The 443,848-nt window shown below is 43.6% G+C and overlaps 10 protein-coding genes and 1 long non-coding RNA gene across 20 annotated transcripts in view; 6 read left to right on the plus strand and 5 right to left on the minus strand.

The window, feature by feature from the left end:
• Positions 1-26,510: 26,510 nt before the first annotated feature.
• Positions 26,511-36,531, minus strand: VPS18 (VPS18, CORVET/HOPS core subunit). The gene is made up of 5 exons (XM_027642349.1): positions 36,357-36,531; positions 32,429-32,570; positions 32,144-32,235; positions 29,559-31,429; positions 26,511-28,837 (listed from the first exon to the last, which is right to left on the minus strand). The coding sequence occupies exons 1-5, from the start codon at positions 36,445-36,447 to the stop codon at positions 28,109-28,111; spliced, it is 2,925 nt and encodes a 974-aa protein (XP_027498150.1). The 5' UTR covers positions 36,448-36,531; the 3' UTR covers positions 26,511-28,108.
• A 9,355-nt stretch (positions 36,532-45,886) lies between these two features.
• Positions 45,887-50,329, plus strand: RHOV (ras homolog family member V). Its single transcript, XM_027642236.1, has 3 exons — positions 45,887-46,190; positions 49,489-49,547; positions 49,865-50,329. Exons 1-3 carry the CDS (start codon positions 45,995-45,997, stop codon positions 50,303-50,305), a joined length of 696 nt encoding a protein of 231 aa, XP_027498037.1. The 5' UTR covers positions 45,887-45,994; the 3' UTR covers positions 50,306-50,329.
• Positions 50,330-70,296: 19,967 nt separating this feature from the next.
• Positions 70,297-89,566, minus strand: SPINT1 (serine peptidase inhibitor, Kunitz type 1). 2 transcript variants are annotated; one of them, XM_027642428.1, is made up of 11 exons: positions 89,438-89,566; positions 88,785-89,254; positions 80,437-80,588; positions 78,860-78,998; positions 77,586-77,756; positions 76,885-76,911; positions 75,827-75,952; positions 74,868-74,918; positions 73,952-74,122; positions 73,207-73,263; positions 70,297-72,278 (listed from the first exon to the last, which is right to left on the minus strand). In XM_027642428.1, the coding sequence occupies exons 2-11, from the start codon at positions 89,209-89,211 to the stop codon at positions 72,082-72,084; spliced, it is 1,518 nt and encodes a 505-aa protein (XP_027498229.1). In that variant the 5' UTR covers positions 89,212-89,254; positions 89,438-89,566; the 3' UTR covers positions 70,297-72,081. The 2 variants fall into 2 exon arrangements, with proteins under 2 accessions (XP_027498229.1, XP_027498228.1); XM_027642427.1 differs by having other exon boundaries at positions 78,860-78,995; positions 89,438-89,546.
• Positions 89,567-97,239: 7,673 nt separating this feature from the next.
• On the plus strand, positions 97,240-104,115 carry PPP1R14D (protein phosphatase 1 regulatory inhibitor subunit 14D). The gene is made up of 4 exons (XM_027642292.1): positions 97,240-97,866; positions 101,573-101,668; positions 101,874-101,906; positions 103,937-104,115. The coding sequence occupies exons 1-4, from the start codon at positions 97,684-97,686 to the stop codon at positions 104,003-104,005; spliced, it is 381 nt and encodes a 126-aa protein (XP_027498093.1). The 5' UTR covers positions 97,240-97,683; the 3' UTR covers positions 104,006-104,115.
• A 4,730-nt stretch (positions 104,116-108,845) lies between these two features.
• On the minus strand, positions 108,846-121,039 carry ZFYVE19 (zinc finger FYVE-type containing 19). Of its 2 annotated transcripts, none has more exons than XM_027642290.1 (11): positions 120,815-121,039; positions 120,150-120,271; positions 117,502-117,555; positions 116,849-117,009; positions 115,481-115,626; positions 114,485-114,599; positions 113,712-113,921; positions 113,082-113,205; positions 112,289-112,405; positions 110,759-110,898; positions 108,846-109,367 (listed from the first exon to the last, which is right to left on the minus strand). In XM_027642290.1, the coding sequence occupies exons 1-11, from the start codon at positions 120,866-120,868 to the stop codon at positions 109,342-109,344; spliced, it is 1,269 nt and encodes a 422-aa protein (XP_027498091.1). In that variant the 5' UTR covers positions 120,869-121,039; the 3' UTR covers positions 108,846-109,341. The 2 variants fall into 2 exon arrangements, with proteins under 2 accessions (XP_027498091.1, XP_027498092.1); XM_027642291.1 differs by having other exon boundaries at positions 112,289-112,399; positions 113,126-113,205; positions 120,815-121,036.
• A 162-nt stretch (positions 121,040-121,201) lies between these two features.
• Positions 121,202-131,913, plus strand: LOC113946593. The gene is made up of 3 exons (XR_003527477.1): positions 121,202-121,536; positions 124,381-124,450; positions 131,702-131,913. It is a non-coding gene; the product is annotated as an uncharacterized LOC113946593 (long non-coding RNA).
• Positions 125,749-152,308, minus strand: LOC113946589 (astacin-like metalloendopeptidase). Of its 3 annotated transcripts, none has more exons than XM_027642115.1 (11): positions 152,257-152,308; positions 140,087-140,111; positions 139,067-139,204; positions 137,620-137,737; positions 137,045-137,223; positions 132,526-132,607; positions 131,481-131,608; positions 129,756-129,871; positions 129,094-129,319; positions 127,873-127,991; positions 125,749-127,299 (listed from the first exon to the last, which is right to left on the minus strand). In XM_027642115.1, the coding sequence occupies exons 1-11, from the start codon at positions 152,272-152,274 to the stop codon at positions 127,069-127,071; spliced, it is 1,380 nt and encodes a 459-aa protein (XP_027497916.1). In that variant the 5' UTR covers positions 152,275-152,308; the 3' UTR covers positions 125,749-127,068. The 3 variants fall into 3 exon arrangements, with proteins under 3 accessions (XP_027497916.1, XP_027497915.1, XP_027497917.1); XM_027642114.1 differs by lacking the exon at positions 152,257-152,308 and adding an exon at positions 140,269-140,424; XM_027642116.1 differs by lacking the exons at positions 125,749-127,299; positions 127,873-127,991; positions 152,257-152,308 and adding an exon at positions 140,269-140,424 and having other exon boundaries at positions 128,988-129,319.
• A 3,998-nt stretch (positions 152,309-156,306) lies between these two features.
• Positions 156,307-365,622, plus strand: LOC113946592 (transmembrane protein 263-like). 3 transcript variants are annotated; one of them, XM_027642120.1, is made up of 3 exons: positions 156,307-156,846; positions 171,540-171,630; positions 360,699-365,622. In XM_027642120.1, the coding sequence occupies exons 1-3, from the start codon at positions 156,643-156,645 to the stop codon at positions 360,983-360,985; spliced, it is 582 nt and encodes a 193-aa protein (XP_027497921.1). In that variant the 5' UTR covers positions 156,307-156,642; the 3' UTR covers positions 360,986-365,622. The 3 variants fall into 3 exon arrangements, with proteins under 3 accessions (XP_027497921.1, XP_027497922.1, XP_027497923.1); XM_027642121.1 differs by lacking the exon at positions 156,307-156,846 and adding an exon at positions 156,939-157,193; XM_027642122.1 differs by lacking the exon at positions 156,307-156,846 and adding an exon at positions 157,230-157,433.
• Positions 365,623-367,988: 2,366 nt separating this feature from the next.
• On the minus strand, positions 367,989-380,921 carry CHST1 (carbohydrate sulfotransferase 1). 3 transcript variants are annotated; one of them, XM_027642118.1, is made up of 2 exons: positions 380,663-380,921; positions 367,989-370,005 (listed from the first exon to the last, which is right to left on the minus strand). In XM_027642118.1, the coding sequence occupies exon 2, from the start codon at positions 369,959-369,961 to the stop codon at positions 368,702-368,704; it is 1,260 nt and encodes a 419-aa protein (XP_027497919.1). In that variant the 5' UTR covers positions 369,962-370,005; positions 380,663-380,921; the 3' UTR covers positions 367,989-368,701. The 3 variants fall into 3 exon arrangements, with proteins under 3 accessions (XP_027497919.1, XP_027497918.1, XP_027497920.1); XM_027642117.1 differs by lacking the exon at positions 380,663-380,921 and adding an exon at positions 377,065-377,231; XM_027642119.1 differs by lacking the exon at positions 380,663-380,921 and adding an exon at positions 376,741-377,002.
• A 56,349-nt stretch (positions 380,922-437,270) lies between these two features.
• On the plus strand, positions 437,271-441,129 carry SLC35C1 (solute carrier family 35 member C1). The gene is made up of 2 exons (XM_027641915.1): positions 437,271-437,880; positions 439,611-441,129. The coding sequence occupies exons 1-2, from the start codon at positions 437,337-437,339 to the stop codon at positions 440,168-440,170; spliced, it is 1,104 nt and encodes a 367-aa protein (XP_027497716.1). The 5' UTR covers positions 437,271-437,336; the 3' UTR covers positions 440,171-441,129.
• CRY2 (cryptochrome circadian regulator 2) overlaps positions 439,611-443,848 on the plus strand; it is a 24,913-nt gene continuing 20,675 nt past the window's right edge. The window contains exon 1 of one of the 2 annotated variants that reach the window (XM_027641914.1): positions 439,611-439,667. In XM_027641914.1, the coding sequence (XP_027497715.1) occupies positions 439,660-439,667 (8 nt within the window). In that variant the 5' untranslated portion in view covers positions 439,611-439,659. Of the gene's footprint in view, positions 439,668-441,884; positions 442,084-443,848 lie in introns of those variants that run through there. The other variant, XM_027641913.1, reaches the window with a different exon arrangement.

Raw genomic sequence — 443,848 nt, forward strand, 5'->3', positions numbered from 1 at the left:
GGAGGGAAGGGGTGAGTCTGGGACAAGAAAAAGTAACAGCTGGGGCAGTATAAGATTGAAGAACCTCTGCTGCATTTGGAGAAACTGAAGTGAGACAAAAGCCTGCATGCTCCCTGGAAAGCTAGACATACATAGCCCTAGGCAGATCACAATTCTCAGGACATATTTGGCAAAGGGACGTATTTGTCAGTGTGGCAGGGCACGCTGGTGAAATGTCATTAGAAGAGTGTGGCACTGGTAACAGACAAGCTGGCAGGTGAATGCTGCTGCAGTGCTATGGAAGAGTTGAAGGATTTTTGTCACTCAAGGTGGCAGGCAGCAGTGGGAGGAAGCCATGAACTCTCCTCAAATGGCCAGCGTGTCCTCCTCCACAATTTAGGGCATCATTTCAGGGACAGGGCACTGTAAGAGCAGCTCTTTGCCTCTACGTACTACATAGGGCAGAGAAATTCCCTGGAACAAGTGTCAAGAGACAAACAGGTCAGGGCAGACATCTGTGCTGCCATGGCATCACTCTGCCTAGCACCGAAGTCATCAGAGGTTGTAATGACCCTGCCCTGATATGGAAGATCACTGATACCCAATTTGCTTAGAGTTCCCCTGTAATGCACTGAAATACTCTAGGGGAAAAAAATGAGGGGGAAAAAAAAAAGAGATTACTGGGAAAGGCAAGACCAAGCTTCAAGAAGCACCCGAGGCTCAGATTTCTTACCACCAAACCCAGTGGTCACTGTCATAGAGCTTTAGGAGGCTAGAGACTGCTACTAAATTTGTCACTTCTGTGAATTGAAGAAGGTGGTTCCTGGAGTCCTTGCTATGGTCAGCTGTCAACTGCTGACATTCAAAAACATTCTCTCCCATTTTTCTGAGTCTCTAAGTCCCTTCAGGGAAGCAGAGCCTCAGAGCAGCAATATATTCATGTTACAATGCCATGAGCACACTACCACCTAACCAGAAGTGCAAATTCCCTGTTCTCTGACACATAAATTCCCATGGAGCACAGGCATGCAGCCACAAAACTGACCAGTTCTCCAAGACTTCTTGTTACAGGACTCAGAAGTGTGGAGTAGTTGATATTTCTAGAAAAACTACCAGAAACAGAGATAGACAGGTGTCCCCAAGAGAGGAAACAGCCTTTGAAGGCTCGAGGTGGATATTGTACAGTTAGCTACTGATCTCTGAGAAAGTGGGGATTGGGATTTTTGACAAGATGATCAGGCCTGACGATCTGGGAGTTTGCATCCCCAGAACAGTTCCTGTGGGCAGTCCAAAAGGAAAAATTAGTCAGATATGCGCATTGGGACACATTTTACAATACTACATGGCCTAGGGTAAACACTCTTAAGCAAGCAGTTATACAGCACTGCAAAGGAAAAAAAAAAGTGATCTCTTGATGCTGTTGAACTTGCCAGTCCTCCATCCTGTCTGTATCCTTCCAAACTCAGAAAGGAAGTCTATCGTAATTGTACTTGCAAATAGGACATCTCAGGCAAAGGGGGAAAAGCAGGAATAAAGGCAGGAAAAATCACATCTATCAAAACATTTAATTTCATTTTATGTTTTCGTCACCTTTTTTGTATCAAGTTTGAAAAGAAGAACTAGTTTGAATTAATGGCATGTTTGACATTTAAATAGGAGCCATATTGATAAATACAAACACAATAGTACCTGCTTGAATAATCTAATTCTCGTGTAATTGTAATTTACCCAATTTTCTGGCAACACTCTCTTCACAGTGTAAAAGCCTAGCCACCCCACAGTCCATTTGCCTGGCACACATCCCATTTGGTAGTGGACACAGAATATAGGTGCTTCCCATGGATTTATGGCTATCTTTGTCCTTAGATTGATATTAAATGACAAACAGTTTGTGCGAAAGAGCTTTATCCACAGCAAATCCACCTCCTCCTGCTGCTGCTTTTTCACACTAAGAGGTCAAGGGTTTAGAAACTGATTTCAGACTCCCAAGCTGTTACTGACAAAGTGCTGATATAGCAGAAGGAAGGGCCATGGTCACAAAAGGTATCTTTGTTTGCAAGAATTTAAAATCACTTGTATTTTGCCAGTACTCTATTTCCTTCCTCCATGTTTCACCTTGGATTGAGCTACATCCTTCTGGCTCTAGTATCATTGCATATATTTTTCTCTCGCTTTTTTTTTCTATATTTGAACATATTGGTTCTCATGAAATCCAGTAGCACCAACACGTTCAGCCTTGCTCTGGGAGTCTGAATGACTTCAGCCAAAGTGTTCTTGATGATCTCTAGTTGCTTTGAAATGCTGTTCTGTTCTGTTCTCTCAAAAACAGTGGCAGTCCCAAACCCACCAGGTGTGCACGCAGCAATGCTGCTGTGCCACACAGCAGATTATAGAGCAGATGAGCATAAAACAAGGAGCTGTGCCTGGGCTCCCCTTGCAGCACAGTGCTCTGAGACAGACTCAGTCTGCTCCAGATGTGCCAATGTCTGAGCTCAGCTCCATGACAGGCAATGCCAGCAACTGACATTTATCAAGTACAAATTCATCTGATGGAGTTGTATGCATGATTTAAGGCTACTTTGGGATAGAACAGGGGCCTAGTGGCTCCACCAAGATACATTCCAAAATGAGAAAGCCCCTACAAACACTGCCAGTACTCTTGCAAGACTCCAAGGAAAGAGTTTGGGAGAGCTGAGTAACTCTCATCACAAAGCACTACAAAGGGAAGAAAGATTTTTACCAGGGAGAGAGAGCAGGAGAAGCTGACAATGCCAAGAGAGGGGTGAGGAGTCCTATGTATGGATGGTCAAGGGAATATTTAGAACTTTATTATTATCTGTATACTAGTGAAAACACAGCCGAGATGCCATCAGGGTATACTCAGCACAGGTGTAATGAGATTATATCTAGATTCAGAGGGGATTCCCCATCTGAAGGAAGCTAAGGGACTTAGTACAGCACAGCCACATCTAGTTCCCTGATTCCAGAAAGGAGTCCTGATCTACAGGCTGGGAAGACACTCTGAGTCTCTTCACAAGACTGCTCTACTTTGCAGGTGTAAATGAGATTCCCCAGGCTGGCTAAAGGGGAATTATGCACTTCCCACAAGGGAAGGCAGCTCAGCAGAGAAGAGGGTCTGGACTCCCAAGGGGTTTGCAGAGTCAGGATGACTCTTGCACTCTTCTGGCTCAATTGGTATTGACTTCTTTCCCACTCAATGAAAGTTTTTTAATAGGAGCCATCAAAACTACTCCCCAGCATCCTGTGTCTCTTCTCTGGTAAATACACACCTGGGAATGGGTTAGGTGAGCTCCAAGGCAGGTACTATGTTGTTCAGCACAGTCAAAACAAAGTTTTTTCTGGACATGGTGATTATTTCTAAGGGGGAAAAAAAGGTGGATTTCAGCTAAGTGGGAGAGTAGAGCAGGAATTTCTGGGTTCACAACCTGAACTCAGCTTCCTGAATTCTGCCAAATAACCTGTTCAGACACCTAACTCGTTACCTAGGCCAAAAAAATAATGAGTACAGTTAATCAGCTATATTTGCAATCTGGAAATAGTTCGTGCATGTGTTGTGGTGGGAAGGAGGGTGTCATGCAGAGACTTGCAGAATTAAGTGTGCTTGGCATACCTATTAAAATTTCCATTCATTCCTCTGGCTTGACATAAGATTAATTACGCAGAATGGAAGTGTCTTATTTTTTGGTGATGTGGAAGTTCTCAGCTCTGCATCCCACTCTCTGCTGGGGGCCAGTTCAAGCAAGGACTGGCAGGTGGAGGATATATGCTCGAACCCATCAGCTGCTCTTGGCATAGTTGCCAGTCCCAGATGAGGTTTGTCGAGTGGGACTAGAAGTAAGTGGACACAGGTGGAAGGAGCCTAGCAAAAGAGGAGGAAGAACTGATGGGAGAATGAATATGTGACACATACCTTGAGTGGTAAAATATCTTGTTGCAGGCCTGACCTGAGGGCAACCAGTGAGAAGGGGACTGATTCAGAGGGCTTTCTTCAGATATGTTCAAAGGCAGGAACAAACAGTACCAGCAACACTCCATTCTGTCCCCTCTCCTGAAATTCAGCCCATGGTGCCCTTTATAAGGAAGGATGCACTGCTCTCTAAAGCCTGTTCCCCAGGGAGGCTGGCAACACTCCCTCAGCCCAGTGTTGTCTCCAACCCACAGGCCATTTAAGTTTGCTAAGCCTCCCACTACTTCCTGCGTGTCTGATATCTTCCTCTGCCAGGCTAGTGTCTGGCCTCTTCTCCCTGTTTAAATACAAGCAAGATGTTTTTCTGATAGTTGTTTTGTAACAGTTTCTTAAGATATTTCCTGTTTGATTGATTTTTTTTCTTTTTATCACAAATTGGGTTTTAATGCTGATGTATTTAGGGCAAGAACCTGCCCAAACCACAGTGGCACTGTTCGGTGTACCTCCTAAGCTCTGATCACCTAATCCATTCTTCACTGGGAAGCAGACCTGCATGCAAGCATGCCAAAACCGCACAGTCTGTAGAGTTGTATGCTGGAGCCTGCAGGCAGCCTGAGAGAAGTTTGGAGAGAAGGACCTGACTTATCCAAAGGGCATCTGTCTTGTTTTGCCAAGATGGCCAGAAACAGCAACTTGACTCTACCCACTGTATGGTGGGTGGCAATATTCCTTACAGTTTCTAAAGCATTTCCAATTCTCCATTCTGTAGAATTTCCTCCAAGTCTGGTGTATCATCACACAGATGCTGCTGCAAATCACTCTGACACTGCTTAACATTTTTAGTCTCTTGCACTAGAGTGATCCAGAGAGCAGAGGGTCTTACTGGCAAATTTAACCAATGTTTGGCACAGAAAACACAAATACCCTAATTCTAGATTTTTAAATGACCCTAAGGACTTCACATAGTTAAAGGAGATGTATATACTAACATCTGAAATTCTTTCTATTGCATCCCCTCATTTGCAGACCTCCAGAAAATCTGTGAACAACAAATACGGCCAAATACACACTATGGTTGAACCTATACAAACCAAAAACAGTGTTATTAATTTCTAATAAGGACTCATACAAAGAATCCAGTTCTCCTCAAAACAAGGACAGACAGAATTCCTTGAGCCTTTCTAATGTCACGGGAACAGCCTGGTGCTCTGTGGATTTTGCTCTTGACAGAAGATGGGGCCATTGCCTTCTCATATGCTGGGAAGGACAGGCTTTACAATGTGCATAAATAAGAGAAAAAGCTGGAGGATGCACCTTCTGCACTCCATGTGGCAGGCAGTATTGAATCCTACATTCATGAGTGGACAAGTCTTTCACAATCATCAGTTGGCTGTTGGACTGCTCTTTAGGAATGGAATATCATGAGCCAACAGCCATCCAACACATATGCTAAGACAGCTCAGGGCTGCCCATCGCACCCAGCATCCCTTCAGACTCAAGAAACTGCTGCTGCATTCTCCATGTGGACAAGCAAGCAGAGTTTGTGGTCTCAAGTTTTGCTCGCAATCCAGAAAGCAGCTTGAAACTCTGGTGGTGGTGGTTCAATACAGCTGTCTGCAGCACACAAGAATTCTTTAGATTCTTGACAAATGACAAAGCTTCTGTTTAGGCACAAGAAAAGGATGAGGGTGCATCCTAGGGCTGGAAAGATACTCTTATGCCATTCCTGCCTATTGCTATCTGCCTTACTGCTGATGTAGTTCTTTTAAGCTGTGTTACACAGGTCAGTGTTTTTTAACTTGTCCTATGTGTTTGGCTCCAAGGTTTCTCCTTTCTCATGGCAAATCCATCAATAATAAAACCTGGAGACATCTGCAGGACAAGGACTTGAACCTGAACTCAGTCCCAGTTCTTCAAAGTACTTAAAGTGCTTGCATTGAAGTGGGGCCATAAATCATGGTATAGTAAACTGCTTCTAGACTGACCCCTGTCCAGTGTAATGCCATGCCATGCTATGCCATTTTGATATGAACATTGATAGCCACAATAGGTTTTACTTGCTTCTATGGCACTTAGACCTTCAAAGATTTTAAAAAAACAAAGTGGGGAATCTAAACAAGGGATCATTTCTGAGCCTAAACAATTAAAACAAAAAATCTAAGTCTCTGTTTTGTTAATCTCTTAAAAGTATAATTGTGGCCAGATGTATGATGCCTATTTTTTCAAAGTAAACTGAATTTTAGAGAAAAAAAGCCTAATTTCGCAATCTGCCGATGCAGTACATCAAGTTAATGCCAGAGAAGAGTTGGCTGACATGCAAATTTTCCAGTTCATGCATCTTACGGGTAAATTATCATATTTATCCTTCTATGCTTAGTTCAATACTAGAAACCTTTCTGTGGGGTCACTAGAAAAGTTTATACCATGTCTGAACAGTGATTGCCTGATGCACAGTACAACTTGCCATTCAAGTACTGCATCACACGGGTGGGTAGATACAGCTTGGTACAATGATACTGGACACAAAACTGTGTGGTTCTCCACCTGGGAACCTTGAAGGTCCCAGCAGTGGTGGTCAGATAGTAGGAACCTGTCTCAGGAGGGGCAAATGAACTACAAAAGGGGTAAAGGCATTCCCTGACATGACACAGCTGCAAAAAATGTGCACCTGAGCAGACCGAGCCAGACAGGAGATTGAAGACAGACTAGCCTTAAGCTGCAGTGGAGTTAATCTCAGCTGCCCCTGTGGCAGGTGACAACTGAGGCAGAGACTGGGATATTTTGTGTGCCTGTCAGTCATGTGCCATCGCCACAAGAGCAGATGGGGCAGGCATGGCACACAGGGACCTGCCTGTGTGGCAAGTAAATACACAGAGCTCATTCAAGGCTCTTTCCCTGAATACACTCACTGGTTCACCCTCAGCCCAATCCTGTGTGTGGACAGTCGGCAAATTTGGCCTCAGGCCCAGCCTTGAGGCTGCTCTTAAAATTCAGCGTGGATGCAGCGACAGTGTCAGCTTTAGCATTGCATGTCTCAGGAACTGAGCCTCCCTGCATGCTCTCTGAGCAGGACTGCGGGCTCCACGCTCTGCTCCCACATGCAGATACACCAGACCAAACATTTTTCCAAGGTAACTGCTGTTTGCTCCTCAGAGGGTTGCAATTGCAGAGCAGAAGGAACTCAAGTCTTCCTGACAAAGCAAGCTGCATGGAAGCAACGTGTTAGCTTACCCCAAACTGTGAATCACTTCTGAAAAGGCAGACCTCTTCCTAGTGTGTTCATACATATAGAGAATCTGCATAAACATGCCACATGTCTAAGCACATGGACTCAGCCATATGCACCCATGAATACACACACTTCCTTCCGTGTGCGTGCGTGTGCGTATGTATCCCTCTGCCAGCACCAGATTTCTGGCAGGAGCTCCTTCTGCCCTTGCCCCACAAACAGCAGGCACTAATTCTCCCATCTGCAGGCTTCACCCTTTTCCTTGCCTTGCTTTCTTGCCTGCCAGCAAACATGCCCTCTCTTTACCTAGGCAGTCTTGCAGTCTCCCCACTGTTTCCTAAACTGGTGCTTTTTAATCAAGCAAATTTTCTGTTGAAGCCTGGTGTCATCAGGGGAAGTGCTGGAAGGACCAAACGCTGCAGTGATTAGATAGCATGACATCTGAAGCCTGTCCACATTCTGCCTCTGACTGGCACCCCAGTGGCACAGCTGGGCACACCTAAAAGCCCCAGAACCACACACCCTGAGCAATGACTTGTCTCTGCCTTGGCTTATAGAGGACTGTATTGCATACTGATGATACAAACACAACAGCAAGAGATCACAAACAGAGGTGTCAAATATGATGATTTCTATTTTTCTTTTGCTTTCTTAAATTTGTCTATAGGCTATTGTAATTTTGTGTAGCTTAGTGATGCTTTGGCTCAAAGCCAAAGGCAATAGTATTTTGAGGCAGCTGACTGTAAGGTTAGAAATTGGGTTAATACATTTTCAAAAACAGCCTTAATATTAGGTGGTCATCTGCTTTCCCTATTAGATCATTCTTTTTAACCTTTAGCTATACTGTTTAGCTGTATGCTATTCATACAGTTTCACAGTTATTTGAAAACCAGACTTTGGCCCAGTACTTCTATCTTATGTGTTTCAAGAAACAGCATCAAATCTAGCCTCATCCACTGCAAAGATTAAACCTTCACAGAGGACTGAGTGAGGTCTGATTAAAGTAGAAATGCAATTACACTTTCTTTTCCTGAGTCTTCAGTTTTTTTAACCCATACAAGTGTTAAATACAGTCTGGGGTGGAGGTGGTGTGGATATTTGTTCTGAATGGTTGTTCACTTTTTAGCACTTGCAAACAAGAATGATGGATTTGAGACCAAATCCTGTAATATTTATTTTGATAGCACTGCTGAATTCAAAAAGCTTGAATGACCATTGTGATATTGGTTCAAACCCCCTTTGTATAATTATATCAGGCATGATTTCCATGCCTCTTTGTAGCACCATCTCCTGAAGAAAAACAAGCAAATACTAAGGAGGGTATAAAGAAAACAGAAAGTGTAGATGAGGATAACTGCAATTTTTTTTTCTTACAACAAAAACAGACCCAACTCTGGCCAGAATGTCTCTCACATGTTTTATCCTCCCCCCAGATCCTTCCTAGGTTGTGTCATTTTAAAAACCTGCAAGCTGGGACATCAAAGAGAGGCTAGGCATAAGAGGAAAGCAAGCACAGAGGCACTGTAAAGAATTAATACACAAAGACCTGTGGGATTAGTGGCTGGAGATTTAGGTCTGTGCACAGTCACAGAGGAGACTGTGCAGACAGACAATGTGAAAAGATTTGCCTTGAATATCAGAGTATCCTGGACAAGGGTTTTCTCAGCTCTGCCTTGCAGGATGGAAGGCAAAGGTAGCACACAGGAGATCTACACTGAAACAACAGCTGAGTTACTGCCCCAAAGCCAGATCCCTTCCTCCCAGTCAGGGCTGTCACATAGGGAGGTTTGGTTTTGTTGGGGCAGTTTGCTTTGGTTTTGGAAGGATATGCTTTGTCCTTGAGATTTTTTCTTTTTGGACAACCAACATTTGGGGCGAGGTCATAGATTCCATCAATGCAGGAGACTGCTGCGTCTTTTCTTTCTAGACTGAGCCCCCAGCCTGCGAGATCAGCATGGTGTCTCTTGATCCTTCCAAATGAAATTAGGAAAATGGGCTGGCTGACTTGCATCTGTCCTACGCTGCACGAAACGGCATTGCAGAGGGGGTGCATTTGCTAGGAGAAGTAATAAATGTAATTTCCTCCATGAATTAGCTGTGCCACACTGGCTCCAAAGGGGTCGAAGGGAGAAAAAGAAAAGAGCCACTGTCTGTTAAAATACCAGCCCCTGACTTATCAAAGGAAACTGGATATCAGGTCACGCTTCAAAACCTAATGACAGTCGTTCAGGGGATTTGATCAGACCCATTTTCTTACCTCAATTTTTACAGGGCATTAGGTACCTTAGAGTGAGCAAGGAGCCCTCTGTGCCTTTGAGGAGAAGGTGCCTGGAGGATAGACCAAGGGGATGGAGGGAAGGGCAAAGCAGGGCACCGGGTTGTAGCCCTGGCTCTGTTGGTGCCTAAAGTGACCTTGTGTAGAAGCAGGAAGAATTTCAGGTCGGCAGAATGTAATTACTCTGGTTGGAAAGTTGCCAAGATTCTGGCATTAACATCCCCATGTGTCTAAAAAATGCCACAGGGCCAGAACTATAGATTTCTCCATAGCTGAAAAAAAACAGCACTGGAGAGGTAGAGGACCCTGTAAGCTTTGTGAGCAGCTTGAATTGTTATATAGTGGGGGTTGCAAAAGCAGTTACACTTTCCAAATCTCTCTTTTAACTTAGAAAACATGGCTAAATTAAAGATATTTGCCCCTCTCCCCTTTTTCTCTCTTCTAGGAAAGGAAGAAGAAATTCCCTTAGAATTGTGGCATATACTCCTGGTGTAATAGCACACACAGATTGTGTTTGCACCAGATTATTTCTTTTCCTCTTCCCCCACCCTTATTGCTTTTGCAAATCAATCTCATTCAGGACAAAGTCTACAGCAGACAGAACAACACTCAATTTTAGTACTGTTCTGGCACCAGATGAAGACTGAGGAGCTACAGTGCCCTCAAAAACCACAGGTGAAGTCCTTTTTTCTAAGCACCTCCTTCTACTTTGCAGCAGCTCAGGGGAAGCCAAACTGTGTCCGACACCTGGCCAAAGTTTTAACAGGCCTTCTGTAGCACCAGAGCACCCTAATAACACTATTATAGGGTATTGGGTCCTGCTGAGTTTCATTGCAAGCAGAAACACTTTATACAACCAGGTGTGGAGGCTTCCTAGATAGGTCTTCAAAACCCAGAGGCCTGGATCTGGTGCCAGAGGAGAGGAAGGGACACGCTAGCACAACAGCTGTATTGGATTATATTCATAATTCTCAGAAATGTACAGAAACACTTTCCAGCATGCAAACACTTGCATGTCAGGATTAGTCTTGAAAAGGCAGAATTGAATTCTTCCCTTTCCTGGCACAGTACCCTTGACCCACAGGGGATCAATCAGCTTGTAAGCTACAGAAGAAAATATCTTTTTATATACAGCATTTGCCAGGGGTTCATTAGGGGGGAAAACTGCACTGCTTTAGACAAGGAGTGGCATTAACTTTTCTTCTTGCAAAAGGCAAAGGATATGAGTTACACAGAAACAGGCATGAAGTTCTGAGGATGGGGACCCCAATAGGCAAGCCTGACGGACTTCGAGACCCACATGGCATCACCTTACATTGCATATGCAGCTATGACAAAGTTGTGGCTGTGCAGCATGACTTCACTTTTAGATAAGGGTTGGGTCTCCTTACATGACAGTTGTACAGAAGAGCTTGATAAAGCAACATGGAACAGTCACTGACGCCATCTCTTGCATTTTTCTTTTCACATTTTGTTTTCAAGCCCAGACTCTGAAAGCAGATAATGATGAAATACTTGTATTTTCAAAGATAGCTTCTGTCCTCTGCTGTAAAAGGAAGTGTAAAAAATGTTGGCAGCCCAAAACAGAAGCAATAGAACCTCATTTTCTGTGTCAAGATTTCTTGATCTCAGCTCTTCACCTGGCAAGATTGCTTGAAAGCCTTGGGGGCTCCTGCCTCAGGAGCTTGCCTTTCATACCTGACCTGCAACATCTAAACAAACATGCAGGAACACATTCATTGCTTTCCTACAATTTTTGTTCTTATAGTTATTCCTATTTTATGAAAGCTAACAAGAGAGATGCATAGTCTAACTCTCCATGAGAGCTGGTTTTATTCTAGGGGGAAAATCTATAGTGTTGTTGCTCTTGTTTGTACCTGAAGGGTCAATGAAAGTCAACCATTCCTGCATAGATTTTTGGTGGAAGTGCATTTGCTACTATTTATAACAAGGGAAAACAGGAACAGACTGCTAGAGAAACTCACATGACTGCAAGTGAATCACTCAGTGCTATTTCTTGTATATGCACAAAGTTTTTCAGTCCCAGCATGCTCAATCCTCGGAGAAGACTATCCCACTTACCTGTAGGATCAGACTGAAGCCCAGACTGTGCTGTGTGCCAGAGAGAATAGTTCTACTGGGTAGATTAAAAAGGACAAAAAAAGGCAGTCATGAGATGTCTCAGAATATGCAAGATGATGCTCTGCTGTAATACAGAAAACCCCCTAAGAAGATGATAAGCATAAGATCAAGTGCAAAAAAAAAAAAAAAAAAGGCAGGAAAAACTGACCACAGGCTTGGATTTTAGGCAGGGAAAGGAAGCTCAGCTGGTGTCATTCCAGCACAGACCACTTTATTTCAATAACATTTTAAACTAGGAAAGAAAGCTGTCCGTGGAAGCCCTGAGTGCCTCAGAGGCATTCTGTAGGTTCAAGCCCCACTGAGATTGTGTGATAGTAATTCTTTCACAACACCACAGAATCTGCTGAGCTGGAAGCGAACCTCAAGGATCACTGAGTCCAACCCATAGCCCTGCACAGGACCATCCCCAAGAGTCACACCATGTGCCTGAGTGCACTGTCCAAATGCTTCTTGAACTCAGACAGGTTTGGTGCTGTGACCACTTCCCTGGGGAGCCTGTTCCAGTGCCCAACCACTCTCTGAGTGAAGAACCTCTTTCTAATATTGAACCTAAACCTCCCCTGACACAACTTCAGGCCAGTTTTCCCTCCTGGCTGCCAGGGCACTGCTGACTCATATTCAACTTGCCTTCAACCATGACCCCCAGGTCCCTTTCCCCAGCACTGCTTTCCAGCACCTCATTCCCCAGACTGTATGCCCTGAGGCATCCAGGGTTACCCCATCCCAGGTGCAGAATCCAGTACTTTCCCTTGTTGAACTTCATATGGTCGGGGGATTGCCCAGTCCTCTTAACTCATCAAGGTCTCTCTGTAGGGCCTCCCTGCCTTCAAGGTATTCAACACCTTCTCTGAGTTTTGTATCATCTGCAGACTTGCTTAGTATCCCTTCCAGTCCTGTGTCAAAGTCATTTATGAAGATGTTGAAGAGCAAAGGGCCCAAGATGGAGCCCTGCAGAACCCTACTAGTGACAGGTCACCAGTCTGATGTCACCCCATTCACTGTTACCCTCTGTGCTCAACCTGTGAGCCAATTGCTCACCCACTACATGATGTATTTATCCAGCTGTAGGCTGGACACTTTGTGCAGAACTGTGAGAGACAGTATCAAAAACTTTACTGAAATCCAAAAAGATTACAGCAACTGGCTTCCCTTGATCAACTAGGTAGATTACCTTCTCATAAAAGAAAATCAGGTTTGATGAGCAGGACTTTCCTCTCATGAAGCTGTGCTGGCTGTGACCAATGACAGTGTTGTCTTTCAGATGTTTTTCAATACTTCCCAGAACAATCTTCTCCATAACTTTACCAAGCACTGAAGTGGGACTTACAGGCTTGTAGTTTCCAGGGTTCTTATTCTTGCCCTTCTTGAAAATCGTGTTTGATTATGCTCAAGCAATATATCTGCACCCTGAATCCCTGAGCCTGTAGCTTAGGGCAGTTAGATAACCATTGCAGGTGCTGCTTTTATAAATAAAAACTTTCAAAAACTTATGCATATCTTAATCAAGGTGCAATACTGAAGGGATATTTATAGATGGCAGCCTTTAGAGTGTTCCTCATTCCTGAGGAATGAGGACATGAAGCAAGAGCAGCAAGAAACCACCAAAACTTACTAGGTGCTCACCATAAGGTCATTGGATTGCAATATGATAGTCCCAGTGGAACATTAGGAAAGAGTATTTTCTTTTTTAGAATGGCAACAGTCTAATTTTCTGGCCTCCTCGTGAATGATTGGAGGTCTCGCATTTCTGGATGATCTGGATTAGTGTAACTTTAATCTGCCGCAGCACTCATTCCGTCACCAGCTCTGGCAGCAATCCAGACAGAGGACAGAAAACCTCCAACAGACTTTCTTTGGGAGCTTTCTTTTCCCAGTACCCTTCATGGGCATGGTGACAGAGCTTTTTCTGACTCAGAAATAATTGTGTCTTATACTCCCCTTGGCTTTGAGAGCCTGAGATAGCCACACAGCCATCTGCCACAGATCCATTCCTCACATTTTATCATATAATTATGTGACTCAAAGGCCACAGAGTAAGCAGGTATCACAACCAGGAAGACATACTAAGATTTTTACACCTTCAAGGGACAAGAGCATTAAGCAAATGGCAACTTATCATGAACTATTTTATTTGGTTCTGGTTAGTATCAGTTTTGAGAAAAAGGTGTTGATGGCATGAAGTCCTTCATGATATATTATACTATAAAAAGAGGGAAAGGGGGAAAATAATCAATATTCAGTTAAAAATAGACTCTTAATCTTTCCTTTGGTCAGCCCAGTAACTGAGACCAGGAAGCAGAGCCCTGCTGAACAAAAACTAGAATTGTGGCACTTCTCATATGTGGTGGCAGATTAAACTATGACAGTTACAAAATAATACCCCTTCTTTATGAGGTATCCTGTCTTACCACGGCCTGACCAAGACTCAGGATGCATAGCAGAGTGGAATGCTTTGTGGGAGACCCAAAAACTTACACCACTTGCAGCTGCAAAGCTTCCTAGCTCTTATTAAAGAGAAAGATTAGCCTCTACAAGTACCCAGTCCTGAGTCAGAATCACACATCATACACAAAACACATTCAGATTCACTCTAGAGTTGGGACTGCTATGAATGAGTTCCTTTAAAGACGAATTAAAAGTGTGGCATCTGTAAATAAAGCAACCTGCACTTATGAAGCCAGACATCTTCACTAGGAAGAAAGGGTCTCAAGCCAAAGGCAATAAAATATCTCAGTAGGACTATTGCAGAGTTTAAATTCCGTCTTTGAAGTACCACATAGTACTGTTGTTCTGTGTACTAATGAATAGCTCAGCATTCTCAACTAACTCTCAGTTAAGCACTACAAGGAATTAGAAATGCCTTGTGCCAGCCACTGTTTCTGTGAAGTCACTGGCAATGTTTTTGTGGTAGTTTGACTCTCTGAAGCCTTAAAAGTGGCATTCCTGAGGGTTTCCATAGAAGAAGGGAAGAAGAACGTGGAAGCAGGTGTACTGGATAAATAACAATAACCCTAACATTTATTTCTGAACAGTTCTGAGCACCAATTTCAGCAGCAGCAAACACAGGTGTTCAGCAGCACTCTGGATATGCATGTGCAAATAAGGATGAGACAGAGACATGTAGAAATGTGAGTTATCTGTTCTCTAATTCCTCTTACTCCTTTTGGTTATGTTCCTTTGCAAGAGACTAAGGCTAGAGAAAGCAGTTAGGTATACTGTAATCAATAACAAATCAATTGCTTTTGAAGATGAAACTCTGCACCTCTCTGCTATCTAAAAATACACTGCACAGGACATCTTTCACAGGAGATGCACAGTATCACTAAGTGGACCAAAGCCAGGAAGCAAAGCCAGGATAATAGCAGAGAGAAAATAACTGTCATAAGCTATTAACAGTAGCTCAGTGGCTTCTAAGCTTAGCCTCACTTCTGCTAGCAGGAAAGGTTCTGGATACTGCTTCATTGGATACACTGCCTTAAGAAATACTGCCTCATTCATTTGAGCCTCTCTTTCACCTGCTAAAGAGCAGCATTTTTGATCTTGTATAGGCTTGAAGTGACATTACACTGCACAGCAGCCTTGAAAACACTTTCAAAGAAACGTACAGAGAGAGATGCTTTTAAAAACATTAAAGTTTCTCTGGTTTTATTTCTGAACTCTAGAGGCACTTCTGTTTGTTCCCTAAATAAACCCTCACTCCCCATTCCTTCACTTAAAAGGTTGATGTAGAAGTTCCAATACATCTGTGAAGCATTGTAAGTAGTGTGACAGCCTCAATCTACACACAGTCTTTGGGAATTCAGTGGCTGGAGCAGTCCTGCTCGAGCTCCCTCAGAAGGAAGCAAGCTCAGCAGCATTACCTTCTGCCAGCAGTGAAGTAACTCAGCTCTACCAGCTAACAAATATAGCTGTCTTTTGCAAAGATTAAGAGGGAAGGGGGGGGGGGGGGGCAATGGACACAGTCCAGACTCCATCTCTTCTCCTGGAAAACCTCCCTTCCCCCCACACACATACCCCTAACCCAGCTAATGAAGTCCCCTTTAAGAATGAGAGACATCTCTCCCCAGTCTCTGCTGCCTGACAGAGCTTTGTGCATTACCAGCAGAGCATTAACAGCATTACCTGTGCTGTTACCATCTCCCAAGTGGCCCGTGCAGAGTCAAAGAAGCAGTCCTGCTGCAGAGTGCCCCAGTCTCCCTCAGCAGAGAATCATTAACCCTGCATCAATACTGAACTTTAAAGTCTGCCAATTGCCCTAGAATCAGTTAACACCAGGCAGGTCTCTGGGTACCAGCAAAGAAAGAAGTATTAACAGACAGTGCTCTTTGGGAGAAACATAAAACCCAAAAACAACTCCCCCCTGCATACTTGTTTTTACTTACACTCTGATCAGTTCCAAGAAGTCTGTTTTTCACCCAGCATGCTGCTGTCAGGATACACACAGTCTCGCAGTTGACTCCCATTTGTCATGATTATTGTTTCCATCAAGAGAGATCCTGCCTTAGGAATACACATTATCTTTACATATCCAAACTCTCAGCAGCCTGAGAAACAGTAAACTAAATAGCTCACTATCACCAAGAGATGAAAGATGAAAGTTCTTCTCCCTTTTCTCACCTCTTCACTCCCTATACATACCTTTTCAGGTCCTATTGCCCATTGCTGCCATCCACAAGCCAGAAGAAACGAATGTCAGCTCAGATGCACATGAAATCTCTGCCTCAGGCTTTTCTCCCTCCCTGCAGGGTTTCTGGGCAAGACCCAACTTAATTAAGGGTCACCTGTTCAACAGAACAGCTAAAGGCTCCATTTTTCTTCAGAAACATTGGTCTCTCTATCACAGGACATGGTTCAGCCATTCTCTTTCCAGAAAATAAATAGAACATATTAGTAAGTGTCCCACAGCCATCTACAAGGATAGTCTGTCATGTTGCAGTGGTGCTAAATTAGGACAGTCATAGATAGTCTCTGAAAAGCACAAGAAATTTAGGTTTTTTCCCTTCACAGTGACTACTGTGACTAGTTTTCACAAGCAGTTGCAGAAGTCGAATTAGAGAAAAAGGCTGTTATATGAATTACCATTTGGACTTGCATGTGTCTAACAAGCCACAGCATCAGAAGTTGTTTTTCCTCTGGCTGCAGCCTCCCCTATTTTTCTTTCATACAGATTGTCTAGTAACTCAAACTTTGAGCATACACCATGGGCATTGTTTATAGAGCCACAAGTAAAAGACACTCCCTATCACCTATTTTCAGGAAACTTACAGCAAGTCAGCAACTTCACAATGTATGTGTCAAATAAAATTGCACTTGGCAAATAAATTCAGAAATTGGAGAGGAAAAAATGTGGACACAGAAAAAAAGGATATAACAAATGTGCACAAGCTCAGATGGCCAGGCGCCGTTTCCTTAGAAACCGGGCTAAGGACAGGAAAATCCTGTAACCAACAGCAATTTCTGTAGCTGGGCATCCAGATTTAATAGTAAAGCCTTGTGTTTTAGAGTACAAGCTCAAAAACAAAAATTCTCCTTCTCCTCCAGATTATACAGGCATAACACACTGACAGGAGTAGATAGTGATGGCCTTGTAAGGTTCAGATGCTAGAACTACTAGTGACAACTGCACGGCTGTACGTGATACAGCTGAGATTCTGATAAACACCATCCTTCCAGAGAATTGGCAGGAAGGTGCTGCATTATCAGCACCCAGTGTAATTCTCAGGGAAATAAGCTGCACTTACTATTCTGTGGAATCAAGTCCGAATTTCAAAAACCTCCATCTAGATAATCTTAAATGAAGAAAGGGATTTCACAAAGTAAAGGGGTTCAATGGAAACTTATGCCCTTTATCTACCAGTCTTCCTGGGGGATAAATGTAGAACAGCTCAGCATTAGCAATCACCTCCTGTACATGTCTAAGGCGACTTTTTGGGAAAAGTTCTTCAATCCAAATCCTTTGCCAAAATTCACTGTAGATGGCACCAAGACAATTTTTGGGTGTTACATGGCTTGTTTCATATAGGGATAGTTACTAATATAAAGAGTCTAAGTGTATATAGATTTCAAATAGTAAAAATCTGTACTACAGGTCTTGTGCAGCATAGGAAACTGGTGCTATAAAATATATAACTCCAGTAACACTGCTCTAGAGTATGCCAGGAAAGACTTGTTCCTGCAAGGACTCCAGAATAATTTAGATATAGACATGTGGCAGTGGTGTGGTTGTCTCAATGCGCAAAGCAGCAGAATTTGGTTAAAGAACTCCAAAACACAGTAGGAAGTTATTTTTTCAGACTAGGTATTGGAGAGTGCAAAGGTGATGCTGGTCCAAGGAAAACAAGGGTCTTCCTGCCTCATGATAAGGTGGGAAAAATTGTCTCAGTAAACAGAAAAGGGAAGTCTTTCTGACTACATTGGTTGGTTAGAGGTCTTGATTGCAAGAGGACTGAATGTTCATTCCTAGCACTCTGGGCACAACCTGTGACTGACTAAATCTTAATCTGTATGGTGGAGAGTATGTGTATCTTCAGAAATCTTAACAGTAGCTGTTAAGATTTCTGAAGATTACACATACTCTTCCCTTACTATTTCTTTAACTCAAGAGGTGTCTAGTTGTCCGACAGTGCAATCTTTGAGCCAGTGGAAACAGGAAAAAAACACAAAACCTGTTCACAAGCTGATTATTATGCAGATCAGCAATCGTTATCCTTTCTCTCATTACCTCAAATGCTTTCTGCCATCTGTTGGTAACAAACCTGCATCTGGCAGATTACCAGAGGAGCCCTAATCAATGGGTAATTGGGGTAGAGGATTGTGTGGACAATCATGGACGAAAGCACAGGAAAACTTACAGCAGGAGAAGAAACTTTGTCCATCACAAGTGTGAGATCCTATACCCAGCATTTGTCTACCATTCTGATAGAATTCCTTCTTGTTGGGAAGAGTGGGGGGGGGGTACAGAGATTTGTCACAGGCAGTGGGATGAATTATACCAGCCTCTGTAATGATACCTCGTGCAAAAGGTTAATTTCCAACAGATTATGCCAGCGAGTGCTGCCAGGAGAGGCACAAGCAGAGCAAGCACAAACATGCATGAGTTTGCATTTCCACAGTTGCCTCTTAGAACCATCTGTTAATGAGACATAGAGGATACTACGCACTCTTTCAAGTACTGTCTCCTACTCAAGTCTCTTAGTGCCTTCTTGTAAGAAATGCTCAAAATATGTCCACTGCAGGTTTTCCTTTTTCAGCCATGCACTCAGGGTCCTGCCCCATTCCGTGTAGTCCTTCCAAATCTTGATTACAGCAGCTCAGATCTAATATTCACATTATTCCCCTGGCTTCCAAAAGAAACAAAGCTTTTTAAATCCTACTTCTGGTGCCAAACTCCCAACAGAGACATACTGACAGATTTCAGCTCAGTTTCAGAATGAGGCAGAGTTACCAGAGTCCTACAAGTTTTGGGAGAAATGGCATGTGAGTCAAACAGAGAAACCCAGCCAGAACCTCCAGCAAGGGAAAGCAAAGGGGAAGTTGCTTCCCTGCATTCCCATCGTCAACTGGCCTGATCAGTCAGCAAATGCGTTGAGCTACTCTGCACACGTGGAGCTGTCAAGTAGCTACCACTGCTGCTCTCCTTCTCTACCTAGAAAGTAAGATGAAACTTTAACTGGCACTGCAAGAATCAGATTTTATTGATTCACCTTTCAAAGCACGGATCAAAACAAAACCATCACTGTACTGTTTGAAAGGTCCACCCTTCTGCCACTCTATAGACCCAGAGGACCATTTCAACCAGAAAAAACGGTCAGGGCATTTGACTCTCCCTCTCTAATCACATTATAATAGTGATAGAAATGTCAAGATATCTGAGTTTAATAATGACACAATAAATCAACAAGGCTGAGTAATCTCCCAAAACTAGATCTAAGGGTGTGAAAAACGTAGTGCCTTTTTTTTTCCCCTGTGCCTTGCAGACCAGTGCTGTGTTATACCTGTTTGCACTGGCCTTGGCAGCTGGGAAGGCACATACATAACATCTACTGCCCAGATACCACCCTAGGAGTGTTGCATTCATTGGGGCACAGAAGAAATAAGGAATTCTTGTAGTAAGAAAGTGGCCCAAAGAAAAGAAGGAAGTAGAAATCCCTATAAATATCCAAATCCTGCCAATGCCCACACATGCTGGGCTGGGATCCAAAGTAACTGTTTTGGGGCGATAAGAATCCTTATGAGGCACTCGAGCATGGGAGAGGAGCACCAACACCCAAGCTAAGATGTTAATGAGACTGTGACCAAAAGTCAACATCCTAGAGTGATCTAATATCCAGGCTGTGGTGACTAAAAAGTGAGAATGTGAATTTTTACCATTCAAAGGCACTAAAAGGAGACACAGGAATGCAAGGGAAAGTTGGGTTTAGAAGCATGTTCCCAAGAGATACAGATCTTATTTCCTTCCTGCTATTAAAGGAAAGGGGTGACTTTGATATGTACTGGACTACATTAGGGCAGAGAGAAACACCCCCATTTATTCAAATATTTGCCTTTTTTTTTTTTTTAAATTCAGTGTTCCAGGGACAGTACTGCAATCTCCATCTAACAGCTGCAGCCTGCGACATGTTGCATTTATGTCCCCACTCAGTAGGCATCTGGACACAATAACTTTTCATAGGCCACCAAACTGGACTGCTGCCAAAACCCAAGGGTTCTGTATAGCTTGTGACCCAAATCATCTAACTTGAAACTTTCAGAGATGGAACAGAAAGAGAGTTGGTAGAGAGGTTTGCCACACTGCTTTTTGGGAGGGTTGTTTTTGTTTTGAAATAGGGACATTGTGTGACCCACCTCAGTCACTTCTCTGCAAGATCGGATACCTGTTTGTCAACAGAAGGAATACCTTCTCCAGCCATCTTGAGCCTCCCATACTCATTAATGGTATAAGTCAGAAAGATGAGGGGCATAGTGAAAAGCCAAATCCCCTTCATATGTTAGTTGTGGCACCAAAAAAGCAGGGAAAAAAACTCGAAAACCTCAGACACAGTTCTTCAACAAGACCATGCTACTGTGGGCAATCTCTGTAGATTTAAATATCAAACTTTGTTAAAACAGCCATCCTATTGCTCTGCTGTTCAGACAGCCCAGCACAGCTTCTCCAAACAAGAGAGCACTGGTATTAATTCAGACATGACACTGAATTGTCCTGCTGACACCTCAGTAGTGACTCAGCTGCGTAAGCATCTAAGAACATTTTAAGGATCCTAGTATTTCCATACACAGACAGCATAGTTTAGGAAATAAAACCACCTAAAGCCAGGTATGACACTCAGCAGCATCTAGGAGAGCTGTTTATACATCAGTAAGTCTCCTGAATCCAAAGTATGCTCTGTCCTACTGTCCTATTCTCCAACTCCTCCTCATTCCACCAATATAGGAGGCTTGTAGATCATCCTCTTGTCTGCTGCAAATGATAAAATCTGACACACCCTTCCTGGCCACAACGTTGTCATGCTCCTGTCTATGACTCAGAGAAAAGTGGTACACACTTCAGGCAAAAGAGATTGGCCAGAAGCAAGAATTTTCAGAGCCTGTACTATTCTGCTGTATTGGAATAAAGACTGCGAGCTACATTCACTACCCTGGCACAGCTTTGGTCTGTCTCCTGTGTTTCATCCTTCTGAAATCTGAAAGTCAGTGGGCATCTTGTTACCTTCTCCACATAATTCTCTTCCTTCCTTCCTTAGTTTTCAAGCTTAGTGGAAGGGAGCTTCGCCGCTCACCCCATATTAACTCTTTCTATATTTAGTATTATGTCAGAATCAAACAGTTCTTTGCTAAAGCAATGAGCAGAGAAGGTGAAAGAAGTGAGTGAGAGACAAAGGTGGCTGCTAAGATGGTACCTGCCCCAGTGACAGAGAATGAATAAAAAAGGTACATGTCAATCATCGCTGTTGATTTGTGCCTACTCAAGTTCACAGAAGAGAACATTTCTGTTCCCCCTTCATTAGATGTTTCCTGTACTAAAATATTTTTTGCTTTGGAAACCCTGCCACTGCAAGTCTTTGAAGCATATACTGAGGATTACCGTAAACAACCTTTCAGAAGAACATAGAAAGATGACATGGTCCTAGTTATTCCAATCTCATTAACTGGGCAAGCAGGCAAGTTTGAAACAGACTGAAGAACATAAGGAATTGTTTTTCTCCCAAAAAGGCTGCTCAGCAGAAAGTATCACTGTAACACAAATGCAGATGTCGATGTGAGACAGTCATGCTGTGACACACAGGCAAGTATTAAACAAAGAATTGGGACATCTAGGAGAGTAAGCCTCAAGTCTCTGTTTCCTCCTCACCCAGCAACATTCTGCTCAACTCTCTCAAACAGCATGAGCAGATCAAAGTTTACAGCCCTGTTATCAATGATGGCAACATATGGTTCAGCTACATGTGGAATATTTTATTTAGATAAAAATTATGTTGATAGTTACTATGAGAAAAATTGGACAACAGCTATTTTGCTAAAATCATATTAATTAGCCAACAATTTTTTACTACTCATGACTTCACAGGCTCTTACCAGAGAGTATCTTGTTCACATGGTGAAAAACAATACAGCAGCCACCTAACCCAGTCAGGCCAGCTGCTAATAATTGTCATGTAGAGTCTGTACAGTCCTAAAGAAATAATCCATCAACCCTCATGCTCTTTGTCTGTGACATCCCTCAAAACCACACTGTGCACCTTGCTTTTAATAAATGTGAGAAAATAAAAGAAGAATCTGTAGATTGAAGAACAACTTTATTTTGAACCCAGTTCCACTGCAGTAATTTATTTATTAGAAAATCTATTCAGTATGTACACACAAAGAGATGAAAAAAGACTGTTGAATAACTGACTAATTGGGAAACACAGATGTCTGCTTAAGTAGAGTCCAGCAGCCTCCAAGTTCAGGCTGTGTTCTGAAGATCATGCCCCATGCCAAGTGACCGGCACTTGGAATTGAATTGCATGAAGTAGAGAATACCTGTTGTTAGATACCAAACCAGTTGTTCAACCCTTTTTCTATAAGCCGCCACCTACAATGAACAATTCAATATGAAATGAGGGCTAGGCTATGGTTCAGCTTCTCCTGAATACTTTCAATTGTAATAAACCTCTACCAACAAATAGTATTCTGAGCTCAGAAGACGCAAACAAACCATGTGTTAAACAAACAAAAGGCTAGATCTAATCCTCTTCTGAAGACAACACAGCCTACAGCCACCACAGCAGCACAGCAGGAATATATGAATTCCTGCAAAGGAGGGAAATGCCAAAATTACTATCTGTCACATATCAGGTATAGCCTGTATGCTCCTTTACAAAACAAGGATATTTATGTGGTGCTTGGAAGCATATGATGAAAACCTCTCTGTGCAGTGAGACAGCCTGATGTTCTACAGACACATCAAGCTGTGCTTATTCCAGCACCAGCCAAGCTCTGCAGCTCAAGTGTTAAATTCAAACAGCTCTACCACCATCATCATAGGGGTCGTGAAGCTCTGTGGCAAGTCTGAACCCAATACCGACTTGTTGCAACTTGGAAACTGTCCTCTGCTGAGCTGTCCCACCATGACAAAGAGAGTATGTAGGATCAGTTACAGCTCTACTTGTAACTTTAGAGTGCTCCTGTAGCTTCCCTGTTCCTAAGGATCCAGTCTTAGTTAAACAAGCTGCCTCCAATACCTTTGGCCATTACAGGGAGGAAATGCCTGAGCCCCTTTTTCTCTCCATCCCAGCCAGTTTCAACACGTAGATCTAACAAGTTTTTTCCCCTCCTTTCACCTGAAAGCAGTTGCAGGCCAGGTTGCCTTAAAGCTTATTCTCTAAATAAGTAGCCTGATGCCTTTCCATGAAATCTGGGGGTGAAAAAAAACCAAACACTGAGTCGAGGGGGAAGTATCACACACCTCCAAAATAACAGTACAGGCATGAAACTCAAATCCTGGAGGGTTCCCAGTCTGGACTAGGCACACTCAGAGACAGCAGACAGCTTAGGAGCTGAACCCATACATAATTCACTGCAAATTTAGGGCACCCCTGTAATGTTCCACTTTCAAGCCTAAGCTTTTCAATTTTATCAAAATTCTTACTCCAAAGAAAATGAATTTTTTCTTCCTCAGTACCTCAGTGTGAATAGTACAGATCCATCAATATTACAGTTTCATTGGGGAAGCTCCCTGAAGTCAGATACATAAAGTTTGGCCAAATTATTTTACAGAAACCACCATTCCCTTTCCTTTCTAGGGCGTCCCTTCCTTGATGTACAAAAACGACAGAAGATCCTTGCCAGCCTCTCTCTGCAGATGCCTTAAGATTCTCCCATAAACACTACAAATACCACAGTGAATCACATGGTACTCCATCTCTTCTGGGTAAAAATACTTAATGCATCTGAATAATAACAAATTAAAAATAAAAACCACTGTAAGTCCTGTACGTTTCAAACCTAAAATTTCAGCTCAGCATTCTTGCTGCAAGGAAGAGGCCTAGTTTTATTCTGCCTTCCCACAGCTCAGTACAGGTTTGTTGGATGAAGTGATGCAAGGAATGAAACCCCACTAGAAACTAAGAATTTGCACTTGTAAACAAAGACAGTCTATATGTTTACATTGACAGTACAGCGGTGACTGGGAACTACCCATTCCAAGAAATACATGCTAATGCATGACTACAGTCTGAGTCAAACTACAACATCTTATTTTGATGGAGTACAAGATGTACTTACTCCCACACTTACGGTTTTATTGGGATTATGACCCCCCAACTCAGAGGCAAAAGCAAACATACTAACTTACCTGTTTATGCAAGTCAGTGTCCAATATCATATTACAAATCCAGCTTTACTGGTGCTTTCAACAAGACACACTAAATGTGAACTCAGGCAACTAAGGAGCTGGCTCACAGTCTGTGCATCTGCTGTCAGGACAAAGTGAAGAGGAAGCAAGCAAAAATGGCCAGGCCCGAGGCCACCAGATACTGCAACTCCAAGCCCAAGGATGATCTCTCTACAGTTTATTAAATCAACTAGGTCTGTAGGGAACTTACACTACAATACAGTTAACAAAAGATGCTGCACCTCAAACACAGTGTTCAGTGTTGGGCCTCCCACCAAAAGACAGATATTGAGGTGCTGGAGCGTGTCCAAAGAGTAACAACAGTCTGGAGCAGAAGTCTTAGGAGGAGTGGCTGAGGGAACTGTGGTTGTTTAGCCTGGAGAAAAGGAGGCTTAGAAGGGATCTTATTGCTCTTTACAACTACCTGAAAGGAGGTTGTAGCAAGGGGGAGGTTGGTCTCTTCTCCCAGGTAACAAATAACAGGATAAGAGGAAATAGCCTCAAGTTGTGCCAGGAGAGACTTAGATTGGATATCAGGAAAAATTTCTTCACTGAAAGAGTGTCAGGCATTGGAACAGGATGTCCAGGGAAGTGACGGAATCACCATCCTGAGAGGTATTTAAAAGGCATGTGCATGTGGCATTTGGGGACAGGGTTTAGTGGTGGACTTGGCAGTGCTCGGTGAGCAGTTGGACTTGATGATCTTAGAGGTCTTTTCCAACATAAATGATTTTACAACTTTATGATACTTACTTAATTAACAGAGTAAATGCATCTTTTGATACTCAAAACCTGAAAAACAGTGATCTGGGAACAAAATTGCCTTTTAGTTAAAGACAATTTTTTAACATCTTTACCTCCAGTAACTACCTTACAGGTCTGTATCCACACACCTCCAAAGGCGCTGGGATCCTGGTTCAGTTCCTCGCTTTTGTACTATTCTTTCTTCTGCTACAGAACACCTCTAGCTCTCTGCAGCAAACCTCAGTATTTAAATGGACAGCAATGACATCTAGTGGCTTGTTAAGAATTTGCCTTTCTAAATTTCCAGCCTGGGCATTCATTTTTCGAAAGGAGACAGAACACACTGCTCTCCAAGTTTCAGTTAGCTACTTCCAACAACACAGATCAACAGCAAGTGCACCTGAAATTCTCTGCAAACTCTTTCAACACACACACTCGCCATTGTCTCCCCCAACTCTGAGTATTTCCCCCCCATCCCTTGCTCAAGGCCTAGAAAAGGTGATGTAGTAGGCACAAGTTTGCTTTAGATCTTGCCTGCACAATTAAATTTCTTCAGTGTCGATCTAGCTACAGGTATTTTTTCTGGGTACACAGGGCTGGGGGTCCCACCCACCTTTTTGGTTATGCTGTTCTTTAGTTGCATTAAACTAAATGGTAGGGGTTATTCACACAGACAAGGACAAAGCCCAAGGCCACACCATTTGTAACAGCTGGTATACAGTTCATTCATAGCTAAAAAAAACAAAGGACTGAGTCCTAAAATGTAACTATGTTGAAATTACAAGAAGAAAAGATAAAAACACTATTCTGAAAGCAAAGAGAAAGACCTTGCAGATTAGATTTATGGGAGAACAGTAAGCAGTTCACTTCCCTCCACCACCACATACCCACTTGCCTCCCGAAAAAACAAACCCTCTTACCTTTTTCACTGAGTGACACTGCAAAATTGCCAAGAAGCACGAGTGGTTACTGAAACTTTTGAAACATGTGACAATGCAAAGAAAGTTCAAAAGATACCTTTATGTAGCTTCCTGTACTACTGGCACCAGTCATTTAATCACTGCTGCAGTCTTTGTTGGCAGTGACACTCTCCACAACCTTGACAACAAATCACGTAAATGATTTTTCAGTTAACAATGGTGAGGAAGCATGAGATTTGTGGTATATGCATCTGGTGCGCACTCCTAGAGCCAAAGAAAACTACATGTGGGGGTTTCTGAGCCACCTCTTAATGGAACCACTGAAACAGTGGTTTCTGATAAACCAAGAAACACACACCACCAGGTGGTAACAAGACTCCCATGGCTCCAACAAAGGAAAGAGGATTTCAAAACCTCAGGTCTTCCTACCGTCAGATCTGTTCTTTATTACTCATGTCATTTTACACAGATAAAATTCATTCATTCCAGGCTAGTTCCCAATAAAAGCATAGAAGTTCTTCTGAAGTTCTGAATTGTTACCATAATTCTTAGGTCAGATCCTTGAGGACACCAATTTATACTAACATGAAGACCCATTTCTACAACCCTATAAACAGGGAGATTAGGAGATTGAGAGAGGTACTCAAGACAAGCACATTCATATGAAAGAACTGAAAAGGTTTTTCAGAAGACAGTATTTTCTATTGTCTTAATTACAAGAGTATGATTTTCTCCTTTTAGAACACTCAATTCTTCTGTCAATTACTACCTTTGTGATTCAGGCCCAAACAGTAAAACTTAATTAAAATTTTATTTTCTTTAAATAAATAAGGAACCCTTGTTAAATCTCTAAAGAAAATATTTTGTTCCCTCACTCACAAGTAGTGATTGCTGTCTTCTGGGAAGAATTTTCCAAATTGGAGCAATAGATAGAAGCAGTGACTTACAGCCATTTCCAGAAAGTATCAAATACTACCAGGAAAGCAAAAGACTTTTTAAGCAAAAGGTACTGGCTTTAAAGGGCAAAGAAATATTTCACAGCACAGAACTTTTCCGTAGACTACGACTGAGTGAAACTCTGACTAGATCTCTAGTCTAGTATCAAGTGCAGCTTGAAGAGAACCACTTCAGGATAATACAAACAGGTTGTGTTTCTGTTTGCAGAACATCAGTTGAAACCTTATTACTGCACATATCAATTTTGGTTTGGGGTGAAGACAAAACCAAGAGCCGCTATACAAAGGCAGTCACAGTAGGAACAGCATGGAGAGAAGGAGAAATGGGTGAACAAGCATTTCCAGAAACAGTACCTAGAGAAAATTCAAATGGATAGGCTTGTGCATAAAGCTTGTGAGAAAGAGAATTACACATCTTGAATTGCAGGCAAATTATTTTAGTGTATTGTGAGACACTCCTGCTTGAGAATTATACACATTCTTACATCACCATTGCATAGAAACATGTATTTGTGTAGCATGATGTTTACAAAATACATATGCAAGAGCATTTGTCCTTTCATGTTCCTCCCATGTATGTGGTTATAGATTCTCAGCAAAAAGGAAACAGATGACAATTCCAGCTTTGAAAGTGATAAATGAAGGCTACATTGCTTAGTGTCCTTCACTATCTTTCCCTTTAAGCTTGTCTTCACCAAAACAAATACCACACAACAGGGAACACAAATCATGGGCTATTCCCAATTCCTTCTGGACAAGACACTCCATTAGCTTCCCATTGAGAACCTCAGAAGAACTGCAAGCAGCAAACATCTACTAAATATATTCCAGGATGTAAGTTAGTTCTAACTATTGCTCAAGTTCTTAAACAGCCATAGCTGTATCTCCCCATTTTTCAGGACTACTTCTCTGTAATCCTGATAAAAAGACCCCCCCACCTCTCCTTAGAGTTCCACAGAAGCCACCGTGTTCCTGCTCCTGGAGGTTACACTGCCACCACAGAAAGTTTCACAAGTTGTGAACAAAACTACTCTCACACACTGACAGCTGCAGATTCGGAAAAACTACAGCCAGCTTTGCATCTCCTCTTCATACTTCTGAGGATCAATAAAAGGTTTGTCAATGGATCGAATCATCAGCTCACCACAGTACACACATTCTGCTGCCACAATATCATCAATGTCAGCTTTGATCTGTTCCCGACTCTGTTGCCCCTTCCCCAGGCTAATGGTATCTGCATCCTTGGGACGATGGTGGCTCTTGGATGGCTGACTGGTAGCTGCCAGCTTCTTCTGAAGATCTTCAAGTTTTGCCTGCTTATAGGCAGGAAGGTTTGGGAAAACTGCTTGGAGGAGACAGTCATAGTGAAACATGTGACCACACAGGAAAAGGTAGAAAGGGCGGTTTAGAAGTGGAAAGTCACAAGCAGCACATTTTTCCTGAGGTTCCACAGATCCATACTTATTTCTCATTTCTTGGATGTCCTCTCGGATCCTCTTGGCACTCTGTGTGGCTTCCTCCATCTCCCTTTTCAGCTCCTCAATGTGTTTGTTGTAGTCCTCCAGTGAGTTACAGATTGCCTCCTTGAAATGGTCAATAGTGACAAAGTCTGGAAAGAATGGCAGCACATCTTCAATCTTCAGCAGGGCACAACTGGACAGGCAGGCCATTGCCTTCTTGACATCCTTCTCTTCCTGAACAACATGCCGAGCGATCTTCAACCACAGCTTCTTTCGGAGTTCCTCATCATCTTCAGGAAGATCTGCACAGGACTTGGCAAGATCAACATCCACCTAGAAGTTGGACAGACAAGGAAACAGAGTTAAGTTTCCCTCTTTGTTTATCCACCATTCAACTTCAAAGCCTGCTGTCCATTATAGGAGGAATTAACAGAAAACTTCTCTTTGCCTAGGACTGCACTACAGACCTGCTCCTTGTTTACATGTCAAACATCTCTCCTCTCCACTAGTATCCCCCCATGATGATTCGCTTGCTACCCAACGGAGAACAAAGCCCAGCACAAAAAGGGCAAATCCATGTTAGAGTATCTTTGCTGGTCACACATTTCAGCTAAGACATAGCAAGGCCAATAGAAAAAAATCCAGCATCTCAGTGAAGGTCAGATTAAGCTGACGAAGGCATTCTTCTGTGACAATTTTCACAGCTAGGAACAGGAAGTAATTAGAATCCTTAACAGTAGCTATACAAGTCTTGCATAAAGGCAGATATGTTAAAGGTATTTTATGTCAGACACTGAGCTTAAGACAGACAGTACTCCCCCTTGTGCTTTCCACGCCCCTACCCTCAGTTACGGTTTGTAACAGTCAGCTGTCTACTTAAAACAATAGTGAAAGCATAGAAGTATGTTAATAGAGACAGGTCTTTCCTCCTAGCCTTAGCTGCACAGCTTCAATCCTGATGAGTCCGTCCAGTTCCTCTCAATGCTCCATTGTTCAAGGTAACTTGAATAAGCTACATTGCTGTATATCATAGCATGCACAGACACACACACACCTGTAAAGCGAGATCCACAGCCTCCTCATATAATTCCATCACTTTGTAAATATGGACACATGCATGGTGGTGCCCATGCTCTGCACACAGGCGCAATGCATACTTCAGGTCATAGTGGATCCTGTTTGGATTGGTTCCTGCTTGCTCCAGGTATGACAGCAGTGAGTCTGGCCGACATAAAGCGTAAAGAGACAACAGGTAGTTGTGAATGGCTTGCTGGGTTTCCTCCAACTGATAGACACAGAACTCCATATATCTAATGGCTTCATTGATCTGCTGGGTGCTGGCACTCTGGCTATAGTTAACAAGGGCTGGAATGAGGTTCCTGGCATCCAGTCTAGAGCCCATAGAAATCCAAGCATCAACTACCTTCTTGGGAATATGCTGGATGAGAACTGGAGAGAACTTGTAGAACAGCTTCTCGTCTCTGTGCCTGGACAACACATTTAGAGCCTCATCGTACTCATCATGCTGACAGTGGTGAGCTACTACACGCTCGTAATCCTGCATGATGACTGCAAAGTACACCATGTGCTCTGTGTCGCCATGGCTTGCCAACAGCTCATAAATAGATGCCCGATTATTAAAAAGACAGTCTTTGTTTTTAGGACTGCTCAGGAAAGTGCGAAACTTCTCCCGTGTATCTAAATAGAGATTTCGCTGTGAGGGATCTCCTTCCAATATACCCAGCCAGTTCAGGTACAGCTCCGTCAACCACGTGGTCAGCAGAGTGGTCTGTGTCTTCTCTGAAGGTTTTAGGTTACTTAGCTTCTTAATCAGAAACTCCATCAGGGCCTCTTCTTGCTTGGCTTCAATGAACTTCAGAGCAATTTCCTCAAAGTAGTTCTGGGTCAGTGCGTAACATTTGGCACTGTCTAGATACCTTTTGTTTTGGAAACAGTGCTCTGCCTCCTTTGCCAGTACAATATCTAGACACTCTGGACGGTCCTTACAATATTCTTTAGCTAAATCAAATTTATTCATATTCATATACATCTTCCACACATCTCTAGATTCCCGTTGGACATGGTAGCGGAACACTACTTTCTCAGTGTGGATCCATATCTGCTGGACTGTGGGATCTTTGATCATGCACGTCAGCAGGCCAAACTTCTCCAGGAAGAGATCTTGGAAAACAACCTGCCCATTCAGAGTGCATACAGCCTTCACCCGGTCAGGCAGCAGCAACAGGAAGTGGAACTGGGTAAGTACAATGGATATTGGTTTGTTCACAGTTATGTCAATATCAGAAGGATAAACCCAGACCCGTTCATCACTCAAAATGGAATCAGGACGACTATAATCCAATGTACCATATAAAACACCATTTCCCATCATCCAGGCAAAGGAGCGTGGGTTGGAGCGCAGTTTTGGAGTGTAAAAGGCTATCTCACTGAATCCCAAGTTGGCCGGAAACTCCCGAAAGCTGGGCAAATGGTCAGCATGCATAGCAAATATGGAGCTGAAGCCTTGCTGCTCTGTTCCTTCAGGCATTTTGCCAACAAACTGGAAGAGTCTCTTCCTAGTGGTTGCGATAATAAAAAATTTCCCTTCTATCCCTCGTTCAATCTCCAAGCAGCAGACTGGGGCAGGTCCTGATTCCTCCTCCAGAGTGTAGACCTGTCGGAAGTACTGGTCAGGGTTAGTGCTGAAGAGGCTTCCTTCGCTGACAGAGATTTCAGCCTCATAGATCTGCCCCTGGGATGTCCCCACCAGGATGGGCCCAGTGTTGGTCTCTGAACCAAGAAATTTGTTCCAGCCCACACTTTCAATCAAGTGTCCTTTCCAGCGAGAGAGTGCCCGCACTTTCTGAACGCTTCTGTTCAGGTAAAGGCATTCACTGGTGTTCAGAGCAATCAGGAGATGGGAGCCTGCCAACAGGAGACGGGTATGGGAAAGAGAAGGAGAGAACAAATTAAGACTGTGCCTAAGCAAGCCAAATTCCTGAGGCTTCTAATCCTAACATTTGATAAATTCTAATATCAACATACTTAATCCAACACTTTCCCAGGCATTCACAGGAATGTGGGGGATTTCCATGTTGGATCAGAATGGTAGTCCATATGTTGCAAACTTACATTACTAGTCCCAGATGTTTTAGCAAGAAGTTATTGTGTTTCAATAAATGTCCTAAGGGTAAACAGTTCCCAGAGTTCCATACTACACCTGGGAGCTGGTGAGAGATACAAGCATCTCCTTCCAAACTTTCATTTAGTTTTTTAAAATCAGTCAAGGCTACAAACTGCAGATGTTTTATGGTCCTTTTTAAAAATCCTTATATAAACCACACAGCACAGAGTGATGGCCAAAAATTTCCTTTCACTGGCTTTAGCAGCCTTGCTTACAACAGCCTAATTGCATGTGTTCATTTTAGAGAGTTCTGAAACACAACACAGACACGACAAGCCAGTGTTTTGCTACTAGCAAAAGGGCAAATCAGTAAGCAGGGTCCCTGGGCAACAGAGCCTGGCCCAGAAGATTGACCTGCTCTCCTTATATACAGAACAGAAAGCAAACTTCACCAGAGCTTTGTTATGCATGCTGAATTGCACCACTGACCACTGTCTGTAAATATACTGCCTCACCTGTGTGGTCCAAAAACATCTTGTAGACTCTGGCTTCATCTTTGCGTCCCAGCTCTACCTGATTAGGTTCATCTGGCTTCCCAAGATCAATCCTACAAAGAGAAACCATGAAAGCGTGCTTCCAACAGAAGTCCATGTACATGTAACTCCTTACCTGTTTTCCATATTTGGCTCATGGCTTCTTATCCAGTTTGCAAATATAAGTTCTCTAATAACTTAAGAAAAAAACCCAAACAAACAGGCAGGGGAAAACAAGTAGTAACTTCAGGACTCTGGCAGCATTACCTGAGAATGGTGTCTTTGCCAAGGCTCATACAGAGCTGGTTAGAGGAGACCACTAAGCTGTTAATTTTCTCTGGAGGAGCAAAATCAATCCTTTGCTTGTTAAATATTGGTGTTTCCTTCTCCAGTCGTGCATTCACATAGCCTGGAGAAAGAATGCGAACACTTAAAAACTAAATAAGACAAAACCCCGCAACAATAATCCCATACTGCATCAAAATCCAACCTAAAAGACTAGAAGGATCATTGCCTGCTCCAAGTTTTACTGAAAAATGCATGCTCCATGGAGCATGAACACAGAGAACAGCACTCATGTAGATATGTATAACAGGAAAGAAAAGTAATAATACACTTTACTGTCTTGTCACAGAACTGCAGACTTGTTGTAAGTATTAATTTGAAAGCACATTGAATTGCAGGGGATGCCAGAAAACTGTCACATAAACTGCAAAAAGAGCTGAAAATGAGAGTAGAATCGCATAATAATTTGTTTTCCTTGACTGACAGTTTATTTCTTCAAGACAGGAAAGAATGGTTGGTATCACACAGCACAAAGAGGGCTCTGAGTAGACACTACCATAGAAGCTACTCCAGAGACCATTGTGCTGTTAATTGAAATATGTTTCTCTCTCATTCCATGTTGGAATTGAATGAGCTACCATACTTTACATCCATCACACACAAGCTAAAGCTTTTTTTAAAGCCACGTGGGGTTCATCGCAGAGAGAAGTCTGTTGGATCATTTGCTATGGGAACACAGCTGGAGCCACAAAGACGTCTTTACCATAACCCTGTTTACCAACCATAGCACCATCCCAATTGCAACTTTCCAGCTTTTGCAGGACAGCATGGGACCTACTTATTAGGGCCAAAACAACAGCTAAGACTTGGTGATTGCTGAATCAGTGATCCAGCCGTGTCATAAATCACTTTCTGAGCCAAGACCCATTTAGACTGGTTTATCATTTCATGGCAAATCCCAACATGGAGCCAGACTAACCTATCCTCAGATCTTTTCAAAAACCATGCCTGAATTCTAAGAAATGCCCAATGAAGTTAAGGTTAGAGTTACGAGGTTTGACAAGACACAGTTACCTTATAGGACACATGCTGCGTTTTAAGCCCAAAGAAGCAAACCTGGCAAATCAATGAACTGAAAATGGGCATGTGTACAACCAGAGCAAGTTAACTAATGTGACTAATTAAGTATTCAGCTAGTCAGTTTAGTCCCAGCCAGCTTGGGAAATGTGGTATACTTGGTAAGGCACGTTGAGGGATTATTTATAAAAGAGATCTAGGTGGGAAAGGCAGAGAATGGAGAAAGTCTGACCTGAGAGACTTTTGGAGAAATGTGTTAATAAATAAATAAATCTTAGAGGTATAATGCTTTAAAAACCTCTTACGATCTTCAGTACAGATGGACAAAGCACAAGATGCAGTTCCTTTGGCTATGACAATTGCAAAAGCCCAGCCAAAGGCAAGCGGCCAACAAACAAACTTTAAGACAGGTGAATCTTTAATACACATGGCAGTGCAGAAAAGCAGCACACCAGATTTAGTTTTCACTGCACATGGGTAGACCTCAGCACCAAGAAACATGGGACTTGAAGAGGCCATGCCACTCTACTCCTAAATGAGAACAGCACTCTCTATGGTCTCCTTATGAGGAAGCAAAAAACTACAAAAGTGCTCAGATAACCCAGTGAACTGTAAAATAAGAACACATTCATATAAAACCAAACCCAGATGATGATACTCATTAACAAAATACTGGAACGTAAGATCCACCAACAGATCTTATCACAAAGTTTCATCCACATCTGTCCCACGAGTTTTTCCAGTGACTGAATTTTCCATATGCACAAAGTCTTACACAACTCTCTGTCAAAGAAAACCACAGAGGATCTCAATTTGACCAAACTACCTCAATCCTGGAAGCAACACAGACTGATACTTTGCTAGGTTAACACATGTGCTTTGCTCCATATGCAAGTGAAGGATCTCTAAAGCAAGCAGATCCATGCAGCAGTTAGCCTGGACAGGATGATTAAACCCCAGAAGAGCTAGAGCAAATTAAGGCTGTCCATGGCCAAACCAGTTAACTAGGAAGGTGTAAACTTAAAGAAAAAAGAAATCTGGAATTGTATCTGAGAGAAAACATACTACTTCAGCCCTACAGAGCATAGGCCTAACATTCTCTAAGCTGGGACTACCAGCACCACTTTGAAGCACACTCAATACACAATGCAGCAGGACTTTAGGTTGGATAGAGAGTCACTGCTTGGTTATCTACAACTTTGACAAACAATACCTGCAGTTTAACAAATGCAGGGGACAACTAACTGAAATTGAGAAATACGTTTCAATATCTTCCAAAATTTCCAATCTAACCTTATGGACCGCTTTCAGGAAATTAACTATTGTATCTTTTTCCAAAATAAATTTGCTTAAACTTCAGATTGCCCACAAGTTTTACCAGCCCAAGTTTTATTAAAAATTGCCAGTCTGGTCTGATTTAAGAATAATTAAAATGCTGATTAGGCTGTGCCTTTGCCATTTACCAGTTTCCCCAATTTCCTTTGCCAACATCAACTGTCAGTAAACAGGCAGATTTCTCAACTGTAAAGTAGCCATGACTGGAGACAGGTGTTGCAGCAGTCAAGAAGAAAAGCTAAGGCCTTGAAAATTTATTTTCAGTGACCTAGCCTCTCCCAACACTGTTCTGCACAACAGCTCTTCAGGCCACTTATTCTTTATCTAACATTACAATACAAAATAACAATTTATGTCAAAACAAACAAGAGGAACATACCTACTTCAGTACTTAGGCTCAGAGTAATTCTGCCAGTGTATTTACACTCAATAATATCCACAGCATGACAGAATTCATCAATTCTTACTGCATATATGAACCTCACAACCTGGTTTCCCTGAAGATTCACAGTGGGCAAGACTATATGAAGAAAAAATTTGAAAGAATGTGTCCATGTATTTCCAAACTTGTAACTCAAAAATGCCAGCTCTGCACAGCAGCTGGTACTACCATGACAATACCAGATAGAACAGAATCATCTCATAACCTACATTTCCCTGCCACACCCAACAAAATGTTGAATGGTGGCATCTAATAGGGAATGGTTATGGAACCTAATAAAGCTTGAATTTATCATGGAATATTCCTGCCATTTGTTTGCTTTCTCTCACAGGAAAGAAACAACTGACTGGTGATAACACCATCACTTTACATCAATTGGACACCTCCCTGAATAGGACCGTACACCAAAGCTTCACAGATCTTGACAGAAAAGTTTAATAGTGACAGACTGCTTTCTTGGTAACCTTGCCATCATGTAGTCAGCCTAAGGGAACCACTCGAAAGAAATGAAGTCTTCGGAAACTGCCCCTGAGTTAGGAAACTATCTTCATACAGGTACAGCTGTGCACATATCCATAACACCGTAACAGCTGGCTTCCTCAGAGAGGAGACAAAAAAAGAAGCAAAGTGAAGAAATGTTCTCAACCAGCTACCACAGCTCTGAGCTGGGCAGGGCTGAGGTGTGGTTGGTTATAACTTGTGACTACAAAGGCATACGCCACTTGGTGCACGCGTGTTCGCACCGCACGGCACAGGGGCCGTGCAGACCCTCCCACAGGCAGCACCACCTCAGTTCTGCTAAGGCGCTGCATCACCCCTGTGCTCCACCAGCAATCAGGTGCTCCCTGTGTCAAAGCATTTCACACAGCAAACAACGGAGAAACAAATCGCAGCTGAAAGCTGTGCGACACACACGCAGCGATACACCTTTTCCTGGAAGCACTCCCCACAGCCTGACACATCCTAGTCACCACCCGGAGCTGCCCACTCGCCTCCTCGCTCTCAGCAGGAAGACCCGCACACCGAAGGCCCCGCCGAGTGCAGGAGGACGCCTACCGGAGTGCGGGATGCCCACGCTGGCGCGGCTCTGCTGCACAGAGGCGGAGCGGTGTAGGGAATCCTCGTACTCGTCCAGGATGGAGGCCATGGCCGACACCGACACCGATTCCAGTCCCGGCCGCGGCCTCGGCGCCCCCCGAGCCGCGCCGGCCGCTCCTCCGCGCTCAGCTGACCCGTCACGTGGCCGCACCGCGCCTGCGGGCCGGGCCCGCCGGGCGGGAAGGGCCGCTCCCTCCTCAAAATGGCGCTGGAATTAGTCGCGCCTGTATTCGCATCCCAGACGTTCGTGTCCCTGACCTTCCCCCGAGAATGGCTAACTGTCCTGTACCCTTGCTTCCAGGCCTTGGGCTCCGTGCAGTGCCCGCGGCTTCTGCTCGCTGCCGTTGATGCCAAAAAGCCTCTGTTGAAATAAGAAAGGGCCTGCTCAAATAAACAAAGGAGTTTTATATGTCAGTAATAATCACATGATCTTTTATCGGCAGTTTGGTATGCCAGTAATAAACCAGAAGTTCCTCTATGGGAGTTGGACAGTCTGGTTTCATTGCTGAATATAACAAGATAGAACCATGCCAAACTTGTAAACCTGTATTTGTGACCAAATAACGATAAAAAGAGGTAGGGTACCATCCCAAATGAATACTAGAGACCCCTCAAATGACCCCTTCCCAAATATGTGTGCATGTGTAATAAGATCTATGTAATTAATTAACATATGAATAAAGATTCTTGGAAATAAGCATAAACTTCTGAGAATGTAAGTACATATGCATACAATAAATTGGATATAAGCAATAGAAATGTGAATCTCCATGTGCGTGATAGGCAGAGATACCCCCCCATGTACCTGGTGCTGTAACAAAGTAATGCTGGCTTTCTAAGCTGTAGCTCTGGTTTGAAAGTTTTCTTTCCCATTTTTTGGTGAGGCTGTCCTGTTGCGTGCAGCTGTGTGCACGAGAAATCCCTTCTGAGTGCAACAGTGTGCAGCACTAGAATCAGTCCTGATGGTCCTCCAAACAGAGTATTTCATAGTGATTCTACTTACTGCAACTAGGGATTGTCTGTTTTTAAACACTTCTATAAAAACTCTTGTGTCGTGGCTCTTGTGTAGTACTGAGTGGTAAAATCTTGCCTCTATTGCTAGAATGATGATTGAGGCACAGCAAATGGGGATCCAGCTGTTCTTGAACTATACTAGACTTGCTCTGCAAGTTTATCCCAGCTTTCTAGACTAAATGTGTTGGACCCAGCTTCTGCATCGCTAAATAGTGCTTATAACTTGAGGGTTTCTTTTGTTCTGGTGTGCTAACAATTGTTATTTACAGTTTTACCTACTAGATTAAACTAGCGGAATTTATAACAATGTATAAAATACTAATCTTTTATACAACCCTTTGAGTTTCACAGAATCACAGAATATGCCAAGTTGGAAGGGACCCACAAGGATCCATGAGTCCAACTCTTAGCCCTGCACAGGACCATCTCCAAGAGTCACACCATGTGCCTGAGAGTATTGTCCAAATGCTTCCTGAACTCAGTCAGGCTTGGTGCTGCGACCACTTCCCTGGGGAGCCTTTTCCAGTGCCCAACCACTTCTGGGTGAAGAACCTCTTTCTAATATTGAACCTAAACCTCCCCTGGCACAACTTCAGGCCATTCCCTCAGGCTCTGTCACTGGTCACCACAGAGAAGAGATCAGTGCCTGCCCCTCCTCTTCCTCTCATGAGGAAGTTGTAGACTGCAATGAGGTCTCCCCTCAGTCTCCTCCAGGCTATATAAAATGAATAGAGATGTCTATGTGTATACTATATGTATGCTGTATACTATATGTATGCTATATACTATACTGTGAGTTTATACTGTATATTAGATGTAATTTTCACTTTCTGGAAGGAACAGAGAAATGTTGTCCCACAGGATACAGGACAGTTTGCAACACGGAGGGATCCATTACAAGATCGAGGTCTTCCCAAACTTAGTTTGGACATCAGGTGGCAGTGAGGCACCACTAGCAGCAGTGGCATGTGGTTTGCACTAAGTTATATCTCCTTTTTCTCTAGTCTTTTACTGGACACCTCGCTCCCATAAACTAGGGCTGTGGTCTGCATCACTCAGCCTCAGGCCTTCTCCCGAGTGCTTAGCCAAATATGCAGGTCCCACGCTAGCAGGGTTCCTGGAGGCTCCAATGGTATGCCTCCACAGGGTCACCTCTGCCTGCTTTGCTAAAAACAGAACATTGCTTTTGCTGACTCTGCCTGCCCGCAAGCACTGGCAGGAGCTAAGACCCAGTTCCAGCTTCTGCTCTTCAGCTTCTTTATGTGGCAGCTCTGAGCCAAAATAACAAAACCACATTCTTTTACTGTCTAATCATCCTGATCATCATAAGCAGCAACTGTTCTTCAGCTTCTTAAAAGGTACATACAAATTACATTAGGTTTAGGGTAATGAGTTAGGAAGGGACTTCTTGGACTATCAGATCCATTCTCCCACTCTTGCAGATACCACATCATATAGTCCTTTCTCTAGTCCTGTCAAGCTCTGTCTGAGAGCGTGGGTATTTTTTCCCCCAACTGCTCCAGCTTGTACCTGTTCCAAATGCTCTCAGGATTTCAAACTCTGATTTCAAGCTCTGATTTCCAGCCTAACATAAGCTGTGGCTAGTCTGAATCCTTTTGTTCTTGTTCAAACACTGTCCTTTAGCATACAGGACATCTGAGAACATTCATTTCCTCTGCAAAAGTCATAACCAATGATAGCCTTCATTCAGATGTACCAAATCCAGGATTTATCAAGAAGTTCCTGCCTTTCTCATCTTAAAAAGATGAGGTGATTAGTTTCCTGGAGCATCCAAGTAGTTCTCTGCATCAGTTGCAGCTTCAGCTTATGTTTATGTAACAGGGCTTAGCATCGTTTAACCCCTTATTTCAGGTGAGGTCTCCCCCTGTTGCCTTCAACAATGATGCTCATACTTTTTCTCTTCTTCGTCATATTTTTAGCAGTAGAAGACTGAAGGGTTATTTGGTAAGGGGGAAGTAAACTGTCTTGAAATATATCTAGAAATTAGGCTAAATTGACATTTTGCACAAATTTCTCAGTGTCCAGCTCTATGGGCTGTTTCCACTCAAAGCCTAGATTAGGACATATCTTTATAATTTTTTTTCTTGGTCACATCCAGCAATGAAAGAGATTTTCTTTCTTATTCTGGCAGATGTTATAGCCTGTTAGGGCTGATAGCTAATGAGAAACCTGTGTCTGATTTTAGTGTGGTTAAATTGGAAGCCAGATTCTCACCTTATTTGGAAATGAAACACCAGCCTAAAGCTAATCCAGGCCCACAATCCTGCTCTGTCCATCTACACTATCATCTGCTGTGATTATTTAATTTACAAACATATACAATAATTTTATCCCAGTGCTACATTCACAGATTTGGTATTCTGAAAAGGAGAGCAAGGGTTGCAGGCAAAAGATTTATCAGCTCTTTGATTCACCAGGAATGTGTGGAGAATCAGATGATTACATTTTGTGTGTAGCAGTGGTATAAGTCTAGAAGAGGAATTTGTGGGAGAGAACCTAGGTGATTTCGGTGATATGTTTGGATTGGAAACCTAAATCCTGGTCTTGTTTTGGTGTGACTGTGGTCACAGCTGCAGTAATTTGCAGTAATTTTAACTTACACAGTTAACATTTTCTCCAAGCTATGGACACAGCTATCAACATCCAGATGCTGTATGACATGCTAATCTCTTCAGCTGTCTTGAGGAACAGATTCTAGATAATGGTCTTGACAAACATATAATGTGTCTAAGGTCCAGACTTCCAGAATATTTAGCCTGTCTGAATCTGGGCTTCCTCAGATGAGTATGTGATCCACAATCCAAACATGAATGCTGATGCAGAGGAGACAGCCGGAAGATGTGGCTGTGGGAAGAGGTAAGGGCAGAACCTAGTGACACAATTATAATTTGAATTAAACCCTGGACTTCCTCTTACATTTCCACTACAGATGCAGTACTGACCATCGTTCCACCTCACTGTATATAGAATATTCCTTTGCTGTGATCAACTTAAAAAATACACTGCATTCATAAAAGCCATAGGCAAATAGGTGTAATTCCCTGAATCCAACAGCCTCCATAAGATACCAACAAAGAGACAGTCAGGCTCTCAGACACCCCTGTACCTGCTTTGAGGATAGTGCTGCAGATACCTGTGTTCTCCATCCAATCAAGAGACTTTCTCCCAGGAGAAGGGGAGTGTTTTTGAGTGACCACTTGAATGCTATGTACAAATTAATGCAGTAAAAGAAATCGCAGTGGCTGTGTATCCATGGGTATCACAGTTACCCATGAGAACCTGAATTGAAACCTACATGGGGAGCCATACAACAGTTATAATTTATCCTGAAAGAGATCAAAGCTAACAATGAGTTTGCCAGAGCCCACCTCTTAATGATTAACCAACCTCCCAAGCTCCTCAAACTCATTGTCAGAAGCAGACTTCCTGCAGACTGGTAAACGCTGGGTGGAACCATATTATGCCAGAGCAGCAATTGCAGACTTGCATACCCTGACACCTTAAGAAGTTCTCCAGCAAGTGAACTACCAAGGTCTGTTGATGCTACATATGCATTCCAGATCGTTCTGCCGTTTGTAAGCCCACTGAGTGCCCCATGGAAACCTAGAACGTAACCTCTCAGTCCTACAATGAGGATAAAAAGGACAGGAACCTTTTTCTGGTCACCAAGACCCTGTAGCTATTCCCTCAGTTCTGATCTTCAAGGAAGATCCATAAAGGATAAACTTGAGAGCCGAAACTGGTAACTTGGTTGAGACAGTGGTCTTATAGCATTTTATGGTTTTCCTAGCAATCCCTCTTCAACCCAGCTCCTCACTGTTTGGCATTAACTGCCTGCCTTTCCCTGTTTCACAGTGGGGATATGAACTTTATCACTTTCCTCTTCTTAATTCCCTCGCCCATTCCAGTTAACTGTTAACTCCTCTTTTTTGATAAAGTGTCTAATTGATTGACATAATAATAAATTAAGCTCAGACCATTGTCTCCCAACCTGTCTGTAGTCTGAAATTTGCTGTTTCTCTTTCAGATTTAAAGAAAGGGCTTTGAGTGCCTTAAATCTTGCCTGTTCTTTCACATTTATCAGTTGATGTATTAAAAGATGTACCTTCTCCAGCAGATGGCAACACACTTCTAAATTATTTATAGACCAGATGAGAGGTAGGACTTGTTCCTGTGCAAGTCATATGGGAAATGAATTTCTCTTTGAAAAGGGGGCTTAGTACAATACAGGTGCTTGTCTCTTCTTGGAACATTTAAGAAAATATTTTCTGAGCTAGTGACATTGTCATGTCATTTAAACTTATTATTCTGCAGTCTTAAATTGTTGTGGCTCTTTGCCTCCCCATTTAATTAGAGTGGCAGTGAACAGATGAACCAGAACATCTCTGTGCATCTCCCATAGCATGATCTTATTTTGAAGAAGCACTGGGGTAATTCAAAGGCCAGGATAGTGAGAGCTGTATTAAATGTTGTTTGTCTCCCTTTTTTTTTTTTTTATTTTCCCAAAAGGTATTTCAAAATCACACATCTCTAGTTCACACCAGAAGTACCCATTAGCTGCTCTAGAATTGTAAAGTATTTTTATTGCTGTGAACTCAGAAACTACAGAGTTCCTATCCATCAAGAACTCTATATTGGAAAGCAAATACTAGAATATTTTTTCCTTTGATTTCAGTTGTAGTAATTTTTCTGTCAATAGCCACAGCCTGATTTTTCACTGACTTTTGTGTTGTGGCTGTGAAGTTGATAGAAAATGATATGAAGAAGCATTTGACATCACTTCCTGCAGGTTGCAGTGACCAGACAAGGCACACCGCAAGGGAAAACTGGGCTCAGGCTCTTGTCTTCACCCTTTTGTCTGTCACTTCTTTTAACTGGTAATTACGCTTGATTTTTCCCAGGGAGGATACTCACTCAGGTGCATGACAAAACACTGGGTGACTCAGCACTGGTTGTCTCATTGCTTATGACTATGAATGCGACCAGCTGGGCAGCGGCTGTATCTTGATTTCTTCAACGTATCCCTTGGCATCGCGGGACCCAGGTTGCTCTGGAACCTGTACTCCAGTTTAGCCCCATCCTCAGTCTTAGATCCCCGCTCACCAGCCCCAATGCACAATGACATTGTCACCTGTTCTCACCGTCCCCCCATTTCTCATCATTTAAGGTTTTTCTTGCACAGCACCATAAAAGGATTCAGAAATGTGATCCAAGGGCACCACTTGCAAAGGGAGCATACTGACATACGCAGCCCACCTGCACAAATGCAAGTAACGCTGAAGGCTGCATTTGCTCACTACTGTGTTAAGAGTGGCTGATAATTTTTTCCCTCTCTCTTGGTAAGAAGGGAGCCCTAATATTTTTAAAACTGAATTCTGCCAACTCCCATAACATGAGATACTTTTTCTGAGGCAATCGGTAGGCTTTGCAAAAATGATAGTGGCTTCCAGTCTGTGACTTTCAGACAAGACTTGGGAGCAGAATATCAGCCAGGTACGCAGAAGACAACGTTGTCAGAGGTGAAGACTAAGAGATTGTTGGAGGTGAAATATTTCTCAGGAGCCCATGAAGTCAGGACCAGTAGCTGCAAAAAAAGTCCAGTGTCACAGTTTCCCAAAATTATAACACTGCATTTCGGAAGGGAAACTATGTGGAATAGTTTGAGCTGATCCATAGTTTTGTCCCCACAAGGGACAAGCCCTAGTTTCCTCCTCATCCAAATTGGTTTATGTACTGGTCTTAATTTGGTCAATAGGTGAATTTCTCCTTCCACACGAGCAGTGAGAAAAATGGCTATAATTATTAGAAAAAGGAAGAAAAGGAAGTGTCTTCCTCTAAATGACTGTTTCTTTTAAAAACAAGACTTGTACAGATGTATAAAGTTTGTTTGATGGTAACAATCACACACTGCCTAAATATATAGATTTATTTCCACTGTAAATCACTTTGTACTCTAATGGAGCAGCTTTTCTATTTCATTTTAGAAGCTACACATGATAGTGCAGCTCATCTGAGTAACAGCTAAACGTTAACAGTACCTGAAATCTATATTTGATCTGCCTGAAAAGAGTTTGACCTTCTGCACTTAATTCCTGGTGGATGGGAATTCACATCATGAGAAAGACCATCATAATTTGTACTAATTATAATTCTTGGGAGAGAGGCAAAATACAGCCTTGCAGACTGTGTATTTCCCACTCAGACACAGCTGATTTTGGCAGAGGAGCATGTCAGGCAAGCAGCATGCAGTGGGGCTTTCCTGCTGTGCCTGCTACCTACGTGGCAGAGTTGGTCCCTGTGGCTGTCGGTTCAGCAGCTCAGGGAATGGGACAGAGTTTCACTGCAAAAAACCCTAAACTGTACAAAAAAATCTAGAAAACCCAAGATGTCTGACTCCTCCCTGTGTTGTGAAACTAAACTTGCATCTTCGGTTCACTGTCAGGAGCAAGGCAAGACCTGAGAAATGAACCCATGGGAGCTGCCCTGTTTGTTTGCTTAATCACTTAGTTTAAATATAGATTAAAAATCACTTAAGCTCATTGACAAGTTGTGTGTGTCAGCCAACGGCTGTCAGAAGCTGCAAGGAAAAAAGAGCATAGTCTCAGAGCATGGTCTCAGAAGGAAGAAATTTTAGGAGAGAAATGAGAGAAAAACAGTGGAGTGGGGCAACAGTATATCTTCTTAAGGGACATCCATTCCCAAGTAAGCAGTATACAGGAAACAAGAAATGTCAGCTTCATCTCTTCCCCCTGCTACTGCTAACAGCGAACAATTTGGTGAATAATCCCTCATTTACATTCATTTCTTCTGATTGAATGGAAATGTCATAGTTCACAGAATGTTAGCCTGTGTCTGAAGTGCACTGAAAAAGCTCTGCAAGGTCCTCACTTGGTGCGCTGCCTGCCCTGGGGTAGTGTGTCCTTGCCTGTCCCGTTGGAGGCAGAGCCACACCTCACACGTTGCAGCACTTTTTGCCTTTTCTGGAGCAGTTCAGCTGTCACCTGGCTCTGAACTAGCACTGAAGAGCGTGGCACCAGAAAAAGCTAATCTAATACAAGCCAGTCCCTTGAGACTGCAGCCACTTGCTGTAGCAAGACTATCTGTCACATGTTTTAGCAGCAGTCTAATTTCTGATACCATCCCCTTTTTTTGTGGCTGTGTAAAAACACAGAAGGGGTTGATTAAAGCAAACTGCTAGAGAAAACTGCAAAGAAAAAGCCTTCTTCCTTCTTGTTCCCAGGAAGCTTGTGGGCTGTCTCCAAAGAGTGGTTATGCTTTGTCCACTGAATCTGAAGGGTTGCAGCACTTGTGACTTTCTGTCAACCATAGGGAAAAGCATTCTAGACTGTGCCTGGCTTAAAGATGTCTTCTCAAGTTTAGTGTTAATACAGGTGAAACACCTGTGTATCTTCTCAGTGTGGATGCAAACCACAGCAAGACACAAGCTCAGGAACTGCTAATCAGAGGCTCCTTGCAGCACAAACCTGCCTAGTGCAGACAGGTCTTCCTTGCTGAGAGTATCATGAAGGACATCATGGTAACTAAATTAGTGGTTCATAGACAGCCAGAGTTTAGCTCCTCCATTAGAACACAGATCCGTGTTCAAAGCTGATGTTGCAATACTGGGTATTGCGGGCATTAATATTTTCCCTCTAGTGTTTTCAATCACTTGGAGGTGCTATGGCTGGTGTGCAATGATTGCTGCGATAGTGTGGCCACGTCTCTCCTTTTAAGTGGTGTGCTTCCAACCTTCTGTTTGTTTAGTCCTACTTCTTTAGACAGAAGGCTCCTGAGGGCAGGGATGGAGCCGTCTTCTCAGCTGCCAAGGGCACAGTGTGGTTTGTGAGCTACCAGAGGTGAATATGAAAAAAGGCAGCAGGCTGGGAACTCCTGCACATGTCCATGCAGCTGGAAAAATACACTCTGTGGCTTTTGTCAGCATATAGCAAGAGCTTGGCTGGATCAGATAAATGACCGTAATGACAATCACACAGTTAACAGATGTGATGTATTTCGGGCATTTGTTTTTCATTTTCCCTCGGAATATTGACCAGCACTATTGGCTTTATTCCTTTCCTGATTTTATGGCAGAAATCACAGATGCCCCAGGTGGGGCAATGGCCCTGCTTCTTTTGAAAAGGAAGCAGGAGAGGGACGGATGGAGTGCAGCTTTCCCATGTGTGCACGACACAAAGCACGGCGTGGCTCCCACCGAAATTCCGAGGGCAGGAGCTGCTCGGAGGGCATCGCGGCGGATGGGGGTGCAGGACCGGGGCTCTCGCCCGCGGGACGAGGCGGGAGGAGGCGTCTGGGTCGGGCAGGGCTGAGCCAGGCCACCTCCCAGCGGGGAGGACCGGGGCGGGACTAGGGAAATAGGGGCCGGTTTTGTGCGTAGGGTGGCAGGTGTAGCGATGAGGAGCGAGGCTCGGCGGGCTGGAGAGGGTGGCCCCGCACGGCAGCCCCGACAGCGACCCGCTCTCATGGGATGGCAGTGACCTCGCCGCGCTGTTCCCGTCGCTGAGTCCTGCGGAGCCCCCTCTGCCAGTGCCATTGCAATTGCCATGCCTCCCCAGGAGCTCCTGGATTACGCGCCCGCCCTGCGGAGACACAGCCCGCCCCGGGGCAGCGGCCCGGAGCTGGGCATCAAGTGCGTGCTGGTGGGCGATGGCGCCGTGGGCAAGACCAGCCTGGTGGTCAGCTACACCACCAACGGGTACCCCGACGAGTATCAGCCCACCGCCCTTGACACCTTCTCCGGTAGGTGCCCTCCCGGGCTGCGCGGCGTCTGGGGCGGCGGGGGATGATCCCCATCCGACGCGGCATCGGGACGAGCGGGGCGGAGGTGAGCGCTCCCAGTGCCGCAGCTGCCGGCGGTGCTGCGCGCCGGGTGCTCTGCGGTCAGCGCAGCCCGGGGCCCACAGCCCGAGGGCGTTTCTGTGACTCGGACCGAGTCCTTCGGGCATTTTCGAGGTTTAGCAGATGGAGGTCCTGCGTTCTGCAGCTCTGTGTCAACCCAGCGTGTATCGAGTTGGTTTGCAAGTGCCATGACCTTGGGCACCTTCCTGGTTTTGTGGTGTTGTTATGACTAAATAGATGGGGGCTTTTTCGTTATTGTTTTTTGTGGTGGTTTTAGCTTCAATCACAGCATTGCACTGTAGGCTTTGTAGCTTCAACTGACATTCAGGAAAACCATCCTGTTCCCCACGTGTGTGCTGAAGTTAGCATTGAAGAGAAGTTGGCAAAAAGTTGAAGAGCTTTGTAAGTCAAGCTAGAATTGCCTTCCCTGTCAGCTGATGAGCTCTCATTAGTTTCCACTTTTCTAAATGCTATCTTTGTTCTTGTTCTACATTCCTCTTCCTTTGGGCTCCGATTTCTAATTTAAACCCCAGAAGAATACAAAGCCCTTTGAAAGATTTCTTATCTTTATTTGATATGAAGAAACACAACAGTACTTGATAATACAGATTGGTAGATTAGAGATGTGCTCGAGTCAGACCAGGAAAGAGACATCTAATGTGTCATAGTCTCAGGGTGCTTAGAGGGAGTGTTTCGTTTGTCTGAATGTCCCCCCACTTGCTCAGTTTTATACTGGGAATTGTTGATTTACCAAGCTCTTCCACTGTCACTTGAAGGAAATAAACTGGGAACATGTTGCTGTTCAGGGTCCAGCAGCCCTTTGGGAACAAATGTAAGGAGTCCTGAGTCCTTCAAGGGAAAGGTTACTTCTCTCTCTGCTCGCTTTACATTGATGTGTATGGTTTGGGCTAAGAGAGGCTTAAAATTACTGTTGTTAGCCTGCACATTTTTTTTGAAAGGGCAAATCCATAATAAAATTATCCTGAAAGGTGAAGGCAGCATGAGTGCAGAGATGCCCACACTAGCAATAGGCAATTTGAAAATAGCTGCACATGGGTTTAGCCCCAGTCTGGATGTCCCAAGTACTAAGCCTGCCTTCAGAGGTGCATAGGATTTGCTACTGATAGAAATCAAAAACATTAAAAATAGGTATTCTGAAGTTCAATTTCTGCTTCTTGTGAGGAAATGGGAGAATAGATAAGTTTCCCTTCCCACCCCTGCTCTTAACCCGAATAAATCTGAGGAGAGTCCCTTCCTGGATTCAAAAATTATGGTTCAGAAATTTCAACCCAATTCCTCCCAGTCTTGGAGAATACCTGCAATTGCAACTGCCAGCAGAACTGAGCAGTTTACATCCTGACTTTAATCCTGGTCATGGGACTGTGATGCCAATAACAAGATAGAGCAAGGTATTGCATTATTAGGGAAACGGCTCTGGGATGGTGACCCAGCCACATAGATCTCTTTGGGTGCTACCTCCTGCTGGGTGTCACTGCCAGGTAGAGCAGCCTTGGGTGAAACGCGTACTCGGTGACCTTTCTCCACCAGGCTATCCTGTTCTGCCGGCCCCTTCGCTATTGTACCATGATCCATCCTCATCCTGAGGGCGCGGACCTTGTGAGGGCGGTATTTGGAGGGCTGTTGCAGAGTTGCTAGTGTAGCTCAGGCTAGCAGGAGATATGACAAACCTTCGTGCAAACACTGGAGCAGTAGGTAATATATGTGGTGCCTGTCTTCTGAAGATGGCAAAACATTTCAGAGATGCTAATTCCTTCTCTCAATGCATTTATGAGACAGAGGAAACCAGATACTAGAAAGGCAAATGCCTGCTGCCTTGAAGATCAAGTCAGGATCTAGCAGGTTCTTTGATCAGGAACAGGTTTCTCTTCCTCCTCTGGGGCAAAGATATGGTAACAACCCAACTTTTTCCCAGTCACAAGGAAGCAATGACTTTCAGCTATGCCGTGAGGAGTGGCGCTGTGGTGGACGCACCCACCCCTTCATTTTTCCTCCAGTCTCCCACCAAACTTCAGACCATCTTTTGTCTGTGTCTCCCTCTTCCTCCCCCCCCTCCATCGCTTTCAGGGAGGAGTGTTCTCCTTCAGAAGCTTGTGTTGAACTCTCTGAGTCAGTTGTTTCTATCAGTTTTCTTGCCTGACTGATTACTTCAAGAATTCCAAAAACTTGATCTGGCTTCTGGTTGGGAGTTTTTTTGTTTGCTTTTGCTTTTGTTTTTAATGAAGACAATAAAGCCTCCTCTTTGCACAGAGAAATGGAGTTTTGCTAGCTCGTGTCAAGTGCCAGCCATTGTCACCTTAGCCTCGATGTCTGCCTCTATTCACCCAACCACAACCTCATCCACTTTGTCTGGACTTTCAAGTGACTTCCAGCTCCCCAACCATTTTCTCCTTTTCCTCAATTCCTAACCAGTCTCTGTGGTATCTGTGTGCTTAAACATCTAACAGTTTCATTCCAGATTTCCATCAGAGGTCCTGCCAGCCCTCAGTCTGAGTCAGCTGATACCACATGAAGGCTTACTGTGATTAGGGAGTGAAATGGGAGCAAACTTTACATGTGTAACTAAGCAGTTTTCCAGTTTTCAGTGTGTGGATAGTCTCTAAAGGGAATGTCACTCATCACTGTTTCCTTAATAGCTTCTTCATTTCAAAGATGGGTTTAGGTCTTTGTTTTTCCTTAGCTAGGACACTCACAGAAATTTTTTTTAAAAGCCAAATTTCTGATCTGAATGGGAAAAATCTCCCAAGTTTCTTTGGCCAAGAAGCTAGGAGCAAGTTGCTGAATTTCTCAGTTTGTTTTTATCCTTATCTTCTTTCCTGTGTTGTGGAAGAAGGACGAGTGGTTAATGAGGACACCGTTTGGCTAAGGGTTCCTCTTCTCTAGAGGAACAGTTGTTCAGTAATGTGGAACTATTCTTTCAAAATACTGGACAAGTACACAAAACACCTGAGAGCCAGCAAAATCAGAAGGTCTGTTGCAGGTCTCCTTATGTTCCTAGTGCAAGCTCCAGCTGTTTTAGTGAGGTTTGGGAGGATGGTCAGCTAGGAGGACAGACTTAAGTGACTTCAGTGAGTCTGTTCAATGGGATATGACCCACAGTGCTCGGGAATGGCCCGTACAAGTGTGTGTGTGAATGCTGATCAACTGCTTTAGACTCATCTTCATTCTCTTTCTGCTACAGTGCAGGTCCTTGTGGATGGAGCCCCTGTCCGGATTCAGCTGTGGGACACTGCTGGACAGGTAAGCTCTATCAAAGCATATTCCAGTTCTGATCCTGTGGGACAGGGACTGTTGCAGGCTTTGAGGAAGGCAGTGTTGAACTGGGAAGAAAGGAAATGCACTACCCCAGCACCAGCCATTTGGTGAATGGCTCTGAAACTTGTGTCTGAAACGTGGCATGGCCACAAAATCAGCACAATGCTCTGCCTCTGAGGGTCTTTCTATCCTAGTTAACATGTGGAAAAGCTACTGAAGTATCATGCTGTTAGAAGATCAGTCCAGTGAAGACTTCTTTTTTCTTCCCCCCTCTTCTGTTTTCCCCCCTTCCTTTTCTACAGGAGGACTTTGACTGTTTGCGTTCTCTTTGTTATCCTGACACCGACGTCTTCCTTGTCTGCTTCAGTGTGGTAAACCCAAGCTCCTTCCAAAATATTACTGAGAAGTGGATCCCTGAGATACGAACTCACAACCCCCGGGCACCAGTGCTGCTAGTGGGGACACAGGCAGACTTGCGGGACGATGTCAATGTCCTCATCAGCCTGGATCGCTACCATGTGAAGCCTGTGCCCCGGCCTCAGGCAGAAGGTCTAGCTGACAAAATCCGGGCTGAAGCCTACCTGGAATGCTCAGCACTGACTCAAAAGAACCTCAAAGAAGTTTTTGACATGGCCATTGTCAGTGGTGTTGAGCACAAAGCACGGCAGGAAAAGAAGATGACCGCCAAAGGCATCAAGACTCTCTCCAAGTGCCGCTGGAAGAAGTTCTTTTGCTTTGTCTGAAGCTGCTTTAAAGGAAGGGGAAAGAAACACCTAAAGCCAGTATTGGCTCTGCACCTTCTTGGAGTGACTGCTCCTATGGCCCCAGCAAGGAGGGTATGATAAGCTGCTGGGCTTGGAAACCTGTGTCTTGCTGGGTACAGTATCAGATGCCTGGGAGACATGAACTAGATTGCCACTGTGCCAAGATATAGAATGGTCCAGGCAGCTATAATACCTGCTGGACATGTCTGTAGTGTCCCAGACTAAGGGGAGCCTTTAATACATGAAGACTCAGTACCCCAGAACAGGCAGGTTCCTTACATTGTTCAAAATGACCAGTTTCCTGGTCGAAGCTCACACTCTTTTGAAGCTCTGATGCAGCATAATAAATGTGGGGGACTTTCGAAATCGGCCTGTGTTTTGGCTGATTTACAGGCTTGGCAGAGATTAGGGCAGGGGCGACAGCAATGTGGTCAGACATGGGCTGCAGAGTTTGTAACATGAGACTTGGGTTCCCCCTCTGATTCTGTTTGCCAAAGGTAGAAGTTACATGGCTGTGAAAAAGCAGCACTCTTTCTTAAAGGCCCTCTATTGAGAGTACCCTTGAGAAGGTATTTCCTAAATAAATGCCATTAGCAGGCTGAAGAGAAAATGGACTGGGAGCTACAGTAATACTTTGAGCAAAACTTTTTTTGAGAGGACTGTCTACTGGGGGCCAGTGTTACAGTCCTATCCTAAGAGGTAGTTGTGAACTTGGGGACCTACTTTGAAAGGCTTTTTGTGTGTGTAGTGTTTTGAGAGAAAGTACAGGTGAGGAACAGTGATGAGTGGCTCTGTCTAGCAGCGACAAAACTCTGTCAGCAAAGGCTTTATAATACTACCAAGGGGTGAAATGTAGAGGGAGAGCCATGCATGTAATGAAAGAACAGAGAAGGAAGAAAAAGAAGAGAATAAAAAGGAAAAAGATGGAATGGAAAAAGGGAGATGGAGAAGGAAAGAAGAATGAATGTTATTAAATGGAAGTTGTGATTCTACTTAGCTGAGATGCTAATATTCGGGGAATATTTTAGGGACCTGAAAAATTTGCTAGTGATATCAAAGTAATATTATCCGTACATTCAGTTCGGAATCAAAAGGAGGATGTTGTAGTGAGAGAGAGTTCCTCTTCATCAGTAAAATCCTCCATTTCAGATCTACACAAGAGAACAGAATTTACCTTATACAGTTCTTCCTGAGGCTGCAGAACAGGAAGGGAGGGTACAGGGCTTATTTCTGTTGTGCTTCCATTTCTTAAAAGTCACTGTTTGATCTGCTGAAATCAAAAGCAAAGGCAATCCATGAAGTTTCTGCTGGAGAAAAACATTCACTGTGTTTGCTCCCTTCCCCTCTCACCTGTTTCTCAGGGGAGTGATATCGTTGTGGGTCTATTCACATTTTATTACAGAACTTTCATCAATTTCTAAATCTTCATTTGCAGAGACATTTCATTTTGGTTTATGTAGCAGAGGGCGTGACAGGTCTGTCAAGCAATACTTTCAATACTCGGGGTTCTCTGCATCTGGCCATGACCCATCACTTTGGGAATGCTATGGAGTGATGTGACAGAAAGAGATATAGCTATGGATGGTTTGCCCTGGACCAAAAGCAAGCTTACACGAGCTAGTGAGCCTGTAAAAAGACAAATGCAAGTAATGCAGTCTGGCTCTAAACAAATGCCTGCAAACATCTCTCACAAGTATCTCTTTTTGTGGTGCAGCTCACGTAGTCCCTAGGATATGAGACAAGACTACTGTCTCCCTGGGCAGTATTGCAGGATGAAAGAGGTGGACGAGTATTCCTGCAAAGGGAAGTTGCCCACAGCCTTGGAGCTACTTGCAGGGTAAAGCTTTGAGACCTGAAAAGGATGGTGTAGCAAAATGAGCTGAATGTTGAAAGGACTCCTACTGAAATGCCATTCAGGTCCAGGAGGAGTCCTAAGAGGTGGTGAGTATAGAGGCAGTAGCTAGGAGTGACGTCTGACAAAGGTTTAGGTAGGACACCACTTCCTGAACAAAGCCCTCAGCAATGCATCCCTGCATGTATTCCTACCTGTACAGGCACCTTTGCTGTATGACTAGTTCAGTTTGTTGGGTCTTTACACATTTCTTTAGCCTGTGAGACCGGGAGCTGTGGTGTGACCTGCCAAAGAGCACGCCATACCCCTATGGAGAAAATCCACAAGTGGAAAGAGCACCAGCCTCTCTCCTGCTGAGGAGAGCAAGGGTTGTCCTGCAGTAGCTTGGTATGAAACAGGGATTATTTCATTCTGGAAAAGAAACTGTACTAAGAGCTACTTTCTTCCTCTGTGATTGCATCTAATATTTGGTCAAATAAATTTTTTTAATGTCCACAATTTGTGTTTGTAATTTTGTCAGTGCAAATCAAGTTAGGCTTTAACATGGAGGAAGAGTTATTCCATTTTACTGACAATAGCATAAGAGGGAAAATAGCCTCAATTCTCACTCCATGTCCTAACCACCATTAGCAATGGTAAAAATCTCCTCATACCTGAAACCTTCCTAGTTCCTTCTGTCACCTCAGTTAATCTTTCTCTACCTCAGCAGCCACTCAGGGTGAAAGTTCCTGGGGGGGGTGGAGTAGCAAACATCCAAAGCTTTCAATGCCTCTTCCCAGAAGCCACCATCCAGGGGTCAGTCAGGAGGCCCTCCCAGCACTCTCTGAATCAAGCCCATGTAGGACTTGCATTTGGAGCCTTAATAACAGCATGCTGCTCTGTCATTAGGCTGGTGGGTAATTTAGCAACCAGTTTTATTTAATGTACCTTGGTAGTTAAACACTGTTCAAGTGCTGAAAAATTTTGCCTGTGTCACACAGGATGAAAAGGTTCTATCCAAGACAGCTCACAGGACTCCTCCTTTTAGCCCCATCTTCAGCATTACAGATAGGTCAAGACCCCTACCTGTCCACATCTGGGCTCCCATAGCTCCTCCAAAGTCAGAGGACTGGGAAATGAGGATGCTGAGGGTGCAGTGTGGTGGTTCAGCAGAGAGCTAGGAGAGAAAATAGACAAAAACCCCACAGAGGTAGTGAGCAAATAGGATTCAGAAATTAGAAGGGAATAGGAAACTAATGCCAACAAAACACGATTGGGGAACTTGTGTTTTGTGCGGGGAGGTTGTTGTGGGGTTTTGGGGGTAGTGGTGTTGTGTGATTGTTTTTTGGTTTGTTTGTCATTGGGGGGTTTTTTGGTTGTTTTTTTGCTTTTGTTTAACAAAGTCTGAGATCACACTGTCCTCCTGCAATCTACTGTTTGCTAAATGTAAAGTAACTTGTGGGAATATTTGGAACAGGCTCCCAGCTTTGCAGCTTCCTGGCACTAAAGCTTACAGAAGAACCTGTGAATGGAAATAGCAGCAAAGTGTGAATTAACTTTACTGGGGAGTGAGTCATTCCACTGAGCCATATCCTGTCATGTGCACAATAAGCACTCTAAAACTCCCTGAAACCCGTGAACAAAGCTGAACTCCTGGGTGGGGGTGTGAATCTATCTCATTAAATGGAGTTTCCTACTAAAGCCACCTGAAGTGTCTGTAAAGCCTTGCCCTAGTCCTCTCCTTGGTGCAGTACTGGATCTGTGCTTTGATAGTTTGGGCTTGTTTCTGCCTTGCAGTGTTGCTTGACCAACCTGTATTTTCAGATGCTGCTGGGAGCACAGGGGAGTTCCTGGGATATGGTTGCTAACACAAACCGCCCCACCAAGCTGGATGAAGCTAGCTCAGCCCATTACTAGGCCAGCACAATTCCTCACAAGTGATGCCTACTTTCATGCCAGAAAGGATCTGTATGATTAGTTGATCTGACTTGCTCCATCAGAGCAAGTTCAGCATCAGATGTTAAAAGTACCTTCTTTCTTTCTCAGGACTCTAACTTGGATCCTGGACAGCAGACTCGTTCACAGTCCTTGCATCCAGCAGAGTAACTGATCAGGGATTCCCAGCTGCATAGGCAACACTGCAAGTACTTCAGGTACATACCATGTTGTATAAATCCACATGAAAGCCAGTGTGCTTGCTGCCACTCTCAGCTGCCATCTCCAAAGAAGCTGAGCTCGGGTGTCAGCAATGATAGGAACACAGTATGGAAAGGAAGGACCCTTTAGTTTCCTTTTTCAGTAGGTAGCACACCCTAAATAGGCTTAATTATGCCAAGAAGGTTCCCAGCTGGCAACACTTTCCTGAGCTTCCACTGAATCCTGACTGGGAATTAATCCCCAAAATAATACCAAGTTTCGTCTGACTCAGCACAGCCTCCTTCCAGCACCAGAAGAGCAGGTCTAAAAGTCCTTTTGGAGATCTTTATGCCCTGTAAGTTACATCCTATTTACTTTACAGGCTGAATTATTATGAAGTGAGCTGACTCCGGCAGGAGGAACCCTGCTGAAATGCAATTACCTGTGAATGGCATCCTCTCCCATTTCCTGAGAGGGGTGTGATTGCATTAACAACCTTATCACTTTCTTAACACCCCTCAATATAATCCTCAGGTGCTAACCAGCTTTTTTCTTCAGATTGCTCCAAGTTTAATGCTATGTATGAATTAAGCAACCATTTCCAGCTTGGAAGCAGGGTCTGGCTTGACTTTTCTCAGCTGTAGTGGCAGCTAAGTAATCTGCTTCACCTTTGTTCTTAATACCTCTCTGCTAGGTTGGCCCCCTCCCGTGGTCCTCTCTGCAGCCTCTCAAAGAGCAGCATGGGAACACCAGAGGAGCAGGAGAGAGCAAAGACATTTCTTAAACAGACACTGTCATCACAAGGAATGTTTGTCCTGTCACAGACAGTGTGTTAATGGAACTGCTGCTCTTCCATCCTGCTGAGAGGTCCCCTCTACCCAATATGCTGTCCTTATGGTCTGCTTATACATCTTGGCTCTCCTTTACAGCATTTCCTCTCCTGGAGCCCTGCTAAATCACTCAGTAGTGAGGCTGGGAGATAAAGCGGATATACAAAGAAACCACTTGAACTTTACAATATGGTTCCAAGACTATTCTCACTGTACCAGAGGATGTTGGTTGAGACCCAGCACCTAGTCTGCATCTGCTCACAGAAAAGGAATCAAAGAGCTGGCCCAGCTGGTACCTGGCCCTCTTGGAAGCTGCTTACTCATGACTCTGCTGAGTCCAGCCCTGGGCTCTCCGTTCCCACAGTATAAATACAGCATTTTACTTGCAAAGACCTATTGCACAAGAGAGCAAGGTATGTTCCAACGTATCCCTGAGACAGGTTGCCTTTGCTGCAGACCCACGTGATCCCCGTTCCCAGGGTGACACCATGCCCTTTCCAGCTCCTGGACTGAGCTGCTTGGCATCCAAACTTGCTGGACTTGTTCTGGAGGAGCAGGAGGAGATGTGGGTCCCATCCTCCCCCTCCAACCCCTTATCCCCAGCGCTGCCCCTAGGGCAGTGTTGTGAACTGAAGTACTCTGGTTTCTGCTGCTATGGAGGAACATCAGGTGCAGACAAATTTGGCTTGCGGACAAGTTTCACCGCGAGTCACTGAGCCAGGCTTTTCTTTCCCATGAGATAATCTTGGGCGGGGCAGACAATCTCTTAAAATTAAAATACAATGAAAAGACAAGGGCTTCCCAGGGTCTAGGGTGAAGCTCCCTTTCCTTGTTTTCTCAGAAAGCAAGCCAGGTTCTGCTGAAACCTTCCCCAGGCTTTTGGTGCAGCAGGAAATGCTGCAGTGGCAGCCTCAGAGTCAGGCCTGGTTTCTTGGCCAGGGTACAGTACCTGCTGCTCCCCCAGCTCCCAGCTGGCAACCAGGGCCCACCCATGGGACCTGGCTCTGCTGGTGGTAAGGGTGGAAGAGCTTGACCTCCCATGGAGGAACCTCCGCAGACTTGCAGAGGAGGACAGTGGGAGAATGCAGTTTAGCGAATCAGGCACGGACAGCAAAACCCGTGGCACTGCACTGCCATCATTGTGCTGGTGACACAGTGGGGCTTTCTAGTGGGGGCAGCACTGCTGATTTACAGGCAATTACCTACATGTGAATGCTTGTGGGGGTCGTTTAACAACACAGATGTTAGACTTTGGGGAGGTCAGGGCACTCAAGTTGTGGACTTGCCCCTTCTTCCGCCATCCCCATAAGCATCTTGCCCTGCCACCGAGCTTAACCCTCTGCTTCACCAGGTAAACACCTAGTTACAAAGCTCAGTGGCAGCAGGGACACAGGGATCTAGCTGGGATCTGTCAGGGATCTAACTTGGAACTCACTTGCGATGCTTCAACACCTCAGCCCGGGAGACTGAGGTGCTTTCTCATACAAAAGAGAAAGTCAGCATCACGTGCTGCAGCAGGGCTCATTGTGGGAGGATTTGGTTTTCCCGTCACAGACTGCATCCCTGCAGGGCTGGATGGGAGAGAGGCTGGGAAAATGCTGCCCAAGCAGTGAAAATGGGTTTCTGATGGTATTGCAGAATCCTTGCTGCTCTCCTGCAGCAAAGCCCTTTGCTGGGCCCCCTGCCTGGGGAGCAGCGTGTGCCTGGGGATGGCTGGTGCCCTCTGTGGCCAGAACCGCTGGGATGGCTGTTCACAGCGCTGAGGCAGGAGGAGCAGCCAGCTACCAGCAGGGCTTCAGAAACAGCGCATTCATCTTCCCTGCCAGTAAGCCAGAGAGCGCCTGGGGCGGGCTGATGACGCACAGCACACCTGAGATCATTTTCATGGGAATAGACCCGTGAGAGACAGCGAGAGGAAGAGTCAGGGAAACTCTCCCAGCACTTCAGTCAGTGTCAGCATTCACAGGGCAGATTTCACAAGATAAACAAAAGCCTTTAATAACTGCACTGGAGGGAGACACTGAAACCCTGTGAAACCTCTGCCAGGAAAGAAGAGCAGCAGGCTTCTCACGGAGCACCAACGCCACCAGCCAGCCAGAGACTTGGCAGGCACAGAGAAAAAAAGGCTTGCAAAAACCAAACCGTAAAGATCCAAGTGTGGGTACCCAAGCTGTACTCCCAGCTGTGGATAGTAGTACACATGGTGCTATATATAGCACAGAGGAATATTCATTCCACTTGCTAAGGGGTTTTAATAACAGGGAGCAGATGAAAGACGTCAGCCACCCTGGAATATTATCTGGGCAGCAGTGTATAATTTGAAGGGAGGGTAGGAGAGGATATCTAATGTTGTGATATCTTCTATAGGATGATTTGGTTTATTTCTTGTAAGCCGAATAGATTTGTAGAATAACAAGTTATTAGCATCTAACAGTAAAGTCTTACATGTACAAGACTCCTTTTACAGGATGCTAAGCCTGAAATATGGGTGCTGTATGCTAACCAATAAAATACAACCATACCTTGGGAGGAAGAGGACATCCTGCAGTGCCTGCCTGGCTGCCCTATAAGTACCAGTAATAGCAGTATCCTACCTCTTTCTGTGCAGTGCATTTATTCACCATCTCCAGACATTTCTTTTTGGATAAAGACACTGCATTAGGTATTGGAGAGAAGGTAAGTCTAGATATAATTTTTGTTGTCAGAAACCTGGAAATGCAGACCCAGGCATTAACATCATTTCCTTGTGTGGTTTTGGGGGAATGGCTTTTCCATTTGCAAGAGACAGTTCCTTGCCCTCCATAGTATGGTATTCATGGAGTGCCACAGCAGGATAAGGGTTATTGCCAGGAATATCAGAGCACTTCTCCACACAGTCCTCAAAATGGGCCTAAGGTTCTGAAATGTGTCCAGACACCCATCTCCATTATTGTCTTCTGTGAGTTTCCAGAGAGAACTGGAAAACCAAACTCTCTTGATTATAGCTTGAGATCTGGGGTTTAGGTAATTAAGGGAGAAATTCAGTATTCATTTAGAGCAAATGTCTCCAACCTTTAGAGCTGCTGAAGGAAACACAAAAACTGTAGTCTGCAAAATTAGGAGGTGATTAAAAGAAAGCCCTATACCTATTGCTGTTTAAATGGTACATATGCCACCTTGGTGATATGGTAGGACAGGAGGAAGACTGAAACACTGTGTCTTTATATAGCTATCAAGTCCCCCAAGAATAATAAAGAGTTGGACCCAAAATGCAGAATGTGGGACGTTCATGTCTACTCTGCTGCTTCCACCTGATATCTGTAGTTTAGGCAGAATTATCTGAGCATAGCCACAGCCAGGGAGGATGAGAGGACACCACACAGGAGGTCTGGGGAACCAGCAGCAGCAAGAACTGTTTTTGAACAAAACTTCTTCGTCCAGATACATAGCCAGTAAAGAGGAAGTTTTGCTTCTGCTAAATATCAGTGCTGACTTCACTGATGCTGTCCTTCTGTATTTTATTGGCACCTACTGGAAATCTCTGGCCTCATCTGTGGTCTAAATAATTACATCCTCCAAGCAAGAAAGGATGAGGGGGCAGCATGACCATTTAAATTTTACAAATGGGACTCTACAGCAAGCCCTGTTTACTCTTCCCTAAACTCATTTCTGTACATCAAGAAGCATAAACTAGTAGGAAGAGACTGAATTCTGCTCTCAACCTTCCATCCTAGAGCATGGCTTCATTGGTAATTAAAAACTACATCTTAGCTTAATTTTCTTCCCCCACTTGGCTGTACTCTATCTTACCCCCATCTCAAAGAGGCATGTCAGTCCTTTCATATCCTCACTGGAGTTCACAGAGGTTTGCCAGCATTAATCAGAGGCAATTACCTCTGCCTCTTTAGGCAGGGATATCAGACTTGAGCCTAGAGTGACTCATTGCAAGATCGCTTTCCCCTCTAAGGTTCTTCCAGACATCTCCTTTGACTGAAGACCTCAGCTGGTGCCTTCAGTCATTCTACACCTGGGAAACTCTCTTGGCAAGGAACAAGCCCCAACTACTACACAGCCTCATGTGCTCCACATCCCTGTCTTTTCATCTCACTTGGTGGAACTGATAAGAGAGTTACAGGTAGATGATGGCCAGGAATTATCTAAACAATATTCTCACATTTTGATAGATTATCTTTTTTCAATGGATTTTTGGATGGAACTATCCTGTTTTGGTGACCACCTATATCAATGCAGCCGGGGCTGCTGGATCACAGGCCTGTTCTCACCAGTGAGTCTGTATGAACCTTGGAGGAACCCAATCACACTGACCACTCCTGATGCAGACATCTCCAGGATTCCCGCCTTCTGGCTGAGAAGTAATGAGTTGCACCTTCAACCTTTGCACCTCTGATGCTCTAAAAGTCCTGGCTAGAAGGACATCCCTTTCAAAATCCCTTGTCTCTGTGGGAAGAGAGATCCCTCAGAGGTGAACAGACCATGCTGCTTCTTTCATTTATGAGAGAAAGAACTCATGATTTCCTAGAGGGAAAGTTTTCCGTCCTACAGAAATCCCAGGGTTCAGTGTGGGTCATAAGAAAAATATACATTGGAATGTTTGCTAGGAATATTCCAAAGTAGTAGAAACATATGTCCCAGAGAAGAAATGGAGTTCCAGCAAGCTGTAGCACTTGAAAGTGAAAAATTATAACTATACACAATATGAAAGAGATACTTTGTTACCACTAATGTTACTACTACTACTTACTAAATAATGTTTTTGTTATTCAGCTCAGCCTGCCAACACCTACTCTTGAGTGTTGGCTGTAGAGACCCTTCCCACTGAAGCCTGTGTCAACCTCATTGAGATCCTGACTGCAAATAACACTCAGGTGGCCCTGGCCCACCAACCTGCATGTACCTCCAGAGCTCCAGCAAGTGTTTGCAGGAGAGCCAAAGAAATCTGATGATTTAAAAAGGAACAAACTTTCAACACAAACTCTCTGGGTCGTCAGGGAGCAGAGCATTTCACATCACACCTGCCATGCAATGAAATGAAGTTGGAAAAGTATGAGTGTTAGGGGCCTGCTGGGATAATGGCATGAGGATTGCTGCCCTTTTATTTCTTCCCTTCTCCTCCCAGCAGCCCACCAGCTAGGACAGATTTCTCTGTTGTTCTGAAATAATGTGAATGTTCTGTCTGTAGATCTGGCTTTGGGGTGCTTCTGTGCAAATACACTGCTTTGGTATTCTGGGGTCAAGAAGATAAAATGAGCAGGAAGGAAAGCAACTGACTGAAAATAAAGCACATCTCAGTAAAGAGATGAAAAATACTAAGAGGTAGTCCAGTTTTGTGTAGAAGGGCCGGAGTTCTCAGAAACGCAGAGAGCTAGAAAAGGGCCTACCTCTCACAAGGGCTGGAAAGCTCCTTGTGGGGGACTCAGCCCATGTGTAGGGTGCTGCACACAGAGTCCTGTCTCAGCAGTGCTGAGTGAGCAGTGTATGAATGCTTTATGCAAAGCATTCCCCTGCAAAATAAATATTGCTCTGGATGTAAGGAAGCTGCCCAGTCATAATATGCATCGCTGATTGCAGAGTTGCACAAGAAGAAGATGGTTCTGAAGTTGATGAAAGCAGCTCTGTAAGCACCCTGAACTGGCAGGGACTGGCTGGACAGCAGCTCACATCCCACAGTTTACCAGTTCATGCTGAACACTGACCTATTTTCAAAGGAAGAACCTCAACTCAGTGAGCAGAGAGGAAAAATGGACATGAGGCAAAAGTGCAAATGTCTTCTACCTTTTTTTTTGGACTGGCTCTTCCCTGTTTACTAAAACCTTTTTTCATCTTCTTAGCCAGAATATATATCCCTGTTCTTAAAAGGTGGACAATAGCCTCCTTACCAGTAGAAATTACCTCTGTGTTGTGAAGAGGACAGGGACACGGAAAGCAGGCTTCTCTGACAGGGCAAGCCTTTCATCACAGCAAAACACTGCGGTGTATAACAGGCTGCAACGCTGTTTTGGTGCCCATTGTTCCTTTGCATAAAAGCCTTTGAACGAGAGTTAGTAATTATGGGAGCCACACTGTGCACAGTTCCTCAGCTGCTGATATGTTTATCTGTGGAGCATCAATCTGACTTGCTTCCAGGAGGTTTAGATGGCATGGGGTCATGCTTGCATCAGCTCATAAAGTCCTCAGAGCTGGGTTGATCTCTTTCTTTTGTATCTGTGAAGCACACAGCATCAATGAATTCCCACCCCTGATTTAAATAGCTGCCTCAATTCAGCAATGACAACGGGCAAGGCTTTAAGGCGTGGGGACTGGAGAGGCACTGCAAAGGTGCAGGAGTGTTTCTTGGCAGTTTCAGGAGGTTGAAAACAGAGGGGCTTTTAAAGGAAATGAACAAACAGATCTTGCTATGCTAAAATACATTTTGTCATGAAAACATACTTTCTCACACCCTGTCTGGACTTTGGCCAAGCATGACTGACAAATGACTTAGAAACAGTGGCCATGGCAGGATCCTCTTTGACATGTACCTTTACCTGTGAGGAACAGGGATGCTTGGGCAGCAGGGCAGTCGCTCTGATTTGTCCTAGGGTGAATCAGCAATCTTAGCTTCATTAGACACACTAAGGATTTCTAAAATCTCTCTTATTTTGTGAGATTTTTGCTAATCCTATGGAGCCAGGAGATCCAGTGCTCTAATCATCAGATATGTGGGACAAACTGCAAAAAGAGGTTGAGGCATAGCCTCTTCGTGAGATACTCAGTTTGCTCATGCTAGGGGTAGAAAAAAAGGTTTTTTAAAAAAAGAAAAATTTTTGGCACAAATGAAATGGGTGTGAACAGGACAAAATTCAAGACAGGTTAGAAAGCAGGAGATTTCTTTTGGTCACAAAGCCTGGAAGTTCTGGAGAAGTTTTAAAATGGAACACTGTGAGAACAAACCCCTCCCCGTGGAGATGGAGCATGTCTTGTTTGTGATGACAAAGTTGTCTAAAATATAAGGTAAGTGGACGTGAGTCAGGAGGCCCTTTCCAGCCCGGTATTCAAAGGAGTTTCAGAGAACTGCTATACCTTACAATTACAATCACACTGGGGATGGCTCCTGTGCTTTGCCCAGATCCACAACACTCATCTCTTCAGAAATTTGGACCATACTATGTGCAACATGTATTACTCCACTCTAATTGCAGCACAGAAAAGCATAGACTCGGTTAGGAAGCAAACATCCCTTGTCTCATTGCTTTCAGTGGCCACTTTTAAGATGCACTGAGCATCATCTCTTCGCTTGTAACAGAGTCAGGAGCCTGACCTTCCAGTCATCACTTTTTTTTCGAGAGACAGCTGGGCAGAGAGCTGATTTCCTTACTACTTGGACTGGGACAAGAACTCTGTCCCCATCAGTCACCCACAGGTTTGGACTCACAAAAATCCACCTAAGACATCAGGAGCATAGCGTCTCGGAAGACAGCCCGAAACCCTTGTCATGGAGGCAGCAGTCTGGTCACAAGGAGGTGGCTAGTCAAGCTCTGAACGTTTCAAGGAGAAGTTGTTTTGTCCTCTGCTCCAAGAAGATGAAAGGCACCCTGGAGAGGACAGTTTGGTTCATCTTTGCTGAAAAACACCATTAAGCTGGGTGAGAAGACAGCCAAGTTGTTTTTACCTTCACACAGCTGCTGGACATCTCCCACAGATAGGAGTGTGGGTCCCATATGGATACACTGGGGTGAACATCTCCTTATCTTGAATTTTGCTGTAGGACACTCAGCTGAAGTTAGCTTTCTGGGAATGAGAGGCACTGTTTTTTTCAGCCAAGCATATTTTCAATCATTAGGGCTTCCATGATGCTCTCTGCAAGGTTTACAAGTATCCCACCCAAACTGCTATTGGAGCACTTTGAACAGTGTCAGAAATCTCCTTAGTCACTCAAACTGGAGAAATCTATTACCACTTCCTTTCTTGACACCAGTATATCTGGTGCAGAACATTTACAGTGTCCAGGAACATACAGAGAGATACAGTGCTTCCGTGATTGGAGAAAGATGCTATCTCCTGCCTGATGCTGTGATACTTGGATTGTGCCACATGGTCTGGCAGTTCCAGACATCTTGCAATGCATATCAGAAGTCTCTGGGGCAAAAACCAAAGAGACAGGAAAGAAGGGTGTGCTGAGAGTCAAACAAAGGTAGAGTTTATGGGAAAGTGAAGAGGAGGGGGGCAAACAAGCAATAGGAAGTTAAGACTGAACAAGCCCAGTCATGACTCCAGTACCAGTTTTACCTGTGCTGCCTGACCACAGCCCAGTCTGCCCAATGACTTCAGTGGGAACTGGGCTGCTGAGCAGCACTGAGCATGGGGTTTGTCTGCTGGTGGTGTTCCTGTGGAGGAGAGGTGGCTGAGACATGATTCAATGAGCGTGTCATTCAGCTGGCAGCCCTTGCCACAGGTCCATATGCAGGAACCAGAAGTGGCTCTGGAGAGGAAACACTGATCCACATATAAAATCTCTATTTCAGGACCTGGGAAACAGAGGAGGATTCAGTGATCTCTGCAGCCCACTTCAAGCTTCATATGGTTGCTGAAAGGGAGACCCTGGTTACAGAACTAGGTATATTCACAAGTCATTACAGCTTAACATGATCCCCCCTTTCTTCCATTAGGGAGAAATGACCCTCCCTATCCAAAACATCTTCCTTTCTCCTACCCAACAGAGTGTAATGATCTGGCCAAGCCTTGAGCTTGGTAAGAAGAGGCAGCACTCAATTAAAACAGCAAACCATCTGGGCACACAAGCCCTTCTGCATTTTGAAACAGAAACAACATACTCTCTTGGATTTCATTAGTTACTATCAGTTAGGCCTTTTTCTCTTTTCTCAGGAGGAAAAGTCATTAGGACCTATGAAGTAGAAAGGGCATTAGTTGGATAGAGTCAGGAAAAACAGTTATCTCCCAGGGAAGGACAGGCATCCTGTGCTCCCTTCTATCCTCGTTTCCCTGGTTACTTCTCAAGGTCTGGAGATGATAACTCCAATGCATTTCTGCTTTGCTTCTGCTAAAGAGAACAAGTGAAGGGGGGCTCAAGTACCCAATCTACAGGTTGTCTGAGGCCTGTGAGCACCTCAGCCACAAAAATCTTCTGGAGGAATTTCATTGGAGTGCAGGAAGGGGAGCAGGGATAAGGGGTTTCATTACCCCTGGACTAGAAACCTGCTGAGCTCTTCAGGGCTGCAGAAATAATAATTAAAACAAACAAACCAAAAAAAAAAAAAAAAACCACAAATCAAACTGCTACTATCACTTTTTTTTTCTCCACCCAGAGGGAAATGAGGATCCAGTCGCATTTTGTACCTGCTTTATGTATGATACTGTGTGGATGAAATGTCGGAGCATGCACTTCCAGGGATGCAGGCCCTGCTCGCCAGGGCTCAGAGCATCCCTTCCTAACTGGGAGAGGCTTTTCTCCTGACTTACTGATGGTCACCCACATAAGCCTGCCAGGAAGTACTTGGTCTGCTGTCTCAGGTGACTTATGCAAAATAATTGATCACTTTTGCCACAGTCACAGGTTCTACTTGACCATACACTCCTGGGCATTTGTAGCCCACTCATCCTGCTGCAGAATTCCAGGCTCAAGGGAGAAGCTTTTGCAGTTTTACATGCCTGTTTCACTACTCCTGTTTCCTGGCTCTTTCCTCATGACTTCCTTGGAACAGACTGTCAGAAGAGTTTCCAGCCCACAGCTGGCTAATCATGCACAATTAACATAAACCTGAACATAGCGGGGAATAAATGAAAGCTGGGAAAGCCCCCTTTTCTCAGCAGCTGGATGAGGCAATTTACAGAAAGCCTGGAGGCATGGGAAACAAATGAGCCTTTCATGAGGTTGTGGATCCATGTGAAAGAGCAGATGAGGGCTGTTTAGGGAAGTGCTTCTGTACCCCTCAGCCCCAGTGATGTGGGCCAAGGCAGGACAGCAGGTGAGCTCCCTGCCCCAGACACCAGCCCTGCTGAAAACGGTGCAGGGGTGCAGGGTAAAGCACTCCAAACCATGGCGAGGGCCAAGAGGTGAGATGGCAATGTTACTCACAGCCTGCCAATGAAGAGATACACTGAGCAAGGACTTGCAGGCCAACAGGCAGAAGCTGGATGCAGTTTTCTAGAGCTTCAGTCCAGTGCTGTGGAGCCAGGGCATATAGGGCTAGGAGAGATGTTGGGGCTGATGGGTATGGTTGATGTTTCTGGGTAGCTTCCCTCAGAGATGCTCTCCAAGCAATGTTCCTGTAGGTTCTCTTCTGCCAGTGCTGGTGGCAGAAGAGCTGGGATGCCCTGGGGAGTTGGTTCAAGGAGCTGTACTAGCAGAAAACAGGTCCCTGAAAAGTGAATAGCTTTTTGAGAGAATGTTTTGAGGGGAGCAGTGATAATGTGAAGAAAGCAGCCTGAGCATGGGACTACTCCTTCAGCTGGGGCTAGCTGCAGGACAGAATGAGTTGTAATGCTGAACTACTCCGTTGGACTCAATTTTCACCATGAGCTCTGCAGGCTTCTGTTTACCCAGGGGTCCTGCCCTGTCTTACACCCTTGGCCGGAGGCTCCCACCACAGAGAGGCCTGGGCCAGCCTAGCAGGAAACTCACCCAGCAGAGAAACAGAATGTCTCCCACCAAGTGGACTTGCCTGGCACTTGGCGATATGAAGACCAGCACCTATGTAATGGAGCCCAGATCACCTCCAGTGTGCAGAGACAAACGTGTGGTGTGCAGCCATCAGGAAGAGATCCTAGATCAGTTCCTTGCATCCAGGGCCTTGTGGAGGAAGAGGAGCCTAGTGGTGAAAAAATACTGATGAAAACAAATAGTTATTTTCTTGGTACTTGGGCTTCCCTTTGGACTACTTGCCCCAGGGTTGGCCAACAGTGGAATTTCCCCCAGTACACACTGCTTTTGGTATTCAAATGACTGTGTCTGGAACACTGACTATTTCCAAGCACAGTCCTTTAGATGCTTACTGATTTCCTGGTGGCCAGGTATTTGCATGGGTTTTACAGTCTTGTGTGTTTAAGGACAGTAACTCGATGAGAATGCAATAAAAAAGGAAGAAGATAAAGCCTCCCTACCTGAGAGTGCATATACGCGGTGATGGGAAGGATGATATTGGGCACACACATTGTGCCAGCTCTTCCCTTTATCTAAGGGGTTGTTCTCTGACTCTCACTCTGGCTCTGACTTAGTAGTTGAATGGGGAGATAAGTGGAAGTAGGATAAAAACAGCATGGCTGAGCTGCATAGGATTGGTGGATGAATCAGCTGGCAGAAGACATGGCAGGCAAGAGGTGATTCCTTGGCAAATCTGGTTTTCATTTAAAGCAGATTAGCCCAGGTTTTGGGGTAAAGGGGAAAAGACTTCCCCCTGTCCCAAAATACTAAGATGAGAGGGAAAGGAAGATTTGTTGACAGGGTGTAATTCTACAGCATAAGCAGGGATAGTTTCTAAATATGAGAACCAGTTCAAACTGGTTTAACAGAAACTTCATGCACCAAAAACCTCTAGCGAGGACATTAGAATAAGAGCATTGCATCCTCTCTGGCAGCTCCAGTCTGCTCAGCTGCGGAGCCACATGGTCAGCGCAACGACCCCATAGCTCCCCAAAGCATCTGCCTCTGTTGTTCATTGTGTCACAAATGCCACTCCATCTCTAATATAGATTTGCAGCTGCCTCCAAGGCAAAGAAAGGTTGTGTGATGAAGCTTAGGAGACACAGCTACCAGCTTCCAAATTTGATGACAGTCTACAAAAGAACTGTTTTGGCTTGCTTGGGTTTTAATGAAGACTCTACTGCTTGAAGTCCTCTGATTACAGGAAAAAAATCTCTTATTTCTTTCAAAACATAGTCTGTACGTTGGGAGTAGTAGAAGTCAGCAAAAAAATCTGGGAAACTTATTCAGAAGATAAAGAGTACTCACAAATAGATAAAAGCACCCACATGTTTGTTTTTTTCAAAGTCTCATTGAAAAGTTTTGGGGCTGGACTGGTGACCCCAGTATCTGGTGTAACCCATACAAAACCAAGGGAAAGCAGAGCCAGGGCACAGAGGACCCTTAAGAGGTTTGGGAGACCTTAGGTCCATTCTCTGTTCTTTTGAAGGTTGTACCAGCTCCCCCCTGTCTTGCAGGTGATCAAGAACCTGTGGAGCATGGGAATATGGACAATAACATTACCACAGACAGAGAAGAAGGGAACAGGACCTCACATCTAATGGAGCTCACAGAGGCTCACATCTCACACCTGCGCACCAACTCCAGCAGTGCACAATGTCCCTGCTGGTTTTACAGTACAGTGTACAAAGCAACCCCAGTGGGATATTAAGATATTGCTGCCCCCTCTTGTGGACATCTCAAAGGAGCCAGCAAACCACCCTGGGCAGCTGGGCTGGCTGCACAACACCCCACACTGAATAAAAAATGCAGCAGTGCAGCCTGCAGCTGCTGGTAGAGGCAGGAGGCAGGCAGAAGAGCTCTGAGCTCCAGGCCCCTGGGGGAGCAGCTGGGGGAGGGAAGGGCTCCCACGATGCCTATGTGAGAGGGACACTATCGTTTAATTTAAAGAAGAGTTTCTGACTGCTGGAGTCCCAGCAGCTCAAATTTCTGTGCCAGTGTTTTGCTTCAACTGGTCACAAGTATTTTTTAACAATCCTGAAGGAGCTGTCATGTGGGTCAGGTGTATCAGTGCAGAGAACAAAGACACAAACGCTTTTGCGTGCACTGAGACTTGTGAAAAAATTCCCTTCTTCTTACTGGAGCGCCTGGTTGGCTCCAGCAGGACTCCTGGCCTCTGCATCTCCTGTCATCATTTTGTATATCCTCTCATGTAGGCTGGCTCTGGGCAAATTAGCAAAGATGGTAATTAAACACTAGGTCTGGCCCCTGCAAAATCTTCTAGACCTGTTACAGGAACTGATAGTTAGTCTCAAAACTCCTGACACAGCTGGAGATGAGGACATCTTGGAGAGGAAACCACTGAATGAGGGCCACAGAAACTGTCACGCCTGAGGTGGCACCTTGCCCAGGAAATACTGGTCAAGCTTCCTTGCAGAAAGGTTCTTCCAAGCCCTGATACATACCACAGAAGAGATCAGAGTTGCTAGAATTTCTGGAGCTGACTGTATTTCTCTGTGACTATAAGCTATTACAGTAACATTACAGTTCTGTACTTGATGAACAAGGGAGAATATTTCCAATTTCTCCATTTCTTCAGGGAGAAAAAGGGGAAAAAAAGAGTTTCCGGAAAGTTTTCACAGGTTATTTCTCACACAGGCACTACTTTAGTGAGCAGTGTTTGCTACCACGCGCTGGACTAGCCATGGTACTTCAAATCTGCATCTGCTCCATTTAGGAGCTCCAAGCACACTGCAGTAGGAGCCTGCCACAGTGGGGCCATTGCTTGTCGGGACAACTACTGTGTTTATTTGCAGAGCCATTGTGCCACAGGAAAGCCAGAGATACCCAATACTTAGCTGTGAGCTGATGCTTCCTGCATCCCAGCCACACAAATGTGAGGTCCCCTCCAGCCTGCTGGGATTATCTCAGCCAAAAGCTCAGTAAAGTCCTCTCTCCTGACAGTCAGAGCAAGGTGGGTAAAAAGCTTTGCTGGTAAGGAAGGACAGAGAGGCTTCGTGGTCATCCTTTTGCAGAAATGGAGACCACCAACAGGCCAGACTGGACACTTGTGGAGGGGCAGTAGGTTCTGCTCGGTGGGGCAGCATGGAGGGCAGCAGCTCTCGGGGTCTGGCAGGAGTCTGCCTCTGCAAGGCATGCAAATGATCCCCTGGAAAACACTAACCTTCGTGGGGAAGGCATTGCCTGCACACACTGCAAGGACAAGGGGCAGCTCCAGACCTTGGAGCCTCTTGCACTGCAGAGCAGCTGTGGGGGGACACGCTGGCAAGCTCTGTACCAGGAGGAGCAGCTCTGCCCCAAACCATTCAATAGCTTCACACAACTGTGTTTTCCTGGCCACAACTGAGGATTAGAGGATCCTCACAGAGGATCCACATAGAGGATGTGCTCCCTGTCTGGTATAACCAACAGAATGGGGCAACTCAGCTTTCACTCAACAGTGTTCCTGCTTAGTGTGCAGTGAGGCAGCCACCCTTCACCGCTGGTCTTTCAGGAGTGGGATTCTCATTTTACAGAAAGTTTCAAACTCTGGGCTCCCATTCCTGTCCAGAAAGCAAACACATTTTCCGGAGCTGGGATTTCCTGGGAAGCAGGGAGTATGGGGGCTGAAGACAGGTGAGACTTAGGGGGTGCAGGCCCGCAAACTGCAAAGGGAAAGGCTCGGGCTGGACCTGCAGCCTCCAGCAGGACCTTGCCCAACACCAGAGGACACAAAGGTGTGCTGTAAGTGAAGGAGATGGCCAAGAACATACCCACCTCTCTCTGGAGAGTCAATAGAAGCAGCCATGGTTTCAGGCAGCACTCCCAAGCCAGGTTCCCTCTGGGAGCAGTGACCCCATTGGCTAAGCTGAGCTGGGCTCAGCAGAACTGCTCCTGGGGCAGCACTTCAGAGGACAAGGGGAATAATGTCTGTACTTATGTCTAGAAGTAGGTGGAGACGGCTGGACAGGAGACCTGTGTAGCGTGGGTGGTCATGACAGAGCAAAGTCCACAGCCCAGAGCAGGGTGCAGGGAGAAAGCACTCCTGCTGTGATTGGAGGCTCAGCCAGTGCTGCCAGGTCAGTCAGTGATATAGGGCAGGTCTGCCTGGTTCCCGTACATACCCACTGCCGATTAGCCAGTTAGATTTAGCTGACTTTACACTGCAGTGCCTGGAGACACAGCTAGAGCAACTCCTGTTTGAAAAATAGTGTCTGCTTTTGGTTTCAGACCCAAAGCCCAAACCAGTCTGACCAGCTGGAACCCAGTTTCAGGTTACACCCTGCCTTGCTCTCTGGGTGACTTAGTGGGTAATGATCTCGCTCCCAGCACACCTCATGCAGTAGTTGCCTCTCCAGATATCCACATATGTTGCATCCCGCACTCCCAGCCCTCCCCTAGCCATGGGACCGCCACTCCTGCAGCTCTCCCTGAGATACTGCAGTCAGGGCAGATGAAAGGGTGGGAGATAAGCAGGCATGGGAACAGTACCTTCCCCCTCTGCAGGTCATTGCTCCTCAGACACCACTCCCAAGCCAGATAAAACAAACAATTCCTTTTTATTATCAGAGTGAATACACACAAAAAAAATAAATCAAGACACTAGGTTTATTGCATAGGCCATGATAGGCTGTGGGAAAAACAAAAAGATGGAAGAAATGGTATGAGACAGATCATGAAAAGCCATGGAGGAATCTGACCAGCCCCAGGGACACTCAGGCAGATGCCCATCACAGGAAGAGGCATGCAGTCAGATTGCCAGCAGGCTCTGGACATTGGTTTCTTTACTTCCAGCCCAGGCATCAGCCCAAGGAGGCAGCTCTCCTGGCACTGCACCTGAGTCACGTCTTTAGCTGGGCATGGCTTCACCAGAGCCTTCCAGAGCCACTCTGCCCTCGGCCCTGAACCAGTCCAAGCACTGAAACTGAAGTCTGTCATAGATTTATGCTTCTTTCACACACACACACACACACGCGCGCGCACACACACGCACATATGCAAACATATGCACCAGTTTCCTCTCTCTTCACAGCAGTTTTTCAAGAGCAGCAGGCACTGGAAGTTTGGGGATTGGTGCTGACCCCATATCCAACAAAGCACATCAGGCACTTCACAAATAGCTACTTCTGCCCCAACAGAAGTCCTCAGCTTACTGAGGTGCAAGCCTTGGACCACAGAGATGGCGCAGTACAGAACTAGGAAGTATCTCGTTGCAAAGGGACTATGGGGGAACAAAATACCTTGCCAAAGTGGGGATTTGGTATGCTGCCCTGGGGCCAGGGATGAGCTCTGGACTTCCCAGGGTCAGGCTTACCTTGCACAGGGAGGGACAAGCCAGCAGGAAGCCTGTTGAGATTAGCTGGTGGTACCTAGTCCACTCCTGTGCTCTGGGAGGTGCCAGGGACTCAGGTCAGGCTTTGTGCTGGGAGAAACACACAGTAAAATCAGAGCTGAGGCAAAGTTTTAACTGCGAGGCAGCTGGGTCCTTCCACCCTCCCCTCATCATCAGCAGGAAAAGTAGGGACATTTACTTTCCTTTCATGTGAGAATAAACAGGTATTTTCTCAATGTGTCTGGGTTCAGACTGAACACTGGAAAAGCAACCAGGGCAACTCACAGAGAAAATAGTGGACATGTATACACAGGAGGCTGAAACACAACAGCCAGGTAGAAAAAAGTCTAGGTGTGCTTTTCTGTTAAAAAGCAAAGCCTAGTGATTAAAGCAGGTATTTCTGTTTCCATCCATCTTGAAAACAGGAACCGCTGCACAGTGTCACAGAACTATGCAGGTCTGGACGGTTATGTGACTCCCACAGACCTCAAGAGAATCGCCATGGCCAAGAAGACTGCTGTGAGGCAGGGCCATCTTGCAGAGGACTGGGAGAAAGGGAGGAAAGTACAAGGTTGGTTGGAAGAAAATGGCACTGCAAACAGATTGCTGGCTCTGGTGAGCTTGCACCATTCACCAACATAAATGCTACACAGATCCAGTCCCAGGGTCCTTCAGGAAGTTGAGCAGAATAGTGCTCCAGGTTTAAGCAGGAAGAAAGATGTAATTCAGAGTTTCACTGGATTGTTTGAGGTTAGGAAGGGATGGATATCAGAGAGCATCAGAATGCTCCCAGATCCTCACTTTCCAGAGCAGCCATTTAGCCAAGACAATCACAAATACTAGTACTGCCAAATCATGGCTAGATCTCGGCCTGATGCTACAAATATCTTCACAGAGAAAAAGTCCTTCAGGCACAGGCCCATGCATAAAAACAGAACTCCAGAAGTTCTGGGGAGTGCCCCAGTGTTGAGCTGGAGAGAGACAGGCTGTAGGTCAGACTGGTTTGGTGGCACTGCTGTAAAACAGACGCTCAGTGTCCTCTGTGGTGGAGAGGGTTGAGTTGGTAGCAGTTGTAGGCTGACGGCGATGGCTGTTCTTCTTCTTTTTCTTCAAGAAGAAGTAGCCAATGATCACCAGGACCACCATGATGCAGATCCCAAGGAGTACAGCAATCACTACCTCAAAGACACCTGCAGGGATACATGATCACGTTAGGAGGGATGTTCTGATGCGGCAGGAGTGGTCAGGAGGAAGCAAGCACAAAAACCGCTGCTGAAATTGTGCTGGCTAAGAGAAGAGTTAGGCAACAGCTGGCATGACAGCAGGGTGGTCACTGAACAACTAGGAAAGGAGAAAGATGGCAACTACATGGCATAAAGGTATGACCAAGGTTCAGCCAGCCTGTCTCTCCCAAATGATGGTTCCCAGTGTTTCCCAGATGCACCACGCCCTCTAAAGGCTGTTCCCAGACTTCAGCAGACTTGGCCATTTGACACCCATAGAAATAACAAGTCGTTCTGCAATGCTGGCCTTGTGTCATACCTCAACAGGCCACCAAAGGGTGGTCACAGAAGGCACCTCCCGGTTAGGACAATGGTGAGGAAGTGAGCTATGGTGGATAGGCTGAATGTTTGGGAAAGCGCTTGTAGCACCGGTGTGAGCACCTGTTCTTCTCCAGCCAAACAAACTCCTGCATTATCAGTGGAGACAGTCAAACATGAAGAAAAAGGCCTACAGCTCTGCAGTAAAAGGACACCAACCTTCATGTGCTATTCTTTAAAGAACTTGTATTTTAATAGCTGTGGACTTTTTTAGTGTTGTAGAGAGGGTGTACAGGGTTGCCACATTTCCCCACATTCTAGCACCCAACATTATTGCCATATCTGCTTGAGCCTTCTTTCTTGCAGAAGTTAGTAGCCCTTATGTGAACTTAGCCCTTAGGAAGAATTTTACTTGCCATTTTTTGATGTTGAACAGTGGAGCATTCATGCATGTTGATGGAAAGAAAATCAGGACCCTCTATATGAGCTACTGAGTCACAGGCACAGGTGACACTGTTGCACTTTTCAGGACAGGGAAAAGCAACAAGCAAAATCTGTAGGAAAAACTGTTACTCACTTAAGATAGCAGTTTGGGACTCAAATGATTCCCATCTTCGGCCAATGACATCTGCTTCTGAATTGGGAACACAGAGGGGGAAAAAAAGGTTGGCAACAAGGGATAAGACAGGTTTCTGATGACTATATTTCCAGCGCTCTGAAGTGACTGAATGCATACAGCATCCCTTCTTGACAACCATGGTACTGAGCTCTGAGGGCAGGCTATGAGGCACAGTGTAGCTGAGGGTGGCAGAAAATCAGAAAATCAGCAACAGTTTGCCTCTAACAGATACAGTTTGGCAGAATTCCTCCTGTTAGCCTCCACAGCAACATACACAAAGCTCTACAGTGTAAACCTTTCCCTTGTTTATTTAAAACTTCAGCCTAGTATATGTCACTGAGGATTTTCATAATTTCTCCCCTCTCACTTGAGATCTGGAGCCAAGCTAGAAGGTTAGATTCTCTGTAGACCACCTATACCATGTCTCTGGTTAGTTTTGTTATCCTCTTTTGTCTCTTTTTCAACATCAGTACCCAAAATGCAACCTGTAATTTCTCAGAGCTGGAAAGCATTGCAGAAAGATACTGTAGATACACCATTCCCTATAAGCCACTGGTCACTGTGGGTCATGGCCAGGGTTTGAGAGCAGAGCTGCTTTGACTGAAAGCTCCCAAGGCACCACTTCTTTGGGACCACAGAACTTAATCTGAAGGATTTTCACAGTTTGATCAGTAAAACTCTAGCCCTCGCTATATATGCTTACTTGTGATGCCTGAACACGATTTCATGCACTCTTCCTCTTCTTTGAAGTTGTTGTTGTTGCCACCACAGCCTCCGTAGGTGAAGGGGTCACATTTCTCCGAGAATGGGTTATAGTACCAGCGGGGGATGCTTTCGCTGCACTGTCCAGTATCAGGCAAATCCACACAGTGACCTGGTAAAGCAAGGGAGAGGTGTTTTAGCACGCTTTCAACAAAAGAGCACAAGCACTATGGCAAACTATAGCCAGAACAGCGGCTTTCAGGTCCCCACTGCCCAGTTGCCAGCTGCTCAAATTGGCGTTGTCAAGACGAGTGGCCATCTGCCCATAAACCCAACTAGCAAGGAGGAAAAAGGAACATTAGAGCATGTAGTTACACAATTCAATCCCCCACGGAAATGACCTGTCCTCCTTGGGAGGTAGAAGGGAACACGAAGAGCCTGGACACATAGAAACCACAGATTGGCTCAGGTCTCCTCTAGAAGCAAGCTCTATTTCAGTTGACTTGGAATATACTCTTTTAGCCCAGTGATAGGTCCACTGTCTACACTAGTACAAACAAGGCAAAGGTATGGGATTGAACACAGGCATTGTTGTATCCATCACACTGCTTTAGTTTGCACTACTTCCAAAAAGCTGCTGCAGGGTTTTGTAGAGTCCATGTACTGTGCCCAGCAGGTAACATGCATGAGACCTGCTTGGGTGGAAAAAGTTTAAGGAGGACAGTGAAAGCCTGCTCTCAACAGCTGTCCTCAAGGCCAGGGAACAGGACCTTGCTCATTTTTAATACAAAGACTACCCAGATGCTACATCTGGTTTTGGATTTATACAGGCAAGCCGTTTTTCCATGAAGCAACAGACCGAAGAAAAAACCAAAAGCTGCTAGAGGTTCAGCCTATGTGCTCTGGACTGTACATACCTTGCTTATGTGTGACATTGATTTTCTGCAGTCTATTGAACTCACGAGCATCTGTGAAGGAAACATTGCATGTTAAAACTTCTTTCAGCATTTGAAAAGAAATGCCTCCATCCATGTAGACATGGGCAGATGGGTCTTTCCTGCACATTCCTTTGCTATCACAAGCCAGGGAAAGGGAGATATCATTTGATATTCTTAAATATCTCAAAGCTATGAGAGCAACATGGGAAAAATAAAATGCAATAAAGAGAAACTATTCCGAATTTCCATTCCACAAATACAGAGACATAACTAAGGAAAATGAAGGCTGTTCTTGCTTTTGTTTTCCATTGAGAAGTATGGGAAAACTGCTACCACTCCAGGTTCTAAGAAGTACAAAAGATCACTAACGTAGAATATAAGAAGGGCATAAGAGATGAATTTTAGGCTTGCAGCCTAAAAAGGCAGCAAAACACTCATATATAGGGAAGAGATTATGGCAATTCTGTCACAAGAGGGGAGGAAGGATGGAGGGAGTGAGGAGAGAGTGTGGACTTAGGCACTTAGGCATCTCACCACTATGCATTTACATTAGCATAACATGAGGACGTTAAGGGGACTGTGTCACTGGACAGACCGGGAGAAATCATGGTTTCCTTTCCCACTTCTCAACTCTATGAGAGAAGGTAAGATCACTCAGTGAGAAAAATAGTGGAAGGGGAGGGAAGGACAGGCTCTGAAGTCTTACAGACAGGTGCAAAGAAGACAGTCAAAGAGTATTTAAGAGGCAGGAAACATCACAGAAGGAAGGTCATCTTTTGCAGTCAGCAGAGATACAGGAGATGGCAGAATCTGCAAATATAATCCTGCAGAGATAATGCAGTATCAGGAGATAAAAACAGAAGACACCAAAAAGCATTGATTTAGCACCTTTAACTTACATTGCAGTCATCCCTGGGCAGATATTACAAAGTACTTACATTGTTCACAGTACATCTCATCCGATCCATCAGCACAGTCAAGAGTTTCATCACACTCCAGATAGGCATCAATGCAGCAGCCATCCTTGCATCTGAAGAAGGGGGCTTGACAGTTCCCATTGCATACTGCGTCAGAAACAGTTCAGATAGCTCATTAAAACTGATTGTTTCTCCCTGCCACACAGCTGCTTTATGAAGAACTTAAAAGCTGCTGAGAGGGTTGGCAAACAAGAAACAAGGCAGATTGGTAAAGGTCTCTTCTCAGTGCCACCCTAGACTCAAAAAAAAAAAATAAAAATTCCTGATTATAAATGAAACATTGCTCTGGGAACAGCCATGCTTCATCTCAGGAAAGAAGTACACAGAGAGTGGAAGCAAGAAGGAGCTACTCAGGAAGAATATGGAGACATTGTCCAAGCATGGGGGATTAAATAAGGAAAGCCAAACCAAAACCTACACACTGGACTGCAAGAGCCTGAAACTCCTTTGCTCCAGAGGTATTCCCAAGTGCTGAGTACTGTACCCAGTTCTGAGCTCCCCAGTGCACAAAAGACATTGGCATAATAGAGTGAATGCAGTACAGACTCAGCAAGGGCCTGATGCACAAGACCTAGCATGAGGTTATGGAGAACACAGAGATTATGGAGAGGACAGACTCATTTTGGAGGTGCAGTAATAGGATGAGCAGCAACAGATAGGAGTTACAACAAGAAAAGAAATTCAGTGTAATGGTAAAACATTTTAATGAGGGTCAAACACTGGCACAGTTTGACCAGAGAAAGTGTAAAATCTCCTTCAACTGGATGACTACAGTCCTGAGCAACATAATGTGACTCAAAGCTGGTAGATTTTGAGTAGTGGGCTGGACCAGATGACCTCCATAGGTAATTCCAACCTGAATTATCCTATGACATGAAAGTAAAAGGCTTACTAAAGAAACTAGTCTCCCGTGCCTCACTTTCCACACTGACTGAGTCCTAATCAAAAGCCACAGGAATGGACATGAGACACTGAGCCCAAGCTCACAGCAGGATTACACCATGATACAGGAGACTCACCTGGCTGTTGTCGCCCACCAACAGAACCTGAAGAGACAAGGGGAAAAAATAAAATAAATTTACCACTACGTCATTTTGTCAGCTCAATATCAGCATTATATTGCCTTCATATGTCCTCTAAGGAGTGTATATTTTCTGGAAGGAAGCCCTGGATGGGTTAGGAAGGTGAAATACAGATGCTCCCCACCCAGGGACCCCAGATTGGCAGGCCTGGAAGAGCAGAGAACTTCCCACCACTAGCTAGACCATTTCCAAACAATCTTTCTTTTCCAAGGTTTTTGCCGCCTCCCTAAGCTATTCACTGCAAAGGGCCTGTTTATCTGAGGCAGCACTACATGGTTCCCAGAACTTGGTCAAGAGGGTACTAAGGAGGGAGATTAATTTCATTTGGGGAGTGAAGCACTTCTGGCCCCCCACAGCACAATGCTGCCCTCTGAATTTAGGTTTCAGATGACACAAAGGTTTGGTGAGGGCTTTTGCAGGCAGAGGCATACCAGGGACACTGTCCAGTGGAGCAGTGCTTCAGGAGCTGGGTCAGATATGTTGGCAGCATAAGAAAAGGACTGCCCATCCATAATTAGCCCAGTCTCCTCAGCTTACTGGGCTCTAACTAGCCATCAGCCAAGAAGCTGCAATACCTGTCCACAGGGTCATCCCAATCCTAAGAGAAAGAGGGGACTGGATTTTCAGAGAAGACTCACCTCTAACATTCTTGCAGGCGAGTGTACACTCCTCTTCCCGTAAGTAGTTATTCTTGTTGGGCTTGCAGCCACCAAAAATGAACTCCTCACACTGCTGAAGGCTTGGGTTGTAAAACCAGCGTGGAAAAGATCCCCGACACCAACCCACCTTCTTAGGGGTCAAACAATGCTCTGTCAAGAAAGTTAACATAAAAGGCTCTGGTTAGACAAGTCCTTTGGAAGACTTTCTCCTTTGTATACGTGAAGGCAAAGGAAGTCTTCCAAAGGACTTGTCTAAAAGATTTGTAAAATCTTGAGCAGCATGGAGAAGTCGAGTAGGGAATCACGGAATGCATTTTTTAATATGAAAGGCAGGGTCACAGAACCAAACCAGAAGGTGCCATATCCATAAAACAAAAGGAGCTGCTTCTCCACAAAGCACATGGTTAAGCTGTGAAACTCCTTGTTTCGGGATGTTGCTGCTCTGCAAATATCATATGAAGTCAAATAGGGATTAATCCATGGTTATTAAACAAAAAGACACCATCTTCTGCTTAAAAAAATATTCCAGTTGCAAAATCCTTGGGGATTAGTCAAGCATAGTAGGGATATACTGATCGCATCTCATGTTCTTGTACTCTTTCCAAAGTATCAACTGCTGGACACTGTTGAATGCAGTGTACTGGAGTTCGGTCAGACCATTAGTGTCACTTGACGTGGCTGTTCTTATACTTTTATGGTACCTCTGGTAAGAGGAGAAATCCCCTGCTTAGCTACTAGTCAACCATTTGTCCACAAACTCCTTGCTCCTAATGCACTTGTAGTGCCGAACATTTTTTTCATTAAACAAGGACATTAAAGGAAAAAACAGAAATAAAGCCAGGGACACTCTGAATGTCTTGCAAATGGCTCTACCTACCCTGTGACCCAAGGGATTTCACAGCAAAATCACAGAGTCAACAAGACCTTTCAGGTTCTCCTGTTTTACCCCCTCAGTTGCACCCAGGCTTCAGACCCTCTGGTGTCACCCAGCAGAGGACAATGACAGGCAGAGCGGGTGGGGTTATTGCAGACCACTTCTGCTGCAGGAGTATGTGAAAACCCTAAAACAGACCACTATGAATGTGGAGACCTTTCACTACTGGTCCAGGGTTTTACTGGAAAAAGCTGGCATTCAAGTCCAGCCTCTTAGTTGTGCTCTTCTTCCATCCACCCCTCTGAGAAGAGCACCAGTAATGCCAGAGCAGCACCCAGGCTTAAGGACTCCAGCTAGACCTCTGTGGGCTCAGGCTCACCTTCCGTCTGTTCAGAGTTCAGGACCATGATGGTGATGTTGGTGAAGTCTTGCTGTTGTGCAGTGTCCGTGACAGTAAGCTGGAAGACGTAAGTCCCCACCTGCAGGTTGGAGATTTCTACCTGGTCTTCTTCGTGCTTCTGAGAATGCAAAAGAAAGGCTTATGCACGAGAAAGTACTTCTAATGAAGGAGTGAGTGAAGCCATGCAAGGCCCATGTTCCTGCATTAAGGAGAAAGGAGCTTGGATGGAAACCTTCAAGCAGATGTCTGGCATGAAAAATGTCTCAGTGCTACACGATCCCCTCAAAATCATGGGCTGGTACTCAGCTGAAATAGCAGAGAGGACAAGTACTGCAGCGTAATATTTTATATTTTCGGTCATTGTGAAAGCACAAGGGGAAAAAAAAACTCTTTGGAGAGGACTGAAATACCTGTAGTTTTTATTTTCCTTTTTAAAACATAAAACCTATCAGTATATAGGGAATAAGGTAGGAGTATTTAATTATTTTGTCAGAATATAAAGCTACAATATTATTGACACAAACTTTTCCCCTATATTTACCTAGAAAATTGCACCTTCATTTCCACACTATCTCTGTTTTTGGTTACATTTCAAAGGAACACAGTCTCGTCATACACTATTTTAATGTAGTATTAGGGGACTCTTTCCCCTCTCCCCGACAATGCTTTGGTTGGGTTAGGGCAAAGGGAAAAGAAAAGGAGCTCTTACTGATTTCCACAGATCCCTTAGTACTCTAGAGCTTGTCATTGTTGATGTTCAAAATCAGCTGTGGGCCTGATGTACTCATTTGCTAATTCTTCCAAAAGGTGCCACAAGAACTCCATGTGAGCTTCAAGGCTTTCCAAAGCATTTTGCAGAAGTTTAACAGAAATAATTAGCTCTTCTAAAGCCACAATTAACTTCTCACATCTATCAAATAGGCAGTGTTCACACCCCAGAGATCTTGGATCTGGACAGGAGACATGACTTTTGCTCCAGCTCAGATAAAATAGGAGGAAGAACCTATGCTCTAAAGAGAGAGACCAAGTCCAGGAAAAGCCCCAGGAGAAGAGAAGCAGAGTCTGAGACTGGATTATTCAGAAACAGAGGAGGAGATGCATCACAGTGGACAGAGCAAAACTAACTGCAGGCCCCTCACTGAACAACAGGATCTTGGGACCAGAGGCAGCTCTTGCAACGAAGCTGCTGCCTCTCAGCTGCTCCCACCCAGGCAGACCAGGTGTTGCTCAGGGAGGTTTGAGACAGCATTCTGTGCAGGGAGCCTGAGACCTGATAGGCCAAGAAATGCCACTTCCAAGTAGTGTGCAAGAGTGTAGGGGCAACCACAAGGAGTGCTCCATAGCACTAGCATAGGGGTTGGACTTGATGATCTTGGAGGTCTTTTCCAACCCAATCTATTCTATGATTCTATGATAGCTTTTGGGAACAGGCTCATTGGTGGACTGGCTTGAAGAGGGAAGGACAAGGTAACTTCTAAGTCAGGGCTGTGACCACCCAACCTAGTGCAGACCACAGGTGACACTGAGCAAACTGCTTACTTCCAGCAGCTCCCTACCTTCATCTCCACTGAAGGGTTGCCAAGGATCTGTTTCCATTCATAGCTGACTATCCCTCGGTCATCCGTGCTCTCTGTGCCTCTCAGGATCACTGGTTCCCCTGGCTGTACCCTCATGTCCTTGACAGCGCGGGCTATTGGAGGACGGTCATCTGCAGAAGAAATGTAGAACAAGGAATGGGTAAGAGGTTGAAGGGTTCAGTCCTTGTCTCCATTACAGGAAGACAAGGGAGGGGGATTCTTCCAGGCTAAATCAATACAGACTTCTACTGCTGAAAGGAAAACACTTTTATAAATCTGTACTCCTTGCAGCCTGAGTAAGCAACAGGCAATCAGTACCGTTAATACTGCACTCACTAATTTAGTAACTCCAAAACCCACGCTGGCAGTGTCTTTGAGTCAGTTGGCTCCCTGGCCACTTCTGTTCACAGGAACCACCATAAGAGGGTCACCTTGTGGGTACAGCCATTGTGCTTCTGACTGTTGAACCACATCCTCGCAAAACAGCACAGAGCAATTCCCACCCTTCACTTAGGGAGATGGCCTGATGCGGGTGCTGAAGAATGTGGAACTGACTCTCATCATTCCTACTACCATCCCTAAGGACCACATTAGTGTATTTAGCCAGAGCTACACACTGTGGGACTTGGATGGGAAATATCAGCTCATCTTCCAACTCACTCTCTGATATGCATGCCTTTAAAACAGCATAAAAATGCCATTCATGGGGCTGTTATTTTTGTACCATCTTATGGACTAGCTTACCAGCAACCACCACAACCTATTAAACATTTTTCCAGACTGTAAGTGCAAGAGATGAAAATTGATCCCTGCCTGTGCCAGCAAGAACAGCCTATACAATAACACCATTGAGCTTGACTCATAACTCCTTTTGGCCTGAATGTCTCTGATCACAGGCTTAGTACATAGCTCAGCCCATAAAACTCCACCTGGTAGCGCCCGTACCAAGTCCAAGTCTCAATGTCCAAGACTCAACCTGAGTCTTTTGTAAAGGTACTCACCATCATTTATAAGCTAGATATAAATCACTCTGCCATTACACTGTTATATCAACTGTGATTGAGAAGGGAAATAGTGTTCAAACGCCTCAGAAAATTACTCCCTTAGCTGATTATTTTCACTGTTGCAGACTTGTTCCTAATTTCCTGTTTGAGTGTATTTAGATTCAGATCCCAGCTGCTGGCTTTTACTGGAGTTTACTGAAGGGACATTTAATATAAAGCACATAGATGAATAAACCTGACATTCAAAACAAGGTACTTAATTCTTTTGTCACTAAATGCAGTAGGATAGAGGGCTTTGCAAGAAGTATTCCAGAGCAGTTACCACAAACTCACCCAGAATCTTCTGCTATCTTTTTCCAAATGAAGACATACTCATTCTATTCTGGTCTTGCTGCCAACAAAAAATCTCAGGGGAAGCAAACCTGTTTACACATCCAAGCATTGCGCTCAGCCTGTCTGGCTGCAGAAAGAGGGCACTTGTGTGCCAGTCCCCTGAGTGCCAGTCCCCTGGGGCTCCCCATGCAGCCTGCTCCTAGCTGCAGCCCTGCAGTCTGGTTTTATCTTTTCCCTTTTCATGTAAATATTGGGTGGGAACAATATGGAATCAAGCTCATATTGTTGAGCTTGATCCATCCACCGAAACAAGCAGAGGAGACCAAGCTGGACTGAAAGAGGTCAGGAAGATGACACAAGCAGAGATGCCCACCCTGGTATCCTCTCACCTTTGGGTGAGCTGCAGCTCCCTACCACTCCTTCCTCAGGGCTGTGTGCCAGAGTGATGGGTCCTGTCTCAGTCAAGCACAAAGACTACTGAAAGACATAGAGCAGGGACAAGAGTGCCTGGCACCTCTTGGTTTTGAGCAGGGCCAGTAGGACAGATCACTGGAATTTTGCCTTCATGAGAACATTCATAAGCAAAAGCGATGACTGGAGCTGGCGACACCTTCCAAACCAAACAGCCCCACAAACACCTTGCAGTACACAGCACTGCAAGCTCCGGAAAGGGGAGACATTCCTGCCATTCCTGCCAGGCAAATGATGCCAGGAGCCTGCTAGGAGAAAGGCAGCCTACTCCCTCCCACTCTCCTGCCAGGGTGAGCCCAGTAGGTGGGTGCAATTGCACAAGGCCACTTTTCAACAACACAGAGGCTGATTATTAACTCATGACTCCAAATCATATTTTTAACTTACATTCTTAAGCACATACACTTTAAACAAAAAATTGCAGGCCAAGCGGTTACTTTGCGTTGTAAATAGCACAGTGAAGTAAAAGTTCAGTTCTGATCAATGGTCAGCAATTTCTCCAGATTCCATCACTGATTAGCCAAATTTCCTGACTCTCCTCACCTCCAGAAAAATAGTCAAGAGTATTTCCTTATCTGTGGTGACTGACAAGGAGGAACGCTCACTTGAAATTAAGGACTTCTTTTTCAATTCTATCCTTTTTCTCCTTAGGACATCTCAAAGCTCATTGACTGGAGTATTTCTGCCACACTGACTATATGAAGCGTTCCACAGCAAATGGCTGTTGTCCACCTCAGCTTCATAAACAAGTGCTTACTGAGCCAGAGCGAGTATCAACAAACTGCTTGTGGAAGGGAGATTCTCCATTCAGTTTGTTTTGCTCTGAAAGTCTGTTGGTAAAATGAAAGTTACCTTTGCTGTAATGCTTTTTTGACTATGGAAAGTTTCTGCTGTAAAACTCTGTAATTAATGGGGAGGTTAAAGCTTTATGATGCTGTTCCGCAGTGTGCTCCTTACTGTGAAGCATGTGCTGCTGGAGTCACATCATTAAGTGACAACTTCTGCTTCCATTTACAGAATGCATCAGAAGGGGAAATCTAAAATGCTTAAAAAGTTTTTTTATTACTCGCAGTGTATTCATGCCTCAGTCTCTGATTTTTGCTTTTTTAAAAATTTCATCTAGTTTAAAGGCTTATGGAGTCAGTGGTTTGTCTGGCTTCACCTCTAGTGAGTGAACTTGAACCAATGTTGAATGGGGAACAGGAATTTAAGAGATAATAAATTCCTACAAGGGCTGCAAAAGTAAGCATCTAGGTGGGGGGAGAGACCCCACTAGGGACCTTGCTATCCAAACCTGCAGGCACCAGTGAAATCCCATGGCAGAAAGCACTTGTGAAGCTTCCAGTTTGGGGTTTCTCTTTTGGAGGTGGGATATTAGCTCTTGCCCTCAATATACAAATCCACAGAAAACCAGATTTCCTCCATTCCAGGGCTCATGCAGATACACCCTTGAGTAGCTGAGACTACAAAGCAATGCTTAAAAATACCTGAGAATAATTTGAGGTTGTCACTAGAAAGAGCTAGAAAGCTTTCTCATGGTGACTGAGGGGCTCCTCCAGCCCCATGCTGATTGCCTTTGCAGAAGCAGTTTGCAAACGAGACAAGTGTGGCTTGCACTGGGAACACTGAGGCACTGAGAAGGGAAAGACCTCACTGGAGACAAAAGCCACTGATCAGGCCAAGAGCAGAGACAGGAGCAGAAATGAGGCCACCTAAATTCCAGCATTCAAAGACACACAGCCTTGGAGATTTCAAGTGACAGAAGCCAGCTGAACCTGCCTGCTGCAAAAGCAGGTGGGCAGCAGTGTGGCTCTTCCCACAAATGCTAAAGCTCTGCTCTTGCATTGCTTTCAGGGAAGTCATTCAAAAGCAAACAGCTTTCTTGCCCATCGACACTAGAAAACTCTCCACTTCAATAAGCAAAATGAGGGATGACACCCCTGCCACAGTGTTATTTGCCTGAGGATGGACATAGAGAGAAGGAACAAGGCAATGCAACATAGTGCCTGGAGAAAGAGAAATATAGGCTCTTTTTCTAGGGCTTCATCCTGGCTGGGCAGCAAAAACAGTTATGACAAAGCCATACAGTTTTCCAACAACTCATGCAGAGCCAAGCAGCTCTCAGCATTAGTTCCCAGATGTTTCTGTAATGGTTTGTAAAGGCAGGTCAACTTAACCTCTATAAAATAACACAGTACGACTGAACAGATTATATTTTCAGAATAATGTAAATTGCTGGTACCACCAGGTCCCCTCCATTCTTCCTCAGGCTGTGGGAAACCAGTCATATTTGCTTTAGCACAAGTCTTTGTGCCATTTTAGTAAAGATCAGTTTGTTCCTCTGTCTCTTTAGACTGGAGCTCCAGTGACAAGACATGATGTAGCCACTTCAGTAAATGCTGCAGGACAAACACTGTTTCAGAGCAAGTGGAGGGGAAGCTGCACATCACCCACTCTGAGCAGGCAGCTGGACCATACGGTCTTCCAGGGCCCTTCCAGTACACGTTATCCTCTGAATCTGTGGTGTGGGTACCAAATGTGCAACTCTCCCTCTCCTGGTCTGAGCTGAGAGCTGAAGGATGAGCAGCTGGCTCAGGGCTAGGGATCATCCAAGGGTAGACCTGTCTCAGCCAAGCTGGAATCCCATCACTGCTCATTTTAGTTGCACTGTGCCCACAGAATGGAAAGCAGTTTGGGACCAAACACTTGAGGAGGGATGAGCTTCAGACTTGGGGAGCTCTCTTTTTTTGAATGCATTACCAAAGTTTTAGCTTGAAAATCTCTCTCCACAGTGAGGCAGAAGTAGACACATCCTGAAGCCTGTGGTTCCCCAGCACTTCCCATCTCCCACTCACAAGCCCTGAATTCAAGAGGAGGAGAGTGTTACTGAGCATTTCACAACCACCGCAAAAGGTTCAGCTCAAAAAATGGACAAAGGTTCAAGGCGGTTATTTTCCAGTTTCACATCCAAAGCTGGTTTGCCTAGACTAGAATAAGCTGGGACTAGTCACTTAAACACTGGCCTCCATTATTACCAATAAAGTGCATGGCGAGCCTGCCCCTCCCAAATGAGCCAGGCAGAAAACTCGCACCAAAGTTCAGCCAGGGAATCATTTAAGATCGTGCCTTTTAACAATAACATCAGAGACTTCAGGCTGTACGTTAGCTAGAAGAGGCAAGAGAGTGCCAAGCTGTGGTCACCAGCTTATAGAGAACTCAGAAGCTCTTCTTCTCCAAAATACTGAAAATACACTCAGATGATGTGCAGAAACCAGATTTCAGCTGTATTTATTATTGCCTGTACCCACAGGTTTTTCTAAAGTCATAACAGCATAAGAACGGCCACGGTGGGTTAGAGCATGGGTACCCCATCCCTGTGTTCAGTTGCCAACAGTCTTGCTGTGGATGCTTGAGCAAGAACAGTGCAAGTATATACATTAATTTTCCCATAGCACTCTCCCAGCTTTCAGCTACTTCCATCAGGTTTCAGAAACACTCCAAGACTAAACTTGCCCATTCAGCAGCCCCCCAACTGTACGCTCTCTTTCAAGTGTTACCTAGTCTCCTCCAGAATGTATATAAATCTCTTAATTCAATGAGTCTGCTCTCTGTAGTAGTAGTGTGGGTCTTGCAAGATGTGACTTTTTTGTTTAATGCCACCCAGTGGGATCACTAAATGGATATTCACTATTCACAAGAAAAAACATGCTTTTAATCCTCATTATTGCAGACGATGTCTGAAGATTGCCACAGGCAAAGGCTCCTAGGACACCTGACAAGCAGCACATACAGGAAAGGAATGAATAATAAAGCAGCAAATAAACTGCAGACACTTAGAACCAGTCTCAGGAGGCTGACAGTAACCTGGGCTCCCAAGCAGCCATGAAACTTCACACTGATACAGCACAACAGCAAGAAAATCACACAATTTTGTCTCCAGTTCAAAGCCTAGACCAAGATTTTTCACCTGTAAACATCTGGGAGGAAAACCTCACATGCCAAAAACAGCTTCCTTAACTCTTGTTTCACCTTACCTCTTCAGGCATTCTCAAAAGGTCAGAAGCAAAAATGCTGTAGAGCTTCCTTATGCTGCCAGGTGGATACACTCAGTGCCTGAAGCCTCCTTCATCCTGCCTCCTGTACCTGCCCTGTTGTGCTCTTCCCCTTTCCCCCTCAGTGACAGCTAGGCATCCACCTTCCTGCCCAGACAGGCCCATTCCTTCTGCATGGACCCAATCCCAGCATCACAGCTGGAGGGGCTTGCAGCTTTGTTTGGGGTTTTTTTTGGTTTGTATCTGAACAAAAACAGAGATCTGCATTCTTAAGTGTCTCATCAACTGCTGTGGGGAGGAGGGCCCAGATGATTTAACCCTTGTTATTATTTTCTATTTCTCCAGTAAAATAACTCCCTTCATCTCTTTCCCTGCCACCCTCTGATATCATTCAACATGATTAAGCATCAGTCAAAGACAATGCCTAAAATTTTCAGGAGAGAAAGGAAATGTGTTTCCTATCAAAGCACAGCGTGAACACTGCAACTGATCCAAGTACACAGACATTGCCCAGTGTCTGTCGCTACAGCTGGAGACCTGCCTGGTACCCGCCAAGAGTCAAACAGGGGTGTAGAAGAGACTGAGCCCTTCCTACACCTGCAGCGGTATCATGGCGCAAGCCCCACGTGAGCAAGGAGGGGCATGCCCGCCTCGGCAGGCAGAGTAACCCGAACTGCATTTCTGGCATGTTTTTCACTTCTCACTGATAAGTCCTCCTGGGTCTACCTGCTCCACCACAGCCGTCCCAGCATCTGTGAAAGGAGCGTTAGGGTTTGCAAGGCAGCACTTGCCTATTGGTGGCTGGGATGCTGCAGCTTGGTGCTGTAGGTTGGCAAACACATCACTGCTGGTCGCACAGGGAGGTCAGTGACCCAGTGACACTCTAAAGACTCGCACCCATGCAATGCCAAGCCCTGGGACCAGCCAAAGGAGGGGGAGTTTGCAGTCTCCTGGTATGCGCACTGGTCCACAGAGATGAAGAGACTGAATTGCTCAACAGTACGTTGTATTTTAATCTAATCTTGTGAAATCAGGATGTTCTGGAGATGATGCATTCCCCTTTCCTCCTACAATGAAGTATATAGGAGTTCAGACAGTTGCTAGCATGCCACCTCCAGTCCTGGTGATGCGGCCTTCAGTTCCTCCCTAACTGCAGCTCCCAAAAAGGATTTTGAGCCTGAGATGGAGGTGCAGGAGAACTACTGCAACAGTGAGACACCTTTTTCCACAAGGTCCTAAAATCCAGTGGGAAGCCACTAGTAGGGACAGAGGACAGGAGGGCCACTTCCTCCACATTGCTGTTCAAACCAGAAACACCTAAGGGCTGCTCCGGAGAAGTCATGCCCTGCTCTGAAACCCCCACACTGCTACTCAGGATGGATGAAGTGGACAGTATGGGTTTGGTGCCATTTTCCACATCCAGCACCCAGAAGGCTCACAGGCTGTTACATCCCAGCAGAAGATCAAAGACCTATTCAGCTCAGATCATCGAGCCCAAGCCCTTGCGCCCACCTGGATGCTCCCCTTGTCATCTTCACAGATCCTTTCCTTCCCTCAGGTGGGCTGGGAGGGGGTGTGAGAAGGATTACCAGTACAGATATCCCGTAATAGCCCTGCCCAGGCTTCAACAAATAATAAACTGGTTATGGTTGCCAAAGACCCAGCCAGGCTTAGAAACATCTTGGCCTCATTAGGCTTCAGCCAAAACATGGAAGGAGGCAAAAGGAGGACTGATGTGTTTTCAGTGTTTCTGAACACACTGCAATTCTTTGGGGACAGTAGAGTGCGTGGCAAGTGGCCAGCTTCCAATTAGTTTGTTTTCCACCTGGTTCTCTGAGTCCTGGTGCAATCTTTCAGACCAGGGAAACAGGAACTGGGGAAGAGAAACCCACCTCCAAAGGGGAAATTTTAACCAACCTCCCCCAGCTGCTCCTATCTCTCCCCCAGCAGCAGACACCAGCCCCAACAAGCAGAGCATACTGAGACACCTCACCACCCAGAGTGCTGTTAAAGGTAAGTGGATTGCGTCCTGCCTCTAGCCCCTGAGCAATTAAGAGATTAATGCAGCCCTTTAAAACCCGGTGATGTGTAGATTTTCAGAGGATTTCACTTTCCAACCCCAAAGGCCAACTGGGAGGTAGAAGAAAAACAATACCTTTTTCTACATTGCCAAGTAGTAAAACCTCAGACTGCGTCTGGTAATCACACTCCACCCGTTTCAAATAGGTTAAAGAATGATTCCCTCTCCGTTTACTAATAGGTAAACTGAGGCACGGATTTTAAATGAGTATCAAGGTTGGGGAAAACATTTGTGGCAGAGAAACATACAGAAACACCATCTTTAGCATCACTTTATCCCGGCTGTTTGGCAGCACTGCTGCACAAATGATGGCTGGAGGAGCTGGCACCAGTGACCATTAATGCTCTTCCAGACCTGCTTTGCAGGAATCCCTTATGGGCACCTTACCACTGGATCCGTGATTCTGCATTGCCTGGTAGGAATCATACACGTCCTTCTTCAAGAAGTTGAGAAAGCCGATCTTCCTGGCAAATCTGCAGACGAAAGCCTGCTCATAGAGGCAGTTGAGGAGAAAGCAGCCCCGGATATGGTCTTCCTCCGTGCTCGAGCCTTGCTCCACGAGAGCCAGGTTACAAGCGGGGTCCTTACAGCAGGCTCTCATGCAGTCCCTGCTCCGATGGACCATGGGGGACGATAAGAAGGTGGCTCCATTCTGGACAGAGGCATCTGTATCCAACACCCAATCTGGCAGTCCTGCCGTAAAGTCCTCCAGGCACATTTCACCGAAGGGTCTTTCCTGCCCTTCGCCGAAATCCAGCGCCAGCACGAAGCACATCCACGATACAAACCATGGACCCGGTCTCCCTCTGGCCATCTTGGCGCACCGATTCCCACTGTCTTGAGACCTTAATCCTTTCCTAAAGGAAGGGAGAAGACAGATGAAGATAAGAGGGACGGCGTTCAAGTGTATGTCACCCCGGGGCGAGAGGGGAGCCGAGCATGGCTGAGGCCGCGCTCTGGATTCCGGCTCGTCCCTGGGGTAGCCAGCGTGTCCCCCGACCCTGCAACTCATCCCCAGGCATTTGCTGTCAGCCCCCCACCTGGGCGGTCTCCGGTGAAACTGATCCTGAGAGGGGGTGTCCCCCTCGTCCCGTTGCGCCTTCACCCCCCAGGTGTGCCTCCCGTTGCGTCCAGCGGAGACAAAGGCACGGCGAGCGCAGGAAGTGAAAACCAACTCCCTGAGAGGAAAAAAAAAAAAAAAAAAAATCAAGTCACTCCCCTGCGTGATGAATTGCGTAAGAGGAAGGGGAGGAGAGACAAGCTGATACCATCTTCTCGCCTGTTGGAGGAGAGCCCAGTGCGGTTCATTAGCTCCCGCAGGGGCAAGGGCACCCACTCCAGATGAGCATCTCATCAGCTGGGTGCGTCTGCATCCCCATGCTAAGGATGCTTCAAAGGAACTGAAAGCCGGGGAGCAGGCGGTCTGTGTCCTCTGGCAGTTGCCCTTGTGCTCTGATGTTTGAGCGAAAGCACTTGGGATCGTATTTGGAGGCTGCCTGCCACCGCAGCAGTGAAAACTTAGTAATTGCACCCCACTGACGTCCAGCATTTCACTGTTCTCCTCAATCTCATATAGATCACCCATAGTCCATTTATAGTGCCGTTGTCTTGCAGGACAGTGATGTTTGGGGTCACAGGAACACAAAGGCTGCCTGTCCATGTATATTTTCCTTTTCTGCTTCTGCTTGCAAGTCCAAGATCAAATTCCTCTGTTCAACAGATACACCTGTGTCATCTGCCCCCTCTGTCTGTAAACAGTCCTAAAGTCCCCAGGCAAACTGTTCTTATCCCTCTGTCATTGTCTTTAGGAAAGCAGGGAGTGCTGGTAATTTGCTTGGACATTATTTGTAATGAAATATTTCATCACTTAAAACAACAACAAATGTGAGATGGCATTTCATGGTATGTCTTTGAAAGAGATGGCGAGCAGCAGCTATGTATCAAACAACAGTTGGCTTTGGGGATCATTCTGGTGTCCACCATTTCAGTTCTTGCCGCTTCTTTCTGTACCTCTGATCCAGTTTCATGTATCTTCATAGAATTTGTTGAGAGTCCTTAGAGACATGTTTACCACCTCCTGGCTGTCATAAACACCATGGGAACATAATATTGTGGTAACATTATTTTTCAGTACCTCTCGTGACTTTCTATGAGAAAAGCTTTAAGAAAATACCTTCTGTGGCCTGACACTGACATTTGTGTATAGTACTGACTTCTGTTTGGAAAAGGAAATTGCTTTGATTTGGCTATGGTAGTATATTAAAAAAAAATATCAGCAAAGCCTAATCTGTGAAAGTGTATAGTAGGAAACATGCACATCTAGAAAGCAGAGATGTTTGTTTTCCTAGTTGGCTTTAAGAATCTTTGTCAGAAGAAGCATGGATGCCTCTCATTCCGTACTCAGACCCCATCTCTATACCAGGTCTTTTGGACCTGCCTACAGACTGTGCGAGGAGTAAAGAGGGAGTTGACCTTGCTGTCCTGAACATCTTCCAAATACGGGCAGGAGAAATAAAAACAACAACAAGGTTGTCTCCTTCTTATATTCTGAACTGCCTGAGGCTTTCTACTGGGGGCTCTCTCTTTTATTTAATCTGGAGGAGATTTTTCCTTGATAAATATTCAAAGCCTCCCATGTGGAGCCAGGTGAGTCTCAGTGCAGTTCCCCAGCACTAGACCAAGTGTTTAGTTGGCCCTATGGCAAACCAGCCATGGACATCCACACTGGTGGATATCCACACTGGCAGATATCCACATCCATGTTTGGATATCCACACTGGCAGACCTGGCCCTAAACAGTCTGGTTTGGTATTTTTGTCTTATTGGCAATTACCTAACCTACCTCAGTAGTAGTGTTGTGTTACAAAATCTGTCAAAGGTTTCCTGCAACTGTGAAGGACATGACATCTCTTCTGCTTGTGCCACATAATATAACTCCTACAAGCTCAGAGCTGGGAGAATTCCTTGACTGGCATCTCAAGAGTGTGTGTGTGTGTGTGTCCTTCCATCTCCCTGCCTTTTTTTTGAACATTTATGAAAGGATGAGGCACTTCATAAGAGGATCTAGCCTAGCCTTTAGAGTTTTAATAGCTTTTGCTCTCAGCAGAATTTTGTTCTGCTGCAAAATTTTCTGCTGCTCACTGTAAATGTCTTTATAATTACTTTATATTTGGTTTTATTCAATATATTTAGTAACAGTAGCATAGTTTCTAAATATGCCCAGTTGCTTCTGGAAGGATTCAGTAATTGAGATTTTCATTGAGATTAGTCCTGAGGTCAAGGATTTCTACTAGGACTTCTACTCTCTGTTGAAGCAGCTTTTCTCCCAACTCGTTAACTCAATTTTTGCTCTTCTCACATAGAAACCCCGTTACAGCCCTCATCTGCAAAATTAATAAATTCCCATGACTTCGGCTGAGATGTGTTATTTATATTAGCGTGAAGGGAAAGTAGGGTGTGTGATTTTATAACTTGGGAGTGTTTTTAAGGGGTCCTGAAACAGTGAGTCATTGTTAGCTTCTGTCTGTCTTTGAAGCGTCTGCTCTCAGTCTGGCAATAACTTTGCAGGAGATGACTCAGGGGGGTAAGCCACACCATAGTTTAATATTTGACTAAGATTAAAAGAGCTCTTAGACACAGATGGCTTATAAGAAGCTTGCTGTATCACCTACCTTCTTTCTATGTGATCACTCTTGAGATCCCAGCACCTGTTAGCAGCTGGATGCTCACCTTCCAGCAACAGGCAGAAAAATAAGGATGAATTGGTTCAGGTTCCCTTTTGCCGCATTGTACAACCCATCTCCCTGGCATCACCACCCACAATGACTTCCTCACAGAAGCTCGTCCCACCGGCTGCTACAGACTAATCCATTCTGCTGGGTTTTACCTGGGAGCCACTCCATGTATTATTAATGCTTGGGAGACAGGTCTGCTTGCTTGCTTGTTTTGTTGGATTTGCCTCAGGTTAAACATCCTGGTGTGGTTTAGGGGTGAGACCCGGATGCAAGTGACAGCACAAAGATGTGGCAAAGGAAGGAGACAGGAAGGGATCTCATTAGGCTATGACTAATCACTGGTCCTGTGGAACAAAGCAAGAGAAAGGATGACAGGCTGCTGAGTCCTCCTGAGAGCCATTCCCATTGCATCAAGGGTAGCTTTGGGGAAGGGAGGTACAATGAAGGTATGTGGTTTCTGTGGAGAAGTTCTTGTCTACAGTCCTGAGTGGCACTGGCTTTTATTTCAATGTTACTAACCAAGGTAAATCCTTAAGGGCGAGAGCACTGGGAAAGGAAGAAGGGGAAACAGTGTCTGGACTGGTTACATGGAGAAAGTATCTGTCCTGTCTATACTAGGCTTTTACAGGGAAATAGGTATGGAAATGTGAAGCAAAGAACCTTCAATTTTCAGGAACTAGAATAAACTTACATTTCCCACTGAACTTCACAGTTCACAGGCAACTTTAGCTGTTCTTCAAAGCACCTGTGAGTGGAATTGGATTTTCCATGAAGTTCCCCATGGTCACTTTCCACAATGTCAGCATCGCTGGAAACCTTCTTTCAACACCTTCAGCCCAGCTGCCAGTGGAAAAGTCTGCTCTCCCGTCTGTTTGTAGATGGAGATTTCCCTGCAGGTGTGAGCAGTACAATCCCTGCAAATGTAACTGCATCCTCTCAAGGGGATCAGGTCATCATAAACTTCTTGGTGCAAGAGCTGTACATTGTCTGCAAGCCTGAAATGCTGAAAGCAGGCTGGAAAACAAGGAAGATCCCCTTCAACTATTCAGCCAGTGTTTTTCTTGTCTTTACCCTTCAAAGACTTCCTGAAACCTCTGTGCCACATGAAAACACTGATCATTCTATCAATGCTGTGGTCTTCTTTCTGTAGAGAAACAGCAAAGCAATGAAAGAGGGAGAGCAATAAAACAATATGGGCAGGTTTTTACAGATTCCCCAAGTAATCCATTTGGCATCTAATTCACGTTGTCAGCTTCACCTAAGTATTCAAGGAGAAGGGAGGGCTTCTTCCTCAATGGAGACGCTTACTTATTTCACCACAGGATGTCTGAGGATGGACACAGATAAGGATAATTACTTTCCTGAATAAGGAGAGGGTCTAGGGTTTGCTCCTCCTGTGGTGTTCCAAAGCAGTAGGTAAAACTATTTCTCATTTACCCTTCTCAGCTGCTGCTGAGCCATTAGTCTTTACGGTTCACTTGACTTCCAGTAAAGGAGACCTGAGGCAGGGCAGGTGGGCAGGCTAGCTTGTCTGACCTCGTTATTGCTGAGACCTGTCTATTTCCTGAGGCAGTGCCAAATGGTGCAATTTTGGGTTGATCAGTCAAATACTAAATTGGGAAATATTTTCCTCCGTCACTTGTCATTCTTCCTTCTCAGTGCCCTTTCATTGCCTTCTGAAACATGAGACTGTCGGTGGAAAGGAGTAAGTCTGATTACTGACATCTGACTGAAGAATATATAGGCTCCTCTTCGGATATTGGTGGGAAGGTAGTAGTACTTCTCAGATGAGAGGTGAGGACTGTTTGAGCTGGAAATCCCTGTGTGTTCCTGAAGTCTCCACAAGCTGAGGGTGAGAGATGATACGCTCTCCCTTGTTAGAACTCAGGGGCAATGGTGCAGCCTTTTTGGTTTCCATGGTCCCATGGAGACACCAAAAAATAAGGGAAGTGGAGGATGGACATCAAGATGCTTGGTGTACTGGTATTGCTTACTTGGGACTCTGGATTTTTTAAATCTCCAGTCCTGGCTACACTTTCTGATCTGCACAACTTTTTTTTCTGTGCCTCTTCCTGCTCACAGGAAATTGCAGAACCTCTTTACCTTGTGGTGTCACTGTAGTATTGATACAGTCACCTCTACTGGCTTCACTGGTTTAATTTGTGTTAACTATCATGTTTGTAACCACAGTGAAAGTGATTATTTTCTAAAGCAGGTGGAGAGTGGCTTCTGCTGTCCTGAAGGGAAACATTCCTCCCTAGGCTGGGACTCAAGGGAAAGGGGCCAACCTGGTTCTCTGGAAAGATGAGCTGGGGCTCTGCTGAATTATTAAGTACACACCACAGCCATGAGCTCGGAGAGAAAGAGAAGCAGCAGCTTAGGTCACAGGTGCAGGATGGAGATTACTAAGAACAGAGGAGTGTAACTGGATCTGACTCATGCCCTTGGATGCTCTGCTGCCTCGATCAGTGTCACAGCTGCTTGGCACTATGATGCATATGTTTGACTTGGTTTGGTGGGCCTCTCTGGCATCACAGACAATTGGAAAAGTCCAACTCCACAGCACTGAATCCTCCTGCCCCTTTCAGGGGCATCTCACTCTTAGAGCAAGCCTGGAGGAACAGCAACCCTAGGTCACACACGTGGAAACTGAGGCACAATGTTTCAGTCTAACAACTCAAATGTGTTGACCATGTTTAAACCCCATTTGTTCACCAACATAAATGATATGCAGATTTGCAGAGGGCACAATCACAAGCAGCTGCAGCAGGAGGTCCACTGGAGCTTATGTATCTGCAGCTCTTGTGAAAAAACAGGTTGTCTGATTAGATGACTTTGTTGCCCAAGTATGCGTGTCCACTCCAGAAGTTTTGGGCAAGGTTGCATAGCCCTAGGCTATAGGGAAAGATAACTAGATTGAAAATAAGATCACATCTCCCAGTTATGCCTGAGATCTCTGAGATCCTTCCACTGTGCATGTCCAAACAAAATGGTGAATGTCTTTCTGTCCCTTTGGCCACGTGAATCTGCTGTGACGCGAGGAAAGGACAGGATGGGGTGTTGCACTGTGAAGAGAGTCATGCAGCTGCTTCTTGTTCGGTGGCAGCTGGCACTTACCAGCACTGGCAGGTGGCTGGTGCACCCATAGGAGATGCTGCCTCATTCAAGGGGACAATATCCCTTACTCTGAATGAGGCACCCAGTCCTGTTCCTGCAGGAACTTCTACCACACACTTAAGGATTGATCTTGCACTGTTTTTGCTTATTCCTCTTGCTTTAATCATAGATTGAAATCGTTTACTACTGGAGGAGGTCTACTTTATCAGTAAATATTTATTTCTATATTGCCACCTTGTAAGTCTCATCCTCTTTCTGTGCTGTTAATGCCAGCCTCTCTGGAGTTCCTTGGGACAAGGAAATATAGGTTGTTTTCCTACGTTTTCCCCTTTCAAGTATGTCAGTCCTTGAACACCAAAATAGAGCCCTTCTAACTGGAGACAGGAACTTGTCATCTGACAGTGTTTCTCCTTGTTTCACAAGTTACCTTGTGAAAATCTGCCTGTGTTGGGCCATATTAACCTTTGAAATGTCAATAGTTGTAAATGCATTATAAGATGTTCAGTGGGTTTTGCAAGGTTTCAAACAGTTAAGAATCTCTGAAGAATCTGCACTCACTGAGCAGGCTCTGAGCCTCTCACGACACAGATTTTTTGGTCTAAATAAGACAGTTTTAGGAGTGAGATTAGAGGGAGGATATAGTCAAGCAGTGAGGAAAAATGAGTAAAGCTGCTTAAAGTAAATAGCTAACAATTGTCTTCTGAACAGAAGTTTTAGGCTCTCTGAAAAGCGGAAGAGATATTATCAGTTTCAGGTATATTTTAATACTTTATTCTTCACTGATGTGAAAGCAAGTCTCAGAATCAGCATTTTGTGGAATTTCCCATCAGAAAAGGCTTTTATTTTTTGCTCACATTAAGGATGAAAAGAAGGACTGTAATGGCCCTGCTCATTCTTCTATCACCCTGTGCACAAGATGTTGCTGGCTGGCGGTACCACCATCCCTCTGTGGACAGAACTGTGGCAGAGGGACTGGGTAAGACTTCCAAAGGAGACCAGCCCCCTTGCAGACTGTCCTATGCTGCCTGGCAGCAGCTATCAGTGGGAGAAGGGTTAGTTGTTTTTCCTTTGGTTTATCTAGCTCTTGGTCTCCAAACTGGAAATACCTTGGCTGTCAGGAGCAGCAGAGGCTTATTTGCTTTTTCCACACGAATCATGAGACCGGAGATGTTCAATCTGCTTCATGATAGAGGGTCTCAGCCTGTTTCTCTGTTCAGTGGGGCAGCTCCCTGGGCAGATTGCTGGAAAGCTCTGGGAACAGATGAATAAAGAGGTGTGACAGCATCTGGAGGGACCACAGGTGTCCCAGTGCCCTGGCACCCTGTAAACACAGCCAGCCTGATTTCTGTTCCTCTGAACTGTGCTGCTCACATGTATCCTTCTAAATGGTATAGGGCAATAATGCTGCAGACCTTTAACCTGTATTCCAGTTAGGAAGAAACTGTAAACCAAGCAATGATAATATATAGTCTGATAGCAGTTTATGATGCTTCAGCAGGTGAACCTGTTTACCATGAATAATACTTTTCTATGGGAAAGAGATGGTGCTATATCCTGAATCAGGCTTTCCCCTGCAGTGTCATCACGTGTACAGTGTCAACATCGTACTATTTTTCTAATAGGAGCACAAATATTTTCTTTTATTCCAGAAGCCTCTTGCTCAGATGATTTCAAATTCAGGCTACTGGGATTTCTACAGAAATTTTTGAGAAAGCTGGAATAAACTTAGAGAATGTAGAACAATGTAAAACAAAACTGCTGAGCCCAAGTTTGGGTTGCAGTGTCATTTCCTGACCTACTGTAAAATAGTGGATGTAGCCACCTAACTCCAGACCACTTCTTATGTGTGTGATGGGTCCAGCGCTTTAGCTGGAAAATGCCAAATACACCATTTCAATGGGAGCTAAACCCTGTAGCTACAGGCAAAGTAGTTTACAGAGTCGAGTAAGAACTGCAGCAGGATTCAATGCATTATGTATGGATCAGCCCTCTGGAATTGCACATGCATGTAAGTTATGCCTGTAGGAAAACAGTAATTTAAAACCTCCTTCTTCTCCGCCTCTTGGAGCTGACTTACGTTAAATATTAACAAACTTGGTTCATCAATTCCCTGGTTCACTTGGCTTCTTTTAACAACAGACGTTACTACAACAAGAACTCTGTCTGCCTCCCTGCTTCTGTCAGCACAGCCAGTGATGAAACCCAAGAATCTGCAGCTGTAACTCTGCCTGCAGAGCCTGGCTGCTGCCCTAGTCCTATAGTCATCCCCAACTTTCTTACTGAGATCACAAATGCATCCCACCTTTGGCGTCTCTGAGTAGTTTGTACTGAGAGACACTTGCTGCAGAGAGGCTTTGGTTAAAGGAGACTGAGGAAAGGTGTGAGTGAGCCCACAGGAAGGTGAGTTCCTCTTGTCAGAGGAGGAAGCAGTGAGCATGGCCAGCAACCCCAGTGCACTGCCCCGGGTAACCTTCCAGACGCCAGAGAAACCTGAGGAGGAATCATCACACAGGAAACTGGGCAAGTTGACCATAAAGTATAACCGCAAAGACCTACAGCGCTGGCTAGACCTGGAGGAATGGATCAACGCCCAGCTGCAGGAGCTATACCAATGCCGGGTGAGTAGCTGGGGCAAATCAGCTTGTTAGGTAAATGGGTCTAGAGATTCTGTGTGCTGGGACAGAGGTTTGCTTGCTCTGCCTCACTGGAAATAGTTTCTCATCTTCATTCTTCAGTAGGTATCTTCTTGCCACCTGCTGCAGTCCTCTCTCTGACTGGTGTGTCGGCAGGCAGAGAAGCTTGCACTGATACAATCCAACCAGCTTTAAATTGCCTAGTGTTGCACCCACTGAGGGGATGTAGCTATTGCTCAGCACGAGCAGCAGAACCTGGAGAGATGTATAAACCCAGGATGCTTCTTCCTGCTGCACTCCATGTGGTGAGTGGCTTTGCTGCGAGCAGTATTTAAGCTAACTGGGTTAGAGTTATCAGTGTATCCCTGTTCCTTTTTGACACAACAGTGAGCCTCTACCTGCTGTTTGAAAGAGACACTTCGATAATGCTGTATCTGTAGGTGCAGAGTCTGGACACACTACTGACAGAAGGAGAAGGGAAAAAAAACCCCTATGCACAAATGTGTAGATCTTATGCCTTCTTCTTCACAAATCCCCAGAACCGTCTTCCTTGCCTGAACTTCCCTTTGCAACAGGAACAGTCCTTCTTAAATTCTTTCTGCCTACCTGAGAGTTGTCCCACTAAGAAAGATCCAGGAGTGCCTAGGTCCAGCACCTGAATGGTGCGGGTCTTTATTTCAGCTGTTGCAGACTAGATTTTTTTATTGGGTAGGGTGATATTTAAGTCAAGTTCCAGCACTGGCTGCGTACACTGAAATTTTAACCTTGTACTGTCACTTCTATGCATATACTGTGCTTAGATGGATGGCTCTTATGCTGGGTGCTTTCATAAGTGATAGTGCTTTTCCATTCCTTTGGAGTGTGGTATAGGAAAAGGTGAAAGGATTTCCTACACTGTACATCATGACCTTAAACCCATTTAAATAGTTTGACTAAGAGTTTCTCTTTACTCTGTAGGGCAATGGCCAATACAGTAAGAGAACAAAGCTTTCTTGACTCAGAGCCCAGTACATCTTCAGTGGAAGACATAGATGAGTCTAAGAGTCTAACAAATTGTGTAAAACAGCTTATTCATGTCCTGGATGGGGATGGACTAAATGAACTGCCAAGGCCTTTCTGTCCTATTTTCTGTATTTGCACCTCAGCACAGTGCTAAGCATATTTAAGGAAAAAAGAGTTGATGATTGCTTGGAGTCTTCTGCTCTGAGCATGAGCACTTTCAAATTGCAATCATCAATGGAAGTGGATGTGTTAGCACAGCCCAGGAAAGGCAGTCTTTGTGTTATATGCCACGATGGTATAGAGAAACTTTTGCCTGCCCAGGGTGATTTTCTTAGCCTGAGAGCCATAGCTGAAGAGCTATGTCAGCTCCATAGCTGAAGAGCCAAACTTCAGGAACTGTCTCAGGGCTGTCTTTATTATTGTTGTTGCTGTTGTTTTTTACTATTGTAATCATTATTATCTTAATTTTCTGTGTGAATTTTCCTATTTTATATTTGTGGGAAGGTAGCAGATTCTCATGCCACATTGGGAGATAAAAATAGTTCATTTCTGTTTTAATTTATGCCATAGGCAAATAACAGGCAGCAGAAAACAAATATGGAGAAAAGGTCCTTCCTTCAGCTGCAAATGAATGGCTCCTCTGAAAATTCCCCCTATGAGGAATTACTGCAGTTTTAAAGAGTTAAGTTTTTGGGACTTCTTTGGAGACAGAGGAGAAGCACTTAGTAGCACCAGTCACATGACCCAAGATGGGGCTCCCTATGTGCTACTCCTACTTGCTGAAGTCTAGCAAGATAGACCTTTACACTTGTAAAGGTGTAAGAAAAACAAGTCAGCTTACGTTATCACTTCTGCTTTTCTGAAAATTAAGATCTGTTTACTGTCATCAGAGCAGCTGCCCAAAGGGGACATTTTTTTCCCTACTACAAAGTGCCAGCAGGCACAAGTGAGAAACCCAGCCATGCCCTTACAGAAACAGATTGCCAGTGGATTGCCTTTGCTAGCACCTCTCCAGCACAACAGATTTCCCTACTTCCTGATGTATTCAGGCCAGCCTAAGAGATTTGCTACCAGGAACTACATAACATGATGCTGCGCCAGGTCAGAGACTATTAATAGGGTACAACAGGGGGGGTTACATAGGATCTTTTCAAATAATACATGTGTCACAGTAATTGCTTATAATCACCCAGGTGTCCAGCAGGTCCTGCTGCTCTCCTCTGTGCATTGTGGCAAGACTATTTAGCTAACCCTGCTACTCCGGGCTTCCTTGTGTCCATCAACTTCCATTACACTTACCATTTTCTGCTACCTCTTACTTTGCTCCACCTGCCCTTGGCAGTGCAGTGCTCCTCAGTGTCTTCGAGACATTCAAATGCCAGCAAGGTTAGTTCAAACATCACCTCCTGATACAAGTAATATGAATGCTATGATGTTTACTATCATGAAGCTTTTTTGCAACCAAACTAAGACTTGGTGATTTTCAAAATGATTCCTTGCACATGGAATCCAGAACAGCATCCACACTAGGACCAAAAAGCCACAGGGAATTACTAACCTGTCTCACCCTCCTGGCCTATTTAGCTTCTCAGCCAGAGACAAAGTTGAATTGGATCAACACCTGCTTTCTAAACAGTTACATGAAAACTATTACTTTTAAAAAAATGCTGTGTGGGTCACAATGCAATATATTTAACTCTGGTTTATTATTTATTTATTGTTAAGTTAGCTGCATATCAAAGTTAAACAAAGGCTTTCTACTTCCTCTCTGGCATACACAGAAATATCAGATACTGCTAAGAAAAAGTTTCTTTTTTTTCCTGTAAGTATTGCCTTTATGTTTAATGTTTTACACATACATCTGTAAATGCTAGTTTGCAATCAGGTACTGTGCTGTTTACCCAGTCTCCTTACTCTGCTGATTATTATGTCAAAATACCACTAGTGTTGTGCTGTGAAAGATTCATTTTGCAAATACACTGGAAAACCACAACCTGCTTTCCTTAAAGACTTGTAGAGACTTTTGAAGCTTTAATGTGTCCGTGATCAAGTTTTACAAATGTTTCCAACTAACACCCCAATGTAGTACAAGATTATTACTCCAGTCACCAAAACTTGGGGTCCCTCTTACATTAAAGAAGACTATTATGTCCCACTCATGTCTGTTAGAGAAAACTGGCAAAATACTGTTAGGTCTTTCAACAGCATAATTGTTTTTCTCTCCATTGCTGCAAAAAGCCTTAGTATAAATACAAAGTATGTGAATGTAATTAGCATAAAAGCCTAAAATCTTCCTGTATTATTTGTGCCTCTCAAACACTAAGCCTGCTGGATTTGTTTGGTGAACACTTCATAGATGAGGGGTGTCACAGGCTGTCTTAAATTGCACTGCAGTTGGATAGTCTTGAAAGGGTCTTTCCATGATGGATTATGACCCCTGAGCAGTGTAGTGGTGGGAAAAGACGAAGAATGTGTACATCAGGAGGTGTGGTTCTAGCAGACTATGCAAAAGGGCTGGAATCTGTGCCCTCTTTATAAGAACCTCCTTATTTTGAGATGATTTATATTGTGACTTCAATTTTGCAGCACAGTTTTATTGTAACTCAGCTGCTCAGTTCTTTAAAGATGGACTCTAGGGTTCTTAGATGTTGGAAGGTTTATTAACTGTGGTGGGTTTTTTTCTTTTTAGCTAAGGGAAGAAACAGAGACAGCAGCTCCTGAACCACAAATTGATCTTGAAGATCTCCTGGAGGTCCCTAATGAAGAACAGAAATTAAAACTACAGGTCAGATAGAGAGACTTGGTGACTTTAGATTAGGGACTTCTTAGAGTAGTGGTGTGGGGGGTAGAGAATATGTGTTTCCAGTGTTGTATGATGCTTCCCTGTGTTTTCACTTGTCAGAGGTAGTAAGATTCTATACATTTTTTGTAGAGAGGAGAGGATTAGATCAACTCATAAATACTAAAATGATGACTCCTTGTTTTTTTAGGAAATCCTCCATGAGTGCTCCAGCCCTACAGAGGTGAGTGAAGCACCATATACATGTATGTATGTTAGTTATATATTATACTGTGCTGCTACAGTGTGTCTTTGTTGCTGCTTGGCTGAATAGCCAAGATATTACTGTACTGTGGATTCATTTAATCCTAATGGGAGGTGTTTGCCACTTTATTCTGCTGTGTTACAAAATTACATGTAAATCTACATGGGTGAGCTGAAGGTAGAGCACTGGAGGAAATAAGGAATTATGCTTTACAACCAAAAAAAGTTCATTCATTCCATGTTTTGGAATTTTGGAATGACTAGGCTGAGTTGCTATTTGGTCCTCAGTGTAGAAAAGCCATAGATAGCGATACAGTTCATGTAACAATATTGCACACTGCCAACTAAATGCATTCTTAGCTTTAACCACTCTATGGTTATGAATGACAAGAATGTAAGATGGTCTTCATGTTGGATTGGGCAGATAACTGCTGAGCAATGGCCATGTAAGTTAGTTATATGTGTGGGTTTCTTTTCCCCATGTGAACTTTACAAGTATTGATCCTGAGTTAGAGAGTTAAAAAGTCTCACAAGCAGCCACAACATCCAGAGGAGTGGAGCCTAATACTTTGCAGTGTAGTGCATGCATCACAGAGGAACTGCCTTTGCTGCATTGAATACCTGTGCAAAATGGGGTCCCCCATCACTGCTTCAGCCACATGCATTGCATGTGAACATTATGCTCAGACATTGTTCCCCAGACTCCACATCTTGTTGAGCCTATGTAGCTGTACAGTGATGAATATACAGAAAATGAGATGAATGCATGACTATCACTGAAATTAAACTGGGCTGTAGCAATCATTACAGATAGTCTCCTAGCAGGGGTTCAACAAAGCTGGCAATACAGAAATAGTTTTCAGAGTGTGTGAATTTCAGATCTGAGGCAAGAATCCCACATTCCCTGAGTGATAACTGAAAAGAGTTTGCTCTACTGACTCATAAGCCACGAAGGTGTCTTGTGGGCAGCAGGGTACCTGCTGAATACAGATACTGCTACCCCATTGGCAAACTTTTACCCTGGTGATCTTGAATCCTCTTGAAAGATCTCAGCAACCTAATTCCAGAAGGCAGACAAGAAACAAAGTGGTTTCCTCTGAAAGGACTAACTGAAAAGGAATGAATGATCCTAGGCATTTACTTCCAGAGCAAGTTGTGGCAACGTCTGATACCAAAGTGAGGAACCTGGGCTTCCACACAGCACAAATGCTAATAAGCTGCAATACTTCCAGTGACCTTGCCTTATTACAAGGACATGTAGCTATGTCTTTGGGTGAAGAAAGGCTGCACACTTCTTTATGGTGATGTTACTTGTCATGCAGAGAGTAAAGTTTGCACATTGCCCTCTGCCTGGAATAACCAGTTGGTCCAGTTTAGTTCATAGTCCTTGGCTGTGTCAGCAAAGTATTCAGGGTTTATCTCCATTAACTGCTCATCTATCTGCTCTGCCTCCCCTCAACCCCTGCTCAACGTTATCATTAGTCCTACATGTGTTTTGCTCCACCTCTTCTCTGCCAGCCACTTCCTTGTAGAGCTGGCACAGCTCCAAGATGGTTTGCAATCCACAACATGGAGCTTTACAGGTTCAACAAGAGGGACAGCTTGCTTTGCCCTAGATTGGAAGGGCAGAAGAAGTGGGCAGGAGGTTATGGTGGCAACAGGAAGCAGTGGAACCTAACAGAGGACAACAGCATCCCGAGGTCATCTCAAGGTAGAAAAAGCAGGTATCTGGGATGAAAAGGGGCAGGCTAGCTCCTAGGGAGAAAATAAACATGGCTGTTCCAGAGGGAAACAGAGGAAGGGAAGTAGAGGAGCTTTTAAGATCCTTTTGATCCATCAAAAGGTCTCCTTTCCTAAGCTAAAAGATAGGTTTGCTCAATAGATGTAAAAATTCTGGTTTCTGCTCAACATAAAGGCAAATGTGGGAATGATGCAAGTGCCATAGTACTTTTGGGGCTAGTGAGCACTGGAATTAATATGACATCCTTCTTTAACCAATTCCTACTGTAGGACTTCATTACGGAATTGCTTAGTCGATTGAAAGGTCTCCGGAGAGTCACCAATCCTCAGAAGAAATGACCTTGCTCACATGGAACACCCAGCTTTGGTCACAAGGAAATGTGTGTCTTCTCTACAAAAACCAGGATCAGCAACAGCACTTCTGAATATGTTTAGGACTTATTACTGAGAAACATCACCAAGTTTGTGAACTTTGTACCAGTGGCTTGAAGTCTCCACTGCTTCCAGATCTACACACATAGCAGGCAGCTAGAGTGTACATTTTCTTGATTCTTAAAGAGCCAGTTAGCCTCGGGAACAGGACAAGGTGTCCTTCCTTTAGTTTCTTCTAGGAATTTCCATGCTGGCCAAGGAGCACTGAACACAATTCTCAGGAACTCGCTGAGACTTCTTTTGTTCTGTCCGCTGCAAGGAAAACAAGGCATTGGTTATCACTCATTCATCAACATGGAAAATCAGTCACTGTTAAGCTGCACCCCATTTCAGTCTGGCTGGGACCCAACTGTGATCTCCTGCCTGTTACCGCCGTACCTGACTCTACAGCATTGCACCTACTTTGTAAGTCTTATTAAGCCTTACAAAGGCTTATTTATGAAGGTTGGACAGAAAATATCCAGTATGATGGAAGGAAAATGGTCAAGTGCACCTGGTCTCCTTAAGGGGAAGTTTGTGAAACAGCTGCTAAGGCTAATGGAAGAGATTTTCTTTTTTCTAAAAGGCTAAGATTTAGTCTTTTTTCTAAACCTTTTTTCTATAAGACTTAATGATTTAGAAGTGTCTTCTAAAGGAGCAAGGTCTGGGAATGATTTATCTCATAATTTAAAAAGATGTTGTAAAAATACTTATTTTGTATATTAAACCAGAGAAAACCAGCCGTGCATTGCTTGCTTTTGTTCTCTCTTTAGGTACTAAAGAAAAACTGAAGTAAAAAAATATCTGCTCCCAATTTCCCTTCAGGGAGCACCTCAGAGTGAGTCTTTTACAGACAAGGTAGGTCTCACAAATGAGCAGTGAAATAGGACACATTGTCTTGCTGGACAAACTCTTTTGGCTACAACTAATGTTTGTCTGGAAAAGTACAGAGGAAACTACATCCAGCCTCTCAGCAGGTCAGTAATTTGACACATGTGACTAGGAAATAAGGTAGCAAATGGAGGCCGATTGCTTAGGCAGAGCACTCTGACATTATGCCTGCCCCTACGCTCATGCCTGCCACTCAAAACACAAGAGTTGCTGAGTCACATCCAGAGGGGCTTCTATGTACCAGTACATTCAAGGCCAGCTTTTGAGTACGTGTTTTGTTTGTTTGTCAGACAGAGGCAGAAGGGACCAACTCTGGAACAGGAGGGACATGCAGGTTAGCTAACAAACACAAACAAGAATTCTTGGGTTGGACCAGTAATATCTTAAATACATTAGTCTTTCCATCTTTATCAGTAGCAGAGTGATGACTATTATCTTTTGCTTCCCTCCTATTTTCCAGGTGTCAGTGAACAAGCTGTGGGCCCTGTCCTCTGAGAGGACAAAATCCAAGCTGCAATAACAACTGTGATGTAAGGGCTTGCTTCCCTTCAATGCTGTTCTTGTAGCTGACTGGCTCCTGGAAGTTAGCAAGCCATGCAGATCATGTCTTGTTCTAAGGCTGCTCCAAGATGCCCTAAGCCTCATCCCCTAGGTTGGAGAAATGGTCTTCCTTTATCAGGGCCAATATATATCTATGGTAGTCCTGACAACAGGCCATTTTTCACCTAGAAAGGGACTAATAGGACATGCCTGCCCTTCTGAAATCTCAGCTTTCTAAGTAAAATAACAACAAAATTAAATCCAGAGCTGCAACAGTTGTAGATCTGGCACTGATCGTGGATTGACACCTGCTAAGACTCAAGGGAGTCACTGAGACAGGAGAGCAGCACACGGACAAAAAAGCTCTGAGCATGGTTAAAAACAGACTGGGATCAAACAGAAGTTCAGGTAGAAGATCTAGGTAGACAGGCCATGAGCAGAGTGTCCTAAACTAGAGATGTAACTGGTTACACACAGTAGTACATAGGAGTCCAGATTACTTACACACTCTACCAAGAGGCTTTGTTTTACTCTGCTGAACAGCAACAGCACAAAGACCTGACACGCCTCTCCTCTAGCCCAAAAGAGATATTCTTCTCTCCCCTGGGCATTATTCTATATTTCCTCAATATGGAGTAATGCAAAGAAAATTTTTGTCTGTGCATTAAGGTAGACATTGTTAGAACCAAGGAAAAATTAAGTTCTCAAAACTCCGCTTGACAGAAGTTGTCTTTGTGCTTACTCTGCAAGTAGCAGGAAAGGAGTAAGCTGCGGCCCCTATGATGTGCAGTTGGGTCTGATCCATAAGGACACCAGTACCACATGAGAGAACTTCAAATGAGCACAGTGTTCACTGGGAACAAGGCAACACATGGCCAGGGGCAGATGATTTCTCAGCTCACTGGTGCAAAAGAAAAAGCAACACAAGGTAATTAGAGCAACTTGGTTTTTGTTTAGTTCTTAAACAGTAGTAACTCATACTTGCTTTTATTTACACATCGGCTGTTCTCACCCTAGACCACAAGTATAGACTAAAATCAGCGTTTTAAAATTTTTTTACAAATATCTTCCAGTTAACTTTGCTTTTTCTCAGCACCACCATTAGCATAAGGCTGCAATGTTTAGTATGTACATACTGTGCAAGAATGTTGCTTTAAAGGAACTTTGCCTTCTTGATTACACCAAGATAACTCAGAATGTATGAAAGTTCATGTGCTTTTCTAATTTCAATTCTTGTTGGGGTAAAGCCTACATAAAAAACATTTTGAGTGGGAAAGAAAATTTCATCCCTTATGACATGCTACAAAGACAGAAGCAAAGAAGGTGAATCTCTTTCTGGAAGATGCCAAGGTGTCTTCAGTCCTTGAATGGCTATGACTGAAGTTGACCTGGCCTATCAGGAACTGATTGTTTACCAGTATCTTTTCAAAGACAGGGATGAGGAGTAAGCAACACAGCCAAAAGTGCACTGCCCACTTAAAGGTCATGCAGCATTCATCTTACACAACAGATTCAGCTAAGTGTGCTTCCTGCAGACAGCTATCTGGATACCCTTTTACCCCTCCTCCGTGGAGGTCACTGAGGCAACAGCTACAGTGGGGAAGGCTTTTCAGAGGAAAGTGACTGAGCTGCTACTAAAACAGCCAATTACATGCAGAAAGTGCAGCAGCCACAAAAATGTCCATTAGTGCTGCAAGGAAAGCAGCAGCATGTGTATGACCAAAGAGACTCCTCCATGCATGACTAAGTTCTATTTCAGGCATTGGGTTGGGTGCATTTCTGAATTCCTTGGGATGGCCCCAGAGAAACCAATCTGGAATCTAATTAAACTGCTTCCGGCTGTAACCTGCTCCATTACGACTGATGTGAACAGGGCAGGGCTTACAAGACACAGGCTGCCTAACTGCACAGGAGCTCAAAGTTTGGTTGTGGCTGATGAAGCATCCAAAATGTTGCAAGTAGCACTCCAGCTCATACTAAGTTTTTAAAAAAAAATAGAAGCAGCTGTAAATCAAGAGGCTGAAGCCCAAAGGAATGGATTAGTCTTAAGAGAGATATAAGAACAGATATTTCCACCTTCTCTTGTATATACAAAACACAAAGGATTTAACCTAAGACAGAACTGGACTGTCTTACTACCAGACTAATTATCCATGTCAAATAGCAATGAAAAAGTGTCATTCCTGTGGTGACACAAATCCAGAAGAGCATTTTGTTTTTAAGACTGCAAGCTTCTCAGGGCTGTAACTTATCCAAATTTTGTGTAACGCAGGGCTCATTGTGAGCTCTCACATCAGAACAACTCAAATAGTTTTCCCATCTACCTGTCCCAAAGAGACAGGCGCTGGTGAAGCAAAGACTGCCAGGAGAAAGAAGATCCTCCACAGAAGCGAGGCTTTGCCACCCCTTCCTAACAAAAGGTTTTGATGGCACTCCTGCATACACTTGCAATTTTTAGTGTGTTACCCTGCAGTATCACTATTCTACATTGTCTGAATCAGGTTTCTGTTGAAGGGCCTGAGCCAGTGCAGCACTTTAGCACAAACCCAGCTTCAACAGCAGTTTAATTAATTTGCTGTGCTCTGACCAGGGGTGACAGAGGTGCAGGCAAACACTGTTTTGTAAGTTCACCTTGGAAGTGAACTTAAGTGACCTTAAGCAGAGAGGCAGGGCAGACAGCTGGGAGTGGCTGTGTCAAACCAGACAGGCAAGATTCATTGGAAATTCCCTGTCAAAGGCAAATCCTTTATTTTGTTGCCATTAGAATTTGTCAGCCTTAGAGAGCTCTCTCGGAAGTTCACATTGCTCTGGAAGGGGCTCATCCTGATGGAATAATAAAGCATGTTTACAGCAAGTTTAGTTGGGTATCTGAAGCAATTCTGGGTGCTCTGGACACTGGCAAGTGCCACTTGCATCTGGATTGTCTCCAGGGAGGGATATGAACATATGCAACTGAGCTTCTCTCATAGCCAGAGAAAGAGCATCACACAGGTAACATTATTATTCTACCAGGGGAACAAATAATTAACAAAGCTTTCAGACTAATGCACACCTCTTCCAGACTGATAGGTTGCTCTTACATGACCTTGGCACAGCCAATGCAGATCACAACACTGTGTATCAGTGTATCCTTTACAAAGGATGAGCAATGCTGCCCATCAAGGCAGAGTAGCCCCTGCACCTTTTCCAAACACACCACAGAAACATTTTTGATGACTTCATGATTCTTCATTTCTTTCCCTAAGCCACTTGGCAGGAGGACTAACATACCATTATAAGAAGGCAACAATTTGTAAAAGGCTATCAGGCGTTTCCAGGAGAGACTTTAACCACAGGCCTCTGTAAATAATTTTTATTACACTTTGAAAGTTCTCATCACACACATGATCACAAAGTAGACAGTTTTCTCAGTGTAAAGTGCTTTGCTGCCTGTTGAACCAGTGTGTAAGCTGTTAGCAAAAGCAGGAAGTTACTTATCAGCCAGTCAGTACTGCCTTAAACACTCATCTTTACTGCAACTCACATTGCCTTACCGTCTGTATTTATGGACTCGTATCCACCTCCTCATTTATTCCCAAGTATACACAGCAAACCATGCACTTCTCTGGAGTATTTGTGAGGACAAAGTCATATGCCCTCCAAACCTCTCTCAGATTACAGCACATCCTTTAACTGTCCAAAACATCACCCGTTTTGGCTGCAAATCCACTTGGACTCTTCCTCCCATCTGGCCGGCTCCTCTGTTTTCCCATTCTCCACCTTCTGTACTGCCTATGAAGAATGTGATCACTTCTGCTTGCAAGGAAGCTGATAGCGGGAGGTGTGGTGGTCCATCAGGTCAAACTCATCATGGCCTTCCCTGAGAAGCAAATACAAAGTGCAGTCAAAAGTAAATACCCAGGCTGGGAATTCGCCCTTAGCTACTGCACAAGGTATCTCCCAGCAGCCCTTACCTAGAAACTTATCTCAAGGGAGATAAGTTGTGAGGACCTGACTGGCAGCCACGTGGACTGACTACTTAAGGTATTTGCTTGTAACAGAAACCTCTGAGGTGCTTTGCAGGAAGGTCTGCTCAGCCTTGCCTGATGGATTCGAAAATGACAACAGATCTCTCTGTCTCTTTGCCTCTTGGAGAGATTCACTTAACTGATGGCTCATTTGCAGCACTATGTCTATGATTCCAGGGATACAAGCAACTCCTGTGACAACAGACAAAATGACAGTCTGCTCTGCACAGCTCTGTTGTGGCTAAAACGCAGTGTCCTGGCAGCTGTCTGAACCACGCTCAGCAGCGGGCAGTGTTGAGACACAAGCCTGCATCTGAAGGGAGCAACTTATACACTTGTTCACCTTCCAGACTGCTGATTCTGCTTTTACTGATGTTTGCTGTTGGCTATTTTTGTTTGTTTGCTTTGTTCTTAATGATCTAATACAGCCAATCACATACTTTCTTAACATTTTCATATTTTTCCCATTCCATTTCCATTTCTTTACAAAAACATTTGAAGGAAATCAGAGAATATACACAAAAGCATCTCTTGTTAACCCAACCATATTCTTAGCAACTTGCTGTCTAAATGTCTTCCAGCCAACTACCCAAAAGTTTTGAGGCATGAAAAAAGAGAAGTCACACAAACTGTTAGGAAAAGCTTTATATTCAAGGGAATTAACCCTCCAAATCTGAGACATGCAATATTTTTCAGAAATCAAGCTAAAAACATTTAAGAACCAAGACTACAGCTGCTGCAAGGCCTGACTGATGAAAAAGGGTTCACACATACATATTTCAATAAAGATCTTTTTAATATACTTTAATATTGCAAAGTCTCAACCTAAGAAAAGCTTCAGGAGTTTATACTATCTGATCTCCCCTCTTAAGGGAACACAGCCCAGATCATCCATCAATGGCATTAACAAGCTATAGGAGTCACTGAACAATAGTCTCATTTATCCCATCCCACGTAATGCAGCACACCAGCTGCTCCAGAGAACACTCAGACAATGTGCCCAAACATGCACTGAGGCAGTACACACACAACACTCCTGCCTAGGGTCAGTTTAGTCCCCGAAGCCCGGGATAACTACTTATCACACAAAGTATTTCCGTAACAACTAGCATTTAGCTCAGATCTGGGTTCCTTAAATATTCCCTCCTACTGCCTGTTTTATTGCCTAACAGGAAAAACAAACAAAAGGGGCCAAGCTTTCCTTTCACCTGCCTCTAAGACCAAGAGGAACTGCGAGACTTACCGAAAACAGCGCTGGCAGTAGAGGTCACCATCACAGCCATGGCAGCGCAAAGTGGCATCTTCGTTGCAGATACAGCACCAGGGTAACTCATCCTCATCACTATCTGCCCTGGCAAGAGCTGTGGTGGTTGGAGTCTGGCTCTAATTCACAAAGAAAACAGAGACACAGAGTTCAAACCCCAGCAGAGAAAATACAGGACTTTTCATTGTAATGCATGATGGCCACAGTGACCTGTCATATGGTCCATAGTTTACCCTCTGCTGATGCTAAGTCTGTGAGAAGAACTTGCCCAGAGCCCAAGGATAGGCTCCATATGCATCTAGATTGTTGAATAAAATCCCAAGGTACTTGCTAGAATTTAGTTGTGAAACTATGTTGCTTGGAATGTAAACAGGTATTCATTTGGTGTCTACAGCAACACACACCCACATTGTCTGTACTGTGTTAAGGGCATGAAGGCCAGATCTTCTGGCAGGCACCACAACAATACCATGTGACACACAATTCCTGCTGTAAAAGCAAGCAATCAAGCAGTTTTGCTGAAAGCAGTTATGGGGGAAGGGAAAGTACTGGGAGGTTGGGTGTGTTTTTCTCCCTGTTAGAGAAAGAAAACTGTGGGACAAAGGAAGCAATTTGCCAAAAGTCCTCTACTATTGATTTGTACCTGTGGCTGGGACAAAAAGATCTTCTGAAATCCTAATCTAAATATATCCATAAGGCAAACTGTTGTCTCCTTCTCCCTTACAGAGAACTCTTGTGAAACTGAACAGTCATAAACACACTGAGACACAGTGCCTGGACACTGTCAAAGGCAGCTTTCTAACATAATCTTTTCCTAACACTATCTTTTACATCAGAATCGCAAGGTGGCATACCTATGAGATGGATGTTTTCAATAATGTTTACAATTAAATAATTTCTTCCATGGGGGATAGGCCTGACAAGTGACTGTCAGTCACAGGTCCATTTAATTCTTGTAATATACATTAGAGAACATGTTTGTATTTCCATAGTAGGCCAGAATCCACTCTGAGCATAGGATATCTTGCTCCTAATTCCTTCTTCTGATATTATATGAGAACACAGACAGTGTATTACTGACTAGAGGTTCTATTCTGCACAAGCTGAAAGCACCAGCAAACCTCCCATTTACTCAGGTTCAGGATGTATGGTACTAGACTGTGGCCTTGTCAGTCTAATTTTATATATATATATATACATTCTCTAATATTCATACTGTGAGGTCTCTGCTAATTTCTCCAGATTTAGATGACACCATAACATTCAACAGAAAGCCAGCCTGAAAGGAATAGTATTCCAGGGAGCAATTCCTCTTAAATGGATGATTCACAGCTGAGCTCAGGGCTGGTCAGCCTTGCAGAAGCTGCTTGGCTTGTCTGCCCTGGAAAAACTGGTTGGTTAATCTTTTCCTACATTAAGCCTAGGATACAGCAAACTTCTGCTGCAGAACTGTACTCTCTTAAGACCCTGGAATACATCAATTCAAGAGATCCTGACCAGCTCACTGACCTTTTGCTTTGCTTTCTTACACAGGTTCTGTTGTGAGGGTCCTTGTTGGGTGGTCTGATCTGGAGGAATGTTGAATCCACTTGCTTCATCCAGGGCTGCTTCCTCTGTGAGCTGGTAACAAGAGAAAGCAAGAAGCCTCTTGTTTCAAACACAGCTGTGATCCTCATTCTAGGTCCTAAACCTCCCGCCCTTCTTGCTCTCATGCAATAACAGGAGATAAGAAGTCTGAATACATCTTGTGTTATCCAGACAGATGTGAGCTCTCTGCACTAGGAACACTGTGTGTACACTGTGGACAGTCAGTGCAGCAGCAGGGGCCTGTAGCAAACACACTCTACTTTGCAGCACAACTATCAGGAGACCCTCAACATCATGCTAATCACACGTGTGTGATGTATCAGACACAGCAATTGTCTGATATGCACAGCAAACACGGGTCTGCCTGCCAAGACAATTCCGAGACATTTTAGAGAAAAATAAGCTGTGCTACACAGCACACAGGTCATCATCCATGTTCTAACTGGCTAGGGCAGAAGAAGGAACAAGAAGCAAGGAAGTAGCAGCAGAGTGGGGTTGTAAAGAAGACACACACACACCACAAGAGACACTAAGCATGAGTGAGAAAGACAATGTGGCAGACTAGAAGCATTGTTGTCAATCGCCTGCCAAAATACCTGAATGGCCCATGGGAGCTAGCATTGGGAAAGCATTAGGAGGGGAAGGAGTGACACTCTTCCCAGAAACACAAACACATCCTTTGTGTATGCTCATCAGGTAACAGACACACTGGGCGTAACTGAGAGGAAGATAAACAAGGCCACAGCTGCCACTTCTGACCTGTTTTAGCACTCTGCGAATGGCTTCCTCCTCAGCCACTTCCTCATCACTGTCAGGAAGTTTATAGTTTTCCAGTGTAACTGTAGGAGTAAGAAATGGGAGACTGTAACCCACATCTGCTTCAAATCTTGTGCCCCTTATGTACCAGAGACAATTGCTTGTGCTGTGAGCTTGTTTTGGCATTCTGGCTCTGACACAGACAGATCCTTTTCAGGTGCAAACTTGTCAAAAAGGGTGTTATTGTTTGGTTTTAATACTGGAAGAGGGAAGAAAAAAATCCCCACCAAACCCAGAGCTTTGCTTTTAAAAGCTTTGTTAACCTCACCAGAGCATGCTAGCACTACCTAAGAGAAGGGTGCAAGACAAAGCAGTCTGACCTTACAGCTCCAGCCTTTACCCTCAACTTAGATCTTTCACGCTGATTTCATAATGAACCAACTTGTACAACTTTACAGATAAAATCAAATCTCAGTCTGTTTCTTGAAGAACATAGGAATTAAATGGATAAACACTTCTCAGAAAAGAAATTACTCTGTCACAGTAACTTGATTCCCCTCTTGGCACTGTATTCTCATCTGCTGCTCACCTTTCTCTGGGTCCTCGCCTTTGAGTGCTGCCAGTCTCTTGGCAACCTGTAAGATCTTCTCCTGCCTAGTATTCTCTTCCTGCAGCTCGGCAGCAGCTTCTGCCAGAAGTTTGTTCTTCTCTTCCTCTAGCTGTTTTGGGTCCAGATTTGCAGGGCAAACACAATCTTCACTTTCTCGATTGAGATCATTCAAACTTTGGCTACTAACAGCTGCAGACAGACACACAGAACATGCTGGTGACTCAGCAGCAATGTTCCTTGGGCACAGAAAACACAACAAAACCAATGATATGAGAGCAGCTTGCTGCTTTCCATGAATCCAGGTAATAACAGGAGAAGGCATGCCAGTAGGATCCTCACTGTACATGAAGAGAAGAAAGTGAGCTAATCTGTGGTCTACAGCGAGATTACAGAGAAAGCACTGCAGCTAGGAAGATAATGGTATGCCAAATTCCAATGTTTTGTACAAGTGCACAGGTGCATTAGGAGTAGCAACACCTCCTCCCCAGGGAAAGGTAACCTTAGAGAAATAGAGAGGAGTGATCTGTGTACAACAACCCTGACAACAAGGAATCATCTCCAAGCAAAGACACTGAGACCCAGTATGGAGCCAGATGGCTGCTCTTAGTCAATTTGGTAGTTATAAGGGGGAGAGATGGACAAACTGGACACCCAGCTCACCTGTAAGCTAGATAGGGAGGCATATATTGCCTTCTCAATATAGCACATACATTATTAGATATAAACAGGTCTTTGGAAGCCAAAATAAATACCTTGAGGCTGAACTCTTGGTCTGTAATGCTCATCAATGGCAACTTCCTCAGATAGTTGAGTTAACAGGTCATCTGTCCGCTGGACCAGACTTCTGGTATCAGGAGGCTGGTGTACCTAAGAAACAAGGGGGGCGTGGGAAAAGGCAAATGAGAGGAAAGTGGCATACTCAATCAAAGGAAAGTTTGGCAACCAAGATCACCCTGGATGGAAGCAGCATAAGAAGATGCCTCCATTGATATTGAGAATCTCAGTTTACAGCTTTATGTGGTGTAAGACTTTCAAGGGCTTCATTTTTAGAGGTGCTGAATGCACACAGCTCTTAGAGCAGTCACCCAAACAATGAGAAGTGGTGCTGAATGTATAGGAGTACATGCTGCTGGGTCCCAATCCCAGCTCTGTCACTACCTTCAATGCAAACAAAGTGCTGTTCTCAACAGTCCCAGCCAGCAGCCCCACTAAAACCTACAATAACATCTGGGCATGCAGCCGAAAAAAGAACCATAAGGAAATGATATTCTGGGGACAAGATAATTCCTATAGGCTTTCAATCCAACTGATTCCTCTGCAACTTCAGACAAACCATGCTGAACTTCCATTTCTGGAATAATTAACAGGATTTTGCCTAGCTGGTGTGCAGTAACGACTACAAGATACAATTAGAAGGTAGGGCTGATAAGCCCCAAACACAAACAGCTCTGAAATACTATGACCACTTAGGTATACAAATGAGTTGAGAGTAAAAAACTTAGCAACTATTGTTAAGAATATACACATGAACTACATGAAGGAGCACATTGGATTCAAATTGAGGCAGTGAACTGGTAAAGGCTGACCATTTGCTTCTGAAGCAATGACACAATCAGGAAACAGAGATTTTTGAGTTAAGCTACCTGGACACAAAAAAGCTGAAGAAGGAAGAACAGTTAACATGCTGGGACACCAGTTATTGTGTCAGCTCAGAATAAATTGCTGACTAAAGAGCTGAGGGATCTTACAGGTCTGCGAGCCTGGGAAGGAGGATCTCTCCCCTGCAGGGCAGCCAATCGATCCTCCATCTCCTCTGTGGATGGAATAGGTCCCCGGCCATCCTCCTTCAGGGCAGCCAGCCTAGCTTCAATCTCAGCCTGAGTAGGGATGGACTCTGCAATTCAGAATAACCCAAGAGAAGAGATTATCCTGTTAATGAAAACAAAACACTTCAAATTTTTTTTTCTTAAAATTGTATTTCTTTCTGGAATCAGACTCTGAACACCTGAGCAAAAACCTCCCTCAGCCCTGATGTGAATAAGGGGTCATACTGCAGTGACTCAGAGACTACCCTAATGCTACCCTTGCCTTCAGAGTCCTTGCCTCCATCACAGTTTATCTCCTAGCCATAAGGTGAGTATTAGGGTAACATCATTTGGCAATCAGCTGACTTTGAATACTAGGGACAGGCAGAGAAATAAGAGTCTTTCAGGCAGTATAGTCCATCTCCTAATGCCAACCTAAACATATATCAGACTGAAACCCTCCCCTGCCACGTAACAGACGAGAGGCAATGGCCTCAAATTGTGCCAGGGGGAATTTAGATTGGGTATTAGGAAAAATTTCTTCACAGAAAGGGTTGTCAAGCACCGAAACAGGCTGCCCAGGGAAGTGGTTGAGTCACCATCCTTGGAGATATTCAAAAGATGTGTAGATGTGGCACTTAGGGGCACGGTTTAGCAGTGGACTTGGCAGTGCTGGGTTAATGATTGGACTTCATGATCTTAAAGGCCTTTTCCAACACAAATGATTCTGTAATAACCAGGTAACCACTTTGCAGTGTGTTCTTTCTCTTCTAGGGATTCCATATAATTTTAAAAATAGTTTATTCTCCTGCAAGCACCTCAAAGCTGTCCCAGAAACTGACAGCTGTGGACTGGGATGAGAATCTTTTTCCTTCTCTGAGAGACAAGGCTGGCCAGAACATAGTCCCACAGAGAATGGAACCCAGGACAATGACCCACAGGAAACCTTCTAAAAAATACTTTGGCCAAAGACTTTCATTTCATTCTGCTCCAAGCGGCCCTGACACAGGCTTTTACCCCACAAAAAGGAAACGAGAAAGTGATTTTACACATTAGATACTGCCCCAAAATTGAGTTGTAGTTTCAAGGGAAACCCCAAGAAGCAAAATGAAACTGGAACATTGACCTAAAATCATTGTAGAATTGGGCCATTGTGGCAGCAGTACTTGGGTGCTCTGTCCTATTTTAAGCCTTCATTTCCCTAAAACAGCAGCCTCTTAACACCCAGGACTCCCCTCTCCCTCCAGATTCCATGTTTCCCAAGTAGCAGTGTTCCCACCCAAGGTATTTACAGTATTCTCTACAACTCACTCGGTTTCCTTTCCTCCCTGAGCCTCTCCAGTCTCTCTGCAATAGCTCTATCCTCTTTTGAGAGTCCCTGGTATCTGGAGCCTGCTCGACCTGGGGGTTTTGCAGCTGCTTTCTGTTGCTCTTTCAGCTGGTTTTGCTTAGCCTCAAAAGCTGCTACACGCCTGTGACAAGGATGGAAAAAAGACATGACAATTGAGAACAGGGATTTTAACCTGGAGATATGAAAACATCCTCTGTGAACCCAACAGAAATGAAACCACTCTCTCTCATACTAGGCTCTCCAACATCAGCACAATGAGGTATTGCTAAGGTTAAGGAAAACCTTAGCTCACAGGAGCAGCACGGCTGGCACTGCTTCCCATAAGATATGGAACATTTCACCACCGGGTTCCTGTTTCCAAGCCAGCTCTGATCAGTCACAGATAATTGCAGGCAGGTGGCTTTTCAGGAGTCTATTCAAAAGAGCTCATGCCCCACCCCTAAAACAAACTAACAACCCAAACAACAAAACAGAAGCTCTATCCTTAATCTAATTCTGAATCCAAGCAAATACCCACATCAAAAGACCCACTTTTGCAGGTCTCCACAGGGGAAAAGGAAGGCCTAAAAGGCTACTCTGTAGCAGAAACAACTGATTGTCAAGTGCAACTCACTTTTTGTAGTTTTCTGGTGGTGACCATTTTGCTGAACTGCTTTGAGATCCCTCTCTGAAAGACAAAACCAATGATTTTTCTGAACTCAAGATACTGACAATACTTCAATCACCTAGTCTCTCAACTTAAGAAGAATCAGCAGACTTTTCTTGACCTCTTGATACACCCCCTTTCATAACCTCATTAACACTGAGAGCAATCAGTTTATGAACTGGATTAAGATAAGATAACTGCCTGGGACAGCAGGGGACTTCATTTCTAGTCCTTTGGTCCAATTGTTTTGCATTGTGACTTAATACAGTCACCAGTGATCCAAAGGAGGTGGGGCTGAAATACCCTTGCCTCCCACAGCCTGCACCTCCCACTTCAGAAAGCAGGTAGACAGTAGTTAGGTAAGACTCCCAGCGTAACTAGCTTCCATGCAGCAGAACACTCTGGAAGTAGCTGGGGCATGCAACAAAAACAGAATCATATAATGCACAACCAAAACAAAATGTTACAGAAGTTATTATATAACCACCATCATAATGACATCTTCTAGCACACTTGAACACTGCACACCACAAGCACATATTGTATAACTGTCTTCTACTTCACTGTATTCAGGTTGAGGGGCTAAACTACACACTTAGGTGAGGTAGTTGGCATATTTCACTCATTCTTGGAAGCAACAGCTATAAAAAACACAGCTAAGGCCTGTATAGCAATGAATGAATGTAACATTGTTGAACTGTTTTTCGGTTCTAAGGTTTCAGTTCTGAAATTCATTTGCATAACAACATATGCAGTTTACAGAATGGGGTGCCATCCAGAGGGACCTCGACAAGCTCAGTAAGTGGGTCCATGTGACTCTGATTAAACAATAGGTCCCATGGTTTAACAAGGCCCAGTGTAAAGTGCTGCACCCGGGTTGGGGCAACCCCTAGTATCAGCACAGACTGGGGGATGAACAAATCAAGAGCAGCCATGCTGAGAAGGACTTGGGGGTGCTGGTGGGTGAGAGCCTGGACATGAGTCAGCAATGTGCACTCACAGACCAGAAAGCCAATTGTGTCCTGAGCTGCAACAAAAGCAGTGTGGCTAGCAGGTCGAGGGAGCGGATTTTGTCCCTCTACTCTGATCTTCTGAGACCCCACCTGGAATGCTGCATGGCTGGCATTCCCAGCACAGGAAGGACACAGACCTGTTGGAGTGAGTCCAGAGGAGGCTACCAAGTTGATCAGAGGGATGGAACACCTCTCCTATGAGGAAAGGCTGACAGAGTTGGGATTATTCAGCCCGGAAAAGAGAAGGCTTCAGGGTGACCTAATTGTGGCCTTCTAGTACCTGAATGGAACTTAATGGAAAGACAGAAAGGGACTTCCTACAAGAGTATGTAGTGACAGGACAAGGGGGAATGTTTTCAAATGGAGAGTAGCTTTAGACTAGATATTAGAAAAAAATTCTTAACTGTGAGGTTAGTGAGGCACTGGCGTAGGTTGCCCAGAGAAGTTGTGGATGCCCCATCCCTGGAAGTGTTTAAGGACAAGTTGGATGGAGGGAGCTCTGAGCAATCAGGTCTAGTGCAAGGTGCCCCTGCCCACAGCAGACAGGTTGGAAAGAGATTGTCTTTAAGGTCCCTCCCAACCCAGGCCATTCTATGATTCTGTGATCTACCTGCTATCTGCTCAGGGAGAGTTTTTTTTTCTTCTGTAACTCTATAGTACTGATATTAAAATGATGAGAAAAAAAGGCCCACAAGAAACACGGAGAAAGGCTGCCTTGTTTTTTTTAATGGCTTTGAAGTTGTAAAGGTAAATCAGAAAATTTCAAAACTGAAACGACTGAATACTGTATTTCACTGTTTCCATGAGCCAGTGAAGATGAAGACCTTCGCTAATGAGAGGCTCCTCTCCTTTAGACACCAGCAGAGCCAGAAAATTCCCCACTAACTGGTGAAAATTCCTTGCTATATGAGAGAAGTGGAGGAGTAAGAGAAGGAAGAGTACACCAAAGAATTGGCTAACTGAGGGATTCTGGTGTATACTTGTGTTCTTGTGTTACTTGTTCACATGTATAACCCCTGATGCTTCTGAATTACTTTTTTTTTGTTTTCAACAGTTATGTTTCCAAATTTTTTTTTCTTTGAAAAGCAAACTGATTTTATGCTACAAAATTTTAAATCTTCAGGCTATGTGTAGGGGAGACCCCTCAACACTGACGATTTGTGTCACCGCCCACAGAGGTAATAATACTTTGAACATCTTATTGTCAGCCCATTCGACTACTACACTTCTGAAAAGACTGCCAGTGCTTTTAGAGGGGTGTAGATTTCTGGGCAAAAACACAGTGGGGCTTAACCTGGGCTCATCTAGCTAAGATGACCACAGTAATTCAGTGTCCTTCTGTGAAGTTTTAAACCTGCTTCCTTCTGACTACTCTGTCATAATAGAAAACAGGCACAAATCCTGATTCGTATCTTTGGACTACACAACTCACAAAACAACAATTCAGAAACAGCCTGGCTTGAAACCCCAGGGTACAGGCAGCATCCGTGCACAAATGGAAGGCACAGCTCTCATGCATAAATCTGCAACACAACACTAGGATGTAAACTGAAGATACAAAGCAGGAAACTGTCTTTGGGTGAAGAAACACTCACACCTTACCCAGTTAGTTTTTCATGACACTGCTTGCACACCTTCTGCTGCGTGCTTCCACAGCGGGGAACAACAGCAGTGAAGCTCCGGCAGCCCGAGCAGAACGACCGTCCGCAGTTCTTGCAGCCGCACTGCAGAGACAGAGAGAGGGGCAGGGCAGGGCTTCACCAACCCGTCATCACACACCCCCACCGCTCTGCCCGGCCGCACGCAGGCACAGTGCCCGTGACAAGGCACACACAAAATAACGCTGGGGCTGTGCTGATTTTTTGTAAGAGAACTGTATCACCAGCTGCTGATGAAGATACGGAGACTTTCGAGAACCAGCACGTAACTCCTGCTGGGAGCTGAGTCACCACTACATCCCATAGTATAACAAAGTGTGTGCGTGGGAATTGTCTGAGACAATGACCGAATGCTGGATTAGAGGGATGACATGATGATTTTTTTTTCTCTTTTTTCTTGTTTTTTGTCAGTAATCTCCCATATTTGAAGACATATTGCAATTAGGCACCACAATAGCTCAGTAAGCAAGGACAACAACGCCGGGATGCTGGCCAGGAAGATGTCTCGGCGCAGGGCGAGGCGGTTCCCGGTTCCCCTCTCAGACCCTCGCATTGTGGGGGCGTCACCCGCGGGACCGGCCGGTCCTGACCCCCCGCAGCCGGACTTGCCTCTTTCTTGAAGACAGAGAACTTGGACGCGCATCCGTAGCACCGGCTATCCATGGCGCTACCGGAGGCGCGGCCCAGCCTCAGGCGTGGCGCTGCACGCCCGCTGAGGCAAGCTCCATAGTCCTCCCCCCAGGTCCCTTGGCTGCCTCAGGCCCGAGGGTCGGCGACGATCGGGGTTGGCACTTAGCGGGGAGGCGCGGAAAGCGCCCGCCCGTCCTCAACACACGGGGCTGAAGGCGCACGGCCCGACGGGAGTTGTAGTCCCTCGCCTCGCCCTTCCCGGCGCCAGTCGACGGGCAGCTCTCCGTGGATAAACTACACTGCCCAGGGCTCCGCACGGTCCCACTGCCGGGCTGCCCGGGCCACCACCCAGGGCACCATCGGCGTACGATGCATTGTGGTACCTGTAGTCTGGTGCCGCCGGCAGCGCCATGTCCCGGCGGACATTAGCCGTGGGCGTTGATTAGACCAAAAAGTGTCTTCTCTAATGCTGACAGGGTTGCCCCCGAGTTACTCTGGTTTTGGGGTCTTTTTTGTCTTAAATCTGTGGTGAGATCCTGGTTCAGAACAGCAAGAATCGACTGAATTGCAAAACTCCTGTTATCTCCAGCCCATCCTTGCCAGTGTTGGTCTATGTGCCCTCAGAAGGGAATGTCCTGCAGGGTTTCCAGAAAGTTACTGAGTGTACCATGAGTCATCCTGCTAACCGCGTGAGTTTGCAGGTACATTTTGCATTCTTTTCAGGTTAATATATAAGTCCACATTGTAAAAACCTACACAATTAAATTAGGAAACTGACTGATTTATTCAAGGAAGTAAGACTTGTTAATACCTGAACAAAGCTAAATTTAAAGAAAAAAACAATGGAGGTTTCCCCTCTCAATTTTTTATTTTTTTTATTTGTTTCATTTTTGTTTGTATTTTTGTTTTGGTTGGTTGGGTGGTTTTTTTGTTTGGTTTTGGTTGTTTTTTTTGTTTTCAAAAAACATTGGAAAGACGACTGTATCAAACTTGGAAGATAAACTTCGCACCTGTTTAGCAATTATGCTAGAGATCACCCGAAATTCCACATATCGTAGGCATAAAGCAGGGAATCGAGAAAAATATAAACTCAAACAAAAGACTTCATTGTCTTTGCTGTTGAGCTGATCAATAGGAAAAGAGGAAGAGGAAGTTTGAATCTTAATGTTATAGTGCAACCTACCGACTGACAGATGGAATTTTGAATGCTGCTCTTTAAGACAAAAATACAGTGAACGAAAGAACCTTCCTAACCAGACAGCACCACCAACAGAGAGGCACGGGAGGAAGCAACTTAGAGAAACTGAATATCCTTGTTGAGAAACGCCTCGGCTGAATTTGCCAGATGGACCTGAGCGCCGTGACCAGGGCAGGAGAAAAGCTCACTGTCCCGTGTCTGGAGAAGAGGTACGACAAGTTCCCATTACCGTTCCCTTTCCCTTGCAGGTGTCCGCCAGAGGGGGCCCGGCCCCCGCAGTTCTCCAGCTCCTACACCAAAAGCCATTTGGCAACGGAACAGCGGGAGCTTTCCTTTATTTCTTCTCTTACCCGCTGATGTTTCCCATGATAAAGCGAACTCGATTATAAAATCCTATGTGACAACTTAGCCTGTAAGGTTTTCAATTTCTGTTTGAAGTCCAGGAGAGATTAAATCGTCTTTGGTTCGTGTGTCTTCTCTTTGCCAAACTCAGTTGTTGCATTCTCTGTCCTACACAGTTATAGCTGCAAAAGCTGTGCTCTTCTCTAACTCGCTGTGAAACTGTGCCCCAGTGTATTAGACTTGGCCTTGATAATCTTGGGGCTTGATTACTATAATGGAACATCATAGTAAAGTTTTGGATCTGAAAAATTTTAAATTAAGTAAAAATGTGACCGTTTGCATACTAAGTCTCCCAGGCTGTAATGTTTTTCCTTGCAGTTCAGTGTGGGAAATAGGGCAGAGTGAAATTGAAAACTGAGTTTCAGTACTCTCTTGCTGTTGCAATAGGCTCATTTTCTTCTATTAGATGAGGAACCAACTGTATTACAGCCCATCAAAAGCTGCCCTTATTTTCTGTCAGACATTGTTTGCAGTCCTGAGCGATATGGATCAGGCAGAGTAAAGTCAGGAGCCTGAATTTCAGGAAAACAAACTTCCAGCTCTTAAAGGAGTTAGTTAATAGGACCCTTTGGGAAACTGCCCCCGGGGACAAGGGACCAGAACCAAGCTGGTAGATCTTTAAGATCTGGCAGATCATAAAGCACAAGAGCTCTTGATCCCCAGGTGTAAGAAATCAGAAAAAGAAGGCAAGAGGCTGGCATGGCTGAGTTGAGACTAAAGGGCAAAAAGGAAATGCACAGGCAGTGGAAGCAGGAAAGGGTATCCTGGGAAGAGCATAAGGATGCTGCCTGGTTGTATAGGAATGGGGTCAGGAAGGCTAAGGTGTGGATGGGGCTCAACTTGGCAAGGGATGCAAAGAGTAGTAACAAGGTCTTCTACAGGTATGTCAGCCAGAAAATAAAGGTCAAAGAAAGCATCGCCCCCAATGAACACAACTCTAATGAACACAACAATGGATAAGGAGAAGGCTGAGATACACAACAAAATTCTTCTTGCCTCAGTTTTCACTGTCAGCCTCTCTTCCTGCACTTCTTGAGTGGAGGGACTGCAAGACATGGACTGGGTGATGAACAGGAGAGCAGCCCTGCTGAGGACTTGAGGTATTTACTGGTTGAAAAGCTGGAGCCAGCAATGTGCACTCGCAGCCCAGAAAGCCAATTGTATCCTGGGCTTCATCAAAAGCAGTGTGGCCAGCAGGCCGAGGGAGGTGATTCTGACTCTCTGCTCTGTCTGGTGAGACCCTACCTGGAGTACTATGCCCAGGCCTGGAGTCCTCAGCACAGAAAAGACATGGACCTGGTGGAGAAGGTCCAGAGAAAGGACACAAAGATGATTGTGGAACTGAAGCACCTGTCCTGTGAGAGCAATCTGAGAGAGTTGGGGTTGTTCAATGGAGACATGAAGGCTCTGGGGAGACCTTCTTGTAGCCTTTCAGTACTTAAAGGGGGCTTATAAGAGAGATGGGAACAAGCATTTTAGCAGGGCCTGTTGTGATAGCACAGAGGGCAATGGTTTTAAACTAAAAGAGGGTTGATTTAGACTAGAGATAAGGAATTTTTTTTTACAATGAGGGTGGTGAGACACTGTAACAGGTTGCGCAGTGGATGCCCAGTCCCTGGAAGCATTCAACGTCAGGCTGGACAAGGCTCTGAGCAACCTGGTCTAGTTGAAGATGACTCTGCTCATTGCAGAGTTTTGGGCTAGATGACCTTTAAATGTCCCTTCCAACACAAACTATTCTATGACTCTATGATTCAGTGACTAGGGTTGTAGTCATGCAAGTGTCGTCTCAACCACAGTTATTTATGTAAGGCAAACATGTTTTAAATTAAACACAAAAAAGGATCTATGAGTAGTGCATTTTTGTGTGTTTCTGTAGTGCTTTATTCCAGGCTATTTTTCTCCTACAGCAGTAATTGACAGATCACTGTTCTGGTTCTTACAGACTACAAAAGCATAACACTTGAAGGCTCTGATTTGCCTCCCGGATAGGAACCAGGACAGTCTCAAAGCTGGTAAGAGCAGAACATATGGACACAAACACTCTTGTTTCTACCACACACACAGGCTTCTGGAAGCGTGTCTCTCTTTAAATAGGTCTGGGTTTGTACACAATTAAGGTAATACCTGTTTGTGCCATGAGGTATGTACCTCTATGGGAATACATATATAAATTCCTCACTGCTAGATACCTCTGGTTTTTAAATTAAATTCTTACATTTTAGATTTCAAAAGTGTGTTGAGTGCTGAACTTTCATTAGAACCTCTGAAAATCCTCTTATGGTGGTATTTGAATCTCAACTTTTGGCTATACTGTCCATTGTTTCTACTGGCTGGTTACTTTTAATTCATACATCTCAGACTATAAATCTTAAGAGCAAGCTTATATATAATATTTATATATATGGGCAACGCCTGTTGTGGAAGGATTATTGTCTGTTAGATGCAAGTCCCCTTACACTGTGCATTTGGGTTACACCTAAGCTCTTAGGAGGGTTTGTGAATCCTACAGCTTCTCCATTTTTGATTCACAACTAACTGTGGATCAAGGTGAGTGGCCATCATTTTAAGAAGGAAGGATGCCATTCATGAGGATGTTTTCTATCTTGCATTTTCCTGTTTGGTGGGCCACAGATTTATAGATGAGTAATGGAAACCTAAAGTAGAGACTACTGTCAGGAAACCAGAGATTTTAGAAATAATGAGAGGTTTTGATATCTGCAGAGGGTCAGGAGGTGGTTTGAAGCATGTGTGGAAGCTCCAGCTAATGTGCATATCCCCTAAGGAAAGCAGTTAGCAAGGACCCCTAACAGAAATCATTAAAAGAAGAACCTTAGATCTCATGCTGAAAAGTCTTTTCTGTGAAAGAGAGAACTTATTCATCATGTTATATTTCAGCCTGTCTGCACATTCAGGAATGCGTTTCTGTACTGTTACTGTTGAAGAGCTTGCTTACAAATAAAGCACCTTGATCGTCACATTGCCATATTTACTTAAAACCATATTTCTAGGAACAAATTGCAAGACCAATGTTCCTATATGTGGTATATTGCTGTTTAGACATGTTGTTCACGCTCTTTTACTAAATATGGGTGAACACCTAAAACACTGGACCTATGTAGGGCCCCACATCAGGCCATGGGAAGGGAATGTAAAGTAATATTCAAGTTACAAAGGTGTTCAGCACTATCTATTTAAAACAGGGATTCATTCAATGTTGTTATACAATGAGACTTGTCACGGGGTTATTACTTTTGCACCTCCATGAAAGTCCTCAGACTCAGAGAGAAGAATTAGCATTTTTACAGTCTGAAGTTGAAGTTAAAAATAGAAGACAGGAACTTGTAAGAACTACAAATATTTGTTGTCTGCTATGCATGCACTTTCCTACTATGATGCAAGAAAACTCTAGACCCTGATGTCCATAATTTATCAATTATCAGTCTGCCGTGGGTGAAAATTAACCAGTGCTTAAAAAGCAAGACATTACAGATCCTTAAAAAAAACCCCAAAACCACACACACACAAAAAAGTCATCATAATTCAAAATTTTCTTGGCTGCCTTCCTAGCACCAGGAAAGCAAATGGGCATTTTCCACATGCTCTTCTTCACAAAGGCATAATTTCAGCAAAAACTTTTATTATTTATTACATTTTGGTATCTCTCTGTTTGGCATTAGCATTTAATTCTGAATACATCAAATCAAGGCAAAGTGCTAGCTGTTTATGGTGGTGATTTCTTTCTCCTCTTCAGCTGTCTTCTCAGAGGAGGAAGATTTCTCTCTACAGACAAGGTACTTCACACCTAAAATGTTCTCCAAAGAGAACATTCAATAAATGCACTCTGCATTAAGTTTTCAGGCCTCATTTTTAAATAATGTTTTGGTAATGCCCCATGGACAGTTTCAATACCTGACTCAGGCCACAGCAAAGTGGCAACAATAGGTGCTTCACTCCATTTCCTCTCCCTCACTGCTTGTTCCTGCCACTCTTAACTGTTTCTTTAGTTAAATTTGTTCCCTGACCTCGTTCATCTCACAGAGGGTAGTGCAATTCTTCAAGTTGAGATGCTGTACAAACATCCTAGTTTGCACCTTCAGTGTAAAATGGAGATTTCCAGGCTAAGCACAGGTACTTATAGGAACTGTGTAAGTGATCTTGGCTTCAAAGCATAAATAAGTATGTGTCTGAAGGTTTTTCTGTATGTACACTGGAATGCAAATTAGGGTTGGGTAATAACATTTACCAGAATACAGGCTAAAGTTGCTACATAGCCATACTCTGGATTTTTTTATGGGCACAGTTTCTACTACTAGAAGTTTTTAAAAATCTGTTTACATAGTTTCAGCTCTGCTATTGTATTTGGCCATGCAACACCAGCAATGGGATTAGCAAAACAAAAAGCCTACAATCTCAGACAGAAGCATCCCATGGGCAGGAACATTTCTGTCCATGATTCACCATGCAAATTACACCACTGCAGATGTAAGACTAAGAGATCAAACTTCAAGCTTGTGAAAGGTATCAGGGAGCTATATTTTTTTTCTGAAATTGGTGGCATTTTGACTTTCACCTTTGGCTAGCTGGACTCTTATTTTCATCCTCTGTTTTTCAACCCCCATCTGTATAGGACTTACCTACCAAATGTATAACTCATCACAAATCCAGGCAACTCCCAAACTATATCACTGTGAAATTCAACCAGCACAAAGTTTCCAGTGGAAGTAAAGTCTGCAACCTTCTCTGTCCCACAGTAAGGGCCAACTGCAGGTGATGTAGGTTGGCTTCCATCATGTATGAGCAAGTAGTCATAGGTGCATCTGTCACTATATTCCAGCTCAAAGGATAACATTTTGAGAGATATCTGGAGAAAATACAAAGAAAGCACTTTGCTTTCAGGTTACAGCCTTTTCTCTTACTCTTTGTATGTAACAAGGACAAATAATTTAAAATACTTGTATGCAGGCATTGGTTTTTATTCTGTGGTTGCACCACATCCTGATCTCATATGGCAATGCAAATAAGTATCAAATTATTTGCTTAGTTCATCAGTATTTGGATTGGAAGAAGAAGCAAGGGACAAGATTGATCCTCTACGCTTTATGTTCTTTTCTCTAGAGAAATATAAAACCAACACCTGTGCAATGTTTGAGTTTTCTAGTGGGAACTCCTACTTAGGGATTATTTTGAACAAAGCTTGTACCTACTGGTACAAGCTAAATTCATGAGTTCACATGCACATGTAAAGGTTTTCCCTTGCTGAGCACTTCAGATTCCAAGATCCAACATAAGTTCTTAAAATGAATTTTTGCTTTCAGATTTTTACTCTGAGAATGCCTACTGAAAAAAGTGACATTTCAGCTCTTATCCTCCAAGGGAAACACATTTCATCAGAGAACAGTGATGAAACCCATAACTGAATTCATCTGTGTCTTACCTTGTATCCTACTGGAGAACTGATGATCCAGAAGCATGCTCTGTTTTTGGGGTATTTATTAGGGTAGTTTGGAGAAGTGATGACTCCATTTGAATCTCTGAAAGTGGCTCCACAATTCACTGAAGAGTGAAAAACAGAGAAAGACATATTAACAAGAGCATTTTGTCAGTAGAAATGAGCTTGCATATATTCGATTGTATTATTTCTTCAAGCCAAGAAAAAAATGTACTACCATGAAAATTGACTGCTGAAATATTTTATTTCTTTGCTTAATATTTGTATCAGCAGCTGTACTGGAGGAACTTAGAAACATATCTGATAAACAACCTTTGGAGAACAGAGAACAGCTACATCTAAAGTTGTATCTGTCTTTAAAATTGAGTGTTACCATATTAGCATAGCATTCTAATGGCAGTACCTGCACTTCAGAAAAGAATTAGCTCAAGTATTCAAGATTGCATTATCAAGCTAGATCTAGTAGTGCTTTCTAAAAATGACTCCATCAAATAATGCAAAAAGAGTAAAAATGACACATTTCTAAGACTTCTTCAATTTATGCTGTAAAAAGGTTTGGATTTTCAGTTGAAATAAAGCAGCAGCAAGTTATTTGGGCTACTGCCTAACTGAAAGCATGCTGCAGCACAACAGAATTTTGTCTGGCAGTCCATAATGCATTTGTGCATTTGCAAAACAGACACTCCTCAAGTGACTACAGTAAGCACTGTGTTTCATGCACATAACAAAAGCTTTTGATTCAGAAAGTGTAAGTTACCCAAGGTCAGTACCTCTCCCATTGCATAAAATCCTACAAAACCTTGCATAACATCTTGCCTGGTTACTGGCTTTACATCTCACTGGTTGAGATCTCTTGTTCAGTTCTGCAGTCTTTGTGCTCTTTGGCTGCACCACTGCTATTAATTAAAGTCATTGCATTGTTTTTATTTAAAGAAATGGTTCTGGAGATATGAAGAAGCCTAACACAGGCTCTCAGAAGAATGTGAGTGGGATCTCAGGATTACTAACATAAGATCCATGCAATCCCATTTTGTATTTCCTCTGAGACTTCAGACCCATCATTGCCTGGCCTCCTGCATTAGTAATTGCTGGGAAAGTCTAAAGTATGACAGAGACCTACTCTGGAGTATATAGTAAAAATTTTAAATTCTTACATATAAATACTATTAATGCTGTTCTGTAAACTTTGTAAAGGAGAGTTCATACCCCTGTTGTAGGAGGCTCTGAATCCTGTGGCTGTAATGTTCTCATCACTTGCAAACTCCACCAGCATTGTTGATCCAGATGCCACTAAGGAGGGCAATGAATCCTTCCCACAGTACTTGTCCAGCAAGACAGGGGAATTTCTGCTGTTTCCATTGTAAATTTTTATATAATCAGAAGAACAGTCTGGGGAGGGTTGAAGATCAAAAGCCTCAAACTGCAGGAAAACCTTGAGAAACAAGAAAGCAGATGTGGGGTTTAATGCTATCCGCAGGGAAAGCCTCAAACCATCTAATGGTTATCAAGTGAACCAGAACTTCATATTTATTTTACTATCCATGTATCATTGAAACTTTACTTTCTTTTTTAAAAGAGCATAGAATTTCACCTAGCTATCCTATTACTGAGCCCCCAGAGACTGATGTTTCACTGTTGCTTGTCTTTGAAAAGCCATCCAATCTGAACTGGATAAAAATCAAGTTAAATAAGGCATCTCATAGTCTTAAGTCTTATGAAAATTGTTGAGACTGTCTTTCATTCACTGCATAACAAAATAAATGTCTTGATCCATGAAACTGACTCCCAGGGGGTACTCACGATAATGAAATAATGCTGCATAGTCCAGACACTGAGGTTCAAACCTCTTTTCTCCTAATAAAAGTTACCTTACTTCGACGGATGCGGATCAACCACAGACAGTTGCTGTTGTTCGGATATGGAGATGGGTAATTGACAGAGGAGAATGAGCCTTTGGATTTAGGCAACACAGAACTACAGCAATCTGAAGGGAAGAACCAAACAGTGTTGAAGAGAATGAAAACTGCACAAAAATCTTCCCGGAATGCCTGACAAGTCTCTCCAACCATTTGCATCAATGAAGCTTGCAAAAGAGAAATTAATTATAATGCTTACAATTGTGTTGATGTTCCTAATGTAAAACTTATTGAAAAAGGCCTGGATCGGCTGTGAACTTCCTTAACCTCGATGACGGAACTAGTTTCAATGAAATCAGTATATCAATTCCCATCAGCAAATGTGTGCATTTATAAGTATATGCAAAAATCAAGTTTGAAAAGAGGGGTAGTCACTGGGGGAAAATAGTAACAGCACTGAAGTCTAGCAACAGACCTAGTGACTGATATACAAAGTCTGATCTCATCTGTCTTTCATCTTTCCACATCTTCATTTCTTGCACTATGTGTAACTCCCTCGATTACAAAACACGAATATATGACATCTGATCATATGAATTTATGACATATTTCTCTTGCTCCCTGCTTTTCCTGAAACAACTGGACTTTTTCGTGTTTGGTTTTTGCTTTGCACCTGAGTTTTTCTCTCTTTTTTTTTTTTTTTAAATTTAATTTAGTTCTTCCAGACATGCAGATCTAATTATGAAATTACATAATAATGGTATTGAAGTGTGATTCATTCCCAGTCCCACTCTCAAGAATAAATATAATTAAATATTTTTATCACTATCTTTGAGACCATGACAGTCATTGTAAAGTTGTCTTATCTGAAGTTAAGGATTTGGAGGAATCACTCTCTGCAATGATTTCTGTACCTAACTATCCAAAGGAAGGAATGCTGTTTCCTTCTAATTTCTAATTATTTAACTAAGTTCTAACAGAATTCAGAGCAGAATTTAGTACACTAATATTTAGGCCTTGATAATGTTTCTTCCTGTTTTGGTGGAAACTAATTGAATAACATGCCATAAAAGTAAAATATAAATCAATTAGCCTATGTACTGGGAGTTCAAGCAAAACCCATGCATTGCAGGAGCATGATGTTACACCTGTTTTGTGCGTCTCAGCTGAAGAGTTCCTGCTTACAGAGGAATGCTAGGTATTTCTAGACCTTAAGATACCACAGGGATGAGTTAAGAAATGGATGGAGCGAGGAATTAGATAGCTATACAAAAAGCCTGTGGTTTTCTCCTCAAAGAGGTTTCTGAATGGCACCCATACTTACAACCCTTCAGTCATTTTCTAGTTGAGAGAAATCACAAACCTGCTGGGACTACTGAGGCACATGACCCTAAGGTATAATCATGGCTGAGGAGAGGTTACATGCTTTACAAACTTCCAAGCTCTCCTGAAATAAGAATTTGAAGAAGTAGCACCCGTGATTTCACTAATAGATTTTGCTTATGTCAAAGAGCAGGGATTAGGTGAGGATACCTCAGAATGACAGTGAATTATTGAAAGTAAATTGTCCTTTCCAAGAAGGCAGGGGTTTGGCACAGGGATAGTTGTTTCCTCTTGTAGAGTGAGGGAGAGATGTATTGAAGGGACTGATGGCTGAATTCCTTTGGGGGATGTCTGTCGGTGCCCACAGACATAAGCTGTATAAGGATTCACATGCCTTCTATCTACAGCACTTACTGCACTTGTAGAGCTTGTTGATTTTGGCTACATCCAAATTACTCAGCCCTTCTCTCTGCCCAATGGGTATAGAGGGGTCAGGAACTGGTACAATTGTTGGTTTCCCTGGAGTGCTGGAGAAATCGTACCTGTAGGAATAAGGAAATCACATTTCTGGATTACTTCTCCTAGACAGTGAAGTTCTCTAACTGCATAATCATATTCATATACCACATGAACAGAATGAACAGAATGGAAAAGGACAAGAAGCTTCTCAGAGATCAGCTCGTCTTCCCTGAAGAGGATCAGCGTGGCAGCCATTTGGTGTGCAGCAGCTGAAGGCAAGGAAGCAGAAAAAGCTGCACTGTCCTGAGTCAAGAGAGTTCACCAATGTCCTGGCAAAACGAACTGAATCCCACATTCTTGGTTCCTGAGGCAGAGAAGCAGAAGTAGTTCTGTCTCAGTTACTAATTGCCTATTAGCCGTTTGCAGTTTCCTGCTTTTGGCTAGGCAAGTTTTATTTCACAGTTTTGCTCAGAAGTTGTTACTTGCTCATGGAAATAAAGGAGAAGGCACATAATATAAGCTTGTACATTATGGACTAAAATGCAGCCTTAGGCAGTGCTCCCAGATGAGTATAAGGCAGCATACAACATCTTAATGATATAAAAAAATAAATCCATCTTTCTTGCCTCTATACTTAAATGTTGTTGTCTATGATCAGCTGTTACTATATTAATGAAATAATTTAGTACAGAACTTCAGAACTAGTTTAGATCAGTGACTCAAAACGGTTAGACTTTGGACCACAGCCATGTCAAAGGCCTCTGCTTGCAAGAGGCAGGAGTACGGTGAAAGAAAATGTTGTCCTATGTTTTTCTTCTGTCCATATCAATTCTTGTTTTCCAGGACTCCTGCTGACAAAGGAAGTATGCTCGCTCTTAATTATGTCCATTCACTCAATTTTAAATGAACAGCAAATTAATTCCCTGCACAGAGCAACTGCTTCTTCCTAGATCTGAAAGCTGTTTGCTCCTTCGAAAAGACATTTCAGAAAACAACTTACGCGCCATAGTGCATCACTGAAGAGTAGTCATAGGGAAGACCCAGGTTTCTGGAATTCATTTTTCCAAAGTTCCCTTGTTCCCCTGTAAGGTAGGAAAGCAACATTTCAGTCAGAACAATTATTGCTGCTCTAATAGTACACTGCCTGCTGTCATAATCCTAAGAGCAACTTTGGATACTAATACTTGTTCTCATGAGATCTCGGATCTGGCAAAACCACCTGAGATTTTTGAAGCCCATGGGAATCCATTTTTACAGTCTAGTAGGTTTCAGAATATAAAGTGAATCAAGTAAGTCAAAGTTTTGATATAATCAATGAATCCATTACACTCTTCAAGCAAAACTACTCATCTGTCCATCTTCTTTAGGATGTCTCCAAATACAATTCAGAGCATTATCTTGAATATTATAAACATCCAACCTATATCTCCAAAGCTGCATCCATACCTTTAGAGGGAAATCTGGCTACCCACGTAGGTAAAAAATTCAGAGCTATGCATGGGTCTTGCTGAGTCTTTCTACCACAGGGTTATAAGACCACAAAAGAAAGGGATTCCTTGCCCCAGAGGCCATGTTATCAGTCATGTTCTGGCCTTGTCTCTTATCAAATCCATCAGCAATGAATACAGTGAGAGATATGATTCACATGAAGCAGAGAAACTCAGCTAAACAAATTCTGTCTGAACATAGCTGCTTTTCATCTGTTTAACCTTAAAAAGCCAATATGAGATAAAAAAGTGTTACACTGATACAGGACTGAGGACCAGGGACAGAGATGGGAATTCATGTCACCTAGCTTTATTTCTCTAAGTTAGGCACTGAAGCTATTCCTCAAGGCTTCCAGGTTAGTCAGAGGAGAGGGAAAGAAAGAGAGACACAGTTGGAGGGAGTTTTATCTGAAGAAGACACCTCGTTCTCTCCATGGACTGTAGAGCATGAATATGAATTGCATTCTGGGTCTCTTGGCCATGGTAAGACAGGCAGGCAAGCAAGCACTGTCAGAGCAGGGAGCTGAATGAAGTCAGTCTGGCATTGAAGCTAAAGCCCTAACCACTGGGCACTCCTTTCCAGTTCTGTACTTCGTTATTGTAACTGTAAATGTGGTTTGTAAACCACGGACCATCTGGACAAGAGTTCAGAATTGGATATCTTTGCAGCCTACACAACTCAGCAGGCTTGCAACAAGAGGAAATCTCAGCCAGTAATGCCCTTCAGCGCTGGTCCTGGGCTGAGGGCTAAGACATGCAAAAAGAAGATTCAAAATCCTCAGTCATATAAAATTTGAGGATAAACACAACTTTGGAGCTTTTCATAGATCAAAGCCTCATTAAGGCTTAAACTGTTTCTCAACGGCATTGGCCCTCCTGACTATGTTTTAATCTCAGTTCCTCTTATCTGCTATACTGACTTCAGAAAGAATTATCAGCAAGTGCACAGCTTCTTTTGAGGTGATGAACAGAGAACACAGTTCAAATGCAGTGAAACATCTGAGCATGTGGCTACTGTTTGGCACAGAAGTGCTTTGCTGAATTTTTTTGCTAAATAAAGAAAAAGTAATGGCATCCTGGCTGGAGTGAGGTGCTGCCAACAAACAACCATCTCCCTCATCACATGCCAGAGAGATCTGGCTGTCTAGACCTGCACATGTGTGGGGACTTACCCTATCTTTTCCACTATAAAAAAAAAATAAATAAAATCTACCTCTGCCAGAATCTAAGTGTAATGACTCTTCTGAATATTTTTTTTTCACAAAAGTTTGGGAAAAACAAGCTGAGTTTCAAGTAACTAAGTGGACAGCAACCAATCGGGCTGCATTTTATCAAAACAAAGAAGTAGGATGGCTTCCAAGGTAAATTACTGGATAAAAACAAAATCCAGAAAACATCCACAGTACGGAAGTCCTGGCAAGAGAACAGCTTGTGTGAGAGAGCTGGGAAGCTGCAAAAGGTCTTGAGGTCTACTTCTGCACCACCAAAGTCAGAAGGAGCTCTGCTATGAGCACAGCAGCATGTTTTTAGAGGAGATGTACACTAACAGTCCTCATGAACATAACTGTGTTTCTTTATTTCCTTTTCCCTTTATATCTTCGCATTTTTTCCCTACAGTGCTTGAGCTGCATACACTCTGCATTCTAACTCCCTTGTAACACAAATCGTCTCATTCTCCACCCCTGGTGAACACTGTTAAAACACTGAAGATATAGCCCATCTCCTTTTGCATAGTCTTGTCTTTATGTCTTTCCCCTCATTTATCCTTTCATGATACTGTGCCTGAATTAGAGATTGGTTACATCTGGCTCAGGGGTTGAGCACAGAGTGTAATAGTGAATGGGGTAACATCAGACTGGCAGCCTGTCACCAGTGGGGGTTCCACAGGGCTCCATTTTAGGCCCTGTGCTCTTCAACATCTTTATAAATGACTTGGACACAGGACTGGAAGGGATACTAAGCAAGTTTGCAGATGACAGAAAACAGGGAGGAGCTGTTGAGTCCCTTGAAGGCAGGGAGGCCCTGCAGAGAGACCTTGACAAATTAGAGGGCTGAGCAATCCCCAACCATATGAAGTTCAACAAGGGGAAATGCTTGATTCTGCACCCAGAATGGGGCAACCCTAGATGTTTGTACAGACAGGGGAATGAGATGCTGGAAAGCAATGTCACGGAATGGGATCTAGGGGTCCTGGTCGTAGGCAAGTTGAATCTGAGTCAGCAGTGCCCTGGCAGCCAGGAGGGCCAACCATGTCCAGGGGGGCATCAGGCAAAGCATCAGCAGGTGGTCGAGGATTGTCCTGCTCTGCTCTGCACTGGTGCAGCCTCATCTTGAATATTGTGTCCAGTTTTGGGCACCCAACATAGGAATGACATTAAGCCATTAGAGAGTGTTCAAGGAAGGGCAATGAAGAAGGTGAAGGGCCTTGAGAGGAAGCCATATGAGGAGCAGCTGAGGTCACTTGGTCTGTTCAGCCTGGAGGACACCAGTGACAGGACCCAAGGGAATGGCCTGAAGTTGTGTCAGGGGAGATTTAGGCTGGGTATTAGAAAAAGGGTCTTCACCCAGAAGGTGGTTGGGCACTGGAACAGGCTCCCCAGGGAAGCGGTCACAGCACCAAGTCTGACAGAGTTTAAGAAGGATTTGGATGATACTCTCAAGTACATGGTGTCACTCTTGGGGATGGTCCTGTGCAAGGCTTGATGATCCTTGTGGGTCCCTTCCAACTCAGCATAGTCTGTGATTCTCTGTCCTTCAGAAATTATGACATCTGTACATGTGGACTTCCCTCTGCAAAACTAGTGTAAGATTCTGTGTGTCTAATATATATAACTTAATGTTTTCAATTCCTCTTTTCTGGTATATTCTTTGCTGGCATTTCAAACATGGCACACCCTTGTACAGTGGCAAACAACTCACAGAAAAATTATACCTTAATACTAGAGCTGAAACCTCAATAAAGAACAGCACAAATGGAATTTACTTAGGATATCATGGGAATAGCTGAAAAAAGTTTGGAGAGCAGTGTGTTAGGAATTTTCAATAAAAACAATCAAGTTCCATCTGGAGAAAAAGATAGATATATTTTCAGCTGTGCCTGACAGTGAAGAGCTGAATAACTCATTTGTTGAAGAGGTGTATGAGAATTTGGTATTTGATTGTCCAGCCCCATTTACTATTATTTTCTATAATGAACTAAATACACTATTTTATTTTTATAATTGTTTTGAGTTGTCCAGCTCTCTCACAGCTGTCAGGTAAGTGATTTCCTCCATACTTTCTTCTGATATTTTCCTTCTGTGTACCACTTTCTCACTTTCCCTTTGATCTCCTGCTGTTCTCTCTACCCTTTATTGCCCAGACCCACACCTGGAGGTGTGTATATGAGCCCACATTTCCAGCACACAGATCATGTGCACATGCCCAAACTATTTATCCTGCATTCCTTTCCCTAAATAACATCCACTTGTTTTTCTTCTATAGATTTACCTATCCTGATTGCTCCCCATGGCTCCTTCTTTTCATGGGAGCGTATATTATTCTGTCCATGAGGAGGAAATAATTGGAGTCTTTCCTCTCACATCACACCAGGTCCCAGAATTTTGCACATGCTAGTGGTTGCATGTGCTTCCATTGTCTCAGTATGGAGTCCCTCTTCCATATACATTTTAGGATATGTGCATTTCACTCACTCCCAGTGCCAAGATGTCTACTTGCTGCCTTCCCCTATTTCCATGGTTTTCCCCAGGATAGAGTTGCTGTGTGATTCCCCACCATGATCTCGAATGTCACATTTCACCCAGTTAAGAGTCCTGTAGTCTCACTTCATGTCCAAGTCTTATCTATAACATTTTGCATTCCTGATGATCTTTTGAAGTCTGGGCTCAAGATGGCAATCAGAATAAGAATGTAGAGCTACTTTTAGACTGTATCTTCCACACTACCATAGGTGTAGCCACAGAAATTTCCCTAGTACAAACATTCTCCTTTATCTGAAAGTATATATTTTCTCTTAAGATTTAGTGGACATACCTGCCACTATGTGTTCCCACATAATCTTGACAAATCTGTCCCGATCACTCCGTGCCTGTTCATGGATGAAACCCAGTGCATGGTTCATTTCATGCTGAATTGCTCCTTTATCCATGCAACCATTTTTCACCAGGCCTACTGCTTGACGTCCTCCAATTTTTCCAAAGTAAGACCAGCAACTAAGAATAGGCAATCAATAACCAAAATTATTATATTCAGCAAATACAAATATATAGATGTACCGTTTATGTCACGAAGGTCCTTTAGATATGCAGCCCCAGAAGGGGACATTCAAATAGTCACTGGCATGTGATAAAATTTTTACAACAATAAAGAAAATGTCTCATTTTTGAATTACACCCTGTTACTTTTAAGTCCACACACATGTATTCCTGCAGCCTATTAACTGATTTAACTATCAGTATATCTGAAGAAAAATGAAAAATTGCACCTGCTCTCTGAATCTTTACTCCCAGGATAAAAAAAAAAAGGCAATTCCTTAAGTCCAGAACAAAACAGAAAGGAATCTGAAAGACCTTTTGAGTGCTTCCACTCTCAGGAGACAGGGAGCTTACCTCTGCCCGTGTTCGACATACACGTAGTCTGTTTCTGTAGTGCGATTTACAAACTGCACACAGGTCAGTGTGGAGATCTCTTGCAGAGCATCAGCAATCCAAGACCTCTCTGTTATGGCTAGAAAGAGAATGGGGCCAGGAGAGATCTTTCTTCGTTAATAAAAACCAAGGTGCATTGATGGGGTGCATTCCTTTAAAACTTCACAACGTTTTTTAGCTTTTTATCTTACAAGTATAGTAAAAAAAGGGCACAAAGCCTTCAGAGATCTTCAAGTGGATTGGACTTTTAAGGGGAGGTATAAGAATTACAGCTATCCATATGCATATTCTATAGGAAACCCCTGATGGAAAGCAAAAGATTTACATTGTTTCTTCCATTAGACAGGACAGAAGAAGTGAGACAGTTTCAGATATAAATAATTAGATTAAAATATCCCAAATGAGCCAGTTGACTGTAGCTAAGCACCAAAACCTTATTTTGTTATCAGAAAAAAAAATGCCTGCCACAGCCCCTCTGGAATCACTTGAGACAGCGAAGGCTCTGATGATCACATGTGGTGTTTCTATTCAGCTACCAAATAAAGATCAGAGTGTTTATCTACTTTGGAACATTTTGGCCTAATTTGGCTTCCTTAGTTATGAATCATCTATGACTGATTTGTATCTCAATTTCCTAATATTTAAAGTTTGGAGAGAAGGAAATAACCCTCACCTAACCACAAGAGTATATGCTGCAGTTCTGGAAGCACATAGGCAGAGAAGCAGACTAGATAACGCAGAGACTGGGCCTTCCTCAGTTCCTTTCCCTGAGGAACGGGAATCAGGCACAGGCCATATTTCACTTCTGTGACGTTTTCTCTCCGGGTAAGATCTTTTAAGAAGGGTCTGTATGGAAGCCCCAGTCCAGATTAAGGCATCACTCCTGCAGCCTTTTGCACAGGACAGAGCTATTGACTGACTAGAGGGAATTAACAAAGGAAAAATATCTTCAAGAATATCTTTTCCTCCATTTTTGCCTCTACAGGGTTTCTAGTGTGGGAATATTTCTATAAGAAATTTGAAAGAAAATTATAGAGTTCAAAAAAGTGCTCCTAGTGGTAATTTTGACAAAAATACATTCATAATGTGAATAAATTATGCTTTTTCTTCTCTACTTCCTAAACATCAAAGTGCATTGTAGCTAGCAGGAATGGGCTAATATTTGAAATTACAATTAATTAGCTGACTACAGCCCAATTAACCACATATTTTAGTGTCTGTAACTGAAATATCTGGAGTCTTAGCCAAACTACCACAGGGCTAACAGGACAGCAAAAGAGATATGTCAGTAAACTCTCACTTGTGCAGAGGTTGCTTTTGGTGCATGCCACAGAAAAATAAAATAACAGGGAGTATAGGGACTGGACAATCAATGCTAAATTTACAGCATCCATTTGCATACACTCACAGAAATCAGAAGAGATGTTAACTGGAACTTTGACTAGTCCATCTTGTGACTTAGGCCATAAACAACTCTCACAGTTAATTGCACTGCGTCGTCCTCTTCTCAAGAGGATGTCTCCTTCATACACAGCTATTTCACTACCTGGCAGATGAAGAAGATAAAGAACATACAAGGGACTGAGAAGGCAAATACACATAAATAAGGGAGACAAGAGGTACACACTAACCAAGCTTTTGGAAATTTCTTTCACTGAAGTTCATCTCCTAATAATGTGAGAAAGGATTAGTACGCCAAGACTGGTTAGGTTTGCCTTGCTTCCTGGGTAGAAAAGTTTAATATTAATATAGATGTCATAGTGCAGCTGTAATCAGTCCTGACTAAATATATTTTAGCTTAAAAAGCTTTGGGAGCTTTCAGAGCGGACTGCTAAGTATTATAAGTCATTGTTCTCTTTATTAGAGATTGTGGGATTAAAGAAAAATCATAAGTGACCTCTGTAAAAATGAGATGAATCATACAAAAGAAATTACTATTTTTATCATGCATATTGAATGCATGAAAGCTATTAATTTCCAGGTTAACTGTTAATTTGACATAAGACATTGTGACATCCACCTCAGTTCTGACTCCAAAATACCTGGAATACATTTCTCACAGACAAGAGCTATCAGTTATTGGGCCAAAAAAAGTACAACAGTCTTGGTATAGCAGGCAGGGAACTGCTATATATCACATAGAAAAGAAAACAAAGTGAAGAATAATCTGATTTGCTGAAACTACATATAGAAAAGAACATTTCATGTAGCAGTTGCTCTATAAGTCTTCTTAATTTCTTTATCCAAATAGCATAAATAATCACACTGAATATGACTTTAAAACACACTTGAATTCTGTGAATTGCCTTCCACTGATGCCAAAAAACATTTTCAAAGAGAAAAAGTACCAGATAATGATGCTCAGGTATATAGATCCAGCCCCACCAAAACCTGCAGTTATTTATATAATAATTACAATCAAACTCACCTAAGTAATTGTTTCTTGTAGCTATCTGAAAAAAAAAGCAAATATTTTAATACATGTTCATCTCCATAGTAGAAGACTTATATCATGTAGAATCACAGCAGTAGGAGTTTGTAACTAATTTTAAGAGAGAGCAACTCAGCAGCAGCAATGTAAATTCTCAACATCTCAGAGCAGTGACACACCTGGACAGGTTTACTTAGTGCAAAGCTATAGAGAAATGCTAAATGAGTTGGCAGAAGAAAGTACTTCATCTTCAAGTTTCCAAGATGATCTTCTCTGCTCTGCAGCTCAGTTGTCAAAGTTGTGGTTAGTTTACTTGGGGCAAGTTTTATGGGAAAGCTGCTGCTGTTGTTAACAAGTGCAACAAAATTAGATAACAAGAAGTATTTTTACAAAACAAACAAGCTGCAGGACCTCTCAAGAGAATTTCCAGGCTCTCATTTCTTATTTATCTTTAGAAAACAGAGGAAGTGGAGCAATAGGAAAGAAAATTCCGTAACTTTACAGTGACTCATCTTTAATTCTAAGAACCCATGAGCTGCTGTAGGTCCCCTCACTGCTGACCAAGGCAAGGATATCTGGTAGCAGTCTGTTTGCAGCAAAACTCAGCCTCAAACAACTCTTTGATCCATCCACACTACCTGTTCTATTAATTCCCTAGCTTGCTGCCAGGAGCCACCCTGCTCTGCAGAGCCCATCTATAAGCTTGTCCCCTCTGTGCACAGCTCTCAACCAGGCATTGCTAGCCAGGAGCACTAGAAATCTGTTGGAGTCAGAGATGAATCCGATTGTTGATTAAAATTGTTTTTCCAATACAGTATCTTGCAATATAATCACCACTGACAGCAATTGTATGTCTTTATGGAATCTATAAATAAATAAAACCACCAGCTCACAGAGTTTTGGCTTCCCACCTTCTGGGAAGCCCTCCTTCCTTTGATGTCTATGAATAGAAACAAGACTAGAAAGACAGGCTGAATCCTAGCAAATCCTACACTGTAAGAGTAAGCCACAGAATGGGAATATTCATCTTGCAGATACATGAACCCCACCATAGGCATGTTAAATGATAAAGTTAGAAAAAACGAACACCTGTAGGTGTTTAAATATAGGGTTTTCCCCTAGCCCTGTATCAGTAATAGGTATCATCAGAAATTATAGGAATGGTATGTTCCATGACTTTTCCATAATGAGAAAGTACAGAGGCACTTTCCCTGGATAAAGCATTAGAGCAAATGAACCTCAAGGGACACAAATTTCAGGAGAGTGAATGGCTATGTGACTGTCTAAGTATCCAGTGCAATATCACTCTAAAACTCAGTTCCTCAGCTACTCACATAAAGGTCATGCAGGCAATTTCTAGAGAACAAACAGTTGGCATAACTCAACTGTGTGCACCCTAGGAAGCTTGTTACTTTTCAGGAGGATTCACAGTTATCTCTGCATGCTTAAAGAGGCCAATTATTCTTACTACATAAAAAATCCTAATTTTTAAAGTAACAATAACAGAAAATATTGCATTTACTACATGACAATTCTTTTTAAGGCTCTGAGCAGCTCTGCATTTAGACAGAAGTCAGATTCTGCCAAAGAGCATTTTAAAATAACTTTGTAGTCATTAAATGAAGGTATTATACTACACTATAACAGGCTGAAAAGAATTAAACAATAAAAACATACACAAAACCTCCTTTGCGTTTAAAATTATGTTATTTAAGAGTTATCTGTTTACAGATATTATGTCTTTCAGGATGCTAGGATTAGTGAAAGCATGCAATTCATGCCTCATTAACGATTGGGAGAAGAAAATGAGCTTTCCTGCTTTTCAGTTGCCAGTAAGGTAATCAGTTTAGAATAATTAAATCATTGACCTTGATGAAGTGCAAAAAATGCTTTGGCTTTTGCAGAAAAGGTCAAAATCACAAAATTAAGATTTTGTAAATCTGGTCCCTGGTCCTTATTTTGTCCCAGTTACCAGGCAGCAAAAGCAAACCTATTATAGAAAAGGTTACTATTGAGCATAGTATACACTTGATACATAAACACTTGAATGCTAATTTTAATACAATTATTCAATTGAGGTGTACTTTACAGCATCTTAGGCCACTGCATATATTGACATATTTCCACATTTTAGGTATGTTTTTATTTAAAAGAAATATCTACTCTTTGAGAGAAAAAGTCTCCAGCATAAATACTGAACTGTGTTGAAATTAGTTTAAAACCAACATGTGTTTAGACTCTGTTTCTCCTAAACCACTCCTGCGCAGTGTGATCTTCGCTATTTTACCACCAGTTGCCTTTTACCTTTCCAATGTCAGAATGATACCATAATGTTAGAAAGGAGAGGCACAAGTCTACAGACCCTGATCTGAAGATAACTACATGTGTCAGTGAGCCTTAACTTGAGATGGCAGCTAGAGACAAGAGTCAGCAGAAGCTTTTACAGCTAACTTGGTTTCGGAAGTAGCTGTAGGCTGAAGAGAACTTCACTATAGCTTTTTAACTTAATGCATGGAGGAAGTTGGGTTCCTGGAGACGAGCTACAAAGGTTGATTTCAGTATTTGAGTATCTACACACCCAAAGACTGAGCCAGATGGGACTGGCTTGTCTATAGCTGCCCTAGTTCTGGTACAACCTGATCTGAAACCAGTGTCCAATTGCAAACATCACACAAATGCATTGTTTTATGTAAAAGTTCTTCAGACACAAAACAGAAGTCCTGATTTAATGCTGCTCTCTAGTGGTTTGCCATTTGTGCAAGTGGGACACATTTCCGGAAACAATCAGGAACTTCCCATCATCACTCACAGCCTGTTAACTCCTTTGATCCCTCTCTCAGCACCAACCACTAACTGCAGAAAATGCTTGCAGGCATGAAAAGTCTGTCCTGTAATCTGTGCTGAGAAGTGACGCATCAGTCTTAGCCTGAACCACCTCAAAACTGTAGTTTAGTTTCTGCAGTCTTGTTACTTCACTATTCACCTTCTCCAGATACTTACAGATTATGCATACAGATGACAAAGTAGATTTCTGAAGTGCTCTGATGGCCCATTAGGAAAATGAACCATTTACCTGCACCATTTTCTCTAAAGGATTCCTAAATCTTCAGATTTGTTTTGTTGATGAGTCCTCCTAAAAGGTTTTAGTAAGCTTATACTGCAGAACCCAAATACTCCTCTGGCTCTGTCCTGGCTCCACTCTAACTTCACAAAATAGGCCATTGTCCTTTTCCCTGGTTTGCCTTGAAAGAGAACCAAGACAAATGGGCCAGAGGGGAGCAGCCAGTAAAGGGCTACTCCATAAGGGGGGCTCCCTAGGATTTGTGGCCACAGCAGTCTCTCAGTAGCTCAGCATAACCAATTTGACATGGTGTTGAGGTGCATCCAGAGGCTGAAGGCACAGACAAGACTAAAAACAAGGACACAACACACATCCAAGGTCCAGGAAGGATACTAAGACTAGATCGAAGATACATGCTCCTATGGCATAGCCCAAACAGTGAGCAAAAGCCAAAGCCTAAGCCTAAATGGAACTCCCAGGCCAAGGGGGAGAGGACCCCACGTGAGGCCAGTCAGGAGCCATTAAGGTCTGTTGGCCCTCTCCATTCCTAAAAGCTACAATACGTTGCAATTCACTCCCTATACCACAGTGTGGGCTATCCAGGGAACACAACTGCAGCTTAGATAAGGATATGCACTGGATCAGCACAGGCTTCTTCAGAGACCCCTAGGAAATTGTATTGCAGGCTCTGGGAAAGCTACATTGACTCAGCATCAACATATATTTGTCCCTGAGTCTACTACTTCTATTAAGTGTTTCTTCCAACTGTGTGTATGGAAGCAATACAGTTGCTCATCCTGCATCCTTTTTAAAGTTTGATTGCACTTTCCCATAGCTCTGGCACCATGGTGATTTAAGTAGCACTTACCAAGCTCACTCAGCAGCTGAACAGTTTCATATGTGAGCTGCCTCTGAAGTCCTGAGTGAGCATCATCTGTTGTTACTGTTCGCTGCACTGATTCGTGCTAAAACCTTTCCTTGTCAGCAGTGATATTTTCTCTGAGACATTCTTCCTGAACCTGAGATTTCCTCAACCCCTGTAAGGAATGATCTCATCAGGAACATCCCTGTCCTGCTCCACAGCACATGTCAGCCCTAAGGGATGCACAGATTTGTTGCAGTAACCATATCTTTTCCTTTACTATCTTGCTTATCTACTGATTCCATCAACTTTGGTAGATTTTTGGTTAGTTGGTTGTTTTTTTTTTTTAAATCTCTTTTAACCCATGTTATATGTTGCCATTTGTCAGAATTTACAATGGACTTTATTTTCACCATCCAGATATGACTTCTATTCTTTATTTCTGCTGCTCTCTAAGTATGATTGTCGTCTTTTTAAAATGTCCATCTCAGATAAAGATATTTTCTTGCCATTTTCAAGATTTTATCCTTTTATTTGCTACTTTTATCTAACTTCTTTGCTTTGGGGGAGTTACACTTTTTAAAGGCTAAAAACATGAAAAATGTACAAGCAGATAATAACGTTCAAAACTTTCTTAGCATATCTCATTAAAATTATTTTGAAAATATATTGAAATATTACACTGAAAATGGGATGTGTAGCTGCATTTCATTGATAAAGAAATTCAGATGCTGACTTACGATAAAGCATATCAAGGATCTCTTAGTAGCAGAATGAGAACTAAGAGTCCCATATCATCACTCCCTATGTGGATTGCTACATGTTCCTGACGAGCAATATTTGGCAAAGGAACAGAGCCTCCAGTTTTCAGGCATTCTCTTGTAAGCACTTACAAAGCAGCTGGATGCTATTATCTCTGTTCTAGACAGAAATTGAGGTCAGGTTTTCAAAGCTGATTGCTAAAGAGAAGCAAATTCAGCCGCATTAAGAATTCGAAACAGGTGTGCTAGTTCTCAGGTGTGCTTAATACCTGTGGCTTTCACAGAGTTTAGGGATTTAGCTTTGGGAAAGCATTAAAGGAATTTCCTATCTTTGTACAGTGGAAACTTCATTAGAGTCAGTGTTTTTGTATTTAATCTTTTCATACTTACTGATGAACCCCAGGGACTGTGGGTAGTAGTTGCTGTGGTACTGGATAGCATCTAGTTAACAGGAGAAACTGGGTCTTTTGCACAGGATTTTCCCATGTGATGTGAGAGGGTTGTGGCACCTTTGTAAATGACTAAATAATTGATATTTTAGTACTGAAAATTCTGAGTCAGAATACAGTATGTGCAGGAAATGTTTGTCAGCACAGAAGAAGCACTGTGAATGCTTGATGGTATGAGCATGTATAAGACTGGAAGGACCCACTTAGTCCAGCTGCTGCTGGTGCAGGCATTAGTCTCATAGGTTAGCTTTCTTTTATTTTAAATTCAGCCCCTTTTCTTCACCACACTTGCATTCTTGTTAGAATACTATTCTTAAAGTAGGTTTTATGAATCTTACCGGTACTAATGATAGTTTATTGAGGGTTCATGGGAGAATCTGGAGTCCGAGAACACATTGGACCCAAAATATCCTTTGAAGTAAAGATTTGTGATGAAGATGGATTGTAACATGAAGCTCAACTTGGGGTTAGATAAGTAGCATATCATCAGCACTAAAATAGCTGTATTCTAATCACCATTGCTGCCTCTTACAGCACTGGTTTACCTGGCAGGATTCAACTCTACAATCCTATAGTTCTACGGTGTTCTTTTCTGAAGTGAAAAAAATGTTGAGGGCACTGAGCTATGAAGGACAGTGTTGAATAGAGCAATCTAGGTTGTGTTAGGCAAAATTTTTCAATTAGCAAAAAACCAGCTTGTGAGGCCTGTTTTGCAGGCCTCTAAATATGTCTATCTTCCACCTTCTACAGAAAAATTATGCTGCTGAAATGGAGCTGTAGTGCCCAAAAGAGAGAAGAAAAGGCATAAATGGTCCAACAGTAAAGTGATTTGTGCTCTGCAAGAGAGATGAGTGTTTCCAGGTGTGCTGGAGGAATGAGGCAACATGGAGATAGAAGACAGTTTGCTTATGCCCTAGGAAAATTATAATGTCCTTTGCAAAAGCAAAGAAGAAATCTAGGAGCTAGCAAAATCACATTATCCTTCCTCAGTTTTGGAATATATATATTTTCAACAGCTTAAGACCTGACATCACATATTAGAAGAGCTTTCCTGAAAATAAATATTTGAGGCCCTGATTTTATAATTCATCTGAAACGAGGAGTTTCCAGCTGAAAGTACTTTAAACACTAAGCTGTGAGTATCAGTTGGTTATACGTAACAGGAGAAAAAGCGATATATTCAATATATTTGCAGTCAGCACCATTTCTTTTATTTATCTTCACTATCTTAAAAATGCTTTTACACAGGTATTTTCCAGGTTTATGTCTGCTTTTGAGATCTGATGGGCATGTATAGAAGATAGACACTTTATAACATTAACTCTGGATGCTCTCAAGAGTTAGAAATGTAGCAGTTTGACTGAGTTTGGTTTATTGCATTGCTGGGATTTGAGAATAGCAGCAAGTCAAAGATTGTGTTATCTTGGAAATCTCCAAACTGTGGCTTTTTGACTGCATATTGTTGGTGAGATTCAAGAGCAGTTTCCATGCTGGAGCCATGTCATGCAGGCATCCCTATAGCCTGTACTGGTACAGAAAATAATCTTCATATGCATTCTGGAGTCATACTGGATTCAACCTGCACATCTACTGCCACCTGATCTCCTAAGAGATTGGTGGGATTCTTGGAAAGGCATTGTTCTCTCTAGTGTGCTATCCATGCCCAGACTTCCTCTGCCTTGTCTCTCTGATGTTTATGAACAGCAGCTGATTTCTAGGCTCTTTTTATCAGTGGAATAGATAAAGTAGGGGGAAAAAATAATTCAACAGGGAAATCTGAGAATCAGCCATGGCATCTTAGTGTCAGTTGATATTTAAGTCATACCTCTTAGACACCAATGTTCTACAGGGAAAAAAATTCAGTTGGTCACTGTCTTTCTCCTGGAGACTTAAAAGAACTGGATACCTCATGTACAGTAAAATTAAAGCAGGGAAAGGAGGAAGAGAAAAAGGTGACAGAATCAAAGTCCGTCATATCTGAACCAGTGCTTTCTGATAGCTGTGGGATTGCCACAGCACCTTTCGCAGTTCTGCCATGCAAACTTAGCACTTTTCCTGGCTGCAGCAGAGAACTGAGACCTTATGCCTTTAATATGTTGCTTTTAAAATAGCTCATATATTTTTCAGCAGTTACTAGAATCCATATAACTTGCCCATGCTTTTATCTCCAGGGCTAATATGCTAATATCCTATCTCCATAGTAGCTTTACAGTAGGTAAACCCAGGCCAATTTTTTTTCTTCTAGAGCTATCATTACCAAGGCACAACTTGCTAGTGGAGAATAGTATGAAGGAGATGAAAGAGATGAAAGTTCCCTTTCTTGGCAATAATGGTCTTACCACATTTCACTAGGCTTAGAAAAAGGACTAACTGTACATGCTAATCCCCATATGCAGGCATAAAAGCATAAGTGCATGCATAAATGCAGAAGCACAGGGGTTTGTGTATGGGCACTGTCTCTTGAAAGCACATAAGCATACAAACATTAACAAATATTTGCTCTGCAAGTTTTTTTTAAGAGTGTCTGAGATCTGTAACAGGCATTTAAACAGTCTGTGCAAAATTCTTCTGTGTAGTTTTGTGGTAAGAACAAGGCAAGAATCTCTTTCCTCCACCCCTTCTAATCCACTGCTGTGAGTTGAGTCCAAGATGGAACTGGATTCCTGTGAAAATGGTGGTTATGTATTTTCCCATCATCTTTGAAGCATTGTTGTGCACACTTTGTGTGCAACTTCAGTTAAATATTCAAAAATACAAGAAGATGTATCCCTTGACTAATGTCATGCCAGGCATCTTTTTTGTATGTGTTCCCCCATCATTCCTGTTCATGGAGCATCCTCTGTGCATGGTTTAATTCATGGTAGATTATTCCCTCATTCATGCAGCTTTTGCTCCAATTAATTATCTGTGAGCCTCTGTTCTTACTAAAGTGAAACCAGCACCTACAGAATGAAAGACGGTCCTCTAGAGTTCATTTATCATCTCTAAAAGTACTAATTTTTACACAACTAATTTATTGATCAAAGAGTAATGGGATCAGTGTACTGGAACCTATCTGTCATTAGGAGAAATACTTATGCAGTTCTTTCCTGTTGAGCAGTCTGAAACTGGATACAAGTCAAGATGATACAGAATACATTGAGAGCACTGCTGATACCAAGTGAATCTCCTCTTTCGATAGCCGGTACTTTAGGACATCAGTCTACTTTTGCAACACAATTTGGATAAAGCCATACGATGGCACTTAATCAGGATGCACATTTGCAAATGTTGACAAGCATCTTAAATGTAGTGGTAGACACCTCTGCAGGTAGGGCTGTCTGCTGGGATGCAATTCAACCTAGCAGAACTGGGCTATAAGACAAAATCCCTGGAATCTCAGGGCTCTTGATACAGAAGGAACTACAGAGCTGGTTATAGATGCAGCAAAGCTCTGCAACCAGTATGCAGAAGTAACAACTAACAACCTGAGTCTATCTGCTACAGTGCCTCTGATCTTAATTTCCCCCTGGTTCCCACTACTATCTGGAGAAAATCTCTCTCCAGCTAATTTATAAATGTTCAATACTGTTTAGCTGCTTAATTGTGCACAGGCATCCCTATATGGAAACAATGAGCAAAGCAGTGACCTGAGATTGAGCATCTGAGGGAAGGAACTCTTACCAGTGAAAGGGCAGCAGGGAGAGCCTGAGGAATGTCAGTGTATCCTCCTTGACTTCTTAACTGGTAGAAAGGTGGGCATGTGAAGAAGGCATGTTGCTTGGGCAGTAATGCCTGCTCAAGCTACACCATAGGGATGGTTTCAGAGTCCAAATACTCCATGTGAGAGAAGCCTTGAGGAATTCCTGGAGTGAATGTCAAGAACAGTATTTGTAAAATAGGCTAAAAAATTAAAAAGCAAATCACCTTTCTACTTATTTACCACTGCTATAAATAGTCAGAGAATAAGCTGGGAGAAGGTCTTCTTTAGAAAGTCTCTAAATATTCCTGATAGACATGTTCAGGGTGGTATGAGTGATCTAAAATACTGGATACTTCATGTCTTACCTACACTTAACCTACCAATGGCTTGATTAAAGAGCCTTGTTCTCCTTAACTGTGTCTGCCATCTCTGTTATAATAACTGGGAGAGGATTTTTGCTTTCTTCTCTTCTCCTCCTTGTCTTTGTCTCCTGGGACAGATTACTCACCTTTTCCCATCTGCAACTGTGGAACAATTTAATTTAAAGGGATGTGCATGTGTGGGCAATAGTGGCAAGATGGGATAAAGAAAATTGTTTCACAGGAAGAATAACGGAAAGGAAAATTCCACCTACTCAAAAAGCAGCACAGAAACTCAGCAGGAGGTATAACTATATATAAACCAAGTTAATATTTCATTAAGCCTTAACACTGTAAGGTACCATTTATGCTTGAATAAAAGTGTATCTCAGTTCAGTGTCACTAGTATTCTTTGAGGACCACAGATTCTGAGCTTGGAGGCTGCTAATTGATTTCTCATCCCTGTTGTTATCAATGTTGAGAAGAAACTTTACTCTGAAGAGGGGAGATCACAAAATGGATGGTAAATTCATTAGAGGATATTGGCCAGAAGCATTGGTTAAAAGAAACACCATAACTCTGCAAGCATTAACATGTCAATGATTCTTTCCTGTAAAAGAATTTATTCTCTGTGTAGGTGGAAAAGAAATACTTAAAACAAAGAGATCAAAAATACCCTGAAAAGAGAGACACCACCATATGAATTCTATTGTTCATGATAGGGGAGAAATATTATCTAGAGCCTTGTTCTGGCATCCTGAGAACAAATGACTGGTGCTTCCAAATGTCAGCCAAATCTGGTAGCAGAGCTTTGCTATCTGTACAGTTCAGAGTCTTTGGCATGAGTTCAAAGTAAAAATTAATCTGAAATCTGAGAAGCTCATATGTGAATTCAGTTACATATCCTGGCATTTTGCAAGACTTTGAAGCCTACATAAAAAATACATTGCCTTCGTGCTCTATCACTAAAGGCATTTGAAATACAGCAGCTTTGTTTAAGTGAATCCAAAAGTTCAATCTTGCTTATTTTCAGGGTTTTTCTCTCATTAAAGTTATCAAAACTTGCTTTTATTGCAAAACGCATGGCTTTTTATGAAATGGAGCTTCCAGTTGCTTTTAAGGCTGGATTTTGCTATTAATATCATCTGAGTTTTAATTTTGGAAACCTATAAGCATAGATGCTTTCACAGTTTATTTGCTATAAAGTGATTTCAAATTTTGTTAGTTTATTCTTCTCAGTGATGCAAAGGTAACCATATGTTATATGAACAAACTGACTATATTTTAAAATTTAACTAAAATTAGTATCTTCTTCATTCTCAAAGAACAAAAATTCTAACTAAAAAGAACAATAATGTGACTTTGGACAAAATAAAATTTTTGACCAGGTTGAGAATTAAATAGTTGGGGTATCTGATACATTGCTATTGAACTGCAAAAGACTAGCCCTATGGAAATTAGTGGGAATTTTGTATGACTTCAGTGATGAAGTCATAAATTTAATCTCTGAATGCTCAGGAGGTGCAACTGTTTTAGTTATGCTTTTATAGTGGCTCTTCTTACTTTATCATTTATGCCATCCAGAAAGGATATTGAGGTGCTGGAGCGGGTCCGGAGAAGAGCAACAAGGCTGGTGAAGGGACTGGAACATAAGTCCTATGGGGAGAGGCTGAGGGAGCTGGGGTTTAGCCTGGAGAAGAGGAGGCTCAGAGGTGACCTCATCACCATCTATAACTACCTGAAGGGAAGTTCTAGCCAGGTGGGGGTTGGTCTCTTCTCTCAGGCACTCAGCAATAGGACAAGGGGGCACGGGCTTAAGCTCTGCCAGGGGAAATTTAAGTTGGATATCAGGAGAAAATTCTTTACAGAGAGAGTAATCAGGCATTGGAATGGGTTGCCCAGAGAGGTGGTGGATTCACCATCCCTGGAGATTTTTAAACGCAGATTGGACGTGGCACTGAGTGCCATGATCTAGTAAATGGACTGGATTTGGACCAAGGGTTGGACTCGATGATCTCGGAGGTCTTTTCCAACCCAATCGATTCTATGATTCTATGATCCTTCCATGTGGTAGCATTTTCTACCTAGTATGTACTCTGTTCTGCAGGGATGTGCATGATATGAGATGCAAGGATGTAAGAATCCTTGGTTGCCAACAAGGTGCCCTTTCTTATACAACCCATTTTGTAAAAAATCTCACTAGAAGATGCCATCATCTGTTGGTGGAAGTGCTTTGGCCATTTAATATAAGAATCATGAAGTACCTCCTGTCACAATGTAATAGAAACTCATTCTTTCTTGGTGCTGTGAGAACAACCAGACCATGGCCATAGTTCAGTGAATCCTCATATCATCTTTGATGTATTTATTTTCTTGTCATGCTAAGAGTTTTTGAGAGACTCTGTCACAGGTGTTAAACAGCTGGCCTCATTTAACAATGCTCGTTTGAAGAAATATAAGGGAAACATAACAGAGAACCAAAAATAATGATACAATAAGCCAAGCTGATACTGGAGTTCAGGTTTTTACACAATCGAGCAAAAAGCATTTGCATTCAGAGAAGTGGGCAGACTGATTACAGTACACCTCTAGAAGGTAATGCGTAAGTGCTCTATCTCTGTGCAAAAGGACCTTTAATAAAGAGATTTGAAATAGATTTTACATAAGAACTTTTCCAATAAGAGGGATATATGGTCACTAAACCTGCTTTATGCATAAGGAATGTAATGCAGTATTTAGAAATATCAAAATCTCTTCCTTTCCATGGGTAAGATCCAGATGTCATGTGCATGAAGCTAAGCAATAATATATCACATTCAGCTACAAATAATTTCAGAAACTATTAACAAGTCTCCTATTGTTACCATCCCCTAAAAGGGCATTCAAAAATATGCTGACCACTTATCTACACTAGATTTCATTCCTTTTTGTGATACCTCTCCTATTTCCTGAAAAAAAAGACTTCCCACTGCCCAGGGGGAACTGTAGCTTACCTTTATTTCATGCAACATGCCAGTCTTTTGCTTTTAAACATCTTCAGAGGAAAGGGCAGGTAGAAACCTGTGGACTTTTGAATGCTCCTTTCCACAGCTATGAATCATGAACCTCCAGTGACACAGGCAAATCACAAGATTGTCTATGCTTTTCCTGTTATACCATTAGGATTTATGGGTGTTTTAAAATGAATAGGAACAAGTACTTAAAAGGAATCAGTTCCTAAATTAGGCTGTTACTGATCCAGGATGTAGAAGGTTAAGTGATGCTCCTTGCTCTGTCACAAATGTTTTTTATGGCATCGGATAGCTCGTTCAGATTCCAGTGTAGGGTGGTGTTTAGGCAACTGACTGCTATAAGTGTGTAGATTCCCTTGGTTTAGTCACCTTTGTGCCTTCAGAAACCTGAACTTCATTCCCAGAGAGAATTTTATGAATTCTCTGCTGGCGTTGGAATGTTCTCCAATATCCAGCTACCCAAAGCAGGAAGTATCTCCCTACCTTACAGGGATGTTGTAAAGGTGAAGTCAGGAAAGAAAGAATGAGATGCTGCTGTACTGACAGCTATAGAAGCCTATACAATATAGAAATTCACTGTAGTTATCACAACACGAGTCCTTCACCAAGATGAAGCGTGAGCAAAGGTTACTGCTTACATCTTTGCAAAGTTGTGGCTAATTTGTTTGCTGAGTGTTCTTGGGATTCTTGATAAGGCCAGTGGCAAATTTATTTTCTCAAGGTAAGGGAAATGTTTTTGATCCAGAACAGAGATGCCTGGAGGAGATGCAAAAGCTACAGTCATTACTAATCAGCAGTTTCATTGTCTGGAAATAATTTCCTTTCTACCAGGACCCTTTAGGCCATAAGCCAACTACTGCCACCATATCATGACCACCTGTTACAATAATTATTACTGTGTATTGGTTTTCTGTCTTATACCACCTGACATTTGCATTTCTTTTGTGCTGCATTATGCTTTTTAACAGCAGGGAATGTGAAGGCTGTTCAAATGTCACACAGGGCAAGTATGTGGCTTAAGAAACTAGAGATGAAAAAATCATGGAGGTAAACAGGGATAACAAGGTAGGGCCATTCTCTTTTATGATGCCAGTCACGTGTACTCAAGTGGCAATATTGAAAGGTGAAATAGAACTTTGCACAGTCTAAAACAGATGAATTATCTCTGTTTAAATGTTTGAGACAACCTGAGTGCTTTAAAAGAATTGTGAATTATCTCAATATGTTCAAATACATCTAAGGGAAAGCTCTATAACCCTAGGGATGTGATTTGGACTTTCAGTTGTTGATCAGGTTTATTATCTCTGAGACAGTGTCTGGTCATCAGTGCTGAAATCTCATCTCCCAAGGTTAGTAAATGTGACAGAAATAAACCATTATGTTATGCTGCACCTGAGGAGTGTGCTTTCTAGTCTACACAAAAAAAATATGCCTGAATATCACTCTTTCACACACACACACACTCACCCCTTCACAAAGAATGATAACTTTTATGAAATTATCTTTCCTTTTCTTGTAGAAAGTTGTTCGGGAATGTACTGTGACTAAATCCGAGGGTCAAAATATTTTTTTTAAGTGAATATTTTTTAAGTGAACAACACTTTGGTTATGATGTTTGAGATCCTCACCCTTCACTGAAAATTATAGGTAGGCAAATCTCTTAGAGTGATCTGCTCTTCGGGAATGCTGGGAAGGGAATTTCTGCATGAAAAGACATAATTTTTAATTTACAAACTGTGGAGTTCATGGAAGCATCTACATTAGCCTTTTTGCTCAATAGAGACACACTTTTGAGGTGAATCTCACCAGGTCAGGCCTGGAGTGCATTAAATGAATTAAATCCTTTTGGATGAAACTAAATTGGAAAAGCATATTCCAGGTGCACAGTTATCACAGGCCTTAATGGGCATTCAGTCTAAAGTCTAAAGCTTTTTAAAGCAATCACCCCCTGAAATATGTATAATAAGGACTGTTGTGGTTTAAACTCAGCTGACAACTATGTGTCCTCAGCACCAAGTATTTCACTGAACAAAATCATACCTCATGATACCACAAATACCTACTATCTGCTAGTAGGTATTTTGTTAGGGAATAATTTTGATAGCTGCTGAAATAGTTTCAGGACTAAAGTACTTTCTTTGCTTGGCATAAAGTAAACAAATTGCTATTTCCCATTCTTTGTCCCCTCCCCCCATTGTCTATCATCCAGAATATTCTGATTTTTTGGCTGGAACATTCTTTGAATGTTCTGCAGACATTGCAGACATTACTATCTAAAGTCAACTTGTTCAAATGATTGCACTCATTTTGAGGGGCTTAGGAACCTCATGAGAAATAATTTTATGTTCATCTGAAGTTCTGAATTTTAAATGGAGAAATGAATAACGTAGAGAAGGGAAAAGATATTTTTCATTTTTTTTATACTTTAGGCAATATTATTTTATTGTAAATCAGGTTATAATTTACATATTAAACTCAACACAAACTGGATATGAACTTCTTTCTACTCACCAAAATGTGGATTTGTATTCTGCAGTTAAAAATTTAATATAATCTAATTTTACTAATACTATTGGTAAGATTATTTGATATAAATTTTATTATTTGTGTTGAGGGAAGAAGTTATATTTTGATTATATTATTAAAGTTAGTTTTAGATATCTAATGCATAGGTAGTATCTCACACACATGTAGTAGGTGTGCTTACATATACACACATATATACATGCATCTCTGTAGAGATTATTGTGGTATGGAAACCTTCCCTGAATTCACTGGCTTCCACTACTGGTCTCCTGAAAAGATTCACATGCTTGAAGTGAAGTATGTGTATATGTGCATAAGAAATTATAAATTATGCTATGAGAATCTCTGGCAGGAAAGGGCTGCAGAATACTTCCTCTGAGAAGTGATGTAGATAATTATTTAAGGCACAGGTGTGTTGTGAGAAGCAAAGGAAAGGAATCTAATTATCAGCCCATCTGGGGTGAGGGAATTACTTTCTTTGGTGTCTTTCAAGAGCTTCCTATTTAACTGAAAAATGGAGATGAGACTTATGGTACCACTCTACCTCTACCCTCTGAGGAGGTTCTGCAATTAGAAATGACAGTATGAAACAAACAAAAAATTAACTGCTTTTCCTCCACTGTGCCCTGAGAGAAGGCATTTCTAGCCTTTAAGCAATGTAATTGTTCCTTTTAGAGTTTCTGATTTAATAGGATCCTCAAGAATGCTTTAGAAGACATACGTGGCTGCCAAGGGCATATTCTTTAGAGAAGAAATTGCAACATGTCTTAGTCAAGAAGTTAAAAAAAGGAACAACAGCAGGCTTTGCTCTTTTGGATTCAACCATTTGTTGAGTTGTAGTTATGTTCTCTACGTATTAACTCAATATCACGTGTAGAATAATACTAAATCAGAGAAAAATTAACTCTTATCACCAGCATTTGCTTATTTTTTTTCCTCTCTATTACTTCACTCTTCTTTTTATTTTGCTTTGTGTGGCTTCACTCTTTGCACCAACCCCTAGCAGAACACAATTCTATCCGTGTGTGTGATTGTGCTAGATGATAGTTTTAATGCAATACACAAGAAAGAAAACTCTACATACTGAAGAATATTTCCAGATTCTTTTATCTTTGCCACCAAACTGCACTCCCTCATGTGAAGCAGCAGCACTGGGTACAGCCCCATCCCACAGGCTGGAGCCATGCTCCAATGGCTGAGGATAATGTGCAGAGGGCTAGAAAGCCCCAAGCCCTCCTAGTTACCCAATGCTTGACTTAGGATCGATTGTCCAGAGAAGGGCAACGAAGCTGGTGAAGGGTCTGGAGCGCATGTCCTATGAGGAGTGCCTGAGAGAGCTGGGGTTGTTTAGCCTGGAGGAGGCTCAGGGGTGACTTTATTGCTCTCTACAACTACCTGAAAGGAGGTTGTAGCCAGGTGGGGGTGGGTCTCTTCTCCAAGGTAACTAGGAATATGAAGAGGAAACGGCATCAAGCTGTGCCAGGACGTTAGGAGGAATTTCTTCATTGAAAGGGTGATTAGATACTGGAATGGGCTGCCCAGGGAGCTGGTGGAGTCACCGTCCCTGGAGGTGTTTAAGAAAAGACTGGACGTGGCACTTGTGGCCATGGTCTAATTGACACGGTGGTGTTCGGTCACAGGTTGGACTCGATGATCTTAGGAGGTCTTTTCCAACCTAACTGATTCTGTGTGATTCAGTGAACGCCGGCAAGCGTGCAGTGAAGGCAGAGCCCGAATAACTGGCTCCCCACCCTCAAGGCTGCCTGAAACCCTGCCTTCGCTGGAAGTTCTCGCCTCCGCATCTCCCGGAACATCCCTGAGCGCTCCGCGCCCCCCACCAACATGGCGCCCCTGACCCCCGCGCTTCCTCTTCCGGCCGGGTTGCCATGGCGCTGCCCCCCGGCCCAGCCTCCCCCCGCCCGCCGGTGTGTGTTTACATCGGGCAGGAGGAGCCGGAGCCCCAGCGGCGGGGGAGAGGGGCACGCAGCCGACTGCCACCCGCCCTCCATCCGCACCGGGCGGTGCTCCGGGAGACGCGGCATGAAGGTGATGCTGGGGGCTGTCCCCGGGGCGGGGGGGTTCGCCTGGACCGTGGCGGCTCCCGGCGGCGACGGAGGGGCAGGGGCCGGGCCCGAGGCGGGTACCAGCGGCGGGAGGTGGTGGCCGTGCGCTTCGTAACGAAGTACACAACTTCCAGAAGCTTCCAACTTCGCGGGGGATGTGGTATCGCTTCTTAGAACTGTCTCCCGAACGACTCCCCCCTTCTCTCCATTAAAAGCCGTATGGTTTCCTGCGGCACTGTGGGAGCCGGGGGAGGCTGCCCGCGCCTGCTGCCCTCCTGGGCTGCTGTGTCCCTGCTTTCCCCGGGCGTCTTCCTTCATCCACAGCATCTCGTAGGCGTTTCACTCCTCTGGCAGCTGAGGAGTTCCTGCCTTTGATGCGCGGCCGGGAGTGGCTACAGAGCTCGCTGTGCTGCTTCTCTCTTAGGCCCATCCGAGAGTGTGGGGGAGATCGTCGCCTTTCTCCTTAGTTTGCTATGGAAAACTATTAGGATAGAGAGTATTTAACCTGAACCGGCTATTGGCTTCGGCGCCGTGGGAGAGGTGGACGCCGAGGCTGGCTGGGCTATGAAAGTAATACACAGGCTATCAGATGCGAGGTTGTGTCTCCAGTTGTGTTGGTTAGGAAGCAGCAGCTCTGTGGTGTTGATTTTTATTCGGTTTATGTTGTCATATCTCTGTAATTTTCATGTGTACGACTTTTGAAATGGTTTCCTTTCGTTATTCAGTCTGAAACAGACGGCACACCAGGCATTCCCTGTCTCCCGAGTTTGTCTAGCAGTAGAAAAAATGTTGATTAGCTGGCTGGTAAGCTCTTTGAAGCAGAAACTGTATGTAGCTATGGTCCGTACCTATACCCGTGGAGAAATTTGGTTCGGGCCTTTCTCCATTCATCTGAATCAAATAAGTATGTGTTAAAAGTTCACCAGCTTGTGCAGGGTTTGGATTCTGGGCAGTGCACAGTCAGTCACTTGGGTAAACAGTTGTCTCCGTGAACAAGAGGCTCTTAACCACGAATGTCTGCACAGCTGGAAGATGAAAGAAAAGGGACAGCTTCTGAGTACATGAAATAAATATACATGAAAAGAACATCTCCTTCTATGCAGTGTTATATTTTGTTGTGCATTCATCCAAAGCCTGATAATAAAAAGTATATTTTTTTCTTTCTCTTTGAATGCTTATTAGTTGAAATAGTGTGGGATAATAAAACTATGTATTGAGACAGTTAGTGGCAAACAGCACTATGGTTTTGGGTTGGTGTTGACTTATATTGTAAAATAAAAACTGCAGAGTGCAGTCTGAACAGTACATCCAGCTTGAGGCCAAAACTGAAAAGATTTCCTTTAGCTTCTGTTTTATTGCATGCAGAGTAAACATCTGCTTATTCTTGCTAAGCCCATTACTTCTGCCAAATTGCTCTTTTGCCCCACTAGAGTGGGGAAAGCTCATGCCTATTTCAGATGGGCTCACTCAAAATACAAGAAGATGTGAGTGAAGTTATGTTCTGATTGCAAGGAAAATGTGTGTGTTTAGGGGGAAAGTTTGGGGTTTTTTTTAACCAATCATTTTTCAGGTATAAGCACTGCATAAGAGCTTTTCAATATAAAAGCACTCGTAGCTTTTCCTTTGACACGGTAATTTCTTTCCATGTGTGCTGCTCTTGCTGTAGCAATTGCTTAAAGTTTTCTCTAGGTAAGATCATTGCAGATGATGCATGATTTAAAGTCTTAAGCTGGGACTGTGGATAATTACCTTTTTTCAATTAAGAAGTGGAATGCATCAAAGTGTGTAGGTTTTTTACCCCCTTGAAAGGGTAAGGAGAGGAGAAGTGAGGAGAAGGAATAGGTGTCTGTGTAGTGTGGGAGTTGGATCTGAATCCCTTTTATGGGCCTGCTCACAAATAACTCATTTGTTTTAAAGTCACACTGAACTAAGTTGTTGATCGTTACAAGCAATACAGCAGAACTAAGCTTTCTGAAAAGCTATAGTGCCGATTTCTCTGAATTGTTGTTACCTCTTGGGAACTACACTTGAATTTGTGTGTTTTGTGTGTTTTAAGCAGCATTAGTTTTGATGCTGAGCTCACTGATGATGGTTAGTAGGTTGCTGAGAAGGCAGAGCAGTCAAAAGAAAACAAGTTAATGCTATTGTGTATAAAGATGGTCTGCCTACTTTTGGGAGGGAAGAAGCAGACAAAGGGAAGTAAGTGGTAACATCAGGTGAGTTCTCTGGAAGGATCCGTTACTAATGTCTGATCCTTGCTGAAGAAACTGAAGCTTGATGTGTTTTATTTTTAGGGCAATCAAATAACATAAGTATCCTGTTAAAAAGGTAGAGTGAAATAAAGTAGTGTGGCAAAGCAGTGCTTTAAAACTTGAGGTGTTGAAGCTGGACTGGATTCAGAATAGTCCTGTGTACTTTTTTCCTGTTCCCGTCTCTTTCAAGCAGTGTCAGTGCTGAAAGATAGTATCTCTGGGCCCGTCCAGGCTATGCAAAATAGAAAACTGGTTAAAGCCCCTATTTTCTGCACTGTAGGACAGGAATGAGAGGCAGTCAGCTTGAAAGTGGACCATTCCATATGTAGGAACCCATATGTATGAATATGTCAAGAATGTTTTCTTTCTGTCAAGGGCAGATCGTCTTGATGGCGATGAATTACACCTTTTCAGGCTGCATTAAGAGCCTGGGTAACATGTCTGTCTGGGGGTGGGGGGGCAGTTTCATTTCTTAGGGCAGGGGGGAGATGACCAAATCCCCACCTGTCCATCACAATAAGCCACTAATTACTGTCCCACAATACAGTACATTTCCAATCTTATTGTGTTCTGGCTGGACACTGGATTTCTCAGGTCTTAGGCAACACTGGAAAATGTTCTTGCTTCCTTGCTAACTGAATCTCTTTGTGCTGTATCTTCAACTGGTGAATTGGTTGGGGCATTAGGATAGTCCCTGATGGTTACCTGGTGTGGTTGCTGCTGCACTGACTGCTTCTGACACTGCTCCTGTCACTGGTCTAGCTTTAAGCCAAAACCAGAGGAATGAAAAGCGTCTAGAGTGTCAGGTTCATATTGATATTCTTATTTGTGAAAGCAAGCTCAAGATGTGGTTTCGGTTAAGTAACTGCTCCCCTTTTTATTAAATAGAAGTGACTCTCCAAAGTAGAATGAGAGCTTGTGGTGCTTTGACGTGTTCTGCGTTTTAAGTTATATATTTTGGGATAAGACAGGTGTCATAAATTCCGCTGAGAAACTTACAGCTATATTTAAGAGAATGACTTTCTGACTGCCTGTGATACTTGGTCTTGGCAGATGTATTTCAGAGATCAGATAAAAGCAAGATATTTTGAAGATGCAGCATCAAACGTTAAGGAAAGCCCAAGCAAGTATTTTTCTTGCTTGTATTTACAGACAGCTCTGTTCCTTAAGAATGTCATGGATTGTCCTGTCAAGATGATGTATATGTTACTTTTTTTTTACATGTCTCCCATCCTGTTTAGCAGGGCTCTTGACAGTTGAAATGCAAAGTACTTGGGAAAGGAACAGCTTATAAAAGGAAGAGACAAGAGGTATTGCTTTCTATGGAGTATACAATAATATTTTGTTTCCCTAGCATTTTTCCTAAGTGTGTTCTAGGAAGCAGGAGGAGCATGAATGTAAGTGATAGAGTAAAAGGGAACATGGAGTGTAGATTCTGTAGATAATTTTGATATAAGTATTTGCCTAAGATTGATCACATCTGTTTATTGATAAACCTTAAAGACTTTGTGGTGTTTTTCTTCTCACAGTGTTTCAGCTGAATTTCAGAGAGATGAGAAGAGGTTACATACCTTCAAAGTTCTGGGCAAGGTACATTCTTACGTAGCTGAGGGCAGTAGTAGAGCTCTTAAGCAGTGTCTTGATAAGAAGTGTTCCTGGTTGAACTTTCTGGAAGTCATAGGAGTGGCTTGTGCTGGTGTTGGCAAATCTTACAATCTTAATACGTCTGCAGAGCTGCTTAAGGTCTAGTCCAATTCTTGAGCTTCCTTTCAATCTAAAAACATTTTGGAGGATGAACCTGTGTACCTCAGAGATCCTCAAAAGTAAAAGGCAGCAGTTACCAAAAGCTATTGCTGCCCGAATGAATTCTTACTTTTTAGTTGTGTTGCTTGTGTTCTTAATGATCAAGTGTTTTCTCTCTCAGATGGCTGTTTAGTTGCCAAGTGTAGTAACTGTTTGGAATCTTGTATGCAGCAAGCTGTGATCTTTCTTACTACTTCTTGGAGTGAATTTGGAAGAAAATGAGATCTCTATGAAGCCTGAAATAAAAGGGGTGTTATTGCTGACACTACTTCTGGCTGTCAAGTTTTGACATGTGGGTTAGGTGTGAAATTGGAGGGCTTGATAGTATCAGATGATGTAGTTTTTTTCTCTAGAGTTAGTAAATATTTTATCTGAAAGGTTTCTGGTTTAAAACACTACAGCAATAAATGCATAGAATGACATGCTACACTCAAAGAGCTCTGATCTGAGTTCAAAACTCATTTGTAAGGAATGAAATACTTAACTACCTAGCCATCAACAAAATAAATTTAAAAGTTATGTGGTAAATACATCATATTTCAATGTCCCAGCTAATTCCTAAATGTTTGATATTTTGCAGAAAATGCATTTTGAATTTCCTAATGAAATAAGGAAACAGAAATAAGTTCTGTCCTGAATAAAATATTTTCTATTTATCTTCAATTTCTAGCATTTAAAATGACTTTTAGGGTTTTTGAAGCAACTTTTTAACTTCAAATGGATTTGCAGCTTTTATTGTCTAATTTTTTAAAATGGAATTAAGATTTTGGCAAGATGACTTGTGTTTTAAAGTCTTCCAGTGATGTCTCTTGTGACTCTCTTTTAGGGGAGAGTGCTTATATTTTTCAAGCTGGCTATATGCTTATGTGCTTTGAATTCAAGTCTGACTGTAAAAATTCCTATGTTCTAGCTGTAAAAGCCCTTGAAAAAATTACTTAAATTTCAGCTCATTAAAGCTAAAACAGTAGTAGTGCACTTCTAAGGAAATGGAAGTCAGGTCATATGAAACCACAGTTACAGAATTCTGCTTAATGCATCTTTCTATGAGTTTTTTTTTTTCTTTTCTTTTTTTTTAATTGTGACTCCACTGAGGATAGCGAGAAGGGTATTACATTTTAAGTCTCTACCATGGTGAAGAAAATCTTGACAACCTCTGTTATGTATGCCTGTATTATTAGGCAAAGGACTTCTTGTTTTTATTTCAGACAAATTCCTCATGTTGTCTGCAGCTTTCTAGAGTGGTACTTCTGCATCTCGTTAGGAAATGGAGAATATTCTTTCTGCATAGTTTCTTTAGTCAAACTGGCGTTAATCATTAAATCCATCTGTCAAGGAGCAGGCTAGAAAAAACACATTTGTAGTACGTTTTCTAAGTGTAGTTCTGTAGGAAGTGCAATAAAACTTCAGGCCATTAAGTCTTATTATTGCTTTCCTTTGGTTCACCAGCTCAGCTGTCTGAGTGATTTCCCCCCCCTCCCAACAAGAGTCTGTTGACAGACAGTGAATGACTGGCAGGATTTAGGAAGGCTTCTTCCTACTGAAATTATCTAAATTAGTCAACAGTTATCAATAAGAGCTAATTGATATTTTGAGATTTCATTATTGGTATTTAATTGCTCTGAGATTGGTTTATTGAGATGCAAAGTCGTGCTTTGGTCCTACATCATTCTGTGTCAGGCTTGTCTCTGTTTCAGAAGAGTCTGTAGGTGTTTCTGTAATAACTCTTTTTCCTATGTATTAGCTTGCCCCCAACTTGAACAATTGCTAATTGTTTGAATTGTGCTGTGAAAGGGCACTTTGCCTTCATGTAACTTTTTTTTTTCCAAACAAATGCAATTTAGCACAGTCAGGTTTTGAATATAAACTTCCCTATGGGGGTAGTAGTTTAAAGTAGAATTGACAGCAAATTGTTCAGCATGTTTCAGGGTGGCTTTACAGCCTTCACACTGCTGCATGGCACCCTTCTGATAATTGTGCTAGTTAAACTGCTTGGAGTGAGTGAGGAGTGTTCTCTTTGGGCCACATTGGTACATGATCAAATGAAATGTGGTTTGTTTGGTTTGTTTTTTGAAAAAACATTCTTCCTGTGCTGACATTGATTTAGTATGTAAAATTCAGATGGAAAATAAACGGTCGATCAAGACAAAATTCAGTATAATAATTCAAAATCCAGAACTGTCTGATCTACCATCGAGCAGACTGTATTGGCTGTTTGCTGTATAAATGGTGTCATCTGCCCCATATAAAGCGTGAACATAAAAAGTGTAAACCAAGCTGTTTACTGGCATACTGAATGGAGAATAGATTGTGGTGTCATTAGTGCTGTTGAAAATTTACTTATGCCAAATAAACCCTAATTTGGATTATTGATGGTACAAAAGTGTTTTGTTGATGTAAAAATAGGGTTTGGCTGTTCTGCTGAGAATAACAGAACTCAATCTTGATTTGGCGTTTGTGACATTAAAACTCTCCTTGCCTCTTTTCTCCACTTCTGTTGTTAAGATAAAATTAAGTGTTGTTAAAATCATAGCCTCCCTAATGTGTTTGTCCAGATTTGGAGAAGAGCAAGTAATCTAGCCAGATTTTTTAGCTCTTTCTTACAATGTACTTTGAACAGAGTAGTATAATTTTACACTACTGTCATCCTCAGCATTTCTATTTCTGTACTTTCCTTTAGTGTTCTAGGAAATTTATAACTGCAACTCAAATTGCCCTTGGGCTAAAACCTGGCACAGAAACTCTCATAAATGAACTTTGTTCTGCCAAATTAAAAGCACAGCATCCATCAAGAGGCTTTCTTAAACATAGAGGAAAGTGAAATAAAATTGTTTATGGTTGCAGATCAATTTTATTCCCTCTGCAGGAAAAAATCCAGCTGACTTTGGAAACCCCTGAGGTGTGGGTGTGCAATCAGTAGTGATGGCAGATTCAGTGGAATGTTCCTATTGCATTTAAAAAAATTTCAGTGAAAGTCTTAATTCCCCAATATGCAGAAAACTCATTGCTAAAATAAAAGCTGCAGCTGCAACAGATACCTGCCTAACAAAGGCACAGTGATAGTTTTAAACTTCCACTGTCTGAGTGGGCTTATCTGAGCAGTAGAGAATAAGGAGATGGCTGGGTAGTTACGTGCTTCAGCTGAAGTTAAGTACCTGTAGATCCTCAGCTCCCTGGAAAATGATGTCGTCATGTTGAACTACCTACCCAGTGGGTGGTTGTTTAATTTTTTTTTTTTAAATACTCAACCCTATTGTTTTCTGTTGGTATTGAGACTTTATGTAATTGTGTAAAAGTAGACAGGGCGTTGTGAGACACAAGCCACTTTCAGATATGGAAGATGGAAACATTTAATTCATATAAACATGAAATTTAAAGATAAGGTCTGTGAAACTTCATAGGAATGGACAGAGGAGGGATCCCAATTTAACACTATCATTAATTATGTCATTTTAGGAAAGCCTGATGAAGGTCAGCTTCATGATTACTGGATCTGACAAACCCTTTAGAATCTGCAAGCAGTCAGCCTATTCATAATTTGAAGGAAGTGAAGCTAGGATGAAAAGAGCTGGTTTTTTTTGGTTTTATTTTATTTGTTTGTGGTTTTTGTGATTTTTAGAAAGGGGCAAAATATGCAAATATGCAGGAAATTGCGGGATTTAGTAGTGGGGACATGAAATAAGCATTCATTAAACCTGATGCAAAAATAGCCAGTGCTTTCACTATACTTTAAAAATATCACTGTAGCTTCCCAAAGCACTTAACAAACTGTCCTGTATTTGGGGATTGTTTCTTCCCAGAGACCCACCAAGTCCTATAATTCTTTAGCATCTAACCTTTATAGTTACCAGTTGAGATGTATTTGATGCTGTATAAAAAAGGTGTTGGACCTGTGCTGGGAAGCTTACAAGCGAGATCACAGATGTGGAGGGGTGAAGCCTAGGCTGCCATTAATTTTCCTCTGCTAAATTGCTTTATTGGAATTGTGCCTACATAGAATACCACGTCTGAAAGTCAGTATTGGGCAGAACATCATGCCTGGGCTTCGCGAATGAAGGTTTGGGAAGGGCTCTACCCACGTTTGTTACAAGTGTGCTGGTGGCTAAAAAGGCCAATACGAGGTAGACACATCCAGTTGCAGAAGGCACAGCAGAAAGACTCCTTAGGTGGTATATTCTGCAAGCCACGATTCTTTCTGCGTTGTCTTTTCTCCTCGAGAGTGATCCTGCATGTGTTCTCAAAGGAAGCAGCAGCGTTATAGATCGTGTGTCTCCAGACCTCCTGATTGGAGGCCAGAGTAGACCAGTTATGGTGATCAATATGGCCAAGGCTGAGATGTTGTTTCAGGGAATCCTTGTATCTGCTCTTTGAGGCTCCTCTCTTGTGGCCAAGGCTGAGATGTTGTTTCAGGGAGTCCTTGTATCTCCTCTTCAGGGCTCCTCTCTTCGGCAGCCAATGGCAAGTTCACCATAAAGCAAGATCTTAGGGAGGCACTGGTCCTTCATCCTTGAGACGTGCCCTGCCCAGTGCAGCTGTGTTCTCAGCAACATGGCCTCAATACCTGTGACTGCTGCTTGTTCTAGAACAGATGTATTGGTCACATAATCTGACCAGTGGATGTTTAGGATTGTACAGAGGCAGCGGTGATGGAAGTGTTCTAGGAGAGACGCAGGTGGTGGCGGTAGATGACTCATGATTTGGATCCATATAGAAGAGTAGACAGCACAATGGCTCTGTAAACACTGATCTTGGTACTTTTCTTCAAGTGTTTATTTCACCAGCCTCTTTTATGAAGCTTTCCAAAGGCACTGTATGCCTTTGCTGACCTGTTGTCTATCTCTCCGTCAATCTTACCATCCTAGGAGATGTGTTTTAGGCAGGCAATTGAGGATTTGCATAGAGAGAAATAAACCTGACCTTGTGGGCTCTTAAGGAGAGGCTTTATGAGGAATGAAGCAGTTTCTTAGAGTGAAAGAAGTGAGATTCTAGGCTCAAGTCCAGAATGTAAATGAATGTGAAGATTAATGTCATAAAGGAAAAACTGGAGTAAAGTGTTCAGGAGGAAGAATGGAAATATGAAGATTTAGGTCAGGAAATAAATATCATTTTCAGTGGCAAATGCACAGGGAAAGTAGTAGCTAAAGCTGCAGATCTTAGAATTACTTCCAAAGGGTAGTCTCAGAACTGAGACAGTAAACTGCTGCTGAAGCCATGACTTTACAGTCCTCCAGCTTCTGTTCTGAAAGCGGAAAAAGATTACTAATAAAATTGAGTATAATGGAGAATAGTATTTATGTTGTGTATTGCCTTTTGATTTTGCTTATGTAGGGGATTTTTTTAATGTCTTTTAGGAGTTCAGTAGGAATGGGAAGAAATAACAGAATTGTAAGATTTGTGGTTCTCTGAAGGTGAATAAAGGAAACTTGAAAGTTATTTGCCCCAAACTCATTTAATTTCTTTAATAATTTCTCACAGAATATATTCTTTTTCAACCTTTGATTGCCCTCCCTCATTGTTGCCCTTCTTGGCCTTAGTTTTGGCATTTTATATTTTGCTATTCCTTAGCAAAATGAATTCCTGACCCAGCGAACAGTAAATTGGCAGACTCTATTTCAATTTAAGATTATATACCATCATTAATGTAATGCTTTGTACAAAAGTAGAGTCTAAAAGGCCTAACACTGGAACTGGCTTTTTGCTTTTTTCAAGATGGCCTGTAGGGACTTTTTAGAAAGCTTGGCAGTTTCCATTGTTGACTTACCTATTTGGAGCAGTTGTTGTGACAGTCTCATGTATCTGTTGACTTACATGCAAACTGGGCTGATACTGATTTGACTGGTGTTGGGGTTGCTCCTGAACTATGTGGGTATTTTGAGTCCTTAATACTCTGCTGAGAATGAGATAGTATAGGCTCTTTTTATGATTGAACATGCTGAAATCATTTGTTAGTACGTATGTGGTAATAAATGGAGCTCTTGGTTTTGGTGTCATAAACATAATTTGATACCTTTTGGAACATTCTGACCCTGACTGGATAGGAACTTGCTTTCTGTCATGCATGGATTTATCACAGCACTTGATACAGTCTTTAAATATACTGAAAATACAAGCATATCACCAACATTCCGGTCAGAATTACTCTCAAAAGTATTGTATCCCATGGAAGAACGTGAGGTATACGGTGAAATGCTTGTAGCTGATTTGTCACTCTTGTTTAGTTCAGCCCTCTCTATCCATAAATACATAGCCTTCTATGAAACATAGTAAAAGACAGCAAATAAACACTAATTTACCAAGTCACATCAGTGCATAATATTGGAGTTAAACTGCACTGTAAGGTCAGTAGTCATACAGTGTGATCAGAACAGAGGATTGTAAGTTCCTCAGGCAGTTTCTGTGGGAATCTGCGTATGATTTGCCTCTTGATCTTTATCATTTGCTGAATTCATACGAAGTTTTTCAGCTTTCTTGGAGTTTGTTGAAACTGTTTGCATGGACAGAGTAAAATCCCTCGAAATCATCACATCTGTTAACTTCATTTTGGAAGGGTGGGTATTTCCTCTGCTTGAGTTCACTTGTTTCTGTTCAGCTTGAATCTTGGGTTAAAATATGACATAGAAAAATTACCACTAAATCTTAATAGTGCTCACAATCAGAAACTCATCAAGTTCTGAAAGGAATTGTACGAACTGCTTCCTAGTGAGAACAGAGGCTGTTTTTGGAGAGCCAGGGGATTTTTCTTTCATGTTCCTAGGCTCTGCGCCATAACTTATTTCTGTAATAATACCTATTTAAGTATGTGCTCCTTCAATGGCTCTAGTGAGGAATGTCACCACATTCTTAATTAAAAACCCTAAATAATTGAAAAAATATTATACAGTTAATATCTACTCATGTTCCTGAATTGTCTTCCTGCATCCTAGCAAAAAAATTCTGTGTACGTTCCTTCTGCCACAGTTGTAGCTCCAGAAGATTATTATGGAATCTGCAAGCCAATAACTTATACAGTTGTGTGCATCCCATTTCCCTACTCCTCTGTCATGGATCCTTAATGAAAAACCAAAACGTAATTGATGCCTCATTCTTGAAATAATAGTGTTTAAAAAAAAAGGTGAGACCAACAACTTTAACTTAGTTATAAACCTTCTTAGAAGACAATTTCCTGAAATTTTTGATTGCTGTAGATTATTACTGTGCTGCCAGAAGTGAAGATATCTTAAATATCGATTACCAAGCTTGCAGCAGGCTTGGTGAATTGAACTCAGAAGATATAACTAAAAAAGCAATGGACATGCTAATACAAGATACAAAGCTATTGTAAAGAGACTTTGTAATCTTCTTAATAACACCTGTCAGTGTTTGAGCCTTAAATATTACTTATACATATCAATATGGGAACCCAGGATTTCATTTACTGTTAATGTTTTTACATTGTAATTGGTGAAATTCAGTTCTAAACTGTTCACACTTACTTATTGGTCTCAATGGTTAGACTGATATGCTGAAGTCTAATAAGCTGATGTTCATGACACTACTTCTAGAAGCTCCCTGTATCATAGGTGCATATATGTAGTGATGACATATCAATGAGATAAGAACTGGAGTTATTCTGTAGAAGACATTTCTAACTTCATTTCAGGAACGAGGAAATATCAAGATTTCACGGTTTCTTGCAAAACACTTCTTGGAAGAGTTAAGTTTCTGATTACTTGACATGCCATGCTTCAGTCTACACTGTTCTAAATTTTTAACATTAAATTGAGGAAAAAAAGGTTTGTAAATAAATTTTTTTCCAGTGTAAATAATTTTTTGAAGGATTCTCAAAACCATACAGGAAATGTATACCAAATGCAGTTAAAAGTATGCTGTGTTATGATTGTTTTTGAGTAATGAAAAAATCTTCAAAAGTTCTGGCCGTTTCTGTTAATTGAAAGTGTTCTGTAGAAGTAGTAATCGTGTATTGAGTATTTTTTTTCCATAGGATTCCATTAGCAACTGTTAAAGTTTTGAATTGGAGGGAAGTAAATGATGGCAAACAGCATCTCAGCCAAGGACTTCATAGTGGTCTGTAGTGGGCTCTGTTTTCCTCACAGCTGGATTTGTTAATGCTAGTTTAAGTACAGGGCTGACCCTCAACTAATATAAATCTTTGTTTTGGGATAAGTGTTGTCAGAGATAACAATCATACTGAAAGAGTTGTATTGCTGGTGAACACTGAATAGTAAGTATTCATGCATCAGGTAAAAAACCCCACCATAGTGCCATCACTCACTTTTGATAGCATTTGGCATCCTCTTTGTATTTATGTAAATGACAACAACTGTAACCCAGATGAGCAGCACTTATCATGGGCTGTTGTTGGGAGAACCCACTGAGCAGGTTTGTCTCGTAGCAAATTGAGACTACTGACTATTTTGAAGAAGGAAAGATAACGTTTTTCTTGATGGCTTTTCTGTAGTCCCTTTAAGTTGGACTATCTCCTTGGGCAGCATATAGTTAGTGTGTGCACAGGGTTCTGTTACTACTTTTTTAAATTAAAATAATTTTTGTATTGCCAACTGGGAAGTACAAGCACAGGATTCACATTCAAGACCACTTCTAGTTTAGGAGTTCTTATAATTGTTGTTCAGAATGTTTGCAAGGCAAATACTTGTACCTTATGTTCTAAATGTCTGCATCCTTTATATGAAAAATAAGTGTTCTGGTCTGGTATACTAATGTCGCCTCATCTTCTCCTTTCTCTGTGTAGCATTAACGGGTAGGAAAGAAATGTATATGCATTGATTGCCTGTGGTTGATGTAGATAATTATTCAAATACATACTCTATATTCATTTGTTGCTCCTATCCAGAATTGTTACACATTCTTAACATCTAGATCACATTTAGGTGAAGTGAGGAGATGGGTAGAGCTTGGGGTTGATTACTGACTCTGGGGTGTGATTTTTTTAATTGAACTAAGTGAGGCAACTTACTACTTGCCTGTACTTCTACTCTGTGGTAAAACTTTTTTTCCTTGCCATGATAGCTGCTACAAGGCGTGACTTAAGGTTTGAACTGTTAACTGACCAAAGCTGGGCAGTTTTGATACCAGGTGTTTTTACATAAGGAGAAATAGGTAAATAGCTTAGGTAAAGCTTGCATAGTCATGGATGGCAGAAATCAAGGTTGTGAGGCTGGCACTGTCACAATAGACCTGTACACTTCACCTGGATGGTCTGTTTTTTCCCTGCTTTAAGACTCTGAAAAAATGTGGTGATGCTTTTTGTTTCCATGTCCGTTTTGTTGAAAAAACGGGGAATGAATGAAAACGTAAGCTACTTGTGCAAAGGATGGAATTGGAAAAGTGTGTTAGTCTTCATAATATGCAAACTGAGGAAAGAGAGAAAGTATGCAATGCTTTGGGGGTAACCTTGCAGTCACAGGGTTTGGAAAGAATGAAAATAAATACTGCAGCTTTAATGCTATGATCCCTTTTCTTTCTGAGTTCAAATAATAAAATTTTGCAGGCTCTTGATGTACCAACTGTATTTCTGTAACATTTCAGCTGTGTATATTAATACACATTTTCAGATAGTTCAGACTACAAACCCAGTCATGTTTTCAAAGTGCACAGACGCTTCATTTCCTAATGACTGCTAAGTTTCTGGTTTCACTCTTCACTGTACTGGCACTACAAAGAAGAAAATTTGTCAGTTTGTTTGGCTTTTTTTTTTTTTTTTGTCGTTTTAAGGATTCTCATAGCTATGCCTAGTGTTTACTCTGCTGTTACTTAAAAAAAAAAAAAGTCAGTTGGGGGAAGCAGGTGGTGGTTTTTTGCTTTTTTTTTTTCCTTGTGGTAGTTTGAAACTGAAAAAGCAACTACATTTTTATAGCTCCACAAGTCACGAAAATATTGTGTGTGCAAAGTGAGCTCAGCAGCCTTAAATACAGTTGTAAATCTGATGGCTCTACTCAAGTCCTTCCAGCAGTAACATTGCAGGGTCTTTACGAGATTGTGAAGGCTGGAAAGTGGAAATGCAAAACTTTGGAGAGTAGCTTTGTAATTTTTCAGGAATGGCTAGTTTGACATGTTACACATGGAGGTACAAATGGATGTATTGGGCATGTAGGGGAAAACTACATAGTCAGTGGTTAGAAAATTGTAAGTCAGTTTGCTCTGTTTTCCTTTGAAAAAAGAGGCATTTCAGAATCTGTCTTGATAAGACAAATCAAAGATTAGGATTTTTCCCTGAAAACTACAAGTGATGGTGAGTCTGCTGACACCCTTGGTAAATGGAGATTTGAATTTATTATTTGCATTGTATATGTTTTGGAAACAGTAATTTAGAAATTGTGCTTCACTGGTAATTTTCTGGTTTGCAATCTACTAAGACCCTTGTAACATTGCCTGCTATCTTAAAGGGTCCTTACCGCCCCCCCTTTTTTTTTTTTTTTTTTTTACTTTCTGCTTTCTGTAAGTACTTTGACTGCGAACAAATCTCCCAGCAGCTTTTTTTTCTCATCAGCTAAAGTGAGCTCCTTGTGTCTCTACTGTCTGGTGTATTATCTAGTCCTGTATTTGTTTTTGTGGTCCCTTTCTGAACTTTCTCCAATTTACCTCCTCTTGCTCTTTTGTTCTGCAGGGCCCTAGCTTAGAAACACGGATGGTGGATGATGAAACTGAGACTACAAGTGAAGAATTGCCTCCTCATCTGCAGGAAGAGCCTCCTGAAGGTACAGTGCTGGCAGTCAATATAAACTCTTTGCGATAAATTGCAGAAAATGTTCTGGCCAAGAAGTCTTATTTCTCTGTCTGACTTGAGAGCTTATATCTGCCTATTTTCTGAGAGGGCTAAAGCTTTGTCAGTGCTGACAGTTGAGGCAACCTCCCAGCAAGAGGTCTAGCCAGCCCTTAAGCTCACTTTTTGCATTCAAAAGAAGGCTTCACCCACTGAGGTGCAGACATTGTTCTGCATTCTCTTTAACAATATGGTTTCTGATTAAAATTGTCGTGCTCAATCATCCTGCCTGTAGGCTTAGGAATAAAATGCCTCCTCTGCTGTCTTGTTCATGATGTTTTGAGCCTTCATTAGGGAAGACTTTGTAAGTAGTCATTTTTTCTCTTGTTACCTCTCTCTGCAGCATCCTGCTCTTGAAATTGTCCCCAGCAGAGATTTGCAAAGTTAGATATTCTGGTGATTTTGTTTCTTTCTGCTGTCTCTCTTGGAAGCCAGTTTAGCCATCTGAGGAGGAGGCAGTGATACGCTGTAAGTCAGCAGGAGGCTCAAAAATACCACTTCTAATTAAAAACCTTGTTTGCAATGAGATACCCTGGATTTATACATGGAACAGATTTTTCCCACTGTGTAAAAGTTGTAGACTTTGTATATATGCAACAAAATAAGTGTTGGTACCTTTTGACTAGAAGCTGCTAACGTTGCCACAAGTGATGATACATTCTGAGCTTTATCTCCAGTGACTTTAAAAACACAATCACTCATAGTTGTTGTGGATGGCTTAAACAACCCAGAGAGTGATGATATTCTCATTAGCAACTTACTGTTAAAATACCATGACATGTCTCTGGGAAACGTAAAGCGTGTTTTATATTTTTCCTTTAAGAGAATAAGATGCTGATACAGCATTTATATTGACAGCCATTCTTAAAGGGAATATGAACCAAGTAGATGGTTTTAGGAATTTGCTGCTCCCATCCCTTCTTGTTGAGCTTTCTGTTATAGTTTTCTTATTAAGTTGTAATTTCTTGGTCTGCCATTTCATATACCATGTGCTGACGGTTAGATATAGAGGTAAGTGAAAGGCAGGTTTCTTTTTGCAACTCCTGTAAAGCTAGAAGGAAATAAATGTGGAAAATGTTGTGATTACTATATATATATACATGGAGGATATTATATTGCTATTCCCTCCCCTTCCTGTCTTTGTAAGTAATGCCAAGTCAGCATGTAATGACAGTGTATTGTTGAAGTAATAATTCTGGTCACTAGCCTGAGCTGATGATTACATGAGCCTAGAGGCTATATCCTGGAATGTAAAGCACATCTTGTCTCATCAGTTTATAAGGAATAGTACTAGATTTTGGACTATGACTTTGAATTGAGTAATCAGAAGGGGGTTTTTTTAATGTGCCTAAGTATTTTTGCAAACCAACTTTTTAAAGTTGAAAGTAAGTGCTTCTGCCTGCAACCCTGCTGATTTGAATGACAATGAAATGTGTCAGTGCTGATGTTCCACTTCTGTGACTTGTTGGGTGGTCTGGAAGAAGTATGTACTCTGGACATACCCACTTTCCTGGTGTGAAGAAAAAGAACTGTAACAGTTGAGCTGATTTAGTTAAGCAGTGATACAATAGATAAAGTCTGAGCTCAGTATGTGCTTTTTAAATTTACAATGATATGAAGAGTAGCAAATAGGAGGGATGCTGAGAGCACAACTGAAACTAGAGTTTCCTTGGGAGAAGAGGTGGAAAAATTGGTCCTGAAGGAGAGCCATTAGGATTTTGCTGAACTTACAGCTGGCTTTGCGTGGAGCTCAGTAAGTGTACCTTAAAAGCTTCTGTCTACCAAGCAGAATTACTACAAAGGCCATGTAGTTGCAGGAGCGATTGCAAATGCCTCATGAAATAAATAGATATCTGAAGTTCTTTTACTATTAAATGCCATTCAGAGTACTATCTTCTTATCTTTGCTTTTCTACAGATTTCTGGTGTCTTCTGATAGCACTTTCCTAGTTAAATCAAATGCTTTGCAATAAATAAAACCGTGTTGTTGTGACTACTGTGTTCTTGTTTCCTGGGATCTGTGAATTAAACGCTGTGTCTGCTTGCCTTCTGGTAATGAGTGCATAAGGGATGAAAAGCTCTCCAAAGTACGTGTCTTTCTAGCACAATCCGTTATTTCATCAGATTGCATCATAATGACTTCATTTCCTAGCTTGCACTGCGTATCTACTGCTCTCCTGAAAGGAGAATTGGAAGGTCTGTGCTGTAAAAATACTGCAGTAAAATAAAAGTTTAAACTTCAGGGATTGTCATATTTCTAAACAGTGCTGCATCATGGCCTTCTACAAATAATAGGACAATTTTTCATGTCCATCGTGTACTAACTAAATGGAGTAGATGCACGTGTGGGTAACAACTGGCACAGAATAGCAAACGTCAGTTCCAGGTGTAGTGTGGCAGCCTGGCAGTGTTTGAGGCAAGAGAAAGTTTTGTGGTTTAAAACGGGGACTAACCAGGGAATCAAGACGTAACCAAGACGTATCAAATGAGATGTAACCAAGGCACGGGCTGGTATCTGTGTGCAACCTGAATCTGTTTATTTTATCTGCTGTTAAAGTTGGCTTTTTTTCTATTTAACTAAGTCAACAGAGTAAATGAGTTAAAGGTACAGCTGATGCCGGATCCTGTACGAGGTATTAGATATCAGAAGGGGCTTTTTGCTCCATAGTGACGATGTCCTTCCCGGTGGCACTGCTGGCTGTGCCCCGCACGCTCCGGGCTCAGGGCGCGGAGCCCCGCGCTGTGGGGCCGCGGCCGCGCGGGGGCGCTGCAGGCCCGGCCATGCCGCATTCCACACAGCGCTCGCGCGCATCCCGGCGAGCAGGAGAAAGTATTTAAACCTATTAACTCCTCTCCCATAAGCTACTTTGTGATATTACAAGGGAAGCTTTCCACACTCTGCCTCAGGAAGGGTGTTTATCCCCTAATGATACTTTACCTCTTGACATCGTGATCCATCTGCCAAATTCACTTTTTTATTTTTTTTTTTATTCCCCCTTCTGCTTTCGTTTCTCTTCGATCCTGTTAGCATCCTTTTTTTTTCTCCCCTCATTTAAAAGGCAGGCATAGGGGAACAGTAGCAATTAGCATTTGGAGTGCTGCTCCAGCTAGTGTGCTTATCATTTCACAAAGCAGGCTGTGTAGGGCAGGCTTAACATCACCTAACAGTAAAGCTCTGCAGAGGAGAAAAACTGCTCTAAATGGTATGAAATGCTTCCCTCTTTGCAAGAGGTTCAGTATGGCTGATCTGTGTTGCCACATGTTTGAGCACTCAGCTACCTTCAGGTAGATTTTGTTGGATCTTGAATGTTAAATGGAAGTCCGATCACAGAGAGAGAACTAGATTTAGTTACCCAAGTGCAACCACACATTGCTGTATCTGTTACTTCTTTATCCTCTACTTCAGAGTTCTGTTGCTGATCACGTAATACAGTGCAATGCTAATTGATATAATCACCTTGCTTTTCTATCCTTTTCCATAAAATTACTCAAGGAAAGTGACAGCAATGAAATCCTGTGGTGATTAAATTTTCTGTGACGTTCTCCGTTATGAAATGTCAGCACCTCCTTGGTTGGATGACTCGGATCCTGATCTCTTCTGTTTGGTGAATCGATAACCCTGATCTTGCTTTACAATTAAAGGATTGGTGCATTTCTCCTATGAGGAAAGGCTGAGAGAACTAGGACTGTCCAACCTGGGGAAGAGAAAGATCGGAGGATGTTAATGTGTACAAATATCAAAGAGGAGGGTATAAAGAAGATGGGCCCAGACTCTCTCTGTGGTGCTCTGTGACAGGACAGGAGGGAATGATACAAATGGAAACACATAAGGGAACATTTTCCACTGTTAGGGTGACTGGGCATTTGAATCGATTGCTCAGAGAGTTGTGGAGTCTCCCACCTTGGAGATATTCAGAAGTCATCTGAACATAGAATCATAGAGTAGTTTGGGTTGGAAGGGACCTTCAAAGGCCATCTAATACAACCCCCTGCAATAAGCAGGGACATTTTTAACTAGACCAGTTTGCTGAGAGTCCTGTCTAACCTGACTTGAATTTTTCTAGGGATGAGGCATGCACCACTTCTCTGGGCAACCTGTTACAGTATCTCACCACCCACATTGTAAAAAAATTCTTCCTTATAAGTAGTCTGTACATGGTCCTCAGTAACCTGTTCTAAGTGACCCTGCTTGAGTAAGAAGGTTCGACCCTATGATCTCCAGAGGTCCCTCTCAACCTCAACCACCATGTGATTCTCTTATGTACTCATACTATCATATGATAGTATATATATAATATACATGATATGTATATCTCATATATTCTTGTACTCTCTCTGTGTATTTAAAGTCTCTTTCTGACATTCCTGCATATATCCCCCATTTATTACACTAATTTTTGTGGGAAGAGTAGCTTTCCTATGTCAAACTGCTAGAAGTTATGCATTTCAGGAGTGCATAGTTGGTTGATATGAGGTATGACTGTAGTTTGTTTTGGCCCTGCATTGCTAAGGAGTACTGAGCTCAGTGCAAAGCTGTGTCATTGGTTAACAACAGTACTCCCTCTTGAGAGTTTACAAACCAGTGCTTTCTTCCAGTGCTGGTCTTTTAAGTATTAAGCATTAAGATTTTATCAGCCAGCCTACTATGATCAATTTGGCAATAAGCCTGAGTCTCGTGCCTGAGCTGTCTGCTACCTCTTCTGCAGTTTTCAGACTTAGCAGAGATGGTCCTTCTTTGTTGCAGACAGATTGGGCCTTGTGGAGTAAAGCTTTATTAAAAGCAATGGGTCTTAGCAGCTCAGCAGTATATAACAAATCTTGGGAAATTTACTTTCCAAATAACTGTGGTGTTCTTAATTCAAATTGTTTTACACTTGCTGTGGGTAAAGAGTACACAGAGATAGTTACTGTAAATCTGATGATTTGCACCACTTTAGAACATAGTACCTTGTGTGAGCCTTATAATCTGCCTCCATGGAGGCATACAGCCTTTTCTGCTGTTTTATATCTTCTGCAGGATAAAAGTATATTGCATGCTTCTGTAGGAAGCTCTAGCATTCCTTATCTGCAGTTTGAGAATCTCCAATCCAAAGAGTCTGGGAGTTTTGTGGATTGCTCATTCAGGATTGACTTTCTATACCAATATTTTTCCTAGATATATTATCTGTACAGATCTAACTAAATAAAAAAAGTTTAGTTATGTTTCAGTTGAGGTAGAACCATGCATCTGAAACTTCTGAAATTATTAGACTGTTAACTTCATGTTGGTGTATTCTCTTTCAAGAACCTGACAACTTATTGAAACCAGCAGATGACAGAAGAACGTGCCTTTTCGGGCGTATTATCTGTGATGAGACCTTCAGCTCAAGTCTGATATAGGTGTTTAATGTTGAAAAGGTATATTCCTACAAGCAGATCCAGTTTTGATGAGTGGGCGGCACTTTTCCAGTTAGTTTGGTTGAAGTATTCTTTGCAGAGAACAGTTTGGGCCAAATGTCTGCTGCAGTAATTGCCACACCAAGTTTAAATGCTGCAAACTTGATCTACACTTTTTTGCATCTTCTTGTTGCAAGTAATGTCTAGTATGTCTGTCTCCAAACTACCTTTCTCCAAATAACCACAAAGAAATGACCCTGGAAAATGATGCTGTTAATTGCAATTCCATTTCCTTTCAGTATCAAGTGCTATACTAAATACTGTTGCTTTTTCTGGTATAAAGTAACTTTAACAAAGTTGCCTGTGGCACTTAATGTCATCTACTACATACTAAGTATGTGTTTACGTAGTCTACCAGATTAGTATCTTGAAGTTCTGTGAAGCTGGTGGTGCAAAACTATGGTATCTGCTAAGCCCTCCTCTACTTTCCTGAGTCAAATTGCTCTCTTCATTGTGCTACCTCGTGAGGTCCATCAGTGAAATCCTTCTCTCTAAATGATCTGCTTTTTTTGTCTAGTGGCTAGTTGGCAACATTCTCAGCCTGAATTTGCTTCTGCAGTTCTGTGGTTGTGTAACTGAAGCAAAAGACTGGCAACTGGGACGGCTACAACCTATCGAAGCAATGTGCCCTGGCAACCAGGAGAGCCAAGAACCATGTCCTGGGGGGACATCAGGCACAGCATGATCAGCTGGTCGAGGGAGGGGATTGTCCCACTCTGATCTGCACTGGGGTGGCCTCACCTGAAATATTGTGTGCAGTTTTGGGCACCACAATATAAGAAAGACATTAAGCTCTTAGAGAATGTCCAAAGGAGAGCAATGAAGATGGTGAAGGGGCTTGAGGGGAAGCTGTGTGAGGAGTGGCTGAGGTCACTGGAGGAAACTGAAGGGAGACCTCAATGCAGTCTACAACTTCCTCGTGAGAGGAAGTGAAGGGGCAGGAACTGATCTCTTCTCAGTGGTGACCAGTGATAGGACCTGAGGGAATGGCCTGAAGTTGTGTCAGGGGAGATTTAAGTTGGATATTAGGAAAAGGTTCTTCACCCAGAGAGTGGTTGGGCACTGGAACTCCCCAGGGAAGTGGTCACAGCACCAAGCCTGAGAGAGTTCAAGATGTGTTTGGACAATGCCCTCAGGCACATGGTGTGACTCTTGGGGTTGTCCTGTGCAGGGCCAGGAGTTAGAGTGATGATCCTTGTGGGTCCCCTCCAACTCAAGACATTATAGGATTCTTAGCTCTACTGTTGACTTATTCTCTAGCTGTAGTCAAGTAATTTGGCCTTCCTTGAACCACAGTATTCTTTGTGGTATGAAACTGAAATTGCTGTTCTTATTTATAAATGAGGATGGTGAAAAAGCAAACTGTAAGTTTTTAGACTTTTGGAGATGAAAGATACTTGGGAATTGAAACAAAAATTGTGATCGTAATATATAAATAATACAAAACTTTGCCTGATATGTGACTTGCCAGGCCTTTTCTTTTTTTTTGAGTCCTCAAAAAGGTGATTGGACTTGTCAGATAACTCTAAATAGAAAGGTAGGTTTCTTAAAAAGCAGAAAAAGAAATTAGTAGTGAGGCTTTCTGTTCTTTGGAACTGGGACTTTATGTACTGGTGTGTCCTCTCATCTGTAAAAACATTTCCTGAGCTACTTCTGTAAATGGCCTGAGGCTGAAGAGCAACATTTCAGTATCATCTGTCTCTAAGGCACGGATTCATTGCAGCTGTACTCTTTTGTTGGCCAGACTGTTCTTGTTTCTGCAAAAGAAATGACCTGTGGTGTCAGCTCAGTCTTGTGCACAAAGTCTACCTTAGTATTTCTGGTAGAGATATAAAACACTTCCACATCTATCGAAGTGCTAATGTTGTGTTTCTATTAAATTTATCATCATTGTTTTAGTAAAGCTGAGGCTCTTCTGTGTTTAAATTCTCCATTGGTTATATTGGCTTCCTCATCCTTTATTTAATTTAGTTCTCTAGGGGAAATTGACAATCTGAAATGTGATTAATAACCACTGTCTGTGTGTACCCCTTTTTTCCCTCTTTGAGCCCCCTGCCCTTCTGTTTTACTGTTGCTTGTTGCTGACAGCAGGCGTCTTCCATTCAGCAGCTATGTTACATAGTCTCCTAGAAACAGCATGAAAGCTATTTAAATTGTTTTTATTCCACTTCTCCCTATGTCCTATTCTTTTCTCTTCACTATTTTCATATGATTTAATGAGATGTTACTTTGACAGCTCAGCATCCCTTTTCTCTAGCCTACTCCATGCCCTGCAAATCATTCTGTCACCAAGCGTTGTATGTGTGCACAGCATATGCTGTTAATGGCAGCATAAATAGCCTCCAAGTGCCTGCTGAATTCCAGAAAAAAGGTTCTCATAACTTAAGTGTGGGAAACCACTTATCAGTGGATCTTGTTAATACAATAACGTTGTGAAGTGAGTCAGTAACCATCTGGTTTTCCCTGAGGGTCTTTGCACATAGGATGGGGCAACAATAGTTTTACCATTTGCCTGGGTATAGTAACTGTGAGTAAAGTATATCATCCAAATGTACAGATATTTCAGTGTGAAAGGCCAGTGGGAAACCTCTATCAGAAGATACATCTCGATCAGTTACTAGGGAATGTGTTTTATTCTAGCAATGGGGGTTAGCACTGTGTATCTTATTACCTGGCAGACGTTTGTCCCTGTTTTTATACTAATTAGAGATTTATGAAATAACGAGTGTAAAAGAATGTATGTTCTTTTATAACGTATTTTTCATTTTGAGGGGCAAATACATTAACATAAAGATGCAGACAGTTGTTTTTAAATAAATGTCATGGTTTAACCCCGGCCAGCTATCAAGTAACACGCAACTGCTCACTCACTCCCCCACTAGTGAGCTCGTGGACAGAATTGGAAGGATAAAAACTAAAAACTCCTGGGTTGAGATAAAGACAGTTTAATAGGAAAAGCAAAAGCCATGCACGCAAGGAAAGCAAAGCAAGGAAGTAATTCACTGCTTCCCATGGGCAGACAGATGTTCAGCCATCTCCAGGAGAGCAGGGCTCCATCATGCACTGTGGTTACTTCAGAAGACAAATGCCATCAACTCCAAACATTCCCCCCTTCCTCCTTCTTTCCCCCACTTTATATACTGAGCATGATGTCATATGGTATGGAATATCCCTTTGGTCAGTTTGGGTCAGCTGTCCCAGCTGTATCTCCTCCCAACTTCCCATGCAGCCCCCAGTCTCCTCCCCAGCATGGCAGTACAAAAAGCAGAAAAGGCCTTGTCCCTGTGTGGAAGGCCTTGACCCGCTGCTCAGCAATAACAAAAACATCTCTGTGTTATCAACCCTGTGTTCAGCACAAATCCAAAACAATAGCCTCATACTGGACACTATGAAGAAGATTAACTCTACCCTGGCCAAAAGCAGCACGGTAAATCTTTTGGACTTCTAGTTATCAATCCTGTTTGAAAGCTGAATAACGAAGTAGTTCTTACCTGTTCCTAATGGACTAAAAAAAGAGTCAAGCAAGTCTCACTTATAACTACAGTCTGAAGTGCTAAGTAAGAATGAGCAATGCAGTAAATCCAGGTCAGGAGTGAAATTAAATCGATATATCAGTGAGTTAACAATGATGGTATCTTGAACTGCTAAACTATCAGAGTATTATAGCAGGCAATTAAATCATAGGGTCGGTACATGAGGCTGTTAATTCTGCCTCAGAACTGAGTGAAATGCCCAGTTAACATTTCATAAACATCTGTAGTCTCATCCTGACTACCTGTCTTGATTTCAGCTGTTGGTGAACAAGTTGAGCCACAACCTTGATTACCACTATGATTGCATCAATCTGGCCTCTCCTGGACTGATCAGTTTGGATCACAAAGCCAATCTTATTATGAAGAATAGGGTTTTTTCAAAGCTGTTTATGAACTTAAGGATGAGCTGTAAAGTGAGTGGTTTAATGTCAGTTTCTTGCCCTCTGGGATAGTATTCTGGAAAATCTTCATCTACTTTGAAACTGGGTAGAATTCTAGAACAATTTCTATAGAGAATGGTCTTGTACTAGTATGTGCATGTGTAATTCTATCTCTTTTTTTATTTTCATAATACAGTGAAGACCAATGCATATTCTTTTTTAATATATAGGATTATTAAGCTATTGTAGTACATTTCTTTGGCATATTGTGGGGAATATGTCCTCTTTCTATCTGGCACTTACATGGTCAGAAAGAATTTAGCGAAGGCTGTTGTTTTCTTTGTTATGCCCTCTCTGTACCACTGGTTTCAGTTTTTGCCCAAAGTATGTAATCAGTAGGATATACCTGCTGCCAAAGATTTAGGTGGCTTTACATTTTTGGGTCTTGTATTATGAAAAATTCATGTATCTTTCTAGATAGTATCCAAAAGGAAATAAGTATTCTTCATATAAAACATTACATCTGTTTTGCAAATAATGCTAAAATGTGGCCATGACATTTATGTAAATTGTGGGAGGGTCTTAGCATATGGGGTTAAAAGAATGTATTGGAATATTGTTACAGTAGAAAGAACAGATTTATAGTCTTGAACTATAACTAATTCTATTTTCTAGGAACTGAGACCTTGTCTTTGGAATAAGTGACCCATTCACCAAAATACCTGTTCATCCATTTAAGATTCTAAGCTGTTGTTGATATCTACTGGTTTTACCTTTCTGGAAATTAAATTTTACTGTAAAGGTATAATAAAAATACTGAAGGTCTGTCCTATGCAGACATTCAAAACCAAGATTGTTTCCTTCCACTTTCTCCCACCCACTCCCAGCTTCTCTGGAGATTTGTGTGTGGTGGTGATGTGTTCTGGATTTTATTTTTTACTAGTTTGTTTTCCCCTAGAAAGTTCCTATATATACTGAGTACAAAATTGGAATAATTCTCATTAGTTATGTGAAGTCATCCTCTTTGATTAAGCCAGACATTTGTATGTGTTCAGTACTGGAAAGTGTGATTGTATAAATTGCCCAGTACTTCTGGGCATCCCACCAAAAGCCAAAGAACAAACCCCCAAGATTTAATACAACATTATTACAATGTGTTAAAGTTAGGGCTCACTTTGGGAAATGCAAATTGAGACTGCAAGTTTGGTTTAGTGTTTTTATAGCTTGAGAACATTATTGTTACTGTTACTGCGGTATTTTATTCCTAGCATCTTGGGGCTTGTTTTTTGCACAAAATATTAGACTTAATTGATCAGGGAAGTGTGTAAATTCTTCCAGTCTATGGATCTTGTACCTTTATGTTGAAAAAGGAAAAAACACATTTACTAAGTTTGACTTTTGCTTAAAAATCTCCTTAATATTATGTAAATAAATCTGTTTCCTCTGAGATCTGCAGATATTTAAAAGACTGTGATTAGCTGAACCCAGCTGTAATTGAAAGACAGTTTGGTCACTGGTTTAAGCTTAATATGTGCCCACACACCTGCTGAAAGAAGTGTTCTTGCATTCAGCGCTGGTTGAGCATTACCAGTTCTGTCCCACTGCGTGGCCGTGTGTGTTTGGGTCCCAGCACAAAAGCTACAGAGTACCCACAGAGGGATAATGCCTCTGTCTGGAGACAGTGTGGACATCACTGGAGCTAGTGAATCATGTCACGGGAACAATGTTCCTGTGAACCATAGACTGAAGGATGGGTTGTCCAGCCGAGTAGAGCCTGTACCATGCATGTGAGATTGTATGGAACATAAGGACAGGCTCTGGGTTCCACATGTGCTGTGGGGCTCTCCTGGCTTCCTCCTTGCTTTAGTGAGGAAGAGAGGTGAGGCCGCAGGCATCATTAAAAACCTCTTTTGTGATAGTGTATAGGAGGTCATCTCTTGATGTCTGTGTTTCTAGAAACGTCAGTGTATGGCACAATGATTAAGATAGAGACGAATGCAGAGGGATCTTGGCTTTCAAACTTACTCCACCTGGCTCTGATCCAAGTATCATTAATAAGACATGAGACGTTTTGTTGGTATTTGATTAACTGGGAGGCTTGTTCTTGTTTTGTGTGACACATTGCAAGTTAACCACCCAGCATGCCGACATGTGCGATTAAAAACAAACGCTTAAACTAAATTGAGGAGCCGGCTGCCAAGTGTGCTGCATGGAGGAGCTGGAGCAGCCTGCCCTGCAGGGCTCCACTGGGACAGGCCTCACCGACTGCTCTCCTGATCTTCTGTCGGCAAATTCCCAGCTCAGTTCTGTATTGCCGACTGTTAGTTTTTAAATGTTTCCTTCAGCTCTCTTGTGCAGTTAAAACACTCCCGACAAAATCTGGGAATGGCAAATGGCAACTCAGAACCGCATTGTTCAGGTGATGGCCGCTTCAAGATTTTCGGCACCTCTGGGCAGCGTGGTGTTCCTGCTGTCCGGAATGGGAATGCCGTCCAGTCACGGGATTTTTCCATTCTCCGCTTCCCGGGAGCTCCTGGCAGCCCAGCAGGGGGCTGCCGAGGGCTGGCCGAGACCTCCGCCCGCCTGCCCGGCTCGGCCTGAGGCGAGGGATGGGACCGCTGCTTTTATCCTATCACAAGGGTACTTTTGCGGTTTTCCTGAGTTTAAATTCCAGGACAGCATGAACGTGTCTGCACTTTCTTGGTTTATAATTAACTAATTAATTTTACAAATGAGACATGGAGACTTAGCAAAGCTGCTTTTCCTTCTAGCACCCTTTTCATTCTCCTCTTTATTTTAAGGTTTTTAACCTCCCCTCTCATTAGGGTCCTTGCTGTGGAAACAATTCTGCATTGCCAGTCAGCAGCAGGGTGTCTAAAAGAAGCCAGACAGAAAAGTGGGTTTATGGGCACTAAGCACCCAAAGGAGCGAAAGCCATGGCATGCACAATATCTCTTGAAGTCTTGGAAACCCCTAGGTTTATTTTCAGACCCAAAATGTGCTTCACTGTGTTAACAAAAAACCTGCTGATTCAGTGGTCACTTTCAGTCCCACTTAAAGCAAAATATGCCCTCTGACCTGTGCACAGATATGCAGTGCTTGTGAAAACTCACAAATCCTCTTGTTTAGAACTGCTGATCTACATCATGTGGTGTAGTCTGGTGTTGGGCAGCCTGGGAGGGCCCATGTTAGCTCCTCATGGAAGAGACAGACACTGGGAGAGGTGCAGAAACGTGAGCACTCTCACACCTGACAGGTTACTTCAGCACGTGGCTCCTGTGGGAGTGGCAGGGCTGTTCCCATTTTGTCAGCTCTGCAGCTGAATGCTTTACTTCTAGTTTGTGTGCAGATTTGTTCCTGAAGCAGGGTAGTTCCTTAATTGATTATTGACTGTTAGAAAGTATTTTTGGGAAGGGCTAAGCAGGCCTTGTATAAAGCTGTCTAGTTCTTAACACCACTGTCTGTTTTCTTTTCCATTGAGGCAAATGACAGGGGAGAAAAATACCTTTAAATGTACCTGCTAATTCCCAAGTTGAGATTTTAGGCCTTTTATTTGTAATGATTCTTTTCCCAGAGGAACAAATTTTATGCTTGCAGAACAAGAACCATGACTAGAGTAGAGGGAAAACAGCAGCAGCAAGTGAAGGGGAGGTGACAGCAAGTGTGCTGAGAGGGGGCACACACACGCTTTCCTGCTGCTGCCATGAATTACAGCCAGAACCAGAAATCTGTAAAGACACTTAAACTAGGGAACAAATAAGAGTGTTTCCAAATAGTTGGAGTCTCCATGACATACCAGCAGTTCTTTTAAATGACCTGTGAATTTACAGTAGCTTCTGGCTAAAAAGCATTTTTAGAGTACAAGAGCAGAGTGTTTTTTCAGCTGACTTCTTCCTGCAGCACAAAAAACCCCTGGACTTCAGATGGAGATAAGGAGGGTTCTGCAAGGACAGGTTGGAAAAATTATTCTGACAGTCTCTCAGAAGGACCTAGTTGGAGTCCATTAGTAGTCACAGGTTTGATTTGAGATCATGAGAAAGCTTTTAGTTCAGAGAAGTCAACCATCCCTTGCCCTCAGTTTGTCCTGAACAAGTTCCTGTTCTCAGAGGGTCACTTGAGCTGAATTGCTTTTCTCTGCCACACTGGAAAATGGATCTATGAATAGTGAGTTGACAGGAAAACAAATCTTCAACCTGTCTTGGAGTACCTAGGATATTTTTGGGCCACTACAATTGATAAATAGGGAAAGGGTAGTCTTTGAATTGCACAGCAGCTTTTAACTGCAGATTTTGCTCTTGTTCCTAAAAATTGTGGTCAGGATTTTCCTTTCAGATGTTCAACCCTTCAGAAGTAGGAATCCATTTCTTTTCAGACAACTAGGAGTTTCACAGTCTTTAAAGGGTGGGTTTGAAGGATGTGACCCTACCCTGTGTATTTTTCCATTTCCAGTGCTAAGTGTGGAATGGACGCTGTTTGAGATTAAAGATGTCTTTACTGTAGCTGGACAAGATATCCTACATTGCTAGAGAAGACAGTGTGATGTTAAAATGTAAAGCAGAAAATACGTGCATAGCTAAGTGACTTTAGGAAAAGGAGGGAGGAAACACAGGAAGGGGGGAAGGAGGTAGGTAAACTGACTCTGGTGAAGATTTTGACAGGAATGTAATAACTGTAAATGAGATTTGTCCCCAGCAGACACTGAAGACATCCTGACCTTTTTTAACTCTGATTTATTCATCATGGGAATGGATTTTGTACCTCATCCACTCTGTGACTGATGGGCAGGAGTAATTTTTCTCTCAATACAAATGAGTGTGCTATAGTAGACTCCATTTGCCACACTGACAGGAGCAGAGTGCCGTCAACCACAAAGTTAACTAAAGAAATATTTTCCTTTTCGGTCTTGCACTCTAATGTGTGCCTGATGTATGTGTAGGGTGGGGGGGAAGGTTACTGAATTTTAAGAAACTTGAGTCATGAATTTCTTCTATTGTGTGAAATCTTCTCAATTAACATGGAAAAGGAGTATCTATGGCTTTACTCAAAAGAAGGCAAAGACTAATTAAAAAAAACAAGTTGTGAAGAAAATTATCCCACCCAATCCCAATTATCCCAATATTATCCCAAAACTATCTCAATACTCTTTCTCCCATATCACAGTTTTATGGATCTTTTGCTTGTAAATATGCTCCTTCTATCTAGTTTCTTTAACTGTTTCAGCCACATCAGTTTTTACAACTGCTTTTTCCTTGTGAGTGGCTTTGGGGTGAGAGCACGAAATACAGGAAGAGAAGATTGAGATAGTTGAACCAATGCTTAAGAATATAATATTGACATTGTCAGCTTATTGTATTTCAAAATATACACAAATATACACAATATAAACAATAAAGTCTTGTGTCAGTGAATATCAGAATAAAAAAACCCAAAACAACCAAACCCCTAGAATTCTGATGGTGGGTAAGAAGAGAGAACATATTGTAACAGGAGGGTTTATAAATCATAGGGGTTCTTCAAACATAAATGAGCTACTCCTTGGCTCTGGTCACTAAACAGTCACCATGTTAGCAGGTTATTCTTGTTGATTTGAGCTATTTATTGGAGCATATAGGCAGGTTTCATGTTGGGACAGGTGGTGATAGTGCCTCTATTCTGAAGTACTTTACTACTGTCCAAAAATGTGTTCAGGAAATAACCAAGTTATGTGTCAGATATAGTGATGGCTGAGCATCTATAAATAAAGGAGGAGAGAGGGGTGGGAAAGTCGAATGTGAGGATACTGGCATCAGTAGAGCACTGTATTTTTCCACTGTGGTTCCAGTGCAGAAATGCTTCAAAAACTGTTTCACAAACCATTTTTGCCAATCCAGTCTTGCTGTTCAAGCGTTTCTTCCTCCGAGTAGGTGAAGCCACCATATAGGTGGGTAGCCCTTATTAGATGTTACAGTGTTTTTCAGAGAATACTTCTGAAAATCGGTATAATCAATTCCTAGTGAATGGAAAGCATCTCTAAACCATGGTTTCTTCTTCTGGATTAATAATCTTTAAGGCTTTCCAGAGAATTACTGGCTTTGCCAAGGTAGACTCTGCATCTTCATGTTGTTTTTCCTCAGCTTTATTTAGTAAAAGCTTGAAGTCCATTACTGTATTTCTTTCTAGACTTTGGTCTACTTGAGATTTTAATCAATACTAACTGTCAGTGTGCTGCAGACCAAAGCAAACATGCAGCAGTATTGTCTGTGATACCAATTCACTTTATGAGATTCAGGAGCTCAGCTAGAATGTCATTGACACAGAGGGGAAGGATAGTGTGGGGCAGAAGGTTTCAGGAGTTGAGGGATTTTTAAAAGGCTTTCATAGCTGGCCAGCAAGTCATTGTTTAAGTCATATGTTTGGAGTTCTGTTGCTGGCTCATTTGGGATTTGCTTGGTATCTCAGCTTCTTCATTCGGGAGTCTTTAAAATGGACAGATGTAAGCCTGTTGCACAAAACCTGGGGTATCTGCTAAAGGCTGCCTGCTTTTTCTGGAAGGTTCACAAAGTAGAGGCCTGTTGATGGTGGTTTAAGAAACTGAAAGGAATAATATGTTGATATTTTTCCCCTTTACTCTTTTTCCAGGGTTACAAATGATGAGTTTACAGGACTCTGGCCCAGTTGGTTGCAGAGGAGACTTCAATGATTATAACTCAATATGAATCATTATGGGCAAACTGGTCAAGTCATCAGCTTGAAACAAAATGTCTGTGTTTTGCCTTTCACATTTCTAGGGATTTTTCTCTAATGACACAGAGATTAAATGTAACTAGTAATCTCTTTGAAAAGACCCATCTTATTATTCTGTTTGTCCCACCAAGTCAAAACTGGTTATATGTTAATTTCACAGGACCCTCTGAATTTCAACTGCATCTTCTGAGGCTGGCTGCTCCCTGTCAATGTCTGCTGTGCTAGTATTAAAAATAGAAAACTTGCTGTACTAGGAAATGAATATAAGAATGACATAAAATATACTGGCCTTCATATTGAAATTAATGGAGGTCATGTGTGGTTTGGTTTTTTGTTGGGTTTTTTTTTCCAGTATTTCATATATAATTATAAGAGAGCTTCCTTTTATCTGTCTAGATATAACATTGCAGCACATGAAAATTTTACCACTGAATTTTGCACTTGCCTACTACATGATAAACAATGTCTTGGCATTTGACAGCTGCATGATAAAAGCTTTGATATTTTCAAGAGAAGAATGAGAATGCTTGCCAGAGTGGAATGGTTTAACTTCCTCACGCTGCTTCCTGCTACTGGCCATCTGACTTTTTTTCTCCCCTTTATCTTTAGTGATTCTTTCCTTCTTTCACTTTCAGAATATAATTTACCACTGCCTCTTTGCTTTCATGACTGCTTGCTGCTGACCTTTAACAAGCCCTGTGAGTGTTACACTGGGTTGTAGGATTTGTCCACTTTTTAACAAATAAGGAATTTATACAGCTGGTAAATGTTCCAGTATCGGTGAAGTGTGTTTAATTGTGTAAAACCCAAAAAGAATGGCTCTAAAGAGACAAAAGGGATAGCCATCCCAAAGGGCTGTTGCTTTTTTAATAGTTTTCCAATAATACCAGTTCTACTTTTCATTTCCCTTTTTCTCCATAAAATGTTGGCTGATATGGTTCATGCACTAGAACAACAACTATGGCACTCTGAATTATTTCCATCAGCTTTAATGTCCAGACCAGAACTGTTGATCCGGTTTGTGTTGATTGCTCTCCTCCATCCCTTCGCCTTCTCCTGAATTCTGTCTGTATGGAACTCATGACAAAGTTGAGATGTACTGTGAGACCCTAAAGTAGCACTCTTGGGTTTTTTTAATGTTTAATATGTTTGGGTATTTAATTTCAAGCTTGACATTAAATTTAATAAGTTCAATAATTCTAAAAAAAATTGTCCTTAATTAAACAATTTCATGCTGCTATTCAAATACAGCTTTCCAGTCTCTCTGTGAAGTGTAGCAATGCTGCTGCTTAGCTTGTGCATTAAAACCATAATGACCTGTGTGACAGTGTCCAGCATGCTGTGATGTTCCCAAAGCTTAGGATTCATTTCAGTTTGGAGGGTGAAAATCTGTGTGTAATCAAATGAGTGATTCTGGTATTAGCAAAATGCCAAGTGCTCTAGTGTTTCCAGCTGATAATAAGTGCATTGTTAATGGAATGCTGACACCTCTTCCATGCTTTTCCTTCTCAGAGGGCTTAAACAATCTTTTGAAGTAACCTTGGGAATTTTAATCCTTACTAAATACAGCATTTTTTTCTTCAATTTGCCACTTTCTGCTAACCCTACAGTATTTCCTTGCAGTTCCTGCATCTCGATGCCTGAAAGTGATAACCTGATGTTGTTTCTCATTAAAAGAGAAAAGAAAATCCTGTTTGTAAATTCCTACCAAAAAACCCCTAAGCACTGTCATGGCACTGCCTAAGTATACGTGTGGGATCCAGCTTAATCTGCCATCTTCTGTAGCCCGTATGTTTTGTGGGTCGCTTGTGTAACACTGGATAAAAATTTGGCCTTGTAAGGACTGCTTGTCCATGTGCTATTAGTTTCCAACCTACCTACCATATTTAAGGAAATTGAAAATACATTCTATTGTGTAACACCTGTAAAACATACAGGATTGCTGAAGAGCAGTCTCAGTGAAATGATTGCTTTCTTCTTGCAGCTGATCAGTCAGAAATTTTAACTGGGATGTAATGGGCTGGGTCACAGCTGCAGTTTTTGGGATCTGTGTGTTTGCATCCATGGACAGACAGCTTAATTTTCAGTTCTGCCATTTGTTCTTCAAGTACCAAACTACCTCTCTGGGTCTGAATGAGCACCTCCTTATGGTACTGGGCCTGAGTCTCATACTAACTTATGCTAAAAAACAATTGATCTAGCTTAATTTTTAACTTGTCAGAGAAATAAATTATTTCTTTGTTGTTTGAAATGTCTCATTGGTTCCCCTCAAGCTGTTACAGTTAAAACAGAAGCGTGTTCAGATGGATTACCATCTAAAAGATCATATTTTACGGTAGGAGGTCAGCCTCTTCTCCCAGGCAACTAGTGACAGGACAAGAGAAAATGGTCTCAAGCTGCACGAGGGTTCAGGTTGAACATCAGGAAAAATTTATTCACTGAAAGGGTGTTTAAGCATTGGAATCCCGGGAGGTGTTCAAGAAATGTGACACTTAATGCTATGGTTCAGTTGACATGGTGATGTTCAGTCAAAGGTTGGACTCAATGATCTTGGAGATCCTTTCCAGCATTAATGATTTCTAACATGGGCATCCTGCCCAGTCACAGAGATAGAAGTGTCATCATTTGTCATTTAAAACCCAACCAAACCCCTATAATTTGCTCTGTTATTTAGTGGCCAGTATGCAGTGTGCAAGTATGTAATACATTTTTTATCTTACCTTGTGTTATAAAATTTTCAGGTAGGCAAAACTAGTCTGAGAATGCATTAGTCAATAGTGAACTCAAAAGGGTAGGTCTAGGTAAGGAAATGTTGATCTTTCTTCTAATACCTCTGGGCACACTGTTTTCAGCAAGTCTTTAACTTCTATTTGTGAACTGTTGCGCTTGCAACCTGATGGGACCATTCTGATACAATCCTTTTATTTTACCATAAGTTGTGAGGAGGGGAAGGGGACTGGAGCAGTTTTCCTGAACATACTCTCTCTAATGCACATCCTACCTTTCTGATCCTCTTCCAGAACTCTTGGTATTTTTTTCTTGGTTTTGGAAGGCTATGTGGATTCTTACTCTTTGGTGGCAATAAGCAAGTATAATCTCAAACTGGTCTCGTTTCTTCTGTGAAAGATATGGTATTGTCCTGACAGATTTTACAATCAATGTTGAAAAGAGAAATTTCTACTAGAGCAATGTTATGTTTCTGGTGGAATGCAGGAGATGTGAATTCTGTTGTCACGCCTGTACATAGAAAGATAGCGAATTGGAGGCCTAAGGTTCATGACTGTGGTATGTGACCTGAATTTGGTCCCTTGGATTTGATCTATGTTGTACTGTTCTGTGCATACTCTTTCAATGTCTGCAACTTTTCATTTAACAAATGTAACCTAGTGCATATAAAAAACCCCCCAAACCACAAAACAAACAACTGTGTTGCTACTGATGTTATATTTTAATTGGACTATTGTATAGCTTAGAGGATGGGCCGCATGGGAGCAGCCAATTGCTCTGTGTATCTGTCTAAAAGCCTTTTCATTATAGAATACTGATTAAGATTGTATAGCTTCATATTGTTTCATGTTATTGATTTCCACCAGCCCCAAGTCAATGGTTCATTAATTGACAATTACCTTTTTTCACCATGTTTCAGAAAATTGACATGAACAACTTGAGGTGTTGAGTTCAATTTCAGCTAGGTATCAGTGTGCCTGTTTAATCTTTAACAAGACCCATTAGGCTCCCTGTTTTAATTTTACACAGGCCATAAAGGCATCTCCACAGGGAGGCTATGACCCTCTCACTATAAGGAGAACAAAGACAGTCTTCACAGAAATAATAGGGAATATCTTTGATAGAGTTTCTTGCCCATCTGTGCTGACACGAGGAAATCAATATTTTATGTATCACAGATACACACTGAAGTTTGGGGCCATTGACAATTCCAGCTTGATTTGTGACATTAATTTGTTTCACTGGATGTGTCTTGTTGGAGTTATCGGATACAAGGAATGAAATCTTCGTTTCATATGTCAGAGGTGAGAATGTTTGAAACCTAAAGGACAGAACTAATTATTTTTTTGTATAAACATGTATAAAACTTTGTTTTGTGAAATAAACATTACCTTTGTTCAGGATCCCTTACCTTTCCAAAAATACTTGCTTGCCTATGTTGTGTAAAGCAGTCCACCTTTGATCAATGGTATGTTATATCTACCCTTCTAGCACCTTCATCTGGCTCAGCTAGCTGGCACTAGTTCGTCTTCCAAGTTCCACATCCTACCAGACAAGACAGCTCTGTTCCTGAATATCAGTCATTGTGGAAGTGGCAGTACAGGGCTTGAGGACATCAACATGCTGATAGTGCCACAGCCCCGTCTCTTCATGAACTTTCCCAACAGTCCTCAACCACAATGAGAGCCTTCTGTATCTCCGGAAGAGATGCTTCAGGGCAAAGAAACAATTGGCACAACCACTCTTTGTGTTTCAACAGAGAAATAAAAATGCCTAGTCTGGCGTCTCTGTGCCAGCAGAACTTTATAACAATGGAGAGCATCAAAGGTTTTCTCATTGTGCATAATGTTTGTTCATGCAAAGAGCAAAATTTATCAATGCTGTGGTGCTTTAGTTGGTGTTTCTTGGTCTCATGCAGGAGCTCAGTGCTATGAAATTCATAGTTGTGTACGTTTGTCAATTCTCAAAATAATTGTTGTTTTTCCCAGTCCCATCATCTTGTGAACTTCTGTGTCCAACCGTACTCCACTTTGTTCTGCAGAACTCATCTTTCTCTCTTCTTGTTTTAGTTCTGATTCACTGGATAACCTCAGTGACTCAAAATTAAAAGATGATTTTGAGAGAGTTTCTTGGGAAGCTTGTGTTAATTTAGATTAAAGTAGTCTTCAGAATGTCTTGGGTACTGTCCAAGTGGAGAGTATAATCCCTCTTTCCCAAAGGTTATTAATTCATTGATTATTAATTGTATCAATGTTATTCTTGGGAACTTTTGGCTGGGACCCAAGGATTCCAAGTTTTAGAGCTGTTCCTCTTTGTTCTTCATACTTTCTTTCATTTTTTTTCCTGATGTGGATTTTAATGAGAGATCATTATAATTTTACTTTGAAATAATATTTTGTTTTGCTACTGCTAAGTCTATCACTGTAAATATCTACGGTTTTGTTTTATTTAGTTAGTCTTTCTAAGAACAAAGGAGATTTATGGTTCAATTACAGACGCTTCGATCTTTAATGAGTTGTGATAGAGGAGATTGTAGCAATCTTCAGTGAGCCAGAATTTGTTGCCGTAGTTTTCTAAAGAAACAGTTACAGTGGTTTTCATGCTGATGAGTTTAAATATTCATTTTAGCTTCTCTTCAGGTTAAATAGTCAATCCATTTGAAGTTGATTTCAAAACTTCTGCTGACTTGAAAACATCAGAATTTTACCCTCTGTTTCCTCTTTCCTGTCTCAGAAAAATACTACTTTCCCTTTAGCTATTGCATCAGGGAAAGCATGTTTTTGAAAGAGATTACTGTACATTGATTACATACATGCAACCATATATCCATTTTGGTTTCCCACAACCTCACTTTTATTTCTTATCTTGGCCTGTTTTAGGATTGAATCTCTCCCAGGTTTCATTTCAGGATGAGGTAATACTAAGGAAGAGGTGGTTGTTTTGGTTTTTTTGTTTGTTTGGGAGTTTTAGTGGCTTTTTCCCAGAGGAGAAGAAGCTGTTTTTAACATTCCTCTCTCCCTCTACTTCCCTCCATTCCTTTATTTGGTTCTACTTTCTTAGTGGGTTAGGAAGAGTAAAAGATACAATAAACTGCAAGCATTTTGAGGTTTGCACTGAAAGAATTTGAAGCTTGGTAGGTCTGCTTTTTTTTTCTATAAGCCATTGACACACACTGAATTGATGTGAAGCCTCAGGCCTTCCACTGCTGAATTTGTCTAGAGCATGAAGAATCTCATTATAACAGAGTGCACTTGAAGCTTGAAGTACAGAGAGGATGATGACTACATTGATGCTTAACTTCTGCACTGTATGAGTCAGTGTCATCAGTGCATTTAATGTCTAGGTTTGTGCCAGCATTCACATTCATGTGCTTGAGTGATGGCAGACAATAATGACTCATGCTTCATTTACTGGTGTCCTATCACTTTTTTTCTGGCTTCATGGACTTTTTGTTGAATCTCAAAGAGCAATTACTGGGAAAGAATGAAGTCTCTATGCATGAATAAGGGTCAGAGAACTCAGAGGTGCTCTGAACATTGTTTTACCAAAGAAAACAGGACGTTCTTCTTTCTTCAGTTTTCCTGGTTTGTGTCGTATTTTCTGATTTTATGAGAGTAGTTTAAGATTCCATGTTTTAGGTTTAGCTCCAGAAATTCAGACAGTAGGTGGCTGTGCTCATTTGTCCACTTCTTTATTGAAAAGTAAAGTAGGTAGTGTTGCTCTAGCTTAAACGTTAAAGCAAACAGAAACTGTGATATTTAAATATGTTGCACCAAAAGTGGTTCCACAGTTTCCATTTATGTCAGGAAAAAACAGTGTTGTACTGGTAGAGATCTGGAGAGATTTTAAGCTCATAATTACTTAAATAAGTACTGCGTTAATAAGTTAAATTAATTATTATCTAAATGGAGAATTTTTAAGTGCCAGATATCTGGTACTTACCATCTTACTTCTTCTCTATTTCTTATTGTCCTTCCTGGCAGAAACAATGCAGAGAAGTATGATTGATAGCATAAACATGTGACTGTAAGGCGACCAAACAGACCCAACCAGGTCTGTTCTAAAGCTGCTTCTTGATGCAACATCACATGGTCTGAAAGTTGCAAAAAATTGACCACCTTGATGTGTGTAAGGTAAGAGGCGTCTGCAGCAATTGAATACTTACTATTGCTGAAGGAAGTTTTAGGTCATATTCGGAAATGAGAAAATATTTTCTGGCATGACAAGTCAAACATCTGTGAAAGGATGGGGATTTTCATTGGACTCAAGACAGATGTGCAGTGTTTTGCAAATTCTGTTGTGTGTATGAACAACTAAAATAGTTTTCCCGCTTGTGGGACCTAGAACTGTAAACACAACTATCTACATGTGGAAGTAAAAAGACATGTTAGAAAATGTTGAGTGAGTAACAGGTTTTCAAGGAAGTGTAGAGATGTTCGTGTGGGCTGCAGGTTTCTTTCTTCCTCCAACTGAGAAAGAAACTGAGGCCAAAGTAATTTAGAAAGTCTAATGCATGCGTTGTAAGGCAGCCTTGCATGTAGTCTCAAAAGGCTTGCAGAGAAACTTTAAAATGAGGAAGCTGATATAAATACCAGTCTTCAAACAGTTCTTTTCCCTGTAGAGATACTGAAAGGGAAAGCTCGGGAAACAGCTCCCTGCCACAGCAGCTGAGAACCCACAGTGTTACTTGGAGAACAAGGGTGAAGCTGTATGAGACAGCAGGATCTCATTCTGACAGTGAAACTCTTGATATTCCTCATTTGGCGAGTTGAAAACTCTGTTCTAAATGTTTAGCCATATGCTATATACATTTTCAGTATTCCTAGGGGAATGGCAAGTGTTTATCACTGATTCAAAAATCCTGAATAAGCCCACAGTGCATTAGCCAGCCTTTCCTGCTCAAGGCAGTTTGATTGCAGACTGGTGCTTCTAAGATGGTGCAACATTCGAGACATCACTGATGTGACTGCTGAAAACTTGCTGTGATGGCTTCTGCACCTTGTTACATTTTAAGGGGCAGTGGCTTGAATCTGTCCTTTCTGAAACACAAATTTGGATCAGATCTTAGTTACAGCCTGGCAGGTAATGAACTGGTGCTAGGAGACGGTAGCAGACACTTGTACCGGCCTGGGAGATATACTCATGGCATTTCCTAGATCCCTAAGGTGTAAGCTGGATACGCAGTCTTAACTCTGAAACAAAACTGTTGTGCTTTGTTTTCAGTATCTAGGCTACTCCTCTGCACTGTGAAGTTAGGAGCTCTGCTCACCAGCATTAGGGCTGTGGCCTGGCTGAATGTACACAAATGTACTGGGCTCTTTTTGAGGCAGTATTCCTAATTGTGTATGTTGCCTTTGGAACAAGATAGAGTTTTTTCTCTGACTTTGTTACTTTACCCTTTTAGCCATCAATCTTTCTTTCAATTGATTTTAAAAATTAAAAGCAATTAGGAAGTTTTAATAAAAGACTGAACATCAGATAAACTGGCTACCCATTAAGAAAATCACTAGAAGACAGTGCTTACTATAGGGAGTTAGAGGGGATGTAGAGAAAGCAGGGTTGGAGTTTCTTCCCTGAATTATCATTATGCTGTGTAATGAAGCAGAGGCTTACACAGCCATGAACTAATTTGTTATGGCTCCTCATGAGGTCTGCAGTCCAGCTGGAGAGAGGTAAAGAGATGACAGTAGTTTGTTAGGAAAGGGAAGGAAGAAGCTTCCTTTAATAAGTTATTTGAAATTTTGGATTTTCTAATGCCATCTTTGTTCAAAAGCCATTTGGATTAAATCACTTGTGGCTGATCTATAAATTGCTAGCGCTTACCTTCCTCTCCCTCTTTTTTTGGACATCATGAGTGTAAAAAGAGAATGTAACTAAACACCGATGAGTGATGCTGTTCACACATTGCAGCAATCTGTTACCAGCTTCAAGGGTAGGGTGCTGTTTTGGATCCGTTTAAATGAGAAATATGTTTATCACAAGGGTGCTGAGCTGTGCTTCCTTTTTGATTCCTTAATTTTTAATGTGTAATGATTCTGCTGAAAGCACTTCTCTTTCCATTTTTCTTAAGGCACTGCAAATTTCATTAATAAGAGCAGCACTGTTGTAAGGTGCAGTGTGTTGCTGCTGTATTGAATAATACATATTTGAAAACAGCATTTAAAATGATGGTTTGAAGTTATGTTTCCCATGAGCAAAACAGAGGAAATGCTATTTTGTCCTTAATTCACCTTGTTATGTTACAGATTGCAAGAACAGTAACATTTGGAGAAAGTTGGGTTTTGTTTGTGTTTTTTATCACGTGACCTGTTGTTTTTAACATAGGTTGTAGAGAATTTCCTGTTGTTTTTTTATTAACAGATCTTAATTCATCTTGCAATGAGAAATCTGATGAAACATCCTTAAAGAATTTCATCTATAGCTCAGAAATCTCTTAAATTTTTTTTTTAAACATGAGTAAGGTTTTAGTCTTTGAAGCTTTGAAGCTAACAACCTGGACACAGAAAACAGGCCTTTTAAGGTCTTTACACAACTTCGATGCATCAGGTACTTGAATTTAGTTTTCCTGCTTGATGGCTCACCTTCTCTTAGATGAGGTCTGTGTATGTAGCCCTGTAATAAATGCAATATTTTGCCTTTTATAGATGAAAAGGATTTCTATATTTTATTGTTTATCTTAGTCCTTCTTTTAAAGTTCCTTTTTTTTATGATTGTGGAGTCCTTGACTGAGATTTCAACAGCAAAACAAGCATATGTGCTAGTGTGAATCACAGTTGCTACCAGCTTTGTTTGCAAGTGGTCCCAGAGTGCAACTCTGTCTCTTACAATCTGGCTTTTCTGGCATGGGGCTCATCTGCTTTCCCTTGATATGGAACAGGGATTTTTTCTGAAGCCCTTCATCACTCAGCACCTTTCCCTCCCCTGCATGAAGAGTAACAAATCCAAGAGCGCAGGGCCAGTGTCTGTCATTTCTCCTTAGCTTCCCAAGGACTTTCTGGAGGAAAAAATATCCAATCTCTTTATTGCAGCAAAGGGGATGATACCTACCTGTCACTGCCAACCATTCTAGCTCTTTTTGCTATTTCTTTTAAAATGCTGGTGGTACTTAGGAACAGCATTCTCAAATTTAGGTATTTTTTACATACCTGGAAAGTGCCACATAGTTCCTCTGGCAGTTTTAGACAACCAGTAGTCTCTTTCAGGAAATAAATAAGCAGAACGTCTGTACTTCCATTTTGATTTTGAGTTTATCCTAATAAGCTTAGACAAATTGACAGCTAGGGCATATTGAAACAGTGGTGCTTAAAACAGCACACACTTGTTGAACAACGATACATTTACATCTTTTGAATCTGCTGGTGTTCCTTGCCTCTTGCTTTTCTGTGGTGAGGAATGTGTGTTTGTCCATGTTAATCAGGTGTATCTGCCTGCCTGACTCCAGCAACCGTGTCTACTGAAATTCAGGGCAAATTATCAGTAGCTGGTCATCAGGTTCCTAATTTATCCTGTGCAGCAAACTCCCCTGTTTGCTGAAATTGTCTACAAAATTTGTTAGAAGGGAAAAAACAAAGCAGAAACTCACTGGTGAATAAAATGCCAAAGAGCAGTGAAACACCACCCACAGCAAAGGTAGTGAGTGTTGCCTTGCAGCTGAATTCTAGTACATCTGGCAGGTGTTTAATGCTTAGAGTAAACTAACGAGTGGTTCAAAAAAACTGTGGAATTTTCCATCATGACCAAAATAAATACCTTTCTGTCTCTTGAAGTAGGAAGACAGCCTCTAAACTGCTGAAGCTGGACATTGACAGGAAGACTCTGAATTGATAATTATGAGAAAAATACGACTAACTTTTGAGTCTCTCACAATGGTGGGTATGTCTTCTTGAGTTTTATGACTTTTTTTGTTCTGAAAGATGGTATTGAGAGCAGCAGTAAAGAAATGTCATTTGTGAATAAATCTCTTCTCTACAGAGAACTACCTTTTTGTTTTACTGGTAGTATATAGACCTTGCACAACACTCTATATGCACTTTCTAACTACAAATACATATATTTAAAAAAATGCACATACAGAATGGTGGAAATAAATGCCTTGTTAGACTAAAGAAAAAAATCACCTCAGAGAAAGAATTATATTGAATATACACAAAAATAAAGGGTAATGACTGCTGCACAGGCAAAAGGAAGCAGATTATTTCTGTACTATGTGTGATTGGCAAAAAGGAAAAGGGAAAACCTTTTCCTTCTCTCACACAAGAACAATGATTCTTTTGTATTATTGGCTCTGATGCCAGGTTCCAAAAGTGGATCCACATGGTTCCAAAGTGGTAGATTTCCCCTGCTTGTATTGTTGGCTGAATTAAATTTCCTCTCAGAGAGCTGGTTTGATAGCTCCTCTGATCAGTCCACATAACAAGAGGATTCATCTCACAATGTCTGTTTGATGTTAACATACCATTTTTATTTCAGAATAATAAACCAATATGCCATTGCAACAGGTCAAGCATTGCTAGACCATAATGTAACTTGGACATGTGAGAAGGCTTCTTTTCTTAATTTAAAAGTAAGACTTCATCATGGCTCAGATTTTTTGGAGGATAAATTAGGCAGGGAATGTTTTAATGGTGGTGTTCTGAAGATCATCTGAAGTTATTTTGTTTAGTGTGTATAAAGTACAGTTTAAATATATGACTTCCATTTCTGCTTTCCCATTAGTTTTTCCAGACTGCTTATAGAGCAACTCCCTTTAAAATCTAAGTAGACAATTGTTTAATTACCTGTCTTAAGCAGAGCGCTTAAATTGTAGGCAAAGGTTAGGATCTGATGCATTTAAAAACAACAGCTACAACCATTTTGTTTTGCTGTAAATGACTATCCCTATTCCCTGTGGTAGATAAGAGTGGGAAGTGCATCCTTTTTTTTTTTTTTTAGCTGCTTCAGACCAGTCCATGTTGCTGTCTTAAACTGCTGAAGAAAGTGGGTTTGAGCTGTATTGTGAATTAAGGTACAGGCACACACACACTGGCTGGGCTCTGTAATGGAGGTTGTGACCTCTGAAAGTGATAACGTTCCCACATCTATTTTCCTGGTGATTTCTTTGAAGATACAACATTACTTTCATAAGTCACCTGATTTGTAGTGTGGCTTTGGGTTGTGGAGTGCAATGGTCAGTTTTAGTAGCCTAAAGACAGAAGGATATTGGCACTCCAATATGTTCTCCAAGTAATACTCTTGAAGATGCATAGCTGAAGGAATGTGTCGTATCTACCCCCTTGCTTTTCATCACGGTTTGTTAACACATTTGAAACCTGATTTCAGGTTATGTTATTTCTTTAATAACATAATATTAAGGCTTCTATTTGTGTAGATAAGCAAGCTCATTGACTACTTGACCCCGGTAAGCTGATGTACGTGTGGTGGTTCTTCCACTAGACCAGGTTGCTCGAAGCTCCATCCAACCTGGCCTTGAACACTTCAGGGATGGGGCCTCCATAGCTTCTCTGAACAACATGTTCCAGTGCCTCACCACCCTCATAGTGAAAAATTTCTTCTTAATATCTAAAATAAACCTGCCCTCTTTCATTTTAAAGACAATCCCCCTTGTCCTTATAACTACCTACCCTTATAAAAGTCTCTCTCCAGCTGCCTGTTGGGCCCCCTTTAAGGTACTGGAAGGTGCTGTAAGGTTCCCATAGAGCCTTCTCTTCTCCAGGCTAAACAACCCCAACTCTCTCAACCTGTCTTCACAGGAGAGGTGCTCCAGCCCTCTGATCATCTTTTTTACCCTCCTCTGTACTCAGCTGGTCCACGTCCTTCTTATGTTGGAGACCCCAGAGGTGGATGCACTACTCTAGGTGGGATGTCACCAGAGTGGACTAGAGGAGAAGAGTCACCTTCCGCAGCCTGCTGGTCACACTTATTTTGATGCAGTGCAGGATGTAGTTGGCTTTCTGGGCTGCAAGCACACATTGCCAGGTCATGTCAAGCTTTTCATCCACCAACAGCCCCTCAGGTCATTCTCCTCAGGGCTGCTCTCAGTCCATTCTTTGTCCAACCTGTGTTTGTACTTGGGATTGCCCCAACCTGTGGGTAGCACCTTGTCCTTGCTGAATTTCATGAGGTTCACATAGGCCCACCCCTCAAGCCTGTCAGGGTCCCTCTGGGTGGCATCCCTTGCCTCCAGGGTGTAAATGACAACCACACAGCTTGGTGTCATCAGCAAACTTGCTGAGGGTCTGCTCAGTCCTACTGTCCATGTCACGGACATGGACGTTAAACAGCGCTGGTTTCAACCCTGAGGAGCACCACTTGTCACTGCTTTCCACATGGACCTTGAGCCATTGACTACAACTCTTTGGGTGCCAGTTCCTTGTCCATAGAGTCATCCATCTCTCAAATCCATGCCTCTGCAATGTGAGACTAGGATGTTTTGTGGGACATTGTCAAATGCTTTGCACAAGTCCAGAATGTTCATCTTTGCAGTTCTCAGAACGTTACCATGTAGTCATGGAGCTGTTCATTATGCTGTAGTTTGGCACCCTCCTCCTCTGTAAGGTTTCTCTCTTGAAGGCAAAGATAACAAACTTACAAATTATATTTGTTTATATAAATTATATAGTCAAATTCTTTTGTTTCAATTCTGTTCATAGCTTATCCTCAGTCAGCAGTTGTGCTAGGGCTCTGCTGCTTTGACACCTTTACTAACTTTTAAACTTCAAATAACATGAAAATAAATCTGGCCTGCCAATCCTGCATTTAAAACCAAACACTGCAGAGAAGAGGCACTCGTAACAAAGCAGTGTGACAGCTCTGATGCTCCTGTCATCCATTTTTTCCCTAATGTCTGTCACTTGGCAGTTTTTGTGATTCTAAAGTTTTCCTTAGTTAAATCTAGCACTGCAAGACCTTGTTATATTGTATTTTGTTTGAATTTATATAGACTGGAGTAGTGCTACTTTACACAGTACTCTCTGGCTTTTCCTCAGAAGCTTATGGATAATGAAATCTTGCCTCATGGTGAGTGCAGAGCCTTTGGCTGTTTTTCTGTATTACAAGACAACCAAGCTGAAGTCTTTGTTCTGATAAGAGTACTTTATCCTATCTCTTGCTGATTCAGCAGTGAAGGTACTAAGTCTGAGCTCCCTGCTTTGGGGGCTGACATTCTAATTTTTTTCTTCGGTCTCAATTCCCCCTCCAGTTTTGAGAAATAGTGAGTCAGAACAGCATTTTTCTTCACACTTCTGGGTTATCTTTAATGCTGATGAGAAAGGCACACTGTAGATCTACCGTGCACAAAGGCAGACCATACTGTACTGTACGCTATGGTCAGTGAACAGAACTAGACAAAAGGCCTCTAAAGGGTTGGTAGCTTTTGCTGTCATTTTCACTACAGCAAGAAGCATTGGTGTGTTTGGGTCTTTGTTCCAGGAATCATTTGTAATGCTAGTGAAACTGTGTGAGTATCTGCAGGATATACCATGTCTTGGAGTTCAACAACCATAAATAACCCGTCTCTACTCTTTTTCCTCTAGGCTGTGTTGTTAGGTACAATAGGCAGCATATAATTTTACAAAGTTTTCTATTTTGTTTTCATTATTGAACCAATTAATATCTCTTTCATTCTAAAATTGAAGATTTTGGTACTTCCTCAAATTGTTCATGTACAGAAGCAATACAGTCTGTGTTGTTAATCCCTTTACTTGTAAGCAGCTATGCAGCTGTGGGTGGAGAAACAGGAATTGAGTTATTTTTCTACTTTTACGAGTTCCCAATGTCTCTGGAGAAGCATACTGTTCAACACACAATAAGAATGAAGGTAAGAAAATGAGAACATATTCTGGTAGCATACATGAAATACTTAAGATGAGTTTGAACGAGAGCTCAAAGTAGCAAGTAAAGTATGATACTTAAAATAAGAACAACTGCAAATAATCTTGGGAGAGGAAAGCTTTGATCGGTAATAGAGGCTGGTTGTACTCTTGTTCATTCGAGTTATCATAAGGTCAAGTTCTGGGAAAATGCTAGTGCAGGAAGGTAGTGACTATAGCCTGTGGTGAGAGGAGAGAATTCTTTCTGTTTCCATTTCATTATTTATCCTGCTTTCCACAGATTTTGGTCTAACTGGGAACCAGAAACTTTCTCTGGGGGACTTTACCCTAGGCTAGAAGCTGCAGGGCAAAGTGGTGGTGGGACCCTTTCCCTCCCTCTTATTTTCTCAAAGGAGGGAAACCCATTACATTGATGTGATTCTTTTATGCAGTTTCAGTATCAACTGACACTGCCACTCCCCCAAACAAACAAACAAAAATTCAACCCGAAACCTCAAAAAGTGGCTGCTTTGATCTGAGATATGGTGAGGAAGAGCTTGGCACCAGCTGGTGCTAGAATAAATAAGGTGCATAGGGGCTAATGTACAGGTCCAGCAGGCTACAAAGAAGCACAGAAAACATGAATATTATGAGAGTGGGCTAGTATTGATTCGTAATGTTTTGGGTATTGTCTGGTTTGTTTGTATTTAGAGTAGCAATATGAATGTCGACAGTCTCTGGTCAAGAAAAAAAGTGAAATGGTGCAACTCCAGTCTTGCATGAAGTGAAATCCTGGCCCTAGTACAAGATGTCATGCTGCACGGTGGAAAATCACTGAACACTTTCCAGACAAACTATCCTAACTTCTGAGTCTTAAAATGTTCCAGTGTTTCTTAAATAAAGACTGTCTGGACCAGTTCTCACATTTGTACTTCCTGTATTGCTTTCTTAGAAATCCATTTCTAATCCCTTTTTTGGGAGGTGGACATGATACTACAAGAACTTTAAGATGGTGTCAGATTTGACTTTGTAAACAGAGTTGCAGCAGAGATGCAGTGGTATGGTTCAGATGAGTTCTTACTGTATTTTGATTTTAGGAAAGGAGTTTCTAAATCTGTTTATATACTAATGAAGCATAACTGATATATTTTCCTTGCCACCTCACCCCATGACATTGTTTCTTTCTTTGGCTCTTTCTGTGAATGAGTATATGCTTTGTAAGGCAAACAGTCCCCATGTAGCTCTGACAGATTTGATGCAAATGATAACCTCACAGAGTTAGTTTGCAAGTTCCAGGGCAGATGTTTAATTTTGTAATTTTAATGAAAGAGGGTTAAAGGTGGAAAAGACCTAGAATTCATCCCGTCCATCCTTCAGCTAATGTTTGGGTCATGAAGCATGAGATCCTTGTGGTGTTTGTTAATGCTGCAGCATGAGATTGTCCAGACTGATTTGTTCATCCACCCATCATGATCTTGGCTTGGAAAATGGTGTCAGATATGATTGTCGTTCTTGTGTTTTGTGCTGGCAGATTATTGTTGCTGGTTTCAGCTACCATTGCATCAGGCAAAGAAAATAGACCTTTTCCACCCCCCTCAAATTCAATTACAGCTTTGGTTGTGGATATCAAATACATTCATAGCATCAAAGAACAAAAATAGTCCAAAGATGTTTGTCATAGCCATAGGCTGCAATATCATACTGACTCATTTCTGCGTGCAGTAAAGTATTAGGGAAGGAGGAAAAGGGGGAGATGAAGCAGTGTGCAGATGCTGTGCCAGGCTGTCTAATGCATAGAAATAGATGAGTAGTTTCTGTGGGGCCAGGCTTTTTCTCATAGGAAACCTTGAATTTACAGATTTGTTCAAAGCAATTTGATCTGTACCATTTCCTGTCACGCAGTGTGCTGTGTTCTGATATTGCAATGCATGTGTTAGGACAGATATGGTAGATTTAGAGAGTCATGTGAACAGAGAAGTGGGGAAGCTTACCTATTCATTATTCTCTTTCAGGATGGCTACCAGAACACATCCACTTAAGTTTAGGGTTGGTGTTTATTCACTCAGTTTATCGCTTAAGAAAAAAAAAAGTGCTCTGGCACTGTATATTAACCTTTGCTGAAAACTCTCCAAGTATTGTTGCTGCTGTTCTCCATCATCTCTCCATCTGGGTCTTTATGGCTTTTTTGTTGTATCATGTCTGTAAATGTTTTCCATGTTCCTTGACATAGGAAGCATGACTATTTTGGTCGACTTTTAGAGGCCTTTTGAGTGCTTCTTCAGTAAGAAAAGGTGAAATAAAAATGTGCCTGCCAACTAGTAAAGAGGTTGCTTCCTCTCTTTTGAGAGCTTCCATGTTTGTTCATAACCTGCTCAAACAGGAATGAATTTGGGGAGAATTATGCAAAATTCCTCCTTCACCACACCTCCTTTGTCTTGTGTTTCTGTGGTATAGATCTTGTTAGAGTAAGCCATGATGAATTAGCATTTGAGAGATGGTGCAGTATCTCAGATGTTTTTGTTTTGTATTTTGTGTGTAGGCTTTCTTTTCCTCTTATCTTTCTCCTCTTAATTAGTTAGTGCTGTGTGGAAAATCTGATCTGCTTGCTGATTGTTGCCTTCATTATTGAGTTGTAGCACTAAAGCAGTACCATTATCCCGTGAACTACTTTATTGTCTTTAATAAATTCACTCTTACTACTTTGCACAGGGTCTTAGATTGATGGCAAAAGCTCAAGATGAGAGAAAAAATTTCTTCACTGTGCTGTGCTCAAGTTCTGTTGCCTTTGAGCTGCTGCTCCTTGAGCCATAAGCATAATGAGCACAATCATTTAAATCGTGGTTTTTCTTTGAAAAAAATTAAAGTGTATTACCATGGGTACCCTGTCTTTTCTTTCTGCTCTGTGGAATGTATGTGTTCATTAGAATTAGAAAGCTTGGTGAATACACATAGATGGATTTTTTTCTTCTTAAAATGAATGTGTGTTTATGATCATGTTGTATGTGTTCCCAGTATCAGAAATAAAATGGAACAGATCCTTACCCAAAGACAGGCTTCTCTCTTTTGCTTTGTTTCCAGTTGTCATACAATCTGATTATGCATGTGTGCACTGAATGACTTCTACCACTAGGAGAAAATAAACAGAGGCCTTGGAAGACTTTTTTAAAATAGTCTAGAAAGCAGAAGCTGAAGTTCAAAGAAGTCTCATGTATTAATTCTCTTTTTTTTTTAGCCTTACTTCTCAGTCTTAGCTAACAGTTTTAAACTAAATTACAGCTTGTCCAATATAGCAAGTTTAGCAAGTGAGTTGATGCTTGTTTCCAGTTCTTCAGACTACAGGTAGTAGAAATTCATCTCTTAAGTAGTTAAGCTCCAGGGCAAATCTTAAGTGCATGCTCACACTGGGAATGGCCACTCAATCCAGAATAACAGAAAAGCAAAACTAGTGTGAGTGTGTAGGGTTGTGCCATCAGAAGAAAGAGTCTTATGCCTGTTCAGACAAAACAGGGCTATAGGGAATGTATTAATTTTATTCATTTGCTGGACATTAAATCTGTATAACCCAGGATACATCATAGCTCACTGGTGCTGTATGGTAGAGTTCAGCTCCCATCCTTATGTTTTGTATCTTTCAACCTGGGCACAGGCAGAACAGTGGCAGCCAATCTGGCATAATTGTGGTGAATTCTCTTTAAGCATTGCATCGTTCATCAGGATTAGCAGACTGTTTTCTTCCATAGTAATACTGTTCTATTACCTCTCTCCTTCATAATACCCTTTCCTTCTCAGTGAAAGATGGCTATATTTTTCTCTTACAGGTAAGACTGATAACTTGCTATTACTCATGTGGAGGATGAACTTTGGTTAAGTGAGAGAAACCTGTAAAATCCTCAGATAAAATTATTGTGATTCTTCCTTATGTCAGGTAACTTAATCTCTTCAGGTATATGCTGCCTAAATAAGGGCATGTTCTTTGAAGCCCATCATTCATCTCCTTTTCTAACCAGAGTAAGCTTCTGGTATGTCAGTCACCTCCATTAATTGTGTCATTCTCACTAAAGGATTATATTGGATTTTTTTTAGTTAATCTTTATAAAGTAACATTTGGATAAATAGCCGGAATATATATGGATATGTATAGCCAGAATTTATATAGCCATAGAAATCTGTAGAAGATAGTGAGTTGCATGTAGGCAGAGAAGCTGCATTAGTTTGCCTAAAGCTGTCTAGAACATCAAGGTTTCTAAGCAAAGTGCATAAGCAAAGTGCAGACAGGAGCTAGTTGGTTGACTAATTCTTACATAATTATCTAATTTTCCTTCCCTTAGCATCTTCACTGAATTTACCAGACTGCATAGAGGTCTTAAGACTGATACAAAGGAAATGTTCACAGTATAAAAATGTGTTAATGCCAAGGTGCTATATCAGCCATAGCAGATTGGGAACAAAGTTGCCTTGGCTTGGATATTAATTGTTTGTTTTTAATAAACTCTCAGTTTACAAACTCTACCCTTAAGAGTTAAATTCCTTCTCTCTCTGGCAATAAACTTCCCAGGGAGAATTCTGTAAACACTCTGTGTGCAGTAAAGCTGACACTTCAGATGGAAAGAGGCTGAGGTGTTAGCTCCTTCCTGTGTGCAGCAGAGCTACACAGGTATGGCTGTCACAGCTCTTTGTGTCCCACCTCTTCTTTCTTCCTAGTCCAAAGCAGGCAGACTGAAAGAGCAGGAGTCTTTAGAAGAAGACAGATATGGCCATTTCTAGGTGTGCTTTGCTTAAAGGGTTGTTGAAAGTCTTCTCTGAGTGTTGATTCCCATGACTTTCAAGAAAGGAAAAGCCAGGTAATCCTACTTCATGGGTGAGAAGACTGTATAAAAAAGAAGCTTACTGAGTTGTCCGAAACTACATAGCAAGAGTGATGAAGGCAGGGAATCCTTAATACTCTACCCCCCTACTCTGACAACTTACTCTGACTGGCAACAGCAGTGTTTAGAACCTTAAAATTGTGATGAAGTCTGAAATGTTTCAGAAGCATGTGTTCTGTCCCTGCATGAAGCAGCAAGCTCCCTAGCTCCCTAGATCAGACCAAATAAGGGTTGTAATGCATTTTTTAATGGCCTTGGTTATTTCCCAGTGCGCCATCATGTTAGCTGTGCAGTTCCATTACACTCTCAGAGTCTTGTTGGGTGCTCAAGCTAAGTTGCACTGCTGTGCCTTCTCTGCCTTTATATCACAGTGAAAGTTTGAAGAAGGCTTGGGGTGGTGGAGAAAATCATTCCTTTGAAAGGAACACCCTGCAGTAATGGTGGAATTTGTATTCTCAGATTTATCATGGGTATTCTTAACTGCACTTTCCCACTGTTGTTCAGAATAAATAGGGTATCTGATTTACTGCTGAAAATCGGTTTTGTTTTGGAGATTGTTGTTGTGGAATAGGGTCTTTAATGTTTTTTTCTGTTCCTGCAAGGACACGGGAATAGCTGTTTTGTCTAATGAAAGAGAACTTTATTAAGTGGCAAATTAATGCAGGGTATCTAAAGCTCTCAAGTGACTGGCTGTGGTGAAAGTAGATTTTCTCTTAGGACTTTACTGTGGGCATTGTACTTTTCCTCTAAACTTTAGTGATGATCTTTGTGAGATAAACTGTTCCTCCCACGTGTTGCTTTTGAGAGAAAGCTGAGCCTTATATAGTTAGAGGTACATGTGCAATGTAATTTACTATGTCTTTTCTTCCCAGTCTTCTCAGAAGACCTTGTCTGAAGAGTGGGATCAACCAGCAGGACTGCTACACAGTACTTTCAGCTCAGCCTTTCCATTATAGATCTCCCCAGTGAGTGGCTTATCCTCAAGGTCTGATGTTTGAATAGTGCTTTCAGGCTGAAACTAAGTGTACAAGTTCTCTGCCTAGAAGCAATCCCCACCTTAATATTCCCCTAACAGCAGGTTAGCTACAGAGAATGTCTCTGGCTGTCTACCTTCTGCACTCTCCAGATGAAACTGTTTAAACACTTTTCCAAACATTAAATTAATATTTCTGTCAAATCAGTGGCTTGATACTAAGGATAAGTAGATCAATTTCATATCTATGAAAACAGAAGAGCAAAGTGGTGTACAGAAGGTTGTGATTGCAGAGCTAGGAATACAAGTGTCTAGTGTCAAAAACTGCAGCCTGTTTTAAGAAGAGTCTTTAAAACAGCTTATGAGTTGTTTAGTTTTTGTGTTTTTTCCATCTACAATCATCTTATTGTTGTCTGAGGTCTATGTGGTGGTAAGTCTCTGACTTTTTAAATGTACTTGTATGGCTCTTGACTAACTGAGCCAACCTCTTGATTTGGGTTAAAAGTAGCCTTAATAAAATAATAAATCATGTTAAGATTTTGTAAGAAATGTGTCACTGTAAGTAACAAATACAATGCTTTAGAGCTTCCCAGCATTTGCTTTCAAAAACTTCTTTAAATGGTTTGCGAACATGGGTGTGTATTTCAGTCAGGCAAAATAAAGTTTATACATTGCCTTGCATTTATGCTAAAAAACATTGAGGATGGACTCTTTTGTTTATACTTGACATGATTATGCCAGTTTCTCTCAGGGAAACAAAAGCCTTTGCTGTCAATGCCTCTGTACTTGTAGGGTGCAGCAAGATTGTTGGGATGTGTTCTGTAATAATTTAAAGAAGAAAATTAATTATCTTCATAAATTGCATGGGTAAGCTTTTTGTGTTAGCTTCTACCCCATTCCCCTTTCTCTGTATTCTTCTGTTTTAGTTCTGGCATATATGAAAATGGAAAAATATGACTTTGATTTGATCTTGGGATGTCATATGAATTGCCTCTATCTTCTGTGCATATGCTCTCATGACATGTCTTAGCCTCCATGATTTCTTCAGGCTGTTGTTCTTACTCACTTATCTCTAGACAGTACTTGTCCTATTCTTTGTTTGAATGCTCTTCCAAAAATGTCTTCCTTGGTCGCTGTATGTCTGTCTAGTTATTTACTAGTCTAATGACCTACTGAAAAACCAGTGACTGTGAAGTCAGCTGTTTGGCATGGATATTTGGAGAGCTGTGGGAGGCTTGGATATACAGAAGTCTTGGCAGATGCTTGAGGCAATCATCTTGCTTGTCTAACATGAAATCTCCCTTCTGGGAAGAAGAGATATATGACAGCATGAAACAAATCATTTTCCAAAGTGTTTAAATCAATAAAATAAGGAAATGGTGAATTTAGACTTCTGTGGAGTCTTTGACTCAGCCTCTTGTGTCTACCTGTTAAAACAATGTCTTTGCTATGCAGCAACACAAATAACTGAGTTTCTCTGCTGTTATCACTTTCAGACCAAATGGCAGCATTTCTATATTTGTGTTTAATAATACAGAATTGAGTGCAGGTCTTTAGTTTCCTGCAGAGATGGAGTTGAAACCTGTGAATTCTACACAAATGAATCAAGAATTTGAAGATTGACTTACTTTATGAATTCCAATAGACCCCTGTTTGCTATTGCATGTTAATAGGAAGATGAAGGAGGAAAGTGATAAAGACACAGCATGTGTGATAATAGAGATTCCATTAACCTGAGGTCCTGTGGCTTCTGATGCTTGAGCATCACTCAGGATGTATCTGCTCTCAAGACATAGTTGCTTCATGGCACAACTTTTTGTATATTGACTAAGGGATCCAAGGGTGATTTTCCAGATCTATGTAGGGCCAGATAATTGAAGTGACTTGAGCAGTTGTTTAATGGCCTGCACCTCATACTTGTTCCCATGACTTATATAGGGAGAGCAGCAAAAGCTGAAAGAGATCTGAAATGAAGAAGTTAAAGGAGACAACATAATCAGAGGTGGTACTGTTATGGGCTGGGAAGGGTGCAGGGAGGGAGAAGGAAAACAAATTGTCCAGCAACAAATGTTTCAAATTCAAAATGCCCTGGGAAAAGTAACCTGTAGGATTTTGACTTCATGATGGAATTTTAATTTTTCTTCCTCCACAAACAAGCAAATTAGGGACACATTTCAAAGGAAAGTTCGCAATCTTTCCTTCTCCCCTGGTCTGCAGCTCTGTTTCTCTTATAGAATTATCTGTATTCATGAGGCAACCATGTCATTGTTATTGTAAGGCAACTTGAACTGTAAGGCTCCCATTAAAAAAATCTATACACTGGACACAGCATTCTGCTTCACACCTGTTTGCAGAAGTGCTTACCCTCAAGAAAAGGCAGTACACAAGTGAATCGTATTCCATTGCTCTGGCTTTTGGAGAGCTTCAGGTGACACTTAGATCCCATGGAACACACACTGCAACCAAACCTCCTGCATTTTTTGTGTTGCAGTTTTTTAGTGTAGGCTAATCACAAAGCAGCTTTGGTTTTTTCCTAATTTTTTCTTTTTACTTCTGTAAAGGTAACTCCCATTCCTCAAAGTCAAGAATATGTGATTTTGATGCTTTTGCTGAACAGTGGTTTTGGATCTCTTGGAGTCTCTGGCACATATTGGCACAGAAGTATGATTCAATGATGAGCAGACATAGAGTTTAATTTGCATCTCTTTAAAAATTCCCTTGACACAAAACCTCCTGTGAGCTGAACTAGAGCAGATTAACTTCCTGTGCCCCAGCTCTCTGCAGAGGCAAGGCTGCAGCGACCTGACAGGAATCTGTTAAAAAGTGTTTGTATAGATCAGTTTTAGAGATCATGTGTTTGTAAGTACCTATAGCAACACTTTCTGCAGTAGTCCTGAAGAGCAGAGAGTTGTACCAATAGCTAGCACAGTAGGTGGCACTGGCTTTTGTACTGCAGGTAGGCCTACAGATCTGCTTTGATGCATTGTTAGAAATTATCAATAGAAGTTCATGATTGGTTTTGTATTGTTTTTTCTTTTTTAATAACTTGTAATTTGTTCCTTGCTTGCATATTATTATTCTTTCCCTTACTGATACTGGTGACAAGAGCTTTAGCAAACGTTCATCATTCTGCTTCTGTCTTTGCATTCTACTGTGAAGTGCATCTTTCTTTGCTTATCCACAGTCTGTGCTCATGTGAACACTGGATTATTTTTTTGGAGTAGGTGGACTTGAAGACATTGTGCTATCATTTTAAAGAGATACTGTACTGTTGGGAGAGCTGTTAGGAATGAGATGGAAAACCCATTATAATCAGTCACTTGATGATATTCCTTCTGATTTTTATGCAGAGAATTGCTGAATAATTTTTAAATTAGCCCCGAAAATAGGTAGCCACCAATTACAGTACTGAGCATTGGTTCACCAGCAAATTCAAGTTACTGCTCCTGGCAGCCAAACCTCAAAAAGACACAGTGTCTTGGCAGTCAAACATGAAAGTTCTTTCACCCAAACGGTCCTCCAAGTTTCTCCTATAGGAGAAATATCAGATGCAATAATAAACTTTAATTCTGAAAGTCACAACTTGTCTGTAAATAGCAAGTCACTGAACCCTGAGAAGGCAGACAGTACACACAGACTTTTCACAGCTGCTAGATGTTCCCGTGTGCTATACTGTTCTCTGGGGACTTGTCATGACAGCATTCTCTCTGGCAGTATTATCATCCCTGCCAAGGAAAGTCCATGTGTTCTGGGCACCTGTGATGCAGGTGAAAACTAAGAAATTAATCCAAGATGGAAAAACAAAGGTTTATTTTGTCTTAGTTTTGCCCAACTTATCAAGCTGTGGCCACCTTTAATTTAAGTGTATTGCTACCAGTGTATATATATCCTGATGTTTTGGTATTTGGCAAGGAAGAGATTTTTAGTCTTAAATAATGAATATTTTTTTTAATCTTTGTGCTGTCTTATATCCCTTGATTCTACAATCAGTGTAAGGAATCAGGAAAGTTTCCCCAAGGGAGACAGTAAAGCAAGAGCCTGATATAACTGTTCTGGACTATCTCCTAGAAGATCTCATATTGACTACATAGGGATGTTGTATGGCTGCAGATCTATAACATACAGTTATGCTTTATAAACAGTGCCAAATATTTTTAATCAAGGTTTATAGAAGTAGTTTTATGTAGTAAACTCCTAGAATGTTGGTTTCACAATGATGCCACTTTTAAACAAAATGGTCTCACTAGAGATTTACTTATGATGATCTTGATAACACTAGAAATAGTTTTGGTATTTTCTTCTGTTACTCCAAGGCCACAGTCTACACTTGTGATGTTTCAGTCTTTTGTTATATGCTGAAGTTCCTAAGAGCTTTATGGCCATCTTTTTTTCTAGGGTACATCTTTTCCCTGTTCTGTGAGTCTCTATTGATCTCTTGATTCAGTTATTGCATGCTTAGATTCTAAACTCCTTCAAGTTGTGTCTTAACTGAAAATCAACCTTACCAACAATGGTGATACATTTCTGTCAAAATTGGGCAGAATATGGGCTCTTGCAGAAGCAGGGATTAAATAACCCAGTTAAAAACTAAAGCAATGGTTTTGAGGGGAACGAATCTTTTTTTGCCTTTCCTAAGATTCCATCTGAATGCAGGTGCCCAGTGACAATCTGATCTTTGGTCATGTAATGCTGTCTCTGTAAAGAGCATCAATACAAAGCAAGAATGTGATTATATTGTCGCTCTGCAGGTAGGATATAAATAGAGTTTTAACAGATTCCGTATCACTTGCAAGGCTCCTGCTGCTCACTGGTGGTGGTGATGCCTTGAAATGTTTATTAAAATGACTTAAAGTGTTGTTTAAGCAGAGTGTCTCGCAGAGTCAGCTAAGTTAGCTGCTGTTTTCAATTCACTGTATCAATCAGGACTTTAAGTCTCTATATTTTAATTTCTTTTGCGTCAGAATCAACTTTGCCGGCTCATTTCTGGACCTCAATTGCATAAATTGCCTCCTCAGCTGTCAAAAGTAGGTAATAGACTGCTTTGTAAACAGTCTGTACTCTGAGGACTCAGGAAAGCTTTTTCCAGACCAGACATTTTTTAAGTCCAAACTTCACGAAAAACAGTCTCAGCTTTCTCCTCTGAAGTTTAAACATAACAGTTTAGGCACTGCCTCGTATTTTTAATAGCTGATAGTAAAGGTTCAGCCATGGGACCTCCTAGCTGCTAAATGCTGACAAACAATGTAGATGAATCTGGCAGTATTTGGGGATTCTAACCAAGAACACAGAAGTAAACTACTGCTCAGTGTCCAGGACTCAAGTGACTTTTTTTTTTAAACTTGAAAAGCTGAAAATCTAGGCTTTCACCTTCCGGATTAATTCCCGATCTGCCTTAGGGAAGTAACAGGAAAGAGGCTGTTGAAAGCAGTAGTGCTGGCCTACCATAACTATGAACTTTCACTTCAGTAGTTCTAGTGTTTGATACAGACACTTTGTTTTAACTCATCTATAGTAATCCCATTATAAAATCATAAAATTGATCAATGACTTGATATTTTTACAATCTGAAACCTGTGAACAGCCTTCAGAAGAAGCCTGGCTTCTTCTAGCTCTTTGTAAAAATGCATATGGATGAGTTTTCTTCCTGTGTCTTCATCCTGTGTCATAATGTGCAAGTCTGGTACCTTGCTTTTATCAGACAGGGCCATATAACCTTCTGTATAAAATGATGAGAAGTTCTCTTGAGGCTAGTTAAATTATTGGTCCTTGGAGTAAGTATCTTCTCTTGCAGTTAGAATCTTGACTTCTTGTGTAAAAGGGCAGTAGAGCATGTCAGCAGTTTGGATCCTTGAGACTGTAAAGAGATTAGTCACAGCTTCCTTCTCAAGCTTCAGGACGAGCCCTTTTTGATGAACATAATCCCTGGTTTAGATGCAAAAAATTAAAACAGTGTGTTTTGTTTGCATATGCTTCTTGTCTTTTTCTTCCATGACTAGCAGATTTATACAACAATCAAAATGTTATTGTTTTCCTCTTCCTAATGATTGCACCAAACATGGAGTATATTTTGTGATTTCAACCTTCTGGATTTTTTTATTAGAAAATATTCTGGCTCTGTCACTTTTATGTCACAACCTTTTAAAGGTGAGCTCTCTGGATAACTCTTTTGGGACAGTCGGTTCTGTCTCTGCTTTGCCTTAAGATGAGACTAGAGTGAGATTGGCAGTTGTTGGAATTTGAATTTCTAATAACCATCAGAAGAAAAGGATCTCTGCATTAATAGCCATTCATGATACTTTTAAAATACCGATAAACTTTCAGTGGCTATTTCCAAGCTTAAGGGGTAACAGTTGTGGTTAGTCAACCCACCACAGTGACACACTCATAGTAGTTGGTAACTGGAATTTGTTTGCAGAAAAACTCCTGTGTTTCAGTATTTAAAAAAAATAATAAAATTTCTTTAAATAGTTGAATTCTGTGTGAGTGTGAGACCAGGTAGGTTGCTGCTTTGTTGAAACCAGTAGTAATGCAGTCTTCATGTCCAATATTTGATCCTTCAGAAGAGCTGCTGGAATGGCTCATGGTATTTAACTGCCTCATTTCAGCTTGTTTTGCGGCAGAAAATGGTCTAGTGATATGAAAAGAACCCATTACTCAAACACTACGTGATCTGTTGCATCTGAGAAAAAAGGAGAACAGATTGCACACTGAGCTGCAAGATCAGTGCAGCTGGCCATGAGTTCAGTGGCGGTAAGAATAGTGTGAGTCTGAAAAGTTCACACCTATGGTATTTCTTTGCTGTTATCCTTAAAACTGTGTTCCTGTAGTAACAGCAGAAATGCAAAACCCAAACTCTGAATCTAGGTTCGCTTAATGCGTGGTTCCACCCTGCCCTCAAATGTTCGGTTTCTCATCACCATTTTCTTAGTAATGTTTTGGAAGTTCAGCATCCAATATGAAATGCCTTTTTTTTTTTGTTTTCCAGCTGAAATGAGATTGGTGGTTCTAGATGAGATCTTAATTGCTTTTGGTTCACAACATACTCTGTGTTGCTAGGTAGTACAAAGCACAGCACTACATCAGTCTGCTGAAATGAGTCTCAGGAGAGAAATAACAGAATTGGGGAGCTTGCAAATTAGGTGTGATGTACAATGTCAAAGAAGTGGTGGAGAAGTGGACTACAATTGGCCTTCAAAAGCTTCTTCTAGTCCAGGAATAAGAGAACCTGACACAGAGATAAATTTAACCCCGGGGGTCAGAACTGCAGTAGCTGTCTGGACTGCAGGTCAGAGCTGAGGGATGCCATCAGGGCTCTGTCTGAAGGTTTTAACAGCATCTGCCTTCTCTTTGCTGTGTAGTGTATGAGCTTGCCTTTGTGAGTGCTAAAATAGGCTTGTATAAAAACACCTATCATATACTATGCGTAAAGGCTTTCCATAGATTCCTCAAGAGAAGTAGTAAGAGGGATATAGACTCTTCTTGCTCTGTGTGTTTGTAGATGACAAGTCAGCTTTGTCAGCTCTGATGTTTTCCTTGAAAGGGCATGTTCTAAAGACACAGAGCAAAAACACTGAAAAGGGAATGTTTTAAAAAGGGCACATACTAAATGAATACATTGCTGACAGCCCCATTGTATTCTTAATAATCCATCTCACAAGAAGAAAACTTACAGTGCACAGCCTTGAGTTTATTTTACATCTGTCATGTTTTGCAGTCCTGGCCCTGTCTCTGATTCAGATTTTTTATGCTCTTCATCTCTCAGGTAAATTATTGAAACAGCCCTGTGTTGCCTCTCAGAGTATTTCTTCTATGTGAAAGAACAGCAGTGTTCCCATAGGACAGAAATTAGATAGGCTCCTCTGAGGAGAAATATTGTTACGTCTAAATGCCAGCCAGTTGAGTGAGGCACCCATATGTGGTTTTCAGTATTGATCTCTGCTATTATTGCTGAAAAGATGTGTCCTGTCATGAGGTAGGCAAGTGAGAATGTAATATCTGCTAAGGATAAGGGACAAAAAGATGTACTTCAGACCTTGCTAATTTAGAGTATTAGATGCATTTGACCTGCAGTTGTTGAAAACTGCATCTGTCGGATCACTTTCATTCATTTAGTGCAGTAATTTTACCAAAAGAAGGTAGGAAAGACTTTGTGACATGTACTGCTCGTGAACACAGTGCTGCTTTTTGCTCCCAGTTTTATCATCTGGTTATTTAAATATTAATTTTATAGATGTTTTTTACTGAAATCTCTGTACAAAGAATAGAGGGGTTTATTTGTATAGAGCCTATGCTGCCTTCTCATCTTTCTCCTCTCTCTTTTATCATTCTTTTTTTTCCTAGAGTACTTAAAGAAAAAAAATATCGTGCACTTTGCTATGCCAGCCAATATTTTTCTGTTCTAAAATAGCTATTATTTTTTCTACTGATACTTGTTAGAAATTCTGCATATACCTAGACTACATTAAAAAGAATGTAAAGTGTTGCACTTGTTCTAAACATGCTTTGGTTAAGACAACCCTCTGTTATGTATTAATGGTACTGCTTAATAATATGTTCACATACTGCTGTGATTTCCCACAGAACAGCTGCCTTGCTGCATTTGCTTTTTCTCATTCTTTCTGGGACTGCATCTTAAATACTGCATACAATGCAAATTTTGTGGTAGGGTCAGAAATTCTTCTCACAAGTGTTTCTGTAGAATTGCTGTGATACCTGTGTTTGACAAGGGTGGGTACAGTTGCACTGTAGCAGTGAAACAAAGTATTTTCATCCCAACCGAAGCTGCAGCATAACAGAATCTTTGATTCGATTGTGCTGTGCTTTGTGTTCAGTGTTTCAGCACGTAGCTGGGAAGTGTTCTCAAGTTGGCAGAAATATGGGGTAGGAGAAGAGCTCTTCCTGCCCCTGCCTTGACATAACATAGTGCTACAGCTGTGAAGGCTCCTCTCCAGGCAGCCAAGGCAGGTGGAGTGGGAGGCTGTGATCATCTTCCCTGCTGAGATGTGCAAAATGGATTTTTTCCAAAGCTTGTAAACAAATAAATCCCCGGTGTTTTGGATTTTTTAGAGTGGAAGAATCAGGGTTCACAAGCCTTATGTGGTTGTCACATGTTTTGCCTCCTACTTGCTGATAATCTTTAGAAGTTAATGAGTGGTGGTTGGCCTTTGATTGTATCTCAATGTAAAGTCACTCTTATGTTGACAGCCCTTGATAATTAATTGGTAACAGACCAAACGTTTCTGTGTGAATCATTCACACCTTCATTTTCTAATTCCATCTGCCACCCAAAACCTTTTAGTTCTATCAGGTCACAATACAAAACAACTGGATAACCAAATTGCAGAAGTTTTAATAGCTCCTCTGGTAACATATGGGAATTACTTTTTTCCTCACACAAGTGTGCTTCCATTACAGAATTTTACGGAGAGTCTGTCTCAATGACACTGCTGTGACTGTCTCTAAGCCTACAGAAAACAGAGGTCCAATTAAAGTTGTAAGAGAACATATACAAATATTTCTTAATAAAATGAATGTTCTGTGGGAGGTAATGATAAACCACTTTTGCAGGGTTTCCTTTCCTGTTTCTGTTGACCTGTTTAATGTGTAATGAGGTAGTTCCTTTGTAGTCCAGGTTGTTCTTGGTTTTGTTCCTTTTCTACAGGGGAAGGTATTGCATTTACACGTTTGGTGGCATGTAATAAGTAGTAGTTATAATGTGGAAGTGTGAAACTTTCAGTTTAGTTATCCTCAGATGAAATTAATTTTTCTTTGAAGTAATGGAAAATCTTTGTCTTTCCATCTTGGATAAAATTGTTGGGAGGAGTTAAAATTTATCTTTTGATGTGCTTTTGATTGATATTCCGTACTATGTCTGCAAACAAACAAACAAAATGTTTAACCGCTCTCATGTCACTAGTTCCCAATGGAGTTTATTCAGATGCTTGAGATTATAAAAAACTAATAAAAATAATCAAATAGGTCCTCAAGTGATGCAGGCAGTCAGATAATTCTAAGTTTAAAAATTTGTGCAATATAGGAAAAAATGGGAGCTGGACAATCCTTACTTCCTGTTCAATAGGAACAAGGAAAGAAAATGAAGCCAGCTGGGAGTTGTGTAGCTGTTTGCATGGTGTGATCTGTAAGGCTGAGTCCACAAAGCAAGGAGCCAATCTTGCATGCTTTTAACAAGAGAATTAGCTAATAAATCTGCAGCTGTTTGGTGCTGAGGCACAGGATGTGTGAATTTACTTGCCAGGCTTTAGATTTCTAGCTGGGTTTTTGTTTGAACTGGCTCTTATGGAAAACCAGGCAAATGTATTGAGCTGGAGCAGTCCCATATACACTGCTGAATGCTACTGATTAGAGAGCTTCAGGTCAACTGAGCATGATCAGTATGTAAGGTGGTGAAATGCATTAGGAGCCCTTTTGCCCTAAGTATCCACAGTGCTTTAAAGGTGCCTTCTCTCCTCCGGCATAAAGTCATATTACCTGGAGCCACTTGTATACAACACTGACTTCAGCAGTGCCTGCAGCCTCCAAGTATCCTTTGTCATATGTACCTTTGCCAGCTCAAGGGTAAGGTGGATCTCTGAAAAACTGTTAGTTCTTCTTCTCAGTTTTCTTATGCTTCATTAGAGCTCAAATGTCTTTGTACCTAGATGTATAATTGTCCTCTAGAAGAAGGTAGATACCACCAGAGAAAACAGATCAGCAACAGACAGTCGCTTCCTTAGTTTCCATTTTGATCCAGAAATATAACAATATTAATCCTAGACAAGAAATTCCAAAGCAAGGCCCAGAATCTTTGGAGGGATGTGGGGTGTGAATGAGTATAAAAGGTGGGATATGAAAGGCTCCTCAGGGTAGGATTAAAGAAAAGTTCAGTCATAACCTAAATATTAAACAACTGGACAAAGTTCATAATCACATGAATTGAGTATCTGGCACTGAATGCTGTTTAAATTGGTAGCATGTGGCTTGATTAGTTTCTCTTGGGTGATAGGTGGAGAGCGAGGTCTGAAATAAAAGTTTGTCATGTTCCAGAGAGCAACTTAACTGCTGAACCATCCTTACCAGATCTAGTCACATAGTACTAGTCATCCATCAACACTGCCACCTGAAACAGGGCTTTATGAGAAAGGAAGCTGAATTTTAGTCCTGAAGTGCTGTTCTTTGTTTGTTATCTTTGTTTGCTTACCTAAGGCTCCTGTCCATATTGCATCTCTTCTGTAGATAAGCTGAGGACATGTGTTTTAGAGCCATCCAGCCTACAATTCAGCTAAAATGACCTCTTACTGCTCCAGGGAGGCTTCTTTTGTATTGGTGCTGGAATTATTCCATAGATGTCCCTACTTCAGCTCTGATTAGATTTTACAGACTAATTTAATGCCAGATATAAGAGGTAGTGAAGGCATGGCTGGTCAGCTACTCTCTCCTGAGTCCTTGTGGTGTGTGAGATTGTCCCTGCTGAATATTTATGAAGGCTTATCTTTTTTATTTTTGAATATTTATCCAGGAGTGGGTGCTTGCACTCTTGACTTGAAGAGCATGCCATATTCTCACTCTTCTAATTCTGGAAGCTTTTCATAGTATGAAAACTCAGATCTCTCCAGAGTTATATTCTTGCTAACATCTTGAATAGTATGTTTTACTGCCTCTCCAAAGACATTTTGCAGGTATTGATTGACAGGCTAGTATCTTGGCATCTAATATCTTTACCTTCAAAACTGTAAATATTTTCTGTCTTCATGTGTCTGTGTGGTTTTTGTGTTATTCATGGTTGCCTTTTTTCATTTTGCTGATTTTCATCTGAAGTCTCATGATTTTGGAGAAAGGCTTCTTCAGCCCACTGCATAATGAGTCAGCAAATGAATTAATGCAACAGTTTAGGGGGCCTGTATGCCTGCAGCACTGATTCTTCCCTCACCCTCCTTCAGTGGACTAACTAAATTGATTTCCACCTAGTGAGATCTCAGGAGTATAGTTTATACCTTGAATAGATTGATGAAATTTAGACACAGTTTATTAGTCTGTGGTTTGGTGGGTTTGGTTTTGTTTGGTTGGTTTTGTTTTTCTTTCATGTTTCATGCCAACCAAGTGTTTCCACCTGAGCAGCTGGTACTGACACCTTGTTCCTTTTCCTTGTGCAGACAATGCCTATTGTAGAGACAGTGCATTTGGTGCTAGACTATGGGTAACGAAGTGTCATGTCTCCCATGGGGTGGTTGGGCTTTGAGCATCACAGGGAGGTTTGGGGACTTGTTCTCAAAACCCCTTTCAATGTCTTTAGGTTGTGAACAAGTTATGTCCAAGTATATTCCTCATCTTTGCTGTTCTATCTTTCAGTTTAAAAAAATAAGGCAAATAAAAAAACCCACCCCCAAAAGAAAGAAAAACCCTCCTAGCTGCCTAATCCCCACAAGACACTGTAGAGTTTTCCTGTAATGAATGTTAGTAAGTTGCAACGAACATTAAAAGTGCTGTACATTATTAATTGTAACTTCTCCTGACAAGGAAATGGTTTTGACCATTTACATGGATCAGGTTTCTCTGAGGCCTTTGAAAAGAAATACCAGCTAGTGCAGCTTCTGACCTAGAAAGGGTTTTTCACGCTTTCCTTATGTGAGTAGTGCATTTTGTAAAGGAGCCCTTTCTACTGAGTTACTGATCTCAGTCAAAGACTTTGCCTGCTGTTGCTGAGGAAGGACAGAGATGTCTTCTATCCTCCTGCAGAAAGTAGTAGTCCTGGAAGGTTCCCAGACAACTGTACAAACCACATAGTTCCGTTCCCAGGGAAAGAGTGTAAGACCCTTTCAGGCAAAACTCTGGTAAAGAAGTGCTGAAAGAAAAGGAGAGAGAAGGAATGATCCAGAACTCTTCTTCAAAAGTCTGTTGTGTAGCCTAATGACCTGTGGCCTTTTAAAAGCTAGATCATCCATATTGTGTAAATCATAATACGCTGGTTGGAAACACTGTGTTTAAGTGAAAGCTGGGAAGAGAAGTGAATATGAAAATAAATGTCATTTCTGTAGCTATTTTTTAACTTAATTCTCCAATGCTTCCTGTAAAATTGTTCTAATTTCAGTCGTTGTTGTGGATGTTCAGTTCCCATTTGGACAACACAGGGAAATGGTCAGCTGCCATCTGCTAACAGAAGTACCAGCCCTCCCTACTGTGTACACAGATGTGGTTGGAAGATCTCTCTTAACAGACAGATATTGCATGTGTGAACTTCAAATAAAATTGGTGAGAATGCCCTGGGAGTGTTGCATTCTGGGAGTCATGCCCATCACCAAGCTGATTGCCTCCATGTGTCTCAGAGCTCTACAGCCTTTAAAAGAAATCTGAAGGATTGCTTTTGAATATCTGTAATAGAGGAGAACGTGATTTGAAAGGCACTTATATAACTATCTAGGTAAAAATAAATGAAATATGCCAGATAATGAAAAGCCTCTGAACTCCAGTGATGCATCTAGAGTAGTAATGTTCACTGCTTGTTTTTATCTTATTAAATGTATAGTTTTAACACCTCCATGTAGTACATGCTGTAAAAAGGGAGAGTTGACATCACAGTAACTGTTAGCAAGGGACTCTCAAGTTGCACAGCATTATCACTGTTATGATATTAGTATATTATTATGAGTATATGGATAGGAGGGACTGTTGAGTCATTGAGTGTGCTCTTCCATAACAGCAACAACTGTGTTAAGCTTAGAAGTATTCACAGAAAATGAACTCCACATATTATGGGTGATAGTATGCTTCTTATCAATGTAGTATGAATTGATAACCTGTAATAAAAGATCAGATATTACAACTAAAATGTGCCATAAAGCAGAGCTAGAGAGTTTGAAGATATCACTAGAGTCTTAGGCCTATGCATTTGCATAGTGTTTATTAGCCAAAATTTGTAGATTAATCTAGGAATTAGACTGTATATCTCATTACTGAGGGTGGCAAAAACCAATGCAAAAAACCTAGCATTCTGACCGGGCTATGAGGTGGTGCCATGTTATAGAGTTTCCTTCCACTCAAAAGTTTTGTAAATGATTTAACATCAAACATGAGCAGGTCACAGCACTTAGGCTGCTGTCTATGTAATTGCAGTAAGAACAGGAACACACCGAGTGGTCCATTCCCTAACATCTCGAAGCTTTGTTTGCCTTCTGCACCATTATTCTACTCATGTGCTCAAACCCCTGCCCTCCCACACCGCAGGAGGAAAACGTGGAGGCCAGAACATGAAACAGAATTTTATCTCACAACAGGTTTGCATTAAAAAACAAGAGAGGAGGTTGGGCAAGTTTTTGGCAGTGGTCCTTCCTCGGCCCCAGGTTTGACAAGACCTGGGAGGCTAGACTGGAGTCCTCTGCTCCCACTGTTTCTGAACTCTTACAGTCACCTGGTCCCTATCTTTCTCTGCAGTTTTTTCAACAAGCTTTCCTAACTGATTTGCTCATATATTTTTACTGCTTTTGTACTGCATATTCATCCCGAAAACAGGCTGATGTCTTACCTTCCCATCTCCTTGCTTGAGCAATCAGTCTCTGGTGAAGAGAGAGTGAAAGTCTGGAGTGGGAGGCTTGTGTTGACAGCAAATCAAGTACTCTCACACACTGGAGTAAATACAGAGTAGTTTTTGCTTGGGCTCTGCATAGGTGCTACCAAGGTCAAAACACTGTTCATTTGTAAATCTGTCCTGAAGCACACACAGATGCCTGCTGAGCACCCAAATCATATGGAGATGAAACGGAAACAAATCTGCTTCATAGCTTCTCAAACTTAAAGTTAGCAGATGTGTGTCTGTTTCTTCCTCACACTGCAAAATCCCTTATGTCAGTACTCGGGACAGAATTACAGATATTTGCTGCCTTTTGAAATTGATATTTGTTTTCGCCTTTCTTTTGAACCTTTTCTGTATTGGTATTTTTCACTGGATGAAAAAGTGACAAAAAAAGATATTTTCTTCATCTTTGCCTTGGAAGTGTGACAGATAGGGGCTCTTGAGCCTATATACCAGGTGCACCATTGTTAAATTATGATACATTATTGCTTCCATTTCTTTGCTGTCTTATTCTGATGCCAGAAGGATAGGGAGTTTAGGAGAAAACAAAGGGGCAGGCTGCTTTTGGGGGTGGGAAACCTGAGGAAGGAAGACCATCACAACCAGCAGTAAGAGAAAGGATGTGTTGTAAAGGGAAAGGAAAAGGTGCCCAGCAGAGGTGAGGTGGGGGGCCTGCACCAGCAGTTGCAGCAGTGGGATGTAAACACTGAAGCAGTGCTGGAAGGAAGGTTAAGATGTATTTGGAGCCTATCACTGGAGGCACAGGCAAGCTTGCAAATCATGTTGAAGTGGTCACGCAATAGAGATGAGTTTAACCTTGGCACATACTGAAGCATTTTCTTAAAGCATCCACTTTTCAAATGAGTGTCCATTTAACCGATAGAAAAAATCGTGTATGTACTATAGGTCTTTTCCAAGACAGAGAGCTAACATGTAAATATTTTGTTCTTTTCCCTTGATGGGATGGAGGCATTTACCATGGCTTCCTTGAAGCTGTGACCTGCTTCCATGTGGTGCGTGTGACCAGCTTGCTGGTGCCCCTCTTTGCAGCAGGGTTCCTCAGCAAGGCAGGCGTGCTGGTTTTTTGTCAGCTCCCCCAGCTTGAGTTTTCAGGCACAACTGAAACAAATGGTTGGATGTCTTGCTAGTACATATACTCTTTTCAGGCTGTGAAATTTAAATGAAACTAGTTGTAAATCCTAGGCATGTCAGAAAACTAAATAACAAGTGAAGGACTATGTATAGAAGATATATATAGAGAGAGTATTTTTTTATATGTGTGGATATATATGTAAAAAGAAAAAAAAAGGAAAAGGAGTTATCTTCATGTGCAGCTGGAGAAAAGGAAGACCGAAAGAATGACTTGAAAGAACTAGGGAGATGGAGGAGGGGCAGGCATAATGTACTTTCTTCCTGATGGAAATCAGAGGTAAAAATTTTGCTCTGACTTTTCTGAGCAAGAGCAGCAGTTGATTGATTGCATTTCTAATTAGACGCAGTAACATGCACATGCTGTGGATGCATGTGTCTGAAAATTATGCCCTAAATGAACTCAGTAGTAGAAAGATTTCTTTTTTAGTGCAGTTAACAAAACCCCAAACAGAAAAATGCCCTTAATCTGTATTCACTTGTGGACAATTTAACTTTTAATTTAGTAATGTTACTTAAATTCTGATCCTATCTTCTGGTGTGGTATATGAGCACCTTTTAATTGTTGGGTCACTGATGATCTAGGAAAGCAGACTTGCTAATTGGATGATTCAGACAGAGTTTAAATCCAGTTAAAGTTTGAGTACCTTGGGCACGTGTTGCTTTAAGACATGAATTTGACTGCTTTGAGCCTGGGCTTTCCAAACTTTTACATCTTTAGAATACCCATTATTCTTCAGAGAAACAACAAATGCAACAAGACACTTGCTTTAAGGTGTTAAAACCAGACCATTTTAATTGAATAAGTTGTTAAATTGCCTACTGAGCTTCTGGGAAACCATTTTTACTCTTTTCAACACCAGAAAAAAAATGAAGATGACGTACTTTCATTTTGGAGGGATTTATAGTTTTAATAATGCAGCATTTCCCAATAATACCACCATGCTATTTCGTTCTCTCTAAAAATGATTTGAAAATTAAAACTTAAATCTATACTTTTAAAAATAAATCTGGTAAATTGAACATCAGTAGTTTTCACAGGAACTGTGGTCTAGTCTATTAAAGTAGACACGAAGAGCTTTTTTGAGTATTTTTAATTTCCATATCCAGAACTCTCCATTCAAGAGATGAAGAAGTTAAAGCTTGTCAAACTGTAGATTCCCATCTGAATTTTAAGAAATAGGCAAAAAATTTGCAAACACTCTGTGGAAGAAATTGTAAATGTAAATAATTATGTCAAGATTTTACACGAAAATTACACTTGAGCTCTTGGTGCAGCCATAGCTCTCAGGCTGTTGGCTCATGTGTTCCTTTCCTTGCTTGTGGCAATGAGTGGCAGATGAAATGGGGATGATCTCACAGGACACAGGGTGAGTTTGGGATTTGAACACATGTATCCAGGCAGCTTGGAAGCTTGCCTGTGGTTTGTCAGATGGTGTGTTAATCGACCTCAAATTTAGGCAATCCTAAAACATAGTCCTTCATACATGTATTTCATGTGTCCTGTGTGTAAACAGAGGACCAAGGGGTGTGTTGGTAAGGGAGAGAGAATAGCTTTCAGTGACTCTTCAAGTGTAAGAGCCTGGTGTCTGCTTATCCCTGGAATGTTTAACAGTGATATTAGGAGTCTTCCAGAATTTAAGTATTTTATTAGTTGGGAAGACACTAAAGCAGTTTGTTTTCTAGTCTCTGCTTTTATGACATGCAGTTAAAATGGAAAAGTAGAATCCCTCCCCCTCCTCTTGATCCTGCCCTCTGGCAGAAAGGTCAGTAGTTGTTTGTGATCTCTGTCATTTGTATCTAAATTCAGCTGGCATGCTCTGTTGACTTGTAAATTTGTAATGCATCACAAGTTCATAAACAACAACAGCAGTATAACATGGGATAGAGACCTAAATGCAAAGGGATTTGCAATGTCAGCTTTATTAACATGTAAACTTCTCTGTAATATTTGTGGTAGCTGATACTGCTTGTCGTTCAGATTTTTCGATTCTCATTGACAGGAAATGTAGCTTGTGACTTTTATCTGATTCGGAACTTTGATTAGAAATGATGAAACAATTAATATCTAGTGTGTGCTGCAGGGGGAAGTTGTATTTCCAATGTACTTACCCTTGGAAGCAAAGGTCCCTTCCTTAATGGTTCCAGTTTTATTAGTCAGTTAAAAACAGGCTTTTACAATATACAGTTCTCCTTTAGAAAAGTTATTATTCACCTAAATGTAGCTTGTGGAGGTGGACAGGCGGCTTTGAAATGGAGAATTAAAGATTATTTGGAGACCTTACTCAATGTATTCTGAGATGCAGAGCTCTTTCAAGGAGAGAAAATAAATGACTTTTCAGATGTTGGATGAGAACTAATTCCATATGTTGCTCTAGGTGGTAAACATTGATTTCCTCTTCAATTCAAGAAGCTTAGAATGTGTGAAATCCTCTTTAAGGCAAAGAGTTCCCAGTGCATCAGTAGGGCCAGCTTTTGCTACAGTTACTGCAGTTTACTCCAATGCTTAGACTTTGGTGAGTTGAGATTTTCTCAGTACATAATTTTGTAGAGATTAATCTGGGAAGCAAAACATCTTCATTGTGCTACACTTTTGGAAGGCATTCTGCATGTGGCTATTTTCCAGTTATATTCTTAACTTTAAAATCAATAGAAGCTTATGGCCATGAACCTCTTGTGTAAGAAGATTAATTGATGGTCATTTATTAAGAGCAAATTACAACAATACTGTATTGGGTTTCTAAGGGAGACAGACAGGTGTCCATCTAACGTTTTTATAGTCATTCTGTCTCAGCAGATGTCTTTTCTTTCCCTGACACGACACTGAAAAATATATGGGGTTAGTAATTCTAATAAGCTTAGTACTTCTAACAAGCTAGATGCATTCCTGAGTTTTAAAAAACTCGGAGTGATAAGTTTTAAAATTCCAGAACAAATAAAAGTACTTATTTCCTTCATAACTGTGTGATCTTAAGTCTTAACTTTAGCAGCGGTTGATATCCCAAGTTCTGTGTTTGGTTCTGCCATAGCTGGTTACCAAACATGTACTTTACCAGACTTTATTAAAATATTGTCTCAGTAAAGCACTATTATTAGTTAATATACTTCATCTTCTTCTTCTGAAGTGATGCCTTTTTCTCAATTTCTCTCAAGTCAGATAATATCAAAACAAGAGCTGTAGTAATGATGGATGCATATATAATATTTGTTTGACATCTCCTTGATGAAGGCTGTCAAAATACTTAATTTCTGTGGACATCATCAAATGCCTGGATTCACTTGAGGTATAGAGAAACCAAAGCCAAGCCTGTCCTCATATTTATCGAGAAATAGAAAAACTGATGTACAATGAACATAGTGCAATTGTATCCAGAATCCCTGGGTTTGCAGCTTATAGAAAGACTAAAGCACTAGATTTTTTTGGGGCCTATCAAAATTTTCAACTCTCAAATTTTTTAATAACATGTTCATTTTAACTGCCTTGTATGTGAAATTACTTCTTCTCTTAAGTAAACATACATTCTCAGATAAAGCTTGAGACAGAGGTCTTCTGGTGAGGAGTTGCAAGATTGCTGTACTTGTCTTTGCCAATATAAATTTCAATAACGTGTTTAATAGTATCTTGGTGTTATTTTGTGAGCAGTTTGAGTGTCTGCTATAGGTCTATTATGGGAAATAAAGTAGAAGATTCTTATCATAGTATTTGTATCTGGAAGAGCTGAGTCTCCAGTATGAAGAGTACAAAAGCAGGCTGCTTGCTGTACCTGTTGAGTCGCTCTCCCATCTGGATTATAATTACTGAATTTGCAAATGATAGGAGCTTGGAGAGACTGCAGATATGCTGAAGGACACAGTGAGAACTGAGCATAACCTTGGCAGGTTTGAGAACTGATGTGGGAGGAAGGTGGAACAACACCATGCAAAGAAAAGTGTAGATTCCTAGACTTAGAGTAGTGAGGGGCATAAAATGCATGAACCCAAAATAGAGAATAACTGTCTAGTGAGTAGTTCTGTAGAACAAATATCTTATGTTAGCATTAGTCTGTGATCCACCTACGTGGAAGGGTTAGACTTGCAAAACAGGATGTCAGGGGGCATGTACAAGAAGATGTATGAAATAATCTGTAAGACCTGAACTGAAGCGTGGTGTTTGGTTCTGGACATGCTCCAGAGAGGAGGTGAAGCAGTGGCAGTGCCGAGGAGAGCAGTGAGGATGATCAGCCTTGGATAACTTAGTGTCTGGAGAACTGAAATATCTGGGCTGATGAATCTAAGGAAGAGAAGATGGGAGAGGGGATCTTAAGAATAATCTTCAAACACTCTAAAAGTCAGCTGAAAAAAGAAAAGGAAACTGGACTCTGTGTACATAATGACTAGAAGAAGTGGTAAAGAGCTCTAAACTGCTTTAGTAAGGTAGATGCAAGTTGGGAAAATACTTCTAACAGGAAGAACTCTGTCAAATTGTGAAGGAGATTGGGATATCGTGGAGTCTTGCTTATTGGATTTCTTTCTCATTTGCTGTTGGGTTTTTCTCAGGTAAACCATAAACCTGGATTCTTCTGTGGACAGTGTATAGACTAGATGACTTTTTATGATTTCTTATATCCCTGGTTTTTGTGAGGTTTTATGAAGTTTTTTTGGGGGGGGTTGGGTTGATTTTTTGTTGGGTTTTTTTGTTTGTTGTTTTGTTTTGTTGTTGTTTGGTTTTTTTTTTCTTTTGGCACTTTATGCTGGACTGCAGATCTGCCTCAAGTGCTTTTATGGATGAGGCATTTTATAAACAGTGTATGTCTTTTCAAGAATATAAAATAGTATACTTTAGCCTGCTGTTTCCAAATTTCTCTCAACAATTCTCTACAAGATCAAGTAGTAAAAAGAAAACTGTGTTTATAAAGAAAACCAACTTTTGGAGACTATAAATAATGGGTAGTTTTCCTTTGTGATAATTTGAAAATTATGGCTTGGGGTCACATCAAAAACTGCAAGCAAAAAAAAAAAGAGTGAAATTGTTTCTTTTGTCCCTCTTCCTTTCCATTTTACCAAACTGGCAATAATGGAGAGATATTTTAATTTTTCATATTTCACTATTTAATTTGATCTATTAATTGAATTTTAAATATAAACTAGCTTCTTGTACGTACTTAAGACTGTTTTACAGTCTGAATATCTTGGCACGTTTAATATAAGTGGAAAATTGTATAGAAATTTCCTTATCATCTATTCTCTATTGCTTTGTACTGCTGACCTCATCATTCAAATACACATAGCACATGCCCAGCTGGTATAACTTAATTATGTTCAATTTATGTAACTTAATTATTAAACACCAGTTTTTAGAAATTTGATTTCTGTGCTTCCTCCAGTACTCTTGATGGCTTAAAGGAACAGCTCTATTGAAGAATACATTTCCAGGAAGGCGTTCTTTAAAAATTGCACATTTGGTTTTGCTTTCTTTTGCCCCCATTTCTTTCTGGGACCCTTTTCTTTCTGAATTTCAATTAGGTCAGTAAAATACTACTTTAAAACCAAAACAACTTAACTTAGGGAATAAAAAGCAGGAGATAAAGATGTAGTTTGTCTAAAATTTATTTAAAATACTCTCAGAAATAAGACCTTAAATTGTTCATGAAATGTGACAGTATAATAGCAGGATAATTTTTTTTCCCCTTCTTCTCTGCAGAGACACCATTGAATGGTTGTCTGAACATAGCGCTGTGAGTGACAGGCTGAAAAGTTTGCTGCTAGTGCTGGAAGACCACAGGTCACCTGCTGTATGTCTGAATGGACAAAAAGTTTTGTGAGATGGAATTAGATTGCTTGGGAACTGGAGAGCTGAGTGGTGTGCACATGTAGATATTGCCCTTGTATAAATGTTCATCATTCTCGTCCTTCTGTGGCTGGTGAGGCACTTCACGAGGGTGATTCAGAACTTGGTGTGAATCATCTTCTGGAGGTCCTTGTTTGTGTAGAAAGATGAAGAAAATTATGCATTTCATTCAGGGATTCTGTCAGCTGCTTAAAACTAGGCTGGATTTATCTAAGCCAAGGTCCTTATGTCTTTGAAAAGTAAGAATTAAAGACCAGATGAGAAATAGCATTAATGTTACCTGCTTCTGTCTCATATCTGTTTCAGGACATGAGATGACCTTTTGACACAAGATACCAGTGTTCTGAGACCCCTGTCCCATTCTGTGTGCTCTCTTGGGGTGTGTGTCAGTCCATGCTCCAGGTTTTAGATGAGCATAACAGTTTGCACATGAGAACTTCCCAGCGGGGAAACTGATTCACAGCAAGTGAATACTTAGTATAGTAAGTATAATTAACTATTTACTGTAGTAAAATAAATGAATGCATACACACATCCATCGTCCATTTTCCACCCCCTTCCCCCCTCAATTTCTGGAATCTTTACTTGGTAGATGAGTGTGGTCATACATGCACATCTATCTATCCATGTCCCCCCCCCCTCCATTTCTGGAATTTTTACTGGGAAGAGTAGAATGGTTCTCCTTCTCATGGAGTAAGAGAGCAGTTCTGTTGACCGCTGTGGTGGTGTTATGAGTGCATCTGAGCTGAAAACAAATAGAATTAGCCTAAACCATTTTTTTTACATGGAAGATGTTTCTGAGTCTCTATTTTGGATATTTATTTCTAGAATGTCTGCCATTTTAAACAAAAAGTCCATAGTGAAAATGCTGATAATTTTTCTTAAATTGTTTTGCTTAGGAGTTGGTTTTATCCCAGGAGGAAGGATAAATTCAGATGTTTTTCTTCTTCATGGATTTATTTTTTCTTATCCATTCATTAACAACAGCAAAAACATTTGCCCTGCTTTGTTAGGTGTGTCCTTTTGGACTGCATTTTATAGGCTGTGTTCAGACTAAATTTAGAGGGAGCTTCACCATTCGTTGCAGGCCTGTAATTATAACTGCAGCAACCTTAAAATTGATCCAACTAAATTAAAATCCAAATTGCTTATGCTGCTCCCACTGTTTGGATCACCTGAACATTTATTCAATTAATGGTACTTTTGAAACTGGAGAATTTTTGGTTTTGAAGAAGGGGGAGAAAAATAGCCCAGCTGAACTTTGACATTAGAAACCTCTCTTGGTACTATTTCTGATGGTTCCCCCTGCTCCCACAATTTGTTTTTTGGTTTTTTTTAATCCAGTCATGACCCCCCGTGGCAAAGTGCCTTATACCTGCTGGTGAGAAGATGTCAATAATTCAGATCACATTATGCTGGCAATTCAATCAAATAGAAAGTTACCTATGTTTCAGAAACATTTAAAATTCCTAGTTATGTAGGAAGTTAATTTGAAAGAGCAGCTGAATGCCTCCTAGAAAATTCAAAGAGTTTCTCTTTAGTACCCATTCTGCTTGCTTGCTCTTATCATATATTTTCTGAATTTCTCTAACCTTGTTCTTGATGACAAAAGACATTTGCATGAAAACAGGATCTTTGTTTCTTAAGTGTTCATCTGTTCCTGCTGTTTATTTCCAACCTAAAGTCATAATCCTCTGTTTGTGGCATCACAATTGGTTGCAGTGGAAATTATTATGTCATCACAATCGTAGGATTATGACTTCAGGTGGGGGCATAAGCAGCAGGAGCAGATGAACTCTTAAAAGCAAAAATGCTGTTTCATGTAAATGTCCTTGGTAATAAAGAAGAAAGGGAGGCAAAATACAGAAGACCAGGAAATTAGTGTGGGCAGACTTGTGTCTGAACAGTAGTGCAGCAGATTTTCCTTCAGGCAGGAGTAGCTATTTTAAATTAGAGACATGTCCATGTAGAATTTAGGCTTTTAAATATTTACCTCTCAATTAAAAAAAAATTACAAATACTGATGTTGCTACTCAAATACTGAGATGACTACTCCATTCAGGGAGGGATTTTTCATGTTCTTTAAGCATTCTTTTATTCTTTTATGTATTTGTTTGTCAAGGCACTTCTAATCTTAAGGGAGATTCCCTTTTTGTGCCTGCTGATAGGATTTTCAAGCCCAAACCCCACCATTTGGAATGGAGCATCTGCCCTGTGTAAAGCAGGATGACCATGCTGGAAGCTCATCTAAACCACGCTGCTGAGCCAATCAGCCAAATGCTTTTCACAGACTGCTTCCATTTAAAACCACAAGCAGCAAGCTGACATTTCTCTTCAGTGTCATAAGATGGAAAGCTCTGAAATACCCAGAAGCAATCTCAGCTTGTACTTTATTTGGGTTTATGCAAGCTTTTCTTTTCCCCCCCTGCAAGTTGCAGCTGCTCTATTCTTTAGTAACAGGAGGTTAAAAAATTATTGATGCAAATGAAAAGGTTTATAAGAACAGAAATTAAAATAACGAATAGAAATGGGGGTAGGGAAAAGATTAGTAACAAAGCCTATTGTGTGCTTTCTGTGGCAGTGGCCGATTTGACTTGCTTTCATTAAAATTCTGCTTGTTAGCTCGGGTGATGTTTTGGGGTGATGGACTATTTGATGTCTGAGAAGTGGCGAGAAGTTAGCTGTCTAATGATAGACTAATTAGAAAACCCATCCTAGCAGGATCCATGGAAATTGATTTGCACAGTGCCATTTTTGCTAATGACAGTCATGAATACGTTTGCAGTCCTTTACTTGCTCTTTCTACCTACAGCTAATGAAAGAAAAGCAATCATTAATAGCTCAGCTACAGTCTGTCCAGAGTTTCCTTTGCCTTGTAGGAATAGCCATACTTTAAGAGCTTCAGTTTTAACTAATACTTTTCATAGAGAAGCAAGCGCCTCGTGTCTGCCTCCTATAAAATGCGTGTGTTTTCTAATGGATCTCTTTGCGAGTTATCCTCACTAAATAGGGAGTCAGTGTCCTCTCTGTGCAATTCACAGAAAATGACCATCACTGCATGGGACTAGAAGAAACCATAAATATGTAATCTGAATAAAATTAAAATCATCTAATTAGATGATTTTTCCTACAAGGATCGAATCTGTCTATACACAACTAGGTCAAGCATTTTTAATGTTTATTGGTCTAAGGCAAACAAAAACTATTAGTATCTCATCTTATGATTTTATTTGAATTCACAGTTACCCAGTTGCTTTTGCATACCTTTGAACTGCCCAGATGGTATTTGCCTTTCTAGGCCCATATGGCCCACAGATTATCCACAAACTAGAAGTTTTTGCACAAAGATCTCCTAAATAAAATATAACAATCAATGCAGTGTGGCTACCCCTAAATATATCCTCTGTTGTCTATAGGGCTTTAGCTTACTCTTTCCTCTCAGGTTTCTTGAGGTCTTTTCCAGCCAATAATGATCTGGCATTGCATTGCTTTTCTCTTTGGCTTGTATAAGCTCCTGTAAACTCTGCAATAATTAAAGAAAAAGATAGACTTTTTCAATTATGCCATAACTTAGCTCTTTTAGGTGGTAACAGATATAACCAGTTGCTGGGGGCATTGCATTGGGCTCCAGGTGTTAGCTGTACCAAAGTTTTCATATATTTTCAGTGAACTGGTTGTCCCGTAAATGCTGTCAGGCAAAGGCAGAGTTAAGCTGACAAGCAACTGAGGGTTGAAAATAAGAGTGCAAGGGAGTGGTGAAATGACTTTGTAGGCAGCAACAAAGGAGTCAGTGCCCAAGGTTGTGCAGTGAAGACTTAGAAACAAGAGGAATGGATAACTTGAAGCTATTGTTATCTGGATGGATTAGAAGGCGGCACAGCAGAGGAATCAGAGTGAGTTATCAGAAGAGAAAATAATGGAAAAGGAAGGAGGAAGGTTCTAATGACTTTATCTGGGTTTCTTAGGTTTCGTCTTAGTTAGAAGAGACAGGAAGGAAAAAGGAATTCTTGGGGAGCCAGAGATAGCAAGCAGGTGGGGAAACTTGGAAATCTTCATGAGAGATTCTAGTAACAGGACAGTTAATATGCTCTGGGACAGGGAGATTATGTGTAGACAGTATCACAAAACAACATTGTATTGTTTTCAATGTCTGATTTAATGATGAACAAGAAAAGTTCAATTTATTTTAATGAAACTGAGTTACCTCAACGTAACTGGGAAAAAAAATATCGTCCATCTTGCCACAAAGGAATTTAGGTGAGGTCAGCACTTTAATTTATTTCTGAGATTGAGCCTGGCCAGTTTATCTTGTGCCTGCATTCACCGCTTTACTTTGAGGAAGTTCCTATACATTAGTCTCCTGAAGCAAAAGCATTATCTGATTTTAGCAGTGAAAACAACTGTAAGTGTATTCATCTAATGGCTTATTTTTTCCCCTGAAAGAAGAAATTTTCTAATTTAAAAATTTACTTTTAGCTCCTACATTGAAGTTTTCGGCTGTAGCATCTGTAAAATATATATGGATGTGCATATTATACATGTATACATATATATGAACAGCATCTAGATATGGTAGCTACAAAATTTTGAATTTCTGTGCTGTTCAGTGTTACCTCCCAGCATTAGCTACTCCTTAGGTTTGTGGGGTTTTGTAATACTTATTCCTTTTTATTGCTGTAGTACAGCCTATGTAAGATATTAAGAAGAAATGTCAAACCCTTATGTACTTCCTGCACTGTTAATGGAGTGGATTTTCAGTAGTCGTGTAATGCAAACCATTCAACATCTAAATGCACTAACATGTAAAGAAAAAATCCTAACACTTTCTTTAAATTAGCCTTTATGGACATTTTTGGTGTGCTCAACTTACTTAAAAATGAATTTGCAAAAGCAATTGGATGGATGCACAACTCAGATAAAGATATTCCAAAATGGCAATCAGGGATGACTATCAGGTATAGCAGACTAGAGAAGATTTATTTGGAGACCATATTAGGACTTTCAGAAATATTACTTAGAAAAATAAATTATGAAAGATATGGGTATACAGTAATGTGATCTACTAGCATCACATAACATACAGTATTGATGACTGATCTTTTTTGAGAAGTATTGCTATATACAGGCTCAAACATCTCAGTTTAATTTAAAGTTCAAGTCATATAGCTGTTTACTTAAAAATAAATAGTCTAGATTAATGATTTATTGGTGTGCTTAGGACAAAAAAGCGTTGATCTGGGCAAGTGGTTTGTAGTGTCATTTACTCTTGCACAATTCTGATAAATATGTTAGTTAACTGTACTATATTGTATAAAGCAAATATAAAACCATGTTGAATGTTAGGGTTTTGCAAAGACATCGTTAACGTAGATCATGTGGCTAAGTATCTATGCTCGGTGCTCAAGTCTGCCATGTTCTTTCTGTATGGAAAACATCCCTGCATCCAAAGAGCTGCTATATTTTAGAGGATTTGATAACTGTTAAAAATGGATGTAATGGGGAGTAGGCAACCACTGGACAGTGAATTCGCTGTAATAATTACAGAATGCTCTGCAAATAAATCCCTTACTCTTCCAGTTCAGGTCATAGTCTTCATAGGCAAAGAACTACTTGGCTGCAATGAAGCAAAACAATAAAGGAAAGGCCACATTAATGAAAAAGCAATGGGTGATGTTAAAAACCTAAGATACTCTGTTAGAAAAACAGTAGTGATCTACCTAGCTGGTATCTAGTGTCCTGCCATGTAAAAAGAAATCACCTACACAGTTCTGTTCTCACTTAAATGCAGCCTTTGTTCTGCTTTGCATTTTCTTCCCTTCACATGTGCTTCTCATCTTTCTTCCCTTAATATGCCCTTTCCACTTCATATTCCCAGTGGAATTGCACTACCTCCTATGCAGGCTCTTTTTCCCATTGCTGAGAACCTTGTATCCTCTCTTCCCTTTCTTCCTCATTATATTGTATTTACTTGCCACTAAAATTCATTTTTGTGAGTTATGATATTCTTGTTTTTCCTCAATTTTATCTTAAGAGAGGAAGAATTTGTTTTTGTTTTATGGTGATCAATCGTTTCAGGTGGGTGTGTACCATGGAACTTGTGTAGGTCTCCACTGGGAGCTTTCCTTAAGTAGAGCCAGTGGCCTTGCAAAGCACAAAGGTTAGATGATCGCTGTCACTTCTCCTTGCTCAACTTGGAGATTGTTTTAGTAGACCTGCTGAAATATCCAAGGATACCTAGCTTTCTGTGTTGTATTTTATTGGGAAACTGCTTTTACAAAATGTTTGGATTTACTTTTTAACATTTTAAAAAATATTTTTGTTGCTCTTGTCATCTTCCGTTTTCTTGTGTTTACTGCAGTCAGAGAATAGTGGCAAAAGCCTAGGCAACAAGTGAACTTTGGGTAAACTTTAATGCCAGGAGCTTCTCTGGGGCTGCCATTGCTTTTATTACAAATCTCTCCTGAGTTTTGCTCCAGGTTTTGCTTTCCTATAAGATATTGTTAAAATGTAGCCCTTCACAACCACAGAAATCAAAGCCATTGTGCAGTTGGTAAGGTGAGCATTTGTATTTTGGAAAGTCTGCCCTGGATTTCAAAGTTTATTTAAGACCAGTGAAGTACTGGAAGTATTTTCTTCATTCTGAAGTGTAGTTGAAGGAAGCTGTTATAGGAAGCCTTTTATTTTCAGTGGGATAGTTAGGAATCCTAGTCAGGAAACAGAGAAAGTCTTCGGAATTAAGATGAAGAATCACAATGTTCAAGTTCCGCAATAGTGATTATTAGAATAATTTTTGAGAAACTTATTGACTGAAATATGTTTTTAATAGTCATACTTCATGTTACCTAAAAAATGGAAACCTTCAGAATTTTTTTAACATAAGGGGTGCATACAAAGAATAGATAAGTTATCTTGGTTTATGGACTGTAGTTGCCTATTAAGATGACAACTGAGTAGAATATTCTTGTCTTACCTATTCATCAGTCATGGAAATTTTCTGCACACTCTGATTTCCTTGGAGAAAAGTTTGCGTATCCCTTGGGAACTGAAACAGTGAGCTTGTGAATCATCCTGCAGTTGGGTAACCCTCCTAATCTGGCCTCTCCCAAAAACCTGTCCTAGCAAAACCAAAAAATAGTCTGCTTTGCACTTCCGCGTCCTCTCCTGCCTCCATGATTATCCTGGTTTGTTAAACCAGATGAGGTGAGGAAGGGGGCACCACTGGATTTTCCTGCTCACCATGTTGAGGACCAGCTTGGCTTATGCACAGTGGCTACCCATAGATGTGATTTTTCTCTTTTATTTGGTTCACAGTTGGGTAGCATTGTTAAAAAAAAAAGCCAATCAAACAAAAAACCAACAAAAAAAACCCAAAGACCCCAACCAACCAAGCAAAACACTGAAAGAAATAAAAAAACCTCAAACAAAAAACTCCAACACCATAACAACAAAATCCTCATAACTTTGAAAATCTGTAGTAAAGAACAGGATCCATAGCTTTATTCAGAACTTGAGACGGAATAAAAAGGGTCACATATAGTTTTCTCTACTGACATTTTTCAGAAATGAAGATACTTGCCTAGAGAAATATCTTGAGGAAAATAGTTATTAAAAAAAATTGTTTAGTTAACTAAATTTTTGATACATTTCTTAGTTCCTTATCTGTCCTACAGCCCGAAGTCCCCCAGAGTATTATGTTTGTGTAGATGTCATCGTGTGTCATAGAACACCCATTTTTTTCAGTGTTAGGATTTAGTCTTTTTCTCAAGAACTCCCAGAATTTTGATACCCCAAAAGTTCAGTGTATGAAAGCCAAAGAACAGATACAATAATGTGACAGTCAGTGAAACCATCATTGAATATAACACTTTGCTCCTATAACCTTGCTCAATTTGTCCAGATGACTCAACAACACAAGAATAGGAATTTTGAAAATGGCAGTTCAGATGTGAAGCATCTTTTAACACCAAACAATTCATTAACTTAGCAATTGGCTAGTTTCCCATAGCAATCATACCCTATATAGATAGGTTTTGTATGCATTGTCTCTGCAGTGCAAGGATTTAACTCTTAGAGTTAGGCACAATTCCATTTAATTTCTACGTGTAGATTTTCATCCAAATGCAGTTGCTCCTTAATTATAAGGAACTTAGTTTTGAAAGTCCTAGCGCTGCCTGAGAGACTCTGGACCCAGACCCTCCCAAGGACCTCACCTGTGCAGAGTTCTGGTACACACATTCCAGGCCATGGCCCAGCAGACAGGGCAGCACTGCAGCCGTTGCTTACTCTCCAAAAAGGTGCGCTTGCCACCTTGCATAAGCTGGCTGTTATTGACACTGTGTGAGTGTTCTGAGCCTTCAGTGAAGGAACTGATGTTTGTACTCTTGTCCCAGCTGCTCTTGCACCTGCCAGTAATGACTGAATTCCAGTTTACCATGTGACTTAAAAATGTTCCCAAGCATACTTGCTTTCTTGAAGGACAGGTTTCATTCCCACATGTCTGAGAACTGGGATTTTCTCTGAAAGCTGTGAAACAGCTCTAGGATGCAATGAATAGTGACAAAACAAGAAATTGGTTTGTCATTGCTGGGAGAAGAGGAGCACATGGTAATTGTGGCTGAACAAGGCATCCACATTGCTGTGACAGGCAAAAATTTTAGATAGCACAGGGTTTTTTCCATTGTATTATGGATGCAAAGAAAGATACAGATGTAGACAGAACAGCTGAAATATATTATTGTGTATCATATCTGCTTGAAATACTCAGAAATTGTTAGTAATGGGTAGTGTGCTTGGGGAATTGTACAGTTTAGCCAATGTTCAAAGCAACAATGTTCAAGGCACATTCAAAATAAATGCAATGCAAAGAAATTTTAAATATGAGGGTGTTTTGCCATGTAATTATCTATCTCTAATGTGTATGGGGTATCTTCTGGGTTGAGTATTTCACACTCTTCTCTGCTGTTTGGGCTCTCCTAAAGTAGAACCATTTTTTGACACTGAAAAAAGAGATTTATATTGACTGACCAGTGGCCCATCCAGTGACTAAACTTGTTGATTCTTCTGAAATTTTCAGCTACTAGCAGGAGAAGCCAAAAATGAGAGGAAATGAAGGACTAAAGTAGGAGAAATACCTCTATTAACAATAAAAGTATAGACATAATATTCTCACTTTACTAATGGATTTTTTAAATCTTAATTTCTCTTTGTGAGAGGATAGGCAGTAGACATGCACGCCTGATGCTATTGCAAAAATATGTTTCGATTTATACTCATTTATTGATTATATTAATTTATATTCATATAGGCAAATAGAATGTGGCTATTCTGCTTTACTGAATTGGAACTGTATACTGCAATATAAATTTCATCAATCTGCTGTGATACAGACCAAGTGTGAGACAAGAATCTATCATGAAATACTTTTTTATTTAATACCTTTAGTCACAGGTGCATGTTGGGATGTAGCATGTTGTACAGCGTTGTTACTCTCAGAGTACTTGAGTTCATGAAATGCTACTTTAAATCTGCAGAGTATAGTAGGGTAAGGGAAGGAGGGATGAATTCTTGTCTTTCCTTACAATTTTTCTGTCAAGATTTTTATATTATATTAAGAGATTCTGGAATTTTGCTTAGGTATGTCCACAACGGTCTTGTGCACCTTAATTTAATAAGCTCTCTTTATTGCAGTAATGTTAATGCTAATCTTGTGACAGGAGTGCCTTCACAAGGTTTCAGGTCTGTCTCTGCAAGCCTAGAGATCTATGAAAAAGACTAGAAAAAAAAATGGAGACATATATAGGCTATACCTCCAAATATCCAAATTTTTCATAGGTAGAATTTGAAGGATCAGTAAGGTGAGAGTTCAGAGCATGATTCTTTACTCCTGTATTGTGAGTCAGAGCAACATGAGAAATTCTTATTCTTTTTAGCAATAAAAGTAGGTGAAGTAGTTAGGTGTAATAGCAAGGAATGCTTAATCCCAGGTGTTGTGTTGTCTTATAGTCTCAACCTGAAACTATTGGGGTGGAAAAAATAGATGAGATTGAACACTTCACAATATTGCTTCCATTGGAACTCTGCAGAGGTGAATGGGTAGCTGGAACACTATGAAGTGTCAGATGAACTAGAGCTGAAAACCGGTGTCTGCTGCTGACAGTGCTGAGAATATTGATTACTGAACACATGAGCTGAGCTCTCTAGTACCTCTACTGCTTAAGACTAGGGACTCGTTATGAAGACCTGCTGTAGAAAGTGCTCTGGTTTTAGCAGAGTGAGCCTGAGGTGTCCTGACTATGCAACATGAGCTGCATCAGAAGGAGGGCTTGGTACACAGGCTAAACAACTGTAGATGGCTTTGGAGTAGAGATGTTCCTTCATTTTTGGATGTGTCTCCAAAGGCCACTAGTAGCCTGTGTAATTTGTGGAAGTGCTTACTTAGGTCAATACTTGTGAGAGAATTACCATCATTTGACACTCAGGGTGTTGCACCTAGAATGTCTGTCAAGCTTTGGAGAAAATATAGGCAGGCAGATAAATCCAGGCTCCACCCCCCCCAGGAACTTTAGGATAAGATTTTTTGAGATATAAAAAGGATAAATACTAATAAATTGCTCTTAGGTACTACCTTTGAATATAAGCCAATAAGCTAGACTCACTGGTGAAATGAAGAGAATCCGGACTGAACTTAACAACCATCCAAACTGACCTTAGGAGGAACTGGGCAGAAAGACATTTGCTGAGACTCAGAGCATTGTAATAAGATTTGAGACAAGGCTTTCAGCTTTTTATGAATATAAATAGTATGCAAAATTACCAACAAATAGGCTTCAAAAGCCAAACTTTGTGTTAGGAATGTTAGTGACTGCTAGGAGAGGAACAGAAAACATCATTATAGCGCTGAATAAATTCATGGAACATCCCCATCTCCAATTTTTTTATGTGGTTTGTGTTCTTTTGTCCATCCCGTCATCAGTCCCTCCATCTCAGAAAAAAAAAAAAAAAAAGGACTAGGAAAGAGGTAAGATGCAGAGAAAAGTGGTAAATATAATTCAAAGTTTACAACAATTTATGTATTGAGGTAGACTGAGTCTCTGTACTGTGAAAAAGAAACAATGTGCAGGAAATCCGTGATACAGACTTCTTAAACTGTGGGTATCAAAACACGAAATAGTTGTTCACTATTTCTCCTCATACAAGGACTGAAGATCATTAATGAAGTTATTAGCTAATAGGTTCAAAACAAATGAAAGATAGTATTTCTTTTTCTTCACAACATCTACAAACTGGGATCTTAGTGCCATGGGTTGTTTTATGCAAAAGTTTACATAGGTCTGAAAAGTGAGACGAATATGCGAAAGAAAAATCCATCAGGACCTATTAAACACAAGGTTAACAGATGTAGCTTTGTTCAAATGCCTTAGCTGCAAAATAGCTAGAAACTAGGAGAGCATACAGAAGAAATATAATTCATTACAAACTTGCCTTGTTCTCTTCATTTGTGCCCAAGTGTTGTCACGGAGAGAGAAAGATACTGGGCAAGGTGAGGTTTCGGTCTGATCCAGTTTCCAGTCATTCCCACTTTTTAAGAAAATAAAATCCAAGGTTCTTGCTTTAGGACATGATTGATGTTTCCTTTAGGCTGGTTAATTCCTTTCTGTGATTTCCAGAGTCTGCCTGTAAACATCTGATGATGATTGCTGTGGGAAGCAATCATGTTGAATCATACCCATTGTCCTTTCAGCCAGTGCTTTGTGTCTGACTGTGCCTACGCATTCTAGTATGTGTGTCTTTTTTTTCTCATATAGAATACTTCCATAGCTGTGGTGTGTGGTGCAATTGTGGGAAATGCTGGAATTACTAAAAGGATACTGTGAACTCTGAAATCATACAAGTTCTTAGAGACATTGGTGATGTGTAATTAGAAATACTTTACTGACTGTTTAAATGCTCTTCTTTTTTTTTAATGACACCTTTGTTGTAAAATTGAAATCTAGAGCTACAAAGATTATGTAGTGTTAGCTAATGCCTTATTTTGACTACAGAAGTTCCAAACCTTACCCCATGTTTGCTCTGTTTATACTCCTCAGGAGAAAGAAATTAAGTACTGAATACACCCAGGCATGGGAACACCTCCAAATGCGTGTACCAGCACATTTGTATTGTGCTCATAAAAGCAGCAATGGCGTATTGTACATGTGGCAGATAATGACATATCCGAGCCTCATTTGAACTCCATCTGCTCTGGACATCCTACACTCAGACAAGCTCGCTCAAAGATGTACCCTCAGATGGCCTGAGCAGATCTGTGCTATATCCTGCAGACCTCTCTCTATCCAACATTTCCACCCCCCCGGCTGGGAGGCAGCCTGTTGGAGAGCACTGCCAGCCTGCTGATTTACATCATCCCAAGGTTGCTTCTACTTACTATGGGACACACTTAGAATAAGCTGTACAATGGAATAAGCAGCTTATTTGTCAAGTCATACAAACATTTTATGGTCTCTCTTTAATCAGTATAAAGCACTTTGCAGAATTGTAGGTAAGCAAATACTCCGCTAGAGGGGCTTTTTCTGCCTGCTGTGTCCAGTTATATGCATCTCCTAACCTTGAACACGGGGTAAGCAATCTCCTGCTGCTGTTCTCCTCTACTCTGGAGTGTCTGGTGGTGTGGAATAGAGTATCTAAATGCCTGTCACAGACTGTTCTGCATACATGGGTGCAAAAAGGCAGGTTAGTGGGAAGTACACAGAATTGGTGACATACTGAGTTACTGAGCAAATGTTGGTTGCTTCAAGGCTGTAGAAGGCAACACATACAAATGTTAATTCACAATGTTGATACAAATGCTCTTCTCTTTAAAGAAGCTTTGGGATGCCCTCAGCCATGTGGTTGTCATGGAACAGCACATGGCCCTTTTCATGTAACAATTTGTAACCCTTTTTATCTTCTTGATTAGTATTACAGTTAATTTGCAGAATTGGAGAATATTTTACTTGAGTTTCAGACATGACCTCTTTTCCTTGCTCTTTCATTTGAATAGTTTCATTAGTATCTGTCTCACTAAGGCCACTCCTGATAATGCAGTTCTTGCTTTTGTGACTTTTCATTCCTTTGTAGAAGTTACCACCATGAGACTTTTGTTCTGTCATTGGATAATTTCTTATTGTCAGAGTTGCTAAATAGGAATAATGCAGCTCTTAGTATTTTCAGATGCAGAAGGGTAACTGACAGTTGAAAGAAAACTGATGGTTTTCACCACAATTTGTGATACAGTGTATCTGGTAAGGTGGCATTCAACTTTTCATTTGTCTGAAAAGAGAAAGGAGAGTCTGTTTTTTTCCGAACTGAAATGAGTTTATTGAGTCTTAGCCTGATCTACACTCTGCTAGATGATGAAACCTAGAGATTTTGCAGATGGAGAAGGAAGTATGAGATCAGTGGCATCTAGGACAAGACTTGAGTACCCACTGCTACTGGAGAGCAGGTAGCGTGGCAAGCAAGGTCCGGTGTAAAACAGGGATGTCCCAGGCCAGCCCAAGGATGTTGAGGTGGTTGTTTGGCAAGGACAGAGGGGTATTCGCATGCTGGATTGTATTCACCTTGGGTCAGTCTTACTACTTTCTACCTTCTTAATTTGAGCTCAGATTTAGCTCTAAATTTGCCTAGATTTAAAAACAAAACCTGTAACTTTTCATTTTAATATGGCTGTCTTTGTTGTTGTTCTTTTCTTACAGTGAACAAAACAAATGTGGTTAAAATTGAGTTGCTAGCTCATTTATTTGGGGTTGTTCTTTTCATTGCAACCTCAGGAATAAAAAAGGTATGGTTGCAAACTGTTGTGAGCTGTCAGCTCAGATGGAGTGTGGTCTGTGCAGCTCAGTGCAGCACGCAGTGTTTACTGCACACAAAAGAGAAGGAAGTATAGTTAATTCTTGCTGCACTGTTTTCTGTGAAATCTGAAAAGAATGCTAGGAGGATTTTGATTTTGTTTCTGTTTTGGTAAAAACTACTTCATGTTTCTCAGGGTACTGTTCTCAACAAGCCAGGTGTCATCAGAACCCAGACCAAAACTCAGCCCTGCTTTTCCTAACACCTTGTGGTGCACTAGGAGCCTGGCAGGAAAATCTCAGTCACCCATCCTTAAGCCGTCCTATTCTGCCACCATTTCCCCTGAACAGTAACCCAGCAGAGTCCTGCCCCACGCTGGTCTCGGCTGCAGGCTTTTCAGTCAGCACCGATAATTAGACTTTGAGATAAGCCATCTGCTTACTGGCCCCCAGTGGTCTGTGGGCTTGGCACGGAGCTGCGGGGGCCAGTGACAGGTCTGCCTCAGGAGAGGCTTGGCAGTGACACAGCAGCTGCTCGCCGAGATACCGAGCGCTCTTGCAATTGAGCACCTACGTGCTGGGGGTTTTAAAATATCCCTGGCCAGGAGGAGCACATGGTGCTCCCATAAACAGCAATTGCAGTCCCTCTGAAGCATGCACTAATGGAGGAAAGTCAGGGTGGGAGGGCAGAGGGCTGAATTCGGTAATGAATTCATTATTTCATCATGCTTTTGAGCATCCATGCAGGAATGGGAAGGCGCATGTTTTGCCCAAGTTAATTCTGGCTGATTATGAATGGAGGAGGGTAGGGTAAAACCTGCCTATTAGATGTTGTTTTTTCTGTGGTTTTGGCAATTTTGTCCCCTTTATACAGATCAGCAGTACGCAAAGCTGTATTTGCAATGTGATAGAGAGCTCAAATTGACACCTTATTAGAGGATTAGAAGTACTGTGCATCTGCCTGTACTGTGATTGAGAGACCTGCTTACCTATAGAGTCACTTCCAATTCTGCCTTTTGTTTCTCCTCTTGCCTCATCATTTGGCTAGAAATCCCTCCCTTATTGCAGGCTCCTTTCTGCTGTAATTCTGACATTGGAGTACAAAAGCTTCATCATCGTCATTATTATTATTATTATTGTTGTTATTATTATTACTATTATTATTATTATTATTACTACCCCAGTCTAGTCCAGTTGGACAAATTGGTGAACAAAGAACCTGTCTTTTTCCTCTTTTTCCTGTTGTGCATTGAACATCTTGTGTGAACAGAGAGAGATAAATGTTTGGTTTCTTTTCAAAAGCGAGCAGCATCTTAGCTCAAATCAGTCTCTTTCTGCCTGGCTAGATTAACAGCAGGATAGCTGCAATTTTTGTTTTATTAGACAGGAAACTTCTTACTTATAAGGGTAATCCCATGAATTCCAGCTCTGTGGGTCACCTGGCTTCAAGAACATCCTGGAGGGTGTAATGGCCTCATTCTGGACCTAGGAAGAAATAGAAGTCCTCCTATTAACTTAATGGGCAGAAGCTTAAATCCTAATATTTAGAAACTGATTTAATTTACTTTTCTAGTGATGAGGTTAAATTGTCAACAATTGCAAAGAGAGGACTAGGTGCCCCCCTCTGCCTTCAAAAAAAAAGGAAACAGAAATGTTGGTGTTTTAGTTACTTGGGACATACTTCTGATTCTGCAGTGATGGAAACTGTGAAAACACACGTGTTCAAAAGCAGATGCAACACTGACTGCCATATGCAGTGTGGGGGCAATGTGGTGTGAGCAGATGCCAATCCATTGATTTAATTACAACTGGGCTCTGATATTCCAAGCAGCAATTTGCCTTTCTGCCTTCCTGGCTGGATGACACTGGTAGGAACAGAGGAGAGGGGCTCAGGAATAAGCAAAGGATAACAGGACAAAGAAAAAAAATTAAGGACTATCAGTGAAAACCACATCAGATTAACAAACTTTAATTATATTTAATTTTAATCCTTAACATTTATCTAAAAGGTGATTGAGGGAAGGTTTATTAGGATTCTGTGTCCCCACAGCCCTTCTTTGAAAGAACACTGAACAAGATGATTGCTTGCGTCTCTAATTAGAAGTTTTTCCCCTCTTGATCACCTAAAGTCAAATTCATTTACTCTGCTTGAAACAAGGATTTAATTTGATTTTTTTTTCATCAAAAGATGTCTCTCAAACATGATACAGAACCACAGCCTGCTAATCAAGACAGAACCCATTACCAGCCCAGTTTTATGAATATTCACATCAGAGGGCAGCACCAACCTCATTAGGAAGGGTGTTGCAATAATTATTAAACTGTTGGAGTCCATTATGATTCAGAGTACTGTAATGATGACTGATACCCACTGAGGGCAGCTGAGAAGAATACAGAGCATAATGACCTCACCTTTTTTCATAAGCTTATAGGGCTTTTAAAGGCTTTCAGTTTATATAGTTTGTATCTTTTTAATCAAGTGCGTGAAAAGTGGTCTTAATATGCCTGATTCTCTTGCACAAGTGATGTGAAGGGAAACACAAGAGCAATTAGGGAACCTGGAGGTTATGTTTGGGTGATAGCTAACTCGGTAATATGAATTCTTTCAGATCTGAGGTCTCCATTAATGAGTAGATTCTTGTCAGTTAGACTAAAAGCTCAAAACTGATAAGCTGGATCAAGCCCCTTCTGTTCCCTCCTTGTAAAGTGCGAAGATGTAGTGCTCCTAAACCTGAGTTGGATCATTTGGGCAGCAGAACTGCTGTAGTTAATGGACCGTCAGCACTGTCAGCATAAGCCCTTTCTTCACTCCTCTTTTGCTCTCCTGCTCTAGAATAACATTCACTTGAGGTTAAGTGTTGCTACAAACAATTTGCTACCCTTGTCTTGCTTTCTTCAGATCCCTGCTTTAATGAAGCACAGTGAAAGGAAGTTAACCTGAACTCTCCAACTCACAATCCCAATGCTGCCTTAGTTATAGTTACATAAATTAATTTTGTGCAAATTAGCATAGTATTGGTGGATTTTTTTGGGGCATTTACAATAACCTGGAGGACGTGTGTAGCTGTTAGTATACTATCTGAGCTCAGAAAGAGGTTTCTGATCCCAGCCTTCATGTAATAATGCAGTAACTCTACCTAACCAAAGAAATTTGATTGTTGCAGTGTCCAGTAGCTGAGAGAGATGTCTACTGCTTTTTTTTCTGTCCTCAAGACAATTTACTACCTTAATTATACTCCTCTGTTCTCCTTGCATCCTAGAGATTATCTTTCAACCCAGGAGGAAGCTCTGTCTGGAGTCCTGTGGGATCTCTCTTTGCTCAGCCCTGAAGGGTGCTGAAATTTGTGGAGGTTGCATGTGCCACCTGTTCCTCCTGCAGGCTGAGACTGGAACCTGGATGTCTCTTGTAGCACTGCAGGCTCAATGCATCTGTTTTAACATGTTTTTAATTGACATTTCTTGCTACAATCTTCTTTTGCAAGAGACTGTTAATGCAACTGGTGAGGCTGATTGTGAATTATTCTGTGATAATGATGCTATAAAAAGGAGGCATTATGGACAACTAATTGTAAATTTCAAGCGGGATAGCTGTGTGCCACAAAGAGCATCTCTTTCTTCGTTCTTCTTCCAACTTGGCTTTGGCACTAAACTGTGAAGGATCTCTCTAACTTGAGAGCTTTCACTTCTTCAACTTCCCATCTTGTGTGAAGCGAATGTGTCCTAGTTGGTTACATAGTTGTTACAGCTGTTCACAGCAAAAGTAACATCACTCTTTGTAGGATAGGAGAGGAAGGAGCTTCAACCAACTGCAGTGTTAATTAAATCTAGTGAGGGGAGTGGAAATGTAAGGGGTCTTGTAATAAGCAGGGTGGAATCTGATTTTGATTAATGATATTGCCAAGTGGATTAATTAGAAGATTAACTCAAATACTACCTAGAGGAGTCTGTAGAGAAGAATGTCTAGCATTTCAACAAGGGAAACTGCAGTAGGCATCATACAAAGACTGGGACACATCTCCTTTACAGTGATTTGGCAGAAATACCAAGTTGTGAAGCAGCCTGTGTCTGGCAGCTGAGAACATCTCATAATTAGACTGTTTGCACAACACTTGTTGGCAGGAGAACATATCTTGTTTAGGATCTTTGGGGATGTCCCTCAAGTAAACCTTTCCAAGATGAGAATTTAGACTAAGCCTTTATGTTTATGTCATGTCCTGATTCACCCCAGTTTACAGGTTTTATTGCTGGTAGCATCAACCATTTATCCGGTAACACTGGTGTTCAGCAAAGACAGTCTCTGTTCTGAGGTGAACAGAGACAGATTTTGGGCAAACCATCACTGGATGAAAAAATTATTGTCACCACTTCCTGTGTGAACTTTGTATTTTGCTGAATGATGCAAGGTCACCTTCTCAGGTTGATGTATGCCTTCATTATATGTGGCAATAAACAAGTGGAAAAACTGCAGTTCAGGCATTCCATGTCTTTTGGAATCGTAGTTACAATTTATTTCTAAAACACGCATAGAAAACTCATCAGTACTTGGTTTGAGAAACAACCATTTCTTTAAATAGGGAATTTCGCTTGCCCTGGATTACATTTCATGTGTCCTTTTAAACAGTTCTATTTCAAATAAGTCTATCTTAATTGATCCCTTGAGAGCCTCTGAGAAGTTCCTGCTGCACCAGCTCTTGCTCATTAATGCGTTTTACTATTAATGAAGATATGTAAACACCAAGTTGTTTAGAAAAGGGCTTCACCTCCATTATTTCACAATAAGCCTGCCATTCCTACAGATATTTGCTGATGTTAGTCAACAACAATGCCTATTTCTAATGATCATCTTGCCCTGCAAAACAACTTGTGATACATTTCATGGAAATGAATGAGAAGCAATATATCAGTTCTGGTAGTGATATCTGGGGCATTGTGGGAAAGCAGAGTTTGCTGTTCTCTCAAGGCTTCAATTCTCAGGAGACGTTAAGATGCTAGCTTCCCACCTGCACTGACTTTTGATAGTATTTCAGTACTTGACTCCTTTTATTTTCCTTTAAAAATCTTCACTTAGGTGATTTGTGCAATCCTGAAATTCTTAGAGAAATTATTTTTCTTATACGCCTCTTAAACTTGAATTACTGACTTTTTTTTTTGATCACTCTTGGGTACAGCTGCCATTTGTAGCAATTCATTTTGCTTGGCCATTGACAGACCCATATAAATCCCTAGCCAGGAGAGAGAGGGAAGGTAGAAGAAATGCACCCACCTTCTGAGAGTTAATTGTAAGCAAGACAAATGATCGAAGGGTTTTTGAAAGCAAATGGAATTAAAGCACTAACACAATAAGTATAAAACTTGAAATATTTTTGTTAGCATCTCTTCAGTATCCATCCCAATTGATCCTTCTTGAAGCTTGTCCGTTTTCTCTTTGTTAGGCATCAGAGGATGACTAACATGCTGCTGTTCAGAAAAATGAGGCTTTTATTGGCAGTAGTCGTCTTATGCAGTAGTACTGCTATTTTTAAATTATAAGATGCATTTTGCACATAAATCTGTACTGATTTCACTGTACCTTTTTGATTATTTTCCACAGAAAGCACAGTAACCTTATTCTTCTAAGGGTTGGTTTTAAGTAGTTTTTTCTCCACTGATATATAATGTAACATTTTCAGGAACACTGGACATCTGTTTCTTCTGTTGGTTTTAGTGGGATCTGTTCTGTGTTTGAGGAATGGGTCGCTTTTGGTGTCCCAATGTACACCTTGGAGTTCAGCTTTTGGCACCTATCTTTGGCAGTTGATAAGATCTCCTGCAACTTAAAGCAAGAGGTTTGACCCTGCTTAAACAGACAAATATTAAGCCAGGAATTTTCAAGGGGCTTGGTTATTTCTGAAAACTGCAGGAGTACAACTCTGCCTGTCCCCTTCAACCGATCGCAGTGATTATGTGACAGTTGGAATTTAGGACTGTGTTTCCCTGAAGCATCCAGAAAAACAATCCAATACATTGCCCATCTCCTGTTTTCCATACCACATAGAGATTCTTCTTTGGGATTTCACAAACTAAAGGTGTTCCAAAAGTAGACTCTAGAAATGGGCTGTGTTTTTTCTTTCTAAGTGACTGCCCTCTTTCAGCTCATTTAGGAGAGTAGGAGGAGAATGGTTTGTGGTATTCTCTCATGTTTATGGGCTCTTCAAATGATTTGTCAATGGACAATTGCCTTTGGACAGGTACTGACTTTTGGTAATGCTTTAGAATTGAAAGAGTGGTTTCCACATGTGCAATTTCAATGTAACTGTTGGAAAATCTGTTTCTGACACATTCTTTCTGATAAACCCCTTAATACTCATTGTCTTCAGAGATAGGACACATTCCCCACATATAATTAGCCTGTCTCATTTCACAAAAAAAACTAAATGAGTACTTTTCCATCATGTTGAAGCTGTCTCCTTGCTTTCAACCCATGATCCAATTTCTCATTTCAGGCTTCCTCTGTGAAGACAAAACTCTGTGCACAAAGAAGAGAAAGGAAGTTGTTTTAGTACTTGTGCATTTATGTTTAACATCTGTGTTATATGTAAGTCTCTGAGTTCTTTACTATTGTGAAGGTCTCTAAGGCGTGGCAGAGCAAACTTCAGCCAGCTGGAACTGAAGTAGATTCTTACCTGTGAGAAGGGGAAATAACACACATATTTGCCTACCCGTGATATGGATCTTTACGTGTCTGTATTTGACATGCATATGTGATGTTAGATCCTTTAGGATCTACAGTTACTTAAATGTTCTCAGTTTAATAACCTACTTTCAATCACTTAATTTTGCTTACCTTATTAACCTTGGCATTAAATTCTTGGGCTTTTTTTCTGCTAAAGGTAAATATTTTGAAAAATTTTTAAGGACACTTCTCTGACTACAAGAGGGGTGAATAGAATGACTGAAGACAGTGTGTAGGGTTTTTTTCAGAGCTGAGTAGTATCAGTAGGATTGCATGAGTGAGAAGCTGAAAGTTATCATGGAAGTACTTGCATGTGTCAAGAAGTGATTTTGCATTTTCCAGTGAAGACTGGCTTGGTGCTTACAATATGACTCCTTGAAGACCCTTTACCTGATTTATTGTATGACTTCAGCAAGAAAAGGTGTCCAGCTCTGAAAAAACGTGTTATGTATGGAGTTTTCTTTCTAGCACTTCTGTCTAAGCATGCAAGGTGAAAAAAAGCCTGAGAATATTGTCTTCCACATATTTTAATGTTCAAAATTCAGGCCATAACAGCACTAGTACTGCATGCCAGCCTTGTTGCTTTTTCTTTATGTGAATATATTTGTGCATACTGTAATCTAAATGCCTTGTTGCATGGCGCCTCCCAGACATGTGTGCATTTTTGTACAGTCCTTAAATCCCTTGGATAGTACCTTTTACACTCCCTTCATCTTCTCTATTTTCTGCTCCTCTCACTGTTGTTATGGTTTAGAATCGTAGGGTTTTTTTCCTGTGACCTGGATCTTGTCATCACATCCATTATATGCAGAAAGGGTGACCCACAGAAAGTAGCAATGGAGTGCATGTGATTCTTCAGAGGCACAAGTATTTGTCCAGGTGGTTACAGCTGCATAGGGCTGGGGCTGCAGACCATAAGCTTGAGTCGTACACATCATGTTCAAGTAATAACCTTGCTTGCATTAGATGATTTCCAGATTTACAAAGGGTACAAAAAGGCACTTTTATTGGAAAAATAATGTTGCCAGAATACATGTATTTACTCTTAATCCTGGAAAGTGCCTACATATCTGGAATTTTACTAAAAGACCATTTTTATATGCTTAAGAACTATTGTAGGGATGTTACAGGTTTTAAAACATAGCAGTTACAATTTTTCTTTGCTGCCAGGGCATGCACAGTTGACTTAAAGTATTAAGGTGACCTGGTTTTATAGGCCATATGGAAAATACTACCAATAAAATACCTCAGAAGTCTTTAAAATAGCCTAAAATAGAGCAGCATGGTGGATGGTATAAAAAATTATTTCTATTTTGTTCGAGATGACCAGTATAATTTGCTTCCCACCTCTTTAAGCCTTTTCATCACACCACACTACCTTGTATTTGTTTCATTCAAAACCTTTAGAAACTCTTGGCTTGAAGGTACTGGATAGTAATGAGAGATTATGGGTGATGAATGGATTGAAAGAAACCATGCTGAGAAAGGCTTGGGGATACTGGTAGATGAAAAATTAAATATGAGCTACCAACATGTGCTTGCAGCCCAGGAAACCAGTCATAGCCTGGTCTGTGTAAAAAGCATGGCCAGCAGTTCAAGGGTGGTGATTCTCCCTCTCAATTCTGCTCTCATGAGACCCTTCCTGGAGTGCTGTGTCCTGCTCTGGGGTCCCCAGAGGAGGGCCACGAAGGTGATAAGAGGGCTGGAGCACCTCTCGTATGAGGACAGGCTGAGAGAGTTGGGGCTGTTCAGCCTGGGGAGGCATCGAGGAGCTGTTACTACAGCCTTTCAAAATGATAAAAGGATCTTAAAAAAGGATATAGAAAGACTTTCTCCCAAGGCCTGTAATGACAGGACAAGAGATATTGAAAGAGGGTAGACTTAGATGAAATTCTTTGCTCAGAGGGTGGTGAGGCCCTGGAACAGGTTGCCCAGAGAAGTTGTGGATGCTCCATCCCTGGAAGTGTTCAAGGTCAACTTGCAAAGGGCTATGAGTAACCAGTGGGAATAGACTAGATGATCTTCAAAGGTCCCTTCCAACCCAGACTGTTCTCTGATTACACCCATGGCTCCATTGTGTCATTAGTCTCTTTTGCATTGAGCAAAGGCAGAGGAGAGGCAGCTGGGATGTTAGGACTCCTGTTTTTGGGAGCTGTGCCCTTTTATAGGAAAATCTTTCAGAGGCATTGCATCCTGATGAGATATCCACCTTTAGTGATTGTCTCATGGATTGTTCAGTTTAGTTACACAGCAGTTGTGCTTGAGTTGGGGTAATGCAAAGGTGACACAGTGCCCTGTTGGAGTGCTGTGACATGACAAGACAGCCAGCAGTTTGATAGGCACTTCTAACTGACATGTAATACCATAGCTAAAGCCTCTCAGTCCCTCCAGCAAAGTATAAGCCTTGATGATGAGCTCCTGTATTTTGTCTGTGAAGAAGGGAACATGTGAAAACAGTTCAACTTATATTTAATATTGATGGTGAAGAAAAACCATGCCAGTGCCAAACACAACCTAAAATTCAACCAGTTTAAAAAATAAAGCAGTCATTTTCTCTTGTGATTTTTCATTCCTGTCTCTAGCGAAAAATGTAGGGGAGGTGGCAGGTTTTAGCTGACATGTTGGCATCATCTAAGAGGTTTAGCTGCAGTGAGAGAAAAGCCAAGCTGACTGGGAACCTATAAAGTACCCCTTTGCATCAGTAAATGTATGCAGATGTGCAGGTGGGAGGTTACAGATCTTCTGTTAGCAAAGCTCTAACAGTCAGATTTGCATCTCACAGTTCAGGCACTAAAATAATTTCCCATAGTAGTGGGATTTCAAATTAGAATATGAGCATGTGGAAGGGACAAGTGAGTAGGCTTTTACATAACTGAATAGTTGAACTTAACTTGCAGAGCACATCTGCTGGGGTGGTCTGTCTCGTAGAGTTGCACCATCAGAAATGTTCTGCATAAGGTTAGAGAAGGACTGCTAAGGCCATATCTGGTTTCATGCTCTTTAGCTCAGGTGTTGTGTTGATGGTTTAGTCAGCTGGAAAAGGTGCATCTAAGGGGTCCATTTACCTCAGATCAGTCTTCTCCAGAACAGAAAAACTAGTTTATTTAGTGTGCATGTTATCCTCAAAAGAAAGAGATATAAAGACAACTTTTCCCACAGATATTGAAGTCCCAGCATTTTATCGTGAATCACCCCAATATCATGAATCAGCAAACATGGCTGCTCCTACATTAACAAAAATAAGCGGGTGGGAAAGGTGACATTAAAATTCAGAAATTTTAAGTGTAACTGATAACCTCGTTGGTGTACGTGCCCTTGCACTTCGTAACCGGAGAAACCTAATTGTCATTCAGAGTAGGAATTTGCACAGGGAAAGAGAGGCTGGTGGCTGGTTCGGGATTTTTTCAAGGAATACAGCAAAAGGAGACCTGTCTGTCAATTGTGTATCTGTTTCTAGCGTATTTCCAAGAAACCCAGTGTGCTGCATCAAAGACATGCAGAGGGGTGGCTGGGAGAGATTGTCTACCTGGTAATGCCATCTTTTTATGACATTTAGCTACAGCAGAAAACAGATCACAGATCTGAGAGAAAACAGCCTAATGAGAGTATTCAGAGGTGTTGAAATAAAGATAATATTGTCTAGGTGGTGACATAAAAGACAACTTTGTGTCTGGAATGGTAATGAGGATGTTTCCACCTTTTAAGCTCCTGACAGACTTTGAAGTAAAGAGGGGAAGAAGTATAGACAAAAGGGAAGAGTCAGTGGTGGCCAAAACACAGGGCTGGACAGATCATAAAATGCTGGCAGAGGGAGCTACCAGAAAATGCTGGAAACTGCACCCATCCTGCACCTTGCCCTATATTGTAAAAAATAAATAAACGGTAAAGCCATCTGCAAACTGGCTGATAGTTAGCTACAAATGAGTGTCTAAATAAAGGTCTTAAAGAAACAGGCTACAGAAAGCCTTTTGTTAACACCCCTGGCAGACCTTTCCCAGGACTGTTGCAGTGAATGTTTGAGCACCATCACATGCACTGTGATGTTTGTAGCTGTCTGTGGGCACTGCCACATGGGGTTCTGCTGCCTGCTGAGAATTCCACCAGCAGCAGGGCAGGTTTTTTCCTCCCATGAGATCCTTCCCATCTGATTTCTGCTGCCTTGGAGCTGCTGCATGACTTACCTTACTGTCTTGCGGTGCTTCCTCGCAGCCATCTTTTAAACATGCCTTTCTATATGGTAAGTTTTGTAAAAGCTGTGGTTGGTTCATAGCACACAATTGCTTGGAAGCTGTGTTAAATCCCCTCTTTTGGTTAGCAGAATGAAACCTGATAGCTTGACCTAGAAATTGAAAGAAAAGAGGCAGAAGGAAAAGGAGAGTTAGTGGATTAACCCAACAGAGTAGCTGAGATAAAGGTTCCATGTTTCATTCTGCTGCTGTTTCAACAAAGAGAGGTTTTTCTTTAAGTGTCTGCTTTAACCCATGTGGATGGATCTCTGCTAGTTGGTGACCCAGGAGAGCAAAGAAATTTCATCTGTACCAAAGAAGTGCACAGGTCCTTTTTTATCTCTTTCAAACTAATTTTAAAAATACATTTCCATTTTATTTAGTGAGCATAATGAAACGCCAAAGGTGAGAGGTTAAGAAGACAGAGGTAAACAAGAAAGGGAAAATGTTTTCTGGTTAGCCTAATGGAGAACGTGGTTAGAAAAAAATGTTGCACATGGCAGGGGCCATGAGGGGAGGTTCCTCTGCTGCCAGTGAGAGAAGGAGCAATTCAACGACCAAATCTTTCAGTTCTATTATAAAAATAAAATGTGGAGTTATCACTGGGATTCTGAAAGTGCTTGAAGCTTCTGTGTATTTTGTGGGAAGCTTGGGCTTGGCCAGTGGTGGTCTAATCTCCATATTATTCTGAAGAATTCTATAAATAAATAAATAAATAAATAAATATTGGTGTTTATTTCCTGTCTTGTAGGTGACAAAGGTCTGCACATTTCCTCTAGACAAGCCTGTTTCCTATTAAGAAGATGCTGATCATTGACATTTAACATCTGTGTCCAATAGAGAGCACATAGCTCTCTGTGGGAACTTAGATTTGGGAAGGAGGCAGGACCTAAAATTGTTTGTGCTCCACTGAGACATTCATATTTACTGATGTCTGAGAGATGCTTTAAGGGCTTGCCTGGTAAATTATTCTGTGGTCTTACTTGACTCTGGGGCTGCACATTGGAAAGATCATATTTTGCCGTGAAATGAAAAATAGAGAGGATGTCTGTCTCCCTGGTCTGCCTGTATGATGGTTTTGCTGGCACCATCTATCTTGCAAAGCTGTGACCTAAGAGGTAAACCCTGTGTGACTGAGTGTACCCTGCTTCTGGTCCAGCTGTAAAACGATCATTAAAAGAGCTCTGACCTTTCAGTTTCTTTCCTTATGTAGTTTCTGGTGTGATCTAACAACAGTAAAGTAACAGCCATGGAGATGGTATTTCCCCAAATAATTTTCTTCTGTTGATTGAAAAACACTGCTTCCTGGCCAAGAAACTCACAACAGTTTGTACTAGATTTTACATACAATTCTGTTTTTCTTAAAAATTCAGCAGTTTCTCTTTGCTCGTGTTTTGAAACATTCAGATACAGTAATTTTTAATTAATGTTAGTTTTTATTTTTTACTTCCAGAAGTTTAAAACTGTAATTTGATTTTTTTGCAACTTATAAGCTTGGAAATTTTTTTTTCTTTTGAGAACCCCTTTATTTTACTCATATAATTTTAATCTATTCAAGTCAAAGGGCAGTTCAGGTACCTGCTCTCTCTTTGCATTTAGACAGTGTTTGAGGTGGAGGTCTGCAGTTTATCAGAGAACTGAGATGTGACACCCGAGCTGCTTGGCACTGCCAGAAATACTGATTACCTGGACAGTTACATGGTTCAACTGCCTTGTCTCTCTTAATAAGCATTCCAGTGAGGGTGTCCAGGGTCATCCTGTGCCTACGGATTTTCTTCTGAATCAGGGAGCAAGTCCTGAAATGAGGGCCCTTACATTTGTCAATGACCAATTAATTGAAAGTTTCAAAATTGCAATAGTCTTTTATTTGGAGAAATGCACATAGGTTAGAGAGCTACATTATCATCCAGAACAACTGGTCTGCACAGCTGAACAGATTGTCTAGTGAGGGATGATCATAGGACAATTATGAAGAGGAGAAGAAGTGCCACCTGAAACAGGGAGTAAACAAGTCATACATTCCAGAATGGAGATTTTAGCCTGACACACGTACAGAGACGATGTTCAGTACAGTGGATGATTCTTTATCTGTACATTGGCATATTTTCCAAATCATAACATAGCTTAAGATGGAACTTCTAGTTTTTCTAGTGCCACAGTGTGTTGCCCTACACTTGTCAAGCAGAATATAAAAACTCAGAATATGAGAGTACAGACATGAAGAAATTAAATAATACATTTATACTCTTATCACATCATAACTCCACATGTCTGTATTGCATGGTTTGAGATGGACTTATGACAAGAATAAATTCTGCACTTTAGTTGGCTGATGATGCACACTTCTTGATCTTTAGGTAAGAGTGAAGGCTTGAGGCAAAAGATGTCAGCTCTGTAATAGTAGTTAAAATATACATACATCTAAAAGAATTGCAGTTAGGTTTTCAAGGCCTTCACTTGTAGTCTGTGGACAGGAAAAAGTCTTACCATGAAAAGAAAGGAGATTCAGGAATGTCAGACCCCGGACATGAGTGGGAATGAAATCTATTTGTAACCTTTGAACCCAAATTCTGAGGTTGCCATAATAATGAGATGATGCAGTTGCAGATCTTGTATAAAAAATAAGAATGCCCATAATTTATATTTTTGTTCTTAATGAGCACACACTCAAGCTATTTTTTTATTTATACTCCAGATGAGATTCTCCTTTCATCACATAACTCTGTGAACTTAAGCTTTATACATAAGACTAATATTACAAGCTTTGTGACAAAATAAAAAAAAAATATTGGCAAATCTGTGAGTAGAAGATTAAGTTGCTTCAGATTATAAACATAATGAATTTTCAAGACGTATGATGACTTCCAAGTAATCTTTTGTCATTCTGGTTTTTTGAAGGTTTATGAAAATCACCTGAGAGCAAATAGCATGTAGAATGGCACAGGAGGGAGTTTTTCATCACTATGGTATTTATCATTTAGCACAACCTTGAGTTCTGTCAGACTTAAATGGCAAGCTCATTGTTAATTTCAAAGTTCAAAGTGTTCTTTAATCTTTCCCTTGTTTTGCACACTCATAAATAGCATTATGGTTTTCAGTGCCCAGTTCCAGGGTTCCCACCAGTACTATCAGGTTGTCCTTGATAGGTGGGAAAATCCATCTTACTAAAGGTTTAAGAGGCCAGAACATTGTCTGTCTCTGGAAACAAGACCTATAAAATACAGCTTAACAGTAGGTCTGTTTGCAGTGTGGAGCCTGAACATATATCTGTTAAGTGCCTGAATGTCTGAGCTGAAGAAAGAAATTAAAATAAAGGAAATAAATACCCAGCACTACTAAACACTTGCCAGAGAAGAAAGAAAATGAGCCACTCAATAAAATTAGCCACTTTTTCCTTTTTTAAGGAGTTTTCTTAACAAAAATTATTTCTTACTTTTTGAAATATGCTCATGGTGTTTTCACTTCTAGCTTAATGGAAAGAGGAACATTTTGTGAGAGGCTCTTGCATTCATTCCTCCTTCCCCTACAGCTTTCATGCTAATAAGCTGCACAGATCCCAGAAGCAGTTTTCTGTGTGACTGTGGCAGGTTTGTTAGTAGATTAAGTGGTCAAGGTGGATTTATGAAAGGATTTAGTATGTTTGAAGCTTTTGAGAGATTTTGAGTTTAAAACTCACTACAGTTGATTATTCCCAGAAGAGATAAAAGTTGGGAAAAAATAAGGGAAGTTCCCCTTCCTAAACCACCCGACTTGATCCCTTAAAATCTAATATAGATGAAAAAGAAAGGCAATGTTGACCTTCTCAATCCTGGAAATACAGTCTGGTTGGCTAGCTTTGGTGATAATTCAGCAGTTCTGTCTAGGAAGTGGGTCTGGAGCCCAGAGTCCATGTAACCCTATGAACGTTTGGCTGGATTTCAGGCTAAATTATATTCAGATTGGTAAACTAGAAATTAAAATTTCCATTGCTAATATGCTTTATTTCCATTGCTTTATTATAGTGTTTAACAGCATGCTGCCCAACTGACCAAGTCCATGTCAAATTGGAACGAATGCTCACAAAAGATGTTATGTCACCCCCTTCTAAAAATCCACTGGAATTTCACGATGTCTATTTGTCTTTCAACTGAGATTCTCACTCTTCCACATAGACTTTCACAAGTGTATAATAACCTTTGTTGTTGTAATAAAAAAATCTTTAAGTATTTTAAATGATTTTTTGCTTCATGTTTTCTGTATTAGAAATGCATTTTCTAAATGGGGACCACAGGACAGAAACTGTTGTCTTTTTCACGGGATCAGTGTAGGTTACTGTTGTTGGGACTATTTTGCAAATGCAGACTTTTTGAACTTTGGTTTATTTTTTGTTAATACAGAATACCAAAAGACAACAGTAGTTTTTCAGCAATAGATAATTCTCCAAACTTTTAAGGGCACGGGGAAGATAATAATGAGTACAGTCACTGTGCTGGTCTGATTAATGCCATACCAGCAGTGGTGGTTCAGTTTCCTACCACCCATCAACATGCCTCCCAAAGGCAGGAAAACCAAATAAACACATGTATTCTGGACTTGCCACCATTGGGGCAAAATGTCAGCCTCAGAAAACCAATGATCAAATACCTCATTTAATTCAATTTTGGGAATGCTTATCAATTCTCATCAAAGATTGTCTATTCTGCCTTTATATGAGCAGCCACAATCAGCAGAATAAAAGCTTGTTTAAAAAAGATGATGATAGAAAAGTGAGATTCCCCTGCTGATACATCTGTAGCAGGGTCACATGTACTGGAAGGCACAGGGGAAGCAGAAGAGCTCAACCTTCTGAAAGATGCAGCAGTGTTAATTTAGTCTGTTGTTATGTAAGATGTACCACTCTATGCAAGCAGATGCAGGTAGAGTCACTGCTGAAAATAGTTGCTGGTAAAATACTCATAATTTTTTCATGTGTCAATTATATTTGCGAATGGCCTTAATTTCCCTTGTCTGTGTGACCTGGCCCATATTCCAAGGTCTCAGCTTGTAGGGCCATTTAAGGTCTTTCTGTTTTAGGAGTCCCAGGATATGGAAGAGCTGTTCCAGCCATTTATCTTTCTGCCATGTCAGCAACTGTTCAGCTCACTCATATCCCAGCTCCTTCAGCGCTTTGGACTGTCCACCTGTGTGGGGAGTGCAACGGGAACTGAGAGGAAAGAGGGCAAACAAATGGGTCCCAGCAGGAAACTCCAGAAGAAGGTGTGGTACTTTTGATGGAGCAAAACAATACCTTCCACAAAAAGAATCATTTAATTAGGTGGACATTTTATTAGGTAGTTGTCAGGTAAAGAGCCTGTGGGATCGTGCAGAGTTCTCAGGAATACTGCAGAAGGTATTCTCAGGCTCTACAGAAGGTTGGACATAGACTGGCTTGCTGGATTTAGGCTATCTTTTTGTTGATAAGGCCAATTTTTTTTTTTCTAATCCTAAGATTCTACAGAAGATCAGTCATCTCATTTATGTATGTAGCCGGCTTCTACTTTGAATTATTTTACTTTGAGGAGAGGGGTTGAACCACTACCCTCTGGAGGTCTCATCCAACCTGAATGATTCTCTGGCTCTGTGATTCCATACTGCAGGCTGCCAGTTCATCTCCAACCATGCCTCTCTTTGCAGTCAGCAACTTTGCCCACAACATTAACTTGCTTGTGCTATCTGGGGGTACCAACTGGAGTAATTTGGAAGCCCTGTCTGTGAAATAAGTCACAAGGTGTTTTGTTTCTTAGCATGGACTTAGTTTTCAGGGCAGTGACCATTTCCAAAATGATGTTCATTTGTCTTTCATGCAAAAGTTCTCCTTTTCCTGAGACTTCATAAGCTTTATGATGATTATTTCTGGGTTTGGAAGTTACAGTCATAACAGTTCTTCAGGCCAATGCTAGCTTTGGTCCTGCATAAATTCTGTGGTGCCTTTTTTTTACTTGTTTGCAAGAAAATTTCTGAAATTCTCAGCTTCCATATTGTGATGAAATATAAATGTTCTCAAAAGCACAGATTATAATGTGGAAAAGCAGCCAATTCCTGAGAATACTTTTGGTCGAAAATAATTTCATACTATTGCATGTAATCTTGACGAGATTTACATAAGGTCACTAACCTATCAGTAGATGCTGCAGTACCTTGTCACAAACTCAGGAGATTATATAATTTATATGAAATGGAACAGGTTTTATCTGTTGTTGCTGCTGGGTTTGGGACTTTTGCATTTGTGTCTGTGGCTTTGTTTGTTTTAAGTAAGCACATCCTACAGACGGCAAACAGGGTTTAGAGTGTTTTCTTATTAAAGACAGCTATAATGCCGTCTGTTCTTAGCTTTTATGTTAAATACACTGACAACTGTGAAGCAGATTCCCTGTTTCCAGGAGATGAAGCTCAGCTGTGGGCTCTACTAGAACCATCCTGGTTAGGTCTACCATGTAGCTATGTAATTATATGTATATAGTTGTGTATGCAGGTAGCTATTTGTAACCAGAATGGTTCTCATATGAGGAAAGATTTCCTGATGGAACTGCTTTCAAAAGGAGCTCAGAGAATTTCTGCTTCTTGCAATAAAGCAATTCCTAAACTTCACAGGGTGTTTTAGTTGTGATATAACTCTGGTAAGATAATGTCTCCAGTCAGCTTTGCCTCTGACAGGAGTAATTTCTGCCCCCAACCATTTGTTCCCTTGCTCATCTCTTTTGTCAGTGTAAATGTTTGTGCAGCTTTATGGTAAATCAGACTGGGGAGCAGACATGGGTTTTTGGTCAGGGCAGCCTAAGGGTGATAAGAGGAGGCTGGGGTAGGGAGGCAGGACTGCTTTCAGCAACAGTGTCAGTTTATGGCAGCTTTGCCCATTAGTGATACCACAGCCAGAGGCACTGGGACTTTTCAGAAAGGAAGCATCACTCATTTCCTGAAACCAACTTTTGCAAACCAGTGTAGACTTGATGAAGTGTGTTGGATAAAAATAACTTATCCCAATCCAAGGAACCAGTTTCCACTTAATAATACCCTGGATGGATGAAGTGTTATGTTTGACCTTTTAAATTGTCCTGTATGCATTTGCCTTCAATGTGTGTGTGCACCTGCTTCAACACCAAGAGATTATAAACTTAGCTAGTTTCTCCTTAGTTCTGCTCTGAATCACGTCATCCATGGGCACAACACAGCTGTAATTCAGCTCTGAGGATGAAGAATTTTGGGTCTTTTGCTCAGGGGGAGTCTCTCGATTCACTAGTCAGCTGCCAGGTAACCAGTCTGTGAGGAACTGAGGCCCTGGCATGTTCAAGAGGGTAGAACATACATAAGATGACAGAGAGAGACCTCTTTCCACTTTACTTGTAAAGATACTGGATTGCAGCTGGAAGTAAGTGATAAGGAACATAGTAAAACTGGAAATAAGCAGTGACCATCTTGCCTTCTTTCAAGTGTGTTGTGCCCTCTTGGGACATCAGGGAGCTTTCTGGTCTGTAAAGGCCAGTAAATTGCTGATTAGTGAGCAGAAAGGGGCTGTAAATCCTTCCAAAAACATACTTTGCATTTTTATTAAGTAAAAAGTCCCCTTGAATGATATACAATCAAATGTGTTTGTATTTCCTGTCAAGTAAGCTAATTGATGCAGCGACTCACTGTACAGAAAAGCTTCTCTCCTGCATTTCGTTTCTTCATCTTAGTCTAGAAAACAGATCCTTCTTGTAAACTGGCAGAGACCTTCAGGGGCAATAAATTACATAAGTTTTAAGTAGAAATAAGCATGTTGTTTCATTGTTCTCTGCCCTTTCTCTGCTGCAAATGTAAATGCCCTCTAATGCTGCCCACCAGTGTAGCATGGGACATTTGCTCATTCAGTGCTTTTGAACTGAGGAGAGCCTTAGAAAACCAAATTAACTTTATTCAGCGTGAGCTGTCAATAGAGTCACGAATGTGGTCACCAAAACCAGTGAATATAGCAGAAATAGGGAGCAGCCATAGACAACCTCCAGTGCCTTCACAACAGCTGTTCATGCTACTAACTTTGAGGTGAGGAGATAAAGTGGACTGGAATTCTAGTGCTACCAGGGCAACATGAGGCAAAATCCGTGGGTAAGTGGCCCTGACCAACGTGAGGACTATGCTGACCTGTCCTTACTCTTTTCTACTCTGAATGGTTTTTAAAATCTTCCCCATTTTCAAGGGAAATAATGAAACCAGCTCGAGAGCAATATGCTTCCAGGCCTTTCTTATATGGTTGCTTTAACAAAATGTATATTTTCATTAATCAAATACAAATGCAATTAATTTTATTGAATTACTTTAATTAAAGTGAAGACAATTCTGTGGAGAAAACACACTGAACTAATGAACCTGATTTTTTTTAAAGCATTTGAAATTGAGGTAATCTTTGTTTTCAGAGCATAGAACAAAAGTAATTTGAGTTCAATTAATTCTCTGTTTTCTAGACTGTACCTTTAAAATTCGTAGCAGCTGGTAAAAGAGAAAAAATAGTTCATTTCCTTATCTTTCCTTTTGCTTTCTCTGCTTTAGCTGAATTTGGGAGAGTGACGGTTGCTCCGGTGGCAAGTGATTAGCTTGTCCGTGTCCTTTTTTTTTTATCATTACTTACCTGTCATTTTCAATCCCCTTCCCTAATTCTTTTCTATATAACATCTCATATGCATGTCTTCTATCATCTGGGCATCCTCTTCCCCTCCTTTGCTTTACTTACCAATTTCTTTGCTTTTCTTTCAATTATGCTTATTACCAGCCTGTGCTGTCTAGAGTCATGAGTGTGCATGTTGCTTGGTTTTCCATGGCTTAGAGAGATTTGGCTAGCACTTTGTTAAATAGTCTGTGACTATGCCTTGCAGATGAACTACGTGCTATTAGGAAAGATCTCTATGCTCAGCTGGTACAGTCATCAAGGGTATGCATAGCTCCTTTACTTTGCTTTGCATTAACTGAGTAGTTTTATCTCCTTTCTGTGAATTTGCTGACTGACATGCTACAAAACGTCTCTCTGTTTCTCTGGTTTTTTTCATCTCCCATCTGGGTTGTGTTGGGATACAGAAGAGATTCAGTGTGAGATAGGGTTATGTTAGTGCTTGGATGCAGTAATTACCTGTGTTAAGCTGAGCTGCTCTTTAAACTGAATCACTGCACTCAAATGTTGTTTTCTGCTATGCCAAAAAAATGTGTATCTGGGCCTGCTTTTTTTTTCCTCCCTTTTTCAATCCATGGCACAGCAGATAGGATAGCCTGTTTGCTTTACGTTCTCAAGACAGACATAGGTGCAGCCAACTCCCTGAGACTATGCTAGGTCTTGCATCGCTTTGAAGCAATCCATTTTTCAGTTTCCATTTCGTATACATGACATTCACTTAAGTTTTAGTGTACTGAAAAATAGCAGGGTTGTAAGTGTAGTAACACAGTTCTGTTTTCTCACCAACTGTACTCTTCCCCAACAGAAAGGAGAAGAGAACGGAGGAAAGTGAGAGGAAGCCCTAGACCTTTCCAACAATTAAATTATATTGTTCATTTTGGGTTTGATACTCTGTTAAGGAAAGGATCTGATGGGTAGTGCTGGTTTTGGAGATTTTAATCCAGTAGTCCCTAACACAGATGAATCTTCACTTGCATTTTTTGGCAGCATGCTTCATATGTGACTGACTTATGTGCTGAGACAGCTAGGAGAAGAAGCATGGTTGCAAATCCATGCTGATTTGTTTGTGGGGTTTTTTTCTCTCTGCATGAAAACAGAAGTTACTTCCAATTGTTTTTCACCAATGTAAAACCAGAGGAACTATACTAAAACTTTTTTTCCTCCTTCTCTTCTTTTTTTTTTTGTACTTTTTTTCATATACTGCAGCCCTTTGTGTCTTGCTAGCTGTACCTCCAAAATGCCACGTCTAGTGCACAATGCCTACAACTAGGGTTGAAAGTAGGAGAACTGAGGACTTGCAGAATGAAGCCCAACTCTGGCAACATCAGCAGATTCATGACCTGCCCTGCTCCTCCCTTTCCTACTCCTTCCAACCCAACACTGTGTCTTCATTCAAAACCTGTCTTTGGTTAAGTCATCATCTATATTCTAATAAAATCAACTGTGGATTGTAGGGATAGGTGTCCTTTTTTCAAAAGATTTCACTTCAAGGAGATTAGAGCTTAATTAAATGTTCGCTTGAGGAGACTTTCTGCCTAAAAAGAAACCCCTTTTTCAAAGGGGGATGTTTCTTTCCCTCTTGCATTCCAGAGAAAAGCTGTCCCTGTGGGCAGCTCCCTGGAATGTGGAGAGATAAAACAGATGTTACAGGCAGGCACAGCAAAGAGGACAGAGAAGATAAGAGGCCTGGAAGAAAACAGGAGTTTGTGTCTTTCTCAGGCCCAGCACTGTTTTGCAGTATGGTGCAGCTTTTCCTTTGTAAGTTTTTAACATTCTCATCTTCAGAATAAACCTTTTTGTATTCTTTCCACTGCCTTGGCATTTTTTGGGGTACCTGCGTGTATCTCACTTTACATGGATGCTCAGTGATGCCTGGAAGGACTGGTAGGTCTGTTGAGAGAAGTGCTGACTGTTGGTCTCTTTCCTCTGTGCTTGGAAGTAGCCTATGCAGAATAACCCCTGGTGAAAACCAGCATGGTCTGTAGCTCATCCATGGATGTAAGGGTAAGTGCATCTGCTCATTATCTGGATACAATTGCAGTAGAAAATGTGACTCGAAGATGGAGGAGAAAACTTTGTGTGAGAGCACAGACTGTGCTGCCCGGTGTGGCAGTTGGTCCTACTTGCCAGCTCATCATGACACTGCTATGAGGTGCATCCAGTTTCAGTAACATATATTGTGTCGATGATGACATTTATCTGCTTCTTTGATGACCAGACTAGAATCATCACTGGAAAGAGAATAAGAAAATGGGAAATGTTATTTGGAAGGGAGAGATGGAAGGCATGAAGGAGAGGACTACAACTGTGTGGTCAGGCAGGATCTTCACAGGGTACTGGAGATTGTTTAATGCTTTTACTTTCCTATGTTGAGGCTGACTAGAACTTAAGGAAACTCCTTTACTGAAGAAAGTTGATCTAGCATTTAAATGTGGTTGGTACCATGTGATACTGTCTTTTCAGTCCCAGAAAATTCCCAAACATTATGAACACAGGAAGATACTTTATTCCACTGAACCTTCACTAGTCTGACTTTATAGGAATTCCTAAGTAGGTCTCTGAGGCAGTGGAAATTCTCATTTTCTGTAATACAGATAGGACATCTCCCCCTTCTCCTTCCTTCTGCTGACGTTTGGAAGAAAAAGATGTGGTACAGTGAGGGGTGTTTCATTCAGAAAGTTTGTTCTTAAAATATGCTGGGCTGTATCTGTTTAAGAATTTACAGAAAGCTTTTTTTAAAGCTTCTGTGTATGTTTAACATACCTTCCCTGCAGGGCAACAGCACTCTGGTGTTTCAACCATAGGCAATGGGCCTGGAGTATGGATATTAGCCCTGAAAATGGTCCTGTCAAAGTTGTGTGGTTGGAGTTGTTTGGTCTAGGGTAGCTTAATACATGTGAGACTGAGAGTGAGAATTAGCCTCACACTGGGCACAACCAGAAAGTCTGAGACTCAAACTGTAGGTTCTGGATAATGTGTGTGAACTGTGTTTGTCTAATAATAATTTTTGTAGACTATGTGTGTTGCTGAGGGGAAAATCAGAGCATGAGTGCCAGATGTGAGAGAAACAGGGTAGTTCAGGTGGCATCCCATCCCTTTCCTCTGCTGACTGATAAGGAAATAGTTTCAGAGATAGATCCGCTCAGTTGTTCTCTAAACATTTTAAAGTTTCTCTTAGGCTTTTGCCGTCAGGGAGAGCTACTTGTAACACAGAATCAAAATGACAGTGCCTCGCAAGGGTTTGTTTAGTAATAATAAATAAATGTAATATATCAGAATTCCTGAAATACTATAGTGTTTTCTTCATACTAGATGTGCATAGATGTCCATTTGTAAGAAGAAATAAACAAAGGAGATAATTTTTTGGCATCCTCCAGACTTCTCCATATTTTCTTTAGGTACTTTGAGCTTAACCTGGGAAGAGGGAGTGAAACAGTTTGATCCCATGTCTGTTCCAATTTTGGCCTTTTTGCTGACACAGCTAAGAGGAGGGTAGTAATGAATTGTTGTTGAAGCTGCGTAAATTGTAAGTCATAGACACACTATGAAGAGATTATGCTACAATGTCCTCATATGTAGGAGGAGATGGTTCTGCTGTACATTACTTTCTCTTACAGGGTACTTGCCTGCGCTGCATGCAGGAACCTGGAATCTTCTGCAATCAATTCTTTTTCTTAAAGATTATGGGGCACAGTGCAGCCAGAAAAAATGTCCAGTGAACAGAGCACAGGACTGCTAGTTAAGTGAACTAAACCCATTTTCAGCTCTGCTACTGATTCTTTGTAAACTTTGTCACATCACTTAATTTTTGTGCCTCAGTTTCAATATCTTTAAATGCCATGAAGCCCTGGAAACAACTTTGGAATAAAAATGTTCAGTGCTTTCCCACAAGGGAATCTTCGGGTCGCAACTGTATGAGACCCAGTTTTTAGATGACTGCAGAACAGCTGTATGAGAGCCCTTGCATTAGCAGAAACTAAATTTATCAACTGCTGAATGCTCCTTCGAAGGTCATCCTGTCCTGAATATTCACCGGGTTCTATTGCATTTTTTGTCTGTCAAGAAATCTCCTGACTCCTATTGCTCTGTAAACACCACTTTGAAAACTGGAGGGTTTTTTTCAGAAGTGCTCTGCTCCCTGAGCTTCCTGGTTTTCCTCTCCATCCACCTCAGGCTCCTCTTTCTCTTGCTCTGAGTCTTTGTGCTTCTGGTATTGCTGGCTGAATCTTGCACATCCTTCTCTCCATCCCTTCTAACTCTTATTAAATGCAGTTTATCTCTCAACTGTTAAGTAGTCTATTGATTCACTTTGGAGTTTATTAGATTATCTCTGTCTGGGTTTTGAATTTTTTAAGTGGTTTTTCAGACGTGTACGTGTGCACATATGAAAATAAATCAATGAACAGGGACAATGCACAATTATTTACGCAGCTACAGCCGCTACTCTAATGTAATATTATCATTTAAATGCTTGCTGAGTATTCAATCAGTGAAGGTCTGTACTGCATGCTCCAGAGTGCTGGAGCCCTAGGGTAATGTTTTTCATGGCTGTTTATTCTTGATGGAAATACAAATGCTACCAAAGCTCCATATGTGGTTTGAAGTACTGGAGAGGCCTGTATTGTCTCAAAAATGGCACTAAAACTTTAAAATATGTCTGAAAAAGAAACTGGGATGCAGTGGGTATGGTTGGGAGAAAAGAGTGATAAAACCAAGTAGAAAATTGATCTGCAAAGCCTGTAAGTTTATTTGTAAAATTCCCCTCCAGCAGAGGCTTAGACACTTGACTGAAAACATGCTGCCAGTGCTGAGGTTAACCCTTAGCAGCCCTGAGTAGTTTACATCCACCTATACCTTCCTTGTGAGACCTTTACTGTTATCTTTGCAGGATTTCTCTGGGCAGGAAAGGCAAACAATTCATCCCATCAGTGCCTTGTAGTTGTATCTCTGAAATGGTTCACATTTGTTTAAGTGCATACAAATGCACTACACTGTTTTAGATTGTGGTGGAACTGTGTCATGCTCAGTGGGGTTATGTTTTTCATTGTGCTGGCGAGGCTCAAACGTCCTCTGCTGGATCAGTTCAGTTTCACCAGCTGGTGTGAAGACAGGAATTTGGGGATTACAGATGTTCATGCAACCAAAAAGGAAACAAGCCAAGTTTAAAGGGACATTGTTAAACTCAGTCCCAGGGGACTGGCTTTTGTTTTCCTGAAGATATGAAGACTTCAAAGGACTTTTTAGTGTCACAGTTAATCACTCCCCTCATTTCTTAGTAATTTCTCTCTCTCTCTTTAGAGTTTTAGATGAACTCTTTAGTTCATCTAAAGATTTTCAACACACCAAAATGATGTAATTGCACCAGAAAAGACTCCATCTTTTCATGCAAAACCTCCAGTTTACTGTGGATGTTTTTGTTCAGTTGCAAGCCTCAATTTAACAGAACTTAAACACATACCAAAACTCTGCTATGGTGATCGAACATTACATTTAGAATCACAGAATATCCTGAGTTGAAAGGGACCCACAAGGTTCATTGATTCCAACTCCTAGCCTTGCACAGGACTATCCTCAAGAGAGTGCCGTGCCTGAGAGTATCATCCAAATGCTTCTTGAACTCTTGTCAGGTTTGGTTCTGTGACCACTTCCCTGGGGAGCCTGTTCTGGTGCCCAACCACCCTCTGGGTGAAGAACCTTTTTGTAATATCCAACCTAAACCTCCCCTGACACAACTTCAGGCCATTCCCTCGGGTCCTGTCACTGGTCACCACAAAGAAGAGATCAGTACCTGCCCTTCCTCTTCCCCTTGGGAGGAAGTCATAGACTGCATTGAGGTCTCTTCTCCAGGCTGAACACAGACCAAGTGACCTCAGCCGCTTCTCATACAGCTTCCCCTCAAGGCCCTTCACCATCTTCATTGCCCTGCTTTGGATGCTCTCTAAGAACTTAATATCTTTCTTGTATTGTGGTACCCAAAACTGCACACAATATTCAAGGTGAGGCTGCTCCAGTGCAGAGCAGAGCGGGACAATCCCCTCCCTGGACCACCTGGCGATGCTTTACCTGATGCCCCCCAGGACACAGTTGGCCCTTCTGGCTGCCAGGGCACTGCTGACTCAGATTCAAGTGGCCATCAACCATGACCCCCAGGTCGCTTTCCATGGCACTGCTTTCCAGCATCTCATTCCCCAGACTGTATGTATATCCAGGATTGCCCCATCCCAGGTGCAACATCTAGCACTTGCCCTTGTTAAACTTCATATGGTTAATGATTGCTCAGTCCTCTGATTTTGTCTAGATCTCTCTGCCTTTGAGGGAGTCAACAGCTCCTCCCAATTCACTGTCATTGGCAAACTTACTTAATATTCTTTCCAGTCCTGCACCAAGTAGTTTATGAAGATGTTGAAGACCACAGGCCCTACGATGGAGCCCTGTGGAACCCCACTAGCGACAGGTCACCAGTCTGATGTTACCCCATTCACTATTACCCTCTGTGCTCATCCCATGAGCCAATTGCTCACCCACTGCATGATGTGTTTATCCAGCTGTGTCCAGAATTATACTGTCTCTCACAGTATCACTGGGGACACATGGGGCCACACTCTTTGTATGGAGAAAAATATATAAGTATGGACACATGCATGTATGCTCAAAGGAAGAGATTTCATATCCAGTATTAAAACTGAGCCAAAGCCATTAATGTGGGTTCACAGTTTCTTTGTGGGGTATAGTCTCTTTCAAAGAGCTTCTTGTTTGTCACCTTATTTTTTAACTGTTTTTTCTTTCTTCTCTGAATGATTTCTTTTTTAGTCCCCATATCATCAGGGTATTTGCTTTCTGTGGCACAGCCATTGGTGTGGTACAGTCAGACTCCTCTGTTCCATTCTTCTGCTGAAGGCTTCCTCCAGCCTAGCTTTATTTTGCTATCAAAGGCTGATGAAAACAAACTCTGTTACCTTCCTGCTTATTTTAGTGAAGCTTCACTGTAAGGTTAGCATTAGTTCAGCTGGAGGAAGAAATGTGTAGTCCTCTTCTATACTAGATTTTCTCTACTGCCATGTATACTGGTGTGTATTGGTTTTAGTATGGTTCTGCAGCTAGTGCTTTCTTGTGCAGCCTCAGGTGTTCATTTCTTTGTCACTTACCTGTGGTTTTGTTGATAAAAACCAAGGGCAAATTGTTGATGTTATCCAAAATAGATTGCATTGCCAGAGGTGTGCGGGTTTATTTTCGGGTGTTTAGAATTTCTATTCCATGCACCATGCATCTCTTTGCCTCTCCCCTTTTCCGTACCTGCTTTGCTGGAGCAGTTTCCATAGCAATAACCTCTTCAAGTTTTCCAGAAGTGTTACAGGAATGATTTTCTATCTCCTCCTCCTCAACAATTCAGGAAAATGGAGCTTATTAGAGATACTTTTTTGTCCTCTGTGCCTTGATAGGAGCCTGGCAGGGGCACTCTGCAATTCCAGGTAAAGCTGTCTGCAGCACACAACTGCGTGTCCGTGATGAGGACCCCAGCCGGGCTGCCCACTGCTGCAATTTACTTGACCTAATATAGGTTGTCTTTCCTTCTCTCTTGACTTGGGCACAGTATTTTTATGAGAAGAATGATCAGGACAAGTGTAAAAGGAAAAAAAAAAAAGGAAGTCTTCTCAAAATGAGGAAAAACTATTATAGAACCTAAAGACTTGAGAGCCAATAATTCCAATTTCCATCACATTTGTTTTTTCTTCCAGACATGTGTGGTACTACACAAGAGTTCAACTTGCAGCTAAGTAGCATATGGGAAAATATGCCCTAGAGAAGGAAAGCATTAAGGAACTGCCTGGAATCCCTCAGGAGCCTAACAAAGGGGGAAGTTGGATGTTAACATGGGATACTCAGTTATTATCTTAAAGATATTAAAGTTACTATATTAAAGTTATTATCTTAAAGAGTAATGCATTTAAGAGCTGATATGAGGTTGTGGTTTGAAAGTGAGATGTAGATGATGGGCTCTGTAGCAGTGTGGCAAATCCTTACTTTGTGACCTACTAGTCCAGGGCAGACTGACCTGGTAAAAGCAGGTATCTGCAAATAATGCCTGAGGAGCCATCCTGAGATGCTACCTAGACCTACAGCACTAGGACCAGGCATTAGGATACTGCCATTTCTAAATCGATAAGCAAGCTATCATGCCAAGAAAAGTCAGAAATTATTGGTCAGAAATACATTGAAAGCCGTTTATATACAAAGCTGTGAAGCTCTAGGGTGACACATGCATAAACAGCTCCCAAGCACAATAGGGCTAAGTTTGCCTAACAGAGACCTTGGAAATAGCTGACTTTGAAGCACTGTCTGAGGCACCAGTCTGTATGGTTTATGCTTGATGTTCACATTTGGAACTGAAATAGTAGGACATAAGTTTGCTTTATTTTTGCATTCTCTCTCCAGATTTGTGGCCAGACAGCAGCAAAATTGTGATGTTCATGGGAAAAGCCTTTCTCTCTGGGCACAGGAGATGAGCCCCATCCCAATGCTAATGACCTCCATGTGCCCTTACCCATATCTGAATTTTGCCAGCACCCTCAATGTGTAGGCTTTCTCTTTCACATTTTGTTTCAATCTTGAAAAGACCTTTTTGAATGCTTTAAATTAACTATGTTGTCATTCCTTAGTTAAGAAAGAGCTTTTCTTCCTTCATTTTTTTCCCCTTTAACCTCAGTTGTTCAGACTTTTAATAATTCATATCCCTTTAGACTTCACATGCTTGTGCTACCTCACAGTGCTCAGTGAGAAATGTGTTCTTTGCAGAGCTCAAAAGATCAACTGAGAAATTAGTTAAAATTAAGTAGGTGGAGGGTTATGTTTTACCTCCTAATTGAAGTACTAAACCTACAAGTGTTAGGGCTCCTACAGCAACCTAGCCAAAATGCCAGTGCTAAGTTTGTTGATGGCTGATTTGTCCAGTAAGCATGGATGCAGACTTTGTAGAAGTGAGTTGTTGCTGAAGAAACTGTGAATTCGAAATTCCTATCTTTGTGTATTACATCTCAACTGCAACATTGTGCTGTTGTGTTTTGCACACAGTTACATGCACAGACTAGTAGAGGGAAGTTTGGAGAACAACACCAGTCTTTCATCCCTTTTGCAATTTCTGTAAGCTTCCTCTATATGGAAATTCCAGGTGTTGTGATATTTTACTGACTTAAAAAAACCATCATTTTGACAACCTAATCTTGCAAAAAGACAAAGTCAAGTGTATTTCTTCAGGAAAGTGTCTTAGCCGCATACATACAAGATTTGGTTTTTAATTATTGCTACATCCTCTAGCTATAATAAAAGACCTGTCAGCATATTCATGCTGTCCCTATTCATATTCAGAGGGTTGGAAAGGAGAGGTTTAGATTCATTCTGGATTGAGGTTAGGCTAGCAAGGTCTTTTCTTCAGCATAATGTCTTTCAACTCAGTTTGGTGACTGATCAGTTCAGTTATCTGAATTGCGTATGCACAAAGAGAAGCAGGGTTCTGCTTTTGCATACATTCAATTTTCATATTTATAAATCAGAATCTGTCTCCATTTAAAAAATGAAGTGTCGTTGCCTTGAGCTTATAAAGAGCAGCTGCCACTGCCATTAAAACTTTGAAATGTTCCCTCGAGAACTCTGAGAATGCATCTGTCTGAGCCTTGTAGTGGTCTGAGCTTACAAGTGGCAGCAAAGGGTCCCTTATTGCTCAAGAGTTTAGGTAATAGATCAAAGACTTCAGGTTTAAGCAGCTATCTTTCTTGGATGAGTCTGTCTGCATGCGTAGTTGCAAAGTTCCAACTGAAAAGGATAGCCCTGCTGCAGCCAAACTTAGGCAGCGTACTGCTCTTGACTTCTTTAGAAGCAGCACTAGGTCCTAAGCTAAGAAACCACTTCAGCAGCATAAGAAAGACCTCTGGTAGCTTTTGGCAGAAAGCCTTTTCTCACTGTTCCAGTGGCTTAACTACAAAACTAGAAGTGATGTCGTGGAGCTCTGTAGATCAGGGCTCTTCTTGCCTCTGAGGTGGAGTGAGGCTCCCCTGAGTATTTCAAAGGGCACATCCACGCCTTATGATATGAAAATTGTGAGATAGCTCTAGGTGGGTTTGCTCTAAAACTGGAAGTGACTGGGCCACAGTGGTGTAGTGTGGGTGAGACACAAGGCTAATGAGCTCGAGTGCACTCCCTCAGTGACATGGCCGTGCTGTTGTTGAGACTTATGCTGGTATTTCCATATGGCATTGCACTGCATGGGCTGAGAATTATGAGGGGAAGGAGGAAATGTAAGAGGTCATTGCCATGCTCATTGTCTTAGATTCCTTAGCTTGCTCCTGTGTGACTTTGGCACCATGAGTGGTGCTACCCTGCAGCTACTGTGGTGCTGGCAGTAGGAGGAGCACACCGGAGGTGGCAAGGGCTAAGGTCTTGTTCAGGGAGTGTGTTGGGACTGTACTGTCTCTAAAACTGTGTTCTTTCTGACCATCTTTTCCCACCAGGTCTTGGCTTCTAACAAGCAACTGTGGCCCTATTGTGTACATCACACAAGGAGGAAGCCTCACCTCTCTTCACATAGACATCATTTGCCATGGCTGCACTGTAAGGACACAACTGCACACTTGGAAGCATCTTTGACACGTTACACTTATCCTTAAATATTCAGCACATCAATAAGAGAGGTAGTTGCATACTATGATGCAGCTGTAGCCATGCTAAGTTTTGATGACTGTGAAATGGTGTCTACACATGAGGGATCTTAAAAAGTAATTTGTAACTACATCTTACTCAGCTTTACTATATCTTACTGTTGCCTCTACCTCTTGTCTTACAGGTCCCAGTCACAAACACTCTCCTGTGCTGTAGGTTTGAGTTAATGCTCAAATTAATTTTAAAGACTTTTTCCTCTGACTTTATACACAGAAAATAAGAAGGGATAGAAGAGCTAAAGTTGTCTACTTGTGTAATTTTCTAGTGTCTTTTGGCTTTCTGGGTTTCATATCTAATTAATTAACTGCCTTGGCATCTCTGCAGGTTGTGCAGCTCTGAGCTCATTATTGGCACCTTCCAGATGATGACTGTAAAATGCTCTGAAGAAAGTGGTAGTGATCGTGTGTTTTCTTTTTTTGTTTTTTTTTTTTTTGTTTTTTTTTTTTGTGTTTTTTTTTCTTTTCAAATAAGGTCATCTATATTGTCTTCCTTCTTATGTCTTTTTCTCATTTTGTTTCTTTCCTTCTTTATTTTTAAAGATCTTCTAAAAGAGTAGTGTGTGACTAAGAACCATGCTGAGTGTTGGTGCTTCCTCTGCACTGGGCACTGGGCAGGCAGAATTGTCTTCTTTGCTCACAGAGTGTTACAGCTCTTGTGTTGTGTTCTTTTAGCTTGGGACTAGGGTTACTGTTGTGCAATTCAGCTCTCAGTGCCAGAGAATTGAGCAGTGACACTTGATTGAGCCCACTCTCTCATCTCTGAATTGTACCAGCTAAAGTGGGATGGTGTCATAAGTGGATGGGTTTTGGCCTTTCATACCACAGTCTTGTGAGACTGGTGGCTTTGTATACAGTAAATGGCTCAAATGAATACTGTGTATTTGGACGGGTAAGTGGGATATAAAATAAGTGTAAGCTCAGACCAAGAGTTTTGGCTGTGACATCAGTTGGTTTCACCTTGTGGATTAAAGAGTGTTATCCAGAGCTTGGCAGCCGAGGTCAGGCGATGGCAGCACTGTCTGCATTTGAGCTCCAGGCTCCTTGTGTGGCAGTGTCCTGGGGCCAAGGGAGGACAGAGCAGCCCACAGGGCAGGCATGAAGGTATCTCCTCTCAGGGGGATCAGTGGAGTCACAGACTGGTAAGTGTCAAGCCTGCAGACCTTCCAAGTGCTAGTGTTTGACTGCACTTGAATTCTCTTCCCCTGGGGGAGGAAAAAAAGCTTTAATTTATGAAGTGAAGTGTCACAACACATTACAGCACATCACATCCCAACACACTGCTGCATGGAGCTGACATTTGTTTGCTTTAATTCCTCAAAATAGCTTTTATTTAGAGCAAATGTTCCCTGTTAATTCAAACAGTTCTCATTTTCCTGTGCTCTGTACTTGCCAGTTCCCATGGGGACAGTTGTTCCTGTGGTGCTTTGCCCTGTATTGGTGAGCTGTCAGGCCTTTTTAGGGCTTTCAGTTATTTTTCTTATTAGTAAAGGAGGACTTCCTTGTTCCCCCTCAATCCAAATAATACTAAACAAGATGCAGCGATGCTTATATTTTTAAATTAGAGTATTGTGACATACCAAGTGCTTTGCAATCCTGCAAGGAATGGGGGTGTTTCTTGACAGAGAAGCAGGCTTCAGGTGTCTGGTGATCACCTTACTGGCTGAGGTAGTGGGAGCCACAATGAACCCCAAGCACTGTTCTACATGAGCTTGCTGGAGGGGGCAGCTGTGGCAGAACCCACCTACAGAAGGTCTGTCTGCAGATTTATGGTGCTGTGGAAGCTGCTTTGCCAGGCAGCAGCTGCCTTCTCAAGGCTGGATACAGCCTCCCCAAGGTCAGCCAGCCTGTCAGGCCGTGTGTCACTCCGGCCATGCAGGGCAGCATTCTGCCGCGCTCCTTGGGGCAGTTTGTTCTGAACCTGTCCTCTGAGAGTGCTCTGATAAGCTGAAGTTTGTCAGCAAATAGCTGATGCTCAGGCCTACTGAGGATCAATATCCTATTGCAGTGGGGACTACATAAGCACAGAAGAGGCACCTGTAGTGAAAAACTAGAGAAGATCGTCACTTGTATATTCAGCAAGGATTTTCTTGTATGTGTCTTGTGGGAGGATGAGTAACTAGTTACTGGACCATTTTCACAGCTGTATGTGGACTCCTACTCTTTTTTTTTTCTTAACAACTTTATGGCACTTGGTAAAGTCCTTGGATCAGGAATGTTCTTCCATCTCTCTTTATTTGGAATAAGCAGAAGAGTGAGGTGATTGTCAGTGGCTATGCAGTTTCTTTCCTTGAAATCTTCCCTTTTCACAGTCTCCTTCACTGTCCTTTATTTTGCTGTGTCTCCTGTGAGGAGAGAGCCAGAACTGACTGTGCTCAGAAAGGATTTCTGCCTCTCAGTTCTCCAAATGGTTCAATGCATTAGCAAATTCCAGGTCTTTGTTGCATCAAGCCCTATGTCACACTACTTGTGTGGAAAACTGCTGCTGTCAAAAAGTGTAACTGCAAGCAAGGTGAGAAGGACAATGAACAAGAAGTGGAAAGCGCTAAAATTCATCATCCTTCCTGTTCTATGTGCATTCCTGGAAACATTTTTGCTATTTTCATCCTTGATCTCTACGTGGAGCCATATTCATCTCCAGACAGGTACTACAAAAGCAAAAGGGAAAAACACTGTCACCAGTGTTGCAATGGGTAAACATAATATAGAAGTAGCCTCCATGAACAGTTTGTGTCCACTGATTCCTGTCTCCTGGGCTTTGGAAATCACCAACAAATTATCCCTTCTTCAAACCACACATCATGCAAACAAATCTGCTTAGACTTCTGAACATATTTGAATACTCTCTTTTGGATGGAGCGGTAACTTGGGCTGTTGGGGAAAGTAAGAACTTAAGATCTCAGAAAAATGTCAGAACTTTTTTTATTTTCAAAAACATTTTCACTTATGGTTGAAAAAGCTAAATGATTAAGGGAGGCTGTTTTGGAAGAGAGAGTGAGTGAAGGAACGGTGTGAAGCAAAAGGAGATAAGTAAGCAAGCAAGTTTTCTGTTGATAGGGGAGTCTCAGCTCAATCAAAAGCAATGTTTATGTAATTTAATAGTGAAGTGTGCCTCTTGCTTTCCTTTTCCTTGCATCAAAACTATTTTATTCTGTTATGTTGTAAAGTAGCCTACATATATTTATTTGTAGGTGGTCATGATTTTTGTTTCCCATAGTGTCTCCAGATGTCTAAGTAGGACTTGGCTTCCCTCTTGAAGTGAAGAAACAAGGCTGCAAGGAGACTAAAATGTGATGGCCCGAGCTCTGAGCATTTGGAGCAGTTCTTTCTGTAGCAGAGGGATCAGCTAGAGCTCCTGCCACTCTAAAGTTATCAAAATGGCAGTGAGTACTCACAGTGGGTAGAAGGCCTTCTCAAGCCTTAACACCACAGTGGTAGGCTGCCTTTAAGCAGAGGTTAAGGGATCGTTCATATATAACAGCCTATAAAATTTATGTATGGTATTTTTCCCCCTTTATAACAACACATGCTTTCCCTACTATCCATCAGCATTTCTGTGGAGCTGATTCTTGTTCATCTAAATAGCATCCTCCTTCTCTGGGCAGAGACCCAACTCACTTTACTCCTTCTTTCCTTCATTTTTGTTCTTCACTATACTCCATACTCAATGGTAGATAAATAATAACTTCAATAGGAACCACAATCACCCAGTTTATTCATGCTGCTTTGTGCTTTCTTTTCTGCTCATCATGATGGGGTTTTTTTCCAGGATTATTTTTATGAACTAAAACTCAGTAAGCTTTTCCAAGTGCAAAGTGTGTCAGGTTTTTCCCTGCTTTGGGCATGGAAGCTTTAAAAAAGTGTTGACAATTTTAATTTAATACACACAACCCCCCCCCTTGGTTTATGAAAAACAGTTACTGTTTTGTATTTGGGAGACCATTGATTCTTCCAAACCCAAGAGTCACGGGACAAACCTCGAAGTGTTGATTTTCTGTCTGCAAGGATTATGTGTGAAAGTGCTTTTCTCTGTGTTGTTCCTTGTATGAGACACATTTCTCTCAAGGGAACATGTGACACTTCAGTCCTATGCCTGCCTTGCATTCCTCATGTAATTTAAAGCATTGGCTTCAACCTTTAACACTTGAAATAGGAAGAGTGGTGTGTGGTATAGCCCAGGTGCATCTGTGGATTTTCCCATCCTGCTAACAGCCAGTTGGCTTAGAAGAAGGAACAGTTTAACTGGAAGCCTTTGGTGCTGTGATACCTTTTGGGTGTTGTCTTGCCAGTGTCTGAATGTGTCATTCTTTAAGAGGAATGGTGGATTCTCCTGTGTGTTGGTGTTGGAAGACAAAGGGGCATTTTCTGAGATGGGGCATAGCAGGGCAAAGTCCCGTAACCTGTAGAGCTCTGTGGGAATGCGTGGAGCATGGGGATAGGCATTATGTATACGTCTCCCACTGTTATCCAAGCATGAGATAGGTAAAATTGTAAAAGCTGTGAAAAGTTACTAAAATTGAGGATGAAAGGAAACAAATATGGAGTATTTTCCTCCAACAGGTCAAATGAACAAGCCAGGGTTGCTTTGGGCAGCCACCTCCCCCTTTCCGATTTTCTCTGTCCTGGGAAAGAATTTGATCCAGACAGGAGGCTCTCTCAGCTGCTGCTCTTAAGCTCCATTAGGCAGAGCCCATGGATTCACTCCAGCTTGTGTCCTCTGACCTGTCCAGGATCTGTACTTAATTCGCACCTACTCCTTACTGCCTATTGTAAGGGATAATATGAACTTTCTGGAAAGCTTTCTCTTTAAATTACATTTATTTGTATAGCCTAGTGCCTTAATGTATTGCTTTGCCTTCAGCAAAAGGAAAAGGTACTTGAATGAAAAGAAAGGGGTAATAGCAGAGAAAAAAGAGGGTTGTTATGTATAGTAATGTTAACATTCTTAGGAGAGATGCTACTCTTGGAGGAAATAATCTTGGCTTGCATAAGTAGACAGAAATGCTGACAATTTACAGCAGCCGCTCATACCCAGATGTCAACTCACATTTCCAAAAAGAATCATCAACTCAGGAGATAAACAGCTGGTGCATGTGAGAGGAGAATAAGCTTGTAAGTGTTTAAAGAAAAAAAAAAGTGTTAATTTTTATGAAGTGTAGTGTGCTGGCATCTAAACAAATGAAAGTTAATGGCTAAGAGCAGGAAAGTGAAAGGGTTTCTTTTTGTTTATAACATCTGAGGAAGTCTTGGTACCTCTCATAGCAGCTTCCCAGCATCCCTGTATTTTTGTATCAAGTTTTTTCTAGTACAGCTTCATATATGGTAGCAGCAAAATGAGAGCTAGCGTTGTTGAGTTTTGGACATTCCCACAGCCCTGCCTTGAAGTGTGTTAAACTGACCCAAACATCACAGTATGACTGCCCCTCTAATTTTAGATTGTAACCTGACACACGTGTCTTACCATTGGAGAGAGTCTCAGTAGCTGCTTCAATGGCTTCAGGTACACTGCTGACCAAGAGACAAGGCAGACCTTGACATCTTCTGGATGCCAGATATAGGGTGCTCAGAATTAGACTCCTTTTCTTCTTGAGAATTCAGGCATTTGCCTAAACTTGTAAGTATTGGTCACTAGATAATTATTAAACAGTTACATGTAAAAGCAAAGTGTTTCCGTAGTCAAAAACCATAGAATTGTAGCTGCAGGGAAAGTCAGTTATGGAGATTATTGCTGAAAGAGCATCTCATAAAGAATGCTGAGTTGCAGCATCCTTTGCATGGAGTGAGAAACAGCAGGTCTGCTGCTTGCCTGCAGACATCTTTCTGTGCTGGCAGGAGGTAGGTTTCCATCCTAGTTGAGTTGATAACAAAGCAAAGTAAACAAATCTTGGAAAAAAATCTAAAAGAGAACTGTAAATTTTGTACTCCTTGAAGGAAAATAAAGTGTGGAGTATTTACTCTCTTCTTCCCTTCCTCCCTCCTGTTCATTCTCACTCCAGTCTTCTAATGCTTACAGGGCCTAACAGGGTTTTATGTGGAAATCATTGGGATTATCTCCCAATTTTTTCTCAGATAATTCAGTTGAAAGGTTATACAGAACTGAACAATTTGGAGGCTGGGAATCACAAAGCTAGGGGCTTTAGGATGCTCACGGGCTCCTATTTGGACAGAACAGTTCGATATTTATTGGATGTGCTACTAGTTGGATGAAAAATCTATATTTCCAACTTTTAAAATTTTTTTTCAAGGTCATTTTCTGAGGTCTGGCAAGGGCATGAGAGAAGCAAGTGTCCCAGCTTTCTGAGATCTCAACCTGTCAGAGTGTACTGAAAATTGCTGTGGTGACTTGCGATTTATACTACGTTACCATGTGGTACTTTCCAAATGGAACAGTGGCTTGCTGACTATCTCTCTACTGTCCTGGGATGGGAAACCCACAGTCTAGCCTGGCCCATGCAGCACCTCCAAGTTGTATGTGACAGTGCATGGAGAAAGCCAGGCAGCACAGCTTAAAAGGTAGACCTGGAACCATATTTATATGCCTGCCTTATTCGGAGAAGGGCTCCTGGTTAGCAGAGGTAAAAAATGCAAGTAGAGAGTCCATACTGTAGCTCTCCCTTAACAGCCATTCCTACAGAAGCAGACCCCTGTGAAAGTTCTATTCCCCATCTCTTCCAGTAACAGAACCTGCAGCTGCCAGCACTTCCCTCCACTAGCATTTGAAACAAATAAATTGTAATGAGATGAGCTGTCTTAGCTGTTACAGTATTTACAGGATAAACAGTTTCCACTTCACAACCATCAATACGTCCACCCTTTCAATCCATTAAATTCCTGACTGCTATATGCTGCCTTAGTAATGGACTGACACTGATTTAAGACTAGAAAAACCCCTGTTTAGAGCTCCACATTAGTGAGAATGAATGTAAATTGTGAGCACACCATTTGGCCTGGGACTAAAAATGTCTGCAAAAGTGACACATTTCAAACTGTGTTTTGGGTTGCAACAGTGATGGTGTAGTGTTCTTGTAGTCTTAGTTGGTGGATTAGCAGGAAACCTGGAAATTAGCAGCACCAGCTTTCTTGACAGTCCTTAATCTCTAGAGAAACATGGCTGCTCTGGACTGCTCTGTTGCCTCATCTAAAACCTGGCTCTGCCCTGGACCATCGTGCTTGCAGATTTTGCTGATGTTGATTCCCTGCATCAGTGAAAGTCTTCCAGAAAGATAAATACTTTATTTCAGCCGTGTTCAATTCCTGTCTTGGACCTGTCACAGTAGCATCAAATGGTAACTGTTTTTAATCTTTTCTAGCTGATTGTTTAGAGGAATTGAAGCAGACTTCACTTATTTATTGATGGCTGGAAACAAATACCCTGCAGCCTCCCTCTTGCATTCCTAGTGTGTCCGAGAGAGGAGAGGTGTAGAATTGGAATAGAAGATCTATCACATTCATCCTGCAGGGCTATTATTTGAGCTGCCTCAGAAATGTTTAATGTTTTTGCCTTTGTGTTAAAGCATTGGCAGTTGGATTTTGCTAAAGATGACACAAGTGGAGAGGTTTTATTTGTATCCCACCCTCATAATCTTCAGGGATTTATGTACAACAGAATATGAAGTTTCTTCCCATTTTTACATATCACAGATTGGCCTTTTTATCTTGTGATGCAGAGAGTGTATGCACTTCAGAGCCTGGGAGGGAGGAGAAGGGAAGAAAAACAAAGGAGGTGAGAGAAGTGCATTCTTTTTATCCTCTCCTGATATATTTAGTGTATGATTGGTTAAAGCCTCTACAGCCAGATGCAGTGGGACACTGAGAGATATAGGCCATGCAAGGACAATCAGTTGTGTATAGTCTAGCAATGAGATATCATTTCAAACTCTCTCTGGCCTATGCATGGAGAGAGATTCTGTGCCGTGCTCATGCCGTGCTCATGGGCAATCCATGAGCAGCGATTGTATAGGTGGAAGCATATGACCCCGAGCAGCTAATACAAGAGCAGCTATACTGGCTTCATCCTACACGAGCAATCAGCACTGAACCTGTCTTCTCCACAGATACAAACCTCCTGATGTTTTGCTCCTGATGTCTTTCTCGTGAACCTTTCCTCTCCTGTTCGGGTTTTTTCAGTCAGGGACCTAGGGCAGGCAGTGAGAATATGATTTTTGACACTGTATCCTTCAGTACACGGTGAGAACCAGTCCAAGTGTCTTTTTTGCTATTTGTTTACATCCTGTTATTATAGTACTGATAGATGATTGCCAGTCTCCATTAGAAATAAGCCTCCTCAATTTCATTTGAGGGAGGACCATGTAGAGAAAATATATGGCAAGAACTTGTGAGACACAGCCTGTCACCTCCAGGAGGTGAGAAATAAAAGGGCAGGTTGCTCTGCAATCTGCCTCCAGGTTCACTTGTGCATGCTTTTGGAGTGACCGAGGGTGGGAGGTTTCCTACGGGGCTATTTGTGGATAAAGCAGCCAAGCAATTTTGAGCATCTGTTTCATTATTAAACCATTATCGCTAGCTAATTTTTCAAAGCCCAGTCAGTTTAAGAAGGGAAGCATTCTGCTTTTTGCTGTGTGTATACCTGCAGCTTACTTAATTTTCTTTGTGGATGCGATTACTCTTATTTGATGGACGTTAGCTGAAAAACAGTAAAGTCATTAAAGGGCCTTAGGTGCCCTCCGGAGCCACTTGCTGAATGTTGATAAAGGGAAATGGCACTATAATATAAAATATAATCTGATCACTGCATCTAATTACATACAAGAGTAAGCTGCTAAAGAATGGTTCTGTAAGAATATTATAATTGTGTTCATACAGTATTTCCAACTTGAAAGCTGTCAGCAAATATCGACTAATCCACCCAGCAGCCCCTGAGGTTGGGAAGGTAAATCTATTACTGTTTATTAAGAATTTGTTTCAATTAACTTTAACCACTGCTAAAATAACTATGAATTGCTGAAAAAATTACCAGCATTTGCCTTCTAACAATTTTGAACAACTTCGATGTCTCAGTTCTGAGCAGCGTTTCTGGTATCTCAGATAGATGGGCATCATTTGACTGGAATTAATTTTTGGAAGCATCAGAAAAATGCCCATTACTTTTTATTTCCATTAATCTTTAGTGTCTTATTAAATACTAAATATTCGTGTTTGTTAAATATTTAACAAGCTATCTGGGGCTTTGTAGAATGTATTGTTTTCAATAAACTTACACAGCACCTTATTATTATTATTACTACTATTATTAGCATTCGAGGAAATATTTTTCTGTGCAGCATAAAAGTGCAGATGTTACTAGTAATGTCTCTTTTTACAGCATAGAACTACTGCAGTTTGCTCCTTTAATTGGAAACATTCTCTCCCAGCCCCAGGCTAGGGAACAGGGGTGGAAATTATACATAAAATCATTAAGCACAGCCTGGGCACCTGCAAGGCACAGAATGGACAAAATGTTGGTTTGGCTGCTCCTGGTTTTTGGGTTCTAGATGATAGTCCTTGATGTTGATCGTCTGGCTGACAGCCCCTACAAATTTCTACTGATGCCAAGTTGTGCTGTGGAGGGTCAAACCTTCTAGCAGAGGAGTGGCATTTCCTGTGAAAGGCCGCTCTAGGAAATACAGCATTTCTTTTTTGGCATCTTAGAGACTGAAGAGTTCTTGCTTCCTTTCGTAATGTGTATCTCAATGGCGAGTCAAAGATGGGGATTCATTTCAATCTTTGCTTTATTTTTATTTGGGTGGTTGGCTGGTGGGTTTTTTGAGGGCTTTTTTGTTGGTGGTTAAAGCTTTATTCCAAATTTATACCTAATGTGTAGGCCCAAAAAATTGATTATTCTGTTTGGAGGAGAAAATGGAACATTTTTATTAGTTGCATGAGAATTTGGCTTAGCTTTCGTAAGATTTATGCTCTGGGCAATCTCTCTCAAAAAAAAAAAAAAAGCCGTATTTTGGGGTTTTTTATTATTTATATATCTTATCATGAATATTTATCATCATTTTGGAACTATCCTCTTCATGCAGAAACATGCAGCAGAGTACGTACTGTATTCTTGTCACTTTCTCAGTGAATGTTTTCTATGTCATTTTGTTACATAAAACTCCTGGATTTGACTCAATGCTTAAATAGTTGTCAGGTGCTTGCGGTAGATGGCTGAGTGTCTTGTGCCCCTTTTTTGCTCATGTATGCTGAATGAAAAGCTGGTGTTTGTCTCTTGTTTGGCAGATGCTCAGTGCCTGTACGCAGCTTGCATTAATGCTAATGGGAGCTGCATACACACTGAAGAGACAAAAGAGCCAGGTTCCTCCTTAATCTAAGCTATCAGATAGTGAATACCTTGTCATAGTACTCAGGGTGGCCTTTTGCTGCCCAGAAATTCAGTCTACCATGCCCTTATTGCTTAAACTGCTTCTAGAAGCTAATCGGATTCCTCCCCAGTTCTGACAGATGAAATATGGGGTAGTGTATGAAAGACAAAGCTTGAATGAGCAGTAACAATTGAGTAGGCAAATGGTGTGTGCAGAAGATCAGTAGATCTTTCTTCCATTGTCACTGGAAATCAGTGGGAAACACCAGGCTGGTGCAACAGAAGGGTTTGGGCAGCCTTCCTTGTTGTTTGTTCTTTTTCAAATGTAGCTCTTTATCGTTCCTCTTTTGTCTGTAGGTGATCTGCTGGGTACCTGGTACCTGCAGTAAGGGTATGGGGAGGCTTAATGAGAGAAGATCAAGGGTGAAGGGTAAGCAAGCAGCTGATTCTTTGGCAGCTCTGGGCTCTCCTGAACTACACTTGCTTTCTCATTTCTTGACCTTTTCTTGTTTTAAAATAATCTCTTACTGTGTGTCTCATAGTTAAGAATTCCCTTTTTTTCTTCAATGGCTCACAATAAAATTGCCCAAGCAGTTGGGGCAGGGTAGAATTCTGCCAGAAGCTTCTTAAAAGCAGAGTCAGCACTTCCCGCCTGAGTGGTTCTCTTCCAATCGTGTTTCCTCTACCAGCTTCCCTCTGAAATGTCTCCCATCTCAATACAATACAGTGTTTTGAAGCTTGATCATTTCCATAATTTACCTGGATTTCCTTTTTATGACAATTGCAGCCCCTAAGAGCAAATTAAAGTGATTGGGCTTTTTGGTGGCTTTTATTTTGTATTACTTTGTCTTTGGAGGCATTGACTGAGGCTCCCAGCTGAGACTCTGGACAAACTTAGTGTGCTGCCTACTTCTACTTCTTCCTTGTACTGATGTGCTCCTGTTGTTCTTGAATGCCTGAGCAGCCTTAGAGTTGCTTTTTCCTTAGTCAGAGTTGATTACAGTGATTTTGAGACAGGAGAGTCTATTTAGTTACTCCTCAGCCAGCCTGAATGTAGTCTTTCCAGTAGAGCTGCTGACCTGCTTTGTATGGACTGACTGGCAGAAACAGCAGTTGTGGGTCTTCATTGGTTGTTGTGCCCCTTTTACAGATTAACCTCTGCTCTCTTCCTGTGGCATTATTTTGTAGGCATGTTGACAAGCTGCTTTGATAATGAGAAGTGGGTGTGTATTAACTGGGAAAATGTTTTGGCTCACCTTCCTGTATTGTATGAGTCAATTAGACAGCTACCTCCCTCTTGTAACTGGGATCTGGGTGAATAAAGCCAATGGTTAACTATAGGTGGCAGCAGCTTTCTAATGCTCTTATTACGTGTGCATGTTGTTGGGTTTCTCTAGAGTGGAGATGATGCTTCATTCAGCTGCTATTCTTCTTTGTTTAGCTGAAGCTTTTTTAGCTTAAGCTTTTGTAGGAAAAAACCTAGCTGGCTCGACAAGTCATTACTACTCAGAATTTTTTATCAGCAGAAGAGGATGTGCTCTGATTGTCAGGCTCCTTGAGACTTCTTAATTTGTAACTTGTATGTATTTCCATAACTACAATTCCAGATGTACAACGTTTAAGAAGATTTCTGACTTGGCCTGATTTCTGACTGCCTTGTCTGCTGTGCTCTCACAGGTTTTCTTGAACTTGGTAGAGATGTATAGCTTCCTACACCAGCATCAGGCTCTTGAACTGGCCTGCCGTGGCAGAGCAGCAGCCTTCAAGTTGCAATCTACAGGCCCTTGGGGACCCATGTGCTACTTCCAGGGAGAGTCTGTTAAAAGCAACTAAGAAAAGTCGATTGACTGTGGACTTAGGCTTGCTTATCATGTTCTGCACCCACCCTAGAAAATGCCTTCAGGGGTCTGTAAATTGCAAAGGCGGAAAAACACTGTAAAGAAAAACAAATATGTGCACTAGGAATCACCTTTAAATCTGTCAGTGTTAATGCAATAAACAAAAACATTTTGGACAGCAAAGCCCAAACACTTCTCTTAACCATGCTGTAATACATTGGTTTGCAACAAATGCGGTGGTAGACGTTCTGCTATAACAGAAGAACCCTGCATCTCCCTTAAATCCCTTGAATTTAAAACCAAATTACCTTGCTGTTTTATTTGCTAGATCAAAATGTTGCACTTGTCCTCACACCTGATCTTTTCTATGCTCACTGTAGGCTGCTTCTCCGTCTGGTGGGCAGGATTCCCCGAGCCGTGTGGCACAGACAGTGAAACAGGGGCTGCAACAGCGCCTTTCAGAGGTCTTGTGCCTGAAGCTATCTGAAGGCATTTTGAGAAAACTAAATACTTAGGAAATGATGGTTTTTGAAAAGAGAATGGTTTGCACTATGCAAGCTTTCATTGGAAGAGTATTCTGTTTCCAGGAAGGAATTTCAAGTAAAATTCAAGAGGCTCCTTTCTATGTTCAATACTGTCACTTGCAATATAAAAGATCACACTTCAGGTTCTCCCTCTCCTGGAATTAAGACCAGAGATTGGACTTCATTTTTCCAGACTAGGTGAGAGTCCTGGCCAGTCACTTCGCAGCTCTTAGATGGAGGCTTTCTTGCTTGGTCTGGAACAAAATCTGAAAAGCCTCTTGCTTTCATTCAGGAGAAATGTCTGAAAACTTCGAGTGGCATGGGATGAATAAACCATTGCCATTCACCTGTAGACATGACGTGTTGCCATCTGGACACCTGTTGACTTCTGTAGGCTTTCCTTCAGTATTCTGGCAGGTGAGTGTATATTTGTTCTGTACAGTGAGTAGGTGAATTTCCGCATAAGGACCTTGGTGTTAAATGCAGCTGCACAGCTTTTAATATGCAGGATAACTGCTTAAGCTAGTTTAGCTGTCATCTCTGCACAGTACCAATTAGGGTACTGAGAAATTACATCTAGCCCTTCTTGTACAGCTGAGAGGGGAATGCTTCCCATTCCAAGGGGCTGGAACTTTCCTTGAGTCCCCAGTGACACTTTACTATCCTTTTATATCTCACAATGCTCCTTCCACATCCTAACTTCATCCTGCAGTCAATTAAAAAAATACAGTACTTGGTTTCCCAGGAGTTTGGTGTATTCATGCAAAAGCCATTTAGCATTAGTCCATGAATCAAGCCATCGGGTGGCAGATGTGTCTCTCTTGCCCTTATGCATGGGCACTGCAGCTTTCTACCGATCAGGAAGAAGCAGCAGCATGACTGACTCATGATATTCCTGGTTGCTGCTGTTGCCTAATAAAATGCTTCAAAGCCAGAGGGTTGATGTTTTGATATGTAGTCCAGGCTCGGAAAGTGGTGGTTCTGAATGAGACCGAGTTCATAAGCTAATACGTTTTGTCTCCTGGTAGAAATTTCAGAGCCCAAACACTGCTCATATTTTTTTGCAGTCATCATTCCCTCTTCTTGTTTGTTTGCAATATACTTTTGAGTGGAGACTGTAGTGGGACATTGAGTGAATATAACTATTAAATTTTGCTGGAAATTATGAAAGTGCATATTATATTCATATCTGATGCCTCATTCTCCTGCCTCTACCTTCCGGCCCATCACATTCCAGTCTATTTCAGAGATTTAGATGCATTTATGTCAGATCTCCCATCCCAGAATACAATCTACATCCAATTATCAACCCCTAGGGATACATTAGATGTAACTATTATATCTTCTTCTGTCAATAAAATTATAATCACGGAATGCACAAATGTCCTACTTTGGTTTCTAAAAGCATCATGGATAAGAATGAGATGAAATGAAAGGGCTGTTATGCTGCATCTTACACACACTTATATGCAGAAGATTGCCAAAATCTCATGCTGAGGTATGTATCTCCTTTTTCTCTCCTCAACCCTGAACAAGCTACTGCCTGCTTAAGATCTGACAAAATTACACACAAAATGAATTAGGCTTTTCCTTGATTTGTTCTCATGCTATGTCCAGGAGAATCATGAGGGCCTGAGTGACTTCTGGAGGTTCAGTAAGGACTGTCACATACAGATTTTACAGGCCTGTCTACACAGAAGTACTTAAATGAATTTCAGATGTATTAGAACTCACTAAACCCCTTCAACATTCTCCTTGAGTAATAAATTGCTCTGAGTTCTCATTAGCTCACTCAGACTCTTTTTACTTCTAACTGAGAAGATCTGTACAGGGGTTCCTTAGTTAATGCACCTTAAACTTAAACCTGTACTTAATTTGGCTTACCTCACCTAAGTTTTCCTTAACTGCGACATACCCTAGGTGAAACAAGCTGTATTAGCTCAGGAGAGTCTGGAGAGCAGTAGTCACTCTTTATCAGATAAAAGTCTTGTTCTTTCTTTCAGGCAGGCATGGTTAGTTACCTCGGCTCATGAAACAATCATCACTGGTGGTAAAGTGATTCAAAGGAATTCTCACACAGTATGTAAAGCACACTTTCATTATGGCCAGGGCTATGCAAGGGCTTTTACCCTCTCAGTGTGTCTGACAAGTAAAAAAAATGCAACAGCTTTTATACATTTGGAAGGAGTAAGTTTCAAATATTATCTATAATATACATTCTTAGAGAATTGGTACAAAGTCTGCCTTATCTAAATATACATCATGGTAACATTTGGTAACATTTAGGGATAACATTTAGGATGGTAACATTTGGTTACCATCCCCTAAATTTATTACTATAGAATAGTTACATAAAGGCTTATAATTTCAAGCAACTACGCCCCCCACCCATGTCCTGTCTCCCTTACAATGTTGTTGATTACTCTTGCTATCTGCTAAAAGCCCTTCTTCTCTGGCTCTCCCTGTCAGTCTCTTATCTTACCCATTCATGCAAGCCATAGTTCCCCTTTATCTTAACTGCTCACAACTGGGCAGACCCCTACTTGCAGTGGGCTACACTTTTGCAAAGTCACATTTTATGCTAAACTTCAAAAGTTATGCTAACATGGTTAAACTTTTATTTTATTTTGTTTTGTCTTTGTTTCAAAAGAAAGAATTTTTTTCTCCTTAAAAAAACTGCATGGCACTTAAAGGAGTAAGGGGAAAGGGAGAAGTTACTCTGCGTGCAGAATGTCTTCTCCAGTGTGTTTTTGCACCTTTATTTAAATTTTCTGATATTGACTACTGTCAGAGAGAAAAGATAAGGCTAGACAGTCTCTCGCTGATTCAGGAATATGGGAATTTTAATACTCTAAGCTTCTGTGGCAGGGCTACAGGCAGGGCTAACAGCATCTCTCTCAGACTGCATAAAACAGAATTTCATTTTCTAGTACTTCTAACAGTACAAAAGCTAGAAATTCCCTTGTGAAATACTGGTATCTGGCAATTTCTATTGTAATTCTCAGTTTTTAAACTGGAGCTCTTACCTGAGTGCCAAGGAAATGGGAGGAGGAAGATGTCTTAAACTGCAGAAATACCTGAAAGTACAATAACTTGGTTAAGGATTTGGTGATCACTACCAGTAAAGAGAAAACACATGGGCTGAGTTGTGTTTTTTAGAAACAAAAAAAAAAAAAAAGGGGGGGGGGAGGAGGGGAAAGAAAAAAAAAGAAGGAAAAAGAAAAGGAGAAAAAGAGAAAAACCCCACAAAACACAGAGTTCTGTTTCCCTGGCCAGTAATTAAAGATTGAATATCTCCCACCCTCCTAAAGGAAAGCTTTCTTGTCCAGATATGTATTTGATGTCTCACAGGTTACCACAACTGAAAGCAGGTGATAACGGTTGGTCTACTGTGTAATATCCAGGAGAAATGTTTACCTAGATTTAGAAACATACTGGGATATCAGTGGGATTTGTGCAGTAGCTTGTACATAGGGCGAATGGAAGAGATGGGATTTTAGGAGGGATCAAGAGCATAAATCTGATGGTTAACATTTTAGGAGCACAGAGTTTAACAGGTAGTCAGATCTTCAATTCACTTCTACCATGGGATTATATTCACCAGAAATTTTGCTGAGAGATACCATGGTGAGCATCTGTAAAACTCAAACATCTATTTCATACAGTCAGCAAGCTTGCAAGGATTGAACTGGACTAAATTTCATCCGGGTTTGTTAGACCTAAAGGGTTTTTTGTAGGTAAACCAGGTACAGCTTAGAACTGGACAAAGGAAGTTTTAAAATGAGGAGACTTCAGTCTTTTTTTTTTCAAAATTGCCCTGATGCTGTACACAATTGCCATATTGGTGGACCTATCGCTATCAGAAATTCTATCTGTATGCTTTCATTTATCACTGTTACACTCTTTCAAGGTACTGCTATTTCTAAAATCACCAGCATTTCTGTAAGATGAAGATCAGTTGTGCTTTTACTTAAACTTCCTTGCAGAAATTGTTTTCCCTGGTCTGTGTATGCGTAATTGCACTCTTTACCCTTTTTCCTTTCTGTGACTCTAATTTACAGTGTCCTGTAAGCAGTTTGTGCTTGAGTAGATGACTGCAATGTAAGTTCAGGAAGAAAACAAATGAGACTTGGAAGCGGCAAAGCAGATCCAGTTGCCGGAGGATGGCTAACAAAAGAAATGTGCTGAAAAAACGCTCTCCTGCTCTGCACTTTTGGAGTACTATATAATTTATAACTGTTCTCAGCAAAGTGTCTGAGGCAGTGCCAGGTGGTAGGGAGTTAAATTAACCCCTGTGGCGTGTAGTTATAGGCAGAGGCCAGAGCCGTGGATCAATACCTCAGTGCTGTGAGTCACCATATCAACTGGGGAAAGTGAATCTGTAAGCTCCTTATTTCACCATTCTTTTAATCGCAGGGCTGTGTCTGGCTGTGATGAAGATGGAGCAGACACAAATGTCTGGTGCTGGAAGCTCTTTGATTTCTGAGTTGATGGGGTGAAGCCAATGAAAAGCTGTGAGAGACTCAGAGAGCTCATAGTGTATTGTCTTTTTCCAAGTCTCCTTAGTTCCTGTTCTCCTTTTTCTTCTCTCCTTCCCCACAGATCTGGTTACAGTCAGTAGCAGCATAATCTGTGCTTTGGTTGACCGACACACATAATTTCTAGCATTGCTAGTTAAGCCTATTTTTTATTATTATTAATAATAAAGGCTGGTTTAGTCTCACTTAAATGGATTAGCCTTGCTCCTGCCTGCTTTTTGATTGTTTTTGCTGCTGGGGGCTCACTCTTCTGATGAGAGTTCTTGCAGATAGTTATTGCCAAGCTGATCTGTCACTGAGGCATACCTAATATGGATCAAACTGGATGGTGTAATTGGGTTTTCAGAGAGTTACCATACCAGGAGAATGTGTCTTACTTCAGGAATGAAAATTTTCATTGTAGCTATGAAAGATACTTGCACAGCTGCTGAGTCAGCCGCCTCCTCTGATGTATCCTCAAACTTTATGGGTGTACCCATTTTCTGTATGCAGCCTCCTGAATTCATGCCTGTTGACAGCTGAGTCTTCTTGCTTCCCTGAAGACAGTATGTGTCTTCCAAATCTATTACCACCCCGTGCACCTCTCTCTTTAAATAAAATAAAATAAAATGCTACATTCTTCCTGTTAAATTTTTTCAAAAACTCAGAGTTACCCATAAATTGCCCCTTTGGAATGCACTGTAAATCAAGCAATGTGTTGTTCTTTCCAAGCTGCACCTACTCTCTAGAGGATTCAAAATTTGGCATCTGCAGCCACCACCCAACTGAAAAATAAACAGGATCAAACAGGTGCAATTAGTTTCTTATAAAGCCAAGTGTAATATGTCCATCAAAACCACTCAGCTTCCTTCCCCTCACAATAAGTGAATTATTTTTCTCTTTAAACAATGGCTGTGACCCTTGGCCTTAAAACCAGGTGCCCCTCAGCTGAGACTTGAAGCAGTTACAAGGTAAGCTGGCCTTTTAGTTGAGCAGTGGTAGCTGTGGATGGCATGTTGAGTGATTGGTTTCAGTGATTAATGAAAGTTGAATTTACAGTCACTCCTCAGCTTAACAGCTGAGTTTCTGGCTGTTGTTCTGTGTTGTATCTGCCCTGTCCCTGTTCTGACTTTAACCTCGCTTTCTAGCTCAGTTCCTGTCCTTGTTCTGCATCCAGCTGTAGACATTGATTCTAACCACTGGGCATGACCGTTTATGTCCTGGTCTCTTTCTTTTAAAAAAATCATCTGAGCCAGGACTGAGCTTTCCAGGTTTCTTATTTATTTATTCTCAACCCATTGTCATCCTCTCCCAGCTATGGAGAGTAAATACATATGTGCAGGTTTCTGCATCGCTGTTGCTAGCATAGCCTGGGACATTTCTGCATAATAATAGGAGGTATAATTTATCTCAGTGTGCTGGCCGTGTTGTCCAAATTGGTTGTCCCCATCCACCTTCTCCCCAGCTTTTTGTACGTGGTCAATTCTGTATCCCTGAGCTTTCTTCCTATTTATTCATATATGAAGGCACATGAATACTTAGGTGAAATAAAAAATACATTATGCTGAAATTAGAATGTCTGGAGAGGGATTTCCATCCCTTAGTTTTATTTGGAAAAGCATTAGGTAGGTCTTTAATAGACAAGTATATGTTGATTTTAGATACTTTGATTAAAAAATGTCTCTGTGAGCTTGAACAGAAGTGACCAGTTTTAATGCTTACAGCTTTTACTTCAGTGCGAGTTTGTTTATGGTCCCAAGAGGCTGGGTGAGACATGTGGAAGACTGTCAGGGTCTTTGAGCTGGGATGACAACAACATGCTTCATCTCAGACATAACAGAAAAGTAACTGTGGTCATAATAATTGTGTCAGCCACAGACGAAGGGCTGATGTTGCAGCAGAACTGCGTTAAAGACGTTTTCTTTGGCTCACCGGCACTTGAGGAGTGACTGTAAACAAGACACTGCAAGGAAGCCAGTGGACAAACAGGTAGACAGTAGCCGATATTGTCTGGATCCTGCAGATGGGAAGTTACTGGTTTTACTGCTGTACTTGTGACTTGGCATTGGGTATGATTTGTGCATCAGCACAGAGGTTCTTGCGGGGGAGTAACTGAAAAAGTATTGATATGAAATAATGGGGAGCAGAGTCATGTGCAGAAAAAGGGGAGGAAGGATCAGTGTTCCCTTTCTTCATCCCAGCATGATTGGTGTTTGGAGGACTGTTGGCAGAGTTGTGAATGAGTTTTCCACAGGCTGACTTCAACTGCCTAAGTGAGGTCACTGGGCTTTCGAAATATTTGAGGTAGTGGTTTTAAACAAGTGACTATCTCAACACAAACAGGAATAAAGCAATCTTGTATAGTCTTGGTCATACAGTAACCACTTTGTTCTGCCTTCATTGCTCACCTTGGAATGACTTGGCTTGGTAAATTGGAGGTTTTGCATCCCTCTGTGGTCATCTACCCCCATCTGAAGTCTACCTGAGTCTGCACTGCAGATTTTCTGTGCTTCTGCTTCTCCAGAACTGAATTTATATTTTCAGTTTTTAGACTGAAAGAATTGAAGCTGTGGTGAAAACAAATAGCTGAAATTAGAAAAATTTTTTGATATAACCCTGACCCTGACAGCATATGATCCAATACAAGTGACTGAGGGGAAACTCCCTTCATCACAGTTGATGCAGAACAAGCCAGCAGCTGGGAAGCTTGCTGAAACCAAATGCCTTGTGGTAGCAGTGCCATGGTTACAGTTGTATGCTGGGAGGAGTTTTAATTGGGTTGTATTTTTTCCGTTCTGAAAGAAGGTGACTAGCCAGGGACAGATTACACATAGATTTAGTTCTTATGTTCTCAAATGTTCGTCTGTAACTGTTTGGCTTATTTCTTTATAAAAGCTTAATATGAAGTCACTGAGTTTCGTTAAGCCTGAATTATGTATTTCTTGGCAGTCCTGGTTTTCATTATTGACCAGAGAATTTAAAAAAACCCATTGCCCATGTCTGTGAGGATCCCTCAGAAGTGAATCTTGAGTAAACTGGCCACGGTGTATATATTTGTTTTTTTAATGTTGGATTTGGGATTATCTTTTGTTTCTGCACTTTGTGTATAAGCCTAACTGCTGGAGGGTTGGAAACAGACAAGATTGAATGGGTCAATTGTTTGAATTGGCAAACACAAGATTTCCTCTTTCACACACTGTGCTTCTCTGTTAAATGTTCTGCAATAACAAAGAAACATGAAATGTTTGGTCTGAGTGGTGTATGAAGGCTTTCTTAGACGCGAAGCACTTCAAAAAAGTAAATAAGCAGAAGTTTCAAGTACAGACCTTACTTGTGAAGCAGAATGATGCTGCGCACACATCTAACACAAGCCTGCAAAAGGAAAGAAATAAGAAGCTGAATCCTTGCTAGGTGGTTAAAGAGCAGCTTTCCAGCAGTGGCTCAGAGCCCTTTGCCATCTCCATAATCCTGGTGGATTATACTGGAGGTGGGGTACAGTCAACTGCTTCAAAACAGGTCTGGGGTTTTTTGCTTTCTTTGTAACAGGAGCAAAAAGAGAAAAAGCCCATATTTTACCAACTCTTTCATGCCTGAAAGTTTGAAATGTTGCTCTCATTTCACCCTCTTTCCTGTCTCTCCCTTTTTGCCTCATATTTGATCTGCAGAGAGATGGGGTCAGTCAGACCCATTCCCCCCCCTCCCGCCAAGGAGTATTGTCATCTCTCTGTAGTGCTGAGGTGAGCTGCTTGAACAAGGGGGAAGCCTGTGGCCCCAGCTCTATGTGCCCATTTCTGTCTGTTGGCAAGCTCTAAGAGAAGGGCATTGGTCTTGCACTTCTGCCAGAAATACATGCTTTTTCTCTTGGGGACCTTGCCCTGAATAATGATATTGCCCTAGACCTGCCTCAGAAGGACACCACCACACTTTGGAGCAAGGCCACAGTTTTGCTGACAATGTGGGAGTCAAGTTTCCCACTGCTGAAGTATAGGTGCCTCTCAAGAGGAACATAACGGCTGTTTTATGACAACACTTTGAGAAAACTACTTTTGCTAATGGTGAAAGGTTGTGTTTCAGTGTAGTATTAGTATTTCTTTCCGAACATGAAATAGAAGTGCAGCTCATATATCTCCTGGGTACTGAATGAGAGAATAACTCACATGGACTAACTTTCTGCACAGAAGAACAGTGGCAATGGGCTGTGAAATAAAGATAGTTTTGGGGTTGTGCAGCTCTAAGTAATGTATTTCATAGTAGGACACATAGTGTCTGTGGGAGTTGCATAGCATTGCATGCACCAGAGGTATATTCATGGACACGTTGTGGGCAGCATCATACCTTCCATATCATACACTGTTCTGTCTTCCCACCTGCAAATAAGCTTTTTTAGCCTTCATGACTTTGCTAGCTGCTAGTTTGAGAAGACTTATCTGAGGCTGGTGTTGTTTTGTTGGCAGCCTACCTCAGTCATCTTGTCAGAAAGCAGCTGTTCAACTCTCTTCTCCCCATCATATCCCAACCCACTTGCATGTCAGCTTCAGTGTACTGTTGTCTTATTAGTCATCTTGGAGAAGGGGTGTTTTGAATTATATTCACCAGGAGCTACTACAGTCATGCCTACTACAATTTTCAGTAAGAAAAAAGTTTGTAATTCCCTTAAAAATGGAAAAAGTTACTCCCTTATCCCTTGCAATGTCCAGTACTAGCAAGGCACTTTGGGTTATATTTTCTTACCCTTCCACCTCAGAGGCTGACTGTCTGATTTGCTGAATTGTGTAAAAAGACAAGGTGGCCACCATTTATCTGCATCGTTCTTCTCTGACTCTGTTGCCGTTCTCGTGTTCTTCTAAGGTTTGAATTTGCACACAGCTCAGCATGGATGTTATTTCCTGCTTCCGACAGATGTCAGCCCAGCAGAACAATATGTATGGCCCAGATGTCTGGATACCGTGGTAACAGGACCGAGGTGGCTGAGTTGGATGTCCTAAAATCTCATATTTTCACATATCTGATCCAGTAACTTGTGAAATGCCCATGACTCCTGAGCCTATGAGATATGAGCTTTACAAGGTCCTACTGTTCACCAGAGAATAGCTTGCAAAAGGATCAGAGCTTCCTCTGAAAGAAAACACTGGGAAAGGATCATGTGCAATATATTACCACACTCAGTAGGAAAACAGATTTTCTGGAAATTTGAGCTAAGTAGAGCTAGAAGTCAGTTGTGTTTAGTCATCCAAACAGGGTTATGCCACCTGCTTGGGGATCTTATGACAATCTAAGTCACGTGAGGTTTTTTAACTCATCACGGGAATCAGGACTTACACTTCAAGAAATAACTCCCCAATGCCTTGATTTTACTATCTTTGAGGTCAGCAGGGGCTAGGAAGAAAAAGGTATAAAATTGAGGGACTTGGAGTAGTAGATTGAGTCAAAAAACATAGGTAGCCTGCCACATTTAGAAATCAGGGTATGCTTAAGTTACAGACTGCAGCAGTCCCGCTATTGCCAGTTCTAGGCTTCTCTTGAACCTACTGCCAGATAATCAGTTAATGCTGGCAGAGAGCTTAGAGCCTGACTTGAGGGCTGAACGTTGTCATGACGCTGGTACGCATCATGCTGTCTGCTGGTGTGAAGACATTATGGTGTAGAGTAGAGTGATTCCAATTACTCCTCCTCCCTTGCTGCCCTACTTCTGAAGTTAAAGGCTGCTGCTGTAACCCACAGTTCACTCTGATTCTTCTCCATGTGGATTTCAGGGCTTTCACATATAATTGTAACATAAGGTTTTATCAGCCACCTGCATTATCCTGTTCTTGTGAGTATCACTGGTGAAAACCAGCAGATATGGACCATAATCTATACGAAACCTCAGCAGGCAGTGGCACTCCTGCCACTCTGTTCAGGCAAGCCCAGGCACCACACAGGCAGGAGTGTCACCTGCCATCATCATCTTGACTCTTGTTCCTTGTGATGCTGATGATTATGGAGCTACATAGCAACAATGAAAATCTAGGAAAAGCAGAAGGTTTTAGCAAATTTTCAGTGGAATGACAGAGGTTCAGCTTAGCTTGTGTTCAAATGGCTTGTCCCACTTTCCTTGCATCTCAAGAGTTTCCTTGCTTTGTGATGTGAGACAGCTGGGTTTGAAGTCAATCCCCAGGGTTTTGGGGGCTTTTTGTTCCCCTGACAAACTTGAAAGATTCTTCAGAAATATTACCCATTGGTTGTTACTTGGTAGAAACTGTAACAGTTGGTGATGGTAATAGCATTGGCTTTAAACTAGGAGGGAAATGCAGGTGTAGCATATGGACATCTAAAATCTATGCAGTGATAGCGCTGAGGAACACGACACATTCAACTAGCTTTTGAGTTCAGGGCTCCGAGTTCAAGTTTTACAGCATCAAACCTGTCTTGGAATTTGGCTGCAGTAAGCTGTTAGTGCTTCAATAGAGAAATTTCCAGTTAATCTTTTTTCCTGAATTTGTCGGGCAGACTGCACTGAGTCAGCTCAGCCTGGTCCCCACTGTGCAGCAGCTGCAGCCAGTCTCACTCCATCACTTTTAATGAATCTGAGTCTCTGTGGTTTTCACTAATTTACTCATACGCAGGAGAAATGACCAAGTATTTTCCTGTCTCTCTCTGATAATGAATGAGATATGAAAGAGCTTCATGGCCAGTAAGCACCCTGGAGGGACTTGAGTTTGTCAAAACGTGCAAGGCGTCTTCATCAAAGTAACAAAATTATTTTCTTTCCCCTTACGCTATGAAGTGAAAATTCACATGACAACAGCCAGAAATGTTCCCACTTTTGCTTAGACAATAGAATTGACTTTGAAAAAACTGAACGTGTGGCAAAACTGATAACATCTTTTGCATCAGTATTTTTCACAGTGTATCTTGCAATAATAAATGGTCGCTTGAGGCAGGCTTTAGTGTTGGGCTTTTGCTGTAGTCTGGTTTAGTGTCTGCACTGTGAACCCTGCTTGCACAATGTAGTGTGTTGTACTCAGTGCCGACCATAGGCAATAAACATATTTCCTTCAAGGGATGTGTTGAATTCTGTTTACCAGAACATCAGAAGGGCAGAGATAAGAGTTTACAGAAGATTAAACAGGCGCAAACACATTAAGAGAGACAGTAAGGGATGCAAATTGTTAAACAGAAATATTAAAGTCCACTTTAGAAGTCTTCAGGGCTTTTCAGTACCCAAACTTAGTAAAATTAACCAACTACTGCATCTTAGCTCCAGTGCATACCATTGCTATCAGAAGCAATCAATAGGAAATCCAGCCTTATACGGTATGGCTTTGGGCTACAAATTGTAGGTTCCACTCTGAAGTGAAGAACAACTGCTCAGGAATATTGTGAGCCATTAAATTTTAGCAAGGTAACTTGTTGCAGTGCTCCTGAGTGGACTCCTGTACTTCAACCCTTTTTAAAACACAGTCCTCTTTGGAAGGTAGAATAAATAACTTGAACTCTTACTTCGGTTTCATGTGTAAAAGCAGACAATGCAGACCTTGAAAAGGGAGCTGAACACTTGTTAGTCCAAGGAGTAAATTAGCTGGCCAAGAGAGAATTACCACCCTACAAACATCCCGTTGAAATCTGAAGGGGGGTACAAGTATTTTTTGCTGTTCCATTCAAGTGGTGACAAATATTCATTGAACCTACTACTTAAATATTAATCCATATTAATTGAATATTGTGTCTGTAGCATGCAGTTTGAGTGTCACTTAGTAGTCCTCTCTCTTGTACTCCCTACTTCGCTTTGATTTCAGCATTTTATGGGCTGTTAAGCATTTGTCATGTATTGATTCCCATGGAGTTCCCAATTTTTTATCCCCCCCAGGGAGCCTTTGCCTGTTTGATGGTAGTGGAAAAGGGGAATATCGTGGTGCTGAGGTCCTTTTGTTTGGATGTATGCTAGATACTGTCTGGGTGTGATAATGTTTCATATTTGTGCAATTTTTATGATTTTATGGCTTGTATCAGGTAGAACAGGGAGGCACCAAGACGTTCAGGGCAGTGTTGTGGTGCATGCTTTGCGTGCTCCTGACAAGACCCAGTTTCTGGTTCAAAGAGCTTGTCTGTGTTCTAAAATGAAACCCATCAAGTGAATGCAACTGGGAAGCAGAGGAGAAAAATTAAGATAATTGTGACACAAACACCTCATTATATGGATTGTCTTCCTGCATCTTTTGCCAGTTCAAAATCCATTTTTTACGTGGTTAAACTATTAATATCATACAACCCTGTTAGCAAAGAGGAGACTGTCTCCAGTTCCTCCTTCTGTGTGTGTAACAATTAGCGTCACGGCAATTAGTGTCCGGCAGTCTGTGGCTTGTCCCTCTATAATGGAAAATACAGCTCAAGCTCTTGTGAGGTAAGATGAAGTAAGCTCCATTGCTCCTGCAATTTATTAGCTTTCATCTTAATCTAGCTTCATCTTAAAATGCACGTCCGAGGAAGCAGCTCCTCGGAGGTCATTTGGGCTCTTCTGTGTTGAGCTGTGGTTGTGTCAGCACATCTTCCTGGCCCCACAGCTTTTGTGGGGAGTGGCTGAACAGCAGGAGGATCTGTTGAAACACCCTCCCGCCAGTCCAGAACAATTTCTGCCCTTGCTGAAGGCAGCTCTAAGGAAAGACATGGGTTGGCACATCCATATGACCTTCTTCTGGAAGGAGTGAAGTGTGGGGCACATCCATATGACCTTCTTCTGGAAGGAGTGAAGTGTGGGGGAGCCATTTGGCCTGTGCTGGCAGCCAGACTCTCCCTGGGCACCTGTGCCTTATCAGTACACATCAGCAGACTGATCAGACTCACAGCTGGCGACCTTTAAGAAGTGATCTCTGAGGTTATATTTCCCTCACAGCCAGATCCTGAGCAATAGACCTGTCACCTGCAATCCCTGTTGCAAAGCTGTGACAGTATGAGTTTGAATTTCAGACGTTCCAGTGTCCTACACAACATCTCTAATTCTTCACTTCCTGTAAGGAAAAGTTTTCATAGTTCCTGTGCTGAATGACATTCTTTGTTAATCAAGAGCATGAAATCTATCTTGCCTATATATCGAGAGAAGTTCCTTCAGATAAATATTTGAGTCATTAAGGATGCGTTACATGGAGCAGAAGCTCCACACGCAGTTTCCACTGCTGTGGGTCCTTTACCAGTAGAAAGAATGATTCTAAAAATCTATTTAAAATTAACAAAAGGAATCATTAAGCAGAGTAAGATTTTTAAAAATGCACTTTCAAGCTGGGAAACCACCTCATTTAGTATAATGAGTGAGCAGATTCTTAGGCCCTGAAGAGAAGCAAATTGAAACAAAATGGCTCCAGCATTGACTTGCATAATGATGGACTGAGCACGTGTTGTGGCATGTAATGATCCCATCTTTCCCACGAGGCTTCAGAAAACAGTACTTACTGTGACAGAAGGATCTGGCCAGGACACTGTTTCCATCAGGAAGAGGAAGAGGGCTGGTAACAGTATGAATACAGAGTGGAAGAAGAGGATGAGTAGAGTTAGCAAAGTTTAAGGTCACAAGCTTTGGAGAGGAGAATAGTGATAATGCTCACGGAAGTAGAGTGGGAGGCAGGAAAAGGGGAAGGGCTCAAGGGACACCAGATTCGGAAGGAAGGGTGAGTTAGGGCGGTTGAGAGATGCTTCCAAAGAGTGGATAGTTAATTGGGTTAAGAATGAATGAGCAATTCCTGGTGGGATAACTAACCCTCACATCATCCCTTGCCAGTCCTAAAAGCTTCTTTTCATTTTCTCTTTCCAAAACAGCACAAGGATGTTTTGAGAGAGAAGGAACCACCCCACCAAAAACGTAATGGGGCAGGACTGATAGGAGCCGTGCAGCCAGCAGCTGCACATACTTGTACCTCTCCCACACTCTTCTGCCTTTCCAACAGAAAGGAGTGTACCTGCATGTACTTGTACCTGCCCTACGCTCTTCTGCCTTTCCTTAACTGGAAGAGAAAGTGTCCTTCCTTAAGTGGAAGGCCAGTTGCATCCTTGGCCTTTCTTCTGAGTGTTGAGATGTGGATGCCTTCTCCTGAGAACTAGAGTGGATCTTTCAACTGCTATTTCTTGTTTACTGTGCTATTTCATAGAAATTACTGGGCAGCTGTGAAACATAAATGGAGCAGTGGATCTCAGCTGCCAGATGCTAGGATTTTCCTCAGCTACCCACAAAGACCTTGGAGGTCTTGCTCTGTTTGTGAGTTCCAATTGATACTTAGTCTGTTCTGGCTAAGTAGGTTTAGCGGGTCACTGTGCTGAATATTACCCTGCAGCAAAATTACTTGTCCACTTTGCAGGTACAGTATGGAGAGTATAAGATCCTTAATTAATGACCCACTTTATGATGGAGGCAGGGGGATTGCTTTCTCCACAGTGTCAGTCAGCTAGCCCAAATGAAGTAGTGGTCACAGTGTAGGTAATTGAAAGCTAGATTGTTACCCTTTACAGTAACATCAGAAAAAGTCTGACTGTTCTTATGCGTGCTAGCTAAGAATTCAGGAAAGGCTCGGGACTGATGTAGCAACTACATGCATACTCATCAAAATTTGGTGGTCCCAGTGGAATGAGATAGTGCACTGTCTGTTCTGCATGCAGCCTGCCTGCCGCCTGATCTGTCATCCATTCCCTTTCATCTGTGATTGTGCATGGGAAGCAGGGAGGCTCTTTGCTCCTCTATCTGTGGCTTCTGTCATTTTTTTATTATTGCCTGCTGTCAAAATGTTGTCTCTCCCTACACCTCCCTTTTGCCCGTCTCCCTTTGGAGTTTGTGCTGAAAGATAAAAGCAAACCCATCTTTCTTGGCTGCTAAAAAGGCAGAAGGTTTATTCTGATATGCGTGGCCTGTGGAGACACAGAGATCACATTGGTGATGAAGAGGTGAATATTTGGGTGGAGAGAAGCTGTCTGTTTTTCTGGCTAGAGTATAGCTTACCTTCTTGTGGGCTCTGAGAGGTTTACTTGCTGAAGGAACACCTATCATCTTGCTTATCTAAGCCTTCATTCTGCCACTTGAATGAATCTGTGACCCAATCCAGCACATTATTACCAGGCAACACATCAACCTCATCCGTCAATAAGGATGCATAAATCTGCGTTTCATACTTCTGCAAATCTTCACTGACCTCAAGACTGTCCTGCCCATCAACTAAAGCCTTTTCTGGAAATGCCAGTACACATATAAATGTTTGTCCCTGCGTTTTTACCACATGCACCATTTAGAGCCAGCTCTTTCTTTCCAGGGTCTTATTTTCATGGCATAAACTCCTTCAAAATCACTCAGACAGGAGGAGGGGCTGTGGAACAGGCTGATGTTGGCACTGAGTGTGAGGGCCACTGGAAGAGGGGAATTCAGTGTGAGGGCATTCAGTGTGAGGGCCCCAGGCTCTTTAGCTGTCCGAGGGTAATGCTTGGGAACTGCAAGGAAAACTCATGGCCTCATGAAATTTTGGTCTTTCCAGCAACTTTGCAAATTAACAAGATTTTGAGTGGAGGGTTATCTTCACCTCTGATCTGAAATTAGATTTGTTTGTCCCCTCACGTGTGTCACCATCCCTGCAACCCTGAGCAATAACTGTGTTGATGAAGAACTTGTTCAGAAATAAAAACTCTAATGTGACCTTTGAAATCTAGCCATGCTCCCTGGCTCTTTTTCTTTGGGTTGTTGGTTTTTTTTTTGCTTTCTGACTTGTTTATGTATTCAGTAATTGTTAGAAAACTTGTGTCACTTCATGTTTAAATACATCACAGAATCATATAGGTTGGAAAAAAACTCTGAGATCATTAAGTCCAACCAATCAGGTTGACCAATCAGCACCTTGTCAACTAGAACATGGCACTAAAGTGCCATGTCCAGTCCTTTCTTGAACACCTTCTGGGATGGTGACTCCATCACCTCCATAGGCAGTATTTAACAACTCTTTCCATGAAGAAATTCCTCCTGATGTCCAGCCTGAATCTTCCCTGCACAGCTTGAGGGCTGTGTCCTCTCGTCCTGTCACTAGTTGCCTGTGAGAAGAGACTGATCCCCACCTGGCTACAACCTCCTTTCAGGTAGTTCTTGAGAGCAATAAGGTCACCCCCTGGCCTCCTTTTCTCCAGGCTGAACAACCCCAGCTCCCTCAGATGCTTCTCATAGGACTTACTCTCTAGACCAGCCTCCTTGCCCTTCTCTGCACACACTCCAGCACCTCAATGTCCTTCTGGTAGTAAGGGGCCCAAAACTGGACACAGTGCTCAAGGTGCAGCCTCAAAAGTGCTGAGTACAGGGGAAGAATCACTTCCCTGGCCCTGCTGGCCACACTATTCTTCATACGAGACAGGATGCCACTGGCCTTCTTGGCCACCTGGGCACACTGCTGGCTCATGTTCAGCCACTGTTGACCAGCACTTACAGGTCCTTTTCCACTGGGAAGCTTTGCAGCCACTCGTTCCCCAGCCTGTAGCGCTGCCTGGGGTTTTTGTGGCTGAATTGCAGGGCCCAGCACTTTGCCTTATTGAAGCTCATACCATTGGTCTCGGCCCATCAATCCAACCTCTCCATATCTCTCTGCAGAACCTTTCTACCCTCCAACAGATCAACACTCCTGACCAACTTGGTGTCATGCATAATTTTACTGAGGGTACACTCAATCCCCTCATCCAGATAATCAAGGCTGGGTTCCAATGGAAGGTACTGAAATACCATTAGTGCCACATTGATATTGCAAAGCACCTGAATGTGGTAGGGACAGTTTTATCTTTCCTGCACTCTTCTGCTACCAGGAGCTTTGATCCTGGAGAGGGGTATGTAACTCTGACTTCAGATTTAAGGATATTGCCAAAAGTCCAGTGTTATTCAGAATTTCTCATTCCTCATGCCTCTCCATCCAAAGCACCATCCTTAATCTGGTTGGAATCTGAGGTGCTCTCAGATATTCTGGTGTCTTTTTAAAAAAGCTGAGCTGTTGTAACCTGGTGCTCTGGTTGAATTTCAGTATGTATGGTTCTGACAGTGTGCATCTCTCTGCAGTTTCAGCTGGATTCTCTCATCTTTGCTTCCTTCTTAAATGTTTGTGTGGTGGTATTAATGTTTGTTCCCTCACATATCAGAGATCATTGGAACTTAGGGTTTATAAATTGTCTTTTTTTTTTTTTTTTTTTTCAAAATACTGACTGCTTAGACTTTGTTATTTGAATGTCTTAGAAGGCCATTACATTTGTGGTAGTTTTGGGGGGTTTTTTAGGGTTCCTAGTAACTGTAGTACTGTTAAAATAAGTCACAAAAAGTATAACTATCCTAAAGACTTGTGGCAGCATTAGGAAGAGTAAAACAACCCCATTAGGTACCATTCCACCATGTGTGTCCCAGCAGTTCAGTTGCAATACCAACTGTTGGCACGTCATGGTATGATCCCAGGTCAGCCCTGACACTGACCTCCTGCAAAAAGGATTGCTGGCAGCCAGCATAGCAGGGCAAGATTAGAAGGAGTGGATCACGTGAGTATAGACTAAAAGTAATTGATAGGTAGAGAGAAAATGGAGTCTGCCTGAGTTTGGAGGAAGGAGTAACCAGTTATAAAATAGGAGTTTTTCCTTTTTCCTTAGCAGGTGTGGAACTTCACTTATTCTGCAATCACAGTCCTGGCTCCCATTTTAAAGACAGTAAGATATTCAGTTTAATATCCTTGCTATTTGGGAAATCAAAGGTTTATCACTGTCCTTGAAAATAAGAATTAATGGAGTTGCTTCTATAGTGCCAATTAAATCCTCCATTTAATTCTGAGAGCCAGCTGGAGATGTTTGTGACTGAGACTTGAGATGTACTCATCTTAATGCATCTATCTTAGCTGCTCTTGGTGTTTTCCCTCTCTCTGGTGCCTTATATCCAGGACAGCTGCTTCTGAGGACATCAGCACTTTCTAATCCCCTATGTTTATGGCTTTCTTGTTCAACCCCTGTCTTTGATCTCAGATTGAAAACCCGGTTTAGTTGTCAAAATATCATGAAGGCCAGGATGGTCTCATCCTTACATATGAAAGTGAATAGTTGAGAACTGTTTTAAAACTGCCCAACTGAACAGAAATTTAATGCTTGTTGTTAAAAGATTACAGTTCCTTCTAGCAAGTCATATTTTTGGGAGGGGAGGGTAACAGGTGTGAGAGTTGTTTGTTAGTCTAAGAGTTCCAGATGTTGTCTGATGCCTCTTGTAAAGCTTGCTCATACCCACAAGGTTTCTGATGCGATTGCTATTCAGGGATCTGCCCTATACCTGCATTGGCAGTCTTGTTGAGCTTTTAGGAAAGCCTTTGGCCAGTGATTGGATGAGAAGAGCTATTAGTGTTTGGGTTCCTTAATTTAATGCAAATTCCAGGTTTTTTCTGCTGCTGGAGCATCTTTTCTCCTTCTTGCTACAGTGGTGGGCCAGGTACAGGCAAGTGAGGGCTTGTATCCAAGGAACAACATTAAATTCAAACCGAGGGCTCTGATTCATGATCAAGCTCATCTGTGTCCACCAAACTGGAATAGCTTCTTGTATGTGCATTCTTATCCAGCATGAGGTAATTTGATTGATTTCACTTTCCCGTGAAAGAGGATTACTGGATTTGTGTTACCTTACTTTCCTTTTCCCACTGATAACCACCACCCACAAGGCAGAACTTGATAGTGTCTGAATAGCTGCCCAAACCACAATACCTTGTCATGTTTACGAATCTTGAAACTTTGCAATGACCGAATGATAATTTAGCAAATGGAGCTGGTTTTTTTAAATTCCTTTCTTTTTAAGTTAATATCTGTTTAAAACTTAGTGAGCCTTTTCTGACTGTACCTTTGAAAAGCTTTGTAGACTTAGCCAACTGTTGCTGTATTCAGAAATATTATTATGAATACAGCTAATTCCTTGAGCAATGTGATTTTCTTCTGGCTGTTTGCTCTTCCTGCAGAGCTCCAAGGTGATCTGTAGCTGGGAGTGCAGAAGCCTGGTCAGTCATGCTTTCTGAAAAACCCGTCCTTAACTGTCTGCACAGAACCGAATGCCCTTTATTTAGCACTTTGAGTAGCAGTAGAAGAAATTAATAAAAGGAAGGCTAGTCTTGCCATGTTCTCTGGCAGTCAGTTAAGTCAGTGTAGTCTGCACTGTCAACACACATCATGGAGCAGGGAGAAGTTAGTTCTCTCTAATCACTTCACTAGTGTTCAGGCTTTAACTTTTTGCTTAGACTTGACTCATTGGAGTACTTGTCAGCTGGCCTAGCTAAATTGTCATGTTATCTGTTGTGTCTCTTCAACTAGCATGAATGAATGCATGAATGATAACTCTTTAATTGGGATATTATAGGAAGATGAGCCTGGCTGCAGGTCTCTGTTAGAAGCTTCATCACCCATTCCTGAGATGAACAGTTACACTGCCTTATTTCCCAAGAGTTAACTTTTCCAATTAGACTTTTTTTTTAATGCAGAAAAAACAAGTCTTTTCCATTTTTTAATTTTATTTTTTCCCCCCAGGGAGACCTAACATTAAGATATTCAGCTGTCTATCTCATTTCTTAACATGCAATTTGTCAGGAAGTGAGTTTCCATTAAATTCTTGATAATTAGTATACTCAAACTTTGATAGACATTTTTCCTTTTTGCAACAAATTTTTTTTTTAGCTTATTATCTGCAGGCAAGATCAGTCAGCTAAATTCCTGTCTGTCAGACATCTCTGTCTTTGCTCATTCTTAACCAGTTTGAGGTCCATAAGTATTGAATGAATTACTGCACTGGATTTCCGATTTTATGTGGGTCACAGGTGAAATGAGTAGGGAAAACTGCCTAGAATATGCTAAATGGTTCCTTCTTCCTTGCAACCTGTTTTGAAATTACATTTTTCCCTGGTTTTTTTGCTAAAAAGAGCAGCAGGACTTCAGGTTAGGTCAGCAGTGGAGTGTTATCTGGAGAACCCTAATCCTTTAAAACAGGGTATTTGGTATTCAGTCCCCCCTTTTGATGGGACTGGCAGGACTTAAGGCAGCCTCTCTGTATACATTATGCTTAGTTCTAGCTAGGCTTATTGAGCCTATCACAGGCAGGATTCAGCTAATTTTTTATTATTCATCACAATGTGTTCTTTAACTAAGTTGAGTTTTCCATTGCTATTGCACCTGCTTTCTCAAAAGAACTGGTTATAAATGCACAGCCTCTTTTTTTTTTCTAATTATACTGCTTAAGAAACACATGGACATGGCTGTATTAACTTAAAAATTTCTTCTTGCTCAGTTACTCATCCACTGGCCTTTTCTCCTGTGGGTGGCTGTTGTAAAAGAGCTCTTGGAAGCGCAAACAGTGCTGCAAGTTCTCAACTAGTTCTGTCCAACAGCTTGTCAAGATGTCAGAGGAGAAGACAGCTGCGGCAAAAATCCCGGCCCTTACCCTGGATGACATCCATGGCAATATTCAGTAATTTTTGCCCCGGGGTAATGCTAAAGTAAATTATATATTAAAAATGAGGTAGGAAAAGTAGCAAAGAAGTAGCTAATCCCGCTAAGCCATGGGCTAGAGAGAACTTTTGGCCATGAGCATGGAATGAACAGATCCCAGCTGGCTGCAAGGGGCCATCCAGTCACAGTAACTTCAAAGGGGTTCTCAGCAGCTATGGGCTCTCTCAGGCATACTAAAATCTTCCAGGAGCAGAGAGGGGAGGAAACTATGCTCAAAGGGGGCAGATTGTGTTGTCCACTGGACAACTAGTAAAAGGAGTTAAGGAAAGTAAAAGCTGTCATGGCTCTGCGTAAATACGTTCCTCTGTGGAGGCAAGGCAAGAAACATGAGCAGCAAATGCCATGAAAAGCTCTTCTAAAATTTTTTCTCTAAGCAGTCCTCACTGTACATGTGTGCTGTGGTCCCAGAACTTGGTGTCAGCTGCTGTGTAGCTCTGACCTTGAAACCAGGGCAGACAGGGAAATGGCATTCTCTTCTGTGGCCTGCATTACATCCCTTCAGTCTGGAGTGCAGATGGAAACATGAGCCAGCTCTTTGGACTTTCCTGGCCCCAGGCAGCATGGCTGTCAGTGGGCCTCAGGTCCCCTATTTGCAAGTGATTTGAATCTTGTGCACTTCAAAGATACTGTCTGCAAAAGATAATGATGAATGTTATGCATCAGCCTGTGGCTTCTGGCAGTCTGACTTTAAAAGTGGTAGAGCAAACTTTGAAAATAATACCAGCAGGTTTTGGTTCCTGTCACTCTTTCCTATACCAAAACCTTGCTCATACCACTGCCTAGTTTGTGTTGAGAGAAAGAAAGCATATGGAAATCAATGCAGAAGTTGAATGTAAGCTAAAGACCAACAAGTCACACCATGACCCGACCATAATTCCAGGACAGCTGCTTCCTTGGAAGCCTGCATGTGGGCTACTCAGACAACAGGGCAAGGAGGAGAATGTAGGTTAACAGGGCTTGAGTGTTTGCTGTTGAATTATCTCTCCAGATACAAATATTGATGCAGGACGGTGGCTGAGGCTGTCAGACTTCTGGTTCAGGTGAGTGAGTCACTTAAAAGCCACATGGCTGAAAGGTTAGCCAAGGATAAAGAGCAAGCTGCTTTCACCACTGAGGTGGCTGCAAGCCACCACACACAGGCATAAGGTTGCAGGCAACTTGTCAGTGTGGTGCTGAGGGAGCTGACTCACAGCTGCTGTCTGATCAAAGTCAGCACTCTTCCCTTCTCTCCTTCAGAAGGGGACCCTGTCCTCGTTTCTGAGCTGCTGCAAGCCAAGTGGCTGCTTTTAATAGAGTACACACAGAAGATGGTTGTAGGCAATTGAATTAGGGTTGCGTTATTAGTCCATCTGTGCAATGTGCTCGGTTTATTGACAATCTGGTTAGAGTGGCTGGAGCTTGTTAAAGTGTTTCCTACTGTTGAATTTTGGGAGTTGTCCTCCTGTTGAGAAGGAGCGTTCGAGAAAGGCCTCTCTTTAGACTGAGAAGGGGCTCTGTATGAGCTGTCTGCACTATTTTTCTGGCTTTCTGGGAAGGCAAAAGATTGCATGGGAAAGGTTCATAAGATAGCAGGATTTGGCTCTGTAGTTCATTGTGATGTGCACGCTCCCACTCCTTTTGCTTGAGGCAAGGGGCGGCTGCTGGTATGTGGGATTGTATGCAGGGCTCTGGGGAGAGCTCTCTTTTGTTCACTTTTCTAAAGGTTGCATGGTGTAGGGTATGATCTGTGGCAATCATAAGCCAAAGTCACTTTCTTAATGTCGTTGGGTCCACAAAGTATCTTTGTGAATACACTGTGTGCATCAGACAGAAAAAGCATGTGCTGCGCTATTGGTTCAGGAAGCTGTGGCATGACTTCTGCAGCAGCCTTTATGTGCAAGTGTCAAGCTCTTGCCTGTCACAGCAGCCTCACTGTGGTATTTGAGATGGAAAGCTTATCTTTAAGGTTGATCTCTAAGAAAGCAGGGGAGCAATGCTGCAACTGCTTATGCAACAAATATATTGCTTTTTGAAGATAGGAGGTCCATACTGTTGTCTGGGGAATAGAAAAATGGTCAGAATCATAACTCTTTACAAAAATCATGATGCTTATTCAGGCCTTTGACTTGCCTGGAATGCCTTATTTCAGAGGTTGGCTATCAGTGCACTCCTATTCTGTTCACCAGCCTCAGAGCTATCCATAGTGGTCCAGTCACATCTTTGAAATAGTCTTGATGGATCTTTTTCAGTACTGTGTCCCAGTAAGTGAGCTTGATTGTTGTAGTTTACAAGACAACACAGAATGTCTTTGGTATCTCTATCTTTTTATAGGTTCATAGTGAAAACTCCATGCAGAGAAGCAGCAGTGATGACTAAAGAGGGTGTGGGAGTGACTTAGGAGAACAGACATTGAAAAGCTAAATAGGTGTAACTCGACTACAGAGCAATTTATAAGACATGCATGATTTATAAGACATGCATGTATTTAGAGCTTGAAAGTAACAGGAAGACGGATAATTGTTTAGGGTGATCTAATGGGGATTCAATTTAAGCAAAGTATCAAGTATCAGAATTCTTTGTGATATGGATATATAAAATCTTCACTCTGAATAAAAAGACCCTCTATCACTTTCTTTGTACAGAGCAGAAAGTAGTCATAATCTATGAAACACTGCATAACACATGAGATGCATTTAATCCTTTTAAGTTAGATACTAGTGGTTTTGAAATTGAATTATGAAGCAACTTCAATTTTTAGAGGTCCAAGCTGCAAAGGATGGCTCTTGAGAACTACAAGGGTTCTTATTGTGGCTAATTATTTTCAAAAGAATCAGAAGGAGCTAAATGACAAAGTCAACACAGTACTCAATTTGGAAAAGTCTGAATTTTAAGCAGTATTGTTTGTACTAATATGAAAGTTGATGTAAACCTGGGAAGGCTTATCTTCAGTTACCTGAATCAAAACCTTTGAAGCAACATAGTATAAAAAGAGGAGAACAGTTAAGAATGCATAAAAATTTGCTGTTCTTAAGACTATCAGCACTACCATAGCATGCCAGTTCTGTGCGGGAGCACCTCTCTTCATTGAGAGCTGTGAGACTGCAAGAGTCAGTCCATATGAAAATAAGCAACACAGTTTAGAGACAGTCTGCAGTTACAGAGATCAAACCCTGAAAAGCCGTGGATCACATAATACGTCTGCATCGTGTATTCATTCTCTTCATCTGGAAGAAGGAAAAGTTTAATAACTGAAAGCTAGACTAGGGAATCCAATCCATCCAGATACTACAGAGAGAGAAGACTGTGGAATATGAATGCACTTTGAAATCAGTATCCTGGTAAACCCTGGTGTATTTGTGATGATTTGCAAGTAACCTGACAGTGCATGAAATAATTGTCTTTGTAGATATGAAACAACATTGACATCGACTTTGAAATTTAAATGAAAGAAACACAGTAGAGTTCTTTTAGATGCATAACCTTGGTGCATTGACTTATTTTTTCTTTATAATAGGTTAATTACCTGAACAGGTATTAGTTAAATAGGTTTCTGTTTTATTATAAAGCAGAAACAACCATGTAAGGATCCATGTTCTTGAACAGTTACAGTATATTGCTTCCCACCCTGATATAAATGCAACATAAACCAAAGTGATTTAATTGTCTGGGAGTAAATAATTGTTATTCAGGAAATGCTGTGTTTGGCCTGTCCTGTTGCCACTGAAATGCAAATCACAAAGCAAATAGCACTATAGTCTCATTGCTGTGTGTGGCACACACAGCAAATGCACAAGCAGCAGCTTTAGTAGCCAGTTAAGAAGCTGCACTGGTGTCCAGTGTCTTTAATGCAATTTCTTTGCAACAAATGGTTGTATTTGAGCAGAACCTTTTACTGAACAATTCTGTCCTTTTCAATGTCTCAGGTTTTCTGTTGTATGGCATCTGCAGATAAGTAGGGAGTTATTCAATATTAATAGGTTTATTTTATCAGTTTAAGTGTTTATTAAAGAGAGTTCCCTAGGATATGATAAAATCTTTATGCAAAGCTATGAAAAGTGATAGAATCTGATAATCCTTCTAGTGTGTTTGGTACAAAACCATTTTACATTTCCAACAAAGACCATTGCTGCCCTAATTACAAACCGTTCCCTCTAAATAGTAGAATTTAATCTTTTCTAGTCTCAATATCAGCATTTGATTTATCAGGTGGTATTTGTTGGAGGGGGCATTCAATTTCATGCTATTTTAAACAATTTCACTGACAAAGCACATAGATTCACAATGTATTTAAATGGAAAATGGAAATTTTCAGTAAGAAATTCGGAAGATCTCATTTGAGTTTAGCATATAGTCCTCTATGGGACATGAGTCTGTGTGTAATTCTAGGCCCTTCTGTAGCATCATCCTTCAACAGTCTCCTCCAGATTGCTTTGTGGAAGAACACTGGGTTGAGTTTAACATTCAGCACCTAATTTCCCCATTTAATAATGGAAGTAAATTCACAGTGTAAAATAACACAGAATTGAGAATGTCCAGGCAAACCCAGCTGCCAGGTGAGCTCCAGCTGTTAGCCAGAGCTAATGAGCAATGCACTGTGTTGTGAGTAGCTTAAAATATGTTATTTTTTCCAGAAATCCAACACAACAATGCCACAGTCGGTGTAATTTTTGGTGGAGAGAGAAGACTGTTTGCATTACTTTCTGTGGCTTTGCCAGGGACAAGATGTGTCCAAAATCCGAGTGCACCCTGGGGAAAACATTTTTAAGTCCCGTCAGCAGTATATGTGTGATTGTATGTGCAATGAAATAACTTGTTTCTTCTGCTATAAAACGTGGTAGGTTCCCACTGGAGGAGTGTGCTCTGGTAGGAAGTTAAGTGGTACAGAGAGTCTTTTCTTGCACAGTCCCAAGCTTTCAGGTGATCTGCATGCTTTCCTTTTGTTCTTAAAACTGCTCAACCACAGCTGTGGCAAGGTGCTGCACTGCTGGTATTGTCCTCAATGCAGATGTGAGGAGTGCCTGTGAGCTGTGCAGGAATATTTTCTTACCAGGATTTTTTACTTTCCCTTCCTTCCTTCTTTTTCTTTCCCCACCTGCAACACAAGGGAATAAATCAGTAATAAGTCAGAAAATACTGCTTGGGTTTATTGTTTAATTCCCTCAGTACTTGATTTCTGGAGAACATAGGTTTGGTTTGAAGCAGTCCCTAAGCAACAATCTGGCTGTAATTCATGCTTCCTTTTCTTACCAAGACACAGGAAGCCCCGGGTCTTCACAGAGATGAGTCTGTCTGAAATTGAGAATATATTCTCGTTGCTCTTAAGTGTGCTCAGGATGTTTTATTACACTGGACAATATTCATGTCTTGGTAATGGCAACCTGACTTCCAGAAGTATCACATTTGGCCTGAAGTCTGTCATTTTTATAATTTTTTTTCCCAAAGTTGTTAATATGAGGGCAATATCCTGCTCCCATTGAGAATCTGGCTATTTTTCTTTAGTGCCTTCATGGGAAATAAAATATCTTAAAAATCTGCCTCCAGTCTGTACTTGATGAAACAGGCTGAATGTATAACTCTGAGATTGCTGTTCAGACATCTCATTCCATGTTTTACTGCAAAATCACGGAAATCAGGAGAGGCAGGAATGCAGCTGGAATTTTGTGCTAGCCAGTCTTTTTAGCTCTCTGGACTTGATGAAAGTGCCACCTCAATTTGGTAATATGGACAGCTAAGCCTGGTTTTGTTACTGCACGCACAGATTTTTGTATGAAAGAGACCAGAAAAAAGCTGAAATTGTAACTACAAACCAGAAGAGGAAGTCAGAGCAGGAAATGGGCATGTCATGTCCCATAATTTGCCAGCACTTCTTAGTCCTCCATTGTTGTAAACTTCATATTCTATTTCTGTTTATCCATCCTTTTCTCCAGAGCTGCAAACTCAGAATAGCTTTGCTTGTGATACCCCATCTGTCCCAGCTGTGTGCTATTTCGGAGCTGATGATGCCATTTGCAGCATGTTGCCATACTGTGTAACTTTTGCAATGGGCAAATATCCACCAATGGCTGTGGGGGCAACCCCAAAATTTACTACCCCGATGACCTCACACAGCTCTCCAGGGGCTGAAGGTTAATGCACTAATTTATGGTATCAATCTACCTTCTACTGTGGTACTGTTTCAAAGTGCCTACTGCATTTCAGGGAATGTCTTGAGTTCAGTACATTTAAATCACTTTTATATGATTTTAGGTTCAGTAAGGTAAATTTGTTGCCAGCATAAAATGTCTTCAGGTATTTTGGGAAGAAGGGCTGATTTGAGCTGGTGTTCATTATGGGAAGAGTAATGGGGCCACTGATCTCATTAATTTGTTATTGACCTTCAGCTTCTTATAATGGGTCGGGCATCCCTACTTTAGCTTCAGGACGAGTTTACCCAGTGAACAAATTCTCATCCTGTTGTATAATATCTTTCTTTAAAAAAGTTCCATTCATCTTTAGTGTCTGATTTTTGTAGGGTTTCTGCTTTATATCCAGTCCTACATCTGTGTAATTTGAGCTATAGAGGCAGGTTATACAACTTGGGCAGGGTCCCACAGCATGTCCTGGTGTCTCCCCAGTACTGTAATATAACTGTGAAGAGGTCTGTGCTTGTGGAGTCATAGATAATATCTTTTTCCAGCTTAATCTGTCTTGGGTTGTGGCTTTTCTAGTTCATCTGTACATACTGAGACATATGAAATGTTCTGCAGAGCACTTCAAACAGCCCAGCCTGCCTTTGTGAAGGACAAACCCTAGGAGAGTTAGCATTTCTCTAACAGTGCTTGTGTTATGGAAGCACCAAAACTTGAGCTCAGTCAGTAGCATGCATGGAGATTCAGCTTACTTGGACCACTTGATGGGTAAGGAATTGGCTGGATGGTCACACTCAAAGAGTTGCGGTCAACAGCTCGATAACCAAGTGGAGACCAGTGATGAGTGGTGTTCCTCAGGGTTGGTGTTGGGACCGGAGCTGCTTATCATCTGTTTTGGTGACATGGACAGTAGGAGCACCCTCAGCAAGTTTGCTGATGACACCAAGCTGTGTGGTGCAGTCAAGGCGCTGGAGGGAAGGGATGCCATCCAGAGGGACCGTGACAGGCTTGAGAGGCAGGCCTTTGCGAACCTTATTAAGTTCAATAAGGCCAAGCACAAGGTGCAACACATGAGTTGGGAAAATCTCAAGCACAAATACAGGTTGGGCAAAGAATGGATTGAGAGCAGCCTTGAGGAGAAGGGTTTGGGGATGTTGGTGGATGAGAAGCTCAACATGACCTGGCAATGTGTGCTTGCAGCCCAGAAAGCCAGCTATATCCTGGGCTGCACCAAAAGCAGCATGGTCAACAGGTTGAGAGAGGTGATCCTGCTCCTCTACTCTGTTTTCATGAGACTCCAACCTGAAGTACTGAGTCCAGCTCTGAGGTCTCCATTATAAGAAGAACATAGACTTGTTGGAACAATTCCAGAGGAGAGGAAGGAAGATGACCAGAGGGCTGAAGCACCTCCTCTGTGAAGACAGGTTGAGAGAACTTGGGGCTGTTCAGCCTGGAGAGGAGAATGCTCCAAGGTGACTTTATTGCAGCCTGCCAGAACCTAAAGGGGACTACATGCAATCTGGGGAGGGACTTCTGACAGGAGCTTGTAGTGACAGGACAAGGGGGAATGGCTTCAAACTGAAAGAGAGTAGATTTAGAGTAGATGTAAGAAGAAATTCTTTACTGTGAGGGTGGTAAGGCTGCCCAGAGAAGTTGTGGATGCTCTATCACTGCAAATGTTCAAGCTAAGGCTGTATGGGGCTTTGAGCAACCTAGTCTAGTGGAAGATGTCCCTGACCATGGCAGGGGAATTGGATCTGAATGCTCTTTAAGGTCCCTTCCAACCCAAACCATTCTAAGATTCTATGATTCTATAAATGTTATCATAATAACGGAATTGCTTGTTTTTCAATAATGCATTTCTTCACCTTTTTGGTGTCTCTGTCCTCCTGTGACAGAATCCTGCATGACTGCCCTTATGACAGAAGGTTTTCAGGAAGGACCTCTTCAGACAACTGAGAAGAATTCTGGGTGCTGCTTACCATGTCAGTCAGGGTGACTTTTTTTTCAAGTATCCGCTGTCTCTGCAAACAGTTTTTCAGTCTGGCCTCCCCAGTCGTCAGCATGGCAGCCAGAGCTCTGGTGAAGAAGGATAGTGCAGCTATGTTTCTCTGTGTCTGGCTACAGCATTCCCAGCCCAGGGTACAGTGTCTTGTCTCTGCCACTGGAGAGAGTTAACAAAATTTGGAGGGAAGAAGTGTATGAGCTTCCTTCTTAAAGCTTTATGACAATTTGTCTTTAATCTCCAGACAAGCCATGCCCTTCCTTGACAATTTGTGCATCTTCAGGAACCAGTAAGTGTCAGATAGTGAACCTGGTTCAGGGTGGGAACCTGAGCTGTGTCTTTTGCTTCCCTGAAAGAACACTAGGTTTCCTGCACCGTCCTGCCCGAGGTTGAGGTGCAGTCCTACAAATGCAGGTTCAATATGGCAGCCAAGGTACTACAAAGCACCTCACAGCTCACCTCCCCTGTTTTTAAGTAAAAGTAAAGGGTGCTTTCATTCACATTTCCCTGTATATTTGTAACCCCTTTAACAGACATTCTATGTGTGCCATCTGTGCACCCTCCGAGTACCCTGTGTCCCCCGATGCTCTCTCATCTGCACGGCCTGAAGGCAGGCAGCACGGTGCTTGTGTTAACAGTTCATGCTGTCTTCTGTGCTTGGTGGGTTGTTGAATTGCTGCTGTCCTGTCACGCAAGGTGCCTTCTGTGTTGACTCTCTTCTTATTGGACTGGAATATTACCTGCTATGGGGGAACATGGTCATCCTCATTTGGCTGTTGGGTCTGGTCTTTTGCCATGCTATTTATGCTTCTGAAGGCCTAGAATTTCTTATAAACCTTTTTTTAATAATTTAATCTTGTAATTTCATGTTTTCTAGCAGACCGTTTTTATTAAGGAATGTTATTTATATACAAACGTACAGTAAAAATGTGAGAAATATGTACCTTGCTGAAAGCCTACTGACTGCAACTTAAAAGACTTTTTTAAAGCCTCTATTTTTGTTTCCATATGCTTTTTATCTCTTGCACTACAGAGAACAATTTCCTCTGCTTTGAGGAAGTTCTGTAATTTAACTTCTCGTTTCCAACGTCCTCCTGTGTCTTTTATCTCATGTCTCGGAATTTTAAAGAATTTCATTAGCCACTTTAAGGACCTTGCTTTAGCTAGAATCTGCTTTACTCTGTAAAGCCTTTTAAAAAAATCTTTTAAAACCTAGTATTTCTTATTCTGGTTCTTATAAGGGCTGTATTTCACACTTGAACCAAAAGTACTAGTCTTGTTAAAATGTACATCTTCCTATGACTCTTGGAATCAAAAGCATTTGCAGGCTTTCGAGGTTCCAACCAGCTCTCTTTTCTGAGGACTTTCCTAGCTCGTTCACTCCTACCAGTAGGTCTGGACATTCCTCTCTCACCTGTGCTCTCCAGGGAGCTCTTGCTGCACACCCCATGCCATGGTCTCTTTGGAGTCTGAGCAAGAAGGAGATGGTCCCAGCTGGGGGGCTTGTTCTTCACATTGTCTGAGTTTCTTCTGCATCTTCATCACTGGACTCTCTACCTCCAAAGCAAGTGCAGTTACGGGACCAAATTTTCCAGGCGTCTTTGTTCTAAATTTATGATCTTGTGTTCCTGTGTAACCTCTTGGAACAGCTTGTCTTCTCCAGAAGCTCTGCTTTCGCTAATGCTGCTTAACTGCAGATTAATAATGATCTTCTAGCCATCACGCTTCTTATTAAATATTTATATTGTGGTAGCACATAAGGGCTGTAATTGAGATCTAATTGTGCTGATTTATTCAGACCAGTTCTGAGACCTTTGGTGTACTACTAACTCTGCAGCCAGCAACCCTCCTACGTGTCCTTGTCCTTCACTGTCATTTTCCTTGGTCAGGTCAGCACATGAAACCAATCCCCGATTCCCTGGTGTGGAAACTGAACAGCCAAACTGCAGTGTGCTGACAGCTCTCTGCGCTTGTTCTCTCTTCATCCTTTCTTTGATTTATTCTTGGAGTTTTCTAAAAGAAGGGGACAGGGCAGCCTGTCTTCTGAATTCCCCTGCGAATTTTTTTTGCTTGTCAGTGTGTCTTTTCTGTGTTCGTGTATTGTAAAGATCGTGAGGCAGCCCAGGTGAGCAACTGCCTTCTTCCCTTACACACATAATGCAAATTGCTTCTCAGCTCAGACTACATAGCTCAGCTGCTGCTGGTGCCTTATACATGTTCAAGAACTTAATATCTTTCCCATTTCTTAAAAATTAATCTCCTTTAATCCTGGCAACACTGTAAGGTTCAAAGATGTTTTACATTATGTGCAGGTAGGATTATGGTTTATTACCTTAGTAGAAGGAAAAGATTGATTTTTTTTTTTTTTTTTTTTTACATTGCATCCCTGGTAGTTTTTATTTTGCTGAAAACCAAGTTGGTGCTTTTTTTCTCTCAACCTGACTGCAGAAGATGAAGGTATAACCCTCAATACAAACAGTATATGCCACAAGTCCCATTGAAAGCAGCAAACTATCATCACTCTTTCTGTGACAGAGATGTAGCGTTTTGAATCAAGTTGTGCAAGGTGATCTGCCCTTACACTGTCTACTCTCCTGTTAGCCAGTGTGTTATCATCCTCAGTTTTTATTGTTTTAATAGTTGCTCTGGTCTGGAAGGAAGAGAATTTTGGATCCAGAGCAAGACATAAGCTTGTCAATAAATATTCTCTTCCTGCTCTAGGATTTCCTTAAACTCCAAGGTCCAGTTGTCAACACAAATCTGTCATATCTTAGGCAGCAAATCACTCTAAGGCAAAGCAAAAGAAATTCTCAGCTTGAAGTGCCCCCAAACCCTTCTTATAGCGATAGGGGCACTGCAAGATGTGCTTTGCCTTGTCTCTCTGGGTGATTGAAAATGGAGCTTTGTTGACAAGCCAGAGACCAATTGTTTATTTTAAGAAAGTGGAACAGAATACATTGGTGTGTTGCAGAGCAAAGTCTTCTAGCAGAAGTAATGAAGGCAATTCTGAAATAACATAGTTGTTTTAACTTCAGGGTTTTTTTTTTCTTCTTTCGTTGTTTCCTCATGTCTTGTAAGCACTAGACAGCACAAAAGACAAGTGAGCTTTGAAGTAACAGGTCCTTATAGGTCCAACGATTTCTTTTGCAGAAGCACATAATCTATTGTACAACTCTATTTCTGTATATCAAAGAGGCCTTTAGGTCTAAAAATCTTTTCTCTCCCAGTCACAGTTAAGTCCTGTTTGTAGATTATGATTACTAAGATCTGAGATGGGACCAAGGGTTTTAAGAATTGAAGGGGTTCTGTCTAGATTATAAAATGGATGTAAGCTATCAATGTAAGGAGAACACAGAGCAGAACTGGATGCTTCAAAATTTGGAAAAGGCACAAATATGAAGCCTGGGGCAACGCTGATGATGTCCAGAATTTACACAATTAGTGTGGTAAATGAGGAATTATGAACACAAGAAAAGAGGAAGCAGTACAAAAATAAACCTTGTTGCAGTTCAGTCTGGAAAGTCTTCTGGCATGATTCAATGACTGGTAATTACTAAACGAGGAAGATCCAGAGAAAGAAAGGAAATGTGACCAAAAAAAAAAAAAAAACCAAAAAACCCCCCAAAAACCACAAAAACCAGCAACAGCAAACAAGCAGTGAATGAATTCAATAAATGATGAAAAATATATGGCCATGCAGAAGAGCGTGCTGACAGACCCAGATGCCTGGGATGAGGATTCTCGATCTAGAGTAAGTTTTTAATGAAATCTCTGGTGTAACCAGAAACTGAGTTTGAAGATGGGCTATACTAAGATTAGAACATGGTCACAGAGTCTCAGCTATTCTGACTATGGCTTTGTGCAACACCTGGAGTTCACAAAAACAGTCTGCATAACACAAAAGCATCTGCAGAATGATGTGGAGGTTGTGTCTGGGCTGAGCAGGAGTATTTGTGGCCTGTGTGCTGGACGCCTCCAAATAGGTCTGCCAGGTGCTGTGGGTAATCCAAATGTTGTAAAACTTAGTTCCTGGTGTCATGGATTTACCCTGACTCCGCTAGGGTGCCCCACAAAGCCACTATTGGCACCAGTGCCAGCCCAACATTGAAGTTCACAAGAAGGAGCAGGGGCCAGTTACCTAGGCTGTAGCCACGAATATGAAAGAGTTTTGCCTGACTAGGAACTAGTGTGAATAAAGCCAATTCCAGCTAAAACTATGAAGTTTTGGATCTTCCTTCTGATTCCTGAGCCATTCAGTTTCCCTTTACATATCATTTCAAGTAAAGAACTTGTGAAGTTAGAAATGGACCGTGAGCCAGAGGGACCTGAGCAGCAGGGGTGAGACAGTCATGCCACTGTGAAAGATGGGAAGAGAAAGTGTGGCTTCCCTCTATTCCCCAATCTTTTCTAGCCTGCCACCTTCTTTCCCCTGCGTACAGTATCTGCTGTCTGTGTGTCATTTAGTGCTAATTAAGAAGTGAGTGGGAGCCATAAGCTCATTACATTTAAACCTGGAAATGGCCTCCTGAGAGCCCAGAGAGGGTACTGTCTGCTTTCTCGCCACAAAAGCTTCTCCACCCCACTGCCGTAATTCTAACCACCAAGCTCCAGAACTCAAAATTCAACGCCAGCTCAGATTTACAGAGCATTAAGCGACTGAATTAAATCCTCAGCATTCACTCGGCGTCAGCCTGACTGAGTAAAGGATTTCATGGGCTAGGGTGCTCTACAAGGCCATAATTTATAACGTTATGCAGAAGCTGATCCTCCAAGTTTTATTTTGGCTTGCCGCAATTTCTTTTTATTAAGGCCCCAATAGTATTTGTTGTTTTTCTGTTTGCTTTGATGTGGGAGTTTTAGATTAAATTCAAATAAATAAATGTTTAAAATTAAATTAGGTTTCATTTGCATGAGTTGAGGAGTGAAGTGCATCTTTCTTTCACCGTATAAAACATAACAGACCCATTACCCATCACAGAGCCCTCAGTTGCTCCTGAAGAAAAATGACATTTCCTTCTGCGTAGAAAATACTTAAAAGTCCCAAGAATAGATTTATAGGAATATTTTAACCTTTTCTTTGATCCCTGAAATGTCATTGTTCTGTAGGCTACATTGCAAAACGTGACCTTTTATAGGAACCGTGGGATGGATTTGATCTTTGGAAGACGTTTTAGAGATAATGCACTACAGGGTGCAAAGAACGTTCACTCCTGAAAAAAGAGCTGAAAATGGTTTTGTCTGCTGATATTTGTGTTTGTGCTGTACCTGGAGGACAAAAGGATTGTTTATGATGAGGCTGGTACTTCAGGGACAACAATGAAGAAAATAATAAGAGAACACAGCATCTTCTTCTGGTTTAATGTGCAACAGTTTTATTTTCATTACATTTAAAAGAAAAATTTGAGTACCAGAAGTTGTTCACATGGGGGATGCTTGCAAATTAATCTGTCTGAAGTAACAAGTTTTTATAAGGATTAGATCTTAGCTTTTCAGCACTCTGACTTCCTGACTGGCAAAACACAAAGCTGAGCAGTTCTGGGAGGAGAACTGACCCTTTGCTTCAGATTTGTGTTTGCTGTCATAGTGTCCTCTTTCATGGTTCTGCTGCCCATCTCTCTTGGGCTCTTTCTCTAGTTGTTTTACACCCAACATTCTCCACGACAATCACAGTATGAGTTCTCCAGCAAGAGATCTCATCATTAAAACACGTTTCAGCGTTTTCATGATGACTGCAATAAGCTTGTGAGCAAAGGCAGATGTGAGTCCATGGGCTCACACTGTGTGAGTGTTGTCTCTGTGCTTTGCTGGTAACATTTCCAAAACAGATCTTTCTGAAAGATGTCACAACTTTTATGACCAAATACTGTCAGGTTGTACCTAATTCTGTAGCTCTTCCATGTGCAGAATTTTCACTGAAACCTATTGTTGTTGGCAAAATGTATTGGATTTTCCCCAGAATAAGAGAGATGTTTCCATCCCAATAGAGCTTACAGTCCAAGCAATGAGAAAACCTGAGTGAGAATGTAGTAAGGAAGATAGTGGGTGACAGAACAAAGATCACAGGTTACCACCCTAGTCATTGTTTATCCAAGTTTACAATGAAATAGGGTGCAAAGGCACCAAATTAATTCTGAGGCTGTACCGATTTTGAAAGAGTTCCTGGCACTGGCTCTGTGGGCTGCTGAACTGCCTGCCCCTAGTTAGACTGTGCTGGACCCCAGTCACTTTGGAGCTTGGAATGCAGATATGAAGAATTTACAAACATCTTAAGAAGACAGAGTGCAGAAGACTGAAGGCTAGGAAAGAGATACTGGCCTTGAGGTGATAGAGTTCTAGACAGCAACAACCTTACCTTGCAGAGACTGAGAACCATGATGTGTCACATCATGTCCTAGGGGCCTTTCAGGGTGGCCGTGGAGACCTGAACAACGTTGTCTTCATAGACACAGGGCCTGAAAGGATTTTAGACATACCTAATGTGCCAGAAAAAAAATTAGTGTCTGGGAGTCATTGGCCTTTTACAGTGTGACATGACTATTGGGAAGTGATGGCTGGTGACATTTTGAATATAGGAAGTGAAATGAGCAAAACAAAGACAGCTCAATGGCAAGTTGCATCAGGATAATGATGCCCATATGCATTAAGTAGCAATATAGTCTCCTCACTTTGCTCAAATAATTGAGCCGTTACGCCAATGCTTTACATGGATGACTTTTTATGGGGTTGTCCCTCCACTGGGCAAGCAGGGTTCTGCATGCAACAGACACCCATCTGGTGTGTGTATCATGTTTGGTCTCTGTGTGCTGCCAGAGACAAGTTGAAAAACTCAAGTGCAATGTTACATGAATTTTTCTCTGAATCTGATAGTGGTGAAACGCTTAAGTGTAACATAGTTAACCCCAAAATGCTTTGAACAGCTGAGAAAAACTTTCAGATGAACATGGGGTGTTTCACTTTCATTGCAGGAAAAAGGTGATGAGGTGTAAACTCTCTGTTGTCAAGTGAGTTGTCAGCAATATTAATATGATGTGTAGCATCTAGTTACATCGCACACCCTCTTAGAGGTCATAAGATTATCAGAAAATCATAATGAGATTAATACGTTTTATGCTTGGTGATTTGTATGACACTGTGAGATCAAAAAGAAGATTTTGTTGTCTAGGGAAGCAACCAAATCTGTGATAATCCAAGCATGCAGTTAGTCATAAGAAATCACTGCATCTAGAAAAGTCTCTGACAACTAAAGGTGAACTTCTCCCCAGATGCATTCAAGGTTGTTTCATTTGCCTTCCTTCTGCATGTCACTTAACTCTGGTTGCAGGATAGTGTACTTACCTGTATTAAAGAGTGAGTGAGGAATAGGGAAGGCAATATTAGATGTCTTTGATATCATCAAGTGTCCTTGCTCTAAGAAAAAAGACAATTCTAGGCATTTAGTGAGACTGTACTTTTAAGTCATGATGTGAATATATGAGACACCATATTGCATTGTGAATTCAAGCCCTCTCCACCAATGCCTAGGAAGCATCTCCAACTTAATTCTCTGAAATAATACTCAATAGAGAAATGTTACTGGCTTTGTCCTCTACACCTTAATGTGGGAGGAAGCATTGGGCAGAATCCAGAACGGAAATTCACAACTGAGTCTCAAGAAGATAGCAATTCACTTTGTTGTTTTCCTCATTTTCCCAAAAGACTGAGAGTTATCACACAAAACAGACACTCCCAAGATTCAAGTCTATGGCAGAGCTCCTTCAGAATTACTGCCCCTGTTTTTCTTCTAAATTGTATAATCCAAATAATTGCTTTTGTTCTGTAATACAGTGAAATTGATATATCCTATTCTAAATCTCTTTCAGTTGGCACTCTCAAGGTGATCTGCAATGCTAGGCATGCCATTCCACAGGCCACGGGGAATCTGCCTACAGTGGTGGTCAGCCTTGCCTTTGAAGTGAGACATTTCTGACACTTAAGTGTTAGCGTGTGTTCTCCGCTCCCCTGCTAGAGGAGGTCTGGGGTGATTACTCCCCCGTATATCTATCTCTCTAGCTTCTAGAAACCTGCATTTTAGGCATTTTATGAGCCATCATGTTTGATAATCACTGATAGACACACTCTCTATGAGTTTATCTAATTACATTTGGAGCCATTTATACTTTTGACCTCCAGAGAAATCCGTGGCAGTTTAATTCCACGATTCAAGTGTGTGTTGTCTAAAAAAATCCTTTTTTTCATTTGTTTTAAACCTGCTGTTTCATCATTTTATTGGCTGCCTCCTTTGTGTGATATAAAAAGTAATGAATAATCATCCCCTATTCAAATTCTGTATACCATTCATGGTTTTAAAGCTTTTTATCATATTCATTCTCAGTCATATCTTTTCCAAGCTGCAGAAATCTAAACTATTTATTTCGTTCTATCTGGAAGCGGCTTTATAACTCTCAACCGACAGAATTGCCACATTATTTTATCTAGTTCCATTACATCTTTTTCAAAGTAGAGAAATCATAACTGTGCATAGCACTGTAGATGTGTGCTCTCCAATGATTTATACAGTAGCATATTTAGGAACTCTTAATTCTTTCTTGGTCATAGTTCATTCATGAGGGCTACATCCCTGGTTTGATTTCACAGCAGAAGCAGAGGGATGTAATTGGAAAGCTGTGGTCTAACACAATCTGGTGGAGTCAGAATAAGCCAGGTTCCCCAGAACTGCACATCTGTAGCTCAGATCATGATTTATCATTTTCTTTGCTACAGTCTCCATCCATCACCCTTCATTTCACATTCTACTGCTCTCGATTCTTCAGTGTCATGAATTGCTCATCTAGAACACTTACTAATGGAAGATGTCAGAAATATAGGTGGATTCTGCTTCTCTGTTACATAGAGAAATTAGATCCTGGATGCCTTGCATTTCTGAGCTATTTGTTTTCACTTAGTATGCCGTGTTTTCAAGGAGTTATTACTTAATAATACCAAGTTGTTCTAAAATAGAAGGCTGAGTGCCTAGGATTTGCATTATTGTATGAATTTAGTGCAACCCCCATTTCTTCAGCGATCACTTTCCTCCCTTTTTAAGAGGTACCAAGCTGAGAGTATGAGAAAAATTATATTCCTCGGTAATTTTGTGGCATGAGCACACATTCTAATTTAGGGGTGATTTTTTCATTACTGTTGGTATTTGGAGGGTTTCAGAGTGCTCAAGCTTTGCAAGCCCTCCTACCCATATAAGGTAATGTTTGAGTTGAATGTTCAAGGAGTATGAGTTTTGAATAATGTATTGAATTGCTAATTTCAGAATGTTATTTGTTTTCATATTGGAAATTGCATCCACATCCAAAACCTTTTCTTTCATCAGCCACTTCCTCTCCCACCCCAAACTCCACATCCTATTAAACTGTTTGATAATCACTTGTGTCACTCTACTCTACTTGGGAAAACATAATCTTGGGGAATGTCTTCTCACGAAGACGTTGTTGGGAACCTGCTGTAGGAGCACATCAGGAGAGAGGTGCATGGTAGGAGGTGGCTGTGTCGGGGCAGCTCAAGGACAGCACAAAAAACTTACAGTTTTCTTTACAGAAAACTTCACAGTGGTCCAAGAAAACTCCTGCTAACAGAAAGGTGAACTCAGAAAAAAGAAAGTAAAGCTTCCCAGAAGAGTAAAAGCAAGGTGCTGTGTCTTGGACAATCATTATTATAACTGAGTCTTGTCCTAGAACTCTTGCAGAAAGGTGTGGCCCAGTCCTACTACTCCTGGAAGCCACAAGTTCCTTTTTCTCTTCTCTCTGCCAGCTGTCTTTCTCCCATGGACCTTTTCATGGCAGCTCCATTTCTCCATCTCTGTTTCCAGACTAACCCTCTCTCTTCACTGCATCTGCCTTCTGCTGCCAGTGACTCTGCTGATGGACAGACAAATAACTCTCTTCATGATACAGTTTGAAACCCACCACATTGGCACAGTATTTGCACAACAGGCTGTGGAAAGGACTTGCAACTACTTTAAAGCACATTGAGATTTTTGCAGCCAGCCTCCTGACAACTTGTGCTTGGTGGAAAAAGGAGGAAAACCAGATGTATCAAATTATGGGCTCAAAGTTCTTTGCATAGGTCTGCTCGAGATCTGCTGTTGCCCAGTGCAAAGGCATGATGCCTGGCTAAGGATCTCAGTAGTGGGTCTGCAGGGTGGATTTGTCCCCAGTGGTGTAATGTCACTTGCAGTGATGAAAGAAAACCTCTCTGGCTGTGTAAAGAGACACCTGAACTTTTTGTCACCTTGAATACTGTGCTTATCTTATGTTTTCTCTTCCCCTCTGAGCCCTCATCTCTGCTGAGGTTGTTAGAGCAACATTTTTTCCAGGTGTTTGGGGAAGTGTTATGACCCAAGGACCTGTATGTGCTGTTGTATAGTGTAGCTCTGTGATGCATGTGTTAGAATATCTCTGCTGCCTTCACCTCACAAAGCCCAAATGTGAAACTCTCTGTACTTACTTTTTTCCTCTTCCCCTCCCCATGCTGACAGCAGTGCACAAGTGATGCATTAGCAATGCATCTGTACTTGAGTCATGGCCATCTGAAATTTTAGCCCTTATGAGAGACAGCAGACCGTGGAAGCCACGATTTTTATTGTGCCCTAGGGTTGTTGTGAGTGAATCATCAAAAGAGTATGATTCAGTTGTAGCCATAACATTGTTTTTTCCTCTTGTGCCATTAGCATGGAAATGCAGAATTGATATGCTCTGAGTTCTGGTCACAGGTCTCATCCCTTTAATGCATGAGCTGTAATGGTTCTTATTTCTAGTGCATCTAATCCCTATCACACAACTCCTCAGGCTAGGTGTATGTCCTGGTTTGAGACAATTTGGAGAGGCGGTGACCTCAAACAGAAGTCTCCTCCCTCAGATTCAATACCCCTGGTTTCTCCCATACAGAGAGAGCAGATACAAGTGAAAAAATAACTCTTTACCAAAAAGAAATGCTAATAACAACACTGCTAAAACTGAGTTAAAACAACTGATCTTGAGAAACTCCCAAGCTCCACCCACCAAACCAAATCGAGATGGCAGCTGGTGTCCCCCACCTGGGAAAAAAATACACATGACTACAGGACAAAGACAAGATGGGTGGCCCTTCCATTTGGTTTGCCTCCCCCATGCCCAGAAAACCTGGCAGGGACAGTTGGAAGAGTTAGTGCTGGCAGGAAACAGCAGATAGCTGTGATTCGATACCGGCAGATGCTTGTGTGGCGCTGGAGTGAGGCTGCGGTGCTGGTGCAGGCAGTCGGAGCAGGGCTGTGGACCCCCAGGCAACTGGAAGGTCCCACAAGACACCCACTGGATCCAGTGACAAGACTTGGTTGATGCAATTTCAGTGTTCATCGGTCGAAGTGGTGGTCTCAGTCCAGATCAGTCAAGGTGGTGGTGGAACCCCCGGGTTGTAAGGAAAGTCCTGTGTGGTGAGGGAAGAAAACGAAATGTTAAGTGAAGTACGAGTGTGGTCTTTTATTTGGTTTAGGCTCGGTAAACACGCCCCCAGTACTTCCCCTGGGGAGGAGATTTCTACACTGGGTGATGTAATAATGGATCAAGGGACATTTCAAGAGTCTTCTACACTTTCTAAGGTGTTACAGCTGCCTGGTAGGTCTGCACAGCTGGATCCACTATGGCCCATCAGCAGAGATTACAGGCTATGTGTGAATTGTCCCAGTGCTTCCCCTATGGGAGTTATCCCAGCTGAGTCATTTGCATAAGAACAAAGGAACACTACCCCGCTTCTCTCGTTGCTCAACACCCAACCTGTAGCCTGAGGTGCCGGATGTGCATGCCTTCAGCACCTGGGTGGCCACTGCACATAGTTAGCAAAGCACACTGCTGATTAAGCCATTAGCACCAATAGTCCAGTCTCTTACAACACCTGGGTGGTCACTGCAGGTGGTCAAATGTTTGAGTTATTAATCACTAGCAGTTTAGTCTCTTTAAAGAAGGCGGAAACACCAAAAAAAACCAAAAGGGCATATTTGGAGAAAAAAAGAAAAGAAGTGGATACCAGAATTCTTTGTGTAACCCAGGACAACTTACTTCAGGGACAAATAGTAATGTAAGGACTTCGCTCGTCTGTCTGGGTCTGTCTCTTATTCAGATACTTCTCAGTGACCCTATGCCTTTTTAGATCTTTCCTATCAGAGCACAACCATCTCTGATACAGACACCAGCCAAATGTGTTCAGACAGCCCATGCCGCAGGATTTGTGCTTGTTTCAAAATGACTGTCACCCGTGTTTCACGGGGCCTCGAGACCGTAACTGCATAAACAAAGTGCATCAGGGATGAAGAGGTGCCAGACACAGGTGCTGATTAAGACAAAGGACTAGGTAGTTCTAGAGACTTGATTTCTTGGTGTAGCTCAGGTTAGCTTTGTTAGATTGTCAGTCTGTAAAACATGATTCATTCATGAGATCTTAATTCTGTGTCTGTCTCTCAGGCTAACAGCACACTTGCCTCAGTTCTTACCATGATGCCAAACTACCTTCCCTTCTTGTTCCTACTTATAAAACGTGTTGTACTTGTGAAATTATGGAATTAAACCCTCCATTTCAAACCAGATGGTAGCTGCAAAAATCCTGAGGAAACATCTATGAGGAATTTTTTTTCCCCTTCTGGATTTTTTTAATGTGGTTTCTGTTTCTTCCTTGCTCCCTTCTCCTCTGTGACTTCTGAGAGCAAAACAATGCCTCTGTGGACATGTTTGAAACCGGTAAACAGGTTTCATCTCAGGGTTCCTCCTGTGCTTTTCAGACATAGTTCACCATTCTTGTCTTCAGACCTGGGCTTACACAATAATTGTATGAACCTCTGCTCTGCATCTCCTGCCATGAATCAGCTTTACTGCTGTTCATTATTTCCGTGACTGTCAGGAAGCTAGATGGAAGTCACATCTTTACATCTTCTCTCTCCTTCTGTCAGTATTGGACATGACAAATAAATGAAGATCTCTTCTCCAGAAAGTTTACAGAAGTCCAGAGGGAGAGAGATGCTGTGTAAGGTGATGGTTTGCACAGTAGCACTGGTTCCTTGTTTGCCTGCCTTTAGGTGGTGTATTGTGCAGCATTTGCTTATATGATACCCTCATTCCTCTACCCATGGAGGCAGGTCTTCATGGAGAGCTGTGATGGAGTGGGAACAGGTGAAATGAAGCAGGAGGTAGAGCAGAGGGAGGGAAAATCTTCAGAGTGAACACTAGAAAAAAGCTGAAGATAATAACGGCGTTAGCAAGCCTTCAGCACATGGGTTGGTTTGTTTATCTAGCTCTTGCTCACCAGGTCTCCATTGCTTCCCTGAAGTCACACAGAGAACAACAGCAGGACTGTGCAAACCTCGATGGCCATGTAATTGATGGGAGAGGTAGAATGTTTGCCTGCTGTCCAGTGATGTCCAAATGTCATTAAAGAACCTTCATTTTTCTTTTACATTTCATGTTTCTTGACCTTTCTGCTACTCCTTTACAAAGAAATAACCAGACAAAAATCCCATTTTTTACCGAAGTCTGTCCAAAATTCTCTTTTGAGTGGCTTCATGTTGTAGTGCATTTTTCATGGTGCTCCCACTCCTTAATGCCCAATTTTTGTGTTTAGTCTTACATAATTCTTTTCAAAGACTTCCTCAGGATGAAATCTAATGGCTGACTTCTAATGGATTGCTCTAAGCTTGGCAGGACCTCAGTTCATGGAGTAGAATAGTACATCAGTGTAGCACAATGTCTGGGCAGTACTTTCAGGGCAAGCAATTAAACTGCAACAACAGTGACCCTTAAAATGCAGTGTCCCAGCATAGAGTAAATTTTTTCATGTTAAAAGTTATGTTGCTTCCTCAGGAACCATTTTGGGAGTTTTTTCACATCACAATCTGGATGTTACTTATTTCTCCAACAGGTCCAATACCCAGTATATTTCATTGCTAAGCTGAGTGAGGCTTTTATTTTCTCAAATTATATTTCTATCAAACATTCATTTCTCTGTTTCATTGTTGACAGAGGATTTGGACCTTCTGGTGCTTGCAGCAAGTGAATTTACCCAATGGATTTGCTGTTCTTCCAGCTTCTCCTTTAGTGACAGTTGTTGCCGGCAGTAGTTTGAGTTGCCAGCAGTAGTTTGAGTGTGGCCACTAGTGTTTCATTCATGTAGCCATGGCTTTCCCCCCAGATGAAAATGTGAAAATATATTGAGAACCAACTCAGCAGATGGCTTGTAAATTCTTAGTATTGCAGCAGTCTGGGGTCTAACAGCAGTTTCCGTATTTGCTGTGTTTTCAAAGAGTTGTAGGTTTCTGATATGAGCAGTTTATATTGAACTTGGTAGGCTGTACAGAACTCTATATAGTCAAAGAGAATGTACCCTCCAGGAGAACATTAAGGATGCAAGAGAAAGTATGCAAAATTCAGAAAATATGTATAATCACTTTTTGCAGACAAATCCTATCTCTGCTTTTTGCTGCATTTGCATTACAATATTATATTTAATAACACTATGACAATAGTTCTCAAATAATATAGTATAATGCAATATGGTAATTTGTATGCATGTTTAGAAACTTTTGTAGGATTTTAATGTTTTTAATTTTCTTGCACTACATTTCCCTGTTTTCATTGTCATGGTGTGTCTGAATTGGACCTCTTACAGATGTTCTCATTTACACCAATAATTTTGTAAGTTACCTTATTAGCCATGTTCTTTCCTGAAGCTGAGGCAGCTAATGATGAACCCAATTTGACTATTCATACATAGACCGAATGCAGTATTCCTTAGCTGTAATTTAGGGACTAAGGTCAATAAATAGGGATCTAAATTATCTGCAGGCTTGCATTAACCCTATATGTGATTCAACTTTCCTTCTTCCCCCAGGGAAATAAAGTCCATCTCTTAAGGTCAGCCTGCTTATACTAAAATCTAAATTATGTTCTTTTAACTGCAATTACTTTTCATACATAGTTGAGCTAGGCAGCATTTTTATAATGTAAGTAAGTTTGGGGAGAGAGATGGGCTGTAATTACTTAAACATTTCCTCATTTAAAAATATATTTTCTAGTAATGTTCAGTGAGGAAACAGCAAGGGGGAGACGAGGAGATATCACGAGAAATTACTATCTGGATTCTGTCCTATCCATGGAAGACTAGCTTAAGCGCTCATGAAGAAAATAGGAGAGAGAGATGCTACTCTATCCTTTCAGGTCAGAGGGCTTTCCATCACTTAAGAAAGTTCCTTTTCTAACGAGCTAGAGAGTGTTTTGAGGCCAATGCTGTTAGTCGTGCTTCTTTTAGTCTTGTGAAAGTACCAAGGGTGAGAATGCTGAGCTGGCAGGGAGAGTGCTTTAATTCCACTTCTCACTCCACTGCATGGTTAATTATTTTTTGCATAGAAGAAAATGCTAAAAGAAGTCCATTCCAAAAAACAGAGTAGCCTAAGTATATAGTACTCCACAAGCAATTTGGAGATAAAAATTTGAATCTTTAGGGCCATTAAGCGTAGTTTTCTTCTATCCTTGGTGAATGCTCTTGCCTCTGAGCTATTATGTAAAAACTAAATGCACCACCAGTTTTGTGAATCCAACCATTCATTTTCATAACTTTTTTTTCCTTCTAATCAGCACTATAAAGGCCATGTTGTGTTCTGGATAAACTAGAATTTTTCCTGTTGAGCAAGGCAATGATTTCTGGTTGTGTCTTCTCTGTGCTGAAAGATTTTATATTGAACTTCATTTGAAGCAGATCTTTCAGTTAATTTTTATTTTCATAATATGTCTGTTTCTACCCACTTGATGTGGTAGTAGAAGTATCATCATCATTATTATTATTATGTAGCTTGGGTCCAGCTCTGGATTACTTTGAGTGGGTCTGCAGAGTTTGTTAAGACAACTATGCCACATTTGCAAAATTTTAGAGAGATCAGGATCTCATTCTGGGACCAAAGGTTGAATTCATGGAAAACAACAGGTCAGATCTGATCCAGCAAAGTACATAGACACCTGCTTAATTTTAAGAAACATGCTTTAAGAAACTTTTATGAGTCTCATGGTTTTATGAAGCATTTTTCAGGACTGAGGTAGAGCACTTGGTGCAGGACAAAATCAACTCTTTAATGAACTTAGCAGAAAACCCCACAGGCATACTCAGCCTGTGCTTTTAAAACATGTATAATTGGGTCAAATGAAAACTAATTCCCACTGGAGCCCAGCCATACCCAAGGAACCCTTCCAGGATTATTCTTTGAAATCCTTCAGGCAGAAATATTTCCATGCCGATTTCTACTTCAAAACCTTTTGACTGTAGAACTGTTCAAGAATAGACTAACAAGAATTCTTCATATATGAGAATTTTTCCTGTTCTCTATATCCCTCCCCTTACCATCCTTCTCCCTCTTGCTTTCTTCACTGCCTCTCAGCATAGTAGAAAAGGTCAGAAGCAATTTGATCAAGTGTCCCAAGAAACGAGTGTCTTTGAAGAGAGTGCAGGCTTGCAGAATTTGAATATGAGAGGATAATCTTTTGAAGAATTGTTGGGTCCTGGAAATAGAGCTTTATAATGAAAAATCACCTTTGAACCTTACATCTAGCTATTTTAGGTTAAAGAGAAGTAAGTCCTTTCAGTGGGGAGAAAAAAAAGGCTTCCTACAAAAGGTGTCTTCTCTACACTTTGCTGCCTGGATAATATATTTGGGCTGTTTTTCCCATCACTTGATATATACTGTACAGACACCAAATGAATTAACAGTCCCAGAGGGCTGTCAGAATGCAGAAAGTTATAAATTAAGGACAGACTTAGCCTAAATTGGTGTGTCTGAATTTGTGAATGAATTGACACATGGCTGTGCTTATTCTCTGAAGCAAAAGCTGCTGAATCTCTGAATCTCTTCAGCTACTAAGCTTACCCTCCCTCACCAGAACTGCCTAGTCTTTTCTGTAGTTGATCGTGCAGAACAGATGCTGTATTGCTGTTGAAGTGTACATCATTCTTATCTGCTGGTAGGAGTTGCTAAGCTGTATATTACTGATATAATCTGAGATTTCAGTGGATCCCTTGCACGTGTTAGCGTATTCTTTTTCCTTGATGACCCAGTTGGATTTGTCTACATTGGAGACCAAGCATTTTCAGTTTTACTGTAGCTCATTTAAAACATATAGGAAATCAAGCTGCAAAGAATCGTTAGCTTTGCAAGTGGAGGGGGGAACTTACGCATCCCAGTGCTTTGCATTGAATCTGGAAATGAGCCATTCTGAACTGGCTTATGCATTTCACTGTCAGGCCTTTTCAGTACTAGCAGCATTTCTTGTCTTGACAGAGATACAAGGTGAGAAACCTTCCAGCACTTAGGGGCAGGCTTTAACTCCAAGTGCTTGGTGCACTTCATTTTGATCTTGGCTCTCTGATTCCCACAAGTTCCACTTTACTTTGAGATCTTTCAGTTGTTTAAAGCTGACACACAATGTGATACTTCTCATAGAAAATTAGGGTGCGCTTGCCCGAGGATGATGTTAGTCCTCTCTGGTATGGGTCCTTTAATGTATAGTCCCTGTTAAATGGATCTTCTCTGGGATATTTTTCATTCTTGACAGTGAAGACAGACAATCTGTTGAGAACAAAGGGGAATTATTTCCTCTTTGGTTTAGGACTGCTTTGCAGAACAGCTAGATTTCATCTCTGGATGAACTTCTGTCTTCACACTCCTGTAGGAATACCTGCAGTCAAGGAGTGTTTAACTTCCAACCCTTGACAGGAGAACACAGCTGATGTCATATGCTTTCTCTAGCTGCAGCTTCCTTACGCAATATACAGTTGTCTCTTTGTCCATGCTGGACTGTGCCAGCAGGGAACTAATAATGTCCAGCAAAGGGTGGGAAAATTATCATATCTGTTTTATTTTAAACTGAGTAGTTTAGGCTTTCTGGCTTGCCTGTCAGTTTTGGGGGGGGGGGGGGGGGGGGGGGGTTTGTTTGTTTGTTTGTTTGTTTTTTCCCCTGTAGGATATTTTAATGCTTCTATAAGGAAAAGTAAGTGGTCAAGATGGCAGCTGAAAGGGGTGGATCAGTCACCATGCTCCAAGCGACTCCTTAGACCTGAATTCTGCCATAGGGGCAGGCTCCTGGTCATGCAGAGCCCATTAAAAGGCAGAGTGGTCTCCTGAGTCTGCAGAGCCAAGAGCCGAATCTGGGCTGCAGCACACAAGCAGGCAGCTGGAGAGTGCAAGTCTGGGGTTTTCCCATCAGGCAGCAGCCCTGATGTTCTGTGAATTCGTACATGAGGTAGACTGCAGTTTAGCCTAATGCACACTGGTGCTTTGGGATGGCCCAGAGCTTTGGAGTTTTGCTGCATTTAAACAAATTAACATAGTCATGGCAGCAAATGACTGTGATTTTTCCTAAAGATGAACAAACCATGGGTCTAATAGGGACCTACTATTTCTCAGAAATTAAAATGCTGCTTCCCTAAATGAGGCCAGGGAGAATGATCAGATGTACAAAGAAGGAAAACATTGCCAGACAGTATCTGGGGCTGGATAATTCGCATGAAAATACTCCCCATGTCAGAATCAAACAGTCTCTGTGATAAGAAAATAATTTTTCCCCAGCTTATAGGATATTGAGTACTAAGATTTTTACATCCTCTTAGAAAATTGCAAACAGCCCTTTTGTCCCTATCAGTGCTGGTGGTTTATTTTTTTCCACTGGACAAACATTGATTTTTCTTGCTGCCAAACCCTGCATTTCTAATGGAGCTTGAAATTAACACAATTTTTTTGTGGTTGTTGTTGTTTACCTCCTTGTTTGTGCACCAACAACCTAAATGATGTTGGCACAGCTTGAGGAACGAGGTTTCTTAAAGTTTTAGATGAATGCAACAGGGAAAGCACAGCACATCTTTTTCTCCAGGCACTACACAAGTAACAACGGCCACATGGTATCAAGGGGTGGTATCTGTGACACTGATTAAAAGGCTTGGGAAAGCTTGCATTTGTTTAAGATATCTGGGATCCAGAGGGCATTCCTTATCATACTCTGTTGGGATGATGATTTCAGTGTGCTGCACATACAACCTTGAGGTAGCAGCTGCTTCAATATCCTGTAATTCTACTCCAAGAACATATTCCTGTGGAGAACCTATTCCCATGTTTTGAAGAAACCTTTTGTGAGGTCTGCAGATTAATCAGAGATATCTTGATTCAGAGAAAGTGGCAATTAAGCTAAGATGAACAGTATTCCTAAAACCCTCTTACATATCAGAATTCCTTGTCCCTCCTGGCCTTACACACTGGGATGCTGAATTGGGGTGGTACCCTCGTACAAAGCTTTAGTCAGTGCAATAATTCACCCTTATCTGGCTAACTTTTGCAGTTTCATCTGGCTATAAATTACAGCATGCACCTTTTACAGTAATTTGAAAATATAAATATCTGAGTGGGTTTTTGAAACTTCACAGCTATCCTTTGGTCACAGTACTGATTCCCCTTAATCCTCTCAAATACACTTGGAAGAATCCTTGTAGTTAGAGATAATGGTCGTACGGTATGGCTGAATTTCCTTGGTGTAGGTATGAATGGATAATAATAGCAACAGATTTCTCCTTTCCTTTGATGTTCACACAACAGATTTTCAGATTTTAAAAACTGATATTTTAAAGCCTGTAACGAGAAATGACTAAAGATAAGATACTCCTGAGTCCTTGCACTTGGACCTTTTGGTAGTGAGGGTTATTTGAGAGAGCTTTTCACCCTTACATGCTGAGAAAGGCTACGAGTGAATCCCAGCTCTGCCATCAGCAGTTTGGATCCATGTGGACCTAGTGTCATTTTCTCAACTATCTACCAAGAATGAGATGTGATCTTTGGCAAGAGTTCATGCTCCCATGTATTGAGAGCGGGAGATGTACACCACAGAACCATTCTGTATCAAACCTGACTGGCAAAGTGTCCAGAGTATTAGGTCAGCAATTTTCCATCAAACTGCTATCAATTATTGTTGATACAGTGTGAAGGTAATGAATTAAGCAGAAAGGATTTGTGCAGTTCAGGGTCAAGATTTGAGCAACTCTTATTCAGTGAGTAAGAGACTCCTATCAAGGTCCTCCTACTGCAGCTGGAAATTCTTTTGAAATTAATGTGTTAATGTACTATTCTACTTAAGAAAATGAGTGGCAATGTGACACTGTACATTTTTTATTTGTTTTCACTCACTGACTTACAAAATCTGTTCACTTTCCAACACCAGCAATGATTTTTCTTTCTGCCAGAGGCACAGACTTCAGCTAGGATCTGGAAAAATTGATCTATGGCATGTTTATCACCAGTGATGTTGTGCAGAGCAGACATAAGGCAGGACTCAAGGCACATGTTCCAGAGGTGCAGAGCATCCTCAGTGGTACTGCACTGCAGGCTCCAATCTCATCCTCCTCTCTCAGCTCTGCAAGGCCAGAAGTTGAAAATTCATGCATGTTGATCAAGTCAGTGGTTTTAAAGCTGAGGAAGGGCAGGGAGCAGAGATGGTGGATAACATCACCACTTCTCAGCACTGCCTTTTCTTGCTCATTCCCTTCAGTTTTCCCTGTGTAAAGCCACCAGAGATGGGATTGTACACCAGGATAGAATTGCTGTTATGTGGGAGAAAACCAAGAAATTTGTGCTCTAAAACAGAGAGTTTGGAGGAACTCCTTTGGAGGTAAGTCAGCAGTCTTCCATCAGTGAGATGAAGGTGTTAATGAACCAGCACCAAGGACTTTTGCACCTCTTGGCTGTGATGCTGTGGGGCTTGACTCAGAAGCATTCAGTGGCATTCCCTGCACTGTGTTTTACTCCTATTCATTTCTACTCTCAAGATTGAAATGTCGTATTAGATTAAGAGTTCTACAGATATCAACAGCGTGAAAGGCTTCCCTTTCACTTTCGTAGGAGTGGGGACTGAGCTACTGTGATGTTGAGAGTGTCTGATGGAGTTTGGCTAATAAGATCTGATTTCATGAGGTTTGCATCCTATTAAGGCAAGAAGGGATCAGGCCTGAGAGCATGATAGAAAAATGCAAACACAATGGAATGCCTCTTATGAATATTAATAAGCCTTGAAATTATACAAGGCAAAAATGGTGATGAGATGGGGGGGTGAGCAACTGCTATCTGGTGTAGCACAACAGCCTCCCTTTCGCCCTGCTTCCCCCACCATCTGCCTGCGGCCTGTCACTCACAAACCCTGACAGATTTGGGAATGGGGCTTGGGAATTTGATAGCTTCCCTGAACCTGTTTCAGCTCTGCAGCTCACAGCCTCTGTGTAGGTATGAGTGCAAGAAAAGTATCTGATCTCGATGCATCAGTCATCAGTCTTCCCTAGCAGCCCTACCCAAGCCAAGATCTGCTCTTCAGCTATCCAAAGCATTGTTTTTAAAAGTAGCTTGGCTTTTTCTTTATAATCCCCTTCATGGGTGAGATACCATCCATGTCAATGATCTATCTGCATCTCTGACCTCCGTGTAAAACATCAGCTGGTAAAGCTCCTATATTTCTCTGCAGTTCTGGGACTGGCTCACAGCCACAGCTCTGTCTCCCTCCACGTGGATTGCTTCCTCTGCTCTAGCTCAGGAAATTGCTGCTTGTGTTTTGCACAATCTGTGCAACACCTGTGATGCACCAGCTTTGGTGCTTTCCTGCAGTACTTTCACAGAGGAGTCAATTAGTGCCTGCCTGTTATCATCCATTGTAGTTCACTCCTCTTGCCTGCCTAGCAAAGAATTACCCTCCTTTGTGTATCCTTAGCTTTTGAAAGGATATTCAGGCATGAACCATCCCATCATCCCAAAAGAGACCTACCCTTAGCCCCATTTTATGGACTGAGACACAGAAACAAAGGAAATTAGGATCAACAGACAGGTTGGCCAAGTTATGATTAAATCTTCTGCTTCTCCGAGTGTGCTCCCATGAGCGGCCCTATGGCAGCCGTCTGCCCAGCTGCCACTGCCACGGCGCACTCTCCTGTCTCTTCATGCAGCACATGCAAGGTGCCAGACCTCTGGGCTACAGGAATTCACGGGATGTACTGGCCTTCCAATTTGTTCACATTTCATTTCTTACAAAGTTCATCTCTCTACAGAAGTGTTTGAAATCCCCAAGACATTGATTATATTTCTTTACACGCATTTCTCTATCAATTGAATTATTTAGTAAAGAGATATGTTCATATATTATTGATATAATTTGAGGTGTAATCTCACACCTGTTTGAAGAAAACAGCATTTACTTGTCTGTTGCTTTGTTTGTTTTTCTTTCATTCATCCCTGAATCTCCAAACATTTTATTGCCTTTTTGTGGGAAAAAACCTGAGTCATCGAGGTTAAGTGATTTGCTACCATTTATAGAAGGGTGCAGCAGTCAATAAAAACAGCATCTAGGTATCACGCCTGCTACTCTGGTATCGGGCAACACATGGGCCAGTAGTGCTGTCCTTCCGTTTATCCGCAAGCTGCTTGTGGTGGAGCTTTTTTAAGTAGGCCCTACCTAAAGTGATGTTTTCAATTGCTTGGTAATGATTTCATGGCTTGAATTAACTTCCTTACTTCCCTGCTTTTTTCCATCATTATGCTGTTACTTTGAGTTGCTTTCTGCCTCAGTTTCCCCTCTGTTACCTGGGGCTGACTCATTTCACTGCAAAGAGCCATAAAAAGTTCTGACATTCTGAGAACTGTAGAAGCCAGTACAGGAATATGGCTCTGCAGAAAAACTCCCTAGGAAAATGGAGCCTGGGCAGGTTTGACTGAAGCACCTAAAGCTTGTTAAAGAAGTGAGTAATGGTTACTTCATTAAACTGCCCTCCTCTTTGTTTTTCTGCTCTTTGGTGGTAGAGAGCTGAGAAGCCAGGTCCCACTTCTGCACTGTCATCTCTGGCCCCTGGTTGTGAGAGAGGTGTTTTATGCTTGGCCTCTTCAGGAAAAGGCTGCTTGTTTGCATTGTATTTGTGGCATAATTACTAATGGTACAGATCATTTTTATTAGCCAAGCTGTCTGCATTAAAATGATAGATTTTCTTGTATTATTAAGAACATGCAAGGGAGTCTCCGCAGCAGCAGGAGAAAGATGATAATTTTTCGTTTAGTTTAAGAGCAGATGGTTACAGAAACACTGTATGTAAATAAATTAAGGAGAAGCCACCCTCGCTAATAGTTAAGTAAACAGGTTTGGAAACAGTCGACTCAGGACCAGGGTTTTCTGTTCTCTCTCTTTCTCACAAGAGCTTCATCTGCTCTTCAGCTTACAGCCCCATATGGATAGGGTGTTAATTAAACCAATTTGCTTTTGGGCCAAAGTAATCTAAAACAACTTGAGTCCTGCTAGAGCAAGACTATCACTCTCATGCAGCTTTCTTGAGCACTAGAGAATACTTATCCAGCCTAAGCATCTGGGTTGTAATCAATGTTATTGATAAGCATTTCCACACGCCTTTTGTCTGTAGTGAGGCTGTGAGCGATCTAAGAGAGGTATTACTAGCATTGCTGTGTTTTATAGCTGCATCCTGCAGTCTCTGATGAGCGCTGTAGTCACAATGCCATGCTGCCCTCGAGAATTTTGACTCAACAAAACAAGTAAATTAGAAGTGGAGAAATGAGAGGTAATTAGGGGAGGAAAGTCGTTCTGTAGCACAAGGGCTGCAAATGCCTCACATAATGTAGCTGGAGAAGAAAGTAGTGCTTCTCTTGCCACCATCCAAAAGAAAACGAGATATTGTAAGGAGGAAATTGTGAAAAGCCTAGTACTCAATGGGTTCACAAATTGAAAAGCTGCAAGAGCATTGAGGATTGAGAAAGTTATGCTTAATCTTCTTTGAAAGAAGTCTCTCTGCTCATCAGAGTTAGAACAGAAAACTAGGCTGCTACACAGAAAACACAGTTGGACAGGACTGTTCCCTCTTCTGTTTTCACAAGCAGATTGATGCAAAAACATCACCTGGGCTTCTTCCCAAGCTCTCCAGTCACACAGCTAGTATTCATTATGTTTGTAAGACAGTTTGGAGTTTCAGGGAGTAGCAAAAAGCAGTTTGTGTCCCGTATTGGTAGGAGATCACACGCAGGTGAAATGGTGCTTTTCTCAGTTGGTGGAGGCTGGAGCTGAAGGAGAACCAATCCTCTTCTCAGTTTGGAGCAGATACTTGCCAGGGTTGAACAGATTCTAGATTCCTGCATAGATTTTTCACTCGGTGTGGACATACGTAAAGGCACCATACAAAGCAGTTAGCATATTACTATTACTAGGAGTAACGCTTGTATGTCATAGAGCAAAAACTGATGACCAGTGGCCAATATGATAGAAATGTAACAATTTTTAACAGTACCACAAACAAAAAACTACTATAACCACAGGCTGGTAACAAGAACATGTGGTATGAGCTGAGAGCTCATTAGGGAGTTGAGGGAAGAGAGGGATTAGAGTATGTTAGTTACTGAAAGAAATTTCTATACCTATCGGTGTACTGTAAACCAAATGCAATCCTAGGTCATATGAGGCAAGCTGTCCCTTCAGGGATAAGGTGGTATCAGGGCTTTGCCAGTTCTCTGTGCACTACCAAACACCCATGTACAAGGAAATCTACATGAGACTGCCATATGACAGAGGGAAAGGCTTCTGGGATGGGAGTGGGGGTGGGCAGTGGAGAATCCATTGTATACATGAGGACTAGAAGTGTTTGGCTTGTTTAATCCAGCAAAACAAAGGCTGAGAGAAGATACAAATGCTGTCTATAAATACATCAGAGGAGTAAACACCAGGGAGGGAGAACAGTGATTTAAACTAAAAGACAACATTGCCACGAGAAAATGGGGGAAAATGGCCCATGAATAAATTTAGGCTGCAAATTAAGTTTCTAAGCAAAAGACCAGTAAGATTTTTAGATATCCAAGTAAGGATACTAGGACAAATAACCTGTTTCTAACATCGGATTTGGTTACTTATATGAGAATTAAAAATCTGCTTAGTTGGGGTAAGCTGTGGCTCCTCCTCTACCATACCTGACACTGGAGAACTGAAAATTATTATCCTGTGGGTTTATATTCATATATGGAGGAAGATCAGCCTGAAAAAAAGCAGCACTCTCCATATTTGATATCTCCAGAGTCAGAGACATCGTATGTGTAGCTTATGTGCTTCACAATAATTTCTACTACTTAATTCTTCATAATTAAAAAGAGGCTCTAAATAAATGAGGGGCTGCCTTCAAAATTATGAATTTAAAGTAAAACTTGTATTTACCTAATCAGCTATGATAGGGTCCTACTTTATGAGAGCAGGCTGGTTTTTTCAAGGCCTAGGACTGCTTCTAAGTTTGGAAATGCTCAGATGCAGGTGTTAACAGCTCTAATGTCAAGACTCAAATTGTCATTTGTGCACAGTTAAAATTTCCCAGCCAACCTTAGCTGCTGCTGATCTTTCACCACCCAAAGCCAGTGACAAGCCTGTTCTCAAGCAACATATATCCTCACCGCATCAGTGACTTTGGAAATTGAGAAGTGATCTCTGTGTGGTCTACCTTTCTCTTGTTTGATAGTGATTTTTTTCTCCCTTACTCTGTAGCATTTCAACCAAAGTCTGTGTGTCTCAAAGCAGCAACTGCTTTAAAAGAAGTGGTTTGCAGTGAAGAAAATTCTGTTGTTCACTACAAGTAACCACCCTGTGAACTCCATTGACCAGAATAAAATATGTAAGGTTTTGATATATGCCATTTACTTCAGTGCATGACAGAAGTATGGATTGAGGGGGATGTTTATGCCAACAGAAGATTTTTGTCTACACAAACAACATTCATATACTACAGACTTAAGGTTTTAACAGCTACAGACAGGTAATGTCTTACATTTCTTCTCTAAACCTCCTTGTTAACAAGTTCTTATCCAAGTGGGATAGGGTAGGAATGAAGGCAGAAGGTTTTAAGCAGGTAGAGTGGAATAAAATTTCAAAGGCTTTAAAAAATTCCTATTCCTTAGCTTTCTAGCATATGGGGCAGTTAGGGGCTAAGTCACTGAGCCGTGAATCTGCAGCCTTTTGCTGGCTGGCTTTGCAAAACTGAAGGATTTTTACTTTGATTAGCAGGATAATTAGTGCTGTATTGTAATCATAAGCCTCACTGAGCTTTCTAAGTATTCATTTCTTACCTTGACCTCAGAGACTCACCACAATCCTTAATGCTGTGCAGAGTAGACCTAGGGTGTCTATTTAAAGACCTCCTGTGCATTTAGCCAGTGCCTCTTTCCTGCCCTGCATTAAGCTCCCCTTTGGCAATGGTGCAATTTCATAGCTCCTGGATGGTTTTTTTCAGGTTGCTGTCAATCAGCTTAAAAAATTCTCACTGAGGGCCTTAATGCAGTGAAGTCATGTCAGCCATGTGGGCCAGGGTCAGGAAGCTGTGAGCCTCTATGGCACCAGGGGACAGAGGAGAGGAGACTGGCAGCATTATAATGGGGTTGCTTGGATGCTGATTCCCCATGCTGACTCAATGCCAATCTCACATCTTTGTCCTCCCATTCCCTTTGCTCCTCCTTTCACAGTGGAAATCAATCCCACCAAGCAAGTCTAACTTGCAATAAAGTCTTCATAGTTAGGTTGCTGACTGCAGAGAAAAACTGGAAATCCTCATCAGTCATTTTGCCTATACAATAGCTTTCAGTAGGCAAATTTTCTGCTGGCAGGATTCACTGTGACTCTTGAATCTTTTTGCAAAGTGCCCATTTGGTAGCTCCAACCTATATACTAGAGAGAATCCAGCATCTCACATCAGGCATCTGTGCCCTTCTGAATTTACAAACTAAATGAGTCACTTCATAAGTAACTCATTTATCAGCTGTGATCCTTGAGCAGGAAAGGTTGGGAGCAGTAGCTATTGGACCTCGTTATCTAAGCAGGCTCAGGCATGAACTGGGGGATCTCCCAGAAAAGTAAATAGGTGGCACAACACAGCTTGTTCAGCCTAAATCGGTCCAACATTAAATTGACACTGATTCTGCTTTTGCAGGTCCTACATTATAATTAAGCATGAACTTAAGATGCTGAACCTGGAAGTTTGCAACCTGTGTTGAGATGTTAAAGTAGTGGACACCTTTTGAAGTTTGTCAGGATATGTGACATTTCATCCGCGTGGTTACTGCCACGTGGTGCTGACCGCTCTTGAAAACTTAGTGTTTTCCAAGACTAGGATGAACCTTCCTAGCTAGACTTTAGTATTTCCAGACCTACCAACTGCTTTTTCGTTTCCCACTGTTTACAAATGGAAAGTTTGGTGTTCCAGAATCTATCAGCTTAATGAAAGTTAATTCCCAGACAAGCTTCAATTTTCCATGGAGACCCTTGACAGGTTGTGGGGCAGAGGAGGCAGGTGAAGGTAGAAGTGACTGGACTTCAATGTTGTCTGTGCTGCAGTTCATTTGCTTTTCTGGCATTCAAGACCAGCTGGACTGAATATCTAGAAGTGCTCCTCCATACATGCCAGTTCTGTCTCGGTGCACTGGCTCCTGGGAAGCTCTGGTATGTAGAATCTGACCATCGTCAGGGCTTGCTATAAGAATAAATTTGTAAGCCGACCATTTTTGGCTCTTGCTGTAGTAGTCTATGAAAAGAGCCATTCTTTCTGTCTTTCCTCCACCTCTCTTTCAGAGACATGACCAATGTTTTCCACAAATGGAGAAGTTTACAGTTTTCCACACATCGTAGCTCCTGCCAGAAATTTTGTTTTAGTTGCCACAGCAACAACTTAACGGATTTTTAAAGCCCCTGCCACTGCCCATGCCTCTGCCCTGTTTGTTCTTCCTGTGCATTCCCCCAGCACTATGCGAAGCTGCAAAGGCAGTGACTGAGAGCTCTAATAACCCAGTAATGGATCCAATTATGGCCAGTGGTGCTTCTGTTGAGAATACATGAATAAGTAAATCCATGCATAAGGATGAAAGAGTGTGTTTTTAAAGCTGCCTGAACAGGAGTTGTGGCTAGGTTGCTCTTGCCAGGCCCTGGTGGAGGATGGCAGCGGAGGATTTGACAGCCACTCAGGTCTCCTCTGGACCATGTCAGCCCACAGGCTCCCTAGCTGATGGCCATTGACTTACAGGCACGGCCTCACACCACAAGCATTTGTCTGTGCTTGTTGCGGTTGCACTTCATACACCTCTCTGAGGCAACTGGGTGCTGGTGTGTCTGCTGACAGAGCATCTTGTTTGATGGCAGCCACGCACACAATAAATAGTACTCCATTTTCATTAGCAATTGTCACCGTGTTCATGTGGTTGTGGGATGTCTTGGGTTTGCATGGCCAGGTTTTGGTAGCAGGGGGGCTACAGGGGTGGCTTCTGTGAAAAGGTGCTAGAAGATTCCCCTGTATCTGACAGAGCCACTGCCAGCCAGCTCCAGGACACACCTGCCACTGTCCAAGGCCAGGCCAATCAGGAATGGTGGAAACACCTCTGTGATAACATATTTAAGAAGGAGAAAAAAGAAAAAAGTGATTGCACAGATGAAAATTGCAGCCAGAGAAGAGCAGAGTGAGAATGTGAACAACAATGCAGACACCAAGGTCAGTGCAGAAGGAGGGGCAAGAGGTGCTCCAGGCGCTGGAGCTGAGGCTCCCCTGCAGCCTGTGGCACAGACCGTGGTGGAGCAGCTGTCCCTCTCCAGCCCATGGAGGACCACAGGGATCTACCTCCAGTCCATGGAGGAGACCTGCACTGGAGTAGGTGGATGCCCGAAGGAGGCTGTGACCCTGTAGGAGGCCCATGCTGGAGCAAGGTCCTGGCAGGGACCTGTTGACCGATGGAGAGAGGAGCCCATGCTGAAACAGGCTTTCCTGGTAGGACCTGTGGCCCTCTGGGGGCCTCCCACACTGGAGCAGCCCATGCCTGTGGAAAAGTGACCCATATTGCAGCAGTTTCTGAAGAACTGTTGCCCATGGGATGGACTCACACTGGAGAAGTTAGTGAAGGACTATCTCCCATGGGAGGACCCCATGAGGAGCAGGGGAAGGAGTCCTCTCCCTGAGTAGCAGCAGAAACAACCTGTGATGATCTGACTGTAACCCCTATTCCCCATCTCCCTGAGCCACTGGGGGTAGAACTTGGGAAGGAAGGAGGTAGGGAAAAGTGTTTTTAAAATTTATTTTACTTCTCATTCTCCTGCTCTGATTCTGTTAGTAATAAATGTAATTAATATCCGCACTTTGAGTCTGTTTTGCCTGCAACAGTGATCGGTGAGTGATCTGCCCCGTCCTTATCTCAACTCATGAACCCTTTGTTATATTTTCTATCCTCTGTCCAGTTGCAGAGGAGAGTGAGACTGCAGCTTTAGTGGGTACCTGGCATCCAGCCAGGGTCAACCCACTACATGGGGGTTGTAGCTGGGAATAGATTGGGCAGGACAGAAAAAGCGTTATCAAACTTTTGCAAGAAATGTTCCACTCTTTGAGAGCTGCTCTGTCAGTGCAAAATGATCCTTGCATTCTCTTCATACCATCAGAAAATCTGTTTCTTCCTCTATCGCTATGTCTTCCTTCACCGTCTACTGATGGTGCAGAGGCATCCATCTGTGGCCCAGCTGTCACACATGGTGACACATATTTGTGGTCTTCTATCACCTAGCAGTTGATCAGACAGAGAAAGGTGCCCTCTTCTGTTCCCAGTGGTTTCCTTCTTTGTCTGCTTTTTGCCAGCTGATGCATGGAGTGATCGGAGAATAAATGTCTTTTGAACAGTTTATGGCAGATTTTGAAGAGGAGAGGTCTAGAGTGTTGGCTGTCCCAGTGCTGACTCCGCAGATGTCAAGAAGAGATCTGGAGGGGCAGGTATCTGAGCAGGAGAGGTTGGCTGCAGAACACCTTTCAGCACCTTTCCTTTTCCCATTCCATAGTCATACTCCAAGATTCAGGCAGTGAGCTCATCGCATCCAAAGTCATTTGTAGGCACCAACTCCTAATGTTATGTATAACCACACATGAATCCTTATGCTTGTTTTAGCCATTCTTCCCCTTTGTGTGTCACTGTCCATTTGTCCTAGAGCCTCAGGATTGCAACAGCTGCACTGCCTGGGTTTATTTTTCTGGTGCTCTCAGGATGTCTCTGAATGGATTGGGACAAACTGGCTGCCAAAGACCATGATGATAAGTCCCCAAAGTCAGACTTCCATACTTTAGGGAGTAGGTACTGGTGAATCTCTTGAGAAAATTATGTCCTATAAGATGCATACTGGCCCCTGTGAGCATGAGGGTGATGGTCTTCCATTAGCATTCAGAAGACAAAGAGCTATGAAGAAGATTCAGCATTAGCTTTTTCTGGGTTGAAACTACTGTAGTCTGATGAGTTGCTGAAGGGCTGCTTTACAGATGAGCCTGTGAGGAATAAGCTGGAAAAGACTGACAGTATGTCTGTTATTGGGAGTAGATCTCCCCTTGAAACCTGAGATTCATTTCTATGCACTACATACTGGTTCTCTATAGCCTTGCTTTCTGAAGTGAGGTCTCATTTTCCTGTCCTACAGGAGTTTGCAGTATTAGCCTGCTCTTGTTAACTGTTGGAGATCTGAAATATTAGGGTAGGAATTACAGTTTGGAAGAGATCCCTTGGGGTGGTTTGAGCTGGATGCCAGGTGCCCACCAAAGCTACCCTATCACTCCCCTCCTCAACCGGACAGGGGAGAGAAAACATAATGAAAGCTCATGAGCTGAGATAAGGACAGGGGAAGATCACTCACCAATTACCATCACAGGCAAAACAAACTCAATTGAAGAAATTAATTGAATTTGTTACAAAGCAAAACCAGATTAGGATGATAAGAAGTAAAACAACTCTTAAAAACACCTTCCCCTCAGCTCTCCCTCTTTCCCATCTCGCCTTTATTCCCAGTTCTCTACCTCCTCCCTCCCAGTGGCGCAGGGACATGGGAATGGGGGTTCTGGTCAGTTTGTCACATGTAGTTTCTGGTGCTGCTTCCTCCTCAGGGGAGGAGAAGGAGTCCTTCCTATGCTCCAGTATCAGGTTCCACCCACAGGAGACAGTCCTCCACGAACCTCTTCAATGTTGAGTCCTTCCCATGGGCTGCAGTTCTTTATGAATTACTCTAGTATGGATCCCTTTCCATGGGTTGCAGTCATTCAAGAACAGGCTCTAGTCTGGATCCACCATGGGGTCACAAGTCCTACCAGCAAACCTGCTCCAGCGTGTACTCCTCTCTCCACAGGTCCTCAAGCCCTTCCAGGAGCCTGCTCCAGCACAGGGTCACAGCCTTCTTTCGAGCATCTGCTCTGATGTGGGCTCCTTCATGGGCTGCATGAGGATCTCTGCTCCCCCATGGGCTGCAGGGGCACAGCCTGCATCATCACCATGGTCTTCTCCATGGGCCACCGGGGAATCTCAGCCCTGGTGCCTGGAGCACCTCCTGCTCCTCCTTTTGCACTGACCTTAGTGCTTGCAGAGTTCCTTCTCTTACGTATTCTCACTTCTCTCTTCTCTGGCCACAAGTACTTCTTTGCGGTAATTTTTTCCCCTTCTTAAATATGTTATCCCAGAGGCACTACCACCATTGCTGATGTGTTTGGCCTTGACCAGTGGTGGATTCATCTTGGAGCCAACTGGCATTGACTGTCAGACATGGGGGAAGCTTCTAGCAGCTTGTCGCAGAAGCCACCCCTGTAGCCTCCCTGTTACCAAAACCTTGTCATGCAAACCCAGTACATCTCTGAAAGCAGTTTCTGGATAGTGAGCCCATTTTGCATATAGATCTGCCCAAATGATTCAGATCCCAAGAAAAGTTTGAAGTGCTCTGCAAAATAAGATATTCTTTGATATCTCCCAGACATCAGGGAGTCTGAGAAGAGAGTTAAAGGAGTGCTTGTCTGCTCCCTGCTCAGCTAATGCCTCCAGGTAAAAGGAGTGATTCTTTTCCCCCTCACCTAACCTCACCTAACAGTGTCACAGGAGAGTTCATTTCTGTTATGCATCATTAATCTGAGTTTCTAATAGCAATAAAAGACTCTGAACTTGGTTGACAGAGAAGTTAACAACCAGTTTGGCAGAGCCCTAACAGTTGATCATTTAGCCTTGGTTATTAACTGCAGGCAAGGACCAGTTTCTGGGAGATAATTGAGGTCATAAACAATAGCTGTGTAATGGAGAGCGTGCCCTAGGAGAGGGACTAAACATACTCAGCTGCAAGAAACCTACTGCCTTTGGACGGCATCCAGGTGCTGCCATCAGCCAGCTTGAGTACGGACAGCCAGGTTGTTGCTTTAGGGGAAGAGAGGCCTTTAATGCTCAGTAGAAAGCATCTATCTGCATGCAGGATAGCCCCAAGCTGGAAAGATGCTTGAATGCAGCCACAGGAGGCTTGATAAAACTTCTTAAACAGCAGTCTGGAAGGTGTGGATTTCCACTTCCAGTCCATTTCAGAAACAGGACTCAGCATTTAGGAGTAGTAAGTTCTGCAGCCTGGGCTAGGGTTGGTGGCGACAACTGGATTTTCCAAGTTGAAGGTGTCTGAGGGAAATGCCCATGCTCAGAACTGGTACCAGGACAGGCCCCTGCTCCCCTTTCCACTCACAGAGGCTCCAGCGCACAGCCACTTGTGGCTGATCCCTCTTGGGCTGCTCTTGGTTGCCTTTTACCCCATGGGGAATGTGTGGAGATCCCTCCTGCAGCCTGAGCAGTGGAATAATGACACCTCCTTGTTGCTGACAGCATCCAGAAGGTGGTGGACTGTTTAGTTTGGGCACAGGAAACTCTCTGTCTCCTCCAAGTGTTCCAGAGTTCCTGTGAGACATAGGTGTCATCAGGTGGCCACTCTTTGGGCCAGTATCCTGCCCTTCCCAGCCTTCTCCTCAGAGAAGTACATAGGGAAGGGCTTCACCACAGCACCTGGTACTGGGGCCTTGGTCTGTGTCTCCCGTGTGATGAATTGAGGAGCAGCTGAATTTTCCTCCTCTTGTGCTGGTGTCTTTGTTTGGGTTGCCTGCTTGACACAGAGAAAGGCCAGATTTGCCTCCTCTTCTGCCACATGCACAGTGCCCCTCTTCCTCTGGAGCACTGGGCAGGGCCGACTGGTTCTCTGGCACTGGCAGACCTGCCCACCCTGCCCCTGGCAGCTGCTCACTGGAGCTGGGGGCTTCCAGAACATCCTCCTTCTTGCCCGTGGCACCTCATTCAGGTGCCTCTTGCAATGTCTGCCACAGATGAGGGGATGATTCCCATTTGTATGCCTGAAAAGAGGGCAGGGGATTTGCAGAGGTTGCGTGGCTCCCCCCAGCCAACACTTGCTTGGCCCAGCAGGCATGAAATCCTGTGTGCAGGGGCTCCCAGGGCATTTGGGCTCTGTGTTGTTGGAGAATTAAGATTTCTCGGCCTGGAATCCCTCAATACAGAGTTGGTTTCTTGGTAGGGAAAAAGTCCAAAAACACCTCTGTAAGAGCCAGGAGGGTATTTGAATAGAAACAGGTTTTTTTCTGTACTTTGTAAAATAAAAGTCAGTTTCTGACTACTGAGCCCATTAAAAATCCCTGCTGGGGACAAAATGTACACAGGGGTTCTTCAGGCCATGACAAGATGTTTTGTTTCAGGGGAGAGCTTGTTGGGACTAGAAAATAGCTTGATGGGATTTCTGATGTGGCATCAGCCTCTGATTAGATTCATGTCACTCCAGTCATTCCCTGTATGCATCTGATTGGAAACAAAAAGAGGAAAATAAAGGTACAAATGAGTTTCTGCAGTGATTGCGCTAGCCAAGCTAAAGTGTGGCATGTTGGGATCTGGAGTTTCTGAAGTTTTATTCTGTTGAGAATGAGGGTAGCATGTGCATGCATGTGGACCACAAGCTGAGCTGGGCACCCTGATGTAAAAGCTGGGAAGGTACCTGGCATACAGATCCTGCAACTCTGAACTGTGGTACTTGGAAGCATCCTTGGATGCTCTCTCATTTTGAAAGGAACCCCTTGTTCTGCCCTGTTGCTCCTCTGTGTGTACAGAACTGCAGAAGAAAATTTAAGGGGAATCGGTTGAGGACGGTAATGTTGCTCTTCATTTCCTAATAGCAGAAGCATGACAGCATTGCCAGGCTGGGCTGCATTACTGGATCGAGACAGTAAATGTCTTAACTTGGAGGCCTGGAAAGGCTACTGTGGGTATACAGCTGAATTTTTTTCACATAGTTCTTTGTTCTGACAGCCAAGTCTGGCTTTGCTTGACTTTGATTCACAACAGGTAGATACCAGAGAAGGACAGTGATCCCAGAGGGGTCTTGTATTCTCTAGGCTTTTGGTCTTCCCCAGCACATCACTATTCCATCAGGCATATGGGATTTCCAGCAGTTGTTAAAGCAAATGAGAGCAGAAGTATTAGCAATATTTCTGATACTGGTCTCACATGAAACCCCTGCTGTAAACTGAGTTCACCAGGCTGCCTAAATCTTTGATTTAGGCAAGGTCTTACTGAAACTGGTGGGAGATTGTTTGACATCCCATCTCCTCATGCAACAGAGATGTACTGCAGGATAGAAACTCCTCAGGAGAACTAGAACTGGAACAGGGAAGGAATCAGGCTCTCTACCTTCATGCACTGTGATTCTGGTACTTTATGGTCAACTGGACTTCTCTGAGCAGTGACAGGGGTTACCCTAAGCTAGAGCCAAGACTGGCACAGGAGAAAGCCAAGATGTAACAGGGCCTCCTACCTTTCAGATGAAGCAGAGCCTATTTATCACTGCTTGGCGGTGGGGGAAAGCAAACTTAGACAGACCTCCCATGAGAAGCTGAGAGTGTAGAGCTGATTTGTGGCTATGCCGAGGAGGTGGGCAGGAGTCTCTCTTATTCCAGATATTCCTCCAACTATATGAAGCACTAGTCTCAAAGGGAGGCCTAGATATTGTAGCATTTCTGAGAGCCAGACTAGATCCTGGCTCCATGGCAGTCTTGCCACAGTGTCAAAATTTACCTGCAGCACCAGTGGCAGAGCCCTTCATTAACCCCCCAGAAGCCAAATGTGCATGGGATCCCTGTTATGCCGTATTGAAATCTGCCCCAGAAAGAGAAATGACATGAATATAGAAGGAAACAAAGGCAACTGTCACACTTGCAGGTTTATGTTCCTAAGCAGCAGCTCTTTGTGCAGCACGGAGGCAGTGGTTTGATGTCTCCTTGGGCAGTGTTAGCACCACCTCTAATTTACGCATTCAGGGCTGAGATTTCCAGGTGATGGGCTCACTGGGAAAACAACAGGTAGGACCAGCTGGTTTGCTTTGAGGTGACAAGAGGTTTGGGTGCAGAGCTGGGGTGTGATTTTTGCACCAGAATAGATCTAATTGTCTGAGATATGAGTGGGTCAGAACAGGGAACATTCTTCCCTCTTCAGCCTGACTGTGGGGGAGAGATGCTCTGCCTGTTTGCTCCCAGAGGTAGCATACTTGCCCGCTCATGACTGCAGTGCTCTCCCCTTGACAGCTGAGACAGGGAACAAGTTTTTGAGACTATGCCATCAAACACCTACCACCAGCAGAATAACAAAGCCCTATTCTGCCCATTCCTGGCATTCTGCAGCATGAGCAGGGAAGCATACTCGTACCTCCCCAGTAAATCCCTAGCTCAACTGCTTTGGTAGCACACGGCTTTTAGTTTAACTGCCTTGTTATCCTTGGGATGGGCAGAAAGACCCCTGGATAGTCTCTGGAATGAATGGGTCATTTCTCTGAGTCGAAAAATCTTCACTAACTGACCTTAGGTCAGTTAAAATTTGTGCTTTTGCTTTTTGAGCTGCTGCCCATGTTTTTCTTCGGTTCCTCCATGTGCCTTGAAGCGGAATAGGGAGCACTTAATCAAAATAAATGGGGAATTTCTGGATTTCGCACTGGTGCCAGCCATCCTGCTGAAAAGCATCAGTATCCATTTCTCAACTGCTCCAGGAGTGGGAAGAGGAAGTGCCTGAACAGGGGTCCTTGGTCCTTCCCTATTACCAAGGCAGGATATATTCCCAACTTTACTAGGAATGTTTTTTGACAAATTCTTTGATATCTCAGCTATAAAATGCTCAAGTGACAATCATGTGTTTCCATAAGGTAGGGAGATTGAGCCTTTAATAAGAAGATGGCAGAGTATGCAAAATATTCATGACAGTTGATGAACAAGCAGAGGGGACTTTCGATGTCTGATCTTGGCAGCTTCGAGCACCTTCCTGTTAGTTAGACATGACTATCTCACTCCCATGCTCCTTCCTAAACTGCTGCTGGGACCCAACTTCATGCACCTTTTTGATAAATTGTGAGTTAGCAATATTGTTGTGGGAAGGACTTCTAGCCTCACTGGACAGAGGAGGCTTAACTGAGTCTGCCTTTGTTTAAAATCCACTGGTGGGGTGGCACTAGAGCATGGAAGAAAAGTAATTTCTTACATAAGCTTGGATTATGTTATTTACTCTCCATTGTTTGTAAGGGCCTCATAGATCCATGAAAATGACCTTTATTTCTCTATGGATTTTGTCCTTTTTCACTTTACAAATATTGATTTCTTTTTCCTCCTGTGTCTTTATCAGAGTTGAATTAACAAGACTGTTTAACAAGATCCTCCGATTCATTTGGGGTCTTTTTGTACCAGGTACTATCACAAGCATCTGAAAGCAGCTCAGTGAAGAATGTGCAACCACTGTTACAGAATTGACAGAGGAGGTGATGTGCCCTGACAAGAGCTGAGCTAAAATGAGTCAAAGAGCAGGCTTAAAAAGATGATCTCTTCAGCCTGGGCACAAGTGCTAGGAAGGGTTTATTTGTGAGGAATAAAGTTTTCTGTTGGAAAGCTCTCCTCCTCATAGCATTCAAGCTTGAGGTCACTGAAAATCGTTGAGTCTGCTGGATTATTCCTGTTCCACCTACAGATCCCCAAATGAGATCAAGAGCCCATATTCACAGCAAGAAGTGATTCCTCTCCTCGTGATCCAAAATCTCAGTGTCATGGTAATGAGACTCAAAGATGAAAAGGAGCCATTGTGGCTTTATATGCTCTTTCCTTCCAGCTTTTAGGCAACCCTCTTGACTGATTCAAGAACTTGTAGGTGGAGCAGAGAGTGGAAATTAAAGGCAGGCAGGAGCATAAAGTTCAAGCAAACTAAGTCTGATGGCCACTTCTGATGCTTTTAATACAAGTGCAAGGTCAGGGATAGCCAGCTGATAGTTCTCCTTTGGTGTTCATACTTGGTGCCATAATGCACCATTGTGTTTTCTAGCACAGGACCCAGAAGTTGGCCAGGGTAGAGAGGAAGCAGTTGCCATGCACAGTTCTCTGAGGCAAGCTGAAATCTCTTGCCTTTTGGGATCAGCTCTCCACTCTGTCAGCAGCCTTGAGACATCCTGTAGGTTTTTTAGTGACCTGTCTGTCCAGTAGCAAAAGCCTCATCTTCTGTATCTATTCCACAGTGAGAAAGAGAGATGTCAAAATGGAGATAGAAGGGATATGTCCAGATTTCTTTCTGAAGGGCCAATACCACTCGTAGTTTTGCTCTAGGTCTCTCCCATGGGCCCATCTTTCTTAAAACCTATATGCCTTGGTGAGAGATGATATTTGCTTCAGATGAGACAAGAATCTTCTTAAACCAGCTGTTCTACAGGCCTATAAAAAGGCCTGTAGTTCTCATCCTTAAGCACTTGTGATCTATATCAGAAGATAACACACTTTAGAGGACTTTGTCCCAGCATGCACTTCTTTCTCTCCGAGATGAGAGCTTCAGTATGCCAGTAGGAGCTGGGAGATTGTCTCCAAGAAGTACCATAAGGCCAACCAGTTGGCACTCGTTAGTTTTCCCTCTGCAAAAGGTGGACTCCTGCCTTTCCCAGCTTGCTGGGCTCGGCATAGCTGGGACTAGCTCCTACCTGCCAGCCCACTCCACTGCAGGTCATGCAGGATACCCAGGGACAGTCTGGCAGTCACACTACCCATGGCTGAAACAGGCCAGGAACATGGAGAGGAAGCAGAGGAGACATAGCTGTCAGCAATAATGCTGAGGACAGAGCTGGGTCTCCAGGCTCCTACCTCATCCACATCCTTTCTAGTAGACAGTGCTGCCTGTCCTGCAACTCATTTGCATTGCAGATGGAGCATTACCTCTGAGCTGTGCACCATCCTGCTCTTCAACATCATTAGAGACCACATCTGTGCCACCAGAGTAGCTGAAGTCTTGTAAGAATCAAAAGGGTCCCAGGATATCCAGGTTGAAGGAGACTCCAGCTGTTCCTGGCAAGCTGTTACAGCTGTATAAAAGAGATATTTCTGGATCATGAAAACAGTGACCTCCTGCAGGATGGCAAAACAAAGGAACTTCTACTATTTTTCAAAAATAAGAAACCCATCTCAGGGCAGATCTTGGCTCTGGTATTGAAAGCGCTTAGGAAGTAAGAGAACAAGTTTGTGTTCCTCCTCCAATTAGTATCTCTTCTTGCAAAGTGAAACAATTCAACAAAAAGAGTGAAGACAGCATTCACTGCTCCTTGGGCCACTTAGTGCGTGTGTGTGAGGCTGGGCAGTGTCCTTGGGCTGACTCAAGGCTGGTCAAATGCCATGATGACTGGGTTATTAGCTGCTCTGAGGCCAATCTCCCTGAATTCTCTTTTCAGTGGAAGTTTGAACAATACCCCTGTGTCTTTACAAACAATTTCTGTTTTGGTGACACAAAGCTTCCCAACAAAGAGAGTCAGGAAGCTCCAGAATAACTAAGCCTCACACTTCCAGAGTCAGAGCATTGGCTGCTTCTCCCCCAGGGCTTAGCTGAGAAAAACAAGCCACTCCATATCACTGTTCATTTACCCTCCTGAACCCTGTTTCTCGGTGCTTCAAGGTAGATGCTTCAGCAGTTAATACTGCTCCTGGGCCATATGCAAGAAAAATTAAAGCTCATTGTGCCAGGGAATAGCCCTGGGGTGAGCTGGGATATGGAGACAGCTGCCCCCATTTTGCTGCGTGCAGCAGCTTCCTGAACAATCCTGTTGCAGGGAGAGGCAAGTATGTCTTGCTGATTGCAGAGTTAAAGTGTAAAACTCCAGGGCTAAACTCAATGTGGCATTTCTAGGCTTTTTGCTGGTGGCAGCCGTTGTGGTTTGCAGCATTCAGCGCCTAGGCAGAGCAGGGCTGGGGAGAGCCCAGCTGCTGAGTCTCTGAAGCCATTTCCAACAAGCTGCAGCATGGGGACTAATTGAAGGAGTGAAGCACAAGTGTTTGAAGAACAAACACTTTGTAGTGCTCCCTTTAACACTTAGCCTGTGACACTGCAGGATCTAGGATCTAGATCTTTTATCCTAAAATGACAGCAGGTCTTTCGTCTCATACATGAATGCCTGCTACAGAAGTGCCCTATAAGCCTTCTCCAGCAGCAGACAGGAGGCTTGGAAGAAGGCAGTGTTGGTCATTCTCTGGTGAAGGGTCCTGCTAGGTGGTGTACAGTGAGATTTTATTTGTGCCCAGCTGTCACCAGTGGTCTCTGCCTGCTTCAGCTGCTTGTGCTAGAAGAGGAGCGTATCACCTAAAAAGAAAGTTTCAGCTACAGGATAAACTTGTGTAACTCCACAATAGCAGGCTGGCATGTGTGGGGATGGGGCAAGTTTTTCTCTCACCTTTGTTACTTGTCTGGAAACTGGAAACCTCTCCAGAGATAAACTGGAAGTTTCTCTACTGAGAATGTCAACAGGAATCAATGCCAGTCATGACAATACAAATACAATTTCCTCATTTAAGGCACTGCACCAACTGTACCTAATTAACCTTCATGACAGTACAGCAATACAAGGAAATAGGGATCATTAACTTCAGCTTTGCTTTACAGAAAGGGAAGAGAAGCATCAGTGCCAGCCCCATGCATTTCAAATTGAGGTAGGCTTGGAAGAGTCACAAGGTTAAAAATAACAGTAATCCACCTGGGGTTCTCAGAGCATTAAGAGTGCACTTGAATCAAACTTTTAGTTTTTTTCGCCAAGAAACATCAGGACAGGAAACTTCTCTCCCGTACATGCTTGTTTGTTACTCAACAACCAAGGCTTTTAGAAAATCACACAATCTCAATCACAGTGGTGCAGAGGCAATAAAGGTCAAAACGATTTGCTCAGTGTTGCTTAAAAATGAGCTGGGCAAAGCTGGGACTAAACTGTGAGTAGCTGACCCTCCACCCCTTGCTTGTTCCTCCAGAGCAAACATTTTTCTAGATGGGGGAACCTGCATTTAGTAGCTGCCAGAGGGGTAATTGAGGCTTGAACTAGTGACCTCACCCCTTCCTCTCACGTCTGCTGAGGGACAGACTGATGACATTGACTGTTTACATTTTGGTCTCTGAGCCAGCCCAGCTCCTTTGCCTGAGGCCCAGTAGGAATGGAAAGATGCAAAAGCAGTGCTGCTCCCTGACTCTGCTTCCCTGGCTTGAGGCTGTTTTTATAAATTAGTAGGAAGGAGCAACTTGAACAAGTCCTTCTTAAAGAGTTCACCCTGCCTGTTGTATCACCTGCTGGCAAGGGCTGAGAAGGAAGAGTAATGCCTGTGCCATTTCTACTGGGCACCAGCACAGGCTTTCATTTTGTCTCGCCAAATGAATGCGGTGCCAAGCCCTGAGGAGTGGCACGAAAGCTTTGAAAGTTCTGTCTGTTATTACTGATCTTTCTTCTGCCCCGTGTCAGAGATGCTGTCAGGATCAGATGAGAAGACCTTGGTTTGTCTGGAGCCCCAGTGGGCAGGACCCCTGCTCTGGAGAGAAGCCGGGGGGGAGTACAGAGGGCGGTGGCCAAGGAGGAGAGCCTGTTGTGCGGGGTGCCGAACCCGACCCAGAGAGCTGGCTTTCATACAGGAGAGCTTTTTATTCAATTCTTTTCTCCTACTTCTTCTATTCTAAGATGACATGGAGTGAAGTGAAGCTGAAGGGACCCTTGAAAACACAAGGTCATTGATGGAAAGGAAAAAGGGCTCTGCAGATTGTGAAGAGCTTTCATGAGCAGCATGGGCTGCTGCCAGCTTCAAGGAACAGAATTGTTCCCCTGCTCAGGCTGTGTGTCTGTCTCTCTGATTATTTGGTGTATTTCATCTCTGCTGTCTGTCTCACTCTTAATCTGGGCTCCTCTGTGCCAACAAAATGCTTAGCTCACTCCATTGTCTGAGAGACTAATTTGCACTGTAAATCTGATGCTTATCTTACATGACAGCTTACTGTGAGGTTTATTGCAATCCTGAAGACAAACTAACCAGGGATGGCTAGAAAGCTTTCAACACATCATCTGGAATATAGAACAATTATGACCTACATTTCAGTTGCTGCCAGGTTAGGATGTGGCCCCTTGTGGTGGGGGTCACCAGGAATTTCTCTTTCATTGTTAAATCTATTCAAACCTGAGCATGTTTGGGTTTTGGTTTGGGTTTTTGTATGTATGTATGTTTGTTTGTTTGTGGGGGTTTTATGTGTATTTGATTTTATGGTACATCTTCTATTCTGTGTTGAAGCTGTTAAAATGCTTGTAGAAGAGCCTCCCAACCTCTAAGGGCCAGATCCTTCATCCCTCCTCCCTCCTCTCTGTGGAGTTTTAAGGACCATGAGTGTGGCTATGGACCAGGTGCAGGCAGTGTGCAAACACTGGTGCTCCAGTGTACTTCAGCTTCATTGTCTCTGCCTAGCTTAATCAGAAGGAGCCTTTGTCCTTGTCTGTCTTCATCAGTATTTCCTGATGCTTTCTCCAATATGTTTTAGCTCTTTGCTGGCAGGGTAACATCCCCCCTCAATCTCATCTGCAGTTGCCAAGTTCTCCCTGGTCCCTGGGCTGTCCACCTGCAGGCATTTATATACCATTCAAGAGATTTTTCACACTAGTTTTGTTCGGATAGGTGGGCAGCTCCAGAGGCATAATTCCTTCCACAGACAGGTTCCAGGTAGCCTCAAATGCAGTTTTATGTGGGGAGAGTCAGGAAGATTATAGCTGCTTTGATATAGGTCTTGATTCTGCAGCTGAGCATGCCAGTAGGTGTTTAATGCCCAGAGCTTCTGCATTGCAGCCTTCTGGGACACAAAGTATCCTGCTTCCTTGAACAGGGGGCAGGAACACAAGACCTGCCATCCCTGGAGGATGGTGTTTGTTTGGAGGACCACTGTGGTTTTCACTTAGTCCTGCTTTACAGTTACATGGATTTATGGATTCCTCAGTTCTTCCTGCCCTCAGTCTGAAGACAAAACATAGAAACGGCTGTGCCGGATAAGCTCTGTGCAGCAGCTGGGGGCTGGCAACTGAACTGGAAATGGAGCCAATGGGTCTCAGTAACACTGAGGGAGAGGAGAAAAAAAAAAACACTCAGAAACTGTTGAGGAATAGGTGAGCAATATGTTGTATACAGGGTAGAACTATACACTAGAAACTCTGTACTGGCCCCTCTCAAACTCCATTTTGCTGTCCAGGTTATCAGATAGATGAGTACTTTAAGGCTTATTCCAAGTCATCAGAACTGGTGAACACCATACTCCTCACAGGCACTATCCTGAGGCTCTGTATAGACTGGAAGAAGCTCAAGACAAAATGTATAGATCTGAGAAGAGTCCAAACTACAGAATTTTAGAAGAATCAGGACAAAAGGACCTAGGAAAGAATCATCACACCGCCTGATTCAGGCTCGTGCTTAGCCCAGGTTAGGCTACAGTATGCTACCTCCTCTGAAGAAGCCCCCTTCTCTTCCCTGGCTAGAAATCAAGTCAGAGGAATCTCATCACCTTATTTAAACTTCCATGATAAGTACCTGAAAGTTAGCAATTTGAATTTGAATTTGTTTCCTCAGAGGCATGGAAAATCCCCCTTTCTCACACATACCTGGAGTGAGTAGCCGGCCTCTCATCTGTCCCAGTGCTTGTGGCACAGGCAGTGGCTCTGATCCATTTGGCAAGGTCAGGTTGCCACTTCAGCTGTGTGCATCCAGCACCCCAGGCAGCTGGTGCTTCCAGGGATAAAAATCCATGCCCTGCTGCTGCTGAGTGTTTTCTGTCAGACTTCTGCCTGATTTGTTTAAAAAAAAAAAGGAAAGAAAAAGTGCTGTTTTCCAGCCGCACTTAGAGACCCTACTGTGTTGCGTGACATGCGGACAACAGGAAGATAGTCTCTGCTCCAAAGGATTCACAGGATAGCTTGGCAGAAGTACACTGAATAGCAGATGTGGTGAAGACACTGAGTGAGACAAGTTAGTAACACAAAGAGGAAGATGTTTGTTTACACTGACTAGGTCTGACATCTCCATCAACCACGGTGTGTAGTGTGTGAAGGCCCTGCAGCTTGATGAGACGCTGGGCCAGCCTCCTGGAACTCCCAAGGTCTTTGCTTGCTTGCAAAAGAAATCCATTGCCTATATCAGTGCTGGCTCTAATCTGTGTGGAAATGAAAGTGGGTGGAGACATACAGGGGTCTTTTCAGGTAGAGGTTTTTGCTTCCTGGAATATTATTAAGAATTGAGGAAAGAAGCTGCTGCCAGACTGGATAAACAGGGGAGTTTTATTCTCGGGGACAGGGGAGCTTTAGAGAAAGGTGTAGGGGAGAGCTAAGAGTGTGGGAGAGTGCTGTAGAAGGGCTCAGATCTCAAAACAAAGGTACATTCAGACAGCAGCTTTTGGCTACCTTTCATTAGCTGTATTAAGCTTGCCCACCTGCTTAGGTTAGCAGGGCACCCCTTCACACAGTCCAGCCTGGGCAGGCGGCAGAACTCAGGTGCCGCAGTTAGGCTTTCTCCCTCTTTGGCCCCAAGGATGGATGCCAGGCCCAAGGTGTGCACAGGGCTGTGCAGTGCAGGCTGGCTCCTTCCTTGGAATGCTGGCAGAGCCTCTGCAGTGCTCTGCTCTGAGACAGCAGTTGGTGCTGACACAGCCCCTGTCCTGGGCTCTCTGCAGAGGCACGGCTGCATTATGTTTTTACACAGACTTGCAGAAAGTCCTTTCAGTCCCTGTCATTTCCCCACTTTTAAAGAAATGGGGTGTGCATTTAGCAGAGGGCTAAACCCCTCCTGCTGCATCAGCACTGGGCAACCACTCTTCTGAGTAAGTAGTGGGTTAGAAGGGCTTTTGCTGCTCCAAGGATCCTGTATTCCCAGCTGGTGCCTGCTTTTTTCCTGCTGGGATTACTTTATTGTATTTTTGCAATTATTAGTAACTCATCTCATGTACAGAACTAGCAGTGAATCAGAAGTCAGAGTATCCAAAATATCTCGCCCCACAAAAAGAGCAGTTCCTCCATTGCTGCCTGCACACTGCATTAATAGCTGATGCAAATGGAGAGGATTGTGTGGAGGCCAGCAGGAGAGCTGTCGGTTTTGAATCCCGTGAGTACCAGTTCGGAGTCAACCCTATCCCAAAAAGTGGTGAGCTGTGAACATTATGTCTGCAGTTTTGTGGGCAGGTGTGATGGCAGCTTGGGTGGGTATATCATACTGGCCTTGATCCAGCTGGCACAGGTAAACCAGCAGTGACACAGTGTAGTAACTTAAGCACTGTCTTAACACTATTAAATACGTAGCTGAGATTTCCAGAGGGCTTGTACAACCCGAGGTGACGTTTGTGTCACTGTATCTTTACTGCAGTTTGCTATCTGTGCTCGCTCAATTACAGTTCTCACAGTTAGCTGTGCTGTGTCTCAGTCCCACATCTGACATGAGTGCAGACCTGCCTCCAGACAGATGCTTCTGAGGACCTGCAGGCCACGCAGACATCAGCTGTTGCTGTCTGCAGTTCGTGCCTCCTTGCTAGCATTAGTCTTTGTGATTTACTGGCATTAGCCAGCATGCAAGGGAGGGGAATTACATCTCTTGTAAAGTAGGATTTGCTTTACATTGCAGCACTAAGGCTTACAACTTTGGGGCTGTAACTGACCTGCCTTCTTGCCTTCTCTGTCACATGGACAATTCTGCTCCCACTCCTACCACCCCAACATCCTTTCCTGCCATGCTGTAGGCCTGGGATCGCCTTGGTTCCTCCTTCAGGTACCAAGAGGTCTGAGGCTGCAAAGCAAGGCACTGTGCATACAGGAGCAAGTGCCATGGTTGACAACCCTTGTGGGCTGGAGGAGGTGCCCGATGTGAATACCTCTGACTTTCCCTTTCTCTCCCCACAGATGCCAGCAAGGACCACCCGCAGCAGCAGGCAGGAGTGATCTGGAGAGTGACAGGCGGCCTGTTCAGTATCACCCGGGGAGCTGTGGGGGCCACACTGGGAGGAGTTGCCTGGGTGGGCAGCAAGAGTCTGGAGCTCACCAAAACAGCTGTGACCAGCGTCCCCGCTGCTGGCGTCGGACTGGTGAAGGGCAGCGTCTCGGCAGTGACCGGCGGCGTCGGAGCTGTGGGCAGTGCGGTCGCCGGCAAAGTCCCTTTCACTGCAAAGAAGAAGGACAAGGCTGACTAATCCCTGTCACAACTCCCTTCCAAAAGGTCAACCTGCCCATACTCTTCCCCTACACAGCACCTCTTTGAATTGGAACCAGCTGCTTCAGGGAGGGTCAAGCACCCGAGCAGACTCCGGCTGCAGCCTGCTCAGCACCGCCTGCCTAGCACAGAGCTCACAGAGCCACTATCAATGCCTTTCACTCCCATCACCTACTGGGAACCTTTACTCTGAGGGCTTTAAAGGCGCAGTTGTCTCTGTCTTGTAGTTTCCTTCCTCCCTTCTTGCTCTTGTAAGCATGGAGGGGTGGGAGAGGATGTCAGGCTCCATCTTCCTGGAGGTGGGGGGGGTAACAGGGGAGGGGGAGAAACTATGTCTGGCTTGAAGTGTGGGTTGTATAGTAAAATTCAACTTCAGCTGGGAAGACTGCCTCTGAAACACCCCTTCCGTTTGCTCTGGGAGGTGTGTTTGGGAGGTGTGCCTGGTGGAAAACTGTAGAAGAAAAAAATCCCATTGACACAAGGGAGAGAGATACTGTGAAAAGAGGGAAGCCTCCCTCCTGCCCTGCACCTCTTACCTTTTCTTTGCAGGACCCATCCCACAAGCTCCTTCCAATCACTTACTCCTTGGCTGAATTGCACCCTTCAGAGAAGGAACCCTCAAGCTCAGCAGAGCAGCTCCAGGGATGATGCCACACTGGAGTATGGTGTGTCCCAGGCCATCAACTTCTGCACAGATTTTCTTGATGAAAGGGAGAGCTACTGTAAGTTCCCATTTGGGGAAGAAGCTGAGAGTGGCACTTGCCAGGCCTCTGTGATATTGCAGCACAGGCAGTGATGCTCTACAGAGAGACCCTTTTGTTTGATCCTTGAAATCCTTGCAATATCCATGTCTGCAACAGGGGCATTTTGTCTCTTGGCCACACTCACACTCCACAGACATCAATAGCAAGCAACCGGGAGCAAGCATGTTTCCAAACGCCACCCAAATTCTGCTGCAGGGAAGGAGGGGGGTCCAAGAGCATTTCTCACGACTCAGCACCCCAGGAGCGGAGGCCTGGGTGTGAATGGGCTGCACTGTGTTGGAGAACACTTCCCAAGTGGCTGAGTGTGCTCCAACAGCAGCCAGCCTGCATGGGGCACCAGCAACTCCTCCTGTGCACGCTGCTCCTGGGGCCCCAGCCCAGCTCCTCTAAATGACTGTGTTGCACTAAATAGTCCACTCGTACTTGTAGTGCCGCAGAAACCCAGACACCTGCATCCATCTGGGAGTCAGAGCCATCCCCAGCCTGGCCCATGACATTGAAGGGGCCACATGGCATTACACACACATAGACACACACACACACAAACACAAACACAAATGTGCACTCACTCCCTCCAAGGACCCCTGTAATGCTTGGGATGAAGAAAGGCACAGCCTCCACCATTAACTCTGCTGCTCCTGGCTTTGGCAGGTGATTTGCCGAGGTCCATAGGTGTTGGAAGCATAGGCAAGTGAAGCAGTGCTTGTGCTGTATTTTATAAATATGCATCTGTATTAGCGTGTGTACGTATTAGTCCACAAGCATGTCTTCAGCCAGGTAAACAAAACTGTGCCACTGCTGTGGAGGAGTTTACATAGTCATCTTCAGCACTTCCAGGATATAGTTTTTATATAGGGTCTCGGTCAAAATAAAAATCATGTTTTAGAGGATGTTTTGCCCTCTGTTGCCCAAGAGTGTAGTTTATTGAAACCAAAGGAATGTGAAAAATCCCCTTTCTCCCATCTGTGCTGTTTGTTTTCTTTCTTCCCTATCTTTTGGACATTGAAGCCAACTTTATTGATCTTTATTTCCCCTTGGAGGTCGTCACACTTCCTGGCTGCTCTCTTGTGCTTAGGACTTAGATATCAGGGAATATTTTAGTACAACACACATACCCACCCCTGCCACCATTTTTGCTGAATATTCTTGGGCTCGTGACACAGTTTTCATTCTGACCTTTATTAAATCCACATTATAGGACATATGTCACTGTGTCCCTGTGCTAGTCATGCTGGTGTTAGTCTCTCTCCATACCCTTCGCTAAGTAGTCCCCACTGTTTGCAGCAAGAAGCTGCTGATCTCCACAGTGTGTTACTCTTGATAGCATGAGAGAGGTTTAACCTACATCTTTGTTTCTGAAGGGGAAACAGCATTTGGTATGTGTGTGCATTTCCTCACTTTGTCTCTTTTGTTCTGGTGAAGGCCAGGTTGACCCAGACATGTCGGTTTTGTCTCTGAAGGCAGAGGCTTCACAGGAAGATCAGTCCTTGATGTGTGCTTGTACTTTGTTGGGATGCTCGTGGCAGCTGGCAAGGCCAGAAGAAGTCTTGTCTGTTCTCCCTTTGTCTCAAAAGCCCTGCAAAGCAGGACAGTTTGCACTGCATGGATTTCTGCTCACTGCTCTCCCTGAGCACGTCTCATCTCTTATTCCAGATCACAAAGTGCTCCTGAAGTGAGCTTTAGCCCCAAAGCTAAAAGCTGCTTGTGCGCAACTGGCTGTGCTGTCACTCTCTTGGAAGGATAGTTTCTGACCAATGGGGACAGAAGACAGTCATCTTCCTAAATGCCTCTCCCAGGTCTTGGACAGGAGGAGATAGTATCTAAAGAGCTTCACCAGCCATTCCGGGCAGGTGATGGGAAGTTCATCATGCTTTTGGCATGCCAGTGTCTCACACAGGCTCTTGCTGGTGGAGGCAGAACTTCCTTCCCAAGCTGTTGTCTGCAGGCACTGTGTGTGCAGAGCAGGCATGGCAAATGGGATTAAGGTGCATGAAGGAAGGGCACAGGGGTCCTGAGGGTTTCCCATCTTTTTATTTCTTCTCCTCTGTGTGGCCTTGCAGTAAATGAAGTAAAGCTTACCATTTGTCTGGAACTTCCATTTCTTTGCAGGATGGCCTGGAGAAGGGGAGATGAGCTTGAGAGAGGAACTGACAGCTTAAATCACTGTTCTTATAGCTAACAGAACTCACGGACCATCGATAGCAAAAGAGATCAAATTAGGGCAGGGGTAGGCAGAAGATTAAATCTACTCCAAAACCAAGGCCCGGCACTGCTTAACAGGCATTCAGGAATATGTAACTCTCAGGATTAACAGGATTCAAAGGCTTCTGGGAAGTCTGTCTCTGTTAGCGTGCTAGGCCTGCTTGGTTCATCGCGGCAACTTAGCCTGCTTTTCTGGGCACTCTCAGTGCCAGAACAGAAGGAAGACAGGGTCGATCTTCCCAGTCTGAGAGCAAATATGCCTCCTGACAGCTTTGATTGCATACAGTGGGATCTGGATTGGAGGGGAAAGCTCTTGGCTTCTGTTGAATGTCCTATCTTTCCTCCTCCCCCACTGCAGAGACTCCAGCCACCTGGGCCACCAGTGCAGCCCTTCTCCCACCACCCCTTGTGGTAAAAAGGGCAAGAACTATCCCATGGATACTAGATGGGGGGGCTTGGTACAAAATAGGAGGGGGCGGCATTGAAGTGGAGGGAAGGATTGACAGGAGTTAATACACAGAAGATGAGGAGGGAGTGGTGACAGGAGGAGCTCATGACTGGGGGAGCAAGAAAAGGGGGAGTGTGGGAGAAATTTGTTTCTTAGGACGGGCTTTGAATCAGAGGATGAACTCAATGGAATTTGTCCTGGGGAAGAGCACAGAAAGGGAAGTGGATGAATGTAGGTTTTGATGTGTGGTAGTGGTCCATGCCTGGCTTGTGTCCTTCTTCCATAGTAATGATTTCTAGGAATTTCCATTTAGATGGAACAATGTATTCAATGAATGGTCAAAGCGTCAGATCAGCTCCCTTCTTACCACCCGCCCTTCCCAGATCTCCCCCAGGCTTTTGTCATGATCTCCCCATGATGGGGCTGGGTCTCCCCCATGGTGCAAGTGGAATGTAGCCCTGGACACAGCCCTGTGTTCCACCATGGCTAGATGCTCTGCATGCCCAAGGAACATGTCCCATCTGAAAAGAGACCCACAGTCACATCCTGTTCTCCCTTTTCCCTTTCCTTAATCTCATTATCTTTCACTCTTTTTTGTCCCTACCTTATCGTTCTGTCTTGCCCCTGGATAGAGTTCCCCAAAGCTTTTGCTGAGACTTTTGTTAAACATCCACTCATACTGTCTGGGAGGGCAGAGGATGACTCTGCCCCCACAGCTCCCCTGGCTGGGAGGGAAGTGCATGTCGTCCACCCCTCTTTGTCCCCTTGTGTTTTGTGTGTGGAAGATCTTAATCTATTTCTTTTCCTCTGGATTCTCTCGTTGATTCTCTCCTTGGCTCTCGTCCCCATGGGTGGGTCGTTTCCATATCTCCATTGTAAAGTGTCTCCTTGTAAAAACAACAGCTGAGTGGGAATATGGAGAAGGCTAGAAAGAGCCACAGAGCTGCTGGAACAGATGCCAGAGCCCAGCTCTGCTTCTCTAGGAGCTGAGGAGCCCTTTGGCAACCCAAAACCATCACTGCGGCCACGCAGTCCCATGCACAGTGCTGGGCTCCAGAGAACACTTTTGTTCTTTATCATTTCATTGTCTGTAATTGGTTTCCTACTGAATTTGTTTGCTTGGTTTGTTTTGCAGTGTGTTTCTGGGAATATTCTGCATCTCTGTATTTTAATTACAGTAAAATTTGAGGATAAACCCCTTGATTACACTGGCTCTTGTTTCCAGTGGGGGAAAATGAGGAGAGGAAGCACAGTTTAAAAAAGATGTTAGAGATTCCTTGGGAAATTAGATCTCTCCCCTAAGGGCTCTACATGAGGCACCAAGCAAGGCTGAACCTCCATCCCTGCTTAAACTAGGACACAGCTTTCAACTGCAGTTCAAAAGCCATTTTGCTGCAGGCACCTTTCCTGATTGGAATGGTAAGAGCAGTTTGGATAAGACTTCTAAACTCAGTTTCTTGTGTTGGTTTAGAGACCAGTTCATAAGAGGGCATTTGGGCTGGAGACTGCTGACCTAACCCTGAAAGTAGGATCTCAGCAGCTAAGATAGGAAATTTTGCCTCTACAGCTGCTCCTTCAGGTGGGTTTGCATTGTCACTTTTCCCAGCTGAGGAAGCAAATTCTCCTTGCAGCAGCCTGCTCTTTCTGCAGGAGAAGGCAGTTTGACATCCCTCCCCAGAGCTGCCGGGAACCCCTGTGGGGCAGCCAGGCCCTTGGCATTGCTTGCTGACTGGCAGGCAGCACGGGTGCTGGGGGGCACAGCTGGCTACCCCAGCCACCTCACCCGCTCCACAGGCACTTAACCCAGGGCAGAGCCACCAAGTGCTCCTGGGAACGCACAGCCCTCCCACAGGGAGGATTGCAGCCCAGCGGCTGGGCAGCGCTGGATGGTGCACAAGACCCTTTTATTGGGTCGAGGCCAGGAGCCAACAGCTCAGCATTTGTTAAGTGCTGACAAAAGGATTAATTTAGTAACTAATAACAGGGCAATCAAACCATTTTTTGGTTGGCATTTTGCTGCCAGTTGCCTGGTAGGAGCAGTGCACCAATGGGGTTGGCTGCAGCCACCTCTGCCACCTGCCCTGTTCCTCCATCCTCACTTGCAGACACAGACAGACAGTGTGGCTTGGAAGGCACTGAGCCAATGGCAGGAGCAGATTTGGCAGTGATAGAGAAGACATCTGGGGATATGGTCTCTCCCAGGGGCTGCCCCTATGCCCACTGTGGGGAGGCAGGTGAGGGAAGTGCCCATCCCACAACACGTGCACACCGTCCCTCCACTGTTCCTTCTCACAGAGCTGGAGCCAGCTGTGTCGCCTTTTGGACAGCACAAATGAATTACACGTGAGCCATGAGGAGAAGCCATCAGGTACATCACAGCTGCTCACCTTCCCTGCAGCCCAGCTGGAGCAGGTTTGCCATGTTAAGCCAGGTTGCAAAACACCACTAACAAACTGCCCCTCTAGAGGTCTTTAAGGGGTAAAAAGGTGCTGCAGAATCTCCTATAGATAGAGTTTTGTCCTGTCTCAGGCAGCAGCTGTGCAGACAGAGTGTCCAGCTTCCTGCATGCAACTGCAGCACGCAGTCTCACCTTCTTCCAAGTAAGAGAGGGCTGGGACAGCAGACCTTGGAGGAAACTTTTGGAGAGAACTGCCCAGGTGGGTGAGCTCTGGGTGCCTTAAACACCCCTGGGCCAGGAGTGGGTCCAGTGCTGGGAATGTGCAGCTGTGGGTAGATGTGACAAGCTGTGGTCTCATCTCTCTGTGGGTCCCTGCCCTGCCTGGCTCTAGGAGCAACAACTGGGAAACTGCTGGGGCATTGTTGTCCTCTGTGCCGTGGGGACTGGCCCTGGTGGCTTCCCATCTGCAGCTGCTCGTTGTCTGTCCAGAGGACTGGGTTGTTTGGTGGACTCTCCCAGCTGGGTCAAAGGAGTTGGCCTGTTGTTCCAGCAGGCAGGGATCAAGCAGACCAGCAGTGTCTTATATCAGGCTCTCACTGCTCCTGCCTGCATGTCTGGCTCCCCGGTCCAGCAGCTTGCTGACCTGCTCAGACCACAGGCCTGGGTGTCTTGCATGCAGGGCCCTGCCTCTGCAGGCAGCAGGCAGCTCATGAAGGAATACTTATCATCTTGTTCATTCATATTCATTCTGGCAGTTTCATGACCTGCACCAGAGCACTTTTCCCTGGCCCTCCAGGGCAGGGCATGCCAACACTGGCATCAGCAGTGTCAGACAGGGTGAGGGGGCAGCCTCATGGGGCTGGGTTCACTGTGCTCATGCCATTAGCACTCTGGGGCTAGACAAGTCCCATGCCCCCATGCAGGCCAACAAGCTTTCAGGTCAACAAATAACCACAGGTTCCTTCTTTGGCTTAAGTGCTTGCAGTTTGACACACTTCAGGTGCAAATGTGCATATGCCCAAGGAAGTGGCTGCAGCTCCCTGCTGCCTTGGGGATGGCTCCCCCATGCTTGGCCCCACCTCCTCAGAGCCTCAGGAGTCAGGCAGAGCAGGAGATGCTGCTCTTTACTCATTGGTACATCCACCCCAGTTTGCTCACTGACATCTTTCAGTTGAAGTTCACCCCCAAGCCAGTTTTATTGCACTTTTATTTACAGAAAACACAGAAATAAAGCATCAAATGTGTTGGGCTTTAGCGAAACCACCCAATCACTTTTTTTTTCCCTTTTTCTTTTATCTTTTGCGGGGTTTTGGCACAAAGAAATATCACAGGTGTTACCAAACAACCATGTAAGAGCAGCTGACCAACTGCCCAGCCCAATAACAGGACTTAAACAGACAGACATGTCACACCAAGATCAAAAATGAGGAGGTCGTTCCACTTTCACCTTCCAGTCTAACCTGCTCATTGAGGGGCAAGGGGAGTTATTCTGAAGGGGATGACACCATTCATAAATTATATTTATATTTACCTCTTACATTGTAAAAGTAAACAGTGCAAAAGTACAGTACCCCAGATACCCTTCGATTTGGAAAGCTTGAAGGTTGCTTTATACATTTTGTGTGTTTTGTAAACATTGTTACCCATCCACAGTTCTAGCTCTTGCTTGTAGAGACCCAACTCCTCTTGGCATCCAAAACATATTGAGGGGCAGCAGTCACTTCCCCTGGACTCAGCTGTTGAGATTCCTGCTTAAGGTTTAGTGCAAATCTTGGAGAGGAAAAGACGAGAGAGAGAAAGGGGGAAACAAAATGAAATAAAACAAAATAAGGCATCAGTTAGTTAGAAACAGTCTGCATCAAAAGTGGGCCCCTTGGGGTTGCCTTAGGAGAAGGGCAGGAAGTCTCTCTCCTCCACCAGACTGATGGAGAGGTTCTTCAGCTCCTCCTCGGAGCCAGCAGTTTTGTAGCCGAGCTGTGCCAGCACCTGCTGGCAGGCGTGCTGGGTGAACGCCACGATCTCGTAGGACAGACGGAACCGCCACTTCTCTGCCGTTGCCGCTGAGTTGCGCACCGTCCCGTACTTGTGCTTGGAGGAGGACCTGTCTCCTCGGGTGTTGTTCTGTATCCAGCGCTCAACATTGCTGTCCATGGGGATGCCCAGGAAATCATAGATCTCCTCAGTCTTTTTCATGGGGTTCCTGGCCAGGTCTTCGTACCGCACCAGCATGTACTTGCCCTTGAGCCATGGTGGCCGGTTGAGGCCTGTGGACACAGAGTTCCAGAAGTCCTCGCACACTGTGGTGAGCTGGGTCACGTCCAGGTTGTACGGCTTCCTGCCAGTGCCATCCCAGATCCTCCATAGCCTGTAGGTGTCCCGGAAGGTCTCACTCCGGGATGCCAGGATCCCCCGGGGGTCCCTCACCAGCTGGATGACCTTCAAGTTCAGCCGCGGGTCCTCCACCAGGGCCCGGAGATCACTGACCTCAGGCACCCGCACGGTTTTGATGGCCACATGCCCGTGCTCTCTACAGGACTCAGTGGCCAGAGTCAGGTTCAAGGTCCCACATTTCTTCACACAGTCTCCCTCCTCCAAGTGGAGATCCACAGCTCCCAGGGACTCACAGACAGGTGGTGAGCACAGGGCCTTGCTGGCTCCCCTGCGGAAGAGGCGGTCGGTGGTGTGGTTGACAGGCTGGGGCTTGATGTAGTTCTCCAAGAAGTAGAGGTCGCAGTCATACAGGCTCCTCAGCAGGTCTCGGCTGGCCCCCAGCATGACCCGCCTGTCCGTCGTACTCTTGCTCTGGGTCAGCTTTGGGATCAGGGTGTACTGGACATGGTAGAGGGGCTCAAATAAATAGAAGACATCAAAGTGCTGGTTAAACAACTGCCCGACAAACGAGGAGCCACTGCGGGTGGTGGCAAGGATGAGAACGTGCGTCTTCCTGGAGAGGTTATACGAGTAAGTGGGGCTCTCATCGCACAGCCTCTCAGTCACATCAGTGTCCTGGCTCAGGCTGCAGTTCACAGGGTTAGGGATGGGGCAGCTATGGAAAGACTTGGCAGTGAAGGTCCGGATTGCTGTGTACTGAATTGCAATGGATGCCAAGGCTAGTAGGAGGACAGCCTTCCAAGAACATTGCATGGCTGGTCACCTTCATGGAGCTTCTTCACAGGTTGTCTCAGTGTCTGCAATGCAACAGAGAAGTTACTGGTTGAGCATGGACTTCCAAGCATGGACTGCTGGGGGTTACCAACAAACACCCTCCCAATGTATGTTCATCAGTCATAACCACTTGAACCCCAATCACACGCTGCAGAGATCCATTTCAGACACAGGAAAGACCAGGCAGAGGCTGGCAGTCCTGGAGAAACATGTCCACCCAGGACTTCAGCCCTCTTTCTTACAGGCTGGGGCTGTACACAAATCCTGTGCCCCACAGGTCACCCCATGCCCTGCAACCCAGGTGGGGGGATGTCAGAGCTTGGTGGTGACACTGTCTGTATGCCTCCATCCAGCTGCTGCAAACCCTCCTCCCCACCTGCCAGTGCCTTTGACATGCAAGGGCAGGAGCTGTGGCAGGGAAAGGACAGAGGATGGGGCCATCTTGTCTCCATCCTTTCTGTCCAGCTGTCAGGATAAGGCATGGCCCATCCAGGCCAACAACCTCCTGCTTGGAAGAGGGGCAATGTCTCTCTTGGAGCGCAAACCTCCCTGCTTAGAGGTCCAACAGCCAGGCCAGCTCAGTCTGTCAGCCTCTGGGGATGAGCAGCAGCCAGAGCTGTGCCCCAGCTGCCAGCCCAATATGCCCCCAGCACTTAGCTCATGGGGCTGGTAGGATCCTGCTCCACTCTGGGATTCAGGCCTCTCCTATTGAGTACCAAAAGGGAAAAGCAATACTACAAAGGAGGAAGCGTGAGAAACTGCACCCCTTCCATCCTCTATTGCCAACAGTGCAGCAGCAGAAGCCCTTGGCATCAGGGGCGGGTGCAGGGAAGAGGGGGGCTGTAGCTGCACAGGACAACTTCAGTAGTGCTAGCCCCTGCCTTGCTGCTGACCACACATGGGCAAAGGTAAGTGAAACTGAGCAGGACATTTGGATAGGGTGCTCAGAGACTGTGAGGCGAGGAGTACCTGTCATGCCTGGGGAGCTACCGCATTGCTGGGAGGGGATGTAACCATGGTAGTCCTTCAACATTCCCCCCTGTTCACTAACCAAATAATGTTCGTAGACTGCACTGCTGCTCTCCAAAGCACAAGGTTTCACATCCACATACTATTACTCCCCACAGTCAGTGGGACTGGGAGGCAGGAGAAAGCAGACGCATCCCAGAAACCCCAAAGCTAAAACACCTGTGTGGGGGAGACACCTCAGTATTAGCAGTGGCTTTGAAGCTCCCCTGCACCCACTCTCCTTTGCCCATCTTCCTTCCATGTCCCCCCTTTCACAGTATGCTACATTCACCTGTGCACGTGCCTCTGCAAGCCTCCTTTCCACACACCTCAGGCAAACCAAGGGGACTAAGACTTAAGTATCTCTGCTCCCTGCCCAGCAGAGCCCTTCCTTCCCACTGCAACATCACTACCATTGCTTCCTCTTCCCCACTCTCTGTGTGTCCCCAGGGAGAACAATGTGCTGGCCCCAAGCTTGTGGTGAGCCCCAGCTCTCCTGCCACTGTGGGTGGGACTGTCAGAGCTGCTGCTGTCCATGCCTCTGAGGGAGACCAAGGGGCCAGCGATGGATTTCAGCAGGTGAGGCCTATTCAAGCCCACTGAAATGCCTGATGGTCTTGGGATGATGCAGTGCTCCTCATGTGTGTTCCCTGCAGAGCCTATGGTAGCTAGCATGGTGTGTTGTTCCCATATCCTCAATGTGTCCCACTCCCCAGAGAGACCCTGTCACCCAGAAAGTGACGCCAGGAGGGGAGTTTAAGCCCGCAGGCAAGTCAAAAACCTTCTTACTTATTTTAATTAAAATTTTTATTATTTATTAATTTCCCCACCTGCTTTGTGCAGGCAGGAGGCTTCAGGAACTAAGAGCTGTGCTTTAGACCCATGACGATGCTTTAAATACAGGTTGCTTTCTCCTGGACTGCTGCCTGACAGGGATTACAGCATGTGGCAGGGGGGTCAAAACTGCAGATGCTTGGCTATCGCTGCTGCTGGATTAGGATTACCCACCCTGCAGAGGAGAGATCTGGTCCCAGTGTGCACATGGGATATTCTATCCCTTGGATAAAGTGTTTTTCCAGGTCTGCTAAGTCAGGACAGGAGGGTCCCTGCTGGCATCTTCTGGCCCAGGTGGCTTCTGCATGCTGTCTAGGTGGAAGCTGCAGTGGGAATGCTTTCCTGCTCTCTAGTGATGGCCAACCACACTGCATCTCTCATGCACAACCTCAACTTCTGCTCTTTGTTTCACTGCTGATGGATACTGGAGCAGATGCAACTCAGATTGTCCGCATTGTAGCAGAAGCCTGCTGCTGGCTCCCCAAAAAAGGCAAACTAGAGACCAGATGCCTTCTTGGTCCAAATTCCCCCTGGATCACTGGCTGTGAGCGTTTCAGGTTCTACACCCCAATCCATTCCCCTTCACAATGTCCCATGCTGCAGAGGGGAAGAAACAGGGTGTTGATTCACCTCCTTGGCAGAGCAGGTGCTAAACTACAGCCCAGCTTCAGCCTCGGCTGCACCTTGACATTCTTGGTGTGTGCCCTGCCCATCTGCTGAGCCTCAGTCAGGGAGGGGCGGGTTTTGGGAGAAGTCTTCCCTCCCTGATGTCTCATCTGTGGCCTTTAAATCCAGACAGAGCCTCCTTTCCCCCCACGGCGGCTCTCCTGTCTCCTCCCGTCACTGCCTGTCCCTGAGGGGCTGCAGTTCCTGCTCAGTCCAGCCCTGGGCGGCAACTGGCAGCTGGGTGCTCTGGGGCAGCAGAAGCACATGGCACCCGGGAGCTGCCAACACAGCTGAGGATCACTTTAACTCACACTCCCCCTTGTTCACCTGTCAGACACAGGCAGCTGGTGTGAGCACCTGCCCAGGAGGAGGGGTGCCGGGCTCCGCACGGCTCAGAGCGGGCTGGCTGAGCAGCGGCTGCAGCCAACATGATGCAGGAGGATGTGTCCTGCACACAGGCACAGCAGGACAGCTGCTCACACTCCAATCCCTGCCCTGAGGGACCTTGTTCTTAAATTGGCCTGTTCTCTTCAGGTGCTGATACCTGGGGCCAGCAGTTCAGTCAGCAGCTGGAGTGAGGGCTGTGCCCACATGGGGCTGCATCTGAGAGTCCTGGGTGAGGTATGTAGTGTTTTGGCTCCTCAGCCCTAGCCCATGGGATGCTGTAACCATGGGAGTCATCTGAAACGCTGGCCTCACAGATGTTTCTGTGTTAGAAGTGTTCCCAGCCAAAATCACCCTCTGCTATGTCTCCAGCTCAGCTCCACCAAAGATGATGAGCAAATGCAGCCCAAGAGTGGGAGGTGAGTCCACTACGTCCCTCCAGGCAGTTGGGGCTATGAGATGGAGCACGAGGTGGGGGTAGGTCAATTGTACCTTCCAGCCCACAGGCACTTGCTGGCACTGCAAGGGACCTTTGAGAAGGCACATGAGCTCTTTTGGCCCCTTCCCCAACTCTAACCTCCCTCTGGTCACAGCATGCCAGACTGCACTCCACTGCCTTGCCTGCATCCCTATCCAGCTGCCTGTGGCTGCACTGGGACCAGGCTGTCCACAAGGAATACGCAGCTTCCAGCAAATGGCCCCAAGTGCAGCAGGAGGCCAGCCAGTGCCTGGCACAGGGACAGAAGCATTGTCTGTGGGAAGAGGAACATGCTGAGCCTTTCCTCTTCCCTGCCCCACTTCCTGCAGCCTTGAGCCCAGAGGAAGGGAGAGGATGGGCTCAGGCATTGCAGCCTCCCCCACCCTGTATACCTGCCAACAGCAGCAGATGCATAATCACCTGCCTTACTCTTCCTCCTCCTCCTCCTCCTCCTCCCCTGAGGAGCACAGCTCAGAGAAGGATGAGCAGGCGAGAAACCAGCAAGACAGCCCAGGAGCCCCAGGGATATCAGAGACGATGAATTAAGCTGAATGGCATCTGTGAGTCACTGGTGTGGGGAGCAGCGAATGTGGCCAGCCAGCCACTGTGCAGCAGAGACCCAGAGCTTCTCTTTTGGGGATGGTCCTCCCAGGTTTGAAGGGAATAACCTGCTTTTGGAGCTATGTAGCAGGGCCACGGCACCAAAGGTTGTGCTGGCAACTGAGTTCAGGTGCTGCCAGGCAGGCTGGACTCAATGGGGTTGCTGCAGGGGTCAGTGCAACTCCCAGGTCTTCTGCCCCCTCAAAAGCAGCAGGGGCAGAGCCTCACTGCACTGTGGCACTGTCATCCTCTTAGGGGGCTCTCACAGCAACTCTACATGTGCGGCTGCCCTGACTCCTGCCCCAAGCTTTCCTTGCAGGTTCCCTTGCAGCTCCCCAAAGGTGGCTGTGTTTGGGCAACTCAGGGGTGATGGCAGCTTTAGGCAAGACTCCTTGCAGTAACTGATACTGTTATTGCTGTACCCAAGGCTCTCTCAAGGGACAGTCAAAAAACCTGCTCTTTTTTGTTACCTTCCAGGCTGTGCCCTTCTCTCAACAGCTCCCCAGAAGTTGTACCCTCAGCCCGTCTGGACTCATCTTGAGCTCTCTCGCCAGTGCCAGGGAAATCCCTCTGTGCTTCCCCATGGTAGGGAGGAATGGAAAAAGGAGTGGAAGAAGGTGCGAGGGTCTGTGCCATGCTCCTGCCTTGGCACAAGCCCCAGCACCAGGGTGATGCACTGGAGGAGTGTCTGCGCCTCGCTAGTCCTTCCTGCGGGCCTGACTGGTGCCAGTCCAGCTACCGGCACCCTCTATCCCCAAAACTGATTCCCGCCAGCAAGGCTGTTTCCATGGAAACGGCAGAGTGACTCAGGACTTTGGGACCAGCTGGAAAACACAACTGAGAGCAGTGATTGCCTGAGAGGTGCCGGGGTCTCGGTGCCAGGAAGATGGGTGGATGACCGCAGGGAGCGGGCAAGGCTGCCTGCCCACCTGCCTGCATGCTGGGACATGCTGGCACCGGCACAGAGGAGCATACAGCACACCCCGCACAAGGCAAAGCCCACGCCAGGAGTTGCAAGGCAAAACCCCTCTCCTGACATAAGTGTGACTGCAGCACTTGGAAGGCATTGCTGCAGCATGCTTACCAGGGGACACATCCCAAAACGTGCCTCATGGCTGTCAACCCCTCATCCCCCTCACCACCTGAGACCCACACGTGCATAGTCATCCAGAGAATTCACAGCACCAACTTCAAAACCTGCTCAGCCCTGCACCTGTGTCCCCTGCCCAGCAAGCAACACCCCTGCATGCCTTGCCCAGGGCAGAGCGGCTTGTTGGAGGGCTGCCCGAGGAGACAAGCAGCAGCCAGTGCCCAGCAGTGCCTCCCTTCCCAGCCAGCAGCTCCCTCCTGCAGACCCGCTCCTCCTACCTCACCACCCAGGCACAGAAATTAAGTTGCAGGGTTGCAAAACAACTCTCAGCCAGTGACCCACTGGCACAGGCCCTGCGACTTCCTGATGTGCTCTCACTGAGCAAAGACTTTATCCCGTCAAACAATATGCTGTGGCCACTGAGGCAGGGAAGATGGGCTCCTGATGGGGTTTGATCACAAGCATCCTACTCGGTCATAGCGGCTTAGTCATGCTGTTGGCTCTGCAAAGACTGGCAGACACCAAACACACCTGTGGGCCACCCAGCCTAGGTGCAGGCAGTCTGCACCCCACCATCCCCCAGGGGAAAAGGAGACCACTGAAAAAAGCAGTGCCAAGCAGCCCCCCACCCCATCCCCTCACTGCAGGCACTATCTGATTTTGGGTACCACCACAGACATGTGACCAGGGCTGGTCTCTGTCCCCAAGCCTCCCCTCCAGCAAGGCCCACCAATATGAGACCCTGATGGGCTGGGAATGAGCCTTCAGCCTTGCCTCCTCTTCAGCCATACAGCACTAGAGCTTCCCTACTGTCACAGCTTCAAATGCCAGCCAGGGACTCATGCCCACCACCTTCCTCAGGCGCCTCACCGTACACCAGGTGGAGGTGCTTTGTGCCCCAAGGCTCACTCTACTCTTGTGTTCATCACCTCCCGGAGCACTTTTCTAATGATAAGGCAGAGGACTCTGGTGCTCAAAGCCGCCTCTGGCATGCCCTCTGCTCTTCTATCTCTGCCTATTCTCTCTGCATTTCAGAAGGACTGAAAGATACTTTACCACCAAAAGATTACTGCCCACTTTGAGCAGCACTTAAACCATGATAGAACTTTCAACAGGGAATTTGATTTTTTTCCTGTTGGCATACAGCATACACATTTTCAGTTAATTAATCACTATCAAATAATGCCAACCCCAGCCAGTCCCAGAGTTTTCTTATCACAACATCCACCTGTGCCTTTATCCTTCATCTGCTGAACAGCATCTGCCTCTTTCCGAGGATGCAAACGCCTCGGTAAACCAAATACAGGGGGTTTTGTGCTCTCCACCTTCCCCTGAGCCATCCACCAGCCTGTTGGTCCCCGCTTGCTCCCTCCCAGAGCACTCCCTGGCAGGCGCTGGAAGGCTCTTTTGGGATGAACGCGCTCATTCACCACCTCGAAACGCTCTTTGCAACGTACCCAACCTACGGCCGCGTCCAGAGCGCAAATCTCGATCCGCACAGCTTTCCCGTAGGACTGCTCCATGCTATGGCGTGCTTCCCTCGCTCTGCGAGGTCTCATCGCCAGCCTGCGCCCTCACGGCAGGTTTTTCAGACCGCGTTGAGGTCTGACAGCAAACGCCGGGGCATTCGCTCCGCCGGCTTGCGCGGCTACACGGCCGGGCAGGGCATCTGGCCTCCCGCTGCCACCGGGGACTTACTTGCTCCAGGCGGTAGCTCCTCGCCCAACAGCAGCCCAAGTTTCGCGACAGCTCGTTCCCCCGCGGGTCTGGGGCCAGGGCTGCTGCGCCCCCGCCGCTGAGGCAGCCCCGGGGGCAGCTCCCGGGTGTTCGCAGTCCGGGCCGGAGTCCCGCCGCAGCCAGCGCTGGGGACGAGCAGGAAAAGTCCCTCCCGCGGCTGCGGGCGATGTCTCGCTGCCTTGGAAAGTTGGTGGCGCGGAAAGGGTTACGGGAGAATCCCGGCCCGCCGCCCCCGGGCACCCCCGCCGATCTGCGCCGCTCTCCGCCCGCCCCAGCGTCCCTTACCTGGCGGAGCGCCGCGGCGGGCTGTCCCCCGCATCCCCGGCCGCGGCTCCTGGGGCAGGGGACGCCGAGCCCGGCCCGGCCCGGCCCGATCCGGGGGCGGCAGCCGGCAGAGCTCAGCGGGCGGCGCTGCGGGGGCTCATCCCTGCCCGCGCTGCCCTCCCTGCCCTGCCCTGCCCTGCCCGCGCGGGCAGCGCCGCGCGGGGCCGCCTCTCCACGCCTCTTCACGCCCCTCCGCGCCGGGCGAGGGGCGGGCGGGCAGGGATGGGGCTACGCCGCTCCCCTCCCTCTCTTTCCCTCCCTCCCTCCCTCCCTTTCTCCGCCCGGCAGCGCGCACGGGCGCACGCAGCACAGCGCCGGGCAGCGGCACAGGCGGAGGTTCCGCGCCGCCCCCTCACCTCCGCACGGCCGCTGGGCTCCCCGGCTTTGCCGAGCAGGAAACTCCCCGTTTCTTTATTTATCTCCCCGTTTCCTTATTTACCTCCCCGAGGCGCCCGGCCAGAGAGGGCATAGCCCCTCCCGCCGCGGGGGTGGTGTGGCCCGGTGAGGCTCCCCCCGTGAGAAGTGTCCCCCGGGCTGCGTGCTGGCAGGGGCACAGGGATCCCCGCGGAACGGGGTCTGGATGCGAGGCAGCAGGTACCTCCAACCCTCCTCGCGCCCCAGTGCTGTGGCACCAGCAGCCACAGGGGCCCCGCCGCGCTTGGTAGCGGTGGTAGCGCGCATTCATTCCCTCGTTTTCCGGTGGCCTTTGCTCATCAAAACCAATATTGTCATGGGGACTGGTTTTCTAGCGCCAGGAATCCTCTCTGTGCTGCCCAAGCCAGGGCTCACCGCCACGGGCAGGTGCCAGTTCCAAAATAACTGGCAGATGATGGCACCTTCCCACCATCCTGACCGCCTGGGAAGGTGGGATGGGACAGAGGAAAGGAAGCAGGGGAGGGTGTCAGGGCAGTTAAGGGGGCTGCGCTCTTACAGTCACATTACTCTCTGCTTCTGCTTCTGTTTGACCCCTTGAAACAGTTCAGACATTTTGCTTTTGGCAACTTTGAATGTTTCCCTTTTGTCCAGCACTTGCTAACTAAACTGCATTTTTAGTAGTTTAGCTGCAGCTCTGCTGAATTGGCAGCTGCCAGCAAGAGCCAGGTTATGATTCTGGAGATGCTATAATGGATATTCATTTTTTTATATCCCCCTTTTACATCGTGTATGTTTGGAGCTGGGCACTGTAAGAAATCACAGTGGTTTTCTTCTTACATCTATGTGAGCAACACTGAGCTCCTGAAAACCCCCTGAGCTCTGCAAGGAGCTCCCCAGCTCAGGGATTTCCAAATCTTCGCCTCCGACTCTAGGCTTTGCAACATGTTAACTGTGGGGTTACAGTACCAGCGTGTTCATCGGCAGTTCTGAACAACTTCACTTGGCAGTGAGCAGGCTGTGAGTAACAGTGGAGCCCAGGTCTCCACGCTGCAATTGTGTCAAGAGAAAAATAAATCCCTGGGAACGCTGGTCTCGCCTCTACTCTCAAAGGCCTGCTAGGCTGCGACAATGAGTTCAGAGCTATGAGATTGCCTTTAAATCTCAGGAAGCACAACGGCAGATCTTCACGTTTTATGTTTAAGCATTTTGGACTTGCATTTGCTGTTTTAGGAGTACCCAGATCTTGCATGTCCAAAAATACTGGTATTTCTCAAGTCTTTTACAATATCCTGACAGCCCTAGCCCTCTTAATCTAATTTTAGTAAACTTTGTAGGGATTTTATATTTATAAACAGTTGGTGCTTAAATATTATTTCCCTCACCATAGCAACAGCTCCCCATTGTAGCATTCGTTACACCGTGCTATTGCCTTGGTATATCCCTGTTTTGAGTGAGAAAGCCCTGAAGCCACTTCCTTTCTTGCTCTTTTCCTGCACCTTGTGAAGGACAAGGACTGAGGCTCCTGCCTGCCTGACTCTTCCCAGAGCTGGAAAAGAGCCATACCACCAGCTGCTGCTGGAAACAAGCCGGTGGCCCTGGGGTTTCTGTTGCTGGTGCTTCTCAGGGAACATATCAGCTCAGACCAAGCCCTTCCTGCTGATTCACTTGCCATGGTGTAGCCCACCTTCTACCTATGAACCCATAGTACCTGTGCAATAGCACCGAGTGCCACCCCCATGTGGCATACGGGCCTTCGACTGCTCCGGGCGCCCATGATGTGCACCTGATGTATGCTCCCACTTACTTGGCACCTCCAGAGAGTGGTGGGGAGGAGCTGAGAGCAGGCATCCAGCTGGCCTATAGCCATGGCTGTATTCTGCTCCCACTGGGGCCAAGACACTGGAAGTGCAGGAATGGCAGGATTTCAAGGAGGTTGGCCAAACAGGGTATAAACCAACTTAGGGACCAGTGCCAGGAAGAAATCAAGGGGCTCACAGTAAGAATACAAGACCAGGCAGGCACCTGAGTGCTTCCCAGTCTTCTCAAAGAGTAAGGATTTTCTTCTCTCTTACACATCAGCCGAAAAACAGTCTGAGCACTGAGACTGCTCTGAAGTACATCTGAAAAAATTCAGGGTGCCCCAAAACTTGGAGCAGTTCCACAGATGCTTGGGCACGTACCTCCAGTTGCTGGGGGTTGTCCCCCCACCTGCAGGATTGGCACAGGTGTCTGGAGAACTTCCAAACACCAGTGGTCTGCATTGAGCATCTATGCAACACCTGGGCTTTAAACATGACATCGAACCTGTGGCAATCAAGATAACATGGCTGTAGAGGCTGTCTCATACAAAAGAAAGCAATTTGAGAGAACAATGCAGAAAAAAAGACAAATAAAACCAGGGTTGAAGGATAAAAAAATGCAAAAAGCAGGGTTGAAGGACAAACAGATGCTTCTGATGATTTCAGCTGGGCATGATTATATTTTCTGATGCTCCCTGGTATTTTAAGTGTTAATCTAGAGAGATGCTGTTGGTTTGAAAGTTTACGGCTCTGTATCTCTGACTGGTGAGTATTAAAATATTAATTAGGCTATCTGGTGTGTGTTTGTGGTCAGTTTGCTTTCAGAGGAAAGGGCTGCTGTGACTGTACCTCACTCTCATCAAGAAAATTTGGTTCTGTTTAAAAGGCATTGGTTTTCCCCTGCATGGCTCTAGGCAGGAGAGCAGGGAGGCTGCTTGTGATTTGGAGAGTCAAAGAAACTCACCTTTTAAAATTTTCATCTGAGCCCAAATGCAGTTTGAAAGCATCCAATTTCCATGCTCTCCAGCAACAGATTTCTGTGAAGGGTTTGTATTTTCTTCTCTTGAGTTAAAGTTCAAAAAATCTACCTTAGCAACATAATCTGTTTGGGAATATATGTAATAAAATATCAATGTAGCTGTTAAGGTGATATGAAGGTTACTGTTCTAATCACTCAATATGCAGTCGGGAGCAAAGTTACGATTCCGTCAGTAACCTGACCACGTTACATACCCCGTACATCTTGCGAAACACCATTAACATAAAGAACAATGTATTAAGGCACATAAATTTAAAGGCAGACTAATAGAAGATACTATTTTAGTGCTTAAGCATGGCATTTTGAGAGTCCGTGTCAGACTGTACTGTAGTGTTTGTAAACCCACCTGCATGCTACGTTTTTTTCTGCGGGAGGAGAGGAGGCTCTCCCCGGGGCTGCAGTGCCGACATGCCGCTCCAGCTGGCTCCCGGCAGCAATGGAGGAACCCTCCCGCCTGGCTGAGGCTTCCCATGCTGGAAGAAAGCATCTCTCGGGGCTAAGATGACAAAAACTTTGCTGCCCCGCGGGCCAAGTATGCGCAGAGGATGGAGAGGTATGTCGCAGAGGAAGAGCTGCTGTTCCGCTGGCTGGCAGCTGCTCGGCAGCAGCGTGGCTACGGCTGGGGCATTGCAGCAGGGTGGGAGCCGTGGGAGGGCTGCGACGAAGCGGGGACTGCCGCTGCCTCTCCTCTGCCCCGTGACTCCCTTTGCATGGCGATGGGGTGCAAGCCTCCCTGTGAGGAGTTTCTAAAGTCTGTCAGAGCCCGGTGGGGTTACCGAAATCATTCCTAAACCCCGTAGGAGTGCCAGCCGAGACTTCTCAGAGTGATTTTTTGATACCTTAATGGACAGAGGCTGGAATATTTTGGGGACACTTGACTTTCAGAAAATGTCCTTTCTCATTGGCCTTCATGTAAAAGCTTTAACAAAATACTTAATCCTTCTGTAGTTCAGAAGCGGTGATAAACAGCTCATGCTATAATCCCTTCTTTTGAGGAGTTTATAAAATCTGTATATGCAGGACTGGTAATGTACCCCAGCCTTTCAGTCCCCCTTCCTTTTTGGTTTGCCCTCCCAAGAGCCACAACAAGTCAATATAACACACAAAGTAAAGGAAAAGGATTAGGACAAAAGTAACTGCCTCAATGTTATGCACTCACTTTGACATATTCACATCATCATGGCTACAGATCAGTTTTAAATTGCTGGATGGGGGTGAGATTCTCCTCCTCTATACAAAAATAAACACAACCAACTATCTATTTGTAAAATCCAAGACTTTAAGGGCCAAATAGTCATTGTGACTGCTCACCCTTCCCCCTGTGGGTGACAGGCTACAGCCTTGTACCCAGTAATTCCTGCACCAGAGCCATCAGCAGGGCACAGGCACACCTTTTGTCTCAGGAGAGATGCCTTTGCTGTGGGTGAGTTATTCCAGAGCCTGATGCACCTGATGGTGAAACGTGGTCCTTATACGTAGTCTGGAGGTGTCGAGTTTTGGCTTCCAGCCACTGGATTGCATTATGCCTTTGCTATTAGATTAAAGAGCTATCTACCATCTGAACTATTTCTCCTATGTAGATATTAATAGATCTTGATCAAGGCACCTCTTAACCTTCTCTCTGAGAAGTTAAATAGACTAAACTTCTTTAACTCTCACAACAAAGCAGTTTTCTGGGTTTTTCATGATTCTTGCTGGTCTCTCCAACCTGCCTGATGTCTGCTTGAAAACACAGACTCCACAAGCACAAGGAGCATCTCAGGTCTGATGGTGAAAGCAGCTGTGCTAACTCATCTTAGCTAAGGATCCTACCTTGGCTAAGCATACCATTGTCACCAGCCTGGGCTGGTGGCCCTCTTAGCGTTCCATCTTAGTCCCAATAAACCTCCCAGGAAAAAGGTCAGACCTTACGAGTTCCTGGGGTCTGCCTCACTCCTAGCACAGAAAGTGACATAAATGGGACACAGTGCAGTTCTCCCTCAACCTTCCTACTTGGCCCCCAGCCACGGTCATCCTGAGATTAGCTCAGTTGGTTAGAACCTGGTGCTAATAATGCCAAGGTTGTGGATTTGATCCCTGTATGGGCCATTCACTAGGGCTGGACTAGATGATCCTTGTGGCTCCCTTCCAACTTAGAATATTCTGTGATCCCTCCCAGGCATGTTCACACCTCCCTTGAGGTGACATCAACAGGAAAATCATCTGCTGTTGGAGACTTTAAGCCAGTATCAAAAGCTGTACTGAACTTTCACATATGATTGTATTTTTGTTTTCTTCTCTAAAAGTGTATATCAGGCTTCATGGTGTTAAGCATGGCCCATAAATCATGTTGTACCCAAGTCAATGATTTTACTCAGCCTTTGTTTTTCATAGTCCCATTTTCTTGGGAGCTCAAAACACAGTAGTAATTGTAACACTGCTTCTGGATTTCTAGTAAAAATCATTCACATATTGTGAATTTACAGAGGGGTTGGGTGGGTATTTACTAAGACGTGGTATTTACTAAGACATTCCATGTTTCACTGGAGTGACAAAGAGGGATTTGTGAAAGTGTCAATGAAGACCTGAGATGAAAAGCTTGGTTAAAGAGCAGTTTGTCTTTGGGGCAACCCACACCATTTCCTAACCAGTCCTGTGCCACTGCCTCACTGCCAGCCCCAGAAAGCCTCCCCAGCTGCCTCAGACAGGCAGAAAAACCCTCAGAAACTGTTTCTCAGGATTTCTTGGTGGCATTAGGTACGTGGTTTGCTTTGATCTCATAATGAATGGCAAGACCATCAGAGCCAGCCATGAACGCCACCTTCATGCCATGCCAGGGTGAGGTGCTCTGTGCTTATAGACTTGTATGTCTTGAAAATTTCTGTAAGTGGGTGAAGAGTAGGAGTCATTTAATCATAGTGTAAGACAGCAAGATCTTACAGAAGGGGAAGGTGACTTTATTATACAAAACCTCTGAGCAAGTTGTGTTCACTCATTCATGCTCTGTGATGTACAGACACCCAGACGTGTGTCCCCAAGGGTTCTTCAAGATCTCTGCAACCCAATGGGCAGGGGATTCTGGTCACTGGGTCCTCCCTCTGATTCCTATGTTCTTCTTGCTGGGAAATCATGAACTAGTTTGTTGGACTGATATTGTCTGTCTGTTCAGAGTTGTCTTTTGCAATTATGTTCCTGTTGGGTTAACAGGAAGTAATAAAATGCTGCTGTCTTCTGCTAACACAGCGTCTGTCCTGGGGCTTATCAGAACCTGGGCTTGGTGGTGCTCAGCTTGACTAACTGGAAATGCATCTTTGGTTATGAATACAGCCCTTCTTTTAGTCCCTGTTCTGCTTTTCCCTTGGTTCATACACCTCTAAGCTTGCATTTGTCTTGCATCCATACCAGCCCTAATATTTCCATTAAAAGTCTCTGCAAGGGCTAAGATGGGGAACAGCCTGCCACCTGCTAGGCCTGGATGCCATGTGTCCTCCGTGTAGGGGGAAAGCAGACCCCCTCCTTGCTAACTGCCCAGGGCTGGGATGCTGGCCATAGAGGAAGGAGTAGGTTCTACTGGACCTTAGAGCAGGTCTGTCCCAGTATCCCAGCACTGTGGGTCAGATTAGTTCCCCATTTTGGAAAAAGAAGGATGCAAGGTCTTTAGAGTATGTGGTGCTGTTTGTTCTTATTGTTACTTGCAATATTTCAGAGTTTTTTTAAGTTGCTCTGAGGTTGGTATGGCCATGGCCACCACATCTGATAGGGACCCCCTCAGAGCACAGGCACCTTAGGAGGAATTGACCAGTCCTCAGGGAAAGTGGGGAGGCTGCTGGATTCTGTTTGCAGTGCTTGAGATAGAGAAAAGTCTGATTGAAGGGCTGTAGTTCTGTCCTGAGGTAGTTTTGCCTCTACCCTGACTTGGGGGATTGCATATGGCGAGGGGCACAACTGCCAAAGGAGCATAAGGGAGCAGGGTGCTTGACGAGAAGGTGCTGCCGCCCTGGCCATGAGGAGGCAGGGGGTGATGGCACCCACTGTGCCCCCAGCCCCGACCCAAAGAGGAAAGGGCTATGGCAGACAGTCCAGGGCAGTGGTACTCCTAGCATCCCAGAGCTGTGCCTCTGCTGGAGAACCAGGTGTGACCCACACCACCGGCATGCACAGTATCTGCTCCACCTCCCCAGCCTTTTAGATGTGGTTGTCACGCTTCTGCAGAACCTTGAATTAGCTCAGCATCAGTGGAGTCTTTCATTTCACCCCAAACTGCGCGAAGTTCACAAAGCCTCTGTGGGAGCCTTCACGCAACCAGGATGCACGTGAGTTGGTGCCTGTAGAAGATGTAGAAGACCTTCAGAAGAAATAGTGAGGAAGGGAGAGAGCTTAACATCCACTCAAGGAAACTTTTGCTGCCAGGGAAAAGCTAACATGGGAAGAAATTAATTTTGCATTCAGAGTCCTGTGATGTTCTCTTTATCTGTCTGCCCCAGAAGGTAACTCCCTTGCTACCAGTGATAAAATTCTCACAGACATGCCTGTCTCACGGGGGGGGGACCAGGCAGGCCATAAAGCACAGGGGGACAACACAGCCTGGGGTTTTATTGCGCATGCGAAAGGCATTGTAAAAACACCAAAAAGGGTTTCCATTTTCTGCCTTCTCAGCCAGCTATCTTGCAGTGTTCTTGATTGTTAAAATTAATTTTCTTTGAAGCTTTGGCCACAGCCTGGTGCCTGGAGTTACCTGCATGTATTTAATCCTTACACTGCAAGCCCAGAAGGCACCCCAAGCATCTGTTTGTCTCTACGAATGGACAGCTCCCCAAGGACCTGTCTCCTCCAGCTGCTGCTCTGGTGCTTGGAGGGTGCTTAGAGGGTGCTCAGAGGATGCAGAAAGCTGTGCATTGAAGCCCTGTGCAGTGAGCCCTGTTGGGTACCAGCCCCATGCCCTCTCCACAAAACACTGTGGCATCCACAAGACTGGAAAGGGCTTCCCCACTGGCAGGCACACAGTGCTTCTTGCCAGAATGCAGGGCTGCCCTAGGAGGGAAGGAGATGAGCCTGCTCCCCACTGGGTCTGTGCTGGCAAAGGTGGGGAGCTGCTGTTTCACCCTGTCCTGAAACACCCAATCTCTGAAACACTGCCCATATGGTTGGCAAAAGCTTCCTGGCTTCAGGGCTGGGAGAGAAAATGTCATTAGCCGTGTGACAGGTCACACAGCCAGGTCACCACGGAAGTAGTTTTTCCTTTAACACACTTAGGATGCAGTGGGGTGGGAGAGACCAGAGGTCTTTGCCTCTGGCACCTTGCCACCCCTTGCAAAGTACGCCCCAGCCCAGCCTGCTGCAGCTCCAGGTGCCGGAAGCCTTGGGGCTAACTTCCCTGAGCAGGCGTCCTTCCTTCCTCTGATTTGTGTGTGTACTGGTGGCTGCAGGAGCTTAATGTGTGTTTACTGTTGGCTGCAGGAGCTGCCAAGGGCTGTGGAGAGCTGGAGTCCTGCCACTGTTCCCCCCCAGCCAGCCAGGCTGGATCCCACTCAGCTGCCTCCCAAGGAGAGGGGGAGCAGAGAGCACAGAGAGAGTCCACCAGCTGCTTTGAGGAGCATTGGGGTGGCTGTGGCCTTGCTGAGCAGAGCTGCAGCATCATGTTGAAGGGCTGAGGACGAGCAACAAAGTCAGCTCTGGGGAGTCCAAAGAGTTGTAATGCTGTGCCAGAGAGGTGAGGCTGGCAGAGGTGGGGGTAGGAGGATAAATGCAGAGGCTGCTCTCATTTGGGAGCTGCAGAAGCGCATACCAGGTGCCTCATCCTTCTGCAGCTCCTGACTGAGGGCAGCTTTACAAACTAGCCTTTTTATGGAGGTCTGTGAGGTCAGGGCTGCCAGCGTCCAGGCATGGGCCAGGCTGGCCCCTGCACCAGCCAGGAGCACGGGGCACCCACCACCCTCAATGCCGCCTGTGTCCCTGCCTCCACCCTTGCCAACAATGAGCCCTTTCAGGGAGCTGTAGCCAGCCCAGCCATGGCAGCTCTGCCTGCAAGCACGGCAGCAGGGCTAAGCAGGCTGCAGGCAGCAGGCTCAGGCGCCACAGAAGTCAGAGTCCCCTCCTGCAAACCCAGGTGCATCTCCCACCCTGGCCATGCTGCCCTGGTGTTGCAGCTCCCTCTGTTCCTAGGTGTGCAGGTTGCTTGTTTACATGGGCTTCCCCTGCAAACCAGGCTGGGGAAGAGGGTGGAGAGTCAGGGCTTCATTCAAGATACTAATAGGGAGTTCTAGATGGTCCCGTGGGGACGTGGGGGCCATGTGAGAGCTGAGGCAGCCTAAGGGTCCGCAGCACCATGGATGTGGTGGCATCCTGGCTGGGGTCCATGGGGATTTTTGCTGCAGGGTTCCTACTTGTGTACCTGTGGCTACTGCTGTCAGTATTTGAGCATCAAAATTCTGGATTAGCTCTATGATACAGATTGAGGAGGTGCTTTCCTAATTCACTCAACTCCCCAAGCCTTCCTGCTGCCTCCTGCTTCCCCTGCCCTTGCTCAGGGTTTGCCTATGCTCTTCACTGTAGCTTTTCAGCCTCCAGCACTGGCTGCTCTGATGGCTGTGCTGGAGGGGGGACAAAGAAGCAGCTTTTGTCCCCACAGGACACCTCTTCTGCTGAGCCTGCATGTTGGTGCTGCTTTTCCTTCAGGCGTAACACTGGAACTGATTCCCAGGCTGCTGACCCAGCATGGTGACAGGAGCAGGCAAGGACACTGGCTAGGGCAGGGACACTGCTTGGTGTCACAAGAGGAGGGCAAGAAGATGCCCTGGATCCTCTTGGGTCGAAGCAGTGAACAGGCAGGATCTCTTGGGCAGGGCCCCTGCACTCTGCATGGACTCTGCCTAGTTCCTCCTCAAGATGCCCTTGAAAAAGGTTCATGGCTGCAAAACTGAATGGCACTGTAGGTTCTATTTGTACGCTGTTCTCACAGCAGCCAGCAACACACCTCAGGACTGTCTCAGGGCCTGATCCTTTCCTGAGGAGTGTGGTTAGATGGCTTGTAGAAGAGTCGGAAAGAAAAAAGCGTCACACATGGAACGGGATGCACCAGCACGAGAAGTCATCTGGGGCATGGGGGCCTTGCTGGCTCCCCAGACAGGTTTGCAGGAAACCTATGTAGAGAGAAGGGTCTTGGTCTTCACATCAGGACGCTGTGGAGACTTGATACTGGAAGTTTGATATCTTGAGCCCTTTTGTAGTCCTACGTGTTTTAGGCTTTGACTCTATCCTTGTTCTTCCTCAGTGGCTTCTGCTACTGTCCCAGGCAGTTATGAAGCTCCTTACTTGCACCTTCTGGTTTGATTTGGTGGGCCACTTGCTTTTTGCACTTGTTCTTTTGTCACACTTGTTTTAGAGCTGTATTGATTTCTCTCTTTGCGTGACTTTCACAAAAGCTACTCTTTGCTCCCAGCTGGGGATGCTGCTTTTCGCCATCCCTTCGCTTTCCTTTGAAAACACTGGCCCTGCTAACCCCTGCAAGCAAGGAGACACCTATAGCCCTTGAACATGGATAGATAAAAGGCTTGGATTTAGTCCCCAGTGTAAACTACAGCAGCTTTGGGTCTACTGTAGTTTAAACAGCCTCCTCTGAGCTGGTCATGCCTCATCTGTAATCCCCACCCTTCCCTCTAGAGCTGGTCCAGAACTGACAGCAATTTAATGGGATCCAAGGGGGAATATTTGGGTTTGATGAAATTGCCTTTTCCCAAGAATTCACTGGATACCGTCTCACTTCACTATGGCTTTCCCCTGCCCACATGCTACTCTGGGACTGAGAACCCTCCTGCACCCTCCTGAGGATGGAATCAGGGGCAATCATGGTGCCTGCAGACTCAGGGTTTCAGCTGACCTGTAGCCTGTAGCTTTTGGAGAGGCAGAAGAGAGCTAGGCAGGGATTTCAAGCACTCACTGGGGATGAACTGTACCCACCATCTTTACCAGATGAAGAGATGGAACTGGGAAGCTGGCCTGGACTGCAAAGGGTCATGTCTGTGGCAAAACCAGGCATCTGACTGGACTTGAGTGGAGATTCTGATGCTGTGGGAGTGAATGTGTATTGTCCAGTGCCCATTGGAAACCTGTCCTCTCTTCCTCCTCCCCTGAAGCAGGAGTCCACAAAGCCCTGGGGGTAACGGGCAAGAAGGCTCATTGATTTCTCCCGGAGCTGGGGCAGCCTGAGCCATCTGACAATGTGGTTCCATCCAACATGCACAGGTGCCATCTGCTCTGGCATGATGCCACCTGTCCCTGCTACCCCCACTGCTCTGCCCTCTTCCCCCTGCGCTGCCTGTTCCTGCCACACTCCAAGCAGAGCCTACAAGCCAGGCACATTACAAACTTAATGCAAAACTAATTTGTCAGCCATAAACAAGTGACAAAGTCTTCAGTGCGTTTTCTGCACATTTTATTTGTCTCCCCCAGCAGACAATGTGTGCCTCCCATCTGTGCCGAACCAGCTCTCACTCAGCACCATGGTCAGAGTATGGCACTAGCAGGACAAGAGAGGCTCCCTCTGGGAGGCAGTAAGGAGGAAAGCTGGGGGACCTGTGAAGCAGGGACACCCTGCTCACACATGAAGGCATGGAGGAGGGAGGTTGGCATAAGTGGCTCCTTCTGGCTGCTAGAGGAAAGCTTCAAAGAAGGGTTTAGTCCCCTGCAGCTTGGGCAAGGTCTGGGGACACCTCTGAAGTGTGTGTGGGGCAAGGGGTTAGGGCCACAAGAAAACTCAGAGGTACTTCATGAGGTCTCAAGTCAAACCTCCTTCTCAAAGCAGGGTCAGCTACGGGACCAAACTGGGTTGCTCAGGGCTTTATCCAGTCAGGTCTTGCAAAATTCCAAGGATAGAGGGTGCCTCAGCACCTATGAGATTTTTCTCCTCAAATAGTGGCTCAGAGGGTGCTCAGAGGGTGTAGAGGACACCACATCCAGTTCCCAGGACTGTGAGCTGTGTGGGAAACCTGGTCATTCACCTGTCAGGGGAAGGGTAGGGTGAGGCACGAGAAGGGATAATTTGATGGCCATGCTTCATGTCTTGTTTAGGAGCAGGGGCAGAAGATGCTATGGATACAGATTGAAACTGAGAGTAGGATTTGAGGTCAGGCATGTCTTTGGCATGGCTTAGGCAATCTGAGGCAATCAATGGGCAGTCTGTACCTCTAGAGAACCCTAACAGTGTCTTGGGGCACCATGTCCAGCCAGAGGCTGGTGTTTGCCAGAGGCTGAAACAGACTGGGACAGTTTGGAGAAACACAGGAGAACAGGCTGAAAAGCTGGTATGTGAAGAGAGAGTAAAAGAGCCTCATGTCTGCTTTTAGACTGCTGTTAGAGAGTGTCCAGAGGAGGGCAATGAAGATGGTGAAGGGCCTTGAGGGGAAGCCATGTGAGGAGTGGCTGTGGTCACTTGGTCTGTTGAGCCTGGAGAAGAGGAGACTGAGGGGAGACCTCACTGCAGTTACGACTTCCTCGTGAGGGGAAGAGGAGGGGCAGGCACTGATCTCTTCTCTGTGGTGACCAGGGACAGGACCTGAGGGAATGGCCTGAAATTGTGTCAGGGGAGGTTTTAGTTTGGGTATTAGAAAAAGGTTCTTCCCCCAGAGGTGGCTGGTCACTGGAACAGGCTCCCCAGGGAAGTGGTTACAGCACCAAGCCTGACAGAGTTCAAGAAGCATTTGGATGATACCCTCAGGCACATGGTGTGATAGTCCTGTGCAGGGCCAGGAGTTGGACACGATGGTCCTTGTGGGTCCCTTCCAACTCAGCATATTCTATGATTCTGTGATGGAGCCAGGGTAGCAAGGATGCAAATACCCAGGGGAGGAGGGAGAAGAGGAATAAAGCTAGAGAGAAAGGGGTAAAAAGGAAGTTAAAAAAAAGAAGCTGCCTGCTAATCCCAGGTCTGAGGCTGCAGAAGGGTCCCTGGAAAGGAAGTGTAAAGCTTTCACATCAGCCTGGACAAAACTCCTGGGGGAATCAAGCATCAGCAAGCTGCCAGGGAGGTGTACGTGGTGTGGCCTCTCTCCAGGCTGCTGTGGGCACAGCAGGCAGTGAGGAGAATGTGACATCCCTAGAAGACTCCACTCTTCACATGATGTCAGTGACTCACTGTCACCTTGGAGCTAAGTGGCAGACAGGATCCAGTGGCTGAGCAGCAGGAGCTAAGAGGTCTGTGCCAAGGAGGGAGTTGCTCAGAGGGGACAGTGGTGAGCCAGTCCCTTGGGATGTGCCATGAGGGCGGCAGAGCTCCACTTTCAAAGCTCTGCTCAACCCTGGTGATAGTTGTCTGTACTGATAGACAGTGTCAAGTCTCCCCAAAAATCATCATCTGAGAGCCAAGACTGTTCATCCTTTCCTGCTCTTCCAAAACAGCAGGACGCATAAACAGGAACCAGCAGGGCCTGACCACCACTTAGCCCTCTGGTCATTGGGTGCTTCTCCAAAAATACTATTTTAGGGTCATTGAAAGCTCTAGATCAGCACTGGCAGCTGACTATCTGCTTGTATCTACATAGTCATCATGTAGATGCACAGTTAATATTAGCATGCACACAGAAATGCAGCAATTCAATACAAACTATATACTGGTGCGTTGTACTAAATGCATATTAATCCAAAGTGCTTCATAATTCTGCATAACTATGTACTGAGTGTGCAGTGAGGTATTTAAATTTAAATTTGTAGCACCTATTACTACTGACTCACATTAAACCATATATTTATCAGAACTGATTTTTTGACATGTGTAATATACCATGAGAAACTGTGATTTTTCTTAGCCTTCCAAAATCTTTTTTTCTCTTAGTAAATGTCTGTGATACCAGGTCAGCATGGGTCAAATCCCTAGGAGCTCTGGAATAGCAGTGCCACCTATTTCCCCATGGGCACATCCCTGCCACAGCACTGGCACAGGAGGTGTTACTGTGGAATTCTCAGAGGTGGAAGCACTGGGATTGCGCTGCTGTCATTCAAGCACTGGGCAAAAGCCAGCTCCATCCTCTCTCACATGCCTGTGCCCCTGTGCTGGCTGCTGGGCACTCCCAGCCTCTCTACTGCCCTCACACAAAGAGAGGGTACTGCACTCCCTCCTGGCAGTGGATAGCCCATACTGCAGCCCTGAGGGTACCAGCCAGGACATGGCAACCAGGATGGATTTGGCTGCCTGTGGTCCAGTGCAGGGTATTCAGAATGTCCCGTCTGCCATAACTTGCATCCCCAAGGATTGCAGGTGGTGCCCACGGTACCAGTGAGCTCCACAGACCTTGTCAGTCTTTGGAGAGTTTGACTCAGTGAAGCTCCAGCCCCGCAGCACAGCCCTGCAGAGCCAAGGTGCGAGCGTGTCTGGGATTCAGCAGAGTGACTGCTTGGTCCCAACTGCCTTCCTGGACCGCTGTCTGAAGAAGTGAAGGATAATGTGCTCAGGCAGTCAGTGATGGATGGCAGGGCAAGTCCTGAGATGAGGAGACGGATGGCACTGCTTGCAGGAGGAGCGGGAGGGAGGCTGAAGAGCAGGAGCAGCATGTAGTCACTGGAGCTGTGCAGAGCTGCAGATGTGGGGTTATGGTCCCTCAGCATTGCAGCATGGTCCCAGGAGTCTAGAGATGCGGGGGAAAGGCACGGATGCAGGGTGGGAAGGAGGTGGAGAAGCAGAGTTGTTTGAGCTTAGTTGCCTTTGCATCTTCCACCTCATCCCTGTCCTGAGAGGGTGGTATCAATTGGGAGAGGAAGGAGTACCATCTGCCCTTTGCCCACTGCTGCCCCAGGGAAATAGGCTGCTGTGACCTCCACCCTGGGGTGAGTCATTGCCATATTTGTCATTACCAGGTGAGCTGAGGCGTCAGGGTCATGGGAGGCAGTGGCTGCCGTCCACCTCTGGGGACAGCTGAGCTGGCAGCCCTCCCAGTGCCAGCTCCCCCAGCCCACTCCACACTGAACCAACCTTGAGAGACAAAGCACCATTGCTGGTGGGGGCAGGAGGAAATCCCAGAGGAGACTATGACAAATCACAGACCCTGTGGAGTCTGCACTTCCAATGTCCCAGCAGGGATGATAGCATCTGGGTACAGAAACAATTAGGAGCAGTCGCAGTATCTGAGGGACTGCTTAGATCCCAGCACCTTCGCACTAGAAGTGTGGAAGACACCAGAGTCAGGTCTATCCCGCAGCACTGAGCCACTCTGTCATACTCATCTCCAGCTGCAGACAGCAACATCCTGCCACAAAAGGGGCCTCCTCCCTGTGGTACAGAAACACCATTGGCTTGGAAAGAAGGAGGAGAAAGAGGGAAGAGGTGGGGACCTGAACCACCTTCTCAGGCAAGCAGCAGGGAGACCAGGGAGAAATGATGTTTGCTTCCATGTAGCACAATATTGGTTGTGATAGTGCCTATAGCATGAATGGTGGTTGTTTTATTTTGATGGGAAAAACAGTGCAAAGGAGCAATCTCTCTCCAAAGCATCAGGCAGCTCCTCTGCCTGCCTCCTGCCTGCAAATTCTGCCTTTCCCAATAAACCAGACAGCATTTGTTGGGTGGAAAGAGAGATAACGAGTCCATTACTGTCCATAGGGCACCTGCTGCTTCTGTCATTTCTAACCAGCTCTGTGAGAGCTAACCAGCTCCTCTGTGAGAGGAGTGAGTGGGAGACTGTCATTTCTGCAGTGATCTCCGTTTCCTAACAGCATCAATAAACGCAGGCTGTACCCCAGAAATGGCAGGGAAAAAAAACAATGTGTCCTTCTAGCTAAGGGCTGTGCTACATCTCCAAGCAGATCCCTTCTCAGACATGGAAGATCTGTGGTAAGCAAGGGAAACCCAAAATGTGCCTAAACCCACCCAAGAGCAAAATGTTACCCTTCCGTCTTATTCAATGGGAAGGGAGGAAAGCCATGTGATGGCACCTGGAGTTTTGAGCATCATCCTCTGGTAGAGAGTCATGGCTGAGGTTGTGGTCCAGCAAAGTGGGAAGAGGCAGCCCCTGGGAGCCACTGTGGATTAAATGAGAATCCACGTAAGACGGAAAATGGGTCAGGGCAGTCTCTGCTCAGCTTACTAACTGGTTAATTCAATTCCTCATTTAGTTGGAGCAGAAGGAAATTGTGGGCTCTGACTCCCACCCTTCCCTTTGATCTGTTGCAATTGCTGCAGGCGCTTGCTTCTTTCTGCAAGGACTGGATTCAGAGCCCCAAAAAGCTGATGACTGCAAGACAAGATCCTGGAGCAGAGCTAGAGGTATTTGGGGATGGGCCTGGGAGAACCCCTTCCTGCAGCAGGGCAGCTGTGTGAGAGGAGTCCCATTTTTGCGAGCAGTCAGGACATCCTTCCTCACCTCACTCAGCTTGCCCCTCCCTCCCCAAAAGGCGCACCAAAGCCAAAGCACTGTCAAGGCTAACTTTGACTTGTTACTGGGCTGCAGCAGCAGCTCTCCAGGGCGCTCACCATCAGGGGCACCTGGCCATTGCTGGCCTCCCTTCAAAGTCCTGTAGTGGGTCCAGGTTCCCCTCTTCCCAGAAAGCAGAGGCACCAAGGAAGTCAGCACCAAAATAACCTGTTCCCATCTCTGCTTCCAGCGGTGAGCATCCAGGCAGGATCTGGGGAAGGGGAAAGCCATCCTTCTCCAGGATGATGGAATGGGTTCTCTCCTGCTTGCCTCTTCCTGGGAGAAGTTGGACAAAGAGCAGCATGGTGCTGGCAGGAGGCACTGATGCCTTTGCAGCCCCAGAGCGGTGCATTTGGGCCACAGCTGCCCTGAACCTGGCTGGTACCAACGCAGCCACCATGGCCTGGCCACAGCTTTCCATGTTGTAGGTTATGGCTGTGCAGGAGCTGTGGGGTTTATCTGCCCAAGCTGCCCAATACACACTGGGCAGTGTGTATTCACCTGTCCATCCATTCAGCTACAACCAGGGCTTTCTGCACGTGCTTTGGTGCAGGGTGGTGAAGCCATCCAAGTGTTGTTGGTTTATTTAGCAAGCGATGATAATTTTCTGCCTATTGCACACTCTTTAATTAACAGCTCAAAGGATGTGGGGCGAGAGGCGTAATGAGTGCTCCGTTTGCATATCAAAAGGCAGCATCATTAATATCCCTGCACTCACAAGAGCTCTCAGAAGGCAGGCAGGTCGCAGGCAGGGACGCCAGCGCCAGCGGCAGCTGAGGCTGAAAGCCCTGCTCGGTGTGCGAAGGGCTGCTGTGCCGAGGGCACGTAGGCTGCATGGGATGTGTAGGGTGATGGGCAGGGAGCAGGTAGCCACACCCTCCCGCTCTGGGGTAGCAAGCAGGAGGGTTTTGTCAAGGGGACCAGATAACAGGGCAGTTTCTAAGCGAAGCAGGGTCTCACCAAGGATTTTTGGCTAAGTTGCCTAAATCCAGATGCTGCTCTGCAACAACTCCTTTTCTTGACTCTCCTGCCAGTCTGGAGGAGTTGTCCCCAGGCAACCCCTCGCTGGCCAGTGCTGGTGGCCCTGGAAGGCTGCACTGAAGTGGCTGATTGTTCAGATAAAGCTTATCCTGTTATCCAGGCTGTTTGTTGCCGTACTTGCACAGAGAAGTCCCTGTAGATCTCAGTTTGGCCATGCTCAGACAGCAGGATTAAATGTTCCTTTGCTTCTGTCTCCTGTGTGGAAGAAATCAGCTACCCGAGTGGTGGTTTACTCCTATACATGCACTTGTCTTTTTTTCCTGAGCTCTCTTCTAATTAAATATAAAAATTTCCCAGGGGATAGGGGAGATGGCATGCCAGGGCATCCTTGGCTCTCCCTGCATGTCTGCCCGCACTGTGCTTACTGGGATCCTGTGTTTCCAAGGCTCTTGAGGTTTTTTGTCAGCAAGAGACTTGTTTTGAACACTCGGGTTACCCCATCCACTTACCAGCAGGCTCAGCAGGCAGGCCCAGGTGGGACTTATCTGGCAGGCATTTGTTTTCCCTGCTGCAAAGCTGGGGGAAGTCTGTGTAGGCTTTGCAAAGTTTTAGGATCAGGGATGTGATGCCCAGGATTTCTTCTGCTCTTCTCCCACTTTCTCTCAGCTCTTCCTGCTTCTGTGGAGGCTGTGTTTGTGTGGATAACCTCACCTAGATGGTCTCAAGGAGATAAGGATTTGCAGCTTCTGGAGGAAGCGGCCAAAATAATTTCTAAAGCCTGATTTTCTGCCTTGGTCATCCTCCCAGTTAGACAGGGCATGTTGGACACTGAGAGATACAGTAAGGAGCTGCATGCAGCTAAGCAGCACACAAGCTGAAAGACCAAGAGGGAAAAATGCATTGGTGGAGGTGTAGCAAATACCTGGGTCTTTTCCTCCCTGTCCAGCCGCACTTGGAAATGCTTTTGGAGGAAGTAACCCTATCTGAACAGAAATACATGCACTCCCTCAGCTGAGGAAACATGCCTGGCCCCCCTAACCCTGCCTGGCTTGACAGCAGGCGTCTCTGTCTGAGCCCTTCCATGGCCAGGGGAAGAATGGGCCAGGCTCTGTGGGGCAGAGGAGCTATGCTTTCGTAACAGAGCACATTATCAGACGGACTTCTGCCCTCCAAGTTCATTATCCATGCTGCCAGTTGACAGAATAAACTGATTTCTGTGCTCTGCCTCACAAACTTTATATAAAAGCCAACCAAACAAACATATGCTAGAGTCAAGCATGTTGCAAGGCAAATTTACTACCAGATTCCTCTAAGCCAGTTAGAGGTGGAACAACACAATGATCAAATTAAGGGCACAATTAAGATTAAATTGATAGGTCTGAATTTTCAAGTGCCAAGTGAACACAGCAGGTAATCACATCAAACAGTGAGGCTGATATTAGAAAGGATGACAGGGTGTTCATCTTCTGTGTGCTGTGAAAGCCAAGGGAACAGCTGAATCACTTTCAGGTGGGGCTTCAGGTAGTGTCCTGTGGGGATGGAGCCAGGGAAGGAGCTACAGATCATGCAAGTCTCTAAGATCAAGTACCTGCTGCTGAGGGAAACTCCTGGTACCAGTCCTCCACCTTCTTGAAGGTGAAGCCACTCAGGGTAGAGTGGCACAGAGGAGCCACCAGACAATTTGTCCCTTGGATTTGGCTGTTGAAAAGACACACACAGAAGAATAAAAGTAGATTTAAATGAGTATGAGTTTGAAGAGCTATTGATCAGGGCCACCAAACACTTCCTTGGATTGACAGGTTCTTACAAGGTGTTATATGGATACTGAGCACTTGAATTTTAGCATTTTCATCCTGTCTAGCGAGCCAGATATGTGCTCCCTGACAAGGTGCCTTCCTCATTTGCTGCAATCAGAGGAAAAAGTCCATGTAAACAAACTTTCCTGTCATCCCGGAAGATCTCATATCTTTCTCTAGAGGGTTTTCTGAACTTTTTGTTCTGTTTTGTTTCTTCCAGCAATGCTGCTCTGTCCAGAGCTCTTTTTCTTGAGAAGGAAAGGAGCTACTGCCCATGTACCACCACAGGAAGGATGTACAGCTCACATGGGATCTGTGGTGGTCTGCAATTCACAGCATGCATTGCTTTGGTGAGCAGATGTCTGGGATGAGGAGGCCAGGAGCTTCCTTCACATGCATAGCAAGTCTTGGTACTCCTCCTGTTTTGGAGATCACTTTCCTGAGGAGCATTTGGCAACTTGTTTGTGAAGCAGGAGGAAGGATTAACCATGGGCATCATCACTGTCATGTCTGGCTGAAACACAGGGACTCTCAGTATTCAGACTCAAAAAGGAGGAGCCATTACAATGTGTGTCCCATGCAGGTGCTGGGTGCTCCTTAGTCCTGTCCCTCTTCTCTGCCTGTTATTTATGGTCACTGCTTCAGTGCCCCATTCCCTTTCCCATGGAAGTCAGGGGCAGCCAGCCATTCCCATCAGCAGAGTTGGAACACACGTATGCAGCATTAGGTAGGAAAAGAAGCTCCATCCAAAGCCACAAGGGACCTAGCAGCCAGGGGGGGCGCACAGCATCACTTTTTGGGGATAAATCCTGACCACCCTTGTTTTTTGTCCAGAACAGTTTGAGTTTCCTCAGGGAGAAGCATTTACATCTAATTCAGCTCTTAATTAACCCTGTGCACCCCAAAGAAGCTCTGAAACCTCTTGTAAATTAAATATGAAAAGCATTATTTATCTAGGAATAGCAGCTTAATGGCTGTAGCTCTGATGTTTATAGTCACTAATGATGATGGATACGGGAGAGAGAAGTTGGGAAGGGAGTGGAGGGGAAGACTTTCCTCTCTCTTAAAAGGTACAGATACATATGTGTAAGGGACATATTCCTGGGCCACAAATGGACTCTTTCCTCCCTAGGTTAAAAATTAATGTAAAAGGAGTACTGGGAGGTTGCAAGAGTATGTTCCCAGTGTAATAACTTGTGTCCTATACTGTGTTTGGCAAGGTGAACCATGGGGCTGGTGTTGCTGGAAAAGTCAAATCTGCTTGTTGTAATGGGAAATAATTTTGCAGCTGATAGGAGCCAAAGAGAAAAGCTAGGAACTTTTTGACATTTCCCAAGGAGAGGGTGAAGGAGGAGGATGCCACAGGCTGATGCACTCTCCTCTTGCCCCTACCAGGCCTTCTCTGAGGCTGGATTTCACCTCCAGCAAGGTGACTGCAGGGTTCACTACTTAGTGCTGGCTCTATCTGTTGGTATCAAAAAGAAAAAAATGCCCACGAGCACAGCTGCCTCTTGCGGGGCTCGGATGGAGAGAAAAAACAGGAAAGCAGCAGTTTAGCGCTGATCCCAGTGTGAGAGTTTGCTGGGGAGAAGCTGGCACAGCTAGGGGCCAGAGCTGTCTGTAAGCTGGCTGGAGCTGGAGCAGCCCTGTGAGCCTTCAGTTTGGCATTTCCTTAAAGCTTTCTACTTCCTATTTTGTCTCTGCTCAAATGTTTTGTCCCTTTCAGCAGGCGAGAGGGCTGAGGCCAGCTGCCTGCCTTCTCATATGGGGAAGTTTCTTCCCAGTATAGATGGAAGATATTCCAGGCGTGGCATTCCTCAGGTCTCAGCATAGCTGGCCCTGAAGGGGACGCAGCTAACCCTGCCCATTGTCCCATTACCACCCTCATTGTCCCATTCAGCAGAGCAATATTAACTCTTGATAACAAGGTCCAGACAGGTAGGAGCCATCTCGCTGCCTCTGGGTTGATGCAGACCTGCTTGCAGTGCCTGAGGCAGGGTAAGAAGCAAGGCTGGCAGAGCAGATATGGGGTGACCTGGCCCCCTGGGAGGTCTGTCAGAGACAGGGTAGTCAGAGTCCCAAGCACAAGGCTTCCCATCCCCCTCACAAATTGTCACAGGAAATAGTGATGCTCTGGGTTACATTGATCTCCATGTGTTTATCTAATCAGAATTGAATCTCGCTGAGTTTCTGGCCTCAAACAGCTATTTCCTGTGGCAAAACTACTGTTTAATCTCACAGCGGGTGAAGTGGCATTTTCTTGCCTTTTCCCTGTTGCCTAGCAGAAGAGTAGAAGGCTGGTCAGTGAAACATGGGACAACTGGGTTTTCCCATCTTCTTTCTGACACTTACTAATCTGTAAGTCTGCCTAGTGCCTCCTCTCCCTGAGAGTCGGGGTCCCCATTCCTCAGGCTCCCGGCTCCTCTTGGTGTCCCTCCCTGACTGTCCCCCCTGCTGTGCCCATCCCAGTGGCCTCAGGACCATCCCTGTGCTACTTGCTGCACATTGCCCAACCTGTCTTGGCTGCATAGAGGCTTCACCAGTGGCTGCTGTGCTGTCAGCAGGGATTGTGGCCTGAGCTGTTCCCAGGGCAGCCCCAGCTTCCTCTGGTGGATGGTACAGAAATTCTCCCAGGTTTACAAAACCTGAAAGTTTTATGCTGTAAAGAGCATTTCTTTGCATTTATCAGCATCAATACAATTTGTCACCGTGGTACTCATCCATACAGTACCCTCAGGGCTCTCTGAAGCTGCTTGCTGTATCTCAAGCTCGTGAATCACCTGAGGAAGTTTGCACTTGCTCCTACCTCCTGTCTCTACTCCTCTGTCCAGGCCATTAATAACACCCTTGCCCAGCAGGAAGCCTTGCATGTGTCCCAGCTTCACTCGTGCTAATCTTTTGCCATTATGAACCCCTACTGTTTATCCTCTCTGCTTCGGGACTCCTTGCCAGGTTCCCATGCAGGAAAAAGATGGTGTCTTTTGCCCCCTTGGCTAATTAGCTTTTCTAGCAGCTGTCTGGACAATCTTTTGTCAGAGAAGCTCTAAATAAATAGCCACTTTGTTGTTCTGCATCCGCCGCTGGGCTGATACGTTCAAGGAAATCTGGGAGATTAGTGAGACATGGTTTTCCTCTGAGACGCACACTGGGCTGTATTATGAGATGTTCTGTTTTTAATTATCATTCCAATCAATTTGGTGCACACAGATGTGCAATTTACTGATCTGTAATTCCCCAAATTACCCCTGGAGGCTTCATTTTTATTGTCAGTGTAACATTTGCTACCAACTATGTGCTGTTTGTTTTTTTGGGGGGAAGGCTTTCTTCTTGTTGTTTTTTGTTTTTACACCTTCAGCCATCTGCTCTCCAGAAATCCATTTTGTCTCATTTTTTTCTTTCTTGTTACCTGCTGTAATTTCTTGTTGCCAGGCAAGGTTTTGATTTTCCCATTTGGGAGTACCCCTGTGTGCTGCAACTGAGCTGCAGGTACCTGGAGTCCATTCTGGGCTGTGACAGTCAAACCCTTTCAGCTATAACCCCATCTGGGTTTCCCCTCTCTAGCAGGCAGACACCGATCCCACCACAGCTCCAGGTATACAGCATAATTAATTAGTGCTTGTAGAGCGCAGCCAAGGGTTCTGGGGAAGATGAACCTATCATAAATACGCTCTTTATGGAGATATGAAATTACTCCTCTCAGGGAGCTGCTGACATGTGGTGGAGGTGGCTCACAGGGCTGGCACGGAAAGACCCTCTGTGAGGAGGGGGCAGTTGGCTGCATCTCCTTGAGGAGACACAATTTCCTCTCGGGAAATGGGAGAACAAAGCAAATAAATGCAGTGGGATGGAGGAGTCTGCATCTGGCCAAGAGCTCTCCCACCTGGTGGCCACCCCTCTCCTGGTCATCCTGGACTTGCCTATGCACCAGCAGCCCTGGAAAATCCTCTCCGTACCCCAGTCCTGCATCTGTGTCCCCAGGGCATCCCAGACTTAAGGGGCTCTCCCCATATTCTCCCACAGCATGGCTCACTGGCCAAGATCAGCACTGGCATCCTCCAGGACATGCTGAATCACACTCTCCTGGGATGCCCTGTGTCCCATGTGGTGCTGCAACCCTCCTCCGCTTATTCTCTCTGGGTGCTTAATTATTAATTACAAATTCTTCCAGCTCTGACGTAGGGAGACACAGACAAGCTTGTAGCCCCTTGAGTGCCCCGTATGGGACCAAGGCAAGAGACATGGGGGAGCTTTAAATCCAGTCCTTGTGCTTATGGGGGACCTGGGCTGCAGGGGATAGGGGCTTGCCAGAGAGGGAGATTTAACAAGCACAGCGACCTGGCCCTGGCAAAGAATGCTAGGCTAGAGATAATCTCCATTTAATTCTTTTCCAGATAATCCAGTCTCGGCTGTGGTCCCATGCTCCCTGACCCCTTAATCCTATTGCCACAGAACATATTTAATGGGGAAGCTGGTAAGGGCTCCTGTGAAATGGCTTGGGGCATTCCCCTGGCCCCCAGCTCTTTGTCTGCCCCTCTTGCCTCCTTCATTCCTGCTCAGCATGGATCTGGCACTGAAATATCTAATTTTTCCCTCTTCTCAGCTCTCCTTCCTCCTCTCTGCCTGAGAGAGACCCTCAGCTGCATAGAAGCAAAGAGTAGGCAGGAAAGGGGAATCCCACTCCCAGGCACATTTAGCAGGCAGCTGCATGGTGATCTATCTGGCAACACAAGTTCAACCCCAGTTCTGCAAGCCTTGCTCCGCTTTTGAGAGGGGTGGCTGTGATGGGCACAGTGTGGAGGAGGAGAGCAGAGCAGCCCTCCATTGTGTCCCAACTTCCAGGTAGAAGGTATATGGGAAAGCATCTAGTCAGCAGTGGTGAGGAGATTGCTGGGAGGAAATTTGGGTTATAAATTCCAAAACTAGAGCTGATGGAAAAGGAGGTGGGTTTACAGTACAAAATCTCCCCCACTGCCCTCCTCCTTGCTAGCGAGCAAATCACTCATCCTGGGGCCAGAGCAGAGCACAGCCACCTGGACTGGGTCCTCCTCGCTTTGGTCAACTGGAAATGCATCCACCCCTCCAGCCCTTCCTTGCCATTCCTACTGGTGCTTACACATGTTTGTATTTGTATTGGGCGGTGGGTTGGAAACATTGGTCCTAATGTGCAGATACACATACATGCTACTGAGGGCTTACTTGAGCAGCTTCCCTGGGTGCCTGGTGAGCACTTTGCCACTAAAAGCCTTCCTTGGGGACAGGTTATCTCTTTGTGAGGGATCCACACTGGCTCAGCTGGGGGGGGTCACTTTTGGTGCCTTGCCAGGGCTTGCTGGGTTGCTGCCAGCCCACAGAGGATTCCAACCCTCCTTTGTGGCTGTAAAGCCATTCATTCATGAAAAAAGGTGTTCCTGGGAGTCAAGCAGTGTGGTCCTCTGGGGACATGAGCCGTGCCCGATTGACAGACTGGAGCTCCCTTGATGGCTTCCCACCATTCTTCTCTGAAAGGCTGGTGGGGGTTAGATTCTGTCATGCCCTGCACGTTCCCAGCAGGAGCCTTTACCCACCGCTGAATTTGGGAGTGAGAGCACAGATGTTCTGCTCCTTGGAGCCAGACAACAGGGAAACAGCCTGTTCCTGTTCCTCTTCACGCTTCCCTGGACTGACACTAAGGACAGATTCAATAATTTTTGGGCCTGAATAGGAAGCAGAAAGGTGAAGTGCCCTGTATTTCCTGGGAAGGGTCATGTCTCCTGTGTCTTGCTCATCACCGTGCCTCCCTCCTCAGTGGGAGTAAGGCCACAAAAGAGATGGGATCACAGTGTTCAATGCAGGCTCTGAGTGACTCCCAGGATGGTCTTTTCCATCAGCTTTTCCTGCAGTGCCTCTCCTCAGCTCTCCAGCAGTGCCCGCAGAGCTGGAACCCTGCAGAGGTGGTGGATGGCTCCACTAAAACCATATTTTGAACCTGAAGTTTTGCAGGGAGACACTTCATCTCTTGCTCCTTTGCTCTCACATGCATATTCAGCCAGAGAAAGTGCTGTTCCCTTAAGGTGAAGTGGTAGGATATTAATTTTCTGAAGTTCTCTATAAGCTATTGAAGATTAATTTTATGGAAAGCCAGGGGATATGATGGATTGGAGCCCAAGCTTGCTTAAATATGCAATATTAAAAATTGATCGTTGTCTCTCCTTGTCATACACCCTGCCCCAGCATCTGGGGCAATCCCACAGTCTGACAAAATGCCAGGAAAATACTCAATGAGCCCCACGCCCATCTGAGTGCAGATTTTAATAACTTGTGTTGCCATTATTATTTTTTAAATCACTTTTATGAGTTTTTGTTTTGTTTAATGCCTGGCTCTGTTGTTCAGATTAGCAGCTGGGGGCTTAGAAATCCTCCTTTACCTGCCAGGCTGTGGACATCAGCATGCAGCAGAACCTGCTTCCCTGTCCTCCCCACCAACCCTAGCTGTGGAGATGATGCTCCAGGAGACCGAGGAGCCATGGTGAAGGCAGCCCATGGTGGGGTGAAAGGGCCTTGCCCAGGAAGACCAGCAGGTGCAGAGGGCTGGTACAGCCTGAAGACAGCCAGGTATAGTGGATGCAGCATCATTCATGCTTTCAAGGCTTCCTGACTGCAGGAGGCAGCACTTGGTACACCAAGGGAAAGGTACATCTCAGTTTTACCTTGCTCAGTTGGGGCTCTTGGGTAGTTAATCCTTTTACATCAACATGGCATTGTAAGCATTGACTCTGATGTTTCTCACTTGAAGGGAAACAACAAGATCTTACCAAAATGTTGGATTTCATCAGAGCAGTCATGAACTCTTACAGATATTTTTGAGTTTGGCTGCAAAGTTATGGTCTCTCTGCTGTATAGAGCTCAAGATGACTCCATCAGGGCATTCAACAGAAAGGAGAAAGCTTGGTAGAATTCCTCTTCATTCTTGCGTGGACAATGGAAGTCCAGGCAAAGTCCACCTGAGGCACCCTGATTAGAAAGCTGCAGACCACGTTACTTTCTTCCCTGCAGTTAATGACAAAGGGCTAGGGATTTGCTGGCATTTGCACTTCACAGAGAGCTGCGAGGGGACAAAGTGGGTCCCACTGAGAGTTCAGGGAGAACAAGAGGCATCCAAGTTTACGTTTCTACTCAATAAGCAGCATAGCAATACTGAGATACTGCATTGACTGATGAGACATAAGGATCTTCAGGGCCAGTTTGACCACTGGCCACTCCTTTGCTGTCCATTGGGGGTGCCCAAGTTGCAGCTGGACTGCAGAGGCACACGTGTGGGACCCTAAGGGGTGGCACTGTGACCCCTTTAGCCATGCATCCCCTGAGATGGGTTAGTATAAGGAGCCACAGTTGAATAGTTGAATACAGAAAAGTAGCACACTTGAGCAAAGAGCTATTATTTGCCAAAGGTCCAATCTTCCCTGATTTGCACTTGGGCTGTAGTAGCACTTGTCCTAACAATTCATCCATGCTCTTCATTGCAGCAGGCTGATAGGGAGGAACGATGTGTTTCCGCAGCTCCCAGGGGTGCACAGGCTGTGCTTGGAGTGCTGTGACCCTCGTTAGCAGCCACTACAGAGGGATGAGTTCAAAGCAGATGTCTGGCCAGTTTGAAATAGATGCCACCTGGCCTCCACAGCTGCAGTCAATGGTGGCCACCTTCTTTTCACCCATGTCCAGAGGTCCAGAAATGGGGAGTCCCAGTGACATGGCCATGACAAGTGGAAGAGCACAACAGCAGCAAGCCCGAGCTTGAATGAACAAGAAAAAATGATCACAGGCAGTGATGTGCTGATCTGTGAGCTGGGGGACAGAGGTGTGTTCCCTGCTACTGAGAACACTGAAGTGCAGGTGGCTCACACAGTCACCACTGTTGGTTTTGCTGCACACTACTTGGAGTTTGGAGTACCAGGGTGGTGGCCACAGCTGCAGGGTGAAACAGACACTGATGCTGGCTGCTGGCTTTGCCTGGTCCAAGATGTGAGACCCAGGGGAGCAGGAGGGATCTGAGCAATTCTCAGAACCCTTAGAGAGAGACTTAGAGATACTCTGAATGGACAGAGACCACTTCCAGACCTTGCCAAGGTCTTAGAGAATTTTGGAGACCTGTTATCACACCTGTACACTACACATGTGAGGCAGCCATTTTTGTTAGTCCCATACAAAATTGAATTCGGAACCAAAATGTGCCAGTTGGTTTAATGCAAGTACTGAAGAGTGGTGCCAGTCACAGGTGTTACATGGGCAGTAGTGACTTTGGATGGTATTAGTTGAGGACATACCAGGTCACTCTGGATAATACTAGTTCAGGACACAGTATTTTTGTGATTACATTTAATGACATAATAGAGTGTGGTGCTCTGCGGTGGGGCCTGCTCAATATCCAGCAAGTTGGGCAGGCATGCTAACAATGTGCTCTGGTGCAGATAAATCTTCCTGCAAGCACCCAGCAGAAATATCACCTCTGTCCTCACATCATCAACCATGGGACAGAGTGCAGTGCTGTATTCCACCATTGGCAAGGCCCAGGAAAGGAAGAAAGACAGCAAGAAGGGGTAAGGAGTAGGGTGTTTCTTTTCTTCAACAAATGCAGTTTTATTTCTATGTTAAAAATTTATAGAGTCCTTCATTTAATATTTATATAGTGAGTTGTCTTGGTGATAAATTACTAAGGAACACAACAGGGCAGCCTTGCTGCTTGGGTGGGAATACTGGATGGGACTGCGAGCTTCCCTTTCGTCCAGTCTGCCTGGGCACTTCACTCAGCATCCCTAGGTGATATCAGGGTTTGTGGGACTGATAGGGATACAGGACTGGGAAGAAGGTTCTCCACTTTTCCTAGTCAAACTTCAGGGTGCTCAGACTGAGCTGCTTTCTCCCTCCACCCTCAGTGTTTGGAGAGGGGCTGACCTCTCATTGCCTGCTACAAGCCATGAAGTGCTGTGAGAGACCCTGAGCTGGGATCACAAGGGCTTTCCAGACAGCCTGAAGCACCTGCTGGGGACAAGGAAAGTAGGCCAAGGCCAGAAAGCAACCATGAAGAGCTCCGTCTGGAGAGAGACTGGGCTTCCATGGGCTAAGATGAGCACTTCAAGGTGACCTGAGCATCTTTTGAAAACTGGGCTGGATCAATGCAGTCAATCCTCCAAATCATTTCCTCTCCATCAAAGCATGGAGCAAAACCCCTGAGCTCACAGGCAACCCATCAGCCTCATGCCCCAGTGCCCCAAGGATCATCCAGGAGCCCAGGGATCCCTATCCTGGTGGATGTGGACCTCCGGGACACCGCCGGTTCCTTCCTGATGTGCCAGAGCTTGCACCCCTGGGGGAAGGGGCACAGAGCAGTGTGGGGTGGCTGACCCTGGCATTGGGGAAATCACACCCCTTCATGCTTCTTCCTCATCCCCAACATGGGGTTCCTGGCATGGGGCAATGGTGCTGGCAGGGGAAGGGGGTGGTCATGGCATGTTACCCAAGCTCTGTCCTGCACTGTCCACATGGCATGGCAGCCACTCATCCTTAAGTTTTCCTGTTGCTGTAGGTGTCATGCCTCCAGCCAGCACAACAATGAAAGCATCAGTGTAGGCAAAATATCGGAAATTACCTTCGTTTCAGCTATAGAGTCTCCAGCTGCTCTGGACCAGGTTAAATGACACTTCCCTGGGGCCTTTCAGGAACATTTGCTCCCTCTCTCAAGCTCCCTAACTAGACCCAAGGAGGCAGCAAGGGAGTATATGAGGTGACCGAAAGCAATTTCAGCCCTTCGAAAGAAATAACTGGCATGTTACAGTGACAGGAAATTGTGCAATTAGTACAACAGGGCAATGTCAACAAGCTCTTAACGCCAGTTGTTATGGCAACACCAGGGAAAGCAATGTCAGTGCTGGAAAAATCCAGAGAGACTGAGAAATAACAACAGCAGCAGCGGCTGCTGGGATGGCTCTGGCTTTGCATACAGGGCTCCAGTGCAGGCAGCAGCCTGGCAACAGCCCAGGGCTGTGACCACTGCCTTGAGGCCAGCCCCAACTCTGTGTCAGGGAGCAGATGGGCAGAGGTAGAGGATCTGATCCAGCATGTGAGAAATGGTAGCCATCAGCAGAGACCAGGGAAGGCTTTTCCACACACAGCTCCATGAGGCTTTTCCCTGTGGTACTGCCCTGCAGGAAGGATAACCAGAGAAGTCCGTGTCATCCTTGGACACAGGAGTAGAGCATCAAATGGCTAAGAGCTGGCATCCCCGGCTTGGCTCATCATGCTAATAAAGCAGCAATGAGTGAATTGCGTGACAGAGAGTATTGAGTGTTTTTCTGCTCGTAAAATTACGGTGGTTTGGGTCTGGCAGCACATTCACTAATCCTGGGCAAACATATGGCTAGGCACATTGACAAGGTGTGTCTCATGCAGCTCTGTGGGCAGCTGGCTCCTTTACATCCATGCCAAGTACAGCCAGGCCTTTTTGCCCCCTCTGTATCCTGCCACCTCACCAGCCACGCCCACAGTGGGGCTGGCGCAGGAAAGGAGAGAGAGGCAGAGGACTGCCCTGAAAGCAGCTCAGCCCTTGATTCCCGCTTGAACCACACTACAGCTGTGTTCTGTGCCAGCCCACAAACCCTGACCCACTGGCTTGACTTTCCAACTTAAGCCCAGACTTGCCTGGTGATGGCTGGGCTGTGGCTGTCCCCACTCAGTGTCACCAGCCTGGCTCTGCACCCCTGGCTTGCTTATGGTGGGATGTTCAGCCATCTGGAGGGGCTGTGATTTGTGGGGCACAAATGTGGTAACATGGGAGAGAGACATTAATGCTGGAGCTCGGGGCATCTGTAAGCCTCTGCAATACGCATCAGTAGAAAGGTGAGACATTTCTCAACATGTATCAAATGTGCCTCTTGTACCCTGTCCCAAATATGTCAAAATGGAAAGGATTTGGTTTCAGCTTGATGAGGTGTACAGCAGCTCCCTCCTTCTTTCTTTACCTGTGCTTCTGCTAGCCGGGGCAAGTCCCTGCATCAGAGTTCCTCCAGGAGTCATTCAGATTTCTCTAGGGTTGTGCCCTCTGGTTTACTACAGCATAAGCCAATGTATTCTCCTTTCTCAGAATCGGTATAGCTCTCTCAGTATGAAGTTTGGTGCCTACAAAGCTAAGCAAAGGATTCAGGTTACTTCAAGCTCCCTTTTTGTGTAATGTTAGATCTTTTCTGGACAAAAAAAAGCGCCTTTGCAGTAGGAAAAATGAGAGAGCATGCGATGCTTTCAGAGAGAGCCAGGGCTCCCAGAGTCACAGGGAGCATCACCTCTTTCAGCTCAGCTCTATTGCTGAGGTCTCCTTTAAGGCTTCAGAAGCCAGAGGGGCAACAGCAGAAGGATACCAGTCCAGGAGAAGCTGCTGTGGCATACCCACCCACGAAAGCTAAAAGCATATGGCTTCAAAGGGAGAAACATCCTGAGCCCTTTGGAAAGAGCTGAGCAATAGGAGGATCAAAGCACTAAAGAGAATTGTGTTTCCTTTAAAACTGAAGTCTTACAGCGGCTTTTGAGGGAATCTTAAGAAAACGTAATGGGATCTCTTAGAAAACAGCAATGCAAGCCTCACAGCTGGTACAACGAAGAAGAGCAAAGAACTCCTTGTGTTATTTGTGAATGCTATTGCCCTTGGAGCAGTGGCTGAGTTAGTCATTCAAGTACTTTAGGATGTTGGTGACTGAGCTTTTGAATATGGGGGGTGCTTTTCTTCCAGCTGAGAGCTCTATGTTGTGCTCCCATCTGGCCAGATGGTAACACCTTTCCTCATTCCACAAAACATCTTGCCATGGGACTGCTCTCACTGATTTTGCTGGAGTCATTTACAGAGCAAACATTGTAATGTGTCCATAAGGAGGCACAACTGAGTCCACAGTGAGGTGGATGTTTCCATAAAGCTAATGAGCTCCTAATGAATGTGGCTGATTACCTGATGCTCTTGCCTGTGAAGGCAGTAACAGTATGTGTACTATGGTAGATAACTATAGCATTGCTTTGGAAAAATTTAGCATTAATTCTTCCCAAAGATGACAGAACCATCAGGCCTCTGCACTTCTGGGCCTGGCAGGATGTCCATCGGTCCACTGTGCAAGTTAGGTCTGAGTGATGGAGCATGACAGAGGAGTGCAGGAGGGTGGGGAAGGAGTTGTGCTGCCTCTGTGCCCCTCTGCAGCTGCTACATCTGTTTCAGAAATGGAAGACTATTCCAGGGAGGTAACAGGGAGCTTTGATGACCCTATTTCCCATCCCAGCCCACCTGCTAGGAAACATCTGGAGTAGTGAAGCATGACTTTCTCCCCGGCCCAACTGGTTGATTCCCTGTCAGGGACCACAGTAAGAATCCTACATTGCCTGTGGTTGTTTTGGTCCCTCACTGGTCTCCTGGCTGGGATCAGAAGCAAGGCAGGAGTGATCCTATGTCTCACACTGACCTTCAGCTCATCCTTGCCTTCTTCCTTCTCTTCATCTGTTTGAGCCTTGATCCCAAGTTATCTATTGGTGTTACTTAGGACTGAGGAGGGAGACTTTCTCCCACTCCCAGTGAACATGACCACCCTCCAGCCCATGCTGAGCAGCAGTGGACAGGAGACACTGCATCCACTCCAGGAGAGGAGATCCAGCCTGTTAATACATTTCTTTCATCCTTGATCCTAGTGAGGTACCGAGGAGAGCAAGTCTCTGATGCCACATGCAACTTGAGTGCCTCTCCTTCCTGCAGCGGTCAAGGTTTCTGATGTCCTGGCTCCCAGATTAGTTTTTCAAGTCCTTTGATCAGCCAAGGCTGATCTCACCTCCTCCCTTTTTTCTCTGGATTGTTTCTCGGATGATACTGGCAGGCAGCAAAGAGAAGACATAGCTTCTCCGAGCCCTGTTACTGAGTGGTGTAAGGTTAGCTCCTATAGCTTCCCTTCCCAGTCTTCTTGCTCCTTGGCCATACTGTGTATATACCATTTCTGTGCTGCCTCCTTTGATTTCTACAGAGGAAGCCTTTGCCAGTGGTGGATGTGTCTGATTTTTCTCACTATTCCATGGCAGCTTCAGAGCCGCCGAGATCCCTGGAGACTCAGCAAGTCTTCAAACAGTCAGAGGAGCTGAGATCCAGTCTCCTGAGACATCTGAGCACAGCACAGCATCCACTTTTTGATACAATGCTATCAAGACATTTCTCTGTTTTGGTTTGTTTGGGGTTTTTTCGCAAATCAAGAGAATGGAACTGGTTTCACTCCTGCTGTTGTTGGGGGCTGTTGAAGAAGGAGGTGTTTTCATTTCAGCTCCTGAGTCAAAGAATAAAGGAAGAGGAGAAGGTGGGGGAGAGGAAGCAGGAAAGGAATATCAGAAAGGACAACAAGGGAGAACATCTGCTCACAGCTTTTCCATAGGGCTGGTCCTCTCTGAGCCACAGGAGGAGGCAGTCAAAGGGCATTGCCTGGTTCTGGAAAGCAAAGCCCAAGTGGCTGGAGGTGAGCAATAATGAATGGGAGGTGGATAGAGAAGGCTGGGTGGTTGCGGGGTCTGGGACACACCAGGAAGCCCAGCAGGACTTGACAGGACAGGACTGAAGCAGCTGCTGTCTTTGCTGAGTCCAGATGCATTGACCATTTGGTCAGTAAGTCAGTGTGGCACAAGCCAATTTCCTCCTTTAACCCATGAAGGGAAGATATTAGCTTTGCCTCCTCCCAGCTCTGTGGGGCACCCTGTACTTGTAATGCCATGCAAAGCCACCCACAGGGCTTTCCATCAGGTTGCAGGCTCCTGACCTGGGGTCCCAAGCTCTGCCTTGCTGTCCCAGCCCACCCTCCAAAGATTCCAGCTCCCTCGGCTCAGGAGCCACCTCTACCAGTGCTTCCTGGGTTCCAGTCCCTGCTCTTGCCCTGGAGTACTCTCCATGGAGACTGTCACAGGGATCAAACTGCTCAGATACAGGGATATTCCAGGTTATCTAGATAAACACTCCCTCTGGCTCTGGACCCTGCCAAGCAGACAGGCCTGGAGCAGGATCTGGCCCCGTTCTGCCTTGGGTTGCAAGGCAAATGTATTATTTCTAATCCTTATCTAGCACCTTCTTTGGGTCTGGCCTGTGACCATTAGTATAAAAAATACCCTTGGCAAACAGTACCCTTCACAGAAGTAATTCTCCCCTCTTGCGTGGCTTAGGTATGAACTTCTGGCCCGCTGGACATCCCAGAGCCTTCTGCTGGAGTCTGCTTTATTCCAGTTCTACTTTGCCATGGTGTCATCTCTGCCTCAATAAAAGCAACTTGAAACCAGAACCTTTCTGAATGTCCCCAGGCACACTCTGTGTCCATGAAGGTACTCTCTGTTCACTTCCCTGGCACCAGCAGGACACAGTATCTTCAGCCAAGCTGCTGCTGTTTTGGTGGGTCATCTCATCAGGGACCTTGCCTTCCCTTGGATCTGGCTGCAGCTTTGGTGCCACTGATAATGGACCCTCAAAAGTCTCTCTGTACATGCAGGGAACATGTCAGATGTTAAAGTTACCCATACTTCCCATATTGCCCATACTTATTCCCAGCTTCCATATGCATACTGTCTGGCAACCTCCCTCTCTTCTGCCCGAAGCAGGTTCATTTTTAATTTGTCTGTGATCTCCTCTTGCTGCTCAGAGCATACAGGCTCTCCTGCTGCATGAGAGGAAAGGGAGCAGTGAAGGATGCTGGCAGAGCATGGCACTTCCCCTCCTGCCTCTCTGCACTTGATCCCAGCACCTTGAGAGTGGATCTCTGTCATTCTCCCCACACAGGATATAAGAGGCTTTTCAGCCCCCCTCACATATGCATGCACTCTCTTCTCCGCTAATCCATGGTACCATTTATTAACAGACCCAGCAAGGGCTGGGCGAAACTTGTGAGTCATTAATTCAGCTGGAATGATGAGCTAATGAGAGGAACCTTGTGAGCTTTCCTCCCCACTCCTGGTTGCTCAGGGCATATTAATCTTCCTGAGTACATGTGCCAGCAGCATCCCCAGCAGCTGAGCACACTGCTGCATGTTTGCTTTATGGGCCGTTGTTCCCCATGCCCAAGACTTTTGCTTGACTTGCTATAGTTCTTCCCAGTGAATTTGTTCCAAACCAGATGATTTAGATGCAAGCAGAGACCTGGAGATAGCAGAGGAAGGCTGCACACATTAATGAAGCCCCCGTTAGTACTTGTGCTATTACGTGAGCAGGGGAAAAGTCCCCAGTTCCTCTGTGCCAGGTGGGACTGAGCGTGGTCCATCCTTCTGTACATGGTGAGGTGCTCTGAGGTATGAATTTGTCCATCTGGGCTGGATGACAGCAATTCATCTGCTATGGGGCAATGCTAGCATTGATGAAGAATAATGAATTCTCTGCACTACTCAGGGGATAGACGGGAGTTTGAATATGAAGGCTGTAAAACTCTCCTGGGTGAGCGCATCCACCATCGTTTGAGCTTTGTGAGCTTTCCCAGTTGTATACCTCTGTTCTAGGTTCGTGAGGATTTTCAAAATTATAAACACTGAGACACAAAAGGTATGAGCAAAGCAACTTTATTCTATTACTCACAATAGCAGTTAATACATACCAACCCCTGGATGTCTGAAAAGCCACTGAGCAGAAGGAGATGGAGCATGGTACTTGGCAGAAGGGGCAGCCAGGCAATGCACCTTCAGGACGTCCCCTGGATCAAAATCATGTGCATCTCATCCTCCTCACCCATCCAACCCAGAACCACCTCTTGTATCCCCCTCACAGGAGTGGAATTTTTCAGTTGCGCCATCAGCTCACGTGTGGCCAGCGCACAAACCAAGACCACAATGGCTTATGATACCAACCCCATGCTAACAACAGCTCTGTTGTTTCTCTTCCAAAGGTCAAGTTCTCACCGGTTAACCTAACCTGTTGTTTTTCTTTCTAAGGTTCAGTTCCCAACAGTGAAACTATACAATATTTTCCTATGCCATATCTACGAGCACAGCCATGGACCAGCACAGCCTCAGACACAACTCAGGTCCCTGACACAACCTCCTAAAAATATTTCCATGGAGTCACAAATTCCTGTAGAGTAACTGTAAGGCTGCTGACAAGAGGCTCACTTTTCTTAGTTACTCTAAGAAATAGCCCACAGCACTCTCGGGATCCATTGATCCCTGCCTGTAAACCACCGACCTGAAGCTTGTAGAGGAGGGAAGTGAGAGGGCAGCACCATGATTGCCACCCAGAAAAGCCATGCACACCAGGGCAGGCTATTAGTTTAAAAACTGCTGCCTACCATTATAAACCTGTCACCACCAGGCCAAGGGCTACATGGTCCCTGGGATGCTGAGAGCAGGCAGCTGTCCTGTCCTTGTCAGGCTCTGGCACAGGATGGGGCTCAGAACATGGTGGGCACATGGTGGGCTCCACGTTGTCTACAGCACCATTTCCAGTTTATCTTCTGACCATAAATGTTTAATTTCTCTTTAAAGGAAAATTTCAGAGGGTATTGTCCGTAGGCTGGTGGCTGTCACCACTGGAAGGACAACCACCGGGCCTCAGCCTTGCTGGAGGGACAGAAGCAAGTGTGTTTTGATGCTGTCAAGCAACAACCCAGTTTTAGGTTTGAGCGTGGGAGGATTCTACTTCTTCCCCAAGCTCAGATGGCTGCTGTTGCCTGAGCTCTAGGAGCAGGAGGTATTTAAATATTACTGCTAATTGGGAGTATTTTAGGTCTATATTTCTCCTAAAAATTAATTCTCTTGACTGGAAACTCTAAGTTAAGGCATAAAATAACTGACAAAATGCACATTTGTTGCTGAAAAGTTAACACTAAGCCAAGAACACAGGAAGCACCCCAAACCCAGAATGAAGCACAAAATCATAATATGGCAACAGCAATGGGCTCTGGTGCAGCAAAAGAACTGTCCTCAGCTCAAAGATGAGCTTGGTCACATTCAAGAGGCTGCAAACACCAAAAATGAGAAAGGCTCATTTTCCTTGTCCTAGCAGTGACATCTGCAAGGTTGAAATCTATACTGCTGAAAATCCTCAAGGACCCCAGAGCCAGAAACCAAGCCGAATTCATTAACTGTCTCTAATGCTGTTTTTAATAAATTGTATGGCTTTTAAATGCACACATATTTTGAGACCTCTTTTGTCCTGTATCTAAGACAGGTAAGGCAGGATCGTAAAACCAAGTGTAGATTCTTTGCACATGTTTCAGTTAATTACCATCCAAATTAAAGCTTATTCAACTGATGAATTTAAAAAAAAAATCATCTAGTGAAAAAACGCAATATTAAGCCTTTCAACACAAAGTGAAAAAAAATCCAAATAAATGTTAATTACATAATATCTCTAATAAGGTGGTTTAACTACAATGGAAGCTGGCAGAAAGCAAGTACTGGGTTTTGCTGACCAGCACCAGTCAGCTTGCTTTAGCGAAACAGGGAAGTAACTCAAACGTGAAACGAGATTAGAGTGGATTATTTAAAGGCTTCCTGTTTACAGATTTAGATCAACTTGAATTGAAATGAATTCATCCTTCCTGCCTGGAAGCAGTTCGCTGAGGAAAATGATGATTTGAGATTGTGGCAGGTGTGATTCCCTCTTACTACCTCTTCACCTCTTTCCACAGAAAGGCGTTGTACATAGTTTTATTTATATATTAGAACAGGCTATGAGATAAGTGAATCACCTGAGGAATGGAGGAAGCCATAGCTGCTGGATCATGCCATGGAACTGCATTGTTTGCGCTGAGGTCCTCCTGTTTGCAAGGGGGGAAGCAGGATGCTGGTCACCTGGCCACAGTCTGCATGCATCCTGAAGCCATGGTTAGACCCTTGTGCCCCCAATGTGCCCATCCAGAAGAGGGACCCCTCCTTGCCCCACCCCTCACAGAACCGCTGCAGATGGGGCTGGTGTGACAGATAAATCCCCAGCGCCCTGGCCATGCCAGATGCCTGGCACGTCAGTGTTGCTAAGCAAGGAGAAGTTTTAACGTGCTGATTAATGCCCTGACTCTGGGTGAGTAATTAGAATTAATGTGGGATATCAAATCAGGAAATCAGACATTATTAGGAGGAATTAGTGATTTATTTTCATTTTACGCCTGGCTCACCCCAATCCCCCAACACAGACAGGGGATTTGGCTAGAGACGAAGCTCCTTACTTAGAGCACAAGGAGGAAGAAGTAACTGATGATGGGAGGAGGAGAAAGAAAGGGGAGAGCACAGCTCCTGCATGGTTAATTGCCAAGTCTCAAGACAGCCTGTGACTGTGGTGAGTGAGGTGCAGAGCAGCAGTGAGGGACCACAGCCATGACTACTGTTTGGAGTCCCAGACAGCTATGGCTGGAGACACGGTGAAAGCCCAGGAACTACTTAAGCTGGGAAGTGTCATCTCAGCACAAACCCTGGCACTTCCCTGCTCTGATTTGCTTTTGTTCTCACAGATTGTGGATAGGACAAATATGCCAGGGGTAAATCTGTGCTCCTACAATAGGCAACATGGCAGCAGGCCAAGGCAGGGGTGAACTTCACTGGCGCTGATGCTGGGGGTCTTGGTCCTCAGAGCAGTCCTGCTCTGGCACAGCAATGGTGACTGAGTGGTCTCAAGCCACACTGGGCTGCAAAACCTTTGCCCAAACACCCTGTGACATTGCAGCTGGTTACTCCAAAGCTGCTGTCAGTCAGCACATGGTTGCAAGATAGCATGTGTGGCTGACAAATAGCTTGCAGGAGATAGCTTCCCAAGCCACCATGGGTTGAGGGTAGTCTGGTAATCATAGAATTGTTTAGGTAGCAAAAAACCTTTAAGATCACCAAGTCCAACTGTTAACCCAGCACTGTCAAGTCCGCCACTAAACCATGCTCCTAAGTGCCACATCACCATGTCTTTTAAATAACCTCCAGGGAAGGTGGCTCCAGCACTTTGCTGGGCAGCCTGTTCCAATGCTTGACCACCTTTTCAGTGAAGAAATGCTCCCTTAATATCCAATCTAAACCTCCACTGGTACAACTTGAGGCTATTTCCTCTTGTCCTATCGGTTGTTACTTGGAGGAAGAGACCAACCCCCACCTTGCTGTAACCTTGGTGAAAGGACCAGGGATGCTTGGAGTGACTGAGCAGGGACAAACAGCAGCAGCAGCATCCCACTAGCCTTTGATTGTCCAAGCTCTGCATTTGCAGGGAGAATTTAAATGCTAAGGAGCCCAGAGCTGGTGGTGGAGTAGGAGACCCAGCACTGCTGGTGTCCAGCTGAAGTGTCAGTAGGAAGAAGCAGGGCAGTGTCCCAAAAAGCTCCCCTCCACGATCAGACCCATTTGGAAATTTATCTTCTCAGGCAGAAGTTTTAGGTAGATTTTTTTCACTCTTTCTTTTTTTTTCCCCAGGATGAAAATGTCATTGGTATTTTATATGTATATATATACACACATGAATATATATATATATATATATATATATATATATAATAGTCCTATATATATACCCTAGAGTGTCTCAGCCATATTTAGTCCCTTGGATGTATCTTATGTGCAGCGTGCATCCTGGTAGCAGTGAGAGGAAGCTTCAGGATCAGTGCTCAATGTGCACAAAGGCTGTCTCTCAAGAAGTTTAACTTCACCAAAAAAGGTAGATGATCTTCCTATTTATAATTATTTTGAATCTATAAACAGGAAAAAAAAACCTTTTCTCCCTCTCTGCTTTCTGCTCAATTGCCAGAGAGGAGAGGAAAGCAAACAAACATAAAACAAGATGCAGGACTGGGTGGCTCAGTCAAGCTGTGTAGTGCAAAACCACGTGATTTTCTGGGTGTTGCAGATGGAGCCTAAGTGGCTCAGCTCATCCTGTACCTTATACCTGGAGTTTTCATCCCAGCTGAAGAGGCAGTCAATTTGTTTTTGCACAGGACAAAAGTAAGGTTTAGTAAATGAGGTGCCCAGAAAAAACAGTCCCTGCCCCGGCACACAGTCCGGTGAAGGGAGTCAAGGATGAAGAGCTGGGTTTGGCAGGGTATGAAGACAGCAAGATTCCTGTCTCCCAAGCAGGAGGGCTTGGGAGATTTCAGCCCCCACCAAGGTTCATTGACCAAGCACTCTCCAAGAAGGCATAAGAGATTGCAGAGCCGACTGCTAAAATGCAGCCTGCTGTGAAACATCACAACTATTTACATGTAGATTTTAATCAGAATTGAGATGTATTTGTTTAATTAGCACCACTGTAACACAGGCTTGGATGGAAAAGCTTCACAGGGGAGTCAGGTTAATGCAGAGCTGGACGCTGGGCACCCCAGGAGAGCAGTCTGCATCTGAAAAGCCTGCTACGGCTGGGGCAGCTTGATCACTGCTGCATGAGGAGCCAGAAGAGGTTTTCCAATGTGGCACCTAGTGGGGCAATCAGCTCTTGGCTTTGACAGAAGATGCTTTAGCTTGAGGAAGAAAAGCTAGGGGCCATCACAGCAGTCTGCAATCCCAGCCCAAGTGTGGCAGAAAACAGCGGTTTTTCACCAAAAGCAGCATCTGTCACTCAGTTGAGTTAAATGAGGCTTAAATAAACCAACCAAACAAAGCCAAAGAGAAAGAAACATGTCTTAAGAATAGTCTGCTTTCCCAGATGGTGTCTTAAACATTTCGTCTCTGCCTGAAGACAGCCCAACCAAACTAGGAGTGGGAGCAAAGGGATTAGTGCCAGTTGGACACTCCAGAGCAAAACCAGGAGCTGCTTCAGCTCCTCTGAAGGGGCAGGGTCATCCAACTGGGGTTGCAATATGCTCCCAGCCACTCTGTGGTGGCACTGTCAGCCCAGGTATGCAGTTGCACTTGTGAGCCATACCAACAACAAATAGACATTAAGATACCATAAAAATCCCACAGATGTCTGCATGCAAATGTTTGCCGTATCAGGTGTTTCCAGCCTTTCAGAAATAACTGGGGCATCTGCTGTCAGAGCAGAGGCACTGACGGCAAGGAGCACAGCCGAAGCTGGGGGGAGAGAGAGACAATCCCACATGAAGAGGAAAGCCCAACATGGAAGGATGTGAAATCACCAATGGGACAAGGTGGACAGCAAGGGATAGTGGTCTGGGCTGGCAGGTGCCTACTGGCTGTAGAACAGGCATTGTGTCCTCCTCTGGCCATTTTCAGGGAGCAGCAAGGGGACAGTGAGTTTCCCATGCCAGGTGGGACGGAAGACTTGGTTTACTGCCGGTGTCAGTTTCAGTGCTAACACCGGTACAGGGCAGGAGTGGGCTGAGGACTTTAAGTAATCAGGCACGATACGCCTGTGAGGTCAGTGATGGATAGAAAGTGGCATTAAATGGGACTCAGTGCGTGTCTTTATCTTGTCTTTAGCCATCACAGACAGGGTGACATAAATGCTGAGCACTTAGGTCATGGGAACTGCTGCCTTTGCTGGCCTGGAGGCAAGTAATACCAGCAGCAGAGTGCAGAAGAGACTGGGGGCATCACAGACCCCCACAGTCCTCTTTGCTTCACAGTGCTCTGGAAGTGCCCTTCTGAAAGGAAATGTATTTGAAGGTCTTGTAGCTCTGGCTTACAAAAAACTGAATGGTGATTCTTCCTCTGTGCATCCAGAAGCCATGGAAAATTCAAAAGAATTTGAGGAAGCACAAGGCAAATCAAAGCTTTTTCTATCTGAGATACTCTACCTCATTACATGATCCTAAAAGAGGGATCCCCTGACACTTATGTCCCTGAGACCCTCTTTCTTCAGTGCTGTCAGCCCTGATGCCACGGGGATGGGTTTGGCTCACTTTGTCTGGGCCTGCAGCTCTTCCTCCCAGGGCAGTACTTCAGGGGGAGCCCAGCATGGCAGAGGGCGGATGGGGCAACCCCCAGTGTAATCCTGAATGCTAGCCCTAAAGTTGGGCTCTGCAGAGCTTGTCTCAGGGGTTGCCATTCCACTTGGCACATGGGCTACCATGCTACCTTCCACAGTGCCCCTCTGCTCCTCCTTGTCCAGGGGTTGAAATGGGTTTGTCTGCTGCCAGACACTAGTGCCCTTCTCCTCCTCATCTCCTGGAAACTGCAGGGCACACTTCAGCCAGCCCAAAGCAGGGGGCTGAAACAAAGCCCTAAGGAAGGGAGTAGCAAATGCCACATGGGGACAGGCCAGAAGCCAGAGCAAGTGCAGAGGTCCCCAGCTGCATCCCAATATCTCACCTGCTGCCCTGGCCCCAGGATGGAGCCCTGCACTCACAGGGTTGCAGGATAGGCAGCTCCCGGGCAGGAGAGAAGGCACCATAGCAGGCTGGCCACAGGCAGGAAATTGCAGGCAGGCGCTGGCACGGGCAGTGACAGGCACACAGACAAGGCTGGGCTCCACTGCGGCAGATTGATAGGTGTCTGGTGGAAAACATCCTACTGATAGGCCGAGAACAAAATGCAAACAGGGAGAAATGACAGCTGTTCCTGTAGCTTTTCCATCATCTCTGCTGATAGCAGCCGCAGCGCCTGCAGCTCTGCGATTGATGCATCTCCAGGGACTCTGGGAGCACGGATGCCACAATCAGGAAGGATAAAAGAATTGCTGCTGGAACCCAGAGGAGACTTCGGATCCTTATCAGGAACAAAAAGGACATCAATCTGGTGCCAGGACAGGCCTGTCAGATGCAGCCACACACTCAGCAGCCAGCCCAGCAAGGCTGGAAAGGCACATTCATCCCTGCTGGGCCCTCCTCCCACCCGGGGTAGCTCTGTTTCAGCCAAGCAGCACCAGGGAGCAGCACTGAGACCCAGCCACTCCTTGGCCAAGAAAATCCTTGGCAGGAAAGATGTGGCAAACAGAGCAGGAGATGAGCCTCTTTGGAGTCCCACCTGGCTCTGGAGGGGTTGGTCCTCTGCCCTCATGCAGCTTGACAGATCGGCGCTGTGAGCCCCAGCCTGAGCCATGATGCCTCATGGCTGATCCCCTGCTATCTGACCCTTTGGAGTCCTGGTGCCCACAGTGTATGGGACTGCTTTATAGAACACTGTCAGCGGTGAGCATTGACCCTTCCACAATGGACAAAGCTGGCATTCTCTTTTAAGCCCAGCTTCTGGGCATGGTAAGACGTAGGGACATAGCACCACTGTTGGTTGGAAAGCACCCAGGTACTTGTGCAAACTAGTCATCTGGGACTTCCAGACAAATCCTGCTTCAGGAAACCCTGCTGATGCACCTCTGATCTGTGTGAGGGGGCTGGTGCTCTCATGTCATAGCAAACACACACAGCATCCCTTTGGCTGCCACTGCTCAGTGGGTGGCTGGAACTCCCCACCTGGGGACACAGGGGACTGCCATCCAAAAGGACCTTACTATTGCCTCTCCTAATGCAACCTGACCTGTGCTGCCTTCAGCTTCTTCTTGGGTAGAGCAAACAAGCTGCTCGATAACCACACTGTTCAAACATGCAGAGGTTAAAGACAGATTCGCAGGACAGTCTGTCCCCTGGGCACAGCCAGGTTCTGAGCTGGCACAGGTGTCTCTATCACGGGTAGCCAGGGCAGGTGGCTCTGGAGCTGACTAGAAGGATGGAGGCTGCTGGCATTGACTCTGAGACTGCTTTCTGCGGCGTCCATGCCTCCTGCTGAAATCTACCATCCCCAGAGCCAGGTGTGGAGCTTCTTTGCTCACTGGTATGCCAGGATAGGGCTGAGGGGAGCAAGGCTGATTGCAGGACTGCATGCATCCCCATCACCCCCTGTCCTCCACCCCAAAGGAGATGTATGCCACTAGGAGCATCATCCCCATAAAGCCAAGGAGAGTTGATAGGCGTCACCATACAAAGAGCTTTAGCGTAATGCTCTTGTGACAGCTTGTGGTGAAAATGCAGCTATTTCTTAAAGTCCATTCCCTGTCTGGTGGGGCAGTAGGACAGCACATTGAGCTGTTCCCCAACCTGCAGGCTGGCTCAGAAACCATGAAATGACATGGAGGCATTCTGGGATGGGCAGGTACATTAAACCTCTTATTTAAACTTTCGTGGCCATGGTGATCAGCAGCAAAATCATAAGATTTGGGTAGCAAAAAGCAGCTCTGACTTTTTAGCAGCAGAAGTGTTTTGTTTGGCTCTGTGCACACACATACGCGTGTACACACAGCCCTCACACGTGCACAGCCAGAGGGAAACCATGCTGGTCGAGTCAAGTGTGGCAAGACCTTGTTATGATGTGGAGCAAATACTAATGCTATGTAAAGAGTTCTAATTAGTTTAGAAGCAAAGCTGTGTTCCAACACCTTGGGGAAATTGCACTGTGGCCATTTGAATCTCCACTGCTGCTGCCCTCTGGAGAAGGCTGGAGATATTTCTCCCTCTTCTGGAATAATAATGTTTGTCTCTGTGACTATTTGGCCTGACTACTGCAGCTGATACAGGGCTACTGCAGAGCTGAGCTCCAGAAAAGGAAGAGTTTCTGGGATGGGCTTGAAGTGCTGCAGCGCACACAGGGCCATGCAGGGCAAGACACAGTGGTGAAGGAAGGTAGTAGGAGATACTTGGAAAAATGTGAGGATTTGGTGACAAGGTTTTGAGGCTCTCAGCAAACTGGAGAGCTGCAAAGGGTGGCTCTGGCCAGAGCCAAGGTCTTACATGGATATCACCATTGCTGTGCCTTTCTCAGGACTGGCTGTTGCTTCTGCAAACCCAGCTTCCAATGGCAGAAGGGGCCTGGCTTGCTTTTCTCTCTCTCTCACCTCCCTTCACTTTTAAATAAGCTTCTATCCTTCACCGCTTGGAGGTACACTTTGAAAACCTGACCCCGATGCACCCTAAAAGCTCAGAAAGCAGCAAGTAAATAAAGAGTATTTTCTCCTCTGAGTTAAAAAATCACATTTCAGAAAAAAGCCCAGCAATTTTCTAACTCTTCTTGTCCTAATTCAGGAGAAAAATTTTTCCTCTTTTCTTTCAAGGCTAGTACCTCTGGGGGATTTTGGGTTGTGGTGCCAGTGCAGAAGAAGCCAAGGTGGCCTCTGCCCCTTCCTGAGGATATTGAGTTGTCCCAGTGGCTGGATAGTGCTGTCACCTGCCAGCCAGCACTTAATGGCTGTGGGGGACCACAGCACTGCTGTCACTGACATCCTTTCCTGATGGAGAGTTTTACCATGAGCATGGACACAGCCACAGAAGCCATACTTTTTCTGAGGGCCTTGACACCCTTCTCTGGCCAGGGTGACTTTGCTCCTTGGAGCCATTAGCCAGGAGCTAATGCACTCACCTAGAGCTCTCTGGTGGCCAGCTGTTCCCTGTCCTAGTCCCAGATGCCTGTCCAGGGCACGCAGGTGTCTCTGGCAGAGAGGGCAACCAGCCCTCAGAGCATCCATGGATGAATTTGTCCTCCCTTCATCTCCTCCCCACTTCTGCACATCAGTTGTAAATGCTGGCAGGAGATTTCCAGCTGGAAGTGGGCTGCAAAGCACTGGCAGGTAATTGCTAAAGCAAGCAGGGCTGCATTAATTGAGATGACGGCAGCCAGCAATGTGCTCTCTATTAGGCTTGGCTCTGCAGCAGCCTGTGGGGAAGCAGAAAATACAGGGGAACAGAGGACAGGGTCTGCTTTGCTACAGAGATGTTCTGGGCAAGGGACTGCAAGGGGGCAGGAGGGAAACCCGCCCTTCCCCCTGGGTACTCTGAGCATTCATTAGCTGCACCTCTGCCACTCACTGTGGTTCCATACCCCTTCGGTGTGGGCTGTGCCATATCCAGCACTGCAGCTGGCTTTGCTGACTTGTGCTGGGGACCCCTGCCCAGTGGACTATCCTGCCAAAGAGATGCAAGAGGCTGATGCAGCAGCAGGGTGGGAGGCAAGCAACCATCTGTGACAGGCATGTGCATGCCCAGCAGGTAGGGGCGGGGGATCTCAGCCCTCTTTTTCACCCCCTATCCTCCCACCTGTTCTAGAATCGTGCCTGGAGGTACCGCAAGGTCTGGGCGGGGGTTTGCAGCACCCTGTCCCCAAATGACTCACTGACGCAAAGGAAAGATATTACTCAGGCAACACGTGAGAGTGGGAGAAAAGGGGGATGATTCAGGCCAGGAGCGAGGGGTGTAAGCAGAGTGGAGCGCTGAGCCAAGGCAGAAATTTGGCCTCTCAGGGCTCAGGAGTGGCTTCAGACCTGGTTGGCTAAAGGTGCAGTGGAATGGAGGGGCACAGCACAGCCAGATGTGGTCCAGGTCCTCCTCTCTGTTATCCCAGATCCTGCGTGGGGCCACACAGTCAACCTGCTAGAGCAGAGATGCTGTCACTCACTTTTTCATCCCAAGCTACCGCTGTTAAGCCTGGACTTGCCAGTCCAGAGGGTTCACAGCGTATCCAAGGCTGCTCAGCTGCTGGGGAGTAACCAGGTGCTGTGGCCACAGCAGCTGCTGGCTGCAAAATAAATTGGAAAGGAACAGGTTAGTTGCTGTGGTTTGCCTGCAGCAACAATGAGATAAGCAAGGCTATCATGAGGTTCCCAGAAGGTGGGCAACAGTCAGCAACCACCTATGCCATCCTTCCTGCTGGGTGCTACCCGCTGGACTGCTCTGGAGATGGGTGCTCCTGGAACAAGAGTGTTCCATCCACCTGCACCACTGCCCAGGGAAGGCTGCCACCAAGATGAGGGACCCTGCCCTCTGTGGGAACCAGAAACCAGCTCCATCTGCCTAACACTGGGTGCTGCAGAGATCAAATCCATTCTAATCAGAGGTGTTCCTTTCAGCTCAGTTACAGTGCTGCCCGCTGAATTGTAGGGGAATTGTTCAGTCACAGACTTCAGGAGAAATGGTTCAAAAACCACCCAGTATCATAAATGTGGGATGTGAGAGGCAAGAATGAGGGCAGAGCCCCTCCACTGTGTAAGCAAGGGGCTTGCAGGCACTGCATGGCCCAGAAATGCTCTTCTAACAGGCTGTCTCTTCCACACCCAGCATGTACAGGCTTAAGGACAGGCACTGACCACCTGCAGGAGTATGAGCATCTCCTCCGGCCCTGACCTCCAGGGGCTCAGGGACCCCAAAGGCAGAACCCCACTGCATCCCATAGTGGGGCAGCTGGCAGGGAGACAGGAGGAGTTGGATGCAGCTGTTATGGCAACAGAAGTTCTCAAGATAGGGAAGGGAAAAGGCACTCTTTAAAGCATGTTTCCATGGCAACAAGCATCTTCAAAGGCCTCTATAACACCCCAGAAAATTAAAAAAAAAAGAAAGAGGTTTCCTTAGAGGTAGGGACTTCCGTGAGCTGAGCTGCCTCAGGTGCTTTGGGAGTTAAATGAAGAACCTGGGCCTTCCTGGGAGGGAACGGGACCAGCCCTGCAAGGCAGAAAAAGTGGGGGAGCAGAGTTTTGCAGTGCAAGGGCTGTGTCATGCCTCCTTTCTCCCCCACATATTTGGGGGTTTTTTTTGCTAGGAGGGCCTTTGCTCCATAAGATGGCCAAGTCCAGCAAGGAGGGCAGGAAACAAATAGCTTGGAGGAAGCTGAGGGGCAAGGAAATGCCTTGCTCTTGCTCTGGCTCTTCCAGCCTTCCTTTCTCTACCAGGTGGAGGACAACCCCACAACATTCCCTCTCCAAGGGCTTGTGGACTCAGCACCATCCAGGGATGGGGGCTGTAGGTGGTGAGCTCTGGGTCAATACTGCAGCTGGGAGCATGCGGCATGGCTTTCTGCTGGGGACAGGGATGTGGCATCATGGCCACGGCTGATGTGACAACAAAGGGTCAGCTGCCCGTGGGAGCAGCGGTGACAGCCTACTATGTCTGGGGATGGGATGGCATGGGATGGGATGGCATGGGATGGAGCCAGCGTGGTCAGGCACCAGCTCCATCGTGCACAATTCTGAACCTGTTTTGTGCCACGTGCTCTGGTGCTACAGGATCTTTGAGAGAATAGTCCAAAAGGCTTTTCTTTCTTCTTAACACACACCCCTTGACTAGAGAAACATCAGACATTCCTGGAGGGACAAGAGCTCCGGACAAAGGTTTTAGCCAGCCCTGGCCCCTGCATTGTGTGCTGGAGGAGTAGGTTACCTGAATTGGGCACCACAGTGAATGCTTTCAGAAGGGGGTTTCAGCCTGCTTTGCCTTCTTTCTCTCTTCTCTTCAAGGGCAAATTTGCCCCAGCTTTCTCTGTTGTGTGATCACAAGCCTTAGGCTCACTTCCTTCATTCTCTGAGGGTGCTACTTGGTGTGCAGGTGAGACACTGCTGCGAGCAGAAACAGGTGTCTCATGGACTGGCTTTAGAGTCATGAAGCACATTAGTCAATGCTGAATTGCAGCCTTTTTCTCTGCTTTTGCATTGTAAAGAGCTATATAACCACTGCTCTCACATACTCCTTTACCAGGGAGTCCAGGCACTATTATGGTTGTTGTCCCATCCTAAAAACAAAGCCTCTTTGCTTGTTAAAGAATAGTAAGCACTGACTTTTCTTTACTTTGGGAAGCAGGGATAGAGGGGTGGTGTGTAGCAGAAGTGTCCTGATGCTGAACAGGTCTTGGCTGGAGATGCTTTTTGAGACTGTGGAAAACCATAGGGGCTCCAAATCTTTAACAGCTGTTCAGAAAAACAGATAAAAAGACACATTCCAGATGGCCAATGCATTCTGGATCTCTTCAGTGTGGGATGCACTCAATTTTAGCTGATATAATTTAATCTGTGGGCATTCTTTGCTTCAAACAAAAGAGGTTGCAATTACAAGGAGGACAATACTACTTGTCAGAGCCCTGCTATTGTCATTTATTCTCTATGAGAGTACTCCCTGAGAGGTTATTGACCTTCCTGAGAGGATATCCACCACCCTCAGTGTCTCGCTCCACATCAGCAGAATATTGCCCAGCCCCTTCTCTGCAGAAGTCTGGACTTCCATGCCTTATTTTAAGTCTGCTGCTCAGCTTGATGACTAACAAAGTCTATGCTCAAATGATGCAGACTAACATGACTAATTCCGCCAGTAGCCCCTTGGGATGCTAGAGAACAAGCACTTTCCCCAATCCATGCTCTACAATCACATACATCCACTCGTTTTTGCCTGATGCAATAGCCCCGGACATGCTTTGGTCTCTGGTTTTATCAATGGATTTTGAGAGGATACCTGAAAAATCCTTTGAGTGCTTTTTTTGTCTAATTATCTGCAACAACACAACATTATTGGTAAGTAGTGCAGGAGAGTTTGGGCTTACTCAGTGTAACAGGCTAGAGGTAAATTTAAAAGGACAAGTAAACCAGAAGTGCATTAAAGGGCTTCCTTCAGATGTACAAGTGAGGGAAAGATTCTACGTGACCAAAAAGGTGCAGCTTAAAGGACTGTCTGAGCTGGCTGGATACAGCAGGGCTGCACAGCAGAGCATTTTCCTAGCTCAGAGGAGGCAGCAGGGGAGCAACCCAGAGCATGGCACTGACTGCCCAGTAGTCCCCTGTGCTGCTGCAAGGGCAGGAGGCACCACAGCTGCACCCCAACTACTGTTAATTCCCATCAGCAGCTCCAGGTAATAATATCAGGATCAGCCATCGACTTCAGTTATATTTATCAGGTAGTCAGAGTCATGGCAGCCCTGTTAGCACAAAATGAGATGTGATGAGTTCAGCACAGGGTGCATGATGAGAGGTATGGCTAGTGATGCTGGGGGGACTGGTGTAACGCCATTCAAGCGTGCTGGGAAACACGGGCAGGGGATAAGCTGGGGACAAGATGCACACCAACAGGCCTCACTCCTCTCCCTGTCAGCCCCCAGGCACCTTCAGCAGGACCAGTAGGACATATTGTTGTGGGACTCTCTGGGCCTGTGAGATGTTTCCCCTCCGGTCTTTGGTACTTGTTTCTCTCCAGCCTGTCTGCCCCAGCTCGCAGGGAATACTGGGAATCAGACAGAACCAGGGTGGGGGCTCAGGGCAGAAGTTACGTGAGCGCTTGCATTCAGTGAGCTGTTGGGAAAGGTCTTTATATGCTTTTTATACCCTTTGAGGATTAAGTGGAAGCAAGGAAGGGATGCCTGCTGAGAGAAGGAGTTTTTCTTATCAGAAAGGATGTCTAGATGGTTAAAAAAATCTCAAAGAGACAAGAAAACTGTTCATTCTGACTACATGGACCTTGAGCCAACCCACAAAAAAGGGGGCAGCGGAGATGCAACATCACAATACACACCTCTGTCATCAGAATGCAAGCTGCTCTGAGGAGCCCTGCAGCTCCTGGGTTACATTACAGTAGCCAACAGCTCCTCTGTGAGGCGTAATATGGCCCTTCTCTGCCTTAATCCACGGGATAATTTGCAGGGTGCAACTTGCTCCATGCACTGGAGCACTGTCAGCTGCCCTCTTGCTGCTCATTTCCTATGTGGTTAATACACAGAGAAAGAAAAAAGGAATTGCTTTGGTTGCACTGCAGCAGGAGCACTGAGTCATCTTCCCGGTCCCATGCCCAGCCTGAGCCTGCTTCTCAGCCTCACACAAGTTTTTCCTCCTCAGCTCTCACAGGTTCACAGCTGGATGTCCAGAAGCAGCTCCTGCCTGTGGGCAGCCCACACCTGCTCTCTCACTGCTCCAAAAAGTTTGGGAGGTCAGGGCTCCTTGCCCCATTTCCTCCCACTCATTCATGGGTGCTGGGCTCTTATGGGTCCTTCTTTTTAATGCTCTGGGTGTGAGAATGTTCAGCATCGTGCCAACAGGAGCTGGACACTAAAAAGTACAAATATAATATGGTGAAAATCTCCTTTGCAGTCAGCTGGGATGGCAGGGGAGGAGGCAGCTGGGGAGAACTCTGCTGTCAGCCTCCGCTCTGCCCTGGATTCCTCTGACCAGGATTTTTTCTTCTGTGCTTGGGGTGCTGCATCCTCATTACCAAGATCCTAGGCCACAGGGAGGCTGAGGGTTCCATTTTATTAGTTTTGGGAGACACAGCTCACGAGTATGTTTGATCCCCTGTACTCCATGCCAGCTCCTGTCCCCCTCAATTGCCCACAGATCCTTCAGGTGCAACAAAGCTAGGTGCTGGCTTTAAAGCATCCACTCCTGCATTTGCAGTGTGGTCTTCATGCTATCCATATTCATTTAATAATAGTCAAGGCTCAGTGTATTCCCTGGCAAGCTTGACCTAAATTCAGCAGCAAGGTTTGTTCTGCAGCTTGCACTGCAGCGGATGGGAAACTCTGCAGCCGCTGGGGGAAAAAAAACAAACCTTGAAAGGGAGAAATTTGGATTGAATTAAATCTGAATCAAATCACAGCCATCTCCTCTGAGTTTCTTTAATTGGAAGTTCAAATTCAGTTTATTGTTCCCAGCTCCATCATCTTTAGTTTCCAATGTGCAGCAGGATTTGTGATCTCAAATGGCTGTAATTGTTGTGCAGGGAAATTTTGACTGCTGTGGCTGCTAGAAATTGGGCAAGGGCTATGGTGTAGTTTGGATGACGGTTTACTAGGTTTCAGAGTTAGCCTTGAGCAGAAGGCTCCTGCCTCTGTGAGGCATTGCTGGTTTCCTCTTTTGTCACCTGTAGAAGGTATTCACTGGGCTGATTTATTTTGTGTTACTGCCATGATACTCAGGCATAAAGGGTATAAAGAGGTGGCTTCAACAAACTGTTCTCGGGGAACAAGAAAATAGCCAAGGCTTAATAATGACAAGGTAAACAGGTCTTATGCACATGCCTTTAACCACCGTAACCCCAGGAGTGTTAGAGCAATGATATGCTTAATCCTAGCCTGCTTGGCCAACTCTTAACTTTATTAGTCAGCTCCCTGGAGGAGGAGCAAAAGCTACTCACATATGTGCAGCTCTAAGCCATTGGCTATGCTCCAGAAAATGGTCCTCTCTGCTGCTAGAGAAAGATGCCCACCAAAGCTTTGCTTGAGCTCGTTCAGACACATCCCCTGAAGGGATTAATGCTCAACAGATCCCACCTGAAACATGCAAAGAAAGTAAAATGCCACTTTTCCCTGGAGAGTGACAACAGCTATACTGTTGGCTTCAGGTGTGGGCAGAAGCCAATGCTGGAAGCTTTCTGGTAATGCCCTGTGCTCCTGAAGAAGCTCAGGTTCTGACATACTCTTTAGAAAGGCCTTCCATCTACCTCCACCATCTCAGTCAGCTCAGCAGTGCTGACTGGTGGAGCAGTGCTGACTGATGGAGCTGACTGACTGAGCTGGATGGAGGAGGATGAGGAGAGAGATGCCTCAGCTGGCACTCCCCAAGAACACATCAGAGCAAATCAAGCACCTGAGGGAGCCAGGCAGGGAACTTTGGAGCCCCATTAGGGATGGATGCTGCCCAATTGGCCACCAAAACAGGGGGACAACCCTGCCGCACCTGTTCCACCTCTTACCTGAGAAGCCAACTTCAGCCCAACTGCAGAGAATGAAGCCAGAGCAAAGAGAAAGTGGAGTCACGCTTTGGTTTCTCCACCTGACCTAGCCTTAAAAACTCAATTTGAAGACGGCATTAGGGAAGTAAGACATCGTTTATCAGGAGTGACAGATACAATCTATAAATTAACACACTTAGCCTGGGAGTCAGGAGGCAGAGATATCTATCACTTCCTCCCTGGCAGGCTGATACAGGCACACAAATTTGGGCAGTTCCCCAGAGCATCATCTGGTCTCCAGCAGATCTGAGGACCCAGAAGTGCTGGGGGGGCCAGTGGGGAAATTATATGGGAGAGACCGAGAGAAGAATCAAGCTTCTGACTCCACCTCACCCTGTCCTCTGTATTCTGGGGTCAAGAAGACCCCCAGCAAAATGAGGTTCATGTCTCAGTCCAAAAGCATAGCACATTTTTAAACACAACATCAAGGCATTCAATATATGATGAGTTGCAAAACGGCTGCAGTCCACTAGGGAAAAGCTGACTATTTTAAGATACTTTTACATAGTTTGCCCCCAAAATAAAGGATAATCCATGGATATTTTATTTGCTTTTTACAGGAGACTTACACAAACATAACTTTACATACATTCAAACTACTGCCTCTCTGCTCAGTAAATCTAGGGTCTTAGCCCAGCCCTGGCAGGTGCTGGGTGGCTTTGGTGATGTCTGGCATGACTCTGCTGTAAAAAGACACGCAAATAAGGACATTCACAACCCTGTCACAAGGCACTTGTCTCACTGAATCCCTTTTTTACATAAAACCAAAGAGTCTGAGCCAAATGGTGTAAACGGGTTCAATCAGGATGCCCTGGCATGGCCTCACTCCCATCCCAGGTAGCTGGGTTTCTGCATCAGCCGCTCCCTGCAGGGAGGAATGGCCGGTGAGGTTGCTGAGGGGACCACTCCCTCCAAGGGACAGGGAAACTAAGTGATTAGGGGGCTCAGATGGTGCAGCCAGGAAGACTGTTAAAGGCCTCGTAAATAAGAGGCCATGTAGACAGCAGCTACTGTGGGGCTTTATAGGCCTATAAAACACCCTGAGCTGCCACGGAGGCTGGAAGGGATGGGTAGGAAATCTAATTTCACAGGATTTAAAGCAGGTGAGAGAGATATAAATGTGTGTTTTTAATAGTAATTAATGCTGCCATTCAGAAGCACTTAAGCACTGGGTTCGGAGAGTTTCCAAGGGCTTGCCTCATAAATCACAGCCCACTACCTGCCCGCCCTACTCCTAGGGAGCTGGGCTGCTGTTCCCTCACCTGACCTGGCCTTGGCAGTGGGGGAATTTCCAGCTCCAGGCAGAGAGCTCAGCATCTCTGCAGCCAGGCTGCTCCTGAGCCATGGCAAGCAGATCCCCAGCCATCCGTCCAAACTAGGGGCCACCCTGGGATGGTGTCTGCTTCCATCAAGGTTCTCCCCTTTTCTTCAGAATCAGAGGGACAAAGCAGCAGCTTCTTCACACCTAGCTCACTTTTTTGCCATGGGCTGCCAGTTTTCACCCTGCCTTGTTAAATCATTTCTGCTGCGCAGGCGGCCAGGTCCCAGCCAGTTCCTGCCTGGTGAGAATGGAAACGAGAGGCTGCCACAGCTCACAGGGATGAGGTGGAGATGGGCGGGTGCACTGGAAACAGTGTATATAATCCGTGATGTTTTGTGTCATGCTGTGATTTCTAATTTGTCAACTGTGCCTTTGGGGTCTGATTCCATACTGTTCTTGGGCAGTGACAGAGGCCAGGTGCTTAGAGCAGCTCAGCATGGGCAGCTGGAGATGTGCTCCTTGCCTTAGCATCCCCACGCACCCCAGAAAGCAATCGGAGAGCTCCCAGCCCGTGCTGCACGGTGTGCACCAACTCCCGCCTCTCACGGCTGCAAGCGGGCAGGCGAAGCGGGACAGCAAGACCAGGGTTCCCCTCGACCCCAGACCCAGCCCTGCCCAGCCTCGCCCCAGTCCTGCCCAACTGCGCCCCAGTACAGCCCCAGGCTTGTCCAAGCCCTGCCTGGGAAGACTCCAACCGTGTGCCAGCCCTGCCCTCTAGTGTTACCTCTGCCACAGCCACACCTTATAACTCAGATCATTTCCCCATCAGCGCTGTTTAAGATATTCAGTAGGGACTCAGATGTGACTGTTTCAGGCAGAGCTTGTCTTTCACACCGAGGGAGCAGGGCAGGGGAAGGACTCGGGCTCAGAGATTTGCTAGATGGTGACGCTGTAATCTAGGTTGGAAGGAAGTTGCTATTGTCTTCACCTCCTGTGTCTGCCCATTGTCAAAGCAGATGCCCACCATGTCCAGGGGGGAGGAGGCCAGGAAAGGACAAGACAACCAGGAGAAACCTTCATAAACTATTTCTTATGTTAATGACCACTAGGAAGGAGTGGTCTCCCCAGCCTCCCTGCTGGTCATTCCTACCCCCAGGGAGCAGCTGAAGCAGAGACCCAGATGCCTGGGATAGGAGTGAGGCCATGCTAGGGTATCCTGATTGAACCCATTTACACCATTTGGCTCAGCCTATTTCTTAGGCTGCTGCTAACCACTTAAGATCAGTGAGATTATCCAGGCTGGGGATTCAGTAAGCCCCAGATGCAGGGAGAGTCTGAGATGTGGCCAAGTGTATTAGCTGATGGGGCACCTGCACTGCTTCCAGAAACACGTCAGGTCTGCAAAGCCCAGGGCTGTTTTAATGTGGTAGAGCCATTGTAGAGGTCCTGTTGGACCCCACTGCCTCTCTACAGAGCTGAGTCAGCATGACTGCTCCAGGGGCCTGGCACCAGACATGCAGAGATGTGCAGGCAGTGCTGGTTTTGATCCAGTTTCAAAGCTGGTTTGGATCCAGCTGGGAGTTAGCCCCTTCTGGACTGAGCTTCAGCAGATTCTGTATGAGTCCCCCCATGTTCTAGGGTCCAGGAAGGTGTCTGAGCTCGGCATAGCTGGATTCAAGCAGTCTCCAGCTGGTGCCACCAAGCTGCTGGAGGACAGTATGTGGGGCAGGCACCAACGCATATTTGCAGCAGCTGTCTGGGCCAACAAAGGTGGCACAGAACCACAGCTAATAAATCCACCTTGATCAAAAATGTTCCTATTCTGCAGTGACGTTGGGCTGCCTCTGCACTGGACTGCCCCAGTGCTCTATGCTTTTCCACAATGAACCTGCAGCAATGTCTATTATCCTGTACAACAGAGACCTACAGCAGCACTACCCTGTCAAGGCAATTTCTCCTACGAACTAGGGGGAGTCTGGAAAGATGGTGTATTGTAATAGGAAACACCAGTACTAGAAAGAGGTGTTATTTGAGGACAATACTGAGAGATTACTCTATTCTCTCCCCCTGATTCATGTTTATTACCCTAGCAGAGAGACCTGATTCAGCTATTCTAAGCTGATAAATCAGGCTTAGATTTTGCATTGGCCTTCTTCTCATATATTGATTATCAGCAAATACTAAATAATGGTGTGACAGCTGAGACCTGTTGTTATTAGGCAATATCTTCAGTTCAAACTTGAAACCTTGAAAGCTCAAGCTAATTTTGTTGAGGTACACAGCAAACCAGAGGAATCGCCAACCAGTAGGTTCAGTAAAGTAATACTCCTGTCAGAGAACCTTCCTAGGTTGTTGGTCCCTGCTTGGACACCGTTGTGACACCACACTGCCTGTATGTAGTCTGAGCATGCACACACACATATGTATATGCATATGCACAGATATGCATATATTTACATACATGTTTGTGTATATGTGTGTGTCTATACATATATAAAGCTAGATTGATGTCTTGACTTGTATTTTATAAATGTCAGCATCAAGGATGCTTGTATTAACTGGAAATCAGATACCTATACTTGCAAGGAACAATAAATTCTTAAATACACTGGAATGACCTCACTGCTGAGCTGATTTCTTCCCATGTCTCATTCCACGTAGTGGAATGAGTCCTATTTCTGACTTCAAAGGCCTATTCCTGAAGACTCAGAAAAAAAATTGGCAATGTTTTCTGCTGCTTCATTTGTTATTTTACATGACTTACAGAGGGCCTATATCAACAATAACATGCTGGTCGATATGTCCAGGTCTCTTATGTGGCCAGGAAATGCAATTTATGCTGTCTCACCACTGGGTTTGATGTACAACCCAAAGCCTATTGCTGTTTTATCAGCTGGATGCTGGTTATCAGCTGATTTGCATACTTTCAAGTAGGTCACCTAATTTAAGTGGGAAGGGGAGAGCTCTCACCTCGGATGAACAGCACCTGTCATATTTTAAAAGGTTTTCTATTCACTTGGGAAAGGATTAAATAAGATACAGGAGGGCACGTATGTACGTGTGCATGCCAGCAGGAGGGAGGATATGGGGTATTCCCAACACCAGCACAGGCTCATCACAAGACATGAAAGCAAGGACACTACTAGCCAGATTTCCCAACATGAGGAGCCTGTCAAAGCTACTTATTTTCCAGCCTCAGACCTCCACTAGTGAAAATTGTTTATTTTGTAAGCACTCAGGGAACATGAAGCAGCACAGTCCTAAGCCAGAAATAATCCTGTGCTGGCTCCTCACAATACGTGTTACCATGTTAATACACAACCAGGCAGCAGGGCAGGAAAACGTCGAGGTCTCGTCTGCATAAGGAAGTGCTGCGGTTTATTATGTAGTAGTATAATAAACATCTTCTGTAAGGAAGTTAAAGTTATTTATCTTCTCCAAAAACTAGGTTAAAAGGTAACTTCATCTGTCTGCAAGTGCTTGCTTGTAAAAAAATCAGCAAAGTTGTAATAAGACCCAGAAGTTGAAAACTTGAACCAGGCAATGCCAAGTATGAAAATGAGTGTGCATTATTTAGTGAGAAAGAACCGCCACCAGAATAACATTATAGTGCCCTATGGAGTTCAGTCTCCCTGGAAGTATTTTTAATCAAAATTAATTTTTTTTCATAAAAGATCAACTTTAGTTCAAGCAGGAGTTAATTCAGGGAAGCCTAAGGCTGGTGCTGTGCAGTAGGCCAGGCTACATTGTCTCAACACCTTCAATTAGCTTTATAACCTGTTCATTACCACCTTTACTCTGAAATTTCTAAACCACCTACAACTTTAAAACACCTTCCCCCCAAAGCAAAGATCCTTGTGAGGCAGGTAGGCAGACACAGTTATGAAGAGTAACTCTACCAGTCAGCTTTTGTACCTTGGAAAGGCTTTATTCAAAGCACTTGTCACAACCATGCTGTAGACAAGCTCTGCCTAGAGAGATTGACCAGCACAACTATCACAGAACTACTTGATTATTCAAGAATAAATCACTTTTATTTTGGAATACACTGTCAGCACCAGGGAGTTATATTGGCAGAGCTGAGAGAGCTATTCTGGTCAATTCTCCCACGTAGACGTGCTATACATGTGTGATAAGGTTGTAGAATAATCCCCCAGGAGAAGCAATGAACATTTTATTGATTTGGATATTTCAAACTTCTGCAAGACAAAGCAATCTTCTGTGCACTGAATGAGCAGACAAGATGGAATTGAGGACTGGGTTTGAGGACTGCTCCAACTTCTGTGTTTAGTTTAGAGAAGGCACTCTGAACAACACTAGCAAGTGGCAGAGAGGGGAAAAAAATATCTACATCTGGCTCTGATTCTGCCAGAGGCACTGTCCTTCTTGCAATGTTAGTGGTAAGAGAGGTCATTTCCTTGAAATTCAAGCCAAATGTGTGATGCTGAAGCCACAGATATGTGTAACAGGCCGTGAGGACCTCTAGAACCAACCCAGTGCCCCACACCTAGCCTATTTGCTTTCTTTTCTTCCCTGACCAGTGCCATTTACGGGAGGAGTGCTGGGCCAGGCACTGGAAGAAGGCGGATGGGAAGGGACAGAGGATAGGAAGCTTGCAATGAGTAAGTGCTAGCTGCACTTCTCCCAGTAGAATCAAAGCACAGCTGAGCTAGAGGGGACAGTAGCTGATTATTCCAATAGCAGCTTTCCCTACCTGAATGCCAGCTCCTCTGCAGAGTCATGATCTCTTCTGTTTCCATAGCAGGATCTGCAGGTCTGCATCTGTGGGATTTCACGCCCCACGTGAGCTCAGGCAAGCACCATGCATGCCAGCACTCCTGGCTTTGCAGGCAGGCAGAGAGGGGAGGTTGGTGAGGTGAGCAGGCAAAACTCACTTGGGGTTGCAAGGGCTCTACTAGGTACCCATCACAAGGTATAAGGGTGGGAGAAGGTGCTCAGCATGTACACAGAAGTCTCCATCACCTCGTGTAGCATTTGGGCAATCCAAAGCAAGCACACAGGCACTAACTTTCTCTGTCCAGAGGAAATGTGATTCTTATCAGCACGTAGACGCTGTTTAAAGGGGAAGGGCTGTGAGGAAAGGCAACATCTTTTACTAAACCAACTGATGAAGCAGGGAGAAAAAAAATCAACTGTGATTTCAGAGATTTGAGAAAAGCATGTTATGCTATGCCTGAAACATTTTCCAGCCACATCAATTGGTCTAATTAAATGCATCATTTTTGTCCCTACATTTTTCTGTCCTTCACAACTGTAAGAGCACAGACTGCTATGGGGGTCATTAAAGCTTCTGGCCTTACCTCCAAAATCCTCTTAATTATGTCCCCTGCAAATTGCTGGGCCCCAGGACATTGCAGACCAGACACTTTGCAGCAGTCTCAGCTGAAATAAAGAGTGGGGAATCATACTGACCAATGTTCGACACAGAGCTCACTGCTGCCTCCCTCGCCACACGGAATCTGGCATTAATTTTAATTTATTTCATCCTGTCCAGCACTTTGAGTTCACAACATGCTAGAGTTTGGTACTGAAAAGGCTCCTTTGTTATAAAGCACCATTAAGAGAAGGTTTGACATGTGAATATGGGCAGATGAGTCTTTTATACCTGGAATGATGATGTGAGACTGTGGGGTAATTGCTTTAGCATGAGAATGTGTGCAGCTTACTGGAATACTCAGGCTACCTGGAAAGTAGTTAGGACCTGTATAGCTTACAATGTAGCCAGGTAATGCAGAGTTTAGCACAGGCTGCACCATTGGCAGAGACATTCTCCTGGTTAGATTTCAAAGTTGTCACAGCAGCAAGGGGAACTAGGCAGCCAACACTTCCCTGTGCTGACCTCATGAGCTGTTTGCACTATGTTATCATGCCTACTTCATTTAGGTCGTATCAGGAAGGTTTTATTTACCTTAAAAATGCAAACCTTATTTCTGTACAGAGGACTTAAGCAGCAGAGCACAGACTTGTGCTTTGTGTGGGCTGTAGACAAAACCTGTGTTAGCAAATCAGTGCATGTCCAACATCCAGATCCCACTTGCTCCAACCAGCATACAAAGGTCACTGACATAAGCCAGCAGAGCAGTGTTGTCCCCAACACTGGGACCACTACCAGTCCCCTCCTGCTGCCCGCTACCCAGCGTGGATGGAGTGCTGGTCACCATTAAGGACCATGAGAGCAGCAGCCCTTCCCCAGTGGCCCCGCAGGCAGCCTCTCACTCCTGGCTGAGTGGGGTGACTGGGGACTGCGCTCAGTGGACTGCTCCTCGCTAAACTGCCCTACTTGCTGGCTGCCCCTGTTGTCCCAAAGTAGATTCTTTCACCCAGTGTGCAAGAGGCCAATTCTCACACAGAGTGGAGGTATTTGATTGATTTCCAGTTCTGCACAAGAAGGGTGCTTGGGTGGCAAATCCACAAAGCCAGCACCATCTCTATGAAAACTGTACACTATTTATACATTTTAGCAAACAAAGGCATTGTTTGCTATGGAACAAAGGTAGTTCATTGGCTACAAGGGTTACCAAGTTTTTTATTAATTAGCATTCTATCCTCTGTTGGTTAATGGTAATTAGTTAATGCTCAGTCTTTCTTTTCATTTGGGTCGGTGAGTCGGTGGTTGAGATCTCCCCCTGCCGGAATTACCTTTTACCCAGTCGGAGCTGATTCAACACAATCTCTGGGCTTTGTTAATTTCTTCCTTATCTTGGGGGTTCTGACAAATGTCCTCGTGGCCCGTAAATTCTTCATTCTTTGTGTCCACTATCAGTGGTACATCCTTCTTCCCAAGCTTTGTTAACCTGCCCCTAGGTCTGATATCACTGAAATACGTCGAGCCCTAAGCCTTAACAAGGCAATTCTACCGAGAAGCGATTTGTCTTTCTAACACATGGACATCACTTGTTCGCTGCTATCTGTTTCACGGTAAATCACCTTTCTTGTCGATTAGGCTTGGAAGTATACAAACAGCAAACGTGAAAGAGCATCCTTTCCGAAGAACATTTTTACATAGCCCACGTTTCCCAACATCCCCGCTGGACCGGCCGCGCTGCCCGGGGCGGAGCGGGGCGGCGGGGGCCGGGCCGGGCCCTCCCCCGAAATGGCGCCGCGGCCGGGGAGGTGCCGAGCGGCGCCCGCGGGGCGTGAATAAAGGGCGGCGGGCGGGGCGGTGGCGCTCCTGGAGGCACGGGGCCGGCAGCGGAGCCGGGGAGCGGGGCCGGCGGCGGCGGGCAGAGGGAGGCCGGGCCGCGGCCGGGCGGCTCGGCCCGCCATGAGTAAGGCGCAGCTGACGCGGACGGGGATCCTGCGGATGGCGCTGGGCGGTGGCGCCGCCGACCCGCTGCTGCCGGCGGAGGGCGGCGGGGGCCGACGGGCGCCCTTCCTGCTGCGGGCGCTGCGCATCGCCGTGGTGGTCTGCCTCTACTGGTTCACCTCCATCGCCATGGTCTTCCTCAACAAGTACCTGCTGGACAGCCCCTCGCTGCGCCTCGACGCCCCCCTCTTCGTCACCTTCTTCCAGTGCGCCCTGACGGCCGCCCTCTGTCTCGGCCTCAGCTTGGGGGCGGCCTGCGGGCCCCCCTGCTCCGGTCTGCCCGCTCTCCGCCTCGACCCTAAGGTGTCCCGCAGCGTCCTTCCCCTCTCCGCCGTCTTCATCGGCATGGTCACCTCCAACAACCTCTGCCTCAAGCATGTCGGCGTGGCCTTCTACAACGTGGGGCGCTCCCTCACCACTGTCTTCAACGTGCTGCTCTCCTACCTGCTCCTCAAGCAGACCACCTCCCTCTACGCCCTCCTGGCCTGCGGAGTCATCATAGGTGAGGGGGAGCAGAAGGGGCTGCACCGATCCCGCAGCCAGCCCCAGAGAGACAGAGGTGGAGTGTCTTTCCCTTGGAAGTCATCCCCATATGTGTGGCAGCTCCCTGGTGAGGTGGGGGTAGCTCAGGGCTCGTGCCTTGCTCTGCCTCCGGCAACTTGCTTTGTATGTCTGGAGGATGTGGATAACTCATTAAGAGAGGAAATTACCCTTGACCATGGCTCCCTTTTTCCTTTGAGCAGTAAAACCTCTCTGGCCCCTAATGATGCTTAACTTGCCTTACCTTTTTTCTTTTTCCCCTGTACAGGCCATAAAACAGCAGGTGGCTTTCTCCCCGTTCCCAAGTGCTTGTTCATTATTAACTTTGGTAACAATAACATTTATGTCAGCACCACTGGGCTTCATGCAATGGAGCCAGCCAGTTCAGACAGGCTGAATGCATGTGATGAATGGTTAGCTGATCAAGCCAAATGTAAAACACCACTAGAAGATCCGGTTGTGTGGTTAGGATGTATGGCTGGGCATTGACTGGCTTAACGGGGGTGCTTACAAGTCTTTAATTCCAAAGGCACTGGGAATGACAAAAGCTACCTTCCACTGGAGGGTCACTTAGATGCTAAGAATGGTGGAATGTTTATTTCAGTCAGGTTCCAGGTGAACCTGTGTTCGCTTTGGTGCTTAGACAAGTAGATGGATTCAGGTGAAAATGAGAGAAATCTCATCTCCATAGAATAGGTGAACAGGAACAGAACTACTCTTTTTTTCCACTCAAGCGATGCAAGCAATTGCTTTAGCTAATCTTTTGTTTGGATACTGCCCAGGAGTATGGTGTCTGCCAGCCTTACAGGGTTTCTCCAAGGCTCCGTCCCCCTGGCTCTGTCTCCTTTTGCTGTGAGAGCATTGACAGTATGCCTGGAGTAGCACAGCTGAGCATCCTCTGTGGTCTGATGCAAAGCCCTTTCTGTCAGTGCATTGAACCCTTTTGTATTTGGGCCTAGATTAAAGCATGTTGGCTGCTTTGGAGGTAACTTGCCAGACCAACTCCAACATGAAGCAGTTCTCCTTCAGTAGCTCATCTCCCCTTTTATGTTTTGCTTATGAGCTGGATAAGGAGACACAAAGCCTGTAGCTCCTGTTTTGGAGGTGTTTGAAGAGTTCATTACCCATCAAAGTTTAATATGTTGAAGATACTGCACACAGTATCTTGTGATCTGTGACCTTGTGATCTTTTCTCAACCGTGGTTCTTAATATTACATCCATGTGTTTACTATCTTTCCCTCTTTTCTGACCTTTTCCTTCCTGTTAACAGGAAAGCCTGTGAGGCTTTCTTTTCCCCAAAGCTTTCTACCCATGTAGATTTGTGTATTTTTCTACCCATGTATGAGTTTGCTGTCTTTTCAATTAAAAAACAGTCATACAGTCTCCTGAAAATTACCTATATGCAAAGACTAGCTGGAATAATAGTTTCTGAACTAGTGCTGCCTGTGCAGTGTGGGAATTAGTCCTCTGAGATTGAATTAACTGTACAGTAAACTACCTGCCCTCCTAAAATAAATGTTTCCAGGACACTAGTAGTGAACATTTTTGTGTTCGCTTAATAGAAAGGGAAAATCCTTAAGCCTGTCTGTTTGTGATTGTGGTCGTTCAGTATAAAGTAGATGATGAATTTCTGACTATGTTTTGAGCCTTTCAGCATTTTTTCAGGTGATGCCTGATTTGTTTGGTTGCAGGTGGCTTCTGGCTGGGTGTTGACCAGGAAGGAGCAGAGGGCACACTATCATGGACAGGTATATTCTTTGGGATCCTAGCAAGCCTGTGTGTCTCTCTCAATGCCATCTACACCAAGAAGGTGCTGCCTGTGGTGGATGGTAGCATCTGGCGCCTGACCTTCTACAACAATGTCAACGCCTGTGTCCTGTTCTTCCCTCTCATGATGCTGCTGGGCGAGTTCCGCACGCTCTACCACTTTGACAAACTGGGGAGCCCCAGTTTTTGGGGTGTGATGACCCTGGGGGGAGTGTTTGGCTTTGCCATTGGGTATGTGACTGGACTTCAGATTAAGTTCACTAGCCCACTCACCCACAATGTGTCTGGGACAGCCAAGGCCTGTGCCCAAACAGTGCTGGCTGTTATCTACTTTGAGGAAACAAAGAGCTTCCTGTGGTGGACAAGTAACTTGATGGTTTTGGGAGGTTCCTTTGCCTACACATGGGTGAAAGGACTGGAGATGAGAAAGGCGCAAGAGGATCCTAATGTCAAAAGCGGCGAAAGAAATGAAACTGGTGTGTAGGCAGCTCCTGCACTTCCATTTCTGTGCCTAGGGGGATAACCTTTGGTGCTCATTGCCTCCTGGGGAGAAGAAGAGCAGGGATCAGGAAAAAATTCACCTGCAAAGTGTATGGGGAACTGTGTCAGGAACCGGAGCCAAAGACCTGACTGGATCATGTTTTTTCCATGGGATCTCACCCCTATCAGAGTTGTGGAGAGCATGCGTTATAGAGATCAATTGGGGTTTTTTGTGATTGTTTTTTAAAATGGATGTTGCTATTGACCTAATTGGGGAAATTTGCATCTATGTGTGTGGGGTGGTTCCTAGCAGACAAAGACTGGGGTAGGAGCTTTCTGTATTTAGGGATCTAGAATTAGCTGAATGAATGTAGACTGAAGTTATAAAATCCTGAACCTCGAGGTAAGGAAGAGGCAAGTAGCCAGACTGTTTAGGTTTGACTCCAGTAAACTTCTGCCGTAAAAGGTTTTTGCAACAGCTGTTCTTCCTGTTGCCTCATTCAGTGCAGAGGATAGAAATTCCTCCCCTTCTGGCTATGTACAAGTCTAAGCAACAGCAGTGCCTCCAAGTCTTCTTTCCAGCGAGTCAGTATCACATCCTTCTGAGGTTTTTTTCTGTGTTGCCCTACATCTGATATCTCAGTTTGGGGAAGCATACTAAGACTGGCATCAAACTTCTTATTTCCTCTCCACTGTGTCCCATGAAGGAGAGCAGGCTCAATCCAGTGGACTTTCTCATGGAGGAATGAGCTTGGCCTCTGTGTCTCTCCATGACAGGCAGAAGGGGAAAAGTTACTATGAAGTACTTGCTGCTGTAGGGTGGGGATCCCACTTCACAGAGTTCACAACACTTCTCCTCTTTACCCTCTGGGGGGGGGGGTAGGTTTGTGTTTGAAAATGGCGTTGTTACTAATTAGGCTTGTTTCAGGAGATTTGTTTCATACATAATTTGCATCTCCTCTGGTGTTTGCAGTTTGTCTTTTGACTTGTTCCTTTTAAACATCCCCATGGCCAGCTCAGTGAATCTTCAACTCAAAAAAAATCCTAGGTTTGCTCAATTGCATCGATCCCTCGGCTTGGAACTTGCTGCTGAACAGTTAGTTCTGCAGAAATCCCCTGACATCTGGTCCTGTGCAATACTCTGCTGCGATTTCCAATCCCAGGGGTCAACAGCAACACCCTGTTGTGAGCTGTGATGTTGCACCAGCTTTCTAAATCCCTGGCCCCTTTAAACATAAGGAGTTATTTGGATAGTGATCCTGGGCAGTCCATGCCATTGCTTCAAACCCTGCCCCAAGGATACTACGCGATGTACTGTGCCCCGTGAGTGATGTCTAGCCTCGCCTACAGAAAAACACTCCATTTCTGCCCGGAATATGTTCCTGTTTAATTTGAGAGTGTGCCAAGTTTCATGACCACAGGTACCTTTTTGACGTAGGCAGCCATTGAGGGTCCTTGAAATATTTTTATTTTATTTTTAATGTTGCACGTACTGCAGGCGGCCGCTCCTGCTGAAGGAAGTCGGGGGTGGCTCTCGGGCTCCGCTGCGGGTGGGATCTCCCTTGCGGGGGTTTCGCGGCCGCTGGGGGGCAGCAGAGCGCCCCGGGTCCTCGCGCGCCCCGCCCAGCGTGCTGATTGGCTGTCGTGGCGCGCGCCAATCACGCGGCGGGGCGGGGCGGTGGCGGGCGGCGCGCGGTGGCCGCGGCGCCGGGAGTAGGCGGCGGCGATGGCGGCGGCGGCCGCGCTGGGCCCCGCGCCGGCCCTGTGCCGCTCCGTGCACTGGTTCCGCCGCGGGCTGCGGCTCCACGACAACCCGGCGCTGCAGGAAGCGCTGCGGGACGCCACGTCCCTCCGCTGCATCTATATCCTGGACCCCTGGTTCGCCGCCTCCTCCGCCGTGGGCATCAACCGCTGGCGGTGAGTGGCGCCGGGCCTGCGGGCGGGACCGAGCGGGGCGGGAGCGGCGGGACCCGCGGCGGGGAGGGTCCCGCGGCACCGGGGCGTTCTGGGCGCGGCGTGGGCCTTGTCGGTCAGGCCGCATCAGCGGCAGGAGCAGCACCCGCTGCCCTGCCTGGCCCGGCCCACGCACCGCTCCGCCGCCCTCTCTGCAGGAGAGCGGCTGTGCCGTACCCGCTTGGCCTCGCCGCGGTGTTCACAGCGGTGCTGCCTGACTCTGTAGGAGGATGCCTTCAACTTTATGTAATGTCATTAGACTTTCTCCTTACCAGCTCGGCGAATGTATGAGAGCAGCGACCCATGGGCATTTAGCTTTGGGGGACGCTGTTCCCTGGATTTAGAAACAGGCGCAAAGAATCCTTAGCGCTGCGTGGCCTCTCCACGCCTTCCCTCTGCCCTGTGGGCTGCTGGGCACGCGTAGGCATGTGCGCACGCAGCCGCGTTCCTTCCACCCCACAAATTTCTATGGAAATACATATCGGCTGCTGCTAAGAAGGCAGAGAGGAAGATATGTGTGGGCTTTTTCCCACTGTCTGCAAATGGAAAAATGTACTTCATGAGTCGCGTGTGCAGAGAACAAGACCTCATATACCTGTAGCCAGTAACATTACGTAACGCTATTGTCTCAGGTCTCAGCTGCCTAAACATTTGGAAACCCAATCCAGGTAGAGATTCTCCTCGGCAAGACTCCCCTGAATACAAATGAGGCAGATCTCCCCTCATACTACCCCGGGACAACCAACTGGCTAAAGATCCCTTGAGAGCCCTTTGAAATGTTATGTGGCTGTGCACTACGAAAACTGTAGTAACTGATTGACTCTGCTGTGCACCTTAGCTTCATCTCAAGGAATGGGTTTATATGAGTGATACCTATGTGTTTCTAAAACCCCACATGAGAGGATGGTTTAAAATTCTAAATGTGCGTACATTACCTCAACGTACACATTCAAATTACAGGAAATTGTGGATTCTGTTACAGATAAGTGTTGTAGGAGCCTGAAGTGGTCTTTCAGTAGACCAGACATTCTGCAGGCAGCAGAAATGCCTTTCACGTGCTGCTGTTGTTGCTGACTGTCCCCATTTGGAAGAACCAAAGCACTGCCACAACAGATTAGTTCCTGATCTGTTTAATCCTTGTTTGTTTCTACCACCATTGCGGAGGAGGGGAAGCAGTTAGTGGTCTTCTTTATGTTGTAGTCCTGGAATATATGAGCAAGTGAAATTTTTAAAATAATGTTTTCTTGGAGGTGTGTGCCTACTGCAGATGTCAGAAACTAGCACCACTGGCTGTGGGGGAAAAATGTATTAGCAAGTTACTTATGTTGAACGAAGTTCAAAAAAGATGGCATGTGAAAGGTGGAGAAAAGTGTGGACAGGTGTCAGTAAACACCCAAGGGTACTATGCTAACTAATTAGAGAACAAGAGTTTATAACCAGAGGTTGAAATGGAAGTTTGGTTGGTTCCCATTGGGAGACTTGGCTTTGTTTTGCTAATTTTTTTTTTAATGCAAATACTTGTATTCAGAGTTCTGTTCTCCAGAGGCAAAGGTTTGTGTTTTACCTAGTTCTCACAAATTTATCATCTTGAAAATTACTTGTTAACTGCACGGCATGTGTGAGCCATATAGGAATAATGCTTGATAAATTTTTAGAACACCTGTAAAAGTTGACATTCCTATTTAATAGATGGAATGTGGGCTAGGGGAGTGGTTTGTTTACCTGGACC

This window comes from Corapipo altera, unplaced genomic scaffold (assembly GCF_003945725.1).
Source record: "Corapipo altera isolate COAL_440 unplaced genomic scaffold, ASM394572v1 23b, whole genome shotgun sequence".
Classification (NCBI taxonomy): Eukaryota; Metazoa; Chordata; class Aves; order Passeriformes; family Pipridae; genus Corapipo; species Corapipo altera.

Excerpts from the sequence above, each read along its gene's own strand:
- VPS18 (XM_027642349.1), bottom strand. The coding sequence starts at position 36,447 with ATGGCCTCCATCCTGGACGAGTACGAGGATTCCCTACACCGCTCCGCC. Across the intron at positions 32,236-32,428 it reads GGCAAAGACACCATTCTCAG|GATTGATCTTGGGAAGCCAG; the intron begins GTAATGCTGCCA and ends TTCTCTTTGTAG. Across the intron at positions 31,430-32,143 it reads GATGTTTTTGGACCACACAG|GCTCCCATCTCCTGATTGCT; the intron begins GTGAGGCAGTAT and ends TCCTGTTGGCAG.
- RHOV (XM_027642236.1), top strand. The coding sequence starts at position 45,995 with ATGCCTCCCCAGGAGCTCCTGGATTACGCGCCCGCCCTGCGGAGACAC. Across the intron at positions 46,191-49,488 it reads CGCCCTTGACACCTTCTCCG|TGCAGGTCCTTGTGGATGGA; the intron begins GTAGGTGCCCTC and ends TTTCTGCTACAG. Across the intron at positions 49,548-49,864 it reads TGTGGGACACTGCTGGACAG|GAGGACTTTGACTGTTTGCG; the intron begins GTAAGCTCTATC and ends CCTTTTCTACAG.
- SPINT1 (XM_027642428.1), bottom strand. The coding sequence starts at position 89,211 with ATGGCCAGAGGGAGACCGGGTCCATGGTTTGTATCGTGGATGTGCTTC. Across the intron at positions 75,953-76,884 it reads TGGTGGGCGACAACAGCCAG|TATGCAATGGGAACTGTCAA; the intron begins GTGAGTCTCCTG and ends TTTCTGACGCAG. Across the intron at positions 74,123-74,867 it reads CAATGTCACACATAAGCAAG|GTCACTGTGTGGATTTGCCT; the intron begins GTATGTACAGTC and ends TTGCTTTACCAG.
- PPP1R14D (XM_027642292.1), top strand. The coding sequence starts at position 97,684 with ATGGCCAGCAACCCCAGTGCACTGCCCCGGGTAACCTTCCAGACGCCA. Across the intron at positions 101,669-101,873 it reads AACAGAAATTAAAACTACAG|GAAATCCTCCATGAGTGCTC; the intron begins GTCAGATAGAGA and ends TTGTTTTTTTAG. Across the intron at positions 101,907-103,936 it reads AGTGCTCCAGCCCTACAGAG|GACTTCATTACGGAATTGCT; the intron begins GTGAGTGAAGCA and ends TTCCTACTGTAG.
- ZFYVE19 (XM_027642290.1), bottom strand. The coding sequence starts at position 120,868 with ATGGATAGCCGGTGCTACGGATGCGCGTCCAAGTTCTCTGTCTTCAAG. Across the intron at positions 117,556-120,149 it reads TGTCATGAAAAACTAACTGG|AGAGGGATCTCAAAGCAGTT; the intron begins GTAAGGTGTGAG and ends TTTGTCTTTCAG. Across the intron at positions 114,600-115,480 it reads CTTCCCAGGCTCGCAGACCT|GTACACCAGCCTCCTGATAC; the intron begins GTAAGATCCCTC and ends CTTGTTTCTTAG.
- LOC113946589 (XM_027642114.1), bottom strand. The coding sequence starts at position 140,337 with ATGAAGTACTTTCTTCTGCCAACTCATTTAGCATTTCTCTATAGCTTT. Across the intron at positions 139,205-140,086 it reads TACAAGAAACAATTACTTAG|GTAGTGAAATAGCTGTGTAT; the intron begins GTGAGTTTGATT and ends TTCATCTGCCAG. Across the intron at positions 132,608-137,044 it reads GTGGGAACACATAGTGGCAG|GGGAACAAGGGAACTTTGGA; the intron begins GTATGTCCACTA and ends CCTACCTTACAG.
- LOC113946592 (XM_027642120.1), top strand. The coding sequence starts at position 156,643 with ATGGCGCCCCTGACCCCCGCGCTTCCTCTTCCGGCCGGGTTGCCATGG. Across the intron at positions 156,847-171,539 it reads CCGGGAGACGCGGCATGAAG|GGCCCTAGCTTAGAAACACG; the intron begins GTGATGCTGGGG and ends TTTGTTCTGCAG. Across the intron at positions 171,631-360,698 it reads GCAGGAAGAGCCTCCTGAAG|ATGCCAGCAAGGACCACCCG; the intron begins GTACAGTGCTGG and ends CTCTCCCCACAG.
- CHST1 (XM_027642118.1), bottom strand. The coding sequence starts at position 369,961 with ATGCAATGTTCTTGGAAGGCTGTCCTCCTACTAGCCTTGGCATCCATT.
- SLC35C1 (XM_027641915.1), top strand. The coding sequence starts at position 437,337 with ATGAGTAAGGCGCAGCTGACGCGGACGGGGATCCTGCGGATGGCGCTG. Across the intron at positions 437,881-439,610 it reads GGCCTGCGGAGTCATCATAG|GTGGCTTCTGGCTGGGTGTT; the intron begins GTGAGGGGGAGC and ends GTTTGGTTGCAG.